General features: G+C 38.2%; 1 protein-coding gene and 1 non-coding gene across 5 annotated transcripts; one reads left to right on the forward strand and one right to left on the reverse strand.

Annotated features, from left to right (window-relative positions):
* Window positions 1-706: 706 nt before the first annotated feature.
* On the reverse strand, window positions 707-334,159 carry PDE7B (phosphodiesterase 7B). Of its 4 annotated transcripts, XM_066373165.1 has the most exons (14): window positions 334,066-334,159; window positions 333,741-333,855; window positions 214,013-214,073; window positions 77,132-77,215; window positions 41,603-41,754; window positions 39,242-39,305; window positions 37,032-37,127; window positions 34,375-34,475; window positions 32,470-32,601; window positions 15,802-15,893; window positions 11,930-12,074; window positions 9,648-9,744; window positions 4,740-4,820; window positions 707-2,409 (listed from the first exon to the last, which is right to left on the reverse strand). In XM_066373165.1, the coding sequence occupies exons 2-14, from the start codon at window positions 333,759-333,761 to the stop codon at window positions 2,168-2,170; spliced, it is 1,368 nt and encodes a 455-aa protein (XP_066229262.1). In that variant the 5' UTR covers window positions 333,762-333,855; window positions 334,066-334,159; the 3' UTR covers window positions 707-2,167. The 4 variants fall into 4 exon arrangements, with proteins under 4 accessions (XP_066229262.1, XP_066229261.1, XP_066229265.1 ...); XM_066373164.1 differs by having other exon boundaries at window positions 333,741-334,139; XM_066373168.1 differs by lacking the exons at window positions 214,013-214,073; window positions 333,741-333,855; window positions 334,066-334,159 and adding an exon at window positions 139,407-139,827.
* Window positions 24,150-24,256, forward strand: LOC136401864 (U6 spliceosomal RNA). Its single transcript, XR_010750790.1, has one exon. It is a non-coding gene; the product is annotated as a U6 spliceosomal RNA (small nuclear RNA).
* Window positions 334,160-576,716: the final 242,557 nt, after the last annotated feature.

Here is a 576,716-nt window from a genome sequence, read left to right on the forward strand (position 1 = left end):
ACAACTTCCCTTCTTACTCCTAGCAACAATTTCAACTTATCATCCATCCGTTTTGTAAGGTTTTCACACTTTCTTTAGTACCATCTGACAGTCTCTCCACATGTAACAAAAACTATAACCAACGTTCAAAAATTACCCTTAAACCTCAACTCTCCAAGCCTCAGTCTCTCTACAGGAACTCATTACCATCCAGTCAAGTTTCTAACTTTTCATTGCATGTTTGAATAAAAAAAAGGTTGCATTTAGGAAATGAGAGCTGTCCTTCTATCTTGCAAAACAGCTTGATAGTGGCCGAAATAATCAGATTATCACCTTCCACTACCTCCTGGTTTAAGGTGGTAAAGGTGGCATTGCCAATTCTCGCCTAACATTAGTTATGCTAGAACTCCTAAAGAAAACGTCCAATGTGCAAAGTTAGCCAACTAGAGAGGACTGCTGTACCAAACTGATTTTACGGCCAAGCGTCTGCAGAAAAAAAATGGCGACAAAATCCTGCTAGCTGCAACCAGGAATGAGCATAGTGACCTGCCGGGAAGGCAAATGCTGTCAGAAAACTGAAATATTTTCTTTACTTAAATATTGCTAACTTCAGCTAAACAGGTGGGTAGTTGTTCACAATGAAATTAAGGAAAAAGAAAAATCCAGTCACTCTTAACACCAAAGAAATGCACGCCAACCATAGACCAAAGGTGCTTTGGTACTGTAGTCATAACAGATGGAGGTGTGGAAGGGGAGCCAGGGACTTACTTCCCTGATGGTTAGATGACAGGGTCATAGAAGGTTTGTGAGACCTGCTATGTCTCCTGCAAGGCTGACACACTGCCATGTTCCATGACAAGAGTCACACACACACACACAAGCTTATCAGCCGGCTTGTTGAGACAGAATGTGCAACATCGCTGCGTTGGGAAGTGACTTCAGGCTCTCTGAAGGGACTCGTTACTCTGAGGAAACGCTGCCTGGTGCCATAGGTTAAACACTATGGGCTCAAGCGGAATGCACGTGAAGTTTCCGAAATATTTCCTCAAAGACTTTATTCAGTTTTGGTTTGTGACTTTAGCTGGGAAGCTTAAAGATGGACAGGGGAAGGCAGTTCAGAAGGACATCTGTGAGGATTTACGTTAGGCAGCTTTCAGAGGATGAAAGATGTTTTAAAGTTAAGGCCTTTATCTGCAAACAACAGTATATTAATAAACTCTATACCATATTTACAAATGCATTCTCTTGTATTAAAACTAACAGGATTCTGTTCACAGTGCCATTGTTTATACAGGTAGCAATCCCATAATACTCATGTATCTCGGCATGGGAATCAGTAGCGTTCGGTATTTACAGAAAATGTACATGTGTGAATATAAACATGTCACTGAAACTGAGTTATTGATAAAAGACAGATTGGCTAATGGTGCAAAGGAATGAACTCTACAGCACCTTCCCCTCGGATCGGATAGGAAACATGGTTTCTTAAATTGAGAAGATGCCCATTCTCTGACCCCAAGTGGCGTAAAGTCAGTAACAAAACAATGAACCCCCTGTTCAAGTTTGGGTACACCGAGTAATCTTAGTCCAAAGTTTTAGATCCATTGTCTAGTGCATAAAATATAAAAGTTAAAAAGATTTATTATTATTTTATAATAATAATAATTATTATTAAAATAGAAGGTCCTTTCTCTCACGCTCTCGTTTGTGCTCTTGCACTTAAGACCAATATCCTTGGAGTTCCAAATATGCTGGTGTTTTTGTCATGCAGATCAGCAGTCAGATGGCAAATGCTAGAATGCTCTGGGCTTCAGCACTGCTGCCCGTCACAGTGGGACCCAGGGCCCGTGGGGGGCACGGCAGGAGCACCTCTTTCTCTCTTTCTCTCTCCTCAGTCCTCTCCTGGAGGGGCAGCTCTGCCCTTGGAATCAGCTCCCATGTTACTGAATGGAGTTGCCCATTTCGGCAGCGAATGCTGAGGTGACGAATGGCTTCTGTACACTTGGAAAAAGGAGGGAGGCAGGGGAGTAGGAGAAAGGCGGCATTCCAAAGAGCCCCGGGCTGAAACCCAAGAGCAGCTGGGCGTATGGGCAAGAACCCCGCAGAGCTTGTGTCTTCGCCGGAGGCCTCTGCTCTGGGCGGGTCCCACTCTCCCAGGGCGCAGAGCAGGGGACGGGCCTGGCGGGCACTAGGGGGCGACGCCTTCAGTCACAGCCTGCTCCTCGGTCTCAGTCCCGCGGTCGGGGTGGTCCGGGCCGCCGCCGCCGCCGCCGCCGCCGCCGCCGCTGCTTCTGCGCTGCTTGGGCAGCAGGCTCTTCCACCGGGCTTTGTTGTGTGCAAGGTGGCTCAGCATGTTCTCAGACAGGGGGCTGTTTCCCGTGAACCGGGCCCATTCCCGGAAGAGCGGCTCCACGATGTAGGTCATGAAACCTAAAACAGGCAAGGCCGATCTCGTCACCGCAGGGCCACGAATCCTCCCCATTCCTTCCTCACAAAATGCAGAGTTTGATGGAAAGAGGGGAGCCCCAGGGGTGAGGTACAGAGGGGAGAGAGGAAGTCCCAGCTCCACTGGGGAGAAGAGAAATCCCTGAAACTGAAAGTCAGGTCTAAACCTGAGACAGCACTCAGGAAAGTCTCACTGTGGGCTGGCACAGAGGAAGAGAGGGGACACTTCCAGTCCCAGGGGACTCAAGACAGAAGAAATGGCTGCGTTACTTAGGACCCACTGGAAAACTCTGTCCGGGAGGCTGAAGCCCGTAGCCCTCACTAGACTCTGTTTATCTGTTTGGATTTTTCCAGTTTAGCCTGATCTGTCCCTGCACACCACACCCTCCAACCCTGAACTATACAGCTGGGAGATGTGGAACAGAGACCGAGGAAGATTTATGGTCTAAGGGTTGTTCTATAATCACCTTCTCTTTCTTATTGGTGTGCCTGTGTAGCATCCGTGGGATCTTCCTAGTCACTCAGTCCCCATCCCGTTTTAAAAACAGGTATCTATGGTAACCACATTTTCCTGAGCTGAAAATCAGGACATATGATCTGACAAAATAAGTGTGTTCTCATGACAACAGGATAGAATCTCTGAAATCAGGTTCATCTTGAAAATCCTGGTTGCATGCTAAACAACATGAAGGGAATGTTTCTCTTTGGTGGTTCAAAATGTCTTTAACAGGTGCCTGGCCAATTTCTCTCCAGCCAGAGCTGAACAAAGTAAGTCTGAGGATTAGGATTTGGGTAGTGGTCTATTTCTTTTGTGTCACATTTACAGACCCTGCACAAGAAAAGCAGCCTGGTGGGAGGGAGCTGGGTCAGCAAGCCCGAGGCTGAGGCCCCTCTGCCTCTCTTCCCAGCAATTCTATAACTTCATCTGCCCTGGATTCCTTCTGGGTTCAATTCTTTTGTTTTGTTTTGTTTTTTAATCACACCCCCTTTCTCTTTTTTGGGTAGATGAATCACTTTAATTGTAAAAACAACAAGAATGATATTAAGGGCAATTTGGAGAAAAAGGTAATTTCAACATACGTATTTTAATATTTGTAGATTCCATTCCAATCTTTGTAACTAGATTAATTTTGTCTCTATTTCCTTAGGATGACTTTATCACACTTAGCAGGGAGGTGGCTTAGATTTGACCCTCAGTGATCACAAGCATATCATTTTCACATTTTCTTAATTTTGAGCTTCTCTTTTTCGGGTGCTCCCTTCCCTCCCAATGTCAAGGCTCATTAAGCTTTGAGCCTGGGAGGGGTCTGCAGCACTGTGAGTCTGAGGCCTGTGGAAACTTGTCAAAAACGTGAATGGGTGCATGTCAGGGCCACGGCCACAGTTTATAAGTAAAAGAGTTAATTTAAAGTTCAGAGTGGTCTTAATTGGAGAGAATTGCAAGGAAAAGAAAGATTCACTTTATACATAGATGGAATTGGTAGAGTGCTTAAGGAGTGATAGAAATTCTTTTAAAAAAAAAATAATTTAGTTGAATTTTACTGAGTTGACACAGGCTAACGCAACTCTACAGGTTTCAGGCGCCCAACTCTACACCACATCTCTGTAGATTGTATTATGTCTTCATGCCTCTCCTCAGTTCTTCCTGGGTTAAAAATATTTCCCCCACTAAATTTCCAGTTTGATTTGCTTAATTATCTTATATATAACTAATTAAAGTAATAATTATTTTAGATTCATTAACATCACATTTTTATAGTTTAGTGCAATTGACACCTGAGACTAAAGGTATTTTTTTTATTGTGAAGGAGAGTAGAGAAGCATGGGACCCCAGGCCCACCAGGAATAGCATGGCGGGCGTGGGTCTGGGTCTGGGCTCTTGGAATTGAATGTTGGAGATGACGCTTAGTTGTTGTCCAAATAAGAAGGGTCCTAAAGGCTGAGTCTGCTGACTTCCTATCCCACCCTCTAAGTCCTGAAGAGAACATGAGCTAATCCACTCTTCAGCAATGAATCGTTGATTCTTATTACTTTCCTTCTACTCTATTTGGTTTTGATTTAATTCTGAAATACAAAGTTAATAAAGGTTAGTCAAGGGCCTATATCAACACCTTTACTCTACTTTTCATAACTTCTCAATTGGTAATTACCTAGTCGATTAGTCATAATTTGTGTGTTTATTTGGACCCAGCCATTCACAGGGTTGTTGATTAACTCTCCCATTTGGGTCTTTTAGAAGCTGTATGTAGATCCTCTTTTCTTTGTGACTCTTGTGCCTAAAAACATTGTTTAAAATTAAATTGAATTCAACTCACCAATTTGTATACTAGGGATTGAATCTTTCTGTTGATTACAAAGGGGACTGATTTCCAGTTCAAATTTCTGTTCAAGGTCACCTAAGAAGAAAGAAGAAACACATTGGTAATCTAGAACTTATAAAAAAAATGAGCGTTGATAGTTTTAACAACCTAGTTGGAAAAGGTAGTCTCAGAATTCTCTGCCTTGTTATCATTAGGAAGCCGTTAGCTTCAGTTAGCTCTGCCTTGCTCTGGTAGCTACTGTGAACTTTAAAGTATCAGAGTGTCAGTGACCATTTATAAGAGGGTCGTTGTCAATAGCTGAGCTCTCGATCTAAAATAAACTTTTGAACAAGCTCTATAAAAACATGGACACAACTAATGAGCAATTTCCTAACATGAAATGCAAGTTCTGGCTTTAAGTTACAGGTTAAGAAAACAGATTTTATGCTTCTCCCCCTCTTTTCACTCTTCCTGACCCTCATCTTGTTTCACCTGAACATCCAGAAATAATAAGTAGGTAAGGAATGGAGGCGAGGGACCAGGAGGTCTCATTTGAAGAGCATCTTCGTCTGCAGCTGCAAAATTAATCAGAAATAGGGGTCTGATATCTTTTGTTCTGACTCCTTAGAATTTTACCTAATGCAACTGAAGGTTAAAAAAATTAAAAATCCAGAATGATATATATTTTTAATATCTATGCCAACTAAAAAAACAAAGGAGGAATGCATTATGCAAAGCTTTATCAAAATACTTTTTTTTTTATTCTTCCTGAAGATGAAAAATTTGTGGTTAATTGTCGCATTGGGAAACACAATCTGGTTAATTAGTAGACAAGCTGGTCTTCAGAGACATTAGTGGGTTTCCAGTTGTGAATGTATGCCTTTAAACTAGAGGAGATAAAAATATAATATCTATATTGTGCTCACTGTCTGCTGGGCACTGTTCTAAACATTTTACCTATGTAATTAATTCAATCATTTTACCTATGTAATTAATTAATTATTTACAACTAATTAATTTAGTCCTTGTAGCAACCTCATGACAACCCCCGTCTTACAGAGAAGGAAATTGAGATGAATGAAAAGAAAGTATGTTGGCCCAACGTCATACTGTTAGGAGAGAGGGGAGCCTGGATTCTAACCTAGGCAGTCAGACTCCAGAGTGTCTGCACTTATCCACTGAGGTAGAAACTGAGAGATGCCACATTGCCATCATTTTCTCTAGGACTGTAGCCATGCTTCCTATGGTGTCTTGTGCCCCGGTCATTCTCAAGAGTGATATGAGGAAGTCACTCTGGCTTAACCTGAGGAGTTCAGGGAAGCCAGATGATAGTAGCCTAGAGCAGGGCATGGCACTGTTGAATATTCAGATGAATTCCTCTAAAGCCAACTCTATGCCTCACCTTCATGTTTGTGTTCCTAATGGTTTTTTCAATCAATCTTGACACTTTGGATGGATTGTCTTTGACTTTTCCCTTCCCTTCATACTCCATATTGAGGGAACAAATCTTGTTTACTCTCTGGGAATATGTTTCTTCCCCACTTCCTTTTACTCTGCCTAACTCTAATCTGGTTTCTTGATAACTTATTCTTAGTTTTTTGCTTCTTAACTAGTTTTCTTCCTTCAGCATTTCTTCCACTTCAATCACATATGGTGCCCTACATGCACATTGTATGAGAAAGTGCCATGTTCCATTGCCTGGTGTGTACTCCACCGACCTTCTCATTTCTCCCCTTCTGTGGGACAAGCTGGTCAGTGAGGCAGGGTATGGTCCTGCCTCTGTGCCTTTGCCATTTCCACTTCTGTCTATGTAGACCAGGGCTATCCAACTGGATTTTCTGCAATGATGGAAATGTTCTCTGCGCTGCCCAATCTAATAGCCCCTTAACATATGATTTAAAATACCGAGAAACTAAATTTGTAACTTTATGTAATTTTTATTAATTTAAATTTAACTAGTGACATATGTCTTGTGGCTATCTTATCGGAAGGAGCTGTACACTACTTATTCTTCAGTACTCAGCTCAGATTCTGCCTCCCTCAGCACTAGATCTTCTCCTACCTCTACAGTTAGAGGTCTTCCAATTAGGTCATTTGTTCATTTACTTATTCAACATGTATTTATAAAGCACTACATGTTTTAGATACTTGTTAATCAATGCAGAGAATCCAAAGAGGCAAACTGCGCAGTTTTGCTTTCCTCCGGGAACTTTATTGCTTAGTATTTTGAGGTTATGAAACATTAACTATACTTCTTTGTATCATTCATGACATCCCCAATGGGATTTAGTACATAGAGAAAAATCACAGTTTTACTGCAGATGAGACAAACTGGAAGCAGATGTCCAAAAAAACTAGGATCTTGGTTGACTGAGACCATACCAACCTATAGCAGCAACAGGACAGAGATTCTACTTCATTAAAGCATCAAGAGGAGGGGTAGAATCCTAATCCCCATTCGCAGAACTTAACACTGTTTTTCTAATTCTTATCTTGATTTGCTCAGCCTTGATTTGCTCAACATCACAAATCATTAAAGATCCTTGGGCTGGGACTTTTAGCAGTCTTTGGAAGCTCAAATATAAAACTGGAAGCCAGAATAAGATTAATCAAGATGACAAAAGCCATGTTATAGAATTTTAAAAATATTAACTCAATATGGATGACATGTACAGTGTGTCCGTAAAGTCATGGTGCACTTTTGACCGGTCACAGGAAAACAACAAAAGACGATAGAAATGTGAAATCTGCACCAAATAAAAGGAAAACTCTCCCAGTTTCATACCTATTCAGTGCAGTTCAATGAGGGCTCATGCACAGATTTTTTAGGGCTCCTTAGGTAGCTATCCCGTATAGCCTCTACAGACTCATCACTGACTGATGGCCTACCAGAACAGGGTTTCTCCACCAAACTGCCGGGTTCCTTCAACTGCTTATCCCACTGAATAATGTTATTCCTATGTGGTGGCACTTCGTTATAAATACGCCGATATTCACGTTGCACTTTGGTCACGGATTCGAATTTAGTGAGCCACAGAACACTAAATTTCCTCTGTACCGTCCACATCTCGACTGGCATGGCCGTGGGCTGCTCTGCTGTATACACGGTGTTACATCATCATCTGCACATGCACACATGCTGCCACATCATCCTACAGAAACTGGGAGGGTTTTCCTTTTATTTGGTGCAGATTTCACATTTCTATTGTCTTTTGTTGCTTTCCTGTGACTGGTCAAAAGTGTACCATGACTTTACGGACACACTGTAGTTTGGATAACAAGAGATCTTCTCCTCTTAAACAGGCTGAACTTTTTTGCTAGATCATAAAGCAATTAAATAGCAAGGACCCAACATGCCCTCTCTATTCTTCTTTCTCTGCCAGAAGCCATGCCAGAACAAAGGGTATGGAAGCTCACCTTCAGTGATGAGAGTAACAGATGTTCTAGGTTGTTCCAATTTATGATGCTATGCATGCACATATTCTGAGGACAACAACCAGGTTTTTTTGGTAAAGAGATCTTAGGGGTTATTTTTCTTGGCTGATCCCATTTACTTCACTTAGTTAAAAACTTTCATTCATCAAATGTGTGGACCTTACAATCTGCTTAAGTGACATGGTCCCCGAGTTGCTTATAATCCAAATAAGGGTGCAAGACAAGCAAATGAAGGGGTTTAACTGCAACTGATGCCAACAGGAGCACATGACTGAGTCAAAACCAAGAGGGATGGAGTAGAATCTTCTCTCTGTCCCACTGTTTGAGTTACAGAACCCAGCCCTTCTCTCACTGTGCTATTTCAATATTTTCTATATCATACAGTAAAGAAAGTATGTATCTTATCTGATCTGCAACCTCTCTGCTCCAATTTCATTCTCTTTGTCTTTATTTTTCCCTTCAGTGGAGATTTTCTATCATGGGCAACTAGAACTGATCTTTTGATTTGTAACCATTTACACCCAATTGAAGTGAACTTACACAGAGTTGTGGGAGCAACGTGAGCACTTTTCCCCTGAGTGAATGTGATGCTGAGCAGAGTCTTTTGTCTCCACGTGAACCCAATCCACTCTGCTTTGTCTTCTGTCTTTGGGACCATTACAATGCCACTGACACATCTTTCGATGGAGGCTTCTCCAAAAGGCTCACTGTTGCCACTTGACCTCCTCACAGAGCTGGTATGTGGGACACTTCAGGCTTTATTTGTTCTCAGCCTCACAAACCTGATCCCGTCCCTAACATCAGGGCACTGTTGTGCCTGAACCAACTTCCTGAGCACCGAAACCGGGCCTGAAGAAACGAGGCTCTGTTTAAGGCCGACATCCCACCCAGCGTCCAGATCCTGTTCAGAGTCATTGCCTTATTTCTGAACGAGGTTAATCTCTTAAAAACTACACCCTAACTTGGGGCCATTTGACTTTGAGAGAATGAATTCAATTCTTGGTCAGCTGTGCTCTATTTCATCATTAGCTTTATTTAAGAAAATGAAGGAAGAGAACACAAAAGGAGTTAAGTCCTTCTGTCAGAGTGGAAAACATTGACCCGAAATGGCATTTAGCCTTTAGGCTGCTCTCAGCTCATTAAAATGAAGGTCATAGTAAAAATCAAACTATCCCTCACATTTTTATATCTACAGAGGAAAGCCATTAAAATAAATTACACATCTATATCTATATCTATACCTCCCGTTTTCACTCACTTTTATTGCACCTTATTACTACCTTTTTTTGTAATAAGTCAATGTTGTTTATTTTTAAATTAGTTCCAAAAAAGGGATGGATGGTTTGCAAGAGAGGTGAAGAGAAAGGTTAGGACAACAACAGTTGACGAAAGAACAAATGTCATGATAGATTAGCCATTTCCTGTTCGTTAGGATACACGGAGGAAATGAAGGGGCCGTGACAGCACGGCTGTCGGATCACAACTAACCTTGCCGGTAGAACTCTTCACAGACCCTCTCACTCCACTGCTTGCTCATCTCCCAGATTCTGCAAGGATTGCAGATGTCGGCACACTTCAAGGCAATCTGAGAAGTGACAGGGCAGGGAGAGACTGTCAGAGGGTGATCTCATAGCAGCAAATGCTCCCAAGCCCCAGGGGGCTGTCCAACCCACCAGTGCGCCCCACGGTACCAGGCCCATATTCATGCAGGGCCTCCCTGACCTGTTTCTTCAGGAAACGGCACTTCTTCGCTGCCACACAAACCTCTCATTCAGAACTCTCACTTTATAGCAGTGAGAAGGAGAGAAGAGCCACCGTCCAAGGACACGGAGCTTTCTGGAAGAGACTTGGGGCAGGCCGGCCAAAGAAAGCCACGGTCCTGATTCCTTCTGCTGCCCCACCTCTCACGGGCGGGGAGGCCGCAGGGGCCCTGGCCAGGAAGGATTAAGTGAGATCATTTGGGCCTCATTTTCACAGTGGCCAAAATGCCCAACTACATACATCACTTAAATTAAGTGTTTGCATTTATGTGCCCATGCCTGTGGGTGTAAGCAAGCTCAGGTTGGCAGCCAGGGAGCTAGGTCATATCAAGTCTGGGAGTGTTTTGTTTGCAGAACGAAGTCAAGGCCTCTTGGCTTGCCTCACACTAGCTTAAATCTGGGATGCCCACTTTCTCAGTGATGTTGGCCCTGGGAAGGTTCGCTTGAATTCCCAGAGAACTAGATTCTGCCCCTTACCACCAGCTGCAAAGAGATGGCAACTCAGGCGGACTCCTGTGGTGTGCCCTGCCCAGCAGCAGAGTCTGTTTGTTTTGACCCAGTTCCCTATGATCACAGAACTGCCAACAGTCCTGGGGTCTGGGAGAACCTGGGTTGTATCAAGTTGCAAGTTTGGTTGCCTCTATATTTCCTGGTTAATGGGGGCGCCAGTACACATTGGAATAGGTAAGGGGCGTAAGTCTCCTCCAAATTCTGCCCTTTAGGGATTCATGTGCGTAAGCTAGCTTTCCTTTTAAATGCAACCGTTTAGGCCAAATGTTTCAGCCACTCACAACTTGGCCCGAGTCTCTAAAATCAGACACAGCATTGATCTTTGTGGCAGTCGAGGAGGAAACAGGGAGTTTGGGAAGAAAGAAGAAAGGGATACAGGGCTGCAGCAGGGAGGAGAGCATTTCCTGGAAAGGACGGGCCACTTTGGACTTTGGATGGCTAGAGGGCAGCATGGAGCAGAAAAGACTGCAAGCTCAGTCTGCCCTGTGCGGCTCCGTCTTCCTGGGAAAAGCTGGTCTAATTTTTAGATGAGTCCAGGACCCATCCATTCAGTCTTTTGTGCCAAAAGGAAGACAAGAGAAAATGGAAAATAAGAAAAAGGCTCTGGTTTGTAGACGAAGTCAGAGTTCTACTTCTGGGACCCATTCCTCCTCTTGTTCTCATGTCGTAAATGCTTTTTGCCATGAATGACGCAGAAAGAGGTGGGCTTCATATGATCAATTCGTGAGTTAAAACAATTTATTTATTGGTGGCCTAAAAATGTTAAAACTAGGTAAACATGTTTGAGTTTCAGAGGAAAATAATGAGTTTAGGTAGTAAAAGGAAGTAAAGCAAGGTTTGATTAAGTAGGTTTTAGATAAAGGAAGGCTACTTGCTTGCTTCTCAATTTTTAATTTGGACTATAGTTAACATAATATGCTTTTGTGTTATAGCAACAGCCTTTTGAAATTGCACAGGTATCATAGTGGTCAATTTTACATAAAGGCACAAAATGTGGTAGATTCTTTTTAAAATTTATTTTTTTATTATTTTTTATTAATTCATTTTTAGAGAGAGAGTAGAGTAGAGAGAGAGAGAGAGAGAGAGAAGAGGGGGAGGAGCAGGAAGCATCAACTCCCATATGTGCCTTGACCAGAGAAGCCCAGGGTTTTGAACCGGCGATCTCAGCATTCCAGGTTGATGCTTTATCCACTGCGCTACCACAGGTCAGGCACATGTGGTAGGTTCTTATTGAATGCAACTGCCCAGAGGAACAACTTTGTGGTGAAGCAGTTCCCAAACAAGGAAAAAAATGAGATAGTATCAACTACTGGAAACCCAGATTTTGCTTGCTTGGAAACCACTTAAAAATTCCTGTGTCTCACAAGGCTTTTAATAAAGTAGGTCACTGCTCTAACTTAAACCATGGGAGATACTCCCTCTTAAATGTGCTAAAATTATTGATCATGCCCCTAAGTGTATTTACCCAGCAAGGATAATAGCTTTGAGGTTGTTGTTTACCTGAAGCAGAAAGTGCCTGTGCTGTACATCCTCCAGTTTTAAGTCTTTATTTTGGAGGTGAGCTTTCAATCTGGTCAAAAATTCATTCTGCCTGTTGATGTCTGTTGCCAAGATCAAGGAGCCCAGCTGCTGTTCAATATCCTGTCTGCATCCACAAGAATGAAAGAGAACACACACACAAAGCAAATCCTTTTGAGGAGGGTGATTGATTCTGTCATCATCAGGTGGCTTGCAATCTCTTTTCTGCCTTCGATACTATTTATTACATAGAGTCCCAGTCCCTCCCAGCACAAGATTGATTCTCTTGCCCACCATCACTCTTGCTCCTTGGATGGAAGGTATACCCGGAACTGGAGAGAGTCATTGAAACCTTAGATGGACAAAGGTCTGGTAGTTTATACACTCTCATGGTTCCTGTGGGCATAAAAACTGAAATACATGTTTTAAGGAGGACACAAAAAGACTCACAGAATCACAGAAATTTGGGTTGTGCTTTTATAGCATTCAAACCAGCTCAAACAGTAAGATTTGCATGGGGTAAGAAAAGAGCAAACTAACAATCATAATTATGAAGAAAATAGTAGTGACTGATACTGTGGGATGGAAAGATCCATCAATGGAAACAACAAGAACAACAGATAGGCCGGAAAGAAATGCTGGAACTTAAAAAGGATAGTGGTTGATAAAGGCACCATTGCAAAGCATGGACAAGCAATGCCTTAGTCAAAAATGGTATAGAGAAAATGATATATTTGGGGAAAATAAAATAAATTAGAACTCTACCTCACATATAAAAAGTAATCAATGAAAGGAAATATTCATAGCTATTTTTATAATTCACCTTGAAAAATGAAAAATATTCAAGTAGAGTGCATAGAGCATACATATCCAGTTTAATAAATCAATATAAAGTAAACATCTTGTAATCATCTCCCAAGTCAAGAGACTGCCTACCTGTACCCCAGAAGGTCCCCACTGTGTCTCCCATCACATCCCAAGGGAAGTAACCACTCCCTTGGTCTTTGTTTTAATACTTTTCTGGCTACTTTTAATAAATTTACCATCTATACGTGCGTGTCTAAATAATATGGGTTAACTGCTTTTGAACTTTAAGGGACACAGTAAATATTAGTTTGTGACTTGCTTTTTTAGCTTAACATCATTTTTGAAGGTCATCCATGTTGATGTGTGAGCTGTATGTAGTTCATCCATTTTCAGGATTATAGTGTATTCCTTTGTAGTAATACACTACATTCTATTCATTCTTCTTTTGATGGTCACTTGAGTTGTTTCTAATTTTAAACTATTAAGAAAAAATGCCAAAGTAAACACCTTTATATATCTCCAGTTCTACATGTGCGAAAAAGTTTCTCTAAAACAATTGTAGTGGCCCTGGCCGGTTGGCTCAGCGGTAGAGCGTTGGCCTGGCGTGTGGGGGACCCGGGTTTGATTCCCGGCCAGGGCACACAGGAGAAGCGCCCATTTGCTTCTCCACCTCCCCTCCTTCCTCTCTGTCTCTCTCTTCCCCTCCCGCAGCCAAGGCTCCATTGGAGCAAAGATGGCCCGGGCGCTGGGGATGGCTCCTTGGCCCCTGCCCCAGGCGCTAGAGTGGCTCTGGTCGTGGCAGAGCGACGCCCCGGAGGGGCAGAGCATCACCCCCTGGTGGGCAGAGCATCGCCTCTGGTGGGCGTGCTGGGTGGATCCCAGTCAGGCACATGCGGGAGTCTGTCTGACTATCTCTCTCCGTTTCCAGCTTCAGAAAAATACAATAAATAAATAAATAAATAAATAAAACAGTTGTAGTAATAGAATAAGATTCCCAGTGTTTTATATTCTTACTCTTTACATTTTTTAAAATCAATCTGAGGGGGATGTTATGCAACTCATTATGGTTTTAATATAAATTTCCTTGATTGCTAATGAGGTTGGACATATTTTCATGTGTTTATTGGCCACTGGTGTTTCCTCTTTTGTAATATTTCTATTCTAGCTTTTACTTATTATTCTGTTGGGTTGTCTCTCTTTTGTTTACTGATTCTAAGAGTTTTAAATATTTTTTCAATAGTGGTCCTTTGTCACGTATGTGTTGCAAATATCTCCTTCTATAATGTGGCTTGTTCTGCTTTTTTATAATATTTTTTGATAAAAATAAATCTTAATTTTTAGGATAGCTTAATCTATAATTTAAAAAATTTATTGTTAAGCTAATTTTTTCTGACTTTTTCTTAGTTTGTACAGTTAACCCTTTTTAATCTTTACTTTTAAAATCAGAAAAATTATTTTAAAGCTTTGACATGAGGAAAAAAGGAAAAATCATGATGATTATGTTGATAACTTTCATTATAAAGTCCTTTCATATATATTATTACATACCAATTATTCTTTTAGCCAAAGCAGTTTATAAGACTGCATCTCACAAAGACATAAAAAATATAGTACTTTTATTTGGAATCAAATAAAACAAGCATTAAAACAAAGACCAAGGGAGTGGTTACTTCCCTTGGAATGTGATGGGAGACACAACGGGGACCTTCTGGGGTACAAGTAGGCAGTCTCTTGACTTGGGATCCATAGGGATGGAATTCATAGGGATGGAATCCATAGGGATGAGAATCCATAGGGATGGAATCCATAGGGATGCGTAGGACTATCTTAGGAAGTGAATACTACTTGAGCCACAAGCAGAGTTAATATGCTTTTAGGGCCAAGTCCTCCAAGTGTTCCTTTCGTTTCTTCCTGTTCTCATTCTCCTTCCCTCCCTTCTCCTTTCTTTCTTTAGCTGACCCTGCCACTATCCTCTTTTTCTTCTCCTTCTTACTTCTTATTCTGGTTTTTCATTCTTTTTGCATTTCTTTTGATCTTTGCAATTTATTGTTTTCGTAAAAGACACACATTTTTATTCCGTGTATGAAGATTGGTTTTTAGTTCCGGGAAGTAAGAAGTTATCAGAACTGAAGTTCTTCCTGCAAATTCAACATTCCTCTGGGGTGCTAGGAAACAGCACACGAAAATATCAGAGGGCTGGGAATAAACCAGTGAGCCCAGAGCTTAGTGCCTGCTCTATGGAGAGACATAACTGGGCCACTAACCTGAAGCTATGTGCCCTTCAGAAAGATGGGTACAGAGATCTACTTACATCTCTTCTAGCCACCTCGGGTTCTGTGCATTTTAAACAAACAGATCAGCATTTGTTTTGGCTTTGGTAGATGGCACAGCAGTTAATTTGGGGCCATGTAGACAATGAGGCGATGGCCTTGGATTTAGTAGGACTCAGCTTAAATATCTGGACTAACAAACAGCAGACCAGGAAACCAGTATTTCCTATTCTCTTCAAAACACAAGAGACACAGGTAAATTAATGGTGAAAATATTGCTGGGGCCAATTCAGTTACTTAACAAAAGATACTTTAGAAAAAAGTATTTCTGACCTGTATTTTTCCTGAGATTGGCAATTATGAAACAAATTTCATTGAACTGATCTTAAAAACTAGCTCGAGACCTCCTGTGTTCTTTTTTGATAAATATTTATTGTTTGGGCTTAAACAGGAGGACAATGTTGTTAACATAGAAGACAGGAATTTGGCAAAGCAGAGCGTTGATGCTGAGTGTGAAAGCGGAGAGCTGTTTATTCTCCTTTTCCTGATGTTAGGTCATAGACGATCCGAGGCCCTTTCAAAGCTCACAGAGAGATTCTGGTTTCTGGGTTGCGGTAACTGACACCGGGTCTCCTCTGATAGACAATACCGGGTGTAGGCAGGAAGCACGGCAAGCCGGCTCCCTACCATGAACCCAGGGGGTCTTAGGCGTGCCCTAGAGAAAGAGGCTTATCTCTAACGTGTGGCATCAGTAGGTTTCATCTCTACCCTACTTACGTCATTTCCTTTGGCAAGTGGGCAAGAAGCCTTGATTCTCGGAGCATGCCGATTGTAGATCGCCAGTGGTGATTCTCCAGCACAGACATATTCTGGAAAGAAAATTAAAGCTGTCAACGACAGAGAAGCTTGGATACTGAACTTCCATGCTGAACACAGCTTCACTGTGGCCAGAGTTTTCCCTCTGGAATGGCAAAGAGGCAGACCGAAAAAGAAACACAAAATACACCAGGGCATATTCTCAAGGCTATATTGGTGATGGGATATTGACCCTTGCTGACCCTACCTACAGTGGGAGATTGAATGAAGGTATATTCACTCCTGCTTCAGTCTCTGCTTTTGATAGCTAGGTCAGGCAATACTCAATGTAGAAAAAGAAATGGAAGCAGATCCAAATAGGCCGTAATGGATTCCAGGGGCTATGTGCATAATAGCAGCCAAGGTTATATACTCAATCAAACAGAAACAGGCTTCACAACCCCTAGTCTGATTTACTGTTCTGACCATTGTTTCTCAACATTCGTAAGAAATCTTTTCTGTAACCCACTCGGGCAGCTGATGACATCCTCAGACTCCCAAGTTCCGGTCCATACAATTTTGATTTGGTAGATTTATGCTGATGAAATTTTATGTACACTAAAGTTGGAGAACCACTGACTTGGAAGCAGCTCTGTCAATAACCTGCATGACCTAGAATACTGGCATTTAGCCCACTGGCTCTCAGCTGAAACTACAGTTGCTTCCTTGTTCAATTATCTTGATATTTCTTTCCTTGTAGGAACCTCTACCATGTTCAATCTCTCCTTTGATCTTACTGTTATCTTAAATATGATACTTCTCTGAACATTAGCTATTTAATTAATGAATATTTCTTACAATCCAGTGTTTCATTCTAATTTGCAAACATTATGGCCTTACCACTGACTTGATATATACAGAACGGAACGAGTCTAGTCCCCTGGAGATTGATTTGTTTTATTTCCTTATTGGTTTATTTATTCATTCTCCATTTTGTTTCAAGAAGGGTTATAAAATTAGAAAAACTCTAGGAAGATAGCATTCACTAAAAATGAGAAGTTACATGATTCTGCTTATATGCAGTGCCTAAAGTAGTCAAATTCATGGAGATAATGATTGCGAGGGGCTGGGCGGATAAGGAGCTCGCAGTGAATGGGCGCAGAGCTTCAGTTTTGCAAGATAAAAAGAATTTCAGAGAGGAATGGTGGTGGTGATTGCACAACGTGTAAATGTACTCGTACTCTTAAAATATTTAAGATGGTAAATTTCATATTGTGTTATTTTGTCACAGTGAACGGAAAAGGTGAAAGGAAGCAGCAAAGAAAACACGGTGGAGACTGAATGTAGCCTGGAGCGAGTCTGAAAGATATTCCATCATTATGTCCTGCTTCGATGCCTGAGCCACCCATATAACCCTCAACTCTTTCAGGAAATGAGAAAAGAGAACCTCTGTGAGTAACACAATCAAAGGATCTATTAGGAAAAGGCAAGTTCAAGAAAACGGCCACTATTTTTGGTTCTAAACTCAGACAGCAATTTCCAGGACTTTGTAGGATTGAGTTTCATGAGGCAGAGCCTTATACTGACCCTCTGTATAGGCTATGTTTTTGCTATTCATTTTTCTTCTTGCCAGGGAGTCATTTATTTGTTATTTATCACTTGACCATGTTGGAACCAGTGATGAGGTTTTGCTACTTTTATCAACTAGTCTATTATCTCTTTTTGGGCACGAGCCACACACAACAAAAGAGAATGTTTATTAGAAAGAACATGCTAGACTAATTTGTTTTGACCGTAAAGATTTATGTGAGCAGAGAGTGATAGGTTAGTGTGATGTAACAGATGTTCTATCTTGTGGTGACATTTAATTCAGTAACTCATGAGCATTCACTTGCAAGACTAATTCAAGTAGATATGTAAATAAGTGTCTTCATGTGAGTTTTCCGAAGGGCTGGGCAATTGTAACAAGACCTAATGATAAATGACACCATATCTCTGATGAGTGGAACAAAAGTGTCTGGAGGATTGCTTTAAGCATTGTTATTCATGCCAGCCTGATTTAACATCTTCATTAATAATCTTCTCAAAGACAGAATAAAAGGATACTTGGGAAATTTGCTGGTGAAACCATATTTGGAGTTGAATACCAGGGAAATGGAAAGAGATTGAGTGGGCCTGGAAGTGTCACAGAATAAAAGATAATAGAGTACATGATTACAGACACAACCATTCTGGGGACATTCACTAGAAATAAAAAGTGTGTCTGGCTAGAACTGGGTTAGAAGTCGGGGCGCTTCAGTGGATTCCAGAACACAAAAAAAGAAGGGCAGCATAGGGTCCAGAGCTAACATTTATAAATCGCTCAGTTTACATGGTCTCATTTAATCTTTACCTCACTCTCTATTTTTATCATCAACTCATAGGTAATGAAGTTTCAGGTTTCTCTGAGTGGCTGCATGGTTACTGAGGAGCTGAGGAAGACCTTAACGCTAGGTCTGCTAGTTACTAAGACCTACGCATTGCTCACGCCCCTTGCCGCCTCCCAAGCACTTATTTGCTCTGTGCGGCCACATCCAAGCTTTCAGAAGCCAGAAATGTACAACTGCTGATGCTTACTTTTCCGGCAGTTGTTGAAAGTTACTGTATTAAACGTTTATGGTTAATTGTTTTAATTAGATGTTAGTTTCTAAACCCACTCTGGAAGCTTTCCCTCCAAATTTGGTTTCATTGCAAAAAGAACCTTGTCAAATGTTACGAGCGTTGAGTAGATTTAGGTGGTGTTGGGAGAGAACTCATCTCTCAGCCACTCTCAGCCCTCATGTGCAATCCGTCTCTGAGACCCGCTGGTTCTTCCAACCCGGCATCGCTAATCCCTGTCCCTTTCTTTCATTGTGATGATCTGACGCCAGTGCTTTCTTATCCTTCATCATTCTCCTTTCTTCAGTCCATCCTCCTTAAAGCTGCCAGGATGTGACTTGTTTATTTGACAGAATTTTCTACCACCTCCCAATTCAAGGGTTGGAATAGAAACGAATATTTCTTGAGCACTGCTGTTGTGCCAGGTGCTGTGGCCAGCACAGGACACCCACAGGTAAACAAGACGGGATTGCTGCCCTTGCGTAGCTCATCTAACTTCAGTGTGTCATGCTGTTGCTTATTCGCATCCCAGGCTCCAAATAAATTAAGCCCAACTCCTGAGCTCAGCATTCAATGCTCTCTGGAAATGATCCCAACTACCATTTTGTTTCTATATTTTGATATAATTGAATACCTTTACCTTTCCTTTCTTACAAAGAGCTTATAGTCCAAATAAGTGATACCATATAAATAAGACTATAAATTTATTGTTGACAGAATTATTAAATTATCAATGTAAATGTCCTTTGCTAATTTTGTGCCTCCCAAAATTTAAAAAATAAAATCTTCAAGTACCTCTATCTCTATATTTAAACTACCACCTGTCTTTCAAAGTCCCCTTCAAATACTTCATCTGCAAAACCATCTGGAATCATTCCAGTCAGAGGTGAACTTGCTGTCCTCTGAGTTCTACGGCTCTTTCTTTTGTCCTAAGCCCTGTTGGACTCAGTCTTGTTGATGTGTATGAGTTATTTATGCACTTCCTTTCTTCTTACTAGATTATAAGCTACATCCGAGTAGGAAGCCTGCCTTCCTCTTTTGTATCCACTGAGCTCTGTGCAATGCACAGAGAAATTTTTTCCTTTAATTTGCAAATTAAGTTACTGAACAAATTATGTGATTTCATTCAACAAATATATTGAGTACTTACGATGTTCCAGGCACTATAACATGTGCTTGAAATACATCCGCAAACAGACAAGAAACTAGTGGTGGCAGGCATGGGAAAGACAGATAATAGACAATAAACATAATAAATTCTTTAATTCTGGAAAAAATTATATAATATCTCAAAAGATGGTAAGTGCATTTACAGAAGGAAAAGAAAAACAAAACAGGGGGACTTTGATAGCCTTTGGGGTTGGGATTGTTAAAGTAGTTGAGGTAAGAGGTAAGGTCTGAACAAAGACGTTAAGGCAGCAGGCAGATAGCTATGCAGCTATCTAGAGAAAGAGTGTTCCAGAAGAAATAACTGGAGCAAAGGCTCCCGAAGGTAGAGGTGGCGGGAGGGTGCAAACAGCCGTGATGTCAATGTGCAGAGAGGGGAAGTATTAGGACATGAAGTCAGAGTCAATGAGAGACCAGATCCTGTCGCCTTCTGACCATTCTAAAGATTTTGAATTCCACTCTGAGAAAAATGAGGAGCCATTGCAAGAGTTTAGGGAGAATGAAATGTTATGACTGTCAATTTAAACGTGATCAATTTTGACTGTTCTGTTGAAAATAGACTTTGGTAGGGGTAAGGGTAGAAGTAGGTGTAAAGACTATTTGGGGGTGATAGCAGTCATCCAGGCAAGAGATGATTGTGTCTTGGACAAGGGAGGTGGTGGTGGGGAGAGTGCTTGATTTCTGAATCAATTAGACTGCAGTGTTTCTAGACTGAGCAACTGGAGGGGTGGAGTGACTGTTACCTGAGATGGGAAGGCTGCAGGTAGAGTAGGTTTAGAGAAGTTCAGTGTTGGTCATGTTGAGTTTGAGATGTCCATTAGAGGCACAGACATTATAGTGGAGACATCAAATAACCAAAATCATAACAACAATAAAAAGAAGATGGAGTGGTTACATAAGTGTGGTAGTAATCATGAGTTAGAGGGAGATGTCATATAAAGGGAAAGATTGAACTAATTAATAATTTTGAATGTCTCAGGTTTAAGATCAAGCATCAGGCATGACAGAGACTCCTATGTGTTCATCCCCTAAATCCATTTTTCTTTCACACATATTTACAGAATCTCAGTTTTTTGATGGTCTCATGGCTGTCTAATATAAAGATAACATTTTCCAGTGTCTTTTAGAACTAGGTGGAATCATTTAGTTGAATTCTGACCCATTAAATGTAAGCAGAAATATTGTGTGGCATTTCTAGGAAGGTTGCTGGAAAGGAAGTGACTCATCTGGGAGAGGCCTCTTTTGTTTTTTCCTGTTGTTTCCCTCATCTGGAATATAGCAGGAATGGCTAGAGCTCCAGCAGCTATCTTGGGCAATAAGGACAAGTGTCACACCCTAATGATGACAGATTGTAGAACTAGAAGGATCCTTGGTCTCTTATCCTTAATTTTGTGAGGTCACAACACCTACTCTGGACTGCCAACCTCCAAACTTCTTTTATGAAGGATAGAGATAAACTTTTGTCCTTGTTTAAGTCACTAACACACCAAATTATTTAAAGTTATTTTGTCTTCCATATCATTCTGAAAGAGGTAATGAAAAGAACTTTTCAATGTCTTGATCTATAATAGCGCTTGTTTTTTTTATATAAGAATGATAATAAAGAATTTTATATTCCGAAAGAGAGTGAGGAGAAATTACCTTAAAGGGAAACATAGGCACACACGAGTGTGCGTGCGCGCACACACACACGCACTCTCTCTCTCTCTCCTTTTTTCTGAGATAAACCATTGCCATCTATTAAGAAAGATTTTCTTGGTTCTCCAAAAAGAGACAGCTCCCTTTTCTAGCTCTATACCCCAACTCAAGCTTCTATTCCAGTGCCTAAAATACCTTGTAACAACTTTGTTCACTGGCTTTGCCCTCGTGCATCAGTGACGTTCACAGGTTTGTTCATTTACTCTTGAAAATAATTTTGAAAAATTATGCTCTCCCTGTACTTTTTAGAATGGACAAATTTCAATGGTAACAAACCATGTAATGTCATGCATATTTGTGAATATCATATTTTAATATAAAGTCATTATAACACATTTTTTGTGAATTAACTATATCTAAAGAAATCTAAAAACCAATGACATTTGCCTGACTGGTGGTGGCGCAGTGAATCAAGCATTAACCTGGGATACTGAGGTCCCAGGTTCGAAACCTTGATTTCACAGACTTGAGCACGGGTTCATCTGGCTTGAGTGTGGAATTATCCACACATTCCCAAGGTTTCTGGCTTGAGCAAGGGGTCATTGGCTGGGTTTGAGCCCCCTAATCAAGGCACGAATGAGAAGCAATCAATAGACAACTAAAGTGAAGTAACAATGAGTTGATAGTTCTCATTGCTCTTCCTTCCTGTCTCTCTTCCTTCTCTCAATAACTAACTAACTAACTAAATACCAATGATATTTAATGTCCATTCATCACTCATTGAAAAAGACTCATGATAATTTATTTTTTAAGTCAGAAATTTTAAACTGATTCTTTTTCCTCTAGAAGTTATATTTCCATTGTATTTCCCCATAGAATTTTATTTTATGTAATATATTTTGTATAAAATTATTTTTTGTCACCCAATTATATTTCCCTGCAACATAAATAAGTATATACATTGAAATTTTAATTTAACAAATTTTCCTAACATCAGTCTCTATGTAGTGAATGTCCTTACAGCTTGAGTTTACAATGCAATTGTTATTCGTAACTAACTAATCAAAATACATGTGTATTACAAATTTGAAAACATAATTTGCTTAAGAATAAAAATTAATTAAAGATGCTTCTATTTACAAGACATCTAGGAGAGTTATAGTACCTCAGTTATAGAAGATTTCCTTTAATATTTTCGGTTGTTCTTTTGGTATTTTTTTACACTGAGGTAGCATGTGATATTGGCACAACTGGGACAATATGCAATACACATCATGGGTAAGAGCTATGTCTTTCTTTTGTAAAGTGGGAACAGACTGATAGTGATAGAGTAGTGGAAAAGTGGGAACAGCTTGACTGCTCTACAAGTACATTCCTGGCACGTCAGCTTCAGGACCTGAAAATGAAATCTGTTAGAACTATTCATGGCCGTGTCCCCCTTGGAAAGTCTTCATGTATCCCCACGGGCACACATACCCGGTCTGAAAACTGCTACCACACATGATTGCCATTCAGAGCAAAGAGCATATCTTATTCATCTCTGTGCCCCAGCCTGTGGCGCAGTGCCACTTAAAACGCAAATATTTGTTGAATGGACACTGAATAATTAATTTTCCAAACCTAAAAGTTTAGTAGCTGCAAAAGTTTAAGTAACTGCTAAAAGAAAAAGAGCCTTGTTAAATTTTTGGTCAATAACTGATAGAAGCCAAATTTGGGATCTTTTGTTGTGAAATCTTTAGACTTAGGCAAAAGCCAAAGAGACTAAAATTATTATAGTAATAAGCCCTCTCTTACTCCTCATTCACAGATGACTAAGATCAGGTAAATGACTTCAGAAATAACATATATCAGATGCAATTAGTCAATTTTAAAATAAAAAGTAAGAAAATCATTATAACAAATTTTTCAATCAATGCTTCTCATTCATCATGTTGTACCCTTGATGTAGGGTAAGAAGAATATAACAATCAGCAGTAGCAGCTACTAAATGAGCAACGGGGGTGCATGCCTTGGCTCGCTGGTCTCCCTGGTCTGCGTGCTACTACCTCTGTTTGTCAGATTTCTACCCTGTGTCTCTGTGGGTATTCAGTGTTGCCAATAGTCTTAATATCTCCAGTGTTACTCGGGTTTTGTCTTTCTTGCTGCATGTGTTCAGTGTGTTTAATGATTCACCCATCTTCCATCTACCCATCCACTCATCCGTCCATCTATCCATCCACCCATTTGCCCATTCAGCAAACTTCCCACCACCAAACACTATTCACTGAACACCAGATGGATTCACTGCACTGGATTCTGAGGATACAACAGTGAATGAAGTGGATGGCCAGGAGCTTGCAGACTATAGGGGATTTGACTTGCCAGGCAGCAGCAAGTTAGGGAGAAAACATTGTGATAGAAGAAATAATAAAGAGCTGTGAAGTCTTATAACAGGGGCATGGAAGATGGACATTTAAAGAAAAAGAAGGCTTTGAGAGGAAGATATATTGAGGTTGTGGTTAAAAGAATGAGTGAGAGAAGAGTCAGAGAGTTCAGGCAATGTTGAGGGAATATGTTTCACGAAAATAAGCAGAGGGAAGAGCATGTGTTGAAGACCTGTAAGCAAGAGGGGCACTGTGTTTTTCTTCCCTGTTTTATTTTATGTTTTATCATTAGAAATCATCACTTTCTAATATACTGCATATTTTACTTACTTATTTTCTGTTTTCTGTACTAGAACACAGGGGTTTTTATTTGTTTTGTTTATCTCCTATATTCCCAGTACCTGGCACATACTAATCCCCTCAATGAATATTTATTGAATGAATAAAGGAATGAGTGATATGTTTGCGACTTGGAAAGTAGTTCAGACTGGATGATGCAGAGAGGCTGCATTAAGAAATGATGGGGTGCTCGCTTCGGCAGCACATATACTAAAATTGGAACGATACAGAGAAGATTAGCATGGCCCCTGCGTAAGGATGACATGCAAATTCGTGAAGCATTCCAAATTTTTTGCACAGCTAAAGACAATAAGAACAAAATAAAAAGACAAACTACACAATGGAAGAACATATTTGACAATACGTCTGATAAGGGGTTAATAACCAAAATTTATAAAGAATTTGTAAATCTGAACACCAGGAAGACAAACAATCCAATCAAAAATAGGCAAAAGAAATGAATAGACACTTCTCCAAAGAGGACGTACAGATGGCCAATAGGCATATGAAAAAATGCTCAACATCACTAATCATTAGAGAAATGCAATTAAAACCACAATGAGATATCATCACCTCACACCAGTCAGAATGGCGCTCATCAACAAAACACAGAATAAGTGCTGGCGAGGATGTGGAGAAAAGGGAACCCTCCTGCACTGCTGGTGGGAATGCAGACTGGTGCAGCCACTGTGGAAAACAGTATGGAGATTCCTCAAAAAATTAAAAATCGAACTGCCTTTTGACCCAGCTATCTCACTTTTAGGAATATACTCTAAGAACACCATAGAACTGTTCCAAAAGGAGAAATGCACCCCCATGTTTGTGGCAGCATTGTTCACAATAGCGAAGATCTGGAAACAGCCCAAGTGTCTGTCAGTGGATTAAAAAGCTTTGATACATATATACTATGGAGTACTACTCAGCCATAAGAAATGATAACATCGGATCATTTACAATAACATGGATGGACCTTGATAACATTATACTGAGTGAAATAAGTAAATCAGAAAAGACTAAGAACTATATGAATCCATACATAGATGGGACATAAAAATGAGACTCAGAGACAAGGACAAAAATGTGATGGTAACAAGGGGTGGGGTAGGGGGATAGGGGGCGAGGAAGGAGAGAGAGGGGGTGGGGGAGGGGAGGGGCACAAAGAAAACCAGATAGAAGGTGACGGAAGACAATTTGACTTTGGGTGAGGGGTATGCAACATAATCAAATGTCAAAGTAATCTGGAGATGTTTTCTCTGAACATATGTACCCTGATTTATCAATGTCACCGCATTAAAATTAATTAAAAAAATAAAAAAAAGATGTATTTGTATAATAAAAATAATGACTCACTCATAAAAAAAAGAAATGACGGGAAGAGAAGGTAGAAAGTATAGCAGGGTCAGAGCATGGCAGGATTTGTAAATTGTGTTCAGACATTTGGACTCAATCCTGAGAGCAATGGAATTTTAAGCAGCTGTCTATGGGTCAGATTTGAGTTTCAGCAGAGGAAACTGAAGTGCCAGCCTGACTGGAAACAAGACATTAAAGATGTTGGTGTTTTGCAGCAGGAGAGGGCTGGGCTCAGCAAGCTGGAAGATACTACCGGGGTCTCGTAGCGAATGGCCATAGTTATTTCTGCCTCACTCAGAGGGAGGCAGCTCTGCTCCTCTAGGCTCTTCTGGTTTTCAGTAAAAGGTAGATTGAAAAAAAGAAGAAAGTCACCAGAAGCTCACGGATCACTGAGCATAGAATAGGATGATGCCACTTGACTCTCCATTGAAATCCCAGCACTGTTTTGGAATCCCACCTGGGGTACCACATCCGCCTACCTTCAAGAGCATCAGCTCAGCAATTTTATATGATTCCAATGACAGCTTGTTCTAGTGTTGCCAACTCTTCCTACTTGTAGTTTTAAGAATAATTTTCATCTTAAAGTTGAAAGAGAAAATACCCACCTTTGTGTCAACAAAACCTATTAGAATTTTAATTTGGAAAAACAAAACAAAACAAAAGCCTTAAAACCCCTACAGCAAAACTTTTAGTTTTCACCGTGTCTGAATTATCAAATACTAGCCTCCCGAAGAACAAAACAGTCCTTTTGTTCCCGAATGACAACACATCTGGCATTTAATAAACCACTAACACGGGTTTTCAAATTAAATCAAAAGCCTATTTGTCAAAGAAACTCTGGCAGAGCAGATTTGCCTTCATACAAGGCAGCATTAAGCTGGTGGCACCCCCGCCCCCACATTTAATAGACACTTTCTTTGATTAAAATACTCAAAATGATGTTAATAAACTGAGTCTGGTGTATACCGAATCAGAGTTAATTACTCTTTGAAACTAGAGGATACAGAAATAAAAACAACAGGAACATAATCTGTTTTCATTTTTAATTGCTCATGAAACAGAGAAGCAGGACTCTAGCAGATAATGAAGTGACTGAGTTCTCCCCTAACAGCCCAGGGGTCTCCTTGGCAACGCTGCAAGAGTCCCAGCCCAGGAGGCCTCAGAGGAACCGAAGCTCCTCCTTGAGTCCTAACCAAGACCTTGGCCTTGGAAGAAGCTACAGCACTGCCATGTTCACTGCCTGTTTGAAGGCATCTCTCTGCTGTTGGCTCTACACCTGCCCAGTCACTGCTCTGAGAGCAAGGACCCCGCACATCAGTTGTTGTCCAAGGGGCAGGACTGCGTTTGATCCGAGCCACAGACATGTCACAAACCAGCCACCTCGCTGTGAACAGCAGAAACTTTTTATAAATCAGAAAATCAAATTAGAGCCTCCTTTTTACAATTTTCCCATCTCTTGCCCAGAATCCCTTTCCTGTTACAGAAATTGTGTGGTTATGTATAATCTTTGCAGGAAGTAGCTTGTTTGAGTAGAGTTCATAGGACCATGTGGGAGGAACATTTCTCCTGACTTTGTCAACTTCATATATGGTTCAGAATCATTAGAATAAAATGTGGTTAAAAATGCTGACCTCCTCCAAGTGCTTGTAATAAGTGATTAAGAAAAATGATTGTAAAGTTCTGCAAGACAGTCTAAAATGTAGTAAATATAATGTTTTATGGAGCGATTAATCACTAATTATTTTATTCGTTAGGTTGCTCTGTTACTGGATAGAATTGGACTTTATCAAAAGGAATTAAATTTTAAATTGAACTGAAAGTGATTTCTTTTGCGATTGTCATAACCAATATTGTATCTGATTTAATGCTTACTTTGCCCAAGGGCTGAGCCCGTGTGTGTGTGTGTGTGTGTGTGTGTGTGTAGGGTTGCAGGGTGGAGGGACAGAAGGTAAAATTTTGGGTTTTCTCTTCCACATATTCTGTTCCATTTCAGTCCTGGGCACCTGGACTGTTCCCAGTCTGATGAGAGATCGGAAGCGCCTTGATTGCCTTTGTGTTAAACGTGGGTTGGCAGTTCAGCTAGTGAGCCGAGCCCAGAAAGCAGACAATGGGAGGGAGCCCCCTGACTCAGGCTTCACTCCAGCTGCCCGGGCTCTCTCTTTATCTCAGGGCAGAAGCACAGGCTGGGCGTTAGGCAATAACCTTATTTATCTGAACCAGAAGAACATAGCCAACAAAAGGAGGGAGAGGAAGCCCTCTGCCATTTTATCTCATTTAGAGTGAGTCTGGATTGTAGCAGTCACGCACAGGGAGGTCTCAAAGCCACATAATTCCTGGCACATCCTCTCTATTGTACTCTTGTTAACCAATTCTCATGTGTGCGTGTTTCTATATAATTTTTCTGTACATATACGTATTCACAATATATTGTGTACTATATAGTGCATATATATTTTTTCACTGCCTACCATGGTTTTTAATACTTTCTTAATCTGTCATTTTAAAATATGAGTCTGAGTGACAGATCCGCTCCCTAGAAAGCTGTGCACAGGTCCCTGCTCACAATCTGCGTGTTATTCATTTCCTGAAAGCTCATTCACGTCTTAACCAAGCAGGCCCTCGGTAGGCTAAAGGGATACATTTCCAACAATTTTTGAATATCGTATGTTGTTATTTTAAAACAGTTCAGCTTGTATGTTATAGACCATGATTTTTGCGTTTGAAATGAAAACCTGAAGAGTTATTCCAGTTCCTCATCTAAAGCTTGATGCAGAGTGGGGATTTCTGACCCAGGTCCTTTTCTGTACAGCTAATTAACTGTTTCCACAAAAGAGAGAATATATTTTATATATGATACTTAATCGTAATATGTCCAAGACCCTGGATCTGAAAGCAAGGTTGGTTTCTGGCAGGATGATGCTCAGCTTAAAGCGATAAGAACATTCCGTTTTCAATTATTACAGAGAACTGGGTTTTAATTCCCAAAGCACAGCACCTTGTGCTGCCTCTAGTGCCCTCTAAAATGTTCCTCAACATGCTACGCATGCCTCAAGGATCCGTTTACACCTTTCTTCCTCTATGAGTTTTTCTGCTTTCAGAAATCATCAGTAGAATCAATTACTGTCTTCCCACCTCATTTTGTCTGTAGCTAGCCACTGAAGAGTACCGTATTTCCCCATGTATAAGACGCATCTGAATTTGGGGGCCCGAAATTTGAAAAAAGAAATGTATTACATAAAGTTATTGAACTCTAGTTTTATTCATCATTAAACAATGAGTACAAAGACAATAAGTGCAAAAAAAGTGGGAAATGCAAGTAAAAAAATTTACAACCACTCTATAAGATGCACCCAGTTTTTAGACCGCAAATTTTTCAAAAAAAAAGGTGAGTCTTCTACATGGGGAGATACGGTACTATTTAGCAGAGTCTCCCTAGGTCTGAGCCACTTGCCTAATTCTCTCGCTTCCCTCCCTGCAATAGGATGGCCTGGGGGAGATCTCTTAGTAACCTGCCACACAGTAGGTGATCCATGTGCGTTTTAGAGGCAGCCTGAATAGTCCTTAGGTACTTGGGCTCCGGAGACAAAGCACTTGAGTTCCAATCCCAGCGTTGCCTTTAACCAGCTGTTTGTTTTCGGGAAAAACACTTGAATTTCCTAAGTATCAACTTTTACCTTTCTGTAAAATAGGTATGATATTAGTGCCCACCTAACTGGGCTTTGTGAAGATTAAATGATATAATACATAAAAAGCATTTGGCCCCACATCTGAATCATAGTTGAGTATTGAATAAAGATTAGTTATATGATTTGCTAAACTGAATTTTACAGGGAATTTATATTTTTGGAGTTCCTTCAGATAGCCAAGAGTGGTATATAGCCAAATATTGAAGGCAGCATAATTTTTGGAGGGGCAGAACTGAAACTTAATTTGGCTGATAAAAGATTTATCTTTTATCCTAGTCAGCAGTAGGCTATTGGAAGTAACTTTATGATATTGTGTGATATTGGTTTGCCTTCAACATCGTTTCTATAACATAAAGACAGAGAGCTCTAGCCTCCAAGAGAACCCAAGACCAGTTGAGCAGGGGACTGATGAAGAGAGTATCTGAAATGTGGTTTCTGAGTCCTAGATCCCAATTTCTCTCTTGTCATTAGCAAAAGGATCCTTTTCTTTCCTATCAGATCAGACGCTGAAGAGTTTACCGCTAGAAAAAATAATAGCTTACTTTATTGTGGTAACTAACATCTTGGGATACAAAGAACAACATAGGTATTTATTCTTCAAAGGCTGTTTTAAGTTGTATCTATATGCACACCTTTAGCGAACTCCTCAAACCTTTCTCAAACTGGGATTAAGTTTTCCTGGATTTTGCACTTTGGGTTTCAACAAATGTTTGAGGACCGAGGTTATATTTTGTTCATGTTTGTGGTTCTACATCCTAGTATATCATCCAATCTATGCAATAAATAGTTGCTGATTAAAAGTATACAAAACTGTATGTTGCATTGAAAAGGCTGCATTGGAATGTTTATTTTAAGCAAAGAAATAAAAATAAAAATTATTAAAAACTATTTGCACTTTAAAAGTTGAGTAAGGAATCCGTTTTGGAGAACATTTTCTGTATCTAAAGGAGATAGATTGGACTATCTTGCTTTTGAGAATCAATTTTTGTCAATTAGCAGCGAGTACTTAATTCTTCATTATTGTTGATATTTTATACTCTCTTGTTTTTATGACTTTAACATCTGGCATATTTCTTTCTGACATCTGTCTAAATGTGAACTTACTGTGTTTTCTATATGCTATATGTCAAAGTACAGTTTTACAATCCTCATTTTTACATATAATTCCCCCAGTAGCAGTATTTTACTCTCAAACTCCACTGATAAGATTTATTTGATGATGAGAAGTTAGAATTATGTAAGCATTGACATTATTTGGGAATGAGTCAAGTAGCCAATTGTGTGGATTGATTTCCTTTGTCTAATAACAGACATTTGAATAAGTAAGGATTGACAGGAACAGAAAATCTGCGTGGGGGCCTCCTGTGCGGTCACCCATTCTGTTTTACCTGTCAAATATCTCTGTTTCCCAAGCAATAAATTTAGCTGCTGAGATGGTTTAGAAAATTTACTTTTAGTGTTTTCTTTTTCTTTAGTTTTTAGCTCATAATCAAAAGACTTTCTTAGTTCTGTCATTCTGTCCCCTCTCTATGGCCGTATCTATCCCAGCTCTAGGTGCTGGCTGACAGCCTAAGAGAGCCAGGGCTGAAAGACATACTTGGTGGAGCCATAAACCTTGAAATACCAGTTTCTATCTAGGCCAAAAGCGAATCAACTAGATGGAGAAAGGCTTTTGAAAAAACCGTTTCAATTGCACTTAATTAGAAATAAATGAGGCCCTGGCCAGTTGGCTCAGTAGTGGAGTGTTGGCCCGGAGTGTGGATGCCTTGGGTTCGATTCCCGGTCAGGGCACACAGGAGAGACGCCCATCTGCTTCTCCACCACTCCTCAGGAGCTGGAAGCGCTAGGTTGCGAGCATGGCCCCAGATGGGTTGGGCATTGGCCCCAAACACAGGTGGCTGGGTGGGTCCCAGTTGAGGTGCATGAGGGAGTCTGTCTTTCTATCTCCCCTCCTCTCACTTGGGAAAAAAAGGATAAACTTCCTCAAGCTGCAGCATCTTGTATAAGGCATCTGTTTTATGGGGATTTGACAAGAATACTTTTATTTATTTATTTATTTATTTATTTATTTATTTATTTATTTATTTCTGAAGTGAGAAGTGGGGAGGCAGACAGACAGATGCCCTCATGCGTCTGACTGGGATCCACCTAGCATGCCCACTAGGGGTGATACTCTGTTGCAATTGGAGCTGTTCTAACGCCTGAGGCGGAGGCCATTGAGCCATCCTCAGCACCCGGGCCAACTTTTGCTCCAATGGAGCCTTGGCTGCAGGAGGGGAAGAGAGAGACAGAGAGGAAGGAGAGGGGGAGGGGTGGAGAAGTAGATGGGCACTTCTCCTGTGTGCCCTGGCTGGAAATTGAACCTGGAACATCCACAGGCCAGGCTGACGGTCTACCACTGAGCCAACCAGCCATGACTTAACAGAAATTCTTTCATCATTACATTTCTTCAAAAGCTCTACTAAAATTGATATCAATAATTTCCTTTCATGTAATGATTTTGTGAAGGACAACCAAATGTTTCCAAAGAATCCTGTTGAAAATTCTGGGAGTGATTAATGACATAGTTTTTTCTTTTTTCCCCTTGCATTTTTCCGAATCTGGAAACGGGGAGGCAGTCAGACAGACTCCCGCATGCACCCAACCAGGATCCACCCGGCATGCCCACCAGGGAGCGATGTTCTGCTCCTCTAGGGCTTCGCTCTGTTGCATCCAGAGCCATCCTAGCGCCTGAGGCAGAGGTCATGGAGCCATCCTCAGCACCCAGGCTATCTTTGCTCCAATGGAGCCTTGGCTGCGGGAGGGGAAGAGAGAGACAGAGAGGAAGGAGAGGGGGTGGGGTGGAGAAGCAGATGGGCACTTCTCCTGTGTGCCCTGACTGGGAATCAAACCTGGGACTCCTGCATGCCAGGCTGACGCTCTACCACTGAGCCAACAGGCCAGGGCCGACATAGGGTTTAATATCTGAAATAATACCATGGGTGAAAGTTCTCCTGACCAACCTACTCATGCTGCTTAACTATATCTATTGTCTTTGATAACATACCTCTGACTCAGGCCAATAAAGTTCAGAAATGGCCCTAGATACATGAATCTGAATTAAGACTGCTTCTGAATAGTATCATTTATAGAAGTCCTACAAGGACTGGCTTCAACTGGCCATTATATATGAGATTATTTCCAAGAAGACAGATATTCTCAGACCCAGGGAGTAGGCACAAGGATCCCACTTGACTTCAAACAATTTCAATCCTGCATTGGAGCAAATTGAATTCCTTGGCTGTTCTTGGAAACCAGTTTAATCTTTCTTGGGGGATATCCTGGGCCTGTTTCAAACCCATGCTCTTTGGCTATGGTCATCGTTGAGGCTGACCATGAATGAAGCCTTCTCCGAGGGTGGGAATCTGGTGTCAGGACAGGGCCTAAGGCAGCTGGCCGTGCGGGTCTGGCTCAACACTGAACTCCCTTACCTGATAGAGGTTGGCGAGGTGGTGGTTAGTTTTGATCAAAAATGGCTGGTTCACCCCTGGGTGGTCAACATCGTGTGCTGCTGCAGCCAGCAGTCCAAGCATGATGTCCAGAGGTGTGAGAAAGCTGGCGAGCTGTTAAAAAAGTCCAATTGGAAGGTCAGTGGGTATGTTTTCACAAATAGGTCAGCATTTGTTTTGGCTAAATCAGATCAAAAAAAGCACCACAATACTGTTCTGGCCTGATATCCTCCAGACTTTGACCTTCTAAAGCAATCAGGGAGGTGACAGTCATGTGGAATCACATGGAAAAAGAAAGGACTGTGTGTGAAGTAACTGAACAGGTCGAATTGTGTAGAGTCTCCAGGAGTCTCAAACTCAACTCAGCATGTGGGCCGCACTAGGTCTACAAAAGGCAACTGTTACGCAACACTTTTCTCACTGCAGTTGAAAACAAAAAAAAAATCAGTACAACAAGCACAATCGTACATGCAGTTTACTCAGTGTCACAAAACGACCAGAAACTGTAGTTCGCATCACAACTGCTGTTAACTAAGCTAATATCTAGCTAGGATGCTAGAGAAATGAAAAATACAAGTAGGCCCCTAGGCTTCCTTAATTTTATCCAAAATATTTTGAACTTCGTGGATTAGTCTGCGGGCCGCACAAAATTGTTCGGCGGGCCGCATGTGGCCCGCGAGTTTGATACCCCTGGTGTAGACCATCCCGTTCTCTCCCTTCCCGACTGCCACTCTGTTTCTTTCTGTTATCATGGTGCCATTGCCTGTCTGTTGGTAAGGAGAAGGCACTGACTGATACCAGCCTTGCTCCTACAGAGAGCTTTAAATGAGGTAAAAAGCGAAAACCAAAATTATGGCCTCATAGAAAAAAATCATTTGCGTATTTCAACCATCCACTGTCTCACTGCCACATTTTTGCATTTGAAATCAAGAGTGGGCTGAATTGCAAAATTTGTGGATTTCTTCAACGTGCAGGAGATTGTGGGGGATGTATGAGAATCTATTTATTTTTATTTTTAATTTTTTAAAATTTCGCTTAGCAAGGAAAACAAACCAGGGAAAGGGCATCCAGTACTAACTTTAATTATACAACTTTCAGGCTACCTAGAAATTAAGACACAAAATCTTTAATGTCTTTGGGCTGTTTTATACGGATGAGGCATCTACCCAGCTCTGTCTTGGGAATGCTTGTCTGGCATCTGTTTAGTCGGTGGTTGATGTTAGAACTGATTGAATTAAACGGAGTCAGGTACTTGGATATTATTTACAAAAACCTGAAGGAAATTCATCCTGTATGTTATACCAACTGTTAACCCGGCTAAGAAATGCCTTGGTTTTGAGTTAAGCAGCACTATTCGCACGTTTTAATTTGGGATTGATTTATCACATTAGAGTACGCTTGCTAAGAGGCCTTTGATGTTCAATAAGTTTTCTTGGGCCCAAATCAGGACGTCCAGTTGCCTTGGTAGGAAATGGAGCTTGAGCCATGAGGAGTCTCGTTTTCTACTGTCAATCAAAATCCATGAGGTGGGAGACTTCTCAGAGAATTTCAGTGCTGGAACCATGTGTAGCAAAGATTCAAGGCAAAACAGCTAGTTCCTGGGACTATTGAAGATATCTAGGATGTAGCTTGTCATAGGGAGGGTTGCTTTTGTCCTGATGCAGCCTTTCATACAAATTATGAAAGGAAATCTCAGGAAATTTACATCCTCTTTCATGAGTATTGCACAATTTTCAGAGCGGATACTAGAACTTTAATATAAACAAGTTGTATTCATATTGTGAATGACCCTTAAAGTTATTCTGATACGTTGGGTGATATGGGACCCAGCAGGTCTTTAACTGGACATTTCCAGCTGGCTGAAGGGGCAGCCAGGGCTGGCCTTACCTTTGGCTCCTTCAGGTAGCAGTGCATGGCCTGGGTGACATCGGCTGCGTGGACAGCATTGTGATATGGGTTTTGACTGTGATAATCTTCTTGAACCATGACTGGGAGGTAAACAGATAACTCAATCAGCTAAAAACCAAACAAGAAGGGCATACAATCTCAGACTGATTGAGGGTCCCTTTTGCTTAAAAATATTAGTGTCTCCAAAACGCGCACCCTGGGGATTCTTTAAAAATGAACGTGGCTTGGAAGCTTGGCAGCTCCACTGAGCTGTTTTCAGTGGAGAGGAGGGGGAGGGCAGGTGGGAAAAGGTTAAAAGGATTTGTGGGGCCCTTGGGAATCTTCACCACCTTCCAAAGTCACGGCTCTCTGGCACTCATAAAGGCTTTCATTCATAAGAAAAATAAATATGTAGGAAAAGGACAACTTTATTTCACACTGCGGTTTAATTATTTAAGTTTACTGCCTTTTATGAATAATAAGCCATAAAAGAAGTTTCCTTTTAAACAGCCCTAGCAGGTAGCATCAGACCCCTGATATTCAAAGATGAGTCTATGCCACTTGAGCAACAAAGACTGACCAAAGCAAAACTGAGCCTTCTTCAGGCAGATTTTCAATTTACTGTGTTGCTCCAGCTGAGGTCTCCTTGGCTTTATTGCTACCTTATTCAGATGAAATTATCATCTTTCACATCCTTCTAATTTAGGGACCAGAGTGCCCTTGGAACCAAGTAGAGACATAAGCAAGGAAATTTTGGTTTGCTGTTTACAGAAGCCACTGGCCTGTTGCAGCTAATTACCAAGGCAATGCTTAGGATGTTGCCATATAATCAGTGTATAGAATGTCTAGATTTGCAAGTGTGGCCATATCTTGTGAGCCCATGCTATGAATTTTGCTGTGGATTCCGGTGTTATTTTTGCCATAAATCTTGGAATTTTCACATGTACTCTGGGTGCCTACACATGTCCAAAGTATCCGTACTCTCCCTCTTTAGACAAATCAAAATGATTTGGTTTTATTCATGGCTATTACTTTGCTCAAGTGATCTAAATTCAATTAACTTGAGGCTATTTGTGTTTCTGAAACTGAGCCATATTGTGGCTGCTTTCAAATTTTTCTGTTGTGCCACATATATCTTTTATTCAGCAAGTTTATTTTACAATTATACTTGAATTCTGGGTTTACTATTTATTATTTGTAGTAGGCGAGTTATTTAACCACAGGGCTCCTCAGTTTTCTTCTCTGTAAAATTGGGATAACAACAGCTCCAGTGCAAGTCCTCAGAAGAGTTCCCAGCTTAGGTAAGCACCATGTAAGCCTGGCTGTTGCTACTGTTGTTGTTATCACTGTCACTGTTATATTATGCTTGATGGCATCAAGTCAGCGTTCAGATTCAAAGCACAGCCACAGGGTAAATCAAAGAAGCTGGAAACATGCTAAGTGGCAGCAGAAAGCTTTGTGGTTATTAAAAATGTGCCCTGGATAATTCACTGGCAGATAAACAAGAATATATATGAAGTCAATTAAGAAATGGGACTTCTTTTTGATAGAGTGACAGTGACATTAAATGGAAAGATGGTGGTCTGTCAAGTCAGAGACCTGGGTTTCAACTGAGGATCTGCCAATTATAAGTTGTTGACCTTGAGCAAGTTACAAAGCCTCTTTGTACCTGTCCTTAACTGTGGGCCAAAGGGTAGTGATAATGCCCAACTCTCAGGGTTGTTGAAATGATTAGAAATAACATACCAGCAGCATCCTGCATATAATGGGCACTATGCAAATGGTAGTTCTTATTAAAAAAAAAATCTATTGAAGATATTCAACAACTCATCTCCAGATGGTGATTATTTGAGGCATACCTTATGGGAGTTTTGTTGATATGTAAACAGATTAGTAACATCTTTGACAAGTATATGCTTTTGTTAGTTTATTTTATTTTATTTTTAATTTTTACTTATTGATTTGAGAGAGGAAAGGAGAAAGAGACAGGAATATCGATCTGTTCCTATATGTGCCCTGACTGGTACTGAACTGGAAACCTCTGCGCTTTGGGACAGTGCTCTAACCAACTGAGCCATCCAGCCAGGGATAGGTTTTGTTTTTTGACAGAGACAGAGAGAGACAGAGAGAGACACAGATAGGGACAGACAGACCAGAAGGGAGAGAGATGAGAAGCATCAATCCTTTGTTGCAGCACCTTAGTTGTTCATTGTCTACTTTCTCAGATATGACTTGACTGGGGGAGGGGCCACAGCAGAACAAGTGACCCCTTGCTCAAGCCAGTGACCTTGGGCTCAAGCTGGTGAGCCTTGCTCAAACTAGACAAGCCCTGCACACAAGCCAGCGACCTCAGAGTTTTGAAACTGGGTCCTCTGCGTCCCAGTCTGACGCTCTATCCACTGCACCACCGCCTGGTCAGGCCAGGGATAGTTTTATTTATATAGCCTTTATCTACTATAAACATAACTAATCAAATAAACAATTTTCAGGGATTTAAATGAGTAAACCGTAGTATAAAATTAAGGTCAGATAATTTAAGATTAATTTGAAGTCTTCACTTACCAAGCTATGGTTCCTGCCAGTTTATATTAAAGAATATTATGGAATGCCATTATTCATGGGAAAAGAGGTAAGAATATGGAGAAAAAAAAACTTACCTAAAAACCTGTGCAAGGTCACCATGTCTAACTTGAAATGGTGAATGAGTCCATGGGTGTTGAACAGGTGGCACAGCAGTGTTACCAGGCTGTTTCCTGGAGGAAAACCATCACCAGTTTTAACTCTTTTTTTTTTTTTTTTTTTACTGTTAAATTATCAAGATAGACAATAGGATCTAAAGCAGTGGTTCTCAACCTTTCTAATGCCATGACCCCGCAATACAGTTCCTCATGTTGCAGTGACTCCAAACCAAAAAATAATTTTGGTGGCTACTTCATAACTGTAATTTTGCTAGTTATGATTCGGAATGTAAATACCTGATATGCATTATGTATTCTCATTGCTACAAATCAAACATAATTTAAACATAGTGATTAATCACAAAACAATATTTAATTATATATTGAGAAATATTTATTACTAATGGACCTCCTTACCTAGTGTATTGGGGCTACCATTCCGTAAATAGCTGCTTAACTAATGGATCTGTTTTTTCCAGATTAGTGGCAAGTTTTCTATATAGAACAGTGTGAACTACGTCATAGGATACACTGCAGTTTCTGCACAGCATGGTATCTTTCAGGGCTCTTTCACACTATAAAACAGCGGTTTCTGTGGTGGAATCCACATCTCATTTACTTCAATGGGAGACCCGTGGATTCCGCAGAAGAGAGATCCCCTGTACGGCAGAAATGCAGTTCCGACACATTTCTTCCTCTCCTATTCAAGTCAATGGGAGGCCACAGCAGATTCCGCTCAAATATAGAGCATGTTGCTTAATTTTTTCCACGCTAGAACTTTTCCTAGAGCAGAAAAATTCCAAAGGTGGAATCTGCCACCCCCAATAGACTTCTATAGGAGGCAGATCTTTTACACTGCAGAATCTGCACAGCAGACTCCTCAGTGTGAGGCCTCTTTCAGTCTATGGAGGAGCAGCCGCACTGCTATGGAGTGTGGAGCGTCCCCCCCCCTCCCCGCTTCTCCAGCCCCTTAGGCCCCGGATGGATGATGCAATCACGTCTGCCCATGACCACAGGCATTTAGTTTGGAACGCACATCCATAATGGCGTGCATTCAAGCTGAATAGTGCTGGTGCAGACGGTAGCGCAGCTTCTCAGCGGCTAAAGCCATCGGAAATATGTATTTTCTGATGGCTTTAGGCAACCCCTGTGTTTTGGTCATTCCACCCCCGCCGGGGTCGCGACCCACAGGTTGAGAACCACTGATCTAAAGTTTCTGTAATAAAAGGTCTCTGATAGGATCATTTATTTTCCCCTTTAAATTTAAAATTATTTAAGCATAAAGGATCTGATTACTAAGATCTGATTTCAGGGTTTCTTTTATTGTACAAGTAAAATTAGTTCAGATCTTCTCCCTATACCAAAGGCAATGAATTCTTAGCAACATTAAGAGTTAATAAAGAGTCTGCCAATTTTGCTATCAACCAAGATGAGACTTGACCATGAAATATTTTATAACTCAAGCTGGCAGAGATGCCAAATTGAGGAAACAGTTTGTAATAACTTAAAACACAAACTTGGTAGATGGTGGGACATACGAAGGTTAGTATTAAATATAATGTCTTTCATTGGATTGCTAAGCTTATCAAGCATTTGTTGAATGAGCAAATAAAAATATAATAGGATTTTATTATTTCCTTATAGGAAGCTTTTATAGGCACAAAATCTTAAAAGGTGAAACCAGTGAGAATCTCTACTTTCCTTTCAGCTGCAGCCTAAGCTTTTACACTTTATCCTCAGCAACTGGTTTCTTCTGATGCCAAACTTATCTGAACAATACCTGCAACAGGGCAGAGGTGACTCATTGAACGAAAATGCACAAACACTTGCCCTGCGAGAGTCAGGGCTGATCAGAGGAAGTTTGTGTTTCTAATTTTCATTGACTAACAACAAACTTCCTTTTGGATGTGGCCAAAGTATTCTTCAAGGACAGAATCTAATCTGTGGTTTAAATTCCTTTGAATTCATCAGGGTCAGAAGGAAACTTCTTAAATTCTAATGCCCAATTCAGTCCTTATTCTTCATCTGAACTAATTTTCCCTTGCCCTGGTTCTTCTCGAGTAGACTTATGAAAGTGCGGAAAGAAGGAAAAAAGGAATAACAAATGTTTAAAAATAAGTATTTGTTTTCATAAAATTAATCTCATTTTATGGTGCATATTTTAGTGCGAATTCTTCTGGGTGACTTACCATTTGTCAAGCGATCAAACAAGAAAATGTCAAAATCCCACATTCCCACTTTGGAGAGCATATACTGAAAAAGCAAACAAAAAATCACTCACATGAATCACGTTGAAGGCTCAAATAGTCACTTTGAGATAGAGTGAATTAAACAATTAATATGTTGAAAATGCAGTAGCATTCTACTACCTAAGTACAACTGGTTTGTAGTAAAATAAATCTTACTCTACTGGCTAATGACAATAGTGTTAAAGGGACAGGCTTGAGGAGCAGACTGCCTAGTCTGATGTCAGTCACATCTCTTACTGGCTGTGGTACTTTGGGCAAGTTCCTTAACTTCTCTGTTCCTCAGTTCCCTAATTTGAAAAATGTGGCTGATATTATTACTTCAGGGGGTTGTTGTAAGGATTATAAAAGGTAATGTATAAAAATATAAATTTATGTAATATAAGAGCTTAGAACAGTTCTTGTAAACAGTAAGCACATGCATGTTAGATATCTGTCAAAACTATGGTTCAGTGAAGTCTCTACACCAGGGGTCCCCAAACTATGGCCCGCGGGCTGCATGCGGCCCCCTGAGGCCATTTATCCGGCCTTCGCCGCACTTCCGGAAGGGGCACCTCTTTCATTGGTGGTCAGTGAGAGGAGCATAGTTCCCATTGAAATACTGGTCAGTTTGTTGATTTAAATTTACTTGTTCTTTATTTTAAATATTGTATTTGTTCCCGTTTTGTTTTTTTACTTTAAAATATGTGCAGTGTGCATAGGGATTTGTTCATAGTTTTTTTATAGCCTGGCCCTCCAGTGGTCTGAGGAACAGTGAACTGGCCTCCTGTGTAAAAAGTTTGGGGACCCCTGCTCTACACCATAAACTACTATTCACTTAATTTTATTAAAATTAACAAAATTTTAATAAAGTAAAGTCAAAATGATTGCTTGAGTACATTACTCTGCTCAATGTGAGACTAAATGCGAAATTAACTGTTGTAACAGGAAACTGAAGAGTGAGCAATTGAAAATATTAGCTAATCTAAAAACCTCCTTTAAATAGGCTTATTATCCTGTTTTTTCTTTTTCTTTTTTTAAATACCCATGCTTAGAATTAGATGGCGTTCACTCTCACACACAAAGTCCCAGGTGCTGTCTCAGTCCTCCTCACTGTGGCTCCTGGGACGGGGCTTTCCTGTCCTCTCCCGGTCCCTGCTCCTGGGAAGAGCCAGCTCACTGTCCTCTGCCTGCCCCTGAATGGCTTCTCTGCATCTTACGAAAAATCCAAAGGTCTCATCATGACACACAGAGACTTTCACAAGAGAGTGAGATAAATGAGTGGTTAAGAGGTTATTTGTTAAGTCTAGATTGAGTGAGCATTTTATCCAAGTCATACAAACCTAAGGGCAGAGCCAAAACTTGATCTCTGACACCTTGAATTCTGGCCTGCTGTTCTTTCTGTGCCTCAGTGTTGCCTTTACTGAGAGGGGGCTACTTAGAGGGGGGCACCCTCACAGTGTTCAGTCACGTGCTCTAGTGCAGAGAGCTTAGTCTCGCTCTCCTCCAACCAAACAAATGAACAAACAAACGTTCACCTAATCTCAGGCCTTGGGCTGTTAGAAGTGATTCCCCCCCCCTCCCCTTTCATAGACCTAATATTAGAAATTAGTTCTTCTGCTATTACTTGCTACTCATTTCTATATAGAATGTAAACCGCATAATATTACTTGGCTTGCAAAATATACAGTTGTGTTTAAACAGAGGCAGTTTATTTCTGAAACTTAAATTTTTCAGGCAGTTTGTGTTAGAGATAGGCTGCAGGCTTTTTTTTTTAGATTGTCACACATTAATTTATACCCTCAGTTGGACCAATGGATTCCAAAAATAATTGTAAAATTAGTAAAGATTATTTGAATGAATTAAAAATTATAAAAAGAATAATGCACTATATTGCTAGCCTAGCATGGAATTAAAGGCTGGTAATCATTGGGTTAATTTCATTGTAGCTATTACAATGAGATAATTCAATGGGTTAAAAATTCAGTTATTCTCTTATTAGCAATCGATTAGTCAAAAATTTTACATTACGTAGTTTCCTGCAAATATGTTTTGCACATTTATAAAAATGAAAATAGGTAGATATGCATATATTAAGCATACAAACATGCTCTACCTCATGCTTTAATCTCTGCATCACCCTTAAGAGGTGTATATTTCTATTAGCTTCATTTAGTATTTGAGGAAATAGCCCAGGCATGTTGACTGACTAGCCTGAGTCACAGAGCAGCTCAGTGTCAGAAGCAGGACCGAGACCCGCCCCAGTGGAAGCACTTGCTCCCGGCCACTGGCCTGCGGCGAGGTGTTTGGGGGCGGCTAGCTCACCCTGGCTTGTCCAAGGTAGTCTTCATCCAGCAGGTGGAGGGGGGCTTGTGGGATAATTCCACGAAGCAGCCTCGATGCATGGAAGTATCTTTGAAAGCTTAACAGTCTTTTCACCTTTTTCTTGCTGCCAATTTCCCCTGAGTGTGTTGTATCTGTGGAAAGGAATCAAATGCAGGAATTATATAATTAAAAAGAGCCCTATTTTCTGTCCTAGGTAAAAAAACACAGTGTATTGTAAAGGAGAGAAATTTTAAAGATACTTTCAATACTTTTTTTTTTTTTTACAGAGACAGAGTCAGGGAGAGGGATAGATCGGGATAGACAGACAGGAACAGAAAGATGAGAAGCATCAATCATTAGTTTTTCATTGCGCGTTGCAACACCTTAGTTGTTCATTGATTGCTTTCTCACATGTGCCTTGACCGCGGGCCTTCAGCAGACACCTTACTCGAGCCAGTGACCTTGGGTCCAAGCTGGTGAGCTTTTTGCTCAAACCAGATGAGCCCATGCTCAAGCTGGTGACCTCGGGGTCTCGAACCTGGGTCCTCTGTATCCCAGTCCAACATGCTATCCACTGCACCACTGCCTGGTCAGGCAATATTGAGATATTTTAAATCTAATTTTTGAATACAAAGTATACAAATTAAAAACTCCATTTTTTTTATTAATGATGCTGATATACCTAGTAAGTGAAATCCACACACTTCCACATGGATTTAAAGGAACAGTTAAGCTTTTTTCTGCTGCATTGAAACCGATACTCTAAAATTTAGATCGGGTTCTTCTCCTACACTAACTGTAGTCTGATCAGATCCTTCACCTGAATTAGAAGAGTTGAAAATACACTAGCTTGGACAGGAGGATATGCTCCCTAATGTTCCAAGAGCATCAGTAACAAAGAATCAATAATATCAACCTAAAAGCGACCTACATTTCCCGGACAGGAAGCAGAGAGGATGTTTACTCCCCAATGGAGTATATTCTCTTTTGCTGGCCACAAAAGTCTGATCCTGTCAACAGAAATATTTTAATACCCATGTCACATGTACCTTTCCAAACTTGACTATTGACTTCGTGAGGATTGTCCAGATATACCCGAAGCACATTATTTGAATATCTGTCAAGCCATGTCTTCTCTTAGCTGAAATTCTGTGAATCGCTCTAGGGCCACACAAGTGACATCTGCTGCCAGTTCTGGACCTAGAGTTCATTGAGCAGTCTAGCAGGAAAATGTGCTGCTCGTGTAGAATGAAAGTTGGGTTTCACTCCTGTCTCCTCCTGTCTCCCCTTTTCCTCTATGGGACTCAGAATCAGAGTGGATGCCAGAAGCAGAGGAATAGTGGGCAGGGGCCTCCTTTCTGATGGGGCACTTCCCAATGCGATGTGAGTGAGCAACCACCATCAGTTTGTTACTTAGGTTGTATTATGCATGAAGAGGTGTAATTCAAGACTAACCAAGCTTACCGTTCTCTAAAAATGCTGCCTGCTTAAAATTTTTTTTAAATTTTAAATGGGGGGAGATTCATGTGTGAAAAGAGGCAAAACAAGTATGTATGAAACTGAGAAGTACACAAAACATTGGGTGTTTGGTCACATATCAGTATTAAAAATAGTATACGCGGCCTCAATTCTACTAGTACTCACTCATTTGTATCCATTTATCAAGTCAAAGTACAGGATAAAGTAATTAGTTCATTTATCTAGAAAATAGTTTGAGTGCTTCTAAGGACAGGCACTGTTCTAGATACTTGATGAGATCCTTCAATTCTTGATCCCCCAACGAACAAACCAAAGATCCCTGTCTTCCAGAAGCTTCCATTCTAGCTTAGAGAGACAGACAATAAACAAACAGAAGAAGTAATTTATAAAAATGTGTTGGAAGGTGGTAAGTGCAATGCGTAAAGAAAGCAATGCAGGGAACGAGGGGTCAGAAGTTCTGTGTGGGGTAGTGATGGCTGGCCTCATTAGGAGGTATGACTTCATCAAAACTTGAAGTAGATGAAGGAGCTGGCCAAGCAGATGGCTGGGGTTCCTCTGAGAAAATATTGAAAAATTGTAGCATCAAAACGGATAATGGAAGAATGGATCGTAAAGCATTGACTGAAAGAAGAACCCACAAGAGCATACTGGTAGTAAATAAATAAGGAAGAAGGAAAGTTCTTTTCTTGCAGAGAGTGCCAACCAGTAATGTAGGTGAAGTTGATTGAGTTAGAAAATTACTATTTTTCAGCCTTCATAGTAACAATGTAACTGATTCAAACCAGAATCATCAATGGATACTAAAATTATTAAGTGAAAGTTTATAAAGCAACAAGGTAAGTATCAGAGTATCTCCCCACAGATGACATAGTCATCAAAAGGAAAAGATGAGTAATATTTTATTGAACAAATGTAGAGGGGCACCATCTTCGCTAAAGTTAACATCACCAGGGATGAGAGAAACTGACATCATATGCTTCCTGTGTTCCTGCACCAAATGCACATTGACCCCAATAATAATAATAATAAAAAATCAGGAAACCCCAAGTTGATAAATACTTTATAAAACAATTGGCCTATTCTCTTAAAAAATGTCAATGGCATGAAAGATAAAGCCTAGGGTATTGTTTCATAATATTAGACCCCAGATAGAGTGCACTAAGTGCATAGCATGATCCTGAATTGGATCCTGGATCAGAAAATATTTCCATAAAGGACATTGTTAGGACAATTCGTGAAATGTGAATAAGGACTTAAATACGAGTTACTTATTACCTACCCATACATAAGTTATATAGTATATGTATATGACAGAAATAGTTTCTATTCACTAAAATTATCATTTTGACTAAAATATTATTAACCTAATGATGCTATAAGTTGGAGATATTAAGTTTAGATTCGTTTTGTCTTGAAACCAAAGAGGTCAACAGCAAGGTTTTCTCTTTTTCTACTTACTTTTTTTTCACCTTGTAACCAAATAGATAACAATCCACAAATATGACAAAACACAGATCTCCTGATCTTTATTTAAATTTCTGATATTTCTTGGTCTTAATTTTTATTTTAAAAATATTGTGTTAAAATATGATATACATTGATTACTGACTTATCTGGTACCCCCTTAAATTTTGAACTTGAGGTAAACGCCTCCCCCCTTACCTTAGTTCCAGTCCTGTCACATCTTTGGAGCATAAGCTCAGATAATGTAAAAATAATTCAATAATGAAATAAATCTAGACAATAAAGCCATCTCATAGTTACCTTTTTTATGGTAGCCTATAGGTTAAAAAGTATAGTATATACTATATATACCAACATTTTCTCAACTACCAAGGCAAACCATGACAATGCTATGTAGCATTTCTCTCTGAGTATTCTTTAATTGACAAGAAAATAATTCAGAAGTGATGCTAAATAGCCATTTTTGGAAACAATAGGGCTTAATTTTCTTATTTGTGAACACACATAAAGCTAAATGAAAAAAATTCTCCAGGTGGCTCTAAAGGGGATGAGCATTCACTATTGCAAAAATAAATCCATTTAAAACAGTATTAATAACCTCTTTAGTAACTGTCATTTAGGGACTACTTTGTGCTATGTGAAATAATGAAAAACTAGCATATAAGAAGCTGAAAAACAGTAGGGAGAAAAATACCCATAAGAAACAATCTGTGAATAGTAGTCATAAATACTGCTTTTGAAGTGCTAAAGTATGTTATATAATTACTGAATAAGACCTGACACGTTTGTTTCTAAAGGACTTTCAGTGAATAGCTAGTATATTTACTTTTATAATTAGATATATCATAATATGTATTTCTGAATAGAAATATAAATGATTTACCTAAGCTATTTTTTTTGTGTGTGTGACAGAGACAGAGAGAGACAGATAGGAAGGGAGATGAGAAGCATCAATTCTTCGTTGTGACTTCTTAGTTGTTCATTGATTGCTTTCTCATACGTGTTTTGATGGGGGGTGGGTGCTCCAGCAGAGCAAGTGGCTCCTTGCTCAAGCCAGCGACCTTGGGCTCAAGCCAGTGACCTTTGGGCTCAAGCTGGCAACCTCAGGATTTGGAACCTGTGTCCTCTGCATTTCAGTCCGACGTGTTATCCACTGCGCCACCACCTGGTTAGGCTAGCTAAGCTAAATTTTATAGATAGCTCAACTAAATTTAGCTTGTAAAAATTTAGTCTATAATATGTCTAATAATAAAATATTTGTTTTATTTAATGTCTTTATATAATTAAAAATATCATTATTTAAAGGCATTTAAAGTTATCCTAATGATGCTTTTTATTTGGATTTTATTGTTTTATAGGCTATGGGTCCCCAAATTCTCATTTGGAATGGTTATAAAATGGTGCTCCAGAATGTTTACTTGCCTAGTCTATGTGCACATAGACTCTAACTGGAAAATTCATTTTCTGCTTACTTGTTCTTTTATGAATTTCACAAATATGTGCATATTAACACATTCTGTACTATTTAGATACTAATTTTAGGGTTATAAAGTGTATATTGGCATGGCCAGTATGGTAATTAAAAAATTCACAAGTTGCGGTTGGCTTAAATTCTAAAAATTCTAATAAAAATTATTTTCATTTTGAGTACGTTCTCTATGACATATTCTCTTTGTAAGGGCTAATAAATTCTGACACTAAGAGAAGCTTTAAACCTAGAATAAAAGCCTAAGATAAAAAATATCTATAAGCACACCTCTATGATGAGGCTCTTCCTGTCAACTATATCCCTGTTCCTTCAGCAAGGTCCGTATCCATTGTTCCCAGAACTTGAATAGCTAGTAACTAGCGCAGGAGCAGCTCAGGTGATACCAAGAACAAAGCAAACCTTTATATTTGAGTGAGCAGAACTCGTCTCAAGCAAACATGGAGAAGCAACTCCATAAATCTATTATCAATACTTTCAAAGCATTAATTAAATAAATTAAAAAAAATGTGTTATTAATAAATGCCCTAGTCTGATAATTATTGCACTAATAATTATTATAATATGTATATATTATGTAATCCTTGTCATATGAATAATGATTATATAATAATTATGATAAAGTTACTTGCTGAGTTAGTGATTATTCATATAATTCATATTGTTTATTCTTCTCATTAAAATTTTAATATGTCTTGTACTCTAGAGTTATTGGTACCAATAGCTTATTACTCCCCAAGATCAGAAACCATTTTATCCAACTTTGTAACTCCTTATATCTAGTGCATAGTCTTACACATAATGAAAACTTCCTATAAAATTTCTCTCAATTAGTTTACAGAAATATCATAATCAAATGCCATTTTAAAATAATAAGCCAATTAATAAAGTACAAGATGCTGAAACTTATATGTTAGTTTTTTTTTTGTTTTTTTTTTTAGAGAGAGGGATAGACAGGGACAGACAGACAGGAACGGAGAGAGATGAGAAGCATCAATCATTAGTTTTTCATTGTGCGTTGCAACACCTTAGTTGTTCATTGATTGCTTTCTCATATGTGCCTTGACCACGGGCCTTCAGCAGACCGAGTAACCCCTTGCTGGAGCCAGCAACTTTGGGTTCAAGCTGGTGAGCTTTTTGCTCAAACCAGATGAGCCCGCGCTCAAGCTGGCGACCTCGGAGTCTCACACCCGGGTCCTCTGCATCCCAGTCCGATGCTCTATCCACTGCTCCACCACCTGGTCAGCAGGTGTTAGTTAGTTTTTGAAATTATTTTCTAAACTTCCAAACGGAGTTCCAGGGCCCAGCTCCTTCCACCACCATCACTGTCTGGGAGTGACCTCCGTTGTAATACTCAGCCTGGCCTGTATGAGTGCAAATTCACTTGTATTTACACATCTGAATTTCTTATTAGTCTGTAAGGACTTGGAGGCCAGATTTTTGCTAGTTTTCTTTGAATTTCCACAATGTTCTGCAAGTTATGTGTTAAATACATGACAGAATTGAATAACTTTCTTACGTGTATGTGCCAGTTCTAAGTTAAAGAATGATGAAGCCCTGAGAAATCAGGATGAAATTCTAGTTTTAAAGATGCAGTTTTAAAAAAGGTGAGAAAAATGAATTACTTGGATTTTAGGTATAGTTACTTTGGTACTCAAATTTCACCTTTCACAGTTTCACCTCTCTAGACATTAAAGTCTTTATTTATTAAAAAACTCAGCTTCCAAAAAGCATTTTAAAATATAGAAATAATATTATGACATTGATACGTGATATTACATATAGAAAACCCTATTGACTCTATCAGAAAACTGTTGGAACTAATAAACAAGTAAAATTGCAGGATGCAAAATCAATACACAAAAACCTATTGCATTTTTATATGCTAATAATGAGCTATCAGAAAGAAATTAAAAGAACAATCTTATTTACAATTCCATCAAAAAGAATAAAATTCATAGGCATAAATTTAACTAAGGAGGTAAAAAACCTGTATACTGAAAACTATAAGACAGTAATAAAAAAATTAAGGAATACACAAATAAATGGAAAAATAGTCTGTGTTCATGGATTGGAAAAAATAATGTTAAAATGTCCATACTACCTAAAACAATCTATAGATTCAATGCAATCACTATCAAAATTCAGATGGCATTTTTCATAGAAATAGAACAAACAATTCTAAAATTGGGATGGAACCACAAAAGGTCTCAAATAGCCAAAGTGACCTTGAGAAATAAGAATAAAGGTGGAGACATCATGATACCTAAATTTCAAACTTTATTTCAAAGCTATTATAATTAAAGTAATATAGTATTGGCATAGAAAACAGACACATAGAATAAAAAACCCAGAAATAAACCCTTACAGATATGTTCAGTTAATTTATGACAAAGGAGCCAAGCATATGCAATGGAGAAAGAAAAAGCAGACTCATCAATAAATGGTGTGGAGAAAACTGGACAGACGCATGAAAAAGAATAAAGCGGGACCACTATCTTCCACCGTATACAGAATTTAACTCAAAATGAATTAAAAACTTGAACGTAAGACCTGAAACCATAAAACTGTTAGAGAAAGCATTGGTGGTAAGCTCCATGACATAGGTCCTAGCAATGATTTTCCGAATCTGACACCAAAAGCAAAGACAACAAAGACAAATATAAACAAGTGAGACTACATCAAACTAAAAAGCTGCTCTGCAGCAGAAGAAACTATCAACAAAATGAAAAGGCAGAAATAACAACGGAATGAATGGGAGAAAATATTTGCAAATCATATGTCTGATGAGTTAAAAGGAGCTAAGTTCTCTAAATTCAGGTCTTGAATAGACATGTATTAAATCCCTATGTCATCAGCCCTTCTATGTGCGACAATCACGACTTGATGGCTGTCACTAGAAGAAGAGTTTTGCTTTCACACTGCCACAGAGTGGGAGGAGGAGGAGGAAAAGGAAAGTCTTCTTTAAGGCAGAATAAATTGTCTCTCTAGTTCTACTTTTTAACATGTTTACTTTTTTAGTTCCCAGTTCTCTTTTATGTTCCTGACAGTGAATAGAAAACCAAGATGGCTGAGATGAGTCAGAGAATAGAATGAACTCCGCCCCCAGTTCACGGTACCCACACCTGCTACCTCGGTGCTTAGGAAATAGGCTTAAAAAGTGTTCAAGAGAGGTAAAATCCTCGACTTCCTCAACCACCGAATGCACAGCTTTTTGGCAAAATGTGCTGTTTTTAGCCTATTGTTTTGCCTTACATAAAACCCATTCTAACCCATGGATTATGAATCTCTAAATTCTGGGGTTCAGGGGTGGTTAAAAAACTATTTCCTTTTCGTAAGGAGGGGAAGGTCTTTAAAAATAAGCTCATAAAACTTTTCTGGGCAATAGAGAGGTTTTTCAAAAATCCCAGTTTGAATGAAATTTAAATGAATTAGAGAGAAGCAGATCAAATTTCCTCAGTCCAATAGAAGAAATATATGCCAGGCACAATGTGGTTTTATTGAACCCTCCGCTCCTCAGAGTTTGAAATGTTTAGCAAATCCTGAGTTTTGAAGGCAATGGTTTGTGGTAAGCAAATTGAGATGACCAAACTTTCAGTTGATTTTAAGTCTACAGAGGTTAAAAACTGCTGCGTTAACTCCTTAGTTGTAGTATATGTGATTCCCTTTCAGGCTGTTGGTTCTAACTCCCCTACCCCAGGAATGGACTAACCCTTTGATTTCCTCCAGGTGTCTCCTCTAATCTCTCTCACCTACCACTGACAGACTGCTTCCTCAAACACAACTACCAGGTCAGGCCCTCTGCTCCAAATTCTTCAATGGCTCCCCAGTGTCTACTTAGTTACATTTAAATTATTAATCCTGGTATTCATGGCCCTCCACAATATAATGCCAATTTATTTTTCCATTTTTATCTCCCACCAGTTCCTTCTCAGATAAATAGGTCTCCGTTCTTGTTTTTTCCTCCCTCTGTCTTCCATGTTTTGTTTTGTTTTTTGCCTCTATACTGATTCCCACATTCCTTTTCAATTGGATACTGTCTTTACTTGTTGAAATACCATCCACCCTTCAGTAGCACATCTCAAGTATTTCCCCCTCACCTACCAGTCAGATCTTTTTGTGAGTTCTCCTAACACCTTGTGGTTGGTATTGTAGTAACTGGTGTTCTCAGCTTTCCCACTATGCAGCACACTATTGTATACAATGTTGGTGTGGGACCATTTTTATAAAGAATGGTGCCTGTTTTAAAAGGTGTTTATTAAATACAAGAATGAAGGTATGAGGTCCTTAATGAATGAGATATAAGCTTTTACTTTTCCTACCTACCATAGAATTGCTGAGCTGAATGAATTGTCCAGGACAAGGAAGAGTCATTCATCTAACACAATAGATAAAAGCATGATCCCCTAAGGAGAAATATTTGAACTTCTATTTCTTTTCTGAATTTGATGGATTTTCTGAAATGATTATAAATGCATCTTTAGCAAAAGGGTAGATTGGTAGATCTTTATCCATTGATAGGCATATGGATTGGAACATATATCTCCAAAAACTTTCAGAAAGCATCCTTTATGTTTTAGTCTTTGGAAAGGAAGTGCATTGTAAGTGAATTCCTTTCTTTCTCTTTGTAGATTATAAAGGCCACTTGAGTTATATTTCACCTGAGTGAATGCTCTGATTTGATAGATTAAAACAAGTGGGCATTATATGTGGTTGGGGTATAATACTATGTAAATATCCACTCAAATTCATCAGAGAACTTGAGATGTTTAATTGTATATTGAGGTTTGTCTCTTATGGTCTATGGTCCTCTATAGGTTATAGTAGCACTTTAGGCATAATCACATCTACAACTCTTGGTATATAGGATACTTTTGAGGAACAAATTCTCATTAAGACTCATACCATTAGTAGGTCGTGGAAAACTATATATTTTCACATTGAGCTAGATCATAGAGAGGAAATAATTGTTTTAATGACTACTGCAGTGTCCATCTGAATAAGTACCTGAACTATTTCCAAAGATATAACTGATTTACTTAAACTAGAACAAAAATAACTGCACTTATTTCATCCATAGCAAGAAGAGGGCTTGGAACTAAAGGGATAGAATTAAACAATTTTGAGAACTTATGATTTATGTTTACATTTCTCATTTCATTTAATTTTCATAAAAGTGGGTATTAGGAAATTGGTATTAATAGATACATTTAACAGATGATACAATGCATTTGAATGGTTTAGTAATTTATCCAAAATCATCCAACTGATAAGTAGCAGAATAGGGAATAGAACCTAGGTCTATCTGATCTTGAAGATGATGCTCTGTTCATTATATTCTGCTCTTTATAGGAAAGTGCAAAGAGTACGGGATATGTGAGAATTCAACACAGGACACTGTTTTCCTGGGATACAGTGATATATCAATACTCAAAGAATCTCAGAGTCCCTTCCTTTAAAAAAGCATGATAAAACTAAAACAATAAAAAGAATTTTTAATATAATCCATAAATACAAGTGTTTTAAGATAAATAAAGATTTAACAAGAAAAAAACCCAAACCCAGAGAAGTAACTTCATAGTAAAATTTGAAAGTGATTCTGTGCATGTAACTTTCCTGCTCCTCTCACTAAATGTATGAATGTAATATTAGGAGGTAAAGGATAAATTGCTTGTGGGTTTTAAAAATAAAAACACATGTATAACTGACACTGACTTAATGTGATTTGATTATTGTGTTATTATACAAAGACATTTGCCGACATTAGTTGGTACCCTGAGCATTGGAAAAGACAAACATTTTTGTTTTGTACATAGAGCAGAGCAGCAGTTTCTGGGAAAGAGAAAGAAAGGGATGTACTTGGGCACACAGGCTGCTCAAAATAAAACTGCGACAGGACGCACATAGGCCTCGTGTTAAACCATTATGAAGCCAAAACTTCAAGTCACATAAGATTTTTACCTTATGAAGGGTGACTGCTGATTGAAATGTGGTCTGAGAGCATAATCTCACCTAACACAGATATTCATTCTTCTCCTTTCTTAAAAATACTTTCTAATTATCTTTATAATGTTAAATAACAGTCTAATCAGGAAGGGTTACCTAATAAATATAAAATGTTATTTGGTAACTGTCAATGAGTGAAACTGAAGCTCTTTGACATGACTTGGTTACTTGTTCTTTCTGAGTCTCTGGCGGTGCTTAGAGCTAAGCCATGTGGTAAGCACTGGGAAGGCTCCACGTGCAAATACTCATTGAGTATCTATTCTGTGTGGGTACTGTGGGACTTGAATGTATAAAATTATCCAGACAGTGTTTGTGCCCTCAGCTGTCTAGAGGAAGGTGATAGAATGGGCTCTTTATTGTCTTTACTTCTGGTTCTACTCCAGTTGTGATGGGTAAGGAATATTTTTAGTATAAAAATGGGTGGAAAAAAGTGAAGGAATTAAGCGAAGAAAAAAAACTTATAGACACAGACAACTGTGGGGGTTGGGGAAGGAAAATGGAGGTAGAGGGAAGGGGATGAGAGTATAAGTGGATAGATGGTGATGGACGGAGACTTGACTGAGGTGGTGAACACACAATACAATACAGATAATGTGTTGTAGAACTGTACACCTGAAAACTGTATAACATTATTTACCAATGTCACCCCAATAATGCAGATAATATTGAATGTAAATTGTAATTGAAAAATATTTTTAATTAAAAAAAGTATATGATCTGTTTTAAAAAGTAGTATAAGTAGGCTTATATATATACACACATGTACATAGTATAAAAATCAACATACAGTAAAGAGATTTGAGGTGAAAAGTAAGCCTCCCTAAAAAAATGCTTAGAAATGATCATATAAGGAGGAAAATATGAGCAATAAGAAGATTATTTGTCTAGTGGGCTCTACTCTCAAGAATGTGATGACTCAGTTTGCCTCTTGCCCTTGATGGTGCCTGGTATGTCTATAGGAGATGTGGTAGGGTGGAGATGGTGAGGGGTCAGGGTGGGAGAAAGGGATGAAGAAGGAAAATCAGAAGAGAAGGGACATACAAGAATCCATCAGAGGCGATCTCTGTACCCATGAAAGTCAATCTGAAAAGAAATGTAAGAAATTTTTTGCACCACCCTCTTAATCCCACATGGGTTTGAGATTTGCTATTAGTGAGGTTGTGTTCTTTCTGGTAATGGCCTGGGGTCTACATGCCCTTCCAGATGAAGTGAAGCCTAACTACTTCAGTTGTAGCATGGTCAGCTGGAAATATGTTCTTATTCTTAGTACTATGGAGACTATAGGTCATGAATATCAAGCTTATAGAAGCCCATATTGGAAAAAAAAACCCCATGAATATACACATAACCTGCTAATGCTGTAGAAAGGCCTGCTTGAGTAGGAGTTGTGGAGAAGCACATGGAAAAGTGTGAAAGCAGGTAGAGTAGAAATGCACTAAGAGTATGTAATGTGTTTGGGTTGAGCTTTCTCTTACCTTCCGCATCCTAGTTCATTCTCACTGGATTTCTCAGAATGAACAGTTTAATTGCCACATCTGAAGCAGGTGGCAGAGAAGAAGGGAAGGCAGACTCGCTAGCTGTAGAACCAAGTCAACTAAGGACTTGTGGGACAACCAAAGAGAATTGTCCTCGATTATTTCAATGGCTCATCTTTTCTATTTTCTTCCCTATGCCTTTCCCTTCCTTTCTTATCCCATTTCTCCTTCTTTCATTCCTTTTCTTCTCAAAATATTAGCCAGGGGCTTACTTTGGTCCAGACAGTGGGTAGTGCTGGAAGTGCAAAGATGATGAAGACACAGCCTCTTCCCTCAGAGAGTTCCCTGTCAAGGAGGGAGCTCATTCCTGTTCCTCCATGGCAGTAATAGCTGAAAACAGTGGTCTTCAGTGAGGGGTGGGATATCTGAACTTCCTTGGGACCTCCACTGCCCTTCTAGCAGGAAGCTAGTGTGGCTGGATAACAAAGCAGTGCCCTAATGGGATTTGGATCTTTGGAGCTGCTATGGTGCCATGACAGTGCTACCATTCTCTCCAATGTTTTACGTGTCTCCACTTAGGTACAACATATTTATACCTATGTACTGCTCTACTTGCAGTCTTAGCCAATGGGGTTGTCTAGATAGGCAGAATCTACAGATGATGTAATGAAATGGAATGAAACATATAATTCCAAGGAATGATCCTCTAGTTTATATTGAGATGACCAAGTTCAAGTCTTGGTTCTTCTATTCATCCGTCTTTTGGGTAAAATAATTGAAATAACCTATACAACACATGCTCAATAAAGATTTAGTAGAATGTGTAAAGACAGACCTAGTCAGAATACAACTATCATCTGGAAAGAATTGCTTGACCAATCAATGAATAACTTAGCTTGAATTAGTGTGCAATTAGGTAGACAATATCCGATCGATTCTGATGGCAGGAGGCAGAAGGAACAGTCTAAAATTTGGGGTTCTATCTCAGAATGGGAACGTTCTGCTTTGAAGAGAGCTGGAAGTGGGGGTAGAGAGGCAGAGAGAGCAAAAAGAAGGTGGTTTGTGGAAAATCTTCCTTGCGTTTCCCAGCGGTTGCTGGCATTCTGTGCTGCTGGCTCCTATTGCAACCCTACCCCAACTTCTATTCAGCAAAGTAGTTCTTCATGTATACCAGAGCTGTCATATTTACTTGTCTTTCTTATCCCCCGAACTGCTAGTTCGCCTTATTTACCTTTTAACCTCTAGTACTGATATTCTTTGTTACACACAGTAGAATTACTAATTTGAAAAAAATTAGGTCCTGTTTTGAGCTGAGGCAAATGTTTAACTTTTCATTTTTGAAAATAAAGCTCAGTTAGTTATTGTCAGTAATCAGTTTTGTGATAAGAATGAAGGGGACAAGAGGTCTAATCACCACTCGTGTAGGGCATATTTGATTCAAGTATGCATTCTAAGCCAGCTTTCCAAAAAGAATGGAAATTAGATTGTCAAAATGCAACATCTGCTCCAGCTTCTTCAGTGTCCTAAGGAACATCCCTCTCAGCAATGACAGATCACAGTCTGCCCCCTTGATGACCTGGTTGGGTTGACAGATTTCACACCGTTTAAGAATGAACAGCGGGGAGTGTTCTATTTGGAGACTCTCCAGAAGGATTCGTCAAAGTGTCAGAAAGATTACAGCCGGGCGGAAAGTTCAGAAGTTCAGTTAAGTTTAAGGTCCTTTACCCTGGAAAGTTTCATTATTTTTTTTTCTTTTTCTTTCATACCCCAGATAAATGCTGCAGTTGCAAAAATCTCAGTATGACTTGGTCAAAACCCACTCAAATTTATGCCAAGAATCTGCTTTTAAAGCTATGCTGTCAAAATTTGCAGCCTTGGGAGGCTTAGGTATTCTAAAAGGGTCTGATTTTCAGTAACCAGCTTTCTAGTTATGTTGAATTTCACCTTCTTTCAGGAGTTCCAACTCTGAAATATTTTTTTCTTCAAAGTAACTAAATTTTTTGAAATTTACTTTAAGGAATTATTGTTATTATTATTATTACCAATTTTAAGCCAAATGAGAAACTTTACAGTTAATAAGCTGTAAAAAAGAAAACTTTTGTAATAGTAATAAAATAAAATATTACTATCATAGCTTTAGAAGCCATAGAACTAATAATCTTTTTTGTTTAAGATACTTTAAAGCCCAGAGCTGTCCTCCATAAGTAAAAAGCCCACAGTGGATTAATGACTACACATTAGTAGCAATGAGGGGTGTAAGAAACAAACAAGGCAAAGAGTGCTATTGGATTTATGAGATCAAATATCGGGGGCATTTTTGGTTGTCGCAGTGATGGAAAGGGCCCAAATAGAATTTAATGAAGAGAATCAAAGATGTTAGATGTCCCAAAGTGTTTGGGATAATTCTACACAAATAACTGTCTATGTTTTGTTTAACTTTTCAATGGCTGTTCAGGTATTCATGTAGGTGAAAAGCATGTTTATAATTATACAAACCTGGGACTTAAAACTGATTGTTTCCCCTTGTTTTACAAATAAGCGCAAAGTATTCTTTTGTACAGTTTCAATCCCCCTTTATCAAGAATGCAACTACTATGCAAGGTAAGCGAGGAATGTAATTTTGGCAGGGAGGTGGTAGACCAGACTTATCTGTTGTTCTCCAATGTAGGCAATCACCAGTGGCAAGACTGCTTATGACATCAGATTGTGTTGCAAACATTATAGACCTGTGTCAATCTGCATTAGTTGCTGTAACATTCCCAGTGATTCTGCACGTAGCTGCAATATATGACTACATCATTATGCTTTCTAGGGTGCTTATGCCCAAGCATTTATGTATTTAAGTCACAAATAGTTTTTTTTTGTATTTCTGCTTTATCATACAACTAGGAAATTATCGTAATTTTTTGAATTTACGTGAATAAATAGGCTATGGATTTCTTTTCAGGATAGTAAAGTAAGATATTAAAAATACGTATTGTAAGCCCTGGCTGGCTAGCTCAGTCAGTTTCAGTGTCATCCTGTATGACAAAGTTGCAGGTTCGATCCCTGGTCAGGGCACATTAAGGAAGCAACCAATGAGCACACAACTAAGTAGAACAACAAATGAATACTTCTCTCTCTCTCTCTCTCCTTTCCTCTTTCTGTCTTTCTAAAATCAATCAATAAAAAAATGTTCTTCAAAAAAAGGCACTTGGGTCTGAGAGGATTTAAAGCCATTCTACTAGGTAAAAGCTAAGCTGGTGAGACGGTGAAGTAACAGACTGCAGTCTGCAGCATAGAAAGACCCTTACAAGAACACACAGCATTTGCATTGCCCCAAGCAGGAACGAAGTTCAGAGATGCCCCAAGTTCATTCATTCACATGAGATTATTATGGTGTTTAGCATATCTGCCTATACCACAATTTACTCAGTGTCTTTCCTTAAACAAAACAAATCAAATTTTACTTAAATGTATCCTATATAAATTTGATTTGATTAAAAAACAGGTTTGATGTGTTAGTTATATTTTTTCTAGTACACATTGAAGTGAATATGCAACATTCAAAGTAAAAAAAGCAAAACGTTGGTTCAATAGTAAGATCATCTTGTGTGCCCTTTGGTGGGCATACCACACTTTGGGAAATGGTGCTATATATTATCAAAGATTTCAGGGTTAGAAAATATGATTTAAGGTGGTACAGCCACTATGGAAAAGCCATGTGGAATTACCTCAAAAAACTAAAAATGGAACTGCCTTATGACCTAGCAATTCCACTTTCACAAATATATCTGAAGAAACTTAAAAACATTCATTTAAGAGAATATATGCACCCCTATTTCACTGCAGTATTATTTACAATAGCCAAGATTTGGAAGCAGCCAAGTGCTCATCAGTAGATGAGTGAATAAAATGTTGTGGTACATTTACACAATGGAATACTACTCGGCCATAAAAAAGAAAAAGACATCTTATCTTTTGTGGGAGCATAGATGGACCTGGAGAGCATTATGCTAAGTGAAATAAGCCAGTCAGAGAAAGACAAGTACCATGTGATTTCACTCATATGTGGAATCTAATGAACTAATAAGCCAAATATAGACAGATTCATCCATGGAGAGCAGCTTGACAGTTGGCAGGTGGTTGGATGAGGGGGTATAGAAGGATTGAGCAAAACGGACAAAAAAAGAAAGAAAAAACTCATGAACACAAACAACAGTGTGGCAACTGATGAGGGAAGGGGGAGCTGGTGGAAGAGGAGAGGGAGGAAGGTATAGGGGAAGTAAATGGGGATGGACTTGCTTTGGGGGGATGCACACACAATATGGTGTACAGAGATGTGTTGTAGAATCAGGCACCAGGAGACTATATGATTATGTTAACCAATGTCACTCCAATAGATTAAATTAAAAAACTAAACTTAAAAATAGAAAATACAATCTAAGGGCATAGGGTGATCCAGTCTCATGCTTTAATTTTCTTTGTTCCTTATAAAATATCCTCCTTTTCCTAAAATAGGTCCTAAACATTGATTTCAATTATTAACTCTTTATCACAAATATAAATAATTTAAAAGTAGAATGGAATATATGTAATATAGTACCTAGGCAACGTAACAGTGACAATCTTCATGAAGATGCCCTTTACTGAACTCTGATGTGAAAAACTTCTCGAAACAGGGCAAACTCTCCAGCCACAGCTGTCAGCATGTCATGCACAGCTGAACTTCAGAAAAAATAAAATACACTTTCCGCAGCAACAAGTATTTTTGAGTAAACACCTTATATAATGTATTTAACAAGTATTTGTTAAGCCCTTACTATGTGAAAGGCATTGTTCTGGGCACTGGGATAAAACAATGGATGAAACAAAGTTCTTCTCCTTGTGAAGCTTATGTTCTATTAACATAAGATGAGAATAAAAGCAAAGATTGATTTCCATTTGTCCCAAGAAGGAACTAGATGGGGCTATAACATACTCCATGCCGATCAGAAGATCTAAGCTTGGCGTCAGGGGTGTGTACACACGATACTGCCATTTAGCATTTAATTTTATATAGCAAAGTATTTTCCACATTCTTTTGTTTGTATAGCTTTTCTAGCAGCATAATATTTTGTTGATGCTTTGCACATTCTTCTCAGCTTCATTTAAAATTCCACTCCACAATTTCAGGAGTGGAATTGAAGAATTTTTAAAATAACTTTAGCCCAAGTTTTATTTTTCATATATAATTTAAATTATCTTTAAATCACTGTGAGTCACCCTTTTCTATTACTTATGCCATTAATGTAGTCGGTAAATGGTTACCAGAACTTTTAATGATCATTTAAAGGAGTATAAGTGTTTCTTCTCTTAATCGTTTCTATTAAAGACAGTTAAAAATAATACCAAAAGGTGAGAGCTGTTAAATAGAGAGTTTGGAAATACTCCAAGAGAACACTCCTGTCACAAGACTATAGTGACATGACTTTTTTTTTTTTTTTTTTTTTTTTTCATTTTTCTGAAGCTGGAAACAGGGAGAGACAGTCAGACAGACTCCCGCATGCGCCCGACCGGGATCCACCCGGCACGCCCACCAGGGGCGACGCTCTGCCCACCAGGGGGCGATGCTCTGCCCATCCTGGGTGTCGCCATATTGCGACCAGAGCCACTCCAGCGCCTGGGGCAGAGGCCAAGGAGCCATCCCCAGCGCCCGGGCCATCTTTGCTCCAATGGAGCCTTGGCTGCGGGAGGGGAAGAGAGAGACAGAGAGGAAAGTGCGGCGGAGGGGTGGAGAAGCAAATGGGTGCTTCTCCTGTGTGCCCTGGCCGGGAATCGAACCTGGGTCCTCCGCACGCTAGGCCGACGCTCTACCGCTGAGCCAACCGGCCAGGGCTGACATGACTTATTATTAATTTCCATACAGTGGGTGTCTTACTTATCCAGCTATTAAAGTTAGATGAAATTCATCAATTGTATTACTCTGTCATTTTCAAACAACTAAAAGAAAAACCCATTCCTTTAGATTATTTTCAAAGCATCTGGAGTGTCATTGGCCTTTATAGGTTCAGCAAATAAAAAATTTAAAAATAAAAAAAATCTAAACTCTTCACCAAAATTGTTTAGAAGTTCTAGTTAATAATTGCTTTTTAAAATAAGTGACTCTGAAGCAGTCTAAAAGTCTGAGAAGTCATGAGTCACTGAAGAAAAACTAAGCTAAGCTCCAACTAGTTTTTGTGTTAGGAGTTCTTGAATATATAAAATTTTTTCAAAACAGATTATCCATATTTGGCAATTCCCATTTAAGAGAATGTTCAAATGACTAGAGCACGCTTGTCTTTCAATATATCTCATCTTTTGAGATGTTTAAGACAACTCTTACTTTTTTAGATGTTTCTCTCTGAGGTACCATCTATTTGCCTGTGGAAATGATTTCTTTTACATGAATATTAAGACACTCTTAAGACACTTTGACAGTGATATCAAGAATAATGTTGACATTTTGAAGACCCAGCAGGGGTCGTCCCTACTGTGCAACCAAACAGCGCCGCGATTGGCCCATCATGAAAGCTGGAACGCCCACTAGTGGGCGGTAGGGACCAGGTCTACCAGCACTGCAAAAGTGGGCGGTTTTTATAAAAAGTTTGACGACCCCTGCAAGGATAATTATTGTTATAATCAAAGGGATAAATGTGATGGAGAACAGAGTAAAAGAAAAGATCCTATGGAAGAAGGAAATTGACTTATTTGTTTCCTTTTCACCACTGGAGCTAAGGGGTTAGGACAGTGCCTGGCACATAGTAGGAGCCATACTGAGTGAATGAATGAACGAAAAAGAGTATCCCTGTAGGCTTAGTGTGTCTGGAGGCTTGCCTGAGTAGAACACAATCAGCAGCAGAGAAGGCGGTGGGAGGTCTTCCCGCTGGTCTATAAACCACTGCGTGGCTTTGCAATCTGACCATGTCTCATGTGGACCTCTCTCCATCCTGTCAGTGCCTCCACATCCCTTGTATCAACAGAGGATGATAATAGATAACAGAACCTGACACATTGTTGAAGAGGAATAAAACAGGTTATAGGTATGAAGTGTTACCAGGGAGAACATTTTCAATAAATTTTAGAATTACAGTTATAGATTATGTTTTGATATTAGATTGAGATCCTGACTTTTCTGTGTAACAAATTTGGATAAGAATTAAACAGTATATGCTGTTTTTTATAAAGTGTGTTGATAAAGAAGTCTTAGGTATAGAAGATTGGACTAAAGGGGTTGAAGTGATACAGAATTCATTTTCACTGTACACTCAGGAATAACCGGTCATTTCTTTGTAACTTAGTTTGAATATTTAGAAGAAACCACTTGCTATGCAAGTTACAAAGGAGAAGAAAATGTGGTGTTCTTTATTTACTAGCCTTCAGTGATTCTCCATTTTATTTTTTATAGACTAAATAACACTGGCAATCAAAATGACCCTTGGCCTGATTTTAACCAATTTGCATCATTTAGCAGAAGTTTCAGCCTAGTTTTATATAAATTCTGATTACCTTCTCTCCAACCATGCAAACTGCACCTCTCAACACTGCACATTCGCTCTGGAATCCCACACACTCACCCTTTGAATGAACCCAGCATTTTCTCATGCTTGGTCTTTATTTTGAATGAACTTAGAAAAGAATCTCCACTTACAAATATCCAATCACTGTTCAAGTTCAATGCTAACCTCTCCACAAGTTTCTTTGCTACAATGTCTCATACTCAGTACTCTCTCTATTGCTGCCTCCTGTGGTGCCTGTTAATTTATCTAGTGTTGTCAAATCCTCTGGTGTTTATTTCAGCTGTGTACTAGGTTTTCTTAAAGCGTTTTGTTCATTTTTTATGTAGTTGTTACCCTGGCACACAGTAGTTGCTCAATAAATATAAATCATTTAATCTCATTTACCTTTTCTTTCTTAAAAAAGGGGGATTTATTCTAGGTCTTCTAGGGAGTTTTTTAGGGGGGATAGATTTTTAGCTTTCTGGTCTTATCCAAGAACAGCCTCTGAAACAGAAGATACATGAAATGTGGTACAAAATAAAAAATTAGAAGAAGAAGAGAGGAGATAGGGGATTTTCCTTCCTCACATGGTGAGGATTGTCAACAAATGGTGGATGGGGGAGGGAAGGGGGATGCTGGGACTTGGAATTTATGCTAAGGTGAGTACATTGTACTTGACTAAATTTTTTGCAACTCTTGGGAGAAAAGGTGGTAGAAAATTTCACATTGCCATAGGATCCAGAGATATTGGGGGCAGGAGAGCAAGGAGGGAACATCTCCTAGCCCCACCCTGGAAATAAACAGCTGCAGCCACAGCTGTCTTCATTTGATGGATTGCCTCCTGTGGGTGGTAGTAGGGTGAGTGTGCAGGGCAGAGGCACCAGAGACAGAAGTAGAACTTGTGTTTATGGCTGGACATTCCTTATAGATTACATTACTCACAGAGCACAAATAAGCACGAGAGAGAGGAGTCTTTGACATGAGGTTATCACTTCCTTTGCTGTTCGGTTTTGTTTTGCTAGGGAGATGTAGGACTATGGAGAGAGGGCAGGCACAGTGACAGGCTTATCCATATGGCCTGCACAGTGAGAAAAAGAGAAAACGCTGGAATAGGCTTAGCTGACAGAGGTGGGTCAGGGCAGCGTATCATTGCTGGAATTTCCCTTTCAATGGTACCACAGCTGTGACACTCTTGATGGGGAGTGCTGGTGACCAAGTGGAACACAGAACTGTCTCTCTGGGTCACAAGTGCATAAGCCGTGGCCCTGGCTAGTTGGCTCAGTGGTAGAGCATCCACCTAGTGTGTGGATGTCCCGGGTTCGACTTCTAGTCAGGGCACACAGGAGAAGTGACCATCTGCTTCTCCACCCCTTCTCCTCTCTCTTCTCTCTCTTCTCCTCCTGTAACCAGGCTTAGTTGGTTAGAGCATATCGGCCCCAGGCTATGAGGTTGGCTCTGTGGGGCCTCCACCTCAGGTGCTAAAAATAGCTTGGGTTGCAACATGATCCCAGATGGGCAGAGCATTAGTCTCAGATGGGGGCTGCCAGGTGGATCCCTGTGGGGGCACATGTGGGAGTCTGTTTCTCTATCTTCCCTCCTCTCACTTGGAAAGAATAAAAAAAACAAAAACAAAAAATGCACGAGCAGCAAGCTCAGAGGGCTTTCCAGTGTCCCGTCTTCCTGCTCCCACCTAGCTTCCTACTTCATAGAGAAACTGGGGGTCATTAGATGGGAAATTCCTTTCTTTTCTGTTATAAAACCCACAGAGCGTCCTTCTCTGCAGCCATTGTTGCCTTCTCTCTTCCTGGTCTATCAGAAAAGCTGCCCCCATTGCTGAGCCAGTCTCCCTCCCACCTGTTCAGGACACTTTATTTGCAGTTATGACTTCTCCCTCCCATATAGTGCATTGTTCTTTCTCAATGAGGTCCATAATACCAGCATGCTTAGAGGTCTTGCAGAAACACTTTCCTGAATCCCATGGTTCCAACTATTGTTTCATTTCTCCCATTTTATTTATAGCCGTACATCAGAAAGAAATGCGCCTGGTATTGTAGGCGGAGCTCAACAGTCATTTGTGGAAAAAAATAAATGAGTGAAAGAACGGGAAACTGAAAAGGGATAATGAAATACTCTCTTCTTCAATGTAAGTCAAGGGTGTTGTACTGTGACACATATACCCTTCTCACAAGTACTTCTGTGTACAGGGCAACAGGAAAACAAATGACAGTAATAAAAGTAATAATAAAAGTCCACATTTATTGAGAGTTGACTCTGTGATAGGTCCTAAGCTATCACCTGACATGCATTTACTCACTCCCTTTCACAGCAACCTGGTGAGAGACAGCCTCTTCCCCTTCTGCCCTTTTCCAGCCCAGGACCGTGAAGGGCGGGTCCCGGATGCCGCTGCTGCCAGAATCAGTCCAGGCCGTGGGCTCTGGGGCCGGCTCTGCCCGGTCAGGGGGATCCTTGTCTTGTCTTAGCTCTCATGGCAAGTGGTAAATTTATTTTATATCGTTAAGGTACAGTTTCAATAAGAAAGGCCATGTAGTTTAGTGAAAAAACAGAATGTCAAAAAGACCTGATTTCTGGCTCTTAATATCTTAACCCTTTCATTATCTTGCAGTGAGTTACTTGGCCTCTTCTGCTTTTTTGTTGATTGTTTCTTGTGGAATTTTTTTTTAAAATATTTTTTTTTCTTGTAAAAGTAGAAACTTGGCTGAAATATCTTTTGGAGTACCTACCTTCATGCCAAAGCTTTGTCATGTAAAGTGCTGATTAAATGAAAATTACAATTTTGATTTCATGCTCTTTGGAGTCAATTTCATCTTTAAATGACAAGCCATCATTGTGAAATCCCATACATGACTTTGAGAAGTACTCAGCTTTGTGACTGCCAATCACTTTCCAAGTTGGCCTAGAAAATAACGTTATTTTGGCCCATGACTGAAACTTCATTTTCTGCATCTTGATATTACTTTTTTAGGGAAAAAAACGACTCTATTTCTAATCAACACTGAGTTCTTTTTCTTTTTAATAAAATCTTATTTTTTTGTGTGATTATAAAAGGACAATATGCTTAGAAAAAATAGAAAGAAGGAAGTAATAATAATCTAGAAATAATGCCTGTTAAAATTTTGGTAAGTTTGTAAAAATGTAACTGAGATCTTCTTTTAATGTATACAAGTTTGTATCCTGTTTCTTTTTATTTAATATACAGGGTGGGGCAAAGGTAGGTTGACAGTTGTTCATATGGAAAATAATACAATAATAAATAAAGAGTAATACAAGAATAAACTCTGCGTTTCATGTACTCACAACTGTAAACTTACTTTTGCCCCACCCTGTATTATAAACATTTTGAGAAACTGTCTCTCAACAAAGCACAGTTTGCATGACAGGAAATAACCAACTCCCCTTGAGAAAAATTAAGGCAATCGGTGGCAGCCCCAAATCTGTCTTTAATTTGTCACAATAGTGATTCTATTTCCTTCTTTGGAGACAGCTGACTAGTGTCCTGGGTTGTCATCACCACACCCTTCTCTTTCTTATCAAAGAACACAAGGTCGGGTGATGAAGTATGCAATTTGTCATTGAGCACCTTCTGCTAGGGTAATAGGAATATTATAAAATACATTTGAAAGGTTGCAAAATCTGATATTTACCTAGATGTATAATTACATATTTCTATTTTTAATTAATTAAGTTTTTTTCTATTTTTAGTGAGAGAAGGGGAGGGAGAGAGACTGACTTCCACATGTGCCCGACTGGGATCTACCCAGCAAGCCCACTAGGAAGAGATGCTCTGCCCATCTGGGGGCCATTGCTCCATTGCTAAGCAACAGAGCCATTGTTTTAGTGCCTGAAGTGGAGGCCAACTCGCTGGAACCAATGTAGCCATGGCTGCGGGAAAGGAAGAGAGAGAGAGGGAGAGAGAAAGGGAGGGGGAAGAAGTAAAGAAGCAGATGGTCACTTCTCTAGTGTGCCCTGACTGGGAATCAAAACTGGGACTTCTGCCTGACCAGGCAGTGGCGCAGTGGATAGAGTGTCAGACTGGGATGCGGAAGGACCCAGGTTCGAGACCCCGTGGTCGCCAGCTTGAGCGCGGGCTCATCTGGTTTGAGCAAAAGCTCACCAGCTTGGACCCAAGGTCGCTGGCTCCAGCAAGGGGTTACTCAGTCTGCTGAAGGCCCGCAGTCAAGGCATATATGAGAAAGCAATCAATGAACAACTAAGATGTCGCAACGCGCAATGAAAAACTGTTGATTGATGCTTCTCATCTCTCTTCATTCCTGTCTGTCTGTCCCTGTCTATCCCTCTCTCTGACTCTCTTGGTCTCTATAAAAAAATAAAAAAATGAAAAAACAAAAACGAAAAAAAACAACACACAAAAAAACCTGGGACTTCCACACGCCAGGCCAATGCTCTACCACTGAGCCAATCAGCCAGGGCCTAATTACATATTTCTTAATTAATTATGAAACTATTTGCTCAATGGTATTAATCAATTTCATACCAAAAAGGAAATAGCCTAAATGTGCTATAAAAAGAAAATGGCGATTATAATGCAAGAAAAATATTAAATATTAAATGTGTGTAACTGTCATTATATACTGTATGTCACATAAAAGGAATATACTGCATACATATATTGACTTTGACTATTAAAGTTCATGTATAAAGAAAAATTATATTCTATTACGGTAAAGAGCTTGTGCTCTAGCATAACTTTTGGAGGTGAGTTATTTCTCCTCTTTGAGCATCAATTTAAATAGTAGTGTCACTTCATAGGGATCTTGTGAAAACTAAATGAGTTGATCTGTACAAGGCACATAATGCAGTGTCTAGATCCCAAGGGCTCCATGCATAGAGCCATTATTTATTATTATTATTATTATTATAGTCTGATATGATATGATACGTGTATGGCCTAACTGACCTATATCAGTGATATCAAGTACTCCCAGAAGGTCCAGAGCCAGGCTTGCTGCATCAGATCACCTCAGGACACCGTGAAAAACTATATTATCCAGAGGTTTAGACTCAGTGAGTTTGCAGTTACAATGAGATGGATGCTTTCAGGAAGGTGCCGTAGGAGCACGGAGGCAGGAATGACTACCAGGATTAGTTCCCTGGGAGGGTTGCAGAAGGCTTTCCAAAGTTCATAAATGCTGGGCCAGGTTTCCTAAGAGAAGAGGTGGCTGGGCAGGTGTACTCAGCAGAGGAAGAAGGTACATCTGAAGTTCAACTACACTTATTGAAGACCTATGTGAGCAAGGCAGGCTGCTGGACACATGATGTCATTTACTTCTCTCTGTCACCCAGTGAGGCTGGTGTTATATTCTCCTTCCGTATGCGTGGACATGAAGTGGTTTGGAGGACTTTTCCAAGCTCACAAAAGTAGGATTCAAATCTCGGTCTGGTTCAAAGCTCATTATCTTTCTGTCAGCTTGCTCTGTTGACTATATTTTAGAATGTGCACTGGGCAGCAGGAGATCAGTGTGTGTGGAGCTCTGGGTGGGGCCACCCCTGAAGACGAGGCGGAGAAGCAGCATGTGGTTGGGTATCAGTGGCCTCTGTTAGTTCCAGAGTTCACAGCAGCCTTTCTGTGCTTTTAGACCTTCAGGAAATGACAGCCTGGGGGAGCCTTGCCTAAGAGGCGTCCACACCTGGGCTCCTGCACCCCGAGTGTGGGAGTCAGCACCTCCCATCTTGATGCTGTTGTGGTGGCTGTTGTCAGGCTCAGCGACATGGGCCATCTTCCCCGTGGGACTTTCTTCTTTAATTGCTGCCACTTAGGCAGCTGTTCTACTGCTCTTCCTCCTAAGTTTACTTATAAGTAATAAACCACCCAGGAGCCCCAAGGCAATTTGGTTTGCTAGTTAGAGAGAAAACAAAGATCATAATCTTATGTCTTAACCCTGAGACTTCAGTTTGGAAACACAAAAGATTCTAAGGATGAAACACACACTCTCTCTCTATTTTTTTCATATATATAGTCAAATGGGGACCTTGGTGAGTCTTAGATTTTCTGACACTGTCAATATAAGGTGGCAACAAGAGGACATAAGCCCTCATTTGGCTTAAAAATGAAGACATAACAGATAAGCTGTGCCTCCTTCTCGGTAGGAGACTCCTTTAATTTTATTTAACAAGCAGGTCGTTTTAGCTCAGTGACTTAGGGTAACATTAGTCAAAAGGAAATTTACTCCTGCTTCTCTTTACATTTTACGGTCTTCAAAAATCCAAAGAAGCCACTATGAAAAGAAGCCACTAGCAATGCTCCGATTGGGTCAGGGTTTCACTCAAGGAAGTGCTGCAATAGAAAACTGACATTTATCTGTGCTTCATTTAGACGAGTCAGCAAACCCACTGGGCCAAGACACAGGCAGCCACGTTTGTCCCAAGTAGAATCCACAGTGGTGGTGGTTGTAGTGGGGGCGGGAGGGGGAACACGGGTGGTGTCGAAATAATTTCTCACAGAGGAAAATAAATCGCTGGTGAAACTTACTTCTTTGTGAACTTTAGCATCAACAGTCTGTGCTTTGCTAAATCAAGCTTATTATAATCTAAAATTATAGGGCCCATTTGAACAAAGTAGCTGTTGACTTTGTGATATCTGTTGTGGCCATGGCTCACAGATGATTGAGATTCCCAAGTGAAACTTCCAAATCAGGCCTCTCTCACCTGCACTGCCTCCCGTTATTTCCAGCACTCCCTAGATATTTCCACTTCACTCTCCTGCAAAAAAATTGACCCAACCGAACTCACCATCTTTCCCCCAATTTCCCCTTCACCTTTCCTCGCCGTTGACCCCATTGCTGGGTTTTCAGATGGCCGGACCAACCCTTGGAGCTTTTCGTGTCACTGAGTTCACTGAGTTTTATTTCTTCTTCTCCACATCATCTCTGGATTAATACTTTCATTTTATTGTCACGATAGTCTTACACTTCGCTAGATTCATGAATCTGTCCCTCCTACATATGGGTGTCAGTCAGTGTTCTTAAACACTATTTTATCCTGACCATTGTTTTCTCCAAATTTTTTGGTGAGCCTTTTTGTTCAATGAATCAAGTTCAAATTCCTAATCTTGGCATTTCAAGGCTTTCATTTTCTCTCTCTTGTCAATATACTTTACTACTTTCTGGAACTTCTTCCTACTTAGTGATTTAATGTCTCCTACATATCAGCTCAGACTTACTTCTAGGCAATTTGTTAAGCAGTCAACGCTCTACCTTATCTTCCAGAGTTCAGCACGAGACCATAGAGCTCTCCTCTGCTCAGGGCACCTCAGTAATCTCTGCCTTTTCTGGTCTCTGATTTACTCTTGGCGTCAATTATTTTAGGACTAGATAATTTATGCTTTTTTTGTACGGCTCTTGGTTTAGTGTGTGTTTGCCTTGTCCATGTAATGAGATAGTTAGGTCATTGAAGCTAGAAGAATATCTGAAAATTTCCGTTTGAACACTCAGAATATTCAGCCCAGGGATAGCAATTAGCAGGTGCCACTCTACTACACCCTAATCCTTGTTGACTTAAAAAGAATTGTTCAGATGTTTGCATTTTGTGTCTCTGGAAGACTGCAGTCACATTGCTGGTTGAGACAGGAGCTACCTGCCCTATAAAAAGTTCTCGGTACATTGGCTATTTTTATTTATTTATTTATTTTTTATTTTTATTTTTTCATTTTTCTGAAGCTGGAAACAGTGAGAGACAGTCAGACAGACTCCCGCATGCGCCCGACCGGGATCCACCCGGCACGCCCACCATGGGGCGACGCTCTGCCCACCAGGGGGCGATGCTCTGCCCATCCTGGGCGTCGCCATATTGCGACCAGAGCCACTCTAGCGCCTGAGGCAGAGGCCACAGAGCCATCCCCAGCGCCCGGGCCATCTTTGCTCCAATGGAGCCTTGGCTGCAGGAGGGGAAGAGAGAGACAGAGAGGAAAGCGCGGCGGAGGGGTGGAGAAGCAAATGGGCGCTTCTCCTATGTGCCCTGGCCGGGAATCGAACCCGGGTCCTCCGCACGCTAGGCCGACGCTCTACCGCTGAGCCAACCGGCCAGGGCGGTACATTGGCTATTGATGAGGCTCAGGGCATCTTGGCCTCATGGCTTGCTTGGCATAGAATGGTTGTTCTATTTGTTGAATGAATGAATGAATGAATGATAACCCAGAGAAAGTATTGGACTCCCTGATTCAATTTTCTATTTTCATCACTCAGATAAAAACATAAATCTGTTAAATGATGTCAGCCAGGTTAACAGAGGCAACTGTTGTTTTCAGTTCTATCTTAAGAAGGTTAAAACTTTTGTGGTGTGAATATGGTCTTTTCCAGACAGTTGGGTATATTGAATGATTTCTCCTGACTTCTCTGATCCCTACTTGAAAACCTCATCTCCAGTTGAATCTATATCCAGTTGACAACTCTTCCCTGGTTCTTTAGGTCTTGAAGCGTATTTTAGAATGGCCCTGTAAGTTGGCTTTAGCATGGGGTGTGTTGTTGCTTCAGAAACTGATCATGTTTTATTGATTCCAGAAAGTCTTCTCTAATTTTCCAAGACAAAATTAATTATTCCCTTCCTCAATGTTCCCTAAGTTAATGGCTTTTCTTCTGAATCCTGTATACATATATGTGTTTCTCACATCATGTATACTTTTGTCATATATGCACATATTAGTAGATGTATCACATTACATTAAAATAGAGTTGCTTGTGTCTCTGTGAATTCCTCAAAGGCAGTGGCTATGTCTCATTCACCTTTGTAACTCCTGGAACAATGCTTACCCCAGGCAACGTGCCATCGATGGCCACTGGTGAGTAGTGGCAAGGAATGGATGAAATGGTGAGGACACCATTAAGTCTGTCTTCTGCAGTGCAGTGGTGTTTCGGTGGCTAACCACCCTCCTGGTCTGACACTTCTGCATCAGAAGTGCTGGGAGCTGGCAGCCCGAAATCCTGAGTGTACATCATGGAACATGGTCCAGGTGAGCCAGAAAGCACCACGACCACAACCAGTGCCTGGCCTTTCTTCTACAGGAAGGCAAATATTGAACTTGGGAATTGTGGGGTGTTACCTGGGCACTCACAAGAAGTCTGAGTCCCAGCTGGTTCCTTGTATGCCTGGGGAGCACAGGGCTGGGGCTCAAGGCTTTGAGGGAGGTGGGATATCACCCCCGCGGCACCACTTCTTTCAAGTCACCCAGTAATATTTTTAAAAGGATGTTCTCTTTTTCTTTTTACCTCTTTATTGAAATATAGTTGACATACAACATCGTGTAAGTTTAAAGTATAGGACATGTTGATTTGATTGATTTGTATACTGCAATAAGATTGCCGCTGTAGCATTGCTTAACACCTTTTTTAGGTCACAAAATTATCACTTCATTTTTGTGATGAAAACAATAAAGATCTCATAGCAACTTTGAAAGTTACAATTGGGTACTGTCGGCTAGAATCACTATGCTGGACATTAGATCTCTGGGACTTATTTATCGACTAGGTACAAGTTTGTACCCTTAAACAATATCTCATCCCATCACATTTCAGTTTAGGTTCTTTACATTTTGTGTGGTTCTCGTAGGTAATGTCAAAAGTTATCTTTAAGATTGCTGAAAGGCTGTCATCATCTGCGTAGAATTCTCTCTTAGGAAACGAGGTTTGTAAGCAAAATTGCCTCTCCATCTTTAAGATGTAACCGCACCAGACGGTTACATATGGCATGGGTTTTGGTTGATGGTTTTTCTTTTCTTTTTCTGTGAAAGTATTTTATCTTTCTTCAGGGTGTAATATGTATGTTATATGGCAGCTGTTAGAATAGTATTTGAGTCTCTAGGTCACTTATACCTTTTATGAGGTCTAAGAGACTCGAATATACATGTGTGTGTACGTGTGTGTGTGTGTGTTTGTAAATATTAGTTCTAGAAATAATAAGCGAAGGAAAATATTTTTGTAGCTACACTAAAATTACCTCATGCTTATGTCGCTAAAATGGCTGTATGTGGGCAGGCAGCTCTGGAAGAATAGAACCTTAAAGATCAAGATTAGCAAATTAAGCCACAGGAAAAGCCACAGAGCCAATTACCCCACTGCCGCAAAGCCCCGGGGCTGGGCTGGAGCTGCAGGCTCTCCGTCACGGCTGATACCGGAGCCCTGCAGCCTCTGCTGAAGCTGATTCTTTCCTTCGGGCTCCTCCGTCCCTGGGAACATTGGCTTCGTCTGTCACTCCCTTTGCTGAGCGAAGAGCGTGGCAATCGCATTGTGTTGGTCTGAAATGGTTGCCAGGGGAACATCGGCACCCAGTCATTATCTACCGAGGCCACTGATTGTATGAAACCAGGAGAGAAAGATGTAGAAGGAGCTGCTGTAGCACCTGTTCCGCAGAGAACTGTAATTGCTTTCGTGGCATTCACCTCTGTGGCCACGCATCTTTCTGAACACCCTTCCCTACATGTTTTCCTCTCATATCACTCCACCCCCGCAGCCAACAGAGTTAATGAATGAAATAAATCTGCAGGAGTTGGCATAGGTATAATGGAGTCATTATATTTCTGTTCTTCCTGCCCTCCTCCAGTTCTCTTATGTGCAATAAAATTAAGTGTCACCCTTTTTTCTCACTCTGTTCTGCCCCTGCATGCTTAGGTGTAGTGATAACTGTTCTCTGAGAGATCTGTGGTTCCTGTGTGCCACACAATGGTGCAGAAGCCATAGTTTTCCGCTAATTATGCAGAGAAGCTTCTAAAAGTTTATAGAGATGCCCCCTTTCTAAATTGTTTGAAATATAAACAGGAAATGCAGCTGGCTGTTAACAAGTAACTTCATGCTACATATTGATGAATAGACAAGTGGGTGGATACGGAGAGATCTCTTATTAGGAAGATTTTCTTCATCTTCATTTCTAGAATGCAGGTGATATTTGATAGTTGTCTCAAAGTACCCTTTTTTGGAAAAAACTATATTACCCACTGGCCAGGTAATTTATTGTTCAAACCAGGATATTTTGAAAGTGAAAGGTAGCATTATTTAGAAGTATGCCTGGACAACAGGTGCAAGCTAGTACTATGCCAGGCAAACCAGACATATATTGTCACTTATTATGTAGACAGTAAGTACATGGTCGTGGTAGTACTGTGCCCTCAGAAATACAGGAAGGGAAAATCTTCAGAAAAACATTTGTGAAACTGAAATTATAATTGTGTAATCTAAAGTCTGGATGAGCAAGAGAGGTGCCCTTTCCGTTTATACTTCTGTCTTATTTAAATTTAATCAGTGTGAGTTATTCTTAAAAGCAAAGTAATGGCACTTTCTTGAAAGGGTCATATGGTAAATATTTTTGGCTTTGTGGGCTGTATCTTTGGTCTTTGTTGTAAGCACTCTGCCATTGCAGAGTGAAAGCAGCTGTAGATAATATGTAAATGAGTGGGCATGGCTGTGTTCAGATGGAATCCTTTTTCCCCCAGTTTAAAATAATTTATTGAGTTTATTGGGGTGACATACTTTTATGAAGATTGCAGGTGTACAGTTCTATAATACACCACCTGTACACTACACTGTGTGTTCACCACTCAAAGTCAAGTGTCCTGCAGTCACTCATTTATCCTCTCTTTCCTCTCTCCTCCCTCTCCCCACTCCTCTTCTCATAATCACCATGTTGTCTGTTTTGTTTTTGCTTAATCTCTTTACCTTTTCCACCTAGCCCTTACCCTGTCTTCTCTGACAGCTGTCAGTCTGTTCTCCTGTATCTATGAATCTGTTTCTATTTTGTTTGTTAATTTATTTTGTTCATTAGATTCCACATATAAGTAGAATCATATGGTACTTGTCTTTCTCTGACTGGCTAATTTCACTTAGTATAATAATATCCAGGTCCATCCATGCTGTCACAAAAGGTAAGATTTCTTTCCTTTTTATGGCTGAGTAGTATTCCATTGTGTAAATATACCACACCTTTTTATCCACTCATCTACTGATGGGCATTTGGGCTGCTTCCAAATCTTGGCTATTGTAAGTAACATTGCAACAAGAAATCTTATTTAGAAAACAGGCAGGGGTGAGGTCCAGATTTGGTACATTAGCTGTCGTTTGCCCACCCCAATCTAGTTGTCTGTTTTAGTATTTAGAAACTTTGTTCTGATAGAAGGAATTTTTATTTTATTTTTTAGATAGCAATTCTGACATCTCCTGATCTGCTGTGACAAGCTGGAGTCATGGCTACCGGGACCAATGGAGATATGCAACGAGCCTTACTATTTAATGTACATTTTTGTTGTGTGTGTCCCAGCCATTCAAGGCATATGGTGAGTAGATGATAGGGGGGAAGCCCCCGGGAGCACTTTGGACAGAAAATGGCAGCCATGTGAGTTTCACTAACCATTTTGGAAGGCAGGCTGCAGGGATGCAGACACTGCAAGTAGAGGCCATGGGATTCAGTGTTTCTTATAAATGGTTAAAAAAATAAGTCCAACAGTCTTACCAGTGGTGGTACAGTGGATAGAGGGTCAACCCGGGATGCTGAGGACCCAGGTTTGAAACCCAGAGGTAACTGGCTTGAGTATGGGATCATTGACACGATCCCATGGTCGCTGGCTTGAGCCCAAAGGTCTCTGGATTGAAGCCCAAGATTGTCAGCTTGAGCAAGGGGTTGCTGTGTTAGCTGGCGCTCCCCCATCAATACACGTGTGAGAAGCAATCACTGAACTAAAGTGCCACAACTACGAGTTGATGTTTCTCATCTCTCTTCCTCTCTCTCTCTCTCAAAAAAATATATAAATAAATATATACATACATAAAAGTCCAACAAATGTTAGCAAAACTGCAAATGCCTAAGGAAAATAAGGTCTTGGGTGTCTACCTATACTTGGGGAAAAAATAATGGTGAATGATATTCAAAAACTCACTTTAAACTAGTTTGGTACTAACTGTGTAGAATTGCAATCATGTTTTGTGCAGAAAAAAATTATGAGAAAATGTTTCTTAAAGATTTATTTTTATAAAGTTATGTTTAAAATGTTTCCCGTTAGGTAGAAAGCACATGGCAATAACTCAGGCAAACCACAAGAACATGAATAAGTATTAAATAGAGTGTACATTAAATATCAGGAGATATGACATATACTATAAGTCACTATGTGACTGGATGTACTACATACCTCTGCGACCTGGTGACAAGCTGTTTGATTGCAGACTAAGTTAGGAAATTGTGGAGAGTAACCACAGGAAATTGTGGTTCTAGTCTCGCTAACAAGGTATTTGGGGTGTTAGACAATGAAATGGATAATGCCATAGAAAAGAAATAGCTCAGAGGGCTTCTGTCCTATTTAAGCTATTCAGTTTAATGTAAGAGCTGATTGACATTTATAATTACTTAATATAACTTTCTGAGAGCACCCTTTAATCTAATTGGTAAATTAACAATGGATATTGGATGCTCAGTAACTGTAAAAAAAGGTCCTTTAGGATCCTGAAGTCTATTTTGGGTTGTGTTTTATACACTGAGGGAGAAAAAAATCGATACTATTTATAAAGCAAAATGCAGTAAAGGCAAATTAATATTTCTTTGCATGTGTAACTGGTAAAGAGACAAGAGTGAAAGAGTTATTCTGAGTGGAATGCTGAGCAGAAGAGAAAGGGAATTTCAGGATGAATAGACAATATGGTCACTCAGAGGGGAGAGGCACATGAACAGCAGGTGGGGTAGAGTGGGGGTGGGAGGACAGAGAACATCCTGGGCCAGGGGAAGGAGGTGGGAGTGGAGTCCAGCCACTCACTGGGCAGTTCCTGAAGAATCGACAGCAGAGAGGTGACCGGATGGCACCTGCTTGTACGCTGTGTGTTACATGGTGACTAACAGTGAACTATTATCTGAGTCGAGTTTCTGTTCATTTTTCTATGTTTTCCCAGTGTTTCTTTCAGCTTACAAAATTAAAACAAGCTAATGAAAAAAATTCAAGGTTACACAAACCTATGACGCAGAGGTGAAATATTCTGTTATAGAAAAGAGACTTTTGAACCCTCATACACTGTTGGTGGGAATGTAAAGTAGTACAACCATTATGGAAGAAAGTATGGTGGTTCCTCAAAAAACTGAAAATAGAACTACCTTATGACCCAGCAATCCCTCTACTGGGTATATATCCCAAAAACTCAGAAACATTGATACGTAAAGACACATGCAGCCCCATGTTTATTGCAGCATTGTTCACAGTGGCCAGGACATGGAAACAACCAAAAAGCCCATCAATAGATGACTGGATAAAGAAGATGTGGCACATATACACTATGGAATACTACTCAGCCATAAGAAATGATGACATCGGATCATTTACAGCAAAATGGTGGGATCTTGATAACATGATACAAAGCGAAATAAGTAAATCAGAAAAAACCAGGAACTGTATTATTCCATATGTAGGTGGGACATAATAGTGAAACTAAGAGACATTGATAAGAGTGTGGTGGTTATGGGGGGGAGGGGGGAATGGGAGAGGGAAAGGGGGTGGGGAGGGGCACAAAGAAAACAAGATAGAAGGTGACAGAGGACAATCTGACTTTGGGTGGTGGGTATGCAACATAATTGAATGACAAGATAACCTGGACTTGTTATCTTTGAATATATGTATCCTGATTTATTGATGTCACCCCATTAAAAAAATAAAATAATTAAAAAAAAAAAAAGAGAGACTTTTTCGTTAATTTCTCTCCCTGAGACTCAGTATGTGATGCTATAGAGAGCTCTGGTCTGGACTCCTTGTTCATTCCCATCCTGCTTGTTGGAACTACATGCCTAGTACCTGCAAATTCATACAGTCTAGAGACTGCCAAAGGGAATATTCAAGGAATATCTGGAACAGCCCACTCGGAGTCATGAGAAGTGCAAGGAGGAACTGTCTGACCTCACCACAGGCTGTGTTTAACATTGCATTGATCAGTGACTCAGTTCTTCTAAAATGAGGGGTTTGGGTGGCAGAGGTTGTCTGGAGTATGGAAAGAGTTACTCGAGTCTCTGTGTCCCTGAAAGAGCTGAGGAAACAGATATTGCACAATTGATACAGGAGGTTAACAATCTAGACATACACACGTGTCCCTGGTTGGCCTTTCAAGGATCTAAGGATCAGACATAGCCAGTTCGAACTTCTCCTAGTACTTTCCAGAGGATTAGGTAAATCAGATTACCCCTTTAGCTGAACATGTTTATGCCAAAGAAAACTAATACTCTGTGGGTGCAACCCAGCACTTGGCAATCTATAGATCGGAAGTGATGTGAGAACCAAACCCGGAAAACCTGAGGGTTCATTGTGAGATTTATACACTTTCTGCCCCCCACGCCTGAGTCAAGTGAAGGAGGATTCTGATCATCAGGAGATATGAAATCTGGAGGGGTGACTGGTCACTGGTTTGGATTTCCAAAGGAATTTGAAATGAAAAGAATTATGAACCAGAGGTTGAGCAAAACATCAAATGAGAAATGATATATGAAGGGGAAAGGCAGAAATAAATAAACTTTTGAGGCAGTAAATAAATGGAGAGCCTCTTTTCAATATGGACTATTTTACTTCTACATTATATTTTCTGTAACCTTGGTTTCTTCTTTTATTTTTTCACATTTAGCAAGTGCAGATGAAGGGAGCTCACTGTGCTGAAGAGTATTTTTTTTTTATACCAGAAATGCAAGAATGAACCTCAGGGACTTAGCTTAGATAGAGGAGGGAGAATTCATAATGGATAGGTTACTAAGGGCAGCTCTCGAGCAGGTTTCCCTGTAGGGTTTTACAAATAAAATAGAATTTTATCCAGTCTAACGGCTGGAGGTGGAAAAGGATGTGCCAGCTAATGAAAACAATGTTTTGTTTTTGTTTTATTTTTGCAGAGGGCTTCAGTTTTAAGCTTTACATTTTTAAAACTGACACGATCTCATTTGCCACTCTTTTCCTCTCCAATCTTTGAGAGGGCAGGGTCAGAATGACTTCACTAGTGAGGAAATCTAAAGACAAAGGGTTAAGTTCCACTTAGGAGGGGAGAGAGGGAGGAAGGAAGGCAGCCCTTGGAAGGTTTTGAAGTTCAGAGGGAAGTGAGATTTTTTTTTTTAAAGGAAAATGTTTGTTCCTTCCCAGGTACACTTGATTACTCACTGTTAAGTAGGCGGAAGTCAATGAATGGGTAGGAGCCGCGGCGTTCAGCAGGAACCCCTGTCTGACCCCTTAGTCGTACATCTCCTAGAAAACAGAAGATCCGAACAAACGTTTGAAACTGTTGCCAAATGTATTCACTTTTCCACTGTAAATCCTCTTACCCACTCATGTCACTGGAACCAACAGCAAATATCACCTTGCCTAAGAAAGTGCCAGGTAGGGAGGGATATTTTATGAATGCTAAGCAGTAATGAACTTGGCAGAGCTCTAAGAAAGGAAGCCGCGTTCTCTTTTATATATGCCTGGAAGATGGGTCTGTGAAAATTTTACCATCTACAAAGTTTCTATAGCCTTTCTGTACTTCCAAGGGCCCATAAAGATGAAGCATCTTAACTTGAAAGGACAAATGGTGTACTGGGATTATAGCTTTTATTCTTATTAGAAGTTTAATCACTCACAGTGTCATTTCTCGTGGACCTGGCACAGCTGTGCTCTGACTGCCACCCACTTCCCTTGCTCCCCGGCTGGGATCATTCATCTGCTTCAGGATCTGCGCAGAGGAAGGCCAGCCGAGCGCCGGGCCCTTCACACACTTAGTCTCCCTTGGACACAGAATGGTCTGTAGAGTCTCTACTATTTATTTGCAGGTTTCTTTCAATGTCCGTATTCACTTTCCTGTTTGGTTTGTGTCTTGCCTTCCAAACCAAGGGAGGTAATGAAGTGGAGGGGAGAGAGAGAGAGCCTGGACTTGGGAATAGTGTAGACTTTGGATAAAGCAGGCTCTGAGCCTCAACTGCTTCACTTGACGGTGTCATTGGTTGGAGACTATAAAACAACACTTGCTTCCTGGCAATAGATGCTGAATTTACTTCCTTCTACACTCCTGCAAAGCAGCGATGATGCGTAGTACATATTCGGCATTTCTCCATCGTGCTTTGTGTGTGGTCTGGACCGAGCAGATTCTACGTGAATGTCTTCCGTGGACAAAAAAATTTAGTAAGACCAGTTTCCCACTTAGTACATATAGCATGAAATCAGAAGAGAGGTAAAAATACATAAGACCTGATATATTTCTGAAACATCTGAACCAGGAGCAGATTCCTCCACCAGGAATGGGTCCATTCCCAGAAACAACTCTTTTCCAGACGTGAGGTGACATGGGGCCTCAGTCTGCGAGTGGAGAGGGGGAACAAGCCTTCTTCCCAACCCAGGGCCTGGGTAAGATCCTCAGTGGTGATAACGCATGCAACTGAAGTGTTGCAGATGTCCCTCTCAGATGGGCCTTGGGCCTTGTGTATACTTGGGCTAATCAACTGCAAGCTCTGAGCCCTTAAGCTATTCTCTACTTTGAATTTTATATTTGTGCCTTGTTTAGTGTTTTGTATAATCTGATACTGTAGTGACATATTGATAGTTTTAGATTATTTACTTATTTATTCATTTTAGAAAGGAGAGAGAGAGAGAAGGGGGAAGGAGCAGAAAGCACCAACTCCCATATGTGCCTTGACCAGGCAAGCCCGGGGTTTTGATTAGCGATCTCAGTGTTCCAGGTCGACGCTTTATCCACTGCGCCACCACAGGTCAGGCATGACATATTGATATTAAAAAATGTTACAATTTGTGGAGTATAGTGAAGTGGGAGGAGAAAGGGGAGAAGATGGAAAAGTATATTTAAAATACAAATATAATGTGACATCCAAAGGGAATGCTGTTAGCGTTTGATAAATTCCTGGATGGTCAATAGTGAGAGGGAAGCCACAGGGAGGAGTTGAAGGGTTTACCTCTCCTCAGCAGCTGTCTTGGGTAACCTCTGTTACCAGAGTTTACAGAGCACATTCACAAACCTCACAGTCTATTTATTTTCTTGTTGATCTCATTAGATCCTCACAACAGCCCTATGAAGAGCGTCACTATTATTCCCCTTATTTGATAGCTGAGAAAAGAAAGGCTCAGAGAAGAAAGTGAAGGATTGCTACCCATCTTCCTAGCCCCAGCTCAGGGCTCAGGTCCTTTAAAGACACTCAGTAGATGTCTATTGACTTTAATTGACTGCCTGACTTTATGGTGCTTTAAATTTATAATTAGCAGAGCTAGTCCTTAAATCTAGGTTGTTAAACTTCATAGACAGAGCTCTCTCCATAATACCATTGGTTTCTAACCTTATAGACTGTGCACAGCTGGTTTAAAAAAAAATCACAGACTGCACATGATAAAAGTGCTTTTAATAGCCAATGAGATAATACAGTATGTTAAAATGATATAACAAATTCAATACTGCCTTCAGATGATGTTATATTTCATGAATGGCAGTAAACTAGACATATACTTAAAGAACTACGCATAGATGAGGCTATGCTACCTTGGTTTATGAAGCCTGCGGGGCTTGTGGATTTGTTGACCAGGTGTGTCATACTTTTGGGCTTCTCCCAGGGGTTTCAGACTCACCAATTGGAAGTCATTTCTCTACTAGTATTTTTTTTCTCTCAGTATTACCAAAGAGTTCATACTGGTTATGTAGTCCTGAGGACACTATGTTCCCAGAAAACTTCTGTATAATATCAAGGTAAGTTTTAAAACCTCTGCCAGAATTTATTCCATTTATCCATCTGAGAGTATAAAGCAGAGGAGGCCCACTATCAGGTAAGACTTTAGATTTGGAGAAACCGAGAGGAGACAGCATCACGTGGCAGGATGGATAAAAAGAGAGTGAGATGCTAGGAACAGGGAACTCCGGTTGCTGAGAGGATCAGTATTTCACCATCTTGGGTGGCCTCAGGCAAATTAATAATCATTTTGAGGTCCAGTTTTCTAATATTTAAATTAGCATAATTGTAGCAGTTTTGCCTTCTCCAAAGGGTCGTTGTGAGGAAATTATAAGGTGCATGAGAATAACACGATAACTAACATTTATTGAATACTTACACTGTGCTTAGCATTTTACACGCATTTTCTCATATCATCTATCCAACAACCCAATGAAGTAGGTATTATTATTATTAGACTATTTACAGATGAGGAAACTGAAGCCTCCATGGAAAATTGATATTTTGTCTGAGACAGGGCTAATAAATGTGGAGCTTGAGCTCAAACTGAAAATTGGCTCTAAATTCCATATTCTTACCCAGTCTCTTATATTATTAGGATAAAAAAATTATATAATCAGTTAACCATTAACTTTTTAGTACCCAAATATATCTTTGATTGCTATTTGCCAGCAAACCAAATATATATTTATCATGATTCCTGAAAACTGAATACTGGAGGAATATACCACCTTGATGAATGCAAGAGTCAATCAGATAGGAATTTATTTAAATAACAGTCTAGAGGAAACGGGCTGTAGAATAAGACCACCAGATCCTGTTCTGGATGAACAGAGCATCTATTATTTTCAAAAAATAAATGGAGAGCAATTATTAAAAATGTTATTCAGCAAAACTGAAATTCCCTAGCAACTAATTCACTCAAACTCTTAATGAAATAGACTTTTTATGATGCAACCTCACTTTTGGGAAAAAGAGACCAATAACCACGAAACAAGCTGCTAGCAAAACTACCTAAACAAACAAACAGAACAAAACAAATAAACAGCAGCAATAACGATAAAACCCATAACACCCAAATGTTTCCTTTCGTGCTGGTCCATAACTACAATTACAGTCTTGAAGCAAATTACTCATAAACCTAATAAGGGCCTTTGGAGGTAGTAAATAGTTGTTTTAGAAAAGGATTAAATCATGTTAAAAAGAAATAGTAAAGCAGGAGGCAGGACAGTTTTAAGCGGGCTAACAAAGCAGATTAGAAATTTCCCAAGGAACCAGACGTTTCATATCTCGAGCATGCTATTTAACTGAAAGCTCTACTCTGGTAAAATTAGGGTTTTAAGTACCTATTTATAATATAGAAAGATCTTGCTCCTTCTCCTCGCTTTCATGAAACCCTTCTGACACTAAATTGCTTCAATATGCTTGTGGGAAGAGAGAAATAATTCAGTAACAACAGTCCCCGGAGGAGCAGAGGCTACTGGCTGATGTCCTATGAACAGAACAAGTGGCGTCCTGCTGCACTGCTTTCACTGGCCGAGGTCTCAGGCAATCATCTATTTACCTAAGGCCTTATATCCAAGCTAAACAATTATTTTGACTATTCATTGGGCCCTTGTTTAACTTCAGCAACTTTCTTTCTGGCAAATGAAAGGTGCAGTGGAAGCGGGGTAGGAAGCGTTGACAGCTCGGTCCTGTCCTCAGTCTGTTCGTATTGTGTGCCAAAATGAAACAAACAGCAGGGGAATTCTTATTTTGAAAGGGCTGCTTCTCGTTTGCCCCTTTGGGCTGAAAACATAACATGTCGTCCTTGAGTATTTAAGGCTGCAAACACAGGCAGAGAGCTGAGCTGTTTGGCTCCAGGAGCCAAGACCTGGAGACAGCCACTCGCCCTCCCAGGGGACGCGGTTCTGGGATGTACCTCTTGCCCACTTGGCCTCGCGGGCTGTCTCTGTTTAATAAAAGCTTGTGCAGGGAGCAGACGTTATGTGGCCTCTTATGTAACTGGCAAAGAGAGCAGAAACTCTGATGGCGATGACAACTTACAGTGGCTGAAACACGGGCCCCATGACAAGAACCAGACTCTGGCCCCAATGGTGGTGTCAAGGTCACTCCAGGGTGGGGAAGGAGGGAAGAAGGGGACAGAGCAGTAGGAGCGTCTACGCTCCTGCTGCATCTGAGACGAATGAAGAGGATAATGGTAACGGCACAGAGACTCACAGATACTGGTGGTGGGACAAAGACGCAGTCCTGGAGCAGCCCAAACCTAGTGGGAGAGAGGGCACTCTCGCCAAAGGCATCCCTTGGGCCTCTCTTAGACGGTACTCATTCATGTCGCTGCCGCAAACTTGCAGAACGAAGGCAGAGCGAGCGCAGATCCCCAGATCGCAGATGAGAACTTTCACCATGCTGCACTGCCTCATCTGGCAGCTTTGAATATTTCAGATGACTACTCTCAATTAGCAAAGTGAATTATTTCTCCAAAGATGTTTATCTAGCCCAACAAAGAGGAGGAAGTTTGTGCAATTTAATCATGCCATAGATTTATGGGATAGTACAGGCAGCCAGTTGAGATAACTCAGGCAGAGATGACTGTTCCGAGTGCAGTGAGCTTGCAGGAGATCCACGATGGCTGATTGGAACCAAATTTCTCATCTGGAGGTTCAATTCTGCATTACTTTCTTGAGAGAGTCTGAGCCTGTCTGTGCGCTAAGGGCTACGTGCTGACCTGGCTCGGTAGGAGGCTTCCTGTCCATTGATCTCTTGCACTAATTGTGTACTCCTGGGCTGTCCCTGAGAGAGCCTTGCGTGTAGGAAAGAGAGAAGCCTGGAATTAGTTGTCCAAAAACCACACTTTTGGCAAAAGAGACAAAATAAAGTTTTCCGTGCATGTGAAAGAAAGTTATTTCTTTATTCTCTTCGTAAAAACCTTGTTCTTTATATCAAAGTCAGAGAAAAAGGAAATTTCATCAAGTCAGAGCCTCTAAACGCTATACTATGTTGCAGCTTTAGGTTAGAATTATTCAGTACTTGTGACAAATTGGCATTTTGGGACTTGGACGCTGTCAAAGTGAATATTAGATCACAGTGCCTTTATTTTTTAAAGCAGGTAAGGAAGGTATGACTCAGACTAGACATTCTTCAGCTTGATGGTTTTACAGAGGAAAAATGAGAGAAAAACGTTTTAATCACCAGAAAAACAGGAGTCTAATAAAAAATGATATTGAACAAGAAGCAGCAGGAATGCCTAAGGAGAATTCTATGAAGCTGTAAAAGAACTTAAAAGAACACAAAGAACATGTCTTCTTACAAAGACTGAGAAGAAGGGGAATAATTTAGGGAGTTATTTTAGGGAATATGTGATCTGGGTCTGTCTTAAGTAATGAAAATACCAGTGGAAGCGTGTACATTTTCCACTTATTTCTGCGATAATGCTTTTTATCACCAGAATCTCACCAAAGCAAGGTGTTTTTTTTTTTTAATAAAGGCATCTCACACACACACACACACACACACACACACACACACACACACACTGCCTGGCACATTGTTGGCACTCAAAAAACAGTAACTAATATTCATAGTTTGTTACTGTTGTGAGATTTGTGCCCTTCCTCCACCTCTCTCCCCCATAATAGTATTATTTAGGAGGATTTCTAAGTCAGGAACTGTTTTAGCGACTGTGTATGTAGAAGCTGGTGAGGTCCTCATAACCATGCCCCTGAGGCAGGTGTGCAGATCACTGCACTGAGGACCGCACAGAGCTTATAAATGACTGACCTGGAATCAGAAGCCACTTGGCCTCAGGGAGCTCTAGCTCTCCAAACTATTGTTCCACTGGGCCACAGTCTCCATTCTCCACAACAGTGGTAAGGACTGATCACCCATGACGTTATTCATCATTTTCTCAATCATCCCATGCAGTGTTTCTCCTCTCTCTGTCTGCGTTAATAAAAGTCAGAACCAAAGCTATGTCCTGAAGAATCCTGGATGGGTAGCCAAGGGCTTCTTCACAACAGCGTTATAAGCCCAGTGAACAGGGGGGCGGTGGACTGCAACTCAGGGATGAATGAGTTCCTGGTGGTGCAGGTTAGACCACAGGGAGTCTGGATGCCCCTAGAGATCTAGGTTGCAGGTCAGTAGAGCTTTTGGGTAAGTGAAGGGTCCAATTCTAGGACAGGCTCAGAGGAGATCCTAGATTAATTCATTTAAACAATGCTCATGTAAAACATTATACAAAGTCATGGAAAGTAGATGGGGAAAAGGGAAATATAAACTCCATGAGATGTCTCGATACTCAGTTAATGATCTAGAAGAGACTCATAGAAATAAGTAAATATGCTATAAGCTGGAAGGAGTCTAAGTTTTAATGAAACTGAGATATTTGGGTTTGAGTCCCTCTCTCAGAAGCATTGTGAGGCTTTATAATTTTATGTGGATAAGTAACTAAGAGATTTCTGGATCTCAAGTGGCTTCCTAACAATCTTTTAAAATGCTTCACTTGGTAATATACATCTGAAACCTACATAATTTTATTAACGAATGTCACCTTAATAAAATAAATTAAAAAAATAAAATATTTCACTTAGTGAAATTTCAAATTTCAATTTAAAAGTATAATATAATTTGACATTTAAAAGGTCTTCACATTTTAGAACTATGGCTGAGAGTGAGATTCAGACTCTCACATCAGGTCTCCAGTAATCAAATTTCTGTGTTACAGGCAAACAATTTAAATTAACAAGGCTTTTTTTCAGAAACCACTTTCTACTAAGAAAAGATGCCCTTTGAATCTGATGAGTGTGTTAGCCTTCTGGAAAAATAATATATATACAGCAGGAGAGGTAGGGGAGGAGAAAGAGAGTGGAAGAAGGCAAAGAGAGAGAAGGGAGGAAAGAAGAAGGGAGAGGAGAGAGAAGGCGACAAAGAAAATGAACATAGGAAAAAATTGAATACTGGGCTGAGCAAGAGGAAGGTGTCAAGGATAATTTTTATTTTATTTATTTATTTTTGTGTGTGTGACAGAGACAGAGACAGAGAGAAGGACAGATAGAGACAGACAGATAGGATGGAGAGAGATGAGAAGCATCAATTCTTCATTGCGGCACCTTAGTTGTTCATTGATTGCTTTCTCATATGTGCTTTGACAGGGGGGGCTACAGCAGAGTGAGTGACCCCTTGCTCAAGCCAGCGACCTTGGGCTCAAGCAACAACCTTGGGTTGCAGGCCAGCGACCTTTGGGCTCAAATCAGTGGCCATGGTGTCATATCTATGATCCCATGCTCAAGCCAGTGACCCTGCGCTCAAGCTAGTGAGCTCATGCTCAAGCCAGATAATTCCCTGCTTAAGCCAACAACCTCGGGTTTCAAACCTGGGTCCTCTGCATCCCAGTCTGATGCTCTATGAAGGATAATTTTTAGATTTCTGTCTTGTATAACTGGATGTTGGGTTGTGACAATCAAGACAAAGTTTAATCTCAAATAGAAATTATTTCATGTCTTCCATTTGATAAATTATATTTAATATAAATTATATTTATGACACATGATATTTTTAGTAGGTGATTCAATGGTGAGAAGCCTTTGGAAGAGTTTTGGCCTCATGGAGCTTAGAGTCTACTGGATAGAATAATTATACGTGTAAAAGTCAAATTGCAACTTTGGATAGTGGAATAAAAAATATGTATATTGTATTAATAAGTTTATAATAGACTTCACCTTGCCAGGGAGGTTGTTTTGAACTTCTTTGAGGAGATGACATTTGGTGAATGAACAGGAGTTATCTTAAAGTGAACATGTCTCAATTTTCCCTGAAAAGTCTTGACTTATGCCTGTTGTCATGTCTAGTGTAATTAGCAATAGTGTCCCTTTCACACTCAAAAGAATTTTAGTTGGATCATACATTATATGATCACCCTGAGTGCAGCAATCCAGGCAGCAGGAGTGCAAGGCCAAAGGTTCTGTGGTAGGACGATGGCACATGTAAGGCACCACAACAAGGCCAAGTACATCATAGCAAAGAGAACAAATTGGATGTGGCAGGTATAGATAAAATAAAGTTGGAGAGCTATCACGGTTTTGTAAGACAGGCTGAGGAGTCTGATTTTATTCCAGGAGAATTAGGAAGCCATTGGATGACTTTAAGAGCAAGATGATGTCATCATATTTGCTATTAAAAAACGGCTTTAGATGTAGTATGGAGAATGGATTGGAGTGGGGCAAGAACAGTAGTTAGGAGATCCCTCTAATAGTAGGTGAGAAAGGATGGAAGCTTGGAAAGGGTGATGTACTGGCAGAGAGGTGAATAGATTTTAGAGATATTTAGTAAGTGGAGTTGACATATGGTAAGGAATTGCACATGAGGGCTGAGGGAGAGGGAAGTGTCAAGGTTAATATCTAGATTTCTGGCTTGTATAACTGGATGACTGATTATACTAATCATAGAAAAAAAAATCTAGACAAACCATGTTTTGGAGAATAGTTTATGGTACTCAATTTTGACCACACTGAGTTTAAGTGTTACTGAGATTTCCAAGCAAGCAAAAAATGTCAAGTAGGCAATTAGACATAGGGGTCTAAGACCCAGAGGAAATGTCTGAGATGAAGATATAAATTTATATAAATCAAATAAAACTATAAGCATGTATGAAATAGCTTAGAAAATGAAGAAATGAATAGAGCCCAACATCAGCCCTGAGTGGCTGAAACATTTATTGTCTTGCTGGAGGAGAAGTCTATAAAAGGAGAAAGCGCAGCCATGGAGGTAGGAGTAAATTCAGAGCTCGTCGTGTCCTGGAAGAGTAATTCAAGAGGGAGAGAATGGTTTTCACACAGAGCTTGCTGAAAGGGTAAGTGAAATGATAATTGAAAAAAGTTCTTCCGATTTAGTTGAGCAACTGTAGAGAGAAATGAAGCGGATTCCTTTGGACATCACATAGAGCTGGGAAATTGGGAAGGGTTTATTAAGGAGCTGACATTTAGGTGGATCTTAAGTAATAGGTACATTTTTGAAAAGTAGCACTTGATAGTGTTGGCTTCCAATTGATCCAGCTATGGTCATTGAAATAAAGGGAAGAAATATTTAGGGAAAAATCATGCTGATCTGAAGTTCAGTAGTAGTCCCTAAGAATGATATTAATAATAAGACATAATTAGAAAATTGCAGAGGATGGAACAGTCCAGATCATGAAAATACTTAAACATTTTTGCAAAATATGGTGATACCTTGTCTAATCACTTCTAATACTTAAATATACTTCAAGGAAAAAAAATGTAGTAGAAATCACTGCCAAGAAAAGTATTTGTTTGTAAAATAAGAATGGACATGTCAGTGAGAATAAATATCATTAATAAGATAAAATACAGACCAAGTCCCAATATCGTTGAATAATTTTTTGTGTTTTTTGAACTTTGAATAATTTGAGAGAAGTGTTTTAATGTATTGTTTGTTTTTATGTGCTTCTGAACTTCCTGATTCTGGCTGGGAACAAGGACAAACCTGCCAAAATACTGCAAGAAAATATGTTGCTGATCACGGGCAGGAAATACTCAAAGTCCCACGAGATAGCCTGTACTTAGGAGGCTTCCACACCAAGTCTGCTGACCTCAGAAGGAGCATCAGGCCACTGCAGTTGCTGCTGGAGCCTGCTCAGGGCCAGGAGGTATTTGGGAGTTCTTCGTTCCAAAAGTTTGTGCCAACATGGCACTTGGGATTCTTTTAAGCTATAAGTGTTGTTCATTTTTTTGTTTGTTTTTCAGAAAGGAAACAGATGGCAAAAACTGGACTCAGTAGGGAAATGGTTTAATTGACTATATTATATCCGTGTTATAGGATGTTATTTGCTATTAAAACCAGTCACTCATATTTCTGTAATAATAGCTAAGATTTATTGAGCATTTAGTATGTGGTAGGTATTGCTGGAAGTACTTTTTATGATTTAACTCATTTAGTTTTCTCAATAACTCCTGCAGATATAAGTACTGTTGTCAACATCATACCTGAGAGACAGAAGTGTTAAATTACCTTTTCAAGATGACATGGCAGCTGAGCTTGAAAGCAGGTTTGAAACCAGGGTGCATGGCTCTACAGACTGTGCTCTTAACTAATATACTGTCCCTGTCACAATATCTTGATTTGAAATGAGAGCCCTTGTATATTGTTAAGGGAGAGTAGGTATTATATAGTATTTAATTGTTTCACCAGGTAAAGACATCAATAGCATGAGAAGCCATTTACTACCTCTATAAACTTGGTAAATCTTAAGCATTCTGGGCTTTATTTGATCTTCTGTTTTGCTAAGTAGGGATAATAATATTTGCCCTGCATCCCTCATAGAAAATAGAAATCAAAATCACATGGATAAAAGTGCTTTGCCAATCACTTTGAAGTAAAGTTTTATTGTTAAGAATATTCTTATTGATATTGCTGTATAAATATTAAGCCCATATAATATATTATATATTATGTAAATCCTACACTGTATGATCCTTTATACAGTGTATAAATACTATTGATATTGCTATAAATCTAGGTCAGAGTTAAAGTGTATTCAAAGTGAGGAACATTATTTTTTGATATGTAATTAAACATGTTTTTTAAATTGAATTTATTGTAATTAAACATGTGCATTAGAGGTGCTATAGTCAAATGTTCTTGGAAAACATAGAAGTTTAACAAAATTAAATGTTAAAAAGCTTTCAAGTTAGTGACTAAACTGTGTTTTCTCAACCCCCCTCCCCGCTCAAATTCATATTTGAAGACCTGACCCTGAGTACTTAGAATGTGACTCTATTTAGAGGTAGGTCCTCTAAAGAGGTAATTAAGCTAAAATGAGGCTACTAGGGTGGGTCCTAATCCAGTCCAACTGGTGTTTTGATAAGAAGAGAAAATTTGGACACATGAGGAGATGCCAGGGGTGCACAAGCAGAAAGAAAGGACCATGTGAAGACGCAGTAAGAATGTGGCCATCTGCAAGCCTAGGAGAGCAGCCTCAGAGAAACCAAATATGCTGATACCTTGATCTTGGACTTCTAACCTCTAAAACTGTGAGAAAACAAATTTCTGATGCTTAAGACACCCCTAGTCTATGGTATTTTCTTATGATAAGTGAAGAGGCTGCTTCTACTGGCAAAAAAGGCTCCTCGGAACTGAGGATTTCAATACCCAGCTTCATCAGGGCTTTCTATATGCCCTCATTCTATTTTCAGGATTCCATTTATTCCAACCGACGCTCTTACTTTAACAGTAGATACTGCGCCATGTTGAAAATTTGATTTGGGTTGGTACTCAGCCACTAGCAGGATGGGATTCTGGGCTTGGTTTTCACAAGTCAGCTCTGCAGCAATAGGAAGTGAATCTCTCCCAGGGCAGACATGGAAGCTCTCAGGTCATTCATGCAGCACTTGAGGTAGACATTGGAATCCCTTAACTCATCCTTTCCTTTCCCTACTTTCTTCAGCAATATTAGGAGCCATCAGCCAGTCTCATTATACTGATTAGTTTGATAAAAAATATTCAAAGGACTCATGTACATGGTTACCCAGAAACTTGCTTCATTCAAGTGTGGATCTTTTGCCTATCTCTATTGCCGTTTCGCACCATGAACTATCAACACTCTCTTTACTATGGGAAATAGTGTAGTTAGCATCTTTAAATTTAATCAGGCTAGGGAGTCAATTCTAGAAAACATGAAACCAATTCAGAAAACTCATTCTTAAGATTCTGTTCCTCTAGAACTACTCTTGGAACCCAAATCAGTATTAGTCAGCTGTTTATTTGGAGGACGCTGACTAATACGTGCAAGATTGTTCAGGTCCTTCAATATATTAACGCTCACTAAGAATATCCAAGCAGGTGAGGTCATCTAGCTTTTTCCAAACACGGTTGTCTACAAAACATGTTTTTAAAATATTTTCAAAAATGGGTGTTTTGGGGGAAATAGTTAAATACATACTGCTCTACATGGAGATTTGTGTTGAGTGTGTGTGTGTGTGTGTTGTGTGTGTGTCTATAGGTTAAACTCTTAGCACTGGAGGGAGCTTAGAGATCCTCTACCTTCTCTTCTCTGGTACCATCACTCCTTGCATTCTTGTCCCATATGACTAAGTCACAGCTCTGGTTTGGATTTCATTTTTGGGCTACAGACCAACTGGATATTTATTTATTCATTTATTCCTCAGATATGTGTTTGAATACCTACTATGTGCCAGGCCCTATTTTTGGTCCTGGGAATATAGCAGTGGACAAAACAGACAAGATGTAACTGCTCTCATGAGGCTAAGATTCTAGTAGGGAAAGACAGACGATAAAATCAACAAATAAATTGCCAATAGGGACGTGATATGGGTGCTATGGGGAGAAATCAATCAGGGAAGGGGTCAGGGAGGGGCTGGGTGGGGCTAGGGCTGCCGTGTGAATAATGAAGACTCTATTTATTGACAGAGTGCTCTGAGGTGCCATCAAACAGACCTGAATGAAATGTGGGCGCCATGCGACCACCCGGGAGGAGCATTTCAGGTTTAGAGAATAGCAGGCACAAGGCCACAGGGAACATGCAGGTATTTTCTAGAAACTGCAGGGAGGCCAGCATGCTGGAGCAGAGAGAGTGTGGGGCAAGTGGGAAGAGATAAGGGCAAAGAGGTGACAAATTGTGGACAAGGAGGGAAGTAGTAGATAGCTTATTAGGGACTCAGAGAGAGGGAATCATAAGAAGGTTTTAAGTGAGAGAGTGACATGATTTGAGTAATGTTTTCTTAAAAGGGTCTTGCTGGCCTCTGGGTGGAAAACAGAGTATAGGGGAACTTTATACATTGGAGAGATCCCGAAATGAATGTGGTATCTTTTCCTATAGCCCAGGTCTTGTTATGGTAAGTCATCAAGGCCTGTTACTATGTGGCCCCCTCCCCCAACTGCCCCACAGGTGGTTTGATCCCTCAGCAGGCTAGGCAGTGTCCTTGGGCCTGAGTGTGCAGGCCCCTCTCTAGCAAAGGGTGCTAAGCCATCATAAATATTCTCCTAGCTTCACAGAGAAGACAGAAAATGGATCATGGCACACGACCATATGGCTACTTCGCTCACTAAGTTAACATCAATTTTGTGAGCATATAAGATACAAATACATGTCTTTTGGGGAGAGGTACATTTTGGAGCAATTAATTTTATCTGTAAAATTAATTAAACTGGTTTTTGAAGAATATGTACTTAGAGGGAAGGCCTTGCAGGATATTGATGCGGAACAGGACTACTTAGGAAGCAGGTAGAACCTAAAGCAGATGCATTGATTACTGCAGGAACAGTCCCTGAAACCCACACTTCTGTGACTGGACCTTACTCATGATAGGATCGACCAGCCCATACATTAACTTGCCCAGTCAAAACTCTGCTGTGCTCGGAACACACTCCTCCCCTGTGTGTTCACACAGTCACCATGGCTAAACTTGAGGATTCAACTGAAGAGGAGCTACTTTATAAACAGAGGTCATTTGTTTGTTTGTTTGTTTTTTTAACCAAAGAAAATTCTGACAACTTTCCCTTTTTCTAGTTTTCTGACACTTTTCCTGTTCTCCATAATTCCACCAGGATTATTGACAGGAGTTTAGCAAATACATCTGCAAATAGTTGGTATTATAACTAACTAGATCCAGAAACCTGAATGTTTGCAAAACTAACCTTGCTTTTTTATTTTGTCTGTTTGTTTTCCACTTTCTCTGGCTTCCATTCTAATCCCCCACACTGACTCTTTTTAAAGATAAAGCGGCACCTCTTCTTTTGAATTTATTCCTTTTTGACAAGAAGAAAGAAAAACGATGGGTACTGAGCTTTCACGGCCTTCTCTTAGTCTGCTGCTACTCTTACTGTTTTGCTACTTTCCCAGACCATGAGCTGGTCCTATTTCCATTGTTTTTCTTTGAAGAGCATTTTAATACATCCTTTTAAAATGCTGTTTATTATTGGCTTGTGTCACACATTTGTGTTTGGTTAGATGAGCCCTCCTCTGTCTTTTGTTCATGCTAGTAAATATTTTTTAAATATTATTTGGATCTATCAGAGAGCTTTCTGTGTACTTTTATTGGCTTCTTTAGGTAAACCTTTCTATTCCTTATTACTGAGATATTTTGAGATTCTTAAATATAATGCGATTTCTATGTTTCTTATCTAACAACACCAAAGTTTGAGAATATGTCTTAGCCATTGGAAAAACAATGCCTGAATTAACTGAATGACTATACCTTAAAATAAATTTGTTTTTTTCTTTTTTGACTTTTCTGTCTTTATCAAGTCTTACAGCCTTTTAGAATCTATTTCGATGGTAACATAAATATCTCACTATTTGAAATTAAAGTCTAACTAGTCTAGAATTACTTTTTTGTGTGTGAATTGTACTATCCCACTTTTCTCTGTGATAATTAAACCCAGAAGTAGTTCTTCATGTCCAAACCCAATTATGTGATTTTACTCTGAGAATTGAGACTGAAAAACTGATCCAAATGTATTGAAATAATTTTTTTGCAGATGATAAGTAAACCGCAATCTTCCTTTTCAATCAGTGTTCACTGAGTACCTATTATAAGTCTATTATACTCATATATTATTATATCAAGTACTACTATGGCTGTGAGCATTATAACAAAATGACAACAATTTTTATGCTACTAGATGCCATCAGGGGGACTAATTCTTTAGTACAAGTTGCTTAATTTTTCACATCTAGTATGCTGCTTATGACTTTACTCCTCTAAGTATTTTGTAACTAAGGATTGGATTTATGTGTCTTATATAATTTCTTCTATACTGAGTGTTTTGTATTGTTTTTCATTTCAGACACTCAAGATTCTACCATCTGTGTATTTCCAGGACTTCCCTGACTTTTCACTTCGTAAAACACAGAGAAAATAACATTTGATTCTTGTGGTGATAAATGAATCTGGTTGCTCCAGGCAAGAATTTTGGACTGGGGTCTTGGTGTCCCAGGCTTGCTTGCCTGGCCACCCCTGGGGTTGAAGGCGACCCATGTTTCAGCACACTGAAAAGTCATTCATAGCACATTGGTTGGGAAACTCTTTATCAATACAAATGAATATGACACAACCTAAAAACAACCTTCCAATATGGCTTATCGTATGTTTGAGGTCATAGAATCAATAGAATCAACCTTCAAAGAATCTTACTACTCATCAGCAGGGGTTGGGTAGGGTGCAGTATAGGTCATGGAAACTTGGAGTATATCATTTAAAGCAAATGTTTTCATTTCTCTGGACCGACATAGCGATGTGCTGGGAAAAGATAAGCTCTTGCTCACCTTTAACCTTCTAGTCATGATTCAGCATAACATCTTTTTTTTTTTTTTTTTTTTTTTACTTTTTCCACTATATTTCTAGACTGGTCAAGATTTTCTCTCTTCACCAAAGGATGGAAGGAAAACAAAATTAGGTTAACATTCTACTCTGTTTTATAACTATGATTGGTTATTTTCAATCAGATATTCTGATTTAATGGATCTGGAGTGAGTCTGGGCTTAGTTATTTTTTACAAAGGTTCCCAGTGACTTTGGAGTGGAGACATTGTTGACGACCACTTATGGGTACTGGTGGGATAATGGGAATTTTATCACTGAGCACATGTGAAAGGACATACCCCAAAGCACAGTTGTTTAGCAAAGAGGAGACAGGAGGTAAAAGCAAATAGTACAGAGAGTAAATATTTATCATATGCATCATTTTGGAGCATTTCTGAGTGTATCTTTTTGAGATTTGGACACTTCAGTTGGGGAAATGGATTGTTACTGCTCTGGTAACCAAGAAGAAGCTTTGTGGAACCAATCAAATTGTACAACATTTTGAGAAGAAAAGGTAGTAAAATATGTAGAGTGTGAAATCATAGATTGGCAAAAAAAGAAAGGCCAGAGTATAAAGTGAAGAAATCAATGGAAGAGTGGTTTGTTTGGGGAAAGAGAATTGGGCAGGGGAAGCAGGGGAAAAGCAGATAAAGAATCTTGGCCTAGAGAGAAACTCGGTCATTGAGCAAAAATCAGAGCACTTTGCACAAGGCCTGGCTCACACTTAGCAGGGTAACTGGCACATTTTTTTTTATTGGTTTGGGCAATCAGAGCTGAGGAAAGACTTTGTCAACAACAATCTGTACTCACATTTCCAAGAAAAATTATACAATGGAGTATTATTGAAAACGTTCTACTGATAAGGCTAAGAGCACAATAAGATACAAGTACACTTCATATTATTCACTATATGGAACTCACAATTCAAATTCTGAAGAATAATAGAGGCAATTATGCAAAACCTATCTTATGATATGACATTTATGAGGGCATCTTCTATCCCTATAACCCCTTCAACTAGAAGCACAATTCTCCAAACTCCTAAACAAGGGCCATTACGTCTGTAACATACCTTTAGCAATAACTCCTCACCAGTATTACTGAGGACTTATTTCTAGGTCTTTCCTAGAATTTTCAGCATAACTTTGTTCTCCAAACCTTGATACTCCACACATATTTAGACCTCATCATAGCTATATGAAGAGACCCACGCTGCCTTGCCAATGGAAGGACACTATCTCTGATGGTACAGAATGAACAGCCACTGCTGGGTCCCTCAAGGTTAACGTCAATAATAGTATTCTTTGGGTTAGTTTTAAAATTTCATTTGATGTCTTACAGTATCTTAGAGAGCCTGCAAAATTGTTAACAATCACTGTGTACATCACTAAGAAAGACAGTTTGGAAATAAAAATGATCCCAGTGGAATTATATGCCCCGTGGTTATGCAGAATATCTGTAGTTCTTATCAAATAGCTAAAAGTGTCCTCTGAGCACTAGAGATAGAAAATAAGAGAGAAAAAGATACAAAGAAATAAATGTTTAGAATGTCAGCCCCTGAGTGTAAGACTTCTATTTAAATGTGACAAATATATGTCATAAGTCAAAAATGTTCAATAAATATTTTGTTATTTTATTTTGTTCAAGTGTATTTTTTTTCCCACTTGGGAATATGCCCTACATAAAGATGCATAAAATGTTCACTTTGGCAAACTCATTTCTATTCATTTCTTGTTATTCGGCATTCGGAAAATCTACAACGGTGTCAATATAACATTCTGATTATGTTTTCAACTTCTCCATTCATTTACTTGGCTTTATACAAAAATAATATTCAAAAGATGGCCCCAAAGAAAATATGCCGGGTACTAGGGTCATCAAGTGAACAATTGCATCTTTCTCTGAGACTGCAGACGGGCAAATGGACCAAATTGCAGGAGGTAGAAGCACATGTTTGTAGTCTTCTCTTTTCTCCATTTTTAATAGCATGGAACCATTTATTTATTGACTGCTTGAAATAAATTCAAACAGAAGAACTTTGTAAATGCTGTAGTCTCCGGTAAGACCTACCTGGTGCCAATTTGTTTTGTTATTTATGAGAGTGTCTCAGACAGCCTGAATGTCTGCTCTTTTTTATCCAAAAGTTTGTTTGTTGCGAGCTAAAGCCCCTTTGTCTGGAAAAAAAAAATGCTGAACAATAATTCACACACTCACAATTTTCCTCAGATCAAATTGGTATCTCGTCAAGCCTCACATTTAAGTGGGCTTCAAATGTGGTAGAAAATGAGGCACCCGTGTTCTCTGAAGAGCCTTACTTCAGTGCCACCGTTTCTAGGTTAGTAAGAATACTTGACAGCTTCCTCTGCTTGTCCTGTGGGTAGGTGGGAAGGGAGTAGAGGCTGAGGAGGGGGGGGAGCTAAGGACGAAGACCCCATTCTTGGCGTCTTTATATATTTATTTTAAAAATTATTTATTTATTATTTTTTAGAGAGAAAAGAAAGGAGAGAAGGAGAGACATAGAGACAGAGAGAAACAACTATTTCTTGTTCCATTTATTTATGCATTTATTGGTTGATTCTTACATGTGGTCTGACCAGGGATCAAACCTGCAACCTTGGCGTATCAGGACAATGCTCTAACTGACTGAGCTATCTGTTCAGGGTTCTTGGAGTATTCATAATTCCTTCCATTTACTCGGCTTTTCTTTTTTCCAAATAAATTTTTGATTATCTGAAAGTTTTGAGATAGAATTTATATACCACACAATGCACCTATTTATAATGTATAACTCAATAATATTTAGTATATACATAGGTATGTGTGACCATCACCACAGTCAATTCTAAGATCTTTTCATCACCTCAGAAAGAAAGCCACTACCCTTTAGTTATAACCCTCTAGGCTCCCATTCCTACTCTTCTGAATTCTACGCAGCCACTAATCTACATTCTGTCTTCAAAGATTTCTGTATTCTGGACATTTCATATAAATGGAATCATACAATACATGGACTTTTGTTCACTTGGATTTTAATCTCACATTGCCTTGAGTTATTTTTGGTAAGACTGTCTTGCATTGTGCTTCAATGACTTTTAACGTGTCCTTGTTTTTCCTCCTCACATGGCCTATCTCTCACTAATCACAGACACACGGCATACCCTTCATTAGTGTCTGTGAGATTTTGAACTAATTTTTGGTTTTCTTTCCTAATACCAACAGAAATTGTCTGTCATGTTTCTCCAAAAAGGGTCACACGGCTTCACAGCCACATTATGAAGCAGCCTTTTCTCTTTCTCTCCCCACCAGTGTAACAACATATTATAACATATATTGCACATGCATAGCACGTGTTATAACACGTTACAATCTCAGGTCTTCATTTCCTGCACTTAGTTTTGGCTACACTTATCTCCACTGGTCCAATTATCAGAAATGCTCCTTAGCAGCCTCCTTGCTTCCTGGTGAAAGAAATCAAAGCTACATCCCCTCAGGGGCGCTGGTGTCCTGACAACGGGATGGATTGCCCCCCCAAAATTGCTACTGGTTGTCTGCTCTTCCTTAAGCGATGGAGAATAGACTTTCTCCCACCAGGGTTGACTTGTTGAAAGTATGAGAAGTCTAATTATTTTGCTTATTTATTTATTGAAATTTCTAGGAGAGTTCTTAGAGGAAAAGATTTACTAATTTTACATGTAAAACATCATTCTGCTTGTGACACAGCCACACTGTATTATAATCTCTATACAGTCATATGAGAAAGAATTGCCCTCAAGCTAGAAAGAGGTACCCGAGAGGAGGATTCTTTTATACTCCCTTTTGGAGAAGATTATGCTGTTTAATTAGGAAGCATTGCACACCTTAGACATTGAAAAGTAGGGACATAAAATTACAGCTTTCAAACTGTCTAAGCTGAGGCTTGAGGATCTCAAAAAGTTGTTTATATTCAGCCAGAGTAAAAGTGAACCAGTTCTCATTTTTTTTTTCCAAAATTGACTTAAATTCCAAATCAGAATAAATTTTGGGAGGGGGATGTCTTTTGCTCTTCCTATTTTGTGGTAAACAAATTTACAGAAAAATGTATTTTCTTTCTCTGCTTGGAAGTAAACAAAAGGCTCTCAAGGAAATTTTGAAGTCCTGCTCTTTGTAAGCCATAATCATGGGTTCCGAGTTAGGGAGCTTGCAAAAATGCACTGAACTATATGGGTCGATACGTTATTCACCCTCTGAAATTCACTTGTATTTATGCTGTATCTTAACCAACGTAAGATGCCCAGCCATGATATAATCTACATTTAAATAATAAAATTACTTGTTATAGCAATGTAAAATGAAAGTGAAATATATTTCCTCCTCAGTATTCTTTCTTTCCCATTCCAACCCCTGAAGAGAGAAGAGAATGAATGGTTCAAGAGAGAAAAGTACATAAGGAACCGCGGATGTAATTTTGACACAGAAACAAGAGGTCCTTTTCTAGTTGGCATAGGAAGGTGCTCTTTCCCCCAGAATCTGGCCCAGGCTCCCTGCAGTTTGGGTGGTGATTGGCACATTGCTGTGCCAATGAGAATAACAACTGGCTTCTCAATATTCTTCCTAAGCAGCTGCTCCATCCACCTTGGCGCTGTTAGCTCGCAGCTTTAGTTGCTGACATTCTCAAGCTGTTGCTGAGTGTCTCTAATAACAGTGCTTTCCTTTTTACATTAAAAATTTTTTTTATTTTTATTTTTGAGCATCTTTAATCTTTTGTCAAAGGAGATGCAGTGAAAATTCAGCCCCGGATGAAATGCACAGTCCTAGTCAGATTGGTGTCAAGGTTTTGTAAATTACTGTAGATGTGTTGTTGGTCTGGAAAAAGAGAAACTGAATTCTAGCATATACCAAGTAAAGTTTCAAAACGGGGGCAACGTGGAATAAAAGAAGGAAAGTAAAGGGGAGAAAAGAAGATAGCATATGGGATTATTTAAAAGACATTAAGAAATGAACTGGAACGCGGAAAGCATTAGCAGTCTCATATGAAACCTGGAAAGGAACCGCAACATAAGAGTAGATGCCAAAGCAAGGTACAGAGTGGTATCCAGACTAGCGTGGTGTGCTAGAATATTCCCCAAGCGTGAGAGTTTATAACTCCAGTCACCCAGATTCATAAACCGGACTTAGAAAATAAAATAATGGCAACATGTTTCTGTGACAAAGATGTATTTTGGTGGGGACTCTTAGTAAGGGCAGCAGAACACCTGTCTGCGGGCAAACCTTAAAAATACCTACGCGAGAAGGAAGCAAGCGCAACCTGCTGGGGAGTGTAAGACTGGGCCGATAAAGCAGAACCGTCAAGGGTGCTACGGGCACACATTCTGAGCATGCGTAATCCTAAAAACTCACAGAGCTGAGAGCTTAATAATCACCTAAAGACGGCATGAATTATGAAATGGCTCTGAGTCTGCCGTGTGCCCCCCCACTCAATCACCCTGTGTTTTCTCAATATCGCCCGACGAAATGGAGTTCCATGAAGCCAAGGATTAAAGTGGGGGGAAGGCCACGCAGCAAATACCACACTTAACATTTACTTCCCAGTATTACAAGTGGAGCTGTTCTCGGAAAAGGGGGGGAGCTTCATAAATTCCTTTCTGCTATTTTGACTTAACTCTTTGCCTTTACCTCTGCATCCCCTGGATCACCTGCACCCTACTGATGCAAGTCAAGATTTCCATATTTGCCTAGAGATGTTAACTGATTCAATCAGCCCACAGCCAGCCAGGCAGAGAGCTGTTTTTCGGAACACCCAGCCTCCCAGCGCATTACAAAGGCAACACGAACTGAGCTACCAGCTCAGAAACTTTTGTCCTTGCTTTTTACAAATCCTTATAAATTTTAAAATAAACTAGTACCAGGCCAGCATCTTTTTCATAAGTATTTCAAGTCAGAACACACACACACACACACACACACACACACACACACACACACACACACACACACATATTTCCTGACTCATTCTGTATGTGCATTTTCTATGGAAAGAAAAACTCCTTTATCTTCTGCTTTGGGGAAGTGAGTGTGCACCAGAAAAGAGTGCTGTTTTCTTCTCCTGTTGCAGAACTGGGAAGCTATGGCAGACTGTGGAATGAAAGACAAACCACCAAAAAAGTCCTCTATCTTTGGTACGTCAGTTACTGCTGTAAGAGTCTCTAAAACATGTCTAATATAAGAGGATGTCTTAGGAAAAGATTTATTGTTGGACTCAACCGGGGTGGGAAAAACATAGGAACGTTCATCTCCAGTATATACCCTGCCCACTCCAGCCGGCCTCACTGCAAGCGCCAGAATCGAGCCATAGGGCCAGACATCGCCCGGAGCTGAACCCACCCAGGACTGGAGGGAGGGTGGAGAGAACGGGTGATGGTGATGGGTGTTTTGGAGGCAAAAAAAAAAAAAAAAAATGCGTGGAGAATGTGTGGAGTGTTTTTTTCATCTTCTTCAAATGAAAAAAAAAATAAATTGCCCCTCCCCTCCCAAATACACACTTATTTGGAACCGGTGCCCCTGCTAAGCTTTGATTTACTAAAGCTCAACAAAAATGTCTCCCTAAAGGGAGAACATAAATACTTGCACGTTTTAGATGACCTGGCCTGCAACAAGGTTCCCTTATCCGGTTGAAATACAAGAGTATTTCATAGTTGTGAGGGGGGGTGTCTGGCAATTACTTTTTACACCTAATACTTACAGAACACCTTATTCTTACAAAACGTTTATTAACTAAGCCATATTTATGCCTTCTGTTAGTTTCCTGGTGTTTATTTTAAATCACAGACACAGGAAGTTGCCCCCCAATATATGGCATATTAATCATTGAGAATCATTGAGGTAATAAATAGCATTGATCTGTCTTGGCTGTTTGCAGCCTGTGTAAAATTTCTTTTCCCTAATTTTTTCCCCTTTCCTTCTTTCCATCCCTTCTATAGAGATTAAAGCTGAAAATACATTTCTGATAGAGTTGTCTAGACACTTTAGATGAAAGTAGATTTTAATCCACATTAAATAATTTCTCACAGTATCAATTGGTTTGAGATAGCATCAATTTGGCCAGAAAAACTTCTGTGTCAGGGAAAACCTCGTAATTTCATTGAGGTTTCATCAAAGTTTTAGTGAATTTGGATATTTGGTTTTGGACCCTCTCTCAGAGGGTTGTGAGGCTTCAGGAGTTTAGATGAATAAATAACCTAGAAATTTATGGATCTATGTGATTTCCTAAGTCCCCTTAAAGTGTCCCAGTTAGTGGTATTAAAAAAGGAATATATTAATATTTAATTTTTAAGTCAAATAAAATTATTACATAAAAAAAAGTCCTTCACATTAAGAACTATGGTTGAAGGTGTGATTCAGATTCTCACACCAGGTTTCCAGAAAGCACATTTTTTGTGAGCACAGGCAAACAATTTACATGAACAACTCTATTTTCAGAAATCATTTGCTGTTTGGGAGCTACATCTCCTGTATCTTATGAGCGTACGGCTGTCTGGAACAAGAACCAGATAGAGGGGGGGTGCAGGGGAGGAGGAGAGAGGAAGACGGTAAGGAAGAAGAAAGGAGAAGGAGGTGAGGAGGTTCCAAAGAAAATGGTTAGTGAAGGAGCGCCAATCATAATCCAGCTGTTCCAAGCCAACCAAAGCATCTGGTTTCTTTAATTTAGTACACTTCATACTAAAAGGACAGTTTGTTTACACTGTATATTTTGAGTTATTTGAAATCTCTCTTCCAAACCATTGGGTTTGCGACTTCAGGGGACGCTTTTCTAATGTGGCTGGAAAGTCTCCCACCTCAGTATTGCATGGCATGAATGATATGGAAAAAAAGAAGAGTTACAGACATGTTCATAGTCGTTAGCTTGCCATTTCAGACTATTTTATTATGCTTTTCTGAGAGAACTGAAAATGCCCCCGGTTCAACTTCTATACCATGCAGATGAAGCCACAGTTTCTATATGGGCCAGCATATAAGCAAGTGAATGGAGGTACAGCCTCTGGCCAACGGGGTATCTCTTCATTGGAAACTCTATACTGTGTCCCGGACAGTTTACACTTCAACCAAAACGCGAACTGAAAATACACAGAAGTATCAAATCCAAGAGCTTATTTGGAGCCCCACTGAAAGGACTGTGAGGGTTCAGCCCTCGATCTTCTGACTGTTCCTTCCCGGAGCCTCTCTCCCTGAGCTCATTATTGACAGGGTTGCAGTTTTCACTTCTAAGTAGGAGGGTCCCAATGCCTCCCTCAAGACACTCTTGTCATCTGATTGGCAGCCATGGATTTCCAACTATTCCAAAACTCTTCCCCTTTGCCCCTCCCATTATCACCTGGATGTGCAAAACAAAACCCAGCATTTTACTTAAAACAACCCCTCTTCATTCTCTGTGTTTATGTAATTGATTCCATCCTTCTGCTCAAAAGAGTTGGAAACCTTGGAGTTGCTTTCAACTACCTCTTCTCCTCTCTGTTGGAGAAGCCAAGTCTGTTACCATTTACTTATAATATTCTTTAGATTTTTCCCTCCTTTTCACTCCTGTTGCTGTTGTCACTTGATACCTAGTTACTCGGTAGTCTCCTGCTTGATTTTCCTGTATGTGTTTGAGATTATATACCTAAAGGCAAAGACTGGACAACTCCTGAATACTACAAATAAACAGAAGAGACTTAACTCCACCTAGAAAGAAAGGATCCACAATTTGAAATCGTTTTGCAAGAAAATAAATTTATAGCCAAGGTAACTGGCAAGCCATTATATTCACCACGAGATACAGGTTCTTACCCATTTATCTTTCTTGCAGTCCAGGCTAACCTCATGACTAGTGCTGAGCTGACCATCACAGCCCTTCCAGTGGCTGGTAATATTTGGCAAATCTCTCCACCTTCTCAAGGTGATGAGGTGATAAGTCTATTAATCTTTGACTTTGAAGTTCAGATAGGAGAAACGAAATTCAGATGGAGGAAAGTTTGTTCCCATTTCTCAAGCCTCTCCATCTGGGACTGTTTGACCTCATCAAGAGCCGTAACCTCAGCAACATACAGGCCAATAGCAACAGCAATGCCCAATGGGAAATGCAGCTGGGAAACAGGAGGAGAGAGTTGGGTAGTGAGGGCTTGGTCATAAACACTTAAGGCCTCAGTGTGACACCTTTGTTGCCTGCGTCAATTCCCATTAACGTCAATTCCACGTTATGGCTACTTGACTGCCACAGGAAAGAAGCTGACATTGCTTCACAGGTCAGTTCCTCTCATGTAAAGCTATAAACTAACAGTTCCCAGAGGGTGGCCCTCAGACCAGCAATATTGGAACCAACTATACTGTTGCTAGAAATGCAAATTCCTGGGCCCTACAGGAAATGACTTCCTGAATCATTGGCTCTGCGATGAAGGCCCTGGAAATGAGTTTTACAAACTTTCCACATGATTCTTGTTCATGTAGCAGTTTGAGGACCACTGCTCTAATGTATGACGATAATAGCTAGATATAAGCAAGTAATGAAGAAAATACATAAACATGTGAATAAAAATGGGATAAAGAGCAATTTGAATAGAGGGTTTAGTTCTTATACTTGCAAATGCTTAGCACAGAATAAACATTATTGACTGAATGACCCAAAGGGTCTTACATAAGTTGATGTCCAAATTAAAAATATTTCACATAACAAATGATGTTTTTGCTGGTTTGTTTTCTAGAGAGTCATTGAAGTCTAGAAAATAGAACACTAATCTGAGAAGCCAGATTTCCCAGGATACTGAAAATGAGCTGTAAGGTGCACAGGAGAGCCCAAAGGTACTCTTCTTTCTTCTCCTTCTTAGGTTGGTTCATATATTTCATATTTCAGAGGCCAGGATAGATGCTCTGATAATAACCCCCCCTTTCTCAAAACAAATCTTAAAAGACTAGTTTATTTTTAATTGTTCAACTGTCTTTTAAACCATTCTGGCTTCCTTCCATTTCTCCAACTGGTTATTAGATCCTCAAAATAGTACTTCACAATCTGAATTAAATTAATCTCATTGAGTACTTTCCAGAGCTTCAATATTCCCTTAGATTAAGCATTAATTTCTCATCTGAGGCACTGCAGTCACCATTCTATTTGATGTCTCTTTTCTCTCGTGCATGTCCCACTTTAGTTCACCCCCTCCAAACATGCCACACTAACCTCTCTGAAACTATGACTCTTTCTTGTCATTGCCATGTTGACAACCCTTCAGCGGCTTTCTATCACCTTCAGAGTGAAATAGAGGGTCTCTCATCATCTGGCCCTGCATAGTTCTCCAGCCCTATTGCCTGCCTGACTTACTGTACTAACCTCACCAACTGACTGGTCCTGTACAGACATTGAGCAATGCACCCCTTCCCCTGTGCTGGAGTGGTCTCACCTACCTTCACTGTGTGGCTAGTCTGCAGCTATCCTGGAAGACTCAGATCAAGTATCATCTCCTGGAGGAAGCTTTCTCAGACCACATTTCTCTCACACATTTTGCAATGAGTGCCTCATAAAGCTTCTGAAGGAGAGAAGCCATTTGTGATGAATGTTTGTAAGATCAACACTTGGCTCTTTCCCTAGTACACGGAAGTGGCTCAATAAATGTTTACCAAGCAAAGGAATGAATGAATTAATAAGTAAAGACAATAGTACTTTCAAAGGCTGTTCCTTAGGCTAGAGATTCGAGAAAGCTCACATCACATGGGTCTCCATTGAACAAAAATGGCTTGTAAGCAGAGATAAGACAGTTCATATCAAATGAAAAATGGCTGCAAGTCTTCTTACAAGATATCAAATTGAACCATTTTGCAAACTTATAGAAATTGGAAATTTCTTTTTATGGTGTTGTTTTCTTCTCACATTTCCATACTCCTACTAGGGCTAGGGGAAGACATGTTTACATGAAACCCTAAAGGCCATTCTGAAGAAGTTAAAATTTTCTGTGAAAGGAAGAAAGACAAGAAATCTTCTGTGAGAATATTTATTTTGACTGTTTAACTTTCAGCCTCCAGAGACTTAAGGAGATGGGAAGGGGGGGTTCTGTGTGAGATTTGAGAGCATGTAATTTTAGGTGCTCATTCAGACTGAACATAAATTCTAAAAACTAGAAGGCTGATCTCAAATTATTGGAACAAGCCTGGAATTTAATTTTGTATTATGTTCTCTGGAGACATGGGGACCAAAAAGGGGGATGGGGTTATTTGTTCAGCTTGAGAACATGATACAGAACACAACTAAAAAAATTTTTTTCTCATCATTACAACATATGATCTAGAGGAACTGCAGGTGGGTGGTTGGTTTGAATCCAGTTCCCAGACCCTACTGCTCATTAATTGTTCTTGTTTTATTTATATTCTGATATTTAGAGTGATTTCCCACGCTAAAGTAGGATGGTACCCAATCTACCAGGGAGCACCTACCCTCAAACTCTCACATTCATTCTGAGTGAGCAAGAGCTATGATGTCTCAATGGAAAAGAGTGTTTTGAAGAATGTCACTAGAACATCTGGGAGTCATGATCTTTGAGACATCATTGGAAATAGTGGAAAAGTCTTTCTCTTTGCCTTCATCCAAAGAGCTGGTTTCTGAGTTGTGACTTCTTGCTTCTAAAGTTGGGATTTTACCCTAAATTATGATGTCAAGAGTCAGAAGTTAAAATGTTTGAGAAATTCAGGTGTGTAAATAGAACTCCAGCCCTGAAGCGACCTATGTCTGAAGAATATCTGCTTCTAATGGAACTTTCTGCAATGGTGAAATTATTCTGTCCTTTCCGTAGTATAGCTACCAGCCACAAGGGGCTACTGAGTCTTTGAAATATACACAGTGAAACTCAGAAACGGAATTTTTAATTTTGCTCAGGTTTTCTTCATTTAAATTTAAATAGTCACACATGGTTAGCAGCTACTTCATTGGACAGCATAGTTTCAAGATCGAGTCTTAGTGTCTAAAACAAACATTTGATAGTTTTTAAAATGGAGAACAAAGCTGAGATACTGTATGTCTAATGAAAGTTTATCTACTCATTAAAAGGACATAGTTCTCCAGGTTAGACAATAGTTTGAAGGGCATATTACCATTTATATAAAATTGCATGCGTGTCCAGACAGAGGTGTCTGGAAAAGTATTAGCAAAATAAGTATTCCCTAGGAAATTGGATTCGGGCTAGTTTTTACCTTGTGCCTTTTTGTTTATTTTAAATTTGTAATAAACATAGAAAGTTTTTTTTTAAAATTATGAGGCTGTTTATGAGAGTGTACATTGTACATCTTTCAGCATTATTTAGTCTAAATGTATATGTATATTTTAAACAAAAATTCGGCTACCTCTTATGAGATAATCTACACTGCCTAAAAGAAGAATATTTGGAAGCTGCACATAAAGTTGTGTGTATCTTTTGCTCACCAAGTATCCAAAAAAATTCTTTTTTTTTTGTCTTCTTCAGATGCCAGCACTGTTTCCCCCAGGATATTTAGTGTTTTATCACCAGTGGCATTCTGAGGTACCCTTGTGGTATCATCACTCATCTGGAACTAGGATGCTTAGATATTCAAGGTTACTTTATCATTGATGTTTTTCAGGGAATTCATTGAGGATGGACTAGAATGAATCCTGTAGGGGTAGGTGGAGAAGGGGCAATGTTGGTTCACCAAAGTGGTCAGGTGGGCACACACCATCTTTCTTAAGTCAGATATGTTATAAAGGATAAGTATTAGCTCAATGTTAGAAAGACACTTCAAGAATACAATTATTCATCATCAAACACCTATCCAAAAGTGAGTAGCTCACATTCAGCCCTCACTGACACAGGTATTTTTTTTTATCCTTCCAGATGAGTTAGTCCTTTGAAGGCTGCCTTTTACAGCTTCAAGCTACATCCTCTTTGTACCTGAACAACAACTCTGGTCAATATTCTTGCAGAAGACCATGCGCTTGCACAAAAACAACATTCTCATGTGATCGCTCTTTCCTCAATTTATCACCTGTACCAGGAGCACTCAGCTCATATGTACCTTGGCAGTAAGCTCCCATTCAACTGAACCGAACATTCTATCCAGTAGTTAACCTCAATTCACCCTGGAATGAGATTAGAATCAGGAAGTCTGGCCAAGATGACTCCATAGGATTTCAAACAATCACGGAAATCTGTGTGTACCTATGTGAACCAGACTAGACCTCCAAACACATTCACGTACATGATCAAGGAGCTCAACTTTACAACAAAAGAAAGTATGCCAGACATTCAAAAAAATAAAAAATCCAAGACTGACTTTTTTATCTCTCTCTCGTTTTATATTTATCCTCTTCAAGCTTCCCAACTGTCTGTAATCCTAGTACTGTACATTAGTAACAATTTATATGATATTACAGTTGTCTGAGAACACCAAGACACTTTTCTGATTCCGCTTCTCCTTTAATGCTTTGAACAATTCAGGTTCAAAAGAGTCTAAACTATGCTTCTCTTCTGGCTAAAGAGAAATACTCAGAAGAGAAAGAGTTAGAAACGCAGAGTGAGACTGTGGCTTGAAACTATTTTATTCACTAACAAAACTGGTGACCGGTCTTTGATTTTGTGAGGTTGTTTCAGAACATTTCCTTTATCAGAGTTAACAACCAAATGATCTCACCTAAAGGAAAAAAAAATTTAGTTACCCCAAATTCCTTTTTGTCCCAGGAATGAGGTGGAAGTGAACTCTCCAACAAAGAATTAGATCTCCTGGGTAGCTGCTGGAACTCAAGTTTTTCATTTGATTCAGATATGGGAATTCGGTGAAACTTCTTATTCTTTTTGTACTTGTATTTTATCCTCATAACAAGTTTTATAAAGTATGTTGAGATTCTCAGCTGGTAAGGTACAAATTATCATCATCCATGGCCACTTATTCTCTGATCCACTTTAATGATATGGTTCTAAATTTATACTATCTGGGGCTATCAAGACATTCCACAGGCTGAATTATGTCCCACCCCAACCCTTAAATCCACAAGTCAAAGTTCTAATCCCCAGAATCTCAACCTGTGACTGTATTTGGAGATACGGTCTTTATAAAGGTAATTAAGTTAAAGTGAGGACATTAGGGTGGGCCCTTATTTAATATTATTGGTGTCCTTATAAGATGAGAAAATTTGAACACACACACAGGCACAGAAGAAAGACCACATGAAGCTGCAAGGAGAAGACGACCATCTACAAGCCAAAGAGAGAGGCCTCAGGAGAAACCAACTCTAATGACACCTTAGTCTTGGAATTTTAGCCTGCAGAACTGTGAGAAAATAAACTCCTGTGGCTTAAGCCACCCAATCTGTGCTCCTTTGTTATGGCAGCCATAGCAAATTCATACAGTTGCCCTTAATTTTGCGACTTGGAAAAGAAAATTTTCGCCTTTATTTAACCCAATCCCATTTTCTGGGATTTAATACCTGTTCCGCAAAACCTATCTCAATGCCTGGCATATAGAGGGCTCAGTAATGAGTTGAGTTATGTGTACTTGTCTTAAATGTCATTCAGAGGGAGGGCCTTGGCTGTGGCCCTTGTTGTGTGATATTATGGTGCGGAAAGGAGGCAACAGTGACTTGGACTGTGAAGTAGAAGGAAGATTTGAGCGCAGCCAACCCTGTGCACGTTGCCACCTCAGATATTCCATCAACACACTTTAACAAGGAGAGTGGGCCAAATGCTGCAAGAACCAGCCACGTTCTCAGAGCAGATCAGCCACAAGCAACACTGCTGACTGGGGCATCTCCAAACATGAGAAGGGCGGGCAAAGTGGCTCTCAGCTGTTCCCACGAGAATGTACAGGTGAGCCAATAAAAACCACATGACCCGCTTTATCCAGAGCTGCTGACAAGCCTGAAAGATCCAAAATGGACACCTGACCCATGTCTGTTGTCAAGACATTATCCACCATGGCAACCAGGCCAGTTTACATCATACATGCTGGTCTACAGCTCGATTGAAAGGGTCAAGAGAGTCAGGATTCTAAATATCAACAGCATCACTGTCAAAACCTCTCTTGTAACCTTTCTCGGAAAAGAAAATAGAATGGCAGAATAGGACTTAGCCAGACTATTCGTGTTCAGAAAAGTCTTCAGTGGTATAATGTCTATGTGAAATACTGTGTCTGACACAGGGGTCACAGTCTTTTCAAAGGGTAATGTGGCACTGTGAAACTTACGATGAAACCAACTAAGGTAAAATCCAATCATCAGAAGACAAGTTTTCTTTCCTAGGATCAATAGAAAATGAGGAAACAAAATTCAAGCATCTATCTAATTAGGTGCCCTCTCCCCAACTCTTTCCTGTCAATGCATCTTGGTCAGTTTCTTCACAGCAACGATGACAATATCTGTCTGTCTGTCTCCTTGCTTTCCTTTCACCCCCCCTTCCCTCTCTCCTTATTTATTTTGTTTTTCTCATTAGATTGTAGCCTCCACGAGGGCAGGGACTGTATTTGTAGTATTCACCAGGGTATATTCAGCACCAATTATAATGCTTGCCACATAATAGATGTTCAGTAAGTATTTTTTTTTTTTTTTGTATTTTTCTGAAGCTGGAAACGGGGAGAGACAGTCAGACAGACTCCCACATGCACCCGACCAGGATCCACCCGGCACACCCACCAGGGGGCGATGCTCTGCCCCTCCGGGGCGTCGCTCTGCCGACCAGAGCCACTCTAGCGCCTGGGGCAGAGGCCAAGGAGCCATCCCCAGCGCCCGGGCCATCTTTGCTCCAATGGAGCCTTGGCTGCGGGAGGGGAAGACAGAGACAGAGAGGAAGAAGGGGGTGGGGGTGGAGAAGCAAATGGGCGCTTCTCCTATGTGCCCTGGCCGGGAATTGAACCCGGGTCCCCCGCACGCCGGGCCGACGCTCTACCGCTGAGCCAACTGGCCAGGGCCAAGTATTTATTTTTAATATTTTGTAACTACCGATTCTTTTTTTTTTTTTTTTTTTACAGAGACAGAGAGAGTCAGAGAGAGGGATAGATAGGGACAGACAGACAGGAACGGAGAGATGAGAAGCATCAATCATTAGTTTTTTGTTTGTTTGTTTGTTTTTGTATTTTTCTGAAGCTGGAAACGAGGAGGCAGTCAGACAGACTCCTGCATGCGCCTGACCGAGATCCACCCAGCATGCCTATCAGGGGGCGATGCTCCGCCCATTTGAGGTGCTGCTCGGTTGCAACAGGAGCCATTCTAGTGCCTGAGGCAGAGGTCATGGAGCCATTCTCAGCGCCCAGGCCAACTTTGCTCCAATGGAGCCTTGGCTGCGGGAGGGGAAGAGAGAGACAGAGAGGAAGGAGAGGGGGCGGGGGTGGAGAAGCAGATGGGCGCTTCTCCTGTGTGCCCTGGCCGGGAATCGAACCCGGGACTCCTGCATGCCAGGCCGATGCTCTACCACTGAGCCAACCAGCCAGGGCCATTAGTTTTTCATTGTGCATTGTGACACTTTAGTTGTTCATTGATTGCTTTCTCATATGTGCCTTGACCACGAGCCTTCAGCAGACTGAGTAACCCCTTACTTGAGCCAGCGAACTTGGGTCCAAGCTGGTGAGCTTTGCTCAAACCAGATGAGCCCGCGCTCAAGCTGGCGACCTCGGGGTCTTGAACCTGGGTCCTCGGCATCCCAGTTCGATGCTCTATCCACTGCGCCACCACCTGGTCAGGCAGTAAGTATTTATTGAATGACTAAAGTAATGAAAAATGTCAATGGAAACCAAAGAAAGAAGCTAACATCTATTGATATTTAGCTCTTATTGTGCTGTGTACCTTATAAGGCACTGTGATAATCTCATCTCATTTAATCCTTAAAATATTAATTGATGTATTATGAACATCATTTTTTAAATGAGGAAACTGAAGCCCAGAGAAGTATTACTTCTTGGTGTTTCTGTAATTATTGTGGGATGAATTATCTCTCTCTTCTCTTCTTTAGCAGTTTGAAAATAACATTCCCAGTATTTTGAAATTCAACTTTTATATATTTTTCTACTTTTCCTCGCGTCCAACCTTCCTGAAGCTTTAGCGATCCCAGACTTGGAGCAAGGCTGAGGTGAAGGCTGAGGTTGGCTGCAGAGACTACGGCAGCTCGGTTACAAGACAGTCTCTGTCATTTTGTTTTCATTGGTTATTTTCAATATATTTATTAGGTTGTTAAACTGAACCATGTTGTCTGTCTCCAGCCAAGTTTCTTCTAGTGCAAATGGCACATTAACTATGGAGCTATAGTGAAAGGAGTCAGTACTATGAGGTGAGTGCCTAAAACCGAAATACTGATGGGCAAGTTACGAGTGGGTCGAAGGTTCAACGTGATCTTTTCCAAACCTCTCTGGTTTGGAAATCTAAGTAGAAACCTCCCGGAGTCAAGGCTTCTGATGAGATTCCTGGAGCTTTTTGGTCCAGGCGTGGGTTTGAAATACTTGGGAAACAGTCGACCACAGGGATCTCAGCACTCCTCATTCTGGCTCAGCTGTGAAGTGCTGAGTTCACATAAAAAGCAGTACGTTTGAGAGGGTTGTGGAGACTTTTTCAAACCTCAACAGGAATTTCAATTGTTCGTTTTGGGCAAGAGTTTGGGTTTGGGTCCTCTGTAAGCCCAAATAACTTGTTTTCTATTGACTTTAGCTTTTTGATTCAACTTGTAGGTGTTCAATCAATATAAACATGTAGGAAAATCAATTTATTACAGCACTTTAGTTTGTCGATAATAAAATGTCAATGTGTTGCTAATTTAAAAAAATAGTGAAGGAGTGCCATTCTAACTAATCAGAGTGGATTTTTTTTTCAGTATTTTAAAGTATACAGAAAATATAGTGTTTTTTAAATTAAATGAATTATGGCATAAGTGGATGTTCAGTATGCTATCCCATCTGAATCAACTACTGGTTTTTAAAAATATAGTAAATCAGAGCATACAACTTTTTTTGAACCATATTGTTATGTATGAGGTCTGAATATGCCAATATTAATGATTTTTGAGCCACATATTAATACAGTCACATAAATTGTGAAAAATATAGGTCTGAAAGCAAATTGAGTGTGTATTCGTAGAGCTTAATAAATATTCTATCTGGGCCCTGGCTGGTTGGCTCAGTGGTAGAGCAATGGGGGATTTTTAATTTTTGAGATTTATCAGTTCAATATTTTTAAATCTTGAATTGTTTTGTGCTTATTATAGCTCAGATTTGCTGTTTGAATAACATCTTTTCTTTAATGGCAATCAGAGTGGATTTATAATATATATATTCTATCTGGTTACCATTGTGAAATTATAAACATTTGTCTTAATCCATTGCTTCTAATCCAAATTGAAATGTGATGGATTTTTCCTCCTGTTCAATTGAAATTGAGACTCAGTTCATTTCTAATTAAACTCTTCTGGATGTCACATCAAAATGATATGCTATGCTATCAACTATTTTTTAGTTTAAATCCCTGTTTCTTAAGATTGGTTTTAAATCTTACTTCTCTCTTTTTTAAGGTTTTTATGCTTTAAAATACAGTGCAACATATTTAACTGATAGCTCAATTGCCTGCAACTTAATATGAATGCTGAAAAAGAGTTGACCAATGGGGGATTTTTAATTTTTGAGATTTATCAGTTCAATATTCTTTAAATCTTGAATTGTTTTGTGCTTATTATAGCTCAGATTTGCTGTTTGAATAACATCTTTTCTTTAATGGCAACAGAGTAGTGAGCAATAGATAGATAAAGTGATAATCTTAAAGCATTTATATTTACTGTTCTAAATATTTATTTTAAAAATTTAGTTTTGTTATATTTTTATAAGGCAGGTCACCTCTGAGTTGTTACTAATGAAGATATTGTAATTTTAACACAGTAATAAAAACAAAAAAAGCAAAAATTTAAGATCTTTTCATATTTTATAATTGTACACCATAGAGTTAAGTTTTCAAAAATGCTGAAAATGATTCATTGAAAAGACCCAGTTGGTTTTAATTGGCTAGCTACTAATTTAAAACATTTCAGATAGTCTATTACTAATTGCATTCTTTAATGCCTTCAAAACTCTGCACATTTATATGATCAAATGACTTCCAAAATCTCTGTCATGCCTTTCTGTGACAGTTTTAAACTGTGTCATTTCAAAGACTAAAGTTGAAGGACAAACATCATGACTTTCAAAGGACATGGTCAGTGCTGATTATTTTCTAATTCCTCCATGCGTGCAATCAAATATGATCTCACACATCCATATTCACACATGCGAATGCAGTCACACGCAGTCTTTCAAGTGGTTTAAGGACTGAGTCACTGCGTGCACAGAACATTTTTCCTCTCATGATTTGTTCCTGCCTGCTCACTGCTTCCAGCTCTTCCGCCTTTGAAGTTTCATAGAGAAGACATTTTCAAGTTATTTCAAAATTGTTTTTTCTTTACTATGCAGATGCGATGTGGGCAGCTAACTATTGAACTGTTTTTTTTTTTTTTTTCTATTGAACTGTTTTTAGGATTAATACACAAAGCACAAATTCTCCTTTTAGATTGCATTTCTATTTTGTTTTTTTTTCCTCCTGAAGAAAATCAAGAACCCGAAAGTCAGTTCCTTCTAAATTAATTGGAAGGCCATTGTTTGCTGCTTTTCCTCTTCCTGACCTTCTCCTTTCATTGACTCTGGAAGGAAGTGTGTGTCACACTCACTTCAGAGGAATGCGTGCAATTTGGCGGTAGAGTCTGAAAACTCCAATTAGTGATCCACAAGGTGTTGGAAAAACAGGGCCCAATGTGTGGGAAAGGCTGGACGGCTCATTTCCAACAACTTGCAAAACACCTTCCTTGCTTAGATGTGAAGCCACCTCTATATCAACACGAAAGGCTGGTCAAAAGTCACATCTATAATAGTTGAAATGGAAAACAAAACCCAACCAAACCAAAAAAAAAAAAAAAAAAAAGAATAACACTTTAATTCAAATTATGCTTTGACATAGTTCTTACATCTTGCTATTCAAGTCTTAATTAGAATGTCCTATATAGTTTTAGTTTTTATAATGTAAATACTGTTTACTTTTCATTCATTCACTTCGATAAAAATATTTCTGTTGAACCTTGGGTGCAGAGTTCTTCCCAGAGCATGTAGCCTAGTGTGGGTGGTGGTGAAGGTTGACAGCAGAAAACATGTGGAGATGGTTGAGCTGAGACATAAAAATAAACTTAATGCCGCCTCACTTAGGGTTGGGATTACTTAGTCTGGAGGAAAATGGGTAAACTGGTACCGTGAACACATTTGACGCTGACCATTTCTGTATGCATCCCCCGTGTTAGTTCACATGTTTGCATGAATGCGGGAGAAAGACAGATTGTGTGTGTCCACGTGGTGAAGGAATTCCTACAGGATAGGAAGTTGCCCAGAGGACTACTCAGGGAGTCACTGGCAAACATGTGACCAGAATTCGTATTCCTGTATCTTCAGATTTGTGCCCTATTGCCCCATCTCTCCTACTTCAGTGGCTTAGTGATGTTGTCCAACTTTTTAAAAAAGTATATTTATCATGGCACTTTATGAAACAAAATATACTGTTTATATGGCAGTTTAAAAAAACTCCTTCTTTAACTTTAGATATTTATTCCCGAAACTGGTTTGCATCTGCCTAGTGAGAGAGCTGTCCGGCTCTTTTCTGCTGCCCAGGCCGTGCCTATTCCATTGAGTTGCCCAAAGAATCACATTCCCTAAGGGCTTTGTGTGTCTCCTAGTTTATGGATGCTCTAATAATGAGTGATGGCTTTGTAAGTGAGCATCAACAAGGTTTCTTTTCTCTTCAGGATTGAGTTCAGAATCATCCCACCATGCTCTGACTGCAGAGCTGCCCTCTAGAAGGACCAAACCCAATCCAAACAGCAAACAAGGAATCCAGGTGCACCGTTGCTCTCAGGACTCCCCGCCTCATCCTGGGTGAGCCAATGTCCCTGCCTCGTGGGCGCTGCCCTCACTCTGCTGTGCAGCGGGGACAGAGAATGACTGCGCCACCTTGCGGGTACTGCCTTCTGGATGGCAACTAAGACTGACTAGAAATAAAGAAAGAGCCACATGTAGACACAACTGGATAAAACTTAAAAAAAAAAAACACTTTTATGGAAACCATTGGAATGTGAGAAGTTTTGAGGAAGTCCTGTGGTCGTGGTGAGTTGATGACCTGACTGTAAACCACTGGTTAGAACTCTGAAAACCATAAAGGGAACTTACTACTTTCATATTATTACTGAGAAGTGATAAAATAAAAAGCATAACTTAGCGCTTACAAGCTGAAGTAACTGTTCAATGACAGCTGCTATCCTAGAAAACTGATCTTTCTGAAATCTATACCTAATCAGATATTTTTAAAATCCAGAACACAATATTTAGATGAAAACATCACGTAACTACCATTCCTAATCAGATATACTGAACTCTATAATTTAATAATATGATTGACTATACAAACGTACACCCTGCACTCATTGTTTGCTGTTTGGGTTTGGTTTCCTTCTGGAAGGCAACACCTATGGCCGCAGGGTATGTGGAAAGGGTGGGAAGAATCTGAACAGAATGCCGCAATGCTTCCCCCACTGGAGTTAAAGGAGCAATGTTCCTGGCACCCTGGGAATGAGTTAGGAGCTTGTTGAAGACCACCAGAACACCACTGACGACAGCAGGAACAGTGGACTTACAGAACTGTCAAATCAAGCCCGAGATCTCTCTCTTTTTTTTTTTTTTTTTTTGTATTTTTTTTTCTGAAGCTGGAAACGGGGAGAGACAGTCAGACAGACTCCCGCATGCACCCGACCGGGATCCACCGGCATGCCCACCAGGGGGCGATGCTCTGCCCACCAGGGGGTGATGCTCTGCCCCTCTGGGGCTTCGCTCTGCTGCGACCAGAGCCACTCTAGCGCCTGGGGCAGAGGCCAAGGAGCCATCCCCAGCGCCCGGGCCATCTTTGCTCCAATGGAGCCTTGGCTGCGGGAGGGGAAGAGAGAGACAGAGAGGAAGGAGAGGAGAGGGTGGAGAAGCAAATGGGCACTTCTCCTATGTGCCCTGGCCGGGAATCGAACCCAGGTACCCCGCACGCCAGGCCGACGCTCTACCGCTGAGCCAACCGGCCAGGGCCCAAGATCTCTTTTTACATTAGCATGACACTCCAAGCATGAGCATGATTTCTCATATGAGAGGAAAAGATGACTTAACCTCAAAGGCAATTTTGTGAAACAAATGTTTACTTTGATAAGCTTATTTGTGAATAATTGTGCAGGAGAAATGGTTAGTAAAATGATTGCATGCCACCTTCAGCATAAACTGAGAAAACTCTGCCACCCCAGGTGTTAGCAGGATTCCCAGGTAGCTGCTATCAAAGTCCTCTGTCTCCAGATAAGTCCAAGTAGGTGTCTCCTCCACTGAGTTTTAGGCACATGTGTGTTCTCTGGTACTTGGGCTACAGGTTGTCTATAAGGTTTAGGTATAAATATCGCTGCCTATACGCAATAACATGTCACCCTTATAAGCCTGCAAGTTGTTAGCATCTGTTATTTGCATCTGTTTATCCATTTATTCATGACAAGTATATATTTATTGAACATCTACCATGTGCCAGGTATAAAGCAGTGACAAATACTGTTTCTGTTCTTAAGGGGCTTACAGTGTTTTCGGGAAAATTAGAAATTAAACAGATAATTACAAATGTCATAAAGGAGAGTGGAAGAGGCAATAGGAACATGTACTAGGGGCCTAACTATCAGAAGCATCGGGAAAGGCCTTCCTGAAGGAGTGACAAGCTAAAGACCCTGAAAACAAGCCCCGGCTGGGTGGCTCAGTGGATAAGGCATCATCTCAGTGCACCAAGGCCGCCAGTTACGGTTAGGATTAGGGTTCATATGAGAAGCAATTCATGAGCACACAACTAAATGGAACAACTAAGTGCAACAGCCAGTTGATGCTTCTCTCTCTCTCAAATTAATGGGAAAACCAAAAAGGCAATGAAAACAATGCTTTATGGGCCCTGAGACTGCCACCCTTTCAGAAGGAAAGGAAAAGAATGGAGATGTTTGTCTTATCTCCATTATAAAGCTTTTGGTTCCAGATGTGAAGGTGGGGATAACTGGAGGAGATCGCTGAGAAAGGGGTAAGTCCAGGCAAGGGAACGGAATGGAACTCAACTTGAGGTGCTCAGAGCGTGAGGAGGAGAATGGTCTCGATAAGGACCCATGGTAGAGGGAACAGGTGGTCTGTTGTTGATTCCTTCTGTTGAGTCTCTTGTCCCCAGTCTAGTAGTCAATGACCTTGGCACCAACGGAGAAGCAGGTGAGTAGCTTTTGCATTTATGAGCTAGAAAGCTGAAGTTTTTATTTGCCTGCTGTCTGGTGATTTTTGGTTTCTCATGCACAGACAGAAAATAATTTTAAGTAATTTGGTTTGTTTTTCTTCTTTTAAAGCATTTGTTTGACCTGTTTGTGCTTTCTCTTTACAGCTGCAATGTTAATACAGCTGTACGTGCAGCAAAATTTTAGCTACTAATCATCTTCTGTTTCACACTAAAATGAATCCCAGAGTGAAAAGATGTACAATTAAGAAGTTGTGAATATTTTGACAGTTTTATCACATGTTAATAGAATCCTAAACCAGATGCTATTCCGCACACAGTATTAAAAATTATGTTCTTCACTCAACATTATTAATTAATTAAATGAACTTTAATGAGTATCTACCCTGCTCTGGGCTAATGGGTATGTGTTGGTGGGAAATTTATTATGTATCCAGGGAGATATGAAATATATAATAATAACTAGAGCACATACATACCATAATGACTAGAAAGTAAAAAAGATGCCATGGGTGACAACAGTGGAAGTGTTTTTTCTGACATTAGGGAAGGCTCCCTAAAGGTGGTGACTAGGATGATTCTGGAAGGATAAGTGAATTTGGAAATGAGAGGGTTGGAGACAGGGCATGAATGTCCAGGCAAGACAGGGATAAATGTCCAGAGGCAGAAAATAACAGTAAGTGAAACATGAGCTGTCGTGTATTGTTGGCACCCAGAAAAAGTGAAGCAGAGGAGTGGAAAGGAATGAGTGGGGTTAGCTCATGGTTTGTCCTGGATGCCAGATCAGTGGGAAGCCCCTCAAAGATTTTGAGGAGAATGACATAAACAGAGCTAGGCTTTTGAAAGAGTAACCTGTGCTTAGGATGGATTTGTCGTCAGGACATGTTGAAAGCAGAGAAGTCAGGGAGCTACCGCAGTAGTCCAGGTATGCAGTGCGAGGCCCTGACTTCTGAAGGTGGAGGGAGAATTGGGCAGAGCGATATGGATGGGAAGGATATTAATGGGCATATATAGTTCCTTTGATTTTGTGAGATATTTCTGGTTTATTTTTAATCTCAAGGTATCCAATTATGTTTGTAAAGTGGTATCTGTGAGATTTATCAGTGGCTGAGCCAGATTCACTGCAGGCCCAGGTTAATCATATGCTGGTAACACAAACTGTTTACTCTTCCAGACCACTGGCTACAAATCTGCAAGTTCTTGCTTGCATTATTTCCCCAAATCTACTTGAAATTCACTTTCAGATTTGTTGCCCTTTATAGAACTTTGTTCTTGCAGGCAGGGTAATTCATGTTAATTCCATTTTACTGCAACCTGTCCAAGATCATAACAAATATTTGATGATAGGTTCTTTTCACTATTTTTTTTATTGTCTCTCAATTTACCTCAATTTTAAAGGTGCAAGCCCATGCTAAGGTCCTGATAATCCAGAACAGTAAGAGAAAATCTAACCCAAACTGAGGTCAGTGTGATCAGCTTCTGCTCCCCTTGTTTCTCCTCCCCACAAAAAATTCACAATGGCTTAGATTCAATGAGTAGATTCTAGTATGTTCCTAGGACAGTCTCAGGTTCCCTTCAGTTTGACCTGGGTCCTTGGGAAGGACTTCAGATTCACTCTAGAGAAGCACTTTGATGTTTAGGTTGGGCCAGAGACTACTTGGGCATTGGAGGCAGAGAGGATGTGGTGGCAGGAGGGAAGGGAAATGTAAGGACCCAGAGCTGCTATTCTCAGACCCAAAGTGTTCTCCCATTTTGTTTACTTGGAAACTCTGATCTTCTGAAAAAGCTCCATGGAAAGAGGCTGTTTGTCCTCTTTGTACCCCTCTGGGCCTCATGCAATGCCCAGTATGGATTACATGCTCATTTAATGCTTGATGAATGGGAGTGGTGGGTTTTACCCTATGCGTGGTTGAGTTAGACTGTATCTCATATAACCTGTGTGGTGTAGTGTTAGGTAACTGAAAGCACTGAGAGGTGTTGTTGTCCCAATTTTCATCACCTCTCTTTGGCTTTTAGATTTGGCAATTCATGCTACCCTTTGTCCTTATATGGAGGAGAGAAAGAGAATAATGAGCTGGTAAGGGTTGAGTTAATTGCCCACAAATTCCCGATTCCAGACTAGTTCTCACACCTCTTTACCTAAAACAACTACCTTTGAATTGGGACGGAACTTCTTAAAATCTTTTATTAGACTCCTCCGTAAACAATGCTGTTAACACTAATATTGACTCATTAAAAAAAATGAAGCTGTTTGTTATGCTACTACCTAATAACTGGATTTAAGTGTAAAGTAAAACAGGGTGGCAGTTAGTGTCATAGCACTTTTTTCTTTCATTTACATTCGTGCATTCAAGAAATCATCACTGAGCTACGATTACACAGCAACCACCACGAACAGCCCCGTGTTCTGGGAAATAGTGTGATGGTCCTCCTGCTGGGGTTTGCCTGGGAAAACCAACCAAAACAACTCAAAGGACTTTAAAATTTTTTTTAAAAGAAGTGCAATGTATCAAAGGATGTGTATAAAGTGAAATAAACCCTAGACTTCAAATCAGAAGTCAGGATTACAATCTCAGCTCTCACATAGTAAAAGCTCCTGGAGTTTATTGACTACATACTCAGTGGCAGGTATGCAAAACCTTCTCATTTATTATTATTAATTATTATTATTATTATATAAATTATAAAGTGTTTATTAAGATTCCATTGACACATAAAAATCGTATATATTTAATATGTACTATATGATGTTTTGATACTGGTATACATTGTAAAACAACTGCCATAGTCACATTAATTAACCTATCCTATCCATTACCTCTACATAGTTATTATTGTATCTTTAACTGTCATCACTGTGTTGTATAGTAGCTCTCCAGAACTGAAAATTTGTGTCCTGACCATTATCAATCATTTCCTCCTTGCCTCCTCAAGCCCCTGGCAAACACTATTCTACTCTCTGCTTTTATGAACTTGCCTATTTTAAATTCCACATATAAATGAAATCATGCAGTATTTCTCTTTTTGTGTCTTGCTTGTTTTGCTTAGCACAATATCCTCCAGCTTTATCCTGGTTGTTGCGAATGGCAAGCTTTCCTTTTTAAGGCTGAACCATCTCATGTATATGTACATGGATGTATATATCCATTCATTTGTCAAAAAACATTTGGGGTTGTTTCCCAATCCAAAGGCTTCTCATGTAGTCATTTATTAGCTATGTTACCTGGGAGAAGTCTTTTATGCAATCTGAACCTCAGTCTCCCGTTTGTGAAATAGAGTAATAATTCTGTATCTATCTCACTGGGTTGTTATGAAGATAAAAGGAGGTAATTGGAATGTGAAAGCTCCTTATAATAAACTTGTTTCTATTATCACAATTTAGATTTTCTTGTAATTTATATTTTTCTCTCTGATTTTTTGCATTTTTATAAATTCTGCTAATAAAATGATTTTAGGTTCTTGTTTGTATGCTCCTTCTGTAAAACCAATATCTATATTACTGGCTATTTATAAATATTAATTTTAATATGTTAAGTTTTCTTAAAGTGGGCAGCAAAAAAAAGAAGGCATAGGGACAGAGCCAAAGAAGAAAACACAGAGAGGAAATATGACATATATCAAGTAGAAGCAAAAAGAATCAGTCTCCTCCTTCTTCAAAATCAGGGACAGGGTAGGACCTGGGATTATGACTTAGATGTAGAAATAATCCTTATTCATAAAAAAAACTCTGCAAAATGTTTAGCAAAAGGAAGAAAAAGGGATAAATTATTCATTTCTATCAGCTAGGTTTAAAATAATGATCTGTTTTGATTCTGATGTATCGTAATTTTTCAGACTAATATTTTACATCGGAATACAAGGGTCTGTATTTTCACTTAATGTTTTATGCTTGATATCTTGATTCCAAACTGGACTGTAAATTCTCAAGAGGAAGGGGTGTGATTCGTATTTCCTCATATTCCTCTCCAAGCTTGGCAGAGGCCTGAGTTCTGGTGGAAGGGGAATGATGAATGAATGGCAAGTACTTTGTGTAGAGTGATGTTCAATGTTCCTACAATCATCATCACTATCTTAACTAAAATGTAGGATTTTTATTGATCGGAGCAATTTGTTTCAACTGTGAGGAAGTGAGAGCTAAAAGATTAAATGTGAAATAATTATGAAAACTGAATGGTGTGAGTTTGGGGAGATTAATCAAGTGAATTTTAGGATAGTATTCAAACAGCTACTATGTTCCTGGAGTTTGCATAATTAAAACTTAGAAACTCATGCCCGACATCTAGGCTTTTCCTGCTCAAATGCAGGAAAGCCATCACCCACCCTTGCCAAAGTTGTCATTCTGAGCTTAAATCAAATGTGGGCTCTGTTTCAAGTGACTGTGCCCTGCTGGCCTGGTTCCACAGCTCGCACTTTGGCTGGTGCAGAGAGAGGAAAGTTTACATCTGCATAGCAAGTAGGAATGTGTCTTTTGATTCGGTGTCCAGGGATTTGATTAATTTTGTGTAATTGCATTGAGGAGCTATTGAGAGATCAGAGCCAGGGATGGAGTCTGCATTCATTTTCCACCTGTCTCAGTCTAAGAAATGAATCACTTTTAATCCTTACCCTGTAAAGTTGTTATTAGATCATCCTTGGTCCAAAGCAGAGGTCAACTTTATATGTCAGCTCTGTTCATGCTGAACAACTAACTGCTCAGAGTGGCTCATTCATAATTCATTCATTTGAAAAGTGGATTATGTGTATTTAGGTTGCTGACTTCCCAAACTTATTTTTGATATTTTCATGGCAGAACCTAAAAACCTTATACTATATTTGGCTATTTCTTATACAAATTACTTTTCTTCTGTCATATTAGTTGCCTTAATAGATTTTTTTTTGGTCTAGTAGCACAGGTAAATGAACATGGTATAGTTGTTTTCCTCTGAATTCTGTAAAATACTACCTATAAAAATCTCCTCTCCCTCTGCCCTCCCTGTCAACTTTCCCAAATACAGTACATGTTTTCTGGTATAAGAGGATACCAATCACACTTGAGTTAATAAATTTTGAACTGTGTAAGCTTCCTGCATCTAACATTGCTTAAAACATTGAAATATCATTTACTAGGGTTACTAATGCTCAGCTCATCCCTAAGTGGGATAATTTTTACTAGTCCTATTCCTTTAAAATTAACTAACCAGCCATTCTTTTTCTTCATTATTTTTTATTGTTATTCTTACCTCTCTGTTGAATTCCCAGGAAACAGACCTTGGAGGTGGATGGAGCTAAGGGGTGGGTGGGATGAACAGTCTTTGTTCAACAAACATGCTGGTTGTCCTGAGTATTTTCAGGTTTCTTTGGAGATTTTGGTGTAAGAAGATGTTATATATTTTCAGAGTGTCTTTTGTCTCCAGTTGAAGATCATCTGAACTCAGAAATCTCATGAGGAAATCTAATGAGTTTTCTGAAACAAAACTAGGAGACATTAACCACTGCCAGTATCATTAAGAAATGAACTGTTATTTGATCTCCTTACAAAACCCCTGATTTTCTGACAAGTTTCTCTCTCTGTGGTGCTTTGGAAAGCTCTGCTGCTTGTCAAGAGTGATCAACCTGGATTCCTAAAAAGCTGTGGCTGGAATTCTAATGGCAACATGTTGTAAGCTGGCTTTTTGTATTAGTAAGTCTTAAGCAGATATTATCCCAACACAATGGTAATCCAGAGACTAGATTCAAGTAAAATACTTTGTAATTACATAGGTTTTTGACATTAATTGGCCACTCATACCATAAATAATTGACTACTCAAACACAAGCCTCTTAAACTTTAACTTATTTTAGCTAAAGATTTAGTTGACAACAAAATACTACTGGCAAACTCAACATGCTTTTAGAAATTCCTTTTACATGAACTTTGGCCCAACCCAAACTTGAACTCCCTATCCACCCAAATCAATCAGAACATTTTGGCAATTACATGATTAGAAGTATTAAGCTTTCATTATACACACTGATGTATAATGGGTGACAGTTTGAAGAAAGGCTACTTTCAAGATGGTACCACTGAAATTGCAAATATAATGAATTTAATTAAGCCAAAAGTCTATTTTATGCCTCCCCCCCACTTTATTTAAAACTCAAAGCAATGAACCTTGGAAGAGCAAGTGTGAGTTGAGTAAATATTTCCTGCTATTTATGGGTTAGATAAACAGACAACTTAATATTTCTGGGTAGTTATTAAACACAAGAAGAGGTGAGATAATTATCACTAGCACTTCTGAGTGCTCTAGAGAATGCTTACTATGTACTAGCAGTATGTTAAGTTCTTTATGAGGATTATCTGACAATCCTCACAGCAGCATCATAACACCATTTCTACTGTTATTTCCATTTTACAGGTGAGAAAACTGAGGTCCAAAGGGTTTAGTAATGATACGATGCAAAGCAGTCTGGAACCAGAGCCCATCTTGTAACCATGATAATAAATTAAAGAGAAGTAACCCAGTGGTAAGGCTAAAAAGGAGATCATTAATTTTTCATAAAAATTAAAAAAAAAAAAGTAAACCAAAACCATAAACCCTATAAAGATGGGGTCTATTTCCAATGGAGTTTAGAATTGAAGGTTTCCTGAAAAGTGCAGCTCTTTAAATCCTTTAAGTTTTCTGCTTTGCACAGCAATAGCAAATAACAGTGCCCACAGAAAGAACTCAACATCTTCTAAGGTGGCCCCAGAAGCCTTTAAAGTAAATTAATCCAATTCAGAGTAATCTCATAGCAGTGAGTATACAGCACACCCCTGTTTGCATGCATTGTGGTTGGCCCTTAATTCAAGCTTGGTTTCCAGTTAAAGCGCAGGGCTATTCAACTTGGTTAATGTCGCAAAGACTGATGATATGGTAACTGTTGAGAGTTAAGGACTCACCTTGACCTTGGTTAGCTGTGAAGAAGAGCAACTCAGCTTGAAAAAGTTAGAAGACATAGTGTGTCACAAGTCTTTCTGGTGCATGCAGACTGTGCCCTCCCTACTCTCTGTGCCACTTTGGGCATTATCTAACTCAAGCCCCCTTTTTCCTTTCTAAACTCCGTTGTTCTTTTTAGAAAGTAGGTGTTACTTTGTCCAATTATGCTTTTTTTCATCTTCTAGTCTTCCACTCTTTTCCTTCCTTATTTTGTAAGATCATTGTCCAGTATATTATACTTAGACTAAGCAGTAACATGTTCTCTTTTTGACATTAATCTGCTTTCTTTAGACCCATCCCTCTACTCTCCCCAACACACGCATATTGGTAACCCTCCTTGGTGAGTTTATTTGGAAGCGGTCTCAGAAAAGATGTCTTTCCTGCAGCTGTCAGTACACTTAAACCCATCTGATCTTCATTTTTTTAATGAACAGGAATCAATTCACTTGTTTTCATACTTACTATGCTTCCTTGAATATAATATTGATTTTTTAATCTAAACACATATGTTCTTTCCAATTTTCTGAATCCTTGGGAAATATTAAGAGGGTATTTCACTGAGCAGAATGCTAGATGGAATTGGGAAATGGGTTTAAATAAAATGGAGAATACATTCAGATATTATCTGTTCTGAACTTTTAATGCAACATGTATTTTTTGAGTGCCTAACTGTGTTTGTACACTGAGGGAACACCAATGAAGTCAAGGGCTTAGTCATGGTACTCAGAGTAAAGAGCATCACGTAAAAACCCAGGAAAAAAACTCAAGAGTCAGCTATGGGGTAATTAGGACACCTTACCAATATGCATTTAATTAGAGCTGGATGTCTGTCTGGCATAACCAAAGGCAAATATCCAAGCATAAGAGGAGGCATTTGCTTCTTATTTTTTTTCTTTCCATGTTAAAGATCATAATGGCAGGTATGCCCTTGACGAGATGAGTGGAACAGTGTGAGCTTGATGTGCTGGGGGCCCGTAATTCACTTCATTCATGCACAAGAGCTATACTCTTTGCTGAGGCTTGCACTTCTCTCATAAGGCCACACTCTTCCATTCTCACTTCCCACGGTTATGTCCATGTTCTTGACCCCTTATGATGTCAAACCACCCAACGTCACAAGCTGGGGCCATCTCACCTTTGGCTGCTCATTGAATGGTCTTTATGGAGCCATCTTTCACTGAGAGACTCTGTAAAACTCTCCCAGGCTGCACACCCCTGCATAGCTGCCTAACCTCCTTGGAAGAACACCTTCCAATAGCATACAGAGAGCCTTCAGCAAAGCTTCACATACCCAAAGCCAGGGGGAACATTTTTCTACCTAGCAAATCTTCCCGGAGAGAATGACTGCTATAATCATTCTATTTCCCGTTTGGCCTGTTAGCTAGGAAGGTCAGAGCTCAGTTACTTCTCGTAATTGTTCTCCATCCCTCCTCCTTTACTATGTACAGTGTATGGTTTTCGTCTTTCATTCTGACAGAATGGTATTATCTTGTGTCTGTATGTTTTACTGTAACCTTATAAGCCTACAAATGCTTTTGGAAATAGGTAGATGTTGTATAGTTTTAATTTCCACCTTTAAAAAACTTAAATTTACATGTATTGTAACATCAATATAAATTTTGATTTAAACTCTTACCTCATCCTCTGACCAAAGCACACATGTGCATCTGCTCATTATCTTACGGTTGAGCTCCAGAGTTCTCCTGAAGTTATGAAAACTTCTCAGAGGGAAATGTATTTCCCATGTCACTGAAATTTAACCAACCCATAACTATTTTGTTGTAATGGGTGGAAGCGGTGGTCAAGCAAAGGTGATAATAATGACTGGAGTTACTGAAAACTTTGGCATTCTTTGATATGTTAATGTATAATTTTGTATATTGTCAAAGACATTTCATCACGTTAGCTTAGTTGTCAAGACTGGAATAAACTTTAGGAAGCAAACTCCTCTTGAGACAAACCAGAGTTGATTTTCTTTGTCTTAGGAACTGTCAGCTTCATCCAGGGTTTATAATGCAGCAAGCAGGCTGTGTTGGCTATAAGATCAATTTAGAAGCTCTGTGTAATATCTTTGAATATCTTAATGTTGACATGAGATCCATAATTCACAATTTCAGGATATGCTTCTTGGGGGAAGAGAGGAGGGCAGGGGCAAAACAACAATGCGAGAGTTCAGAAGGGTTGAAGATGCACTTCGGGGTATTTGGATTGGCACTCTGGAGCTCACGGATGCTTGTGATTGCTTATCTGACTTTATCTAAACTGCTGACGTCAAAAGAATTAGGCTAGAAATCTTATGATTACAGCTTTTCTTGTGATCTTTTCTGGTATTTCCTGTTTCCTGTCAGGCCAAATATACTTCGAGGGAGGGTTGTTTCATGGCTTCTCACTGTTTTCAGCCTCAGCTAGAGCCAGAGGTACCGGGAACACGAAGTAAAAATAATTAAGAACAACATCAGAAAGCTCTGTCCAACCGTATCTCACCTCACAGTCGCTCACATTTCTTTTTAAACATCAAAAAATGTTTCTGTAGTGGTTCAGAGGTGGGTGTTATTTTTAATTGGTACAAGGTCTATTGTTCATTAAAAAGAAGAAGTCACTTCAATTGTATTCTAACTATTACCTTATTTGGGTGATAATAAGCAGTCAAGCTGTGAATAGCATCATAAGGCAGCCAAGTAGGCTTCTGGGAGGAGGGAGAGAGAGCTTTGGAGGAAAAAGGGGGGAAAATGACCACCAAGGTTACACTTTTTCTTTGGGGAGACAAAAACCTTATAGAAGCAGAATATTAAAAAGTGGGTGGGGATGAGCTTTATAAAATGTTGCCTAAATGTTGTTAAATCTACTACTTGTGCTTTCTAAGCTCAGTCCTGTTTGCAAAGAGAGCCTGAGGGAGTGAGAAATTAATCCTTAAAGGTTTATGGGCAATTGTATTACAGACCCAAGCTTCCAACAGCCACATGAACTCTGCCTGGCCCACCCTCCTGAAACTCCACCTCCAAGCTACAATGCAGGTAGAAACAGAACTATCAAACAGAGTCGCAGCAGCATTTCATATGTGATGGGTATAGCAATCAGAAGCTACCTTCTCTATTTGCCTTATATAGAACTTCCTTCAAGCTCACAATCTCGTTTCAATTCTCACCAGTGGTATTCTTTTCCGGTGAATGCTACCCTTTTAGTACATTGCAGGCACTCTAGATGGGGAAATTTACAAAAGGAGAATTTGGAACTAGCCCAGAGCAAATTCTAATCTAAATTTGAAAACAAAAGAAATAGTGTATGCATATATGTGCATGCATTTGTGGGTACATATATAATTCTTGCTTGTGTAGATGGATATCATATACATATATAACACAATCAGAGATGTTAGTGCTTGTGGGTGAAAAAGACAGAAAATTAGATTTGGAGAGATTATTGTGCAGAGAAGAATTTTTGGAGTTGAGAAGCTTAAGGGCTTGACTACAGCAGGCAGCATGGCTGAGTCAGCAATATGGTTGGGCATCAAGAGACTTCCGATTGGCTCAATGATGTCAAGTAATAACCTCTGTGGGAGGTTGCAGTTTTCTCACCTAAGATATGTAATAGTTCAACTAGATGATCTTAAAGGCACTATTTTAATATAAAATTCTAAGACCTCTACTTCTCCACTTAAAATTTTTCAATGGTTCTACATAAGTTAAGATTTCTTATCTATATGCAACTTAGTGCCATTAACATCTTTCTCTCTATTTTCTTTTTTTTTTTTCTTTTCATTTTTTCGAAGCTGGAAAGCGGGAGGCAGTCAGACAGACTCCCGCATGTGCCCAACTGGGATCCACCCGGCATGCCCACCAGGGGGTGATGCTCTGCCCATCTGGGGCGTCACTCTGTTGCATCCAGAGCCATTCTAGTGCCTGAGGCAGAGGCCACAGAGCCATCCTCAGCGCCCAGGCCATCTTTGCTCTAATAGAGCCTCGGCTCGGGAGGGGAAGAGAGAGACAGAGAGGAAGGAGAGGGGGAGGGGCGGAGAAGCAGATGGGCGCTTCTCCTGTGTGCCCCGGCAGGGAATCGATCCCGGGACTCCTGCACGTCAGGCCGACGCTCTACCGCTGAGCCAACCAGCCAGGGCCTCTATTTTCTATTTTTTACACCAAACATCACACCAAAGTAACTTGACTGATCTCTGTTTCTCAATAATTTCTTGTGCTTTTTTGCCTTTGTATCTACATTCATATCAATTTCTTCACCAACAAGGTCAACTTGTCACATCTTGTTGATATCTTAACCATTCTAAAGACATAGCTGTCATGACCAGTCCACACAAAGCCTTCTTTGGTTACTCTAAAGAAGGGTGAGTTAGCACCCAGCCCTGATGGAGTATCTATGACACTTGGTTTGTCTCTGAGTATGTGGTTTAATCTAAATCTTTCATAATAAAATATATAAAATTTCATTTTTCTTATACATTTTCTCATCCATCCTGTGGTTCTTAGCCTTGAAAGACTTGTTTGCGTAGAGACATAGCAACCTGAAGAAAGAAAGAAATATGACTTGGCAAAGAAAGACTGTTTTGAGGTTGTGAAGATAAACTGTGTCAGGTCTTGAATCTGAGGAAGAGATGAGCATGGCTGGAATGGGAGCTCTGGGTGGGACACCCAGAATATAAATTCTTTAGGACAGAGTGGTGTCAAGTGGTAAAGTGCTTTGGCTTGAAGATTTGTGTGTTATTTCTTATGTTTCTGTGTAAAATGTTTTAAGACTTGGGAAAGTTGGTATGTAAGTTAGAGGAAAAATATGCATTATCTCAAAATTCTCAATATATGCTAAATATGGTCAATAAACACCATACTGATGGTTAAAAATTAGTAGCCTGGCCAGGCAATAGCACAGTGGATAAAGTGTCAGACTGGGTAGCAGAGGACCCAGGTTCAAAACCTTGAGGTCAATAGCTTGAGAGTGGTCTCATCTCGCTTGAGAGCGGTCGATGGCTTGAGTGTGGGATCATAGACATGACCCCATGGTCGCTGGCTTGAGCCCAAGGTTGCAGGTTTGAGCAAGGGGTCACTCACTCTGCTGTAGTACCCTGGTCAAGGCACATATTAGAAAGCAGTCAATGAACAACTAAGATGCAACGAAGAATTGATGCTTCTCATCTTTCTCCCTTCCTGCCTGTCTCTATGTGTCCCTCTCTCTGTCTCTGTCACAGAAAAAAAACCCATTAGTATCCTTCCAAGTCCACTCTCCACCAGCCACTTTTGCTAGAGAATGATCTTTCTAAACTGTAATATGTGTCATGTCACTGCCCGTTAAAATTATTTGAAGCCTTCCCATTGCTTGAAGGATGCACTCTTAATAAAATAAAGAACTTGGTAATCTGGTCCCAGCCTACCTTTCTAGTCTCAACCATAGCCTTCCTCTTAGTATACTCCATATCCTATGACTTAGCATTCCCTAAAATTTTTTTGAATTTTTGCCCCATTGTCTCTTATTCTTGCAGTGTCCTCCATCTCTTTTTCTTTTGGGGAAATGTAACTGCATTGAAATGTACCTAAAAAACCAACCACCTCTTATATGAAAGCTTCTTTACCACTCATCATACAGAAAGAAGTAACCACTCTCTTGTCTGTTGGCACAGACTTTGTGTATAAAGCTCTAGTATAACATTTCACCAACTTAGCTCACTCACTCTATCTATCTATCTATCTATCTATCTATCTATCTATCTATCTATCTATCTATCATCATCATCATCATCTGTCTATCTAATTGTTTACCTCAATTTTCTTGGTTTATGAATTTTAATTTTCTTAGGAAGCCGACAGTGTCTGGCACATGTAATCACTAAATAAACATAGCTGAATAAGCAGTTATGGTCCTTCCTCAGTGTTTCCCCAGAGTATTATTTTTATTGTATCTTACACTTATGCCATTACACTTTGATATCAGTGAGTTGTTTATAAATTTGTCTTTCCAACAGGTCATAATCTCTTTTTTTTCTTTTTCTCTCCCAGGTACATAGCATAATGTCATATACTAAATAGGCACTCAAAAGATAATATTCAATTTAATTGTTTTGGAAGAGAAACCTAAAAATTTGAAGTATGTATTTTTCTTTTTTAATATCTTGAATAAATAACCAGTAAATACAGGTCTCAATTTCTTCTATTGCTAAGTTGGGAATACATCCTTATTCAATTAATACATATTATACAGTAGCAGATGCTAACTATTTGTATGTTACATTAAAATATTATTTTCCATTCTCTGATCTCCTAGAGTGTTTCTAATTAATTTTGCAGTGTTTGAGAGAATTAAACCTTTTTTTTCAAAACATAATTTGTGATATCCAATTTTGTCTATTTATATTCCACAATGCAGCTATTACCAAATCAAACAAGAAAGTAATTAGGATAGAATTTGCTTTAGAGTTCATATAAATCTGGTGAATTCACAATTCTTAATTTTTGTATACCAATTTAATTGACAAGGAAATCTTTCCTTTTATTCGTTAGAATTAGGGGCTGATCCAAGAAAAGCCATGTGGAACTCAACTAATATAAAGAAGATAATGAGGGCGAAAAGGTAGGTGTATTTAAACTTTGAAAGAGTTGAAGAGAGAGGACAGGGAGGGAGGAAGCAGTTTCTTGGAATCAGCTTCCATGGAAGAGGCAATGATGATTCCTGTTAGAACTCCAGAAGAAAATGAGCTCCTTGCCAACAATGATGGCTCCCTTCTCCCAATGTCTACCACCCGATCTTCTCCCTAGAAACCAAAGAAGATGGGGCAGAAGAATTCTCAAAAATTTCATTAGCACATTCTAACAATGAGAATGGATCAGACCTGATCACGGTACAGTGCACTGCACGATTCTGACCATTCCAATTTGTATTAGATATAAAACCTCAGCTTTCAATGTAGAAACTGACCAGAAAGGTGACTTGTTCACATCCTGTTTCATGCAGTCATTCAGTTGAAATTTTTAGTGTCAAAGTGCTGAGATGGGTGCTGAAATGCACGTGTATATTTGAAGAAAAAGAGAGAGAAATAGTAAAAAGGGTAGAACAATTGGGCTCAGCATATGGATAAGAATGTAGCTAAAATAAACATTATCGAGTATGCAATACTCAAGTACAGGGCCCTGCACTTGGTAGCTCAACCAGGATGTAAGGGAGATGATGCTTTTTGAAATATATCTATGTGCTTTTTGCTTTTGTACTCTTCTGTGTGTGTCCTCCCTTTCTACCCCACAAGAGGCGTTCATTACAGATGATTAGGAATGATACAGCAAGAATGAAAAGAGAAAGAGAGAGAGAGTTAATAGTCATTCTTTGGTCTTCATAGTAAAAGGCTTTTTGTTTGGTTTGTTTCTTGGATTTTTGTGTGTGAGTTTGCAACAGAACAATAAATTTGAGAACTGGTCTTTGTGGAAAGATAAAAATATTACATTTTTTTCTTAGATCTCATTAACCTTGAGAATTAGGCCTACTGATTAGGCCTACAGGCTTCTTGGTTTTTCCACACTGAGGTTTCCTTCTCCTGGGAAGAAGGATATGGCACAGGGTAAGGCCATCTACTCCTGACGCCCAGAAGAGAGTCCAAAGCGGAGCCCAATGGCAGATGAGCATGCTTTTGCTTCCCTGTTGCAGGCTGGCCCTTGTATTGTGTGCAGTAGAAACATGTGTGGAGCCCTAGACACACACTCACCCAGATACCTCCTTGGAGAGAAGCAGGGAGAGGGAAAGCGTTTATCCAAAAGAAGCAATTTAACTTACTAAAGATCTGTTAAAGAGGAGACTGACTGCCACCTTATTAATTAGCAATAGAAAGTTTTATGTCCCTCATTTGGGTGGTCTCAAGAAGGATTTGATTAGCTGAAGAAAAGAAACAGGCTCTATTAAAGAAATTATTTAAATTATTTATTGACTTTAGCCAGAGATGAAGGGGGGGGGAGAGAGAGAGAGAGAGAGGAAGGAAGGAACATGATCAGGGAACATGTATGTGCCCTGATCAGGGATCAAACCGGCAACCTCTGTGCTTCAGGCCGATGCTCTAACCAACTGAGCTATTGTTCTAACCAGCAGGGCAAGAAACAGGCTACGTTTTATTGCACATTTGAATGTGTAAATTTGTGGTCTGCTACAAATATTTTCAACAATGACTGCTTCCTTTTCATTTTCTGTATGAGTTGTTGATTACACTTTTTACACTTGATTCAGTTTCTTAGTGACCTCACCTCACTTCCTCCCCCTTGCTGCTCTATGCTTGACTCCCACCCTGTCCCTTTCTTTTCTCTTTCTCAATCACTTTCCTTAGCACATCTTATTTAATTTTTTGAATGAATTTTCATCACAGACCCTCTGAACAAATATGTCTTTGGGTTTAAGTCTATAGATTTATGTGAGCTATTCGGGTGCCATCCAAAAAGAGATGAAGAAGGTAGCAAAAAGGAGACTCTTGGGCTCTGGTTTTAATTCCCGCGGTTGGGGAAAACCTGAGGACTCAATGGGGCAGGTTGTAACTATTACATTACATAGGAAGTTATTTAATTTCCCTTTTCAATACCTTGATTAAAGTGTACATTCATTCCCATTATATCTCTCACCTGGATTTTATTTTACAATTTTCTGGCTTTTCACCTTTAAATTTCTATGGCCAAGTACATGCAACTGCTACTCAGTCTCTCTTGAAATTTGTCTTTTACACTCTTGGGATTATATTTTTCTGCCTTATGCTTGGTCTCTTGGACTCACTTTTAAGGTAATATACAGCTGGACCGTGCTTTCTTCATCACCAATGCCTTCTAATTGCACACAAGGTTAATTTTTAAGGTTTATAGTGTTCCTAAGGATAAAGACTATGGCCTCAGGCTCTTTAGAACCTGAAGCTTTGTGTGAGACAGCTGGCGAAGTAACAAAATACTCAGAACAGGGGCTTGATTTCTAGACTACAAAATAACATGTCACGTTTCTCATGCAAGAAGTAGTCTGAAGGAAGGATATCTGATAATTTTTTAATTTGAGGAAATTTAAGACAAGTGTAAAGGTGTAAAACTAATCTGCTAAGGTGATCGCTAACATTTTAGAAATTGAAATCAATTTAAAAGAGAAATTATGGAAAGACAGAGTTAAAAAAAGAAAAGAAAAAAAATGTCTAAAGTGTATGTTATCTAGGCTTGGGTACTGTTTTTTTTTTTTTTGTTTTTTTTTCTGAAGCTGGAAACGGGGAGAGACAGTCAGACAGACTCCGGCATGCACCCTATCGGGATCCACCCGGCACGCCCAGCAGGGTGCGACGCTCTGCCCACCAGGGGGCGATGCTCTGCCCCTGGGGGGGGCGCTCTGTTGCGACCAGAGCCACTCTAGCGCCTGGGGCAGAGGCCAAGGAGCCATCCCCAGCGCGCGGGCCATCTTTGCTCCAATGGAGCTTCGGCTGCGGAAGGGGAAGAGAGAGACAGAGAGGAAGGAGAGGGGGAGGGGTGGAGAAGCAGATGGGCGCGTCTCCTGTGTGCCCTGGCCGGGAATTGAACCCGGGACTTCTGCACACCAGGCCAACGCTCTACCACTGAGTCAACTGGCCAGGGCTACTTGGGTACTGTTTTAAATCACAAGTACGGTTTCTTATTTGCTTACTATTTTGATAGAGTGTACATACCCAATATGTACTATGGAGTATATTGATAATTAAAGAGTGAAAATAATCAGATAATAGAAAAGAGCACACACTTTCAGTTGCTTCTATGAATTAAAAAATAACTTGGAGTTTTTGGTCTTTTTACAATAAAGCTTCTAATGTTTTCCCTTTAGAAATTAATCAGATGCAAAAGTCAGTGCTTTGCTGTTCAGTTAAACAAGTCTTGCTTAAAAAAAAAAAGAAAGAAAAGAAAGAAACTGTTTCCAGGCAAAGAGCAAACAAAGGACCTGGAACAACATCCATTCAGCGCCATCCCCTCAAAAGCTCATTTATGGCACGGGGTAAACACACACCTTCCGCATTCTGTTTTTGAAATCACGTTGAGAAATATACACACTGTTATCTGTAAAAGAAGTGACTTTTGAAACTTCAGTTGATGTAAAATGTCTCAAGATACATGAACAGAGCAATTATTTTATAAGTATATAAAGTAGGCATAATTTCTATGCAATTTGCTCAAAAATTTTATAACTATCAGCATTGTAACTTACCTATATAAAGAGAGAACTGTCTCTTATTAGTTTTGCACATATTTTAGATATTTTTCACAGTTCTAAACTTCACTCATGTGGATTTTTTTTTCTTTTATTTGAATAGCTATAATGACTAATCCTGATCTTTTGGCAGAATATAAGTTTAAAAATGATTCCATTAAAAGGAACAACTAGGATTCATATTTCTTGAGTAACCTGTGCCTAGAAAAACATGTTCATTCATGCATTTCATGGTAACTTGCAAGCTATTTTATTATTTTTTGAACAATTATTTTTTCTTATCAAAGTGTATTGAGCAGCTGACATGTGAAAGAGTCTAGAGAGAACACAAAGAGAATAGAATGTTCTCCCCATTTTCAAAAAGCTGAAAATCTAGGAGGGGAGAAAGAAAATGTACATGAATTATACTAACAAAGCAACTGACCAGTGAAATAAATACAAAGACAGTTCTGTGAGCCCTCAGAAGAGTAAGTGTGCCTTAAGGAATAATAGAAGTTGGGGACATAGAGGAAAGTCCATTTAAGCATCAAGAACGATGAGCAGACAGCAATAGGAAGCTGTGGGATGTTCACCCTGTCTGGGTGGGCTGTAAATGCTTAGAGAGCAACAATGACAGATAAGATGGGAAAAGTAAGCTTGTTTCATACAAAGAGAGGAGAATTTTGAATGCAAGATAAAAGAATTTAGATTTTTCTCTGCAGACAATAAAGAACACGGAAGGATTCTGAAGAAGGGCAAGATGCATTCTGATTTTTCTTTTGATGTTATTGATCTGAATCACAGAGTAGAAAAAAAGGGGCCGAGAGAGTACTATAGTTGGAGGCTATCACAAGATTACAGAAAAACAACATGAAGTTTGAACAAGGGCTGTTTAACTGAATAGAAGGAAGGCACTAAGTGTGAAATAGGCTGTTGAAAAAACAGCACCAGTGTCAATAATTATGCCAGTGAACATTGCCCGAGAATAAAGTAGGACTGAGGCTCTTTTCTAGGCACTCATTTCTTGTATTATCTCACTTAAACCTTTCCGTTTATGAAAGGGCTATTGTTTATTTCCTTTTAACACAAGAGGAAACTGAGGTAGAAAGAGATGAAGTAATTTGCTCAGGTTCACACAGGTCAGTAATGGAGAGGCAGGATTTAAATCTAAACATTGCAACAACACTCGGATACTCTCAATCGGTCTTAGAACCAATTGGAATTGGAGAGCTAGAGAAAGCAACTGTGAACTGGGGTTTCTGCAGGGGTGATGTCACTAATGGACACAAAGAAGTCAGGTGAAGGGACAGTTTTGTTTTAGGTGAGATGATGTGTTATAATTTTGACTCAATTTTGCTCTTGCATTTTAAGGACAGATTAAATAGTCAACTATTATTATCCAGTTAAGCTACAGACAGAATGCAAGCTAAAATGTATAAGAAGTAGTTTTAGAACAATTTTATGAATTAATGTAAAATTATCTACTGGTAAGACTAATTGATTCTTTTTTGTTTGTTTATTTATTTTTTTATTAAATTTATTGGGGTGACACTGGTTAACAAAATTAATTCTTTGATCATAGCAACTTGTTCTGCTTTGAACAAAATCATTAATATTGATGAATATTTGAAAGTGCATTTGAACTTTTACAAGTGTTTTTGTATTTCACCATACTTCAAGCTAACATAGAGGTTTAAACTAACAAGCACTTGTTTTCATGCTGAAGTTGTAGACAGAATTCTGACTCATAAATTTATAATTGCTCCTCTTCCTTAAGCCTTTGATTCATCTCTGAATCGCTGGTATACACTAAGCATCCAATAAGTGCTCCTTGAATTATAATGATCAAAGTGTTCAGTCTTCAACATATTTAATTTACATCCTACATGATACTTGAGATATTTTATCACAGCACTTATTTTCAATGTCGATTTGAATTGTAGCTGGAATCAAAGACTTCTTTTGGAGATTTTCTCATCTGAAGTTGTTTGATTTTAAGGACTGAGTATAAAGCAAAGTTCTGATATTTGTATTCTCCTTGAAAGGTAGGACAAGTACAATGGCTATGGGGAATATAAATTTATTTTTTGAAAGAGTTGTGTGTTTTTATATTTTTCTGAAATCAAAGGCTATTGAAATGGGAACAAGCTTATAAATAAGTAAAATATAATGCAAAATTTAAACCAGGGACACCAAAGTGAAAGATCAGTTCCACAGCTGCGGAGTTTGCAGTTATTCGGTTAAATTCCAAAATCAAATTATTTATTCAACTAAGAACAAGACCTGCTAAGGGATGTCTAGTCTTACACAGATTGCCGACTAGAATCACAATTAGAATAATATTTGCACTCACAGAATATGAGAAAACACATATTTATTTACCAACCTCTTTCCCTCTCCCCACTCCCCAACTTCTGGGCACAAGCTCTCACCACCGGGCTCTGAAGCAAACTTTCTATTGATAATAAATGGGATCTTTCTCTGAAGCTTGGATCTATAACCACAGCCCATAAAATAAGGAAGAAAATGTAAGGGCGGTATATCTTTTGCATGGTAATGCTATTTTTCTGGTTTGGCTAATATATGAGTTTCCATGTTTGCCCATCTATATATAATCAATAAAGCCATATCTTGGTTTAAATTTAAACCACCCACAATGTGCCCTTATCATGTAGGTTTTGTGAACTGGATATGGGCAACTGAGATCTGAGTCTGGCTCTGGCACCATGTCGATGTGTGACCCTGGACAATTTGCTCCATCGCCCTAAACTTTTCGCTCGATCTAGTATTAACTAGATAATTAGATGATCCTTCATTGTCTTCATAAAGGAAAAATGAAGTGACATGAACAGAATTAAAGTAATTGGGTACAATTCAATGAGCTGGCCCAATGCTCCAATTTTGGGCATGCTGATTGACAACCTCCAGAGTCTCTCTCTGGGGAGAACGGGGCCCCAGCTAAAGCCCACCTCTGGGGGCATGCCCAGATGCACGCACCCTGGCTCCTAAAGATGACAGGCCTCTCTTCCTCCTGTCACTCCCATTTCCTCCTTCTGCCTTTTGCTTTGAAGAGTCACCAGCAGTCCCCAGTGAATGCCCATCTGAAGATGGTAGGACTGTCCCTGTGCCACCTGCTCTCGAGCACTTTCTCGTTCTCCGCAGGGTACACTGTTCCCTTCTGCCTTCCATCACTCACAATTCAGTGTATTTCGTCTTAAAAACCTCTCACGAATACATATTTATGCATCTCCGTCCCTTCAAATCCTCTTGCTCTCCCCTTTATTACCTAAGCAAAATCTCAGAATACTCTTCTATCTCCCTCATGAAAAACAATGTTGCAGGCGTCTTTAGGCAGTATAAGCATCCATAACCATGCCCTTCATGAAGGAAAAGGAAAGCTGAAAAAAAATTAAGGTTAAATCCAACTTATTATGAAAGAGTGACACATGTCTCTCAAATCCTTTAGACTGTGAGTCTATTCAGAATTTCTGCAGTATTGTGGTTTTTAAAAATGCAAACTTATTTATCCAGCAGTCCAACATGTACATAGAATGTCACAGGATTTAATTTTCCTGTGTTTGGTTACTAACATGGCAAAAAATATTGTGTGCTACAATGTAATATGTAATGTTCCCACAGATAAAGATGGCAGAGGAGGGAATAAACGACTGCAGGGAAGGCGAGGGCAGGAGTGGAGATCAGGAAAGTCGCCACCAAGAGAAGGACGCTTGAACTGGACTTTGTAGTTTGAACAGAACATTCTCAGCTGGCTGAGTCAAAGAGAGACATCCCGAGTACAAGGCAAGGCTCACAGGCAGGGCGCCGCTTGGTGCGTTTGGGGAAGAGCAAGTCGGTTAATATTGTTGAAGAAAAAATTGTTTGAGAGTTCAGAGGCAAGGGTCAGATATGAGAGAAAGAGAGAGAGAGAGAGAGAGAGAGAGAGAGATTACCATCTGGTTTGGTGTTTTGTTGAGGTGCTTCCTACCATAAACCCCTGTACAAGAACAAAAAACGGCTTAAACCATCACTTTCTAAAAATGGAAAAATACCAAATTTTTGGAACTATTTTACAAGTGTCCCCATGTTCCTCACTGGCTGGCTGTTCTGTCGAAAATGGCTCAGTTGCAGAGCATCTGATGGGAGGACAAAATGCAGCCTCAGGAGCGAGATGAAAGAGGACAGAGGAGACGATCTGGGAAGCGAAGCAGCTCGTCTTCTGCAGCTGCATCCCAGGGCCCCATGCTGCTAGTACCAGCGCTGTGGCTCTGTGCTCCTGACAGAAGGTCTGAGCCTCGAGATGGGGGGGCACGGGAGGATGAGGAGGAGGCCAGCACGCATCCTTTGGGGAGGTGTTGAAATGCAGCCTGTCTGGAAACCAAAGTGACCTCTGAGACCAGTTAAAGTGAGGCAGTGGTCCAGGGCATATTAAAACGCAACTCGCTCAATTTCATAACATCCAGAAAAAAATGTACCTTTTAAGTGATAAAAAGTTACAAGAGGTCTGTTTTCCCTCTGTAGTATTGCTTTTGCAGAAATTAGACACCCACTGACATATAACATAAATAATACTATGTACCCATCTTCACAGACATATTAATATCGGCTGCATTAGGTAGTTTTATCTAAGGTGTAATTTGAAATATGCATCTTTATCATTTAAGATACTAAAACAAACCAAAAGTGGTAATAGTTGAAGTGTCATAGTTAACTTTTCTGCCCAGGTGGGTTTTTCCATTTTTCTTGTACTGTTCACATGAAATTTGAGATTCCTTTAGCATGACCTCATTTCTTCTGACCAAAACCCATTTCTCTGGGCTCCCATCTCCTAATTGCCCCAGTCAGATTGGTTTCCTTCTCTTTCTTAAGCACTCATTGTTTACTAAAGACAAACACCGTTGTCTTCCTTTGAAATCTTTTCATTTCTCCAGAGCATTATATTTTTAGTAATATTCTTTTTAGATGATTAGGCAACTTACAAAAATTTCTGCGTAAATGATTAAAAAACAAAATTAGTTGAGTTTTCATTTCCTTGTCTCTTTCCACGAGACAGAGAGGGAATTTTTGGTATCTCTTTTCCATCTAGTCCCCCATCCCTTGCCCCCCAATGGTATGTCATGGCTACCCAGGGCTTCAAACGCATAAACACATGCTTGTACTCGTTCTTCCAAAGTCAACCACCACTTTCCAGATATTCACCAACACATTCACTAAGGAAGACAGCACCCCGCGCACATTGGCATTGTCAGAGCCCCTTGAGGTCCTTCACAGGGTCCCTCTGGGGATGCGGTGCTCACTGTTAGAAACATAGCAACGTTCTCACGACTGTCCCAAACACAGCACATTCTCATAACATGACAAATACCCAATGAATCATTTCCACATTTGTGAGTGACTTCATTTTTCCTGACACCAATAAGGAACTTTGTATTACTGCCATTTGTCAAAAGGGGGAAACTGAGGCAAAGAAGTTTACCAACTTTCCCATCACATGAAAAGCTTTCGGGCCCACCTCAGTCCTGAGATCATGCATACATGTTGCAGTTTCATAGTTAAATAGTGGGGGAAAAATGTTTTACTTTATGTAAAGCATTGTGAAAAGCAAGCCAAGAAGAAAAGTCTCCTGGGAGATAACTCTGACTTGTCAACAAGATTGCAGAGGCAGCAATGGACATCAGCGAGCACCCAACCCTACCCCCTCCTTTTGGGGACTGAAGCTCAGGAAATTTCCCTTGTTTAAGCCACGGGGCAAGCACGTGCAAGTGGCGAGCTGAGCCCAGGACCCAGGTTTCTTGAGTTTCAGGCTGTTAATGCTCCTCTTGCCACATCACTATTAATTTTAAGATGCATTTCTATATTAGAGCAAATACTCATTAGTTACAGCCCTCAGACCCTCTGCTGCACAGTCTGTCTTCCTACCTTTTCCCATTTTTATGACTTGGGCTCTCCAAGGGAGGGACTGAAAGTCATCAGACTACCCTTTCACACCTCACAGTCGGTTTACCTGGAAAGCTGTGGAGAGCATCTTCATTCTCCAGAATGCCCCTCTGTTTGGTCGCCTGCAGCTCACTTTTGGATTTCCAAACCAGCTTGACCATCTTGATCATCTCTGGCAAGTCCCAGGGCAGCGGCCCCTGCTGGCACCCGGGTCGGCTGCCCAGGGCGGAGGGCAGCACACCTTCTGGGGCTGTCCACCTTCTGCCTAGCTCTGCCGAGTGGAAATAGCGCTCTAGCACAGGCATTCTGCCCTGTTCCCCAGAAGAGGAGGTAGGGCTGTTGCCGCGGCGGCGGCTGCTACCAGAGGGGAAACTCTCCCCAGGCACGGGAAGGAGAAGCCCCGTGAAATCCTCTCCAGCTTTGGAAAGGCAAGCCTCCTCCAGCCTGGCACAGCCTCCCTGTCCCTCCACAAACACTGACGACGGCAGCGATTCACTTCCCAAGCTTTCTCACTGGTGAGAACTGCCCCTGGACTCCTTCCTTAGAGAGAGAAAGCATTTCTTTCCTTCTCTCCCAGGCACTGACTTCACAGCCCTTAATTAATCCCAGGCTACAGTTGGAACGACAGCAGGGGAAAAAGCCATCGAGGTTTTCGCATTTGCTTTTCTTCTTCTCCTGATGTATTTCTTCCCAATTCTCCTTTGGTGCTTGTCAAAGTGTGTTGAGTGGCTTGTTTAGCCATTAAGGACTTCAGGCAAAGAAGTGGGTTAGCCTTTGCCAGCTTCTCAGGGGGTCCCCCAGAGGCCAGTTTGGTGGAGGTGTCAGGTAAGGAGTCACCCCTGCAGTGCAGGAAGCATCAAAGCGTCCCTGGCTGCAGCCCCGCCAGCTTCAAGGAGCTCTGGGAAGACAGGGCAAGCTGAGCGCCCGCAGAGCCAATTCGCAGCTGCTTCCCCCTGGCAGGTCCGGCCAGCGGCCCCCTGGCCGGTCCACCGCCGTCTGCCCTGGGACAGGATTTTACAGAAGGCTCTTGGATTGATCCTCAGCACCACGGTTCACACACACATCCTCCCCCTCCGCCTCTCCCCTCCCCCTTTGCTGTCATTTGGTTCTCAGCAAACCTAACTGGGTTTTGGCCTATTAGACAAAATCCGTTTGTAACCTCAGCTGCCCTCAGTCGGAAGGGAAATAACATTGAAGCACATTCCAAAGCTAACTCCAAAAGAAGTGAGTTAGGGAAGCCTCGAGGTCCTCACGCAAACGTGCAGTGGGGTGGCACAGTCGGGACGCATAGTCTGGGATTGTTAAAAACCCATTCCATAGGAAAGTGCTAATCATCTGAAAGGAGGTTTGTAGAGGGCATAAAAGGCAGTGAAAAGGAGGGAAAGAAGGAAGGAAAGTGTCGAAGATTCACTTTCCAGGGACAGAGCGCGGTGGACTTAATATTTGGGCCACTCACTGCTGTGCCCCCACTGAGAGTGGTTCAGTTGAGGACAATCACTGGGTCACGTGTCTTGGGTCCCACCACTCAGAGACCGAGGCGCTAACCTCGGAATCCGAATCCATACAACAAACGGGACGCCCCCTGGAGCTCGCGTGAAAAGCCCTGGACATAAACGAAAGCGGGGTGGTATTGTGTTTGGCACTTTTGCAGCAAATTGGGTTTGTGGGAACAATTTGAAATTGAACATTCACGTAGATAGCTCCTGTTTTCTTGGAGGCCATTGCAACAATCCTGTCTTTCTCTGCATCACAAAGTGCTTTATTTTGCTTGGCATTTCATTTTGCTGATGTCCAATCTGTCGCCCCTGCTCTATATTTCTGTCGGGCTGGTTTATCACAGAATCATTTCATGTTTCTTGAGTGGGGGAAGACCACTGTAGGGTGTTTTTATTTTCATTGCCCTCATCTCATTTTTTAAAAGTTGAAACCAGCAAAGGCTACTGTAATCCTGTTGTTATTATTATTATTCCTCTAACTCCATGGTTAAAAAGTTTAGTTTTCCACACAGAATTAAGTGGCTTTCCTTTTCTTCTCTGAATGGAAAAGTACACCGGCAAATCTACTCTTTTTTAACAGATGAAGGGTCAAGATCCTTTGGGGGTAAAAAAAAACAATAATAAAGGACATTGATGACACTACTGCTTATGAATTTATTTATTAAAATATTAATCAGAAAACTCTTCCTATGACAACGAGATATTCATACTATGTAATTAGGAAATAATCAGTGATCCACTTTTGAGAAAGATTTGCCTTTTTAAATCTCCCTCTTTGTTAAGAGATGAAAGGATTTAAGCATCTGCTTGACACTTCTATCACTTGACAACCCTTCCAGTTCTTATCTTACTTTTCCATCAGAGTGAAGACATTAAACCTCTCTAGAATCGAGACAGTGTTAATAGGCACAAGTAGGCTGTTGTACTCTATTAGCATATTTCCTGAATAATGTCTTAAACTTATTCCTTAGTCACAAACTTCCTTGACATAACAACTGAAGAGTGCCCTAAGTGTTTGACTATTTTTATTTTTGCTGTTTTTTTTTTTTTGCAATACTACTTAGCATCAGGATATCCTGACCCTCGGAACAAAGGGGGTTAAGAACAAAGAAAACAAATATATGATATAATATGTCATATACACTAACATATTAAGCATATAGCTCTTCATTTATTAAAGAATGACATTAAGAAACACCGAAGAATATAAGTTTCCACTGGATTCTTTATATTGTTTTATGTATTTCCTCATAAAAATATCTTAGAAAAGTTACAAAATGTTAGGATCATTGAACATGAGTACTTCCTAGTGGAGATTAGTTAGGGCCAAGCAAACACCATCTCAAATTTTCATTCCCAAAGAGGAAGTTACTTCATATGCAGGTTTGAAAATTAAAAATGTTGACCAATTATAAAAGAATTTCTCCCCAATATGGGATTCTCTTCATCGCCGGTAGAAATGCAAAAATACAACAAGAAAGGTCATTCTCATGGTATTTTTGGCTCACATAGAAACAGGAAGTACAGGAAATCTTGCGAGAAAGCTTGGCTCAGGAGATTTTTGGCTCAACTGCAGGCTCAGGAGACTGGGACAAACTGACAAGATGTTAGCATTTGTTGGACTAAAATCACTACACTGCACAAATTCTCTTAAAGGTGATCTTGTTATATTTCATAGCTAGTATCTCACAGGCTGTGACTTTCAGAGAGTTACTGCAGAAGATCATGCCTGTAAACCTATGATTTTTAACTTTACACTGAGTGCATCATTCACCTTGAGACAGTGTCTCTCTGTAGTCAGATGTCTGAATCATCGGGGATGGGGAAAAAAGGCTGGAGGGGAGGTTCTGTACACAGAGGGGTCCTGGAGCAAACAGGACACAGCCGTGTGGCATGTAAAAGTTCTTACATATCCACAAATCTTAATATCCACAATTAACGTGCTACAGATAAGAAATGTTAAGGTAGACTTTCAAAATAACCTCATTTTTCTTTGGGCATTGTGAGTCAATATAACATCTCATTAAGAGGAAATACATTAGTTCTTGTGTAAAAGAAACCTAATGAGAACTAACAAAGTCAAGACAGCGTGTTACAATGGACACCTAATTCTATCAAATACTTTGCTGTGTTTGCAGCTTTAAAGGAAAGAATTGATAAGCACAGTACTAAAGTATACGGCCAAGGAAAAAATAATCAAAGATATACAGAAGTTATTCGAATGATGTCATTTAGTTCCTTGTAATATTGATGAGATTTTCTAAGAACCTAATTCACTCTTGTTTATACCAATTAGCCAATGGTAAAATTGATTTTGTTATATGAGATTTTTTTTCGTTTTTTTTTGTTTTTGTTATATGAGATTTTTGCTTAAAGTTGCAGAATCTACTGACATTGCATGAGAATTTATTGTAATTGATTTTAACCTGGATTATTTTGGAGAATTTTTGTATTCTAGGGGCTATGTCTAAGTCATGCAGGCTTATTGGTGTTGTGGTCTCTAAGCAAATAAGCCTTTGTCATATATAATTAAAAAAAACACAAAATAACAAAATATTTGCAATATTAAATGTTTTAATCATTCTAGAGAATGATTTAAAACTATAATCATTTAAAATTTAATCATTTAGGGCCCTGGCCGGTTAGCTCAGTGGCAGAGCATTGGCCTGGCGTGCAAGAGTCCTGGGTTCGATTCCCGGCCAGGACACACAGGAGAAGCGCCCATCTCCTTCTCCACCCCTCCCCCTCTCCTTCCTCTCTGTGTCTCTCTCATCCCCTCCCGCAGCCAAGGGTCCATTGGAGCAAAAGTTTGCCCAGGCGCTGAGGGTGGCTCTGTGGCCTCTGCTTCAGGCGCTAGAATGGCTCTGATTGTGGCAGAGCGATGCCCCGGATGGGCAGAGCATCGCCCCCTGGTGGGCGTGCCGGGTGGATCCCGGTTGGGCGCAGGCGGGAGTCTGTCTGACTGCCTCCCCGTTTCCAACTTCAAAAAAAATGCAAAAAAAAAAAAAAAAAAATTTAATCATTTAAAAATAGAAACATATGCTCATTTCAATTTCATATTATTTTAAGTCTATCAGTAGATTCTCACAAAACTTCATTTTAATGAAAGTCTTATCACAAACATTTATAAGGATTTTTAACTTCCACCCCTTATTTATCTTTAAATTTTTTTATTTATTGATTTTAGAAAGAGAGAGCAAGGGAGAAAGAGAAAGAGAGAAAGAAATATCTATTTGTTGTTCTATTTATCCATGCATTTATTGATTGTTAAGTTTTTGCATGTGCATTGTTCAGGAATCAAACCTGCAGTCTTGGCGTATCAAGATGACAGAATAACCAACTCAGCTGCCCAGCCAGAGCCCTCTCTCTATCTTTAAAGAAAAATTTCAAACTATTGAAAGAGTTAGTTCATTTTGTCCTGACCTTTCCTGTCCATCACTTCAAATATGGATATGTAAACACACACACACACACACACACACAAACTTATGACCACTCAGGTTTCACAAATGCAACACAAATAAAATTCAAAATGAGCAAGAAAGGAAAAACAGGTCTTTCAACATTGTTTGATGTAGTCTGTGTAGAAAAAGTTCAAACAGTTTACAGTGTCCTTCAGGAGAAATAGAATGTAATAACTTTGGCCTTAACTAATCTCAAGGAACCACGCCAGCAAGTAGGGAAAAGGCCTCGGTCCTCAGAGCGACCGTACAAGGCAGTGCGTACTTCCGCCGTCATGTGGAAAGGGAGGAGCTTGGCTGGGCACGATGGGGGAAGATGAGGTGGGGGAAGTAGAAGGGGTTGAGCTGACAGATTCATAGTTTGATTTTACAACAGGTGTCTAAACTATAACCAATCATTCTCATAGTCACTCTGCAAACATATATTAACAGCGAGAGCAGCAGGAGAAGGGAGAAGCCCTTGTGCCAGCCCTTGGGTGCTTCAGGCACTGGACTTTTCTGCCCCCCCCCCCCCCCCCCCCCCCTAGATTCTGGTTTTCATTGTGAGTCACCACCACTTTTTTTTTTTTTTTTCTGAAGCTGGAAACGGGGAGAGACAGTCAGACAGACTCCCGCATGTGCCCGACCGGGATCCACCCGGCACGCCCACCAGGGGCGATGCTCTGCCCACCAGGGGGTGATGCTCTGCCCCTCCGGGGCGTTGCTCTGCCGCCACCAGAGCCACTCTAGCGCCTGGGGCAGAGGCCAAGGAGCCATCCCCAGCGCCCGGGGCCATCTTTGCTCCAATGGAGCCTTGGCTGAGGGAGGGGAAGAGAGAGACAGAGAGGAAGGGGGGGGGGGGTGGAGAAGCAAATGGGCGCTTCTCCTATGTGCCCTGGCTGGGAATCGAACCCGGGTCCCCCGCACGCCAGGCCGACGCTCTACCGCTGAGCCAACCGGCCAGGGCACCACCTCTTGTTTTACATTTTCTTTTGTACATCTGAAGAGTAGGGTTTTAGTTGACACGAGACCTCTATCCTGGCTCTCACATATCTTAACTATGGTAATGCTACGTTCATTGTCTCTCTGACAGTTAACCCACAGCAAACAAGTCCGATAATACAGGAGTTGAGAACAAAATGGCTGGAAGACTGGATTTTCCCCCTTTGTTCTTTCTCCCTGATGATGAAAACCCATACATAAAAAAGACATTGTTGCATGGTAAAACAAAACAAAACGAAAAAAAACAAAATTAACCAACCAAACAACCTGCCCCTCCCCCAACCCTTGCTCGTGCCCTCCCTTACTGAAATCCTGATGGGTTTCTGTGTGATGATGGCACTCTCTGGCTAAAGCTTTGCTAAGATTTCAGAACTTATTTCTGATTGTGAAAGATTGTAAATGGTGGCAGAGTCCACTCTTCATAATTTCATATTTGGCTGTGTCAACCTCTGGAAAAAATAGATGCAACAATAAAAACTCTGAAGTAGCCCTCTAAAACGACCTATCTTAAGGTTATGAAAACTATAAATTCAACATTGAGCTTCGCCTCAAACTAAGTGACTGATCTATAAGTGGCTATGATGGCAATAACCATCCTATCCATCACCCTGGGATTTAGTAAGAATAAAATAAATTAAAATGTAAGTTATTTATAAAATGGTAATGTGCTTTAAAAAATTTTTAAGTGATTATTTATTAAGCTATAAAAAATCATAATTGGCCCTGGGTGGTGTCTCAGTGGATAGAATGTGGGCCTGGCATATGGACATCCCAGGTTTGATTCCTGGTCAGGGCACACAGGAGAAGTGACCATCTGCTTCTCCTCCACTCCCTCTCCCCCTTCTCTCCATCTTCCCATCCTGCAGCCAGTGGTTCAATTGGTCCAAGCATAGCTTCAGGTGCTGAAGATAGCTCCATTGGAGCATGACAGCCTCAGGTGCTTAAAATAGCTCAGTACTGGAGCATCAGCTCTAGATGGGATTGCCAGTGGATCCCAGTCAGGGCACATGAGGAAATCTAACTCACTATCTCCCCTCCTCTCACCTAAAAATAAAATAAAATGGAAATCATAATTGACAACCTATCTAAACTCAAATTTTGGCAATACTTTCCTAGGACCCATTAGAAAACTGAAAAGTCAAACACCTCTACTCTTGAAATAGATCCCACTTTGGAAATTTGTGGTCCCCAAGAGGATGCAGGAGTAGAAGAAATCAGTAATGGGGTATTGGAGAGTGAGAGTATTGGAGAGTGGCCCAGTGGGAAAGACAGTGAGTGATTTGATGGTGCAAAAGTGGGGTATGTAAGGTAGAAAAGAATAACTGAAGTGGAAATGAACATACAGTAGATAAAGGACAAAGTATGTGATAAAGAAGGGGCTCAAGAGGATGAATATTTAGTGCCACTGTGTCTTGGAAGTGTGGAAGCAGCCCATGAGTTGTGTCTAGGCTATAAGGCTGCCTAATCTTTACCATGGAGGATTTAGTGCTTTGGTTAATACTGAATAGGTTCTCTTGATTGGGAATTTCAGCTTCAGTCCACAGTGACTAATGGGTTATGTTTGATGTTCATGAGCTGTACAGCTTTGTGTCAGATGCTGTGGTAGAGAACACGTGTCGGTCTTTAGGCTTCCCACTGGGCTCATTTCCCTAGACAAACTTGTGTCCTCAAATTTTTTACTTGGAGAGGCATCTATAGTCCTCGGACAGTCTTATAATTTCGAGTGCTGCTAGGTGATTTCCATTTAACTGATGTGATTTTCAAAGAAGGGCAGTGTGTAAAACCAATTATAATGTTTACAAAGTGGCTTCAACCAAGTCTGAAATATGTTTCTCCTTCTCATTTTTGCAAGTGGCATGGATGAATTTTGGAAGCTTGCAAGAATTAGTCTGGCCCGAGAAATCCTCAAGGAGGCTGGAGAGATTATCCAGACATCTTCAAGAAGTGCTGGGAAATGTCTGAGTAAAGTTTTTTTCTCTCTTAATATAATCAAAATAAATTGACAATTAATACGATCTAGAAAGATTATCAATAGAAACAACATAAAAGAACATTGAGAAGATGGTAAGGAATGCAACCTGCTAACAGGACCTACTTTTCCCCTGGGCATTCACTCCGTTGATGTTTATGGAGTTCAAAGTCAATTTGGAAGAAGGAAATTTCAACTGCTACATGTGTAAGGACTATATCCTGCCGCCTCTTCAAAATATTTTTTATTTGCCCTTCTGTCTTTCACCTATTACCTCCTGATGATTAGAAGTCACACTGAAATATTTATGCCTGAAGGTGTCTTCTGGGTGCTATTCCAGAGCAATGTTTCTCAAATGTTAGTGTGAACATAAGTCACTTGCAGATTCTACTACAATGCAGAGTCTGACTGGGCAGGTCTGGGTAGGGCCCTGAGACTCTGTATTTCTATCAAGCTCCCTGGGGATGATAAGGCTGTTGGTGGTAGACCATGCTCCAAGTAGCAAAGCTAGGGGACTACCATGTGGCAGATGTTTTCTGCCTCTTCCTTGTCAGTTATTTATGAAGGAAAATGCAGCAAAAGTCCTAATCTTTATAGATGCCCATATTAGGATGCTAGAAAACAATCAATACTGGCTCAGGTCAAATACTCCCAACTGGGAAGGATCAACCAGGACCACAACATAAGAGCAAGAGCTGTGTCCAGGGGCATTTATGATGATATTTAACCACCATTGGCTTTTACATTTAATTTCATTCATTTTTTTTCTCCTTTATGAATTAACTTTAAGATAAGGTTGAATATCAAATATAAGCCACTGTGATGAATAATATATATGCTGAAGTCTTAACTTACAAACTAAATGGCTATTTTTGAAAGTCTTTTCTCACCACGTTAAACAAAATTTACCTAAGCCAATTCCCCCCCTCCCATTTCTCCTTCTTTCCAGCATTTAGTTGAATACAGGCAAAGCTCTGAGCCTTGATCTTCATCATCAGCGGCACTCTCGTTGGGTTTATTAAAGTTCTATGTAAAGCACTGTTTGGCTGATGCCTGGAAATCTTTCCCACTGCACTATTCCAGGCATTAATGAATGGTGAACAGATGATTCCACAAAGCGAAGATGGAAAAAGAGAACGTTGGCACCCACAACGCTAGAGCCAGCAGCCAATAGCACTATTGCTGACTCAGAGGAATGGATTACAATGCCACCGCCTCTGTGAAACCCAAAAGAAAACACCAAAGATAAATAAAATAAACGCTGCAACAGGCTGCATTCCTGATCAGGTACTGCCTGGGGTTCAGGCAGCTCCAGACACAGTTTGTGGGAAAGTGACGCCGGAAGCGAGAGGCATGGGAAATCGACTGGAAGACGAGGGTAATCAAGAGCAGGAGGCTAGAACACCACCACGTTTATATGATTAAAAATTTGTACAGGGAACTCAACAGGAACGCCTAGGAAAAAAATGGAAGCATCTGCTGGTAATTGGAAACAGTTTGCTGGGTTTAAAGATTTTGTTGTTGTTGTCTTTCCTGATTCTTTCCAAGGCTAAGTGCTTTGCTACGGTTACAGACACCTGTATTTCCTGTCATCCACCAGAATAACTGAAAAAACAGAGATGGGAAATCTAGAAGCTATCTGCTTTAAAACTGGTATTGATCATGGCTATTCAGAGCCTGTTAACTTTAGAGCCTGTTTTCTTCTGCCATGGCGGGAGAACCGAGGAAGAAAAGCAAAGGCGAGGCCATTTAATAGTGTATAAATAATATACAACCCTGTATAGCAGGGGTCCCCAAACTTTTTACACAGGGGGCCAGTTCACTGTCCCTCAGACCGTTGGAGGGCCAGACTATAAAAAAAACTATGAACAAATCCCTATGCACACTGCACATATCTTATTTTAAAGTAAAAAAACAAAACGGGAACAAATACAATATTTAAAATAAAGAACAAGTAAATTTAAATCAACAAACTGACCAGTATTTCAGTGGGAACTATGGGCCTGCTTTTGGCTAATGGGATGGTCAATGTGCTCCTCTCACTGACCACCAATGAAAGAAGTGCCCCTTCCGGAAGTGCAGCGGGGGCCAGATAAATGGCCTCAGGGGGCCGCATGTGGCCCGCGGGTCATAGTTTGGGGACCCCTGCTGTATAGTATGGCACAGGGATCCCCACTGGAGGCTTCCCCCCATCTTTTTGATATGCATTGTTGCTGGAGGAATACAGGCACCATCACGAAGGAAAGGAAGTCTAGCACACTAGAATATTTGACAGCATCGACACACGCATAAGATCTTCATCAGAAAAGATTTTGAAAGAGTTTCCTTTCGGTAATTTTTGTTTCCATCCCACATTCAAAATCGAACTACAGTTTGCTTTTTTACATGATCTAAAATGATTATGTCTCTTTCTGCCTACAGGAATTGGTTCCTCACTGTTTCTGCTCTACCTTTATTTGTCTAGACCCGATTCCTACTTTGTGTTCTCCATGGCCTTCCTAAAGCCATTCTGCAGGCTGCTGCGGAGACATCTTGCACTGTTTGTTTTCTGCCTTTGCTTTCGACATTAATGTGTTAATGTTCTGTTTCCTATTTAAGTGAAGATGAAATATATACTAACCTTTGACTTGCATCTGTTCACATATGTTGCTCTTATCTATATCCAGGCTTTTAATCAATGCCCTTTTAATGCTGTTGTTACTTCCTTTTCTGTGGTCAAACGTTGAGGAGTTGATTGAGCTGCTATTAAAATGTGTTTTTGAAGTCTTGGATTAACCATTTTTAAAAGTTCAGTGAAGTCGCTGTGGCCAGTTGGCTCAGCAGTAGAGCATCTGCCCAGCGTGTGGAAATCCTGGGTTCAATTCCCGGCCAGGGCACACAGGAGAAGCGCCCATCTGCTTATCCACCCTTCTCCCTCTCCTTTTTCTCTCTCTCTCTTCCCCTCCTGCAGCCAAGGCTCCATTGAAGCAGTTGGCCCAGGCACTGAGGATGGGTCCATGGCCTCTGCCTCAGGTGCTAGAATGGCTCCCATTGCAGAGGAGCAACGCCCCAGCTGGGCAGAGCATCGCCCCCTGGTGGGTATGTCAGGTGGATCCCCGTTAGGCACATGCGGGAGTCTGTCTGCTGCCCCCGCTTCTCGCTTTGGAAAAATACAAAAATAAAAAAAATAAAATAAAAGTTCAGTGAAGTCTTATTTATCTTTAAAGGTTGTGGTATTGTGGATCAGACGTACTTTATAATCATGTCATTTTCAAATATGTAACAAAAGAAAGCTAATGGCAAATACTAATGTAACACTAACAGAATTATTACTTATAAAAACAGTCCAATCCCTTTGTTGGGCATTCAGTGTTTTCAAAAATAGGCTGCCACTCCCCCAGTCCTGTGACCTCATTCAAACTTACATTTAACACACAAAATTTCTATGGAAATTACGATGTCCACAGTCTATAGATGCACTATGACATCTTGCGTGGGAGGCAGAATAATGGCCTCCCAAAGAAGTCTATGTCTGAATTCCTGGAAATTGTGATCTGTTCAGTTACATGGTGAAGAGGAATGAGGGTTACTGATAGAATTAAGGTTGCTAATGAGCTGACATTAAAGTAGGGAGACCCTCCTGGTATATCTTCCTGGTCCCAATAAAATCACAGGGGTCCTTAAATATGAAAGAGGGAAGCAGGAGAGTCAGGGTCAGGGTGATGAGATGGGAGACTCACTGGCCATGAAGGACAGAAAGGAGTCCTCGAGCCAAGGGATGAGGTCAGCCTCTAAAAGACAGAAAAGGCAAAAACCCAGATTTTCTCTTAGAGCCTCCAGAAAGAAACGCAGATCTTCGGACACCTTGTTTTTGGCCCCCTAGGACTCATTTCAGATTCCTGAGCTCCAAAAGTGTAAGATAATAAACATGGTTTAAAAGCCACTCAGTCTGATAATTTGTTACAGCAGCATTAGGAAACTAATCGATTATTGCTCACATTGTCCTCTTTGTTGGGAAAGATTTTTCCATTCATCTAATCTAGGAAAAGTACCATTTTCTTTAGGAAACCTTTGTGCCCCACGTCAAATGGCTTCTTCTGTCTAAATAAAGCTGCACCTCTTGTCCATCTTATTTCACCTATAAGGTAACCTTACTTGTATCATTATTTTCCCCTGATGCTCTGGCTTGTCTTCCAAGTTAAACTTTGTAGCATAAAATCTTAGTGATGTACCTTGTGTTCATTTATTCATCTACAGTGACCGAAGAGTTAATAATTTATTGAGTGCCTAATGCTATGTGCTTGGTATACAAAAATAAGGTCCCTGTCCTTAAAATTATTTACAAGTCTAGTGGGGAAACAGACACATATAAAACTATAAAGCACAGGGAGTTGTCAAGCTATATTACATATGTAGATACAACAGGTTTCGATCAGTGTTCCTTATTAATAAAAATGACAACCAGCTTTTTCATTACATTTTTTCCATATCTTAACCATTAAGATGATGTCTAGAAATCTATTTAGAACTAAAAAAATCATGAACTATTTTAAAGAGTTGATTTTTATTTGCTGACAGAATTGTTAAAGTTTAGCTGTAATGATTTTAAAGCTTCAAGGATGTTCTCACTACTTTTCTCAGGTGAGTTGATGGTGTGTTCCTCCTAGAAAAGTGGTAGGTTAGGAAAAGTTCTTATTTTAAGAGAGCAGAAAAAGACAAATCATGCAATGTTAGAGTTTTAAGGGACGTTTGAGATAAATTAACCATTTCAGTTACATCATGTCTTAGTTCAGGGTGTTAGAACAAAGGGCTGGGTGGCATAAACAACAACAGAAATTCATTTCTCACAGTTCTATAGTCTGGGAAACAGAAACCAGGATGTCATCATTTGTGAGGGTCCTCTTTCTGGGCTGCCATTTGCTGCATCTTCATATCGCCGAGAGATATCATTGCTCTCGAGTCTCTTTTTATAAGGGCATTAATCTTATTCATGAAGGTGCCGATTTCATGACCCAGTTATTTACCATAGGTTCCACCTCCAAATATATCATGCTGAAGGTAGAGTTTAAACATATAAATTTTAGGAGGACCTGAACTTTCTGTCCATAGCAGATTATTATTATTTTTTTATTAAGTGAGAGATGGGGAACCTGAGAGACAAACTCAATCATGCACCCCAACCAGGATCCACCCAGCAAGCCCACTAGGGGATGATGCTCTGCCCATCTGGGGCTGTTGCTCTGTTGTTCAACAACCAAGCTATTTAGGCACCAGAGGCAAGGCTATGGAGCCATCCTCAGCGCCTGGAGTTGCTCAAACCATTTGAGCCATGGTTGCAGGAGGGAGAGAGAGAGAGAGAGAGAAAGAGAGAGAGAGAGAGAGAGAGAAAGGGGAGGGGTAGAAAAGCAGATAGTCACTTCTCTTGTGTGCCCTGACAGGGAATTGAACCCTGGACTTCCACATGCCAGGTTGACACTCTACTTCTGAGCCAACCAGCCAGGGCAACAGATTATTTTTTAACTTTACCAGTAATAAAGCATTATCCAGATAGCATAAGGCTTGATTCCCACACACCTGAGCACATGCACATCCTCAGAGTGTTTATGCATCTGATACAGTACCAAGCATTTTAAATAAAATGTTTTATTATATTCTTAGAAGAACAGAAGTGAGGTAGGCACTATCTTGTCTCCCTATAAAATTAATTTGCTCAAGATTCAGATACTATCAAACTTGAAGAAAGTGACTTGAACCACAGTAGGCTGGTTCTAAAGCACACCCTCTTAAGCCTGTGCTATTCTACCAGTGTGGTTAGGGTGTTGATAAGAACTCTGCTTGATTCACAGATTGTAACTCTATCTGGCCACATTAAAATAAATATTGAAGTGGGGCAAGGCAAAAGAAAGAAAGAGTGATTATGACACACTAGCATCTATTTCTGTAGCTCTTCTTCAAGGCAAATTCACTGTACTATGGTCATGACTATGACTAACATGATTATACTTTAGATCTTTGCCACAACCTTCACCTAGGAAGTGCTGGAGAAAGTCTCGCTCTCTCAGCACAACCAGAGAAAAAGAACACGACCATTTAAAAAACAAACAGATGAACATGTGGTTTCCCTTCAGTAATGGGGTGGCTTCTTCAAATCAGACCCACTACTCTTAAAATAACTCTATTCCTATGAAAAGTGACTTGATTTACCTGTACCATCACTTGCGACTAGAACTATTCAGGATAGTGATGGAAGGTTATCAAAGTAGTTTCTATTAGTTATTTAATATACTTGTAGCAGCAGTCTGCTGTCTCTGACCTCAAATGTTGGGTCTGGAGAACCAGAGAATGATGATATGGAATTGGTGACCGGAGTCCACAAGTTTTATTCAAGACATTGGGCAGATATTTTCCTTTCAGAGCCATTTAGCAAGGCTGCTTGCAATATCACAATGTCAGCTGCATCTGTGCTTTTTAAACAGCCTGGCCAGAGATGGAAAAAAGGAAACGTCTCAAGTGTTTCTGTGTGTTAAGTAAATAACTTGGGTCACCATTTGCATGGATGACAGTATCTGTGAGAAATTCAAATCTGGCCCCCAGCTGGTTTCTGTCCTGGGGGAGCAGGCCAGAGATGAAGCTGAGCATAGCCACATTTCCAGGGGATAGGATGTCTTATTTCTGCTTCTGTTCCTTTCTTCGGTTTCATTTCCTCAAGGTAAATTTGGTTACTTAGTGATTTATATTCACAGTCCTTCTACTAGGGGAGAGAAAACTTGTACATTTCACATCACCTTTATTTAGCATCCTTTTTTTAAAAAAAAAAATGTGTTGCAAAGTGAGAGAAGGGCTCTACTGTTCAGAAATGTCCCTAAGGAAAGGACAGAACAAACCCTGGGGAAACCATTCTGACAGAAGTTCAGCAACTTCTGGTATTCCCCAATTCCCATCCCCATTGATAAAATTAATAAACTCATTCATGTATTTGAAATAACACTAACTACTCTAAATCTCTGCCTGACTAAATCCAATTAAATCTAATTATTCCATTAGTCCCTCTACACATATTAGACACATAATTGATGGTTTATTTAACATTTGCCTTTAAGTTCATCTTACATGTAAATTTTATATTCCATTTTCATGATATTTGATCATCAGAATATAGGTATTTGTTTCTTTGATAGCTTTCTTAGAGCACCTCCCAATGTGGTCTCGATTACAATGAATATTTCTGTGGTTAAAAATATGGAGAGTTCTGTGTGGGGTAGCCACAAAATTTTTGGGAAACTGCAGAAGGGAGAGTTGGCATTGCAAAATCAAGTATTCCTTTTGACCCAAACCATATACTGGTTTTCTTGAAATTGTTGAAGGGTTAGAACTTTCCCTCCATTAACATGGTTGGGAAAGTTATGTTTTTTCTTAAGAGCACAAATGTGAAAATAAAAGAGATTGGTTGTGGACATCTACCCAATATTTCACTTGGGATTTACCCAACTGTTGTGTCATTCTTTTTTTTTTTTTAATTTTTTTTAATTTTTTATTTATTTATTCACTTTTAGAGAGAAGAGAGAGACAGAGAGGGAGAGAGAGGAGAGAGAGACAGAGAGAGAGAAGGGGGGAGGAGCTGGAAGCATCAACTCCCATATGTGTCTTGACCAGGAAAGCCCAGGGTTTCGAACCGGCGACCTCAGCATTCCAGGTCGACGCTTTATCCACTGCGCCACCACAGGTCTGTTGTGTCATTCTTATCTCTCGCCTACTGGTCAGATGCTTCCTCCTTACACTATTTTCTTTAAGCTGGCATTCTTAGGAAGGCAGTTCCCTTCAGAAGTTTTGGAGATAGAATTTTCAGAAGCTACACAAACAAAAAAATGAAAGAGCCTTTATTCCCCTATATAACCAGGGTGTTAGAAAAATTTGGCTGAGTTCTTAAGATAATTGAGAGAATTACATGAGAACATCATGAAAAGTATGCAGAAAGAGGCCAGCATGAAGTAGGCATTCGATAAAAGCCAGTCATTATCATCTCCTCCAAATGATCTGTTCTCTTCTCCACGGAGCTGGCACCGATGCCCTCCTTAGCCCTGGGCGCCATCAGTAGAACCAGAAAGTGATATATTGAGGAGCAAAGATGAAAGATGTAAAAGTAAAAAAAATAAGATAAAGGATATGTGTTTGGTGTAGAGTGGTCCAGGAGATGGGGAAAATGATAGACAAAGGTGAAAATAGCCTGACCAGGCGGTAGCGCAGTGGATAGAGCCTTGGACTGGGATGCAGAGGACCCAGGTTCGAGACACCGAGGTCGCCAGCTTGAGCGCGGGCTCATCTGGTTTGAGCAAAGCTCACCAGCTTGGACCCAAGGTCGCTGGCTCCAGCAAGGGGTTACTCAGTCTGCTGAAGGCCCGTGGTCAAGGCACATATGAGAAAGCAATCAATGAACAACTAAGGTGTTGCAATGCGCAATGAGAAACTAAGATTGATGCTTCTCATCTCTCCATTCCTTTCTGTCTGTCCCTGTCTATCCCTGTCTCTGTAAAAAAAAAAAAAAAAAAAAAAAAGGTGAAAATAAAAGAACTAGAGAGGAAAGAAGAAAAGGTATGCATTTTCACTAAAGATCTTAAAGACCTTGCGGGTCATCCACTACCTCAGTGTTGGCCTCCTGTTCTAACTTCTAACATCTGTCAGACCATCTGGAAGATTGTTCAGATCCAATTCTATATATAAAAAAAGGCTTAAATTTTTTTCTAGTTTGTTCTAAAAGATAGCCATAAACATTGAATCCTGTACTAGTTTATCCTTAAATCTCTAGAATCAGAACATAACAATTATTCCTACAGGAGATTTTTTTAAAATGCCATTTTTCTTCACATGCCATCAAAGGATGTAGTCACTGAATTCTCTTGGGAAGGCTGTCCCTTAGGACATGGCAAGGAGCACTCTCCTGGCTGGGAAGAAACACTCTTTGGGAAACTCCTTCCCCTCTTCAGGTTTAGAACCATCATTTAGGGCATAAAAGGAACAATTTTGTAAATGATGGTCCCATGACCTGCAAAGAGTAAAGCAACGTTAAAAAGTCTTCTATTTTTTTTGGCCATGGGAGGGCTCCTCTAATGAGGGAACTCAGAGATTTCTTAGGAGCATGTGAGCTGATTGTGGTATTGAAAGAGATTGTAGAAGCTGAAATTGTGTTCACTGGAGAGAATGGCTTTCTTCTCCCCCACCGGGAGGTCGGGGTGGTGAGGGAAAGGTGACTTGTTCAAGGAGCAGCTGGGAGCCATTGCTGTGGCGCCAGTCTGAGCTGCCCCTTCCTTCACTCCTCTAAGGAGTGGAGAAGGAACGCTGTGAGGTCACTGTGGTATATGACTGGGGGACAGCTCGGGAGATTCGTTGGCCTCCATCCTACATCCCGGGTTTAGACATAGTGGCTCTAAGCATTGGCTTCCCTTTAGGATTCTGCTCAGTACGCACAGGATAGACTCCAGGATGGGGATTGTATTGAATAAAACATCTCTGGGCTCGTCAGACCTGGCCAGCTCCTGCCTACCCTGGTATCTTCTGCACTGAGAGCTGAGCCTGGACGCAGAGTGACATTACTACCACACAGTGGTTTAAAGCAGATTAGTCATCAGGTGCAGGTGATACTGGTTCAATGAATGAATGACCGTGCACCCTTGAATGGCCTCAGAGGCGTAGAAAAGCAGATCCATAATTAGGGGAAAAACAGCAGGATTCTCAATCGTGGCCCGATAGACACTCAGCCAGTGTGAAACTACCAGTAAACAGCTTGTGGGATAAAAAGGTTTCCGAGACCCTTGGCAGAGGAGTGAAATGGGTGAGTGAGCTGATATTTTTGATACCATCCATTTCTCTCTCTCTCTCTCTCCCTTCCCCCCTACAGTCCTAATAACCTTATTAAGTTTCCAATTCTGAAACTTAATGGAAATAGTGCCTTGTATTCTCTCCCACCCAATCCACCAGTGCTCGGAGCAAGTAAGTCTGATCTTGAAAGGAGCTCAGTCACTCCCGCCCTCCCAAGTCCATAAGCCACTCTGGGACAAAGGGTCCCCACTTGTCTGCAGCCCCCACCACACTGCTGGGACAAGGCAGGCAGGTCACCCCTTGCGATACCTGAAGAGCGGTGCCTTCCACTTCCTGCACTGTGGATATCACTGCACATGGTCAGGGCAATGGGGCAAAAGGGATCACTCTGTCTCTTCAGGTGCCAAGATGAGGAAATCAACATCAGGACCCAAAGGAAGGAACTGCTGGGTTTAAAAGGTTACTACACATTAACAATCTGTCTTCCCAGAAACAGTAAGTAGATGCTCAAGAATGAAAGAGAGATGAGCTCGCTTGACCCTAGATGACAAATCTTTTCAGGTTAGACTCAGAGACACAGGACTTCATTCTCCTTGCAGTTGTCAGTAGCCAAGGTAGGACAATGAATTCAGCAGCATCGAGCAACCTTTAGTAAGCACCTCTGTGAGCCGGGCACTGGTCTACGCTAGAAGCAAAGTTTTGAACAAGTCAGACTTTACATTCCAACAAGGAGAAACAGAAAGCAAATGCATAAGTAAGCACACAGATACATCCCCGGGAAAATACTCAGCAGTTCTAAGTGCAATCATAAACCGAAAAAAGCAATTAACTAATAAAATCATGGTCAAGGGGTTATTTTAATTGTATGGTCAGGAGAGGCTTTTTGAACTAAGTGATGTTTGAACTAAAAATTAATGACAAGGAGAAGGCAGAGATCCAGGAAAGAAGACTTCAGGCAGAAGGAAGAAGTGGGGAAAGACCTGCAGGCAAGAACTAGCTTGATGTGTCTGAGAAATGAAGAAGAGCAAAGCAGCGGATTCAGTGAGCAAGCAAGACGGCGGCAGGAGATGAGGTTCTGGCAGACAACGTGCGGGTCCTGTGTAGAGAGATGATTTTGGATGCCTTCCAAGGGTGATGATAAGCTGGTAGAAGGTTTTCAGAAGAGTGACATGACCTAATGTAGTTTTTATAAGGTCACGCTGGTAGCTCTGCAGGGAAGGGATTGTATAGGGCAAGAGTAGATGCAGAAATTAGCCAGCAGGCTAATGAAATTCGGGAAAGGAATGATGACTTGGCTAAGGTAGTAGTAGCGGTGAGACGGGAGGAAAAAGAAACAGTTTCAGAAAATATTTTGGAGGCAGCATCTTTAGAACATGCCCATGAACGGGCACCTTAGAAAAACAGAGAAGCTGGGTTCTAGCAACTCAGTTATATATTTAGACGTGGTGCTAATCATGTATTCATTTGGATAATGAATGTTTGGGATGCCTTTCTGATACAAGTAGATGTCAAGTAGGTAGTTTAAATACAGTGTATAGGGGAAAAGTCAGTCAGATATTAACTTGGGAATTATTGGCATATAGAGGTTTTCAAACAAAAGAAAACATTGTGTCCATTTCAGATCAATTGCCATTGTGTCCAGTTAAGTTCAGTTGTATGTATCCCAAATCAACACTTAGGAAACTAATATATGTTAATAAGCATAAAAAAATCAGAAAGACATAACCCCAGAGGGAGAAGCAGACTAAATGCAATGGTAAAGTAAAGGTAGATACAAGTATAAAAAAATTAAAACTATATTATGGAGTAAGCAATTATACCTTGAATGGTCAGGGACAGCAGAGACAGGAGGTGGTCTGAAAAATAGTCACTTGATAGAAACAATTTTCTTTTTAGTCCCTTGCATTTAATACGGGTGCTTACTTAGAGACAAAGAAAGTAGGTGGGATTGGTTGCAAAAGTTTCATATAGACAAAGGAAAATTCTATTTTTCATGGCTGTTTGATCTTGGAGAAAACAATAATCACTCTAGCACATAAAATTCTCCTCTGAGCCTGACCAGGCGGTGGCACAGTGGGTAGAGTGTCAGCCTGGATGCTGAAGGCCTAGGTTAAAAAATCTGAGGTTGCTGGTTTGAGCACGAGCTCACTGGCTTGAGCACGGGGTCATCAGCTTGAGCCTGGGATCATAGACATGACCCCATGGTCGCTGGCTTGAGTCCGAGGTCGCTGGTTTGAGCAAAGGGTCACTGGCTCAGCTGGAGCCCCCTAGTCAAGGCACATAGGAGAAAGCAATCAATGAACAACTAGGTACCCCAACAAAGAACTGATGCTTCTAATCTCTCTCCCTTCCTGTCTGTCTCTCTCTCTCTCTTGCTAAAAACAAAACAAAACAAAAACAAACAAACATTCTCTGCTGTGCAAAGAGCAGATTGAGTGATCAGTAGTTTCCTGCCTCACAGAAATAGTAAGATTGGGGATCAAAAACTATTAGTTACAGTATTTTTCAATATATTTAAAGGCTGCATATTATCCTAGATATTTTAATATATTAAGTGGCTTACTATATAAAGATATAAATATATAAATATATATAAGCATATATATATATATATATATATATATATATATATATATACACACACACACACACACATATAGTATATATATATGGCTACCAGAAGTAGAAGTAAAATATTCAGTCTCAATAAGATTATATGCAGATACTAAAAATGTCAAATTCTTGGTTTTAACTTTAGTCATATCAACTTAGTGAAGAAGAACTGTTAAAGCCTATTGAGCACAAGTTCTAACTGATTATGGTTCATAAAAAACAAAAACAAAATAATTATTGGCAAATTAATGCAGTTTCACAGACACATCATTTCAAACGATGGCGTGCGTTAGGGAAAATAACAAGCATCTTATGGGGCACATTTTGAACATCTCTGGCTGGGTGAACAGTGGGGTCGGTGTCAGCTCTAACAGGTATGCTTCTACAAGTTGATGGCTTTCTTCTTATTTATTTTTTTTTAGCTATACTAGCTGCACAACTTCTTGGTCACTTGTACTCACTCATAAAGTTTAAAAAATGTGTTTTCTGGGCCCTGGCCGGTTGGCTCAGCAGTAGAGCGTCCGCCTGGCGTGTGGGGAACCCGGGTTCGATTCCCGGCCAGGGCACATAGGAGAAGCGCCCATTTGCTTCTCCACCCCCCTCTCCTTCCTCTCTGTCTCTCTCTTCCCCTCCCGCAGCCAAGGCTCCATTGGAGCAAAGATGGCCCGGGCGCTGGGGATGGCTCCTTGGCCTCTGCCCCAGGCGCTAGAGTGGCTCTGGTTGTGGCAGAGCATCGCCCCCTGGTGGGCAGAGCATCGCCCCTGGTGGGCGTGCAGGGTGGATTCCGGTCGGGCGGGAGTCTGTCTGACTGTCTCTCCCCGTTTCCAGCTTCAGAAAAATACAAAAAAAAAAAATGTGTTTTCTGGAAATGAATTCCTTATGAAATTCATCATATGAAACAATACAATTCTTGCAAGTCACCCTGTAATTTACTAGAAGAACATTGGCAAAGTAATCCTGGAATGTCCTCCACTTTATTCATTTTACTTGGTTGAACCATTTATTCCTAGGAGAATCATTTATTAACCTCAGAAGCAGGTTAGTTTTAAGAACAATATTTTACCTTTCTGTAGTATTTATTTTCAGGATTGTATTTTAAAGAATCCACTTAGTAATACGTATACTAACTCCATGAAGTGAACACAAACAGGAACTACATTTTTGTAAAAATAAAGACTAAGCTAGGTGGGTGGTTATGAGACTTTTCTAGACCTATGGAGAGAAGGGGGCACAGACATATACTACTAAAAGTGAGTGATGCTTGTCTACAAAAATAAATTTATACGTTGGCTAAGTCTACATTTAGGAGTTGAACAAATCAGAATCACAAAGTTTTTTATAGAATGATTTGTTTTTGATATATACTTTTTAAAGTATGGAAATACATATCAAGAAATATCAGAACTGCCTGACCAGGTGATGGCACAGTGGATAGAGCATCGGACTGGGACACGGAAGACCTGGGTTCGAAACCCCGAGGTTGGCAGCTTGAGTGCGGGCTCATCTGGTTTGAGCAAGGCTCACCAGCTTGAGCCCAATGTCACTGGTTTGAGCAAGGGGTTACTCGGTCTGCTGTAGCCCCACAGTCAAGGCACATATGAGAAACAACTATGATGCTGCAATGAAGAATTGATGCTTCTCATCTCTCTCCTTTCCTGTCTGTCTGTCCCTTTTTGTCCCTCTCTCTGTCTCTTTCACACACTCACACAAGAAAAAGAAATATTACAACTGTGTTGGACTTCTTTGAGGTAATTTAAGATTTTGCATTGTTTAGTTCTGAATTACTTATAGTGAGGAGGTGCTTTTTTTTCATTGCTTAGTGTTCCAAAACTTTCATTAGACTTTGTACCGCATGATGTTTAAACATGCCAAGATTAGCCTTCTTTTTCTAGACTAGGTTGGGTTTATTATTGTTCATGATGCTGAAGAGTGATTGTTTTTAAACATTTTGGCCATAACAATCATGTGCTAAGGCCACTATATTATATTTCCATGCCAAGACTACATAGGAGGACCAAATCTTTAGGTGAAGAATATAGTCACAGAATCATCATGTATTGATATAATTTGCATGAAGTTACCATGAAGTAGGGATTGTATAATAGAAGTCTGAGACTAAATTGAAAATGTGTTGGATGGAGTAATGCTCTTAAAAAAAAAAAGGGTAAAAGATGTGATTTGTTTGGCCTTCCTTATGAGTTTCCCATGGACTTTGGTGGGGGGAGGTGTGTGCTCCTGATTTACATTAGATTCAATAATCTGCAGTTGGGGCTGGATATTTTCTGTCCTGCTAATCATGCTGAGATTGGGATTCTACTGGGGATCAAATGATTTGTCCTAAGACACATGAGAAGCTATAGATAAAATTTGGATGACAACTATGCCTTTAAAATTCCAAGTCAGCCTGACCAGGCAGTGGCACAGTGGGTAAAGCATTGGACTGGGATGCAGAGGACCCAGGTTCGAAATCCCGAGGTCACCAGTATGAGTGCGAGCTAATCTGGCTTGAGCATAGGCTTATCCGGCTTGAGCATGGGGTCACCAGCTTGAGCCCAAAGGTAGCTGGCTTGAAGCCTAAGGTCACTGGCTTGAGCCCAAGGTCACTGGCTCGAGCAAGGGGTCAACTCACTTTGCTGCAGCTCCTTGGTCAAGGCACATATGAGAAAGCAATCAATGAACAACTAAGGAGACTAAGGAACCACAATAAAGAATTAATGCTTCTCATCTCTTTCCTTCCTGTCTGTCTGTCCCTCTCTCTGTCTCTGTCACACACATACAAAAAACCATAAGTCACATTTAACACTGTTAAAATTTTCCCTGGCTACTTTTATTCACTGCCATCATAGTCCCTACTTTCCCAGGGCTACGAAACTAATATTGTAAAGATATGTTGAAATATAATATGTTTAATTAAAAATGCTTAAGGTAAGATCTAGGAGTTTATGTGTTTCTAGAAATGTGTTCATTTTCTACCTGATCAGACTTTATGTTAAAATTTCAGTGGCAAATTAAAAGTCACCAACTTCTTAAACCATGCAAGAACCCATTTCCCATGCTAGCCAGCAATGTATGAATACTGCCTGATGTGAGACTTGCCTTTGGTACAACTTTAATGACTCAATTCAAAAATTTATATATGGTAGAAGAAAGTCCAACAAAGCCAAAGATTAAAGTTTATATACTTAATTTTTTAGTGTTATTGGTGAAAAACAATTAATTTTGTTACATCCCATTAACTAATACTATCAAGAGAGAAGTATACTTAAGCTATTTTTCTTTTTTAATAATACTTCCTATATAAGTCCTCAAATTAAAAAAAAGTACTATTTGTATGACATTTGTTTTCTTTTATATAAAATGTGTAATATATTTCTGTTTTGTTTTAACAATTTAACAATTTAAGTGATTTTAAGATGAATATCAGTTATACTTCAAGGAATATTTGGAGTTTTTTAGGTTATTTGCTCTTAGGTTAAATGGTTCCAGGCTACTACGATTTTTGAAAGTTTTGGGTCAGCAGCATTTAGCTGGTTTTCAGAAGTCATTTTTATTGTCTTCAAGGTATTTGGCTGTAGCAACTTGCCCCAACCTTTAATTCCTTCAATTCTACTGCTTTGAATCTTCTAGAGACCATGACACCATATAACAGAGCTGGTTAAGTGTCCTTAAGTGCATTATTCTTGTAAATAAGTAGGCTTAGTGTTAGCTACTGAGACCTGGTCTTAGAATGCATAGAGGAGGATGCCAGCTACTCTATCTTTTTATTTTTATAGGTCCTTTTGGTTTATTTTTGGTTTCCTTGTTCTGTTCCAGATGACTGCATTCCCCTGAGGCTTGTCTGCCCAATACTTTGGTCAGTGTGGCATGGTGCAGTGGTGAGACCAGGGTTTTCAGTTGAAATTCTGGCTTTGTCACCACCCTGCTCTGTGACATTGGGTGAGTTACTTTACCTCCCAAACCTCAGTGCCATCAACTCCAAAATGAGAATGAAAGTAAACACTGTCCAGAGTTACTGTGAGGATAAAATGAGGAGTGTGGTATGATAAAAGCTAATATTTATAGAGCCTTTATTATGTGCCAAGTATGGAGTTAGCATTCATAAATGGTAACCCTTTACACGTACCTGGCTTTGTGCCCTTATTAGTTGGACTTTACATAACTAATCCACTGATGTCCCCTCACACATTTATTTCAAATGCCACAGAAATAAACAAGAAGGTAGGCAGGAATGAATCAGGAAGAATTTACTGATGTACAGCCACTTGGGTTCATTTTACTGAACTCGTGTCATCTAATCATTTCAGCAAGACTTTGAAATAGGACGTGTTTTCCTCATTGTACAGATGAGAAAAATAAAAGCCCAGAGAACTTGTTTTATACTTTTCTACATGATATCAAAGAAAACAGAAACATGAATAGAGCAAACATAGTACAATTGAGAACTTAATTCTATAAGAGTGAACTACAGCACTGATATTAATAATCAAATTAACTTGTTTATTAGGAAATCATCAATCATATATTTCTTTTATAGAGTTAAAATAACAGAGTGGAAACAATTATTTTCACATATTAAAAATAGATGTCAAATTCATTTTATTCTGCTTAACATAGTAGATGTTCTCATAGACCTTGCATGAATAAAAGGCTGAATTACTTTGGTTCAATCATAATACATACTGAGGCTTGTTTTTCCTGTCAAAACTGTTCTTTGGTTTAGAAAATTTCCCCTAGGTCATTTAGACATATTCCCAGAAAAGATGAAAGTGCCAAAAACCTGGACAAAATTTTTTTCATCCCCCCTCTTTTGCTCTCTCTCCTCTCTCTTTCTCTCTTCTCTCTCTCAAGATGAATAAATAAAAAAATTAAAAAAAATTTTTTTTTTCAAGTACTGCCCCAAGAATGGAAAGAATCCAGGAATGCAGAATGTATGGTCACTAGAATAAGGGCTATCGGAATGCCATGACTCAGCTTCGCTCACTCTTTCATAGTTGGCACCTCCCTCTCCATTCTCTTGCGAACTTCGTGTATTGTGTGGGCGGTCATCTTACCTGCCTCTCTCTCATTTTCAATTTTATTACTTATTCCCAGGAGCAAAAGCACTTGAGAAAAATTTCTTTGGGGGCTCTACCTTTTCAAAGGAAGGTGCGAATTAGATGTAGTAAATTTGTAATTCTATTTTCATCTTTAAAAAGAAGTATCATTCAGGCATTGGTCCCGTCTGTCACCCTGAATCAGAAAATGTCTCCATCTGACTTTGTTTTTAAGCTCACACTTCAAATAAAGGCAAGAGTTATATCCTCTGACAATTGTGCAAGTCTGAACAGGAAAAAAATCTTCCCTGAGCCCTGCAGTGAACAGTATGGGAAATTCGAAAGCACCAGATATCCGACTGATTCCCAACAGGCTGGATTCTGCAGGTCTGACTCAGGAAAAAGAATCCCACCAGCTTCCAGTGCAATTGTGCCCTAGTAAGAGTTATTAATAAAAACACTGTTGAATTGGCTCTGGTGTTACTTTTGGTCTTAAAATTCCATGTCTGGGTCTGTGTGTTTGCACACGCAGTCGTTTATGTGTATCTTAACTTCAACATCCATATTCAACTTAATCTTCTAGAATTCCTGTAGCTACAATACACTGTTTAAGCTTTCAGGCAAGATTCTGGTGGTGACTCTTCATACACAACTGGTTTAACTTGCCATTGACATCCATGTGGACTCCCCAGGGTCAGATTTGGTTCTTAAATCATGTCAAAATAACAGAAGGCCAGTATGTTTTATGCATTATCACTGCAGAGAGATGAGGCTTTTGAATAGAAAAAGAACTCACCAATTCTTCATTTCACTTATAATTTATACTCCACCTACTTTCAAAAAAACCCCTTGATTTATTTCTAGCCCTGCCTTGGTTGTGCAACTGTTGTCTGCATTGGATCCCCATCTGCAATATAGCAATAATAATACTTGCCGCCTTCATCAGTGCACAGTGGTGTTTTAAAACTAATGAATAGAGGTAGGAAAATTATTCTCAACATGGCTAAATGTTGTACCTACATCTAGTTCAACTAGATATAGTTTTATGAACACTTCCCAAATAAGAATGTATTCATAAATTATGTAATTAAAATTAATTTTTAAAATGAATGTATATGAGTACACAAAAGAAGGAATTCACCTTAACTGTTAAAAGCTTATTATGAAATGCTTTTATAGAAAAGAGCAGAAACAAATATAGTGACCATACAAGTTAATATTGACGGTGGTTATCAGAATTGGTGGTATTGTGGGTGGTTTTATTTTTTTCTACATAACTTTCCTATATATTCCAAGTTTCTTAAAATAAATATGTAGTTCTTCCAAAATCAGGCAAATAATCTTAATAAATATCTTCATAAAAACTAACAGAATGGGGGGAAATAACTCAGATACAATGCAAACATTAACGTTTTTAAGAAAAAATTTCTTTGAATTCTTTTAAAGAGTGAGTTTGGGACTGACCAGGTGGTGGCACAGTGGATAGATCGCCAGACTGGGATGTGGAAGACTCAGGTTCGAAATCCTGAGGTCAGCAGCTTGAGCGCGGGCTCATCTGGTTTGAGAAAGGCTCACCAGCTTGAACCCAAGGTCGCTGGCTTGAGTAAGGGGTCACTTGGTCTGCTGTAGCCCCAGTCAAGGCACATTTGAGAAAGCAATCAATGAAAAACTAAGGTGCTGCAATGAAGAATTGATGCTTCTCATCTCTTTCCCTTCCTGTCTGTCTGTCCCTATCTGTCCCTCTCTGTCTCTCTTGGTCTCTGTCACACACACACACACACACACACACACACACACAAAAGAAAGAGTGAGTTTGGGGTCAGATATAAATGAAATAAATGAGTTGGTCAAATTTCATGCCAGACCTATAGCATTTGAATTTAAACCCAGTGAACAATTAGAACAGCTCAAGAGAAAACCTATCACGTAAAGAAAACATTCAAAGTCTTTATTCATATCCAAAGTCCTTCTATTTATCCACACATTTGTATGGTATGTCTAACGTTAGACATAGTCTTATCCATTCAGCTTAGCACACTAACTACTAAGTGTCCATAACTTTAATATATCAAAGACAAACGGACATTCCCATAAGGTAAGTTATCCTTACTTCCCATCACTCCTGTCACACTAAATTTCTTTGTGTTCTTCTAACATGGTGCAAGCTCTCTCACCTTCCTGTCTTCTTACATGCTGTTCCGTCTTTCTGGAATATTACCCAATCTCCTTTATCAGGCTGATTCCTACACATATTTCAGATCATTGTTTGGCTTTCACCTCTTTCACAAATTGTATCTTGTTCCCCAGACCAAGTCTCATGGCTTTCTTTGTGCTCCTGTGACCGTTGACCATCCACATTCATTGTGAAGAGCACACTTGTCTTATCTACCACCTTTGGTCTGAAAGCCACTTGGAGGCAGAATCTTTCGTGCCTGGCACACTGTAAGTGTGACTCACTAGATAAGGACTGCTGTGACTTCCCCAGTTTAACAACGATTTCAGTATACTAGATTTGGGAAGAAAGAAAGACCTTATTCATGGCCATTCTCATCATGTTTGTGTTTTTGTCTCAGAAAAGAACTGGTAAAAAGAGGAAGAAGTTTTTAAAGATTTTATTACAAGAAAATTTTCACTTACCTTGTTGTATGATTTATTTAGCAAATTTGTTATTCATAAAAGAATACCTCAGCTTGGTATTAGAGCAGTGACTACATACAGGGTGGAATTTTAAAATAAAAAAAAATGAAAAAGATTTTACCCCTCCTCTGACTGTTGTGAGTCTCAAAGGCAAACATTTGTGTTAGTTCTACCTGTGTTACATCAAAGACAATATGATTTGTGCTTCTCCTTGGAAAAAACATATTCCACATCTGTAAGCCAATGGCTTTTGTCTGGCTCTTTCGTTATATTGGATGAGATCCTTGAACGATTTGTGTCTCCATTTTTCTAACTGTAGAAGGGGGCTAACTTTACTCTCCACAGTAAAAACTAATGTTGGGAAAAAGTCCATGCTAGAATATAGATGTTAGCTGGCTATTAAAATGCAAAAAATTAGTTTCATTTTATATTTTATTATTAGAGTGTTCTCTTTAATGAAAGAATTATATCTTTACTTTTATTATATTTTAACATCTTTCTCTATATAAACTTTTACACTTCTCTTCCTGTTTCCAGCTAAAATGATCAATCGCTGAAAGCTATAGTATTGTGTTATCTCCATAGCATAAGAAAATAGAACACATTATACACACATTTCTCACCCCCTAACTTTTCCATATCATAACTCTGGAATTATTTGTGGATAAATATATTAATACAGTGTGTAAGTTAGGATAAAGTAAGCCCCAGTCTGGGCCCATCACTCTTGACTCAGTCCGCAAGTCAATCTCTGAAGGCATCTTGATTTTTCCTATTATCTAGACATTGCTGATAACGGGCAGGGGCTACAGCTTATAGTGTGAGGGCCAGAGCCAGAGCAAGAGAAAGCAAAGAGAGTTCTAGGAAAAAGTGAGCCCCAAAGGTCTCAGTTTGCTGACAGTGGTGACTCCTGAGACACCAGGAGGTAGAAGATGACTTGTGGTGGTAGGGGACTTGAAAGAGATGTGGAAAGTAGAGCATTTCTTTTCTTTTCTAATTTTATTGAGATATAATTGACATATAGCATTGTGTAAATTGACTTAAGGTATACAGCATAACGATTTGCTATATGTATATATTGTGACAAGGTTACCTCGATAAGTATAGTTAGCATCCATCAGCTCACACAGACAACCTTTTAGTTATAAGGTGAGTTCTGGGGATGTAATGTACATCAGAAGGAAGTGGCACAATTTAAGGCAAGGTTGGTAAAACAGTGAAGTCAAAGGGGTTGCTCAAATGTTTTTCTTCTGGCTTATTTTTTTTTCATTAAATTGTCATAGAGGCCCTGGCCGGTTGGCTCAGCGGTAGAGCGTCGGCCTGGCGTGCAGGGGACGTGGGTTCGATTCCCGGCCAGGGCACATAGGGGAAGCGCCCATTTGCTTCTCCACCCCCACCCCCTCCTTCCTCTCTGTCTCTCTCTTCCCCTCCCGCAGCCAAGGCTCCATTGGAGCAAAGATGGCCCGGGCGCTGGGGACGGCTCCTTGGCCTCTGCCCCAGGTGCTAAAGTGGCTCTGGTCGCGACAGAGCGACGCCCCGGAAGGGAAGAGCATCGCCCCCTGGTGGGCAGAGCATCGCCCCTGGTGGGCGTGCCGGGTGGATCCCGGGTCGGGCGCATGCGGGAGTCTGTCTGACTGTCTCTCCCCGTTTCCAGCTTCAGAAAAATACCAAAAAAAAAAAAAAAAAAAAAGAAAATTGTCATAGATGTGTTATTGACTTGGAATGGATCTGTCACATCATGAGCAAGGCAAACACAAAACAAACACTCTATCATCTCACTTAAGGGAGACATTTAAACCATAGTCTTAATCATCATTTTCCAAGAAGTTTAATTTCCCTAATCCAATGAAAACTTATACTCTTAAAGTTATTATTTTTTAAAGCAAGAATCTGATAACAGATGTCTGCACATCCTCTGATTCTAAGCCCAACCATTCTGGATAATGAAGACCTCACTGAGGCAGTTTCATCAAGCTAGCCATCATCATAGTACTTGTCCCAATTTAGTTCAGGCAGTTAGAAGTATCCACACATGCTAATGCTTCCCTACTCTGATCGGTCCACAGGAAGCTTATGGTTAGCCAAGACAGACAAGTTTGGGTAAAGAAACAGAATATTTTACAAAAGGCCAAGATCCACATTTGGACACTGGGATATTGTAACCATGTAAAAGAGTGATTTCAAGGACAGGAAGCACAAGCAGCTATCAATAATAAAGGATCTATTATGAAATGATAATTATATGTTTCCGTTCTCCAGCTGTATAATTCAGATCCTGTAATTTTTCAAATAAATAGTGATAAATGGGCCCAACATGATTCAAAGTCAGTCTTTCTATAAGAATCGAGATGCTGCATGTTTAGTATTCACTTGAGAAGCGGGGTGACTAAATACTGGGGGTCTTTGAGTACTGCCATCTGGGTTACAGAGCAACTTGATTCTCTAGAGCATTTCTATACATATTTCTGCAGTAAAGAAAGGTAAGGTAAAATAAAAACCTTTTGGTCGGGCCCTGGCCGGTTGGCTCAGCAGTAGAGCGTCGGCCTAGCGTGCGGAGGACCCGGGTTCGATTCCCGGCCAGGGCACATAGGAGAAGCGCCCATTTGCTTCTCCACCCCTCCGCCGCACTTTCCTCTCTGTCTCTCTCTTCCCCTCCCGCAGCCAAGGCTCCATTGGAGCAAAGATGGCCCGGGCGCTGGGCATGGCTCTGTGGCCTCTGCCTCAGGCGCTAGAGTGGCTCTGGTCGCAATATGGCGACGCCCAGGATGGGCAGAGCATCGCCCCCTGGGGGGCAGAGCACCGCCCCTGGTGGGTGTGCCGGGTGGATCCCGGTCGGGCGCATGCGGGAGTCTGTCTGACTGTCTCTCCCTGTTTCCAGCTTCAGAAAAATGAAGAAAAAAAAAAAAAAACCTTTTGGTCGGGTCATTTTTTTTTTAAGCTATTAGAAATGAAAACTTGCCCTGGCTGGTTGGCTCAGCAGTAAAGTGTCAGCCTGGTGTGTGGAAGTCCCTGGTTCGTTTCCCAGTCAGGGCACACAGGAAAAGCACCCATCTGCTTCTCCATACCTCCCCCACAGCCATAGCACAAATGGTTTGAATGGTTCTAGTAAATTTGCCTTGGGTGCTGAGGATGGCTCCATGGCCTCGCTTCAGGCCCTGAAATAGCTCAGTTGCCAAGCAACAGAGCAGCGGCCCTAGATGGGCAGAGCATTGGCCCCAGTTGGGGCTTGCTGGGTGGATCCCAGTCAGGGTTTGTGCAGGAGTCTGTCTCTGCCTCCTTGCCTCCCTGCCTCTCACTTAAAAAATAAAAAGAAAGAAATGAAAACTAACTATTAGGATGAATCTCTTTCACCATCAACCTTCTAAGGTAATAAAACAAGTAAATAACCCCCAGCTCATGATTAGGTTTAAAATGTAAGTAAATCTCCAAGGCTGAGCAACTTGGTAATGTTAACATTTGACTGGAAGGTAGACTGTCCAGAACATGGCACAGACTAGAATTCTGGTGAACAACTGTCCCTTGCAGGAAACCTGGTAGCTCGCCAGGCCATGAGGGTCTCACCTCTCAGACATGCTGCTCTGGCCTGACCTTGTTCTAACCCTAGAACCAGGACTGTGGTGGTTTGCCCCTATGTCCTGACCCTGACCTCCTGTTTCAGTGATCTAGTTGTGGAATCTAATTCTCATCCCTGGGTTTATGACCTCATTTTTCTTTAATAGATTCTAGCTCTCTGATTTGGCTTACAAAATGGAAACTGACATAAAATCTTATTAACTTTGTCAAAGTTATCTGCTAAGCCCAAAATGTTTCTTCTAGGATATATAAAAACAAACAAACAAACTAGAATGTGAATTAAAAAACACTAGGGTCTAGGAATAAGATTAGGCCCAATGCCTAGTCATGCTCTGTGGGTTGAAAGTCCCTCAGCTCTGGCATAGACTGCTTATGTGTTGACTTCATAAGGCAAACTAGGTTTCTATAGTTTATGAACACAATGATTTTTTATATCACCTGATATAGTTTGTGAAATTTTCCAGAAATATTTCTCAGGATATACACTATCTATACCCTTCCCAAACTAGACTGAATCACAGGTGACTTAATGCCAAATTTCTCTGATCCCTTTAGGTCTGAGAAGTCATCACTTCACTCTTAAGATTCTGTGTAAGAATAGAAGGTGATATGGTCACCATTGTTTCCTCTCATGTAGCATATAGGAAAATTATATTTCCCAACCTCCCTTGCAGTAAATTTGGAAACTATATTTCTGAGTTCTTCCTATTTCTCCCTCTCTTTCTTCCTCCCTCCCTTCTTATTTTCCTTCCTCTTTTCCTCCTTCCTTCCCTCCCTCCCTCCCTCCCTCCCTCCCTCCCTCCCTCCCTTCCTTCCTTCCTTCCTTCCTTCCTTCCTTCCTCCCTCCCTCCCTCCCTCCCTCCCTCCCTCCTTCCCTTCCTTTCTCCCTCTCTTCTTCCCTTCCTCCCTCCCTCCCTCTCTTCCTTCCTTCCTTCCTTCCTTCCTTCCTTCCTTCCTTCCTTCCTTCCTTCCTTCCTTCCTTGTTTGGGTTAGTGACAGAAAAGGAATGAGAATTGTAATGTCCTAGTATCACTTTAATTTTTTAAAAATTATGGCTGTTAATTTTAAGGCAAGATTGAAACAATGCAAAAAACATCACACAGTTTAATTAAGATAAATAACTTGCATTATATACTTGTTTACTTAGTCTACAGGAACCAGGTTTTTCTACAGTCTACACTTTTCTTCATGGTGGTCAGAATTCCACCTGATGGCAGGAGAAATATGGCGAATCTGTTTTCACGATGACCAGGAAGTCTGTTTTCATGGCGACCAGGAAATCTGTTTTCATCATGACCAGGAAACGCTTTGAAACATCCTCTCCTCCACCACTTAGAAACACTGGTATGTAATTCTATGGGATTTTCTTATTAAAAAGTGATTTTAAATATATTGTACCACTTAATTCTAGCACAGTTTTATGAGGTAAAATTGCCATAGTATGTAAATAAAGCATAGATTAGAGACTTACCTAATGTCATACAATTTACAATGCTAGAACAGTCTAGAAAATAAGTGTTCTGAGTGGTTTATGTGTGTGTGTATTTGTTTTTATGTGTGTGTGAAATATGTTAAATGCTTGTCAGTGTAAGTGGGGAATAAACAGATAGTATTAAAAAAGAAATAATCATATATAATCCTCCATCCACACACTGTTGCCTACATTTCCTGCTACCCTTTTAGTCTTATCCTGATGAATATATTGCATATTTTATATATTACACATATATAATAGTTGATGTTATATCATTTATACCATTTGCGTTCTTTTTTCCCTTCACGTTGTAAGAAAAACAGTTTCGTCATTAAAACTTTTTGCACACAGCATTTAATGGCTGCATGGTGTTTCCGCACAGGCTTTTATGATAATTAAGTTCACCTCTTTATTCTTAGATATGCAGGTTGTTATTAAATTTTTAGTTCTCATAAATAACACTGCAGAAACAGCTCTGTATGAAGCACTTATTTCTGTATTTTCGATTATTTCCTTAGGATAGATTCTTTGTAGTGGAACTACAGAAAAAGAACCAATGTGTACACGTTATCTTTACCATACAAACTACATACTTTCTTAGCTTCTTGAAATTGCCACATAGTCAGCAAACAACAACAGACTAGCTCAGAAATAAACTCACAGGCTCAAAGGCAAGATGGCTTCCAGTTTCCTCCTGGACTGGGATGTCAGAGAGCCAGTTCAGAGGAGTGGGGGGTGGCCAGAGTGTTTATCAGCCTTAAGATCCGGCAACAGTATCGTATTTCTAAGGAACTGTAATTGGACTTTAATGTAAGTAATCCTCATAACACCCTTGTGCTCGGAGGGGAATTGTTATTTCACAGAGAAGGAAAACACCAAACAATATATTTACTGTACTTTGCCCTGGGTCCTTCAGAATCACACACCCAAGTTCAGCGCTGGAAAAGAATTAGGTAGGGTAACTGGATGGATATTTCTCCTCGGTATTGGATCAAAACAACCAGGCCAAGATAAAAGGCTACATTTTGGGTCAAATGGGTATATTTCTGCTGTTTAACATTCCTCAATGAGACAGAGAGTGAGTTAAAAAGAGGAGAGGACTCCTCTCTCTGCAACAAAGCCAGATTGTTTAAATGGGTTAAATCGACAGAAAACAGTTACAAAACACTCCTCCTTGTCCTATATTGATAGAAATCTGCACTTTTGTTTCTGTCATTTTCCTGTCCTTTGTAGTGGTACAAAACTAACATGATATGACTTTCTTTCTTAGTTTTGGGGAGTCTATACAATACACAATTTAAAGGAGATATAAATTACAAAATAGCTGTTTGCTGGATCATTTGATAATCAAAAAGTTTCTGAGTGAGGATAATTTTTTGCTCAGAAATATTTATGACCTCAATAAGAGTAAGTAGCATTGCTTGATTTATTTGAATAAATAAATCTAGAAACCTAGGAAAATTAGTTAGAAAGGCATGCTTGTTTATAAGTAAGTCAATAATCATGGTTTTGAAATTTAAAAATTCTATGCTATTATTCTCAATATATTCAGTTAGGTTTGCATAGAAGCTATATCTTCTTGGAAAGGTTCCTGTATCAAAGCATGTATCATCATCAAGCAAAGACATTTTTCTCAGTAAAGCTTGAACTTTAAGTCAGATTTAATTAACGTGGAAGAGCATTTTTTCAAAAATCTCTTTTTCTCTGTGTGTATGTGTGTGTCCTTTTAGTTAAGGAAAGCTGAGAAATTATGTGTTAATTACTAAGTAAGTTAAAAATAATTTCTATATAACAAGCTCTTTTTAAAGAATAAACTTCTAGATTTATTTTACCTCCCTTTTCACTAAATTTTCTTTTCTTGTATTCTCAATTATATTCCTGACAAATGTTAACTAGACTATTTCTTTATAACTCACTAAAATTGTTTTACAGGAAAAAGCCTTCACACGCAATCTATACACCCACAGCTTTGAAACCAGCGTCCCTAGGCTGGTGAGACTGTCTTAGGGCAATCAGCCAATCAGAACAGAAGGTTCTTGTTTTGTCCATCACAGAGATGATAGAGAGGTCAGTCACCTTGAAGAATTTCACCAGAGCTATCTTTTTCTAACACCAAGGAATAATTTTCTGTTCTTCTCAGAAAAGACTGTGAATTTCCACCTGTCCACAGTCACCCCAGACCTGGCTCATTAGCAGTATCTTTTCTGGCTGATTAAGCGAAAGATAGACATTAGTTTTAACAACAACAACAACAATAAAAATAAAAAAAAGAGGAAAGATTTGTATTTATTTCAGAAGTGAGTCTTTAAAAAAAATTTTCTTTTAGAATCTTTAAGGCCCTGGCCAGTTGGCTCAGTGGTAGAGCATCGGCCTGGCGTGCAGGAGTTCCGGGTTTGATTTCCGGCCAGGGCACACAGGAGAGGCACCCATCTGCTTCTCCACCCCTCCCCCTCTCCTTCCTCTCTGTCTCTCGCTTCCCCACCCGCAGCCAAGGCTCCACTGGAGCAAAGTTGGCCTGGGTGCTGAGGATGGCTCTGTGGCCTCTGCCTTGGGTGCTAGAATGGCTCTGGTTGCAGCAGAGCGGCACCCCAGATGGACAGAGCATCGCCCCCTGGTGGGCATGCTGGGTGGATCCTGGTCAGGTGCATGCGGGAGCCTGTCTGACTACCTCCCCATTCCCAGCTTCAGAAAAATACAAAAAAAAAAAAAAAAAAAAGAATCTTTAATTCACATTTCTATTGATATAAACTGCTTCCTCTTCCCAGATTTGTTAGAGGAAGTTTCGTGGTTTGGGCTGTATTCTGATGGACAAGTAAGAACTGAGTAAAAGTGAGTGTGTGTGGGAGGGAGAGGGTTAACATTTGGGAAGTGGCATTGGGTGTCAGGAGGACAGCCAGGCCTGAAGCACTGGTGTGATCAAGGACCAGGGCAGAAGGGGACATGAAAAATCAGGATGGATGGGTCTCATTCTGAATTATCTTTGATTCTGGGGTGAAGAGGCTCGACTTGATTTGATGGCAATATGTGGCCAATGTTTACTACTGATGAAAGTGCTGTTTTATGAAGATTTGTTAGAATAAGAAAAAAGGGCAACTGAACCCCATGGCTCTGACCAACTTTGTTTTATATCCTTTCAACTGCTGACAGTAGTTGCTGTTTCTATTCCATATATTTTTTTTGGGTAATAGCATATACTTAATGAAAAGTTTAATATATACTATATTATATCATATAATAATTCTATTATACTGAGTCACATTCTCTACTTATTTAGTGTGCGTTTTATAGTTATGAAAAAATACTCTTATTATTTTTCACTTGCAACAATGCCAAACCCATTAAAGATCCAAACAAGTACTGTTAAATCAAATTGGAAAAGTGAGATTCTTTACCCTTCTAATATAATAAAGGCAAGTTCTTGACCTTAAACAGTCTCCTCTGTTGGCCTGTTTTTGGCATATTGTGAGGCCATTTGTACCTATGAATTTTATAAATTGTGGAGACAATTCAACTGGCTGGGAGTGACTTAGTGTTGTTGTTTTTTTTAATTCTACATGTGCACAGCTACAAAAGATTAATTAACAATTAGATATTCTCTTACTTCAGGCAGAATGGGATAAATATATCTTTGGTGAAACAGAAACTTCAGATACAAATTGTATATTTAACTCTGTTATGGAGCACTGTGTAATTTTTTCCTGTAGTAATGTAACTTTATATTCCACAATCATCTCCTTTTTTACATAAAATATATTATTTATTACTAATTCATCCATTTTATCAAATTTATTTATTTTTACGTGTTTCCTTAATGGGAGTGACACAGACAGACACACGTGCAATAAGATCCAATACCAAGAGGGGACACTTTAGATACTGATGTAATTTCTAGGACTTTTCTTGTGCAGGAGATTATTAAGGGAAGGGGTAGTTTGAGGACAGACCCCAGGTCCCTCTTAGATTTCTAGAAGTTGTTTTTCAGCTTGCTGTTTGTTACTTTGCTTACTCAAGTTAATTATAGCACTCCCCCATGTCTATCTGAATCAAAGCAAGTTTTTACAAGGGCCGGTCCATGCCCACTAGACTGGGAAAGGAAAGAAAGCATCCTTTTTATTACCGCCAGTGGTTGTCTTGTGAGAGATAGGCAACTCAAAGTTAAACTTGAAATCAGTACCTTCACATTGGTCACTTTGTTAATCTGCCCAAATTTTGAGGTTCGATCTGCCTTAATGCTCACCATTAATTTAGCCCATCAGTTAACCATAAGCCCTTTAATAATAGCCCACAGGAATTCCCTAGTAGACACAACTTTCTGGCTTGTTTGGAAATTATACAAGGCCTCCACATAGAAATGGTTGGAACTGTCAACAGACATGTTCTTTTTACCTGGTCTGAGGGGGAAAAACAGCTGCTTTTATGTATGTCATTTCAGCTATATCAGTGGATCTCAATCCTGGCTGCATATTAGTCACTTGGAGAACTTCCAAAAATATTAATTCTTGAGCTTCATCTTAGATTTACGGGGTGGGGGGGGGGGAGTAGAGCTAAAGCATCTAACTTATAAAAAAAATCAGGATTCAAGGGTTAGCCAGGATTGGAAACCACCAAGCTTAGGACCAATAAGATGTGTCCCTCTGAAAGAGGACATAGGGGATACTGTCAGCTCCACTTGTTGGGCTGAGATTTTGACCAAGACTAGACTCTTTGTTTCTACTTTTAGGGTCAGGAAGAGCTTTGCTGCTATCTCCCTCCAACTAGGAGTTCTCCTGTCAAAGTCCACCTCTCCTCCCCTTTTATGGCGCCTACTGAAATGTGACCTGGCCTACTGTGGCATAGGTTGACCACACTAGGGGGAGAGGAGCTGGAAGGAGCTGTGCTCATGAGGACAATGGAGGAGAAATGAGCAGAGGCAACAGAAACATCTGAATCAATACATAGTTTCATAACTCATTGTGTGACATCGGGCAAATCACTGAATTCTTTTAGAGCCTTTTTTCCAGCCAAGTAAATAAGAGGTAATAACCCCATGCCTAGGGGCATCACAGGAGACTGCATATCTGAAAGCACTGTAGAAATTTTAAAGAAGTTACTATTCCCACTTTTGTAACAGTTATTTTGAAGTGTGTTCTTTCCATGAACTGGGAAATACTATTTTAATATCTGTAGATAAAAACAGACATGTAGTTCACATTTTGCATTGTATTTTCCTTTATGTGTGATGATTTGTCCTGTTAGTAAACTGTCCACAAAATTGAGTTATAGAGAACAATTAAGTAAAAAAAAAAAAAAAGTTGATTTGTTTGTTTTAATATTTCAAAGCTAGAAAAGAGAAAACTTGGGTCACCGCAAATGCTATTAAATGTTTATTGTCCATGACTGTGTGTTAGGTATTGTGCAATGCAGGCTGAATTTGAACTTTGAGAGATTATAAACTACAGGTAATCTGACGTATGAAAATAAATGATACCTATTTGAAACCTAAAATGAATGAGAATTGTCACCTAAAACAGAATCCTCTGAGGTGAAATGGTTCTAAGAGACAGCTAATAGGGAAAATTTCTAGACTAATGTATTTGGGAAGGAAATGGAGAGACAGCCACCCTCAACCTTTGCTTTGATTTATCACATTAGTGATGAAGATACATGAACTATGGACTATAGTGACACTTTGATTAACAAATTCTTTGGCAAAGAAGTGCTTTTGCAGATGAAACAACAACAAAAACAAAAACAAACTAAAAATCTTCAAGAATCACATGACACAGAACAGTTTGATTTCATAGCTAAAAGGAAAACATAATCTATCTTCATGAATATCTTCTCAATGAATATGACTGTTTTTTTTCTTTCATTCCTTCTTTTTTTTTTTTTTAAAGTGAGATGCTAGGAGGCAGAGAGACAGACTCCCGCATGTGCCCTGACTGGGATCCACCAAGCAAGCCACCTATCGGTGATGCTCTGCCTATTTGGGGTCCCTGCTCTGTTGCTGGGCAACTGAGCTACAGTGCTTGAGGTGAGGCTTTAGAGCCATCCTCAGCACTGGGGGCCAACTTGCTCAAACCATTCGAGCCATGGCTGCAAGGGGAGAAAAGAGAGAAAGGGGAAGGGAAGGGGCAGAGAAGCAGATGTGTGCCTTGACCTGGAATTGAACCAGGACTTCCACATGCCAGGCTGATGCTCTGCTGCTGAGCCAACTGGCCAGGGCCAAAATATGCTTGTTGAAGAAGACTTTAGGCATGGTTGTAAAGTCTTGAAAGTTCACAGCCTCTTTTTCCTTGTAGCTCCTTGATCATTTTCAGCGCTGGAATCCCTCCTTTCTGCCTTCAGTCAGTGTTCTCTTCTAATTCTGCCATCACACTTAGAAACTACTTGTTACACATGACCAAAAAGTATTCATAGAAAAATATTACCTCAACCAAGATTTGTTTGATCTGGCCCTGGCTGGTTGGCTTCTCAGTAGAGTGTTGGCCAGGCATGTGGATGCTCGGGGTTCGATTCCCGGCCAGGGCACACAGGAGAAGCTCCCATCTACTTCTCCACCCTTTCCACTCTCTATTCTCTCTATCACTCTCTTCTCCTCCCACAGCCAAGGCTCCATTTGTGCAAAGCTGGCCTGGGCACTGAGGATGGCTCCATGGCCTCCACCACAAGCGCTAGAATGGCTGTGGTTACAATGGAGCAAAGGCCCAGATGGGAAGAGCATCGCCCCCTGGTGGGCATGCCCTGTGGATCCTGGTCAGGCGCATGCAGGAGTCTGTCTCTCTGCCTCCCTGCTTCTCACTTCAGAAAAATACCAAAAAAAAAAAAAAAAAAAAAAAGAGTTATTCAATCTATTTTAATAATACATGCTGATAATAGCACATTGTTAATGTATTAACATAACAATATTAATCTAATTGTGGATCCAAAGGTTTTTCTCCTAGCTGAGGAATTTCAGGCATTGGTAAACAAGAAGCATAGTCACTTGGAGACAAATTCATTGCATTAGTGGATGTGAGTGTAGGGAGCTGGAAAGTAAGTCTTAGCACCTTCATATCTAACCTCAACTCCTGAACAGCTAGATGCCACCACCTGGGTTGTAGAAGGCTTTGTCTCAGAGTTGTTGGGAGGAATAGACTTCCATAGCCCTCACTGTGAGATTCCAAGAAAGTCTAAAGCTCATGATTCTCCCAACTGAGAGTGTATCAGAGCCACAAAGAGTAATATCAAAACAGATCACTAGACCATAATTTCAGAGTTTCTGATTTAATAGGACCTGCCTTGGGTCAAAGAATTTCTGTTTCCAACAAATTCTCAAGTGATACTGAAGGAGAACACTTTGAAACAACTGCTTCCGACTTCCCTTCTCTAAGTCTTGTCTTCTATTTATTTTTTTTTGAAAAGATTTTATTTATTCATTTTAGAGAGGGGAGAGAAAGAGAGAGAGTGAGAGAGAGACTGGGTGAAGGAGTAGGAAGCATCAACTCCCATATGTGTCTTGACCAGGCTAGCCCAGGGTGTCAAACCAGCGACCTCTGTGTTACAGATTGACACTTTATCCACTGTGCCACCACAGGTCAGGCCTTGTCTGTTATTTTATTGATGAGTTACCTGGGGTCCAAGATGCCAAATGATGGCAAATAGCCTGATGGAAACCTAGAGTTCTTAATGTCCAGGTCAGTGCTTTATTTTGATTGAATTTTCAACCTTTATATAATGAAACTGTACATGTCTCTCATTTCAAGGCATCCAAATATATATTATTTTGTTTCAATATTTTTTCATACTGTGACCATAGTCTGCAACAATGCACTCTCTATATAATCCACATTGTCCGTACTTTTGCTCTATACAACCTTTTTTATGATCCACAAGGATTCATTGAAGCAAACTTTCTATTACTGAGATCTATTAGTAAATCTGTCTCCAAATCTAAAACCTTACTCACTGACCTTTCTAGATGAGGCATAACCAATATTCGAGTCTAATTTAAATTTCACATCTTTTTAAACATCTGTTGCTCATGTAATAACAAAACAGCAAACAAGAGGAGGAGAATAAAAAAAATACCAGGGGCCCTGGATAATGCATCCAGTGAGTAGACAGCTCTTGAAAACCCAACATGGACTGTGGTAATTGAAGCAACTCTCATGAAGCTGATTGATATGTTTTCCTAGATCTTACCAGTTGAATCATTAGGTCTCCAAAAATAATTTTTTACTAATTTATTCATTTTTGATCGAGGGCCTCTTGATAGAAGGCACCATGGAGGGCAAAAAGAAATATAATGATGAATAAAATAGATGCTGTCCTGCTTTTATCATCTCAAATTCTAGCAAGTTTAGCTAATTGTTAGAACCACAAGCCTTTTACCAAGTTTTTCTAATTGAGATCCATTAGGTTGGCTGGATTTTCAATTTGTTTAATTAAATAGGACTGAATTTTCCAGAAGAGAGAGCAAATTAATTTGAAACATGTATCTTTGTTAGCAGAGAGTAAATTCTTTTATATTTCTAACATTAAAAAAGATAGACAGGGTACTCTATTCTAGAACTCTGATTATATAAAAGTAGGCAAGTTTATATAAGGAATACATTTTCTTACTAATGGCAAATAACTGACTGACAAGACAGACCAAACTTGTTTTAGATTAACTGAGATTAATTTTTCTTGCAATGAGCATAGTAGTATTTAATAGGCCGAAAACATCCATCAGTCTGTCCTTTCCATAGAAAATAGAGTTCATGAAATAGACAAAAGTGTATACACTTAAACAAAATTAACAAAACAATGATAACAGAACTCGTACTTCATGATTTGCTTGAGATGAGATTTTCTTAATTATCATAAAGTCTTAGGTTTATAATTCTTTTAACCCACTTGATCAGGACATTCTATTTCCTTTGAATGTTTTATGCTAAGAGTATTTATTGTCAAGGAAGAACAACATATTTCAGATCTCCTCTCCGCCTTTCATTAAACACTAGCCTATGCTTGTTCTTTAGTGTCCAGTTTATTAAAAGCTTGCTTACCTCGGTGGTTATTATATGTTTCTAAATGTTTTCCTTTAAATAAACAATTTTAATAAGTTGTTGTCCACCATTTTGCAAAATTCAGGAAGAACAACTTTGTCTGTTTAGACATTTTCATACAATACACTCAGAGGAGGGGGCTAAAAGGAAAATGTCATCGCCCCAGTTACAGAAATGACTCTCATTTCAAAGATGTTTTGATAAACAAGGCAGCTCACAGCGCTATCAACCATGCTTACCGTATGCATTCAAAAAAGGCTAGGTCTGTGTTCTTCACAGATTCAGTAATGTGAAAGTGCCAGTGAACATGAGCAGATAGTGAACAGAGTTTGATTCCAGGGTCTCTGGTGAGCAGTGTGGGCACATTCTGTAAAATGCAAGGCTGAGATCTCTGCCAGAGAAGTAACTGCCTTATAATTGGATCCCAGGAGTTCTATTAGTGGTGGATGGTAGGGAAGTTGTGAGCACCATCTGGATGCCTAAGCAACAAGTCATGCAAACACCCTGCTATTTGGATCCGGAGATGGAAAACTCCTCGAGGGCTCAGCAGCCCCCCATGCTCCACCCTGATCAGGGATTATCAAAACTAATGCTTTTCTAAGCCATAAACTTGCAAGTGCATTGAGGAATGTTCTAGTGTTTGTGAATATAAAATGCTCGAGAGTAAGCCACGCGAGAGGTAGCTGGAAGATAACTGGTCTTATTTTTTCTATACTCCAAATCCTTTCGGGGGATAGAAATACTTTTGGGAACTCCAAACAATGTTTATCTGTCTTGTCCTTTGTGTGTACACAAGAAATTTACTTAGATGAACTAAAGTTGTCCCCAGAAGCTTTAGTTTTGATTTTGATGCAACAAGCTTTACCAAAGTAGAGTTTATGTCCATAGAAACTGTTCTCTTTTAAGATGAGAAAGATAATCTTTGGACTAATCTTTGTGTGCTCCTTCCCAGCCCATTTTCACCCATTTTTGTTTCTTCTTCTTCTTCTTCTTATTTTTTTACAGAGACAGTGAGAGAGATAGATAGGGACAGACAGACAGGAACAGAGAGAGATGAGAAGCATCAATCATCAGTTTTTTGTTGCGACACCTTAGTTGTTTATTGATTGCTTTCTCATATGTGCCTTGACCGGGGGGCTACAGCAGACTGAGTGACCCCTTGCTCAAGCCAGTGACCTTGGGTCCAAGCTGGTGAGCTTTGCTCAAACCAGATGAGCCCACGCTCAAGCTGGCGACCTCGGGGTCTCGAACCTATGTCCTCTGCATCCCAGTCTGACGCTCTATCCACTGCGCCATCGCCTGGTCAGGCTCATTTTTGTTTCTTCATTTAGCTAGAAAAAAATGGTACAGAACTCTGGTTACCCAGACAAATGCTGTTTCTGGGATGGTTCACAGGCTACTAGACATCTCATCCTTCCCAACCACAAAACGATGCAGCCAGCGGACTTTGGGGCTTCCAGCAGCACAGCTAAGCTCACCTATGAGGGTGGATGACACTACCGGACAGATGTGGCTGAATAGAGGAAACTGAGGTATTTGGAAAGTTTCTTCTTTTCCCAGTGAGGTTTTCATCTGAATTCGTACAAAACCCAGTAACATGACACTTTCCTCCCTTTAAAAACTGTCACAGAGAGGTGAATGACAATAATCAAGGTGTAAAGTTTAATGCTTCAACAGCGTTAACCTGGTAGAAAAAGGAGAGGTGAGAGGGGAGGTGGTGCCCAGTTCACTTATTTTCATTTCAGCACTGTTAACGGGACGGCAATGGTTCTAGAAAGTTCTCCAAAGCTCCTCCCATCCTTCCTCCTTTGTAACCTTTGCATTTTGTTTATTTGTTTGTATCTGTTCTTTTTTTCCTTCTGACTGATGAAGATCGGGTGGGGCTGTGCAGATGGGATCAGCGATGGGTAGCGCCAGCCTTAGAGCCTCTGAACTTTCTCCAGATGATCTCAGAGGACCCTTTCAGCAACTTCTCACAATTGCAGGTGAGGAATCCAGAATGTTATAGGTAAAGAGCTTTTGTTATCAGTATTCAAACTCATGCCTGATTCCAGAACCAGGTTTATAATTACCACAATAAGGAATCATCTTCAGTTTTTTTATGAATCATCTTCAGTCTTTTTATTTTGTTCATAATAAATCACAGTCAAAACCTTGTTTTCTAATTAAAAGACAATTTTGGCCCAACCAGGTGGTTGTGCAGTGGATAGAGCATTGACCTGGGATGCTGAGGACCCAGGTTCGAAACCCCAAAGTCGCCAGCTTGAGCAAGGGCTTATCCAGTTGGAGCACGAGTTCCTGACTTGAGCGTGGGATCATAGATAGGACCCCATGGTCGCTGGCCTGAGCCCAAGGTCACTGGCTTGAGCAAGGGTTACTGGCTTGCCTGGAAGGTCCCTCCTTCCCCGGTTAAGGCACATATAAGAAAGCAATCAATGAACAACTAAAGTGCCTCAACTATGAGTTGATGCTTCTCATCTCTCTCCCTTCCTGTCTATCTGTCCCTCTCTCTTCTTTGCAAAAAACCCCCCCAAAATATCTATTTTGTTTTTGGCCTGGACTAGACCTGGATTAGATCTGTATAGAGCCACTGCATGCCACGGTCAGTATCTGACTGCCCCTTTAATTGACAAATTGATATAAGCATTTGTCAGCCAAGTTTTGTAATTATGGGAATTTACTGCTCAAACTGAAAATGTCTCTCTCTCTCAGATTAGACAAAAATACTTTGAAAGATTAAAAATCATCAAGTCTGAGAGGGTCTAAGTGAGCAGTAGCCAGGAGCCATCATTCCTGAATGTTTGCTTGTATCTGAATGACATTAGCCCCTTTAAAAAAAAATTGGGAGACTACAGTTTACTTTCTGATGAATAACCTTGATTTCTCAGGCAGGGACTCCAATATGCGTCACTCCTTACCTCAAGCTGACTGTTTTATCAACAACTCTGGCTGATAAAAAAAATCTTCCTGCAAGTGTATTTTTACTCAAAGCATGACTCTTTCACCCATTCCAGCTGGTCTAATAAGTGGAGGAGAGAATTGCCAAAAACACAACTGCAGGAGCCTCTTGGTCTGAAGAAAAATACACTACACTTACTCGCTTCATTCTTTGTTCCTCCAGATTTTGTAGTGTACTGAGAAGGTCTATTTTGCAAGAGGTTACTAATGATGGGAGTAAATGTTCCTGGCCTGGTGTGCAAGCACAAACTGAGAAATGAAGAAATCTGTGTAAACGTAGGGCCTCGCTGGCAGCACCTAACATCTTCTAAGATTTTCAGGCCCCCGAGTACAAGAGACAAAAATTCCTTCCTGTAGAATTTTGAAATGGATTAATACAAAAGATTGGTACATTTTTATCTTTAGGAATCAATAAAATGTTACACAGTCTTCCAAGAATCTCTTGTTTGGGAAGGCATAGAAAAATGCCTCTAGGATATTTGAGATGTCTTTTTATTAAAATACTCAGATATGAGACGGGGGCGGGGGGAAGCAGTCTAGAAAACTTTAGTAGTGCCATGCCCTGCTTACTTAAGTTTGGATTTTTAAAAAACAAAAACAAAAACAAACTTTAACAGGTTAAAGACAAATGCAAAGATTGGCTAACCAATCTTTGCATTTGTCTGCTTAAAGAGCTCAGGTGCACAGCATGGCCCCTCCTTACTTGTCTGCTGGTAGAATGTTTTATATAATGTAGGTACTGTTACTTATGAAAATGCTCACCTGGTGTCATGCACATCAAAATGTAATTCTGGATGGACAAGATAGATTCTGCATAAATTTCCTGGATAATTTTAGCCAGGTCTCTGGCCACTACCAACACTTCCAAAGCCAGTTCAGACCACTGTAGGCATTGCTGAGTCAGCAACAGCCCAGTGTGCAGTCGGAATCTGTGGCTTGTGTAGTCTCCAACTGATGTGCATTACTTTTATCTCTAAAATTTTAAGACAATGGATAGCACTGTGCTTATACTGTCTTAAAATTTTTCTTTATCAACTTGCCACAGTGATTAAAATTCTTCCATTAGATATTCATTCCTTTAGAGACATAGCATATTTTCTTAAAGAAAAGGGCAAATACCCAATGTTTCATAAATATGTTTTGATTTAATGAATATTTGCCAATTAAACCACCGCTGGTGATGTGGTTTTGCTCACCAGATCATTTCTCTTTCCGAAAAGTAGCTGAGAACAAATACTTAGGGAGGAGGAGTTTTAATAAGATTTGTTGTTAGAGGAGAGAAAAAAAATACTTCGAGGGCATAAGGGTCCTAGAATGAACAAGCACACCCGAATGAACCTCCCTTTATGACAAGGGGCGATGAGCATCAGGGGGCCAGAAGAAGGGCATGAAAATGTATGTGCTGTGTTTTTCACAGAGAAAAAGTGACCTAACTGTATTGGAAATCCCCAGCCCATCTTCTGTAACTTTACACGTGATGCACACAGTTCAGCAGCAGCAGTGTCATCTATGAGCTGGTTAAAAATGCAAAATTTCCAGACCCACCTCAGACTTAATCAGAATTGACATTTAAATAAAATGGCCATGTGATTCACATGCACCTTGAGAAGCACAGGTCTCTAAGACTGGATTCCTCTGATCATGGTATGATATAAGAAGCACCCCTCCCCCAGCAGCTCCTGATTGGACAAGAGATGTACACAGGATCCAAATTGGGCCAATCAGATTCTATTTATAAGTTAAGACAGAGAGAAGAGAATGAGAGACAGGGAGAGAGGGAGAAAAAAATGAAGTGTGTGTTCAGAGAAGCAGACATAAACTCTCTAATTCCTACTACCAGCTCCTTTCAAGTGTGGGCAAGAAGTTTACTAAACTCAAGTTCTACAAAGCAACCCTGGGTCCTTATAAAAACCCACCCCCATTTTGTGCTTAAGCCAGTTTGGCATTGTATTTGATACTTGGAGCCAAGAGTCCTTACAAAATAGGTGACATGAAGCTGAGTTGGATTTTCAAAGGGAAGGCAGGTAGGGGCCAAAATATAATGATAGGTTTGCTCGATTTCGCCCAGTGATACCAGATGCCAGATATAAGTGATAATATATTTATTATGTGAGAACATTCCACAGACCTTCTGAACTAATGAACCTTGGCATTGTTCTCAGTCACTTATAGTGCACTTTTATGCTGGTCTCCCGCAGTCACACTTCAAAATGGGAGCACTTGGGAGCTGGTCATCTGTGTTCATCAGTGTTTTTATACTACTCACTTTTTCTTTCTCTTCCTTTATTTCCTACTTCATTTTATTTCACTGCTCTTGTTCTTAGCCTAATCAGCTCTTGGTGATAATAAGCTGGTCTCTGTCCCCACCTTGGCCTAGTGAGAGCTAAGTCTGTCAGGTTAGAAGACCCATTTACACCTTTGACTAGGGCCTGGGAGCTACTCTGATGCCATCTTCTCTTTTGTGAGCCAAGAGAGATCAGAACCTTTAGGGTTCGGGTAAATGGGAGGTAGAGTCTTTAATGCCAAGAGAAGCCAGCCTGTTTGATGAGGTTGCTGCTGGTATTGGAATCTCTGAGTCTATTCAAGTGTTCTGAGTGGAGCTGGAGGCCAATTTGAATCCCAGCAGATGGCAAAGAGATCTTGGCCTCATGTCTAATTCCTTCAAACTAATTTCTCTGGAGCTGGGTGATGTGTCCATCCATCTTCATGTGATCAGGGTTGGATCCCCAGATCTATGATCTCATAGGTATCACTGAACCTCTGTGCTTCCCAGAAGTCCCTCTCCCATACTCCAGACTGTTCATTTGCTCCAATGGATTGGCTATTGCCACTAGATTAATCAGAAAGCAGATGGCTCTATCTTTTTGGACCAAAAGATGTACACTGTTGGCTTCTTGCTATAAGTACCTTGTCCTTCTGCTCCAGCTAGTCTCAGATCACTATGTTAACCATAATATTGGCCGCTATGACAAGTTGGCCTTAACCTCTCTTAGACTACATGGATTTCAGATGATGAATTTTTTCTTTCCCATATGTAGACATACTAGTAGAGAACAAATGCTTAGAAAAGTCACCAATGCTCTTTATTTCTTTAGTACCTATATGTGGGGACCTCTAGGTAATGCGTGATTAGAAAGTATGTGATTTCAAGGCCTGATATAGACTGCCTGGGTGAAATCAGCAAGAAGCACAAACCAATGAATGTCAAGGCTGAAATCTCCAAAGTCATTAACATATAATTTGGGTATCACAGACTACCTGGAACTCATAAGGAATTTGACTGCCAAAGCAAAACCAACCAACCAACCAACCAACCAACCAACCAACAACAAGCGAAGGAAGATCGTCCTAGGATGGAACACCAGGTAAAGAAGTCATACAGGACCTCTGAATATTCTTGGCATTCGCTGCTGTTTAAAAGACAAGATCTTCCCCATGTCACTATTTAAGCTCTCTAGATGCCTTTTTATAGAATGATGCAGAAAAAAGTTTAAAAAATGAATTCAAGAGACCTTAAAAAAAAAAAAAAGGAAAAGAAAAGGAAAGCTTTCGTGCATCTCTTTGAGTCCTGCTGTTCTTGCTCCCTCCTTGCCCTGCTTGCAGGCATCATATCTGCGGGGCAGCAAGAGGTGGGAACACAACTCCTCGGAGCGGTCACTGGGGAAGCAGTGAAACCGGCTCCTGAGGGCCATTATGAGAGATGAGAGTCTACTGTGAGGACCAGAGGACCCGGCAGCTTCCTCTGCTCCTTCTTCTCCCCCAACGGGCCCAGGAAAGCAAAAGTTGAACTGTGGAGAATACTAGTTGAGGAATAAAGATGTAAAAGTTCAGAAGGAATTAATTTTAAGTTTAATTGTTATTGATAAAAATCATTCTAAGGGATTACATAGTTCCTTGTTTCTACCAGTATGCCAAAACTCATTTTTAACTAGGTTGTTATCTAGAATCTAATAAACGAGATGTTTTCAGTGGCCCACTGTAAATAGATCTCTCTGGGACCTGCTGAGGTCTGGAGAGTGGAACACCACCATTTCCGGCTTCCCGTGGCCTTTTCTGGCAGGAATCTTCATACAAGGTTAACAAGCAGTGGTGGGATTCAAATAATTAACAGCTGGTTCTCTGCCCTAATGACCATTTTAAATATACTGCTCACAAAAATTAGGGGATATTTTATTGCTTCATATTCATTTTGAAATATCCCCTAATTTTTGTTAGCAGTATATAAAAAATGATATACCAAAAGATAGTTTATTATTTCGTGTACTTAATACTTAAGTAAGAACAATAAACAAAGTACACAAAACTAGATTATATTATAAAAAAGAGTTTTAAAATTTTAATGAACAAATATTAAATAATAGCTGACAAAAAATAATAAAAACTGTTATTTAAGATATTTCCATATTGCTTCTTGATTGGGGTCCTCACTTGCAATTATTTTCACCTGTGGAAGGAATGAACATTACTATAGGCACTTAGAATATGCTGTTGTGCAGATGAACATTAAGTAAGGAATGTAAACTTGTGATTTCCTCATTGGGCGGCTGCCCAGGCAACCACCTTAGAGAGAACCCTGATGACAAGTGCCATTTTAACAACCGGTTTGCCAAACTCAAAAAATTAAGTATTGGTTCTGCTGAACCAGTGTGAACCTGCTGAATCCCAACACTGTTACCAAGTCCTTCTTTCTGTTGCAGTCCATTCCTTGGCCTGGTGGGAGACATCCTTTGTAGTTCACTGTATTATGTCACCACTGTGAGTAGGTGTACATAAGTGTACTTCTTAACTCTCCCGGTCTTGGCCATGGCGTCTTATTTGGTGACCCCATCGGGCATTATATCAGTTCTCATGCTTTAATTGTTCTCTCTCTTCTCAGAGCTCCCAAATGATAATTTTTAGTTTTGCTACTCATTTAAAATCTACCCTAAATCTCTTAAGCTGTTTTAGTTTGGCAATCTTGCCATTCCCTGATAGACTGAGACCTCTTCTTCGCTCTGTTGAATTCCTCGCCTCAGTGAGAGGCCCCACGGTGATCTGTAAGGCACGTGAACAATTGTAAGGCTCTCCTTTCTTGTGGAAATTCAAACGTGCACGTATTCCTGTCTGTGATGGTGTTACAGTACACATGCTCTATCCAATGGCAGGTGGGAAGGGGCTGAATTTGAGAATGCAAGCTGTTCTTTGAAGAACACACTTTTTACTTTTCCCAAAGTTCACACCCTTCTCTGTAGAAGGGGCTGCTGCCTGAGTCGCCCCTCTGGGTGTGGGACGGCAGAGAGGAAGAGCGGCCGAGGGGGGTTGGGTCGGAACGATGTGGTGCATCTCTCTTTCCCACTGAGGTGGCAGAGTGATGGCCCAGTGACCTTGGCTGCATTGTATTTAAAAGGAAGGAAAATTACATGAGCTGCCAACATTTACAAAGCAGCCATTTACACACATAACTGAATTTCCAGATATTTTTGGAAAAATCATGGAGTTGGTTCCCTGGACCTGTACCCTTCATGGCTGGTATGCAGGAGCTGAACAGCCCATGTGCTCCAAGTGGGCCGCTTGCTCTCCAGGTGGCCTCAGCGCCACCACCCTGTCTTGTATTGAACCTAGACAGCTTTATCCTTTACACAGGAACCGCCTAGCTCCTGGGGACATCTGAGTGTGTGATCTCTGGGAGAGTCGCTGGAGAAGGACCGTTGAAGGTTTGCAAATGCATTCATAGAATCACCAGCACCATGTCTTGGACACAGTAAGACCTTGACATATGCTTATTGAATTGATGTAATTCCAAGTCTTTGGACTAGAAAAAGACCAGGAAGACTCTAGACTTGCATGGTAACAGTGATTGTCTATCTGTCATGATAGCTACCTTGATTTAGTTCAAGTACAAGAAGTGTTTGTCACATAATCCTGACATATAAAGAATACATTTTCTGGGATTTAAGTGCCTCGTTATTTTTATCAGGTATGCTGTTAAGAAATGACACATGCCTCACATTCACCCAGTCTGTAAAAGAGAGCCAGAGAATTATAGACACGGTGTTGACTAGTTCCTGGTACATTCAGTATGAACCATTTGGGGAGAAACAGTCTGCTTTCTTTGCTTTCATCTTAACTTGCTACATATAATAACATTTCATCTATGAATATAAATCACTAAGCTTCTCAGCTGTAATTGCCTGGTAATCTCAGAGTCTGTATCTCAGGGAACATAGCAAACATCCATAAAATGAAAATAAGAAATGCCTCGTTTTTTGAAGCTGAAAAAGGATGAAATAAAATATATGTACATTTGGTTAAGTTTGAATGACAGGAAACTGATAGCATTTAAAATGTTGTAGGGTTCTTTTGAGGAGTAATGGCAGCATGAATGGAAAGCACATAGCACACAGTCTGGCAACTAAGAGTGTCCAGTGAATGTTATGTTATCTCCTAGTCATAGATAATCGATCAACAGTTAGTAGATAGTAGGTGACTATCTTTGCTCCAAGTATCTGAAAAGAACATATTTTGAACACTATATTACTCAGATGTTAGGGTGGCTTAGTCTTGTCCCTTGATTAGTGTCGCTCTCCAGTTTGTAATTTTGAGCCATGCTGACATGGGGCTGAGGATGCCTGAGACATGGAGACCGAATAGTCTTTGTGCCAGTGGGACACAGACAGCCAGGACAGCATACCCTGTATTCCCCCCATGTATAAGACGCACTCTTTTTGGAAAAATTTAGGTTCTAAAAACTGGGTGCGTCTCATATAGTGGTTGTGGCATTTCAAATGCCATAGGTAGAACTGAGGACAAGGCAGTATATGAAGACAATGATTTGTCATCAGACACAGATGAGGACAAGCTAATGGATGGGAGTTTTGACAGTGATGAGGAGTTGTATGAATTTTATGATGAATAAAACTTGAATTCAATAACTTTATGTAATACATTTTTTTTTTCCAAATTTCGGGCCCCAAAATTAAGGTGTGTCTTATACATGGAGAAATACGGTAAATAGCCAGCGGTGCCTCAGTTTAGTAATTGTTTTCCATAAGGCAACTGGAGTGAGCATCTTCTAATAACACCTTAAATATTATAGAAAATAAAGGACAATATTAAAAGGATTAAAATAAGCCCCAAAGACTTTTGGGGGTGGGTGGTGGAGGATTGTTTTAAAGGTAATTTCTGCACTTCCTCTCCCCATAGGCACGCCCATCCCACCTTAACTGTAGCAAAAACATTATACTGTTATCTGTTCTTGGGTCTCCTTTCTCAGGAAGACCTCTTAGTTTATTTCAATGAGCTGCACAGTTTGATGCAACAGTGGGAGGGTTTCTCTTTCAACTGAGTACTGATTTATAGCATAGACACAGAACTTACTATTTTTTAAAATAAAAATTTCCACACACAAAAAAATACTTCCCATCCTAACATTTCTGAGAAACATAATGTGATCTTGTATGTTGTTTTGTTTCGGGGGGTGGGGGTGGCGTTTAACAAATAAACACACGGACTTCAAAGATTTCCATCTTGTTTTCATATAACCTAAATGAGATTAGGCGACTTGTGATTTATGCTACCGCAATCTTCCGTTGCTTCCCACTTTAAATAAAAATATGGTTATAATTAAAATCACATGAACTTAGATTTTTTTTTTTTTAGCTTTTAAAAAATAAGATGGATGAGTTGATGGCTGCCCAGAGGGACTCTCAGTCATCCTCGGAGCCTCAGGCCCACGGTCCCGGAGTTGCATGCCTGAGGTGTGGTTACGACTCTTCACTATGGCTTTCTAAGCACATTTTATTTTTACTTTTCTTTTCTTTCTTTCTTTTTTATTTTTGTGACAGAGACAGAGAGAGGGACAGAAAGGGGCAGACAGACAGGAAGGGAGAGAAATGAGAAGCCTCAAGTTTTTGTTGTGCCACCTTAGTTCACTGATTGCTTTTTCATATGTGCCTTGACCAGCGGACTATAGCAGAGCAAATGACCCCTTGCTCAAGCCAGGATTTTGGGCTTAAACCAGTGGCCTTTGGGCTCAAGCTGGGGAGCCTGCACTCAAGCAAAATGAGCCTGCACTCAAGCCAGATGAGCCCACACTCAAGCTGGCAGCCTTGGAGTTTTGAACCTGGGTCCTCTGCATCCCAGTTTGATGCTCTATCTGCTGCACCACCACCTGGTCAGGCTAGTTAGTAGATTTTCTATTAGGGTAGGAACATACACAGTCTAATGAATTCATTCATTCATTCGGACTGTATTTTATTTTATTTTGATTTTATTTTTCACTTACAGTTTACATTCAATATTATTTTGTATCAGTTTCAGGTGTAGACCACAGCTGTTAGACAATCATATACTTTACAGTATTGATTGTACTCCCTATTCTATTTTTAGTACCCCTATTTCTAGTACCCACCTCGTTCCATATAGAAACAGACTTATTTCCATTTATGTTGAGGAATCTAAGGCTCAACACTGTGCATAACTTGACAATTCCACTACTTTCTGGGTCCAAAACAAAATGTTTTTAACACCACCTGGTCTCACGTCAGGGTTGTACACAGGCTCTCACACTATTCTGTCTTCCTGAGATGCTCCTTCCCTTGATCATTCAAGGACTCCACAGAGAAAATCAATCTAAAAGAGTCCCTCCTTCACTGTATTAGTTCTCTAGAGCTGCTGTAACAAAATGCCAAAACCTGAGTAGCTTTTGCAACAGAGATTTACTGTCTCACAGTTCATGAGACTAAAAAACTCCAAGTCTATAGGTTGGTGCGGTTGGTTCCTTCAAGGGCTGCGGGGAGGGATCTGTTTCAGATTTCTCCCCTTATTTCACAGATGCCCATTTTTATGCTTACAGGACATTATCTCCATGTTTGTGTCAGTGGGTCCAAATTTCTTTTTTGCAATGAGCCCAGTCTTATTGGACTGTAATGATCTCACTTTGATTTGGCTAATTTTATAAAGACCTTATCTCCAAATAAGTTCACATTCTGTAATGCTGGGGATTCGGATTTTCACAGGACTTCTGGGGAAGCACAATTCAGTCTTTAATGCCTGTCTCCTCAAAATCATGTCGCTCTCAACCCCTCGTCCTCCTCCTCCCCATCTTCATTGATACATCACCATGGATCCAGTTGCTTGTCATGATTCTCTCTTTTCTGTTTACTACATCTAAGTCATCAGAAAGTTTTATCACTCCACCTTTAGAATATTGCCTGCTTTCAGACTTCTCACTAACCCACTACAGTCTTTCTAGTCCAAACCACTAATTTCCTGCTTGGACTAAAGTCATCATTCATGCCCACTGCTCACATAGCCCACTTTATACACAGAAGCCAGTGTGAGCTCTTTAAAATATAAGTTATGTCATCCTATTCTCTGTTTAAAACACTGCCTTTAGTGTGAAATCTGAACTTTTTATCATGGATTCAGAACTTGATATTTAACATATATTTAAGGAGCCAGCAGTGTCAGCATCACGCGGGAACTCATTAGATGATCAGAATCTTGGACCCACTGTAGAGTTACTGAATCAAAAATCAGTAATGTAACAATATCCCTCGGCGATTTGTGTGCATTTCAGTATTTGAGAAGCACGAGCCTAGAGGACCCTGCAGGATCTCCTCCCACCGTGTTTTTGAACTCATCTCCTTCCTACCACCCTTACCCTCATTCATCCCATGCCAGACTCTGGCTTTTTTGCTGCTCCCACCATTTTGTGCCTCTCCTTCCGCCTGGAATGTCTTCTTAGGGAATACTCAATCTACAAACGCCACACCCCTCCTTCCACCATGTCACTATTGTAAAATTAAATTTATTAGGGGGACATTGTTTCATAGGCTCACATGTCATTATACCCCCATCTTATTCTATTTTGTCTCCTGCAGTCTTTATCACTATCTGAAATTGTATTAGTATGTGTTGATCTAATTTTTATTTATCTCCACCAATAACATGTAATCATGAGACCAGAGATCTTATTTACTGCTATTTCCTCTTAGGCAGAAAAGAACAGCTGACACAGTAGATGCTCGATAAGTATTTGCTGAAACAATAAATGGACTTTTGGAACAAGATAGGTCATTTTTGGGCATGTGCTGATTCAAGTAATTATTTTCTCTACTAAAATGCTCTTAAGCTACTGTTTATGATACTGTGGTATTTTACTAATTCACTACTTTCTCATGCCATTTCCCTCCTTCTTCATTGTAACAGCCATGGTTTTTTCCCCCCATTATACCGACATTAAGAATGGCTGGGAGTGATGTAACAGGCATCCCCTACTAAACTCTCCAGAGCCATGTAAAAATAATATAGGCTTGATATGATTTTGTTGTATGATAGTGACTGGCTAGAGCTTTTGTACTGAAAGTTTTTGAAGTCAAAGAAAAATTTCAAGCTGTCCAACCTTACTATAAATGCTTGGTAGTGAGCTCAGCACCGATGGCAGCAACATTTCCAACTTTGCTTACAAGCTAGGAATCACAGCTTATCTGTGAGACCCGTTTGCTCTCTGATGAAACAAGGAGGATTCTGAAATATCCCATTCATTCTCCATTAAAGAGAAATTTCTGTTCAAAGTATTCCTAGAAAAATACATGCATGCATGCATACATACATACATACACACATATACATATATAATGTACATTAAGAAGCTATTTTAAATTTAGATAATGAGTCACTTGTTTTGACATGAATTTAAATCTGTTTCAGAGTGGTCAAAAAGCAGGACTTTCTTGACCCTGGCCGGTTGGCTCAGTGGTAGAGCGTCGGCCTGGTGTGCAGAAGTGCAGGGTTCGATTCCCGGCCAGGGCACACAGGAGAAGCACCCATCTGCTTCTCCACTCCCCCCCCCTCTCCTTCCTCTCTGTCTCTCTATTCCCTTCCCGCATCCGAGGGTCCATTGAAGCAAAGATGGCCCGGGCGCTGGGGATGGCTCCTTGGCCTCTGCCCCAGGCGCTAGAGTGGCTCTGGTCGCGACAGAGCGACGGCCCGGAGGGGCAAAGCATCACCCCCTGGTGGGCGTGCCGGGTGGATCCCGGTCGGGCGCATGCGGGAGTCTGTCTGACTGTCTCTCCCCGTTTCCAGCTTCAGAAAAAAAAGAAAAAAAAAGCAAAAAAAAAAAAAAAAAAAAAAAAGGCAGGACTTTCTTCAAAAACCACGGTATTCCTGCCAAGCCCTCTGAAGGGAATACTTCCTCTGGAGTCTGACTTGCTCTCTCTCAGCTGCCTTGGTTTAGGGATTTGCAGTCTCTGTGGGCCAAGTGGCATTGGTTCCCTTTTAGTTACTAGTTTTGTCCTTTCTCTCATGACCTCTTGTTGCCTCCTTGTTACCTTAGTCTTCATATTGCCACAAGTTTTCCTACAGTGTCACTATGTGATTGGGGGACTGCAGGTCAGCCAAACCATTCAGTCCGATATAAAATTAAGCATCACTGATTTTTAAAAAGAAAAAAATACATGGACAAAGACCCTGGAAAGTAATTCAGGAAACTTATTCCAGGGATCTTTTCTGTGCTAGACTTCTACTGGCATCTGACTAGAGATCAGCTGTTACATCTGATCTTTGGTCACAGGCTGCAAGACTCCGTCAGAGCATGATTGTAGCTTTTCAAATGCTGACATTGTAGCTATTTTGTTCATTTAGTTATCTTTCATGAAAGGCAAACTAAAGCAAAAGCTGGTTTATTTGACTACCACAGTTTCTAGACAAAAAGTGACCAAACTCTGCATTCGCCTTACATTGGCCCGGACCATAGTTTTTACCCCCCATGTAATTTACCTCTGCTGCCTTATTTTGTCTTCAGACTTATACTATAAAGGAGGAGTTAATTAAGGGGTTGTCGGGTGCATTTGAATGATAGATTATTTGAGATGAAAAGAGATGAGGATATAGGTATTAGGGGAAGAGACAGGACACAGAATTAGGCTTGTAGACTCAGGAATCTATCCATTACAGAGTTTTCTGGGCTTATCATTATTTTTAGCAGGGTTAGCGTGAAACAGCTCAGAGGGGATGAGCAGGTTTCAAGTTGGTGTGTGTCTGTAAATATCCACCAATTTTTAAGAGAAACGCTACTGTAAGGAAGGGGCCGGTCATGCCCCATTCCCTGCTACCACAGTCTTCGGCTCCTGTGGCTCAAGGGGCTGACTGTACGATGCTAGAAGTGAGAACACTGCAGGGTGGGTTGTCACGAATGTTCTTTTATCTCTACTCTCAAGGACTAGTTCTACAATTACAATAGATGTTCAGAATTGTTGGCTAAACTGAATGGACAATTATATATTGTGTCTTGGCACTCCTTTGTCACTAACTTACTTTGTCAATTCTATATAGATTGGTTTTTCTTAAGAAATTCTCATACCTTTTTTTTCCTTTGAGATAAAACTAAGGAGAACAGAAGAAAAATGATGGCACTTCTCATTTTCTGAGTACAACAAAGAAAAGGCATCTGGCTCAGTCCATGGCTCTCAGGCAAAGTGAGTTTCAAGGAGGCCAAACTGCAAGTCTCAGAACAGACTGCACCCCAGTCCTCAGGGCCTACATGTGGCATCTCCCTGGAGAGTGACTCAGTCTAGGTCAATGACACAGTGGGGGTTGTAGGTGCACAAACTTCCAAGAATCCTGGGTCCCTGCTCTTTGTGATAATGAGACTCTCTGGTCCTGCCTAATTTCGTGAACATTTGCAAATACTCACTTTTAAAGATAATAGAAAAAGAAGAGGTTTTCTTTCCTTTGGTTTTTAGTGAAACTAGTAGGTCATTTAATACGATTCTAAGCTATTGTTTAGGAAAGGGAAGAATCTAACAGGGAAACACAGAAATAAAGATCGTCCCCTCCATTAAAATAAACAAAAGGCCACTCTAAAGGCAAATCAATAAAGAAAATAAACCTCCTAAAGAGGAAATCTTTCCTAGAGATAAATTCGTCAAGCACCTTTCCTTTCTAAACCCCCCGCGCATTAAAACTGGACTTCTGCTAGTTGAACCAAGTTCCACGAGCATTAACCATGCCATTTATGTGAAACATACACAACATGTGACACTAAATCTGTTTCTTGTTACTTCCCTGACTACATCCCGTCAGCACTCACTTCAGAACAATGGCATGCACTTCTTCCCAACAACCATATTGCAAGCACTTTTCCCTTATTTTGGTTCACTTTTAAAATCTACCTAATAGAGCCAGTGCCTTACAATGAAAGCTCACACGACATCAGTACCCAAAAATTTCCAGTGACTCCTCATCGCCAGCAGAATACATCCAGAGTCCTCACAATGACAGATCCGGCTCCTAGGACCTCTCCGTAACTGGAATTGTCTCTGGACTCCTTCCTGTCACACTTGTGCCCCTCCTCTGCTCCTTGTGTTCTCCAGGCTCCCTCTGCTTTAGGTCTTTGGGAAATGCTGTTCTTTCCTACCTGAATGACACTACACTCACCTTCTCAGGGCAAGCTTTGACTGTTAGTTAAAATCTGCACCCACCTCCACTCCTCCCATCTTGCTATACCTGCCTTAGGCACCCTGCCTTATTCTTCCACAGTAGAATTTCTTTCATTGTCACCTTTAAAATAATGTAGTATATGATTTATATTGTTTATTGCCCATTTCTCCACCCTCATGAACGACTAGAATTCCACTAGGGCAGGAATTTTGTGTGTTTTATTTACTGCTGTTTTCCTGGTGCCTAGAAAGAGTGTTGTATACAGTTGATAGGTGCTCAATACTTATTTTTCTTAGACAAATCAGTGTCACTAAATCCTTTAGCTATAGAATATTATGTGATATAAGCTCTGGATTAACCAGGCTCGGATGATGAGCATAATGTTATAGAAAACGGTATTTTCCCCCTTCTTATTAATTTATATTTGTAGATGAGAACTCTTAGCAGACTTCTGCTGTTCAACACCGCTCTTTGTGATGACAACAGTAATGGGTGTAATTTAAAAGCTAGATATTTTAGGGAAGCCACTGAGTTTCCTTCCAGTGGATGGTTTACTTTAAAAAAGGACCCAGAAAAAACATTTTTATTTGAAAAACAGATGGGTTGCTAAAAGGGTCACAACACATTTTAATTTTCCTGTGAGAAAACAATAAACTAGATGATAGAGTCGGGACAAAGGCTCGCCTGTCTCTTGGTTCTCAGAAAAGGTCTACAACAGGGTCCTGTCCCTGAACAACCTCTCAGAGCTTCCCCAGAACAGACAGGACCACACTGCACACTGTTTCCAGCATTTTCCTCATTTCTTTTTATCTCCTTTTTATTTATTTATTTATTGTTGTTACCAGCAGGACTTTTCTTATTCTTAAACAAATTGACCGGGTTTTTTTTTTTTTCAGGGTAGTGTTAGGTTCACAGCAAAATTGAGCAGAATACACAGATTTCCCACGTGTTACAACACCCCTCACTACAGTGGCACATTTGTTACAACACCCCTCACAACAGTGGTACTTTTGTTACAGCCAAACCTACACTGCCATATTGTTATCTCCCAAACTCAAGTTTGTATTAGGATTCACTCCTGGTGTTGTACATTCTGTAAGTTCGGACAAATTCATAATGATATGTATCCATCAGTATAGGTAGTATCATACAGAGTAGTTTCACTGAATCTCCTTTCTTTTTTTCATGTTTATTCTTCTACTATAAAAGTAATACATGCTGATGGTAGGAAAGCTATAAAATGCAGAAAAAAATATGATGAATCAAATTAAGTTAATTTTTTTACTATCATTAAAAATTATATGCATACATACACATCTCTACAAGCTTACCTATTTGCAAAAACACAGTATACATGTAGTTCTTTATATAGTTTTACATAAGCAGTATCTTCCTATGTTTGAGATAGACTTTAGGACATACAGAGCCATTTCACTTGCCTCCTTGTTTGTTCTCTGAATACTGAAAGTAAAGTGTAGAATAGCTGTATACATATCTCAATCCCTTGACAAAAACTCTGTTTTTTTACGTTCTAACTAAGAAAAAAAGGAACAAAATAAAGATTTTGAATTTGGAAATGTGTAATTGCTCTGTGTGTGTGTGTACATGTGGATGCCTGTGGGTGCACATATGTATCTGTGGGTGCACATGTATGTGCAACATGTTACAATTTTGAGAACCTAAGGAGGTTCCACAGTGTTTTGTTTTATACTGTTTTGTAGCATTTGTGCAATAAGCCCTTCTTAGCATGCAATAGACTCTTAGTGTGTTTGTTCTGGAAGGCTTCCATTTGCCATGGAACCACAAACCTCACTCACTTGACTTTCATATTATTTGGCAACTTCTGTGCTATTTCATGGGCTGTTTGTCAATGGGTGGCACTTTCATCTATGACACGAGGTACAGGATTGTTGGGATTATGTGCACTCAGCAAAGGAAATGGCCAGTCTCAGAAAATCCATTTGTTTGGGGGAAGGTGAATTTGTGACAGAAAATTCAATAACAACCTCAACTCATTTCCAATATGTAGCGACCAGAGAGTGATTAGCCCAAAGTGCAGTTCATACTATAAACACTTTTCGATGATGTCTAGTTCACGACCAGAATAAGTTATACAAGTTCTGGCGTCTGTCAGATGCAGGTTTTCATAATGCAAACAAACAACGAGAAACAATCTTTGTATCCTCAGAAATCAGAAAACAATCTAAAGTCTCTCTTATTATAGAACTAATACTTTGCTTATAAAATTAAACACTTGGAAAATATAGAAAGGCAGAACGAAGGAAATAAAATCCCTGCATGAGTCTACCGTCCAAAGAGCCCCAAACACTTCTTGAGCCTCGGGAAATTGTAATCTTTTCATTAAACTCAATTCTGATATTGGCTAATGGTGACCTTCCCATCTCAACCTGGACATACTCAATACTAAGAGAAACTGATAAAAAGGCCAAATGAAAATATTTTACTGCTTAGTTCCTAGAGCAAGTGTGAATAAAATTCATGAAAACAACACATGAGACGTAAAGTTAGAATCACTCTGCCATGTGATTTACTAGAAGGGACTAGACTGTTCAGTTTTCAAAACTAGTTGCCTTAAATATAATTTTTATATTATAAATCTATATATAGAATATATAACCTTAGTTCTGTAAAAATTAGTTAATTGTATCTTTTGTAGTAAAAGAAAAAATGGAAATTATCTCAATAATAAAGAGTTTTTATTCTTGAACCAGTGTTCTGTTTATAGCTCCACTGTGGGTGGGGAAGCACTTATTGGATCATTTGTATGACATTTATTTCCAAATGTTCAGCAAAGAATAACTACTAATTTGGTTTATGCCACAAACTCCACCAACGCATTAATGCTCATTGATATTTAATAAATAAAATATACCTGTTTTATTACTATAATTAACAACCTAATGATTTATTTACATAAATAATAATCATCATCTTCATTAGAGCTTACCACATAAAATGTTGTTCGTATTACAATAAATGAAGAATTACACATTCTAACATTTACACAAAGATTGTTATTGTGTTAAATAATTGATGGGACTTTTATGCACAGCTGGTGAGAGGGTAGACTGATATAGCCACTTTGGAAAACTATTTGACAGAATAAGTTGAAGGTAAATATATACACACTTTATGACCCATGCGTTGCAAGTCCAACTAAATACTCCAGATAAAATGTGTAATTGTGTGCACAAAGACATGCACAAGAATATTCATAGCAGTATTATTTGTATGTCCAAAACTAGATAGCCAAATGTTGATTACCACTAGGATTAATAAAGAATTTGCCATGCACACCCACTAGAATATTCTATAGGAATGGTTGGCAATCATTTTGTGTAATATCTTAAGCTTTAGGGATCATATGGTCTTTATGACAACTATGACATATGTCTATGTCTACATAGACAGAATTGTCTGACTATGTAGTATGAAAACAGCCATGTACTATATATGTACCATATATTTAAATTGGCATATATATGTTCTATGTATATGAATTAACATAGCTCTGCTCTAATAAAATTTTATTTATAAAAACAGGTGACAGGACTGATTTAGCCTATAAGTTGTAATTTGCTGACTTCTGTTCTTCACCAAAAAGAACAAAAAAAAATGAATTATAGTATGTGGAACAGCCTGGATAAATATACACAATTAAAGAAGGAAAACAGAAAGAAGAATAATCTCTTTGATTCCATTTATATAAATATCAAAATTAGGGGCTAGTGTTAGAAGTCAATTAGTCAGTATAGAATTTTTGGAAGGTAATGCCTGAGAGCAGGTATAAAGGAAATTGTCTATATTGATCTCTGTGCTTTTACATGGATATGTTAACTTGGTAAGAATTCATTGAACTGTCCACATAAAAATTGAACATTAATCAGAATTTAAGCTATATTTCAATAAAAAAGTAAAACAAATTTCTATCTAAATAGATAATAGAGAGTCAGACCTGTCCATAAACATTCAAGGTATAATTTTAATTGTTGAGAAATTATCTGGCTATTGATAAATATAAGCTTAGACATATTTGCTTATTAGTTTATATTTACTAATGTGAAATACATTAATTGATAATTTGTTCTTTTAAAGATGTTAACATTTAAATTTGATCTTCCAAAAAGCTTTCCCTACATAAAATTAAGGAAAATAGACATGAACAGTCATGCTGCTATTTTTTTTAATTGAATACTTTTCCATTTTTATCAGGACAATTGCTATGGGAGAAAAATTTTTTATTTTTTTGTAATAGTCTAAAAATTTACACAGTTTTGTGTGGTTACAGTTCTGCAACCTGACCCTACACTTCAAGCAGGTAGACTAGGCTGGGAGAAGTTACTATCGTTTCTTTCTTTAATCTCAAAGCTCCTTTCAACTTTGAAATCCTATAAAAGCAACATCTGAAAGAACTAAGCCCCTTCAAATATTGAGAGATTTGCTTGAGACTCTGATGACTAAGTTGGAAATATCTGCTAAATTATCCCAAATACAACCATGGTCATTCACGTACTGTTACCCAGAGTCATTGTGGTATTTCATTAGTCAATGTGTACACCATCTTGTATGCATGATTCATGGAAGAAGACTTTCCCCTACACAAAAAGTGCAGACAGAATAAGAAACCTTTCACATGGACTGCCAAGTGGAATTAGTTATTAACAAGCCCCTTCTGTAAAGAATGTAGTAATTCAGGAATAAGGTGTTAAACTTCTCCAGAGAAATGTGGAAAATGTATTTTTAAATTCAATATGTACTTCCAAAATGCCTAATTATTTTCTCCAAATATTTGATTTTCTAAAAGAAGATAAAATATTGAAATGCATTTTTTTGGACATTGCAACATAAGTTTTAGAAAGAAGCTTGGTATGATAACTCTTTTTAAATTTACTTTACATATTGTAAAATTCTCATATTTGTAGTGGATGATTATCACTGAACAATGAAGGTACTGATGTTCTCCAAGCTTATAAAAGTCTATATTTTATTAGTGATTCTGGCAGTATTCTTTTACATTTAAGAAAAGAGGACATCTTAAAAAAATGAAACCTCTAATTTTCTGTGTGGCACATAGAACAAGAACCCTTAGAATCCAGGATTTAGGTAAAGATAAAATATACTAAGGTTGACTAGCTCAAGTTGCAAATCATAAAATTAAAAAATATTGACTGTGATCCAATGTATTAAATTCATATGTGGTTGACTACCTTAAAGTAGGCAAAAACAAATTCTTTGCATTTACATATTGTAATGTCTAACCTATATTAAAGCTTGACTTTAAGATCAGTAATTCTGACAGTGCCCAAGCCAGCTCCACAAAAGTTGAAAACTTGCATTAATCAGTCATGTGAAAAATTGGGGCTTCCGGGAACTGAGCTTTCTATATAACCATTGGCTGTCTCTATGGAACTGATCTGGCAAGTTAATAAAATATGTTTTTCCATTTATATATGACAAAAAATGTTATAGATCAAAGAGAGCAATTGACATGAGATCAAATATTTATTTTTTAAATACTTTAAAATTATTTTGGTGTATCTTTTATAATATTCATAACTTTGTCTCATCCTTTGAAAATTTCTGTTTTGTGAATATTTATAATCCGTACACATTAGAAAACATTATAAGCTTAGAGCTGGCAAGGCAAGGGGCTTGAGATTGACAGGTTGAGACCCTTTAGGCCACCCTGAATAGCCAGCCTATATGAAAAATTTGTTTGTTAAATGGTATACACTTACAATAAATACACTTATAATTTGTATTCCTTCTAATAAAAAGCCCTGCATTGCTCTTGGGTCAAAACAGAAATGACATAGTCTCTGGAATGTTTAAGAAATACAGTTTGATGTATATAAGGATTCCTGGGTGGACTCATCCTGAGAGCAAAAAGCCTTTGAATTAAATTTGTAAGAAGGGAAGATGAACCAGAGGAGGAAAGGGCAGTTCTGATATGCTTGGCCAGGGGTGGACCCAGCTCAGAAGACACTGGTTCTCTCAGAGCTGAAATGGCTTAGCTTTGGTCCTTTTGCCAACTGGGAAGCAGATGTGAAGGCACCCCTCTTTAGGTCAAGACAGGTCAGAAAAGAGCCTCCGTGAAACACCATGGGGTCAGAGGAGAAGTTTAGGGGCAAAACACATAACCTTACACTTTTCTTATACCTTCAATAGGAACTATTTTTTTGTTCCTTTGAAGTTTTAGACCAATACTGTGTGGTAGGGATACAAGGATCAAGAAATGAAGACCCACTCTGTTGGAATATGCAGGCTAGATAGAAAAATGGAGAAATACTTCAGTATTCACAGTCTACGAGAGAGGAGAATGTGAATTAGGGTCAATGAAGGCAGCCACGTGCAGGTACCCTGGCTGGCCGTTAGGGAAGGAGAAGCAGGTGAGGAGAAAAGGAAAGGGAGGGGGTTCATGGGAAGGAAGCTGCTACTTCTCTGAAACGTGCGTTTGGAACACAGTTTGTGTTTTATGTAATTTTTATTTTTAATAAGTGGGAATGTATATTTTAGTTCATAGAGTCTAACCACAGAACTGCTTCACAGTAATACCCCTTTACTTCTCTCTAGTCAGCGCTTTCTTATTTCCTACATTAATTTCAAACCTTTACCTACTTCCTTATGCTTGCCTCCACTATCCTTGCTCTCATCAGAATATCATGTTTTTTTTCTGAAAAAGAAGGGAAGCGATTAGGTGGGAATCCTCTCAGTTTCCGTCCACCTCCACCCTGACTTGAACATGTCTTCATCCTTACTCTTCCTTGTCCCTGTCACCACATTCTCTCAGTTGCAGTGGGAAGAAAATTGAAGGCTCACAAATACTCCCTTTTTCTCCAGAAAGATCAAGCACTTCTTCCACATTCTCTTCCTTTTCTGCATCAAACATTTTCAAATCTTGCCCATCTGAAGAACATCTTCCAGATACTACCATATTACGCATCTTCCTTCCCCAAATTTCTTGATAGCGAAAATACACCTGCTTGGTTCTTTGTTATGGGCCCCACACTGCCCTCCCCACTTCACCCTCCTACTAGGCACACTGGTGCTGACATCAACTTCCGGCTGCTGATCGTAGGCTGGCTATCATTTGGTCTTCGTGGTACTTCCCATCTGCATCATGATCTTCCTATCAAGACTAGCCTGTTGGCTAGAGTAAAACCACTCTCTCTCTCTTATTTTCCTTCTGTTTCTCTGTCCTCTCATTCTTAATTTCCTCCTTATTTAGACATTTCCAGACTCTTTTTGAACCTGCCCAACCCTTCCGTGTGACACTTCCAAGCATTCTAAGGTGCACCTCCATCTCACTCCTCACCTTCCCCCGGGGTGATTTCATTGCCAACAGGTTGTCACCGTTACCTGCTTGCAGGTCACCCTTCTAAGCTTCGGACTCCCTACTATATCTGATAGTTTCTAGGGCATTTCAAGTGTCCTGTGTCCAAAATTTAACTCATCATTTATCCCAGTTGCAAACCTGATTCTCTTGTACTCTTCATTGAGGGTGGGTGCGTGGGATGATACAGCGTCTCTACCTATTATCTATTTCACTACATTTTCTACACTCGATCCATTATAAAGTTTTATCACCATCTCTCAAAATCACCCGAATTTCATATCTTCAGTTTTCCTTGTGACATTGTTTCAGTCTGGGCAGGGCTCATCATTTCTCACCTGATAATTGCTGTAGTATCCTAAACAGGTTTGTCTTTCTCCAATCTTGTCCTCCTCTGAGGCATTCTACACTGACCAGGTGATCAGCCTCAAATGTGCATCTCACATAACAGCTCCTCTGCTTGAACATCCTTAAGTGGCACTTTGTCTTGTCATAAGGCCCTTTATAATCTGCCTCACCGTCCTCTTCACACTTACTATCTTATCATTTCCTTTTTCTCATTCTAATCTCCAGGCATACGATATACAGTTTCTCTAGTTGGCCACACAGGCTTCCTGCTTTAGCCGCTTCTCCTGCCTAAAAAAGGCCAATGTCTTTCCCAATGGGCCAACCCTTCCGGGGCTCACAGGGCTGTCTGCTGCTTTTCTTTGACACTCAGCTCCTTGTCACTGCTTGCACAGGCCTTTCCAACACCACACCACTCTTCCCTTTCCCGTAAGACCCTGGCCCCTCCTCATTATGGTTTTTCATGCTACATTGTTCTTATCTGTGTAGTTGTCTATCCCCCACTAGATTGGGAAGTTCTTGTGGGCAGGAACCAGAACTTGATGGCTTTGCATTCTTACCCTGGCACACCATAGGCACTTACAGCTATTTGTTTATTGAACACATTTTCGGACATCTAGCATTGTATATAACAGGTCTCATTCCCTCTGCCTTCAGGCAGAAAATGAAGCTAATACCCTACTGACACTTCTTTCACTTTGGATTTGATAACTTCAGTTCTAAAAGTTGTCTTTTGCTTGTATAGTTATTCTTCACCTAGTTTTTATCTGAGCCCTGTGTCTGAGCTGCATTCAAAAGTATGGTGTCTTGTTGCTGTGGAAATGCCACAACATTCCATGAAAACAACCACAAAGCTAGGAAACGTATATTCCTGATGCAGGGCAATATTGACTTCCACATAAGAAAAATTAAAAGCAGTGAGATAATGTAGAAAGCCTTTTAAACCATAAACCTCAGGGTGAAATAAATTTCTGTATATTTCTATAAACAGAGAAGACAAAACAATGGGCTTTTTCCTGTTTTTCAACACAGTGTTACATTTGCAGAAGAATAAACCCTGTGGCAATTAAGATTCTACCTTGCTCACTATTAGATCAACTTTCAGAGAGTTGAACATACAAGAGCACTAAAAAAATATTTGTTAATCACCTGATTCTGAGGATAGATTTTAATGGCTTATTTGTAGAGAACTATGTATTTCTCATCCTGTAACCTAGAGTGATATACTTGGGAAACTGGTAATTAGTTCCTGTAGGAGCAGACTCATCATTTGGCTGAGTTAGCAGATGGTTTTAAATGTTAGACCAACCAGTCTGATTTTGCTGTTCTCAAAAATGCATCCCCATGTATCTATTCAGCAAATACCAGCACTGTTCCAGATGCTGGCCAATCAGCAGTGAATAAAACTAAGTCCTTGTTTTTGTGATATTTATATTCTGTGTATATGAATATGTGGAAAGGGAGGCTGGGACATAGATATTAACCCTTTTAGTAGTACGAACGTTCATGTACCTCCTGACCATTCAGAGTACAATCGTACAAAAGTTTTTATTTTAAAAAGGTATAAGGCAACATTATAAAAAGGCAGATGTATGTTCTTCTTGTTTCCATAAGTTGGTTATCAAACAAACATGCTTTTAAGTTAATAAAACTGTAACTAGAACTAATTTATTTTTTGAAAAACAAAACAACTCACTCTTGGGGGTCAGCGAGCATGAAAAAACTCACTACTCAAAGGGTTAAAAAACAAGGAAACATAAAATGTGCCATTTGGTGATAAGTACAATGAAAACTTAAACAAGGCAGGGCTCTGGATGAATGATGGGGGGTTATGCCCCTACTGCCCTTTCTTGGGAATATCCAGGTTTTAATTTGCTCCCTTTTGAGGGGTAGAACATAGCATCCATGAACTTGTATTGAAGATTAAATTATGTAGACATCTGAAATGAATAAAGTGCTTTGTAAGTGCAAGTTAAAATTAATTCAAATTCCTGTGGCATTTTAATATTGATAAATCAAATTAAGAAAATAAAAAACTTTTTTGTTTTAAAACAAACCTTAACTTTTAAAGTTAAGTACACATAAAATAATCCTTACACTGATCTTTCCTTAATAACCTATGAGGATAATATGCTTATTTTTACATTGCAAACATACACTTGAAAATATCTATTCACTTGAATCAAACTGGAGGTAGTTTAATCATTAAAATATACCAAAATTGTCAGTTTACATATAAAAATATTACTAATAAAAATTAAAATGCAAAGATAGAGAACAAATTAGTTATTAGCATTAATAAAAAGAATACTTGTATTTCTAGTACTTCTAAAAGTTTAAGGAATGCCTTAATTTTCTTCATGTTATTTGATCTTCAACAAATCTAGTAAGATAGATAATAGTATTGGTTTTATTACTTGTTATTACATTTTAGGGAAGAGTAAACAAAGTCTACAACGCTTCAGTGATTTGCCTATGGCCACATAGTTCAACTGGTGGGAAGTCTTTAAATGCCCACCCAGTTCTTTCTACAAGATCACAGTCACCTACTTTAATACCAGGTATTACTTTGCCTTGTAACAATTTGTGCATTTGTTTTCAAGAAGGAATGTATAGACCTCAAAACTGTTCACACATGAAAGTTGCAAGTCAATGCTAGTGATAAGAGCAAAATATTAACATAAAAGCTCCCAATTTTATTAGATGACAAAGTTTCTCATAAGTGAAAAACTATCAATTATCTCCACCTCTCCCCCTCTCCTTCCTCTCTGTCTCTTTCTTCCCCTCCCGCAGCCGAGGCTCCATTGGAGCAAAGATGGCCCGGGCGCTGGGGATGGCTCTGTGGCCTCTGCCTCAGGCGCTAGAATGGCTCTGGACACAACAGAGCGACGCCCCAGAGGGGCAAAACATCGCCCCCTGGTGGGCATGCCGGGTGGATCCCGGTCGTGTGCATGCGGGAGTCTGTCTGACTGCCTCCTGTTTCCAGCTTCGGAAAAATGAAAAAAAAAAAAATGACAATACTGTTTTACTTCTTAAATAAAACATAATATTTGATATAAAAAATTGACATATTTTTTTTTTCAAAAACATGAAACCTAGAATTCAGGTTTAAATATATTGTATTATATATTGAGTTAAAATTATTTCATTTCCAGTTATTTGATGAACAGCTGTATCTAACATTGCCTTGTGAAAACTGCTTTATGAAATATTTTAAAATACTGTATAACTAAAAAAATGCTCTCTAACTAGATAAGAGACCAAAACTTCTTTTTATCTGATACTTCTGTTCTACTAGCCAGTGACGACAGTCAAATCATTTACAATAAAACCTCAAGTTATTTTCCAATTTATCATTTCATCATCATTGTGGCCTGAAAAACTTACTGTCCTTCTCACTCCTAGCTTTCCTGTGTCTGGGTTATATGATGTCCTTCCTACTCCTAGCTTTCCTGTGTCTGGGTTATATGATGTCCTTCCCACTCCAAGCTTTCCTGTGTCTGGGTTATATGATGTCCTTCCCACTCCTAGCTTTCCTGTGTCTGGGTTATATGATGTCCTTCCCACTCCAAGCTTTCCTGTGTCTGGGTTATATGATGTCCTTCCCACTCCTAGCTTTCCTGTGTCTGGGTTATATGATGTCCTTCCCACTCTTAGCTTTCCTGTGTCTGGGTTATATGATGGTCATGCATCCACCTGGAACGCTGCCTCTTTCTCAGCCTTTGTATGTCTAATTCACAAGTCTTCAAATCCCAGTGTATGAACTCTCTCCATCTTTTGAGGTCCCAACACACTTTATTTCTTTCTTATCATTTGTCACTCTCAAGATGGTGCTGCAGATGTAGGGGTTCAGGGCTTGAATCTCTCCCTGGACTGTAAACCTTCTGAGGCCAGGCTATGTGCCCATCGGCCTTTGCATGCCCAGTGCCTAGCACAGTACCTTGCATACAACAGGTATTCAATGTATAGCTGCTGAATGCATATTGAATGAAAGTCTTCATTGAGCTGCAACACAATTTTGAGAAATGCATGTGATCTTATAAAACATTGCCTTCACATCTTTTTTTAGTTCTGGCTTTTCTGTTGATTTTTAAAACACTATTAATATCATCAATAAATAATTTATTATTTATTAGCTTATTATTGTTTATCATCAATATGCTAATTTCAAATATTTATTATTTATCTATTTATTGATGCATAAACCGTATTGAGGGTATGTATTTTAACAAGGAAAAGCTCTCTTTCTATCACTACGACAACCTCTGGAGCAGGACAAATAAATGTTTTTATTCTCATTTGGCACAAAAATACTATAAATTGAAGTCTAAAAGACAAAGCACCTTCCATGAGTACACAGTGTATTTTTTAGAGGAAGATAACATGCTCATGTTGAACGTTAATAGAATATTGACTTTATGGTATCCCATTGCTTTGAAAACGGGCAGCCCCTTTAAATGATTTATATAAACTGCAACCAGAAGCCTGAGAGTATGAACACAGTAACAGCAGGTAAGAAAGTTTGTAGTTTACATTCAAATGATTTAATACAATCAGCATGAAAAGAATCACACATGAGACAAAAGGTGGGATGCTGAAAATTTCGTATTGGAAAAAAATCAAATCTTGATAAAAAAGATGAAGAAATTGAGCCAACACAATATCATAAATTAGGCAAATTAGGCTTATTGTTTAAAAAACTTCACTCTAAGAATAACGAGAAAACAAGAGTCTGATTAAAGGCACCAAGTCTGATTAAAACATTTTTTAAGTTTCTTTTCCCAGGATTAATCATATAGATGGGGGTTAGCAAATGAACTAAGAAGTGAATCAACATGGCTCATTTTCTGTAATTTCTTTATCTTCTTGACTCTTTGTACCCAAAACTTTGATTATATTTGAAAAGTAAAATCCTTTTAGCAAGTCTCCATACTGCGTACATTAATTGTGCAATGACTGGGAATTTCTTCTATACTTTATTTTTCTCTTGGCATCAGTTCATTACACTTAATTAAGGTACAAGTCTTGCAGTACATCTGTATACTCTTTGATACAATTATATAAACTTCAGAGGTCAGGAAGAGCTTGAGAGAAATCTTAGAGCTAACTTGAAAAAGAGGAGGGAATTGGGGAGGTGGAAGTTTTGAGCACATGCCCCAAGGGTGATGGAAACAAGAAAGCCGCCTTTATTACCATTTGGTGCTTAACTTGATCATCCACACTCTCCCTCTCTTTGGGGATTTTTTAGCTATAGATAGAATACTCACCGCAGCTGCTCTGCAGTACATCTTTATTTATCTTCAGATCCAACACAAACCTTTCCCCTGAACCCAGAAATGATTCCGTGTAAGACGTGACAACAATTTTCACCCACTTAGATCTGCATTGAATTCAGTGCTTTAGAGTAACACTGGTAGATTTTACACTTATGTTTCATTTAATGTAATGAGCCAGAAGTGTGACTTTACCAAAGACAGTTTATTTACAGAGATTGTGAGGTAGGCAACTCAAAGCATAAAAATTGAATTTTCAAGAAAGATCTAGGGACATAGATAGCAGTGGGAGAGAAGAAACCTGCAAATGGTGTCCCTGGCTAGTGACCTTCTTTCCTATTCCATCTCACTATGCCAAAACCAGAGCCCAGCTGGGACCCAGGCAGACACTGAAACTCGGAGTGTGAGCAGGCCGAGCCAGGCATCTTGGGGGGGATGGTGCGGCTGACCCAGGAGCTCGACATTTTAAAACTGTGGATGTCTCAGTCTGGACTCCACGGGATTCTCACTATGAAGGTGGCATGAAATCGCAGATGAAATTTGGAAAAGCAGGCTTTACATATTAGGTTTTCTTGCTTGGAAATTTTGATTTATTTAACATTATAACATCACCTGCAAAAGTGCAAACTATGTTTATGATTGGCAACACATAAAGAAACTTAGTGGTCACTTAAAATACCAGAGAATCCTTAACTCTTCCTGTTGGAGATAGGAAGCTTTTCTCAAGACATCGTTCAGGAAGTCCTAAGGGCACGGTCATAGTAGGTTCCCCTCAAAGGCAGCAAGAAAAGGACACCTCAAACAATGGTGAGGTGGCACTTCGTTGCTGTATTATAGATGCCCTTTCTTGATGAAATACATGTGGTCTCAGTTTTAATGAGTTACACGTTCATAACTTGAATTTTTCTTTTTGGTTTTAAGGAAATACGCTATTCAACTTTACTTTTATTCTTCTTTTACACAGTAGGTACTGTTGTGAAGTGCTAGCCCTTGGACTGTCTGTGGACACATGTTAATGGCAAAAATATACAATTGTTCTTATTTCATCATTTTCTCCCATGTCCTCAAACTAATAAAAAATTCCATTCTCATGTTTCCTTCGTATCATTTAGTTATATAACACAAAGAATACAAATCCAATATATTAATGAAATCTACAGGTTTAATAATATACTGTCATTGCCAAGAATATCTATCTCTATTTTAAAAAGGAGGCTATATCTTAAAATACATGGAATAAATGATCTAATTATGTAAGTTGGTTAGGATGGACTTACACTGTCACATATTTAAGTGCTCAATTCATTATAATCAATATAACAGTAAGAGTAATACAAAACTAATTTACATAAATATATCTCTAATTTTAGAATTTTATGCAATCTGGCAGATTCACAGGGTATGCATCTGGTGGCCAGGAATGTCTTCTGGCAGCTATATAAACCATACCATATAATCTAAAAGAGATTAAAAGATGATTGATCTTACTTTAAGTGAAGTCAAGGCTATAAGTAGTAATAGTCAGTTTATTGCTGTCCTTGTCTAAGCTATAAACTAATGAGGCAATTCATATTGGAGCCAGGACAAGATAAAATTTAGTCAAAATAAGTGATATGTTCATTTGTATAAAATCTTCATGAATTCAAAACTGACCCAAGTTATTAGATCAGGTAGATAGTAATAGTAAAGTACCAATGATATCCAAATATTTGCCTCAAGTTTGTTATCTATAAATGAAGATAATTATAGCACAAATCTTATCTTGTTATTGTGAAAATTAAATGGGTTAATTGATGAATAGATCTGATGTGGTTGTGAGATATATTCACAGATCCAAGGTTGAAACATATGGCTGGACAAAGAAATTTTTTCAGCTTTTATGTCTGTCTATCTATCTATCTATCTATCTATCTATCTATCTATCTATCTATCTATCTACCTATCATATATCTATTATCTATCTATCTATGTATCTATCTATTATCTATCATCTATTTGGTTTGTGCCTTGAACTATTAACATTTTTGTGGCATTTTCATGGTTAAGGGGAAAGAATACTGGAAGTTTTAAATGGGTATGTGGATGCTATGCTCATTGTTCATGTTTTTCCAGTAAAATGCTCATTTTCCAATGAATATGTTACCATGTAGCTACCATATTAATTAAAAGTTAAACATATAAGAACTGCAAGAGAGAGGTTTAAAATACTAGTGCAAGAAAATAAGAAAGATCAAAGACTAGGAAAATATGGTGTCTTGTGTTTTGTTTTTTAGTTGTTTTCTTTAAATCATGGGCAACTTTTGCTTATTTATTATCTGATTATTTTGAATTATTAATTATCAAAACCTTCCCCTGCCTCTCTTAATCTTGATGTCTACTTCTGAGTCATTTCACCAACATATGGGGCAGCCAGAGAAAATAGAAAAAGTTAAAGCGAATCATTTTGTCCTTTGCTCATGAGCATGGTTCAAGGTTGTAATGGATAAGGGTAAAATTTTAGTGACATTAAATTTAAAGATCATATCTATTTATCCATGCTACTATTTTTTATAATTAACTGAAAGTTCATTAGAGATAGTTTAGTGGCTTAAAGAAGATCTAAACACTAGAGCTAAAATTTTATAGTTTAAAAGCTTTCATATCTTGATCTGGACTACTTCTCACTTCGAGGTTAAGTGTATCACTTTTACTCTCTGCATTAGTTTTCTAACCTATATGGTGAGGAAAATAATATAAATTTTATTTCTTAGGAGAATATTATAACTTAAAGAGTTTGTGAAAGGCACTGATGATATATTGTCCTATAAGTACAAATAATTATTTATTACAATGCTGAAATTTTATTACAAATGCGGTGTAATTATGGTGACTTCAGATTAATTTGAGTATGTATTTCTCCCAGGCATTGTAAGGGCTTTGTGCTGTGATATAAATTCTTAATAATTTACTTACCTAGCTTATCATTTCTAGTTTAACAATGATTGTTCTTGCTTTTGCATTATAGTCTCCTAAATACAAAACACCTAGTTCTATGTTATGCTGGTGATCCAAGAAAAATTTGAATGACTCATACTCATGGCTCATGACTTACTAACAGTTACTCAAATCAAAATGTTTTTTCATCAAGTGTTCCACATATAAATGTGTCATAGATGTCTTTAAACCTATTAAAAGCCCATAGGCCTTTGCAATATGGAACAAGAGTCAATAATGTACCAGAACAACAATAAGTCACATGACATCAACATTCTTAATATATCTAAAAAGAAAAGCCTTCTTACCTAGCATGCAAACACATTTGACATTCTGATCAGGGTTTTCAAACAAGAGTTCACCACACCTCTGAAAGAAAAAAAAAAGCCATTATCATTATAAGATTTCATAACAGGATTCCCAAGGCAACATGCCTATGCAAACTGACATTACCATGATATTACACCAACATTCGTGCTTTCCTGGGTGACCTGAGTCTAAGAACTTGGATTATGAACAGAGGTTTCTGTAGTAGTAAAATATTTGAGAGGTAAGTTGGAACAGATTTTTCCTGCATTGCCTAGAAGCAATCTGTGGCTCTTGTGAGGAGTCATGGCCAGAGATGCACTTGGTATCTAAGTTTCTATTTCAGTGGAAGATCTGCAACCTATTAGACCTAATAATATGAGGTTAATCCTTCTCAAAATTGGTTCTTATATAGCACCAAAATTATTCCAACCTATCCACTCTGCAATCAAGCACAGATATTATCAAATACAAAGTTGGTAGTCATATACTGAATACTCTAAACTTGGGGGGAAAACAAATAAGAAATGATAAAAAAATGGTACTCATAAGTGCTTCTCCTGAATCCAAAGACTTATGGAAATATTAACTTTCTTTTCTTTGTTTTAGTTTTTAGTTTTAGCTTGTTAGTTAAAAGTTTTGTATAAAGCAAACTCCAAAGATACAACAGTTAAGAATAGACAACATTTATGTATCTGAGTGACAAATGGTTGGTACCTGAATACATAAAGAAAATCCTCCAAACAAATCAGAAAATAAATAGAAAAATGGATAAAAGACGTCAACAAGCAATTCATGAAAAAGAATAACTGAATGGTCAATTAACACAGACTATATTCAATCAATCATAGAAATAATTAGGAACCAGGAAATTGAAGATAAAATGAGGCCTTCTTAGAACTCATTGGTGTGTCAAAACTTAGAAATTTGGCAATAACAAGTGATACAGAAAATGTACAGAAATAAATACTCTCACATGTTGTGGGTTAGAATATAAAATGATAGAACCATTTTGGAGAAAATTGGCAAAATTTTATTAGATTTTTTTTTTTTAACAGAGACAGAGAGAGAGTCAGAGAGAGGGATAGATAGGGACAGACAGACAGGAATGGAGAGAGATGAGAAGCATCAATCATCAGTTTTTCGTTGTGACACCTTAGTTGTTCATTGATTGCTTTCTCATATATGCCTTGACCGTGGGCCTTCAGCAGACCGAGTAACAACTTGCTCGAGCCAGCAACCTTGGGTCCAAACTGGTGAGCTTTGCTCAAACCAGATGAGCCTGCGATCAAGCTGGCGACCTCGGGTCTCGAACCTGGGTCCTCTGCATCCCAGTCCAACGCTCTATCCGCTGCGCCACCACCTGCTCAGGCTTATTAGATTTATACTTAGTAAATACTAGATTTCAACCTAAGTTGAAATGTGTGTACCATATAACATAGTAAATCATCTTCTAAACTGATAACCAGAAAAATTTTCACATAGAACTTTAATGTCTAGCTATAAAATAGATAAATAATATGTAATTTATACCTTGGAAAACTACACGGTGGTTAAAAAGAATGAGTTAGGACTACATATACTGTAAAAACATACATATAATTGACATATATAAATATTCAAACTGTAAAATGTTCAAATTTTATTAAATATGTTAAAATCAAATCAAATATATAAAATTTTCAAATCACATACACGTATCTAGTGTTTAAGTTATATAAAAAATAAAATCTTAAACAAAAAGCTATCTTCACTTTTATCTTATTGAAAATATCTAAAAATAGTACATATTGTTCATGGATACATTAATTTAGAGGGAGAAAACATTAAAAAAGGCAATGAATAATGACCATCAAATTCAGGCAAAGAAAGATATATAGAGTAATCAATGTTGAAGGGCTTTTAGGGGTTATCAACTTTTTATATGCAGTAGTCTCCCCCCTTATCCATAAGGATGAGTTTTAATATCCTTGAAATCCTAGAGCAGGGGTTCCCAGACTTTTTACACAGGGGGCCAGTTCACTGTCCCTCAGACCATTGGAGGGCTGGACTAGAAAAAACTATAAACAAATCCCTATGCACACTGCACATATCTTATTTTAAAGTAAAAAACCAAAACAGGAACAAATACAATATTTAAAATAAAGAACAAGTAAATTTAAATCAACAAACTGACCAGTATTTCAATGGGAACTATGCTCCTCTCACTGACCACCAATGAAAGAGGTGCCCCTTCCGGAAGTGCAGTGGGGGCCGGATAAATGGCCTCAGGGGGCCGTAGTTTGGGGACTCCTGCCCTAAAGAATGCTGAACCCAATATATGCTATGTTTTTTTCCTATACATACTTATTTATGATGCAGTTTAATTTATATATTAGGTATTATAAAAGACTAACAATAACTAATAAAATAAAATTTATAACAATATGCTGCAATAAAAATTATGTAAATATGGTTTTGTTTTTTGTCTCAGCAAAGTAGCACAAATTTCTTTTCCTTCTTCACAATTTCACACATAGAAGATTCATTCTTATGATATATCTTAGCAACCTCAGCATACAATTTCTTTTTCCTAAGTAGAAACTTTTTACCTTTTTGACATAAAGGAAACATTTTATGGCTTCTCTGTGGCATATTCGAATTGCCAGCATCATTGCTCTTATGTTTCAGGGCCATGATTAAGTAAAAGAGGGGTGACTTGAACACAAGCCATGAGATAATGTGACAGCCATCTCATCATCATGATGGCTACTAAGTGACTAACTGGCGCGGAGTGTATAAAGCATGGACATGTTGGAGAATGGGGTGATTCACATCCCTAGTGAGAAGGTATGAGATTTCATCATTTTTCTCAGAACAGCAGCCAATTTAAATTGTATGAATTGCTTATTTCTAGAATTTTCCATTTAGTGTTTTCAGACCACAATTGACAGCAGGTAACTGAAACCACAGAAAGCAAAATCGCAGATGGATGTGGTGTGTGTGTGGGGGGAGCATGACTGGAATGGTTTATTTTTTAATTATTCTCTGAACTGTTTTCTATGCTTGAAATATTTCGCAAGAAAGATTTGCCCCATATGCAACACTCTGAATGTAAAAATGGCCCTTTGCATACTGCTTCTTGGTACCTATCTGCTTTGGGCATACAGAGTCCACTTAGTACCAGGCTGAACTTGATCTCACCATTTATTTCCTAGAAACACTGAAGACATGCTACTTTGCCCATTTTCCTCTTTCTTTCACTATTCACAACTTGTTTAATTTCACTCCTGTCCATCTTAATTGCAGTATGTCGAATCTTTGGTTAGAAATCCACTTTTGTTCAGGGCAGACTTAAGTTACATGCAGAGTTTCAACTGGGCAGGGCATCAGCACTCTAAGTCCCATTTGGTCAGAGGTCAACTGTACCTATACTTCATACATTATAAGTAAAAGTAATTTCTGGAGAAAACAATTTCTGGATGTGAGAATTCACATTCTTCACCCGTAACTAAGAATTCCTGGGATGACGTCAGAGTAATGGCACGGTAGGAAGCGATATGGATAAATCTCCCCCAAAACTCAACAAGATCTTCAACCAGAAACAGAAAAACCTATCCTTGGAGTCTCCAGATGTTTCGCAATACACCTGAAGGTATGGTTGAGCTAAAAATTGGCTAAATATATAATCAAACCTCGAAGGAAATAGGGATTAAGAAATGCTCCACCTTCTTCACTAACCTAAACAGGGCTGCTTTCACTGGGAACTGAGAGTATAGAAACTAAGGCGGGCAAAGGGGGTGAATAGATTCAGGCCACGGCACAAACGGCTGAACCAGGCTGTGGCACGGAGATCCAAGCCGAGGAAAAACTGGGCCTGTGGCAACCCAGTCAATACAAGCTAACACTCGCACCAAACCCAGACAAAGAAAGAAAAGAGGGGCGGCCATTTTCCCTGTTCTCCTGGTCGGCGCGCACAGATAGTGGGCGAGAGATTCCTCCAAGTGCCTCGGCAGTGTGCGCCCATGTTACCCCAAAGAGGGGCAGAGTCAGGGGCCTTTGTGTGGGCCAAAAGCGGAATCTCCGGGCCGCCCCAGTGCCCTGAAAAAGCCGCGCATGGGGAGGAAGCGAGAGCCAATTCCAACGCTGGAACGTTTCTGTGCTGGCGGAGGTTTCACTCAGAGGGTGATACTGCCGGCCTGATATCCTGGTCTGCGCAATATAGTGAGCGAGAGTTTCCTCCAAATGCCCCAAGAGTGGGCGCCCGCCCGTGTTACAGAACAGAGTGGCAGAGCCAGAGGTCTTTGAGTGGGCGGAAGCCTTGCCTGATTATGCTAGCAGCTCTGACTGACTGAGCCTTACTCAGAGCCCTATGCTGAGTGGAAATAGAGTGGGGAGTTGCCAGCTCTTTGAGCCTCTTACTATCCAGGCAGAGGCAGCAGCAACATCGTAGCTGGATTATCAGGCTACTAATTGAGGAAGGAAAGACTACGAGAGAGGCTCCAGGAACACAGACTCTCTCACTGTCAGAGTTTATGAATGCTAATGAGCCCCGACTGCCAACGAGACTGAAGCACAATACATGACATTGCCATAGAGACTTATCAACTGCAAACCTCTACTTGAGTGTGCCAAAGGGGCAGAACCCGGGGTACAGAGTCACCGACCAGGAAGAGGGAGAGAAAAGAAAAAGCAAGAAGATAACCTCTCAAAATCAAGAATAACCCGCAGACTTTATAACCTATCCCATTTTATTATATTTGTTCGTTTGTTTCTCTTATCTTCATTCTTGATTTTTGTTTTCCTCCTCCAATTTGGTCATTTAACTCTCTGCCGGTCTTACTCTCTCCTCTCCTTGAACTACACTACCCATAAGTGTTACATCTCCCATTATCTTTTCTTTCCTCTTCCTTTCTCTCTATGAGGGTTGCACTCCAAAACCCTTAAATCTCTCTCTTTCTCTCTCCTCTTTTTTCTTTTTTCTTCTTTTAGTGGTACCCTCTTTCTCTCTCTCTCTCTCTCTCTCTCTCTCTCATTCTTTTCTCCCTCTATATTAGTTTCTTCCTTTCTCCTTTATGTCTCCTCTAATTCAAAGCTCAATAACGAACAAATTATCTTATCTGGGACTCAAACTTATGTTTGTGGCATTTTGGGGGGTTTTTACTTCACCTTTTTTTTTTTTTTAATAAATTTTTTTTTGTATTTTTCCGAAGCTGGAAATGGGGAGAGACAATCAGACAGACTCCCGCATGCGCCCGACCGGGATCCACCCGGCATGCCCACCAGGGGCGACGCTCTGCCCACCAGGGGGCGATGCTCTGCCCCTCCGGGGCATCACTCCGCCGCGACCAGAGCCACTCCAGCGCCCGGGGCAGAGGCCGAGGAGCCATCCCCAGTGCCCGGGCCATCCCTGCTCCAATGAAGCCCTGGCTGTGGGAGGGGAAGAGAGAGACAGAGAGGAAGGAGGGGGTGGGGGTGGAGAAGCAAATGGGCACCTCTCCCATGTGCCCTGGCCAGGAATCAAACCCGGGTCCCCCCCCACACACACACCAAGCCAACGCTCTACCGCTGAGCCAACCGGCCAGGGCCTACTTCACCTTTTTAATTCACTAGCAGTGCTCCCATCCCTGGCTCTCCATTTTATCTAGTTCTTGTTCCACTAAATACAATAGTAATTTTATAATTTGTTTCCTCATTTTCCTGTTTCCTTCTTATTCCTCTCATCATAACTCTTAGTCAACCAACACCTAAAAGCAAATCATTTTATTCTTGACCCAAATTTTTTTTATTTTCTTTTTGTGGGTACATACCCCGTTTTTTTTTCCTTTTTTTATTTTTTGCCCCTTTATTACTTCTCCCCAATTCAGGTGCTCCATTACAAGCATTGTTTGTTCTATTTAGTACAATATAATTCACAGTTTACCACAAGATTTTCTCAAGAAAGAGGGAAGAGGAGAGGAGAGGAAAAAAGGACAGGGGGGGGGAATAATTTCCTTTTTTAAAATTTTTATTTTATATTATTTTTCTTTATTTAATTATTAATTTAAAAAAACAACTCTTTTTGATTTTTTATTTTTATTTTTTTAACTTTTTATTCTTTATTAAATCTCATTAATACTATCAACAAAAGCACCCTCAGAAGCCATTAAGGAAGAGAAAATCGAATATCATGGATACAAAAGAAAGAGAGGTAACACAGATAGATGAGGAAAAAAATCTATGGAGAAAAAATTTTATATATTGGAAACCTTGGAGTTAAACGACAGAGAATTTAAAATAGAAATCCTAAAAATACTCAGAGATATACAAGAAAACACAGAAAGACAATTTAGGGAGCTCAGAAAACAACTCAATGAACAGAAAGAATATATTTCCAAGGAAATTAAAACTATAAAAACAAATCAAACAGAGATGAAAAACTCAATTCACTAGCTGAAAAACGAGGTAACAAGCTTAGCTAATAGAACAGGCCAGATAGAAGGTAGGATTAGTGAAATATAAGACAAGCAACTTGAGGCACAACAGAGAGAAGAAGAAAGAGACTCAAAAATTAAAAAAAATGAGATAGCCCTACAGGAATTATCTGACTCCATCAAAAAAGAATGACATAAGAATAATAGGTATATCAGAGGGAGAAGAGAGAGAAAATGGACTGGAGAATATACTGAAACAAATAATAGATGAGAACTTCCCAAGCCTGTGGAAAGAACTAAAGCCTCAAATTCAAGAAGCAAACAGAACTCCGAGTTTTCTTAACCCCAACAAACCTACTCCAAGGCACATCATAATGAAATTGGCACAAACCAACGGCAAAGAAAAAATTCTCTAGGCATCCAGGGAAAAGAAGAATACAACATATAAAAGAAGGCCCATTAGATTATCATCAGATTTCTCAACAGAAACTCTACAAACTAGAAGAGAGTGGACCCCAATATTTAAAGTCCTGAAAGAGAGGAACTTTCAGCCACGAATACTATACCCATCAAAGCTATCCTTCAAATATGAAGGAGAAATACAAACATTCACAGATACAGAAAAGATGAGGGAATTTATCATCAGAAAACCCCCACTCCAGGAATTACTAAAGGGGGTTCTCCAATCAGATACAAAGAACAAAAAAAAAAACAAAAAACAAAGCCACAAGTAAAAGCTCCAAGAAGAACACAATAAAACCAAATTTAAACTGTGACAACAACAAAAAGAAAGGGGGGGGTAGGATGGAGATTAACAGTAGCAAAGGACAATGGAGTGCAAAAGTACTCACAATAAAGTGCACTACAATGAACAGGGTAGGAACACTTTTCATTACTTAAAGGTAACCACCATTGAAAAAACCACCACAGAAGCATATGATTTAAAAAAGATAGCAACAGAGGAAAGATGTATGGAATACAACCAAATAAAAACAAAAGATAGAAAAAGGAAAGAGTAGGATCAAACAAGACACAAAACTAACAGAAAGAAATCTATAAAATAGCAATAGGGAACTCACAAGTGTCAATAATTACACTAAATGTAAACGGATTAAACTCACCAATAAAAAGGCACAGAGTAGCAGAATGGATTAAGAAAGAAAATCCAACTGTATGCTGCCTACAAGAAACTCATCTAAGTAACAAGGATAAAAACAAATTCAAAGTGAAAGGCTGGAAAACAATACTCCAAGCAAATAACATCCAAAAAAAAGCAGGTGTAGCAATACTCATATCTGATAATGCTGACTATAAGACAACAAAAGTACTCAGAGACAAAAATGGCCATTTCATAATGGCTAAGGGGACACTGAATCAAAAAGACATAACAATTCTTAATATATATGCACCAAACCAAGGAGCACCAAAATATATAAGACAGCTACTTATTGACCTTAAAACAAAAACTGACAAAAATACAATCATACTTGGAGACCTCAATACACCGCTGATGGCTCTAGATCGGTCATCCAAACAGAGAATCAACAAAGATATAGTGGCCTTAAACAAATATGATAGACATCTACAGGACATTTCATCCCAAAGTGACTGAGTATACATTTTTCTCCAGTGCACATGGATCATTCTCAAGAATTGACCATATGTTGGGCCACAGAAACAACATCAGCAAATTTATAAAAATTGAAGTTCTACCAAGCATATTTTCTGATCATAAAGCCTTGAAACTTGAATTCAACTGCAAATAAGAGGAAAAAAATCCCACAAAAATGTGGAAACTAAACAACATACTTTTAAAAAATGAATGGGTCAAAGAAGAAATAAGTGCAGAGATCAAAAGATATATACAGACTAATGAAAATGACAATACAACATATCAGAATCTATGGGATGCAGCAAAAGCAGTGATAAGAGGGAAGTTCATATCACTTCAGGCATATATGAACAAACAAGAGAGAGCCCAAGTGAACCACTTAACTTCACACCTTAAGGAACTAGAAAAAGAAGAACAAAGACAACCCAAAACCAGCCGAAGAAAGGAGATTATAAAAATCAGAGCAGAAATAAATGAAATAGAGAACAGAAAAACTATAGAAAAAATTAATAGAACAAGGAGCTGGTTCTTTGAAAAGATCAACAAAATTGACAAACCCTTGGCAAGACTTACCAAGGAAAAAAGAGAAAGAACTCATATAAACAAAATCCAAAATGAAAGAGGAGAAATCACCACAGACACCGTAGATATACAAAGAATTATTGTAGAATACTATGAAAAACTTTATGTCACTAAATTCAACAACCTAGAAGAAATGGATAAATTCCTAGAACAATACAACCTTCCCAGACTGAGTCAAGAAGAAGCAGAAAGCCTAAACAGACCTATTAGTAGAGAAGAAATAGAAAAAACCATTAAAAACCTCCCCAAAAGTAAAAGTCCAGGCCCAGACTGCTATACCAGTGAATTTTATCAAACATTCAAAGAAGACTTGGTTCCTAGTCTACTGAAAGTCTTCCAAAAAATTGAAGAAGAAGCAATACTTCCAAACACATTTTATGAGGCCAACATAACCCTCATACCAAAACTAGGCAAGGATGGCACAAAAAAAGAAAACTACAGACCAATATCTCTAATGGATACAGATGCTAAAATACTAAACAAAATACTAGCAAATCGAATACAACAACATATTAAAAATATAATATATCATGATCAAGTGGGATTCATCCCAGAATCTCAAGGATGGTTCAAAATACATAAAACTGTTAACGTAATACACCATATCAACAAAACAAAGAACAAAAACCACATGATCTTATCAATAGACGCAGAAAAGGCTTTCGATAAAATACAACACAATTTTATGTTTAAGACTCTCAACAAAATGGGTATAGAAGGAAAATATCTCAACATGATAAAAGCCATATATGATAAATCATCAGCTAACATCATAGTAAATGGCACAACACTGAAGGCTTTCCCCTTTAAATCAGGAACAAGACAGGGTTGTCCACTCTCTCCACTCTTATTTAATGTGGTATTAGAGGTTCTAGCCAGAGCAATCAGACAAGACAAAGAAATAAAAGGCATCCATATCGGAAAAGAAGAAGTAAAGGTATCACTTTTTGCAGATGATATGATCCTATACATCTAAAACCCCAAAGAGTAAAAGACTACTAGAAACAATAAGCCAATACCATAAGGTCGCAGGATACAAAATTAACATACAGAAGTCAATAGCCTTTCTATATGCCAACAATGAAACATTTTAGAACGAACTCAAAAGAATAATCCCCTTCACGATTGCAACAACAACAACAAAAAATACCTAGGAATAAACATAACAAAGAATGTAAAGGACTTATATAATGAAAACTATAAACCATTGTTAAGGGAAATGAAAAAAGATATAATGAGATGGAAGAATATTCCTTGTTCTTGGTTAGGAAGAATAAATATAATCAAGATGGCCATATTACCCAAAGCAATATACAAATTTAATGCAATTCCCATCAAAATTCCAATGACATTTTTTAAAGAAATGGAGCAAAAAATCATCAGATTTATATGAAACTATAAAAAACCCCGAAGAGCCAAAGCAATCCTAAAGAAAAAGAATGAAGCTGGGGGCATTACAATACCTGATTTCAAACTATATTATAGGGCCATGACAATCAAAACAGCATGGTATTGGCAGAAAAATAGACACTCAGACCAATGGAACAGAATAGAAAACCCAGAAATAAAACCACATATATATAGTCAAATAATTTTTGATAAAGGGGCCAAGAACACACAATGGAGAAAAGAAAGCCTCTTCAATAAATGGTGCTGGGAAAACTGGAAAGCCACATGCAAAAGAATGAAACTGGACTACAGTTTGTCCCCCTATACTAAAATTAACTCAAAATGGATCAAAGATCTAAACATAAGACCTGAAACAATTAAGTACATAGAAGACATAGGTACTAAACTCATGGACCTGGATTTTAAAGAGCATTTTATGAATTGGACTCCAAAGTCAAGAGAAGGCAAAAATTAATGAATGGGACTACATCAGACTAAGAAGTTTTTGCTCAGCAAGAGAAACTGATAACAAAATAAACAGACAGCCAACTAAATGGGAAATGATATTTTCTTTTTTTTTTCTTTTTTTTTTTTCTTTTTTTTTTATTATTTTTTTTCTGAAGCTGGAAACGGGGAGAGACAGTCAGACAGACTCCTGCATGCGCCTGACCGGGATCCACCTGGCACGCCCACCAGGGGCTACGCTCTGCCCACCAGGGGGCGATGCTCTGCCCCTCTGGGGCATTGCTCTGCCGCGACCAGAGCCACTCTAGCGCCTGGGGCAGAGGCCAAGGAGCCATCCTCAGCGCCCGGGCCATCTTTCTCCAATGGAGCCTCGGCTGCGGGAAGGGAAGAGAGAGACAGAGAGGAAGGGGGGGGGTGGAGAAGCAAATGGGCGCTTCTCCTATGTGCCCTGGCCGGGAATCGAACCCGGGTCCTCCGCACGCCAGGCCGATGCTCTACCGCTGAGCCAACCGGCCAGGGCCGGAAATGATATTTTCAAACAGCTCAGATAAGGGCCTAATATCCAAAATATACAAAGAACTCATAAAACTCAACAACAAACAAACAAACAATCCAATAAAAAAATGGGAAGAGGACATGAACAGACACTTCTCTCAGGAAGAAATACAAATGGCCAACAGATATATGAAAAGACGCTCATCTTCTTTAGCTATTAGAGAAATGCAAATCAAAACTGCAATGAGATACCACCTCACACCTGTTAGATTAGCTATTATTAACAAGACAGGTAATAGCAAATGTTGGAGAGGCTGTGGAGAAAAAGGAACCCTCATCCACTGTTGGTGGGAATGTAAAGTAGTACAACCATTATGGAAGAAAGTATGGTGGTTCCTCAAAAAACTGAAAATAGAACTACCTTATGACCCAGCAATCCCTCTACTGGGTATATACCCCCAAAACTCAGAAACATTGATATGTAAAGACACATGCAGGCCATGTTCATTGCAGCATTGTTCACAGTGGCCAGGACATGGAAACAACCAAAAAGCCCATCAATAGAAGACTGGATAAAGATGTGGCACATATACACTATGGAATACTACTCAGCCATAAGGAATGATGACATCGGATCATTTACAGCAAAATGATGGGATCTTGATAACATTATACGAAGTGAAATAAGTAAATCAGAAAAAAACAGGAACTGTATTATTTCATATGTAGGTGGGACATAAAAGTGAGACTAAGAGACATTGATAAGAGTGTTGTGATTACGGGGTGAAGGGGGAAAGGGAGAGGGAAAGGGGGAGGGGGAGGGGTACAAAGAAAGCTAGCTAGAAGGTGACAAAGGTCAATCTGACTTTGGGTGATGGGTATGCAACATAATTAAACGACAAGATAACCTGGACATGTTATCTTTGAATATATGTATCCTGATTTATTGATGTCGCCCCATTAAAAAAATAAAATTATTAAAAATAAATAAATAAATAAACAAAGTAAATATTTCAAAAAAAATTTCCTGATACAAAAGGCCATGTTGAGAGGGTAAAATATGACTTAATTTAATTTAACCCATATTCTGGAAAAGCCTACATGTGCACAAAGAGATATGCAATTGGTGCTGGGCCATGAAAAGGGAGCAAATTGCTTGAGTGAGTCAAGAGAATGGACTGCAGAAGAGGATAATTGGATGAGCCTGAAGGTTGCAAAAGGGCATTGGATACTAAATGAAGGGTATTGTGAGCTCTTTCCCAATTACCCTGCTGAACTAAATATCAAGTGATATTTATCATGCCATTTAATCTCTCTCTCTCTCTCTCTCTCTCTCTCTTTAGGTGAGAGGGAGATGGTGAGGCAGACTTTCACACGCACCCCAACCAGGATCCAACTAAAGCCAATGTTTGAGTACTGAGCTATTTTTAGTGCCTGAGGCTGACATGCTCAGACAAACTGAACTATCCTCAGTCTGGGGCCATATTTAAACAAATCAAACCACTGGCTGCAGGAGGGGGAAAGGGAGAGAAAGGGGAGAGGGAAGGGGAGAGAAACAGAGGGTTGCTTTTCCTGTGTGCCTTGACTGGGAATCAAACCTGGGACATCCATACACTGAACTGATGCTCTATCCATTGAACCACTGGCCAGGGCCCATTTAATCTCTTCATGTGTCATTTCTTTGTAAGTAACATGGGATGCTAATATATGCCACAAAGTCAGATCAGAAAGCATATGTGAGGATTAATGACCATGGAGTCGGATCTGACTCTCAGTTCCTATTATGTCTGTTTTGGCAGAGATTTTTATGACCTGAAAGAGTTAATAATTATTTTTAAAGAAAAGATCAAAGGTTTAAAAATTTTTTCAAACTTCTTGGCAAAACAAAATGCTAGTTAGCAAGTTTTATTAATTCATATTCTGGATTCCATAAGGAAATAAATCTGGAGTGGTCCCTTATTCTTTATTAATGACAAATTCTACATATGTATTAGGACAGAAGAACTTTTCTTCTTTTAGTTGCAGGAACTTGCAGCAAAAGATGGGTGGAGGTTGCATAACTTCCCACAGCTACCCAAAGTCCAAGGGCAACCTTATACATATGTCCCTCAGAGGAAGATGGGTGTGGGCAGGGTGATACCGTGGGGGTCTTGCTCTCTTTCCTGGACACAAACCAAACCAGAAGTTTCTGAAACTCCCATGAAACATGCATTTCTTTACAATCATGACCTGCTAGGGTTCACTGATCACACTAACTAATGACCCAGTAGCAAAGGCAGGCCTTTCTGATGCCTGGGGAGGCAGTCTCTGGTTGTCTGGGAAATGCCCAAGGCACTTCTAACTAGTTCTTTAATTGCCCTGCTTTGTAAAGTTACCTGGTAATGGTAGCAGATTTTAAAGCAAGGTCCTCAGGAGAATCTGATTGTTTTCAAGACTTGGAAAAAACAACAGATCCGTTCCAGTGGTTTTTCTTATTGATACTAGTGTTTAAGGACCTTGTCTGCCAGGTGTCTGCTTGCTGTGCAACCAAGGGTGATGACCCAGTTTCGGAGATTAATTGGGTTAAGCTATGGGGTCTGACTCTCAGAAAGCTGCAAGGTCTGCCATAGGGGAAGGTCTCATGCCCTGTTGGGTTCTCAGGTGCTGCAACCTTTCTTCCTTGCTGCTTGCTCTACCTGGTCATGCAGACTCTCCATCCCAGCACGCTGATGCGATAACTGTGACTTTGATGTAGTTCTGATTACCAGGCTTCTACCTAATTCTCAGATTCTCATCTCTCCATAAAGTCACCTTTTTTGTTTTGTCTCCTGTGCCTGAAATATGGAGCCCAACTTTCCTTGTTTATGCTTGTTTCTTCAAGCCAACATTGCCCCCAAATAGTAGGGCATAGTTATCGAAATCCCCAGCCAAGGAGCAGGAGTCTTGCCAAGGACAGATCCTCCTGCATCATGCTCTCCTCCCATAGCACAACAGATACGCAGTACATGAACTCATGTGTATAATGCCTATCTTCCTTTGGGCCATAAAGAAGCAAACCACTTTCATTGTTAGTATTGCTCTCATGCCTCATTATTGCAATTCTGGTGCCTTATACAAACCAGGCCCTTAATAAGTATCTGTGGGCTAGTTAATATATATGTAGCATATTCTATGTGCTAAGCACTATTCTAAGTGCTGTACATCTACCATCTCCTACTCTCATTATACTCTTTAAGAGAGTAGAAATTGAGGCATAGTGAGTACCACTCACTATAGAATACTTCCCTCCAGTGCGTGAGGGAATGAAAGCTGACAGCTTACCTGTCATTTGACCACTATACATAGCTTATTGGCTACTCCTCATTGCCTTGGACAAGTAGATTATATCTATATTTATATCCCCTTCTCTCGTTCATTAGCCAGTAGCTGTTTGAATGAACTGCTACCTATTAGTGTGTAGGCTTTGGATTAGACTTATTCAAATTCAAATCTTGTTGTTGCTCTTATTTACCTATTATACTAGCATGGGAAATTTATTTAGTTTTGCAAAACTTGCTTTTTCACTTATAAAACAAGGTAATATTTGCATCACAGTATCATTACAAGATTAGTTTTTAATTCATTAAGAACAAGAATGAAGCCTTGGACAGTTGGCTCAGCGGTAGAGCATTGGCACAGTGTGTGGAAGTCCTGGGTTTGATTCCTAGTCCGGGCACATAGAAGAAGCACCCATCTGCTTCTCCACCCCTCCCCCTCTCCTTCCTATCTGTCTCTCTCTTCCTCTCCTGCAGCCAAGGCTTCACTGGAGCAAAGTTGGTCCAAGTGCTGAGGATGGCTCCATGGCCTCCACCTCAGGTGCTGAGAATGGCTCCAGTTGCAGTGGAGCAACACCTCAGATGGACAGAGCATCATTCCCTAGTGGGCATGCGGGGTGGATCCTGGTCGGGTGCATGTGGGAATCTGTCTGACTGCTTCCCCACTTCTGACTTCGGAAAAAAAAAAAAGAAAAGAACAAGGATGTACTGATTTAAATTACTGTAGATAAGATTGTAACACAAAAATACAAATTAATAAATCTAACTCATATGTTAAGATTCTATCTTAATTTTTATACTATCATGTAGGATTAGAAAAACCTCTAATTTTCTAAGTCAGAATATTTTACAGCTAGTTGCTTATTTTTATTTATTAAATATTTTGTATATTAAATCTAGAATTTGTCTTTTAGTAAAGAAAGAACAGGATGAATTTTATAAAATACCACATCTATCTTAGCATGTTTAACTAAAAATATTTAATTTCCACGAAATAAGTCACATGTTCCAATAAAGCAGGGGTCGGGAACCTAAAGCTCATGAGCCAGATGTGGCTCTTTTGATGGCTGCATCTGGCTCGCAGACAAATCTTTAATAAAGAAAATAATAACATTAAAAATATAAAATATTCTCATGTATTACAATCCATTCATTTCCTACCACTCATGTTCATGGTTGTGGGTGACTGGAGCCAATCACAGCTGTCTTCTGGGACAACACCAAATTTTTATTGGATACTGCGTAATGTACAAGGATTGTTGTGAGGTCAGGAAGTAAACTTCCCTCCTTTTAATCAAGTAGTCAGCTAGCTAATTGCAGAAACCCTTTTGATGAAGAAGATGGCTAAAAGAAAAAAAGATGAGGAGTATCATACTTTTCAACAGGAATGGACAGAGGAATTCACCTTTGTGGAGAGAGCAGGTTCTGCAGTGTGTCTAGGCAATGATAAAATTGCATCAATGAAATGGTCAAATATAAAGAGGCACTTTGACACACGCCATACTACATTTGCATCGAAATATCCAGTGGGGGACAGCAGGAAGAAAGCATGTCAAGAGCTACTGTGCAGAATGCAAGCTAGTCAGCAGCAACTCCGTGTTTGGACCCAACAAGGTGACTGGAATTCGGCTAGCTTTGCTGGTGCTTTAGCAATTGTGAGAAATGGAAAGCCATTCACAGATGGGGAGTATGCCAAACATTCATGCTTGATGTTGCCAATGAACTTTTTGACAACTTTTTGGATAAAGACAAGATAATCAAACAAATAAAAGACATGCCTCTGTCATCAAGAACTGTTCACGGTTGTACCATCATGACGGCAAATCAAATTGAGGCAACACAAGTGAAGGACATAAATGCAGCACCATTTTTTTCTTTCACTTTGAATAAGTCAACAGATGTAAGCCATTTATCCCAGTTCAGCGTGATTGCAAGGTATGCTGTTTGTGACACACTATGTGAGGAAAGTCTCACTGTTTTGCCTATGAAAGAGACAACAAAAGATTTTTTTCTTTTCGCTAAAGAAAAAAATCTACGGATGGATAAACTTATTTCGGTGTGTACTGATGGTGCTCCGTGCATGGTGGGGAAAAACAGAGGATTCGTAGCACTTTTTCATGAACATGAAAAGAGACCCAACCTAAGTTTTTACTGCATTCTACATCAGGAGGCGCTTTGTGTTCAGATGTGTGGCGAGCAGCTTGGTGAGGTGATGTCGCTGGTCATTTGGGTGGTCAACTTTATTGTTGCTCGAGCTTTAAATGATCGCCAGTTTAAAACACTGCTGGATGAAGTTGGAAATAATTATCCTAGTCTGCTTCTGGACAGCAATGTGCATTGGTTGTCAAGAGGGAAGGTGCTCAGCCATTTCGTGGCTTGTCTGAGTGAAATCCAGACTTTTATTGAAATGAAAAATGTCAAGGATCCTGAGTTAGCTAACACTGAGTGGCTCCTGAAGTTCTACTATCTCATAGACATGACTGAACATCTGAACCAGCTCAATGTGAAAATGCAAGGCATTGGAAATACAGTCTTATCCCTTCAACAAGCAGTGTTTGCATTTGAAAACAAGCTGGATCTCTTTATCACCGACATTGAAACAGGTCATTTACTACACTTTGAAAAACTGGGAGAATTTAAAGATGCATGCACAGCAAGTGACCCTGCTCAACATCTTGATCTCCAGCAGCTAGCGGACTTCACATCTAATCTCCTGCAGTCATTCAAAGCACACTTTGGAGAATTTCGTGAGCACACCCGTCTTTTTAAGTTCATCACCCATCCACAAGAGTGTGCAGTGGACAGCACCGACCTGAGTTACATCCCCAGTGTCTCCATCAGAGATTTTGAGCTACAAGCTACTGACCTGAAGGCCTCACACATGTGGGTGAATAAGTTCAAGTCACTGAATGAGGATTTGGAAAGACTTGCACAATAGCAAGCAGAGTTGGTGAGCAAACACAAGTGGGGAGAAATGAAAAAACTTCAACCTGTGGACCAGCTGATTGTCAAAACTTGGAATGCGCTTCCCGTCACATACCACACACTGCAGCATGTGAGTATTGCTGTACTGACAATGTTTGGCTCTACATATGCATGTGAGCAGTCTTTCTCACATCTAAAGAACGTTAAGACCAACCTGCGATCACATTTAACAGATGGAAGTCTGAACGCCTGCATGGAGCTTAACCTCACCACGTATCAACCAGACTACAAAGCCATCAGCAAAACCATGCAGCACGAGAAGTCGCATTAATGGTCAGAAGTACTTTATTCATCATTGGTTAGCAACAGCATAACAATGTTATTAAAAAGAATTCAGAGACTTATTGTACTTTAAAAGTGTTGGTCTTACATAAAATGCACACATTTACTTGTATTTAGTGTTAAACATATATTATATAGCTCTCATGGAATTACATTTTAAAATATGTGGTATTCATGGCTCTCTCAGCCAAAAAGGTTCCCGACCCCTGCAATAAAGTGTGCAATATATTATTATATATTTCTCTTAAATAAACTGTATTTTTCATTATTTTTATCATACAGTTAGTTGTACAAAATTAATATTAGGTGTAATTTTGAAATTCACACTATGATATTCAGCAAACCTCTTTTTTGAAAGAAAAGTTATATATTATATGACATATTATCTAAATATATATTAATGGTAGTACCTATTATACCTTAAAGAAGTAAAAAGTATTAAAGACCACAATATAGTCACACATTATTCAGTTGGTAGCTTTCTTAAACAGTTAACAAATGTTTTTTTCTGGTTCCAAATGCTGTCATAGTCTTTACTTTTATGAATATTTATATCACTTTCAAGTATTAGTCTCACAGCAGACCTCCAGTAGCTAATCTTTTTAGGTCAGGTGTCTTGATATCTTTGGATGGGAGGAAATATTAACAAACAAAACCCAAAACAGAAATCCTTGTTGCTTGAAGGCTTTCCCCTGTGTCAGCTGAGGCAATAACTGGTTTTGGCCAGTAGGTAGTGTCAAATGTTATTAGCAAATAATTAATAAACCTTATTGTTTAATTATTTCCTTCCCATTCTTACAGCTCTCTTTTAAGCAGAAAGAAATTTAATACATGGAATTAGATGCTTATAAAATCATGGGAGGATCAGGCTAAAGGATAGGCCTCCAGGAACGAGTCTCAAAAAATGCAAAATTGGCTTTGGAGGGAAGTTATAGTGGGTCACAACTGGGAAAGTGGAGAAGCCAAAGGCATCACTGAAGTTTACTTCAAGGACACACCCCCAGGGCAGTGTTCCAGGGATTAGAAAGATATTGACACAGTTGTCTCTTGACACCCATGTTGCTAGTGACTAAATGTTGGATGCTACTTCAAAAATGCAGAAAACCCCAACACCTCCAAGACTGTGCTTGATAGATCATTAAAACAAAACAAAACAAAACAAAAAGAGCTCCATACATATAGACTCATTTTGTAAAACAAAACAAAACAACACAACTGAGTTTGTTAAGCTGAAGAAGTGTTACCACGGCCACTATTTGGTGGAAAGTGAAGTACTTCTCATCTGTGCCAAGAGCAACAGAGACAACCTGGAATGGGCAGGTGCAGTCCAGGCTGTCTTCACCTTCACCCTCATGCCGTCTTGAAGTACTTCAGTTCTGCAAGTTTGCCATACAGAAATTTCCCTAGTGAGGTTTTCAATGACCAAGACAAATGTCTGTAACAGTGATGCATCTGTTTTATTTGATCACCCCTGAACCTCTAAGTATCTAGCATAATTAGTAATTTATAAAGGGCAGTCCCAGTGTTAAATAAATGAATGAATGAATAATTCTTTACTGAAATTCTGTGGGATATACTTGAGATTTGAGATTATCCAGGGTAGTGTAAGAAGAGATTTCTTTTTCTGGAGATTTATGTATGTACACCAGTAAATGCGGCCATTAGATGCAGCCATGTAATATGGAGCTACACAGGGGAGATAGAGGGGGAAACTTGACCTTGGGAAGACATTTTAAAACATCTGAATCACCTCAGTCTCACATTTTCACCCCCTCAAAAACTGAATGATAGTAATCAAAGCTGGATCCTCAGAAGACAGGCCCTAGAGAGAAAATTGTTTAGGTCTGTAGATCACAAAAAGATAGCTTCTATTAAGAGACCAGACCCCCTAAAGAACCCAGAAGCTTGCAACCCCATGAATGTCTATCAAATGAATGAATGAATAAATGATTATTTAAAATTACATCGTTATTGAGTATCTACCCTGTGTAGGCACTGTACCATGAGTATAGTTAAAAAATCAAATAAGATTTAGGTTAAATGTTCTCTCAGGAAACTTATGGCCTGATCTGAAGTCAGAACATTCAAGGCTATGGGCACCCCCAGCAGTGGGTGCCCAACACTACCCAGGGCTATCAGAGACGTGCCCAACACTACCTCGGGCTATCAGAGACGTGCCCAACACTGCCCAGGGCTATCAGAGATGTGCCCAACACTACCTAGGGCTATCAGAGACGTGCCCAACACTACCTCGGGCTATCAGAGACATGCCCAACACTACCCAGGGCTATCAGAGACGTGCCCAACACTACCCAGGGCTATCAGAGACGTGCCCAACACTACCCAGGGCTATCAGAGACGTGCCCAACACTGCCTAGGGCTATCAGAGATGTGCCCAACACTACCTCGGGCTATCAGAGACGTGCCCAACACTACCCAGGGCTATCAGAGACGTGCCCAACACTGCCTAGGGCTATCAGAGACGTGCCCAACACTACCTAGGGCTATCAGAGACGTGCCCAACACTGCCTAGGGCTATCAGAGACGTGCCCAACACTACCCAGGGCTATCAGAGATGTGCCCAACACTGCCTCGGGCTATCAGAGACGTGCCCAACACTACCCAGGGCTATCAGAGATGTGCCCAACACTGCCTAGGGCTATCAGAGACGTGCCCAACACTGCCTAGGGCTATCAGAGACGTGCCCAACACTACCCAGGGCTATCAGAGACGTGCCCAACACTGCCTAGGGCTATCAGAGACGTGCCCAACACTACCCAGGGCTATCAGAGACGTGCCCAACACTGCCTAGGGCTATCAGAGACGTGCCCAACACTACCTAGGGCTATCAGAGACGTGCCCAACACTGCCCAGGGCTATCAGAGACGTGCCCAACACTACCCAGGGCTATCAGAGATGTGCCCAACACTGCCCAGGGCTATCAGAGACGTGCCCAACACTGCCTAGGGCTATCAGAGACGTGCCCAACACTGCCTAGGGCTATCAGAGACGTGCCCAACACTACCTAGGGCTATCAGAGACGTGCCCAACACTACCCAGGGCTATCAGAGACGTGCCCAACACTGCCTAGGGCTATCAGAGACGTGCCCAACACTACCCAGGGCTATCAGAGACGTGCCCAACACTACCCAGGGCTATCAGAGACGTGCCCAACACTGCCTAGGGCTATCAGAGACGTGCCCAACACTACCCAGGGCTATCAGAGACGTGCCCAACACTACCCAGGGCTATCAGAGACGTGCCCAACACTACCCAGGGCTATCAGAGACGTGCCCAACACTACCCAGGGCTATCAGAGACGTGCCCAACACTGCCCAGGGCTATCAGAGACGTGCCCAACACTGCCTAGGGCTATCAGAGATGTGCCCAACACTACCTAGGGCTTCAGAGACGTGCCCAACACTACCCAGGGCTATCAGAGACGTGCCCAACACTACCCAGGGCTATCAGAGACGTGCCCAACACTGCCTAGGGCTATCAGAGATGTGCCCAACACTGCCTAGGGCTATCAGTGACAGTTTCCAAAACGAGATGACCATAAGCCTGTTTGAAGGATAGGGATGAGCTGGCTAGCAAAAGGGGGGGTGCCCATACAGACACAGGCAGCTGCCTATGCAAAGCCCAGGAACACTTTTAGGATCTTTCAAGTAGCCACCGAGTGTGAGAGTGAAGCTGTGGTAGAGGGTAGAGGGCTTAATAAAGGCCATAGCCACGGTTAGATTGGAGGAAACTAGAGGCTAGTAGTGACTTTAAAAATTCTGGATTCAGCTAGAAAGGCCAGGTTTGCTTTTAAAGAGCAGAGATGCCTAATGAATTTTTTAGCATACCATTGTAACGGATAAGTACAATACAATGGTACCCAATGGCTCTCATCAACAGTATTGGTCACAACCTTTTTGTCCATTTCTACCTTAGAATGGGTTCCAAACCTGAGGTGTTTCTTAGTCCTCCTTCCTGGATTGCTACAGAGAATGGCTATGAGCAAAAGAACAACCTTAACCACTCAGTTGAAGCCTCGTGGGGGCCGACTTCTGCTACTGCTGAAGCCATTAGCACCTGGTGTTGAGCTCATTACAATATCCCCAGCTCGCAGAGGGTGAATTTTCAGGGTCTTCTACTTTACAGGGGCCGGTGGCCACCTACCATGTGGGTGGCACAGCGAGGCCTTAATCTCTAAACACTGTGGAGCCTCTGGCGCTCTGGTGCCAGCGGACGGCAAATTTGGAACTGCAGCTGATTTCAGCTCGAGCTCATGTTTTCCTTTCTAAGTTTTTCCAGTGAAAGAGCAGATTTCCATCCCTTTGCAGGCTGTTAAAACGTCAGACTAATAAGTTTTCAACAACCTGTCACTGCGGATCTCCGGCAACAACCTGGCACTGTCTTTGAATTGGGGCCTCATTGTCCAACACAACCTCAGCCAGTCAAAATAAGAGACACACTAGCAAAAGAAAAAAAAAAAAGAGAGCTAATCACCTAGAGCTGAAATTCTTAACAAACTCATTGTTGCCAACAATCAACAGCACATCTGCGGGCTACATAACCTGAGGTGACCCTTCAGGAAGGGCCATCCCTCATAAACCTCTAATTAGCGATGGTTAGGAGTAACTTGAAAGATATTAATGCTATTGCTATTGGAAACAAGCCTACCAGCTTTTAACAGCTTTGTTTTTTTCTTTAGTCAAAGAACAAAATGTTAGCTCAATGGCGTATGCTTTCTATTAGAGAAGTGCCAGCAGCAGCAATCTCCGGAGAGTCCCTCAGCATTTTATTACACACCCCTATTTTAAAATGTTTAAAAACTACTTATTATGAACCAAAACTTGGAAAACCTGGTGTCAGCCCAAGAGTACATTTTTTTTGTTGTTGTTATTACCCGGCAACCATCCAGAATGCAGGACCTGGTTTTCTGTCATCTTGGGCCTGGACAGTAGAGGGCACTAGAAAGGCCAGAGTACTTATCTATGTCCTCTGGCTGGACCTTCTCAGGGAGACGCTGGGGTCAGATGGTGCACAGGTTCAGAGTCCCTGTGTTATGTTGCATTCTCCAGTTTATGAAGCATTTCTTCATGCGACACTTTGACTTTTATTACACACATTGAAACACACATGGAAAACCACATTTTTCATTGTGCAAAACAATGAAAACCACATTTTGCATTGAACAAAACAAGGACTCTAGCCTCTGGGCAAGCACAGTGTTAGCAGAATCTGTGCCTGCCTGTGAAGGCTGATGGCACGTGGACTATAACTGGAGGATCTCCCTAACGCGCCCAGTTGTCTGAACTGAGTAGGCACTTTGGGAATAATTCTGGTATGAGCTCTGAGCCTTCCCTTTTATTAGACATAAACACCTATGCCACAAATCTTGATAAACAGAGAAGAAAACACATGAAAATTTTGCAATACAATGTTGTCTTTAATTTACCTAATTAAAGACTTGATAACTAGGTACAGCTAGTTTTCAGAGAGAAAGAGACACTTCTGTAAAAGCTAACAACTAAAGCCATATGCATTTACCTTATACAGAGTGAGGTTTTTTTTTGTTTTGTTTATTTATTTTTTTATTTGTATTTTCCTGAAGTGAGAATCAGGGAGGCAGACAATTAGACTCCCACATGTGACTGACCAGGATCTACCAAGCATGCCCACCAGGGGTGATGCTCTGCCCATCTGGGGTGTTGCTCTGTTGCAACTGGAGCCATTCCAGTGCTTGAGGTAGGGGCCATGGAACCAGCCTCAGTGCCCAGGGCCAACTTTGCTCCAATGGAGCCTTGGCTGCAGGAGGGGAAGAGAGAGATAGAGAGGAAGGAGAAGGGGGAAGGGTGGAGAAGCAGATGGTGCTTCTCCTGTGTGCCCTGGCCAGGAATTGAACCTGGGACTTCCACACGCTGGGCCGATGTTCTACCACTGAGCCAAAGAGTGAGTTTCTAAAGAGGAAGTCCATAGCCACTTTGCGTTAGAGAAAGCAGGAAGCAGTACAGAAAGAGAACAGATTGGTGCATAGAATAGAAAGAGCTTAGACTATCTGTGTTCAAATTCCTCACTAGCTGTGTGATCTTGGGCATATCATTACTTCTGTTTTTTGAAATCATTTGTAGAGCAGAGGGAGCGTCAATGTTCAACCCCTCTAGTGAAATAATGTAATATATATGAGAGCATCTTGTGTACTCTGAAACGCACAATGGGACCTGCTATGTGTATTGTTGCTTGGTGGAAGTAGGAAAAGGCCATCTGGCAGTACTGCGTACAAGATAAAAAACACACAGGTCTACTGTGTAAGTCATGGCATTCTATGAGGGGGAAGTTTTTGTTCCTCTCATGTTGGAGAGCACCAGTCCCTCTGAGGGCAACCTGCAAAACCAAGTGTCAAAAGAACAGAAGTTGGCAAGGAAGAATCAGGCAATAAGCTCAGCGCTGGGGAAGGGAGTAGGCTTTAAAAGGGAGAGAGAAAGAGAGCAGTCTAATGCAAGGTGCAGATCTGAAAGAATGCAGGAAGAGGAAAATGGACTGTGTGAGGACCTGCAGCTTGGACAGGGCATCTCCAGCACTGGAAACACACAGTGGTAATCTGGGAGGGATCTAGGGGACCACTGCGGCCCATTCAGTCATTTACAGATGCAACAAACAAGCAAGTCCCCGTGGACTTGGGAGACTTTCCATTCCAAGGTTTTATGATGAATTTAATACAGGTTCTTGAGTTTAAATCAAGATTTTGGCCTTTACTTAGATGTGTCACTTTGGGCAAGTTACATAGTAATTCTTTGCCTCTACTTACTTATCTGTAAAATGAAGATAATACTACTGCCTACATCATGTGTTTACCATGAAGATTGCATGAGGGTTAATACTTATATGTAAAACACTTAGGATAATACCTGTTAAAACTAGGTCTTCAGTAAGTTAGTATTTTTAAAATACACAATTATTTGGAAGAAGAGGAGCCATGAAAACTGCAGCTCTTTCAGCTGCCACTCAGTGTTACTCTATGTTATCTCCTTAACCTGACCTTGAGCCGTTGCCCTGGACAGTCTCGAGCCACCTGAAACATGCATAAAAGTACAGAAGTCTTATACTACCTGTTAGATGGAAATGCCCAACAAATATTTGTTTAATGAATGAATGGAAAATGATAAGGCAAAGAGTAGATTAAAAACTAGACCAATTCTTAATAGATAATTATTTTTAGTACCTGCAAAGGACTTACAGGTCTAAAGTAAAGTTTCACTTTTATTAAATATCAAAATATTCATTCAGCAAACCTTCAGTGGGGGCTTTACAATGCAGCAATGGTGCTGACATACCTGTGATTAGTTGCTTATGCTGAGTTTATTAACTAAACTAAGCAGAATGTATCTATTTTGATCACATTATTTTCAAATAATTTTTGTGTGTCTTGAAGCCTAAATAAGGAGGATTAAGCTGACTTTCTGAGTAGTAAAATGTTGATTCTAGGAGGTTCCTTGGAACATTTGGTTACTAGACCGAGGCTCAGGGACTGTCCTAACCAGCCTGATGCACAATTATCCTTGGCATTGAGGAAGGAGAGAGAACACAAATGGGTTGGGGAAAGAGAAGGTTTCTCACAGCTGTTCACATACACAGCCACATCCTCGATGGGTGTGGAAGAATTTCAGAATAAGGTATTCTGATTGGACAGGGGATAGAGGAACTAATATTCAAGTCAGTGGGATTGAAGACAGGAGATCAGTTGTTTGTTCTGGGTATGATAAGCTGTTAATGCAAAAGCTTAAAGGTAATTGAGGAAAGAAGTTAAGAATGACTAGAAGGGGATGGGGTTTAGATAATCAGGAGAACTGGAGAGTGGAGAGACACTAAGCTGGGAAAGTTGGCAGAAACCAGAACACGCATGGCCCTGTGGCACTCCATTTAGTGATTGGACGTGAGCCTGGATCCCATATGCCATGAATCTGAATGAAGTCACAGCAGATCATAGGCCATTTGTTTGAGACAGTAGAAAAATCCCAGAAGTGTTTTAGAAAGTGTTTATAATGGGACTACTGGGCAGCTAGCCACACTTGCTGACCCACATTGCTTCTCACCACTCCTGGCAGTGTCCACATAGGAAAAGGGTCTGCTGTGTGAGGCACTACCTTATGGTTGGGGGTTCAATGACACTGTCCATATTTTCCCTAAGACTTAGAGTTTTGACAATTAGCGATATTAAGGACTACCATGGGAATGGACTACCATCCATATGATTCTCCAGTATTACCCTCTCATAAGGGGTTCACAATCAGATAGACTTCTTTGAGTGAGTTCAGTGTAATCCATATGGCACTTATGAAAAGTGGATCGTTGAAATGAGAACGTGACTTGTCAACTTTCTAAGCCTTGCAGGACTATATTATGAATACCATGGCCTTTCAAATCATGCCTGGAATGAAGGCTGAGAACATACTGAAAAGGGTGATTAGCAGTCCTCCCTGGATTCCAGAAAATGGAGGAACTCGGGTTCTAAACAAAAGTCGTTCCCCAACCCTTGGAAAGGAACCCCAGAAACTACTGGGAGAGCATGCTATACTTCAAGAAAACCATTGCTTTACTTGACTGTCACTGTCAGAGTGAAACCTGAAGCTGCCCTTTAGCCCGACATACCATGCGGCAATGCCTGAGTCTGTCCCCAGCCACCTCGGAAAGACTGACACTGTGAGCAGTTGGGACAGCTGCTTTTTTTTTTTTTTTTTTTGTCTGACCTGTTTGCTGCCAACAATATGTACTCACAATTACTAAACTCCAGCCATCTGGTCCAAGTGTCCAAGCTTTAGACATTGGTTTTCTCGATTTACACAGCAATTTCCAAACTTCTTTATACGATGCTATAGACAGCAAAAGCTTAGAAGATAATATCGGCAAATATCTCCAAATCATTGTACAGACGTCACAATTCAGAGATTCATGGGCCCACATCCAGCCTGTAACTGAATGGATACTTACTCAGGACAAAGGAGTACTTATAATGTGCTCCTTGCAGCAGACTGCAGTAATGCTCCTGTACATAAACCAATAATTAAATGTAATCCTATACACTTATAGTTTTACAAGAAATTCAAACCAGTCCTTGGAATTAAATAACCCCAGTGCTAGAGAAAATGACTTCCAGAACACCAAGCCTCACATGCACACACAGGGCCTCTGAGCCACAAAAGAACAAACGCTTTTCCACAGGGATAAGGGCTTGTTGTTGTATTACTACTTGTGAGGTCAAAGATCCAGATGTTCCCATAGACAATCAAAAAACCATTCCTGGTCAAATTGTATTGACCATCTCAGTATGGACAGCTCTGAGTCATGGACTTGACTTCAGAGAGGTGATTTCTGCAAATTCTGCTGGCAATCAATAGCAACCCCAGGTGAGAGCAGGAAAATTCAGTATTTTAGAGAAATGATTGACAGTTTTCATAAGCTGCGAATGAAAATGTAAATCCATGAAAACAAGTGTATATTTTGCTAGTAGTTACATTGTGTTTTTGTTGTGGCTCACTAAACCCCGTATTTTGACAAGAGCTATATTGGAAAGTCACCTTCTCCTGCGTCTCTTTCATTTGAGAAGATAGAAACTTTCTTGTCTAGCTTACTGCTGTTCCCACTACCTAGATCAATGTCTGTCACAACATAGGCTCTCAATAGATACTGCTTGAAACAAAGGATGAATGAATGATTGGAACAAAAATATACCGAATTCACTCATTACTATATGGCAGTCAAGTTAAAAATCTATGAGATGGTGAAAACTCAAATTAAAAGAGGGGAACAAGAGAATAAAGTTATACTTAAAATAAACTTAAATAACAACTTTTAATGCCATTAGTCCTTCAAGAAGTTGGCATCTAAAACTGTGCACTGAATCTACTGTGAATTTTATGCATTAAATAGAGACCAACACAAGTAAAAAGATTTCTCAAGGTATTATATTTTTGGAAAGCTAATTTTCTTTGGAAAGCAAGAATCAGCAGCTCTGTCCATAGACAAATATCACCAAAGTTAAAGAAGCAATCAAATAAAATTTGTTTTAAATTTTCTTGGTCATAGTCCATATCAGGAAAATAGAAGTAATATACCTATATTCTGTCTCATTATTATATGCTTAAAGGAATAAACCAGCGAAGTGTTTCAAATGAATAGAAAAAAAGTTGTATAAAGGGCCACGTGGAGATTCCTCGGGAGTAGTAGGTACCATGGGTTGTTGATGGTTTGAAATTCTCATTCTAATCACTCTATTTCCTCAAGACCCTCTGTAGCTTTCTTAGAAATAGATTTGAGATTTTATTCTTATTAGTGTCAGTGAAATTGAGGAATCTTTAAGATCATGCTTCTTTAGCTTCCCAATAAATCTGCCTGTGGAACTGACATTGCAATATTACATCAACTAATAATTCTCACAAAAATTACCAGGTACTCAGCCAACTAGCAGGTTTTTCCTTATAGTGAAAATTTCAATCTAATGACATAAAACTATTTTCTCTATGTATTCTTAGCAAAGCAAGAAAGAAATTGAACACAGTAAGAGTAGCCTTAAAAATAAAGTAATACTACAGACCCATTGTATTAATTTATCAGCCTTAAATTTCAAAAGCTAAGCTATTTAAGGATAGGGGCTTTGAATCATGGTACCTAGCAGAACGTTTGGTATAAAACAAGTGCCCAATAAATGCTCTTTATTGCATGGCCAAATGAAGAAAATGTAATATGCCAAGGGTCTAATCATCAGTTAAACAAATTTTACTAAACTCAGACTTGCCAACACAAGAATTTCTGGATATCACTGTTAGGTATGAAATAAGTATGTGTGTATGCATACACATACATACACACATTTCCATATATATCATGTCCATACACACACACAAACGCACACAATGCATATTACATAACTGTACGTACTAATGCATTTTAGTTTAGTGGTTAATAGTCCTGGATATTGTCTAGTGTTCAATAACAGTAAGTTTGATTCCTAACTTCATCATTTCCTAGTTCTTTGAACTTGGAAATTAACTTATTCCTTTTGTTTAAACCTGTTTCCTCAATTAACAAAAGTCAAGACAATATGGAGTTCTTAGGAGATTAATAACAGTATCTGATAATTCAGGAGTGAATAATATGTGCTATCTAAGACTTTTATACCTTTATACTCTGGCTTTCATGAGGTCAAATGAACAAAGGAACACCTTCTATTTTATTCTGGATGTTGCAGCACCTTGCCCTCCAATTAAAAAGTCAATCTTTGCCCTGGCTGGTTGGCTTAGTGGATAAAGTGCCGACCTGGCACACCAGAGGTCATGGGTTCCAACCCCGGTCAGGGCACATATGAGAACAATCTATGAGCACACAACTAAATGGAACAGCTAAGTGAAATGAGTTGATGCTTCTCTCTCTCTCTCTCTCTCTCAAATCAATGAAAAAAAAGTGATTCTTTGCTGGGCCTTTTGTTTGTCCCACAAATTTGGTCAGTAAACCTTTGAAGAAGTGGTGACAGAGAGCTTGGGCTTTGGAGGTCAACAGATCGTGGGGGAGAATGTACCAGCCATGTGACTTAAGAAAAACTTCTGAACTTGTTTCATCCTCTCTAAAACGTGACAAAACTTTTCTATTTCACAGGATTGTCTTGAGGATGACATGTTATCTTAAAGTTCCTGGCTCAACTGTATGGTGCATTTATATGCATCTCTGCAGTTATCTGTCTTTTTCTCTATGTTTCCTAACTCTAATGTCTGTCTTCCTTCTCCATATGTTCAAATTATCCCCATTATTCAAGGCCCAGATAAAATGGTGATTCTTTATGATGCTTTCCTGATTTATTTGAGCCTAAGTTAACCTTGTTCTTTCTGGCATTTACTATATGGTAGTATTATTATTTCCACTTCCCACTTTACATTTTCATTACTTTGTTTATTAGACCATGAAACCTTTAGGCCTGAATGAAGATCTATCTGCCTTACTTACATATCCCATGTATATCCCATTCAGCCTCTGGAATAGTATATACACGTGTGTGTGTGTGTGTGTGTGTGTGTGTGTGTGTGTGTGTGTGTATGTGTGTATGACTGTTAAGGAAAAAGATTTAAGAAGCATCTGTTTTTAAAATCTTGTTACTACTCTGTCTTATTCTCAAAGATTTTGAGGTAGCTGTGCATTTCTCTTTGTGTGAGTATGTGCATGTTTATACACAGATCACCCCCATAAACACAGCTACATCTATATATATTGCAAAGGATATTACACCTAATGTAAAGTTTGGAATTAAAAATGTCAAAATGTTCTAAAAAATAATTATAGTACACAGTGCTAAAGTCCTTCTGAAATTGTGTTCTTCATGTTGAAATCTATTTACTTTGAAGTCATTAAAAAACGAGACATTCTCTTGTAACACTTCCCATAATATATTTTGTTGATATTATTCCAGGAAAAATTTTAACCATGGTTACTCATTTATTACAAATAAAAATATTAAACTTTGGAATCAAGGAAGTAATATTCAGTTGCTTTCTTGGCCTGCCATCACTCATACCTTTCACTTTTACCATTGCCAACATTCTTTTAGAACCCTTTGTTATTGAAACATTTCTTCATCTAAATCCAATTCTTTTCTGTTTTAAAAGTGAATGATCTCCTTGTTGGTAACTTTCACAATGTCATCTCTACAAACAAGTCATCAGCACTTTGCATGCAATCACCCATATCAGATAATCAAAGGATATACTTTTAAGGAGACCACTATGATAAAATTTAAAAATAAAGGGGGGAAAATTACAGAATTCGGCTCAAAATAAAGTTCTAAAATCAAAACCTGATTCTGAGTATCTTTAAGTTAGTTACATATTGGGCATATGTGTCAGTTATGTGAAATAATTACTAGTCCTTATTTTATTTAAAAATTTTTAGATCTGCACCTGACCTGTGGTGGCGCAGTGGATTGGGCATTGACCTGGAACACTGAGGTCGCCGGTTCAAAACCCTGCACTTGTCTGGTCAAGGCACATTTGGGAGTTGATGCTTCCTGCTCTCTGTCTCTCTCTCTCTCTCCTCTCTAAAATGAATAAATAAAAATAAAAGTTAAAAAAATTTTAGATCTGCATGTGGCTTTTACTCCTTAAAAAACAGTAATGTGAACTTTAAATTTTAATGTCAGGCAAATTTTAAGGCAGATAAAATGTCAGCCAACATCTTGATAATCAATGTTTCAAATATGTGGTTAGGTGAGTTGGCAAAAATGTTTCTCAATAAAAAAGTTATTTTGATGATCAGAAAATAAAGCCAAAGAACTTTACTATAATTAAATGAAATATAACACAAACTTTCAGTTACACGTATAACTTCAAGTGTCCTCAGAAACCTTCTGTCAAATAAAGGGTAAATGTATATTAAAGTTTTGGTCAGGCATGTCCCCCTGAAATATCTGGAAGCTGAATACCTTGAAAATAATTTTTTATAAGAGTTTTTCTTTCTCCCTCGTTTTCTAGCTTGATTGAACAAGACAGAGTCCTAAGTATCTTACCTGATTTTTCCTGTCCATCTTGCTACCTCCCACACTTACTTCCTCAGCTTCAAAACAGAATGATGAATTTTTAAGTCCTTTTGCTTCTACTTCTCAAACCCATCTACCTTTCCCCACCCGACTGTCAGCACCTCAGTTCCCATAGCACTCTCATCCTGTGCTTAGATGATTTCTGTGCAGCTAAGCCAATGAATCAGCATTTCCTTGTACCGCCCCTCCACTCTGTTGTCATATAGCTCTGGAATGGTCTACTAACATGAGTCGGTTACTTTTCTTGCTCCAAAGCCTTCAATGGCTACCCTATCTCCTCAACATAACCCAGAATTCTTAACCTGGCACAGAAACCCTTCATGCCTTGGCTCTCACACCCTAACTGTATGCAGCTCTCGGCTCACTGAACTACCTTTCCAAACCCTCAGCATTCTGTCTCACCTGTAGGACCTGCACCCCACCAAGAAGCTTCTCCTCCTCTATCTTCAGGTTACAGCCTGGACATCACCTGCTCCTTCTGGGTCTTCTTCAGCTTTCCAAGTTCTGTCAAGTGCCCCTCCTGAATGCCTGTCTAGTGCCCAGGATAGATCTATGGAAGCATTAATCACAGAGATGTAATTTCCTAGAGTAAAAGTCAGATAAAGCCCTTAACCTATTTTCTTTTTCTTTTTCTTTTTTTTTTTGTATTTCTCTGAAGCTGGAAACAGGGATAGACAGACAGACTCCCGCATGCGCCCTACCGGGATCCACCCGGCACGCCCACCAGGGGCGAGGCTCTGCCCACCAGGGGGCGATGCTCTGCCCTTCTGGGGCGTGGCTCTGCCGCGACCAGAGCCACTCCAGCGCCTGGGGCAGAGGCCAAGGAGCCATCCCCAGCGCCCGGGCCATCTTTGCTCCAATGGAGCCTTGGCTGCGGGAGGGGAAGAGAGAGACAGAGAGGAAGGAGGGGAGGGGGGTAGAGAAGCAAATGGGCGCTTCTCCTATGTGCCCTGGCCGGGAATCGAACTCGGGTCCCCCGCACGCCAGGCCGACGCTCTAACACTGAGCCAACCGGCCAGGGCCGCCCTTAACCTATTTTCAATTACTTTCCTCGAGCTTTTACACAGTGTCTCATGCTTAACTGGCACCAAATAAATGTTTATTAAATGAAGGAAGAAAGGAAGTATGGGTAGACGGCATGTGATACTAACATAGAAAAAGGAACACTCCTAAAAGTCTGGCTAGTGATCCAAGAGCAGTCAAACAGTGTGCTGGGTGTCCAAAGTGTGAGAAAATCTGCATTCAAAATAACAGCCAAACACACAATAAAATACCCGGCATACTTCTGAGCCCGGAGTTTCTGTCTTGCTGGAGAACAACGATTTCTGAGGGTGACAGTAAAGTAAGGCAGATCATATATTTATAGTTTGTTATTAGCACCAAAAGGTGCCATTGGAACAGAGCAGAATCTAAGGTGGGGACTGGTTTTAGTTGGGCCTTCTCCTCACCATGTGAATACAAAGACATAACTTGCACGGTCGCTTGGCATTTTGAAGTTTAGATTTATTCAAAAAGTAATCACATGTCAGAAATTTTAAGACACAATACCTTCTTTCTCTGTACTGGTCCACACTAATATATTTTGGGACCAATATTATAGATGGCTAAATAAACAGCTACAACACTAGAATAGTACAAGTAATTTTAAATTTTTATAAAAGGCAAAGATCTAAGCCATTGAAAGTTTTTGTTTTTTTAGCATGAGAGAGAGAGAGAGAGAGAGGAAGGGAGAGAGATGAGATGCATCAGTTTATAGTTCTGGCACTTTAGCTGTTCATTGATTGCTTTCTCATGTGTGCCTTGACTGGGGGGCTGCAGCCGAGCCAATGAACCCTTGCTCAAGCCTGCAACCCTGAGCTCAAACCAGTGACCTTTGGGCTCAAGCCAGCAATGATGGGGTCATGTCTATGATCCCACGCTCAAGCCGGTGACCCTGCACTCAAGCTGGCAACTTCAGGGTTTTGTAACTGTGTCCTCAGCATCCCAGGTCAACACTTTATCCACCGTGTCACCACCTGGTCAAGCTAATGCTATAATTATAACACAATAATTATATGGTTTTTCCACTTTTAGTTTATAAACTTGATTTTTTCTTTTGCTTATTCCCAACCTAAAAAGATAAGAAAATTTTGTTTTGAAAATTGAATAAATTCAATTAAGCAAAATATACACTTTCTATTTGAGGCAACTTCATTTAAAATAGCTGAAATTTAAAACCCCCACTCAATTTTAAGTAGTGACAATGGCCTTTTTAGGTGACCCATGGGCAATATATCATTGCCCATGAATAAATTCAACCTGCACATCAGATCCAGTTTGAAGATGACCTTCCCTATCTTTTCCACCCTTTGTGTCTCACTGCTATGTTAGCTGTATATGATTTCTCCCTTCTCCAAATCTTAATGCCAATTTTCTTCTGTCTACGGCTTGCATTATCTGCTTCCTAAACAATATTTTTATGTTCAGATTCACTACCATTATTTAGATTTTAATTTCTTTAAAAAATAGAAATATTTTTTTCTCTTAGGATCCTCAGTATGACCTAGATAACACAACTTATTATTGGATTATATCTCTGACAAATAAAAATAACAAACACACGTATGTTTTCACTATTTTTTTTATCTTATCACCAATAACACTTATAAACATCCAAGATCAGTTGCTGAAAACTTGATGGTTACACAATAACATTTATCTCATGAGAATCCCTTTCTATGCAATTTTATTTTTTCCTCAATTCCCGGAATGACTCTCAGAATACTGATAGAATAATCTCCATATACATATGTGACTTACTCATATCCACTTTGTGTATTCATCCAAAATGAACTCTTCAACTAACCTCAATAACGTAGGAACATCACACATTTCACTGGCTCACCTACTTTCCCTTAAGAAGGCTCTTGTAATTAATCTTTCTTAATTTTGATCAGTTGTTCAAATTGCCTATTTCAAAATATTTTATTTTATGTACATTTTGTATATAAAGATAACACTTTTCATTTTTCTTTAAAAGTATGATGTGTGAGATGCATTGCATTGATTCTTATTTTCTGACTGGCGTAAAGGTTATATGTTTTCAAAAGTGGCTATACCTGGGCCACTGGGAGATCTGGGTTATAGAACTAGCTCTGATCTTGGGCAAATTTCTTAGCTTTTTGTAAGCCTCAGGTTTCTTACTGGAACAATGAAAGAATCAAACTAGATGTTTCAACTCCTTTTGATACTAATGTTCTTTTCTTCCATGGTTTTCTTTCAGACATAGTCTGGTATTATATTATATTACTGCTCAAACAGTATACCTTCAAACAGCCTGAAGTCCTAGGAACACAGGAAACCGGAGTTTCAGGTCCAGCTCCGTGACCTTAGACAGGTTTCTTACCACCCATGGTCTTTAAATCTCAAAAATTACTTGCATTTATTCCAATAATGTTTGTTTGTCCCATTTTATAGACTTGGCTACAAACTAGATAAGTCAAATATACCATAAAGTCTGTCAGACTAGAAGGATACTAATTTCTAAGACATAAGCTCATTAGTGACTCATAAGCTCATTTTGGTTTTCCCTAAAAGAATAATTCTTTATTCAAAAAATATTTGAAATTAGTCAAGAAAATGAATTTGGGTACTCCATTGAAGTGACCAGGGTTCATACATCTTTCACAAAAAAGGTAAATTTAGCAGTATTCTGTAAAATATCACTAATCATGTTGGCTTCCCCACTTCAGAAAAATAACGAAAATATATTGTCAACTAAAATTTCTCCTCCCAAGATCAGTATGAACAAATATAACTAGTCTTATGGACCACAGTGAATACTGTACTTTTATAAATGGACTGAAAGGAATTGTTTAAAAATATGATGTGACCCATAATAGCACACTATATTATAGGTTGTAGCCTAGAGAAATAGTCTAGAACTAAAACTTCATTCTACTTTTCAAGATAAAAAACTTTTCAAAAATATACTCCATTTAAAAATGGATGGACTCACACAAACCACTGAAGTCAGAAGAGTCTAAGTAATTCCAATCTTCCCATCTGGATGTAATATAATCCAATGGAATGATAACAAAACGCTGGTTTCAGTTTGTAGTTTTGTGTGTTTTATGTCATATTACACTGCCCTATGGGAACTCTTCTGTTAGTTTATTAAGAAATACCCAATGTTGACATTCAGTTCACTATTTCAGAAAACATCTTACTGACAGTTTGCTTCTTGCAAATAGAAATATGCTTCTTTTGGCAATTTGGTTTTTAGTCATTGACAGAAGTTAAATGGCACACAGCAACAGATTTGGAAACCCCAGAAAGACAAAAAAGTATTTTTATATTCATAAACAACCTTAAGTTTTGTGCCTGATTAAACAACTTTCCAGTTCTTGAAGAGTTGGTCTAAATATATGGTAGACCAGCACTATTGACAAAAATCTCTCTTCTGAACACACATGCACACAATACAGGGAAAAAGAGAAAAAGCAGTGTTTTCTTCCATGACAGATACCGTTCTTCACTTTTTATGCATTATCTCATGATCGCTGTATGTCTGTGCATGCAGTAGAATATATGATCTGTGTACTCCATTCCATTCACAAGTAAATTACTATTTTGGTAGGAATCAGAGGCCACCATTTTTCACACCCTACAGTTTATCTCAGGATCCAGCTTACTGAACTTGAAGACAGCATTTCAGGAGATATCTAAGATGAGTAAAAGTTTTATCTCTATGATGGCTGGTAACATTGGTCTTCAGTGGGCCTCTCAGTGAGTGGAGGCCCGTTCTGCCTGAGTGGGAGCTCAGTAACATTTCCGATCCCAGGTCCTTCCCCTCACCCAGTAGGCCTGCTGAATGAGTCTGTGTCAGTAATAAGTGCCCAGGTGATTATCACACCCACGAGAGTTTGAGAACCACTGATGATAAGACAAAGAGGGAATACAGCTAATGTCATATGGATACACATGTTTGACTAATAAATCAAAAACATGTGAAGATTGTTCTAAAAGCAGCACTTTCTTTTTTTTTTTTTTTTTTTTTCCATTTTTTTTTTTTTTCTGAAGCTGGAAACAGGGAGAGACAGTCAGACAGACTCCCGCATGCGCCCGACCGGGATCCACCCGGCACGCCCACCATGGGGCGACGCTCTGCCCACCAGGGGGCGATGCTCTGCCCATCCTGGGCGTCGCCATGTTGCGACCAGAGCCACTCTAGCGCCTGGGGCAGAGGCCACAGAGCCATCCCCAGCGCCCGGGCCATGTTTGCTCCAATGGAGCCTTGGCTGCGGGAGGGGGAGAGAGAGACAGAGAGGAAAGCGCGGCGGAGGGGTGGAGAAGCAAATGGGCGCTTCTCCTGTGTGCCCTGGCCGGGAATCGAACCCGGGTCCTCCGCACGCTAGGCCGACGCTCTACCGCTGAGCCAACCGGCCAGGGCTAAAAGCAGCACTTTCGAAATAGGTTCTGTGGAACCATGTGGATTTTCAGATGTATTTCATGGGAGGGTACCAAATATTTGATGAAAAATTTAATTAAAATATCTCAAGTACTTTAAAATGTCATAAAATATTATGCATATCTAACTGGATTTTTAACAATTTTGTTTAAATGTCAACTGTTGGAAAGCTACTCAAGAGGTTAGGAATAGTTAGAGTGATATGACACCTGCTTAGAGTGTCTCTGGCCCTGCATTTGAACTTCTCATGAGTGTCCCTGACAGGAAAAGTTCTAATTCTGTAGGCCTGTGTGTGTCTGCTTATATGATATTAACCCAGCAGGGGCACATTTCTACAGCTTCTGGGTCCCTCACTCAACTAAATGCCAGGTAAACACAAGTGCATTTGTACAACATATGCTCTGGACAAGGCAGAATAAATGACTGAATATCAATTATGTATCAGAGACTAGGGTTCTCCATGAGAGGTATAATGTGAGCCACATATGTAATTTTAAATTTTCTAGTAGCCACTTTATAAAAACTGAAAGAAAAAACAGGAAGAAAACAAAACACATGAAGTTCACTTATTAACATATTTCATTTAACCCATGATATCTCAAATATTACTATTTCAGCATTAAATTAATAGTGAAATATCTTAATATTTTGCACAAAATCTTCAAAATCTTCTGCATATTTTACACTCACAGCAAATCTCAATTTGGAGTAGCTGTATTTCAGCTGCTCAAGAGCCATATATGGATGGTGTAATTATTGATAAACCTCTTGCATTAACTACTAGGTGCTTTTTTAGTCTTAATGTATATTTTCCATAATCCTACTGTCAATTTCAAGTACTCTTGAATCAAATTTTATATTTATAATTCTAAAAAATATGATGGAATAAGAACAGTTAACTTAAAAATAGGTCACCTTTTAAAATCAGAAATCTGGGCAGGAAATGACCATGGATTAGAAAGAACATAGAGATAAAACAATAACTTGATATGCTGGTATCAGTGGGTTCTTTCATCACTGTCCACCACTCTTTGAGCAAAATGAAAGCAAAGTATGCAAGACTCTCCCAGAAAGCCACTTGAAAATGTCATTGAGTGTTATTAGTTACAGAATTCACTTTATACAGTAGTAAAAATTACCCAAGTCCTCGTGGTATTTTAAGCTGTGAAATTATGTCTGGTAGTTCTATACTTTCTGCCAGCATTCAATGTTATTTTAAAACAAAACATTGTGAGCATAAAAATAAGATTCAGCTTAAATTAGCATAAATATTACAGGAAAAAAAAAATTGGAGTAATGACAAAAACGATTATATAGTAGTATGTGGGGAAGAAACACTTATTTTCTCCAGAAAAAGCTCATTAAACCATGTGCAAACATATCTTAGATGAGTAGGATGCTACTGAAAAGAACCAATTAGAACTATGATGTTATAACCCAGAGAATAATCTAAGAACACGAATTCAACAGAAGAGATCAATTTATTTAAAGACTAAGATTGTTATTTTTCAATGTCACTCTTGATTTTTTTTTTTTTTTTTTTTTGTTCAGTAGGTTTATGCAGGAAAATATGGTGAAATTTTATTAAATGCTTTTCACACAGTTTAGGTTGAGTAGGTAGACTGGTTTTCACCATACCAATGAAATAGCAAAAATGCAAAATAATAATTTTTTTTTTTCTTTTTTCTTTCTGAAGCTGGAAACGGGGAGAGACAGTCAGACAGACTCCCGCATGTGCCCGACTGGGATCCACCCGGCACGCCCACCAGGGGCGATGCTCTGCCCACCAGGGGGCGATGCTCTGCCCCTCCGGGGTGTCGCTCTGCCGCGACCAGAGCCACTCTAGCGCCTGGGGCAGAGGCCAAGGAGCCATCCCTAGCGCCTGGGGCAGAGGCCAAGGAGCCATCCCCAGCGCACGGGCCATCCTTGCTCCAATGGAGCCCTGGCTGTGGGAGGGGAAGAGAGAGACAGAGAGGAAGGAGGGGGTGGAGAAGCAAATGGGCGCTTCTATGTACCCTGGCCGGGAATCGAACCCAGGTCCCCCGCACGCCAGGCCGACACTCTACCGCTGAGCCAACCGGCCAGGGCAATATTAAAATTTTTAAAAAATTGTTATACAGGTGATACAAAAATGAGTGTCAGAGTGAAAAACAGCCAGTGCAGTGCCCTGCATAAAAGCTATTTCTAAAGAGCTATTTATGTGTCGTATGAGAACATAAGCTACTAGATCTTTCAAGACAATGCTTTAAGATCATTCTAATTGTAAATGTTATTAAAACTTTGGGTTTAAATCGCAGGTGTTTTTTTTGGGGGGGGGTGAGGGTCAATCAATGTATTCAGGGTTAGTTTCACAAGTGATTTTTTTTTCAATTGTTTTTTTTTATTTATTTATTCATTTTTAGAGAGGAAAGAGAGAGGGAGAGAGACAGAGAGAGAGAAGAGGGGAGGAGTGGAAGCATCAACTCCCATATGTGCCTTGACCAGGCAAGCCCAGGGTTTCGAACCCGCAACCTCAGCATTTCCAGGTCGACGCTTTATCCCACTGCACCACCACAGGTCAGGCGTGATTTTTTTTTTTTTAATACTGAAGTTCCTTGGGTGTTTTGCAACAAGATGCTGGTAAGTGTTTTTTAAAAAAATCCTCTAGTGAAATTCTCTCAAAACATTAGTTTCGCCAGTTTGCGTATCTTGCTGATTTTTTTCTATTAAATAGAACAAGATCAATTTGGCAGTGCAACATCACATCATAGTTATGCTTAAAGCCACAAAGTGTCAGCAATGAAACAAATAGAATCGAAAACTCGTGTGAATATCCAGCTGAGGCAGAGAGTGAGGTATTATTCCCTTACTGGGTAATCTGAGATTTTTAAAAAATGACATATTGAACTTTTCAGACTATTATAGATAATATTTGCTGTAGACTGAATGTTTGTGTACCCCCAAAATTAATATGTTGAAACATAATCCCCAAAGTTGATGTTATTAAGAGGTGAAACCCTTGGGTGGTGTTTAGTTTATGTTTCTCTCTCTCTCCCCCTTCCTCTCTCTAAAGTCAGTAAATAAATTAAAAATACACATATTATATCAAATATGACATTATACAAGTATTTCCACATATCTTACATATTACTTTTAATTGTTTGATTCATTTTTCAATAAAGTATTATCGGTAACTCCTCCAGACCAGGTCATTCATCATCTTGGTGCCAGCCAGGCCTAGCACAGAATTTGGCATAAGAAGCATTCAACATAGAGTTGTGGAATTGCATAAACTCTTTTATGAGAGATGTTCTAATTTGTGCCATAAAAGAAGAAACACAATGCAGGCTACATAAACTGTTTCCTATTTCAGTTTCTTTTCTTTCTTTTTAAAGTAAACACTAATAAAACAAGATGGATATCTCTTAAAAGTTCTAGTAAAGCAAGGAGCTTTTCCAGAAGGTGGCTGCATCCCTTTATTAAAAGCATGTGTGTCATAGCCACTGGCAGAGACCCAAAAACCCTGAAGTGGTTGGCTCTGGAAACCACAGAGATAGAACACAGCCAAATCCTGAGATGGAACAACGTGTAAAATCATACCGCGTCTTAATTTGATGACCAACAGGGAAGATCTTTCTGCCTCATCAAATCTTATAAAGCCAGGTGATTTATGATGTCCTTGTGAGCTTAGTAGGTAACAAATACATAATATTATAAAGATGAGGCTATTTCATAAACTTGACATAAGACTCTGTTAAAATATTTTGTAATTAATTGTCCTTACTTTCATTTTCTCTTTGTGATTGGATTTATATTCAGTGTTTTATTGGGTGGCCTTCTGCTGTGCAACATTCTTAAAGCAGCAAATAAATCCCCTGGGAATATTGTCTTAGTGGATATTCCCAATAATGAAGTTACACACCTCAAAAGTGGCATATACTGCTTCTCTAACATGGTAAATAATCACCGTGAGTCAGATCTAGATTATCTACATGGTGGGGTGGGAGAGACATTTAAAATCGCAGATGCACTCTGGCTGATTCTTGTTTTGGAATGCTTCCTGTACTTCCATATGAATAAGGGAGTGACTTATCCCCTTGGGAATTCACAGTATATCAAACCAAATTAAGAAGCCAGGCAGCTGTGACCTGATTTTGTAAGGGCCAGAAAAGCTATAGAGTTTCACTATTGAACCTTGCAACTCACAATGATTCCCTGGTCCCCATGCCATTTGGGACACAGGCATACCTTATTGTCTCATACAAAACACCACTCTGGGTTTGTGTTTTCTCTTACAGCATTATCCAGAGTTGTATATAAGGATATAAAGACTTGATTTACGAGATCTTGAGAGTGGTAGCTTGCAGAAGAGAAAACAGAAATAGAATGGACTATGTAAGCCAGTAAAAAGATGGATTCAAGCTTTAGCTTATACAAACCACAGTAAAAATAACCCTCATGAAGTGAATTCTAATGCTAGTGCTCATTTCATGGGTGTTAAACGGTAGGAGGCAGAAAGCCGTACATTGGCTATGTTCTGTCTGACTCAGTAAATTTTGTTTTCATTGTTTCAGGATGCTTTTAGAAATGGTAGGGGTGGGAATAAGTATTGCAAACAGAAGTTGGAATAGGAATATAAAAAGGATTTAAAGCTTTCCATTATTATTATTATTATTATTATTATTATTACTACTATTATTTTTAGCAAGAAAGGCTATGGAGAACAGGTCAGAAAAAACTCTGGGTACCACTATTTGGAGTTCAATAATTATCCTTTAAATTCTGAAACCCTCACAATGCACAAATAAGTATGGCTTTGGACTCTAGTCTGACCTTCTCTGAGGGCATTAGAATAAAATTGTGAGCTACAGTTTATTTATTTATTTTTATTGGCATATATATCCTTGCTTCTTGAAGAAAACGACAATCCCTTTCTACGAACAAGAATTGCTTAAGTAGTTTTCCTTAAAAAAATAAAAATAGCCCTGGCCGGTTGGCTCAGCGGTAGAGCGTCGGCCTGGCGTGCAGGGGACCAGGGTTCGATTCCCGGCCAGGCACATAGAAGCGCCCATTTGCTTCTCTGCCCCCGTCCCCCTCCTTCCTCTCTGTCTCTCTCCTCCCCTCCCGCAGCCAAGGCTCCATTGGAGCAAGGATGGCCCGGGCGCTGGGAATGGCTCCTTGGCCTCTGCCCCAGGCGCTAGAGTGGCTCTGGTTGCGGCAGAGCGACGCCCCGGAGGGGCAGAGCATCGCCCCCTGGTGGGCAGAGCGTCGCCCCTGGTGGGCGTGCCGGGTGGATCCCGGTCGGGCGCATGCGGGAGTCTGTCTGACTGTCTCTCCCGGTTTCCAGCGTCAGAAAAATACAATAAGTAAGTAAGTAAGTAAATAAATAAATAAATAAATAAATAAATAAATAAATAAAAATAAAAACCCTCAGAGTGCCCAGAGGATGGGCTGCATTCTGCCATGAAAACGCTAATAAACGGGAACATGTCATAATGAACACATTAATAATCAGGGATTCTTCTGTGTGCTCATTTCTGTAAAAGCTCTGGTATTATTTTTATTCCTAGTTTGGTGACATGCGGTGTTCTCTTGGCTTTCATGGGGGGCAGGGAACTGCAAAACCGCCTGCTGTCTTCCTTCACTGTTATTGTTGCCACTGGAGGAGTGTCCCCCACCACTGTGCCCCTTCCAGCCTCCTGAACACATCCATCCATCTAAGAAAAGCAATGATTCCAAGATAACCTTTGCCATCTGGATTCTACCACAGAGGGTTAGGCTGGCGATTGAAATAGGAGACCAGCGGTGGTTAGTTGGTATTAGCTTATTTCCTAAGAAACTGCGTTTAGTTCCTTGCATTGTACTCAAAGAGGAGTGCAACTGAACCAAACCATGGTTCTCAGCACTCACTGATTTTAATAGCTGGACCTCCTTGGCATTTGGCCATCCCCAAGCTTTTTCTGTCTTACCTTCTGTTCTTTAAACAAAGCTTGAAAACGAATAAGGAGCTCTGCCGGCTCCTCCCAAAAGAGAAAGAATTCACCAGTGGCGACTACCAGCACCACATTGTTTATCAGAACATAAAGTTCGGTTGAAATCCCACAGTGACATCATCCCTCAGCACTTGCTGATGAAGCTGGAGACATTTCCAAAACGGCTTGAACTGGACTGGATACTCTTTGCAGGAAATGGTTAACCAACTCTCACTTCAAAGACCTTTTCTTTACTAGGATTAGCTCTTAAAAGAAGTGGAAAGTGACCTAGGTCACAGACTCAGTCTAAATCAGTACTTAAAAGGATTTCAAACAAACTTCAGGTGTTGTGATTATTTTTCTATGGGTTGATAAGTTAACTATACTTATTAATATTTAGGTGAATCTTCTTCTGAAACATGGTCAGACTAGTAAAGCCTTGCTATGAGAATAATAAAAAAAAAAAGCTTGAGGAGTCTATTATATGGATAACACACAAAAATAGTCCTAAACAGACTCATCAGTCCTTTGGGAAGTCAAGTTACAAAATGCTTTGAAAAGCAAATTGTCCACATCGGTAGAGAGGATTATGTGTATCTGAAAGTTAAAAACTGGTATCAAAGAAATAACTTTCTAAAAGATTAAGAAACGCACAATTTAGAATGCAGTTGTTTAGAAGGAAAAAGGGGGTGTGGAGGAGAATTGACATTCTGTGGGTCAGCCAAGGTATTACACCTCTAACCTGTTTCTCATCTATTACTGTAAACAGTTCTGTGTTCTGATTGGAAACAATATTATAAAAGACTAAACCGATATGACCACATTTTTTATTAGTAGAATTGCATCATAATCTTGAACTCTTTTTTGTCAATGAAATTTTTGATGATACTAAAAATATCTTTAGGAAATTATTATTTAGGTAGATGACTGAGCTAAAGTGAGCAAAGATTCATCATCAGCATTTGAAAAAAGAGAATGTTTTAGTGTTACTAGAAAAATTAAGAGAAAAAAATACAGCCTTTTAGAGGGTGAAGACATGTATTTCAGTTTGGTTTTCTCATTATAAAATGGGGATAGCAATATTTACTTTAAAATTTTGCTGTGAAAACTAAATGAACAAACTAATTTAAAGAGTTTTGTAAACTGTTATAATAATAATGATGATGATGATGATCATAACAGTTAAGATTTACTGAATGTTTACAGAGTGCCAGACACCATTCTGACCTGTATTAAATCCTCTACATTTCACAACTCTCTTGTGAAAGAGAGCAAGTAGTAGCCTAATAACCATTTAACATGTAACATCCCTCATGGAAGTTAAATAGTTCGTTCAGGGTCATTTAGCTAGTAAGTGGCAGAGTGTGAATTTAGATTGAGTCTTTTGTTTCTGGAGTTACTTCCCACTGTAAAGTGCAATCATACTGATATATTAAAAAAAACAAAATACAGTGTGCTTTGGCTAAAGAACGCCTATGTTTTGATAGTATGTGGTATTGTCAGGTAGAGGAAAAAATAAACCTATAAATTCTGGAGTAGAGTGATAAGAGCAATTCACAGAAAAGACATGATTACTTAAGTGTATCAATTACATTAAGTTTTTTGGGGTTTTTTTGTAATTTTCTGAAGCTGGAAACTGGGAGAGACAGTCAGACAGACTCCCACATGCGCCCGACCGGGATCCACCTGGCACGCCCACCAGGGGGCAACGCTCTGCCCACCAGGGGGCGATGCTCTGCCCCTCCGGGGCGTCCCTCTGTCGCGACCAGAGCCACTCTAACGCCTGGGGCAGAGGCCAAGGAGCCATCCCCAGTGCCAGGGCCATCTTTGCTCCAATGGAGCCTCGCTGCGGGAGGGGAAGAGAGAGAAAGGAGAGGGGGAGGGGTGGAGAAGCAAATGGGCGCTTCTCCTGTGTGCCTGGTCGGGAATCGAACCCGGGACCCCTTGCACACCAGGCCGACGCTCTACCACTGAGCCAACCGGCCAGGGCCAATTACATTAAGTTTTAATGACATTTTATTATGTGTCTGTATCTTAGATTTTTTTTTTTCTTAGTAAGATTAAAGAAGCCATAATAAGCCAGAGAGTTACAGATATAACATCTAGAAGACTGAATCCTTAGGTAAGTCTCCTAAAAGACTCCTTGTTAGGTCAAAATTAACAGTGTTCATTATCTATTGCTCCTAATTTTCAACTGAAACTGAAGTAAGAGACTTTCAAAAAGAGAGACGTTCAGTGGCACTAGTGGAAAGATTGGTTCAAATTGTTACCCTTCTATATTATAGCTACAGGAGTTGTTTTATTTTTGTTTGTTTGTTTTTTGTTTTTTTTGAGAAGTTGTTTTATTTTTATTTGTGATTCTTTCCACAAGCTGAACACATATTTATCCTGGAGAATGACTCCCATATGCAGTTGACTTGAAAAAATGATATGGTAGCTTGATATTTTCATACTTCACCCTATTAGGAATAATAATTTGGGGGAGTGTTTTAAATTACCACAGAAGGCAGTTAGCTTTAAAAAGTTCCCATAAGACCATAGAGGAAATAAACACAACACAAAACAATCCCTGCCTGACCGGGCAGTGGCACAGTGGACAGAGCATCAGACTGGGATGTGGAGGACCCAGGTTCGAGACCCCGAGGTTGTCAGCTTGAGCACGGGCTCATCTGGTTTGAGCAAAGCTCACCAGCTTGAGCGCAAGGTCGCTGGCTCGAGCAAGGGGTTACTCGGTCTGCTATAGCCCCCCAGTAAAGGCACATGTGAGAAATCAAACAATGAACAACTAAGGAATCGCAACAAAGAATTGATGTTTTTCATCTCTCTCCCTTCCTGTCTGTCTGTCCCCATCTGTCCCTCTTTCTGACTCTCTGTCTCTGCCACAAAAAACCTCCAATCCCATGTTAAAATATACAGACTTATAGAAATAATCTGATTCAGAACATTTCATTTATTATAAAATGTTAGTTACAATATTTCAAACCTGATAGGATTCTGTGCTCACTCCTTGTCCAAGCAGCAATGCAATACCTTGAATGTCATTGACATTGTATTTCTACCTTGAACAAATTCCTTTGTGACATCTTTGTAAATCATATACAGGAACTGGCTATAATAAAACAGTAAACTTGCTTTAAATAAAATTAAAATTTCAAATATTTTTCAAAGTTTTCTATAAAATACATTTGAACATAGAATTGGCTATTAGAGAAATATAGCACTTTAGTAAGACCTACGCTGCCCTTTGGCATAGCAGCACATACCGGGGTGGATAAAAGTAGGCTTACTGCTGTGAGTCGTGAAACACAGGGTGTATAAAGCCATTGAAATAATCATCACCTGCTTGTCTTTTTCCATAGGAATGACTGTGAGCCTACTTTTGCCCACCCTGTACATTAGTAGCAGTAGAATTCTGTTTCAAAGATGAAGAAATTGTTTGGGGCTTAATGTTTAAAATACTTCTTTTTTCCAGAGTCAAAAAACAAGAAACAAAAACCACGATGGGTAGCTCCCATTCTCAGCCATAGTAGTCCCTGGTAATGATGAGTTCATCTAGCCATTAAAATGGTGCCCTAGCTGGTTGGCTTAGTTGATTAGAGCATTGTGCCAATATGATAAGCCAAGGTCGTGGGTTTGATCCCTGGTCAGTGCACATACAAGTATCAACTAATGAATGCATAATGCATAAATAAGTGGAACAACTAATTGACGTTTCTCTTTTGCGCTCTCTCAAAATAAAGTAAAAATAATTGAAAATGGCAAAATACTAGATTCAACTGCTTTCAGATATTAGAAGACATTTAGCATAGAATCTTGGAATCTAAGAGAGAGAAATCACATGATAAGAGCTTCCTAATTATCCCAAATCACTGCCTAGGCACAGGGAGGTGGAGCCAAAGCAGTGTACAGTGGTCTTGCTAAGCCAAGGAGGCAGATGTTCAAGTTTGAGGCAGATGGCATGGCTAGAATTTTGGATCAGACTCCAAGAGAGAAGAGGACTATAAACTACATGGAGAAGAAACTACAGAAATCTCCATAAAGGTCTCTTTAAAACTTTGGCCAACTATTATCTTGTTCATGCCCATGGCAAGACTGTATGAGGTACAGTAGAGCAGAGCTACTAGGGAGTGGGGAATGAAATGGAGAAGCCAGAGCGAACAGATCTGAGTGTCCTTGGTGTGCTAACCAGCCAGAGTGGAGAGGCTTCACTGACATGCTGGGCACATGACTGAGATCTGAAAACCACCGCCACACTTCAGGAGGAAGGTCACTCTCATCCTAGAGTGAGGACAGCACAGGACCTGCCCTGATAAATCTTAGTAACAAGCCTTGACAGAGCCAGCTGGTTCATAAGTAAATTAATTTCTTGCCAGAACAAAATTTAACAGTTGTTCTAAGTCAACAAAATCCTGACTCTCAGCATATTAGGATGCACAATACCCAACGTACCAAAATCTTTTACTAGATGTACAAAGGAATAGAAAAATTTAATCTGCAACCAGAGAAAAAGTCATTAGAGGCAGACCTGAAATGACCAGGTGTTGGAATTAGCAGTCAAGCTAATCCCCGGACATTACCTGTCCTGTACACTGACTCCACCCTGAATGCTTTGACTTTGAAGAGGGGATTTGCACAGTAAAACTTCCTTCTTGGTACAGTAGTTTTACCCACTTAAATAAACCGTAAGCATTTTTTTTTATGCAGGGACCAAAGTCTTCTCCAGCAAAGAGAAGACGCTCTATTTCCACAACCCGTTCAACAGAAGCCATTGAGAGTCCAGGGGTAAGCCTCTGTAGAATAGCAGTTTACCACATAAAAAAGAGAAAAGAATAAAATAGTCATTGACAATACAAAACTGAAAAAATTTGACTGGGATGGCAAATAACTGAAACTCATATTTTGTGAGTGAAAATGAAAAATGGGAACATCATTTTAGAAAACAACTTGGCAACTTCTTATGAAGGTAATCATATACCTACTCTGTGACCCGGCAATTCTATTCCTAGCGAGTCACTCGGGAGAAATAAAAATATGTCTTCACGAAAATACACAAACAAAAATACTTATAGGAGCTTTATTCATAGTAGAAAATACTGTGAACAACTGAAAAGTCTATCAAGAGGAGAATGAATAAACAAACTGTGGTTTCTCCATGCAGGGGAACACGACTCGGCAATAAAAGGAACTGCCCAACAGATACACAGTCGCCTTGGATGACCTACAGAACATCAGGCTGGATGAAAGAAACCAGCCACAGAAAAAGTACATTTTGTGTAATTCCATATAGATGAAGTTCTACAGGCAAAAGTAATCTACAGAGAGAAGAAAACCACAAAAGTGGTTATTTGCGGTAGGAGGAGATTGGCCGGACAGCGGCCCCGGGGAACTTCTGGGGCATTGGCAATGGTCTATATACCTTGATGAGCTGTGGGTTCCGTATGTGGTGTGCATTTGTCAAACTCTAACAAGTAAGATCATTGTATTGTATACTAATTATACCAGAATAAGAGATCTTTTAGTGGTATTTCTCGGAGAAAGAAAACTAAAACCACAATGAGATGCATCTATTAGACACACCTACAAGAATGGCTAAAATTAAAAAGACTGATGATACCGAGTTTTGGCAAGTATGCAGAATACTGAGAACTCTCAGATATTGCTAACAGGAATGCAAAGTGTTACAGCGATTTGGAAAACAGTGTGCAGTTTATTTTAAAGGTAAACATACAGCCACCTTAGGACCACTCTTAGGTATCTATCCAAGAGAAATGAAAACATACATCCACACCAAAACCTATACACTGTTTATGGCAGCTTTCTTCATAACCCACAAAATTCCAAATATCCATGAATTGGGGAATGCACAGTTAAATTTAGGTATAGCCCTACAGTGGAATAATAAATAATCAGCAACAAAAAAGGAACAAATGCCAATGTATGCAGTAAGAGAGATGAATTTTAAAAGCTTATACAAAGTGAAAGAAGCAGCCCTGGCCGGTTGGCTCAGCGGTAGAGCGTCGGCCTAGCATGCGGAGGACCCGGGTTCGATTTCCGGCCAGGGCACATAGGAGAAGCGCCCATTTGCTTCTCCACCCCTCCGCCGTGCTTTCCTCTCTGTCTCTCTCTTCCCCTCCCGCAGCCAATGCTCCATTGGAGCAAAGATGGCCCGGGCGCTGGGCATGGCTCTGTGGCCTCTGCCTCAGGCGCTAGAGTGGCTCTGGTCGCAATATGGCGATGCCCAGGATGGGCAGAGCATCGCCCCCTGGGGGGCAGAGCACCGCCCCTGGTGGGCGTGCCAGGTGGATCCCGTTCGGGTGCATGCGGGAGTCTGTCTGACTGTCTCTCCCTGTTTCCAGCTTCAGAAAAATGAAAAAAAAAAAAAAAAAAAAAAAAAGAAAGAAGCCAGTCCAAAAAGCTACCCACTGCACGATTCTGTCTTCGAAAAGCAGGTCTAAAGGGCAAGGAAGCATATCGCTGGTGCCAAGGGCTTGGAGTGGGGAATGGGATTGACATCAAAGAAATGGAAGGAGTTTTGCAGAGTGCTGGAAATGTTCCATATTCTGTTCCATACGTAGCGGTAGATATTTTTCAGTAAAATGGTAAGTAATTTAAATAGGCCATATCAGTTTTTCCTTTTGAAGTGGTACCTATATACCAACAGTGCTTAGAAAGTGCAACTCTGGAAACCTGAGGCATGAAAAGAAGCGACATGGCTCAAACCCATAGGTCAGGGGTCAAAAAATTTTTTGGCTGAGAGAGCCATGAACGCCACATATTTTAAAATGTAATTCTGTGAGAGCCATACAATGACCCATGTAAGTTATACATTATCCAATAAAAATTTGGTGTTGTCTCGGAGGACAGCTGTGATTGGCTCCAGCCACCTACAACCATGAACATGAGCGGTAGGAAATGAATGGATTGTAATATATGAGAATGTTTTATATTTTCAACGTTATTATTTTTTTTATTAAAGATTTGTCTGTGCGCCAGATGTAGCCATCAAAGGAGCCACACCTGGCTCGCCAGCCATAGGTTCCCGACCCCTATGTGATAAAAGAGCATCAAATAAACCCTCTGACTTCAGCCCCGGGCTATTCCATTAAGATCCCTGGCTAATACTGTATTCCACTCAATTCTGCATTTCTAGAAAACCTTCATTATGTCAATCACTGGGCCAATGGCGGGTTACAGAGAAAAAAGAAAGTGACACTGTCATTGCCATCCAGGGATTTATAGTCATAGGAAGATGACAAGCTTCTCAGTCACATAATGAGAACAGGATCACAAAGCAAACTTGCTTATCTGTTTTCATGCCTTCAATGGCACAAGTTCTGTTATATGTAATTAATAAATATTCTCTTTTTAAAAAGCAAATCATATCAGAGATGATAACACAAAATAGGATTAAAGCACCTGTAATTGCTTATAATTTTAAGAGCAAGTTGCCTGGCAACCCTTGCTGGTACATGCCAAGAAACTTCTGTTTTGTTTTGTTTTTGACTGCTAAGAACTCCTCTTGAATTAAGACATCTCCTAGATGGTAGAACAGGATTTCAGCAGGAGAGGATATTTCAAATGGAGACTGCCAACACAAGCCAGGGCTTTATCAAGTAGAAGGGCTGCCACAGAAGTTGGGTGTTGGAGACAAAAACCTATGAATTTCAGTTAAGTTAATTTTTATACTACCATGACTGGAAAATAAATGAGTGGGGCAAAAAGACCCAGCAGGGCCAGTGGTCCTGAGCAAGTATATGAGACAGCAGTTCAGGGCTGGGCAGCTTGGTGGTAGGTACCTGGATTGGGATGAGTTAAATTTGAATCTAACCACTTACCAGCTGTGTGAGTTTGGCTAAATTACCAATGATCTGAGACACAATTTTTTTAAAAAAAATCTAGACTATATGGAGTGAAAAATCAACTTAACTCATGGGGTTGCTTTGTAGTTTTAAAAGGTAATTAATTATGTAAGGTCTTTATTACATAGTCTCTGGCACATAGAAGGTATTCATAAATGCCTGTCATTATTATTAATACAAAGAGAAAGGGATTTAGAGTAAAAAGATATGGATTCAAGTATGCAGTGACCAGCCTTGGTTTGCCTAGGACATTCCTGCTGGTAGCACTCAAAGTTCTGGGTGCTGGGAAACCCCGTCCTGGGCAAACTGGGCCATTGGTCTCCCAAGTTCTGGCCCCACCAATGACTAACTGTGATCTTGGGATCTTGGGGAAGTTTCATAAATTTGGGTCTCAATTCCTTATCTGTACAATGGGAATGATAAGACTAGATTTCTATGATGATAAAACAACGCCTAAGAACAGATCTTTGTAAACTAATAGCTCTTTAAAGATGTTAATTATTGGTATCGCTAGCACATTTGTCATTATTCCACTAGAGACCTATGTTTTTTTTCTCCTTTCAGCTTTTGTTCATTTTATTTTTCTTTTCCAGAGTGCCCTTCTACCTCCCTTTTTGTCCTCTGCCAATGATCTCTTCTTCCTGTTCTCTCGAGTTTTAAAAATTTATACTCTTTCTCTAACACCCAGTTACCAATAGAACATTTAGAAATACTAGAGATCCTTCCAGTGATATCAAACCCTTTTATAACAGCTCTTCATTTATACTCATCACATTTACATGCGTGGGCATTTGTTAGTGTGTGTGTGTGTGTGTGTGTGTGTGTGTGTGTGTGTGTGTGTGTGTGTTGGGAAGCAGGGTCATGCTGGGAACATATAAACACTTTTCTATCACTCACTTTTCAAGTCTCTTTCAGCAAGAAAATTCTATCACTTTAGGATCCCCAACTTCTTTTCAAAATATTCGCAGGTGAGCTTTTGGCCCACAAATCCAAGGGCCACTTGTATCAGTGCTATCCAATATAAATACTATATAAATTACAAATGTGAGCCTGCATATGAAATTTAAATTTTCTAGTAGCTAAATATTTGTAGTAGTAAACATATCATCATTTGAACATGTAATTGATATTAAATTATTTATTAAATATTTTAATTTTTTAAATATAGCAACTCTTGTTATCTGTGACCTATGATAAACAAGACCATCCAATCAACCAATGGAGAAAATTCACCACTCTGACAAATCAGGTTATAGGCTGGGTTTTCTTATATTTTTCCCTGAACAGCTGTGGGTATGGAGATTTGATGGGCCACCTAGAATTTTCCTGCCACAGTTAATTATTCATAGGGACAGCTTATAACTTAGAGTTTTCCAGCCTTTCTGCTAATAAAGAATGAGATGTTCACTGTAATTACTGAATCCTTCTTCATGGTCAAATATTTTCGCTTTTTCCTTTTATCTTAGTAATTCAAATATTTTCCTCCCATGAAAGATTTATATATACAAGGAAGAGCTTTGTGTTATCAACTATATAATTACTATTAGATAATTATATAATAACCTATTGGCTAATAACCTATTTGTAACTCTTTCTTGGTCATGTTTTTGACACCAGGTAGTAGGTTAATTATACAAAATAACACTCTAATATGTATTAAGAGTATAAGGTCACTCTTAGAGAAATTGTGTCCATATCATGAAATAATATCCTTGACTGTGTGGAAATCAGGTAATTAAATAAAGTTTAGAAATTCTGTTAAGAGTATTCAGGTACATCCATAGGTGGTATGTGTGTATCTAAAGAAGTGAGTGTAATCTTGGTTTATAGAGGAGTGGGACCCATGGATGCCACGATTGCTCTAACATCATCTCCGTCAAGAGAAGGGCAGATGAGAAGCTGGATCCCTGATGGATGTTTGTAGTAGGTGCTCTTTGGAGGTTTATACTTCATATCCCCCCACCCGATTAGCCCATTTGTAGTCACTATAGGTTAGTGATGTATAAGCATCAAGCTCAGGCATCATTCTTAGATCTCAAACTCATATTTTTAATGGCTATTTTGATTATCTTCATCTGTTCCCAAGATACCTCAAAAGCAATATGCCAATCAGGGATCTGGGTAATGCAGTGCTAGAACTGGACTATTCAGCCTACAACCACCCCCAAAGTCACATCCGCGTGTTTGGTGAGGATCCCAATGCGGCAGGTGCTGGCCTTTAATGCCACATCTTGTAGTTTTGTCTCCACCTGCCCCGGGCTCCGGGCCCACCCTATCCATGGGCCCCTGCTGCCCAGATACTTTATCATCCATAGCGACTCCAGAGCACAGTTTAAAAAAATGTATAGAGATAACATAAAAAACATAAATATGTAAAAATAATATATATTTTTTGTGAAATATCACACACAGAGAAGAGTGTCTAAATATTTGTGCACAATTTAAAAAATGAAAATAGAGCACTCATATACCATTCTCAGCATAGGAAAGAAAATCACAGCGCCGCACCTGTGAGATCCTTTTTGTTTCTTTCTACACTCACATCCCTTCCATCCTTCCAGAGGAAGCACTCATTCTGACACTTATGGTATAATTCTCTTCCTTTTTTTCCTCACCAGACCCACCGACATAAGTATCCACCGAACAATATATGTATTATTACATGTTACTCGGTTTTGAAGTTTATGGAAATGGAGACAAACAGGATACTTGTTCTTACTTCTTTTCAAACTTCTATGTTTAACCTTCCTCAATGTTGATAGATGGAGTTGTATTTTATTCATTTTTAATGTGGTGTGTGGTAGTATAATGATATAATGTAGTTATCCTTCTGCTGTTCTTAGACATCTGGGTTTTTGTTTGTTTTTACTATTAGTGATGATAGGCTTATAAATATACATATTTTTATTCACTCTTGTGTAAAACTTTCTCCAGTTAAATATCTAGGAGTAAAATTTCTGGCATGTGAAATAAATGTTGACTTCATATTTTCTAAGGAAGTTGGACCAACTTACATTCTTATAAGCAGTTGACTTTCTTGTTTCTCCATAATAGTTGGTATTTGATTTTTAAAACTTTTTGAATTTGCTAAGTATAAAGTAATATCTCTTAAGAACTTAATTTTGTATGTCTTGAATATCCAGTGAAATTGAACATTTTTCAAATATTTATGGGTCTTTTCCTATTTCCTTTGCTGTGTGTGACATGTCCTTTCAATCTTTTCCCATCCCACCCACTTGAAGGGGGCTGAGAATTAATATTTTTTAATATAGAGCCTCTCCTTCTGAGAACATGATACCCATGTCTCTATGAAGGTAATAGTGAGAATCTTTCAAGACTTTTTGTTCAATAATTTTTTATAATTTTTTGTATAAATGTCTTGCACATCTTTTGTGGGGTTGTGAGGTCCTTTATATCCTTCTGTGAAATTGTAAATGTAAATCATATTAAAATTACATTGACTAACTGCTTTTTCCAGGTGCATAAAAATAAAGTTAGTTTTATATGTTCAATTTTTTAAATTTAATTTATTGTGTTTACATAGATTCTAGTGTCTCCCTGAATGCATCCCCCCTCCCCCGTATTCCCCTCAACTGTATGTTCCATTTTAAACCAGCATTTGTTCATACTTTTTTTATTAAGGATAGTAACTCATGACTTTAAGCCTGAGCATGGCAGAGTAGCTTGTATTGGATGAACCCTCTTTCTGATGACAAGCTGGATAAAATCTAAACAAATATCTGACTAGAGACACTACAAAGCAACCAACCCAAACAGAAAATGGAAGGCTATGCTTCGTGAAAGAAAGGTGAGCTCCAATTTTCTTTGGGATTCCAGGCAAGAGGGCTGCAAAAAGAGCTGAAATAGAAAGGAACTTCAAAGAAGAAAATCCATATAAGAACCCTAAAATCTCTGCACAAATTCCTCTTTCAATTGGTGACTGGTTTCTAAATCATACATGTTCAGGGAAGGTCTCCAAAGTCCTACAGAAAGCAGCAGAAAGACGAGAGCTAATTTATAACTGAGCAGAGATTTCGGCTGAGATTTCCTGATATGGGGAGACAGATTTTTGCAGTTCACCAAGCATGAGGTGACTACTAAGTCATTCCAGAGCTTTGCATGAGCTGGGAAGAACAGGTGGGTGTGCAAGTAGGAGTCAATTGATGGGTTCGGTTGGATAACCTTACTAACTATAACGTGGAAATTAAAAATCATGTGGGCTCAAGTGAAATCTCATTAACTGTATTTCCAAAATGACATTCTGGAAAAAAACCTAGCAGATTAAAAAAAAAAAGCTCATTTAAATCTAAGTCAAAATAAGAAATGTAAGTATTCATGTTACTGAAAATATTTCTGAGTGAGGACAACATATGTTCATACCATTTATTCCAGTAGATACTTGCAGAGAAAATGATACATCATCTGGAACTTGACCTGTCTTTTATTTTAAGTTGAAGAATAAAATCCAACAAAAATTGCAAACCTCTTATAAGTTTTTATATACAATGTCTCTTCTCAGTAGATGAGAGGAGTAAGCAGGAGCTGTAAGACTTGGTGTTGGGTGGGTTTTTTCCCCCAAGTTTGTAAAATTATAGCCAATCGATCTAAAAGGAGTCCCATAGGTAAAAATTTTGATTACTATTTTGTAAAGAATATTGAAAAAAAATTTTAATAAACTTTAAGATATCTTGAAAAAAATTCTGGCTTTTTCTCTTCCATTCTAGACAAAATGTTCCCTATAATGCTCTCTATTACAATCCTGCCATTGTCCCACTTCAGGCCTTATCCATAGGCCTTTGCTAAAATGTCCTCCGTGTCTCTGCCACCGGCCTGCTCCACTGGGTCCCCTAACTCAGGCCGTAATGAGCAAACTTTCTAATCAGTCTCTTTCCAAGCTGCCTGAAAGGGAGTATTGCAGTTTCGAAACAACAGCATTTGATTGAGAAAATAAGGTTGAAGAATTCTGAATGTATGGGATTCCTCTTTAACATCTAAACAAAGCAAAGGGGGAAAATTATAAAGCAACAGAAGTGCATAGAGGGCACCGTGCTTCGGTCCTTGTTCCACCTCCCCTCCCAACGATCCAGCCAAACGATGCCTGCTGACACCCCTCCAAAAAGTGACTGGCATGCATTCCAGCTGCTGGCCACACAATCAGTCCTTTCTGTCCACAAAAAGGCCTGGGATTCATGCTGGCTTCTGCATAGTGCATTTCACGTCATGTTGGCCCACTCCCCACGCCCTTGCACCCACACAGAGAAAGACAGAGTAACACGGGGAGACTAGCTGTGCTCGCGGACTGTTGTAAAGACGTCCAGTCCTCCTAAGCTGTTTGTATGGCGAAGTTCAATCTCAACTCTAGTGCCTTTTCTGCACATCTGCAATATTTTTATAAACAACAATAATCCAAAAATAAATAAGAAAGGATTACGACTTCTGTGAAAGAGGAGGCAATGAAATGAATACAGTGAAAGGAGACAGTGTTGGATGTTTTAACTGATTAGTCACAACTACTTAAAGAGATTTTTCTTTTCTCAATTCCTTCCTGTTCTATTTACTTATCAACTACTGGGAAAAAACGTATTCATTTTTCAAATATTATATACACATAGACCTAGATGGGTGCATGTATCACATAATAGGTGAGAGATTTAGTTCCATTTTAAAATTAGTGTTATTTTTTAGAAAAATAATCCAGGTATATTTACTAAATGGAACATCTAAGTTGGAGAAAACCCTCAAAGGCATTACTGGCACTTTGGTCAATTTTTCATTTCAGTTCTTACACTTTAAATCAACTTTTTATATTTGTTGTATACATTAACATTACAGTGTAACCAGGACTGGCCACATAATTTGCAGATTCTAGTTTAAATGAAAATGCAGAGCTCCTTATTTATTAAGGAACTTCAAGAACCAAGGGCTTGAAGATAATGACAACAGAGTATTTAAACTGGGCATGGGGACTGGCCTGTGGTAGCGCAGTGGATAAAGCATCGACCTGGAATGCTGAGGTCACTAGTTCAAAACCTTGGGCTTGCCTGGTCAAGGCACATACAGGAGTTGATACTTCCTGCTGCTTCCCGCTTCTTTCTCTCTCCACTCTCTAAAAAGAATAGATTAAGTCTTTAAAAATAATTTATTAAACTGGGCATGGGTAATTCTGAAAACAAAGCCTTGAGCAACAGCAGAGGTCATATTCTCACGAGTTAGCACTGATAGTGACTTTTCAGAGGCTAAAAGTTCTGTAACCCAGACTGATGAAGAGCAAATAAATTTTGCACCACAAAAGATAAATGAACTCTGAGACTGAACAGAAATGAGTCATATCTAGTGTTACACAGGATGGATAGAAACGGTTAGTCTCTGGTCTTCGGTGTTTACACAGATCTCTTCCCAGGAAAGACAGAGAAGTTAAACAAAGCATTAAAGCTGTGATGAAAAGGAATACTGTGTGTGCCTCTACACATGTCAAAGAGTTACCATACATCACACTATCTGATGTGGTATTACTGGAATATCATGACATGGTGGGCAGGCAAGAAAGTTTATGGAGACCTTTTTGAATAACGGTGATTAGAAATGTTGTCTCAGGCCTGACCTGAGGTAGCACAGTGGACAAAGCATCGACCTGGAATGCTGAGGTTGCTGGTTCAAAACCCTGGGCCCCCAGGTAAACCACTGTAACCGGGGTATAATAGATGGTGCTCTGGGATCTTGCGAGCATTTGTTTCCATTTCCAGGTGGACATATTTACTTATTCTGACTCACCACAAGATCAGGTGCTTGCTCCACTTTGCAATAATTTGGTCTTTGGCAGAGCAAATATTCTGGCCTTAAAAGTCTTGAAAAAGTCCAGTTTAAACATACAATTTCTTGCCCATTCCCTGTGGTATTCAAATATAAATAAGACATTTGGTGTGATGTGAACAAACTCTAAAGGAGGACAATTTAAACCCCAAATTGCTTCATTTAATTGGTACTATTTTTGAGGAGAAGTGTTCTATTCAAATAAAGAACATAATAACTTTCAATTTATATTATATTTTTATTTTGAAAAACTTAAAGTACTTTCCATAAGTATTTCTCATATATTTCACCTTTTTAATATTTATAGAATGGTCCTTCTAGGATATCATACACAGGATGCCAATTTTCATTTTTGCACATACTCATAAAATGCCTTTTCATTTAAACGTTTCTATTAATTGCTCTAAAAAAAATACCAGCGTTTATGCATAAAATATTGCATTCATTTGAAACTGCTTTAAAATGGAATTTTATGTTTTGATGCTATTTTGGGTCAAATATACACTAATAACCAAATAATTTGGGGGGGGTGTCCATGGACCTCTTTGGACCTAGATTTGAATACCATCCTTCCAACACTGTTTGGGTCATACTGACTATAGTGGAGTTTATTAATAAAAGTTCTCAAATCTAGAAATTCCCTTTAGTCATCATTACCTTTAAAAATATTCTAAGCCCTTCCCAAATATTGGGGGTGCTTTTGTGTGGCCCTGTTGCAGCTACGACACTAAACTGTAAGCATTTTGTTTGTGCATGCTCATGAAGGCACCATGTTCCAGTGAAGAAAGTGCAGGTTGTGGAAACACACAGACTTAGATTAGAACTCAAGCCTTTATCAGCCACGTGATCTTTGGCAAATGACAACTTCCCTAAAACTCAATTTTGTTATCAATAAAATGTCACTGATCCAGCTTTGCTCAGACTACTTTTGCAAAGATTAAATAGATATAAGTTGTTGAGTACAGTGTCTGGTTCAGTGTGTAGGCGCAAAACAAAGATGAGCTTCCTCCTCTATCTACTCATTGTGTTTCTACCTCCTTGTTCCACATTACTTAGGGACAAACGATGCTCAGAATCTAGAATAACTAAGTACCATTGGATGCTTTTGAATGAAAAAATATACAAATTATTGTTTGGACAACATAGTAGTTCGATTTTGAAGCCAGACTGTCTGGTTTGGAATCCAGATGCCATTTGCTCAGCTGTGTGACGCTGGGCCTAATGCTTCTGCTCTAGTTTCTCAATCAATAAAACCAAGAGAATAACACCAACTTTACAGAATTTCTGTGAACACTGAAATATTAAGAGCTGAGTGACTATCACCTATTATTCCTCTTATGATCATGTTTATATTAAGTAGAATAAAATTTCCAGATATATTTGACTTTATCATGCAAAGCTGCTCTGAGAACAAAACACACATTATTTTTTGTCAAGGAAGTCCTTTAAAATATTTCCGAGGGTTAAGCCATTAACCCAGGATATACAACGTCAACAGCAGGATTGGAAATCAAATCTAAGATCAAAGTAAGAATAATTAGATATGTTTTTCCAATTTTCCATCTGATGATTATTTATCAACCTTCGATGTTAAAATGAGGAGGCAGCCATGGCAAGAGAAATATTGCTTGGAAAGTGTTCTAGAATCTTAAACATCCCATGTTTCACATAACCGTGTCCTGTTTCACTTGATGTGTAAAAAGGAGACCTTGCTTTATTTTCCACATTATGTCTAGTGCTGACTCAGGGCACAAAGAAGAACAAATTGTGTAATTTGAGTTGAGAGAAATCATTTTTGCAGTTGTTCTTTAAAAAAAGAAAAAAAAACCTCACATAATGAGCCAAAACTTGCCTAGAGATCTGTGTGCTCTGCTTCCATTGACGTCACTTGGAAGTTGTGTGGGCAGAAATTGGCTGACTTCCTCCAGCATGTCTTTTGAAAACTGAACATAGTGAGAAAAAAAAAAAACGCACCCTTTAAGTCTCAAACTACAGGAGGGAGAGGAGTATTATAAGCAATTTTCCTGTTTACTTCTAAACAATCACCTATAGGGCTCAGCATAAACCTTCCTAGTGTCTAATAAAGGGAACAGTGTCCTTTCTGAAAGGAAACTGCAGGTATTACAGCCAAAGTGTCTTCAGAGATGGTCTTGTTCAATTCCTTCATTTCTCAGATATGGAAACTGAAACTCAGAGAGAGTTAGAAATGTTCCCAAGGTCAGACTGGGTCCAAGACAGGATTAAAACCATGACAGCCTGCTTTCTAACTCCTTGCTCATTTTTGGACAATTGGATGTGTACGAATCAATGTTTCTCCATACATAATTCTTATTATATAAATCCCAAACACTGAAGTGATTGTCCTTGAAAATTTGGGATTTTGTGTTCTGCAAAAGTTACCAATGGTTAAGTACAATAAACTGGGCATGGTCTATTGGAAATGAATAGATTGTGGAGAAAACTGAAGGCTCATAAAATGCTGCTGGGTGCAGCTGCTCTCTCGGTGTGCTGTTGGGTAATAGTTTGGAACTTAAGCCTCCCACTTGTGGCCTTCTCAGTCTCATGTGGCCTTCTCAGTACCATGTGCCCTGTCACGTAGCTCAGAGAAGCTATACCTCTTAGGGGACAAGAAGAAGAGAATAACCTTAACTCCGCCTCAGTTCTCCACCCATTTTAGGTTTCAAAGATATGGTCTTTACTCATTCACTCACTCATTCATGAAAACTCTTTATTGAACACCTAACATGAGCCAGGCTATAAACTTCTAGCTACTGAAAACATTTTCAAATTCAAACTTTAAAGAATCACTTGATTAAAATGTATAATTATTATTCTTCCCACCAAATAAAAGATTGTACATAAACCACAATTTCAGCAATCATCCATCTTACATATATGGGAGAATATGCAGATTTAGTTTGCCTCAGAGGGTGGATTTTTACTCATTATTTAGCTAGCTCTGTAAATTTAAATCCATCGGAGAAGCTCTATATAAATGTGGATTTTTTTTTCCTATTCATTCTTTGCCTCATTTTGCTACTTCCTAAAGAGAAGCATTCTTCATTGGAAGTAGGTCACCTCTTCTGTGGCCGCCTGGTTTGAACACCTTAGCAATGATTATCACTTTAGTTTCTTTGACAAACATCTGTGATGGTCAAATTCCTAGCAGTCCTATAAATGAAGGTCCAAGGTCTTGTTTTTCCCACTTTAGTGATTGGTGCTCTGTAGACGGCAGCATCTGAAAATCTTCGAGAAAAAGACTTGGTAAAGCTTTTAGAAGGGTGCAGGGCATTCAGATTTATGGTGTCAAGAAACCAGATATTGAGAATTGAAGACAGTACATCAATCTAAGTACTCTAGTTGAATGCTACCTTGACTTTGGAAATGGAGCTAAGAAAAAAGTCTCTGCCACTATCATCAACACAAATAATTGTGATATGGTCTATGGTCAATCAAATATCTTATCAATTGGAAATATTGAGTATAGAAGACTAGTTTATATATAAGGACTTTGAAAAAAAATTACAGAGTAAGCTAGTTATCCTTAAGATATGTAAGAAAAAATAGTTATTGGGATAGCCCAAAGACAATATTCAAGAATTTGGCTACAAAAACAAGTAATAAGTAGAGATTCTTCTATGAAATAGGAACAGGAAGATATGAGGAGACAGAAAAGGTTAAAAAAGGGGGGGGATGAGAAATAGACAACAAGCTCAATTAAAGATTGAAATTGAGTGACTTGAAATTTCACTGGGTAAAATAAAGTTGAATGAAAAGGAAACAGAAAGTGCAATAGAAATATCTGAATTCTCATTGGGGAAAAAAATCAGAATTAATACTGTAGAAAATTGAGTTAGAGACAAAAATAACATAAGAAATTCTTTAATGACGTAGCTTAAAAAAGAGAATTGAGAACAAAGATGGCAAATATATAGATATGGAGGACAATATCGTAAAAATCCAACCTAAGTTTACTGATGCTCTTAACGGAAGAAGGGTGAAGACAGAGCTAAAGAAATAGTTTTGTCTTAGAAGGATCCATTCAGGTTGGACATGTCCTTTATGCCCTAAGAAATTAAATTAAAAAAAAAAAAAAGATGTTAACAAACTACCTGGCAGAAAATTTTCCCTTATTAAAAGATAAATAAAATATTTCTATAAAATCCAGGAGACATGAGAGAAAAGTTAGATACAAAGAAACAATTGTAGACTAACTTTAGACAGGTTGTGGACAACATTTAATTCTCAAAGTCAATAGGGAAACACCTAGAATTGGAGGTTTATAAGTGTATTATCAAAGAAGTGTATGAGACATTAAATTGCAGAAGTCATATAAGGAAATAACTAGTTTTGAAATGAAAAGAATGTTAACACAGCATCAGAGACCCAGTGAGTTGACATTCCCTAAGGTGTGAAAAAGACAGAAGGACTTTGTCCTACGTGCAAATGGTTTCAAAAATATACGACCCACCCATGAATATTTCTTTAAAAATTTGCAAAAGGCCTTTCTTTATATGAAAGATGTAGGAATCAAAGGCTACTACAAATAACATTAAAGTTCCAAAATGACTATAGGTTGTTATATTTTTGCTCATAAAAATTACTATATATAATATAGAAACAACTTTTAAATCAATACAAAATATCTATCTCAATGAAAAATGAGCAAGGGTTATAAACAGAAAATATGGACAAAAATATACTCATTCTTATAAATCTATTTAGATTCTTTACTCATACAAATGTACCAAAGTAAACCTAATAAAAGCAAATTATTACATATTAATTTTTAACTTATTCAATTGCAAAGTAGGTTTTATATTTTGGCAAGATTGCATGAAAATGACATTCTTATTTTCCTTACTACTGGTGAGTTATAAATTGTAGAATTTATAGAGGGTAATTTGGCAGTATGTATCAAAATTTTTGAAAACGTTTAAAACATTTGCCACCAGAATTTTACTTCTATTATTTTTCCCTAGAAAATAATAATAATATACTACCAAATAAATTTATAATAATATTAATTCTCTGGTTCTTTACCATGGAAGTAAACTAAATTCCAATAATAGGAGACTATAAATTTTGTACACAAATTTCTGCCCATGACAAATAATGTTTTGAAGGAATTATTATTTAAGATATATGGCTAAGTTTCAATTTTGTTAAAAAAGTTATTCTCTTTCATCAAAATGACCAAATTGATACATGTTTTATGGATTGTGATTTTTTTTCCCAAATAGTTCAGTTAGGAGACCAAATATGTGTTTATTGATTCATCAAATATTTACTGATGTGTGTGATATATTTCTTCCTGCATTTCTATGACATTTATTGGCAAACAATGACAACTGTGATCTTCAGTGTGAGTTGCTCATCCAATAATATTGCTTTTTTTTCTTCCTTATAAACAGAATGCCAGTCTCGCTCTGGGCAGCAATGCAACATTGGAACATATGCTTTTAAAACTCTCTTCCTCCTGAAAGTGACCACTTGACACAGTAAGAAGGAGCCCATCAAGTCTTTTGCTTTTTTTGATATAAGCACAGTTGTGCTTTGCTAAGCCCCTCTCTCTTCCTCCTTCCTTAAACCTTGAATGTGATGTCTGCAAGAGCAGCAGAAATCCTGTGACCATCATGGGTGAGAAGCCGGAGGAGAAGACCAAGAGTCTTGCAGAGATGCTGGTCCTAACACAATTCAGCTATTGAATGGAGGCTGGCAGCCACTTCAGACCTCCGTGAGAGGAATAAACTCTCCATGTGTGAGCCACTGGAAGCCAGGTTTTCTATTGTTTGTAAGCAAATGAATACTTCTAAGCCATGGTGCTGAATGGTTTCTGATTTTGTTTTAGTTGCCAGGAAGCATTGCTCAAGTAAGTGCCAGAATTGAAGTAAATAGTTCATTTGAAGTGTCACTTCTCTCTTCCCTTATGTTGTCTGGGTTCAATATTTATTCTTAATTACCTAGCTCCATATTGTTTAGTTTGGTTAGAATCCTGAGTGCTTTAGCACATAGGTGAGATGCACATACTTAGTAAATGCTCACTTTTTCAGTTGCCATCTGTCCTCCTTATTGTCTTTCTCTTCTGTGTAGTTCACCTTCATGGCTCTCCTAACACCGCCATGAAAATAGAGCCATTCACTTTATTGTCTTCAGCAGGCAAGGGGTTTTGAAAGAGAACTATAAAACTGTAGAAGACACTGTCCTTTCTCTTACAAAACATAAAAACAAATTGGAATGATTAAAACCCACACTCTTTGTCATTTTCTCTCTCTGTCTCTGTTTCTGACACATACACCCCCCAACAGGAAAACACTTCTGAAGTTTCAAATAAGTTTTGTTCTATAAGTACTCTCAGAGTTTCTGCCTGTGCCAAGCTCTATGCTAGGTTTTAAAGATGTGAAGGTGAGAACGACACTTGCTTTACTTCATGAGCCTTACTGCATAGGTGAGAACACATCTAGGAAAAAAAACACTGTAACAGCCCTTTATTGCAAGTGTTCTCAAAGGAACAGACATAGGCTGCTGTATCTAAGATAGAGTACCAGGGAGACCTTGAGGGAAGCCACATCTAAAAAGCTGAAAGGTGCTAAGCTAGATTGGAGAACTGTATCCCAAGCAGAGGAGTATGCTGTAAGAGGGTGGGGTAGTGGATCATACCAGCATTTACCTATTGCTGTCATACTAAGTGGAAGGCAGAAGGACCAGAGATGGGGCTGGGTTGTAGGCAACAACAGAACCAGGGGGGACTTTGGGGAACATGCTGAGGAACTGTTGAATGGTATTAGCTCTGGTGAATTGACCATTGCCTTTGGAGCCAGACTTATTTTGCTTTGATTCTCAGCTATATACCACCATTTTTACACTCAGGCAAGTTCTTTCATATCTCCATGGCTTCTTCATCTGTAAAAGGAGGATCACAATATATACTTTATAATTGCAACAATCACAGTAGATATGTTGCAAGGATTATAGTAGATATATGTAAAGTGTCTCACACATTCCTAGGGATATAGTGGATACTTAGTAAATGGTAGCAATGATTATCACAGAAGATTTTAAAGCAGAAGATTGACTTAGTGAGATAGGAACAGGTACACAATAAGAGGTAGGGCTGTGGATGTGAGTGCTAAAGTTACATGGGCTAAAAAAACCACTTAGAATGACATTGGTTGGACCAATTGTAAGGAGTTGTGACTCGGAGTAGCTATCTTGGGGTCCAAATGAGTATTTTATGGCAGTGATCCAGGTGAGTGGGTGCATCTATTCATGTAGAAACAGGTTCATGTGAACCAAGGCTCATTTGTTTAGCTTTGCCTATAGCTCTTATCTACCTTACTACTGTGTTCTTCACCAACTGTGAATTCCTCAACTCAAAAAGCGAGCTGTGCTTTCCCCACTTCCTCACATATCTATCACTTGGTAAATTCACAGCCCAACCTCTCTAGAAATTGTCCTGTATTTGTTCAACAGTTAAACTTGTAAGTGTCATGAAGTTTTGAAGCTAGTCACAAGGAAATATATCAGATGCAGAGAAAGACCTGTGGAGAAGGGTGAGACATTTTCAAGATGTCTGTTTCACAGGAAATGAAAAGATAAGTACAACTAATTCTAGAAGAAAAAGCACTTGGGGCAGTGTCAGGAGCCCTGGGGGATGAGATAAGGAAGGCAGTGGAGCGAGAGCCAGTTGAAGAGAGTAGTTGAAAGAGGAGTACGAAAAACACGGCTATGTCTTCTCTGCCCAAATCCCCCTGGTATTCTTTTTGCTTTCTGCCTTTTTCCCTTGGCCCTTCCAAGAACTAATGGCTTAGCAAGCTTTGTCAGTATTGCAACAGAAGATTTTTTTGCAAGTAGAAAGCTCTGCTTGGTCCCGATCCTTTAAGTGTTTCCATAATGCTTTATTTCCACCCCCAGCTACTATGAGTGTACTTTTTAGTCAATATTCCCAACCTGCTCTTGCCCAAAGCAACCCTGGAGGAGCCTATAACCACATTTAATTCTGATCTTACAGGCAGACTAGCACTGAACTTGAGGTCCATTAGATAAAGAGCTTCTTTCTGGGTCAAGTATGGCCATACTAGTGTAACTGAATTACCCATGGGTCCAGCAATGCTGGCAGCTATCAGAGAAAAGTCATAAGATGCCAGGTTTCTTTTTCGTCCACAAGCAGATCTTTCTCTCACTGTTCCAGGTTATCATGGCATCTCACACTTGGCAGTGACTTCACCTTGTGTGTTAGAAGTAAACATGAGTTTATATTCCAGGGCTTGATTAAACAGCATCAACTTTGGACATGAAATCCTCAGCTTTTTACTTGTCATAATTATTATTAAAAGATTTCTACTCATTTATTGCTTTTTTTCTGGATTATATAAAGTTTATTTTTATTGTATGTGTGCCTTCTAAAAGCTGAAGAGCAAACTTCATGTTATTAAAAGCCCAAATCTCCAAAAAAGGTTTATCTAATTACTTTATTATTGTTTCATCACATGATTGTCTTTATTGAACAAAGAGGATAAATTTTTATCGTAATTCTACCTCAGATGTAAAGACATTAAATCAAATTATTTCCATTAAATCCAATATTTAAAATTGAACTATAATTCTTCTTTCTGAGAACATTTTCTTTAAAATAAAAAACCTAAAATTAATTTTAGTTATGGCATCTAGGTTGAAATTTTATTTCACAAGGAAGAAATTATGATGTAACCCACCCAGGTAAACATATGCCTATATTCAGTGGGATCCATCTTCTAGGGCGTGGCCAAATGTTTCATTTTTTTGTGTGTGTGTGTATTTTTCTGAAGCTGGAAATGGGGAGAGACAGTCCGACAGACTCCCGCATGCGCCCGACCGGGATCCACCCGGCACGCCCACCAGGGGCGATGCTCTGCTCCTCCACTCTAGAGCCTGGGGCAGAGGCCAAGGAGCCATCCCCAGCGTCTGGGCCATCTTTGCTCCAATGGAGCCTCGGCTGCGGGAGGGGAAGAGAGAGACAGAGAGGAAGGAGAGGGGGAGGGGTGGAGAAGCAAATGGGCGCTTCTCCTATGTGCCCTGGCCGAGAATCGAACCCAGGTCCCCCGCACGCCAGGCCGACGCTCTACCGCTGAGCCAACCAGCCAAGGCCCAAATGTTTCATTTTTAATTTAAATAACATGTTTAAGATGTACTGGACATTTCAACATAGCTGGATGGAAAGTTCAATGTCTGCCACACAACCCCTTCGGACAAGGGAATTGTGCAGAACTCATAGGAATCATGCATTTTGGTTAAGTGCACTTGAGATGAAGAGAATATGGAATGGTTTGGTCCTTGAAGTCTCCTCTCTGCTTGTGTCTCCATTTGCCTCATGTTTCTTTCTTAGAATAGCACTCTCTTGTTCCCTTGGAGTCCTCACCTCAAATCACTTTTTAAGGAAAATGGGAACAAGTTATAATTCTCATCCCTATGGCTTTGCAGAGAACTTAAAGTGTGTGACTGATTGCCCAAGTCCTTGGAATTCTCTATATTTAAACTCACTTGAAGCCAGGAATTAAAATATTCTTCACCTGAATATACATATTTAATTCACTCTATAGTTTATAGCATTTTAAATAGTTTAAATTAATGATTTAGATTAAAAGAAAAATAATATAAAATGTTATTTTTGTAATAGAATCATATGATAAGCATGTAACTAGCTTAAAACACGTAAGAACATAAACCCCCTGAAACTTTATTTGCTGTGGATAATGTTTTTGACTTATAAACATTTAAAAATACCAAGGTGAGTTTGGGAATAAGACTGTTTGAAATTGATTTTGTGACTGATATTTCAGTAGTTCCTATAAATGGCATCATCTCAATGGTGTCTTCATGTAATTTTTGAAAGTAGGTGTAATGTAAATTATGCATGAATATATAAGTAGATCAGGTTTTTAACTAGAATAAGTGCCTTTGGTGACAGCTTAAAGATCCACTTTAAATTAGCGTATAACATCTATTTGTAAAAGACTTCAAAATTTGAAATGAAATGTTCTCTTTTTACTTCAGTGATGGTGGTGGAATTATTCTTGGGATTAAGAAGATACTGTCATTATTAATTGCTGGATAACAGATTATCAATTCAAAGAATCTATAATCATGTACCACTATGTGCTTGTCACAGCAGGAGTCACAAGATAAATAAGAATGATGGCCATCTCTACAGGGGTTTACAATTTGGTAAAAAGTCTAAAAGAAGACAGAACAAGGTACTGAATCAATTAGCACAGATTCAAAGAGAAGCATGATTACAGATAGAGGGGCCATAGGACAGACTTTATGGAACATACATTCAGTAGTGAAGTGAAAACAAAGCACACATTCCACTTACAGATCTATAGTACCTAAAGCATAGGAATCTTTAATAAAAGCTTTGAGAAATATACAGCTCTTTGTAAGTCATGTGAAGGTGCCCAGCTGAACTTTTCAAATTGTATCTTCTACATATAAGCTGGGGTGATGACTTATAATAACAATTTATGTTTGATACCAAACAGTCTTATTATTGCTGGGTTTTTTTTTTTCAGTTATCAGTGAATGGTAGTCAAATAACATGGAAGAGATGGAATATTATAATATATTCTCTGACTTGATACTATGCCAGCATTGACTGAAATAATTATTTAATGACTAGAAATGCTTTTATTTCCTTTCATGTATCTTACCAGAACATCTAAGAATCTCCTCATAGTAGAATTAGGATTACAGGACCTTAGAAGTCATATGGGTCAAATAGTTTTTTGATGCATCAATTATAAAAATAAAGTGTTATGCAAGATCTATCAACAGTGCTATTAGGAACGGTACTTGAAATCATGGTATCAACTATACCTGCTTGTCTTGTTACTTCAGATTTGTTATTTGATTTCAGTGTTTCTGAAAACTGGTATAACTGAGCTGTTTGCATCAAGTCTTATATAAACCAAAGATGTATTTTAGAGAATCCCAGAAAGAGAACATGAATATCAAGTAATAAAACTGATTTATACAAATATGACTCAAAAACCCCTTAAAATAACTTGTTTTAACTTCAAAACTCAGTGTGTTCATTCAACCAACATTTAAGAGCCTACCAGGTAGATAAATAAACAATAACAACAGAAAAGAGGAAAATCAATTGACATGGAGATGAGTATGACTAAATGCATAATCTTTTTTAAACTCAATTTCTTGGGCGCCAACCACAGACCCTGTCCTCCTCTAGCTAAAGCAGCAACGGGAGGGGGAAGGGCAGGAGGAATTACAATAATGAATTAAAGCAGCACTCTCTCTCCTCTGAAGTTATTGTTCAGCTGTGCTAAGAATAGCAAAGGAGTTAGCAATCTAGTGGGTAGGGTGTCAGATATAAAATTACAAAGTAGAAAATGCTTTCTTTTCTTTTTTCTAGTTTTTAAACATTTTAAAAATTTTCCATTGATTTGAGAGGGGAAGAGAGAGAGAGAGAGTGGGAGAGAGAGAGGGGGGGAGAGAGAGAGAGAAGCATCCACTAGTGTTCCACTTAGTTGTTCCATTTAGTTGTGTATTCATTTATTGCTTCTCGTAAATGCTCTAACCAGGGATTAAACTCACGACCTCAGTGCACCTGGATGATGCTCTATCCACTGAAACACCCGGCCAGGGCACATGCTTTCTTTTCTTAACCAAGATTATTATCAATACCACTTGGGAAAAATTTTCAGAATTCATATGCATGAGTTTCATTGAGACCTAAATGAATGAAAAGGGCTGGCAGTGGAAGCCTTGGAATGAACATTTTGAAAAGTTCTCTCCTGATAATACTGGCATGGACCTCTCTGGTTAAAAACTCCTCATATAAATCCTTTGAATAGCTTGCCTGAGTTTTACCCTGACTTCATTATAATGCATTCATAATGTTCCTAAATCTCTGATGGTTGCCTTGTTTTCCCCAACATTATTGATGAGACACAGACTGAATTCTTAATCCAGCTTAAGGAAAGGATACAGTAACTGGCCATGTAACTGTCTGGCATGCACACTGTACCTTTGGTATTAATGATCTATGACTTCATGTGCACTTGTCTCCATAAAGACTTCCATTTTTATGAGTCTCAATCTTTCAGATTCTCTGTGTTCATCATCTTAAAATTTATTCTTTGGGTTCTCATCTTAAAATTATAAGTAATACTTTAAAATCTAGTTTTCCTTAACATGTCACTTTATTATAGTTAAGGTCTTGTCAGGAAGATTAGCAAGGTCTCTGCTCTCTGGCCAGGACTGGGAAAAAAATGTACTGCACCTGTAAATGCAGCATTACCTGCAAAATGTGTCCAGCTCAAGCCAAGGCAAAAGGTTCTCCAGGAAGATGTGCAACCCCGGCCTGTGTGCAGCAGAAGCCCTCTGAACCCTGGGAGCAGGTGAAACAGGAGTTTTGTTGGCAAGTAGCTAATAGTCACAAGAAATGAAAATATACCTCTTTTATACTATTGACTTTAAAAAAATATGAGTAAACATTTCAACTTTAAGTAGTTGTTTGGATAATGGGAGTAAGAATATCGAGTAGAGCAGGAGCATCCAAAAAATCATGGTTCTAAGCATGATTTTCACATTCGCAACTTCTATAGTTTCCTGCATGGACCTTAAAAAGTGTATGTACATATATGCTTTCCTCAACTTTGTGCAACTAATCTCACACCAGCAAAAAAAGGTGAGGTTGTAGTTGGTGCCTCTTTTATCCTCCTTCATGTTCTCTTCCTTCTACTCATTTTCCTAGCTCTATAACAACATCAGGGAAGACAGTGCGAGTCCTTGGACAGTTTATGATGGGTACTTAATAATGCCAGTCTTATGATTGCCATGCTAGGTTACCAGTGGAGTCAGGCTGCACTTTTTAAGCTGTGCACATTTTTTTTACTTCTGTTTTTGACTCTAGCAGGACAAGACTCACTGAACAGGAATCCTTCACACTCACCAGAGTGAGGCAAATCAATAGCAGAGCTCTGAGCTGCTCCTTGGCCTGTTTTGAAAGCACAAAAGAACCACAGCTCCAAACACCACAGGGAACGTCTAGAACCCAACAAACTTACTGTGTTAACAAATCAGAGAGCAAAGACCAGCGTTGAAGAAACTCTTGATTCGTCTACCACATCCCAAAATTATGTTTCTTCAGAAATCTTCGATAGAATTTTATTTTTGAAAATGTAATTGTTATATCAGAGCAAATTTGTAAACGATTGTGAATGATGTACAATATAAAGTCCTACTCACACTCTGAGTTTGGTGTGGAGAAGAAGCAAGATCTGACAGCTGAAGCAGGCTGCATGGGATGGCCCAGAGCCAGGGTCCTCCCAGGTCAGGTTGGCAGAGGTTCAGCACAGCATGATTTGATTTAGACCTACACTCTGATATAGGAGTGGGACCTCTGTTAATGGATCATGTATTCAAACCCCAGGACATCGCTAGAATAAACCAGTTTTCTTAAGAGAACTTAAAGATGTCCGTGAGAGTCTACAAATTGTCATGACCTATGGAAGATCAAACTGCTTAGTGAAGAGATTCCACTTATATTTGCAGGTAAACTCCAGAAGGAAAATTCTGCTCCAAAGTGAAGTTAGGGTCAGAAACAAATAGAATATATTGCCACCATAGTAAAGGAAGATTAGAAACAAATAGAAAAATAAACTGGGGTGCAAGAAGGCATGGTACAGGATACAGGGACTACATTATTGTAGACTAGTCAGGAAGGAGTTCCTTCTCTTCTTTTTAAAAGAGCTCTATTGGCCCTGGCCAGTTAGCTCAGTGGTAGAGCATCAGAGCAGTGTGTAGAAGTCCCAAGTTTGATTCCCAGTCAGGGAAACACAGGAGAAGCAACTATCTGCTTCCTCACCCCTCTCCCTCCCTCTTCTTTATCTCTCTCTCTCTCTCTCTCTCTCTCTCCCCCTCCCACTCCCTCAGCCATGGCTCATTTGAGCAAGTTGGCCCTGGGTGCTGAGGACGGCACCATGGCCTCGCTTCAGGTGCTAAAATAGATTCATTGCCAAGCAACAGAGCAAGGACCCCAGTTAAGCAGAGCATCACCCCATAAGGGGCTAGCAGGGTGCATCCCTGTTGGGGCACATGAGGAAGTCTGCCTCTCTGTCTCCACCTCTCACTTAATAATAAATAAACAAACAGACAAACAAATAAATAAATAAAATAGAAGAGCTCTACTGAGGTATAATTTATATGCCACAAAATTCATCTACTGTAGCTATAAAGTATTGTAACAGTTAGTTTATCCAGTTGTGCAACCATCTCCACAATTCAGTTTTAGAAAAATGTAAATTATTCCTTAAATTTCTCATGGTCCTCACCCGAATCTCCAGCATCCACAACTACTCATCTGTTCTCTGTCTCTAATAAATGGAATCATTGACATGTGTTCTTTTGTTTGGTTTATTTCACTAAGAATACTGTTTTGGAGATGTGTTCAGTTTATGAATCACATTCTATCATATGGATACCACATTTTGTTTACCCATTTACCAATTAGACAACATTTGAATTGTTTCTAATTATTGGCTTTTGTGGATAAAGCTTATATAAACATTCATACACAAGTCCTTGTGTAGCCATATATTTATATTTCTTGAATAGATACCAAGGGGTGGAAATGCCTGGTCATATATTATAATAAGCAAACATGTTTTATCTTTTTAAGAAACTCTCAAACTGTACCATTTTACATCCTCATCAGAAATGATTGACACTCCCAATTCTCTAATGACTAATGAATGATGTTGAGCATCTTTTAGTGGGCTTATTAGCTATTTGTATACCTCGTGTGTTTTAGAGAACTCACCTACCTCCTTATATCACCTTGCCCAGAGTCCCAACCATCTCCTCTTCTTTGAACTGTTCCATCCTTTGTCTTCTGGGGCAGCACACAATTAGGTTTTTCATCCTTTGTCTCTCTGGCCACTCATTGTCAATATTCTTTGTTGGCACCTCTTACTCTACTTAACTTTTAAAATTGGTTTCTCAAAGTCTTGTTTTTAAATTCTCTTCATTTCTCACATTATTTTCTTTTCATTCATGTTCTTTTATATCAAAAGCCATAGTCATAAGGTTAAATTCTAAATTTGCTTGTAACCCTGTCTTCTTTTCAGAGTTGTAATCAACGTGCTAACTGTATCCATGAAAACTTCACTTGGATAACTCATAGATATCCTAAATTCCAAAGCATGCCCAGAATGAGACAACAGAACAACAATCTTCCCTGTAAAATCTTTTCTCCTCCCTCCCTCCCTCCCTCCCTCCCTCCCTCCCTCCCTCCCTCCCTCCCTCCCTCCTTCCCTCCCTCCCTCCCTCCCTCCATCCCTTTCTTCTTTCCTTCCTTCCTTCCTTTCTTCCTTCCTTCCTTGTCTCTCTTCCTTCCTCCTTCTGTCTCTCTCTCCCTTTCTCTATACCTCTTCCCTCCACTCCCTCATTCTTGTCCACTATTCTCTATCAAAGTAAATGATACCATATGCTTATTAGCTTGTCCAGCCAGAAACCTTGAAGTCATACTTGATATCTTTCTTTGTCATATTCCACCTTCAAACATTCGTTATCCCTTGCTAATTCTACCTTCAAAGTATGCATCAAATCTGTCAATTACTTTCCATCTCTCTTTCCTCGCAACCGAGTACAGGTAGACTGCAAGAATCTCCTAAACAATCTATTCTCCACATACTAGTCAGCGATCATTTTTAAAATAAAAGTATGATCATGTTGCCTTTTTTACACACACATTTAAAATCTTTTAATTGTCCTCCATTTCTTTAGACTAAAATTTGAAAAATGTAACATAATCTAGAAGGTCATCACTCAAGCCTTGTTTAGAACCTCTCTAGCACCCCTCCCCCTTTTCTCCTCTGAAGTAAGGTATGTCCTGCTTTTCTGTGAGCAATGCTTCTCCTTAACCTGCTCCTACTGATCAATGCCTGCACATCCTTGGCATCTTTGCTTAAATAAATGTCTCTTTATTAAGAAAGACTTTTTGATTTGCTTAATATTTGTCCTCCCACTTCAACATGCCAATCATAACATGTACTTTTCTTTAGAACATTTCCCCCAGTTTTAAGCATATGATTTCTTGCACGACTATTGATATAATGCTTATCCCTCAGATTCTCAACTCCAGGAAAATAAGAATTCTGTCTTTTCACCACTGTATTTCTTTAAACTCACAGGAAAACTAGATCAAAATAGGTGCTAAAGAATATTGTTTGCCTAAAGTAATCAAGACCATTCCCAAACGTATTTTCTCAAACCAAGAGGGATGAATAATTAGAAAACAAACTAGACTAGATATTTATTAAAATTAATTTCTCGTTTTTCAGAAACCACACAACTGTAAATATATGTATGGTATCTATGCTGGTTTTCCTTAAGTGTATGTTTTTTGGAGTAGATCATATTAATCATATTTATTGTCTGGGTATCCAGAATTACATAGCTGAAATACGATTTACAAACATTGAATAATAAAGCTACCATACTTCACTGTTGACATTAATTTTGCTTTTTAAAAAAATATGTTTCTAAATAATTTAGGACAATGGAATTTATAGTATACCTGTAATAACCATGAACAAAATAACAAGAACTCATTCTAAAATATCTATATTCTAAGATAGCTAACTAGCTAGATAGAATTTTTTCCCCAGGTTTCCTGGGGCTTAGAGATGTCAGATAGTTTACTGAGGTCACACAGATAATTACCCAGAGGTATAGTGATAAGCCCTTGGAAGCAGCAGAACATGAATGGTTAGACAGTTAGACATTGCAATTAGGTCTGGGTTCAAGTTTTGTTTTGTTGTTTATGAATTACATGACCTTCATCAGATTAGTTGGTCCCTCTAAGCCTTAGATTGAATTTGGTGCTAAAACCAATGAGCATCCATTGAGACAGAGAATGCGAGATTTTTTAGTTTACAGCTTTAGATTTGACTACATCAAGATAACTGCCATACGTTTTGCTTACTTAGAGCAAGTAACTTAACTTTTCCCAAATGTGGATAATTGAGAGGGTACAAATTAGCATAATTAAGCCCCTTTAAGACAAAAGAAGTCTTTAAAATATTCTCTCTAAATACTGGTTAATTACTAAGTAGAAGTTTTTGTTTAACAATTTTGAAGGATGGATATAATAAAACATTTAAATAAATACCAACACTTATATGTATATTTCTTATCTTTCTTTTGTCAGTGCTATATTAGCTATCATTATTTAATCTAATTGGTATATTCTCTTTTCTTGTCTAAACAGATTCTTTCATATGCTCTTACTTTTTCTGGTGGTATCACAGTTTAGAGGAGAATTCATTTTCATTTTTCTTAGGTCCACGCAATTAATCTTTAGTGAAATTATAAAGTAGTCAAAAGCAAGACAGTGTTGTATCTCTAGCCCCTAGGACAAGGCCTTCCTCAGCAAATCCTTGCAAATATTTATTAAGGGAAATAGGGTAGAAAGGAAGGAAGTGGAAAAAATAAGGAAAATAATTATCCTTTAAAATACTGTTATTGTCTATAATGTTCCATTGGCATGTAGAATAGCCTGATGATGGAGAAACTGTACATCTACACAATAAAGTTATTGTTGATTCAAAACTCTATGCTCAGGAACTGTTTTATTAGAGTGTCCTTAAAAGTAGTATTTTCTCACTATTTTCCACATATTCACTTTTTAGCAAGTCAGTTGCTATCTGATTGAAGTTGTTGACTTTCATGATTGAAGTAAAGCTTCTTTTCCACTACATATGGCAGGGGGTGATGTTAGGGTAGGCAGCAAACTAGCAGTAAACCAAATTGGGTCAAGTTGTATGGCTCATTCAAAGCTGACAGAACTCTTCACAGAAGTAAGGATTCTCTATTATAGGCTAAATTGTCACACATTATCAAAATGTGGCCTCATGCCTGTGAATTAATAGAGGTCCACTGTATTTACTAACAGAGAAAGTATAATGTAATAATAGTCATGAACGACAATTGATTCAACTCAGTTCTGTTTTTCTGTTTCACAAGTTTTCTCCCAGCCCATTACTTGGTATCATGATGTAGACAGAATGCAGATTTGTTTTTTTAGTTTTATTCATCACATATGCTAATTAAAATTCTATATTGTTTTCTTTCCAAACAATTTTTCTAATAGTTAACTAGTTCTCTAAATGACCTTCCCTTCCCACTTCATAATCTAATTCCTTGAAAAAAGGTCTTTTACACATAATAGCAAGATGTCAATATTTTCTATTTGTCACAGATGTTGCACCTGCAATGACTATCTTTTGTTTTTCTGAATACTTGTAAACATTTAAAGACAACTGTTTATAAATGGATATAAGCATTAGTTTTCTGACAGGCTGATGGGGGAAAAGTGATATTGTAAATATTGGAGCATCAAAGGAATTGATGATGAAGAACCAATGCCTGGAAGACCAACTGAAAGGCATTTACCATTACACAGGCTCAGCTCTGAGCCACAGTAGTGGCAACAAGAAAAAAATTAAAAGGTCAGATTCTCTATTACACCTTATAAATATTTGTCTCTAAGGATGGGAGGAGTGAGAAACTACGAGATGCCAAATGTGACTAACATCTAGGCTCTGAAATAGAGAAGAATAGAAATATGATGACAGAACTAGAAAAGCAAGAAGAGGGTTAGACCTGGGACTTCAGAAGATCTTGAGTCAGGTGCTATACAAGATAAAGAGGCAGCGTGGAAATCCCTCTGGATTTTATATGAGTTGATGTGGGTTCATCACTGACTGGATGCAAGATCTTAGGGAAGACACTTAATGTACTGGGTGTAATCTACTCATCTTTAGAGTGCTACTTGGATTAACTAGTCACTATAGTGCCTCCTAACCCAAAGTTTCTATCATTATATTAATTTGAGTCTTAGGCAAACATCTCAGAGAAAGACAGTGAAAGACCAAGAATGAATTTGAGTTCAGGCATCATGAAAAGAACCATAAAAGAAAATAGTGAAGAGAGATACATGAATAGAATCTCAGTGTTCAATAAATATCTGTCGACTAATCAATAAGATTACATATATAGTGTCCCCAAAAATCATGGAAGAAAGGATTCCACAAATACTGCTGGTTGTCAACAGTATTAAATACCACAGTTAGTAAAAGAGAATAAAACTCAACAAGGGCTTCTGAATTTGTTGTGTAAGATATTACTGATCTTAAGAAAGTACTAGAACCAGGTTACAGATTTTTACATAAAATCCAAAAACTATGGTTGGGGAAAGGTATAAGAAGAGTCTAATTTAAGTGTGGAGCGGCCAGGAAAACAGGGAGATATATGTGTGATAGAGAGTCATAAAAACTCTGAAAATTATGAAAAATCGATGCATATGTACTAAGTAGTTACTTGAAGGATCCAATTTCTATAGTGAATTTAAAATATGTTAATCATATCTATTGTATAAGTAAAATAAGAGGCTAGTGTGGGCCCATTAAACATATATATTCCTGTATTTATTCCACACAGACAGTGTCGGCACCCAAACTCTATAAATGTGTGGGATGTGAGCAGCTAAGGTTCAAAATGGGTGAGAATTTATTCATATAAACTACAAATCTGATATATTTTATATAACACATTTATAAAATAAAGCAATATTCTCTGTGTTAAATTAGTTCTTCCTACTAAATACAAAGCAAAGCTTAAACCCAAATTATATTGCTGAGAAATCAACCACGCAGATTTAGTCGTGTCCATTCAACCTAATGAGGTTGGGCAGAATCCAATGAGAATCCAGCTACCTTTATTGGTGATCTGAGCATATCAGAGTGCAAGACCCTTGCGGGAGCCCCCCCACACACACACACTGTCAAGGAGGCCCCGAAATCAATGTTCTAGGTCTTGCAAGAGAACATTTAGTGACTTTGGATTATGTGGACTTCCTTGTTTATTTTGACCCATATTTAAAGCTCTAAAGTAGTCTCGATCAAGGGCTGAGAATTCAACTTAGCTCAATGGCTAACCATGTGAACACTTTGATAAAACTTCTATTTTTAATTTTAATTTTTCTTTTATTAAGTGAGAGGCAATGAGGCAGAGACAGACTCCCACATGTGCCCTGACCAGCATCCACCCAGCAAGCCCCTACCAGGGGTACTCTGCCTGGCTGGGCTGCAGCTCCTTTGCTCAGTAACCTAGCTATTTTAGCACCTGAGGCAGAGACCATGGAGCCTTCCGCAGCTTCTGGGGCCAACTTTGCTATAACCATTAGAGCCATGGCTGCAGGCGGTAAAGAGCGAAGGGTGGAGGGAAGGATGGAGAAGCAGATGGTTGTTTCTCCTGTGTGCCCTGACTGGGAATTGAATTCAGGATTTCCACATACTGGAAATCCTGAATTCAGTGACCCAGGCTGATGCTCTACCACTGAGCCAACCGGCCTGGGTCACTGAAAGTTCTTATTGATCTCATTACAAAACTCTACTATAATAGCCCCATTGACTAAAGCGTTGTTTATTATAAGTTCATATTTCAAGTAGTAAACATCAGATTTTGCGGACACAATTAGAAATCACTTTTCAGAGAAATTTGTTCTATTTTCTTATGACACGATGGTCTAGGAATATTAATATAGCTTATTAATAAAAATTAGGCATTAAGAGACACTCTGTCTCACTAGCTTTTCTGAATTATTACTACTTGAACAGTAGAAAGCACATGTATATGTGGGCTGGGTAGCCTTCAAGGTCTCCTTTTGAAGGCTGAGTGTCCTCCTTCAGCAGAGTTGTTAGGATGCCTAGTGTACGTGCAATTGATGCAACAGTTCCCTTTTTTTTTTTTTTTTTTGTATTTTTCTGAAGCTGGAAACAGGGAGAGACAGTCAGACAGACTCCCGCATGCACCCGACCGGGATCCACCCGGCACGCCCACCAGGGGGCGATGCTCTGCCCCTCTGGGGCGTCGCTCTGTTGCGACCAGAGCCACTCTAGCGCCAGAGGCAGAGGCTAAGGAGCCATCCCCAGTGCCCAGGCCATCTTTGCTCCAATGGAGCCTCGGCTGCGGGAGGGGAAGAGAGAGACAGAGAGGAAGGAGAGGGGGAGGGGTGAAGAAGCAAATGAGCGCTTCTCCTGTGTGCCCTGGCCGGGAATCGAACCCAGGACTTCTGCAGGCCAGGCCGACGCTCTACCACTGAGCCAACCGGCCAGGGAAACAGCTCCTTTTGCTGACAGTGACCCACGTTCTTGGGCCAGGTGTTTAACAGGTTGTTGGGGAGAGTGCGCCATTTTTAGGATACACGTTAATATTTTAATGGTGGTCATAAATTGTGTATGACCAATCCATTCCCCAAAATCAATGACAAGATTTAAAGAAGACATTTGACAAATTAGAGTGTACCAATGAAAGGAAACCATGGACATGAGGGGCCTGGACTCCTGACATTTGATGAATGCCTGGAGTCATTGAGGATGTTTAGTTTGAATTGTGGAGATTTGTCTTCTAACGCTTGAATGTCTGTCTGTGTAAAGGAGAGTGCATTCGTGCTCTGCTGTACTAACAGTGAAGATAGACATGGATTTTAGTTCAGTGTAATGGAAAACTTTATACTAATTGGAAACATCAAACAACTGGGCATCTTGTGACATATTGGGGTCTCCATTGGTCAATGGAAGTTTCAAATAGGACTAGAGGATGATCTTCATTCTCACTATAGAACCTAGATCTCTAGGCTACAAAATAAAAATTACAAATCAAGAGTGGCAAGCCTACCTTCTGAAGTGGCATGCCACACACAGAGCAAAAACAACTTTAAAAACCTGCACAGACACATTGCAAGAATCGAGTGTTTTTACCATCATTATCATCATCACCATTATTTTGTTTGAGAATTGAAACTGGCTGCATAAGGGAAAAAGTCCTGTGATCCATTAGTTCACTCTGTGAAGTATATTTATTATTGAATAAGGTTTAAATTGAGGAAGTACTTAAGGGAAAGCGACAAAAGGATTGATGAATGAAAAGGGAGAAACCGAGAAATTCCCTGAAAAACACATTGTGGCACATGATTTGGAATTGAAGGGAAGCTAACAAAATGAAGGGGGGCAGGAAGAAGGAGAAACCCAGAGGGAAAGAAGGTTTCTAATAATCTATTCTCCGTTGAAGACTCTTTATTTTTTTTAAAGAACATTTTAGCACTGAGGCACTCAGGGAAGCACAAGATAATTTAACAAAAGTCTTTGTTCCCAGCTTGCAACACTGCATGCTAATAAACAAGAACTTGGTGTGCTGTGACTATCCAATAGAAGTAGCCACAAATCTTACGCTTAACAGGCTTCTGGATGCTTTCCTTAGACAAATCAGGTCAGTTGGGTTTGTTGGCTATACTTCTCCAAAATCTAATCACTTTTTGCAAATTTAAATCTGACTTGAGGAATGGTACCAAAGCATATCATTAAAAATATGGCGAAACAATTTTACCTCTAATAATAAGAAATAGCAGACTTATTCCAAACCTGATCTAAAAATGAAAGGAAGTGGGAGGATAGGAGGAGAGGTTAAGGTAGACAAGTCTTCCTTAAGTTTGTTTTCAACAAATTTTCAAACATTTAAAAATAATATGTAACAAAAAGAACACAGTGCAATTATTACAATTGTCTTCTTCTAGAATATTTTAGGTTCCTCTAAAGGAAGATTCCAAAAATCATAGAGAAAGAGAACGACAAAATTCCAAAGATGCTAGTGAGCTGAAAATGGGTTTGATTTTAATGTCTGCACAAGTTGTTTTATTTACAGTAAACTTTGGCTTTATTAGCTCATAGCCCCTTGGGGTCTTTAGGCCCATGGCTGCTTGAGACTTACAGATCATTGAAGTAGATATTTGTCATAAAAACATATTGCAGGATTTAGATATTAGGATGCAGACTCCAGCGCTGAATTCACCACTTCTTTTGTACAACACTGATTCCAACACAGACTGTCTCAAAGATATGCCCACTCCACCTTATGTAGCTGAAAAAACAGATCAGATCACTTTCGTGTTCTAAAACTTAAATGCAGTAAAAGCAAAGGATGCAGACTCTCCCTGTGGGGCCTCTGAAATAAATGGAAGGAAATGTGTGAGCACTAAACCTGGTCTGAGATTTACCCTGAGATGACTCTTGCCTGAAAAAAAAAAAAAAATTTCCTCTTCAGCATCTCTCAGACTGGAACTATTAACAAACTTATAGTTTTTTTTCCTTTTTTAAAGAATTTTATTTATTTATTTTAGAGAGGAGAGAGAAAGGGAGAGAGAGAGACAGAGAGGGAGAGAGAGAGAGAGGAGAGAGAGACAGAGAGAGAAGGTGAGGAGGAGCTGGGAGCATCAACTCCCATATGTGCCTTGACCAGGCAAGCCCAGGGTTTCAAACCAGCGACCTCAGCATTTCCAGGTCGATGCTTTATCCACTGCGCCACCACAGGTCAGGCCAAACTTATAGTTTTGTTTATTCATATGTTGAGCTCTTGTATTATCCATATTGCAGGGAAAACATCCAGACGACTGCTTTCTTCCTGCCTGCCTCATTGCCTGAACGCAACTCTTCCTCGCTTCACCAGCCCCAGAGGGAAAGTATTCAGCTCAAGGCTCTGAAATCCCCTTTGCTGAAGGATTTTTCTGTAGGAATGCAGGCTTTAACTCCCTCTGCCTTCCCCACCTTCAAGGCCCAGTGGAAGATCAGTCCCATATTCCTTTTCTTAAGTTCCCATACAGAAGAATAAAGACAAATTTACATATTCAGACTCAGGATGGTGCTCTCAAGCCTGTTCTCAAGCCTGTTCTACTTTCACTCTTTCCACTGCCAACCTGAAACTTCTTCCTAGCAGCCAGACTATGTATGTCGACAGTGTTTGTTCTTGGTTCTACATTCAACTCATTATCCCACTTGTCACACTCTTGCCTGAGATTTTCTTTCCTTCACTGGTTAATAAGTGACTCAGCTCCATCTATATACACATATGGTACTAGCCTTGTAGTGTCTTTGATGTTTGTTGGGTGAAGAAACTCATGAGACCTTAAATTATACAGTACACTGACATTTCTGCTTCCAAGCATGAGGCCCAGAGCAGAGACTTCCCCCAGTAGATTTTCTGTTTGGTAGAGTATCTGTAATCCACAGTTTTCTCCTTTTGATCTTTCCTCTGAATCTGATTTTAGTAACAGACATCTCCAGCCAAAGAGGGTCAAGCCTGGCAAGTACAGGAGGGATCAGTGCCAGCAATGTGAGTATGTGGACTGTGGGGTGAAGTTTTGCTATGTATATGACACCAAAGATAAGTGATTTTTAAAAGAATTTGCTTCATGACTCTCACTGTTTTACACAACTACATTTACATAGAAAGTCAAGACTTTGAGAGATATTTTTTTGTGTTTTCTTTTGTTGTTTTTTTTTTTGTTTGTTTTTTTGTAGGTGAAAGGAGGGGAGATGGTGAGGCAGACTCCCACATGTGCTCTGATCGGGATCCACCCGGCAACCCCGTCTGGGTCCAATACTCAAATCAACCAAGCTATTTGCAGCACCTGAGGCTGATATGCTCAGACTAACAACTATCCTCAGAGACCTGGACAACACTCAAATCAATTAAGCCACTGGCTGAGGGCAGGGAAAAGAGAGAGAAGGGGGAAAGGGAGGGAGAGAGAAGCAGATGGTCATTTCTCATGTGTGCTCTGGCCAGGGATTGAACCTGGAGCTTTTATAACACAGGCCAATGCTCTACCCACTAAGCCACCAGCCAGAGCCCAGTTTTATTTTTTTGATAGATATTTATGTTTTTATATATTTTGAACATATAAACTTTTATTTTATCTTTCCCACTTTCCAAAAGTCCTTTATGTCAGCAAATGTCAATATGATCAACAAGGTTACAAGCGAAGGCATTTCTACATTGAGTTAGTATGAATACTTGCTGATTGCCTCTCTCGACTATACTTACTGCCTTAAGGAAATATTTTGCCTCTCCAACCATATTTCCTTAAGGGAAGGGATTGCATCTTAAACAGTACTTTCTTGCATCAACATGTAGCAAAATCTGGTCATTACAGTAGTTGTCTAATACTGCTACTGAGATGAGTGTTGGTTAAACATTTAAAAAATGCATGGAAAAAAAAACCCCCTCATTTTGTAGATCCTGCAGAATTTACCTCACCTAATAAAGAAGTGGCACTGTTAGACAGGCTCACAGTATCAGTATGTAAACAGACCTTGACTTCTAGGCCTGGTTTTCTTGCTGATCAGTTCTAAATATTATTATTTACTATATGTGTTGATGTTTTGACTGGTTTAAGTTTTTCTTTAAAAGAGATACACAAGTTTGGAGAATTGTTATCTGTTCCTTGTTTGTTTGTAGAGGGGAAAGGTCTATTTACCTCATTCCTTCTACAGAACAAAATATTTTATATTTAATATGATATGTGTTGAAGTAATAAAAGGCTTCTTATTCATCTTTGTCCCTTTCCCTCATGCCTTGGTATACTCAGTTCATAGTAAGCATTCAATAACTGCTTAACTTTTTTAAAAATTAATAATTATAGAAGGCTTTTTTTAAACCATGATATGAAAATGAGAAACCACAAAGTCAAAAATGGATGAAATTGGTTACATAAAATTTTACATGGGTAATAAAACACAATAAACAAATTCAAAATATGAAATATAAACTTCAAAAAATAAATTCAAAATATATGACAAAAGGCTAGTGTTCAAAACCTAAAAAAGCTCTTATGAATCAAATTTTAAAAATAAGCAGGCCAGCTTGACCAGGCAGTGGCGCAGTCGGTAGAGTGTCGGACTGGGACGCAGAGGACGCAGGTTAGAGATCCCGAGATCGCCAGCTTAAGCGTGGACACATCTGGTTTGAGTAAAGCTCACCAGCTTGAGCCTAAGGCCACTGGCTCCAGCAAGGGGTCACTCAGTCTGCTGTAGCCCCCTGCTCAGGGCACATATGAGAAAACAATCAATGAACAACTGAAGTGCCGCAACAAAGAATCGATGCTTTTCATCTCTCCCTCCTGTGTGTCTGTCTCTATCTGTCCCTCTCTCTGACTTTCTCTGTCTCTGTCACAAAAAAAGAACAACAACAAAAATAAAACGGGTCAATAAAAATAGCAAAAGTCATACCAGTGAATACCAAAGACCAGGACATATAAAACTATTTGTCTTCACTAATAAATAAAATACAATAAATTAAGCAACCTATCACTTTTTACTCAACAGATCATCAAATAAACAAATGATTGCTATTATCCATTTTGGTAAAGATAACGGGGAAAAATACCCTCATTTGTTATGCATGAGAATAAAAATGTTTAAAACATGTAGGTGGATTAGGTCATCTATTGTAAAATTTAAGTGTGCTAAAAATTTTGACACATAAATTCTAGAACTATGAATTTATTTCAGAGATATACTAATATTAAATATTTAAGAATATAGGTGAAATAATGTTTATTACATTCTTTGTAATAGTGACATTCTATAAACCAATATCTATTTATAAGAATTTAGAGAAATACATTTAAAAGAATGAGATAGACCTACATGTCTAGTTATGGATGAAATTTCAAAGTTATTTTAAATGTAAGAGCAAGTTATAATGCCATATTTAGTATTGTTCTATAAAATTAAAGTGTACATTAAAATACATATTTTAGAATACTGGTTCCAGCAATTGGAAGACTGATCTAGGTGGACATTTTTCAACTATATATACACACACTTAAAATACAAGTTTGATGAAATGTGTAAAAAAAGTTGCAAATATCTTGCTAAACATAAAAGAAAGAAAAGAAAGTCCCTGAGAGCCAGAGTGAAAAGAGAATTAAAATCCAGGTGTTTTGCTCATGAGAGAGCTGTGACAACCAACAAGATTTGTACCAGATCCTCAGAGTTCCTTGTGCACATCCCACAAGCTTTTTAGGGTACTCCTGCTGTTTTTCAATGGCTATGATCTGCATCTCTGTAAATTAGGGCATGCTTTCCCCAGAACTCTGGAAGGCTGATCTGATTGCATGGTGGCATGTTGGAAATAGCAGAGAATAATATCTCTTCCTTGCTCAGCCCTACTAACCTTCAACCAATGGGTCCCTTGATATGGTGTAAAAATACATCTGCTCTCTCTTTTTAGTGGATTAATTATGAGGCACATATTTTTCAGCATTTCCTAGAGTTTTCCACTTTAATCGTCCACTGACATAGCTGGCTGAAAACATTCTATTGGCTTCCTTTGCCTCCCTTCCACTTACTTCCTCTCTGTCTTACTGGGGTTCAGTATTAGCAGCCAAAAAGTCTATAAACCCTTGAGATCTTGCCTCAGTATCTGCTTATGGAGAAACCAAAAACTAAGGAAGACATTAATGGCTTTGAAGACCGAGGATATAGGATTGGGGTTTTAATGTCCATTCAGAAGCCAAAATGAAGAAAACAAACCAAGAGCCTTACATTGACATGACCCTGGGAGGCTCTCAGGGAAAGGAGAAATAAAGATTTCTTCATCATTTCAGGGAAATGACAATAAGGCTGTTTCTCTTTCTGTTAGAGGAAAACAAAGACAGTCTCACATGAGAAACTGAAAATCAAAACTGGAATCTGGAAATTGAATGGTATAGGAATGTAAATTCTAAAATAATAAATGTGTGAACAGGCTCTAGAATGAAAAAATTCTGAAGACCTTATTTAGAAAAAAACATATAAAACATACCTTCTGACCTGAGGCGGTGCAGTGGATAAGGTGTCGACCTAGAATGCTGAGGATGCAGGTTCAAAACCCTGGACTTGCCTGGTCAAGACACATATGGGAGTTGATGCTTCCTGCTCCTCCCTCCCACCCTCTCTCTCTTTCTTTTTCTCTCTCTTCCTTCTCTAAAATAAATAAAAATAAAATCTTAAAAAAGAAAGTATTAAAAAACACATAAGAAATGAAAAAAAGTAAATCTCTGCTTAATATAAGCTAAACAATTAAGAAATACAGTGATAGGCCTGATCTGTGGTGACACAGTGGATAAAGCATCGACCTGGAAATGCTGAGGTTGCTGGTTCAAAACCCTGGACTTGCCTGGTCAAGGCACATATGAGAGTTGATGCTTCCAGCTCCTCCCCCCTTCTCTCTCTCTGTCTCTCTCTCTCCCTCTCTCTCTCCTCTCTAAAAATGAATAAAAAAGAGGCCCTGGCTGGTTGGCTCAGCGGTAGAGCGTCGGCCTGGCGTGCGGGGGACCCGGGTTCGATTCCCGGCCAGGGCACATAGGAGAAGCGCCCATTTGCTTCTCCACCCCACCCCCTCCTTCCTCTCTGTCTCTCTCTTCCCCTCCCGCAGCCAAGGCTCCATTGGAGCAAAGATGGTCTGGGCGCTGGAGATGGCTCCTTGGCCTCTGCCCCAGGCGCTAGAGTGGCTCTGGTCGCGGCAGAGCGACACCCCGGAGGGGCAGAGCATCGCCCCCTGGTGGACAGAGCGTCGCACCTGGTGGGCGTGCCGGGTGGATCCCGGTCGGGCGCATGCGGGAGTCTGTCTGACTGTCTCTCCCCGTTTCCAGCTTCAGAAAAATACAAAAAAAAAAAAAAAGAATAAAAAAGAAATACAGTGATAGAAGCAAATTTGTCAAGAAGAGTCAGTCGACAAGAGAATTAGAATATGTTAATAGAACAATTTTAAGGCACCAATAAAAAACAAGTAAGCTAAACCTTGGAGAAAAATGAAAGGATCAAAATTATAGGGAAGAAAACACTGATAAAAGAATGAGAAAAATTTTAAAATAACAAATACATCTTGTTGAAATGAAATAAGATAATCAAAGAGGAAAACTCAACTATGAATGAAAAGCCTTTTAGATATAGCTCAAAAAATTACAAAGCTAAGAAAGACATTTAAGGAAAATTTTCTCAATGAAGTATAGTAAAATAAGGATATGATAAATACAAAATAGTATTTATGAAAAAAGGGTGAGGGAATGAAAATGCTGAACATATATGTGTAATAGATGTTCAAGTAGAAAAGGGTTGTAGGAGCAATTTTCAAAAAATTGTGTGGCTGAAATTTTATCAGATTTGTTGAAATGTGTGATATATAAGATAGAAGTTCAACAGGAGTATAAAGCAGGATAAATAAAAGTGAAGCTAGATATTTCAGTGAGCCTGCAGAACATGAAAGATAGAGAGAGTGGCAGCCCTCACTGTGTTCCCAAGAAAGAACCTGTTGTCAGAAGTGCAGCTGCTGTGAAAAATGCAATGAGCATAAAGATGCATATATCCTTGTGAATCAATGTTTTCAAATTTGTCAGGTAGATACCCAGAAGAGGGGTCATTGGGTCATATGGTAACTCTATTCTTAATTTTGTGAACAACTTCCATACTCTCTTCCATAGTAGCTGTGCCTATTTGTATTCCCACCAAGAATGAATGAGAGTTGTTGGGTTTTTTTTTGTTTGTTTTTTTTGGGAAACAACCAAAGTATCCTTCAGTAGAGAACTAGATAAAGAATATCTGGTACATATAAACAATGTAATACCATTTAGCCATAGAAAAATGAAATACTGTCATTTATGACAACATGGATGGATATCAAGAATTATCATGCTAAGTGCAATAAGTCAGACAAAAGAAGTCGAGAACCATATGATTTCACTCATATGTAGAATATAAAACTGAAAGTAACAAATGAACAAGCAAGATAAACAATCAAAAACTCATAGACACAGACAACAGTATGGTAGTTACCAAAGGGAAGGGGGGTGGGAGGGATGTAGTAAAGGGTAAAGGGAGTCAAACATATGGTGACAGAGGAAGATTTGACTTTGGGTGGTGGGCAAAAATGCACTGCACAGATCATGTGTCATAGAAATGTACACTTGACACTTATAAAAATAATCTTATTTAACAATGTCATCCGAGGCCCTGGCTGGTTGGCTCAGTGGTAGAGCATTGGCCTGATAAGTGGAAGTCCAAGATTCGATTTCCAGTCAGAGCACACAGGAGAAGTACCCATCTGCTTCTCCACCCTTCTCCCTCTCCTTCCTCTCTATCTGTCTCTTCCCCTCCCACAGCCAAGGTTCTATTGGAGCAAGCTGGCCCAGGCACTGAAGATGGTTCCATGGCCCCCGCCTCAGGTGCTAGAATGGCTCTGGCTGCAACGCCCCAGATGGGCAGAGCATCATCCCCTGGTGGGCATGCTGGATGGATCCCGGTTGGGCAAATGCGGGAGTCTGTATGACTGCCTCCCCACTTCTAACTTCAGAAAAATACAAAAAACAAACAAACAAAAACGTCATCCCAATAAATTTCATAATAATGAAGAGAAGTTCCCAATAGCCTCCAGACGCTCCACCTTTGGGATCTACAACAGTATTAACCCAGAGGCCACTACTCCCAATGTGGGCATGGTGTGGGTATGGACTCCAGTCCTTTCGGCCCAACTTTACTAAAAAGCAATTTTTATTTGGAGATCACCATGGGTCTGGCTGAGGCTCCCAGTGCTGGACTGCAGGCTGAGCCTCTTCCTCCTCCAAACTCTTTTCTCTCCCTCTCCTTCGCAGTCAGAGACCTGCTCGGTGCTCTAAAGACTCTCCTCATTTATTCCTGCTTCCTTCAACCTGCATCCTTCACAGGCCACTTCCCCCAGAACTCTTTTTATTTCTAATTTTGTCTTAAAGTGTGCTTTGCAGAATACCTGTCCAGATACAGAAAAACCTTAAAATCAAATGAAAAAAACAGCATACTATAAAGTAACAACAGTTAGACTAAAAAAATATTTTTATCAGCAATAACAGAGAGTACAAGTGCCAAGTGAATATTATCCTCAAAGTATTAATAGAAAAGGACAAAACAGAGAATTCTATACCCTATTAATTCATTATTTAAGAGGGTTAAAAATAAATTTGTTAGTCAAAATATTGAAAGTACTTAATGCTTACAGACCCTCAAAGAAAAAAAATGTGAACCTAAAAAGAATGAGAAATAAGAAACAAAGCTGAATAATGTTGATAAGTAAATTTAAATAAGCATTTATTATGAAAATATTTAAAGAACAATTTATCATAAGCATTCACAATAAAAATTTAAAAATATAATACTACAAAAGATTTAAAAAGATAAAGCTTAAAAATATGGAAGAGCTAAAATATAGGCAATAATAACATAGTTAAAGGGATAGACATAATTTGATTTAATTGTTTCTTATATTTTTCTGGTGTTTGATAAAGACATTATATACACGTAACTTATTTATATTTTAACACTAGTATGGATGTCAAAATTTTAAGAATAATCAGTGAAACCATAAAAAATGAAATGTCTAATATCCAAGACAACAGAGAGAAATAGAATTTAAATATTCAACTCCATCCCATAGAAAAGAGAAAAATGGCAAATAAGAAGTAACAAAATACTATGATGAATAAAAAAACCAAAGGTAAAATTGAATAAATAAATTTTAATGTATACACAGATTTAGCTTGAAAGTTAAAATACAGAGTCTTTGTTTGAATTAAGAAATAAAATTTAGCTATATGTTATCCAAAAAGACACACTAAAAATATGCACTTGAAAGTAAGAGGAAAAAAAAAGATATGTCAGGAAAATAGTAAGCACAAGAGAACTGGAGAGCAGCAAGATGGTGATGGAGTAGGTGGATGTGCCAATTTCCACCTCCCAGAACCAAAGTGGATTACAACTTAATTTTAAGAACCATCATCTGGAAAAACCAACTTTGGACTAAACTAAGAGGATTCTTTAACCAAGGAACACTGAAGAAGCCACATAGAGACTGGTAGAAAAAGCTGAAATGTGGAGAGGGCTGCCCAGCTCCCCGGGAGTGATTGGCAGCCTGGAGGGACTTGCATGGTGGGACATGAGTTTAGCGGAGAGGGGAGGGTCCTGGGCTCAAGGAATGAAGCCCCAGCCTGCAGCTCCAGAGTCTAGAAGGGGTGTATGGACAGTATTTAGCTGCGAAACAAACCAAGATACTGTTTGTGAGAAAGAGACACATTTATCAGACCCAGGATTTTTCTTAAAGGGATTGTGCAGAAAATCTCTTTCAAAACCACTCACCCTGGACTCTGGAGGATGGGGAGAGATCAGAGGACCAGACCAGAATACCAGGAAGAGAGAGTAATCTAGGAGGTACAGGGAGAAACACTGTGAGGGATAGCCACCCTAACCTCTGGGCTGAGTCACCCCCCCAAATCTAAAGTGAACATTTCCCCTGGAAAAGCAATACCAGCAAAGGGAAGCAGGACAGCAGCCAAACAAGTTCTCCTGAAGCACTCAGAGCAGAGTTGCTTAGAAGCAGGGAGCCATCAAAAATACAGCATTGAGTGCTAAGGTTTAAGCTGCATCACCCCCACCCACACGGCTGAGGGCTTGCCGGAGGGTGGGCAATGGCAGGACGCAAAAGCATGGTCCCATCAGCGGGGCTGGAAGCTGGGCCAGCCACGACTTAGGCCTGGCATGAGCTTAGTTCTGACCGGTGAGGGTGGAAGGGGTGCACAAAAGTGGTCTGACCCGGCTGTGGGACAGGTGAGCAAGAGTAGTTCATCTTGCAATCCCACCTGCAGGGGAAAGGTAAAAGCTGGAACCACAGAGACCCACAGTGGAGTATGGGTGCATAGCCCCACATCCAGAGCCAGGGCTTGCAGCCCAGCACACGAGCTCAGCCTTGCCTGTGGGGGCGGGGTAAAAGCCAGGGAACAGATGGAGACCAGCTGCTGAGCATAGGTGCACAGTCTGGCCCGTGGTGCCGAGGCTTGCGGCCCTGGCATGGGGCACAGCCACACCTAGAACATAGCCCTGCCCATGGAGGAGAGGCAGAAACTGTAGTGACTGCCGCAGCGGGCCAGCATCCACAAGGCCCATACCCGAATGCCTTTGGCAGCAGCAGAAGGGATGGTGGCCCTGCAGACAGACCACGCCTAAGGAACACAGAGGCCACACGCATTGGACTCCAGTGGCCACACCCTTCTTATACACAGACAAAATGGGAAGGAAAAAAATGCAACCCAAATGAATCAAAAGAAATCCTCAGAAAAGAACTTGAATGAGTCAGATATAACCAAATTACCAGATGCAGAGTTCAAAATAATGATTGTTAGGATGCTCAAAAATCTTAGAACAACAGATGGACATAAAGAACACCTAAATAAAGAGATCAAAATTATAAAAAAGGACATTGAAGTAATAAAAAAGAATCAGTTAGAAATGACAAATACAATATCAGAAATGAAGACCACAATGGAAGTAATTAAAAGCAGGATGGATGAAGCTGAGGATCGAATCAGCGAGTTAGAGGACAAGATAAATGAAGGCACGGAAGCAGAGCAACAAAAAGAAAGAAAGGCCCTGGCCAGTTGGCTCAGTGGTAGAGCATCGGCCTGGTGTGTAGAAGTCCCGGGTTCGATTCCTGGCCAGGGCACACAGGAGAAGTGCCCATTTGCTTCTCCACCCCCCCTCCTTCCTCTCTGTCTCTCTCTTCCCCTCCCGCAGCCAAGGCTCCATTGGAGCAAAGATGGCCCGAGTGCTGGGGATGGCTCCTTGGCCTCTGCTCCAGGCACTAGAGTGGCTCTGGTCATGGCAGAGCGACACCCCGGAGGGGCAGAGCATCGCCCCCTGGTGGGCAGAGCATCGCCCCTGGTGGGCGTGCCAGGTGGATCCCGGTTGGGCGCATGCGGGAGTCTGTCTGACTGTCTCTCCCGGTTTCTAGCTTCAGAAAAATACAAAAAGAAAGGAGACTCAAAAAGTCTGAAGAAACTCGAAGAGAGCTCTGTGACAACATGAAGAGAAATAACATCCACATCATAGGGCTCCCTGAAGAAGAAGAGAAAGAACAAGGGATAGAGACCTTGTTTAATCAAATCATAGTTGAAAACTTTCCTAAATTGATGCAGGAAAAGTCAAACAAGTTCAAGAAACACAGAGAATTCCATTAAAGAGAAAACCATTAAAGAGGAACCCAAAGAAACCTACACCAAGACACATCATAATTAAAATACCAAAGCTAAGAGATAAAGAGAAAATATTAAAAGTTTCTAGAAAAGAAAAGGCTATTACCTACAAAGGAGGCCCCATAAGGATGACATCCAACTTCTCAACAAAAAAACTTGAGACCAGAAGGGAATGGCAAGAAATATTCAAAGTAATGCAGAACAAGAGCTTACAACCAAGACTACTTTATCCAGCAAGGCTATCATTTAAAACTAAAGGAGAAATAAAAAGCTTTCCAGACAAAAAAAAAAAAAAACCTCTAGGAATTCATTACAACCAAACCAATGCTGCAAGAAATGTTAAGGGGCCTGTTGTAAACAGATCAAAGGGAGAAAAGAATATAGTAAAAGAGGAATATAGCTTGAAAGAATTAAAATTACAATAAACAACTACATATGAATAATAACCTTAAATGTAAATGGATTAAATGATCCGATCAAAAGACATAGGGTAGCTGCATGGATAAGAAAACAGGACCCATACATAGGCTTTCTACAAGAGACACACCTCAAAACAAAAGATGTACAAAGACTGAAGGTAAAAGTGTGGAAAAAAATATTTCATGCAAATGGAAATGAAAAAAAGCTGGGGTAGCAATACTTATATCATATAAAAATGGACTTTAGAACAAAGGCTAAAGTAAGAGATAAAGAAAGTCACTACATAGTGATAAAGGCAGCAATCCAACAGGAAGATATAACCATTATAAATATCTATGCACCTAATATAGGAGCACCTAAATATATAAAGCAGACTTTGATGGATATAAAGGGTGAGATCAACAGCAATACTATAATAGTAGGGGATTTCAATACCCCACTAACATCACTAGATAGATCCTCAAGAAAGAAAATTAACAAAAAAACAGCAGACTTAAAGGACACACTAGATCAACTGGATTTAATAGATATCTTCAGAACCTTTCATCCTAAAGCAGCAGAATATACATTCTTTTCAAGTGGTACATTCTCTAGGATAGACCACATGTTAGGGCACAAAAGCAGGCTCAAAAAATTTAAGAATATTGAAATCATATCAAGCATTTTCTCTGATCACAGTGGCATGATCCTAGAAATCAACTACAACAGAAAAACTGATAAATATTGAAACACTTGGAAACTAAATAGCTTCTTATGAAATAATGAATGGGTTAAAAATGAGATCAAAGAAGAAATAAAAATATTTCTAGAAACGAATGAAAATGAGCATACAACAACTCAAAATTTAAGGGACACAGCAAAAGCAGTACTGAGAGGGAAGTTCATAGCATTACAGGCATACCGTAAGAAGCTAGAAAAAGTTCAAAAAAACAACTTAACCCTGCATCTAAAATAACTAGAAAAAGAACAGCAAGTAAAGCCCAGAAGTAGTAGAAGGAAGGAAATAATAAAGATCAGAAAAGAAATAAATGACATAGAAGCTAAAGAAACAATACAGAGGATCAATGAAACCAAGAGCTGGTTCTTAAAAAGGTAAAGAAGATCGATAAACCTTTAACCAGACTCATCAAAAGAGAGAGAGAGAGAGAGAGAGAGAGAGAGAGGATGCAAATAAATAAAATTAGAAATGAAAGTGGAGAAATAATAACAACTGACATAACAGAAATACAATGGATTGTAAGAAAATACTATGAAGAACTGTATGCCAAAAAATTAAACAACCTAGGTGAAATGGACAAATCCCTTGAAACATATAATCTTTTAAAAATCAATCTGGAAGAATCAGTAAACCTAAACAGACTGATTACAACAAATGAGATCGAAACAGTTATCAAAAAACTCTCAACAAACAAAAGCCCTGGGCCAGATGGCTTCACAAGTGAATTCTACCAAATATTTAAAGAAAAACTCCTATCCTTCTCAAGCTATTTTAAAAAATTTAAGAGGAAGGAAGACTTCCAAGCTCCTCTTATGAGGTGAGCATAATTTGGATTCCAAAACCAGGGAAAGAAAACACAAAGAAAGAAAATTATAGGCCAATATCCCTGAGGAATTTAGATGCTAAAATCCTCAACAAAATATTAGCAAACTGGATCAAGCAATATATGAAAACAATCATACACCATGATCAAGTGGGATTTATTCTGGGGAGGCAAGGCTGGTACAATATTTGCAAATCAATCAATGTGATTTATTACATAAAATAAAAGGAAGGAGAAAAACCACATGATAATTTCAATGGATGCAGAAAAAGCATTTGATAAAATGCAGCACCCATTCATGATCAAAACTCTCAGCAAAGTGGGAATACAGGGAACATACCTCAACATGATAAAAGCCATCTATGACAAACCCACAACCAACATCATACTCAACGGGCAAAAATTAAAAGCAATCCCCTTAAGATCAGGAACAAGGCAGGGGTGCCCCCTTTCACCACTCTTATTCAACATAGTTCTGGAAATCCTCGCCATAGCAATCAGACAAGAAGGAGAAATAAAAGGCATCCAAATTTGGAAAAGAAGAATTTAAACGATCATTATTGGCAGATGATATGATATTGTATATACAAAACCCTAAAGTCTCAGTCAAAAAACTACTGGACTTAATAAATGAATTCAGCATGGTGGCAGGATATAAAATTAATACTAAGAAATCAGAGGCATTTTTATACACCAACAAAGAACTGCCAAAAGAGAAATTAAGAAAACAATCCCCTTCACTATTGCAACCAAAACATAAATTACCTAGGAGTAAATTTAACCAAGAAGATTAAAAACTTGTACTCAGAAAATTATAAAACATTGATAAAAGAAATCAAAGAAGATACAAACAAGTGGATGCATATACTGTGTTCATGGATAGGAAGAATAAACATCATTAAAATGTCTATATTTTAGCAATTTATAAATTCAAGACAATACCAATTAAAATACCAATGACATACTTCAAAGATATAGAACTCATATTCCAAAAATTTATATGGAACCAAAAAAGATCACGAATAGCCTCAGCAATCTTGAAAAGGAAGAATAAAGTGGGAGGTATCGTACTTCTTGATCAAGTTATACTACAAGGCTATTGTACTCAAAACAGCTTGGCACTAGCATAAGAACAGGCATATAGATCAATGGAACAGAACAGAGAACCCAGAAATAAACTCACACCTTTATGGACAACTGATATTCGACAAAGGAGGTAAGAGCATACAATAGAGTAAAGACAGCCTGTTTAACAAATGGTGTTGGGAAAATTGGACAGCTACCTGCAAAAATAAATGAAACTAGACCACCAACTTACACCATTCACAAAATAACTCAAAATGGATAAAAGACTTAAATGTAAGCTGTGAAATCATAAGCATCTTTGAAGAAAACATAGGCAGTAAGCTCTCCGACATCTCTCGCAGCAATATATTTGCTGATTTATCTCCATGGGCAAGTGAAATAAAAGATAGGATAAACAAATGGGACTATATCAAACTAAAAAGTTTTTGCACAGCTAAAGACAATAAGAACAGAATAAAAAGACAGACTACACAATGGAAAAACATATTTGACAATATATCTGATAAGGAGTTAATAACCAAAATTTATAAATACTGTAAAACTCAACACCAGGAAGACAACTAATCCAATCAAAAATGGACAAATGAAATGAATAAACACTTTCTGGGTTCTCTGTTCTGTTCATTGATCTCCATACAGATGGCCAATAGGCATATGAAAAAATGCTCAACATCACTAATCATTAGAGAAATGCAAATTAAAACCACAATGAGATATTACCTCACACCAGTCAGAATGGTGCTCATCAACAAAACAACACAGAGTTAAGTGCTGGTGAGGATGTGGAGAAAAGGGAACCCTCCTGCACTGCTGGTGGGAATGCAGACTGGTGCAGCCACTGTGGAAAACAGTACTGAGGTTCCTCAAAAAATTAAAAATGGAACTGCCTTTTGACCCAGCCATCCCACTTTTAGGAATATATCCCAAGAACACCATATCACTGATTCAAAAGGAGAAATGCACCCCCATGTTTATGGCAGCATTGTTCACAATAGCGAAGATCTGGAAACAGCCCAAGTGTCCATCAGAGGACTAGTGGATTAAAAAGCAGTGATACATATATACAATGGAATACTATGGGGCCATGAAAAAGAAGGAAATCTTACATTTTGCAACATGATGGACTGGAAACTATTATGTTAAGTGAAGTAAGCCAGGCAGAAAAAGAAAGATACCATATGACCTCACTCATTTGAGGAATCCAATGAACAATGTGAACTGAGAAACGGAATTGAGTCAGAGGAGGGATCAAAGGGACCAGAGGAAAAGAGAGCAGAGGGAAAGGGGATGATAGGATGGGATAAACCTGAAGGGAAGGAGGGAGGGCACTATGGGGAGGGGGGCTAGGGAAATGTTGAGGACAATACAAGGGATGGGAAAATGCATTCAGGGCGACACTAGAATCTATGTAAACGCAATAAATTAAAATCAATTAAAAAAAAAAAAGAAAACATAATCCCAGCTAAGTAAGCTCTGTGTTTTCAACTTTGCTTATGGATGCCTTAGTGCTCTCAATAAAAGTGATATAATAATAGCACACACAAATAAAGAAGAACTGGAGTTGCATCTTTTAATATTACAATATTATTTTAATATTCAATGGAATAGACTTCACAGCAGAAATAACAACAACAATTACCAGGAAGATAATCATTCTGAACTTGCATTCACTTACCAGGCAAACCTAGAGGTGTACAAGCAAAAGCTGACAGAATTACAAAGAGAAATTCATATCCATAAATACATCAGGAGATTTTAATATACTTACTGTGGCCTTTGATCCATCAATTAAAAAACTAGTAAGGGGAAATAATAGAACAGGAGGTCCAAGATGGAGGAGGACTACGTGGATGTTACACTCACCTCCTCTCAGGACCAAACTGGAATTACAACTAAAATACCTAGCAATCAACATGAATAACCTACTGAGTACCAACTGAATAGAAGTTTTATATCAAAGGATTTACAGATGAAGCCACCTGGAGACTGGTAGTAAGGGCAGAGACATGAAAAGGACTGGCCCCGCTTCAATGGACAGTGGCTGAGATTCTGGAGGGATATCGTAGCTGCAAAGGTTTCCCAGAGGAGTGTAGAGTCTCAACCCCAGCCAGACTCCCTAAGCCCAGAGCATCAGAGCTAGGAACATCTGATGAAAATCAGCAGGGATTCTGTATGCCAGGGAGAGGTAGGAGACTGCTAGAAACACAGGCGCCCACCTAATGGGCCAACACAAAAATCTCATTTGCAGCCACTTACTCTGGGCTCCAGCAGAGGGAGAGCAGAGTAGCCTGGAGTCATGTGAGGACAGACTGGGGTTTGTGGCTCTGGAAAAAGCGGTGAGGGGACAGCCACCGGGATCCCTGTGCTGACTCACTCTCTCAAACTGCAGACACCATCTTTCTTGAGTGAAGTACTCCCCTCTCCTTCTTATGGCATCAGCCTAGAGGAATGCAATAACCTACCCTCTAGCATCTTTATCACTTCATCTTGTGGAGCTCACACTCGCCTGACCAGTATGTAGAGGTCTGGGAATACTCAGGAGGTGTCAGTAACTGAGTGATGTGGCTTTGGGGCAGGGGCCATTCCCCCCACTTTCCCATGAACCTGACTGGTGCCTCCCTCTAACAGGTAATCCTCTAGCCCTATCCTTTGGACTCCAGGTGGCCCTACCTTGCTGAGGTCTAGGCAAAATCTGAGACAGACTGAGTTGTATGGCTCTGGGACAGAGGCCACTGCTCTGTCCAAGCTTGATGGGCACCTTCCCATCAGTGGAGATCTATTAGCCCCACTCTCCTAACTTCTGGCAGTCCTGCTGTTCTGAACTTGGGCTCCTGGTTGAATCCTGGACAGACTGACTTGTGTGGTTCTAGAACAAGAGTCATTGTTCCCTCTCACGTTTGACCATCTGACTGCTGCAGAGTTTTCCCTTCACATGGGAACATCTTGGTCTGTTTATGCCTGATAAAGTGTGCTGGCCTCACCATGATGAATTCCTGAGAATTCACAAAGTCTGCAGGCACTTGGTGTGTGGCAGCTAGACTTGAAACACCCTAGGACATTGACTGAGTGACCTCATGCCCAGAACTGGTACTGAGTTTGAACCTGTATCAATCTGGAGAACACCACTTGCCCCTACCTGGTGACTCACTGAGAACCTACATCATGCAACTTGAGTACTGACAGAAACTTTTTCAATGACTAAGCTTATCAGGCAGCCAGCCGGCAGAGGCAGGTGGGTCAGATCTCAGGGAGCCTTGGAACCTTTGCTGACCTGCTTGTGGTCCCAGTGCTGGTAAAAACTAGCCTTGGTGTGCAGCTTGGTCTTTCCCACGTACACCAAAGCACAACAGAGCCAGTGACAAACTCTGGATTGCTTTGTGGCTCCACAGATTGCCCAAGGCCAATCACAGGCAGAGTCTGACATTGACCTGCATCAGAGTCTCTCCTAAAAGGCCGCAGAACCAACATACCCAGTTTTAGACATCATCAGATCCAACTGACTTCACAAAACTGAATCTAGAAGAATAAGACTACCTGAAAGACAAATTACACCTAATGAAATGGAAATAGTAATAATAATAATAGTAATAAATCCTAACAAAAGTCCTGGACCAGACGCTTCACAGGGGAGTTTTACTTAACATTCAAAGAGGAACTCACACCAATTCTTCTCAAACTATTTCAAAACATTCAAGAGAAGAAAATATTCCTATACTCATTTTACGAGGCCAGCATAGTCCTATTCCAAAACCGGATAAAAACCGTATAAAAAAAGAAGATTACTGGCCAATATTCCTGATGAACACGGATGCTGAAATTCTCAATAAAATATTAGCAAACCAAATCCAGGAATACATTACAAAGATCATACACCACGATCAAGTAGAATTTATTCCAGGGATGCAAGATTGGTACAGAATCCACAAATCAATAAGCATGATACACTATATAACAAAATGAAGTGATAAAAATCATATGATTCTGTCAATAGATGCAAAAAGGTTTTGATAAAATTCAGCATCCATTTATCATAAAAACTCTCAGCAAAGTGGGATAGAGGGAGCACACCTCGTTGTAATAAAGACCATATATGACAAACCACAGCCAACATCATACTCAATGGGCAAAACTACAAGTGTTTCCCTTAAGATTGAAAACAAAACAGGGATGTTTGCTTTCAACACTCTTATTCGACATAGTATTCTGACTCCTACCCAGAGCAATCAAAAAAGAAGAAAAAATAAAGAATCCAAATTAGGAAAGAAGAAGTAAACTGTCATTATGTGCAGATCGCATGATATTGTGTATAGGAAACGTTAAAGATTTTACCAAAAAGTACCCAGACCTGATAACTAAGTTAGAGCATTGTCCCAATATGCACAGTTTTGATTCCCAGTCAGGCACACACTGGGACAGATCAATGTTTCTCTCTCTCTCTCTCTCTCTTCTTTCCTCTCTCTCTAAAATCAATAAATAAATTCAAAAAATTTCTACCAAAAAGCTACTAGAATTGATAAATGAATTCGATAAAGTAGAAAGATACAAAATCAACATCATGAAATCACTTGCATTTTTAGACACCAATAATGAAAGAGAAACTGAGAAAACAATTGCATTTACAATTGCTTCAAAAAGAATAAACTACTTAGGAGTAAATTTAACCAAGGAAGTAAAAGACTATAATCAAAAAGTTATAAGAACTTAGAAAAAATTGAAGAAGATATAAATAAATGCAAACATATATCATGCTCATGGATAGGAAGAAATAACATTCTTTTTTTTTTTTGTGACAGAGACAAGAGAGAGACAGATAGGGACAGACAGGCAGGAAGAGAGAGTGATGAGAAGCATCAATTCTTTGTTGCGGCACCTTAGTTGTTCATTGATTGCTTTCTCATATGTGTTTGACCAAGGAGCTCCAGCAGACTGAGTGACTGACCCCTTGCTCGAGACAGTGACCTTGCGCTCAAGCTGGCGAGCCTTGCTCAAACCAGATGAGCCAGTGCTCAAGCTGGCGGCCTTAGGATTTTGAATCTGGGTCCTCCGTGTCCCAGTCTGATGCCCTATCCACTGAGCCACTGCCTGGTCAGGCGAACTAACACTCTTAAAATATCCATATTACTTAAAGTAGTGTATAGGTTCAACACATTACCTATCAAATACCAAAATGACATACTTCACAGAACTAGAACAAAAATTTCAAAAATTTATATGGAACCACAAAAGACCCCAAACAGCTACAGCAATCTTTAGAAAGAACAAAGTTGGAGGAATCATGCTACTTAATCAAACTATATACTACAAGGTCATAGTAATCAAACAATGTGGTACTGGCATAAAAACAGATATACAGATCAATGAAACAGAAAAGAGAGCCCAGAAATAAACCTATGCCTTTATGGCCAATTAATATTTTACACAGAAGGCAAGGGCATACAATGAGGTAAAGATAGTCTATTCAATAAATGGTGTTGAGAAAATTTTTGCAGACAGATGTCTGCAAAAGAAAGCACCTATATCACCGTCTTACACACCATACACAAGAATAAACTCCAAGTAAATTAGAGATTTAAACGTAAGACTCCAAACCATAAAAATTCTATAAGAAAACATAGACAGTAAAATCTCAGACATTTCTCATAGCAGTATTTTTTCAATATATCACTTCAGGCAAGGGAAACAAACAAACAAAATAAACAAATGGGACTACATAAAACTAAAAAGTTTTCGCCCAACAAAGAAAACCATCACCTAAAGGAAAAGACAACCCACTATGTGGGAGAACATATTCCTCAATGACACATCTGAAGTTAATACACAAAATTTATATAGACTATATTCAATACCAAAAAAACCTCCAAATCATCTAGTTTAAAGATTGGCAAGGGACCTGAATAGACACTTCTCCAAAGAGGACATACAGATGGCCAATAGACATGAAAAGACGCTCGACATCACTAATCATCATAGAAATGCTAATTAAAACCATCATGAGATAACACCTCACACCTGTTAGAATGACTATCATCAATAAATCAACAAACAACAAATGTTGGTGAGGTATGGAGAAAAAGGAATCCTTGTGCACTGTTGGTCAGAATGTAGATTTGTGCAGCCTCTGTCACAAACAGATGAAGGTCCTCAAAAAATAACAAGTGGATCAGCCCTTGGACAAAAAGATTCCATTTCTGGGAGTATATCCAAAGAAACCTGAAACATGAATTCAAAAGGATATATGCATCCTTATGTTCAGTGCAGCATTATTTATAATAGCCAAGATTTGGAAGCAGCCCAAGTGCCCATTGGTAGATGAGCGGATAAAAAAGCTGGGGTACATTTTCACAGTGGCATACTACTCAGCTACAAAAATAATGAAATCTTACTTTTTGCAACAGCATGGATGGACCTAGAGCGTATTATGTTAAGTGAAATAAGTCAGATTGAGATAGACATATATCATATGCTTTCACTTATGTGCGGAATCTAATGAAAAAAAAAAACACTAACAAAATAGAAACAGACTCTTAGATATAGTAAACAGACTGACAGCTATTAGAGGGCTGGGTGAAAAAGGTGAATGGATTAAGCAAAAAAAAGTTAGATAAATAAAGATACAGACACAGTATGGTGATTACCAGAGGGAAAGGGAATGGGGGAGTTTAAAGAGGGTAAAGGGGTCATAAATGGTGATGGAAGGAGACTTGACTTTAGGCAGTGAACACACAATACAATGTGCAGATGATGTATTATAGAATTTTGAATCAAATTTAGAAATCAATAATAAAAGAGAACAATCTCTTCTTCACCTCCCACACTTGGAAATTTAAAATAACCACTTCTAAATAATTACTGAATAGAAAAAAAATCAAAATAATTAGAAATGAAACCACAATGAATATACCATGTTTCAAAGATTATAATATTTAGCTAAAATGTACTGGGAAGAAAATTTATAGTTTGAAATATATAAATTAGAAAGGGAAAAAATTAAAACTGATCATTAAAGTAACCAAAATGTCAGTAGGAAAAAGAAAACAAATGGATTAAAAAGTGAAATTAATGAGGCAGCAAAGAGGTAATAGAGTCTCCAGTCCCTGGGCACACTTCCAAATCTAGGCATTTGAACTTGCTCTGCACTCTGCTTTGGACATTATTTGATCACTAGTTCAGTTTTGCCCTCAGCTCTACCTTTCATAATCATTTTAGAAAGTGATTGTGTACATGACTACCATCAGAGTGAATTTTTTCATGCTCATAAAATTAAGTCATTAATACAAGAGTAATTACAGAAAATTAATTTAACTCAGATGATCAAAACACTATTGCATTATACAAGACACAAAAATAGTTCTGTTACATGAACCCTTTCTACTTATAGAATAAAATATATAAACTGAGAAAATCACCACTAAATTCAAGAGAATTATAACCTGCTGGTGATCAGATTTTCAAAACAAAATTTAAGTGAAAGATTTGAACATGAAGAAATGAAAAATATAATGATGTGTAAATATAGTGTTATTACAGATTATGTTTTCCAAAGTTCATGTGTACACTGAATGCAATTTATCATACATTAACTAATCAAAAAGTCGGTTAAGTGAGCAGAAAAGTGTAATTCCAGGTGAATCTGTGGTAGACTTTAATTAATGTGTTTACACAGTTCTTGGTAGTCTATATAATAGACCCACTTCAAACAAAAAATGAATTTGCGTATGAGGCTTTGCTAGGTAGGAAAGATCCGTGAAGTTGGGTTTCTTCCCTTGTGTTATCTTGAATAAAGGCTTCAACCAGACAGAACAAAAAGGAACCTTCTAATTTTTCATTATTTTGTGGACACTTGCACATAACAGATTGCACTCATCAGAGAAGCTATACAAATTCCTAGGCATAAATACTTTTCTTCTATATGATTTTTGTTTGGCAGTTTCTTATGTGAAATCGAAAGTATTCTTTAAAAAAACAACAATGTTAGTGTGATGTGGACAATACTACACGGGAAAAATTTTAAAGATGTCATTGTTGGGAAGTCACTGATAAAATTATATCATCTTAAATAAGAATTCTTCCTGGCTTAGTCTACAGAGCAGCACTAAATTAGTAAATAACAATTTGTAATGAAATTCTAGACTGATTTTGATGGTTAATTATAAAAATACTACTCATCTTATTTACATATGATAAAACTTATTAAGGCAATTGAACTCTTCTCTATAAGCACTCAAGTCCTTAAAATACTAGAATTAAATCATTTTTGACAACTCATTGAGGCATCTGTTAGGAGAAATATGAAGAGCTAATGAAGTGACATAATCACAATGTTATTATGAATAAAACTTATTCTGAATTGTTTAAATTAGCTTTTTTTTCAAATTTCATTTCTGTTATTATTGCTCAACATTATTAAATTCCAGCCATTCATATTTTCCTAAGAATCATTAATTAAAACAAATACCAAAGAGATGGCAGAAGGCTATGAGACAAGGGCAATGATGAACAGTAGTTAATCATTACTTAGATCTTTCCACATCCACACTGCCACACATGAACACATATTTTACACACACATATGTATCAACATATGTGTATATATGTATCAACATATGTGTATATATATATATAATCTGCCTTACAATAACACTAAAAAGCAATATTATAGGCAATATAAAATAAATGGAAAATGAGTCACAGAACAGTTAGTGACTTCGTTGTGAATGTTACAGCCAAGAATAGCCTTCTAGTTTCCTGTCTTTCTCTTGGATTCGTTTCCTCAATTCATATACCTATGTTTTCTGCAATCACTGATATGTAAGTGATGGTGACAACAAGAGTCCTTTCTCTCTATCCTTGCTTTTAGGCAAGTCTCTATCCTTGCTAGACTTAAATCAGAGCAGAAAGTATGTTTCTATAATAGTATCTTAAGATGTTGACACAAATATTCCATAAACCCTGTTCCTTTATGTTGTTTAGGGTCTGTGTATTCTTGGCTTTTGGATTTCACACCCTGGCTTATGTAAGCTTTCAGACTGACTGGAACTCAAACTGTCACAAATAATATAGTATCTATGGAACAATTCTTGTCTAGTTTGAGACTTCTGTGTCTAAACAAAAGTCTTTCTAAATTGTGTCTTTGTAAATTGAAGATGGCCATATTTTTGAGCAAAGGAAGAAAAAATAATGGCACAATTTAGAGCAACTGAGCTCTCATTAGGGGCCACATATAACTATGATTGTGTTAAAAGCATCTAAGAGTAAACAAGGAGCAACATATTTATACCACACTTTGTGCTACTCTTCAAGTATGGAAAATTCCTCGCATCCGAACCCAAGCAGGAAGACTCAGCTTATCACCACCATGAATGTATAAAAAGGCTTTCATGTCTACGAAGTCTAAAGCATGAGCTCTAGCAAGACTCCAGTAATATAAGCAATACCATCTACAAACCAGATGCACATACATTTGAATCACTTCCTGGTTCTTCCTCTCCTGACCGCTGGAAGCTGGGTGAAGGCTTAGTCCTCCACCCTCTTCCTATTTACGTTGTCTTTCTAGGTGATCTCATCCAGTGCCAAGGCTTTAAATAGCATATGTATTGATAAATCTAAGTTCAGTTCTGATCTTTTCCCTGAATACTGCCTACCAGACTTAAAGTGTTCTAAACAGAACCCTAACTTCTTCCTGCATCTCCCTTTTGTAACTTCATCCTTCTTCAATCTTCCCCAGAACACCAGTGCTACTTGCAATGATGAAAGCCAAAAATCTAGAATTCATCAATTGTTTCAAATTTATTTTATTCAACTGATGTGTACACAATACACTAATGAATCAAGTCCTAAGCGTGCACACACACACATACATACACAGTGGAAAGGGACTAGATGTATCTAGCATTTATCTTTCTGCAGTTGACAGACTTTGATGATCATGTTATCATGATGACATCTTATAAATAACACATTATATCCACCTTCTATAACACTTCAGCTTTGTGATTTCTTTGCCAATATATTCTCACATGTGTATTTGTATACAGACACATACACATACATGTACATATAGATGTATATACACAGTTGAACCATATGGAATTACTGATATTTTATTGTTTAGAGCTAAAAAAATGTTCATTTCAGTAACTTGGCTTGACTTAATATTTATATCTACTTACTTATCTATGTCTATCTATATCTATACTTATATCTACTTATGAGGACACACACAAATGCATACAACTTTGTGAGACAGGAAAAACAGAATCATCTGATTATTTGAGATTTTAATAGTAAAATTATAAAAAATTGAGACAGCATACTTAAAGTATTGAGGCTAAATAAAAAAAGAGAAGATGCAAAATACTGGGCCTAAAATTCAAATTCAGTTAAGCATGTGTGAGAATTCACCTAGATTACATACTGAACACAGTTGTGATGCTGTCTAGGGAGGTATGATGCTGTCTGGGCACTGTGGAGAAAGTCAGAAAAGCCACGCCATATTACAGTTCTGGGTGTCCACACAGCACCTACCAGCAATATTCTTTTTAAATTACTTCTGCTTACTGACTTGTCAGATCATTCTCTTGATAAAATATAGACACCAAAAGGGGTGAAAATCAAAATATTTAACCACTAGCTTGACCAGAGGAAATGACTGGTGTGGCCCTGTTGGCATCAAGCAGTAAAGCATTGGCGCGGACAAGATCAAGGTCTCAGAGAACCTCACTCTGTGGAACTTGAAACTCATCTTGGCCACACTGAAAAACTCCTCCTAGCCTGAAACCCTAACCTAGGCTATGCTGTCAGATTGCTTTGCAGATAGATGACATAAAGTTAGGCCCCATTTCACACTTAGAAAATAATTAAAGTTATCGTGCTTACTTTAGATTTCATGAATAAATTAAAGGCAGGTCAAAATTACCAGGTTTGTAATTATTTTAAATTTCAATTCAACACATTAAATTAGCTTAAAAATTTATTTATGAAATTCTTTTATACTTTTCTTTATGGAGAAAACACCTAATATTCATTGTATTAAAAACAATATATACAACTCATATACCTTTTTGTAAGAATTTAAGAAAGTGGCAATTAAAAACTGTGCATAGGACCTGTCCAAGTGGTTCAGCACACAGAGCGTCATCCTGCCATGCAGGGGTTGTGGGTTCGATCAATGGGCCAGGGTCAGGGTCAGGGTCAGGGAACATATGAGAAGCAACCAATGAGTGCACAAGTACATTGAACAACTAAGTGGAACAACGAGGTGTTGCTTCTCTCTCTCTTTCTCCCTTTATTTCTCTCTCTCTTTCTCCTTCCTTCTTTCTCGCTCTTTCTCTCAGGTCAATGGAAAAACTAAAAACAAAAACAGAAACAAACAAACAAGAAAACAATGTGTACAACTGCTATTTAATTACTCAGTAGTTTGTAACAAGTCTCTGGTTTTACTCTCTAATGTGCTAAAGTTAAAACTGTCTTCTCAGTTTAAAAATGAATAAAACATATAAAACTTAGTGTTTTGGCTTAAATATTAAGCTAAACTTATTTTTTAATACCTATAAGGTATGATATTATCAACTGAAAATAATAACAGTTCATAAAATTTATCAATTAATGCTTTTAATTTAATATGTGTTAGTCTACATTTAGTAATATGTTTAAAAAATATTGAACATTATTATTTTTTAAACTCTGTTTTTTAAATTTATCATTTAGAGAAAAAATCACATATATGAAAACTAAAAAGATATATCTGTTTTTACAAAATCAGTAGAGGAGGATATATCAAACACATGTTCTTAACTATTGAATTTTTCTCTTCTAAAAGTATATTTTCAAGCTATTTGTAAATTGCTCATAACTAATTAGTGATTAAATTCTAGGTGAAAGACAGTATATTTTGCATTTATTAGCTGTAGTATCAGGTTCTTTGTGCTCCGAAGATACCCCAGCACTAAAATTCCCCAAATAAAGTATTAAGAAAACACAACCCCCCTCCCCTAAAAGCCAACAACTTCCAGAGGCAATAGATAAGTACAGAACCCCCAAAATCTGGTTTTACATAACTAGACCAGAAGTTCATTATAGCATAGCTCAGCTTATGATCAGATGTATTTTGTTTGCATCAAGGTAAATAATTATATAATTTATTTGCTCATTTCACAGAACACAGCTTCTATACTGAAAATAAGAAATTTGTGTTAACACATACAGAGACTCCCTTTTTTTTTTTTTTTTTTTTGTATTTTTCTGAAGCTGGAAATGGGAAGAGACAGTCAGACAGACTCCCGCATGCGCCCGACCGGGATCCACCCGGCACGCCCACCAGGGGCGAAGCTCTGCCCACCAGGGGGCGATGCTCTGCCCCTCCGGGGCGTCGCTCTGCCGTGACCAGAGCCACTCTAGCGCCTGGGGCAAAGGCCAAGGAGCCATGCCCAGCGCCCGGGCCATCTTTGCTCCAATGGAGCCTTGGCTGCGGGAGGGGAAGAGAGAGACAGAGAGGAAGGAGGAGGTGGGGGTGGAGAAGCAAATGGGCGCTTCTCCTATGTGCCCTGGCCGGGAATCAAACCCGGGTCCCCCGCACGCCAGGCCGACGCTCTACCGCGGAGCCAACCGGCCAGGGCCCAGAGACTCCCATTTTTATTCAGAGACCATTAGCTTTGCTTTTATGAGACTGTAAAATGTGAAGCCATGTGAAAGAATGAAAAAAGTTGCTAATAGCTCATTGTAGCTAATATATATTAGGTACTATATAAAGCAACATTAGCTTCCATACATAAAAACTATAAATCAAGAATTAAATTACATATTTTAGTAGGTACCCTTGTTTGGAAATAGGAGGTAAAAATAAAAATTTGTTTATTAAAACTAATTCTTTGACCCAAGATCTCTTTATGACATTAGCATTCTCCAACATTATTATTGTTTGTCAAAGTACTACTGGCAAATTATAATTATAAAATAAATAATTACACTGATGACATAGTAATTATTTTTTTAATTGTACATAATGGTTATAATAGCCATAGTGAGAGCTGAAGGAGAAAACAAACTTATTATCTACTTAGTACATGATTCTGATAAATACAACTTCCCATTTTTAGTTTATTACAGATATAAAAGACAATAAAATGAAAAGCAATTGAGAATTTACTTTTGGTGTATACTGGAGGCTTTTAATTCCATATATGTAATTCTTAATGCTTTCTTGCCTTTTCTCTTTCCACATCCCTTAAAGAAAAACAATGAAAGAAAACAAGAGTTGTATAGTGTTTCTTATGTGCTAGACACTGTTTTAAGCACATCATATATATTCACATTTTGTGTTGACAAAATCAGACTGAGACAATCAGGATTATTATTACCTCTGGTAACTTGGCAGAAGTAAAAGTAAAACTTATCCGCAGAAAGACAGTATCACACTAGATCTCAAGTTATCTGCATATTTCTTTATGTATTAATATTATATCCAGTGCTCCATCAAAAGTAATCAGATGTCACAAGAAATAAATTGAAAAACATACAAACACATGGAGCCCAAATAACATGCTACTAAACAATGAATGGTTAGCAATAAGATCACAGAAGAAATCATAAGATACCATGAGACAAATGAAAATGAGAACACAACTCCAAATCTATGAGACACAGCAAAAGAAGTCTTAAGAGAGAAACTTATAGCATTACAGACCTACCTCAAGAAACAAGAAAAATCTCAAATGAATGATCTAACTTTACACTTAAAGGAACTTGAAACAACAACAAACAAAGCCTAAAGTAAGTAGAAGAAAGGAAATAAGAAAAATTAGAGCAGAAATAAATGAAATAGAGTCTAAACAAATATATATATATAAAAAGAATGACACAAAGAGCTGGTTCTTTAAAAAGATAAATATGATTTACAAACCTTTAAAAGTCATCAAGAAAAAAAGAAAAAAGACCCAAATAAACAAAGTCAGAAATAAAAGAAGTAACAACTGTACCACAGAAATACAAAGAATTGTAAGAAATATTAAGAACATATGTATGCTCAAAAATTGGACAATCTGGACAAAAATGGATAAATTTTGAGAAACATACACTCTCCCACAACTGAATCAAGAAGAAGCAGAAAATCTAAACAGATAATTAAAACCAATGAAATTGAAGCATTAATAAATAAACTACCAAGAAAAAAGACTTGGAATAGATGGCTTCATGGGTAAATTTTACCAAATATTGAAAGAACTAACACCCGTCCTTCTCAAACAACTCCAAAATATTCAAGAGGAGGGAGACTCCCAAGCTCATTTTATAAAGATAGCATTATCCTGATTCCACAACCATATAAAGACACTACAAAGAAAGAAAATTATAGGACAATACCCTGATAAACAAAGACACCAAAATCCTCAACAAAATATTAACAAACCAAACCAGTAATATATTAAAAAAATCATACATCATAATCAAGCTGACCTTATTCCTGAGATGCAAGATTGGTACAACATCCACAAATCAGTTGACATTATACACCACTAAAACTAAATGAAAAATAAAAATCATATGATCATATCAATAGATACAGAAAAAGCTTTTTGGCATCATTTATGTTAAAAAAAAACTCTCAGCAAAGTGGGTATAGAAGAAATATGCTCAAGGTAATAAAGGCTGTACATGACAAACCCACAGCCAACATCATACTTAATGGACAAAACTAAATGCATTTTCCTTAAGATCAAGAACAAGACAGGGGTTTCCACTTTCACATTAAGAACTCATTAAAAATAATAGCTTAGTTACAGCTGAAGAAAGAATTAGAAAAATAAAATAAAAAAAAAACATGTCCAAAATGAAAAACAAAGAGGCCAGAGGTAAATAACAAGGGTAGAAATATTAAAATATGAGAAAATAAAACCTTTTCAATATAGAAAATAACTCAGCAAATAACCCTTAAGAAAGCAGAAAGAGGCAATAAAGAACTGAAATTACCTGGTAATAAAAATAGATAATAAGTGTGCATAAATAAAGAAGATTTAAGTCAAAAGTTATTTATTTAAAATATCTAATAAAATTGAAAGCCCTCTTGGGAAAACTATTTAAAAATAAAAACTGAAATGGCACAATAAACTAATAGCAAGAATTAAAAGTGAGACCAATAACAAAACAACGTATTAAGGACAAAATCATTACATCTAAATAAAATAGATAAGACCTAGAAATACACAACTTACCAAAATTAAAAATAAAACTAGAAAATGTGAATAGCCCATAAAAATTAGTAGAAATAAAACTGTAACTAAAAACTTGCCCACTAAATATTCCAGAACCAGATGAATTTGTTTACAATTTTTAACAAATATTTAAGAAAAAAAATGTGGATTTATATAAATTCCCCCGAAGTGAAACCCTGATAAAGTTGTTAACAGAAAAGATAATTTTATACTAATCTTTTTCATCAACATAACTTCAAAATTCTAAAATTACCTGCAATCCAGAAATAAGGTAATAAATAAATTCTTTTACAAAAAGCATACCATGACTAAGTTGGGATTAGTCAGGATTTCAAGTTTGATTAGACATTTTAAAGAAATCACCATCACAATAGAATAATAGAGAAAAGCCATGACAGACATCAGAATGAACATATGATAAATATTTACTCATTATAAAAATTCTTAGCAAATTAGGAATAAAAGGAAACTTCCAAATATTACAGAGAATATCATACTGTATGGTAGAATGTTGAAGCTTTCTTTCCAAGACTGAAAAAATACAGTGTTACCCATTGTTACCTTTTCAAATATGTACTAATAATCTTAACCAGTACAATAAGATAGTTATCAATGTTGAAAAAGAAGATAGATAAATTGCCAATATTCTTGGATAGCATGATTACCCATAAAGAAATCAAAAGATTCTACAAAGTATTAGAATTCATAAGTGATTTTAACAAGGTTGCCACAACAAATCAATATACAATTAATTGTTTTGCTATGTATCAGTAACAAAAACTTAAAATTGAAATCGAAAAGACACCACATAGAATAGCATCAAAATACTAAATGCTTAGTAAAATATCTAGCAAGAAATGGGTAAGATGACCACAAAGCAAGCTAGAAGATATTACTGATAGAAATTAACAAAGACCTAAATAAATAGTTATGCCATGTTCATGAATTGGAAGACCCAGGAAAGATGTCAATCTTCCCAAATTTGTATCAAAAGGGTGTTTGTTTTATAGAAGGAAATCTTAAGTTAATTCTAAAATTTATATGGTAATGTAGAGAATCAAGAATGATGAAAACAATTCTGAAGAAGAAAATAGATTTACCAGGAAAATATGTGTACTATATATAGCAATCAAATGTAGCATAACATATAAAACATTTCATAAATTAATATATAAATGACTTGATTAGATACTTGACAAAGAGGATATTTACATGGTCTATATACATGTGAAAAAGTGCTCAAACTCATTAGTAAAGAAGATAATGCAAATTAAAACTGCAATAAGTTATCACTACACACCTACCAGTAATGCTAATGTGTAAGGTTACTGAGGAAGTGAACTATCATACATTGTTAGTAGAGTGTAAATTATTATAACCACTTTAAGCAATTTTGAATTTTTTACTAAAGTGGAACATAAACATTCCCTGTGACCCAGCAACTTATTCCAAGTTATACCCCCAACAAAAATATACATACACGTGTACAAAATGACAGGTACAAGAATACTCAGGCCAGCGTTATTCATAAGATTAAAAACTAAATGCAATCCAAATGTTTTTCCACAGTAGAAAGGGTGAACTAATTGTTGCACATTTAAAGTAAACATGATATAATAATAAAAATAATCAAAATCCAGCCACGTGCAACAACTTAATGAGTCTCATGATATAATAGTTAAAAAATAGAGGAGGCATGATGGGATTTCAGAGGTGGCAGTAATGTAATCATGTTCTATTTCTTGGCTTGGGTAATGGCTACATAGAGGTTCACTTACTATAAGTGAACCATTCTATGTGGGGAATTTTCTGTATGTGCGCTATAGTTTAACATAGAAACTTAAGAATAAATTAAAAACTGGTTTTCTTAAATGTTTAAAGCACACAGCAGCATGATACACAAAATAGTTATAACTCTATGAAATAATTTAATTAACTTGATTAAATTATTACCAGTTGGTACACATCCTGTGCTTCCTATCTTCCATACACAGTTCTAAGCACTTCACAATAAAACTCATTTGATCTTCTCAACAGACTAATGAGACAGATACTACCAGCATCATCATCTTGTAACTGAGTGAGGCCCAGAAGGATCAAGTCACTTGCTCAGGATCACAGAGCTGATGAGTGAGCCACAACAAAAGTAGCCGGTTCTGCCCTGTTCACCATCACACTGCCTCTCAGAGCAACACGTAAGTTTCAAATTTCAGATTCATCCATTGTAAATGCATTTACAAGGAAAGAATTGTTGTTCCTCTATCTATTGGAACCTCCTGTGTATACATATCAAGTAAATTAACATTTGGAAACAGGTATTTTTATATTTTCGATAAATAATTGAAAATGTATTTTTCTAACTCATGTTTAGAGTAAAGATAAAGTCTAAACATAATGTTTATTAAACATATAAAAACAATAAAAATGTAAAAAAGCTGGGGTTGAATGCCAATTCTACTGACTGTAACATCTACAAATCTCAATTTCCTTGCCATTTCAATGGGCATAACTTATCCTTTCCTAATGTTCGAGAATGATGTGACTTGCCATTTGTGTTATGCACTAAGTAATTACATCTGAAAACAAATCCATCTGTGCAGTCAGTAAATCCCAGAAATTCAGAAAGGAAAGGTACTTCACTTGAAGTGTACATTTTAAAGACCTGAAAGTAAAAAGTACTACAGAACTGGGCGAAACGATTACTCTTCGTAAAACCAGCCTCTGGAACTTGAACGCAGGGCTTTAGCGTACAAGTGCAGTACTCCTTGAAAACTGTTTGAGCCTCTTTATTTTCTTCCTGTTTTTCCTTCTCTTTCTCTATGTAAAATATATAAACTGAACTTAAAAAAATTATATAGAATTGTGGTCATTTAATTCAATAATGCATTTGATTTGCATCATAAGAGACATTTTACATAGGCTATGTTCTAGAACTCGCTGATTTTTTTTACATGAATGCCACATAAAAAGCTTTTATATACATTTGTCTTCAGGTCTAAGAGGAACCTGGCTCTCAGTCTCTCTCTTATGCACCACACATGGGCACCAGAGGGCTACATATTAATGAAAAAGAGAACAATGTTTATAAATTATTTTATTTATAAGCCATCTTATCACTATCACTTGTAAATGACTAATCATTTTTTAATAATTAAAAGAAATTTATAAAGAAAAGTTTAGAATGTTAGGTCTGGTCATTCAAAACTTCTAACACCGAGGTTCTTATCTGTTTTTTGTTTTAATTGAAAGATTATTCTTTACTCCAAACACAATAATAAAGATCTAGAAAACTAGAAAATAAAAATTGCTAGATAACTAAAAGGACTAATACATTTTCCAAACTAAAAACCAAATTGGAAAGAGTTTTCACTTAACTGAGGAAGCAAGAAGACTAGTGGCAGCCTGACCTGTGGTGGCACAGTGGATAAAGTGTCGACCTGGAAATGCTGAGGTCGCCGGTTCGAAACCCTGGGCTTGCCTGGTCAAGGCACATATGGGAGTTGATGCTTCCAGCTCCTCCCCCCTTCTCTCTCTCTGTCTCTCTCTCTCCCCCTCTCTCTCTCCTTCTAAAAAATGAATAAATAAAAATAAAAATTAAAAGAAAAGAAGACTAGCAGCAAAGACATGGAAAAATGCTACATTTCAATCACATGGAAAACACTTTTTTTCTAAAATGTAATGACCTTTTCTAAATCGAGGCATTCTTCAGACCTCTGTATTACTGCAGCATCTCCTTTTATGAAAATGCGTCTACACTTTTGTGAATGACTGAGTTCTTTCATCTGACTGGATACAGCTGGCAAGGGGCATAATGAGAAGGGGAAATGAAAGTCTTTTATTTTTCCCTCCTGGAAAACCAAGAAATGTACAAATCATATTCAGACTGAAGCATCGGTTGCTGCTATTACCACACAACTACACATCTTGATCCAAGTAGTGTTTCTTACTGTTTTGTGAATAACTTAAAGTATAGAACATATTAATCTTGAAAGTCTAAAAAGTGTAGTTCTCCTGCACACTATTCAGATAATTTAAAATTTTGCATCTTTAATTAATTTTAAAAATCCAACCAAACTAACTAGTTCTTAAACAGTAAATTTAGTTAAAATGTTCAAACCAGTAAGGTGTGTACATTCAGTTTGTAGGAAAGATCCCAACTATTAGTTGGGCATGCAACAGACCTGAAGTTTTCTTGGACACATACCATAACTCTAAAGAACTTTGACCTTTACTGAGCCCCTCATTTTGTACATTAGGAAACCGGTGTACCGAGCGATGACTGGCCCAATGTTACGCAAGCCGGAGTGATGGGCTGTCCATCTCCTCCCTTCCAGGGCTCTTCTGTCCAGGTCAAGCTATGCTCCCTAACCATGTCCGAGGCACATGAAAGGTGAAAATTTCAGTTGGATTGAAGGGAGAAGCAAATGCACTCAATCCAAAATAGAACTCTTCCTTCTTTTACTTTCTAATTTTTCTCTCAACTTTAAATATTACACAATAATAAATAAATATCAGTCATTTTCTCCTTTGTATATGTAATGATTTCATGGGAGAAGAGTTAAAAAATTCTAAAGTATATATATACATATTGTTGAAAGAAAGTCTTTTCCCATCTCATACTCAAAGTTCTCTGCCCAAAGGTAAAGTTTTTATTTGAATTTCCAGACATTTTCTCAGTGTGTGTGAATGTGTATATGCTGCTATACAAATGTTACTGCTGGTTTTTTTTTTCACTTAATACATCTTGAAAATCATTTCAGATTTGCGCATGTATATCTATAATTTTTCTAAATAACTGTATGGTGGTATATTGTGTAGATAAAATAATATATTCAATAATTCACCTATTATTGGGTTCAGGTAGTTTCTGATTTTTGATATTATAAACAGTGCAAAAATAAACATAATTTGATATGTTCTTAAGACTAAAATTTACTAGGGTCAAACAGTATGCAAAACATTAAACATTTGGGATCTTTTAGATATCAAATTTTGACCCATTCAGGTATGTTAACCTCCTCATGTCTACACCTGGACCCATGGAGACACCCGCCACACCTAACCCTAGACTCCACCTCTACCACTCACCCTTCAGTATATTTAAGTCATGCATAAATTCCTTTTGTCAACAGAATCTTATTTTCTGGATCTGAAGTAGCAGGCAGGTCAAGATGATTTTCATCGTGTAGAAATGGTAGTTCATGTATTTCTTATTTATAAATCAATTACAACAATGTAAAACAAAAAGGATATTACTCACCCCATTAAAATTAATAAAAATTTATGTATATATAAAAAAGGATATGACTAAGAATACGATTTGAGCAGGACTTTCAATAAAAAAAATTTATGCAAATTCACCAACCTCTAGAGAGGGAAAACTTAAAACATTACTCCCAATTTCACAAAAGGAAACTCCATCAAAATCCCATTATCTTTCTTAAATCTTTTCATCTTCTCCTTATATATGAAAAAGAGAGAGAGAGAGAGAAAAAAAATGGAGAGAGGAAAGAAGGAAGAAAGGCAAGCAGGAAGGAAGGAAAGAAAGAAGAAAGGAAGGATAAATGGATTACAAACTTCTTTAGTGGTATATTGCCTGAGGCTATTATTTTCATACTTCTATTCTATGTGCAAATGAGTGCATAAAGCACCCAAGAAAGAATTTAACTTTTCAAATATTGGGGTATTTATACATTAGCATATTAAGAATTACACATTGCTTAATTGACTTCTGTGTGTGTTCTGTTATATTATTTTTAAGTTTAACCAAAAATACAAATCATGTACTCTATACGCCATGAATGAGCTGTTCCATGTAAAGCCTCATCCAGGGGAGATACCAGCAGAAACACTCTGGCCTAGGTAGGAACCCACCAATGTCTGGATTTAGGTCACTGAACTGCATACAACCCCACCACTAGGACAAGGCAGCAACTCTGTTCCACTGGGCTAGGCTCTCAGAGCAGATTCTCAATGGATGACAAATGGACTGAAATTTTTTTCTTTTGAGGATTCCTATCAACACGTTTTTAATTATTCTCTAAAGACACCAGAATTGAAGTTGAGGAAATCTAGGACAGTGACTGGCACTTAGGAAGAAGAAGACACTGTGTAACACTCAAGTCCTCAGGAAGAAGGAACACAGAGCATGTCCCTTTACTGCCTGAAGAAAGCGCCCCGCCCTGGAGAAGCACATCAGCCTCACAGGAGAGAAATGAGGCAAGAATAGGTAACCTTCGGTGAGGAACAACTGTTCTGGGGAGAAATTCCCCAAAACCCAGAGCCTTACTTTGTTTTTTGTTTTGTTTTGTTTTTTTGGAAATGAGAGTATTTTGGAGGTTAAATTATGTAAATGTGAACAGCTAAGTAAAGGTAAACTCTATAGGAAAGTGTGGACATAAAGGATGGGAGGGGCGGCAGGAATAAAAAGGACAAAGCTAATATGTCAACATTAGTCTTGCAAGGGTAAAGCACAGAAATTAGAAACGGAAAGGCATCTTAGAACAGTATTGATGCTAAAGATGAGGGACCTGAGGGTTCCAAAGTTTAAGAAATTTGCCTTAATTCACAAGGCCATCTCTGAAGGCTCTAAGCCACCACGTGAGGGTCCCTGACCTTGAATATTATATCCAAGGACACTGCACTGCATCAACGTTCAGACCCATCACAGCTTGTGAACCTTCCTAGCTCGTACCCAATGGTTGCTGGCATTCGGGGCTGCTGTCAAAAGTTCTTGAAGGGCGCCTGTTTTCTACAACTCCTAGTGGTTTCAAGTTCAAGTGATGGTGGCGGCAACACCAACACAGTGATTTAATGCACCATGCCAGGCTGTGCAATATCTTAATCACTGAGAAACCTTTTGCTCTCTTTAACATTGTATTTATCAAGGACATCATTACAAATAATATTATTTCAAGAATATTGAAATAATAACAAAGAAGAACAATGCCTTTAACTGATTATATTAAAGATCACAATAATAGAAATAAATATATAGATAAAAATTTTATTTTTCTTGAATTTTAATTTGTATAAAGTGGTCTTTTATGCTTCATTTTTTCCTTTGTCACCACCTCCCTCCCAAATTCTTCTTTCTTCCTCCATTTCTCTGCACTGACCCTACCATTTGTTTATACGTTTAGCCAGAATATAAGTCTCCTGAAATCACAAATCATTGTTTACCCCTCTATTTTATTCATTTCACCTCAATAGGCATAGCACTCAACATGCTGAGAACATGCAGTAATGTTTTTTGAATAAAGGTTTGACACTTTCACATTTATTTATACATGAAATTTTTCAAAAACTACAAATTAAAAGTAAGAATGCTATATAAGAAGATTGTTGGAAATAACCCAATGCAACCTGTTTCTTTTACAGGTGATGAAACTGAGGTCAAAAGTAAGCAAGTGGCTCAGTCCCCCAATTAGTTATAGCCTGAATGAGAATGCCCACCTTGTTCCCTGTCACCTACCCTTTTTAGTGTGCTCCATGCCATTCTACATGATTCTTGGGACAGTATAAATGACTTGAAGATACAGTAGAATTTTGACACTTTTCTCTCTCTGTATTTAAATCTCTAATAATACTGAGTTCATAGTAGATATTCAGTCAGTTAGTTTGGGTTTCTCATCCTTATTTTTTCCTTCTCTCCCCCAAATTTCTATATCAAGCACTTAAAGAATGCTAATTTACCAAGTACACAACATCTCAAGAATCAAAGTCAGCATGTTGCCAAAGCCTCCTTGAATGCTTGTAGAAGTTATTGGTGCTGACCCCCATGCTCCCTTTGAATGATGGAAGAACTCAAGTGCATTGACAGGTGAGATGGGGATACCACCATGGGGAGGCACTGAGAGAGAAAGTCTCATCACTATTCTCCTGGAAGAGGGATTCCTTCTTGACTATAGACTTCTTTGGGATAGACGAGCTAAGTCCTAGGGGAGTGGATTCTTTGGAAAAGAATTTCTGTACATTGAGGGTCTCCTAATAAGTTATTCCTCAAAATTCATTGTGAGTTGAATCACTTAGAATACCTATTAGCTTTTACATTTAGCTGTTCTGAAGTCCACCCTGATTCTTAATTCTGACAGTAGTCTCTGATGTAATAAAGTCCTTTCAGTCTTGCTTGGAATTAATTTACCATTTAATAAATTTCTTCTAACACCATATTCTATGAATCAACAAGCAGCTCCCCCTGTGATTTGAGCTGGGCTAAGAACAAATCAGATCATGGAAGATTAATTACTAGGCAGAGGCATTCTTCAGACGCTACATTTCCACTTTGAGAAAACTTGATCATTATACTTTTGCATCAGTTTGGAGTAAGATGTCTTTTGGCTGAAAATAACACAAGTCAACATTGGGAATGTCCTCCTCTGTGCCATTGATGTGTTGATTTCTAGATTATATTTTAGGTTGGACTAAAACAAAAAGCATTTTTCAAAGACAGTTGAAAATGCCATATTTGAAAATCATTTCAATAATTTACAATATATGAAGGGTAGTAAATTCCCAGCAAACATTTTAACTAGATGTTTATTGAGAATTGACAGTGGCTAGCTTTGTGCTGAACACCATTTAAGGCATTAAAAGATGTACTGGTATAATTATTTTCCCTAAATTGATGTCTGTTCCTGATACAGCTTGAATTTTTTACCCTTGCCCTAAGTAACTTAATTCAAAAAAGAGTTTTTCTCAGCTAATTTGTTGACCTATAATCACCACTAATTTTTTTCTCATGTTGCTCAACTGAGTCAGTACACTCTGAAATGGGACAGCTTACAGTGTCAGGTAAAAATCTTTGTAAAGAGGATACAGGCTTTGGAATTGCAACTCTGGGCTTCTTCTACTTGAGACAAAAAGCAACTTCATTTAATTAGAGAAAATGTCATTCAAGACTTAACTACTGACACCCATCTTTGTTTCACCAGCCAGTAATAAAAGATAAAGCAGAGGAAATGGAGGAGCTGCAGTTAGGCATTTGCAACACACAAAGTCCTTGTTTTCCCACTAGGCGCTGCAGAAGAGCAATTGTCCATTCACAGCACATCCTCTGCATTTCAGAGCTAATATTTTTGCAATTCTTAATTTGGTATTTTACAGTTTTATGCAGTTAATTTTGTTAACCCTTTGAAACGCCCTATGCATCTGATACCTTGCTGAATATTAGTGCTAACATGACCCAGTTTTTTTTAAATTACTACTCCTCAATATAGAGAATAGAAACCTTAAAAAAAAATCAAATGAGAAATTTTGGAAACAGAGTAATGGTTCTACATAATCCTGTCTTACTTGCTGTTGCATAACTTTGAGAAGCGTAATAAGGAAATCCATGTTAACCATATATTACTTGAATTACTTTTACAAAAATTGACTATGGAGAGGAATACTTTTGGCAGGGGTCCGCCTCAACACATAATAATAATGTGCCGTTGAAAACAAGATTAGCCCTGTGTCTCACTGCCCTGCTTCCTGCAGCATTTAGTGTGCTTACTGTATATGAATGCATATGCCTGCCTTCCGGTGCAGAGATTTACTCCAACATTTTAATACTCAGTCTGGACGCAGCCCATAAATCTATAGATGATTCATTAGTCCCCAGGCTCAATCACTTAAGTCCCTAATTAAATATCTCACTGTAACTATTTAACTATTGTTATTTTCTAAAAAAAAAAAAAAAAAAAAAAAGATAATCAGCAAATTTGCAGTGCTAATAAAGAAGTTTATATTTCCCTTTCTAAATAATAAGATCTAAATCATTGATCATGTAACTCTGTGCCTGCATCTATCCTATTGACTTAGACATCCAGAACATTTTTTTAAAATGCAACAAGGTGGTGAAGTGCATTTTCCTCAAGAATTCATCTTTCTGACACACCTTGTATAGATCTTTTCTACTTTCAGTCTCATTACCAGTTTTTTCCTCTCTTCCTACTAAATTTTTCATCTGTAAGTCTGCTATCAACCAACATGACAAACTCAAGGAAAACACTGATTTTTTTTTTCCTGGTTCAGCAGCCTCCACTAATCTCTTTACCGATATTTTCCAGTCCTGTCCCACCAAAAGGAAAAATGACCCAACTCAAAGATTTACATTGGAAAGAAATTTTGCATTCATTAAAAAAGAAAAGAAAAGAAAAGAAAGCAGCTCTCTTCAGTGGGGACTCAAAGTACAGAGAAAATGCCTGAGTCTCTCATGAGGCTGGTTGAAATGAAACAGTTAATTCAGGGTAAGTGATAATGTTTAGTCAGTTCGCCTAGAAAAAGGAAGGAAATTCAAAAGCTGATTGCTGTAGTAACAATCACAGAGCAAAAAAATTATATCTATGTACAGGTTCCTTTTAAATAAAACTCCTGCCATCTCTCTGTGATTCTGTTCTCTCAAGAAAAATGAGCGTGCCGCTTAAATTTGTTGTACCTACCTCAACCATTAAACAAGACATTTAACCATAGTGGCAGTTCTGTGACCTTTGAATGCCGTGAAATCTCTGAGCGGTGCTGCTTGTTCATGAAGACTTGTGCTGCAGGATCCAGCAACTTCATCCAGGATTAGGAATATAATTAAGTAAAAAAAAAAAAAAAAAAAGAAAGGAAAGAAAGAAAGAAAAAAAAGAAGAAGAAACACGTCAAGCACACAGAGAGATCGAGAGAAAAGGAAGGTGGAAGGAGAGATTCTCTCCGAGTGAGGACACTTCTCCCAGACCAGTGCTGGGACAGAGCCGAGCCTGCTGCAGTGCCCAGACCCACCGACTGGCTGGGGGAGCAGGCAGCCGGCCTGCTAGGCTGGGAGGTGCTGTCAGTTGCCACAGGCAAGGAAAGGCAGAGACCAATCGGCTTCAACTCTGGCAGCTTACTGGAGTGGAGCCTTTCTGTTTATGTTTCCTCATTTCAAGAGTGACGTCAAAGGGTTTAGTTTTTCCTCTGCATGTGCTATTAATTTTAAAGTACTGTACTATGGGAAGAATGTGTGTGTGCCTGTGGTTAGCCTGGGCACCCCACTCTCAAGAGAGAACCCGAGAAACATTTTCTATATTTAGGAACACATTTTAAAAATTTAAAACACCTTGTAATGAGGTGTATCAAAAACAACAACAAAAAAAGACAAAAACCCCTGAGCCAAACAATAGCAGCAAGATTTATATTTTTTTCCCCAAATGTGAGTGTATGTATAAATGCCCACTTCACAGCTGTTGCTTATTTCTGAACTAATTGATTTTTACCCTTACCTAAAAAGGAGTTGTTCCTTAATCTTTATAAGCCACGGAGGCAGAATTGCGCAAATGAGCCGATGAACAATATTATGTGCGGTGAAAATAGAAATCATATTTATGCTGCTGCTGATCCCTGCTTGTCTGTCCCTCCTCCGGTTTCTGTGGTGAAGCATCAGGATTATTCATGCTAGGGAGATCCCTCCTGCACCCTCCCCAGGGATCATTTGCAAGGCAGGGCACAATGATGCCGTACAGGCTGGCCCCGGGTATCAGCATGTTCTCCTAAACTGTGTGAAGGTACAGTTATTTAGGGATACTTTTTCTACCAGGGGCCCCACCTTACCCCTGTCTTTCTCTTCCCTCTCTGGAAAAGCTTGGTGGTGGCCATCTGTTGTTTCTGCCTCCCCCATAGCCTCTCCCTTCTACCCCCCCCCCCACCATTCTGCTAACAGAACCTCTTGTTTTTTTTCGTTTGGAAACTTCCCTTCCTCTATCTATGGATTGCATAGCCTTCTCCACAATCTCCTACCTCCCACAACAGAACTGTGACAGGCATGTGACCCAGACCAGCCAATCTGATTTCTCTGTTGTTGTAGCTACAAAATGTTTTAGGGGTAGGCACAACACTCAAGAAAGCCAGAGTTCTTCTTCTAATATTAATACTGATTCTTGGAGAAAGAAGTTATTTATATCTCTCTAAGATCTTATGTGCTAGGGTTAAGCAAGGCTGTAATTGTGGGAGTTCATCTTGGGATGGTGAAAATACAGCAATGAACAAAAACAGATAGTATCTTCATTTATGTAATTTATATTTTGGATAAGGGGAAGACAGGTAATAGAGGTCAGCAAATGTGTAATATCAGTTGGCAATAAGGGCTTCAAAATTTAAAAGGGCACAGAGTGGAGTGTGTTTGTGTGTGTGTGCGTGTGTGTGTGTGTGTTTGCTGTTTTAAGTACAATGATGGGAGAAGCACTCTGATACAGCAGCTTTGAGCAAAGGCCTAAATGGAGTGAAGAAGCTGGTCATGCGTGTCTCTGCTTCCAGAGAGAGTAGCTTAAGGGGCTAAGAAAGGTGGATGGTTAGTATATTCAAGGAACAATCAGAGATATAGAGTAGCTGGAAGAGAATGAACAAAGGGAAGAGATGAATTCAGGGCGATGTCTGGGGCAATATCAGGAAGTATTGTACAGGCCACACAAGGGCTTTAGATTTTATTCTGAGATGAAAAACACAGAGTGTTTTGAACTAAGCAGTGCCTATGATCTGACATAAATTCTAAAGGGATTTCCTCTCTCACCTGTGTGGGAAATAGACTCCTGGGCAGCAAGAGTAGAAGCAGGGAGACCAATAATGAGGCCACTGAAATCATGGCTTGAGTGTGGGTGAACACAGTGGAGAAGGAAAGAGGACCAGGTTGTGCAGGTGTGTGTATGTGTATATGTGTGTGTTTGCATATGGAATTGGTGGGATTTCCAGATGTGAGTTGTGAGAGAAAGAAAGAAATCAAAAATAATTTCCAGGTCCTGGGTTGAGCCAGCTAGAATAGAGTTACCATTTAGTGATATGGGAAGACTGGGAGAAGCACCTGGTTTTGAGGTGAAGTAAAGGGTGATTGTGAACTTTTGTTCAACAACAACAAACATTATTGATTGCCAATCTGTATCAGGCACTGTTCTAAGTGCTGGAGGCAAAGTAATAAAAGAAATCAGACAAATATCCTTGCCCTCATGAAACTGATTCTTCGGAAGGGAGACAGAACAAAACAATAAGTTAAAATTTATATAGAATATTTAATAATGATAATATTGTGAAAAATAAAATAACACAGGGAAGAGTTATTGGTCAGATTGGAGCTCGCAATTTGAAATTGAGTATCCACAGTAAGTCTCACTGCAAAGGCGATATGTGAACAAGACTCTTCCTCACAGGGGGAAGATGTAGGAAAGAGCATCACAGGCTGAACATCAGGGATGTCAAATGCAAATGCTCTGAGGTGTGGGTGGCAGATGGCAATGGGTCTGGAGGGGAAGCTCGTGCAGGGCTTTTCCTCTGAAAGAAGTAGGGTTTTAAGCAGAGGAGTGAGGTGGTCTGACTCACATTTTAACAGGAACACTGTGTGGAGACTGGGGTGAAAGAAGGGAGACTAATAAAGGGTATATATATCAATAAAACAAGCAAAAAATTGTGGTGGTGTTGACAAAGATAGTTTTGGTGGAGGTGGCTAGAAATGTTTGGCTTCTAATTATATCTTGGTGTTAGAAACAATAGAATTTGTTAAATGGATTCAATGCTAGATATAAGGGAGGGAGAATAGTGAGAGGAGCCAATAGCATTTCCAAAATTTTGGTCTCCATTAAACAGAAAATGGAGCTGACATTGACCAAGAGACAGTGGGAAGAATAGGTTTTATGAGGAAGATGGAGTTTGACAGTAAACATGTTACCTTTGCCTACATGATATCTACATGGAGATGTTGAGTAGGTTGTTGAAAATATAAGCCTGGAGTTCAAGAGATAGTTTTGGGCTATGGATATAAATGTTGAAGTCATTGTATTTGCAATGGTGTTTAACACCATAAGACTGGATGAGATTATCAAAGAAATGAGTAGAGATGGAAAAGCCCCAGGCAGTCCAAGATTAAATAGACAGAAGTGTGAGGAAAAACCAGTAAAGGAGACAGAGAAAGAGCTTCCAAGAGGTAAGAAAAAAACCTAAGCAGGTGATATCTTGGAAGCCAAATAAAAATTTCAACATTCACCTTTGTAAAATGAAAGTTAGATGAAGACTGATAATTGACTTGAATTTAAAATGTGCAATCATTTGTTCCCATGTCAAAATTGGGTTCAGTACAGTAGAAAGGGTGAAAAATTAACTGAGAATAAAAGGCAAATAATTGGGAACTGACAGTATAGACAATTCTTTCAGGGTGTTTTTCCCCAAAGATAGCAGACATGTGGGGACAGTACCTGGAAGAGAGAGTGGAGTTAAGTGAGCATTTTTAACATGGGAGAAATATCAGCATTTTGTATGCTGATAGAAATGACCCAGTTAGAGGAAAAATTAATGATGCAGAAGATAGAGGAGAAAATTGTTGGAGCACCAATGGAATGTGTGATAGGCAGAAGGGTCCTCCAAAGATGTCCACACTCTAAACTCTGGAATATGTGAATATGTTATATGACATGGCAAAGGGAATGAGTAGGTATAAGTGAGGTTATGTGTCTTAAATGAGGGAGATTGCCCTGGATTGTCTGAGTGTGCTCAATTTAATCAAATGAATCTTTCAAAGCAGAGAAAGACGCAGCAACAGCAAAAATTAGAGAAATTCCAATTATCGGAAGTATATGACTTACTGCTTCTGTATCTGAGATGTAGGACCCATGTACAGGGAAGATAGAGAGGCCTCTCGTAGCTAAGGACTGCCCCCTAATCAGAAAGGAAACAGGCACCTTGGTTCTACAGCTTCAAGGAATTGAATTCTGCCACCGACCTGAATGAACTTCGAAATGGATTCTTCCCCAGAGCCTTGAGAAAGGAACAGAACCCGACTGACACCTTGTTTTCAGTCTTGTGAGACTCTGAGCAGAGAGAGTACCTACAGGTGTAGCCAAGCCCATCTACAGATCCACCAACCAATAAAGTTAGTGTTAACTTGTTACAGCAGTGATAAAACAGTACTATAGAGTGATTGGCTTTAGAATACAGCATGGATGATTCATCCATTGAACCAGAAGAGAAGGCAAAGTAAGTGGTAGGGATACTACTAGGCGGGTTCTGATAATGGTTCAGGATTGGCAAAGTTCTCTTTGATTCCTTATTTCTCAGTGAAATAAAAATTAAGAGTATTGGCTGAGAGAGAGAGGATAGGAGAAGTAGTGGAGGTCTGAGAAGAGACCGTATGAAATAGTTATCCACAATAGTGAAGAGCAGGATTTATCAGACAAGTATATTGTGACAGCCAAGAGCACTAAGGGCCTATTTGAGTTTAGTTATCATGAATTAAAGCAAGATAAAGCAGCATGTTACCTCTACAATATTTATGAGACATCTAAATAGAAATGTTTTGATATAATTCTAGAGAACCAAGGGCAGATAAAACAGTACTGAAAGTCATAGGAGGGCATGAAATCACTTGGGAAATGAGAATACACTTGAGATCTAAACTTAGGGTCTAGAATCTTTCAATGTTTAGATATTAGAAAATTTAGGATGATCTAGCAAAGAAGACCAAATAGGAGTAGTCACAGAAATAGATGCAGAACCAAGAAGGTAGTCTCTCAGAAGTTAAATTCCAATAGTCAGGGCTATGAAATAAATGTGTTTCCCCAATTCATATGTTGAAGTCCTAATGCCCAATATTATTGTATTTGAAGATGGGTTCAATAATGAATTGAATTAAATAAAGTCTTAAAGGTGGTACCCTAACATGATAGACTTATGCTCTTCAAAGAGGAGTAAGAGATACCAGAGCTCTCTCTAACATGTGAAGATGTAGCCAAAAGGTGTCTTTTACAGACCAGGAAGAGAGCTCTTACCAGACGCCCACTCTGATGACACTTTGATCTTGGACTTGCAGTCTTCAGAAGTGTGAGAAAATAATTTCCATTGTTTAAGTACTGAGTTTATTATATTTTGTTATACAACCCAAGTGAACAAATACAATCAGTTATGTGAGTCAATGATTCCTCTTTATTGCACATTCAAGTTGGCTTTCTGTTACTTATAACAGATAAAGTCCTAGCAAAATCAGTATGCAGTGTCAGAGGTGCCTGTCAATTCTACTCTCCCTTATACAAAACCTTACCACTTGCAACTTGACCAAACTTTAAAGCTATATCTATCTCTATCTATATCTATATCATCTATATCATCTATATCTATATCATCATTCCCACAAAATTTAGTGATTTTAATCTATGATGACTTTAACATACTAACTGGTTTTCTGAGGCACTATTATTTATGCATTCTTTGGAGTGTTCATACATTTGAAGTGACCACATTTTCTGTAATTTATTAATTGTAAAAATAATCTAAAAGGAACTACCTTACTTCAGCCTCTTCTTTTTTTTCCCAAATCTTATTCTTAAATAGTCCATGACTCATGGTAATGACCACTCTTAGTCATTTTCTTTCCTTTACAATCCAACTCTATTTTCTTCATTAATGGAATAGAAAATATAATTCTTCTGCATCCCTAGAAAATAAACTTCTTAATGATTTTATAGATATCATATTTGTTGAAGAACAAATACTTACTGAATATCTATTATTGGCAGAATCCAGTGTTATATGTTCAATGTATCTTGGGGGTTGGCAGAAATCAAGAAGATGTGATCTCTTCCTTTTAAAATTATGAGTATCGGCCCTGGCCGGTTGGCTCAGCGGTAGAGCGTTGGCCTGGTGTGCAGGGGACCCGGGTTCGATTCCCAGCCAGGGCACATAGGAGAAGCGCCCACTTGCTTCTCCACCCCCCCTCCTTCCTCTCTGTCTCTCTCTTCCCCTCCCGCAGCCAAGGCTCCATTGGAGCAAAGATGGCCCGGGCGCTGGGGATGGCTCCTTGGCCTCTGCCCCAGGCGCTAGAGTGGCTCTGGTCGCGGCAGAGCGATGCCCCGGAGGGGCAGAGCATCGCCCCCTGGTGGGCAGAGCTTCGCCCCTGGTGGGCGTGCCGGGTGGATCCCGGTAGGGCGCATGCGGGAGTCTGTCTGACTGTCTCCCCCGTTTCCAGCTTTAGAAAAATACAAAAAAAATAAAAAATAAATAAAATAAATAAAATAAAATTATGAGTATAAGATACATGTCTGATAATAGTAATAAGAGGAAAGATGCAAAAAGGCTCCTAAAAGTGAAAAAAAATTACAGTGGAAATTCAAAGAAAGGTAGGTTACTTTCATAAGAAAAAATTTGAGAAGACTTTGCATAAAGTTGGAGATTTCATTTGTCTTAAACCAGGATGGCACATGTTATGTTGAGGGACTGACTTGCAGGTTAAGACTAATGGGAGTGTAGAATATGGGAAAGAAATATCATATTATGACCCCAACATGGAAGATTTGTACAAAATTAAATCTGGAATTCAAACTTACTCATTAGGGAATGAGGGGTTATTAAAGGTTTGTGAGTAAGGAATTAAAACGATTGTAGTGTATTCTTATTAGAAAAATGGTCTAGCACTAAATATATACAATTAAACATGTGGTTACAATGCAATGGAATGAGTAATGTGACAGAAGAAACCCAGAGTGATTTAGGAGTATAAAGGAGAGAAATCAACACCAGATTTTTAACTCAAGAAAAGCTCCTTCCGGAAGACAATGACAACTGAGATGAGGTCTCAAAAATAAGAGGTACTCTGATGAAAAGGAGGGTTACTTAAGATGAGCAGGAGATACTCCAATAAACAGAGGGATTATAGGGGATGAAAAAGCGTTGCATGCTGAGGTAACACAAAGATCGACAGGTGAAAGAGAACATAATTCATTCCAGGAACCAGAGCAAGTTCCGTTTGGTTGGAGTGATAAGGAGTGAAGCCGGTACATACCCTTTTAATCAGACTAAGAAATTGACACTATGTTCCAAGAGAAATGGAATATACCAAAGCGGTTTTTCTTTTTTAGGTGAAGGGCAGGGAGATAGAGACAGACTCCCGAATGCACCCCAACTGATCCACCTGGTAACCCTTTGTCTGGGTCAGTGTTCAAATCAATATTTTTAGTGTCTGAGGCTGATGCACTCAGACCAACGGAGCTATCCTCAGTGCTTGGGGCCAACGCTTGAACCAATGGAGCCACTGGCTTTAGGAGGGGAAGAGGGAAACAAGGGAAGAAAAGCAGATAGTCATTTCTTTTTTGCGCCATTACCAGAAATTATACCCAGGACATCCACAGCTGGACCGATGCTCTATCCACTGAGCCAACCAGCTAGGGCCTCAAAAAGTTTTAAATAATAAAAGAGCATGATCAAGTTTTTATTTTGAATATTATTTGTCAGCTGTGTGGAGACCATAAGAGGAAAGTCTAGAGATAAGAAGACCAGGAATGAAAACATGGTAGCTTGGAATAAGGCAGTGCTAATGTGTAAAGAGAGATATGAGCATATTGAACAGTGGTTTAAGGTATGTCAATAGGATTTTATGATATATTGAAGACAAAAATGAGAGATGTACTGTGAGGTAAGAATATGGAATGGATAGTTGAAGACCACCCACATTTTAGTCATGATACTTGTATGCCACTTATTGAGTTAGGTCTGACCATTTGGTTCTGAAGTTAACATCAAATGGAGATGGATATGTTGCTATGAAACTGAGAAGAAAAACCTAGGCTAGAAGAACAGTTTTGAGGACCATTATATTGCTGAAATAAACCATATAAACTGATGATATCATTCAGGACGTGTTCCCAGAATGAAAATAGCAGGTAGTCTGGAGAAAAACCAAAAAGAATCCCAATATTTAAGGGATAAACAGAGGAAGAGAAGCCTAATGAAATATGGATCTAGAGTGTCAACATAAGTTAAAAAAGAGAATGTGGTGTCACAGAATCTAAGGAAAATTGTGTTTCAAGATATAAAATGTAGCCAATAATGTCAAATTTGCTGAGAGAGAAACAGACATCTTTCATAGCTACTGAACAGCTATAAAAACTAAAACATTATGGTGTTGGTGTAGGTATAAATAAATAGAAAAATAAATCAATAGAACAGACTAAGATTTAAAAGTGAATCAATGTGTATACCAACACTTAGTATATGATAAAGGTGTTGCTTGAAGTGAATGAAGGAAGAATGGACAACCTAGTAACTGAGCTTGCCTCAAGACTAGTCACTGACAAAAGACAATATCCAAACAAATTTAACTTACTATAGATTCATTCCAAAGTCCATTTACAAATATAAACTGCAGTTAGATTAAACATGAAAAACCAAAGTTACAACATTGTTGAAAAGCATATGATTGGATACATGTCATCCCAAAGTAGAGAAATTCCTAAAAAGACACAAAAGCAAAGGCCACAAAGAGAGTTGATAGAGTATCTTAAACCAAAATTAAAGTCTTCTGCATGATCAAAGGCATAAATAAAATAAAAAGACAAGGGATAAATGGAAAAATACTTTCAACCTAAATAAAACATAAAATAAACATTGTTATAAATAAATATAATATACATTAGTATACATTAGTGCATCTCTATCAGATTTATAAACAAAAGAAGAGGATCTGATAAAAAAACAAAAAGAACACCAATATTTAAGAGGAAGGCAAAAGAAGAGAAGCCTATAAAAATATGAAGAAAAAGTGGCATTATGAATGAGCAGGAAAAAAAATATTATCTAATAAAATCCAAGAAAATTGTGGTTTAAAAAAAGGTAAAACAACCAGGGTTTCAAAATCCAGAAATTTTTAACACTATTGAAAGGTAAGACAGGTGTAATCTCTAACACTGTCAATGGGGTCTGGGACACCTAGCTTATCATCCTCTCTCTCAGCCCCTTTTCCTGGTATAAAACCCCAAGCATAATGTTCACCTCCTCCTCGTCCTGGACCTCCCCTTTTAGAGCATGCCCCGCTTCCAAATCTCTACTTGCAATTTCTGTCAATTGATGCCATATTTTATATCAACTTCTCCTTTCTGTTTCATTATAACCCTATCTACCAATTAGAATCCTCCTCCCTGTTGGCGATTAAGACAGTAAAGCTGCATAAGCACAGATTAATGCCTTTGAAAATAGAATTTTTACTTCTGTACAAGAAAGTTATTATTAAGCATAAAGTAAATAATATTTTAAAATTCTTACTGAGTGCCTACTATGAGCTAGAACTTATCGGCAAAAATAATACGTTAAGAATAAATTACTTAAAACTTGATGGGAGAGAAATATTGACCCTCCTACAAGATTTTCCTTCTATGCATTTATAATGCTTTGCATTTCAAATTATTTTCTCTTTCCTTCTGCCACTGCTGTTCTTTCACCCAAACTGTTTCCTAAATCGACAGACTATCTTTGGAGACTGTGTCTCCAAAGTGCTAATTTAGCTCAGAACCACGGCAAAAATATCAACTAGAAAGGACTGTGGGGAAGCAAAAAACTTCTAAACTCGACCATTTATTTAACATTTCTCATCAACCATTCTCCATCAGCACAAATTTGCAAGTCACAGTGTAGCTCGGCCTGCAGGCACCGGGAGCTGCTTCCTGCACGCCCCTCCCCAACTGCATCCTGCTACCTGTGAGCACACCTCTGTGCAGCCAGCCCCCCTGCAGCATTGCAGCATTTTCTTCCACTCGTTCGCACCTATTTTCTGGGCCGGTTTTTCATTCCTCTGCTCTCTGCTGTCCAAGGTAGGAGCTGTTATTATATCATCAACAGATTTTTAGAAAGTGCCTATCCTGAACATAGCAGATATCTGATAACCTAATCCACACTAAAGTTTCTATGGGAGAAAAAAAAAAAAAGAGATTATGTCATGACTCCTACAGCTATTTAGATTCAAAATGGATTTTGTTTTAAAACCTAGAGACTATGTTACGGGCTGAATTTTGTCCCCCTCTCCCAATTCTATATGTTGAAGCCCTAACCCCCTAGTCTTCAGAACGTGATTGTATTTAGAGGTCGTGCCTTTAGAGACATAATTAAGTTAAAATGAGATCATAGACATGGGACCCTAATCTAATATGACGTGTGTGTGTGTGTGTGTGTGTGTGTGTGTGTGTGTAAAAGATTAGGACACAGACACAGAAAGAAGATAATGTGAGCAAAAGGAGAAGACATCCATTTATGAGCCAAAAAGTGATGAGGCCTCAGAATAAAACTAACGCTGCTGACACCTTGATCTTGGATGTTGGTCTCCAGAACAGTGAAGACATATATTCATTTGTTTCAGCCACCCAGATTGCGTTATTTTGTATGGCAGCCCTAGCAAACTAATGCATGCCAGAACATAGGTTCTAAGGAAAGACTTTGGGGGTAGTTGCTTCTTCAGAACACAGGAGGTAAAGGGTCTTGAGTATTGACTAGACTGCTTGTGTTTCTCTTTATTATATCAACATCTAGTTTCCCATATTTTACATTTTGTTTTTCTTATCTACTAAAATTTTTATATTGCTCAATGTTTTACTTTCCACCAGATAGAAATCAATTGTCCTAATTTATTAAATATAAATTAATAGTTAATAATTTTCTTTATAATGTTACATTAGGAGTCCTTTAAATAGCAATTACCTTGAGTGCATTTAAAATAGGGATTCCATAGGTTTATTTTTCATGAATTTTTCAAAAATGCTAAAACTTTTGAGGTTTTTATAAAAGCAATCAACATTAAGAAAATTATCATTGCCAAAGTTCAAAGTCATAATCAAAATTAAAATTTGATTATTAACGTTACAGGACTCCCTCAAATATAAGCTGCTTGAGGGCATTTAAAACCTGAAATTCCATTTAACAAAAGTTCAACTCACATGGATTTTTAGGAGTCTTCTAGTGGGTAGAAAATCACATTAGCTATATTTTAGGAAAGCACACACATGCTTTTCTTAAAAGTTTAGTTCTATACTCCCATTAGGTAGTAAGTTTTATGAGGTCATTGAACCAATTCTAATTAGCTGTGTGATGTATTCCCAGCACCTAGCATAGTGCCTGACATTTAATAAGCCATCAATACATAGCTGTTTAATGATTGAATCAATGAACAAACGAGAGTAGATGGGGAAACTGAATATAGTCAAAGAGATTGAAAAGAGGTCCTCACACACACATATTTAGTAAGCCAGGAGCAGTTTAATAGTCCAGACTATGTGAATCCAGGGGAAAGAAATGGATTATTTTACTGAACGATCAAGACATGGGGCTCTTATTTTGTAGGAAGACAAAGATTTTGGTGGGCAGGGGCAGTAGAACCCATATTCCAACTAGCATTAAAGAAGAGCTTTAAGAAATTATGTCTCCAGGAGGGTTGCAAGCAGCATGAAACTCCATCTTTACATTTATTTTGGGGACCTCAGAAGAAGACAGAAATACAGAACTGGTATAATGTGGGTGTAGACAATAAAATGGAAAGTAGATCTTCTAATGATAGAAAACCAGATATTCTCTGAGAAACAGATCCTTGTCTTAAAGGAGGGGCCAATTTATTTATATCAGGTCTCTTGTCTCAATGTCATTAAATGGTTTTAACCTATCAGTTATGAAACAGAACAAGTATATGTATCTGGGAGCATCAGGACCAGGGAAATGACTAACTCTTAATATTTTCAGGCCCACCTAGATATGACTAAGTCTATTCCACATATACTACAGAATTCTCTGTAGAAGACCCCAGGGATGTTTGATGACTTTTCTCTTTAGATTTGCAGTCATATTATGTTGACATGGAACATTCATCTAAACAAAGGCGCAAGTGAAGTTGCTTGAGTACAGTGTGGATCTACCCTGCTGTCTCTAACTGATGTGTTACATAAAATAAAATAAAAATTTCACATCAAATTGTTATGTAAGTTACATGTAAAATTAATTTTGTTAACATAAAACTATTTTAAATGTTTAAGATGTAAACATACAGACATATATATGTATGTATATACAAGGTAGGGCAAAAGTAGATTTACAGTTTTCATAAAAAAATAATATAATAGTTAATAAATAATAATACAAGAATCAATTGTGTTTCACATACAACTGTAATCCTACTTTTGTCCTACCCTGTATGCAGCATTTTATGTACTTAAGATGGCACTTTCACTTTATTTATTGAGGTAGACCTGTGTCAACAAGACAAATTTCTGATTCTCTGATTGAACAATAGTTAGAGACATGTTTCAACGAGAGATTGAGGACATGGATGCATTTTTCTCTAGTGTGGTCAACATTTCCCGTTATTCCCCATGCTTGCTTGTTGCCGTGGTACAAGGCAATGCCACATTTTCTGTGCTGCATGATCTTAAATCAATACTGACTTGACCACCTTCTCCATCGTTGTTGGAGATGAAAGGAACACTCATATCACACACGTGGACTAACCCATGAAGAAACAGCAGGAGCCAGAAACTTTCTAGTTTTTGAAGAAACTATAAAACTGATCCAAATATATCATTCCCCGAGTCCAATTTGAACAGTGGTAATCTTTTAATTCTCCAGGCTTATTCCCCAGAGCTATAGCACAACTCCTACCCAATTCCATTAGTTGTGAAAAAAGGAAAGTTTTTTTCTAGCTGATCTCCCTCAGATTTACCTCGAGTGCAGGCGGAATAGCAGCTCAGTGAATTCCTATTATCCCAAGGGATGCTTCCCCCCTGACTCTCACAGAAATCTCCACGAACTTCCCGTTCCTGGTCATAACCTACGTCAACTTCCTTGAATGGGTTCTTGTTCCCAGCTGTTCCTCACTCACTCTTCCTCTGAACGCACTCTTTTCTTCTTTCAGTGACAGCTTTTTTACCCCTGATTAAATCATTGTGCTGTCGAACGCTTTTTTTTTTTTTTCCTGTTCTTTCCCTTTCCCCAGATTTGCCTCATTTCTGGTCACCAGCCTGTCAGGCTGTTATGATCTTATTCAATTTTAGAGAATCCTTGATTTCTTTTCAATCATTCAATTATAAAATAAGTCTCACAAATACTTCATTTCATATTTGAGAACATCTTGCTTTCTCCCAAAGCAGGGAATAAAATGCAAGTTCTTCACAGGGACATTTTCTCATCTTTCCATGGGTAATAGCATGGATTTAGGAAAAGCCAGGATGCTAAATCTTGCCAGGATTCCTACATGGAAATAAATGGCTCCCTATTGTATCATTTGTATCTTCATTGGGCAATCACGGTTCCTTGCACCTGACAGGTATTCTATTAATTATTTAACACTTTTTCTCAAATGCTTTCCCTCTGTTACTCTTAAATGTAGCATCAGATTGGATAGCTAGCCTGTTATAGCTGCAGAGAATATGTAACCTTAGCATGCATTGCACTCGTCTCCATGGATACCGAATTTCTGTGAATGGCACTTAGAGTGAAAAAAAATCTATAAGGGAGAAGCTAAATTTTGCACATTCTTTCAGTTCAAGCCTTTTCTCCCTGACCTTTTTATCAGCTACAATTTCCATCCCAGGCTGTGTATGGTAAAGATCCCAGGACATTTCAGACAATAGATTACCTTGTATTAAGATCACAGGGCATCGTGCTTGTAGCTGTTTGGTTGCTTCATGAGCATCAACCCATGGAAACGGAAACTGCTGCAGGAAATGGGATGGTAAAAGCCTAAATGTATTTTTGACAACTGTAACTAGGGAACCCCAACTTGAAGATCCCAGAAAGATGAGGTTCAGTAAGAACAGTAATTGCAGAGGAATAGGAACACTGGAGCAGTTTTTACATCTTTAAAAGACTAAATCACATCCCAACAAAATTGTCAAAGTTCATTTTTGGTTGGAACATTGTTAATTTAGTTAGAAAATCCTCACCACCACCTTGTGCTGCTCAATGCTCTGGTAGATTGTTACTTTTGTCCTTAAATAAATAAAAATGGAAGACATATTTATTACTATAGTAAAAGGAGATATATTTATGTGATATAAAGAGAAACCCGAGTAGGAAGTCAAACTTAATGTAGTATGCAGTCTGCTTTGGAGATGAAATCTGTCAAAATTGTAGTATCCATAAACAAACAAACAAACCAAATGCATCCTTGATTTAAAAAAATTAAAATAACTGTCTCACCTAATGTATTGCTTATCTCTGGTTCGGTATGTTTTGTTTAAAAGATTTTTTTAATTTTTCAATTGTAGTTTACAATGTATGTTCCATTTTAATGCTTAAACTTCCTTAAGAGCTGAAGACACACCAAAGTTAATTTCTGAAATATTTTCATCTTGGTTATTTGCTTGTTCTGAAATTAAGAAGGGGAAATAAATCTCAGACCATTAAGTAAGAAATCAGCTATGATCGCCCTTGCTCAAGGACCCCACGGCAAAACACTGAGGTGTTGCAACATGGGTACAGCGGGCTAAAGCTGAACATAGCAAGGATATCAGTGCTCCACAGAGGTCATTGGGACTGTTCACAGTTGTAACCCTGTGACCTTGAACATGGTACAAAGGCTATTCTTCAATCCCAAAGGCTCCCAGAGTGCATCCAGTTGAGACTCCCTGGAAGGACTCTAATGGTTTTCTAGGAAGGGATGGTAACCTGTTGGGGACTAGGTACTTTTTAGGGATCAGCTGGGACTGTACTAACGTAAAGAACAAGATGGGTTCAACACCAACAATGGCCTTAATTATCAGACTTTCTTCTTTTCTCGCACCTAAAATATTTATATATGCTAAATTGAGGCTATAGAAAGTTTTTCTCCATTAAAAAAAAACAAAACCATCCTCACATTAAAAGAACATGCTACCAACAGTGACAGATAACTACAGGTGAGAATAGCTAAAAATTCCTCCTTACAGACAGCTGTCAGCATCAAGCTCCCTCCCACATTGTAGAAATGGTAAAGAAGGCAGAAAGGAGATCAGGGAAGTAGTGTGTGTGACTTTCTCTTCAACATTCTGAGGCAAGTCTAATGAGTACTTCTTCTCCTTTTCTTCCAAGTCAGGCAGAAGCAGAGTCCAAATATTTCTTATTGAGTAGTTGGTCAGTATCAAATACACCTGAGAGAGAGACAGGCTTTGTTTCTGACCTGAAATTTAAACCTGGGAAAAGAGATATTCTTAAAGGATAGCAAATGTGTGTAAGGGAACTTCAGAAACCATCACTCTGGGCACATCCTGGTTTCAATATTAACTCCCAATAAGCATAAAGGAACACAAGGGTACTCACCACAATGATGGGAAATATTTCCTGAAAAGCAAACATATATGAATTGGATGATATTAATTTATTATATCCTAGAAAATGTCTGTCAACTCAAACAAGAACAATTCAAAGATATACTTAGAAAAAATAACCTGGGACAAACGGGAAGATATTATTCACTTCTGTGACAACTTCAGAGCACATTCCACAAAGCGAAGGTTCACCTATCTTTGCTTTGACTCTTACAAACTGCCACAATTTTCTCCGGTACACTGTTATAACTTGATTCGTTCTATTATTATTACTTCCTAAACAAATTCTTCATTTCTATACCAATCAGTATGAATTTTATTAAAATATAACAAAAATAAAATTTTCTTTTTGTTTCTACCTTTCTCCCCACAACCTGTAGAGTCTACTTCTCCCTTCTCTCCACAGTCAGAAAACAGATGGGCTGCAGTCAGTTCCTCAGAGGACCATTCATACTTCCATTTCTTTGTAAACCGCATTGCTTCCTACCATGTTCGGCAGATTGAGGTGCTCAGAGAGTGTTTGTTAAAAGGTTGACTGCACAAGCTGAGGAGTGCATGAGTAGATAAATGTATTTATGGTATCCTCCTACTGTAACTTAAAAGAAAGAATATATTGCCTCAATGTTTATTGTAGTCCTTTTATTAACACGGGCAGAGACAGGACAGTAGGACCATATAAAAGTGGAAGGAAGGGAATGGCATTTGCTACCCACTCAAAACGTGTCCCGTGCTGGCGTTCCAAATGCGATCACCGCCCATCCCCATAAAGACTGTAAAAAAGCACCATTCTGTGCCTTCCAGAGATAAGCAGCAGCATCCCAGAAAGAATACTAATCTGTCCAAATCCCCGTGGCTGATAGCTAGGATTTAAATTCAAGTGTTACTTCTTTCAAACATCATATCTTTTTTCTTTCCAAACACAAAAGCAAAGTATGAAGATTAAATTACTAACAAATCAGGTTGTAAGGCTATTTAAAATTCTTGGCCCTTCTAAGTGGCCCCTACCAATGTATTAATTCTTTATTGAGCAAGTCGCTGTGTCCAAAGTACATGTAAAATACAAAGGGCACGAGAGGGCGTCTGAGCCCTGATGTCAACGGTCCCGTTAATACAACGTTCCAAGCGCACGAGGAATTATAAGGATGATTAAGGAACTTTAAACATCAATTAAAGTAGTCAAAAATAATCTATACTGAGACTAATGGTAATTCCCTCTCATTAGTAAAAATATGATTTTGTTCTAAATTGTTATCTTTGTAAGCATAATAGTCATTGAGCTAATTTTGTAACCAAATAATCTTTTCACGCTAAATTTGACATCCAAATTGATTAACATTTTAAAGATGATTTTGAGCTTAATGGACATATAAAAGTCTGCCCAGACACTAGAGACCCCTGGATGCTGATCTATACCAGCAGCCGTCTTACTTGGAATCTAAATAGAGACAACCGGGGTCAGAGAGTTTTGAGCAATGTTAGCTCTTTGTTCCAGTTTAGCCATGGAACCACGGAGAAGCCATAGAAGGACGGAAAATCAGAGAATCAGGGCGATTTCTTAGAATAAAATCCCCAATCATGTTTGGCATGTGTGGAGGGGATACATTTGTCAGGAATCCGCCCTTTCTAAACTCTGTTGGTCAGAGAGATAAAACGCTCTTCTAAGTAAAAAGCACTTCTGGAAAAGAACTTTGCCCGGACTCTTTGCCATATTGCTTCTTTATTGTCCCGAGTGTAACTTAAAGTTTCCCCTTCTCGACCTGGATGGGAACAGGCTTACATCTGTTTGGCAGCTAAGCTTACAAGCCGGGCTCAAGTTGATGACAGCGCTTTCATACTCACCTCAGTGGGGTGCGCAGGGGCCCCCGGGGCTCGGACACTCACAGTTCTGAGGGAAGCGTGCACACCCAGACAGACACAGGTCGGGGTAGAGAACAGTGGAAACAGTCAGGGCCAGGTCATCCCGGCACATTGTGCTGGGCATGTCCCGGAGGCGGGGATGGACTCCACAGATACTACACATGGAGGAACTAGAGTCCCTATCACCCTGGCCGGGCCTCTGGGTGGTGTGCTGCTCAGCCGTGGGGAATGGAGAATGGAAATGCCTTCCAAGGCAAAAGTCTCTTGCACCATTGACGTACACCTGGGCCATGGCCCAGGCCAGGCAGGGAAGGAGAGGTAGAAGGAAAATCCATTCCAGACTCTTATTGGGCCACCAACTCAGAAGGCTATGCGCCAAGCTCCTAATTGTCAGGGCCCAGCAACCCTTCCTGACAGGGCTCACACAAGGCAGACATTGTTCTCAGTCAGACCTCTCCTCAGAAGAAAAAATTCTACAGCATAACTGTGGCCAGACTTTCTCCCTTGTCTGAGATGCCATGTTGCTGTGTCTGTGTCCTCCTTGTATCTGGGCCATCTTACATTCCTCTCAACCCTGTCAAGAAAATGCTCCGGCACAATATTAAACGCATTGCTTCCCCACTGTGAGCGAGAAGATGTCTTCTTTTCTATCTCGCTGAACTGAAAGAAATTGTTCCAGGTAGTTTTCTAATAAAAACCTAAGGGAAACAGATGGAAACTTTAATTTTTCATGATTTATGCTTTAAGTCTTAATTTTGCACACGAAGCATGCATTATTTTGCAATAATAATAAAGAAAAGATGGCCGAGAAGAAATGAATTTACGTCACTATTCCACATAAAATCATTATTATAAATGAGCTTAAAGATATTAAATATAATGCGTTGTTTTATTGAGTGTTGAGGGAAGTGGTACGATTTAATTGAGGATTTCCTGTGCTGTCTGGAGCTGAGAATAAGAGATTGTATTGTGGCCTCCCTGCCCCTGTTTTCTCTTGCCTCCAGAGCCCAATATATCAATCAAATAAAATTAGTGTAATTAGGACGTTGACTAAAGACAGAGGGGCTCTTCCTTGGGATTTTTTCACATGAAACCCCAAGCACCATTATAAAGCAAACAAATTTATCTCTTCATTGACATTGAATGAATCTGATCATCGTGACTTTAAAGAACTCAGGCAATTTGAGATGCAGATCATTCACAATACACATGAATTCTCAGAAAATGAACACAGGCTTTGATTACAAATGATCAGTTTCTTCTAAGCTGTACCTATGTGACTTCTCCAGCATGTATCCTGTGTCCTGCTGATGCCTGTTCCCATCTTGTAGCTCAGCCCAACTCACCCTGCTTCCTACCTCTGAGGGCAGGGAGTGGTAATGGTGTGACCACCAGCTGGGCTTGCAGAGGGCTTGTTCCATTCCTATCAGCCCAGGGGAAGGTAGAACCTTACAGGGACGGTGGGAGACTGCCCTCTCTCAAGTCTACAGTGACCTCCGAGCAGAGAGCTGCAGGAATTACAGAAGGTTGTGCAGTAAATGGGAGTGGAAGAGAGGGCCAGTCAGAAGAACTAAATACTCTTGGCTTCCGCCAAGGAGAGAGAGCAACAGCCGCTTGGAGGGGATGCTAAGTCATAATTAAGTTACTTCAGGTTTGGAGGAATTTAGTACGTTTATAGCCTGAGGAAAACAGCCAGGGAAGATGAGGAACTCTAGTTTTATGTTCTTCCCGAATTTCCGCTGAGTTACTTCCTATTACGAAACATGTGATCTGTTATTTATGTGAGTTTATTTTTAAGAACCAGAAATCTCTTTTAAGTGGAGGGTGAATCTAGCCGACGGGAGCGCCACACACCTCGCCATCGAGACTGCAGGTGCTGGGATTTCTACGGGCCAAATAAGACAAATTCTGGCAGTCACTCAGTGGGAGAAACGCCACAAAACTTAGCTGTGGCTTATAATTTAAAGTGTTTAAAAATAATAATGCACTTTTACTGTTTTGTGAATGTAAGGCACTTGCAAAAATGTTTGTGTTTTTTATAGAACTCTACTCAGCATTCTTTCTTGAAATAAATAAGGCAACACAAAGCTTCTTCACAACATCTGAAGTTCTGTGTGTTTTTCAAACACTGCTCTACCAGGGGTCCCCAAACTACGGCCCGCAGGCCGCATGTGGCCCCCTGAAGCTATTTATCCGGCCCCCGCCACACTTCCGAAAGGGGCACCTCTTTCATTGGTGGTCAGTGAGAGGAGCACATTGACCATCATTAGCCAAAAGCAGGCCCATAGTTCCCATTGAAATACTGGTCAGTTAGTTGATTTAAATTTACTTGTTCTTTATTTTAAATATTGTATTTGTTCCCATTTTTTTTTTACTTTAAAATAAGATATGTGCAGTGTGCATAGGGATTTGTTCATAGTTTTTGTTATAGTCCGGCCCTCCAACGGTCTGAGGGACAGTAAACTGGCCCCCTGTGTAAAAAGTTTGGGGACTCCTGCTCTAAACAGACCACCATTATGAAATACTTAATTGTGGAAGACTTAGTAGTAGATAGTAGCTGCCTAACTATATGCCGATAGTACTAATTTTAAGAGAGCTTGTAAATAATACCAAGTAATTTCTGAGTGATTTCCAACCGATAACGTCAGTTTGTTCATATTGGTTAATGAGAAGTGGTTTGATGTCTCTGCAAGAGACATTAGCTAGTAAGAATTAAATCCTTGCTCTGCTTGTGAAGTATCACCAGGCCCATTTTATGAAGTAGAATCCAGAGGCATAGAGGCTATGAAGCTCACACAAATTACACGGTCGGCTGATAAATGTCAGAGCAGGACTCCAATCTAGGCATGGCTGGTCACAAAATGTGCCCTTCCCCACTTCTCCTCGGTTCCTGCCTTCTTAAGGAGGGAAAGTTAAAGCCGGGAAGTCACGGGGTACATCAGCACAGATGGGCTTGTTCTCACAGGTCCCCTTTGGAATAATAATTCTGTACCAGTAAGTCTGAGGACATTCTAGTCCAGTCTGGCTGGGACTACTTAAAGCTGCTGAAACCTGCTCTTCCTGTAACCTGATCACTGAAATTCTTCTCCTTTTCCTCTCAAGTTTCACCTCATATGCATCAAAAATGAAGCTCATCCAGAAAGATGAGATCTCTGTTCTTTCCCATATCTGTTTCTATTACTTCAAAATCTTTGTAATCTTCCTAAACCCTATTTTCTATTTTAAATGGCTGACATCCAGTTTACCTAACTGATACAATAAAATGTATCCTGTTTTCCAAATTCCAGTTAATGGTGGAATTAGAATTGGATAGGCTTCATTATGCTTCTACACAGTGGTTACTTGATAAAAAATTAAATCCGGGAATGCAATGTACAGCATGGTGACTCTCATTAACAACATAGTATATTTGAAACTTGTTAAGAGAGTAGATCTTAAATGTTGTCACCACAAAAAAAAAAATTGTAATCATTTGTGGTGATAAATGTCAACTAAACTTATTGTGGTAATCACTTTGCAATATATACCTATATTAAATCATTATGTTGTACTCCTAAAAGTAGCACAATGTTATATCAATTATATCTCAATAAAAAAAAATTTAAGTCTGCCTCTTTAAGTTGACCATGGCTATCCTCTTTGATGAAAGTTTAATGAAGATTTGCTGAACGAATGAACAAAAGTATGTTAAGCTTTGATACAACAGCATACTTCAACTGAAATGACGAACTAAAGGAATCATGTGCCGATATATGCTAGAAATCTGCAAAATCTATTTTTCCCCCCTTAGAGGAAACAGGAGCATCAATTGCCTTAAATCATTTTTAATTTCCTAAAATAGATAAGGACCAGAAATGTTTGCCTATTCTGACAGAGCTGTGAAAATGCAAGTTTTAGACTTTTGTTACCAGACCAGCTTTTGTTATTAACATTTTCAGTCTCCACTAGTCTTGTGTTTCTTTGTGCTGTCAGGCATGGGACGACTTTTCCATAAAAACAAAAACATTTCCCAAGGAGTGTTCTCAGAAATTCTGAAGAACTTTAAAGCAGCATCCTAAATCCTAATGCTCTGGTGGTTTCACAGCTCTTCCCCTGCTTCCAAGTTCCCCTGTCCCTAATTTGTTCTAGGGAGGTTTTGTTTGTTTTCGCTCCGGGGGTTTTTCTCGACTGGGCTCTATAGCTCATGTCAGCAAAGAGAGAGTCAAAAATATCCTTACTGGATGCCAAGAAAGCGGTAACCACACACACACACACACACACACACACACACACACACACACACACACACACACACACACACACAAAATAGAACTGTTTTACTGGCTTTTAAACTCCATAGACATCAAGGCTAATGACTTGGAGCTAGCGGCAGAATTTATGAAATAATTCTATTCTAAGTAGGGACAGCATTAGCTCAGTTGTCTTGTCTCCCCTAGATTAGCAAAGAGAGAAAGAAACAAAGCAGGACTGGGTGGGTTTTACTGCAGGCTGCTCCAGGTCATTCACGTGGAACATGTCTTTTACGAAAGGCGCATGGGCAAAAAATGTACCCACAAGTATGTTTTGAGAAATAAGCTATAGAGCATGTACACAGTATGGCACATAATTACTATGTAGGGAAGTCAAACTGCCGCTGAGAATGTTTTGCATTTGCAGTGCCAGTGACTGGCCTCGTGTCTCTCCTCTCCTGCTATGCTCCAACTATCTTACTTCTTTCCGGGCCTCCTCTGGCTTAACTCCTTCCTTCTGTCACTGTTTTTGTGGACTCCACCCACCAATCAGATTGACAAAAATTAGTCATATGATGTATCCTTTTACTAATTCAACAACTATTTATTAATTACCACTTGTGGACACAGCCTAATGCTATGTCCTCTAAGAATAAGACTTTGTGTGAAGGTGCTCAGATACCTTGCAAACCTAAAAGGAAAAAGAAACAAAACCGCGCAGAGCATCATGCACGCAGGAATGGCTACCTGGCAAAGTGCAGGGAGCTCTTCCTCAGTCACATATTAGGAAAACTGAACTGGGACCATGACTGTTACTATATCTCTATGTTGTGTTTTTGTTTGCTTCTCACTCCTCAATAATTGACATAAAAAGAAACATTTTTATACTTTTTAAAGTAAAAAAAAAAAGAGAGAGAGACATTGACTTGCCTTCAGCTCAGCAGTGCTGGGCATCTGACCGACTCCTATTCTGCAGCCAGATGTGAAGACAGTCAGTCAGCCTTCACATCTGGCTTCAGACATAGAAAGGTCTATTCATGTATCTGACTGTTGGGCTTTATTTATGAGTATTCAAAATGACCCTTATAAGGATTTTTTCCTCCTTTTTTGAGCTAGTTCTCTTAGAGAATACATCTTAGGACTTTTGAGTTAATTGTTGAAAATTTTTGAAAAAGAGGAAACTTCTTTTTTTTATGTTGAAGTCAATTAGCATATTGTTTTAACAGTGCCATGAACCAAATAAGATAGAAAGGAATTGAATAATGTGTAGTTCCTGCCCTCAAGTAGCTGACATTCAAGAAGAGGAGACATGCCTGACCTGTGGTGGCGCAGCGGAGGCCAAAGCGTCAACCTGGAACGCTGATGTCCCGGTTTGAAGCCCTGGGCTTGCCTGGTCAAGGCACATATGGGAGTTGATGCTTCCTGCTGCTCCCCTCTTCCCTCTCTCTCCTCTAAAATGAATAAATAAAATTTTAAAAATTAAAAAAAAGAAGAGGAGACATGTCAGTAGAGCGCGCGCGCGCGCACACACACACACACACACACACACACACACACATATGGCTGACTGTTATTTAACTCTGATTTACTCATTTTTTTTTCTGAACAGCCCTGAAGTTCAGGTCTTGAATATAAATTCTATGTGTCATGAGACAAAAAGAGAGAAAGTATTCTTTAAAAGATAGATATGTTGATGGCCTGACCTGTGGTGGCGCAGTGGATAAAGTGTCAACCTGGAAACGCTGAGGTTGCCGGTTCAAAACCCTGGGCTTGCCTGGTCAAGGCACATATGGGAGTTGATGCTTCTTGCTCCTCCCCCCCCCCCCTCTCTCTCTTTCCCCTCTCTATAATGAATAAATAAAATCTTTAAAAAAATAAAAGATAGATATGTTGATAATTGTTATATTTTGTATATTTTTTGAATTATCTTTTTTCTGAGAAATTCATGATCAATTTCTCAGATTTTCTTGGTGTGGAATGTGGTAAAGGATCATTCATTTTAGAAGTTTTTTTGCTAAAATATTGAGAAACTTCACACTGGCTTCTTAGCCCCTAGCTTCAGCTTTTGAAGAGAAATAAAAGCTCAGACACATTAATTTGCACTGGGGAAAACCAATTTGACACAGCATGGAAAAAAGAAAAACCCAAATGCTCTGGAACAAGTAGGACTTAGGAAAAGAAAAATACAGACAGGGTCCTGGCCGGTTGGCTCAGCGGTAGAGCATCGACCTGGCGTGCAGAAGTCCCAGGTTCGATTCCTGGCCAGGGCACACAGGAGAAGTGCCCATCTACTTCTCCACCCCTCCCCCTCTCCTTCCTCTCTGTCTCTCTCTTCCCCTCCCACAGCTGAGGCTTCATTGGAGCAAAGTTTGCCCGGGCGCTGGGGATGGCTCTGTGGCCTCTGCCTCAGGCACTAGAATGGCTCTGGATGCAACAGAGCGACGCCCCAGAGGGGCAGAACATCGCCCCCTGGTGGGTATGCTGGGTGGATCCCGGTCGGGCGCATGCAGGAATCTGTCTGTCTGCCTCCCCATTTCCAGCTTCGGAAAAATGAAAAAAAAAAAAAAAAAGAAAGAAAAAGAAAAAGAAAAAGAAAAATATAGACAGGTTAAGTTGATGTAATATGGTTTTTATGAAATGTAATGAATCTCAAATTGAGATTCCGGTAATACATGAAAAAATTATCCATAGATACGGTATTATGACTCATTTGTTTTTTTCGTATGTTATGTTCTTATACTATGTATTCTATTGGTAAAATGTAAACATTTGGGGAAGCTCTGTTAAGGATACACTAGATCTCTTTTAACAATTTTTACAAAACTTTAATAAGCCTAAAAGTACCCTGAAACCCCGCCCCAAGAAAAAAACATGGAAAAGTTCAAACAGAGACTAGTGGAGTCAAGATTTAAATATTAATATATTTGACCTGAGCGCTGCATTTTGGTCAATATATTATGTTATCTCCCTGTCATTATACTAGATGATTCTATTCCTACTTTTTGTCCACTATGTTTTCTACCTGTGAATCAAAATCAAGGAAACCAACCTTCTAAATCATGACCTCCAGTTATTTCCATGACTGGGCTGCATATTTTGGGATCTCCTGCCATCACTCACTACTAAAGCTTATTTATTAAACTCTTCAGAATAATTTCCTACAGACATGGACATAGCATTAATTGTCTATTACTGTGTAACAAAATTTCCATATATGTATTGGCTTAAAATAACAATAAACATTCTATTATCTCTGTGCATCAGGAATTCAAGAATGTCTTGGCTGGGTGGTTCTACCTTAGGGTCTCCCATGAGGTCACAGTCAAGATATTGACCTGAGCTGCAGTTATCTGGAGGGTTTCACTGGGACCAGAGGATCCACTTTCAAGGTGCTCAATTCCATGGTTGGGAAGTTGGTGCTGGTTGTTGGCAGGAGGCTTCGGTTCTTCTCCAGGTGGGCCTCTCCCAAGGCTGCTTGAGTGTCTGCATGACATGGAGTCCAGGTTCTCCCAGTACAGCATTTTCAACCTTTTTCATCTCACGGCACACATAAACTATTTACTAAAACTATGTGGCACACCAAAAAATATACTATATATATTTTTTCTTGACCGGACAAAGAATAGATATAATTTTGATTCACTCACACTGCATGGCTATTGTTGTGTTAGCTGTTGGCATATTTTTTTTTATTTGACAATGTAAGGGAAAAGAGGTCAGTGTCACTGACTACATAGTCAGGTATTGCATGTTTTAAAATTTCTTGTGGCACACTGGTTGAAAATCATTGTCCCAGTGACCCATGAGAAAGAAAACTAAGTGGAAACGATCTTTGTTGAGACCTACTTTCAGAAAATCACATCATATTACTGCTGTTATATTTTATTTGATAGAAGCAAGTCACTAAGTCCGGCCCATATTCAAGTAGAAAGAAAATTATATCCCGCCTTATAGAGAGAGGGTGTAGTGTCAAAGAACAGACAACGTATTTTAAAACCACCATATGTGGGTTATGGTCAATGGTTCATATCCCATCTATACAGCATGTCATGGATACATCTGGTTATAGATGAATATTTCTAATTCCTTGAAATAATTTGCTTCAAAATTTATTTCCATATCCATGCCAATGCCTTTGACAAATTCTCTGACTAAGATTCATTACTAAATAGCTAATAATCCAAGCTAATCCATTTAGAACAAGTGGGACTTTAATGGCTTGGGCAAACCAAGGACATATTGAACTAACCAAATCCCAGTGATTCATACAAATAAGTGAAACCGAGAGCTCGAATACTGGCAGGAGCTCGAATACTATCCCTCCATGCCCTGTTTCTACTCTTCTTGCAATGTCATTATCAGTATTTTACACTTTAGAGACATTTTCCATACACAGCTACCTACACCTTCCAAAATTACACTCCTCAGCTTCAGCCATGAGGGCAGGTTTTCTGCATTCTCTAAGTGTAACACACAAAGAAGAGCCTGGGTGGCCTACTGTGGGGCCCAAGGAGGGCAGGATCCTTTAACTTGGCAGCTTCTGTGGTCACCACAGGTGGACATGGCAAAACAAATGGTTAGCTTTCAGAGGTAAAGGTGCCCTGGATGAGTCAGGTGGGAGTAGTAGGGAGGATGATGGAGAGATATCCCTAGGAGTCCTTTAAAGAGTTTCTAGAAAAGTACCTATATTGATAAGGATTTATGCTGAAGGCAAAAAGAGCATTTTACTTTCATATGTATTTTTCATATCTCATTTAAAAGCAAAATAGTGACCAAAACAACCCATTTATGTGAGTCCATATACTCTGTCATTTGATGAGCCTCATTTGTGTGGAGACCCACAGTCACAGTTGACATGAATGTTAATATATTTTAATTAGAACAACATGTTCAATGAGTATGTTCTAAGTTTTAATTTGAACCCACAAGCAAAGCAAACATTTAAGAACTGCTTCTAATCTTTTGTCAGTTATAAAATACATTTTCCCCCTTGGGCCTCTAGCAATGTGAGAGACACTTTGACATTATTTTCATCAATGACAATTGGACCACATTTCCCAGAAGGGCAATGAGCAAACTGGTAACACCCAACTTCCAAGAAGCAAAAACAAACTTCTAGTGAACAATAATTCTGCTACTAGTCATGTGCGTGTAGTCGAGGGAAAGCCTACTTAGAATACACACCAATTTACTTATTTACTTTTGAAATATGACAAATAAGAGTTTGAGAAAAAAAGTTTTGAGTGCTAATTGCGTAAATAATCTCAAAAAACCAAACACATAAACCATATACTTTACACTTTCTTTATAAAATAAATACCTATATACTATGCACTTTCTTTATACATGATATTTAGTTTAGACATTTGACTTTTGGCCAGACTTTCTTCAGCTCTTATTATAGCCAGGTTCAAAAACATTGCCCTTCTAAGGTAGTTATTGGTCACTCTCGAAAAGAATGGTAGCTGCTTTTAGAAATCTCCTTTTTGTAGATTCATTACAGCAATCAACTTTTTCTCACTCCCAGCTCTCAGACAGGCTTCCCAAAGCTCCCCTTACACTCTGACCTCTTGTACATGATTTTATTCACGTACAAATGCTTCTCTGGCTTCATTTCTAATTGACATTCAGCTTCCATTTCTGTCAATGCTTCTGGTAAAGCAATAGTTCTCCCTCAAACATGTCTTCTCAGCAAACGTGGCTACTGTGACAGCCCACACCTCCAAGCTGCCTACTGGCTCCCTGCTCAGAATAACTGATGTGTACAAGACAGACAGAACTTCATTCAGCACTTCCCATTCCATTCTGTGGTCCAGCTCCCACCAACTCCCATGGGACTTGATGGTTGCTGATCGCTCTTCCTTCTCCCTCACACATTTACATTCCTGCCTTCTCCACCTCAACCAGAATCTTAAATAGTAAGTCTATTCATTGATCTGTAAGCCTGGAAATAATAGTAGGGAGGAATATTAACACATAGCAGAAATATCCTGAATGTGCCCAAACTCCTCGGAAAGGTGACTTTCAGCCACCGGACTATACCATGCCAGTGTTTTAGTCCTTGGCATATGAGGAGTAAGTCTCCTTTAAGAATGAACTCAGGGACTTTAGGTCTAGCTCTCCAATTTCCTTCATCTTACCTTCAGCAAAATTGCCTCTGAGAACCTTTGAAACTATTCAAGGCCTCCTTCATCACCTTCTGATGTGATGGTCTTGTTCCAAATAACCCAAGGCAAATCTGTAGCAATTGTGCAATAGAGAGAGTACACTGAGAACCCTGGTCTGCCAGCCGGTAGAAAAGACTCCTTCTTGTCTTCAAGACGTGGGTCCTTCACCTCACTAAGGAAAAGCTCTGATTCAGCCCAGGACCAGGCCTCCAAATGGCAGCACTCCTGCCCAAGTTATCTCTCGAGGATATTTCAATGGGCAAGACAGAAGATCCTGGCCCATATCTCAGCTTACATTCAGTTGTAGTTAGGGCTTCAACTGCCTCTTCTCCACTGATTACCTAAGGTTGTGGGTTGTCATTTACTGTTTCACAAAACTGGGTGTACTGGGTGGGAAAAACCTTTGCTGGTCACTTCCTATAACTGTTGGTGAAACTCATAGCGATAACTGAAGACCCTGCACAGTGTGAGGTTAACTGCCAAATTCCAAACCTTCTCTGTAGGTCTGACTCAGAAATAGAATCCTATCACCTGGTCAGAGACTTAAATGAAATTGCTCATTCAGTCATTGGCTTATTATTTTTTTCAATACATTTAATGAATACCAAGTACTCTGCATGGTGCTTACTGATGAGCTCCAGGAGGGCTTAGTCACTGAGCTCATACCTGCCCTCAAAGATGGTAGGAGTTTTCCTTGTCACTCTCTCAATTCTCCCACCAATTCTTTCAGATGAAAGGCTCCCTATGTTCTTCTTCTGCCTGCCATTCTGCTCAGGGTCTGTGGTCCTTACACCAGCAGCCTACCTTGATGCCAGCAAACTGCAGTGTTTAAAGACAATTTGAGAAAGAAGAATTTTAAATGGCAAAGAGAGGACCCCTTCAAAAATTAGTTTTGATCAGGCAAGATATCAAACAGGCTTACTACTCACTCAAATGATAAACCTAATCTTTCTGCTCCCCATACTCAACAAACCTAAAACACAAATCTATTCCTTTGGAAAATCTGGAAACTTTATTGACTTGGGATTGACAATAAAGAAATATAAGTCTGTGTCCTTCCAGAAGCTAGCCCCTGGGCAGTGAAAGCCTTTTTGTGGCCCTAACAAATATAAAACATTTTTTTAAAAATGTAAGACTTTTTTTCACACAATGTTGTTTCAGTCAGGTCATTCAAAGTCAGCCTCATCCATGTAACTTTCAGGTGTTAGTACCCCATGCTAATAACCTGAAAAACGTCTCTTTCTAAAGCCACCAAATAATACACATCAGAGAGATAGTTTGAAAGAAAACATGTTCATAGTTACTAGCAACAATTCCATTTATGGAACTGTCCAAGACACTCAGATAAAATGAATCAAAGAAAAAAAATGTGTTTTCATGATTTCAAGGAGGTCAGAATGCTAGACTGAAAAAAGTCACAAGGGCATACAATGTTTGGTCCTTTCTCTTATGGGACCTTTAGGGTTTGGGTTAAGAGGCTGGAATAAGGGTAGGGAAAGCCTCACAGAGCTGTAAAGACTGAGAATAGTTGGGATGTTAAGCCTGAGCCACAGTCCTCAGAGAGTTCCTGATGACGGGCCCAGCTTATTGATAAATCAGTTAAAGAGTCTAGGGGTTTCCACAGAAATTTATCTGGGATAAGCTTTTACCCAAGGTATTACTTTAATGTAATTTTGAAGAAACTACACTTTGTTAATTATGATTACTGGAATTCATAAGTTACAGATCATTCATGTGAGACCCCATTATAAGTGATTTCCACATATAAATAATACAAGCATGAAGATGGTGTCAGAGAGCTTCAATGAGGAGGAGGCATGTGGCAGAACGTAGAACACTTACAGGACCTGTAACTTTTGGAAATAGACATGAAAAGAAGCTCAGCAAGTATGAAAATGTTTTGTTGTTATTGTTGCTCTGTTTGTTTTGTTATTTAAGGTAAGTTCAACATAATGTCACAACAGGATTTTGACTTTCATGATACTGAAGAATGATCTCTATGGTGTAATACTAGCAATGGAATACCCAAAGCCCTCTCAGTCTTTGTGAAAAGACCAAGGATAGGTTTAAACCTTTCCATTAGGTGATTCCTCATATTGATAAAAATCTAAATCTGGAAATAGATTTGGTTGTCAGGACTAAACGATGCTGTTTATTCACTAGCTCATGAAACCTCTTGAAATGAAGAAATTGATACACACAACAAAAGAGAAAGTACAAAAAAAAAAAAGACATAAAGATAACTGTGTTGCCCTCAGTGGTTTTGTAACTTTCACATGAGGAAGAGTTGCCCGGGAGGGGTTCTGGAAGAAGAGGGATACTTAACTGAAATGCGTATTTGGAGGTCTCTCTTCCAGAGAAAGTGATTCTGTTGGCAGTAGGTCAGGAGTGGGAACCAGGAAGATTTTGAACAAGCACTCAAGTGGCTCTGAACCACAAGTTTTGATAATGACCACACTTTGAAAATAGTTTGGAAAACTCAGGAAAAAGAAAACAATAGAGAAAATAGTCATCGAAAACCTAGAAGGAAGAACAGGAGAAACACAAGATCCAAAGTAACAGGAACTCAAATAGGAACTATATTACAGAATCACACAATCAGTGATATAGTATAATGGAGCGATTATGCTTTATTTAGTCATTATTTATTCTCTGCCTATTTTCATTAAAATGAGGAAATAAAAAACAATATATTATATATACTTGGTAGAATAAAACGTCCTCTCTATTTTGAGAGAAGTATTTGGGGCAAGGGGAATGCGTAATGGAAAATACATCACCTGTTGCCTAGGATGAATGCCACATGCTTTGTCGGACTCCAAAGCCTGTTTTAATTGTTTACTTATAAGTCTACATTCCTGAACAATTTCATAGCTACCAGGGGCCTGGGGTTCAACTCAGGTGTGTGAATCTGACTGGCTCAAGCATGGTAGGGTCAGAAACACACAAGGAAATGCATTAGTACTGATAAAATTTGATGTTTGAGGACAAGAAAGGTAACAGAGAATTAACTTTAAAGAATGCAAGTGAGGGGATTTCTGTTTTAAAGTTTTTATCACTGAAAGTATTAGAGCCAACAATCAAATTTAGTTCTCTATAAGCTAAAATAAATTTTTAGCAGTTTGAAAAACTCAAGTAGTGATAAAAATAATGGCATAATTGTTTAATCACCATTAACTTTCTTTTCAAGGTACCTATAACCTTTCAAGCGCTGAATCAAATGCATAATGAGATTTATTCACTGCATGGAGGAGCACAGAAAATAAATATAAATGACTGACTAATATGAATAAAAGGTACAAGATAATATGCCTAATACATTTTAACTATGCAAGACCTATTATTCCTTACATTTTAATAAAGTCTTTCAAAGTAACTTCTTCATATCTATTCTATCACACATTCAATGAAGAAAGCTGTGGGTATATAATATTTTTACAGTCAAGTCTTCTTGGATTATTTCACCAAGACTCACCATATAATGAAGTCAGGTTCCTTAAAAAATGCAACACACCATACTTGATTGAAATGAAGGACAAACTGTATGAAAATATCTTAGAGTGGAAAAAAAATAGACAATGGTAAACTGTTGCCTTTTTAAGCATCAATTCTCCCTGTAATTCACAATTTCTTTTTTTTTCCTGACCCATGCACCACTGAGCTGCCAGCACGAGCCATAATCATGGGCAACACAAACCAGATAGAGGTCAGGCAAGCACGTGGCGAGCACTGGCCGATGAAGAAGGCTGACCATTTTCCTCCCTGGAGAAATCCACTCTTGAGATTAATACAGATTTTATCTGAAAGTCAATTACATGTGAAAGAGAAGCAGATGTGAATGGTAGAGCTCAAAAGGAACATGGAAATAGTAACTATGGCTGTCATTCCTTTAATTTAAATAGGATTTCCTCCAAAAAAAGGGAAAACATCACAGTAGCACCAGCAGAACAAACACGACGGGAAAATCCAGGATGGCCTGTGTCTTGGGTCAAACTATTCTCTTAGAAAATGTTTTAGGGCCTGACCTGTGGTGGTGCAGTAGTTCAAACGTCGACCTGGAATGCTGAGGTTGGCGATTCGAAACCCTGGGCTTGCCTGGTCAAAGCACATATGGGAGCTGATGCTTCCTGCTCCTCCCCCTTCTTTCTCTCTCCTCTCTAAAACGAATAACAAAAAAAAAAAAAGAAAAAGAAAAGAAAAGAAAAGAAAATGTTTTGGGGAAATAAAATAATAATGCAAGGGCCTAGACTGAGCGTACTAGAACACATTGTTTCTAATAGAACAAAGTAAAGTTGTGTGGGAGTTAAATACACCAACACTTGCCCACCACTGATTTGAAATTATCATGCGGAAGGGTTGGGCATGGTTTTGGGGTACAGAGAATAGTACTTCAGGGTCCACTTACCCTCAACCTATTTGGAAAACCTACTATTAGTGGCAAGTGACAGGGGCAGGGGGTGGATCGGAGCAATGTGAAGATTTTCCTTTAACAGCATATTGTCAACTAATGTTATATAATTTCCTTTAACTCACCACAGAATAGCTGGTCATGATAGCTTTTAAGCACTATGCATTGTTGTTGTTGTGTAATATCATACACAGTGGAGTTTGCCACATATATTGCAATGATACTTTAAACAGTAAAAGCCTAGAAAAATAACTATGATTTGTAGAGCAATAGTTCAAGAGAAAGAAAATATGTGACTTTCCATGGGCATTTCCGATAAGTGGGGAAACATAATGATGATTAAGAGTCCTTGAGCCTAACCTATGGTGGTGCAGCAGATAAAGCATCGACCTGGAATGCTGAGGTCGCCAGTTCAAAACCCTGGGCTTGCCTGGTCAAAGCACATATGGAGTTGATGCTTCCTGCTCCTCCCCCCTTCTTTCTCTCTCTCTCTCTCCCTGCACCCCACCTCTCTAGAAATGAATAAATAAAAATATTTTTAAGAAAGAGTCCTTGAAATATGCCTTCATGTAGAAAATCTCAAAATAAAGGGTAATAGATAAAAATACACTGCTCACAAAAATTAGGGGATATTTATCACTTCCTATACTATACATTAACATTTTAAATCATTTAATGCAAAAGTACTTATTTATACCAGTGAATTAAACTTGTTCTTATAATTCTGGATACAAGTGTGAATTATGTGGAGGATTTCATTCATATTCCCATCTTCCCTTTCTCCCTTAACTTCTTAAACGTCCAGACATACAAACAGTCGCACGCTGCCCTCAACACACACAGATTAAAATTTTTCTTTTTAAAAGGGATTTTAAAAACTACACCACACCAAGGTTGACTGAAAATATTGATATTCTACTTATCTAGAAATATTGGCAACTTAAGTTTTAGAAGGCTTAAATCAAAAGATTGAATCAAAAATTCTATAAGGCAAAGAATTCCTGGATAGTTTCCCCTTAAAGTCCAGTTATGATTCCTGTTGGTTTCTCATTGCCACCTCTCTATGATCATTATAGCTATAATTTCTCATTTTCCCTTATTAAAATGCCAATATACTTGAGAAGGAATTTACTATGCCTTATTAACCAATATTACACAAGCTGAGTTGACATAACCTTTTTCATTCTCTGAGAATTAATCAAAAATGGGTTTGTTAGCAAACAAGATGTAGAGATAAACTCAAAGGGGAAGGGGAGAGAAGTTTACTTACTGAGATTACTATATGCCAAGCATAATGCTCTATTTATAAGGTACAGTGCCATATATATATATATATATATATATATATATATCACACATATATATAATTTTTATAATTTTATTTAGTCTTTACTTAAGTGACACAATGTAGGTAGTTTTTCCATTTTATAAATGAGAAAATTGAGATTTAGTGAGGTAAATCAAATAGTTAGAGCTCATGAGTGATAGAGATTTGACCCAAAAGATGTGTGAATTTACAGACCTTGGTTTTTTAAGGAGTACTAAAATCTGAAAGCTGGAGGTGTACAAGCCCTGCTGGAGTCCAACAAAGCTGGCCCTGCCAGGCGCCCTCAAAACTGGACCGGGAGCAAATCTCCGATTTCCTGACTCTGGGCTGCGTATTCCCTCCGCGAGACCACACAGAAGTTTCTTATGCAACAATCAGAATCCGGGCTTGGCTCTTCTGCCCAGCTGCCTAAGCCAAACTGCATGAGGCAAGCCAGAGATTTTATACTGGTCTGGGGCAACCCAAGATAAGAGTCAACCTGTGCAATGCCTCTTCTGGAAATGGTAAGGGAAAGGGAGTGACATGTATTTGGTTCTCTCTCTCAACACCTTTTTTTTAGAAGTGCCAATTAATCCTTCAAGGCAATCGTTCTTATATGTGATGTGGAGACACAGGGTCACCTGCTGCACTGTGAGAAGCAGAGTCCTTGTCAGTCTTAGAGTCACGGTTCAAGGACCACAGTTGATAAGACCAAATCTCTCTCCAAAAGCAGCAGGAGAGAAATTTAGGGCTGAAATATTTTAGACAAGACATTGCATGTAAGTTAGAACAATAGAAAAGTGTAGACAGTATCCACTTTTTATTTATTGACGTTACAAATCTTCTTTAAAATGGACCCCACAAATCAACTTCTTCAACCATGTAGTATTACTAAGCCATTTAAGCAAGTTTGGTTTTTATGAAGTACAAATGTAAGGTTAACAGAGTCTTTCTTCTTTAACTGAACGATTTTCATAATTGCCCTAAGTTAACCCCCTATTCTAGTTCAGGTGGTTGGAGATCCAGCCAACAGTAATTTTTCCTTTAACCTCACAGTCCCAAGAATCCTACATAAATTTCCATTATATTATGTAACTTGAACTTCTTTCAGATTCTGAGGATGCTGAGAGGCAGGTGATATCTTTATCATTTTTTTTTTTTTACCCAGGTCTTAGATTGTTGTTATCGATTTGTACAAGCACATTTTATTTTAAATATACTAACCATTATATGTTATATTTGTGTGGATAGTCTTTCTCAGTTAGTTATCTTTAACATTGGTAATTTTAATGTAATCAGTATATTGATGTTTTATAAATTTTCCAATGCTGTCTAAGCTAAGACAGTTCTTTCTACACAAATATAAGCTAATAATTTGCCTATAGATTTTTGTGACTAAGTCTGTAAATTATCTTTTGTATTTTTTGCATTTTCTTACAATTTATTTCTAAATCTTATTGGAATTCAGTTTGCATTGGGAGTAAATTGATGACATAAAGTGATTTTTTTAAACAAACAACTTTTATTAATGATGTTTACTAAATAATTGACTCAAATTTCACAATGATTTGTGATGGCAGTTATATCATATTATATATACAGCTCACAAAAATTAGGGGATACTTCAAAATGAATAATAAGTGATAAAATATCCCCTAATTTTTGTGAGCAGTGAATATTAAGACCTATTTCTAGGTTATATATTTTATCCATCGATTTGTCTGAAACCTCTTGTGTACTGACACAAAAATATGACTTTCTTCCAAAACTTTTAAAGATACCTATACATATATATCTTTATATATATCTTTATATATGATATATATATATCTTTATATATATATATATTCAGTTCTCACTTAATGTCATTGATAGGTTCTGTGACTTTAAGCAAAATGTCATATAAGAAAATCAGTTTTACCATAGGCTAGTAGATATAAATAAGAGTTAAGTTCCTACAGCACTTCATGAACATTATAAGGAAGCAACATTGAACAAAATAACATTATTTGAGGATCTGTTGTATGTGTACATATATACTATGTATTTTCATTCATAAAGTCTCATGTATTCTCATACAGATTTTGATTTTTCTTTATAAAAATAAAACTTTTACATATCACTTGATTTTTCATACAATATTAAAAACAAACAATAAATTGCATGCAATACTAACAATACATAATAACTAACATATGTTGAGAGTTTGCAGATGTCAGATAGTTCTCAAAGTGCTTTATATAATGCAATGGTTAATTTTATGTGTCAACTTTGCTGGGCCACAGTACCCATCAATGTGATCAAACATTATTCTGGATCTTTCTGTGAGAATGTTTTTGGATGAGATTAACATTTAAATTTGTGGATTTTGACAAAGCAGATTTCACTCCATAATCTGTGTGGGTTTTATCCAATCAGTTGAAAGCCTCATTAAAACAAAAGACTGACCTCCATTGAGCAAGAGGGAATCCAGCCATCACATGGCCTCTGGACTTGGGCTGCAATATTGACTCTTCCTTTAGATTCCAGCCTGCTGGTTCACCCTATAGATTTGGAACTTTCCAGCCTCCATAATCATGTAAACCAATTCCTTAAAATAAAGTAAATTTTCACTTCTCTCTCCCTTTCCTTCTCTGTCTCTCTCTCTATATATATATCTATATATACATACATATTGTATATAAAAATATCTATATATGTATGCATAACCATGCACATACATATACATATAAAATATTTTATAATATCTATATATTAATATATATGTATATATGTATTGGTCTTATTTCTTTGAGGAATTGTGATTAATACATATGTATAAGATCATTTGTTCATCACAGTTATTCCAAGGGGAAGGTATTTTTACCACCTTTATTTCATAGATGAGAGCCCTCAGTCTGAGAAGCTTAAATAATTGTTGAACATCATTTAATCAATAAGTGGCAGAAAGGGGATTCAAACCCACTGCCCACTGCCCACAGTCTTAACAATACAAATATACTTTTACAGGTTAATGGAACTAACTTTCTTTAAGAAAACAATACCAGGCTTGACCTGTGGTGGCACAGTGGATAAGGTGTTGACCTGGAACACTGAGGTTGCCTGTTGGAAACCCCAGGCTTGCTTGGTCAAGGCACATATGGGAATTGATGCTTCTTGCTCCTCCCCACCTTCTCTCTCTCCCTTTCTCTCTCTCCTCTCTAAAATGAATAAATAAATAAAATCTTAAAAAAAAAAACCCATACATTGTAGTTCCTTTTTTGGATTTGGTACTTTTTTTTAAAGAGATCAAAATATTTTAAGTGCAAGCTCTCAAAGTGTTTATCAAAAAGCAAACACTAAGAAGTTAATATTTGCCTTTCTCATTCTCATTCCCTCAAGACTATAGAGCTGAGGTTTTCTGTAGCTATAGAAATGTGATGATATTGCCCTGATGTTGACAGGTAATGGGTTTATTTTTGTTAGTTTTGAATGAATTAATAAATATTTTAAAAACTCAGATTTAACTTCTAATACAGTAAATATTTATTGATATAATTCTCATAAACCACACTCCTTTGGGGTCTTAAATAATTTATTAACTTAAAGAGGTTCTAAGAGCAAGAAATTTGAGAATTGCTGTTTTAGAGACATTACAGAAATTAAAACATTTTTGTGAAGTGAATACTCTTATTTACCTGTTTAGTAGATGCATTTTTTTTTACAGCTTTTACAGAATTCTTTAATTATTCCCATTCTTTAATCTGTGTAAAAGAGACAGGGGGAAAACCTAAAATGAATCTTCACAAATTTCTTAAATACTATTTTAATGTTTTGACTTGGCCACAGTCAGAATAATTTTAGGCTTTAGGTCCGTCCATTCTTAGTTTCTACCAATTTCATCCAATTCCAGTTGGATAAATGTTATCTTACCTTCTCACAATGGCAAATATAAAACTAACAAAACATTTTCTTAAATTTCTCAAGTGTCAAACAGCAGACGGCTGCAAGGGAACCCACTGAAGATGTATGCGGTGGATACGAGACCTGTGTGCTGGCACTGGGGCGCACAGTGACTCTGCACTTTCTGGTCCAGCTTCCTGTGGGCTGCCTGGGGGCGGTCCACATCCCCTGGGCATTCTCCCAAGGGTGGGGCGACAGTCATAACAACTTAACATCACAGAGGAGTAGCAGCTGAAGCTGAGGCAGAATGGAGTGAGCCTGGCTCTCCTTAGGTCAGTAACCCCCTCTGGAGAGGCAGCTTAGCTCAACTCCAGGGCCAAAATGGGAGGAAGTTAGTTCAGAAGGCTCACCTTTCCCTCCATATTGGAATAAATCTATGTTCTTCCAGTCCACCACGGAAAACGCAACAGAGTTGTTTTCTCAATGTTATTAGACAAGTGAGTAAGATGGAACGCAGGAATCCCTGGCTTACTCCTTTCTCTCACCACTGTTAGTGGAAAGTTGTCTTCTGTCAAAATTAACATAACCTTCATTCTTTATGTTTGTATTGAATGTCACAATTTACAAAGCATATTCACATTCATTATCTCTTAAGGACACTGTGATAGAAACCAGGCAGGTACTGTTATCCTTGTTCTATCTAACAGAAAACTGAGAGTCCAGAGGGTCAGGCAACTTGCTCAACGTCCCAAGTTGTAAGAGCCTTTCCAGTCCTGGAAGCCAGCTCATCTGGTTTCAATCCCACATCAAGTCCAATAACTATGCACATGGCCATATGGAGGCTTCCTCATTATATCTGAAACTACCTAACCACAATTGTGTTTTCAACACAAATGTACTGGAAGGAAGGTAAAGAGACAGAAAGGAAAAAGGAGATTGAAAAGGTAGAGAAAAAAGGATCAGGGGGAAATACACACCCTTTTAAAATATTCGTGGCTACTCTTATTTCTTTGCTAACTATGCATAGAAAGTCAGAAGTCATCACTGTCAACTTCCAGAGTTATCATTTGGAGTAGAATAAGAACATCTGTTTCGTTCTGGGTGTCAGTGGCTAAAATAAATCAAGGTATTAAGGAGATCCCAAGATTGTAACAGGAGTCCTTGACCATTCACCAGGATGCTTCCTCTCTCTCTCTCTCTCTTTTAACAACAACAACAACAACAAAAATATATATATATAAAGATTTATTATAAGGAATTGGCTCACATAATTACAGAGGCGGGCCAGTCCCAAGATCTGCAGAGTGAGTCAGCAAACTGGAGACCCAGGAGAGCTCATGGTATGATTCCCATCTGAAGACTGGCAGGCTCAAAATGCAGATAAGCCAGTGTTTCAGTTCAAGTTCAAAGGCAGGAAGAAATCTGATATCCCAGTTTAAAAGTCATCAGACAGGAGGAATTGTTCTTTACTTGGGGGACAGTTAGTCTTTTTTTCTATTCAGGTCTTCAACTGATTAGATGAGGCCCGCCCACATTAGGGAGGACAAACTGCTTTACTCAGTTCACCACTTAAATGTTAATCTCATTAAAAAACACCCTCATAGGAAACCCCAGAAGAATGTTTGACCACATATCTGAGCACCCCATGGCACAGTCAAGATGACACATAGAGTTAACTGCCACAAAAGAGCATGCTTTCTTGAGGTTTGTTAACATGTAGAGGCAGCAGCGTTGGTTTGACAGCTCATGTTGAATGCAGAATGGCCTTCTGCAGGGTACGCTAGGGTTTCTTTAACCATTAATTACTTTTACAGCTGCTGCTCTAAAAACAGAAGGGATAAAAATTGCCCTGTTTGTTCCACTAAAAAGTGCAAAGAGGACCAGCAAAAAGGAATCGGTAGACTCTGCTTTGCAAATGAATCAAAAAAACTTTTCCTTCACTGTGTGATTGCTTATTTGAAAATAACTTGTAAGAGAGTGTTAACAAATAACAAAACATAAGCATAAAAGATGTTCAGTAAATGAGGTAGGGCCAGAAACGCTGATTGCCCAGTGAATGATAGGCCAACAATAAGCAAGCCTGCAGGTCCTGCAGGACTTCTAGGCATGCTCTTTGCACCCAGACATATGACCATTATCTCTGTCTTGGTAGAATGAGAGCTCATAATCTGATAGATATTAACAGGTACTTGACAGAAAAGCAAAAACAGTTTCATCTTCAATTGAGACTGGCGCTCACAACTCACACAGATACTTGAGTATCCAGCCGGAGCACCATTACAAGCAGGTAGTCATCTTCATTAGTTATTTCTACCTTAATTTCAATTCTTTGCCTTCCAGTCCATTTTTCTCTACTTAGCACCAGCTTTTCACAGCTGCAGTTTCAGAGCGACTCTCTCCTTCTTCCCTCCAAGGAACGTTTATTTACATAATCATTGCAGCTCCCAATTACTCTGCAGACTAAGTGCCACTTAGAATCCTCCTAGGCCTGTTGTTGACGCTGTTCCAAAGCAGCAGCAACTTGGAATGCCAGATTTGAAAAGATGTGTTTGAAATTAGGGAAGGCATTTTAGAAGGAATTAAATGTGAAGATCTACTCTTCCAACAATTTTCTTTTGTGGGTTTTTCAAATGTAGAGTTGATTAATGATAATATGAAAATCATTAACCAAAGCCATCACCACACACTTGAGATGGTGTCTTTAAATTAGTGACCTCGATGTACTCTGATTTCTGACTTACATGGTTTTTAAAATATAGAACATATAATAATTGTTTTATACCAAAGGTAGTCAACCTTTTTATACCTACTGCCCACTTTTGTATCTCTGTTAGTAATAAAATTTTCTAACCGCCCACCGGTTCCACAGTAATGGTGATTTATAAAGTAGGGAAGTAAAATTTATAAAATTTATAAAGCAGAGTTACAACAATTTAAAGCATATAATAATAATTACTTACCAAGTACTTTATATTGGATTTTTGTTAAGTTTGGCAGAAGAAATCTTTATAAAACAACTTACTATAGTTAAATCTATCTTTTAATTATAATTTGCTCCGCTAATGCCCACCATTGAAAGCTGGAATGCCCACTAGTGGGCAGTAGGGACCAGGTTGGCTACCACTGTTTTATACAATCAATCCTTTTTATAGGGTATGCCATAGCACACTGAACATTCTGTTCACAAGTTTTTTACACCTTGAACCTGCTTTATGTTTACATCTGGGTTAAAAAAAAATTATTAGATAGAGTTCAAGATTTCCTAAATCATTTCACATTCTCTTTCATAGAAACTATGTTACATCCCTGTTCTAGTATATTACCATGTGCTAATCATCTTCCTCACATATAAGTCTGAAATAAGACCACAGCAACATTCTCATTTGACAGGTAAGTTATAGCAAAAAATAAGTCATTATTTGAATAGAATGTCTGACTTTTCCTCACCTCATCTCTCATATTTTTTTCCAAATAAATTGGTAATCAATTATTGTATGTCATTATCAATAGTGGTTAAAAGTATGGGCTCTGTAAGAGACAGACAGGAGATACACTGATTTCATCATTTTGGGTCTTTGATTTTGGGAAGTCATATACTCCTCCAAGCCTCTGCCTTCTCCCTTGTAAAATGGAAAAACAATAGTGTCTATCTCATAAAGTTGCTGTGGGCATTGCATAGATAGATATACATAAGAAGCTTGGCACAGAGGTAAGTACAGAATAGAGTTCAATAAAGGCCTCAACAGATCCCAGCTTTCCTTGGCTCCACTGCAATTTGCTCATGAACAGCCTTTGGTGTTTAGACCATAATCTACCTTTATTTTTCTGGATGATATTAATTATTACCTTTTTACATCACCAAAGTTCTTTGGTATAATAATAGTACATTTTTGAGCCCCTACCATCTTCTGGAACCTAACCATATTGCCTCTAATCTTCACTCACTATCAGCCCCATTTTATAAATGAAGAAACCGAAGCTCATTTAAGCTCAGTGGTAGAGCCAAGGCCCTATTCCATGTCTCTTGGCCCAAAGTCTTGTGGCTTTCCTCATACATATCTGTTTATCTGTGACCTTTCTCATTGGTTTCCCATAGCTTTGACCTTTCTCTCATCCCCAGCAAAGTTTCTGAACACAGGCTCTGTCTCTTCTTACCATCTTTTAACATAGGATGGATTTAGAGGATGTAACTGTACATATTACAATTCCCATGCTGTTCCTCATAAAGATTTAAAAGAAAATAGAGAAAGAAAAGCTAAGCTAATAATTCAGTGTTGTGTCTGTTAGTTCTAATGCAATAAAAAGAGAAAGTCACATCCAGAATACAGCAAAAGTTACATTTAGAAGATAAATGCAAGATATTTAGAAAGCACCTCATAAAAAATTTATGGTGTACTATTATGGCCTTCAAGCAAAGCAGCCAATTCATCAACAAATCTTTTCAGGGAACCTATTACGTGACAATCATGGTGTAGGCGGCTACACTACTGCTGTCTTGCTTTATGAGTTTGATCTTTCCTATTGAGTTTCTCACAAACTCTGCAACTGTCTTATGGTCAGGCTAACCATTATAAAATTTTAAATAAATTGTGTTAAATGACATGCTAGCAGTACTAGTGCTAATGAATATTTTTTAAGACTATACTTTATTAGATTCATTTCTTTTTATGACTTACGTAGTCAGGAAAGATGAGACTTTTCACATATAATGACATCCTTATAAGTTGTAATTTGGATAATGACTGCAGTATAGAACTTTATTTTTTTACTTCCAGAACTGATATTTGAATGCTCAAATCACTAATGACTTTCCTGCAGCTCTTGTTTTCCCAGCTCTACCTAACTGAAGCTTTGTTTAAAAACAAAACAAAAAATAAGCCAGAAACCAACCCTGCTGCTCAAGTTTTATCAGACTAGCACTCCAAGTCATGGAAATGCCTTATCATGGGTTTGAGTGAGAAGAAACAATATTAATACCCTTTCTCTATTAGAAAAAAAATTCATTAGGGAGCAAATATCTCATTTCTACATACAGCTCCACTGTATCACTTTAGCCTCATGATTTATGGCCACTCAATGCCTATCTTATCCACCTAGCCAACCTGGTCCTGTGCCAATGTGCACTGCAAAATCCACTTCATGGTGCCTTAACTGGCGTCCTTTTTGTCAGGTAGTGTTCTTCTTCTCTTCCCTTATATCTCTTCTTGGAACCCTTCCCCCGGAGACTCACAGAGCTCTGTGTAAAATGCTCAGTTACAGAACAGAGCTACACATAGAATGTGCACACATACAAAGGGGTGAGCAATCCACCAGGGCTGAGAAGGTCTTTCTCTACAAAACCCAAGGATAATGGCTTCATGGTAAAACAAACAAACAAACAAACAAAAAAAGCTACATCAGGCCCTGGGCAGTTGGCTCAGTGGTAGAGCATCGGCCTGGCGTGCAGGAATCCCGGGTTCGATTCCCGGCCAGGGCACACAGGAGAAGCACCCATCTGCTTCTTCACCCCTCCCCCTCCTTCCTCTCTGTCTCTCTCTTCCCCTCCTGCAACCGAGGCTCCATTGGAGCAAAGATGGCCCGGGCGCTGAGGATGGCTCTGTGGCCTCTGCCTCAGGTGCTAGGGTGGCTCTGGATGCAACAGAACGACGCCCCAAAATGGGCAGAGCATCGCCCCCTGGAGGGCATGCCGGGTGGATCCCGGTTGGGTGCATACAGGAGTCTGTCTGACTGCCTCCCCGTTTCCAGCTTCGGAAAAATGCAAAAAAAAAAAATGCAAAAAAAACCCCAAAAAACAAAAACATCAGAACTCTTGCACTAAAACCCAAGCAGTGACTTACCTGTATCCAGTTGCTATGTTTTTGCCTTTGGTATCCATTCTAAGAAGTTATCATTTTCATGAGAATGAGGTGCTTACTGCACCACAGAAACTTTAACTCTGGAAAACATCTTTGTAGTTCTAATTTCTCTGAGGACAGGATTTTTCAAGTTTGTTTTTGTCTTCCATGTTCGGACGTCTGAATTCTCACTTCTTGAGGCATGTGGTTCCTCAGTGAAGTATGTCTAATAATGTGACTTACACCTATCACACCATTGTACCTCCTTTAATAATCTCTAGTATATGAGTATTGTACAGTGGGTACTAAAATATCTTTTTATAAGTTATATTAACAAGATAAGCTTCTGTTGATAGAATACTTTGATATTCATTTTGTATTGTTTTTAAATAACATCTCAAACATGAAACGATTTCTGTTTGATCCAATGGCCTGCATTACTGATGACAGCCCACACCCTGAGAATCAGAAGTTGGTTCTCTCTCATTGAGTAAAACAATGCCTTACTGATTTTGCAGTTAAACCAAAGTAAAATTTTCATGACTATTATGAACTGAATGTTTCTGTCTCCAAAATCATAATCCTCAGTGAGTAAAGTACTTGAACAGACATTTCTCCAAAAAAGATATATAGATGGCCAACAATGTTTGACATCATCAATTATTAGGGAAATGCAAATCAAACCCACAATGAGATATCACCTCATACCTGTCAGAACAACTATCAAAAAGACTACAAAGAGCCTGACCAGGTGGTGGCACAGTGGATAGAGCATCAGACTGGGATGTGGAAGGACCCAGGTTCGAGACCCCGAGGTCGCCAGCTTGAGCGTGGGCTCATCTGGCTTGAGCAAAGAGCTCACCAGCTTAGACCCAAGGTCGCTGGCTCCAGCAGGGGGTTACTTGGTCTGCTGAAGGCCCGCGGTCAAGGCACATGTGAGAAAGCAATCAATGAACAACTAAGAAGTCGCAACGCGTAACGAGAAACTGATGATTGATGCTTCTCATCTCTCTCCGTTCCTGTCTGTCTGTCCCTGTCTATCTCCAACTCTGTAAAAAAAAAAAAAAAAAAAAAAAAAAAAGACTACAAAGAATAAATGCTGGCAAAAGTGTGGAGAAAAGAATATCTTTGTGCTCTGTCAGTGGGGCTGTAAATTGGTGTAACCACTATGGAAAACAGTATGGAGGTTCCTCAAAAATTAAAAATAGAATTACAATAATAACAATCCAATTCCACTTCTGAGTGTATATCTGAAGAAAGCAAAAACACTAATTTAAAAGGATATATGCATCCCATGTTTATTTCAAAATTATTTACAATAGCTAAGATATAAATCACTGCCTGACCTGTGGTGGCGCAGTGGACAAAGCGTCGACTTGGAATGCTGAGGTCGCTGGTTCAAAATCCTGGGCTTGCCTGATCAAGGCACATACAGGAGTTGACACTTCCTGCTTCTCCCTTCCTTCTCTCTCTCTCTATCTCCTATCTCTCTAAAAATGAGTAAATAAAATCTAAAAAAAAAAGATATAAAAGCAATCAAAGTGTCCATCAATAAAACAAGTGTTGGAAAGGCTATGGAGAAAAAGAAACCCTCATTCACTGCTGGTAGGAATGTAAACCGGTGCAGCCATTATGGAAGACAGTATGGTGGTACCTCAAAATATTAAGAATAAAAGTACCGTTTGATCCAGCAATCCTTTTACTGGGTGTCTGCCTAAATAACTAAAAAACATTGGTATGCAAAGACACATGCACTCCCATGTTCATCACAGCATTATTCACAGTGGCTAATATATGGAAACAAGCAAGGTGTCCCTTGACAGAGGATTGGATAAAGAAGATGTGGTACATGCATACAATGGAATACTACACAGCCATTAGAAATAATGACATATTGCCATTTATGACAACATGGATGAACCTTAAGAACATTATTGAATATTAAGTGAAATAATTAAATCAGAAAAAGCTAAGAACTATATGATTTAATACATAGGTGGGATATAAACTGAGACTCATGAACACAGATAAAAGAAAAGTGGTTACCAGGGGGAGGGAGGCTGGAAGAAGAGAGTGAGAGGGGACAAATATATACTGACAGAAAATGATTTCACTTTGGGTGATGGGCACACAATGTGATTAACAATTCAAATGTTATGGAGAGGTCATCTGAAACCTATGTACTCTTATTGGTCAATATCACCCTTTCAAATTTAATTTCTAAATAAAAAAATTAATATTATAAAAGGATAATAGAATCTTGCTATTTGTGACAATATGAATGGACCTAGAGGCTACTATGCTAAGTTAAGTTAGAATAAGACAAAAACCATTTGATTTCACTCACATGTGGAATCTAAACAACAAGACAAACAAAACAGAATCAAACTCAAAGATATAGAGGACAAATTGATAGTTCCTGGGGGAAGGGCAAGAGGATAGACAGAAAAGGTAAAAGGAATTAAGGACTGCCAGTTATAAAATAAGTAATGGGATGCAATTGACAGCATAGGAAATATTATCAATAATAACATAATAACTATGCATAGTGATAGATGATTATAGACTTATGTTCAGATGAATTTTTTTTTTTGTATTTTTTTTTCTGAATCTGGAAATGGGGAGAGACAGTCAGACAGACTCCCGCATGCGCCCCACCGGGATCCACCCGGCACGCCCACCAGGGGCGACGCTCTGCCCACCAGGGGGCGATGCTCTGCCCCTCCGGGGCGTCGCTCTGCAGCGACCAGAGCCACTCTAGCGCCTGGGGCAGAGGCCAAGGAGCCATCCCCAGTGCCTGGGCCATCTTTGCTCCAATGGAGCCTTGGCTGCAGGAGGGGAAGAGAGAGACAGAGAGGAAGGAAGGGGGAGGGGTGGAGAAGCAAATGGGTGCTTCTCCTATGTGCCCTGGCCGGGAATTGAACCCGGGTCCCCCGCGCGCCAGGCCGACGCTCTACCGCTGAGCCAACCGGCCAGGGCCCAGATGAATTTTTAATGTATATAAATGTCTCATCACTATATTGTACATTTAACGCTTGTATAATACTGTATGTCAACTATAATTAAAAATTAAAGAGTTAACAAAAAATAATGAATAAATACAATTTTTATAAGTTCACAAAATACTATATTTCAATAATTAACTAACATTTTAATAATTATGTATTTTAGCTCTGGCTGGGTTACTCAGTTGGTTAGAGTGTCGTCGCAATCCACCAAGGTTGCATGTTTGATTCCTGGTCAATGTATAAACAAGAATCAACCAATGAATGCATAAATAAGTGGAACAACAAACTGATGTTTCTTTCTCCCCCTTCCTCTCTCTCTCTAAAGTCAATCAATAAATAATAATTTTTAAATAATTATATATTTTACCTATGGATATTTTTTGGATTCAGAAAATAAGCATCAATTTTGTTTTTAATTATTAGGGAAACAAACCTAAAAAATGCTAGATGAAATTTTGTGTCAAAATGTAAATATAATCCAAACAACATAAATAGGAAAAATTTTCATACAGGGCAAAATATCAAATTAATACAGTACTTGTTCAATACCAGCAGATGAACTGGCACCAAACTGACTAATAAAATGACAAAACTGTCACAAAGTAACTGTTCCTTGAAAAAATATACCTATAAAATTCAAATTTAATTCTGGTACTAACAGAGACCTTGATTAATTGACATTACTACTTCCAACTAGATTAATTTGTACTATAAGACACTCTCAGGCATACATCTGCTTTTTCTACATGACATTTGTCCTATTTGCAGTTAAGTAATCATTTGTATAATTCTGTGTGAGAAGAGCCTCTAAACTCCATGGAGCTGGGGCTACAAATCTTATTCACAGTTGTGCCTCAGTGACCTACAACAGTAAGTACTCGATCACTGTTTGTCAGAATGAACAAATGGAAGCTCTGAATATTGTAGCTTAGTGGACCTGTAAATGAATGCAATACTACAAAGTTGTAAGAGTAACAGATAAAACAAAACAGAAAGAATACCACACTTCAGGGACATTTGTATATCAGTAAGTGGAAAAAGCCTAAGGACCTTTGAAAAATGATTCATCTTTTTTGCTAAAAGAAATCTCCCACCTCAAAAATTCAATCTATTTTTTTTAAATAGTATATAGCTAATTCATAATAAGTTTGGTCAGGAGGTATTCTGTATAATACTTCCCATGTTTACTGTATGAAGAGGCTCCAGTATACACAAATATTCTAAACTAATTTCCATAGATGATACAAGAATTTTTGAAAACTCACAACTGTAGCCACCAAAAATCACAGCATACTTAGGGGACATAAAAGCATGATTTAAATATATTCTTAATCACAAGATTATTAAGAAACTTGATATTTTCCAGAAAGATCTACTACTAAAAAAAAAAAAAAAACAGAAGTATTGTTTTAAAGACTGAAATTATTTCAGTGTAGAAAATACAGTTGTGTGCTTTAAAGAAAATTCAGTGTGCCTGACCTGGCAGTGGCGCAGTGGATAGAGCATTGGACCAGGGTGCAGAAGACCCAGGTTTGAAACCCTGAGGTTGCTGGCTTAAGTGCAGGCTCACCAGCTAGAGCATGGGTTGCTGGCTTGAGCATGAGGTCGCTGGCTTGAGCGTTGGATCATAGACACAACTCTATGGTTGCTGGCTTAAGCCCAAAGTAACTCATTTGAGCAAGGGGTCACTCGCTCTGCTGTAGCCTCCCAGTCAAGACACATATGAGAAAGCAATCAATGAGCAACTAGGGTGCCACAACAAAGAATTTATGCCTCTCATCTCTCTTTCTTTCTGTCTGTCTGTCCCTATGTGTCCCTCTCTCTGCCTCTGTCACAAAAAAAAAAAAAAGAAAAAAATTCAGTGCAACTATTCAAAGGCATCCTGTAATAATCGAGATCGAGGGAATATTATGCACTTCACAATGAGTGTACGCATGTGTAGTATTTTTTCTTCTCATCTCGTTTCTTTTTGTTTTTACTTCCTTTTTTGTTTTTCTTTACTTGTCTTGTTTGGTTGTTTGTTCTTTTAAAATTTTGGAGTTTTGGTTTTGGTTTTATTATTTATTTCTCTCACTCTAGTTTGTCATACTTGCCTTGACCAGACAAGCCCAAGGTGTCCAACCTGCACCCTCAACACTGGATGTCAACACTTTATCCACTGCACCACGCCAGGCGTATTTTTCTCTCTTTTATTTAAGCATTCCAGTTTTTATTTATCATTCTAGGAATTGATTCCTTCATTGATTAAGAATGACAGAACCCTTCAGCAGACATTATGGGCCCCTGGGGCAGCATTAGTGATGAGGTCTGACAGCACAACTCCCTAGTGGACCAGAGATCTCTGACTTTAGGTGAGGTAAGCCGCACAGGATGCTGGGCTCTGAGGCTCTGAGTCTGCTTCTGGACGACCATTCACAACCAAGAGGAATCTCACCATATATAAAAGCTGTCCAACTAATAAGGATTAAATCTACACAGTTCCCCCAGCTTTGCTTAGCTTCCTTCAAGTAAATGTTTTTGTTAAGTTAGAAATTCAGCCTGGTAAGAGACAGTTTAGCTTGGCGAACAAGTGAACTTCTTGCATTTACTAGAAATTAAGCCGTAAATCACTGAAATTCCATTATTATTTTTCAGCTGCTTTTTTTTTCTCTACTTCCATTTGTATAATTTCCATTGCTCTATCTTCAAATTTACTGATAGCTTCCTCTGCACTATCTAGTCTATTTATAGATTATTTGGTGAGTTTTTACATTTGATATTATATTTTTATCTTTAGTATTTCCTTCTTTATACTTTTCATTCTCCTTTTGAAATTGCTTATTTTTCTCTTTATCTTTTTTTTTTTCTTTAAATACTTGAGTATTTTTATACAAAGTATTCTAATTTCATTATTTGTGTCCTTTGGGGGTCTGTTTTTATTGAACAATTTTTATTCTGGTTATGGGTCACATTTTCCTGCTTCACATGTGTAATAATTTTAAAATTTTAGTCTTGGCCCTGGCCGGTTGGCTCAGTGGTAGAGCGTCGGCCTGGCGTGCAGGAGTCCCGGGTTCGATTCCTGGCCAGGGCACACAGGAGAGGCGCCCATCTGCTTCTCCACCCCTCCCCCTCTCCTTCCTCTCTGTCTCTCTCTTCCCCTCCCGCAGCCGAGGCTCCATTGGAGCAAAAGATGGCCCCGGCGCTGGAGATGGCTCCTTGGCCTCTGCCCCAGGTGCTAGAGTGGCTCTGGTCGCGACAGAGCAATTCCCCAGATGGGCAGAGCATCGCCCCCTGGTGGGCGTGCCGGGTGGATCCCGGTCGGGCGCATGCGGGAGTCTGTCTGACTGCCTCCCCATTTCCAGCTTCAGAAAAAAAAAAAAATAGTAAAAAAAATTTTAAAAAAATTTTAGACTTGACATTATAAATGCTTTACTGTTGGCTGTCAGAACTTTATTGTCTTTCTTATTAGAATCCCTCCGCCATAGACAGTTAACTTACCTACAGTAGAGTTTGATTCATTCCAGCCTTTGGATAAGGAAAGTCAAGAGTAACCTTCCAGTAGGACTAGATTAGCCCTTCTCCTAAGGTATGGCCTTTCTGGAGTTCTTACTGAGTATGCATTATTTATAAATTTTTGTTGTTTTAGGGTTCTTTTGTTTGATTGTTTTTACCTTTACAGGTCAGAAAACAAATGTCTTCTTGTTCTGTCTAATTCTGGGAGTTCAAATCTCAGCTCTTCAGTTCTTTCTTAGTATTATCCTTTGTCCCACCTCAGGCTGTGTCAACCTGCATATACACTGTTTACTCTTCAGCCGAGCATTCAAGGAATCCATGTAGATTTCTGGAACTCCTCTGCACAGTCCACTTCCCTCCAAAACTCTGCCACGTCAAATCCAGCTGCCCTGCTGGCCTTGACCTCTGTTCCCTCAGTTCAGGGATATTGTCATGCCCTGTTTGGGTTCTCTCCAGGAGCCACTGTCTACGATGTGACGTCAAGCAGAAAACTGATACAATTGCAGGGTTCATCTCGCTCTTTTTTTTTTCCTCTTCTTCCAGGGCTCACAGTCTTGTGCTGCCTTTTGTTATATGTCTAAAAGCAGTGATTTCATACCCCCCCCATTTTATAGCTATTTATGGGTTGGAGGCCTCTGATACCTGTTCCTATATTGTGGCTGGAAGTAGAATTTATTTGCTTTATTCTTGTTTAGTCCCAATAGCAAACAAATCTATGTACATATATTATGTGTTTAGAGATTTAACACTGAACCAGATAGAATGAACTCCACAGCCATCAGAATCACCTGAAGTTCTTTAACCCCCTCCCTTCCCCGGGCTGCTCAGGATTTGATAATCTTAGGAAAAGAATCATTCCAATGCTCAGACATTTCCATGTAAATTTTTACTTTGTTCCTTTTGTTCAACTCAAGGGTTGTCAAAGCTTTCTATGCATGAGAAAGGGTATACAAATCAATGAATCCCTACTTGATGAGATATTTAAAGACTGTTCTAAAATAGTTTTGGCTGTAATGTATTCAAGTTCAATTTTTGCACCAACATAAAGTGTGAATCTATGGTACGTCTTCCATAGATACTGGGGTTGAGTATATTCTGATTTTTTAATCTTGCAACAACTTTCAAGAACAACCCAGTCCTGTGAAAAAGATGTGGAGTGAAGTCACTTTATGTAAAGACTACCTGGAGGGGGAAAAAAATCTATGGGCAGAAAACCAGAATTGAGATAGTAGGCTTTAGATAGGAAGGACATAGATATAAACTGTGTTATAATTTTTCTTTCAGTCTGGATAAATGTAGCTAAGGGTGTTCTAGAAAAGTGGTGTTAAAGACAGTCTCATAATCTAATGAACAAAACTGACGAACAAAATAGAAACACAGGCACAACCGTCAGAGAGAGGAGATTGGGAAGTTGGATGAATGAAGGTAAAGGTAAAAATAAAATAACCCACATAGACACATACAAAGTGTGGTGTTAGTGAGACAGAAAGAGGGCTGGGTGAGGGGGGAAGGAAAGGGGTTGGACAGAAACTTTGCTTGGGGCGAAAGGCGCGTGATGCAGTGTGCAGCTGATGTTGTTGAATTGTACACTTAAAATCTGTATGGTTTTCTGAACCAACATCACCCCAATAAATTCAATAAAAAAAGACAGCTGCCTAAATATAATGGAGAAATTAATGAAAAAGTTTTATCTTCAATATGTCATTTTAAATATTTCTGTATCCTTCGTAGTTGTTTCCTGTTGTCTTTTTGGTTATTTGAGCTACTAACCATCTCCCAATTACTTTCTTGTTAAAAAATTAGTTTAAAAGAAATAATTTTAGACTTACAGAAAATCATATAATACAACGAATTCTTCTATACTTTGACTCCTTAAGTTAATATTTCATCATATGTATTTGTATACTATTTCTCATTATTTTTAGAATAACTTAATAATACGTTGCCCTTAAATACTTGCAGCTATTTCAGAAAAACAAGTACATTCTTTTATATAATCACCATCCATGATCCAGGATCCAACCCAGAAACACAATTTGCATTTAGTTCTATGTCTTGAATCTCCTTAAACCTGGTACAGTTCGTTAGTCTTTTTTGACTCTCTTGATCTTGATGTTTCTGAAAGGTGTAGGCCACTTGTTTTGTCGGGTCTCCCCCAACTGGTTTTGTCTGGTTTTCCCACATTAGATTCAGGTCATACATTTCTAACAGAAACAGCACAAAAGTAATCCCAGTGCGTCACATCAGGAGGTCACCAAATGGTGATTTTATTCAATTGTTTTTTATAAAAGAAGATCCTTATTATGAAGTACATGTTTTTCCGTGATCTGGCCTCTCCTTACCTATAGCTTTGAACACTACTCTACCCCCTCATTCTGTGATCCTACTCTGAACATATCCGTTACTTAAAGAAAATATTGCTGGAAAAAATCCAATTTCTACTATTTTACAATCTCTAATGAGATCGGACATATGTTGAAATTATGTTTTGTTTGTTTGTTTTGTATTTTTCTGAAGCTGGAAACGGGGAGAGACAGTTAGACAGATTCCCGCATGCGCCCGACCGGGATCCACCCAGCACGCCCACCAGGGGCGATGCTTTGCCCACCAGGGGGGCGATGCTCTGCCCCTCCGGGGCATCGCTCTGCCCCGACCAGAGCCCCTCTAGCGCCTGGGGCAGAGGCCAAGGAGCCATCCCCAGCGCCCGGGCCATCTTTGCTCCAATGGAGCCTTGGCTGCGGGAGGGGAAGAGAGAGACAGAGAGGAAGGAGGGGAGGAGGTGGAGAAGCAAATGGGCGCTTCTCCTATGTGTCCTGGCCGGGAATCGAACCCGGGCCCCCCTGCACGCCAGGCCGACGCTCTACTGCTGAGCCAACCGGCCAGGACTGTTGAAATTATGTTTTGATTTGGCACACAGCTTGTTCAATGATGGTTACTCACCTAGTCCAGGAAATGGAGAAGAAATCTTTGAACACAGAGCAGCTGACTCTTCCTTTTGTTGTACAGCAGATTGTCACGTCATTTTCTGTGAATAAAAAAGCCATGGTACACATATACAATGGAATATTACTTAACCGTGAGAAAGATTGAAATCTTACCTTTTGAGACAGCATAGATCGACCTAGAGGGTATTATGCTAAGTGAAATCAGTCAATCAGAGAAAGAAAAGTACCATATGATTTCATTTGTATCTGGAATCTAAAGAAAAATATAAACAAACAGAAACAAATATTTGATATTTTATATTTTTAAAGAATTTTAAAATATAGAATTACACTTGATTTTTACCACAGCCTTTGGGATGAAAAATGATAGATAATGTTAGGCAGGTTTTAAAGATGAGTAACTATTCTGGATGTATATGTAATTTTCCTCCCTCACAGATGTGAGTGTGTTAGTGTGTGTGTGTGTTTATACAATACACATATAAATGGTAATGTTTGTTCTATAGAAATAACTGGAATTATATGAAAAGCAATCCTGGATTCTCCAAATTCCACCAACATTAAAAAAAAGTGTACAATATTCACTGTACAATATTTAGGATAAACATTTATTCCACGAACAGTCATATTGGGAGGTCAAAAGTAATTTTGTTTATATCTAGTGGGGATTTTAAAAAAGAGACACGAAACATTTATAAAATAAGAAAATCTTTTGGAATCCTAGGGAGAGATTCATGCATGAAAATGTGATTATAATCTATTCACATAGTCAACAAATATGTTTTGAACACTAACTCTGTGCCAAACAGTATTCTAGGCACCAGGCACACAGCAGTAAACAAAACCAACAAAATTCCTGGTAGTCAAGGACCTTGCATTGTTTTCTGATCAAAGTTGGCCAAAGTGATTTTCTGGGAAGTGTGTCCATATAAGAGATCAATGTAAAAAGGTTAGATTCATGATCTCGACTTCCTCCAACTGGCAGCTTCTTTAGTAGCCTTAGAAGCAAATAGGAGGAAAGAAATAATTTCACCCCATCTATGCAAACATGCAGATTGATTCCTAAACAGGTAACAGGAGTGGCAGTATTTCAGGAATGTCACGCTACCACATAGATGTAAACACTAATAACTGATAAATGGTATTAAAGAAATGTTTGTTCTTTCTACACACAGAAAACAGAATCTTTGAATTTTCCCTCATCCAGAAATATCAGAATATAAGAGTTCTGATCTAAATCTCATTTCTGGATATAAGATCAAGTTAAATCTTGTCTCAATAAAAATAGATAATAAACATGGACAGTCTATAAGAATCACAATTGGACATAGAAATAGAAAATGGAAAGTTCAAGATCTTTTTAACCGACTCTGTCATTTGGCTCAATATTTGGGAACATTTTAAAGGTCTTTTCCCAGGAGACTCCCTCTACAGAGAAAAAAAAATTTGATTTAAAATGTTGAATGAAGAGACACTAAAATATCTGGTTTGCTTCGAAATTATTTCCAATCACAAGGGACAAAAATGAAAGAAAAGAACACTGCTCTATGATATTTATTATTTGGCCTGCTTTGGGGACTTGAATCTTTGGTATTTGTACTCACAAATGTTTTTTCCTCCCTCTTCTCCTTCTTAGCTTAACTTATTATCATCTTATAGTAAGAACTGGAAAATCAGACGGAAGTAAGGAAGTGATGTAGTCCAAACCAGGGCCACCCAAGCTCCCTTGAGGATGATAAGAATCCAGCCTTTATATCAAGACTTTCAAAAAGAGCCACATGAACTTGTCTTGGCAACCTATGGTAATGTTTACGACTTCATTAAACTGGGAAAGTAAGCTTTATATTTAATCTCTGTTTCCAGTTCTACTTATGGGGGCAGAACACAGCTGATTATTAATGCTTCTCATAAAAACTAAATCACTTTTTTAGTTTTAAGCTGAAAATTATATTATGGAATATTTCAGAAATGACAAAAGATAAAAGAATACTGCAATAAATATCCCAAAACCTAATACTTGGTGTAAAAAAGTTAAACATTACAATATAATCAAATATACTGCTCACAAAAATTAGGGGATATTTTATCATTGCATATTCATTTTTGAAATATCCCCTAATTTTTGGGAGCAGTATATTGTGGAAGGCAGCTATGCTCACCACTATACCACCAATATATACTCAAAGATTTTGTGTCTTTCTCTTTCTGAATACTAGTCTACTTTCTTCTTCCCTCAGTATAAATATTATTCTTATTTCATGTTGTTGATTATTTACATGCATGTCTTTATGCTTATATTCATAGGTACCCAGTAAAATGAAAAGGTTTTATTATGAATGTTTTCCAACCATAAAAATATTATACCAAGTGTACTTTCTGTGATTTTTTTTCCCCTCAATACAATGTTTTGAAGATATTTGCTATTGAGCCAAATTGTTCTCCAAAGTGGTGGAACCACTTATACAACTGCATTATTCTTTATGTATTGAAATTTTTTCTTAGTATTTAATACTGCTCATATTAAATGGAAAATGATAGGGAGCCAGAACTGAAAAATAATGAATTCTCTGTCCCTTTTATCCTTTCTTACTTGATTTAACTTATTGGGAAAGAAGAATGAGAAGGTAACTAGGGAGGGATACCATTCCTACTGACTACTATGTTTCCTTGGTGCTGATATTCATTATTATCTGGGCTCAGTATTGATATAAAACAAAATCAAACAATGATAATGACTAAGAATCTTGTAATTGAAATTGATATTGAGAGGTTATTTGGTTCATTCTTCCATATTTAGAGTACATATCTTAGAATAAAAAAATAATTATATTTGAGTTCATTGTACTTGAGTTGCCAATATATTAGTGATGTATAAAGACAAAGGTCAATCAGGTTAAAAGACAACACATTAGTGTCCATTTGGGACAAATACTTGAGCCACTACAAAAAAGCAAATGATAAATGCTTACTCTTGATTTCATCCACATTGAACAATCAGCACTATCATAATTTCTGATGTATATCTTACTTCCTTTGTTCAATGGTTCTTCAACTTATTTTGATAGGTTTTTATTTGAATCAGCCTAAATTAAATATATGGTAAAGTATAGTTTCTTATTTTCTAACATATTGTTCATTATGTGTTCATTAAATAATTTATTGGATGTCTTTATATTTTTAACACCCTCACATGCAAGAACATCATTATCACTCTGTGTCTTTAAAGAGGATTTTTTTTGGTTTTGTTTTTTCTATAAATATTTTGTTATTTAAAAAAATTTTAATTTATTGTGTTAACATGTTTTCAAGTGTCCCGCTCAATATAACATCCTCCACCCACCACGTTGTGCCCCCATGCCCCATGCAGTCTCTTTCTATTCCTATTTCACTCTCTTTACTGCCCTTCCCTATCTCCATCCCCCCTTCCCTCTGGGACTTGCTGCCCTGTTGTCTGTATCTATGTGTTATGTATATAAATTTGGCTAATCCCTTCACCTTCTTTGATCCTGTCCCTCACCCCCTTTCCCTCTGGCAGCTGTCCTTCTGTTTCTTGTGACCCTGCCTTAAAGAGGATTTTTGATCTGATATTTTTATGATGATTTAGAATTTTCACTAAAAAAATGGTAATCTACCCTTGGCAACTTTTATTTCTAGTATCAGAACAGAATAAAATCAAAGTAGCTTTGGATAAACTTGCACATTTGGGAGCATTTAGCTATTTTAAAAAATCTTAAACTTGGAGGCTGACATACTTCTAATTTTTGGCTTTTTTGGCTCGCACCATCCATGAAAAATGTCCCTGCCCCATCACTAGCCTTGAGAAGCATTATGTTATAATATTTATATTGTATTTGGGTTGCTTCTGGGCTACTCAGCAAAACCTTGACTTTGTGGTTTTAATATAATTTTCATAGAAATATTAAAAACAGATGTATGAGCCAATCAAAAGGCAGAAAATATCTAAATGTGGCAATTAAATCAGCATAAATAAAAGAGTAATATGCATTTTTTTCTGATTACCACAAAGCAATATAAGATGGTTATTTACTCATTGGTATAGAACTATGTTCTGAAATAAAAATGAAAGTAACATGCCTATATTTTTTCACAAGCTAACATAATTTAATGACATTAATGTAAATTATTATAACTTAATGAAATGCTAGCTTTTTCCTTAAATGTAATTAGTATCAATTTATTTAACATCTACTTCACTATTTAAATAATTTCAATTTCATGGATCACATTACAAATGTTAAAATTATATATATTAATAAAATTATATATATTTAATATATATATTAAAGCACCTGAATATAATTTGTTCAGATAATAGATAAATTCTGTAAGTAACTTTGCATCAAATGTGCAGGTTAGAAAATATTTTTCAATGTTCAGTAAGGAGACATTACCTTTGATATTACTTTTCTTTTGCTCTACATCACAATTTCATGTAGTTAAATAATTTTAAAAGTGAAAGAGTCCGTCACGATTAAGATCAGCTATCTGTTTTAGAGATCTGACAGATAGTTGCACAGTTAGTTGAGAGAGGAATAATCAGATGTTAGTTAGGTGACCTCTGGTTCCTTGGTACCTCTTAGTACCTGTGAAAGGGAATGAAATTCTAAGAATTAAGCTTCACTCTTTGAACACAAATGTAATAGCTTGTTGTTTGGCAGTAGGGAGAGATGCTACAATGATCAGTTACACTTTGTTATTGTTATCAACTTTGAAGTCAATCACTGCTTTACTTTCTATGTTCTCTGTTGGTATAGACAACAGGAATGAAGTGAAATGACAAGACTCAGTTGCTCAGAATAAGTACAGAGGGCATAAATAAGAAATATTTGCAAATAGTTCTGTCACCATTACCAACAAACTCTGTTTAATTCCAGAAAGTTACATGCAACAAAATGATGTTTTGTTTTTTTATTTACTTTCAAATTAAATGTGAGCAGCTTTTTAATACCTGACTAATTCATGGCACCTATCTATTTCAAACTCAGCTGCCAAACAACTTTAATACTTATTATATACCATGAATCTGACTAGACTTAGTTCAAGAAGTAAAATTTTAGTAAATTTCATTGCCATCTATCCATACATTGTAAACAGTCTAAGGTTTCTTTTACAACAAGTTGTACAATTGTAACTACAACTTATACCACACATCTATATAACTCTCACTACTTGAGACATTTGGGGAAATTTCTAACTTCACTTACAACTAACATGAAAAGATATTCATTAATTGGATTTTGGTAAGGAAGTATTGGGAGAAGAGGACGTTAAAGGGACCACCGTGATAAATGTGGAATTCTTACAGGTTGGCAGTTTGTGATTCAAATAAGTGGGTAATATTAACTAATATAGAATATTAGTTTACATATGCCTTGATTATTGAACTTATGCTACTGCATTTATTATTTTTTCTTTTTTAAACTAAAAGTTATTGAGGTATAATTTACATCAATAAAATGTACCGACTTCATGTGTACAGCGTGATGAATTTGACAAATGTGACTATTTATATAACATGACTCAAATCCAGTTATAGAATCTTTCAATCACACCATCAGGTCCCCTCCTGCTCTTTTCCAATCAATTCCATACTGTCCCTTCTAGGGACAGTCATCTAGGCCTAGGTCATCACTGATATACTTTCTGTTATAGATTAGGTTCCGTTGCTGTAGAATTATATTTAAGTAGAAGACACACTCTGAGTATAGCTTCTCTGACTCATTATACTGTTTTTGAGATTCATCAATGTTGTTGCGTGTATCAATAAAGAAAGACAAGTACCATATGATTTTACTTATATGTGGCACTTAATGAACAATATAAACTAACAAAGTGAAGATAGAGTCACGGATACAGAGAACAGACTGAGAGTTCTCAGGGGGTAGGGTTGGGCTGGGTAAGATTGGTGAAGGGATTAAGCAAAAAAAAAAAATAATAATAATAATAAAGAAGGACTCATGGGCACAGGTAACATGATGGTGATTAACAGAGAGAAGTGGGGATGGAGAAGATTAGAAGAGTTAGGTAAAGGAGGGATAAATGGTGAAGAAAGGAGACTTGACTTCGGGTGGTAAACACACAATACAATACACACATGTTACATTGTGTACCATGTAAGTTCTCTGTATTTAATAAAATATAATATACTAAAATACATTAATTAAATATATTTAAAACCAAATATATTTAAAGGCAAAAAAATCCAAAAATTAGAAGTATGTCAGCCTCCAAGTTTAAGATTTTTTAAAATAGTTAAATCCTTCCAAATGTGCAAGTTTATCCAAAGCAACTTTGATTTTATTCTGTTATAATACTAGAAATAAAAGTTGTCAAGGGTAGATTAACATTTTTTGTGAAAATTCATTCTCTTCTAATACTAGAAATAAAAGTTGTCAAGGGTAGATTAACATTTTTTGTGAAAATTCTAAATCACCATAAAAATATCAGATCAAAAATCCTCTTTAAGGCAGGGTCACAATAATAAAATATAGTAATTTATACAGAGTACCAATTTAAATGTTCTGTAAAATGTACTTGTTGTACATTTTATTTTGTATTAATTTATTAGCTGTTCTGTTTTTCTGGTGGCTACTCAAGGGACTCCAATAATTAACTTTTCTCAGTCTATCACCATTGTAGAATAGTATACCTGAAACCTATATAATTTTATTAATAAATGTCACCCCAATAAATGCAACAAAATATAGTTTGTTGTTTTTATTTTATTGTACAAATATATCATAGAATTTATATGTATTTCCCTATTGAAGGACATTTTAGTTGTTTCCAATTTGGCTATTGTAATAAAGCTGTTATGAATATTCTCAAATAAGTCAGTTAGTGAACATACGTTTTGGGTAAATACTTTGAAATGGTTATATATTAGGTATTTTACTTCATAAGAAATTGCCATAGAGGTCTCCAAAGTTGTTGTAAGAACTTATACTTAGAACCATCAATAAACGAGAGTTCCAATTACTCCATATCTCTTAAACACTTATACGGGGCATTAAAAATTTTTTTTAAAACTATTCTAATGGGTATGTGGTGGTGTGTCATTGTGGTACTAATTGGCATTCTCCTGATGACTAAGAATGCAGAGCATCTTTTAGTGTGCTTATTAGTCATCAGTCTCATTTGTTCTTTGTTCTTTCCTTTTTTCTTAGTTTTTGTATTTCATTTTATTTTGTATTAACTTATTAGCTGATCTGTTTTTCTGGTGGCTACTCAAGGGACTTCAATATTTAACTTTTCTCAACCTATCACCAAAGATTGTACCAGTCCATGTACAGTATAAGAAACAATGAAATATTTCTATTTCCCTCCTCTTGTCATTTGTAATATTGTTTTCATACACTTAAACCTATACACTCTACTGTTTCTGATGTAATAGGTCCATTTTATGCTAGCTTCCACTGTTGATAAGGGGCACCAGGGACAGACCAGAGAAGGTGGGGTGGGAAAGGGTTTTTTTGAGTAATTATTGGTGATTGGATCAAACTACATGTAAAGCAGACCCAGGAGGGGTTGAGCTGATATGCAGGCCCCACGTGAGGCTCTAGTACTTTGATACAGAGCTGTAAGGCAGACATGGGAATGTTCCCAAAGACAGTCCAACCCCCACATCCTTGAAATGTAGCTCCTTTTCTAGCTCAAGAGGAGGCTGGGGCAAGCTCTTATTTAGTGTAAATTCCATAAAGAGCAATAGTTCTGCTCCTCATCTGTCACTGACTTACTCATTTACCAAAATATCTTGTCTCTGCAAAGGTACTTTTTGTTGGGTATAACGATACATATTTACATGCATGTTTGTTTGTACTTCTCTTCTTTCCAAAATAATTTAAGGCAACTAACAAGAAAAAGCAGATTTGTAGAGCAGAAATAGAAATATAAAATTATGTCCAAGGAGATGTGCTTAACATTAAAATACAATCAGTGTGCATAAGTGAAACCTTGCCTTTGAAGGAATGAAGTGCTCTTCCTAATCCTCCACATAATTTTCTCTAACTCTGTGATAGCAAGGGGACCACTGAAATGATAAGATTAAAAACTTAGAAATCAGCTAAAGGATTCTCAAACTTGAAACTAAAAATTTGCCATCTATAGTTCTGCAGCTACTTTTTTTTTTGAAAATTTCCTTAGGTTTCCTAACATGTTATGTATTAAGAGATGAGGTATAAACTTAAACTTACCTATCCAACCCATATTTGAATAATTATTGTTATTAAGATGACTAGGAGAGGAACTCAAACTAGGGGAAGAGACAGAGTGTGGTGACTTACTGAGACTATCTATTGGACAGATAAGTTCAATTGATGGACCGAGTTTCTAATTTTAAGAATACTGAGCACAGTGAGTGAAAGTTAAATATGTGGAAAAAATCCCATTAAGTTAATAAATTTAATGTCAACTGTTTATATATTAATCAATAATTTTTTTGAGAACTGAAGGTCCTTCTGTGTTTTCTTTTTAAGACACTTTGTTGGGCAAACCTGTGTGATCTGGCCCCTGTCCGTAGACACTTCATATCTACCTGAGAATGGATTGACTGAGTGTTGGAAAGTTGCTCAGTTTTTAGAAAATGAGGCCTGTTAACTCTGTTTTCTTGTTTTCAATATTCTTGATGCTCTGGCATCTGGGATCTTGCTGGATAGAGAGAGACTGTCCCTCCTAGGGTTAGCTAAATCTTAAGAGATAATAAATGTGAGCCTATCTTTTGTAGACAAACCAACCAATTCCTCGTCTGTACCCCAACCTGTTTTCTTTTATCAAACTCTTGCTCTAGGCGCCATCTCTTCTGTTCTAAATCGCCCAACACACAGGTACTAGACAACGAGGGACCACCTCTATAACTCAGATCTAGATAAATGTATCCCATCTAGCCAGTTCCCACACTGCTCTGCTTCTTTTTTTTTTTTTGTTTTTGTTTTTGTTTTTGTATTTTTCGAAGCTGGAAACGGGGAGAGACAGTCAGACAGACTCCCGCATGCACCCGACTGGGATCCACCCGGCACGCCCACCAGGGGCGACGCTCTGCCCACCAGGGGGCGATGCTCTGCCCCTCCGGGGCGTCGCTCTGCTACTACCAGAGCCACTCTAGCGCCTGGGGCAGAGGCCAAGGAGCCATCCCCAGCGCCCGGGCCATCTTTGCTCCAATGGAGCCTTGGCTGCGGGAGGGGAAGAGAGAGACATAGAGGAAGGGGGGGGGTGGAAAAGCAAATGGGCGCTTCTCCTATGTGCCCTGGCTGGGAATCGAACCCGGGTCCCCCGCACGCCAGGCCGACGCTCAACCACTGAGCCAACCGGCCAGGGCCCTGCTCTGCTTCTTTACCCTGTCTGGCCCATGCCTTCCAGCAAAAGCCACAGCAAAGGATCTCATTCATGTTTCCTCTCACTCCTGCCTCCTGACAGACCCTGATGCTTCCCCACGTGGCTCTGCGTGGTGTAGTGTGCCCTCTCCTCCTGGTAACTGTGGGTAACAAACCATCTTTTCAATGGCATCTTGTCTGACCCAGTTCCTACCCCATATTGGGTTTCCAGCAAATTCAATGGTAAATCAGAAAAACCTGCGGAAGCCAGGTTAGGATAGGAGATCTGTAGAATTGTTTGTGCTTAGGGCTGTTTTAGTATTAGATGGCTGTTTACTATATATTCTATTGACCTATAAATCAAGAATGTGTAGGCAGCCATGAAATTGAATTCTCTAAAAAAGGTTCATGTTATAAAACTGTTGCTTTTTTACAGTTGCCATCATAATTGACAAAGAATTTGTCCTTTCAAGAGGAACATTACACTGGGGAACAAAATTTTTGTTGCATCCAGAAAAGCACTTGTTCTTAACTAATTCGAGTGTGCTGATCTCAAATATGACATTAGTTTTTCTCTGTAAGCTAGAATTTTTTTGCAATTCAAAATTTTAGGTTTTCATCTGATTGTAAAATTTTCAACATTTAGTTTAACATAATGAAGTAGAATGTCTTCTTGGGCATTATCTTTGTGACAATATAATAATTTATATAATGCAGTAAATACACTAAAAGATATGATTGCATCAGAATTTGTCTACAATTTTGAAATAGAATATATTAAAACACTTATTTTAATCATAAAATTTGCACAAAACTTATTTAAATTCTATTCAGGCAAAACTTTGTGTTTGTAGCTCTTGCATTTGTGTATTTGTTGAGGACAATCTCATTTGATGCTCCAGCAGTAGTCTGCTCATCACTAACAGCTCCAAGATTTTCTGGAAACTTATCAAGGTGACTGTTTAGGAAGTGAATCTTAATGCTCATGTTACATCCAATGTCGCAGAAAGCCAACAGCATCCTTTGAACCAGAAGTTCATAGTTTTCTGCTTTTTTGTTGCCAAGGAAGTTCTCTGTAACTGCCACAAAAGACTGCAATGCTGCTTCCTCCTCCTTATTCGTCTTCCTGGCAAATTCTTCATCATGTATGAGGGTTCGAATTTGTGGTCCATTGAATACACCTGCTTTTATCTTCTTGAAAGACAAGGCAGGAAAAGCAGAAATAATATGTTGAAAGCATTCACTTTCTCTACTCAAAGCCTGAACAAACTGCTTCATTAAGCCAAGTTTGATGTGAAGTAAGGGAAAATGATCCTATCTCAATTAACTACAGGTTCATTCACAATATTTTGCATCCCTACTTCCAGAGCTTCACATTTTGGTCACTCTTTCTGTGTCCAGTGTTTCTCCCGAGCTCGGCTGTCCCACAAACACAGAAAGCAAAGATACTTCATGAAACCTCTCTGTGTCCTAGCAGGAAATTTACCATTTTAAGATCCACACAAATGATTAGTTATGCTCCTCATACTTCAGAAAGTCAAGGACAATTTTTATGTCATTCTTACTAAGTGATTCAATTCGGGTTGGCTAAACTGCTGAGGGGTTAATGACTGCTTGGCATCAGAAGAAGACTCTTCAGATTCTACAACCATTTCCTCATGCATCTTATCAAAATACGCTTGATCACCATGTTCACTTTCTTCATCTTTAGTAGAAATAAAACCATTGAAAACTGGAACTGGGAGTGTCCCAGAGTGTGGGATAGGTCATATTGCTGAAGGAATATTAGGATATGCGATCATATGCCATTTTTTCTTGCTGATGCCCTTTGTATGGATCAGGCAGAAATAACAGTCACTGCTGTGGTCCTTAAGTTCACGCCAAACCATGGGAATACCAAAAAGCATTCCTTTGCATTTTCCTTTTGTCTAGTCAAAAAGCATTTTCTCACAATTATGACACACAATATGAGGAGCCCAAAATATTGCACCTTTGATGTTGAAGTGTGTAACAGCCACATATATAAGAGAAGGTGTCAAGACTATTCTTACATTTACGCCTACTCGAAGAAGCCATGATTCAATCTTAAAACAAAATAAGAGGGTATTTTTATCAGATAATATTTTTTTACATTTAAAAACAACTACAATTATGTAAAAGTGATGTTTGTAAAACATTAATTTGCCTTGTGGTTATGTTCAATCCAAGAGTCATTGCTCTTTAACTCCAATTTAAAAACCAATGTATGCCATTAACTGTAACAAAAAGAAATTAAAATTGCATAAAAACTAGAGTATGCACCAAAAAAATGGATTTCAGATTTGGAATCAGTGATGCAGAAATATATAGAAACAATTCTAAAACCTTATGCAACAACAACAACAAAAAAAATTGTTCCCTGTTGTTTTCAGCCAGAATCCTTTCAGAAGCCCTGTGTTTACCATATTATTAGCGGCAAGATTTCCCTTGGTTCAGTTGAACTGAGTTTAGACCTTTCAGTTCACAGGAACCTTGGACACAAGAACTGAAAACAAAAAAGCTGGAAAAGATCCTGAAAGTCATAACAAATCTGCTCATAGTTAAGTTAAACATCTCACCTTAGAGGTTTAGTTCCTTTCAAAGCAAGAGCTGTAAAAAAAACAGAGAGTCGGGCCAAATTTTAGGCCTTCAAAAATATATGTGTAGAGTACAAAATTGCAATGCATTTTGCAAATGCAAGATGCTATGTGTTTTGCAAATGCAGACTGACCTTTGGCTATATACTTAATGGCATTGTAACATTTTTCTTTTTATTTGATCTTCTATAATGATTTTCTGTCTACAATATTGAATCCAAAGTACTTCTTACATTAACTGCATACAAAGATTATTCTTTAGGTGGAGGTTAGGATAATTATTCCTATTTGTAACTTTGCCTTTTCCTCCAAAATTTCTTTTTCTCACCATCTGCTGTCCAATCTCAAAAGCTAAAGATATCTTTGTGTTTTTCTTTAAAACGTTTTGTTAGGCAATCCTGTGTGATCTGGCCCCTGTCTGTAGACGCTCCCACGTCTACCTGTGAATGGACTGATTGAGGGATTGAGAGAACTCAGGGCAGAATGCAGGTCTATCATCCTCCATGCTCCGTGCTTGATCTCCCAGCCCTGTTACGTAACAGGAACCCTCGCTGCAGCACCAATGAACGCAGATGCCTCAGAAATTCTGTTGGGCATCCAGTCTGAGGTTTGGTGCTAAGATCTGCATGTAAGTGATGAAATCTTAAGTACAAAATTTCTTCAAATCTTCTTGAGGCTTCTTGAAGCCAAAGTTATTTGTATGACAATATCAGGTTTAACATTTCCTTGCTTACACCGAATAACATTTAAGAAAATATTTCTACTTTGAACCCCTTATGCAACATCTAATTTTTCCTTTGAACTTTATATCTTCCCACTGCCAGACTACATAATACATTTCTAAAACACTGATTAGCAGTGTATATTTTTCTTCTTGCTTTCCAATGGTCCATCAGAGTAGCTGAGGTATTGCTTAATTGCCTTTTTGGGTGGTCATTCATATTCCCTGTAATATTTTAATATGGATAAGCAATGATTTACAGATTGGCTATATCTGAGATGCACATAAACTTGTAATCATAGAAAGCTTATTAAGTGAATTTGAAATTGTCCCATTCAAATAATTGGCCTTGGATTGGATTCCATTTGACCAAGCAGCAATATTCTAACAATTCTCCTTGTCCTCTTCTACTTTAGTCCTCTCTTTCTGGTGCTTTTCTCACCTGGCGCCAACTTTAAGTCTTTGCAGTTGTAAGAGCATTCATGCATGCTTCCCTGGCATCCACCTTTGGCCCCTCACTGAAATGCAGTCTGATATTCCTTCATCCTCTTTCCTTGATACAAATATCCATAGCCACAGAAGAGAAGCCATTTTTCTCTGCCCCAGGGCCAAGAGACCTCCTGTTGCATGGGCCAGTTTAATTCAGGCTCTCCATCTAGGGCAAGAAAGCCAACATCTGCTTATTGATGTATAGAAAATCATTACTGGCTGGACAGATTTGGGGCACTAAATGTAAATTGTTCACTTACCTAATATTATCACACAGTCAAAGGAAGTATTATTATGCTTAGCTGATAGTATAAGGAATGGAGTAGGTCAGGAATAACTTCTGAGAACCCTATCAGGGCAATTTTTCTAATAACTCAGGGTATTTCAAATAACTGAGTTTATTTGTCTTTCCAAGCAGAATGTCTTTTAGATCAAGTACTGGTATAACAGATGGCATCTTTATCCTATGATTTATTTTAATGGAAATAGAGTTAATGTTTCGTGAGTAAGAAATATGTTGTCTGATAGTCTTTCTAATGTTTATGATGTTTCCTTCTTTACTCGTTTTCTAAGAGTTTTAATTAAGTCAAGAATGGTTATTGATTTATGAAATGTATCATGTCTTTTCTATGTATTACAATCAATATACAACTTGGTAGTGGTAGTACTAAATATAAGAAAAGATATTTTAAAAATAAAAAAATCAGGATTTAAAAGAAATTGGGGTAAGGCAGAACTGAGGATGAGGGAGGGCAGTGTTGATGATATTACTCCACATGTTCTTATAATAGTAATAAAAAAACTAAAAAAAATATTCAACAATACAGAATTGGTTTACTGTCTTATGGAAAAAACAAGTCTCTTCATAAGGTCATATATATATAAATTTAGTATTTCACTGATGGTCACATGGCTAGTTGAAAGAATAGTAATTTAAACTTAGGAAATTTTGTCCCAGAGACTGTACCCTTAATCACTATATTATACTACCTTCCTTCAGGAGAAGAATATTCAACTAAAGGTGCAAGTATATATTTAGCTATCCGGTTTAATGTTCACAATTTTGTCAAACAGAATAAAGTTTTTTTTAACCTATAATTATTAAATAGTATTATATCTCTTAATAAAAAATACAGTAATATTTATATAGGAAATATGTGGGACAAAAGTTTATAATTGTCTATACCAATGAACAATAGACAACAAGAATCAGGAATGCAGACAGTTACTTGGGTTAGTCAATTTAAAGTAAATAGGGTGCAGTTAACAAATAATTCCCAAAGCTCAGTAACACACAGAAACAGATTTATATGCCACTCAATATCAGACTACAGATGCCCAAGGTTTTGATGCAAGTGTATTTTATTTTGAGACCAAGGCTGAAGGTACAGCCCCTCCCTGAGTTATGCTACCCTAGAGGAAAGATGACAAAAATGTTGATAAAAATCAGGCAATGACTCTTAAGGATTCTGCTTGAAAATGTAACATGTTACTTACACACACACATTTCACCTGCCTAAGTAAGGTACGTTGCCAAGCCTGAAGTGAATGGGGCAGGATGTATGATTCTTCGGCTTCAAGAAGGGCCAGGTTAGAGAAAGGCCCAGTAGGAAAAAGCAGCACATTATTTTAGAAATAATGCAATGGCTGAAACAATTGCCAGGATCATCTGACTAATTTCCTGGACTGTGTCCCTTTGTTTGGACTCAGTTCTGATAGGTTGGACACACAAAGATAGATAACATCTTAAAGAACATTAAAATTATTAAACTTCTTTTACTGAATAACAAAGGTTAAATGGCAAAAAGACACATTTTACACATTAAAAATACATTGTAATTATTATAAACTACGTATATCAATATTATAAACACTTAAAAAACTTAAAATCACGATAAGAAGAAATAAACTCTTACAAAGTATCTAAAAAAATATACTGTAATTTTAAACAGTGAAATATCCACCCTGTAATGGGTGTGCCACCTCTTTAAAAGATGCAAAAAGACTGGGCCAGATCTTGAAAAGTTCCAAGATTAACAATGGTTTAAATATGATTAAGAGTACAAAAACATGCAGACATACATGTAGAAATATGATCCACTGAAATACTTGAGTAGTAAGCTGCTAGTATAATCAAAAGAGCTATTTGTCAGAAAGTACTAAATTCTGAAGCTGCAAAGTTTTGACACAATATAATGTGTGATACAAAAAACTGCTGCTAGATCTTCTGTAAAAATAGTGTGAAAGAAAAATATCATGACTTTTATACCTAAAAATACCTTCCTTTTATTACCATGCTCCCAACTTCAAAGTCACCCAACTATTGATTCTACTTTCCAATTATTTCAAATTCATATTAATATTGGACAGAAATATTAACTTATATTTTAGAAATAATAGCATGACCAATAAAAATAGTAAAAGATGGCCTGCATCACCACAGAGTCTTTCTATACTGACGAGAATATTTATATGTTAACCAGTCTGTCAAAGCTCCAATACACACAGACATTATATATATTAAATATATATATTAACCTTATGTATATAATAAGCAGAAAGCCAAGCTGTGTGGAGCTGATTATTACAATGAAAAAGTAGGAAAAGTATTACAAGATGCACTTTTTTACAAAAACCCTAAAACTGTGCATTGCAAACATCCTCTCCTCTTGTGTTTGCTGTTACCAAGGGGGGCACCTTCTCCACTGTTTGAACTACAAAATGTGAGGCTGTCTCTTATTTCTCCTTTGTTCCCATCATAAATCATTTGCCAAAGCTTTCTGCCCCTATTGCTGAGATAGTTTCTCCTTGGTAAAAGGTTCCTCGCTTGTATCCTAACTCCTTTTCTTTCCCCAGCTGTGTCTTTTCCTCCAATTAATCCTATACCTTGGCTGCTAGATAGCATTCTAAAACTTATCTGATTATGTAACCCACGTCCCTAAGAATCGTTGCTAGGTCCAAGCTGCATATAGAATGAATCCAAATCTTCTCAGTTTAGCATTCAAGGCTCTTTACAATCTGGTGACAGCCTATGCTTCTAAATTTATCTCTTTCCAAATTCTGTTTTCATCCTACAGCCTCAACTTCAGCCACGTGGGGAACCTCACCTCTCACCCACAGGCTCGTTCTGCCGGCCTCTGCTTAGACTATATGCTACCCGAATGCTTGTCTCATTCTTTCTCACACTGCAAAGAACAAATCTTACCTCCTTCAAATTCTTTCCAAGATTTACCATCAAATTATTGTCTCCCACTAAATACAATGGAAAAGATTTTTTTAATTAAAAAATTAAAATAAATTCATAGTGGCTTTATTTTCATGAGTAATGGTTACTTACATTTATCTCTTTGACTACTTTGTTGGCTGATACAGCTCTTCGGGCACATGATACGGCATGTTGCATATATAACACTCTCAGGAAATGTTTGCCAGGGTGAAAATGAGGTAAATAAGGCTGTGAACTCTACAGACAGAGCGCCGGGGTTCAAAACTCAATTCCTCCACTTAACAGCAGTGTGACTTCATGAACCATATTACTGTGATAATAACAGTACCTACACCATAGATTGCTATAAGGACTAAATGAGTTCATATATTTAAAGTATTTATAACAGTCCTTAAAACATAGTGTTATAGCTATTACTATAAAATAAGAAACATTTCAACAAGATAGAGGGCTAGATCTTTATTTATTTTATTGTACTAAAGCTTCAGTTTCCTCTCTTAAGTATGAAGCTTAGTAATAATAAGCCTGCTTATACATAGGGTTAGAGAAGGATCAAATGAATATGAAAGTCAATTTTAAATGGCAAACTGTGATACAAAATACAAATTTTTATGGTTATTTAACATATATTAGATAAAAAAGGAGTATGATTTAGAAGAAATATGGAAATTAGCATTGAGTCACTAGATATTTAATCAGGGCAACTCAAAGCTATAAGTGCCATGCAAAGATAGTTTCATAGTCTGACAAAATTTGAGCTGAAAACTAAGTCAAATATGGCTAAAAGCATTTTTAATATCAATGGTGCCAGATATTGTGACAGATGAATTCTTTATCTGTGAAGTGACTATACTTTGAGATGTAGTTAGTTCAAAGGGAAAGTGTTGCATATACAATCTCTCAGCATATAAAAAGGGCCACTACATAACAGTGGGAAAAATGTTTAAAGCAACAATAACAAGTCATACAATATACACACTAAGTGCCTAATGATCACTAACTTCAAGAGACAAGTTAGCCAAGGTCACTGAATTCTAAGATAACACCAGGGCCAGGATCAGAATTCAGATTACCTGAGCCTCATTCAGTATGTGCTGAATTATACTGCCCTGTGGGAAAAACACAGGCTCAACATTTGTAGTATTCATGCTGAGATAGTAATCTGATGTTATTAAAATGTAGTAGAAATCATGTTGAAGTTTACTGATCTTTAAAAAAAAAAAATTAAGCATTACTTATTGAGCCAATTGAAAGAATGATCATATCACTGAAGAAGATAAGAGAAGAGAGTCATTTTATTCTTAAGCTATTAAGTCTTAAGCTATTAAAATAATAATTCTAGCTTGCATTCCATAAATATTAGGAGACTCCATGACCTATTCAAGAGTTCTAGAAACATTTGAGTGTTATTTGATCCAGTGCCCTAAAAAAGTAACCCAAAGTGGAATATCAAAGCTTCACATGAATATTTTCCTTTTGGGACATCACTCAAGTCTAGAAAATTTTGTGGTCAAACTCTGTAATTTTTTTTTTTTTACCTACAATGTTGACTAGATAATGTTGGCAATTTTTAGGCATTCTTTTTTTTTGTATATTCTTTTAATGGAATTTATTGGGGTGACATTGGTTAATAAAATTATATAAGATTAAGGGGGGAGCCTGACCAGGCGGTGGTGCAATGGATAGAGCATTGGACTGGGATGCGGAGGACCCAGGTTAAAGACCCCGAGGTCTCCAGCTTGAGCGCAGGCTCATCTGGTTTGAGCAAAGCTCACCAGCTTGGACCCAAGGTCACTGGCTCAAGCAAGGGGTTACTCTGTCTGCTGGAGGCCCATGGTCAAGGCACATATAAGAAAGCAATCAATGAACAACTAAGGTGTCGCAATGAAAAACTGATGATTGATGCTTCTCATCTCTCTCCATTCCTGTCTGTCTGTCCCTATCTATCCCTCTTTCTGACTCAATCTCTGTCTCTTAAAAAAAAAAAAAGATTAAGGGGGAACAGAGTGCTCGAAACATCAAACTTTTAAAAATAGTTATGTACAAAAAAAAGAAAATAAAGAGATTTGTCTTCCTGCTTGAAGATGTTATTCAAGGACAAAGAGAAACTAAAGCCACTCAACTTTGATTTTGCTTCTTTCTACTCTCACAAAGGCAATTGATCTTCAAATTAAAAGGGGAAGAACAAATGTGGTCAGAAAGGTCTTGAAGCACATCAGACTCAGACTCAAAGCTACAGTAAAAGGAAGTCTGATTGCTTCAGGAAATGTAAAGTTTCAGGGAGGTAGATTCCAATTAAAGGAAGGTAAAATATCTGATGATTAGAATTGTTTAAAAGTGGAATGGACTATGTTTTTAAGATGCATGAACCCTATCTATATAAATATGTAAGTGTAGAATGGAGAACTTAGAAAATTGACATCCTATCAGATGTGAAGTATGAGTTCTTGCTTTGAGACATATGTTGAAATAAATGATCCCTAAAGTTTTTTACATTTTAAATTGTACAATTTTATGTAAGAAGATAAAATAATTAGCATAGTGCTACTTGACAATTTCCATCTAGCTTTTATTCATTAAGTTCTTTTCCTAAATTTCCTCATCTAAATCAAGCATAAATATAGTAATCAAATAAGATATTATGGTTTGTTCCACATTTCTTTGGTCTACTTTGACCAAGTCCCTTAGCATAGCTCTCAAAAGAACAAGCAGTTCCAACCAGGTTCAGTTACATTCTACCTGTAACCTTGGGAAAGGCAGACACTCAGGGCCACTATGTCCCCTGTTGTTTTTACCTATAAGATTTTTAAATGGACAAATATAACAATGCATAATAGACTGTTGTATAAACTGTGTCCAATAAAAAGTAGCCTTCTTATTGTTAAATTCTTCATTTAGTTATTGTTTTATGACAGCAATATAGTGGATATAATGCTACTTCAGTCACTTGTTTGTTATAGAAGAAAATGCTATAAATTATTGGCAAAGTCTGATAATGCCTGGTTCTAATAATAAGACAAAAATATATTTAAATAATGTCAAAGTTAACCTAATTGTATTTGTAAGAGATGTTTTCATGGAAACATACATTATTTGAAACTGGATATCTGTTGCATTTTGGTACTTATGTTGACATAGGTCTATTAATAAGTATAGGCTAGGATTATATAATAAATGGACTCTAAAACATATGATATTTCATACATTGTGAAAAAATACTTATTTCTTGGATTAATGCTCCAGTATCTTCAACATGTGGCTACCAAAGTTTTGGTATTTGTCTGTATTAAGATTTCTTTTCTATAAAAAGATGCTTGTCCAAAAAGTGTTATACCATAATGAATACTCTATTTACATGAAATTTTAAAATATAATCATAATTAAAAGGTAAATAGTGATCTAAGTAAAAGCAGTCATAGTAAAAGGAAAATCTGATAGCTAAAAGATGTTTTTTAAGCTAAAGTTTAAGGTCTGATTAAATGAAAACAGATACCTGCATTACATCTTATCAAAAAATTTTAACCAAAGATCATCAAAATAATCTTCCTTGTTTTATAGTTTACATTACCAAATTTCTTTCCGTGCAGTTTTTTTTCATCTATTTTACACATGTGTTTCTGAATTCCAATTATTTATAAAATTTAAAGATAATTTTCTTGACTTTAAAGAATTCTGTATTGTTACGGATGATAGTATTTTATCCTGTAATTCTATGAAAGTTCTATTTATTAACTGTTAATAGACAAATCTTTGTCAGCCTAACATACATTTATGAGCTACTATGTAAAATATGGTTTCAATGAAGAAATTTCAATGCATATACAAAATTATTAAAGAGAAAACAGAAAATCTTAGTTAAAGTCCTATTTTTGATATCCCCTAAAATATTAGCACACATTAACTCTCATTCTGCTCATGTTCCTACAGTTAGAATATAATTGCACCCTCTTGAAAATGTAATTTCATTCAGAAATAAATTATTACTGTTCAGGATGATGGGTTTTTTTTAAGTTTTTTTTTTCTTTTTTTTCTTTACAGGGACAGAGAGAGAGAGTCAGAGAGAGGGATAGATAGGAACAGACAGACAGGAACGAAGAGAGATGAGAAGCATCAATCATCAGTTTTTTGTTGCGACACCTTAGTTGTTCATTGATTGCTTTCTCATATGTGCCTTGACCGCAGGCCTTCAGCAGACCGAGTAATCCCTTGCTTGAGCCAGCGACCTTGGGTCTAAGCTGGTGAGCATTTTTTATTTTGCTCAAGCCAGATGAGCCCGCGCTCAAGCTGGCAACCTCAGGGTCTCGAACCTGGGTCTTAGGCATCCCAGTCCAACGCTCTATCCACTGCGCCACAGCCTGGTCAGGCAGGATGACGGATTTTTATGTTTGTCTTCTTGTTGCCAAATTTACTCAGCCAATATGTTACATTAGTTTTTGTGTTTTTAAGGTAGTTGTTACATAGACTTGGAAAAGCATCTCCCCCAAATAAAATAATGCAAAAATTAAAAATTGGAAATAAAAAAATATATTGCCTTCAGGAAATTAGTCAATTTCTTAAAAAATCAAAGAAGACTGAATTACCACAAGGCTATCAGAGATCTGGGGTTGGGGAAAGAACTCCTTAGAAAAATAAATAAAAGACCTTCAATGAGTGTTTTATTAAATACAAAGTCTTAAGGAACATAATGACAGTAAGAGAAAAAAAAAAAAAAGAAGTAGCTTAGAAGCCCACTAAAAGAAAGAGGTGAGTTCTAGGTACAAAACTGATGCCAGCATTTTGTCTCCTAGGTCTTTCTTTGTCCTACTTTCTTTAATTTCTTTTTTGCCAAATAACATGTGTCATGATCTAATTCGCTCTCTTCTCTGTCTTATTTTCCTTGCCAAAACCAAAGTGGAAAGTTTCCTTCAGAAGTGTCAGTTTCCATATGCTCCACAATGTCATGGTTAAGATTCTGAACGTCTTTGTACCAACCATAAACTTTGCCCGAAAACATAACCTTGACAGAGTTCATGCCAGGAAAGGAAGTCGCCCGCTGACTTTATCTGATGTCGTTCTAACAAAGTTAACAACTTGAGCAGAAAAAACCCATCATTCTTACACACCATCCTCCCTAGAAAGATGTAGGGATGAGAAAACAAAGTAAAGAATTATCTTAGGGAAAATAATCTTCTGCAAAAAGGGAAGAAAAGAAACCTTTTTTTCTTTGGGGGGGGGGGGAAGCAGTGAGGATGAAATTGAGAAGTTCATCCAAAGGTTCAATGAACATAACATATATTTATTTAAAAGATACCAGAATGCTTCCAAGTAGGTTTTCTGAGTTTGTTGAGCAATATTTTTATAGTTTCATTATATTTTCTATATGTACATTGTAAGCTTTTTATCTCAAAATGCATATACATTATTAAAATTTTAATAAAAAACACCATTTTAAACAGAGAAAATATCTCCATGGCGATTACTGAATATTTCCCAGCCCACATGTCCTTTGTTAGGTGGCCCTCCCTGCCACGTGGGGATGTTCTGACTATAAAATGAATGAGCTCATCATTCTCTTCTACTTGCTCAGCGGATAGCTATTTACATCATCTGATGGGCAGCTGCCTTCTTTAGTAGGTGCCTGCTCCAATTAAAATGGTGTCTGTAATTGTGTTCCTGATTTAGAAATCAATGTGTTGTACAATGTCCTATGTGTTTGTTGTGGAGATCTGTAAACACATCTTTTCTCAGAAGTGGTTACCATAAGAGCCAGCCAAAAATCAGTCTGCAAAAACCAATGCACCTATAAGGTAGCTTAAATTTCTTGTAAAAGTAGGCTTGCCTTTAGGAAGTTAGTCAATTTCTTAAAAAAATTAGTTCAAGTCTCTCGGTAGAAGGATTCTTGTTCTGGGTTAGGTAGAAAGAGGTAGAGATAAAGTAGAAAGCAAAGAGCAGGAAATGATAAAAGTTGCACTTTCATCTGAAACCCATCTCAGACAACATTGTCTGACAGCACCTCGTGTCTTTTTCTGCGTCCAGCCCCAGTTCTTAAACTGCCCTAAGAATCTCACTCCAACATCTTTTTAGCATCCCATCCTCCATGTTCTTTGTGCTCTCAAATTAAACATCTTATTCTTTCAGTGGATGATCAGAGGTAGGAATTTTAAATAAACCAATCGCTTAAAATAATTTATACTGGCTCTGGCCGGTTGGCTCAGTGGTAGAGCGTTGGCCTGGCGTGCAGAAGTCCCGGGTTCGATTCCTGGCCATGGCACACAGGAGAAGCGCCCATTTGCTTTTCCACTCCCCCCTCCTTCCTCTCTGTCTCTCTCTTCCCCTCCCGCAGCCAAGGCTCCATTGGAGCAAAGTTAGCCCAGGCGCTGGGGATGGCTCCTTGGCCTCTGCCCCAGGCGCTAGAGTGGCTCTGGTCGTGACAGAGCGACCCCCCGGAGGGGCAGAGCATCGCCTCCTGGTGGGCGTGCCGGGTGGATCCCGGTCGGGCGCATGCGGGAGTCTGTCTGACTCTCCCCGTTTCCAGCTTCAGAAAAATACAAAAAAAAATAATAATAATTTATACTAAGTTAAAATGATTTATCAAGATACTTGTCTGACCTGTGGTGGCTCAGTGGATAAAGTGTCAACCTGGAACACTGAGGTCGCCAGTTCAAAACCCTGGCTTCCCTGGTCAAGGCACATATGGGAGTTGATGCTTCCTGCTCCCCCCCATCCTCTTTCTCTTTTTTTCTCTCTCTCCTCTCTAAAATGAATTTTAAAAATTATAATTGACTGATGGTATTTGCAATGTTAAGAGATGTCTACTAATTAAAGTTTACCAATTTAAGAAGTTTTAATGGATATATAATAAAATAAAAATTTCTGAACTTTAAAACTTTTTCAAGAAGGCATCAATTCTCATTTCCAAACTGAAAAGAAAGCCTCTAGCAGGTGAGGCCAGGAGCAGAATAAGGACAACTCAGTAGTAGTCCTTTGAAAGTACAATTGGTCCTCAAACAACTTGGGTTTAACTGCATGGGTCTACTTATACAAGGATTTTTTTTTTCAATACATACCTGTACTGTTTTTAGTTTGTAGTTGGAAGTTCACAAATGCCGAGAGGCAACCGTATGCACCAATCTATGATGTATGAAGTAGGGGACTTTGATATCAATGGTGGTCCTAGAACCAATCCCTTGCAGATATCATGGGACAACTTAAGCTTCTGGGAAGTCAAAACATATATACAGATTTTTGACTGCATATGGGTCAATGTCCCTAACCCCAGCATTGTTAAAGGGTCAATTGTATATAGAGTTTGTAGGTAAATAACAGCTAACTATCACATTTACAAAAAGACCTATACTGAACATTGATCATTATCATATATAGATATAATTATGGTCTATTTTATTCAATTTTAAGCTATATTTCTTTTTCTGCACTTCAATAAAAGGCAATTTTATATTAAATGATGAATATTATTTTCTCAGGGAGATGTATATTTTAATAGAAAACAAAGTAGTCTGGTATTTTAGGACTCATGGGTATGGTGGTACCTGAAATCATCCCACCTACAAGGCAATCTATTTCACCTACTAGGAGAACACCCAATCTTTTGTATTGATGACATATAAATTTGGGTCATTTATTAATAATGCACTACACAGATTCACTATGCACATTGCCAGAGTTTACAATTTGAACAATATTTAACTTAATTGGCCCTTACTTGGTGTTAGAAATGTCCTTTCATGCTGATTCTCTGGCAGTAAAAGAACAATAAAACTTCTTCAATAGGAAACCTTTCTCCGCTGTATGACTTTTGTAGCTTGTTTTCAATTGTCCCTTTTCCTAAACCTAAAGCTAGATCTATTTATTCCTAACAACATAGCCCATCATTGATATATTTATTTTATTTGTATTTTCAAGAAAAATTCAACTTGTAATTGCACACGCTGATGGGTATTGGAATCCTCATTCAGGCATGTCTTTCTGTTGCAACAAATCTTCCAATTCTGTTCATATATACCTTCAAAGTTTGTATGGGAAATGAACCACTCTTCTTGTTACATTTTTCCATTCTCAGTAAATTCTTTTCTCAAATAACTTAGATTTCATAAGTGTCTGAATCAGGAATATAAGGTATAAAACACAATATTTTCCATCCAAGTTCAATAAAAAATTTTTACATCTCACTGATTTGCTTACTATAGTAATTAAGGGCAAAGTTCTGAAAATTGCATTTGTTATCTAATATTGAAGTAGGAGGAGAAAATAAGGATCACCACTTTTTCATAGAAAATTATTTTATGAGACATTAATTGAATTACAATTGCTACATCGTACCATTATGATTTTCTTTGCCTCCTAGGGAATCCATTTCTTACAGAACAAAAGTAGAAATACATTTTAAACCTTGACTAGTTCAAGTCAATGTCACAAACAAGGAACACTTATTATGTGCAGGACACCATGAAATACCCAACAGAGGATTCAAAGATAAAAAAGACAAAAATCCCTGCAGCCAAAGAATTTACCATTTACCAGAGAGAACAAAAAAAGCACAAAAATAGTAAAACACAAGGGTGGGAAGAGTTATTTGGCTTAATATAAAAAGTATGGTCATTATACCCAAACACGCCTGCTTTCAAACTTGGCTGATATTTACTCATAGTGTGACTCTGAACAAAATGTTATTTTTTCTCTTTTGCAAAATAAGGATGTCTATAATTGCCTGAAAATCTCATTGCTAGACTTTTTTGGGGAGTAGGAGATATAAAGTGCACAGCAAACAGTAGATGTTCCAGCTCATTTTTCCTGTAAAGAGACTCTGAAATGAGAAAACCCACCCAGGAAGTTTATGGTCTATCTCCCAGAATTGACAGCTGTGGGCGTGCGAAGGAAGCAGGATTGAACACAAGGGGAAGGAGGGCTACCAAGTAGTTTCCACAGAGATGTTAGCTAATTGCACAAGCTCTGGAGCTGGATGGTCATATAGCCTTCTCTCAATCTGGGGCAGAAAGCGAGGCCTTCTTCAGAGTCCTGTCACTACAGTTAGTGGATGTGGCCTTCGGGGGGGGGGGGGTGGTCAGCCTTCAGTAACTCCAGCAACAAGGGAATGAGAATTTAGGTCCTAGGCAGCATACCACACAGTCCATTTTAAATGTTAGCATCTGTTATCCTGTCACTTTAAAAAATTTATAAAAACAATGCATGCACAAAATATTTTGGAAATTTTCAAATATTTATATCTACCACAGTCTCACAACACCATTGTTAACATTCTTATACTTGTATATATAGTCTAATATTTTCTAACTATATTCATTTTCCTCTGAAATACTAGAAAAAATGGTTTGTGTCTTTCTTTTTTAAATTTTGAATATTTTCTCATGTAAATAAGCACCCTTTTACAAGAGAGTTTTGGTTTTATACAAATATTCCAAAATTTGCTGAACTAAAAACTAGATTATTGGACACCGAGGTTTATATCATTTTTATTACTTTACCAAAAAAAATGCTATAATGAATAATATTACACATATATTTTTATCTCCTTAGGAAAGATTTAGAGAAATGGAAATTGCTATGCCATAGAAATACATAGAAAAAATACATAGAAATACTATTTTATGTATTTTTCTCTTTTTAAATTTTATTAAGTATAATGGGGTAAAACTGGTTAATAAGATTATGTAATTTTTAAATGTACAATTCTACAACACATCATCTGTATATTGCATTGTCTGTTCACCACCCAAGTCAAGTGCCCTTCCATCACCATTTACCCCCCTTTAACCCTTGTCTACCTGCTCCCCGCCCCCTTTTCCCTCTGCTAACCACCATACTGTTTTCTATGAGTTTCTGTTGGTTTGTTTTGTTTACTTGTTGCTTTCTGTTTTATATCCCATATGTATTTGCATTTTTAAGGTTCTGATACATTTTGCCAAATTATCCTTTGAACATTTCTATCAACAATGTTTGAGACTTTCTCTTTCCATACCCTTTGCCATTAGGAATTACCATTTCTCTTAATTAGTACCTGTTTTAACAGCAGATTTTATTATTAGTACATCAGTATGGAAGAAGAGTTGTAGAAATCAAATAGTATCTATGAGATTTAAAAGTAGATTATATCAAATCGAGGGAAATGAGAACCAAGAAAAGGAGATCGATGATACGGGCCTTGAGTAGTAAAGAGAATTTCAACTAAAATAGAAAAGATCCCAGATTGAGAAAACATCAGAAACAAAGACAAGATTAGGGAACAGTGAATACCCTAGTTTAAGTAGAATGTGAGAGAGAAATAAGATTAAAAATAAATGAGACCATATGTGGCACAAAAATGGTATATAGAGTTCAAATCTGTCTGATATTAATTGTCGAACATGCATGTTAATAACAATTTGGAAGCTATGATGAAGGATGATGAAGGACATTTACTTGTTCAAGAAACTTTATTATCACCTACAAGATGCCACGTGCTTGCATCACTGATGAAAGCACAGAGAGATTCTTTCATTCTGGAGTGCACAGGAAGAAAGCACATAGAAAGAGAAGGTCACAAGAACAATATCAAATTTACCAAGGGGGAGAATAAGAAGCCAGGTAAGAGGCAAAGACAATATGATTAAAAGAAAAACAGGAGCCTAAAAGGCCACAGACACTGGTGGAGTAATGTTAAGATAGACGTAGGAATCAATGGAGAGAAATTGAGGATGATAAAAACTGAGAAAAAATGATTAGATTTGGCAATTCAGAAGTCATTAGTAACATTTTAAGGAGTAGATATTTACAGTGATGGCAGAAGGAAGCCAGGTGCATGGGAATAATCTAAATGGTATGAAAATAGGGGAACTAGAATCTCCAAATTGGTCATTTAAAATAACAGTCAGTTTTAAGAATTAGTACAGAAGGATGGAATCAGCAGAGAGGACCAATGTGAAAGGAATGGCTTTTTCAATTAAATCTTAAATATCAAGAAATAATTTTAAAATATCAACAAAAACATGTTAAGTTTTTGTAAAGTCTATTATATCACCTTCCTGATGAGCATAAAAGAAGACCTGAGTAAGTGAGGAGGTTACCATGTGCATGAATGAGAAGACTTATTTTAAAGATATGGTTTTTCCAAACTAAAACACTAATTCAATACAACACTTAGCAAAAAGCCCAACACGATTTTTCATGAAACTTTACAAGTTAATTCTAAAATTCACTCAATGAATAAATTAAAAGAAAACACACACATTTTTTGAAAAACAAGTAAATGAAGGGGCTTGTTCTACCAGATATTTAAACATATAATCAACAGTGCATTATTGGTGCAATATTAGATAAAATGGCCAAAAGGAATAAATTTGTATATATAAATGTGTGTATATATATATATAATGTACATATACTTTATATATATAATATTGGAATTAATATATGAAAGGGTTAGCATTTCAAGTAAACAGTGAAAAGTGGACTATTAATAAGGACAAAATTAAAATTAGATCTATAATTTTAGCATATAAAAATTAATGTCAGAAAGTATAAAAAAAGGAAAAATACTTTTTAAACTTTTAGCAGCATTAAGTGAATATCTAGTAGTTTTAGTTCATAATGTCAGGGTAGGAAAGAAAGGCCCTATTAAATAAAACACAGAAGCCAAAAATGATAGTGTAATATATGTATAACATTGATTATATTAAAATGTAAAAAGACATCTTATACATAATTGAAACACAAGTGATAGACTATAATAAAAAGTTGTTATAAAATAAAAAATAAAAAGTTAGCAACTATAATGTATAAAAATTTCTATCAATCACTGAGAAAGACTAATAGCAATGAGATTGATAGTTACTTCACACAAATAAATACAACCAATAAACATAAAAAATATGATCGTCCACAGTGGTAATGATAGGAAAAATAAATATCAATTGAAAAAATGATATACCATTTTTTATGCAACAGAGTACACAAAATTTAAAAGAATTTAAAATACCAAAAATTGATGAGATCGAATTTGAGCTTAGGCATCTTTCATTTCAAAGGTCCTATTCTTAACTGTTTATTTCTCCAAAAGAAAGAGTTCTGTTACTGAAAAAGAACAATAGGTAAGAGAGTGGCTCCTGGACCAATAGCAGCATCGTTAGGAACTTATTAGAAATGCAAATTCAGACCCATCTCAGACCTGCGGAATGAGACACATTCAGGGGGTGAGGCCCACAGCTTGTGTTTCAACAAGTGATTCTGATATATGGAAAAGTTTGAGAACCACTAAACTATAGACGAGTAGGGGGACCGTTAAGGATCTGAAGTAGAAAAAAGATAACCAATTGATTAGTAGAATTGAGGAAATGAATAGAGCAGAAAAAATAAGACTTCATGTGAGAAGGAAGGAAATGTGAGTGTGGGCTATTAGCAATAAACTGTTTTAAAATAATTATTAGATTTCAGTTATGATTATAATAAAGTGACTAAATTAAATGAAGATAAAAATTGTAGTGTCTGTAAAGATTATAGTGGTCTGCCCAGAGAGCTAGAAGGAAACCCAATCAAGGGGAGTGTTGAGGTGATTGTGTTGTCCAAAAGGAAGGACAGGAACATACATCCATATTGAAGCTATGGAGACAGGGCAGAGCTTTCCCCCGAGGTCAGCTGATTGCGACAATGCACAACAGCATTCCCTCTTTAGGTGGAAGTCACTTAGAAAATTTGGGAATGTTTAATGCATTAGTTATTAATATTGGTTATTCATGATTATAAGATGATATTGAATCCATCTTATTTTGAATGTAATAAGAATTCTGTATCTATTGAACATGAATAGTTGGAAACTATTTTTAATATTTCATGAAACAGTTTAACCAAATATATGCCTTCTTTCATACATTGCTTCTGATTCCGTGTATCAATCAGCTTTTTGAAAGTTCAAAACTTAAAAAAAAAGCTTTAAAAAAAGAGAACAATGTTGAAAAGTGGGACTATCTCTAATTTTAAATCTTATCCGATCACACATAGCAGAATGATCAGAGGTATCTCCAAGAACCTTCTTCTCTCACATGTTCTCAAACCCTTGGTTTCTGTCTTGCTGTTTCTGTATACAGTCAGTGGCTGCATCAGAATTCTCTGATTACAACCTTTATAGACTGAGGAATTTCTTAGAAAGATGTCATTTAGAACCAAATTTTCAATTCTAAAGAGTTAAAGAGTTATCATGAAAACTTCAGTAGTGTATATGATAGGTCCTGGTCAATCACCAAATAGAAGCAAGAAGTTATTGTGTCACACAGAAAAATAGCCCCATCCTCTCTCACCCGTGAGTTAATGATGGGGAAGCCGCAATGTACAAAAATCCACAAAATGTCAAGTTTCAGGCAAAATTTTTTAAGATTCAAACTGGCTGCTGTGGATTTGTGAAGAACTTTTTAAAAAAGCAGAACCACCACACACCTTCTTCCCCCAAAGACTATGGAGGCAAGCTTCCAATGTTCACTAAGAAACAGTGTGTGTAAAGACTGCAAGATCAACCCCAGAATTAAAAAGCAAATAAACAAAACACTCTCCAGGGTCCATCTCAAAAGGGCTGTACTGTTCTCTGGACAGAAATGAGGCTGCAGGCTGGTATTTCAAAAGAGTCACAAATTCTCTATCTGCCCCAAATGGGAAATAGTAATTTTACTGAATATAAATTAAAAATGAATCCACTTCTTTCTCCTTATAATTTAATAAGTACTTATGATGCGATCTTTGTACCCAGAGTATAATTCTTCTGTTAATGCACAAGAGAATTGTGTGTGAATCTGTGTGTACAATTATCCAAAATGAAAGTGTGAGAAAAAAAGTGAAAAGAATATTTCAATAAATTTAATTTTTGAATAAAAGACAAACTAATGTTCCTCAGGGTTTCAAATATGTCAGTGGTATTGGCATTGTCCCCATAAGATTTCAGCCTACATGAGCAAAGTAGCACAGGGCTGCTTTGAGTACCTCTCTGTCTCCATTCATAAGAAGAAAATAGCACTACATTTATAAAGATCAGATAAGTATTTATTACTTTCAGAAAAAGATCATTTGAAGACTTATAAAGAGCTAATGTAATATGATTATTTAAATAAGATTCAAAAGGGAGCCAAGTTGAATGCTTTCTTAGTAAGTAATATTCAAAATGTATTTTAAAAAAAGGGCTTATAACAGAAACAAGTCATTTTTACCTGTAAAATAAAATTTTCATTCTTATTTTTACAGGAGTTAGGCTGTGTTAGAGTTTCAATAGATATAGTTCCTATCACACAATAAGTAACTTGACTTTTCTGCCTTAGATTCAAGTGGGTGCTAGTTTTATTTACTCCCACAAATATTCTGCTTCATTCCAAATACACATAGAAGACTAAAATCCAACATGAAAGGCCCATTTGCTCAAAATTTTTTAAATGTGGAGTCTAGAGACACTTTCTTTGAATTGTCTTTTATGAAGAGGACTTAGACCAGATTAGTTTTCTTTAGCCTTGGGAGTCACAGACCACTGTGAGAATTTGGTGAATGCTATATATAATGTTGTATACATGTTTGTGTAAGTGTATGAGTATATATATATATAGAGAGAGATATAGATATTTAATATTGATATATACACATATATGGTAGGACAAAAGTATGTTTACAGTTGTGTGTATGCAAAAACATAGTTTATTCTTGTATTATTTATTAATTATTATATTATATTCCATACAAATAACTGTAAAACTAATATATAGCATTTATATATATACATAGATATGTAGCACTTATATATATAAATGTAGCATACATTTGTAAATATACATATATATGTAGCATTTCATGGCCTTCACAGATTTTTAACACTTTTCCATGGACCTTCAGGGAGCCCAAATACTCCAGGTTAAGAATGCTTAATGGCTTATATGAATTCAAAATGTCAAGATGTCTAGGACAGTCTACTGAAATGTGTATTTAGTGTAGAAAATTTGGGAACTACTAAAAAGCACAAATGAGTCCATGTGAATGATAAAAATACCATAATTTATTTAACCAAGTTTTGTTATAAAACATTTTTTGAGTTTTAATCAAAGTATTTTTTTTACTTGCTCATGAAATATCATATAAATGTAAGAAAGAAATATAAACTAAATTTTGCCTCCAGTGCTCTTAACTTAAGGACTTCCTAATTAAAATAAAGTATAAATTTAGCAGGTAATCTTATGGATCACTTTGGTGGGGGTAGGGAAAGTGGGCAGGATGTTTGGTCAGTGTGGTTTGGCTTTCTGTGATGTGCTTTTGATAAGGAATTCTGTAATCATTTACCAGTAGGTTCCAACTGATGGGATGCAAAATCTATACAAATTCAAGTTTGTGATGCTGAGAAATAAATGTTAAAGGGCTACTTTTTTCTTTATCACTTTTTGTTCTTTTCCCATTTCCAGCCTAGTTTATCTTTTCCAACTTATATATTTCTTCATTCTTTTCATAAGGCATGAAGTACCAGAAAAGGCAACAGGGAGATGGGAGAACTGACTTAGAGTGGGCCCTACATGAATTCTAAGAGCTCTCTCAGTACTAAAATCTTTTATTCTAGACTGAAGAAAATTAATATGTCATAGATAAACATTAGGTGATTCTGGATGGGAAGGTATTTGTTATATTTTCTTCCTCTTTACATGTTATATTCTTTCTACATTTTCAAATGAGCCTGTATTAAGTTGATCATCAAAAAACATAGGTAAAATATTTAAGTGATCATATTTTACCAATGCCAAGCTCATGTTCAGTTGGTCTTTCAGTCTTAATGTTATCTTGTCATTTATTATCCCAAATAATAGGGTAATTTTCCAGAAAAAACAGTGCTTTACCCTATGACAACTCTTGAACAGAATTCACAAGATCAAATATCTACCCCAAGCAAAAAAAATCCCAGAATACGTCTGCCCAAGACACCATGACAGAAACTGGGACATTAAGTAACTTTATTATGTCCATTCTATGCACATTTTGGGTCTAAGTGAAGTTATAAGAGATGTAAGAGATGAAACTGAAAGTTCATGACAAGAAGGTGAAAGATTTTGTCTTACATAAGTGGCCAGTCCTAGGATTTAAAGGAGCTTCATTCCAATCTTGACTCATTCATTTTTTCATTCATAAATATTTGTGTCTTCTAGGTGCCAAGCAGTGTACTAGGTGTAGGATATAAGGTAGGGAGCAAAGTAAACATGGCACCTGCCTTAATGAAGTTAAAATATTAAACATGCATATGAGCACAAATTTATAAGTTATTATTATAGAAATGATTTACATTGCTTAAGTGTTTACCATGTACTATATTAATTCTTTAAATAAATGATCTCATGAATCCTTCCCAATTTCCCTTTGAGGTTACTATAATAGATGAGAAAATCGAGGCTTAGAGAGTCATGTACTTTATCCAAATTCACACAGGAGGACAGGGTTTGAAAGCAGGCTGCCTGACTTCCAAACCATTTCTATGCATAAAAGAATAGGGTGTGAGTAGAAAATGTGAAAAGAGAAAATACTCTTGAGAGTCAAAGGAAGCTCTTTGGATGAAATAACATTCAAGTAAGGCTTGAGGTAATGAGTGGTTAAGGTGGCTAGCTAGCTGGTAAAGAATGGTTTCTGTGGTAGCAAAGTGTTTCTGCCCTCAATTTAATCCAAATAAATTATTTATAAATGACTGATTTGTTTTTTAATACAACTATGAGATTTATTAGCCATAATGAAGTTGAAAGAATGAATCAGGAGATCGTAGTGTGGAGTGTTCTTTTATTCCTCTTGTTGCTGTTCTTTAAAATAGCGTATTCTATAGCAGTGATGGGCAATCTTTTGAGCTTGGTGTGTCAAAATTCGCCAAAAAACCGAGCATAACTCGGGTGGTATGTCACTTTGAGAAAAAAACCCTAATTTCACGATATTTATAGTTTAAATAACAAAAATGTATAATTGTAATATATAACTGTATTTAATAAACCAAAAACTAATTATTTAACTTACCTGCTTAGTGACTTCTTTTTTCATCTGTCTGTCAGTTTCTTTTGTTGGTCTTGATATTATTTAACTTGTGTGGGGTGCCGTGAACTAAGATAAGGGGGGGGATTCTTTAACTAACCTGCCTATTAGTGACATTTTTGTTGCTGAATTTCATTGGCTAAATCTTCAATTGAAGGTTGGTATTTTGTACACTTCAAGACCAAGCTAGCGTTATACTAACTTCAACTGTCAGTCTGTTTCTTTTGTTGGTTTTGATATTATTTAACACTGAGAATAAAGTCTCACAAAAGTACGTAGAGGGAAAAATTGTGAGTAAAGCCATTGCTATATTTTTCAGGGTGGTAATCAATTCCAGGCACTCCAAATTTCCTGTTTGTAGTGGCACTCCTCCTGATTCTCCAAGCGGCACCTTTCCAGATTCTCAAGCTTTGACCTCAAGTCGACAAACACCTGAGCCCAGATGTTGTCTTGAAATTCTGCAAGTTGCAACTTATGTAAATTAAGATGGCTGCCGCTATTTTTAATGGTGGGAAATGGCACCCATAGCATAGGCCCTAGCCTCTCCCAGCCTCCCCCTCACTTATCTCAGTAATGATGGTCACAACACCACAGAAAAGTAGATTGGATGATGGTTGCTGTGGTTATGTGATTGCTGGTAAGGGCCATCACAGGGCCCCCAGAGATGCATCCTCTGTGGCATTCTGCTGCTCCCTGCTCCACTGGCCAGAAGTGAAGTCAAAGATCCCCTAATGGCCTAACTGGACGTGCCAGAACTAGACGCTCTGTGCTGGAGTTCTGTTGTTTTGGCCTACAGACCTCCGACACAGAGTGTCTACTATAGCAAATATTTTATCCTCGGCTCCTGCACCTGGCCATGCAGGAGTCGAGGATAAAACGTCCTTCTCAGCATGTGGCCCCATACTTCTCTCGTATGCGGCCACATGCGGCTGCGTGTCATCAAAAATGGCTACACGTGTCAGTGCTGACACATGTGTCATAGGTTCACCATCACAATTCTATAGAGAAAGTTGCCTACCCACATGCCAAGCAACTATATCATCACCAACTTGGTCCTGGGGAACTGTGCCATTAGAGGTCTCTTACATTCATAGTCAAAATCTGTCCAACTAATGATTTGTATCCAAACCAGTATACCAACTCTATCCTGAAAGACCTAACAAATATCTGTGAGGCATGATGGGAAAAAGGGACAGTGGCTATAAATGATGATGACCTGGAGAAACAAAACATGTTATTCATACCTGTTTAATAGTATTTTGATATCAAAGAATTTAGGACTGGATTTGCAAAGCTTTATAAAAACTAATTCATTGTGGTGTTGTTTTCAGTAGCAAAGATCTGGAAACAACCCAAGTGTCCATCAGTGAATGAGTGTCCATTAGTGTATGAATTACACAATGGAATACTACATGACCATAGAAAAGAGAGAGCATAGATGGACTTGAAGATTATTATGCTAAGTAAACTAAGCAAGGCAGAGAAAGACAAACGCCATAAGATCTCACTTATATGTGAAATCTAATGAACACAATAAACCAAGGAACAAAATAGAAAGAGACAGTGTCCCGAGAAACAATAGATGGACAGCTGTCAAAGGGAAGGGAAAAGAAGGGATGGAACTAAAGAGGGTAAAGGGATGAGTCAAAATCATATATACATAACACATATATACAGACAAGAGGGTGAAAATAGTCAGAGGGAAAGGGGGAGTTTGAGAAAGGGGGAGGGAGAAAAAGGGAAGAATGAGGGTGGAAAGAGACTTTGCATGGGGTATGGGGGGCACATTGTGTTATGTAGAGGGTGTTATATTGAGTGTGACACTTGAAACCATATCAACACAATAAATAAAAGAATAAAAATTTAAGAAAAGAATAAATGAGTTGATGGATAAGTAAAGAGATATATAAGCAAACATGAGCTAAAATAGAATCTACAATCTTTTTCACACAATCTTCCCAAGTGAAAACATACTATTCATTCATCATGGAACATAGAGAAGTTTATCACAAATAGTCAAACATTAAATAATCAAATGTTACTGTAAATGTCTATTGTATACCGTGTAAAGCAGGTGTGTCTTGTTATTTCTTCCATGAAATGCTCTTTTGTAAGCATTTTCCTATGTTACTAATTATAGTAGTAATCTGGAAATTCCATGATGTAATTTCAAAATTTACTTTTCAGTTATTCTATTTTTGTACATATTTTTACTTTTCATTTATGAATAAGAAGGGATCTAGAGACAAGTATTGCTATACTTTAGTTAAGGTCTTTTGGCCAGATCTATAGTGAGTCAAAATGTATGATTGCTTCCTAAAAGTGATATGGCAATTTCCATTTCTAATGGCAGTGTAAGAAATAGTCACATTACGATCATATTGCCTGAATTAAGTATTATTATAAATATTTCTAATATTGAATGAGGAAAATAGAATTTTGTGTGCCTATTTTGCTTACAAGTGAGCTAGAATATTTTCTACCTTTTATTGGTTTTGTGTTTCTTCTTTGAATTGTCTAATTTTTATGATGATGTTTACTCTCTATCAATTTATAAAACTTGTTATATTAATTACCACAACCATTTGCCAGTCACATTGGTTGCTTTTTTATATTGTTTTTTTTTGTTACATTTAAATCTTTAAATAATTTTAGAATTAATTTTTGTTTGTAATAGAAGTTGAAAGTCCATTTTGAGTCTTTTCTAAGAAGAAATTTCCCAACATCACTTCATAAATCATACTATTCTTTTCTCATATTATTTTCATCTGGGGTTGGTACTAAGATTGTTTTAGCTTCTTGTCCCCTCTTTCTAAGCTCTGGAATAATTTATGTAACATTGGAACTATGTGTTCCTTAAACATCTGGTCGAAGTTGTCTATGTAATTATCTGGAATGTGTGTGTTTTCCAGAGGGAGGGTTATAACAGCTATTACAAATATTCCCTAAGTTTTAATTGCTTTTACACAGAAGGTTTCTTTATCATTCATCACTCATGTAGCACTGGAATGTTGGTCTAGCAGCTCTTCTGGGTGACTCTCTTTCAACTTTTTCTATTGCACAGATTCACCGTCTAAATCTTCTTTACCTTCAGCTGTAAGTGAAAAAATTTAAGACTGTCTTTATAAAGCTTTATAAAAACAACTGAGTTCATAGTTAGGACCTTAAGAAGTTTTGAGGACAGTCATGTAAGTGATACACTCATTTCTGTCCTCATTCCAACAGTGAGCACCAGACTTGTGGCTTCAACCTAACTGAAAGGCAAGTGTATTTCTAGGAAAAGGAAATAGCCTTGGTCAGTATCCAGACAATGTTTGTTATATGACTGATTTTAGTTTCCATATTATAGGCAGTCCCCGAGTTAAAATGAGATAGTTTTATAGGTTTGTTCTTAAGTTGAATTTGTATGTAAGTTGAAACAGTACATTTCTCAACTGACTGCAACTTAAACAGATGTTTGCCCTAACATTGTCTTTATTTTTACCTTTCTGTGCATATAAATACTTAAACATTTTCAAGCCTACTGAACCTATCTCATTCATAACCTGGAGACTGCCTGTAATTAAACCTCTATTTATGTTTTCTGTTTCTTCTTGAGTCAGTTTTGTAAGCTGTGTCTTTCAAGGGATTTTTTCCCTCATAATTTAAAGAATGCATTGCCATAAAGTTGTTTATATTAATATATTATTAGAAGGCAAGTCTGTATCTATAGTTATGCTGTGCTTTTAATTTTTTTTGCCTTTTATTTCTTTTTCTTTTTTTTCTCAAGTTTATTATAGTTTTGTCCATTTTATCAGTATTTTCTATAAGAGCTTGGCTTTGTTTTTGCCTCCTTTGTTACAGATTGAATTAGTTTCCTGTTTATCTTAATGCTTTTAACTTCCCTGGGTCATTTTCATTATTATTTTTTAAAATTTCTTCATTTCAATGTTTATCTCATTAATATTCAGCTTTTCTATTTTTTAAATGCAAGAATTTAATGCTTTAGCTCTCTCTCAAACTTTAATGTTGTCTATAACAATGTATGGTTTTAAATGTTTATTAAATCTCATTATATATAAATTTGGCAAGAAAGAGAGTCAGGGACAGACAGACAGGAAGGGAGACAGACAGATGAGAAGCATCAATTCTTCATTGTGGCATGTTAGTTGTTCATTGATTGCTTTCTTATGTGTGCCTTGACTATGGGGCTCCAGCCAAGCCACTGACCCTTTGCTCAAGCCAACAACCTTGAGCTCAAGCCAGCAATCTTGGGTTTTAAGCCAGTGACCTTTGGGCTCAAGTCAGCGACCATGGGGTCATGTCTATGATCCAATGCTCAAGCAGGTGACCCTGCACTCAAGCTGCTGAGCCAGCACTCAAGCCAGATGAGCCCGCACTCAAGCTGGTGACTTTGGGTTTTTGAACCTGGGTCCTCAGCATCCCAGGTCAACACTCTATGCACTGTGCCACTGCCTGTTCAGGCATTATTTGTCCTTTAATTCATAAATTAACTATAAATTTTAATTTTCAAATGAATAGGTTTAGGTTGCCTTGTTATTGATTACTAATTTGAATTGATCAGGTAATTGTATAGTATAATAATTTATATTTATTATAATCAATTTATGAATATAAATAAAAAAACTTTATAATGCTTAAGGTATAGTTAAGAATACCATGTGTTTTCTTATTTGGGTTGTTGGGTTTTATATTTGTCTGTTATGTCATGCTTGTTAACTATGTCATTCGAGTTATTTAAATTTTCTACTTGAATTGTCAGTCATTAAGAAATATGTTAAAACTTCTCAGTATGATGGTGAACTTGTTCATTTTTCTTTGAAATTTGTCAAGACTTGCTTTGGGATTTTTGAAGGTATGGTGGTTAGGTGTGTAAAAGTTTGAAATAATCATAAATTTCTAAATTTTTTTATCATTATGGAGTGATCCAACTTTGAACCTAGAAATATTTTTATCTTCAGATGTTTCATTTAATTTTATACTATTACGACACAAGAAACATATTTTATTAGTCCTTTCTAAACATATTTTTCTATAATTTTACTCTAAATCATTCCATTTTCATATTTTAGGTACATCACTTGTAAGTAGGAATATCCAGACTTTGATTTTTCACTCAATTTGACAATCTTTGAACTGGTGAGTTTAATCTATTTATATTTTTATTATTGCTATTGATGTATTGAAAATTATTTCTACCAACTTATTTTGCAATTTCCATTTCATCTTACATTTCTTTCTTTTTTATTATTATTAAATTTAATGCAGTGACATTGATAAATCAGGGTACATATGTTGAGAGAAAACATCTCCAGATTATTTTGACCTTTGATTGTGCTGTATACTCCTCACCCAAAGTCAAATTGTCTTCTGTCACCTTCTATCTGGTTTTCTTTGTGCCCCTCCCCTCCCCCACCCCCTCTCTCCTTCCTTGCCCCATCCCCCTCCCCCCACCTCCCACCCCCGTTGCCATCACATTCTTGTTCATGTCTCTGAGTCTCATTTTTATGTCCCATCTATGTATGGATTCATATAGTTCTTAGTTTTTTCTGATTTACTTATTTCACTCCGTATAATGTTATCAAGGTCCATCCATGTTATTGTAAATAATCCAATGTCATCATTTCTTATGGCTGAGTAGTATTTCATAGTATATAGGTACCAAAGCTTTTTAATCCACTCATCCTCTGACAGACACTTGGGCTGTTTCCAGATCTTCGCTATTGTGAACAATGCTGCCACAAACATGGGGGTGCATTTCTCCTTTTGGAGCCGTTCTATGGTGTTCTTGGGGTATATTCCTAAAAGTGGGATAGCTGGGTCAAAAGGCAGTTCGATTTTCAGTTTTTAAAGGAATCTCCATACTGTTTTCCACAGTGGCTGCACCAGTCTGCATTCCCACCAGCAGTGCAGGAGGGTTCCCTTTTCTCCACATCCTCGTCAGCACTTATTCTGTGTTGTTTTGTTGATGAGCACCATTCTGGCTGGTGTGAGGTGACATCTCATTGTGGTTTTAATTTGCATTTCTCTAATGATTAGTGATGTTGAGCATTTTTTCATATGCCTATTGGCCATCTGTATGTCCTCTTTGGAGAAGTGTCTATTCATTTCTTTTTCCCATTTTTGATTGGATTTTTTGTCTTCCTGATGTTGAGATTTACAAGTTCTTTATAAATTTTGGTTATTAACCCCTTATCAGACGTATTGTCAAATATGTTCTCCCATTGTGTAGTTTGTCTTTTTATTCTGTTCTTATTGTCTTTAGCTGTGCAAAAGGTTTTTAGTTTGATATAGTCCCATTTGTTTATCCTGGCTTTTATTTCACTTCCCCGTGGAGATAAATCAGCAAATATATTGCTCCGAGAGATGTCGGAGAGCTTACTGCCTATGTTTTCTTCTAAGATGCTTATGGTTTCACGGCCTACATTTAAGTCTTTTATCCATTTTGAGTTTATTTTTGTGAGTGGTGTAAGCTGGTGATCTAGTTTCATTTTTTTGCAGGTAGCTGTCCAATTTTCCCAACATCATTTGTTGAAGAGGCTGTCTATACTCCATTGTATTTCCTTACCTCCTTTGTCAAATACCAGTTGTCCATAGAGCTGTGGGTTTACTTCTGGGTTCTCTGTTCTGTTCCATTGATCTATATGCCTGTTCTTATGCCAGTACCAGGCTGTTTTGAGTACAATGGCCTTGTAGTATAACTTGATATCAGGAAGTGTGATACCTCCCACTTTATTCTTCTTTTTTAAGATTGCTGAGGCTATTCATGTTCTTTTTTGGTTCCATATAAATTTTTGTAATATGTGATCTATATCTTTGAAGTAAGTCATTGGTATTTTAATCAGTATTGCATTGAATTTATAAATTGCTTTGGGTAATATAGACATTTTAATGATGTTTATTCTTCCTAACCATGAGCACGGTATATGCTTCCACTTGTTTGTATCTTCCTTGATTTCTTTTATCAATGCTTCGTAATTTTCCGAGTACAAGTCTTTAGTCTCCTTGGTTAAGTTTACTCCTAGGTAATTTATGTTTTTGGTTGTAATAGTGAAGGGGATTGTTTCCTTAATTTCTCTTTCTGACTGTTCATTGTTGGCGTATAAAAATGCCTCTGATTTCTGAGTATTGATTTTATGTCCTGCCACTTTGCTGAATTCATTTATCAGGTCCAGTAGTTTTTTGACTGAGACTTTAGGGTTTTCTATATACAATATCATATCATCTGCAAATAATGATAGTTTTACCTCTTCTTTTCCAACTTGAATGTTTTTTATTTCTTCTTCTTGTCTGATTGCTATGGCTAGGACTTCCAGGACTATGTTAAATAAGAGTGGTGAAAGGGGGCACCCCTGCCTTGTTCCTGATCTTAAGGGGATTGCTTTTAATTTTTACCCATTGAGTATGATGTTGGCTATGGGTCTGTCATAAGTGGCCTTTATCATGTTGAGGTATGTTCCCTGTATTCCCACTTTGCTGAGAGTTTTGATCATGAATGGGTGCTGGATTTTATCAAATGCTTTTCTTGCATCTATTGAAATTATCATATGGTTTTTCTCCTTCTTTTTGTTTATGTGATGAATCACATTGATTGATTTAAGAATATTGTACCAGCCTTGCCTCCCCAGAATAAATCCCACTTGATCATGCTGTATGATTTTTTCCATATATTGTTGAATCTGGTTTGCTAATATTTTGTTGAGGATTTTAGCATCTATATTCATCAGAGATATTGGCCTATAATTTTATTTCTTTGTGTTGTCTTTGCCTGGTTTTGGAATCAGAATTATGTTTGTCTCATAAAAGGAGCTTGGAAGTCTTCCTTCCTCTTGAATTTTTTGAAATAGTTTGAGAAGGATAGGAGTTAGTTCTTTGAATATTTGGTAGAATTCAGTTGTGAAGCCATCAGGCCCCGGACTTTTCTTTGTTGGGAGTTTTCTGATAACTGTTTCGATCTCATTTGGTGTATTCGGTTTGTTTAGGTTTTCTGATTTTTCCAGATTGATTTTTGGAAGATTGTATGTTTCAAGGAATTTGTCCATTTCATCTAGGTTGTCTAGTTTTTGGCATACAGTTCTTCATAGTATTTTCTTACAATATTTTGTATTTCTGTTGTGTCAGTTGTTATTTCTCCACTCTCATTTCTAATTTTATTTATTTGAGTCCTCTCTTTTTCTTGGTAAGTCTAGCTAAAGGTTCATCAATCTTGTTTACCTTTTCAAAGAACCAGCTCCTAGTTTCATTAATCCTCTGTATTGTTTCTTTAGCCTCTATGTCATTTATTTCTGCTCTGATCTTTATTATTTCCTTCCTTCTACTACATTTGGGCTTTACTTGCTGTTCTTTTTCTAGTTCTTTTAGATGCAGGGTTAGGTTGTTTATTTGAGCTTTTTCTAGCTTCTTAAAGTGTGCCTGTAGTGCTATAAACTTCCCTCTCAGTACTGCTTTTGCTGTGTCCCATAAATTTTGAGTTGTTGTATGCTCATTGTCATTCGTTTCTAGGAATTTTTTAATTTCTTCTTTGATCTCATTCTTAATCTATTCATTATTTAACAACCTGCTATTTAGTTTCCATGTGTTTGAGAATTTTTGAGCTTTTCTGTTGTGGTTCATTTCTACTTTCATGCCGTTGTGGCCGGAGATTAAATCTTCTTATGCTTGATATGATTTCAATCTTCTTAAATTTGTTGAGACCACTTCTGTGCCTTAACATGTGGTCTATCCTAGAGAATGTACTATGAGCACTTGAAAAGAATGTATATTCTGCTGCTTTAGGGTGAAAGGTTCTGAAGATATTTATTAAATCGAGTTGATCTAGTGTGTCCAATAAGTCTGCTGTTTCTTTGTTAATTTTCTTTCTTGAGGATCTATCTAGTGATGTTACTGGGGTATTGAAATCCCCTACTATTATAGTATTGTTGTTGATCTCGCCCTTTAAATCCATCAAAGTCTGCTTTATATATTTAGGTGCTCCTATATTAAGTGCATAGATATTTATAATAGTTATATCTTCCTCTTGGATTACTCCCTTTATCATTATGTAGTTGCCTTCTTTATCTCTTACTATATCCTTTGTTTTAAAGTCCAATTTGTCTGATATAAGTATTGCTACCCCAGCTTTTTTTTCATTTCCATTTGCATGAAATGTTTTTTTCCATCCTTTTACCTTCAATCTATGTGTATCTTTTGTTCTAAGGTGTGTCTCTTGTAGACAGCATATATACGGGTCCTGTTTTCTTATCCACGCAGCTACCCCATGTCTTTTGATTGGATCATTTAATCCATTTACATTTATGGTTATTATTGATATGTAGTTGTTTATTGCCATTTTATTCTTTAAAGCTGTATTCCTTTTTTGCTATATTCTTTTTCCACTTTGATCTGTTTACAACAGGCCCCTTAACATTTCCTGCAGCATTGGTTTGGTTGTAATGAATTCCTTGAGTTGTTTTTTGTCTGGGAAGCTTTTTATTTCTCCTTCAATTTTAAACGATAGCCTTGCTGGATAAAGTAGTCTTGGTTGTAGGTTCTTGTTCTGCATTACTTTGAATATTTCTTGCCATTCCCTTCTGGCCTCAAGTGTTTCTGTTGAGAAGTCGGATGTCATCCTTATGGGGGCTTCTTTGTAGGTGATAGCTTTTTTTTCTCTTGCAGCTTTTAATATTTTCTCTTTATTGCTTAGCTTTGGTATTTTAATTATGATGTGTCTTGGTGTAGGTTTCTTTGGGTTTCTCTTTAATGGAGTACTCTGTGCTTCTTGAACTTGTGAGAGTTTCTCCTGCATTAATTTAGGGAAGTTTTCAGCTATGATATGATAGAACAAAGTCTCTATCCCTCATTCTTTTTCTTCTTCAGGAACCCCTATGATGCAGGTGTTATTTCTCTTCATGTTGTCACAGAGCTCTCTAAGAGTTTCCTCAGACTTTTTGAGTCTCTTTTCTTTTTTCTTCTCTGCTTTCATGCCTTCATTCCAGTTGTCCTCCAACTCACTGATTCGATCCTCAGCTCTATCTATCCTGTTTTTAATTCCTTCCATTGTGGTCTTTATTTCTGATATTGTATTTTTCATCTCCGACTGATTTTTTTTTATACTTGCTTTTTCTTTATTTAGGTGTTTATAACGACCATCCATTGTTGTTCTAAGACCCCTAAGCATCCTTATAATCATTATTTTGAACTCTGCATCTGGAAGTTTGATTACTTCCATATCACTCAGTTCATCTCCTGTAGGTTTCTCTTGTGGTTTCATTTGGATTGCACTTTTTTGTCTTCTCATTGTCTGTGTTTTGTTTGTAGAGTTGGTTGAGTCTAGGCTTGGTGTTGTCTGCCTCCAGTTTTCAGTTGTGTTATTTCTAGGTCTTCTTGGATTGGTATCAGCTATTATTTGTAATCCACTTTCAGATTTGGGCAGCTTTGAAGTCTTGATTTGTTTGTTTTCTTAACAGGTGATAGTCTTGTTTACTGATCTCAGCAGGGGGCTTCCTTAAAACTGTATCCAGGAATGCGGTGGGTGTAACCTGAGACTCTGAAGGCCTCTTCTACCAACTAATCTCTCTGGGGGCAGGGTGTTTTCTCAGCTTCAGTAGGGGGAGGTGTATCTCAGATCTCCATGAAGACCTGAGTTACTGCTCCTCCTCCCCACTTCTTGTTTTCAGCTGTGTCTTGTTGCACTGATTGGAGCTGGAGAGATGTCTGGAGATCTCTGATCTGGAAGCAATTCAGTACTGTTTTGAGGGGAAGGATCAGTCCCTCCCCCAGCTATGGCCACCTTCAGCACGGATGAGTCAGGTTTTTTTAGGTTGTCTCCTGCATTCCTTAGCCCCTCACAGTCTGTCCCTCTCTCTTTCCTTTCCACTTGGGAGATAAGCTGGTCTTTTCAACACACCTCGCTATCTGGTCACCAGGCAAGTGGCTGTGAGCAGTATTTTCTGCTCTTTTCCCTGGTGTGAGATCCCCTCTGGGCTCTCAGCCTCACCCCCCCCCCGTTCCTGTAAGCAGGGGGGATTCAGGTGCTCCCTAACAGGTTTGTTGTGGCTTCTTCTTTGTTCCTTGGTTTTTGAGAGCTGTTCTTGTAGTCCAGAGTTGGTTTTTCATGCTGATTTTTCCTAAATTGATTTGTATTCCAGTTTGGTGGTGAGAGCTGGGTGTCTGTGCATCCACCTACTCCGCTGCCATCTTGTGAATCCACTCATCTTACATTTCTTTGCTTTCTGTTTTCTCCACTTATGTTTTTTTTTTTTAATTTTTAAACACATCTTTTTTCTGTGGTTAGAAGTTACATATATCATCTTAAATGGTTGTTCATAAAATTTTAATATAGATTCTTTATTTAACAAATTAATCAGTGTTTCTATTTTCTTTGCAAAGAAGGACATCTTAAAATGTTTTTTCTTCAAATGTTTTCTTCCTTTCCTTTATTATTTTATTTTTTTAAGTAAGAGGAGGGAATATAAGTGATACAGACTCCCGCATGTACCCAAATCTAGATCTACCCAGCAAGTCCAGAACCCCATTTGGGGCTGATGCTCGAATTAACCTAGCTATTTTTATAGCACCTGCACTGATACACTTGGACCAACCAAGCTATCAGCTCCCAGGGCCGACACTGGAACCAGTCAAGCCACTGTCTGTGGGAGGGGAAGAGGGAGAGAAGGGGAAGAAGAAGGGAGAAAGAAGCAGATGGTCGCTTCTCTTGTGTGCCTTGACTTGGAATTGAACACAGGACATCCATATATCAGGCTGACAATCTATCTACTAAGTCAACTGGCCAGCACCTCCTTTCCTTTGCATTTTTGATATCTATTAATTGCCTATTGCTGCTGTAACAAATTACTACAAAATTAACAACAATTTATTAGAGCACTAGTGGGATACAGATCCCACCAGGCTAAGATCAAGGTGTTGGCAGAGCAGCAGACCCTGATATAGCCTCTGAGTAGAATTCCTTTCTTTACATTTGTTCAGCTTCTAGGGGCCCCATGTCCCTTGGCCCATGGTCCTTTCCTCTGTGTTCAAAGCCAGCACTACGAACTCATTACCACCTAAAGTCAATTTCTCCAGGTAGGGTTACCAAAGTATTTTACAAGGATAAGCTTGCAGCTAATAATTTTTAGAAGGGAATTTTCACCCAATCAGACCCCATATAAAGATAAATAAGTTCCTTTATTAGCTATCCAAAAATTTCTTTTGTTTTGAGTATTTTAGTAATTCATCACTTTGATGACTGCACATGTAGCTCTCAAAGGATTCTCACTTTATGTGGGGATACACTTCTCTGCCCTGCACAGGCTGACAGCCTTGACCATGTACTGCATGTGCACCCATCAAAACCGAAGACTCTGGTTACTGAAAATGGTTAGCGTTATGTTTCCTGTCATTTTATCATTCTGTTTTCAAACTTTGCCTTTAATTCTCTGTTATTTGGAAATTTATCTCACTCTTTCACATGATTAACTGTGTACTTAAATATTTACCCAGCTTTCTAGTATATTGTGTGGAAAAATGTTAAAATAATCCACCCTATTTCTGAAATGGAGACACCTACTATGGTATATTTATCTTCTATAATGCCTAAATATATGTTCTTGACTATTTTTATAGTTTTTCTTTATCACATTGTATCTTATCTTTACATTCCTATGCAGTGGCTAAGTTTATAAAAAGAGAACAAAATAAAAATCAATGTTTTTCATTTATTTTGCTAATTTCAACTGTGAGCATGGAGTGTTTACATCTATTTGTGAAAAGTTGACATTTTCGCACTTTATTATTCTATTGTTGGGGATTTTAAGCAGAACTGTTCTGCTCTGTCATTCAAATCCCAGAGTAGAATTCCCTAAAGCAATACTACCAAACACTAGATCAGGACATGGGAGAAAGCCAGAAAGAGGAGAGTCCTTTATTTTTTTAAAATATAGAAATTTTATATGATACAAAAATTTAACCGTGGAAACCAACACTTGCACTGATGCCCTGGAGGTGGATGGAGAAATAGTCTCTCAGAGATACTGCACAGACAAGCTGCAGTCTACATGTTATTTTTGATCCTCTCTCTCACAGAAATGTGATTATCACACACACACACACTTGTATGAAAAACATATGTAAGTCAACCACAATCACTGTGCCCTGTGTTCAGAAGGGCTTTCTGCTTCAACGACAGAGATCTGCTTTCCAGTACAACTGTCAGCTTTTTTTTAAGCTGAACCAGAAAATGGGCAGGCATTTGTTAAGGAACAAGAGTACCTCAACTGACTGGGACTTAAGCCATTGACGTCAGCGCACGTTAGCCAAAATATTTTCCCTCCTCCATAGCCCCAAACTGTAAACACTGAGTGTGTATGCAACTGGCCTGACAACTTCAAGAGAGTGAAACAAGTGAACAAGAATCACACTCCTTCAGCATGGCTGCCGGATTGCCATAAAACTATCTTCATTCCCCAATTAATAGGCAGAATTGTCCATGCCTACCTGGTGTACAGGATGTAGTGGAGAGAAAAAGCATAAAGAATATAATTCTGAATATATGTGTAGGATGATCCTGGGAACCAGAAACCCAGTACAAAGTAAAAAGAGTGCATTTCATTTATGAACAAGCATAACTCATTCATTTTAATGTTCCTGCATTTTTCTATCACCCTTTATTCTTTAACATTTTAGAAAGCATATTTAAAAGATAAGTACACTTTATTGCTTCTATGAAGCCTGATCATGATAATTTATTTCTTGTAGACCTTTAATCCACAACACTGTCTTTCTATAGGGAATCCACAGTAGGAAATTTTTGGTTTGTCATTACTTGTAGTACGACACAGATTAAAATAACTCTTGCAGATAACCGTACAAAATTATGGATCCTGGGAACAAAAAAAATGGAATGAGCTGATGGAAAACTAGAGACGTTACCCAGGATTGAGGAAGTTCTCAACATTCCTGCCAATTTTTAAAGTTTTACCTACTTGTGGAGCAGTCTTACTGGTCACTATCAACAGAAGAATGAGGGAACATTATCAGGGAGCTTTCCCCCCAAAGCTGAGGGGTATCCTCTATAGCCACCTGCACTGTCGGAAATAAACCAAAACTTAGCCAGCATGAGAAGAGGAATTAGACGTAGGCAAAGAGAAAGCTTACTCTTGGGACATTTTATTTAATACCAGGCTTCTAAAAACATATATTGTTTCTTATCCTTTTCATATAGGGAGAGATGGCGTCTCACATATTTTCCCTATTTTTCTCCCTGTCATGATCAAAATGCAAATCTCAAAGAATTTACCTGGATCGTGAGAATCGGTCATAAATCCTCAACAGCACAGCAGAATAGTAATGATACTGAAGTGGCATGCTGAGTATTGTTGGGACTTGCTGGAAATAAATATGAAACTGTTGTTAATAAATATGACAGGTCCAAAGCTAATACACATGATTAAGACATTAGAAGGAAGATCAGATCATTATATCTTTGCTATTCAGAGAGGGTAACGATCTCTGCAATTAGAACTATGTCAGAATCCCACCTCTAACTCTTAACAACTGTAAGACCTCAGACAAGATACAGACCTGCTCTGTTATTTAACTTCTAATTTGAAAAAGGGAAATAGTGGCTCCTAGAAACATTAGTGTGTAGATAGAAAAAGTGCATGTTAATATCTGTTACATAGTACATATAAAATTAATTGTAGATAGTATTGTTATGTCATATACTAAATGGTAAGAAAACACTCTAAGTTTTGAATTGGATATCTGAACCACATCCCTATTATACAAGGCTTCTTGAACACCTCGAGAGTTTTTAAAAGCAAGCCACAGTCCCAATGTTTATCTTAGCGATTCTGAGTTAGTGGTCTGGGGTGGAAGCCATGAGTCTGGACCTTTTGTTAAGTTCCAAAGTTGTCTCTGCTGACCAGCTAGGTTTGGGAACACCAGGTTAATGAATCCACGTGAAAACTAAGTTGCAAAATTTGATTTTCAGAGAGACAGAGCTCTAGCTAGTGATTGGGGGGAGGTTATATGCTAAGTTCAACCTTCATTAATTCAGTGAGAAAGGTAATTATATTAACCAAAGTGACTTAATTCCTCTCAAAAGGCTCTTTTCTAGTTAAGTCACTGTCAAAAAAAAAAAAAAGTCCCTGTTCATTAATACAATCATCTTTCTGAAATGTGATGGCTTGAAGACATGCCTCATACTCACTTCATGAAAGCCGTACTCTTCCTCTGAAATTTCTAGAAGAATGGCATGTGTCCCCAAGCCCATCACTGGTACCATATTATTGTTTTGCATGATTTTCAAGTATAATTATGATTGATAAGAATATGAATTTAAAAACATTATAAGCTGATGTTAAAACTCCTGGGCATGTTATGCCTGGAATCATGTCAGATCCAGATTTCTGTTTATATTCTCTATGTTTCTATTTTTCATTACCTTCCTCATTCTCCCTTGGTTAAAATGGTTTTTCTGATTCTATGTCCTGTTTTTCCCAAATGCCATTCTCATTTAAAAGATCCCCATCTTTGGTCACAAATCTGGAATGAATAAACTTATTTTATTGTGAATAGCTGAAAGTGCTCTGCAGTCACTAATGGCCACAATACTGTAGCTGTGGTAAGTGATAGAGGGGTAAGGTAATCACTGTCTTAGGAGCAGGTTCAGGCTTTCATTCCATGTCACAAGTCCCAAAATCGAATGCAAGACCCAAGCAGATCATATTTATAAAAATTATAAAATATACATCCACATGAGATGTCAAGTAATTACAACTTTAAAAATTAGTTCCATGCATAAAAGAAAATATATTTATTTTGAATATTTACTTCTGTCAAGTTCTTAAAATTTAGAAGAGCATTTTTGGGTCCAAACATTTATATTTCTAATTCCTGGTCTTTTTCCAAAATGGAATTGTTTTGGAAAATATGAGTAAGATCTATTTTGCAGTTTTCAAATATACACTGAGCCAAAAAAAAAAAAAAAAAAGTGAACAGGGAATGCAATAGGATGATTCAAAGCATATTTTTAAAAATGACATTTTGAGTGAAGATTCTTTTTCACAAGGGAATAACTTTTTATGAAGAGCAGAGAATTTTTTTAAGGTGAAATTTTAAGAGAGAAAATTCACATCTGAAAACACAATATATAAAGCAGAATAACAAAGCTGCTCTTATTCCAAATTGGCATTCAGGAAGATGTGAAGTTTTTTTTTTTCATCCAGCAATATTAGCATAATAACCATTTGCTACCAGAAACATATTGCTTTCTATACAGAATAGTAATATTATCAGCAGCAGATTGATTATCCATAGAAAGTTTCAGGAAGATTTACAGCAAATAAATGTACCACATTTACACTTGAACAATTCTCACTTAATACAAAAGCTTGAATTACTTCTTGAACAAAGAATTCAAAGTTTTTAATTTAAAGAAGCAACCCACAAACATATACACATACACATAAAACCACACAACCGATCTAAGATCTACTTGACAATCATATGGAAACGTCCAAAGAGACTTAAGTGCTTCTTTTGGCTTCAATTCTCATTCACAATAAATGCCATATGATGTGAATTGCAGGGGAGTCCCGTGGGTTTGAGCTCCTTCCAAGATGGTGCTATCACAATTGATCAGGATTAGAGAAACAATTAGATGTAATACTTTTTTTTAACTTTTATCCCAAGAGAGTACTTTTTAACAGATTATAATGCATTATAAATTATAAGAAACAGAACAGATATATATATTTTCAACTTTCTTGATGCTACCAAATGAAGTATATAAGAGACAGACCTAAACCACAGAAAGACTAGAAGTTACTCTTATTTGTTTATAAATTTTTCTTTTTAAAAAAATAATTAGTATATAAAAAGAATGACTAAAAAGTTCATAAAATAATGGGGAAAAATCCATGTCCTCATCAATAATTGAAAATTGATAACATTTTCTCATATTTGTTTTTATCCTTCCAATAAATACTACACGTGAAGTTGAAGTTCTCTTTAACCACTACCCTTCCCCCTCCCTTTCTCTAGAGGCAACCACTAGCCTGAGTTTGATTGGCCACAGTCTGGCCTTCTGGGTTTCATGGCTCCAAATTTGTCCTTAAATTAGAGCCTTGGAGATCCTGCTCCACACAAATTGTGAAATTTTAGACCCTGTACAAGGGATGTGGGCCAGGCTCCATTCCTTCATGGTGATTCTTCCTTTTTGTTGAGTGGAACTAATTCAGTCCCCCACTCTCTATGAGGTCCCATTCCTTCTTTCCCCTGCTGGTCTCCATCTGGTCCTCCACCTTACTCAACACACATTCAACTCCTCTGAAGCAGGCACTAAAACACTAACCCCTTTTTGCCCTAATTGGTCCTGGTTTGCCATTACGTTGGCCTTCACTCTGATATACTTTCTCTTTTCTAGCTCCCAGTCATTCCCCCTTCCTTATTTTCTGAGCAGAATGGTTTATGTTCCGCATTTGTAAAATTAATTCTCTATGAACTTTTTGTTCTGAGGATGTGGGAGGTGGTTTTAATACATCTTACTGTTCTGTTCTTGACCTATAAACCTCATGTTATCTAAAAATTAAAAAGGGTTTAAAAAGAAATAAGCTTAGACAGAAACAAAACATTTTACTTTTTAAAAAGAATGAAAAATATATTATGTAGCTACTATAGATAACACCATTCACTGATCACATAAACATTTATGGAGCATCTATCATGTACCAAGGACTTAGCAATGAGTAAAACAAGCAAAAAGAAAAAAAAAAGAAACCTCATTGCTGTCCTTGTAGTGGAGAAATATTGATGATAGATAGATAGATGATAGATAGATAGATAGATAGATAGATAGATAGATAGATAGATAGATAGATAGAATGTGTAAAAAAATAAAGTCAAGAAAGAAATTGGAGAGTGCTGGAATTGGAAAGAGCTTTTTTCAGATAAATTGGTCAGGAAAGCTTCATTCTAAACAAGGAAAATGAGCAAGTCTAGAATCTATCTGATGGAAACTATTCCAAACATAAAAAAAACAAGTGCTAAAGCCTCAGACAAGAGCTTGACTAGTGTGTTAGAAAAATAATAAATGGCCAGCATGATTGAAGTAGAGAGGCTTAGTAGGAGAATAATGGGAGATAAAATCAAAGAGTCAATGTGGACAGACTCTACAAAACATTTTAGGCTATTATAAGGACTTTGACTTTTACTAGGAATGAATTGGGAAACCAGCACAGAATTTTGGTCTGCAAAGACATATATGATTTGACTTATATTTTACTGTGATCATTCTGGCTGCCCTTTTGAGACTAGGCAATAAGAAGGCAAGTATAGAAAAAGGAGACTAATTGTGTGGCTATTACATCATCTAGGCAAGAGATGATACTACACTGCCTGGAAGCAGTGGAGATGATTAAAAAGATAGAATACAATGTATTTTGAAAATAGAACCAAGAAGAGTTTTTGATAGATTAAATGCTAGATGTTAAAAAAAAGAGAAAGAGATCAAGGATAAATATTTTTACCTCAGCACTTGAAAAAATGGAGTTGGATTTTAGTTAGTTGGACAAGATGGCAACAGAATGAAGTGAAGTAGAGGACATTGGAAACTCAGTATAAAATGTATTATTTTTTAAATGACAATCAAGTGGAAAATTTAAGTAAGTAATTGGATATAAGAGTTGCGGGTTAGAGATAAAGTTTGGGTCTAAAGATTTTAAAGAGAGAGTTAGTTTGTAGATGGCATTTAAAACCAGGAGGATGGATTAAATTACCAAGGTTAATGGATCAAAAAAGAAGCACTATGAAGATAAATCTGGGACATTAGAGCGTTCAGAAGTTAGAGATGAGAAGAAACAAGCCAAGGAGACTGAATAGGAGTGGCCAGGGCTGTAGGAGAAATCCAAAAGAAAGTGTTGTTTGAGATGCCAAGTAAAAGAAAGCATTTATAAAAGCAGAAAGTAAACAGCCTTGTAAAATGTTACTGATGAATAAGATGAAAGCTGGGACTCTGTCATTAAGTTTAACAGCATGTTATTCATTAGTGACATTGACAAGAGAAATTTTATTACCGGGTAATGACGAAAGCCTGTCTGGAGAGAGTTCTAAGGAGAATGGGAGAAGTGGAGTGGCTAACACGAAGAAAGAGTATAGAAAGTCAGTTTTAGAATACTTACCTGCAAAGAGAAGTATATAAATTGGGAAGTAGCTGAAGATGAGAAATGAGGTCAAGGTGAGAGGGTTGTGCTTTCTTAACTGGGTGAATATGGAAGTTCTTTTCTAATTGATTCTCACAGTGGTAAGAGACGGAAGGCCACCTGCTGAGAGTGAGAAGTGAGGGTTAGGAAGGAGATCTTTCATGTTTAGGAAAAGATGAGAAATGTTGACTAGAAAAAGTGAATGAATTTAATGTGAGACTAGTGAATGACTGTAGTTATTCTATGGCTACATTGTAGACATTTCATTTTAGACATTGTAGGTTCAGAATAGCCAGAATTGAATTTCTCCAGGTAGGGTTTTACTGATGAATAATGTACTGTGAGAGTAGGGCAAACTTGACAGAGTGTGCAAGGAATAAACATAATGATGAACCATGGAATCTAAGCTGTATAAAGGAGTGAGAAATAATAGAATGAGTTGGAATAGTAGATGTGGTTGTTGCAGAATGGGATGTTGAAGGCTGATCTTATGGGCAGAAGATTGTAGATAATGATCAAGTCTAGGGTATAACCACTGAGTCTAGGGTATGATCATGGGAGTGGGAACTGAGGTAGAATAAAGAACAGATCCATGGAGGAGAAGAGGTCAAGGAATTGAAATGCCAACATATGGAGAAGATCATCTAGGTAGATGTTGAAAATGAGCCTGCGTCTCCCTCATGGAAGGGGAGTAAATGACCTATTTATGAGTGACAAAGTTTGAGCAGTGTGTGGTATAAGCTGATGACCTAGAATCAAAGCTGGGGGTTTGGGAGAGGAAGTTGAAAGAATAGTCTAGAACACTGCTTCTCATACAATTTTGTGCATTGATGGAAATGTTACTTATCTGCACTGTCCAATAAAGTAACCTCTAGACATAAGTACCATTGAGTGCTTAAAATGTGGCTAGTGGGACAGAGAAACTAAATTTTTAATATTATTAAAATTTAACTAATTTAAATTTAAATAGCCATATGTGGCTAGTGGCTATTAGACAGTACAGCAATGGGAAGCAAAAAGGACATCTACCTTAACATTAGGCTGATGGGCCAGGGATATAGAAAGGAAAGGGTTAGTTCTTAGGAAGCCTGTGCAGGAAGCAGGGTCAGAAGAGAACTAGGATTCAGTTAGAAAATATTAGGGAGAATATAGAAAATACTTTTCTATGAGTGACTTTGGATTTTAAAGGGCAGAGTGTAAGAATTTTAAAAGTTAAAGAGGTGGAATAAATAAGGAAAGAAAAAGACGCATTCATCATACTTTTTATGTGCATTATAATTATTATATTCTTTATGCCTTTTTAGAACATGTTTCATATTTCATTAATTTATTTTCCCCTTAGAGAAACCACCACAATGCCTTATATAATGTTGGCATTTACCATATTTTTTGCTCCATTAGACGCATTTTTTCCTTCCAAAAGTGGAGGGGAAAATGCCCATGCGTCTTATGGAGCGAAAAACACAGTATTTTATTAAATATTTTAACACACCATTTGGTTCAAAATATTTTTTTTAATTTTCCTCCTTAAAACTTTAGGTGTGTCTTCATGCAGCCCCATGTTTATTGCAGCATTGTTCACAGTGGCCAGGACATGGAAACAACCAAAAAGCCCGTCAATAGATGACTGGATAAAGAAGATGTGGCACATATACACTATGGAATACTATACTACTCAGCCATAAGAAATGATGACATCGGATCATTTACAGCAAAATGGTGGGATCTTGATAACATTATACAAAGTGAAATAAGTAAATCAGAAAAAACCAGGAACTGCATTATTCCATACGTAGGTGGGACATAAAAGTGAGACTAAGAGACATTGATAAGAGTGTGGTGGTTACAGGGGGAGGGGGAAGAGGGAGAGGGAAAGGGGGAGGGGGAGGGGCACAAAGAAAACTAGATAGAAGGTGTCAGAGGACAATTTGACTTTGGGTGATGGGTATGCAACATAATTGAACGACAAGATAACGTGGACATGTTATCTTTGAATATATGTATCCTGATTTATTGAAAAAAAAAAGTTTCACCAATCTTCCCATTAAAAAAGAAATTAATGCCTGACCTCAAAAAAAAAAACACACACAAAAAAAAACTTTAGGTGTGTCTTATAGTTGGGAGCGTCTTATGGAGTGAAAAATACGGTAATAGATCCTTGTTAAATAAACTTAAAAATACTAAATCTCTATCAGATAAGGGTATTCTTTTTGATAGCCTCTACAATGTAGAGTTTGGACAATATTTATATTATATTATACACTGATTGTCTAAGTCACAAATGATAAATAGGATCTCAAATGTTCATCTAAGTTCAACTATGTCAACACTTTCTATGTGCCTGTTACTATGCTTTACAGATATTATTTCATTTAATCTTTCTAGTAATCCTGTGGTAGTCATTAATATTTACATGTTACATGGGAATTTACTGAAGTTTAACAATGTGACAATCCTGTCTAAAATCATATAGCTATTAAGTATAAGAGCTAAGATTAGAAGGTAGATTTTCTATTTCATATGGCTGCCTATTGTTATAGAGTTAAATAACTTGATTTTCCTGTTTTTCATATATTATGTGGTCAGAGGAAAATGTAAGACAGAATAAACAAATAAATGACAAAAATTTTTTTGTTCTGACTGTAGTTGGTCTTTACAACCATAGAAATGATGAAATACAAATAAACATATATTGTAATGATTTGGTGTAGGAAAAGTTAAAAGAGTTTTAGTGATTCAGACAAATTAATCAAATATAATCAGTTTCCAACCATAGGAAGATAATTATCACTATATTAACTCACATAACTGAATTTGCAAAATTATAAACGTCAGATTTTTACGTCCAGTAAAAATCATTGCATGAATAGATAAAATCTAGTAGTTTCACTTTACAAACACTTCTATATGCATATTTTCTTGTAAGAAAATTTAAAATTACAAAGTAAAATTAAAGGTAAACATTGAGTGCCTACTATATGCTCCTAACATTGTGCTAGAGTCTTTTGTCACAGTTTGCCACTAGAAACAGAAGCTCAGCAGCTTTTCCTAGGTCAGAAATTAGTGTCAGAGTCTGAACTGAAAATCAGAATTTATAATTCAAAAGTCATCTCCAATAAAATACCATTCTTTAAAGCTTAATGCAGAATAAAAAACAAGCATGTTCAAGAACTTGTCAATTTAACATTTTCAATAATGCCTATTGCACTTAAGAGGTTACACATTCTATTTTCTTTATTTAGACATCTTTAAAATTTTTTATTTCTTGATTGATTTTATAGAGAAAGGAAGAGAGAGAGAGAAAAAATATCAATCTGTTCTTGTATGTGCACTAGCCAGGGATTAACGATGCAATCTCTGTGTATTAGGACAATGTTCTAACCAACCGAGCTATCCGTCCAGGGGTAATGGAGACATCTTTTGGCAATCTACAAAATTCTGGGGAATATGAAAGTGATTTTCTGCAAAGAACTTGTTACTCTTTGGGGTACCCTGAGGCTAAAACAGTGCCTGGCACATAAGAAGCACTAGTTGATTGAAGGGATGAGAAAACTGGAAAGATCTCAATTATTGGGTTTGGTAATATGAAAGCAAGGTTTCTGTTTTTGCTCTGCCAATTACCTTTTTTAAGCTTTCTGTTATTTCTTTCCATTTCACCTTCTGCAAAATAATGGTGACATAGACAGATTGTCCCTTCCAGTTTTAAACTCCTATGGCTTTAAGTACCACATTTGATTCACATGCTAGTTGGATAATTAAGACCCTCAGCCTGTACTTCAAAGACAAAGAAGTTAAAACCTATTTGGTTGGGAATTTATTGACACAAAAATCTTACTTATAACAAAATATTCAACATTCCTGAGTTTAACTAGCAATCATGATGTTTACCCAAAGTGACTATTTGAAAAAATCTTTTAAAAGTCTTTATTTTTTCACCTATTTTAAGTTTTACCCCTAGTTCAAGAATGAGGGTGCAGCAAGAAATATAAACATATAAAACCTAAAATTACTTATATCATATTTTATTCAAAAGTAATTTATTTCTAAAGCACTTATAGTTTTACTCCTCACTGCACTGTTTTTGTGATGTATAATTTCATTAGCCGCCAGCTATGAAATAGTTTTGTTTCATAACAATTATACTTACTCATTACTGTCATGCTTCTCTACTGACCTCACCGCCACAGAGACCAGCTGGCCATATATGCTGGTTTCTACCAGTCACTCACTATTATTTCTTTTTTCTTTCCTTCATTAAGCACAATCTGCATTTATCTTTTTTATTTACTTGTTAATTGTTTTCTTGCCTTTCCCTTCACTTAAATGAAGCCTGCCAAAACTCAAAAGTTGTTGCGTGCTTTTATTCCCTGCTGCATTTTCTGCCCATTAGCAGGTTCTAAAAAAATATTTTATTGAGTGAATGAATGAATAAATTTCTCAAGAGAAGAAAGTTTATTTATCTTTGTATTCTATTGCCAAGCATAGTAACATGACACATGACACATGGCAAATAGCCAATAAATGCTTGTTGCCTACAAGTGCCATAGTAGGAAATAATCTTCAGAGTAATTTTGGGTAAAGATAAGCACATATGTTCATCAAAGACATACTAAAATGTTATTTTAAAAGTTTTAAAGAATTCTTTTCTAGAAAAAACAGAATTGATTTTTACTGAAACAAAAATCCTTTTGAAGTGAGGAAGAGCTAAGAAAAAAATATTAAGTCTACATGATTATCTTTGCAATGTCAACAGTTTTGCATGTGGTTGGATGTAAATTGTATTTACAGCTTTTCTTCAGTGTCCCTCTTCCAGCTTTTTTATAATAACTTATTTACCGAGTGCAAAGTACCTTACATGTATTATATGGAACTGTCTGATTTAATCATAAAAAATTTTAAAATGGATATAATTAACCTTAATATGTAGCTAAAAGAAGTAACATGGTCAGGGCCACATAAATAGGGTGAGCTTCAATCCCATTTTGGGTCTCCTCATGACACAGGGTCATTCACCAACATGAAGCCCATGCTTCAGAGAGTCCGATCCTCAGAGTTCTCTATACTCTGCACAGTTGGTTTCTATAGTTCTTAAAAATTGCTGGCAGCATTGTTCACAATAGCGAAGATCTGGAAACAGCCCAAGTGTCCATCAGTGGATGAGTGGATTAAAAAGCTTTGGTACATATATACTATGAAATACTACTCAGCCATAAGAAATGATGACATCAGATCATCTTTATTATATGCGGCTTAAGTGTCTGTTTGTCGCTGATAGCTTATTGGTTGCTTGCGTAACTGTACTAGCCAATGGGGTGAAGTTGCCACAGCATTCAAATAGTCCCGCCTTCTGGCATGCCACCTCACAAATTGAGGTTAAAGATTGGAGCAATTATTATGCTGTTAAGAAATCTTAACACCAGAAGGGGTCTTTGCAATGGTACAAGACTAGAGGTTCTCCAATTGAAAAATAATGTCATAATAGCTAAGTCTTTGACTGGCTCCTCTAAAGGTGAAATACATGTCATTCCAAGAATTGATTTGGCTCCATCTCAAACAGGGTTGCCGTTTCAATTGAGACGTAGACAATTTCCTGTAAAACTTGCCTTTGCTCTGACCATCAATAAGTCTCAGGGCCAAACGCTTAAGCGTGTTGGCATTTTTTTACTTGAGTCTGCATTTGGACACGGTCAACTTTATGTTGCCTGTTCAAGAGTTCGTGAAAGAACAGACATAAAATTAAAAATAATTGATGGTCCTCTGCAAGGCGAGCTTAAAAATGATGGAAAGATCTACACAAGAAATGTTGTGTACAAAGAGATCTTTGACATGTGAATTAACATTTTATTATTTAAATCACCTTTATTTATTGAGCTAGCGGTGGCTCTTAAGAAATGTACCACCAGTGGTTTCCTTCATTGCATTCTACTTTAAGCAATTAATCAAGTAGAAGGGGGAAACCCCATGGGGCAGTAAGCAAAGGGGCATCCTCGCCGCCTGCCCTGGGTAATTCAGTTTGAATTAGCAGACACCTTTGCACAAATCATTTTAATTACAATTTATAATATCTAGAACAGCTTTCTAGTTTACAATAACATGGATGGACCTTGATACATTATATGGACTGAAATAAGTAAATCAGAAAAAACTAAGAACTATATAAATCTATACATAAATGGGACATAAAAATGAGACTCAGAGACATGGACAAGAATGTAATGGGGGGGGTGAGGAAGGAGAGAGGGGGTGGGGGAGGGGAGGGGCACAAAGAAAACCAGATAGAAGGTGACAGAAGACAATTTGACTTTGGGTGAGGGGTATGCAACATAATCAAATGTCAAAATAATCTGGAGATGTTTTCTCTGAACATATGTACCCTGGTTTATCAATGTCACTGCATTAAAATTAATAATAAAAAATGAATTAAAAATTGCTGTTTCAACTTTCTACCACTAAGAACGGGCAAACTAGGGCTAAAGCAGTCTAAAGGGAGAAATTTCAAAGGAACACGGGGACTGTTTTCAGTTGGCAAATACTGTTGCTTTTCCTCTTCCATCTATTATTTAGAGTTCAGTGTATTCAAGGACTTAGATCTCCTTCCTTAGCTTTCAAAGGTCATTCTGATCAATCATCATTTTTTATAATTCCAGTTAGTCTCTATATGTTAGCAGTGACCCCCAGGCCCAACCTCCACTGTCAAAACCCCATTCCAACTTTATAAGCCCCAAAGACATGCTCAAAGTTAAACTTGACATCCTTACTTGCCAGAGTCCCTATTTTTTATACTTTGGCCCATGGTATCACTGTACAATCAGTAATTAAAGCTAAAAGTTTTGATAATTGTTGACTCTTTTTTTATCCTTATAACATCCAATCAAGTCACCAAGCCCAGTCCATTCTACTTCATAGATAACCCATTTATTGACTCAGTATAACATATTTATGGTGAACTCATTCTGTGTCTAAGATGTTGCCCTGGTCATCTCTATCTGCCTTCTGCTCCATCCCCATAACCCTGCTCACCACTTCCTTCCATTTGGAAAATATTATCCTAGCTTGTGTGCAAGCTTCCAGTTTTATGGAAACACTCACATGCATATTTTCTACTATCACAAGAATTATCTTCTAAAAACACAAATCAAATATTATAATTATTGGCTTGAAAGCATTCCTTTCTCCCTTGGAGTCCATAAAGGCTATGTCTTAGAACATTATTTAAAGTCCATGACACTTTGGTTCCAACCCGTTTTCTTGGCTGATTTTCTGTCCCCTACTGTCTGATGCTCAAGTTTCTCTAAAAAGTCTCTGTTTCTCAAAAGATACCACATACTGTCTAGGTATTTCTTTGCAATGTTGTAATGTCTGGTAGCAATTTCTTTTTCTCTTTTTACTGTAAACTTCAAGATTCATTTCAAATATTCCTTTTGTTGTGAAGCCTTTTTCGATGCTCCCCAGGAAGACGGTATCACTTTTTTCATTATACTGTCAAAATGAAGGATGCATCCCTGTATTACTTATTACTGATGAAATGAATATATACAAACAGACAATGGCCAGACTATGCTTAAAAACAGAACTTTGACCTGCCACCTGGACAGAAAACCAACCCCATTATCTACAATAACTGGTCCAGCTTACTATACATCAGATTTATAGGACAGAAGACTGCTATCTCCAGTAACAAACCAGAAAAACAAAAACAATTAGTTCTCTAATAATCAGCCCCAAATGGCTCCAGAACTTGATTAATAACTGGCAGCTTCTTTAATTTCTGTTCCCACTTCTAACTTAGGTCCAACCAGAGAAAGCCAAAGTTGCGACCCTAACCACTCACATAGGATGCTCTGCTTCCAGTCGACATCTTCCCCATACCAATAGCCTCCAATCAGGACATATTGTTTCATGTATCTAGAATAACTTATATCCATTCTTAAACAAAATTTTTCAAAATTATCTCAACTCTCAATTCTTCTAGGAAGACAGATTTGACCCTTGACTGCTACATTCAAGGTCCCTTCTGCGTGCTTCCACTGAGCCCTATCACATGGAAGTAGAATACTTAACACACTGTCTCATAATTATCAATACTTCCTAGATAACCCACTTATTGACTCAATATAACATATTGAGTTCTTAAGATTTCAGTCTCTACAAGACTGAAAATTTCTTGATGTAATATCTTTATCTTATTTATTTTTCTAGAACAGGCATCTACAGAGATTCCTGACACATATCAGGTGCTCAATAAATGTTTGCTGGGTGAATGAAAAAGTGAGTAACTCTATCAGTTAAAACAGCCATCTGATGTTCAGAAGGTAGGCTAGTGTGATATTTTATAGAAGAAAAAATGGCTCTAGAGCAGCCAGCAAACACATTCGGCAAAGGTACACATGTAAATACTATAGAATTGAAGGTCACATATAGTCTCTTTTTCACTTAAAAGTATAAAAACTGTTCTTAATTTGCCAACCCCTATTCTAGAGTTACATAGACTGGATCTTGACCCTTAATCTTATTAGCAGTGCAAATTGTGGCCACTTACCAAACTTCTCTCTTCTGTCATATGGTAATAATAATAATAATACCCTGTAGTGATAGTGTAAAGATTAAATATGTACCTTAAGGGCAAAACAGTGCTTATAGTGTAAGAATAACTAGTATTTACTGAACACTTGTTATGTGTTAAGCACTTTCCCAAGACTTTTATATCATTTAATCATCACTACAACTCTGTGAGATTGGCATAATAATTGTCTCCATTTCATATATGAAAAACAAAGGTAAAAATTAAATAACTTGCATAATGACAATATAGTGTAAGAATGGCATACACAAACCTAACTAATTTTATCTTAAAACCGTTTGGTAATCAGTCTTTTATATAAGTAAACATTGTTTTTGAAAATCTCTTAGTCTTTATATCTCATAATTATATATGCCAGTACTTTCAGTTCCTGTCACCTTTCTTCAAAGATCCTTCTAGTTATTTAATGACAGGGAGGACAGTATTGTTTAGTCGAGTGGCCAGCGCCTATGTATGATTTTGTGTGTCTGGGTTCTAGCCAGCCACTCTGTAATTGTGAAAAGAAGCACTTTACTTGTATGACGTTCAATTTTCAGAAATCAGTATGTTTGTGATACATATGGATTTTTATTGATAAGCATGAGTACAATATCACCTAATGAAAAACAGTACAGAGGTGTTCATCAGAAGTATTATAAGGCAATTAAGAAAACCATTTAAACTACATCTATGGCTTTTCGGCTGGTCACTGACCACTTTAAGACATTTCAATGAAAATTTTATATTTAACAAATTAGACTATTTTGGTGAATTCTGAGGCATAGTTGGGACATATTCAATTCTGAATTCAGTACTCTATTTCTCACAGTGGATCTCAGCATAAAATTTAGCAGACTTATAGAAGAGTGAGATGTCCACAGAGAAGGGCTACCCAAGTTGGCCCAGGTCTGGCTGTGCAGCCAGAAAGTATAGCTTCATTTCAAATGACTGATCTTGCAAACATCAGGAATTGTGTTCTTGAGTCAATCCATACATTTTGAAATGACCTCCATGTTTAGGCAGATGACTCAGTACTTCTTTAGTTTTATACAAAAAAATGTAAAAAACAACAACAAAAACCCTCATTTATTCTTATAAAAAGATTTGTGAAATTCTTTTAAAGTTCATTTCATTTGCAGCAGATACCACTAAAATTTTTTGAAAGTTATAATTTTCTTGACACTCAAGGAAATTCACTAATAGATAATAATAAATGTAATCTTCAATTAACTTTTGCTTAACATATATTAATGTATACTTATATATGTAGAATATATAATATGTACATTTTGTTCATTAGTAAATATTCTACATTGAGACTAACTATAAGCAATTTCTAGAACAAAATATTAATATTTTGTGGTGAAAATGGTTTTCATATAGCTGCAAGTTAATTGTATGCAGTTATCCTGTGACACTAGTTAGAAAATATGGTATTTTGAGCTACTGAATTGCGTATAAGTTGGATCACTCTTTAAATTCTAAAAGTTCTTCCTATTTGGATGCAGTCTGATAAAACTAATCAGTATGTGTATACAACCATATTAAGGCTAACTTCCGTGTTCTGATCATTAAAATGCTTGTATAATGAGATTCCCAGTCTAGATTCAGGCCTCCATCCAACCCACTGTGGGATGGGTTTGACTAGCAGAGCTCACAGAACAAACTCCATTGACAGATGAAGAAAGGGAATTGAAGATGACTGGACAAAGAAGATGTGGCACATATACACTATGGAATACTACTCAGCCATAAGAAATGATGACATTGGATCATTTACAGCAAAATGGTGGGATCTTGATAACATTATACAAAGTGAAATAAGTAAATCAGAAAAAAACAGGAACTGCATTATTCCATACGTAGGTGGGACATAAAAGTGAGACCAAGAGACATTGATAAGAGTGTGGTCGTTACGGGGGGGAGGGGAGAGAGGGAGAGGGAAAGGGGGAGGGGGGAGAGGGAGAGGGAAAGGGGGAAGGGGAGGGGGAGGGGCACAAAGAAAACTAGATAGAAGGTGACAGAGGACAATCTGACTTTGGGTGAAGGGTATGCAACATAATTGAATGACAAGATAACATGGACATGTTATCTTTGAATATATGTATCCTGATTTATTGATGTTGCCCCATTTAAAAAAAAAAAGAAAGGGAATTGAAACATAAATTTTATCTTTAAAAACTATTTTCTGACTATAAAACTAATACATGTTTATTGTAGAAATTTTGAAACACAAAATATAAAAAGGAGAATAAAAAAATAGCCTAAATAGATAAAAGCTCTAATATTCATATTATGATGTATATTCATCTAGTGCCATGTTCTTCCACCCCCAACCTCTTTTTTGAAAAAGTTGTTAAAATAACTTCGTTTAAAAAAAGTCTTTCCATTGTAAATGCCTTCCCTTACTCCAGCAAGTGACCTCAGTTTTTCCATGTTTAGGCCAAGCTTTGTAATTTGCTTTTGGAAATGTGGTTAGGTCTTAAGAATTTATGTGTGTACTTGCTAAGTCATTTTTTTTACATGAATGTTTCTGCAGTTCCCATTTGTAGGGACAGATGCTCCTGTAGTTTATCTCTGTGGTTCTTTGCACTGATAACATTCTATTACCGTGCTCTTTGGTATGAAATACATTCCAATACTTCATAATTTTTTTTGCAGATTCAAAATACTGTATACTAACCAAGGTAGCAATTTATGTTTACAATTGAGATATTTATCATATTCTTGTATAGGCATTTAAGAAAAAATTAATTTTTTAGTTGCAGTTCAACTTGCATTTTTATTTCTTGTCATTACTTTTCCTACTTCCTAGTGAAAGTGCTAATAACTTTGTAGTAAAGCAGAATACAGAGAAAGAAAAGCAAAGAACATATATTGTGTGCACAATGTATCAAGTATACTGCTCACAAAAATTAGGGGATATTTCAAAATGAACATGAAGCTATAAAATATCCCCTAATTTTTGTGAGCAGTGTAGTAAAATACAATTTGGTTTTAAGTCCAAACTATCATCATTTGTATTTGCAACACTTGAACTTTATGGTTTGGCTCCCTGTAAATGCTATTTATAAATCTATTAGCCAACTTTTCTTCATCTTCATTACATTTTTTTAAAGAAGTTTTTTATTTTATTTTATTTTATTTATTTATTTTTTGTATTTTTCTGAAGCTAGAAACTGGGAGAGACAGTCAGACAGACTCCTGCATGCGCCCCACCAGGATCCACCCAGCACACCCACCAGGGGGCAACACTCTGCCCACCAGGGGGCGATGATCTGCCCCTCCGGGGCGTCGCTCTGCTGCGACCAGAGCCACTCTAAAGCCTGGGGCAGAGGCCAAGGAGCCATCCCCAGCGCCCAGGCCATCTTTGCTCCAATGGAGCCTCGGCTGTGGGAGGGGAAGAGAGAGACAGAGAGGAAGGAGAGGGGGAGGGGTGGAGAAGCAGATGGGCGCTTCTCCTATGTGCCCTGGCCGGGAATCGAACCCGGGACTTCTACACGCCAGGCCGACACTCTACCACTGAGCCAACTGGCCAGGGCTTCATTACATTTTTGACATTGATAAGTGTCATTGAGATATATAGATGACTGTTGCCTACCATGTAGCCTAGGTGTGTAGGTTTGTGTAAGTGCACTCTAGCACATTCATGCATTTCTCAGAATATATCCTTATCTTTAAGTGGCATGTGACTGTAGTTTCAGTCCTGACAATCAGATTTTTCCTGTTCCTGAGACTCCATTTTTACCTTGTGCTCCAGGTCATAAGGTAGCTAGATTGTTACCCTATTTCTGTATGTGACCGAGTCCTTATCTTATAAATCTGCTTCCTGCTTTATCTTCCCCAGAATCTTTTCTCCCTTGAAACCCACCTTGGTGGCTGAGACCATGTTTAATGCTTGCAAGCTTCCCTAAAGCTAATCGCTTGTTTTGTAAATTTCTTAGACCTTTTTCTGCTCAATCCAACATTTTTAAAGATGACCCTGCCTTTTCATATTTCACTCTGAACACACATTACTTTTTATATGCTGCTAAGTGACTTCTAGTTTCCCATATTCCAAAGCTAGGTCCATCCCCCCACCACCGCATCCCCTCTACCTCTAGGCCCTATGTGGCTGGCAGGCATCCCCAAACTATGGCCCGCGGGCCGCAATGTGGTCCCTTGAGGCCATTTATCCAGCCCCTACTGCACTTCTGGAAGGGGCACCTCTTTCATTGGTGGTCAGTGAGAGGACCACTGTATTCGGCAGCCCTCCAATGGTCTGAGGGACAGTGAACTGGCCCCCTGTGTAAAAAGTTTGGAGACCCCTGTTAGAGCCCAGCCTCTCAGGCTATACTCAAAAAGACTCTTTAGGGCTATGTGTTAAGAAAAAAAATGGTATACCTCTGAAATTCTATAGTAGCACATGTGGACCTGTCTTATTTTGTAATGACTACTTAGTACTGCATTATAATATTTATTGAAGCAGTTACCTGCCTATGTAGTTTCCTGTCTCTTGTTACTATAGGCAAAGTGGCAATGAAAACCTCTACATATTCATTGTTTCTCACCAGGTGCAGAATTCTTGTGCATGGTAAATAATCATAGAGATTCATAAATTCCCTTCCAAAGGGCATTACCAATTTGTACCCACTGCAAGAATCCAAGTTTCTGCTTCTCCAAATCTTTTGCAATATAATATATTATCCACTCTTGGCCAATTTTGTAGGTACAAAATGGTTTGCAATTGTTCTTTTAAGTTCTATCTCTCTTATTGTGAATGAGGTTGGGACTCTTTTTATATGCTTAAAATCATCGGCATTTGCTTTACTGTAAACTATTTATTCTTAATTTTTGCCCACTTTTATATTGGGCTTGTCTTTTTTTACTTTTTAATGATTTTTTTCTCTTTTATTGCCATGTAGTAATTTTTAAATATATTTTTATATGATCACATTCATTATATTTTTTCTCTTAAAACTTCTGTCGTTCTTAGATGGTCTCCCTACTCTAAGGTTATGAAGAATTCTCTTATGGTTTCCTTTAGTACTACTGTAGTTTGATTCTTTTTGTATTTTAATTTTGATTAAATTGGTTGTTTTAATGCTTTACACTAAATTAAAGTATATATACTGTATGAAGAACTGTTTGTATCTATTTTGTTTCCGGTTTAGATATTCCTATTTTATTCTCAGTTTCCTCATTCGTGAAATAGGGATAAGAACTATTGAGTACTATTCTTAGTTTTTGGTGAGAAGAGACCATTTTCTAGACTAAAAGTTAAGTCAGAATTTTCTTTCTCATTAGTTAGAAACCTTCACTCAATAATTATATTCTCCACATCATTAGTATAATTAAAACTAACATGGATTACAAGACAGTTTACCTATAATAAGAAAACCTAAATCTGACAAAGTGGTGACACAGTGGATACAGCGTTGGCCTGGGATGCTGAGGACCCAAATTTAAAACCCCAAGGTCACTGGATTGAGTGCGGGCTCATCTTGCTTGAGCACAGGCTCACCAGCTTGAGCACTGGGTCACCAGCTTGAGTGTAGGGTCACATAGACATGACCCCATGGTCACTGGCTTGAACAAGGGATCACTGACTCAGCAGTAGACACCCACTCATGGAATGTATGAGGAAGCAATCAATGATCAACTAAGGTGCTGCAACTATGCGTTGATGCTTTTCATCTCTCTGTCCATGCCTGTCCCTCTCTCTCTCTCATGCTAAAAGAAAAGAAAACATAAAATGAAAGCTAAACCATTTTATGTCTGCCAATATGAGTAATCTTTCACTTGTATTGTTTAACTACATATTTTAAAACAGTGTACATGCACAACTATTACTGTTGAAACACGAATAGTACATATCTCATCTAACAAAGCTTTTGAACAGTGAAATAAGAGCACAGAAGAATGTTAGCCTTCTAGTACCACTACCATCCCAAATATGGTAAGGAGAAGTCAAAGCATGTCTGCTTGTGATCTGATTATTTAGTGTTTCTCATTTTTGTGTTTTCAAATGTAATAAATAGGAATAAGATATAAGTTATGAATGTCTCATTAAAAATCTCTTCTGTGGTGGTTAAAGTCATATCAGCAGGATAGTGCTCTGCATGCATCTGCTCACAGAGTTTCCACAGCCCACCATTGCTCAAAGGATGAAAGGCATATGCCCCTACATGTCCCCTAAGGCCTTCGACAGCTTCTGACTCATCGTTCTTGCCATTTACACCCTCCCATTCCACCAGACCCCATGCCCTTATCCACAGATGATTTGTAATTCTCGAAAGTGCCATACTCTTCTTGTTTCTTGGGCTTTGCACACTTTGTACTTTCTGAAACTGTCATCCTCACCACCTCCCCCATCCCTCACCTCCTTCAGCTGGGGAACTCTCACTCATTTTTCAAGGCTCAGCTTATGAATCATGCCCTTGGCTAAGACTGTGCTGACACTTCACACTCTGAGACCGGAAAGATTTGACTATTTCCTTCATATTACTTCTGTCCCTGGTGTGTGCCTTTAAATACATACCCATTTCCATTATAGACAGTGAGACTGTTTTCCTAAGTGTTTGTAGCTTTACTTACAGAAATAGTGACTGGTACATAAAAAGTGTTCAATAGGCATTTAGTAAAAGGATGGGTGGATGGATAGATATAAGGACAGATGGATAAATGGATGGATGGATGGATGATGGATGGATGGATGGATGGATGATGGATGGATGGATGGATGGATGGATGGATGGATGGATGGATAATGAATAAATGGAAGGATGGATAGATGAATGAATAGATGGATGGTGAAGAGTAAGAATCTTTTCAAGGTTTCCCAAAGTAGCAGATAATGTATTAGGTTCTATAGAAATGTTTTTACATATATATTCTCAGAAAGAAGATAAGAAAACTGAGGCTTAGAGAGGTACAGTCACATGTTCAAGTTCACATATTAGTAAGTAGTGAACTAGGAATAATTTATATCTGGGTGTGTTTGGCTATAAATCCCATAGTCTTTTCAGGGCACTATGATTTTTATTCTATTATGTAGTGTAGCCAGGACAGAAATAATATATTTAAAAAGATATTTTTAAACAGAAATAACCTGAGAAAAACATTTTAGGGAGCTACCATAACTTAAAGAATATGGTTGATACTTCAAATAACTTTGCTTTGCATCTATTTACACCAATAACATACTAAATAGGAAGTCATACCTAAGAATAATTGGTGTCCAGTTTTATCTCTCATTTCAAATTAGTATGGGCCTGGTAGCCAAGCACACACATGTGAGTGGTTTTTAAATCAGGTTTGTTTGTTTTGACTCAAACCGATGGTCTATAAGGCTCTCAACTCTGTATGAACTGTGGACAAGACAATGTAGAAAAAAGAGGTGCCTCGTTTTCAAGCCTGATGAGGCAAGGATTATACTTTGCATGTACACTTCACCACCGGAAGCCAGGTCTGAGAAGTAAGCCAATAGATGCCATTCTCTTTCAGATGCAAAACCCTTTTAGTTATGACAAGCTGGAGGGCCATGAAGCAGTGGTCAGCTGCACTGCAATTTGTTTCTGAGATGACAAAGAACAGAAAGTACAAACAGGGCAAGGTTGGAGACCTCAGTCAGAGGCGCTGGGCGAGCCCGGTGTTGCTGGAGCCTAACCCGGGTCGTGTAACTTCTTTGCTTGAAAGTCTTCAATCAAGCAGGACCTCTGAGGCCTACAACTGTAATTTCAAACCACAAAAGAAAACAGAACCCTCTCAAACTTTTATTTTGCCGAGGAAGCGGATGATTTAAATAAGTCTGTTTGACACATGCCTATCTGACTTCCCAGTTCCCTTAGGTTTCCTGCAAGTCAGCCGTAAAGCTATTCCCCACTTGTTCTGACAGGATTTATGCATTCTACATCTGGTATTCAACAAGCATATTTTTCTTCCTTTTCCATTGAACTTCTGCCCATACACACATACAGGGTCTCATTTTAATAGCGGGATTATTCCCTGTGTATTTAAATACACAGGAAACAGGAAATCATCTAAAAGAACACAGTGATCTCATGGTTATATCACTTTTCCCCACAAGCCCATGAGAGACAAAGACAAGATTCTGGAGCTTATAGCTTAAGAGTTTCTCAACCTGAGAGACCGACTGACCTTAAATTCCCTCTTCTGGTTCTTAACATAGTACAAATTAAGAAAACAAAATAGCACATTTATTCTAAGACACAAGAAAGAAAAGATTTTTTTTTTCTTCAAAATAAATCTGTATTTGGGTCTCAGAAATGTTAAGAAGACATTCTCACATTTAGGTGTCTGACTAAAGAAGGAGTCCAAGAGTCTCTGAAAAGCCCCAGCCTCAGAAGACAGTGAAGGTCCATAGATATTCAAAAATAGCTTAGACTTAGCCATGGCGTCTCTCAGAGATGCATTTGGAATGTAGAATTCTGTATTTAATATGTACTGATATGTCATAACCATGTTCCATTTAATCCTCACAGAAATAAATCATAGAAGTTAGGTGTTACCAGCCCCATTTTATAGATGAGAAAACTGAGCTTGGACTCTTCAAGACTCAAAGCATTCAGGGGAGAGCATTTCTTCCAGTTAGACATCCTCTCCATGGACTGGGGTCTGCTAGTTGCTTTCACATGGCAGCATGGGAGAAAGGCGTAACATACTTATTTACCGACACCAGGAACAGAACTTCCCAGGCACCTCCCCATCGCGACTCTCCTAGAATAGAGACCGGAAATAGTAAAGCAATTACTCTGGGAAATGGCAGCTCTAGAAGTCCTTTCTCCATCAAATAATTAATAAATTAAGTTCTATACACCTCAATGTATTCTATTACTTCCAAAATTGCCATCTCTTTCTGGTAGGTAGGTCAGCTCTTGTTAACTTGAATGTTTGATTAATCTGATTATTTTATTCCTCAAACATGGAACATTTGTGAAACTAGGGTTTTTTTTTTGTTTTGCCCCTAGAACAACTCCCCTACTGCAGACACTTTAGTAATGCCAAAGTATTCCCTCACCTTATTTGTATCAGACAGTTTGCTGGTTCTTACTCTACTTCCTTTTCTATGTGCACCTATTCTCAACACTTTCTAACTAATCTCTAGTCCTTTTCCCTGTTACAGTCTATGTCTCCTTAACCTTATTAAAATTCTTTGCAGAGTGGAATAGCATCACTTACTACTCTGAATTTTGAAATGGAGTGTGTAGAGTCATGTAGAATCAGTACTGTGCCGGAGCCTGCTGGTGTCCACTGGGAAAAGCCAACTGTTACTGTGTTCCACATCTCTTCCCAACTCAATTTTCAATGACCTCATCTTGGTAACTTGAACTTGGCTATTGTGTGAGTATTTATATCATGAATATTAGCAAACAGTACACATCAAGGAGTTGTTTTCTGCCTTTAGAAAAAGGCACTTAACCAGCACAGTGTCCTTGCTACTCAAAATGTAGTTCACAGAATAACAGCAGCAACATCACTTGGGAGCTTATTAGAGCTAGAGTCCAGTATCTCACCTCATGCCTCCTGAATAAGGTTTTTGAAATTTTTAACAAGAGCTTATGGTTTGTTTCTATCACATTAAAGTGTGAGACAAAGACCTTCTAAAATCACCTCTTAAAATCTAGAATTGAATCAAAATATGAAGACTATGCTCAATAAGTGTTACATTGACCAAAATCCACAGTGTGAAACTGTTTCAGTTTTCAAGGATGTTTGCCAAAGGGCTGAGATATATGTGTCTTATTTAAATAGTTATTGCTGTAAAACTCTAAACAACTTGCTTTTAAAATTTTAATATAGGACAATGTCTAATATAGTTGGAAGAAATCTGGATTTTTAATACTAAATTAAGGACACATGAAACTAATAGAGAAAATTAAAAAAATTTTTCAAACATGCAAAGTGGCAAAGTTTTGGAAAGAAGCATGGAAAATCTTTCCTTTTATTTATATGCACCTTTGATGGACTCATGGTACCTAACATATGCACAAATAAAGAAATTTTAAAATCATGCACTAATATTTAAGAAGCATATCTTTATTAATGGCTTCTCCAGTGAAATAATAGTAGAGCAAAAAGCTCCTGGGTGAAATTCTGGATAAGATATTAAGAGTAAGCACAGAAGCACACATGAACTTGCAATGCCAAATTCCAATCTGCAGTAACAGAAGTTTCAAAAAAGCTGCGTATTTGTGAAAGAAGTCTAGATGACAGCATACACTTTAGAGTCAAACTGCTTGAGTTCAAATCCGAGCTCTGCACTTACTAGCTGTCTGATACTAGAAAAGTTACTTTGTACTTCAGTTTTGTACCCGTCAAATGGAAGTGTAAAAATATTACCTATGTCATTGCATCTGGTGGTTACAACAACCACACCCTCTGCTCACCTGTGGCTAAGCATACCGACTTTGGAGCCAGGTTATCCCATTTGAATCTTGGCCCTAATACTAAACATGTGACCTTGGGCAAGTTCCTTCACTGTGAAATGGGGAGAGGGTAAATAAGTTAATCTATGTACAATGCTTGGAAGAGTCCCTGGTCCAAAGTAAGGACTGTGACTATATTACCAGGAAGTTTGATTTTTTTTTTTAAATTTTAGGAGTTTCTGGTCAGGATGACAGCATATGTAAAAATGATATTTGAGACTTCCAACAACTACACCAGAATTACAAATCTACAGAAGAACCATCATTCAGATACACCTGAAATCTAGCTGAACAAAGGTCCTCAAACTAAGGATATAAAGAAGAAGCCACCTCCAGACTGGTAGGAGGGATGGAGACAGGGAAGGGCTGGTCCCACACCCACCTGTCTTGGATAAAACTCTTGGCTGCAGAAGTCCATCCTAAGAAGCAAGAAGTCTTAGCCCCACACCAGCCCCCAAGCCCAGGGCTCTAGTGCTAGGAAGAGCAGTCTCCATGACATCAGGCTATAAAAACCAGCAGAGATTGTGGCTGTGTGAGAGGAGGGCAGTTCGAGCCCCAGGCATTCCTCTTAAAGAGCCCTCACACAGACTGACTCAAACTCACTGTCTCTGAGCTCCAGCACTGGAACATCAGCTTGAAAGTTGCCAGGGACACATGGGGACGAACTGAATTATTTGGCTTCAGGACAAGGATTGAAGGGGCAGCTTTCTCCCAGACAGAAGTGCAGGTGAGGCCATTGTTCCTTTGCTGAACCCTTCCCCGAAGAAACCAGTAAGCAGGCACCATATCTGAGTCTCCAGCAATCTGTATAACACTGTAGGCCCCACCGTGGTGATTCTCTGAGACTCCATTCCACTTGACTTTTGGGCCAATTCAAGCCATTTTAGTTACTTTTCCATACAAACCACCTCCCTTAGCTCATTTTGGACTTTCCTAAAATCTCTCAAACAAGCAACATATCACCTCAGTATATCCCACACAACTTATTAAGAGGCCCAAGGCCTGTCACTAGCAGAAGCTAGCCTCAGTTTGCAGCTTGGCCTCACTGGGTACCTCCAAACCCAGCACAAGTAGCAGCCATCTGTAGATCCCTGCATAGTTCATGCTGGATAGTTCTGGGCAGGGTATAGGTGGTAGCTGACCTCAATCTGTCCCTCTCAGGAGGCCCCAGTGCCAGTGTACCTCGTGGACAGTTTCTGACCATTCTAGATCACAACCAACCACCTTCACAAACTACGCTCTCAATGGGCAAACTCAGCAGGCACCAAAGCCCCACTAAAGCAAATTTTGATCAGTAGGTCAGCTTCTGCACAACAGTTCTGCTAATATAGTTGCAGATGGTCCTCACAGTCAATAAGCCTGAAGGTCAGTCCCTCCCAGTGACATTCCAATAGCAATCAAGGCTCAGCTACAACAGGAGGGTGCACACAGCCCACACATACTGGAGCACCTGGCTCAGGTGACTGGGAAGCTATAGGACACTACTGGGCCCATAGGACACCTACTACATAAATCAGTCTACTCAGACTGTGAGCTATAGCAGTTCTACCTAACATATAGAAACAAACCCAGGGAAGCAGGCAACATGCAGAGACAAAGAAAGAGTCCAAAATGAAAAAACAAGAGAAATCTCCAGAATAAGAACTAAATGAAATGGAAGCAAGCAAACTACCAGATACAGAGTTCAAAACAATGGTTATGAGGATCCTCAAGGAATTTAGTGAGAACTTCAGAAGCATGACAAAAAAATGGGAACTGTAAGAAAATAACTAGTCAGAACTGAGGAATATACTAACTGAAATAAAGATTACACACAATCAACAGTAGAGTAGATGAAGCTGAGGATCAAATCAGCAATAGGAAAGATAAGGAAGCATGAAATGCCCAATCAGAACATCAAAAAGAAAGAAGAACCCAAAACTATGAGGATAGTTTATGGGGCATGTGGGACAACTTCAAATGTACCAATATTTGCATCAATGGGTTCCAGAAAAAGAAGAGAGAGCAAGAAATTAAAAACCTATTTGGAAAAATAATGACGGAAGACTTTCCTAACCCGGTGAAAGAAATAGACATACAAGCCCAAGAAGCACAGAGAGTTCCAAATGAGAAGAACTCAAAGAGGCCTACACCAAGACACATCATAATTAAAATGCCGAAGGTTAAAGACAAAGAGAGAATCTTAAGAGCAGGAAAAAAAAAAGCAGTTAGTTATCTATAATGGAGCTCCCTTAAGACTGTCAGCTAATTTCTCAACAGAAACTTCGCAGGCCAGAGGGATTGACACAAAATATCCGAAGTGACAAAAAGCAAAGACCTACAACCAAGATTACTCTATCCAACAAAGCTATCATTTAGGATCAAAGGATAGATAAAGAGTTTCCCAGACAAGATATAACTAAAAGAGGTCATCACCACCAAATCAGTATTACAAGAAATGTTAACAGGTCTACTTTAAAAATAAAGAAGAAAACAACAAAAAAAATATGAATATTAAAATGACAATAAATCCACATCTATCAAAAATTACTTTAGCTTGACCAGGCTGTAGCACAGTGGATAGAGCATCGAACTGGAATGCAGAGGACCCAAGTTCAAAACTCTGAGGTTGCCAGCTTGAGCACGGGCTCACCAGCTTGAGTGCGGGGTCGTTGGCTTGAGCATGGGATCACAGACATGAACCCTTGGTCACTGGCTTGAGCCTAAGGATCACTGGCTAGAAGCCCAAGGTCACTGGCTTGAGCCCAAAGGTCACTGGCTTGAGCAAGGGGTCACTCACTCTGCTGTAGCCCCCTGGTCGAGGTACATATGAACAACTAAGGAGCTGCAATGAAAAATTAATGAATCTCATCTCTCTCCCTTCCTGTCTGTCTGTCCTCATTTGTCCCTCTCTTTGTCCTTCTCTCTCTCTGTCAAAAAATAAATAAAAATAAAAAAATTGCTTTAAATGCAACTGGATTAAATGCTCCAAACAAAAAGATTTGTGGTGACTGAATGGATAACAAAATGGGACTCTAACATATGCTGTCTACAAGAGATCACTTCAGATCAAAAGACAGATTAAAAATAATGGGAAAGAAAAGATATTTTATAAAAATAGAAATAAAGCAAAACAAATAAAGCTGGGGTACAAATACTTATAGATATTAGACAAAGGCTATATAACAAGAGATAAAGAAGGACCCAGCAACTCCACTGCTGGGTATTTATCCAAAGAAACCCAAAACACTAAATAGAAAAGACATACATCCATATGTTTATTGCAGCAATGTTTACAATAGCTATGATATAGAAGCAACCTAAGTGCATAAATAGATGAATGATTAAAGAAGAAGTGATGCATATATACAATGGAATATTATTCAGCTATAAAAAGAGAACAAAATCTTGCCATCTGCAACAACATGCATAGACTCAGAAAATATTCTGCTAAGTAAAACAAGTCAGAGAAAAACAAAAGCCAGATTATTTTGCTTATATGCGGAATCTGAAAAACAAAATAAATGAACAAGCAGAACGGAAACAGACTCAGATACAGAGAACAGTTTGACGGATTTAGAAGTACAAATTGATAGTTTCCAAATAGTCATGGGGATGTAAAGTACAGCATAGAAAATATGATCAATAATATTGTTATACTGTATATGGTGTCAGATGGGTACTAGATTGATTGGGGTGATTACTTGAGAAGTTATGTAAACATCTAATTACAAGGTCGTATACCTAAAATTAATATTATACTGTACGTCAACTGTAATTTTAAAATAAAATTAATTTATTTTTCCAAACTCTGAGTTTGAGTAATTAAAAAGATACATATGTGCACAACTCTGCAGCTCCAGAATATCATCTTTCAAAAACCACAGATTCAGGATCACTTTCAGTAACTGTGTAGGAGTATTACAGTCAAATGCAGTAGTTCTCAGTGTCTTCTGGGGAACTTTAAAAAACATTGATGACTGGGTCACACCCCTCAGAGATTCTAATGTAATCCATCTGTGGTGTGACCCAGGCATCAGGACTCCTGAAATCTCCCAGGCGATTTTAATGTGTGGCTAGAATTGAGAGCCACTGGCCCAAAGGCATGATTAAGCAGATGTAAGAAACATGAATGTAGTAATTTTGGGTAAGCAGACAAACTTCAATAGGCTCTATGTGGCTGTTACCTTTTTGTTTCTAGGGTTGGTCTACTAGCTTTGTGGGTCCAGAATCTTGATGAGAGTATAACTATGCAAGACGCATCAGCTGGGGGGTCCAGAGAAAAGGAGGTCACTCACCAAAAATTGATTTGACTAGAAAGTCAATTATTTATAAGAAGTACCATCACTTTCCAGAAGAAATACCTACTGCAGAAAACCATGTTAACATCTCAACTATTTGAGGAACCTATGATATCAGAAAAAGGCCCAAGAAGTTTAGAGAAATGGAATGACCTGAAGCAGTAATAAATTAGATTCTAAATTCTAGACTGATGGTTCTGAAACTTTGCAACATATTAGCATCACTTAGCCAAGGGCACCATACTGCAGACCAGTTAAATCAGAATTCCTGGGAGTTGGACCCAGGTATCAATATGTTTTAAAAACTTTCCAGGTGATTCCAAAGGGCAGACAAGCTTGAGAACCCACAAGATTATTATACAATACCAACCAGGTTCCCAACTTCCTCTTTGCCATGCTTTAGTTCGTTTGAGGCTTAAATTTAATTAAAAGTACTTGATTGATATGAAACATGCTAATATGCTCTAACCACCCCTCACCCTCCCATTAAAATAAATCTACAAGCTTCCTATTTAATACAGGTTCTTTTAAATAAAGAGAATATAATTAATTATTGAATTCTTATAACCATTATGCATGATAAAAGTATCCCAAATATCAGAATTGTGAGAACTATTGTTTCATGCCTGACTTTTAGAGGACAGGAATTATTTATTTGAAGTTAATTTGCATTTAGAGTATATCTTGACCTTAGCCAAAAGTCCAAGAAGTGATATATAGTATATCTTATTTAACTACAGAGAAACAATGAACCAAGCCATAAGTTTTGTGACTCCCTTCATCACAGCATATTATAATTACAAATCATCAGTGAATTGACATAAACAATTATCAATGTACCTTGTCACCTAATTATAGCAGAAATAATCCTTTTTTTGAAGAATTGGTAGAGAAAAGAGAGCTTCTGCATCTCTCTCCTGTTCATTACCAAGCCCAGTGAATTGCAAACAATAGGTACTCAGTAATGCTTTTAGAATTAAATTGTCTTCAAACCTTTTCTAAGTAGAGTTAGACTGCAACAAGGTAGTAATAAGTTAAATAACACTGTCATTTTTCTCGGTAATATCAATAAAACATAAATTGTCCAAGGGAACCCTGGACAAATATGTCTTCTAAGGTAGGAACATAAATAAGAGGCCAACAGGAATTTCACAGTAGTTTAAGACTACATTGTGATTTGGGTAGATTAATTAACCCTTCTGCATCTCAGTTTTCTCCATCTGCAAATGGGAGATAATACTAAAAACATCATAAGCTTATTTAGGTAATAGAAATAAATATTGGTGAAGTATAAGAACATAGAATGAAATAAGGCAAATTATATAATAAATGTTAGATATTCTTTTTCCTAATGTGATATCATTCAATAGGTTATAAAAACTTAGCTGGAAATAAAATAGTGTACCATGTGTTGTACCCACGAAATAGAGGGGAAGAAGGTTTGGTAAATGCCCAAAGTATTTGAATTTAGAGTTGAAGGTCATTTGCATATACTTATGACTGCAAAGAACTTAACCTTACCTGAATTTTATTTTCTTTATAGACTCTGTTACTATAAAAAGACATCCCTTAAATTTCAACCAAATTACACATCCAGGACTCTTTAGAACAGTATGTTTATTTTTAATTTGAAGGTGCCCTTGGGTGTTCCCATGGTCACAGGCAAAGCCAAAGACCTCAAAAGTGTTCAAGGGCTTGATTGGCCAGTTTGTGTTGGAATGTAATTTGTAACCCATACCTTCCTGAGCTCCCATGAACTGGAACTCAAGCATTTCCTTGTGAAAGTAGCTCTGAGAATCAGCTGTTTGTTAGCTGATTTACTCAATATCAAATCCTAAACAGACTACAACAAAACTAGCTAATTTCCCCAATGGTTTAAGGAAACTTCTTTTGTTGGCACAAACACATCCTTTTAATTAACTTATCATATTAATTCTATACTGCTTGAAATAAAATCTTTCTGATCTCCTTCAGTCCCCTAGGACCTTGTATAAAATCTCCCTAACCTTATAAATTCATGAATCTTGAATAAAACAATTAAGCAGAATATGAAGAGAATACAAAGGAAAATAACATTTGAACACATTCTGTTTTCCTTGGTGCTTGGATGCTTTTTAATTAAATCTAAAATACTATAAAATTATTATTTATTCTAATGTGTCTTTTATTTCAGTCATTCTTCTATTAAGATATATTTACTGGTATATCCTATGAAGAAATACAAGAACCTTAAGAAATGACCATAAATCTCAAAAATTTTTTAATAAGTAGAAATTTGAGAGAAAAAATCTTAGTGAGCCAAAAATAAAATTGTGTCAAAAATTAGTGAGTAATGCAGTTGAGAAAGTCATCTGGGGTTATATTACAGAAGCTTTGGACAAAAGTCTTAAGACTATTTTGTAGAAGACAGGGGCCATTCACAGACCTGTGGTTGGACCACTCCAAAAAAGTTATGCCTTAGGACGTTTGAAGCAGGAAGACAGCAGTGATACTTTCCATTTAAAAATCTCTTTCCATCCCAAATTCTTGTTTTATATCTTTTCTATAGTGTATATTTTTATATATTTCTATTTTAAAGAGTCAAAGTCTTTCCTAATATTCTGAAATGTTACTTTCAAATATTATATTTACAAGAGCTATTAAATTTTAAAGATAAAAAAATCAAGACACTGCAAATAAAATCTTAAGAAGACATTTAGTCTATATTCGTTGGCCAAACCTTGTCAAATGAATTGAACAGATAAAAAGCTATTGTTTTTAATGATCTCTAGAAAGGGAGAAATTCATTCCTGTACTTGTTAACAAGGTTGTGGGCCAAGTACAGGCCAATGTCTGAAGGAACTGGGTTAATGAGCCAGTCTCTTTGCCCAAAGTACTTGTTCACAGTCTAATGGGAGACAACCAAAGCATTTATACTACAATAATGGAAGATATGTGTCATCAGTGGAGTGTGCATTTCATTGCTATGGGAGCCTCAGAGGAGAACTCACAACTAGTGGAGTTCAGTGAGACTTCTAAAAGGAGGTTATATGAAGCTGCATCTGAAAAGTTGAATTAGCTCTGCAGAAAGCTTTCTCCACCTCAGGACACAGTAAGTGCAAGTTGTTTGTCTCCACAGATGCACGTAGAACAAATGGAGACATCCTGAAAATGGAGCTGGAGAGAAGTCAATAGAGGTTGATTATGAAGTGTTATTTCAGTGCCACCCTATAAAGTTTAACTTTATCCTAAGGTGATAGGAAGCCAATAAATGCCACGTAGAAGCAAATGCCAGGATGGGATTTGTGCTTGAGAAGGATCACTTTGGAAACGATGTGGAGGCTGGAAAACAATGGGTGGAGACAAGGTAGGGAGATCAATGGGAAGAAGAAACAATAATCTAAGCAAGAAACGATGAAAGTCTCAACTGAGGTTTGTTAACATTGCAGATGAGGAGGCAAATGAACCTCTGTGAACCTGCAATAGAAAACAATGCAGAGATGATGGAGGTGAAAGATGTGAACCACTTCCCCTCCCTTCCCCTTGCATTCTGCAGTCCTTTCTGAGGTCTCTCTGAGAAACACGATTTGAAAACCACTGCACTAGAGAGATATTTAAGAAGTAGAAGCAGTGTTTCCATCCACTTTACCTAAATAGCTCTTCTAGTGTCTAATAATTTGTAGTGTCAAGTTGTTCTTCATTATATAAAGTAAAACTCTGCTGGGTCAAAAGGCAGTTCCAGTTTTAATTGTTGAAGTAACTCCATACTGCTTTCTACACTGGCTGCACCTTCTGCATTCCTAACAACAGTACACGAGGGTTCCCTTTTCTCTACATCTTTGCCAGCACCTGTAGTTTGTTGACTTATTGGTGATAGCCATTCTGGCAGGTGTAAGGTGATATATCATTGTGGCTTTAATTTCCACCTCTCTGGTAGTTAGTAACATTCAGTATTTTTTCATGTGTCTATTGACCATCTGAATGTACTCTTCGAATAAATGTCTATTCAGGTCCCTTGCCCATTTTTTAAATCAGGTTATTTGTCTTCCTGGTACTGAGCTGTATATGTTCTTTATATTTTTTTGAAAATGTATCATTGAAAAATATGTTCTCCCATTCAATGGGTTCTATTTTTATTCTGTTGATGGTTTCTTTTTCTGTGCAAAAGCTTTTTAGTTTGATGTAGTCCCATTTATTTATATTTCCTTTGTTTCCTTTGCCCAAGAAGCTATATTGCCAAAAATATTGCTATGAGAGATGTTTTAGATTTTACTGCCTATGTCTTCTTATAGGATTTTTATGGTTTTATGTCTTACACTTAAGTTTCTTATCCATTTTGAGTTTATTCTTGTGTATGGCGTAAGTTAGTAGTATAAATTTTTTCCCATATACCTAACTTTTCCCAACACCATTTATTGAAGAGACCATCTTTCCTATATTGTATGTTCTTCCTCCTTTGTTAAATATTAATTGACCAGTAGGTTGTGAGTTATTCTGGGCTTTCTGTTCTGTTCCATTGGCTATATGACTATTCTTACACGAATACCAGACTGTTTTTATTATAATAGGTTTGTAGTATACTTTGATATCAGGTAGTATGATTTCTCCAACTTTGTTCTTCTTTCTCAAGATTCTTGAGGCCATTCAGGGTCTTTTTTGATTCTACATAAAATTTTGAAATATTTGTTCTAGATCTGTTAAATATGCCATTGATTTTTTTTTTTTTTTTGTATTTTTCTGAAGCCGGAAACGGGGAGATACAGTCAGACAGACTCCCGCATGTGCCCGACTGGGATCCACCCAGCACGCCCACCAGGGGCGACGCTCTGCCCACCAGGGGGCGATGCTCTGCCCCTCCGGGGCCTCGCTCTGCCGCGACCAGAACCACTCTAGCGCCTGGGGCAGAGGCCAAGGAGCCATCCCCAGCGCCTGGGCCATCTTTGCTCCAATGGAGCCTTGGCTGCGGGAGGGGAAGAGAGAGACAGAGAGGAAGGAGGGGGTGGGGTGGAGAAGCAAATGGGCGCTTCTCCTATGTGCCCTGGCCGGGAATCGAACCTGGGTCCCCCGCACGCCAGGCCGACGCTCTACTGCTGAGCCAACCGGCCAGGGCACCATTGATTTTTTTAATAGGAATTGCATTGAATCTAAAGATTGCTTGGGTAATATGAACATTTTAATAATATCAATTCTTCCAATCAATGAACACAATATATGCTTCTACTTATTTTTAGCTTCCTTATTTTCTTCCTTCAGTATCCCATAATTTTTTAAGTACAAGTCTTTTAATTCCTTGGTTAAATTTATTCGTAGGTGTCTTATTTTTTGGTTATTGTTGCAATAGTAAATAGGATTTTTTTTTCTTAACTCTTCTTTCTAATAATGTATTATTGGTGTATAAAAAGGCTAGCAATTTTTGAATATTAATTTTGTATCCTGCTACTTTGTTGAATGCATTTATTAGATCTAATAACATTTGGTGAAGTATTAAGGGTTTTCTATGTACAACATCATGTCATCTGTGAATAATGACAGTTTAACTTCTTTCCAATTTTAATGACTTGTTCTTTTTGTTTGATGCTGTGACTAGTGCAGTACTTCCATTTCTATGTTACATGAGAGTGGTGAAAGCAGACATCACTTCTGGGAATATATTCCAAAAAATCTGAAACACTAATTTGAAAGACTATATGCACCCCTATGTTCATTGCAGCTTTATTTACAATAGCCAAAATCAGGAAATAGCCCAAATATCCATCAGCAGATGAGTGGATAAAAAAAAAGCTGTGGTTTATTTACATAATAGGATACCGCTTGGCCATACAAAAGAAGGAAATTGACAGCATGGATGGACCTGGGGATTATTATGCTAAGTGTAATAAGCCAGTCAGAGAAAGACAAATACCATATGTTCCCAATTACATGTGGATTCTAATGAACAAAATAAACTGATGAACAAAATAGAAACAAAGGCATAGACACATGGAAGAAACTGACAGCTGTCTGAAAGGAAGGGATTGGGAGACTGGATGAAAGAAGGTGCAGGAATTGACCAAAAAACATATATACATAGCACATTGACAAAGACAACAGTGTGGTGAAGCCAGGGGGGAAAGAGTGGGGGCCTGGTGGAAGTGGACAGAAGGGAAGAAAATGGGGACGGAAAGAGACTTTGCTTGGGGTGATGAGTAAATGATGCAGTGTGCAGATGATTTTTTTTTAATTAATTTTTATGGGGTGACATTGATAAATCAGGGTACACAGGTTCAGAGAAAACATCTCCAGGTTATTTGGATATTTGATTATGTTGCATACTGATCGCCCAAAAGGAGCAGATGATGTTTTATTGAGTTGTATTCTTGAAACCTGAATGGTTTTGCAAACCAATGTCACCCCAATAAATTCAATAAAAAAGTAAAGTAAATCTCTGCAGAAGTTCATAAGTGGGCTTGCCTTGTTTCTTTAGGCATCAAGTAAATATTGCACGCAATAAATCTTTCAGTGTGTTTCTAGCCTCTGCAACCATACATCAAAACCCAGTTAATTATAGTCTTGCGTAAGTAGACATTCTGATCCCCTATTTCCTGAATCAATCTGGGCGTGATGACTTTGGATCCAGAATGCATAAACAATTCAACATTTTTAGATCTCACCTATTCTACTTATATATCCTCTCATTTAGAAGAATTGTCCACCTGCATGTTTTCGATATCTAGCTATAATTGCATGGATGTGTACAAATATCAATAGCTAGTCCTGACTATGTTGAGCTCCAGGATTGCAGTTATAACTGGGCATATTTAACTAGGTTCTGTAGACACCAGCAGTGGACAAAATGAACTTTCTCATTCTCTATTCCATACCATTGTGTCTTTCAGTTTCACTCACTAAGCTAAGTTCATTGGCACCACTTATACCAAATAATTATCCTTTTTTTGCTGCTCTCTCACTCCCCACAACATTGCCTTGGTCTTTTTTTTGTTTCCACCACTTTAAGACCACTCAAGGCAGACTGCCTCTTCTCCAGCCCCACAGCAGCTTTCATCTACTTATCTGAACTTACTGTGACAGAGGCTGAGATGTTCAGCAATCATTTCATCTGCTTTTCCCCATTTCCCAGGTTCCTGTGGTTAAGCAGAGCCATGTCACTGGTTGTGATGCAGGAAGAAAAGGCATGTGTCACTTTCATTTTGACATATAAGAAAGCCAGTGTGTAATGTTATTCTGGTCTCTTTCCCTAATGCAGTGACTAAAAAACCATGTGTTTCAGATGGTACACTCAAAACATGGTGGAGCCTGAGTCCCTGAGTGATGTTATGGAACAGAGTGCCAGCTGACCTGTGTAAGGCATACAGAAAAAGAGTAAAATATCCTTTGGTTGCACTAAGCCACTGAGATTTAAGCATTGGCTGTTACCACATCAGAACCTAGTTTATGCTGACTAACACTTACTAGCTGGTCTCCTCATCTTCAGGAGAGCCCTGTTTTAATCCTCTACACAACCTTAAAAGTGACCTTTCTAAGATGAGTGTCTTATCATACCATAAACACTTCACCCCTATGTCCTACACAAAACTCTTTAGGAGGCCTTTCCTATCACCATCCTATACCATATATTCCAAAGTCCCCAGCACAGTCTATAAAGGCTTTGGCCGTCACTACTTGTCTTACAATTTCATCTCCCAATGGTCCTGAACACTCTCCCTGAGCCCAACCTCATACACACCCTCAGGTGCACTTGCTCACACACTTTGGGCCATAAAGAGTCCTGCTGACTACATTTAACATTCTCTCCATCTTCACCCTAGTCTGCCTAGCAAACACTCCTACCCCTTATTCAGATTCATCTCAGACAGATTTTCTCTGTGGATGATGTTACTGACTCCAAGAAGGAGAGGTAATCCCGCAACATTCTGTACCGAGTTCCAAAGCACATCACATGGAAGCAGGGTTCTCTTTTTCTTCTTGTTCCCTTTTTCCCTATTCTCCTGTCTTTGGACTGTTCCACCTTACCACTAATTCCCAGTTATACAAAATTCTCATAATGAATGTCATGAAAACAACCAACCAAAAAATAAAATACAAAAATCAACAGTAAAGCTTTCACTAAATTTTACAAAATAATATAAAAGGCCATTTTCTTTTCATTTTTTTAACTCAATTTATTGAAAATAGAAAATGTAGATACCACAAACAACTCTATATACATTTTGATATTTTGTTTATTTCTCTTTAATAATGGGCATAATTATATAGAGGAAGAGGACCTGAGGAAAAGGGGGATTCAGTTGACATCTAATTTTACCTATGTGACTATAATTTGTTACTGATGTGCTGACAGAGCTCAAGCAATTACCTATTAATACATCTAAAATGAATGGGTTTGTAGCTTTCCTAACAATGTTTTTGGCTTGGTACTGTGAAATATTTTTGCTTTCCTTAAATTTTTTTTCCATTAATTTTCTGTGAGAGGGTGTAGGAAGAAAAAGAGTGGGAGAGAGAAGCATCAACTCATTCCACTCAGTTGTTCTATTTAGTTGCACTCATTGGTTGCTTCTAACACATGCCCTGACCTGGGATCAGACTCACAACCTCAGAGCGCCAAGACAACATTCTATCGACTGAGATACCTGGCCAGAGCCAGAACACTTGCTTTTTTAAAATTTGAATGTTTTCCTCAATATCATTGGTACGTAAAGACACATGCAGCCCCATGTTCATCGCAGCATTGTTCACAGTGGCCAAGACATGGAAACAGCCAAAAAGCCCATCAATAGAAGATTGGATAAAGAAGATGTGGTACATATATACTATGGAATACTACTCAGTCATAAGAAATGATGACATCGGATCATTTACAACAACATGGATGGACCTTGATAACATTATACTGAGTGAAATAAGTAAATCAGAAAAAAACTAAGAACTGTATGATTCCATACATAGGTGGTACACAAAATTGAGACTCATGGACATAGATAATAGTATAGTGGTTACCAGGGGGAGGGGGAGGGGGGAGATGGGCTTAAAAAAACCCAAATGAAGTGTGACGGAGGACAATTTGATTTTGGATGATGGGTATACAACATAATTGAATGTCAAAATGATCTGGAGATGTTTTCTCTAAATCTATGTGCTCTAGTTGACCAATGTCACCCCATTAAAATTAACTGTCTAAATAAATTTTTGAATATTTTCTATTGTCTTAGTCATTATGCTTTCTTATTAAATAAATAACTTAGTTTATATAATGTATTAATTTAATCTATTTTGATTCATCACCAAAAAAAATGTTTAATGCTTTTTAATGAATATGTATAGAAAATACGTCTTGGGAAAATTAGCAGAAGTTGATTTTTGCCTTATTTCTGAGCACCAGTTATAAGAACTATATTCAAGAAATTAATTATTTTTTTCTAATTGTCTGATCAAGCACTTATAAGCATTTCTTAGCTAAGGACTCTTAAAGTCACTTTCAGCTGCAAAATGAGAAAATCTCTGATCCTAAAGGCTTTATGGCTTAAAAACAGTCTAAAGACTCAAAGAGCTATGATTTTAAAAATTCTTTGTTGTTTGACTCCAAAGCAATGGCATTAAAAACAAAACTTTGAAAAACTGCAGAAAAAGGGAAAGGACCAATTTAGAAATTAAAGTCAGTCAAGGACTCAACTGACACAGTGTTAGGACCAGTTAAAATGAAATAATATCAGAATGTGTGTAAAATCTTAAATGTAATAGATTTTCCTTCTGTGGCAAGGAGGCAAGGTAGGAACTCCACTTCACTGGTGAAGCTGTCCGGATTTCTCACGTCTGCAGTTTGTTATCTGTCCATCTATTTATTTTTGCAGATACACATTCCTTCATGAAGTGGCTATTTATAGACCAATTATATTATACAAAACATTGTGATGGTTCCCTTAGTTTAAATAATACTTGACCTAGTTCCTGATGAAAATTTATAGGAATTCTTAAAATATTAATGTATCAAGACTTAACTTCTCACATACTTCAATGAAGATCACACAGAAGACACGCCCGGGAAAGAGCCAGTAACCCCACTTGCTGACTCTCCCTGGTATTCCTTGTTCTCCACATCTCGTTCATTTAACTATAATTCAAAACCTTCTCATTAGTTGGGACCATTCTGGCAAGGATTTGATTTGGCAGCTTAGTGTGTAGCCCTTTTCTGCCCTTGAAATGTAATATAGTACTCTGTAGCCATAATACATAACCAACTTTCATGACCCATATGAAATACGTGAGTACAAATGCAAAAAAATATTGGAAGGAGACAGAAGGGAAGGGGAGTGGATATTGGAGGAAGAGAACATCTCCATCACTCTCCTCTCTTGTCCTGAAGTCCAGCACATGAAAGAGCCCTGGGCAGGTTGGGTGCCAGCTGGCCAGCGGCACTCGTGACTGCGGAGGCAGAGGCCACTCCACAGGGCTGCATCCTCTTTCATCCCGCAGCTCATTATGCTGTCCCCTCACTTGGCCTTCCTCGTGCTCTGTTTTCCTCATTTCAGGACAGAGGAAACCAACACTAAAAATGTTTTCTGCACATCACATGAACTTTATTTCATCCCGATTTACACTGCTGTCTCTCAGAGGGAAATGAAATGTGGTTTGGTTCTCTGATTCGTTGCCATCGAACTCTGTTCTGCGTCAGGTCACTTGATCCCAGAAAGGTTCATGGTAGGTGCATGTGCACTGCCGCATGTGATTCTGTACCTTGTCACCTTTGCTTCCTTTTTGAATCATGTTGTGTTGGTTCCACTTCAAATTATGAAACGGATTGCTCCCCAGATGATATGACATCATGTGTTTGTAATGGATAAGGCATGGAAATTAAATGCTTTTAAACTCTTCTGAAACAGTAGTAAGATGGATCTGTTACCACACTGAGTCTATTTCTAGTAGAATATTTCATTTAAAAATTTATAACAACATGTCAGTAAATGGCAGGCTTCCAGCTAGGACTTGTAGAAACCACTTTCTTGGGGGGAAAAAGTGTGGACAGTAATACAAAATGCTTTTGTCAACCTGATCACCTTTTTGTTGTACGTCACCTACAATGGCTCCTGAAGGACAAAAAAACTACCTTGTTCCTTTCCACAACTTCAACATCTGGCTCAGGATATAGAGACTAGTGGATGCCTACTAAATGTTGACTGAAGGCATGAATAAATAAATGATGGAATAAATAAACTTGAATACTTGCTTTGGATGGTAGAAATGATGAAGATCTCTTTTTTCATCTTTTCCAGATAAACACCTTATAATAAAAAGGTTTTTCTTTTTTCTTCAAAAACCAAGAATGCACAGTTGAATGGTTTCCATCTCTCTCAACTTTCTGGATAAAGTGTCCTTTGGCTACCACTCTGACCTAATTCCCTACTGCTCCCTCCCCTGCCCAAAATTAGTTCCAGACCCCCTTGCCTCTTTGCTGTTCCCTGCAAACATGCCAAGAACACTGACACTCCAGTGCCTTTGTTCTTCCTTTTCTCCTGTCTGGGACACCCTTCCTTCCAATAGCCCCCTGGCGTGCTCCCTGACTTCATTCAAGTCTCCGTCCAAGCGTAACCTCCAACATGTCATCTCTAATCACCTTACTTAAAAAGCACACGTTCCAATCACTTTCTCTCCAGTACTCATTGCAATGTGACATCATATATATTAATTTATTTTCTGTCTCCCCCACTAGGATATGAACTCTATTAAAGCAAGAGCTTGTCTATTTTGCTCACTGTACTTTTTCAATGCCCAGAACAGTGCCTGTCAACAAATATTTGGTGAAAGAATTAATAAATTTAGGACTTTTTCAGTTAACAATATGTTTAAATAAAGAGGTAACACCTATGGTAAAAAAAAAAATAACAAGCTAATTTGGAGTGAGAGGGATTCAGTTCTACTATTTACTAATCAGGATATTGGACAAATTATTTAACTTCTCAGGTTTCCTCTCAATAAAAAAGGTGCAACAGTTCTTGCACTGAGAGAATATAAAATAGCAGAAGTTTCAGGAAAACATAGAGACAGAAATGGACATGGTTTCTAGAACATGAAGTCATGCCTAGCTGGTGTTAAGGAATATGAGTTAAGAATAGAGGGAGATTTCTAAAATTCTGTATCTTATCTATTTTTTAAATCTAATTTCTCAGTGTTCTTCAAAGCAATGAATTGCTATAGTAAACTAATTCAGTTTAATGATTACAATTTAAAAACTGCCAACACACATAGAAAACCTTGAAAAGTCCTTGATTTCTTTTAGAAGCAAGAGGTGCAGGACAGCCCTGGCCTGTTGGCTCAGTGGTAGAGCGTTGGCTTGCCGTGCGGGGGACCCAGGTTCGATTCCCGGCCAGGGCACATAGGAGAAGCGCTCATTTGCTTCTCCACCCTCACCCCCTCCTTCCTCTCTGTCTCTCTCTTCCCCTCCCGCAGCCAAGGCTCCATTGGAGCAAAGATGGCCCGGGCGCTGGGGATGGCTCCTTGGCCTCTGCCCCAGGCGCTAGAGCGGCTCTGGTCGCAGCAGAGCGACGCCCCGGAGGGGCAGAGCGTCGCCCCCTGGTGGGCAGAGCGTTGCCCCCTGGTGGGTGTGCCGGGTGGATCCCGGTCGAGCTCATGCGGGAGTCTGACTGACTGTCTCTCCCCATTTCCAGCTTCAGAAAAATACAAAAAAAAAAAAAAAGAGGTGCAGGACAAGTTTTTCCTTGCTGCCTCCTTTGAATCCCTTTAACAACTCCATGTCCTTCTCTAGGAGATTCTGGAAGGGTTTCCAATCCAGAACTCCTCTTCTCCACTGCAGGATGACATGTGACCTGGGCTGGCCAGTAGACATCCTTTAATCTGGGACTGATATTAGCATTGGCATAAAAATAAGTCTCTGGTTGCCATGTTTTGCACCACATGGACAGAAAGGATCATTTTTAGTAGGAATTATGCCAGTACAGTGAGAGATGAAGTCCTGATGACAATAAACCTGTCTGAAATCAACTCTACCTTTTATACCCAGACCTTTCAAGTTATGTGTGCCAATAAACTTTTCTTTAAGCTAGTTTGAATCGTTCGAGGCTTAACACATACAGAAGGATATGGAGAGAATTGAATTTTTGTTCTATTCTGCAGAAAACAAGAAGGCAAGATTTGACTCAAAGCCCAACAACAATAGGGTAAAAAGAAAAATTTTAACTAATTCTTGTATTTTATTAAAGAAAAGTCATTGTACCCACAACTCATACCACGTCCCTATTTTCATCATGTTCTTGCTTCCAGCTCCAGGCCAGGGGATCCCCAGGAATTGGTTGGAGCTGAAGAAGTTCCTAATTTCACAGCTGGTAAGGAACGATGTAAAGATAGAAGTCCCAACACAACTGCTAGACAGCACAAAGGGAGCCATAGTCCTGTCATCCAGTCTTGGACTCTGAATACATTTTCACACATAACTCTTAAAATGCTAAACAGATTGATTTTGAAATACTATTTGTTCAAGTCAACTGAGTTTAATAAGAAATCAGGTTGCTTATAAGCATTTAAACCATACTGCATTCCTAAATTGGGAACCAGCAATAATTTTTACCCCTGTAAATATGTGTGTCAGAGATATGATTAACTGGTCAGTCTGAGTTACAAAAAGAAAACAAAAAAAACAGTTTTCAAAGTGTGCTACAGAAAACCTTGGAGGTCTTAGAGAACCTTTAGAGAGTTCATGAAGTCCAAAATACTTTCATAATAATTCAAAAGTTTATTTTTCTTTTTATTCTCATTTCTGTGTACTGTGAATTTTTCCAGAAGTCTAATGATGTGTGATATCATAGCAGAATGAATGGAGAAATAAATAAGAAGCTATCTGTTTACTTATAAACTAGACATTAAAGAGATTTGTCAAACAATGTCTCTCTTTGGAACTTTTAAATATTTCCCATAAAATATATGTTATTATATTAACATGAAATAAGTTGACAGTTATTTTTAAATAAACAATAAATATATATTTAAAAAAATTTTTTGTTTTAACTTCTAATATGGCAAATATTGACAAATATAACTTACATAAATAAAAGATCTTGGAGGTCCTCAACAATTTTTAAAAGTATAACAGGCCCCTGAGATCAAAAGTTTGAGAGCAGCTCTAATAGATGAACCAATTGAAAATATACTCAGGTAAAATTTGTAATTACTGGATATTGCACAAATTTGGTATCAAATCTAAATCATACATTTTTTAAATAAAATTCTTCGGTGGCAATCCTTAGAAAGAAATTCTTATGTATTTAAAGGGGGTATTTTAAATATCTACATTGATTGGCCCTGGCCGGTTGGCTCAGTGGTAGAGCGTTGGTTGGTGTGTGGAAGTCCAAGGTTCAATTCCCAGCCAGGGCACACAGGAGAACACCCATCTGCTTCTCTGTCCTTCCCCCTCTCCTTTCTCTCTATCTCTCTCTTCGCCTCCTGAAGCAAAGGCTCCACAAAGTTGGCCTGGGCACTGAGGATGGCTCCATGGCCTCCACCTCAGGTGCTAGAATGGCTCCGATTGCAGTCAAGCAACACCCCCTGGTGGGCATGCTGGGTGGCTCCTGGTTGGGCACATGCAGGAGTCTGACTTTCCCACCCCACTTCTCACTTTGGGGGTGGGGGGAGAAGGATAGTCCTTTTAAAGATGAAGAAGACAGGCCTGTTTAGCAGTATCATCTAAAGGAGATATTGGTAATTTTTTTCTGTGTAAAAGGCCAAATTTTATATATTTTCTTTTTTGCAAGATGTGTGATTTTTGTCTCACTTGCTCAACTCTGCCACTTTTAGCATGAAAGCAGCTGCAGGTGATACCAATCAGTATGTCTGTGTTCCAACAAACTCTTACTTAGGAACACAAAATTTGAATTTTATATAATTTTCTTGTATCATGAAACACTACCTTTCTTTGATTTTTAACAACTTAAATATCTAAAAATTATTCTTAGCTCATGGGCAATACAAAAACAGGTGGTAGGTTGAATTTAGTGTACAGGCTATAGCTTGCCAACCCCTGGTCTAAAGTACGTCTGCAGAACTTTAATCCTTTGAGATCCTCTGTGACAAAGGGTTTCATGATATAATCACAGAGAGTATATAGTAATTGTGCTTTTGATTTTACTATTACGGAACTAATTTTGTGTGAGTTTCAGGATGTTTTTCTAACTTTTATACACAAACAAATTACTTGGGATCTTGTTAAAACGTGGATTCTGATTCAGTAAATCTGGGTGGTACCAAAAATCTGCATTTCTGACAAACTCTAGGTAATAATCCCTGATTCAGGGTTCAGAAAGAGACTTCTTGCATTGTATACATTCAGTGATATTCAATGACCACTAAGTAGAAGAATTTGTATGTTCATAAAGTTCCCGGCAATTTTAACACACAATTCTGGGAAGCACTGCTCTAGAGACAATTTCCATGAACACATATTTTCACTGCACTGGAAAGTCGGTCCAGTTGTCCCAAATCATCTCTACCAATAGTAAAATACAGTCTGAGTGTCTTTGAATAAAGAAATAAGAGAAGGATATGCTTCCCTTCTAAGACTTGATAAGTCAGAAATGACTTATAAGGTAACCCTGGCCTAAAATCTACCAATGAATCCACATTTATATTGAGGTAAAAGCTTAAGAGGTCAGTTAGAAAAACTTCTGATATCAAGGATAGGCAAAAAGAATTACACAATACAACCACAGAATATCATTTCAAGAATGCTAAGTTTTGGTGAAAATATTGCCATTAATGAAAACTGGCAGAAGCACGAGTAGTGAGTAATCAGTAACGCCACACCCTCCACCTGCAGCACATCACTGAGGGAGCTGGCACGAGGTGGTAATCAAAGCTTAGTGTTCTCATTCCCAACCAAAGGTCACAGAATAAGAACACACACCCTGGAAGACTTATAGGTATTATAGAAAGCACATGTACCTAAAACAGAAACTAAGGTTATTTGATAAATATTTCTTGAATGATATCAAAACTATCAGTCTTATGTTCTGAATAAAAAAGTTGGCATTTGTGTAACTATTTTCCTAATCTTTTGAGTGAACAGCTGTAACAGCCTTTGGACTCAAGAATGCTATATCTTGGCATGTTGCTTGAATGGGTGGTGAAAACGGGACTTAGAAAGGGTCTTGTGTTTGTAAATCAAGTATTAGAAGTCAGCAAGGGACACTATGCTAAGATGCTGGGGGCGGTGCCAAGGAACTGTGGTCTTGTTGATAAGACGACTGTAAGTTCAAGAACAGAACCAAGAACATTGAGCTCTTGAAAAGTAGTCACTTATGGACAGTCAACAAAGGCACTTACTCAAATATAAGAGAGTAGCTCAATTTCATTAGTTCAGGGTGTGGCTTGGCGGAGTTGAGCGTTTGAAGGCCACTTGAACCCTGGAGAGTTTTCCCTGGGCACTGCATGAAGGAAGGAACTTGGTGTATACTCTTTGTTCACAGACCTAGCTGCCTAAATCACCCAAATCTTTTATTACCTTTCCCTTCATTTACTTTTTCCAACTTCTGATTTCAAGCCTGGCTTTTTCTCCCCTATCACAATTATCTTTTTATCCCTAGTCTTAGAGCACATTCTGTCTCTTTGGGCTATAACTCTAACCACTTATAATAATAGTTTTACTTCTTCATTTTTCCAGGGAATGCCTGAACTTCTTTGAGTAATGTTTTTCTTTGTTTCACCAGATCCAGAATCATTTGATATTTATCATCTGATCCACCTTTGCAAGCAGGGTCAACACCCTCTTAATCTGATCAGAACAGACTACATTTTATAGTCTGACCACTTCTTTAGTTGATCCTGAGCTCTCATTCTCTACCTTTCCATATATGTTTTCACTATGTTTCTCTAGACTCCAGCAATAGATAATTCCTTACGTGGGAAAAAATCTTTCACTTTTTAAACTTTCACAGAAATTAGCAGCCCTATTTTCAACAAACATTTCCCAAATTTTGATGACTCAGTGACTCTTAGGAAATAAGAAATGTATATTGAATGCCAACCATATGCCTAGACTGATAATATTTGCATAGAAGCTGATATGTTCTCTAAAATAGCAGAGATCACTCATTCATTATGAAACAACAAACATTTACAAATGACCAATGTCTTGTAGATTTCTTACCTGGGTCAATATCAGACAGACAGCTAGCTAATTTTAGGCCAGTAGAGATGTCTAATGACATGCTTTCTAGTACCTGTATTCATTGTTTAGAATAAAGCCACTATAAAACCATTTGTAACTTTGTTGAACTAAAATTATTGAACCTTGTTCATAAAATAAAATAATGCCTTCAATTTTAAATAAATACCTTTTCTAGATATAGCTAATTATTTTTATATACATACTAAAAACTTAAAATCTTTTAATACATAATGTCATGTAATGTCATATAACTGCAGCTTATTTTTAAGCTAAAGCCAATATTAAATTTATTTTGTGTAAGAGCAGAGATTTATATAGCTATATCTGCTGTAAATATGTGGATGAATAAAGACAGGTTGATAAGGCATATTGATCACCAAAACTGAAGAAGTTTTCTTACTGTGTAATTATGTTCATAATTACAAATTAATTGAAAGACATATTTAGGGATGAAGAAAATCCATTCTAAGGCTGTCTTTGAAGTCCCTTGTTTTTTTTTGTTGTTGTTGTTAATATTTAGTTTTATTTGGTTATTTATAGCTAGCATAGAATCTTTTGAACACTTGAAAATATTCTATGGCTTTTGAAGCATTTGCCCTGTTATGTCTGCCTACTATGGGTAAAAAGATTTTCATGAAAATTACCTCTCTAGTATATTGTTGTTCTTGTATAGGTCTTGTTCTTCTAGTATATTCCATTCTTTATCTTAGAGAAAATCATTGATATCAGAAAAATCAAAATAACCAACATTTTCATCTTTTAAGTATTTGCTATGTAAAGACATGTGCATTCTCTTAGTGACAATGAAACACAGCAGCTCTATGCAAGGTTTTCACCATTGTACATATGAAAAAACAGACTCAGAGAGCTTAGCTGATTTATCCAAAATTACATGATTGGTGAGTGATGAAGTAAGTCAAGTTTATATCTGACTCCAAATTGCAAGTACTAAATAAGAACAAGAACAACAAATATTTACTGAGTACTGTCTGCCAGCTACTTTGCTAAGCATGTCTCAAGATTGTATCAATCCTCACAACAACACCATGGGGTAGATTCATTGTAAATCCCAATTTGTGGATGAGGAGCTTAGGCACAGAGAAGTTAAATAGTGTGTGTATGCCTGCATTGTTGATGAAGGATGACATAGCGATTATAATCAGGCTAGTCTGATTCAATGCCTACTTGTTTACTCATGATATTCAGGAACACTTATTTTAAGAATGTACCTTAAATTATCCAGCCATCAATACTATTCTTATTTATACAATTCATATGTATGTAATATATTGCCAAAACTGAATGTATTTGTGTTAGTATTTATTCACATTTCTTTAGTTCCTACCATATGTCAGAAATGCTAGGTTTTTGGATACAGAAACAAAAAGACACTACCTCTGATCAAAAAGTTCCCAATGGAGTTGGGAAAAGTACATGTTAATAAATGCTATTGGAGGGAATAGAGAGAAAAGTTCTCTCTTTCTACAGCAGCACAGAAATGCTTCACAGAAGAGATGAAGATTAAGTAATAGGTAAAAAATGAGGTGAAATTGACAAGCTCTCCACATTTGATGTGTGGCATTCTAGGCATTGGAGACACATGTGAGAAGACAACCAGGTTTGTTAGAGGAGCAGCAGTTGTCTCATTATTACTCAAGTGGAAAGTATATATATGACACTGACCCAAGAAATGATCAACTAGAAACATCGGACCTCAAAACGGTCCTCATCATTTAATTGATTAATTTATTATTTAATATAGTTAACAAATATTTATTCAATGTCTCCTACATATTAGGAACCATATCAAATACTTAGAGGTCAAGAAAGACATAGTTCTAGCCTTCTCTCCAAGTACCACAATACTTGTCCCTCTGAGGAGTTTGAATTAGGAGGTATTGAATGAATTTAAACAGAATATTATTGTTTTCACACTTGGCAATAATTATTCCTGAGTATTTATTTACACTTGAGGAGTTCTGTCACCTGCCTTAGTTTAGTTTTCTCGTACTCAAGTCCCTATTCAGGCGCCACTTGCCACAGACCAGCATGGCTTGTAATTCTGGGTCTTGAAGGAGAATGGTGCAGAATTAAGAAAATAGACTCATTGAGAAAAGAGGATGGGATTGGGAGGCCTCTTCAATGCTGATGCCAATATCCGAGTGTCCCAGTCTCAGTTTGCTTTATTATATAGCCATATGCAAATAAGGAAGATTTTGATACAAAGTTACACATCTGAGGCAAAAACAGGAACTCTCTTAAGGCATAAACAGGAATCTCCCCACCATGCATAAGTGAAAACAACCAACATCTGAACAAAGAGTGAGAGGAAGGGCATGTAAATTGCTTCCAGCAACTTAAACAAGCAAGTGAAGTGGGTGCAAATACTCAGCTTCGTAGCCAATGTGGAGATGGTGGGAGGGAGAACTTAGCCTTTTGCTAAGCCTGGAATCTACAAAGGCTTTTTGCCACTTGCAGTCTACTATATATCCTCTTTTTCTTTTTTATTTTTAATTTGTGTGCTGAGATTTGCACTCATCTGATTTCCTGGTTTCCCAGATTTTAATTCTACAGCAGACTAAAAATATACAGAATAAATAGAAAATTAGTATAGCCAATGCTAACAGATACCCAAACAAGTATTCTAATACATTAAAGGGATTAAAGCCTTTTAGATTATCAAGCAAACTTTTGGCTAATACAGCAAGATCTATAATAGAGTCTTTACTGTTTTAAATGTCTTTGATATGTTCATGTAATTTCATCAAGTCCATGTTGGCACCATCACCATTCCAAATCCCTGCAGATGCAACCCAAGACCACTTCAGTCCCATTGAGAGCTGTCACAAGGAGCAGGAGTCCAGGAAATACATCCAGGAAAAGTCCGCATGGCACTGGAATTGTTGTCACATTTCTACGCTTCGCAGCTAGAGTCCAAGTCCAAATGACCGCTGCTTCTAGCTGGTAATGATTCAGGTAGAATGGATAAAGCCATCTGAAGGCATGTGTGGAGATGGAGCCCCTGTACTCCTCAACCTGGAGAAATGAGACCAGGGGGCCCTTTCCTGAAGTTTTGCAGCCATGAAGGTGGTGAGAAGAACCTTGGGATACACTTTGCTGGGTGGCAAAGGTTAATTCGTAACAGATGTTGGCAAAAAGGAGAAAGAGAGCTCTAAATTAGGAGTAGATCCCAGCATAAAATATGCATGGGGCATTGAGATAAGAGGAATAAAGGAGACACTATATATTAAACAAAGCAGCAGAAAGTAGGACTATCAACACCCACAACAGAGATCTTCCAGGAATGAATAAAAACCCAAATATTCAAGAAAGACATAGTAAGTGGCCCTTGGGTCTGTAAGAAATGAGATCAGTTTACCTGCTTTTGGAAGAAATACCCTAGTCTCGTCCACAGTGATGTGAGATGGGGTCAACGTCCCTGGGCAACTTTAGTCTTCAGTAGCAAGTCCCAGCAGGCTGGGCAAGGTTAGGTCACAGGTGGCTGGAGCAGGGCTGAAAGAGACTGAACCCTCCCTTAGAAGAGTAAGGGGGCAGCTTACCTTCCAGTGTCCCTTTTTCCCCACAGCAAAGGCATGGCCCTGGTGGGAATTGAGAAGCCTTGTAGGCTTAGCTCACTGACCTTCCTTTCCACTATTGAAGCAGGGCCCAGAAGGAGTCCTATGAGGCCCCTTTGGGGCATTGGAACCTTTAAAGGAGTATGCCAAGAGCTGGTATTTTACCTGATCTCTTTTGGGCTTTGTCTGCCTCTTGGTCATTATAGAACTTAAAAGCCATACTCAGAAGATCTCGCTGAGGGGTTTTAGTGTCCTCCCCTGCCTAAATAAACTTTTTCTGTATATCTGGAGCTATTTGGAAAAAGACAAAACAGTGTTATTAGCTGGATCAAATAAAAGAAGGTAGAAGTTTGCAGGAGAAAGAGGTTTGGCGTCTCCTGTACATCAGCATTCAAAAGAAAAAAATTTAAAGTAAAAAGCACGATAAGGTAGATTTTCAGGAGTCCCAGAATATGACTCCCCCTTTTATATTTTTTAAAATTGACCTTAAATATTTGCTGGGTACACTTTAATAATACCTTTACTTTAAGACTGTAAGAAATACCTGTAATTCGAAAGGTTTGACAAAATATAGTAAATGTTTTTCCTACATATGCAGAAGCATTGTCAGTTTTAATCAGTTTAGGAAGTCCAATAATAGAAAATGTGTACAGACAATGAGCTATAACATGCTTAGCAGCCTCTCCTCTTCTGGCAGAGGCTACTATAAATCCAGAATAAGTATCCACTGTAACATGGACAAAGGACTGTTTGCCAAATGAAGGTATATGAGTAACATCCATTTGCCAAAGTTGTCCTAGTAGGAGTCCTCAAGGGTTAACTCCAAATGAAGGGACAGATTGTAGTATAGGATATCTTGGACAAGATTTAACAATTTGCCATGGTGCTTCCCGAGAAAGTTGAAACTGTTTACACAGGGCTGCAGCGTTCTGGTGATGAATAGTATGAGACTGGATTGCTTGATCTGTCATGGTTGCTCCAATAATTTTCTGTTGGGTAGCTTGATCAACAAGGGCATTCCCTTGTGCTAAAGCTCCAGGGAGCATGGAGTAAGCTTGAATATGTCCTATAAAACATGGAACTTTATGTTGATGTACAGGTCTTTGAAGAAGGAGAAATTGCAGAAATAGTTCCTCATCAGTTGTTGTCCCTAAGACAGCAGTCTCTATAGTGGAAACAACCATAAGTAAATATTTGCTGTCTGTATACAGATTAAAGAAGGAACATAGCAAATGCTGAAAAGCCATGATAATGGCATGTAATTCTACTCTTTGAGCTGATTTCAAGGTGACTGTTTCAATATAAACTTATCCATTGATTGTTAAGCCTGCCATTCCTGAGTTGGAACCATCAGTAGACTGTACTTGCTTCAGGAATGGGCTCACTAACAATTGTCTTAGAAAAGACAAATGTAGTAATTAATGAAAATGGAACTATTTTATCAGCTAGGTAGTGAGAATAAATTTGGCCTGTAAAATTTGCAAAAGCAGCCTGACCAGGCGGTGGCGCAGTGGATAGAGCGTCATACTGGGATGCAGAGGACCCAGGTTCGAGACCCTGAGGTTGCCAGCTTGAGCGCGGGCTCATCTGGTTTGAGCAAGGCTCACCAGCGCTTGAACCCAAGGTCGCTGGCTCCAGCAAGGGGTTACCCAGTCTGCTGAAGGCCCGTGGTCAAGGCACGTATGAGAAAGCAATCAATGAACAACTAAGGTGTTGCAATGCACAATGAAAAACTAATGATTGATGCTTCTCATCTCTTTCCGTTCCTGTCTGTCCGTCCCTGTCTATCCCTCTCTCTGACTCTCTCTCTGTCTCTGTAAAAAATAAAAAAAAATAAAAAAAAATTTGCAAAAGCAATTTGCCATTTAGTAGAAGTTTCCCAGAGCCATTGTTGTTGATCCTTTGAAAAAGGAACAACAATAATTTGAGGCTCAAAACCTATAAGCTATAAAAGTTGCCTACGCCCCTTGATAATCAAGGAGGTGACAAGATCAAAATACGAAGATAAAACTTTAACAGCTAAATGAATTCATTCAATAGGACCTGAAGCTTGCCACAATAGTCCCATTGGAATGTAATTCGAGGGACAAATTAGTAAGGCAACTGATTTTTCAGGATTTATGCATTTTATTTGTGCTTGTTGCAAGGCTTTTTCTACAAGCTTTAAAGCTTGCTGTCCTGCAGCTGTAAGTAGCCAAGGAGAAGCTGGTTTAGCCGAGCCTCTAAGAATATCAAAAAATGGTTTCAGTTCCCCAGTAGTTAATTTCAAGGAAGGTCTAAGCCAATTAATAACACCTAATAATTTCTGGAAATTGTTTAAAGTTTGCAAATGATCTGTCCTGATTTCTAACTTTTGTGGATGAATTTGTTGTCCCTCAATAATTTGTCCTAAATAAGAGAAAGGTAAAGATTGCTGTACCTTTTAAGGAGCTATATAAAATCCTGATTCTATCAAAGAATATTCTAGTTGTTGCAAAATGGTCAACACAGTGTCTTTATTTGGATGAGCAATAAGAATATCATCTATATAATGAATTATGTATGCCTTAGGGTGCTGCCTTCATACTAGAGAGATAGCTTGAGCAACATATTTTGGCACAAGGTAGGACAGTTTTCCATACCTTGAGGCAAAACTGTCCACTGGTATTGCTCCATTGGAGCCTGGAAATTAAGTGAAGAAACACTGAATGCAAAACACTTGCAATCATGAGGGCTTAAAGGAATAGTAAAAAACCAATCCTTCAAGTAAAAAATTACAAGGTGAAAATTTCATGGAATGGCAGCAGGAGAAGGGAGTCCTAGCTGGAAAGGACCCATAATTTCCATAGTCTTATTTATTGCTCTCAAATTTTGTAATAACCCCTAGTTTCCTATTTCTTTTTAATAACAAATATAGGTGTATTCCATGGGCTATTAGAAGGTTCAATGTGCCCAAGTTGTAACTGCTTTTGTACCAATCAAGCAGCTGCCTTAAGTTTCTCCTGAGAAGGGGGCCATTGGTCTACCCATGCAGCATTATCTGATTTCCAAGTAATTGGGTCTGCACAATGCATTATTGAGGTAGCAGGAGCTACCAAGACCCCAAGCTAAATTTTGATATCCTAATCCATGCCTTCTGGTATTGAGTGCCACTTCTATGGAGGTGAGAGTTCCCCACTGTTCTTTCCCTAGTCCCTTAGTGGGCAAAAATCCTTGATCAAGCATTTAATTACTGACTAAACCATTAGGATTGACAAGGAACGCTCCCATATTTTTCAAAACATCTCTACCCCACAAATTAACTGGCAATCCAGGGAGCACATAAGGCTGAAAAAGTCCAGAATGACTTTCTTTATCTTCTCATTGTGAAAAACTAGGGCTTTATTGAGGGGATTTACTCTGCCCTATACCTTGTAATTCTGTGGCTGCTGCATGAGTGGGCCAAGAAGGAGGCCAATGTAGCTTAGCAATAACAGATACATCAGCTCTGGTATCTAAAAATCCTTTAAATTTATACCTTGTATTGTTAGTTCCATTTTAAGGTGTTCCTAACCTATCTTTTGAATCCAATAGGCAAAATCAGAGAAGCCAAATCCTCGGTCCTCTCTGGGTCCCTTTTGCGGTGTTTGGCCTGAGAAGCAGAATTAGTATTCTTATACCATTCTTCTAACTGCCTGAAGCAGCTTGAGACAAATTCTTGAAATGACTTATTAGGGCTCTGCTTAATTTTTCTCAATTCCTTTGTTTTGCCTATCTGAGCATAGCCTTACACATAAACAAGACAATTTACACACAAAAACACAAGTATATATATAACTTTGATTAATCCTAATACTTGAATTGCTATTTGGCTCCTAACTCTGAACACACCTCACAATTCACTAACCAAATTAGTAAGTTCTATTCTATTTAAATTTAAATGAGCACTCCTTACAAGTTCTAAAATTATTTTATTTTTTCAATATTAGAGCCAACATTTCCAATTTTTGCATGCAAGAACTTAATTCAGGCCTTAAAAACAGACACATTTTAGACAACATTAAACAAAGACCTAACAGAAAGAAAAATTAGACAAACCAGAGAGAAACCCAGAATTTCAGAGCACTATCAGATTAGAAAGATGCCTGCCTGATTTTAGTCAGGTCATATTCTGACAGAGGGACTGAAGGATGGGACTAAACAAAATCTCCCTGAGAAAATTTGCTCATAGCAGCTGCATGAGAAATTTTGTAGTCAAATTCACCAAGGGTCCCCTGCCTAAATTTCCAGGCAAAGAATAGGAAAGAAACAAAATAGTTCATAGGGTTGTTTTTAAAACATTAAAGAAAATCAGACCATAACAGGAAAAGCTGTAACTTTCCTAATACTGAGCCTCCTATCCATTCTCAAATTCTATAGTTGCTGTAACTGGTGGCTCAGGTTGACTATGCTGAGATTTCTTCCCTATTTTTTTTCTATTTTTCTGAAGCCGGAAACGGGGAGAGACAGTCAGACAGACTCCTGCATGCGCCCGACTGGGATCCAGCCGGCACGCCCACCAGGGGGCGACACTCTGCTCACCAGGGGGTGATGCTCTGCCCCTCCGGGGCATCGCTCTGTTGCGACCAGAGCCACTCTAGCACCTGGGGCAGAGGCCAAGGAGCCATCCCCAGCGCCCGGGCCATCTTTGCTCCAATGGAGCCTCGCTGCGGGAGGGGAAGAGAGAGACAGAGAGGAAGGAGAGGGGGAGGGGTGGAGAAGTAGATGGGCACTTCTCCTGTGTGCCCTGGCTGGGAATCAAACCCGGGACTTCTGCACACCAGGCCGATGCTCTACCACTGAGCCAACCGGCCAGGGCTCTTCCCTATTTCAATTTCAGCTGAGCAGCAGACTAAGCAGCCAGAGAGAACAAGAGGCAGCCACACTATCCTATGTTCCTCGACCCCCAAACTGCAAAGTACAGCACCAACTTCCAGAGAGACTGCCACTTTCATTCCTCCTCTCATAGTCTCCTCACATCACTGCCTTCTCAGAACTTTACCTACTTGCTCCCCCTCTAGCAGAAACAACCATTCCCTCCTCCGGGAACCAGAGGCACACATCTTGAACATAGCAAAAAACATTCTAGCTGCATAACTATTCTTACAAAAAGGTTCCCTACTTTTGACCCTAATTGTCCCATAACTTATTACTCCCGACTACTCTCTCTAAAAACTTTTTTTACTCACTGTGCACACTTGGGAAGTTCCGTCACCTGCCTTAGTTTAGTTTTCTCATACTCAAGTACCTATTTGGGCGCCACTTGCCACAGACCAGCGCGGCTTGTAATTCTGGGTCTTGAGGGAGAATGGTGCAGAATTAAGAAAATAGACTCATTGAGAAAAGAGGATGGGATCGGGAGGCCTCTTTAATGCTGATGGCAATATCCGAGTGCCCCAGAGCCCCAGTTTGCTTTATTATATAGCCATATGCAAATAAGAAAGTTTTTGATACAAAGTTACACATCTGAGGCAAAAACAGGAACTCTCTTAAGGCATAAACAGGAATCCCCCCACCATGCATAAGTGAAATCAACCAACATCTGAACAAACAAAGAGTGAGAGGAAGGGCATGTAAATTGCTTCCAGCAACTTAAGCAAGCAAGTGAAGTGGGTGCAAATACTCAGCATCATAGCCAATTTGGAGGTGGTGAAGGGGAGAACTTAGTCTTTTGCTATGCCTCGAATCTACAAAGGCTTTTTGCCACTTGCAGTCTACTACAGTCTATGCTGAAAAACCTGGCAAAATTTTAAACAATTAATTATACATTTCATGATTTCTATCATTTTTGTTTTTCTCTTCCTTAATTTCAGTGTAATTTTATCTTCTAAGCCTCATCTTTAATGTAGAAGCATTAAACATTTATTTTTAAACCTTTTTTTCCTAACAAGCATGAAAACCTATAAATTTCTAAACTCTACTGTGTCTCACAAATTTATAATGTATTTTATTATCATTCAATATAAAATTATTATCATAATTTCTTATTTGACCCATAGATTATTTGGAAATAAGTTAACATATTTCCAAATATTGGATATTTTCTAGTTACATTTCTGTTATTTGGTTTTTACTTTAACAGTTTGTTCAGAAAAAAATAGTTGGTATGATTTCAATATTTGATATTTATTGAGACTTGTATAATGACCCAGCATGTGTTGATTTTGATGAGTGTCTCATATATATTTCAAAAATTTTTTATCTGCATTTGTTGATTTGGTCAAGTTAGTTGGAAGCTTTCTAAATCTTCTGTATGTACTGATTATTTTGGCTACTTGTTACATCAGTAACTGAGAAGTGACATTAACATCAATAACTTTATCATTCAGGTTTCTCCAGAGCAACACAAACACTAAGAGATGAGTTTTAAGGATTTGGCTCATGTAACTATAGGGGCTGCCAAGTCAGAATTGTAAGGCAAGCCAGCAGGCTGGAAACTCAGGCATGAGTTAATGTTGTAGTCTTGAGGCAGAATTTATTCTTCTCTGGAAAACCTGTTTTTGTTTTTAAGGTCTTCAACCATTGCATGATGTCCCACCCACATTATCAGAAGTGATCCCCTTTATTTAAAGTCAACTTATTGTAGATGTTAACTACATCTACAAAATACATTCACAACAATACATCAATGAATGTTTGATTAAATAACTAGATATTGCAGCCTGACCAAGTTGACATATTTAAAACTAAATATCATATCAACTATAAACAAATTTTTTTTTATTTCTCTCTTTGTTCTGTCAAGTTTTGCTTCATGCCTTTCAAAAGTTCTGTCATTGGTAAATATACACTTCTGATTGATGGTATGTCTTCTTGATACAGTGATACATTTTTCATTATGAAATGCTTTTCTTTATCTCTAATAATACTACTTGTCTTCAAGTGTCCTTTGTCTGATATTTCCATAGCCACACCAGTTTTGAAAAGCTTAGCTTTTCTCATAGCATATTTTTTACACACTTTCCTTTCAGTCTGTTTGTGTCTTCCCTATTAAAAATGTTTTTTGCCTGACCAGGCGGTGGTGCAGTGGGTAGAGCATTGGACTGGGACATGGAGGACCCAGGTTCGAAACCCCGAGGTTGCCAGCTTGGGCACGGGCTCATCTGGTGTGAGCAAGGCTCACCAGCTTGAGCCCAAGGTCGCTAGCTGGAGCAAGGGGCCACTCAGTCTGCTGTAGCCCCCCGGTCAAGGCACATATGAAAAAGCAATCAATGAACAACTAAGGTGACGCAATGAAGAATTGATGCAAATCATCTCTCTCCTTTCCTGCCTGTTTGTCCCTATCTGTCTCTCTCTCTGACTCTGTATCTGTCACACATACACACACACAAAAATGTTTTTTCCAAGAATATACAAATGAGTTTTTCTTTTTATGCACTTATTATCTCTGCCTTTTAGTTAGAGAATTTATTCCATTTATATTTAATCTAATTATTAATATGGTTTTAATCTCCTATCTTGTTGTTTACTAATTATATCATTTAACCTATATTCCATTCCTCTTTTCCTGCCTTATTTTTGATGAATAAAGTATTTTTAGTATTCAATTTATTCTATCTATTGATACTTTTGATACGCTTCTTCCTTTTTAACAGATTTCTCAGTTTAGAAGTAATGTCTTTACATTTACACAATTTACCTTCAAATAATTTTTTACTTCACAAACAATGTAAGAAACTAAAAACTGCAAGGTTGTAATTGAAATATTTATCCCTTTTTCTGGCTATTGTGCTCCTATTTTACTCCTACATATGATAAGCCCATATAGATATGTGCACATTAAAAGCAAAAATAGAAAGTCTTTAATATTTAATTTAGTATTTCCCTTTTTTGGTACTCTTCATTGCTTTCTGCAGAGCTAAGTTTCCATCTGGTATCATTTTTCTTCAGCCTGACAACCTTCTCTCACCATTTTGTGTTTGTGTGATGCAGCTTTACTGGAGACTAACGTTCTTAGCTTTTGTCTATTGGAAATGTTTTTATTTTATTTTCCTCAATTTTTAGGAATTTTTGTTGGAAATACAATTCTAGATTAATTTTTTTTCCTTTAGTACTTTAAAATATTATTTTACAATCTTCTGACCTGTAAAGATGACCACCATTCACTGTTTCCCTATGTAATGTATCTTTATTCTCCAGTTACTTTTTAAATTTGTTCTTTGTTTTTGGTTTTGATCTGTCAGGTATGAGGTATCTAGTCGTAGTTTCTTTTATATTTGTCCTGATTGGATTTTGCATGAGTAATAAGTAGAATTCTTCTAGAAAATGTATTGCACAAATTTAAATATATTAAATAGAAGGTAGTAGAAGATTTTCTGGTTTAGACACTCTACATATTCAAGCTTATTTTACTGAAGGGTAAAAGACTCCTATACTCAATAAACCTTAGGCTGTAAGTATCCAAAATTGCCATTTTGGAAAAGATAAGACCAAACTTTAAAATTGTGTTGATCTCTTGTATTACCATCCAGAAATGTGAGGTCAGACAAGTAATTTACATAAATTATTTGCATATCTGACACTCTTTGTAGGATTTTGTTTGCTTTGGTTGTCACATGTTCATCCCTTGTAGCTGGTAACTACAAAGTATAACACTTCCCATAACCATAGTAGGTCTTTCAAGTCGAAATGTCCAACTGGTGCAGTCATGTCCATGCAACCAGCAGGGAGTTAAGTGTCAGCAATGAACAATCATAATAGTGCATCATCCTGGACCTGTAGTATTTGGAAAGAAAGAAGAGACTAAACAAGTATAGGAAAGACCTTAAAAGTCGTCCTTTTCCACTTCTGATTTTGGATTCCTCTCTGATAAACACCTGCCCTGGTTTTCAAAAATATAATGGGGAAAAAACTCATAGGTCACATCAGAAGTTTAATTTTTAATCTTCATATGTTGAATAACTATTGAGCCAATCTTGACAACTTCTCTTTTGAGACCACTGTCAATCTAAATGATTTCAAGCTGAAATAACAATATTTGTTAATTTTGCCAGAACTACTAACTAATTTTTTTAAAGTCTTGACATGAGTCCAGTCTGGAAGGACTACAGCCAAAGTGAACATCCTGTGAACTCCGGATGAACAGTTCATTTACATCTGGATGTTCTAATTGAATTTGAATAGTGTGTTCTTATATCCAAGGAGAAAAACACTAAGTCCATGTCTATGTTGGTTTGTATACAAACAAAAAAGAAAATAAAGATTAATTTTGGCGCATAACTTTATTAAGGTTATATACTTAGACATTTTTCTCTATAGGAAATCTTAATTTCAAAATGTCATTTCCTAAATAATAGGACAAATAAAACTATAAAATAATCCTTGTGTTTTCCAATTACATTTTAAAACTATGCCCTGTAATAATTAATGAGCACTGAAATACTTAACAGCTACAATGCTAATCTCAAATCAATATTGGTATTTGCTCTTAAAAATAAACGGGATGATTTTATCTCAAATTCAAGCCACTGATCATAATTCTTATAACAAAATTTTATGTTGTTTGTTACTTTGTTGTGTATTGAAACTATATTTTATCACATAAAACGACAGAACATGGTAGGGTAGGCATCATTTGTTAAAACGTGTTTCAAATGTTAAACATTTTACTTACTGTAAAAAGATTAATTAGTTTAAAAACTTAAAATAGAAATTCAGTTTTATGTAATGATTATGGTAATTCTATTCCTAATGTTAAGAGCTGTAACAAGAAAGAAGCAAAGTAGTGAATTTAAGCATACATTCACTGATTTATCCCATTAATTTTTTTAAATCATGTTTTAATGCTGGAAATGAGGTAGTAAACACAGCCAATACACTCTCTGCCTTTCAAGAGTAATCAGAGTTGCTTCAGGAATAGATAATAACCAACAAATTGTGCAATTAATTGTTTAATTAGAATTGTGGTAAGTGAAATCAGACAGAAGTGCATAGTACTGAGGAACTTCCAGCTTCTCTGGGGAAATGACATTTCAACTCAGATCTGAAGGATGAGTAAGAATGAGATGAAAGGAGTGGGAGGTAAGTTAGTTAGAGGGAAGAGACTTGAAAACAACAGTACAGAGATTAGAATATGGGGTTTACAGGTCTGTGTGCCAGGAATACAATGAGGGAAAGGCAAATGTCAGAGGGGAGGCTTTTGAGGTTATCAGGGACCAGATCACACATGTCACTGTCTTATTAGGGATTTTAGTCTTCATTTTAAGAGCAATGCATTGACATTTATTAAGGAACCTCAAGCAGGGAGAGGCATGATATGATTTTGCATTTTAAAAGTCATACAATTGGCAACATAGTGGAGAACAAACATATCGGGATGGCTAATTGTAGATCGGAGGGACCACTTAAGAGTCTTTTCTAAAATTTCAGCCCCAAAACAAGGGTGATGGGAATAAGAACAAGAAAAAAAGGTACAATTTAGTGATATTTAGGAAGTAGAATTAACAAGAATTGGTGACTGATTAAATATGGGGGTTGAGGAGACTGGATAAAAAATGATGTCCAGGTTGTTGGTGTTCACCGTTGGCAAACACTGGTGTATTAGCTGAGATAGGCAACACCAGGAATGGTTTACAATTTTCTTTTTTAAGTGGTGGGAGAAGAAGAGACATATATAGAAATTTACGTTTGGCATAAAGAGTTTGATATAGCTATGAAATAGTCAAATGGAGACCATGAGTAAACAATTTTATATGCCCAGAAATAAAAGAAACATAAATTGGAAAGAAGTAAAGGCACGAGATGAGGTGAGATTGTCCTGGCAGGACGTCGTAATAAAAGTTCTGCAGAGGCCTGAGGCCTGTCAGCAGCGGGACTTTCATTTGAAAGAGTGATTGATAAAATATTATACCATCAATTTTTGAACTTCATATGTTGCACAATGTGATGGGCTGGGATTGAGCATTCCCATTTACAATTTTGTTAGAGTCTTTTCGACCCCATACAACAGTAACTAGCAGGACATTGTATGTCGGGATGAGTCCATTCTCAGATTTTGATGCCAGGGAAGTGGTGGCCTTTGGGGTTAATGAGTGCTATTACACAATGCAGAGGGAAGTGTGTCACAGAAGTCAACCTCTCTCTCTCAAATTACCTTCCCCACCTCCCTTTATGTACAGCCAACTGACTTAAGGAAGCAAGTAAGCTTTACAGATATAATAGAAAATAAGAAGGCAATTTTCATGCTAAAGAAGACATTGACGCACACCAACAGTAATCTGCCCCCTGCCACTGTTATAGCAAATACTGAAAAATGTGGACACTGTAGGTTAAAAGAAAATTATATTGTCAAGTTTTCATATTTCTTGAGATTTTTCTCAGTTAGTTATTGTGTCTTTCTGTTTTTGAGCATTTGTATTTCACAGATGTCTGATAGTCAAGTATGGTGATTTCTGGAGATGAGGTATGAAATGGAAAGGAATAGAGTCAGGTTTATGACCAGTTTTGATAAGGTTAATGAAGAATGGTTATAATCTTCTGTGGCAATTCACTCTACCAATGCAGCAAGGGACCCAGATGAAGCTCACCTTAATGACAAAAACTACTTAATAAGTTTTATATCCCAGCTGTCGCATTGTCCCATTTATATCCCAGCATGTACAGTTTGTTGCAAACAACTAGAACGACTGCAATAAATCCAGCAAAATTGAAGACACTTACAAATTATAGTCATTTAACAAGGAAAGATGCCAATCATTTTAAAAAGAAATTTTAATCTCTAACAGGATAAACATTTTGGTTTAAAAAAAGTCACATTCAGGGGGAAAGGCTCACAAAGCAAGTTAAAAAGGGGTTATTAGGAGCATGACTGATAACCTAGAAAAGGGAAATTTAACATAGTTGGCGAGAACTTGATACTCACAGCAGGTAAAATTATAGTTAGTAAAATGTGAGGGTGAGATTCCGTACAAGAAATTTAAATATTTCCACTCTCAACCAGTAAGATATGTTGACATATTGATGATATGCCATATGACATTCAGAGGTTTTGCATAATAAACTAGAAAATAACAGCTTCTCTCAATAAAAGTCATGTTATAACATTTGTAAGATTTGTAAATGACAGTGAATTTTTAAAAACTGTTTTCTACCACAAAATGCTGCTCAAAACAAGGAAAGGACAAGATGCAGTTGGTGTTCATGTTCATACCTGAAAACATAAGTTCTATTTTTCAAAAATTACATTAGAATCCACGATGATGGTACCCCAAGAACAATTGCATCCACACTGACATCACAATATACTATTTTCTTTCCAGAGATATACTGGTGTCAAAAACTCTTGAATACAAAATTTTTTTTTAAATGTCTGAATGATGCTACAAAACTTTTTTATTAAACAAAAACCAGTTCATTGAAGATTGTTTTAAGACAGCATGAAAATCTGGAAAAGGAGCACCTACATACATACAGAAATCCAGTGGATTAACAAAGAGACAGTTCTCCACAGAGTGTATGAGCTGCAAGAGAATTATAACAGCAACTCCCAGATGTAAGCAGGCCAGATTTTGCTGAATGCTTTGACAATGAAGAGTGCACGCAGAAACCAACCTACCTAACCAACATTTCTCATCATATTATTATCCAATGGAAAAAGTTCTTGGGAGATCCAAGAAAACTTTTTTACTCCACTTAATAAGATTCCTAAATTTAAAATAAGTCAAATCTTTAGAAAAAGTATATTGCAAAATAAAAATTCATATTTCAACTGCTACTTGGGTTTGAGAGGAAACAAGTATAAGCTATATTGAAAACCCTGAAAGAAAACTTTAGAATAATGCCCAAAATTGTTTTCCCCTTCCATCCAAGCGTATGGCTGCATGAGGGACTCTTTCTCTTTATTTCTTTCTCAACATGAGAACTTGACCTTCAGAGAAAAGGAATAACTTTGAGCTGAAGTTCACTAACACACTCAAGATAACAATCCGTGCTCTGCTCCTTCATAAAATTCTGGATTTCTGCGGAAGCACAATATTTTGCCACTTTTAGGGAAGCAGTGAACATCTTGCTGTGGTTTCAACTTCTTTTGTTTATGAGTGTTTTTTTTTATTTAACCAGCATCAGAAACAAAAACAGAAATTAACTGATTACAACTGAAAATGAAATACATGTATGCTTCTGTCATGTGTTTGACCCAGAATTGTGTATTTTTGCAGCAAAAAATAAGCACAGGTTTTATATTACATATGTAAATTTCATTCTTTCTTTTTTGGTTTAAACAATTTTTTTAATCCAAATATAGGCCTACAAAGGAGATCTAGAAACCAACACATTTACATAATAATATTGTAACTGCTAGGCCTATATTTGAGCCTAATCATGTTACTCAGTAAGAAAACATTTTGTCAAAGTCATATAAAAGACTTTGGCTTTAATATATATATCCTAAGCTATATTTTTATTATATTGCTTTGATGATTTTAGAAAGTTTACTGTTCATCATTGACAAATCTTTGTGTTGTAAGTAATAATTAAAAGCAATTAGCCTGACCTGTGGTGGCGCAGTGGATAAAGCGTCGACCTGGAAACACTGAGGTTGCCGGTTCAAAACCCTGGCTTGCCTGGTCAAGGCACATATGGGAGTTGATGCTTCCTGCTCCTCCCCCTTCTCTCTCTCTCTCACTTTCTCTCCCCCCCCTCTAAAAAAATAAATAAATAAATAAATTACTGTTAAAAAAAAAAAAGCAATTAGAAGATCAAGTTTACTATTAAAAAAGTAAATCTTGTTTTGGCTTAAAACAGCTATACTATAGAAACTTATTCTGTTATCTTTTGAGTTTTAAAAATTTATAAAATAAAACAATTTTTAAAGGTAAGCTAAGCTTAATTATCTTTTTTGTCAATAAAGGTAAACTTAAATAGCCCTTTTTAGTCACAAGTAGGGGAAATTCTATACATTGTATATCATATCTCATTAGTATTTTCTATAGTAGAAATGTGTGATAAGTCTTTTAGGTCTTCTTGGATGAGGTTTCAAAAAATTAAGTAGGAAATTTAAAAAAAAAACTAAAGTTTCCTCTATCATATTCAGGTTTATATCAATAGTGATAAGGGGAACCACATGAAATAAGAAGGCTGATAATAAGTTGGCAAAAATAAAAATATACATAAAAAACTATCATTCTCTCCACAAAAGAATATTAACATTATTATTGGTTTATTATATCTACAATTTACTGGTCATGGTAATATATCAGGAGCTGTAGAAATAGTAATTTTTATGTAGGGATTCCACCAAACCAGAATACTATTGAATAAGGTTGATCTAAGGAAAAGAGAAGAGGCCTAGCCTTGAAGAAGGAAGAAGTTCAATGTTTACAAATTAGGCAGAGGATTCGCAAGTAAAGGAGAAGACGGAGCAATTGGACTCTCAAAAATTTAAAAGGATTCAGTATCATGGGAACCAAGGCGGTAGAAGTTTCAGCTAGGATGGAATGACCCACTTTACTACACTTTGATGAGAGGTCAAATGATATGAAATCTTAATGCGTGCTAGACTTAACATCAATTGGAGAGTGACTAATAACTTTGACTCACTCTTTCATAGGAAGGTCAGTTAGTTAATGTGAGCTGAGGAAAAGGGGCCCTTGGGTAAAAACAACTGTTTCTTTCTATGCTACTTCCTGTGTGCCTGTAAAGAAAGGTTTAGGGTGGTAATGAGAAGGAATAAACAGACTTTTTAAATTTAAAAGAAAAAACTTGTATATGCTTAAATGCTGATAAGACGAAACCACTAGAAAGAGAGGTGAAGACACAGAAGCGAAGAAGAAGAAAGAGAAGGTAAGAAGGGGATGGCATTCTGAGTATGGTGGAGGATTGGCCTGTGACAAGAAGGGTCACTTCCCCTACTGCAGTGGTAGAAGAAGGAAACAATAAAAACAAAGCATGTAGGTTTGTAATGGGAAAGGAGTATTGGGTTTAGTGGACTGAAACCCCATCTTTTTCATTTTTAAGTTGTGTTGTCTCCATTGCATTGCATGATCACACCTAAGTGTAAACTAAAACAAAACTTTCTGGTTTACAATAATAGGATTTTATAATATTCATGTTCCTTGCCTTGCCTTCCCTTATTATTTCCTCCCACTAAGCTCCCCTCTTTCCACTATTTGCAAAGGACCAAGAACAATAAACTCTTTTAGGGATGTTAAATAGGGTCAACAATTCAAAGACCTTTGTGGACTTTGATAATGGTGAACATATATGCTGTAAGTAAATCATACCCACAGCCAGCCCTTGAGTAACAGAATCCATATGGCACTAATCTTATCAGACATTAAATCAAAGGGGGAGGTCTAAATTCAGGTACATGCATGTCACTCCCTGTTCTACCACTATTCTAATTCTCTGTTCCATGGCAGTGTATACTGTGAATGCTTGGGATTTTTCTGGTAAGGGAGATTATTTGTGCTTTTGAAAGAAGGTTGGAAGAAGAATGGTAAGGTAAATATTAATTACTTCTTCCAAGAAGAAAACAAAACCTGAGCTACTATTCAACTCCTCATTTTAATTTTACTCTAAACTAGCTTTTCAAATCATAACAAAGTGAACAAATAATTCTTTTTTTTTTTAGAGAAAAGAAGAGAGAGAGAAGCATCAAAATATTGCTCCACTTATTTCTGTATTGATTGCGTCTCATACATGCCTTGACCAAGGATAGAATTGGCAACCTCAGGTTCAAGCTGGTGACCTGAGGTTTCAAACTGGTGACCTCAATGTTCCCAGTCGAAGCTTAATCCACTGCACCACTGGTCATGCAATAAATAATTAATTCTTTATAGCACAGTATAAAGAAAATAGAACTGTATCAACTTTTTTCAGGCTAAAAAGGATGAAATATCAACAATTGCATAGGATTCAACTTACTATCACAAATTCTTGACACATGATAGGCACTTGAAAGATTCTTACTAAATGAATGACTGAACCTGAGAATTCAGGCATGTGTCCTTTTCTATCTGGGAAATGTATGACAGGAAAGGATGCCAAGAACAAATCAACTTCATTCTGATTAGGCGGTGGCACAGTGGATAGAGCGTCATAATGGGATGCAGAGAACCCAGATTTGGAACTCTGAAGTCGCAGGCTTGAGCATGGGCTGATTTGGCTTGAACACGGGCTCACCAGCTTGAGTGTGGGGTCACTGGCTTGAGCGTGGGATCATAGACATGACCCCATGGTTACTGGCTGAGGCCAAAGGTTGATGGCTTGGAGCCCAAGGTCACTGGCTTGAGCCCAAGGTCGCTGGCTTGAGCAAGGGGTCACTCGCTCTGCTGCAGCCTCCCAGTCAAGGTACATATGAGAAAGCAATCAGTGAACAACTAAGGAGACTAAAGAGCTGCAATGAAGAATAGATGCTTCTCATCACTCCCTTCCTGTCTGTCTGTCCCTATCTGTCCCTCTCTCTTTGTCTCTGTCACAAAAAAAGAACAAATCAACTTCAGAAATTCAACAAAACCTTGTATAATAGCAAATTGACTACTGTACAAGCACAAAAATTTATAATCATCAAAACAGTTTTTTTTGTTTTGTTTTGTGTTTTGTATTTTTCTGAAGTTGGAAACAGGGAGGCAGTCAGACAGACTCCTGCATGCGCCCGACCGGGATCCACCCGGCATGCCTACCAGGGGGCGATGCTCTGACCATCTGGGGCATCACTCTGTTTCAACCAGAGCCATTCTAGGGCCTGAGGCAGAGGCTATAGAGCCATCCTCAGTGCCCGGACCAACTTTGCTCCAATGGAGCCTTGGCTGTGGGAGGGGAAGAGAGAGACAGAGAGGAAGGAGGGGGGAGGGGTGGAGAAGCAGATGGGTGCTTCTCCTGTATGCCCTGGCCGGGAATCGACAAAATAATTTTTTACAGTTTCTGATACTATCAATGGAGGTCAACTGGAGAGAGTTCAACATAATCATTTTGTTGGCATTCTAGAAATGCCAGGGCTGCAGAAGTCAATGAAACATTAGCCAAAGAGCGAAAAATCCACACTTAAGGGTTTACTTTTAATAACTGAGAGTAACTTTGGGTATTTTTTTTTTTTTTTGCAGTTTCATTTTCAACCAGAAAAGAAAAAAAAAAAAAAAAAACACCAGGGAAAGTCTGTGAACCCTAAATAAACAAAATTTAATTTTCCCCAAGGAAACATTGAATTTAAATTTGAATATTATTACATGCACCTTCTGGCAATTTGTAAGTTAGCCATACTTAATAAAAACTGCAATTTTCAAGCAACTTGGAATGCAGACCTTGAAATAGCTCCCAATCTAAATGACAGAGCACCACCTCTTGTACACACACAGACCACTCACTATCACGTAACCTTAACTTTTTTTACAGCATGTTTCACTATTTAAAATAAATGTGTGCTGAATAAGTGAGTGGATTTATTCATTTTAAATATATATATTAAGCCCTTACCATGTAAAAATAATTATCTCTGTTTCTTAATCTCAAAACTTTCTTAGCAGATGATAGCTCTCACTCAAGATCCAGAAAGTCTTTTTGTCTTTTTTATCTCATATATTGACAATATAAACTGCATTATGTAATAAAAGCTGATTATATTAGTCATGTATTTTGATAAAGCCATAATAAATAACTAACAAAAGTTTTTTCATTGATTTGAAGGAGGGGAAGGGAGAGAGAGAGAGAGAAGCATCCACTCGTTGCTCCATTTAGCTCAGGGGTCAGGAAACTTTTTGGCTGAGAGAGCCATGAACGCCACATATTTTAAAATGTAATTCCGTGAGAGCCATACAACCACCCGTGTACATTACTCATTATCCAATGGAAATTTGGTGTTGTCCCAGAGGACAGCTGTGATTGGCTCCAGCCACCCATAACCATGAACATGAGCGGTAGGAAATGAATGGATTGTAATACATGAGAATGTTTTATATTTTTAACATTATTTTTTTTTACTAAAGATTTGTCTGCAAGCCAGATGCAGCCATCAAAAGAGCCACATCTGGCTCGCGAGCCATAGGTTCCCCACTCCTGACTTAGCTATTCCATTTAGTTGTATACTCATTGTTTGTTTCTTGTTCGTGCCTTGACCAGGGATAGAACCCGCTACCTCAGCACACAGTACAACACTTTATACACTGAGCCACTGGCCAGGGCCATAAATTGCTAATTTTTAACCAAAAATTTGAAAAGCCACATGTGCCCAAGCACGCAAGACTGCCGAGATGCCTCAGTAACTCCTTTAGTTAGCTGCTTCTGAATCTGGGCTCCCATAGAACATTCCAGGCACAGTACTAAATGCTGTATGTACCAATCTCACAGTGATCCTCACAGAAGTCCTTGTGATGTGTTATTTACCCCATCTAACATATGAGAAAACTGAAGCTGAAGAAGATTAACTTTCCCAAGGTGACGTGACGAGCAGATCACAGAGCTGTGCCCACACTGCAACCGACTCCTTCCTTTTAGTCTTTATGTTCTGTGGCTTCTCATTCAAGAATAGAAATCCTAACTTTTTCAAAAACATATGTTGTCCTACCTCACAAGAGGCCATCATTACCAGCACACGCGCGGCAGGCCATCTCAGGGAGGCCGCGGAAGTCATGGCCTTCTTTCTTCCCTTCTCCTAAGAGGAACATCTTTAACTATAGTTTCCTTTTGGGATCACTCTACTTCTTGAAATAGGGAGTTTTATACTTTAAGAACTTTGAGAGTTTCTCCAAGGTCCTGGCCCCCATTCACAAATCATTCTCTGCCTTGGAGCAGAGACAAGGCCATAACTAGAATGATGTCACCGTTCTCTCCATCAAAAACATGACATTAGCCTGACCGGTGGTGGCACAGTGGATAAAGCGTCAACCTGGAATGCTGAGATTGCCTGTTTGAAACCCTGGGCTTGCCTGGTCAAGGCACATATGGAAGTTGGTGCTTCCTGCTCCTCCCCCCTCCTTTCTATACTCTCTTTCTCTCTCATTCTCTCTCTCTAATAAAATGAATAAATAAAATAAAGACTTTCCTCAACTTTAAAAAACAAACATAACATTATGCATGTACTTTTCTCCTTTCCTCAAGACTGTCCTTCTCAGGGAGGTGAGTCCTGAATGGCCTTGCCTCTCTGCAGGGGTAAAGTGTTTGCTTTTGACTGTTCAAAACATTGCCAAGCACGAGGCTGCTGAGACTGTTTCTCTCCCCCGGAGAAGTCGGTATCTGTCCTCCCTACGCTATTAAATTGGAGCCCTGAAAGTGAAGTTTCTGCAGTAAGAGTGTTTCCAGGAGTTACAGAGTCCAGGCTGAAACCTGACAAGTGATTACGTCATTCTGCTAAAAAGCAAAACTCAGTGGACAAGGTCACCAAATCCTTTTCCGCCTCGGGTGTTTGCTTTTACTGGCCGCCCCCCAGCCCCGTGCCACCTCCCAAACCAGGAAGCACATGGTGTTTCCTGTCCCTCCTGCTACCTTGCAGGAAATGCCTGCCTTTGGGTCATCCGGGATGTACTGGCTGGAAATGCCCGCAGAAGAAACAGGGAGGAGCTCACACCAGATCCAGACAGTGCAGGGACTTCTGCCTGGCCAGGTGACTGTCTTCACTTCCCCCTGCTGTTCCCTCTCAAAGTCGTGTCTACATGCTAACAGTGACCTTATGACACACTAATAATTTTACTATTCCTTTTAGATGTGAAGCCTAGTATTAAGTGATATTAAACACTTCCAATTAAAATAATCATTTTTTTAAATACTTCAATTTAAAATTTTTTAATTTATTCATTTTAAAGAGAAGAGAGAGAGAGAGAGAGAGAGAGAGAGAGAGAAGGGGAGAGAGGAGGAGCAGGGACCATCAGCTCCCATAGGTACCTTGACCAGGAAAGCCAGGGGTTTCAAACCAGCAACCTAGGCATTCCAGGTCAATGCTTTATCCGCTGTGCCATCACAAGTCAGGCTAATTCTTCAATTTTAAATTATTATTATCCTCCTAAAATAATGAATTATTTTACAACTACCAGGAAGATTATTTCCATTTTTCTATTAGAAACCAGAAAAAAAAATTAATTTGGAGTCATCAAGAAAAGAGTAAAATAGCTAAAATTTAAATAAAATAGCTAATTATTTATCGTATGTATATTACTGTGTCAGGCCAGACCCTCCAAGAAGCCAAAGCCAAGGCAGAATTAAATGGGACAGGGATGTGCTGAGGAAAACCCTTGTGAAGCATCAGGGGGCAGATGGGCTCGTGAGAACTAATTTTCTCACTTAAACTCGAATGAAATTGTCTGAGTTTTAACAACTACTTATTTTATTTTTGATTAATCAAAAAAAAAACTAGTTAATCATAAAAATCAGTCGTATCAGACATTAGCACAAGAATTTGTTCTGATTATAATTTTGAAACTAAAATTAGCACTCAGAAAATCAGAGGACGGAAGCAACTTTGAGTGTGTGGGACTCTCAAAGCCATCAAATTCAGCTTTCCACTCAGCGATGGTTGTTCAGCTTTTCCCTTAATGTTACGCCTGTGAGGAAAATAGCTGCATTGGAAAACAATCCAGTTAATTACTGGCAAATTTTAATTAGAAAGTTCTTATTTTTATTTACTTTTATGTAACCTTTAGGAAAATCTTCTACAAACTTGCCTCTAAAGCTTCAAGAACAGATAGTAGAAGAAAAGTTTTGGGGAGATTCCTACTCCTCTGGCCTGGGGTAACAAACCCTAGCTCATCTTACCATTTTTTCTATAATATTGTTTTCAGAATCAAACCACTGCAGGCACCCTCCTCCAGATGTGTTATTCAGTTTTCAATATCCTTCCAAATATATGACAGTCAAAATTTGATTGTCCAACTAAGTGAAGCATCTAGTGTTAAATACCAGGGGATGATCTAGTCTCTGTTTTTCTCTTAAAGAGTTAGATTTGAGTCATCACCAGTCACAGCATAGTTTCATGTTGAATTTGTACTTAATAAAAATGTCTAGGCCCTGGCCAGTTGGCTCAGTGGTAGAGCGTCGGCCGGGCGTGCGGGGGACCCGGGTTCGATTCCCAGCCAGGGCACATAGGAGAAGCGCCCATTTGCTTCTCCACCCCCACCCCTTCCTTCCTCTCTCTCTCTTCCCCTCCCGCAGCCAAGGCTCCATTGGAGCAAAGATGGCCCGGGCGCTGGGGATGGCTCCTTGGCCTCTGCCCCAGGCGCTAGAGTGGCTCTGGTCGCGGCAGAGCGACGCCCCGGAGGGGCAGAGCATCGCCCCCTGGTGGGCAGAGCGTTGCCCCTGGTGGGCGGGCCGGGTGGATCCCGGTCGGGCGCATGCGGGAGTCTGTCTGACTGTCTCTCCCCGAAAAAAAAATGTTTAAACTACAGAACTATAAAATTAAATCCAGATAGAACTTCAACAATGATATTATTCCAACATCCTCCTTTTCATATAAGAAAATTAAGAATCTAAAATATTTTGTGCCCAAAGTCACTCAGTTAATTTGTGAGGCAGAATCAAGATTAAATTTCAAAGCCCTAATACAATATTTCATTTTTTTTTATATACTCAAGCAAAGAGCTATTGAGCTGGTTCTCCCTCTCTAGTGCAAAAATTTACACTTATCCTTTTGCAGGTGATGCTTATGGCTTTGTGGACTCCATGAAATATCCAGTCACTGGAGCTTTTTAAAAATGAAGTAAAGAAAATAAGAGTGTGATCTAGTGGAAAGCCCTGAATTGTCGTGTTAAACTGTTCAATATGCTGTTTAGTTCCACTCACCTCTCAAGGCAAGCCCCTATATACTGCTCTATCTGAGACAGTCTTTTGCCTTGTATAATTTCTTAATCCAATAGCAAAACACCTGTTCTATTAGATCACACTTCTCACCTACTTCTTAAACACTTACCATCCCTGTCTTCATCCAAGGCAAACATGCCACCTTAGAAAGCACTTTGCTTCTGTTTGTCTCTAAGTCCTTAGTATTATCCCCACCTACTCACTCTAACTGGGATCTCAGCCTACCTTGTAACAGCCCCTCCGAGCAGTGATAGCTTTTGCCATTTTACTTGTTTACTCTACCTTCCCAGAGGGATGAAGCTCAACACCCCTCCCCTATTACACCCCAATAGAATCTGAAAGTTTGGCACCGTTAGTTCATCTATTTATCTCCACCTATTCATGTCCATCTACATTTTCTCAATTAAATGTAGAATGCCTGTAATATGTAAATCACATATTAGCTGTGACTTTATTCATTGTTTTTTCTTTGTTTTGGCTATTTAAACTTATTGTTAAAGCCTACCAATTTCTTCCAACGAATATACAAGTATACATTTATTCAAAGAAAATTGATGCTCTTAAGACAAATATAGCATGTATATATCTTGGATGTATAAATTATAGGCCTTTTGCATTCAATTGTAAGTAATGCTTTGAGAGTACTTGATGGTAATCTTGCTATACAGCTCCTTGATCTAAGATATTGACTAGAACCACCCTATAAGCAACATGGCCCACACAGTTGACATATTTAGCTGTCATTACTCAGTTGCTAACTCAGTAATTTCATTTTACCTTCTGTGCGTTTTTGTTGTTCTAGCTCCTATTCCTTTTTATATTCCTGCCTACCCCACCAAAAATAATGTGCAGATTAAACTGTTTCTTATTTTATGACTATGGCCAAGAAAAAGGAAAACCACCTGGATGGCACTTCCTCCCTTTACAGCTCTTCTTCCTTGCCTGGGAGGAGACAAAACTTCAAAAGGAGAGAGAAGCATTTAAAGCTTTCCATTACTTGCAGTAGACCCAGTAAGCCATAGCAAATTGAAATCTTATATACTTTAGTTCTCTTTCTTTCACTATCCACTCATCCATTTATCTTTCCAAAAGAAAATAGGTAAAAATATTTCGGGGCCCTGGCTGGTTGTCTCAACGGTAGAGCATTGACCCAGCATGTGGAAGTCCCAGGTTCGATTCCCATTTAGGGCACACAGGAGAAGCGACCATCTGATTCTCCACCCCTTCCCACACACCCCCACATTCCCTCCCACAGCCATGGCTCGAATGGTTTGATCAGTGTTGGCCCCAGGTGCAGAGGATGGCTCCATGGCTTCACTTCAGGTGCTAAAATAGCTCAGTTACTGAGCAATGGAGCAGTGGCTCCGACAGGCAGAGCATCGCCTGATAAGGGGCTTGCCAGGGGGATCCTTGTCGGGGTGCATGAGGAAGTCTGTCTTTGCCTCCCTGCCTCTTACTTAATAATAAAATTAAGTAAAAATAAATAAATAAAAATATTTTGAGAGCCTCTTCATTGGGCTTAGTACTTTGATCTAGTTATTTCAGGGAAATATCAAGCAATAAAATCTTTTAATGCTCTGAAATTTAGTATAAATCCACATAAGAATATATGAGAATTTTGCACTTGGTTTCAGAAAAGGTGTCTCCTATGTAAACATTGGATTACCAGAACCTGATACAGTAATTTCAGCTCAAGGCACTTCACATTTAGTTAACATTGCCTAGTGTACTCTGATATATCCTGATGTGCTTTGTGTGAATTCCTCATCTTGACTTAGCTGATCCTCTAGGTAGAAGCTTTGGTACCCTAAATTAGTGCCCCCCCCATGAATCATTAAAAAGTGTTCAACCAGTTTGGGGGAAGTCAATCAAACATACAAGAATTATTGAGATACTTTCCACTAAACTAATTCTGAAATCATGGTTCTACTTCATTATTTACTCTTTGCAACAACTCACGGCAGTCGAGTACGGGGTAAAGAGCTAGGCTGTCAGCGTTCAATTCCCGGTTCCAGCTCCTTCACTCACCAGTTTTGTAATTATGTACAAGTTTCTTAACATTTCTCTGTCTCAATTTCACCACCTATAAGAAAGGATGGTAATAATACTTAATTATCAAGAGGATTAATAAATTAATACATGTAGAAATTTATTTATTTATTATTTTCTTTCTGAAGCTGGAAACGGGGAGAGACAGTCAGACAGACTCCTGCATGCGCCCAACAGGGATCCACCCGGCACGCCCACCAGGGGCCACAATCTGCCCACCAGGGGGCGATGCTCTGCCCCTCCGGGGGGGGGGGGGGTCGCTCTGCCAAGACCAGAGCCACTCTAGCACCTGGGGCAGAGGCCAAGGAGCCATCCCCAGCGCCTGGGCCATCTTTGCTCCAATGGAGCCTTGGCTGCGGGAGGGGAAGAGAGAGACAGAGAGGAAGGAGGGGTGGGGGTGGAGAAGCAAATGGGCGCTTCTCCTATGTGCCCTGGCCAGGAATCGAACCCGGGTCCCCCGCACGCCAGGCCGATGCTCTACCGCTGAGCCAACCGGCCAGGGCACATGTAGAAATTTAAATAGCACATGGTAAATGTTATAAGTGGTAGTTATTATAATTTAACCTCAACCTTCAAATTATAAAAATGATAAAATAAGTGAATTCATTATGTTTAGATTTTGTAACTTGTGAGTCTGAATACTGAGAGACTGTTCATATTCTTTGGTCTACAATTCTTGATCTATCTGACCCAGACCATTTCCAACATGACAGACCAAAGGATTTTCTCCTGTTGGTGAAACTCTGTCCTTAAGCCAGTGAAGGTATAAAATGATTGAAGCTATTGAACAAACACAATATTTATATTACGTGTAAAAGAGTAGGCATATAAACATCTCTTCTTTCAGAGTTCAAGTTTCCATCTCCAGTACTAAATGGGGAATTGAAGCAATCATACACGCTTGGTAAAATAGTGAAGGATAGACGAGAATAGTGAGAACATGCTTTTACTTAGTCTATTAACTCTTTCAACATTTTTCTTCACTTGACAATGGAGGCCATCCTGCAGGTTTAAACAGACATTCACATACTCATGATAGCAATTAAGAGAAAACAATTTAAGTATATTGGGTTAAATTAATACATGATGTGGTATATAGAGGGTGTTATATTGAGTGGGACACTTGAAATCGTGTCAACACAATAAATTAAAAAATAATAAATTAAAAAATTTTTAAACAAAAATCTAAAAACAAACAAAATCCCAATCACTACCTTGAACTTACAAATATTATTTTAGCCCTTAGGATCTCCAAGTGATAGATAAACTTAAAGCAGAAATCCCACAGGAAGCACAATAAAAAGAAAACAACGGATTTTGAAATGCACAGTAATAACATAGGCCAGTTTTCATGAAAATGAAAAATGACACATTTGATTAGAGCCTATAAGCTCAACTTCTCATCCCTGGTAATTTCATGGCAAATAGAAATGTTCTCCCGTGTTTTATTCCCTTCACATTTGGGCCCGATCCTGCAGCCTTATATTAAAAGCAAAGAAAAGATATGAATCTTAGTCATGTTCTCTAACACTGAATTCAAAATTCATATTTATTCAAAGTCAATATGCACAGCATAGCCTATGAGGGAGTGTTTCATTCAAAGAACCCAAAGAAAGCATCTTAACTAAAACTTGTATTTACAGAGCACCTAACTTAGGAGGAGTTCAAAGCACTTGCACGTGTGAAAAACGTCAAACTCACCCCCAAACAGGAAAGCTGTGGAGCTTCTTTCCATTCCAAGTCATCCATTTAAGATGAGGTTTCCTTTTATGTTTAAGTTTAGACACCATCAGAAAAGTCAACCCACAGAGAGTGATGAAAGTTGTGCTGAAATGTGGCTGACGTTTATGTCTTTTGTACCCAGCACAACCCTTTGGTGGAAAGTCTGAATCAGCTCCTCCGAGAACTTGCTTTATTATGTCACATAATTAGAAGCCTTTATTGCTAACAAATAAAATAAAACAAAACAATATATAATAAAAATTTAGCACCCTCGATAAAGATCAGCTCGATACTTAAAAGGTCAAATAAATCATTAGTAGGATCCAAAAAGTTGTTATTGACAATTCTTTAAATCTTAAAACTGCCAAATAGAATAATGTGTTAAAATCATTCTTGTTTCTTTCTCATAAGGGACAGTCATAATAGTTTGTGCAAATTATGGTTTAACCACTGCATTTTGCAATTCTCTTTCTGTATCAAAAAGGTAAATCTCGAAATTTAAGAAATTCTCACGATATAGTACAGAGAGATAGTTTGTATAACCAGAATACAGGGTTATGGTACCATGTGAACTTACCAAAAAAGCAACTTTGAATCTGTAGTGGGAGAGGTCAATTACGTCCTTAGCCTTCAAGAACAATTATTATTTAAGAAACAGAGATGGAGAAGAGAATTGGAAAAGGAGGGCAGAATGAAGTAAAAAAAGTGTGACATAAAGAGAGAATAGGGAGTCACACGATGTTATATGTTAATTATGTCTTAATAAAACTGGGGGAAAAAAGAGAGCAGTGAGTGGCCCAGTATAGAGGAAGATGGGTTAGGATCAGAAAACAGACAGAGTATAACATTGAACTTGAAAATGAGAGTGTGAATACCAGTTCTATCACTTGGTGATTTTGTGACATTGAATAAGTTGTATAAACTCATTGAGCCTCTGTTTCCTCTTCAGTAAAATAGAGTTAATAATAGTACATATCTCATAAAATTTCTGTGAAAATTAAGTGAGAAAATCTCTGTGATGCTCACAAAGGCAGAAAGTATGTTGAATTCATCTTTATATGACCAGAAGCATACAATAAGAAATAGTATTCTTCCTTGCATGTATTATGCATGTCCACATGCAACAGAAGAGCTCAAGGAGCCAAGTAGTATGGCTTCACATGATTGAAAACAAACTTATTAAAACAAATATCTAACTTGAGTTCAAAAACCTTAAATATTTTCAATACTTCTATGATTTTAAAAAGCAATGTTTTCAAAGATGTTTCAGAAACAATCTAGATTGAATGTTTATACTGTATAGAAATTGAAAGAAAATGAACCAACCTTGTGTTATCTTTTTATATAATGAGTTTTAAAATAATACAAAGGGGGCCCTGGCTGGTTGGTTCAGTGGTAGAGCATCGGCCTGGCGTGCGGGAGTCCCAGGTTCGATTCTTGGCCAGGGCACACAAGAGAAGCGCCCATCTGCTTCTCCACCCCTCCCCCTCTCCTTCCTCTCTGTCTCTCTCTTCCCCTCCCACAGCCAAGGCTCCATTGGAGCAAAGATGGCTCGGGCACTGAGGATGGCTCTGTGGCCTCTGCCTCAGGCGCTAGAATGGCTCTGATTGTGGCAGAGCGGCACCCCAAGATGGGCAGAGCATCGCGCCCTGGTGGGCATGCTGGGTGGATCCCAGTCCGGCGCATGCGGGAGTCTATCTGACTGCCTCCTCGTTTCCAACCTCAGAAAAAAAAAAAATAATAATAATAATACAGAGGGTTCTATTATTCATCATCATGCAGTAGACAGTTACTATATAACCACTGTATAAAAATATGAATTATACGAGTTCATAAATAATAAAATATACTATTTATCACCATATAAATACTATATAAAACACAAAATTATATTTTAAGTATTTTAAATTATCATTCTAGTACACTTTCCATTGTTTGATATGAGCCTTTTCAAGCATTTGGTGATTACTTACTATTTAATGATGCACCGACCGTTCCAAACAATTCCCTGGAGGAAAAACACTTTGCGTGGGGAGGTGGGCGCACGGTGTGCCAAGGATGTTTTATTGAGTTGCGCATCTGAACCTGTACCCCAATGTATTCAATAATAAAAAAAAACTGGTTCCTGGATTAATTCAGCACTTCCTGAAATTTTAACTAGCCTTAATTATAAAGTTAGTGTCATCATAGACATACTAAAAATGATTCCTTCACCTATTATTGGGCATAAGCTAAGTGCATTGGAAATCCTTATTTCTTGATGGCTGAAAACAGCCTGGAAAAAAAAGAAAAAATGAGCTACAGATTTTAAAAATACAATTCATTGCAGGCAACTAAAACTCTAAACTCTAGGCAACTACCTTATTACACTAAACATTTTATTTAGAGCACAATAGAGTTAAGTATATTGCAACCTATACCACACAAATCTGGAAGTGAAAATCGTAAATGCCTAAAGAGATCCATTGGAAGTCAAACTGACCTTTCTAGAAAGTAAACTACAGTTTTGTGCATAATCATATTTCATCAACCAAAAGACTATTCATGATTATTTTATAAAACCACATCTGTCTAGATGAAGCAAGTTGTTTTTATGTCATCCTATAATAATAAGCAATATGACTAAGTGTTCATATCTATTATCCTCTTGTTTTTCTTCTTTATCAGCAAATAAAAAGAAAACAAAAAATAAGTGAATTGATCTTTAAACAAAGGAAAAAATGAAATATTCCACCTTTTGTTTATCAATACTGGCCAAAATACTGCCAAGCTCTAGACTCAAGAACTTACAATTACAGAAAGACTAAATACAATAACAACATTGAAATTCCTCCCAGAAAGATTTCTAAGATGCAATGTATCTCATTACCTCCTAGAAATAAAGTGCATATGCTAAGTTTACAGTGTCAGTGCAACCCTTCTTGTTCTTCAATGTAGGGAATAAACAGAAAACCGTGTCATGGGTGAGAGCTCTGAGAACTCAAGCTTGAAGTTAGAAGGCCCTTGAGTTCAGATCCCAGCAGGCCCACTTACTGAATGTAGGATACTGGTCAAGCTACTTTTCCAAACCTCAGCTCTTTCATGTGTAAAATGGATATACGTAAATGGTTTAGCACATGCCATGGTACAACTGTACACTCTCAATTAATAGTAAACAGTAAGATTGTTATTACAATTTATTACTCCCACGTAAAAGGAGAAGTACCAGTATATCCTTATCAGTTACATATGGTCAAGAGTGGCAAATGCCTTCAGCAGTAAAGACATGAATAGTGAGTAGTATATTTGAGCGAGTGGCTAGGGCCTTTGGGTTAGTTACTTTTAGTTTGTTAGAAGAGACAACAGTAGAGAGGTAAGCATAACCAGGATACACCTTTTAGGGGCATAGAGTAAAACCTATTGTTATTGAGCAGGCATTATCTTTTTTTAAGCAAGCAAGTGATCAAAATAATTCTAGCAGTGTGTATAGAGGATGACAGGAGAAAAAAGAGATTGAATCTTAGTGTTCAACTGGTATAAAACTAACATCCTTTCATGATAAAAATCTCTCGGGGAACTAGAAATAGAAAGGAATTTCCTCAACCTGGAAAAGGGTATTTATGAAATACCAGTTCTATCCAATGTTGCACTGGAGGTCAAAACCAGATCAATAAGGGAAGAAAGAAATGAAATACAAGGCAGGCATGTTGGAAAAAGAAATAAAATTAAAACGTCTACCTGACTAGGTGGTGGAGCAGTGGATAGAGCATCAGACTGGGATGCGGAGGACCCAGGTTAAAAACTCTGAGGTCACCGGCTTGAGCGCGGGCTCACCAGCTTGAGCGTGGGGTCACCAGCTTAAGCATGGGATCACTGGCTTAAGAATGGGATCATAAACATGACCAGATCGCTGGCTTGAGCAAGAGGTTACTCACTCTGTTGTAGCCCCCCAGTAAAGGCACAGATGAGAAAGCAATCAATGAACAACTAATGAAACTAAGGAGCCGCAACAAAGAATTGATGCTTCTCATCTCTCTCCCTTCCTGCCTGTGTGTCCCTATCTGTCCATCTCTCTGTCTCTGTGTCTCTGTTTCTGTTCCCTGCCCCCAAAAATGTCTTTGTTCACAGATAGCATGATTATGAGCACAGAAAATTGTAAGGAATCTACAAAAACTTACTAGGAATAAGAGTAAATTTATCAAGGCAGCAGAATATAAAGTCAATAAATAGGAATTATTTGTGTTCCTACTGACTAAAAAATAAGCAATTGCAAATTAATTTGATTTTTTTAATTAAATTTTATTAGGGTGACACTGGTTAACATAATCATACAGGTTTCAGGTGCCCAATTCTACAACACATCTCTGTACACCGTATTGTGTGTTCATTCCCCCAAGTCAAGTCTTCCTCCATCACCATTTTCCCCCCTACACCAGCCTCTGCCTTCACAGCCTCCTCGCCACAGCAGTCACCACACTGTTGTGCATACTCATGAGATTTTTCTCCTTTTTTGTTCTATCACTCCATCGCCACAAAATAATTTTAAACGTCATTTCCAATAGCATCAAAAAGTGAAGTTCTTAGGAATAAAGTCAACAAAATATGTGCCAGACCTGTACAAGCAAAACTAAAAAAAAATTTACTGCAATTAATTAATAAAGAATTAACTAGTGGAAGGCATATTCTATGTTCATAGATTGAAAGACTCTGTTAAGAGGTCATTTCTTTCCTAAAAGGTTTATAATTTAATGCAATATCAATAAAATTTCAAAGAGCCTTTTAATAGAAATAGACAGACTGGTTCTGATATTTAAATAGAAATGCTGAGGACTTAAAAAAAAGCTTAAATTAAGTCTTTTTTAAAAAGAACACATTTAAATCACTTACTCTCTCATTTCAAGACACACTATAAAGCTACAATGAGAAACACACATAGATTAGTGGAATAGAATATGGAATAATATGGTCCATAAAAAACACACACACACATATAGAGTTAGTTGATTTTTAACAAAAGATCTTAAGTAATTCAATGAAGAAAAAATAGTCACTTCAACAAATAAAGAACAGCTGGATTTTCATAGGGGAAAGAAACTGAGCCTCAATTTTTCCCACAGCATAAATAAAAATTTATTTAAGAGGGATCATAGACTTAACTGTAATTGCTAAAACTATAAAATTTAAAGATGAAGATAGAGAACAAACGCTTCACAATCTTTTGTTAGGCAAAGATTTATAAGACAAAACACAAAAAGGGAAAACAACGACAAATTATACTTCTTCAACTGTAAATAGTATACTCTTCCAAAAACACTGTTAAGGAAGTTAAAAGATAAGTCACACACCGGGAGAAAATACTCACATTATTTATATTTGACAAAGAACTTGCATCCAGAATAGCATATAAAGAACCCTGATAGTAACAAACGTTACTAGTAAGAGCACAAAACATCCTAACAGATACTTCACTAAAGAAGATATATGAATAGTTAAATAACAAATGCAATATGTTCAACATAAAAAATATGTTCAATATCATTAGTCATTAAGAAAATTTAAATTAAAATTACAATGATAACATTGCTACATGAATTTATGGCGATGACTAAAATTAAAAAGACTGACAACATTAAGTGTTGACAAGGATGTAGAACAATAGGAACTCTCACACATTTTGGTTGGAAGAAGAAATGGTGTGATCAGCTTGGTTATCAATTTGGCAGTTTCTTGGGAGTGAGCTTAGGAATTCATAAATAAGTCTATAGAGTTCTTTTTGCCACTTCCTCTCACTGTGCTAACTTCCCTTACTTTCTGGTTCCCTGAAACTTCCCTTTCCAATTCTCCAGTCAACAAACTGGCACTTTGTTTACCTCTCTCTGCCACTTTCTTCTTGTGACTGCATTGGCATGTGGATGAAGTGGTAGGAGACAGATAGAAAATAATAATAAGAGTTTGCCCTGTCCCTTTTGGAACCACACATCATCCAATAAGAGCAAAAAATTCCCTCCATTTAGTGTTTGAGGTACCTGTGAACTTTCACTACCAGCTTTATCACTATCATGAGACCACATTCCTGTTAGAGTCTGAACTAAGAAACTTCTGGAACTCTTGCTGTCAACCCCAATGTGCACTTATTGATTTCACTGCCTTGAATCAGACAATTCAAGGAAAAAGTAGTGAACTCGCCACTAATTTAATGGTACTTCAAATTCTAGTTTTCTTTCCCACCACATATGCTATTTATTTTTTAGAGCCCCCAAATAAATATCTTGCTTTATGCATGCTGTCTAGAATTTACATTTGGATTCAGTGGGAGAGACAGAGTAGAATGTACTGACTCACAATATTTATCTCATCTTTACTTACAAAATATGGCAAAGAAAAGCTGTGCTTCTGTGAAGAATTCAGTGATGTTAAATTTTCATCTTAGAGAATAGAAACAATCTGAGGAAAAGATGCTATAGATGACAAAGTATAAATAAATCAGGAAAATCAAATATTATACAGGACTTACTATGGTGACCATTACTTAAGGGATTTAAATTTACAAAGAAAGTAACATGGTTGCACATATATCCAGGGAATACCTACCATATCAAGAAAGGAAAAAAAAATTAACGTGATGATTTCTATATAGTACACCTCATTTAGCCTTTATAATATTCTTAGGATGTAGGCTCTGTACCCCAGTTTCACAAATGAGAACACTGAGGTACATAAATAAACTTCTCTTGCTCAAAGTCATACAAAAAGTAAGTAGCAAAGCTTGGAGTAATATTGAAGTAGTTTGATTCCAGGGCCTGTGTACTTAACTACTTCACTACATTGCCTCTTTCATATTTTAGAGTGCCTGGCATCTCACAAATGCTGGAGCTGTCTTCAAAATATTAGTATTGCTACATCCTCAGTGAAAAAGTTTCATAGTCCTACCTCATTTGAATTGGTATAGAGATAAAAACAATTCCTTTTAGTAAGTAAAGTAGTCACTGTTTCTATAGACTGACATCCTTCATGAGTTGAATAAGTCTTGTGAAAACACAATAAAATTCCATATACGTTAGATAATACATACTTGTTTTAATTTATGTATTTGGATTGCAAGGAAGAAAACATCAATCTTTTTTTTTTAATTTTTATTTTTTACAGGGACAGAGAGAGAGTCAGAGAGAGGGATAGATAGGGTCAGACAGACAGGAACGGAGAGAGATGAAAAGCATCAATCATCAGTTTCTCGTTGCGACACCTTAGTTGTTCATTGATTGCTTTCTCATATGTGCTTTGACTGTGGGCCTTCAGCAGACCGAGTGACCCCTTGCTCAGCAACCTTAGGTCCGAGCTGGTGAGCTTTTTTTGCTCAACCCAGATGAGCTCGTGCTCAAGCTGGCGACCTCGGTGTCTCGAACCTGGGTCTTCCGCATCCCAGTCCGACACTCTATCCACTGTGCCACCGCCTGGTCATGCTACATTAATCTTTTTATATTTCATATTTTTATTATAAAATATTATGTGATCAGAAACTCATCAAAGTTTAAAGAAATCAAACACCACAATCCTGTAACCCAGAGATAACCTATGTTAATATTACAGGTTCTCTGATTATATATATTGTTTTACATAAATCAGGGAAATTAAAAGGTATAGTCACTTATAGATGATAAAACATATAGTAAATATACAAAAAAAGTTTTACCTGAAAGAAAATGGAAATACACAAATTAATATACTAAGATATCATTTTTCATCAGTAATGTTAATAAAATAATGTATGATTTTGTATTAGTGAAATCTGGCAGTAGAAGGGTTATTTTAAATTTGTAAAAGTGTAAATTAGTGCAATCATGTCAGTAATAGGAGCTCCTCCTATGGAAATTATTAAAGATGGGTGCAAAGATATGTGTACTAAGATACTCATTTTTATACTATTTTAAACAATAGCAAAAATTCGGAAACATCTTGTGTCTTAAATGTTTAACAAAGAGTTAAATAAAATCTAGCACATATATGTATGAATATAACATGGTCTTCATTATTTAATTTTTTATTTCTCAGGACATGATAAGATCCTCACAGAACAAATTTTGAACAAGGACTCTTACCTTAAAATGTGTGCTTTTCCATAGACAACCTGGCCTTTGAAGATCCGATGAAAGTTTTTAGGATGTCTCAGTGGACAGGAAAACATACACCACAGAGAAGCCTCAAATACATATTTCCCCATTCGCTTCACCCACTCCTAAGAGTTGTAACTAAATTAAGAAAATGTGTCTAGGCCCTGGCCGGTTGGCTCAGTGGTAGAGCGTCGGCCTGGTGTGCGGAGGTCCGGGGTTCGATTCCCGGCCAGGGCACACAGGAGAAGCGCCCATCTGCTTCTCCACCCCTCCCCCTCTCCTTCCTCTCTGTCTCTCTCTTCCCCTCCCGCAGCCGAGGCTCCACTGGAGCAAAGATGGCCCGGGCGCTGGGGATGGCTCCTCGGCCTCTGCCCCAGGCGCTAGAGTGGCTCTGGTCGCGGCAGAGCGATGCCCCGGAGGGGCAGAGCATCGCCCCCTGATGGGCAGAGCGTCGCCCCCTGGTGGGCGTGCCGGGTGGATCCCGGTCGAGCGCATGCGGGAGTCTGTCTGACTGTCTCTCCCTGTTTCCGGCTTCAGAAAAATACAGAAAAAAAAAGAAAAGAAAAGAAAATGTGTCTAATGAATATATAGAATCTATGTAAATTTAGTTCACTTGAAAGAAATACAATATTCTATGCAAAGACCAATTAAAATCATGACTATCAAGATATATTATAAGAACAATCTTTATGCCTACAATGTTAGTGTTCAAATTATATCTATAATGTAACTTTTAAAGCTACAAATATACTATTTATTTAAACCTGCTACAGAAGAAAAACACATAAAGCAATTTGCTCACACCTACGCCTACACCAATCTTGTAAAGTTACTATGTAAAACTCCTATATTAGTCTGAGTACTTACTGGTTAGAGTTTGTCAATATTGGATGTATTCATACCCAGGAATGCTGTTTTGAGATCAATCTAATAATAGCAGTTTCAATGGAAGTCTTTTAAAATACTATAAATTTTACATGCTACAACTTCCCAGGACTGAAGCATGTACATACATGGAGGCTCATGGTGGAGAAAGAATGGGAAGAACAGAAATGAAAAGAAGCATCTTATCTCTTGGATAGGTTGTTAAAATCCTCTGAGTGTCAATTTCCTCATTAGGGAAATACTGCTACTGATATCTACTTAGCCAAGGTGACAAGATTGCTGTGATAGCCAAGTAGTATGACAATATGTAAAAACATTTTGTGCAATTACACCTACCAGATGTTAATAATCACTGAACTTAGAGTAAGAGCTTACTTGGAATCTCAGTTTCTTCATCAACACACTATGGGAATGGAACAAATTAAAGGTTTTTTTGAAATTATTTTTACAACAGAACTCATTTTTCAGGTCACACGTCAAACAGAACTTTGAAATGCAGAACCTATGGAACACTGGTCTCAAACCTGAAAAACCTGTGACTTAAATTATGAATCTTTCAATAGAAATAAAAGAATTCTTCATTAATTGCATGCCTGTCTCCACTCCAAAAGTCTCTTATTTCTTCAAATAATAAAATAGCCCTGGCCAATTGGCTCAGTGGTAGAGCGTCAGCCCAGCATGTGGAAGTTCCAGGTTCGATTCCCAGCCAAGGCACACAGAGAAGTGCCAATCTGCTTCTCCACCCTTCCCCCTCTCCTTTCTCTCTATCTCTCTTTTTCCCCTCCCACAGCCAAGGCTCCACTGGAGCAAAGTTGGCCCGGGCACTGAGGATGGCTCCATGGCCTCTGTCTCTGGCTCTGGAATGGCTCCATTTGCAACGGAGCTATGCCCCAGATGGGCCTAGCATCGCCCCCTGGCAGGCATGCTGGGCGGATCCTGGTTGGGCGCATGCAGGAGTCTTGTCTGTCTGACTCCTCCACTCCACCCCCCCCCCCAACTTCTCACTTTGGAAAGATACAAAAACAAAATAAAAAAAGAAAATAAAATAAAATTACCTGTTGCTGCTTTTCTTAAAAAAAATTATGGCTAGTTAAACTCTAAATTATTTTCTTACTTTGTACTCAAAAGCAGAAATTATTCATTGGATCCTCAAAGTATATAATAAACAAAATAATTCTTAGTTTTATTTTTAACTAGTATTCATTAGTTTATATTAATGTCTGCATTAAAGAGGAAATGTTCTACATACCTTTCGTTGATTAATGACTCTCCTACTAAGGGGAGGGTCCTTCATCAAAGTCATGTGACAAATGAAAAGTATAATGAGAAACATGAATGTTTTCTGACCTGTAACAATGTTCCATTCATCAGATCAGACTCATTTTTTTATTAAGCATGAAAGAAAGCATGACAAATGTGGAATCCTTTCCAAACCAGCCTTCTCTACCTCCAAAATTACTTTACCATAAACCCTGAAATATTTCTCCTTTTTACAGAACCAAGCAAGCACTATTTTTATGAAAACCACGGCTGAGTGTGTATGTGTATATAACAGTATAAAAGTATCCATGCCTTCCTTACTAACACTTTCCTTTATATGCATTTTAATTTCTCCTATTAATTTTTTTGAACCAGTTCTCTTTGCATGAAAAGGAACAAGCTATCATTTGTGATGTAATTAGACAAGTTATTCCTTTAAAAAAAACTGTAGCTTTTTTTCCATGATATGTTTGGATTTTACAACATAAAGAATTATAACCCATATATTTCGCCTCAAGCTAATTATAATGAAATCCTCAATATCCCTATTTAAAAATAGGAATAGATTTTTAGTATTTTATGGTCATAAAAATACCTGTTAATGCATGAAACTACAAATAAAATATATTTTAAAAGAGTAAGAAAATAAATCACCCATAATTCTCTACTTGGCAATACCTTTATAAATACCTTTTCATATATTTAATGAACATATTACTATATATATTATTAATACAGGCACCTACTTTTTACTTAGTATAACATGGATTCCTTTCATGACAATAAAAACACCATTATCTTAATGGTTCTCTAATAAATGATTGTATGGATATACCAACATATTTTTTATCAATTTTATACCAATGGAATTTAGAATATTCTCAAGTATTTGCTATTATAAACAATTTAGTCTTTAATATCCTTGTACTCAGATGTGATATTCAAACTATATAACAAGCCCCAGCATCACTCAATCAATCAAAAGTGATGTCCACTACAAAATAGTACAGCCTTACGTGTGTACCTAGCTCCACATTAGCCTAGTTTATACTAGTTATACAGCTTTCCATGTTTAACTAACTATTTTCCTCCAATAATTTTTTTTTAATATGGAACTGTTGGGTCAAAAACTACATCTTTAAAAAGGATTTTGAAATATACTCTCAAATGTCCCTCCAAATAGTTTATTATCCATTTACACATATCCAGCAGGTAACACTACTGACAGCACTGAATATTTTAAGCTCTGTAAAAAATATCTACTAATAGATGTGCAATAGATGCTATCTAGTAAATTGTATTAATGGCTCTCAAGGTTTACTCCTGACTGTATCTATGTTCTTTATCATGTGACTTTGCAAAATCTCCTTTTAAAAGATAAAATGTTTTTCTTTGCCTCTTGACTCTGAGTTCGATCATGTCATTTCCTTTGTTCAATGGTATGTTGGCAGGTAGGATACACGCAGAGGCTTGATAAACACTTGTCCAACTGGGCGTATTATTCTTGTACCTTTGCCATTGCCACAAGAAGGACATGCTGGGATAGCCTGTTACTACCAAGAAAATACGTCGAGTCCTAGCAGAGAATGAAAGACAGAGGGGGCAGAAATGTTTCAGGTAACCCCTGCTTAGAAAATGCACCCAGCTACACACAGAAACAAAGTATGCCTAGCAAAAATCATCCTAAGGCAGGCAACTCCCAGACAACCAAAACACATGAAAGTTATAATAAGTCATTGTTGTTTCAACTACTCAGTTTGGAGATTGTTCGTTACATAGAAATGGCTAACTAATACAATATCTCCTTTAATTTAAACTTATTTTAACTAAATTTTGCATTTGTTGTGCCTTTACACAAGGCACAACTTGGTTGTGGTTTCTCTGCTCATGTCACTCATCATTTTGGTTAAGGTAGTTACCTTTTTTTTTTTTTTTTTTTGTATTTTTCTGAAGCTGGAAACAGGGAGAGACAGTCAGACAGACTCCCGCATGCGCCCGACCGGGATCCACCCGGCACGCCCACCAGGGGGCAAAGCTCTGCCCACCAGGGGGCGATGCTCTGCCCCTCCGGGGCGTCGCTCTGCCGCGACCAGAGCCACTCTAGCGCCTGGGGCAGAGGCCAAGGAGCCATCCCCAGTGCCCGGGCCATCTTTGCTCCAATGGAGCCTTGGCTGCGGGAGGAAGAGAGATACAGAGAGAAAGGAAGGAGGGTGGAGAAGCAAATGGGCGCTTCTCCTATGTGCCCTGGCCGGGAATCGAACCAGGGTCCTCCGCATGCCAGGCCGATGCTCTACCGCTGAGCCAACCGGCCAGGCCGATGCTCTACCGCTGAGCCAACCGGCCAGGGCCAGGTAGTTACCTTTTAATTAGTTATTTGTAATAGCTCCTTAAGTATTAATGGTATATCTCACCTATTACATATGCTGTAATATTTTCTTAGCTTATTATTCAGCTTTTATTCTTCCATATACACTAATTTTAGCATACAAAGTTTACATATACATGTAGTTGAAACTATTAGTTTTTTCCTTTATTAATTTTACCTTTGGTGACCTACTTGGAGAGATCTTTATCACGTCACCCTGTCAGAATGGCTATCATCAATATATCAACAAATGAGTGCTGGTGAAGATGTAAAGAAAAGGGAACCTTCATGCACTGTTGGTGGGAATGCAGACTGGTGAAGTCACAGAGGCAAACAGTATGGAGTTTCCTCAAAAACTTAAAAGTGGAACTGCCTTAGTACCCAGTGATTCCACTTCTCAGAATATATCCTAAGAAACACAAAATACTGATTTGAAAGAATATATGCACCCCTATGTTCATTGCAGCTCTTTTTACAATAGCCAAGATTTGTAAGTGTCCCAAGCGCCCATCAGTAGATGAGTGGATAAAAAAGCTGTGGTGCATTTACCCAATGGAATTCTACTCCACAGTAAAAATGAAAGAAAAATTAACTTTGGGGATGGCATGGGTGGACCTGGAGATTGTTATGCTAAATGAAATGAGCCAGTCAGAGAAAGAGAAATATCACATAATTTCACTTATATGTGGATTCTAATAAGCAAAATGAACTAACAAACAAAATAAAAACAGACTCATAGATACAGAGAACAGACTGACAGCTGTCAGAGGGGAGGGGGTTTGGGGGCTAAGTGAAATAAGTGAAGGGATTAAGAAAAAAACACAAAAATAAAACCCCGCAAAACTCACAGACAACAGGATGGTGATTCCTAGAGGAAAAGGGAATGGAAACAGATAGAAGGTGTTGGTGGGATAAACATTGACAGAAGGAGACTTGACTTGGGCTGTTGAACACACAATGAAATATACAGATGATGTATTATACAATTGTACACTTGAAACTGATACAATTTTGTTAATCAATGGAACCACAATAAATTTAATAAAAATAGTTTTTAAATATTTTAAATAAATAGACATGACAAAAAATTTAAGAATATTTATCTATATATTCTTTTTATACTTATATTATTTCTGTTTTCAAAGTTAAATATTTATTATATCTATAATATATTTTAGTGTAAAAGCATAAGATAGAGAATCTAATACTTTTTAACAAGTAGTTATTTCAGTATCAGTCACTGGATAATTTATCTTTATTTCATCAATTTGAAATTATGTGCATCATGTACTAAATTTTCCCAAATTGCTTGGGTTTGCTTTTAGATGTTGTATTTCATTGATTTTACTAATATATTTTTATTAAAGTGCCTCAGTGATTTATTTATTTAAGCAGCTTTATACAATTAAAATCTTGGTGAGGAAGTTTATATCTATTACTCTTTTTACCACAAAAAAATTGTGTAGATTATTTAAGAAACTTATTTTTTCAAACTAATTTTAAAATTAGAGTTTTCAAAGGTAGTTTTGTTTAGATATAATTAATTTATAGAAAATCGCTACTTTATAATAATCTGTCTTCTAGATTAGAGGCATGGCATGCATTTTAAATTACTCAAGTATAGGCATACCTCATGTTCCTGGATTTGGCAGACGCTCTGTTTTTTACAAACTGACAGTTTGTGACAACCCTGTAACAATCAGTATATTGACACAATTTTTCCAAGAGCGTATGCTCACTTCATGTCACATTTTGGTAAATGCTCACAATATTTCAAACATTTTTGTTGTTATTATATTTATTATGGTGATCGGTGATCAGTGATCTTTAATGTTACTAGAATAAGACCCTCCACCAACAGAAAGATTATGACTCACTGAAAGCTCGGGTGATGATTAGCATTATTTGACAACAAAGTTGTTTTTTTTTTCTTTCATTTTTCTGAAGCTGGAAACAGGGAGAGACAGTCAGACAGACTCCCGCATGCGCCCGACCGGGATCCCCCCGGCACGCCCACCAGGGGCTACGCTCTTCCCACCAGAGGGCTATGCTCTGCCCATCCTGGGCGTCGCCATGTTGCGACCAGAGCCACTCTAGCGCCTGAGGCAGAGGCCACAGAGCCATCCCCAGCGCCCGGGCCATCTTTGCTCCAATGAAGCCTTGGCTGCGGGAGGGGAAGAGAGAGACAGAGAGGAAAGCGCGGCGGAGGGGTGGAGAAGCAAATGGGCGCTTCTCCTGTGTGCCCTGGCCGGGAATCGAACCCGGGTCCTCCGCACGACAACAAAGTATTTTTAAAGCAAGGTATGTACATTGTTTTATAGACATAATTCTATTGCACACTTAATAGACTACAGTATACCATGAACATAACTCTTGTATGTACTGGGAAGCCAAAAAATTTGTGACTCACATAATTGCTATAGTCACTTTATTGTGGTGATCTGAAACTGAACCCAAAATATCTCTAAGGTATGTTTGTATTATTAAATCTGATTATTAATATTTTGGAGTTTTTCATTATACAGGTCTTTTATATCTCTATCTAAGTTTGTTCTTAAGCATTTTATAATTTTAGTTGTACTACAAACAAAAAAAAACCCCAACACCTGTTTTTTATTAGAATTTGTAACTGTCCATTTTTTGGATAAAAAGATACTGATTTTGTAGCTAGCCATTTTATTTAACTGTTTCCTTCAGTAAATTTTCAATTGATTCTCTTGATTTCACAGCTATATGTCTGAGAAACTCTTCTAAGATAAATAACTTTATAAATAGATCATAAAGTAACTATTTTGTTTTAAATGTGAAATGCTTTTTTTTATGCTGTATATATTCTTCAGAACTTTTAATCTGGAACTAAAGGCAGATATTAAATCAAGGATTTTCAGGATCTTCTTAGTTCTGAATTTTCAAAATGTTTTTCATGATTTTTTTTATGTATTCAAAGTAACAGGATTTTCTATTTACAAAGTAAATAAAGTTTTTGGTGAAAACTTTTACAAATCATTATAATATTTTAGATAGTAAAATCTGCTGATGAATATGAAAAAGTTCCCCTTCTGAAAGCCTTGATAATTCTCAATCAAGAGTTTCTAGCCCTTGCCCTGGCCAGTTGGCTCAGCGGTAGAGCGTCAGCCTGGCGTGCGGGGGACCCGGGTTCGATTCCCGGCCAGGGCACATAGGAGAAGCGCCCATTTGCTTCTCCACCCCCCCCTCCTTCCTCTCTGTCTCTCTCTTCCCCTCCCGCAGCCAAGGCTCCATTGGAGCAAAGATGGCCCGGGCGCTGGGGATGACTCCTTGGCCTCTGCTCCAGGCACTAGAGTGGCTCTGGTTGCGGCAGAGCGACGCCCCGGAGGGGCAGAACATCGCCCCCTGGTGGGCAGAGCATCGCCCCCTGGTGGGCGTGCCGGGTGGATCCCGGTCAGGCGCATGCGGGAGTCTGACTGTCTCTCCCCGTTTCCAGCTTCAGAAAAATACAAAAAAAAAAAAAGAGTTTCTAGCCCATATTCTGTGCAGATTCTTTCTGTAGGTGCTAGTAGACAACTGTACAAATTCAGACCCACTTAACTGTCCCTAACTAATATTAAAAAGAGGGAGGGCCCAGATTGCAGGAAGAACATAAGTAATGTGTAAAACATCTTCTAAATAGTATTTTTTTTTACTTTTTTCTAGTTGGTATTATAGTTTATAAATTAAGAAGCACAACTGAATACATATTTTAAATGTTATTATTTAATAAGTACTAAGAATTTCTATCTGTAAAATTAAGCTATAAACCTGTAACAAACTAAATTTAAATAATCAAATAAGACAAAATGAAGGTTCACCTTGCTCCCTTAAAGAGAATTTACCATAAAGAGACAAAAGAAAGAAGAGGCAGTTCCCAAAAGGGGAACCTTTCTCACAAAAATCTTAATTTCTCTGAAAATATTAAAAGGAGACTTTGAGGTTGAAAACAAGTTATTTACAACATCTACTAGGCTACTCCTTTAATTAGGTGTATCAGGAGATGGTTCTAAAATTCTTGAATTGCCATTAGATATACAAACTGTATCACTTATCCTTGTTGAGTTATACTCAGTTGTCTTTCTTTTTTCCCATTATTTACAATGAATTAAAGACTTATCTTGTATTATATTGTCCTTTCTCCTATAAAAAATACCACAAAAGGTTTTTACACTTTAGGAAAAGCACAGCTAAGAAATACTACAGAAAGAGATAAAAACAACAGGCATAATTGAGGGACTGTGTGCATGGGTGTGTTTTCTATTTAGGCTCAAAAATATTACACTGTGCTACTGATCTCTGATTTTATTTTTAAGGTTTTTTGTTTGTTTGTTCTTTATTTGTACTCATGGGAAGGCAAACTAAACCTACAAGATTACTCTGCTAAGCCCCAGCATTTTAGAGGAGTTTTGCTTTGTTCTATCTCTGGAACGATAAACTGACCTGTGACCTTTTCGCTATCTGTAACCTGAGAGAAAACCACAAGAAGGAAAATGCATTTACGCACATCAGCAGCATAATAAAACCACACATGCTACAAGGTGGAAATAACAGGATTGGGTCAGTGCTGCTGGAATGTACTTGAAAGTTCTCTTCAAATAAAAGCCCATGAAGAGCAGACAGCATTTAACCTGTGCATTAGGCAGCATGTTTTCCCAGCAACAAGAGATAAAAAAAAAAAAGCTGGGATTCTAGTCGTCTTTACTGTACTTATTCTCCTTCAGGGTTTTAATAGAGGATTAACTATGAACTCTTATCGGAAATAGATAGAGTTAACCTCTCAACTATTAAACTAGTCATATCTATATTACTAAGCTTCTCCAGGTAACCCACAGATTTATTTCCTGTTCACTATGAAAGGATGCCAATTTTATTTCTGCCATCTTTGTGGGTAGCAATAAAAATCAGCATTACCAAGTAGTGTGTAGTTGACTCATATGGAAGGATGGAACTGGGGCTTAACTAGAAGGATTATTTCCTGGTTATTTTGTCCAGATGAAGCATTCTGCATTTTGTATAATCTCCTTAAACAGTCCTCTTCTTGGCGCTTGGCTGGTAGATTTGTCAGTTCCAGTGCCTGAAATCCTCTTTCACTGTTTTTGCACAAGGGGTTGGTTGCTGCCGGGCGTTTGGGGTCTTCTCTGACTTCCTATTCCAAGGAGCCCCAGGTCTCTCCCTATCACAAGCCCTGGCTGTATTCTCTTCAAAGCACTCATCACTATCAAAAATATTTATTTATTACTGGCTAGTTTTCCCCATGAGACTGTTTGTAACAAAATAGGAGTGTTCAACAAAATGGCAAGGACCTAGTCTGTCTTGCGATCAACTACATCCCTAGAACCGAAAAGGATCTTGACCCCATCAAAGAATTTGAATTATTATTCAAAGAATGAAACATTACAGACAAAGAAATAAATTGTAAGAGTATCTAATAATCTTAATTGTCAAATATCGATATTAATCTGCAATGAGAAAGTTGTGATGGGGTGGAATAACACGTTTAAAATGAAAACTTGGGCATTTATAAAATCTGCTGCATTAGTTCTATTTAAATTAGAACAGGTTTATTTATCTTTTATTGTTCTTTTTTACCTGCTTCTCACAGGAGGAAAGGAGTGTCTCAAACACAGCTATTAAAGCTTGGCTTTGTGGATCTTATGTCTCAGGCCAAACCAGGGTGAAAAGCACCAATTAAAAATGCTGGAGATGTCCCTAATCTTGCAAAGTACAGAAGTTGGCATAAGTAGGCTTACAGTTGTTTATATGGAAAAAGACATGGAGGTTATGATTATTACAATAGCTTTATTAACTCAAGAGAATGCCACTCACTACTGAATTTACTCACAGTGGGTTCTAATGAGTTTCTAGTTACTCCTCACAAAAGAGTATTTGATGATGATCTTCATTCAGTCAGTTTGGAAAGAGTCTCAGTCATGATCAGGACGCTGCTTCTGGAGTCAAACATCTGCGTCTGAATCCAGCCCTGACAACAGTTTATTGTGGGACCATAAATGAATTGCTTGGTCCTTTTGAATAGCAGTTTTCTGAATGAGCTAAATAATAGTATTTATCTCAAAGTGTTGTGAGAATTAAATGTACCAAGGCATATAAACTGCTTAGCATAATACCCAGGCACATATTCCAAAGAAAGGTTAGCTGTTTTTGTGACCAATATTTTTCCCAATTTGTAGCTTTACCTTTTTAATCATATTGATTATAGTAGTAATATACTGAAATCTTCATTTTGTGTCAGCTAATCTATACATGTACTTCACAATTTCTCAGTAGTAGGTGGTTCCATATAACTGTTAGCAGCACCAGGGGCTTAGTACTGATGTCATCTGAGTCCTTTCTGTGCATCCTACCCCTTATGACTCTTGTCCCACTCCAATGCATCATCTCAGAATCTCTGTGTTTTTTCTCTCAGTTGTGCTCTTTGATTGTTCACTTTCTGAATCAGCAGATAGTGAGTCTGTATTAGTAAATACCGAGGAAGGTCCTAAGTCCTGCTTCTATGCTTTCCACCCGAGAGTCACAGTCAGTGTCTCGCCATGACCATGCTGTCCCCTCATAGTGGACAGGTCCCTCTGCTTCAGCCACAGCATGAAACTGGCTTTCCATACACTGTGAAAATAAAAAGGGAGTTTGGTAGAATGAGGCTTCTTTTGGTAGAAAGTGATATTTCCTGGTTGAAGTTAGAGCAGAAAACAGATTCTCCCTGCCCCCACTGCCCACAAAAGTGAATGTCATAACATTTCCTGTGTGACCCATTTAAGTATCTACCTATCTGCTCCCGGTAACTTAGGATAGCTACAGCAAATTGCTACTTGCTGCATGTCATGTGATCTATTTGATTACACATAAGCAGGGGCTCACTTGTAGCTTCTACAACTACTGATGGTATATATGGCAAAAAGAAAGGCATTTTGTTTCCTATTTTTTTAAGACTCAAAACTCTCAGATTTTATAGTATAAGTTGGTATTACTAGCTGAGAAAATATCAACAAGATTAATGTGTTTTCATTAGACACAGTTTCTATTAGAATAAATTTACTAATAAGAACTGTGTAGTACAAGTTAAAGCCAGTCATGGGTGCTCAATATTGACCTTTCAGTACTGTATTTACCTTCATGATATTCCTCTAAAGTAATGCTTAGAGTTTCCTAATTATAAAAGTAATACGTATTGCTGCAGAGAAAGAAATTTAAATATACAAAGAATCACAGGTAAGAAAATTTAAATAACCTGGGGTTCTTCTGCACTCCTTCTTAAAATATACCCCAATTTAGCCGTTGTCAATGTAGTTCTCCTTATAAAACTGAATTATCAAGTCGCAAAGCTGAGAGTAGATATTTCCTTTATTTTTTTGATCACTGAGCCTTTTTAGTGGTAGAAACATAATATTAGCCAATACATAATACTTGGTTTATTCTAAATTTTTCCTCATAAAATCAGAATTTCTCTACTACCTTTTTTTCAAGATTATATAAGAAGGTGTCTGGTCGTCAGTCACCACACCCCAGGACAAGTCTGAGAGAGGCTGCCTGCTGTGTCCTAAGACATCATTCTCTTCACAAGGCCACCACATAAAACTGCTGCCAAGAATTAACCACAAACTGCTCCCATCCAAAGGGAGAATACTATAATTGATCTTGGAACAATGCGGGAGTTAGGGCCACTGTCTTTCTATTAGTCAAACATCTGCATATAACTTTTGACACTACATTAGGCACTGTGCATTGACTGATTCAACCCACCGTGGATTGGTTGAGAATCCATGGTTTCCAAAGTGTGGGTGGGAATGCAAAAACAGTTTACAATCTGCGGTTGGTTGATCCCACAGACGGAAAACCTGAGGCAGACTGCATTCACTGGGAAAAAGAAAAACCAAATCTTGTGTTTATTAGTGGACCCATGTAGTTCAAATCCGTGTTGTTTAAGGGTCAACTGTATTTAAAGTATTTTTTCCCTAAAAGAGTTGCTTGCTTGAGTTACCATGTTTTAAGAAGGATGAGGGTCCAGATTGGGATGAAATAGGTGAGCTGGGTTTTCATTGCAAGGAATATGAGTGAGGGACCAGGAAGAATGAACAGGGAAAAATAAAAAGCCAGTATAAACAGGTGTTATTGAGATCTATGAGGTGAACAGTGGCTCTTAAAGGGAAAAGGAAAAGAAAAAGAAAGTTAACAAATTTTGTCCAAGTCATGTACACTAAAAATTACAAGCATCCTTGATAAAAGTTAAACAATATATTAATACATAGATAGGGTATATACATTTATGAATCTCAAAATTAAAGTTATTTAAATATTGTAAAGTAGTACAACCATTATGGAAGAAAGTATGGTGGTTCCTCAAAAAACTGAAAATAGAACTACCTTATGACCCAGCAATCCCTCTACTGGGTATATATCCCAAAAACTCAGAAACATTGATACGTAAAGACACATGCAGCCCCATGTTTATTGCAGCATTGTTCACAGTGGCCAGGACATGGAAACAACCAAAAAGCCCATCAATAGATGACTGGATAAAGAAGATGTGGCACATATACACTATGGAATACTACTCAGCCATAAGAAATGATGACATCGGAACATTTACAGCAAAATGGTGGGATCTTGATAACATGATACGAAGCGAAATAAGTAAATCAGAAAAAAACAGGAACTGTATTATTCCATACGTAGGTGGGACATAATAGTGAAACTAAGAGACATTTATAAGAGTGTGGTGGTTACGGGGGGGAGGGGGGAATGGGAGCGGGATAGGGGGTGGGGAGGGGCACAAAGAAAACAAGATAGAAGGTGACAGAGGACAATCTGACTTTGGGTGGTGGGTATGCAACATAATTGAACGACAAGATAACCTGGACTTGTTATCTTTGAATATATGTATCCTGATTTATTGATGTCACCCCATTAAAAAAATAAAATTATATAAAAAAAAAAAAAAGTTATTTAAATATCAATTCTACCCAAATTGGTATATAGAGTTAATGCAATTCCAATCAATATTCTAACAGGCTTTTTTGATATAAGTGTTTAAGCTGATTCTAAAATGTATGTAGAATTGCAAAGGATCTAGGTAACCAGAAATAAAACTGGGGGACTTCCACTAGTTAATCTCAAGTCTTTACTGTAATCAAAAGAGTGGAGTATAAACATAGGCATAGAGACACAGATCAATAGAACCAAACTGAAAAAATCCAGAAATAATACCACATGATTTTCAACAAAAGTGTCAAGATAATTCAGTAAAGGCAAAGACAATTTCAACAAATGATACTAATGAACTGGTTAGCCACTTGGAAAAAAAGTGGAGCTTAATCCTTGCTCCTTTTACAAAATTAACTCAAAATGGATCATAGAAGACAACATAAATGCTAAAACTATAAAACTTCTAAAATGGCTACAATTTTTTTAAACTGGCAATAGCAAACTCATCTTTCCTGGATTGACAAAAGGACTATGAAATGACAATCGCTTTGGCAAACCGTTTGGTAGTCTCCTAGATGGCTAATATCATAATGAAATAGCAAACATGAGTATACTCTGTAGGATAACAGTAAAATATTACACTATGTAACTCACATTACATCAGTAGCAAATCATTTTTTTATTCTTGAAATCAAGGTATAGAGAAATAGAAAAAAAAAAAACAGATTTAAACATATTTTTGTATATGTAAGTGATCATTACCAGAATTAGACATATGATATATAGATGCCTTCCAGTTTGGTAAACAATATCAAAGCAAATGCAATCTGATCTAGCAAAACCAATACATGTGCATGTTTATGAACCAACTAATATTGCCTAAAAGTTAGAATACAAAAGTACTGGCATAGAAAATAAAGCCTCATAAAACAAAATGCCAAGAGGAAGACTCAATATATGTGTTATAACAATAAATTCAAATGCATGAAATTCAACTCAAAAAAGGCAAACACTCTAGAATAATTTAAAAAGCAGCCTTCAAACTATACTTTTTGGAAAAGGTATGCCTTAATAAATCTATTAGAAACATCCTAAATAAAAAAGATGAAAGCAGCTACTTTTGGCAAAAACAGCAATATTGGTTTCAGATAAAGTAAATTTTATGATAAAATTTTATGATTAACATTTATAAAAAAGCATAATCAATAAGAAAAAAAACAGTTATAAACCTGCTGCCTGAAGAGTTTTCTTTAATATTTTTTGATGTGCAAGTCTACTGGTAACAAATTTTCTTAGCTCTGTGTGTGTGTGAGTGTGTATGAGAAAAGTCTTCATTTACCTTTGTTTTGAAACATACTATCAATAGTATAAAATTCAAAGTGTTTTTTTTTCTTTCAGAACTTTAAAGCCATTTTTCAGTTCATACAGTTTCTGACAAGAAATCTGTGATTACTCTTCTCTTTGTTACTTTAGATAAGAGATCCCTTTACTTCTGGTTTCTTTTTAAAATTTCTGTTTATAATCAATTTTGGAACTATATATGACCCTTTTTGGTGGAATATTTTTCTACTTTCCCACACACCTTCGGCTATAACTCCAGTTACTTGTAAGTTAGCCTGCTTAGTATTGTCCCACAGGTCACCGGTGCTCTGTTCATTTGTCTCAGTTACATTTTCCTCTTTCTGTGCTTCATTTTGGATAGTTTCTATGTCAGAAAGTTCACTAATCTTTTCTTCTGCACTGTCTAATCTTCTATTGACCCTACTCAACTCTATTTTCCATTTCAGATCCTATATTTTTTTGTAGCTTCAGAAGTTCCAAATGAAAATGGTAAAAGGGGACCAAATATATAGCAATGGAAGGTGATTTGACTTTGGGTGGTGGGCACACGACGCAATATACAGATCTTGTATCATAGAAATGTACACCTGAAACCTATGTAATCTTATTAAGCAAAGTCATTCCAATAAATTTAATTTTTTTAAAAGTTTCATTTAAGCTATTTCTCTCCTCATCATGTTCAGGTTTTCCTCTACTTTCTTGAACATATAGAGCACACTAAGAATTACTGTTTTAACAACCTTGTCCATTAGTTTTATCTAATGTCTGGGTGATTTTCTGGATCTGTTTTTTATTTTCATCTGATTATAATCATATTCTCTGTTTCTTTGACTGCCTGATTAGTTTTGTGTTTGACGTCATCACTGAGAATTGTATGTTGTTCTTTTCTGGGTTCTTTTGTATTCCTTTAAGTAGCACTGAATTCTTTTTTTCTAGTATGCAGTTCAGTTACTTAGAATCAGGTAAGTAATTCTGTGCCTTATTTATAAGTTTTGCTGAGGTATGTCAAGGGAAGTCTTTATCCCTACAACTAAGGTGAAATTCTCTGAGCATTCTACCCAATGCCCTTTGTATGACAAGGGTTTCCACTTGTATGATGGAAACGTGAACGATTACCAGCTAGTCTGAGGTCTGCTAATTTATTCTGCTTACTCTCTTTGTGATATGTTCCCACTCTTCATCCCCAACTCAGGCAGTTTCCTCTCATGCATTACGGAGATCAACATTCAACTTAAGACTTGTGGGAAATCTCTGCAGAGCTCCAGAGCACTGTCCTTATGCTGCTCCCTCCTTCTTGATAAACTGTCCTGCAAATTCTAGCTGACTTGGCCTTTGTGGACTCAAACATCTTTTTCCTCAACTTAGCAAGCCCCCTGGTCTCTGATTGCACTCTCCCTAAGCTAAGTAGTAAACTATGCAATGGAGACCTTACTTTGCTTCTTTTTTTTAGGGGGTCCTGTGTTATCTTTTGTCCAATGTTTAAAAACCATTGTTTTACTAATATATTGCCTGGTTTTCTACTTGCTATCTTGTATGAAAGGGAGGGGTATAAAAAGCTTTATAATATGTTCATAAATTTTTATTTGCATTGATTCTATATCAATGGTGCAATGCAGGAATAGTGAAATGCACAATATTTGAAAGCCAGGGACCTGAAATACATTGAGAAACAAGGGAGCGTGTTATGCTTTTTAAATCATCCCTTCAAACATCCCAGCATCTGGCAAAAAACATGCCTGCATGTGTTAAATCTAATTTTAGTTGTCTAAGTGAATGACGATATTTCATAGTACTGTTTTTCTCTTTAGTCACATGACATTTTTCCAAATCCCTATTAATTAGAAAAATTTTTTGAATCAAGAATAACAATTAATTCAAAGAGATTTAAAATGAGAAATCCTCCCCTAATTACATTCTCTCCTAGAAGGAGAAAGAGATTTCTAGGAAGTCACTTTTGTTCCAGCTTCTCATGGAATCAGTCAATTGTTATGACAAAAGAAAAGTCATTAACATAATATTGTTATTTGCCATATAGTTTCCAGTTTTCTTCTCATGTTAGACTGCTTTCTAAAAGCATTGCAAAATTTCTGTCTCTTTTAACTAGACTGGTAATTTCACGCTTGTGAGTTACCCAAATTTAGACCCTAGAGACTCTTAAGTGCCTACATGTTCCCAAAGAGTCATTAAACTCACCAGCATTTGCTCATAGTAACTCACCTTCTTACCAAGCCTTCGATGAATAATTTACTCTGCTTATCCGTTTCTATGTTTGTTTAAAGATAAGAGTTACTTTGAGAGGTGCTCAGTCCTCTAAGTCTGTTGGTGCAAAATAGTATCTTAGTAGTAACAATTATGATGTGGTACTTACCCTCATGGCCTTATTGTTGCCTTTTAGTATGGTTTTAAATGTACCATAACATTTCATTTTTCCCACAAGAAAATCCCAGATGCACAAGGTGGCCAATAATATTTGTTCCTTTTCAATTACAACCAGCAGAAAAATAAAAACAAAAGCATTCTTGCTTCTCAAAAATAAAAATTCTACAAAACAAAACAAAACTCTATTTGTACATATGACCATAGAAAAATTATGCAGATTGCCAAAAACAAAGTCCAGCATAAGGAAATCTTAAATCACAATTTTTAAAAGAAATTGAGCAGTATAACCCTCACACTTTTGTACCAGTAAATATCAGTTGAGTGTGCTTTTAAAATAACTAAAATCATTAATAAAGGTATATGCCTCAATAGAACAGCTTGCTTTAAAAAATGAGTTAAATACAACCACCATCACTCCTCAAACTCAAAAAGCTTTCCTATAATTTTATGTAAATTATTACATTGATTTTTAAATTATTAATTCAAAATGAATTCAATATAAATTTTAATCAAAGTGAGATAAATTATAAATGAATAGTAATCTTACTGTAAGAGGTCTTAAATCTTTGAAGATGTTGCTTTTGTGAATATATAGAAAGAAATTACATAAAAAGACAAGCTATTTATCTATCTTTTTATTTTTAGGGAGAGAGAGACAGGAAAGTAGAGAGATGAGAAGCATCAACTCATAGTTGTGACACTTTAGTTGTTCATCGATTGCTTCTCATCTATGCTTTGACCAGAGGGCTCAAGCTGAAGCAGTGACCCTTAGCTCAAGCCAGTGACCTTGGGCTCAAAACCAGCAATGCGGAGCTTCAAGCTAGCAACCATGGGATCATGGTGATGATCCCATGCTCAAGCCAACAATCTCGCACTCAAGCTGAAAACCTCAGCATCCCAGGTCAAAGCTCTATCCACTGCATCACCACCGATCCGTTATAGTTATCTATCTTTCTAATTACAATAAAGAAATCATGTTGGAGTTAAACTTCCAGACTTATCATTGTTAATTTGAATGTACTCAAAATACTTTAAGTACCAGTGAAATAATTTATTTACTTATGTTGTAAAAAGCAGTTGCTCTCCGTCTCTTCAGAAATGGTGAACCAAATAGGGAGTTCATAGGGCAAACATGCTTGCATTGTTGGGTCATTTTTATTGACTTACTGTAAACTTACTAAATTTTAAAATCAGACAATCCTTGGTTTGCGTTACTGACATCGATTTTCTTACTATGCTGTGAATGATGCTTGGTATGTAATTACAACTCAATAAACATATTTAAAATGAGTAAAAGAATGAACTAGGCAATTAACATACCATCCCTTTTCCATGAAATGGAGGCAATATTAACTAATTCTCAGAGTATATATGATAGGTTATAGATATTGGAAATAATGCCTGAAACAAGTTTGATACAGTGCCTGATACGATTAGTACTCAAAAAATGGTTTATAAAAACCCACTTATTGTTGAACAAGTATCTAACTAACACTTATTATAATCCCATAATTACCTGTCTTTTTTCTCACCACTCTTGTTACCAAGTTCCCCTCACACTAAGCAGACTTGCCTTCAAACTTCAAATAGAAAATAGAAGCCATTAGATATGAATGCTCTCATCATTTGCATCCAAAACCATAAATGCAAGTACAAGCACACCCATCCTTTGACTCTTCCCTTCAATCTCAATAGAAATGTCTGTCCTTTCTTCTGACCATTCTTCCAGTGGGGTCCCATTTCCTCTTATCTTCTCAGGGACTATATTATGTCGACACCTCATCTTCCCCCTCTCTTATAGTTTCAACACATCTCTCCCATTCCATGTTCTTTTAAATAGGCTCTCTCACATATAATAAACAACTGCTCCTGAGCACAACATTGTTCTGCTTGCTCTCTTCTCTCTTATTGCCAGTATAGCTACACCTTTTGAAAAATCTACTTCTCCATGCATGTTCAGGTCCTTCAGTGGTTTTAATGGGCCTATCTTCTTGTAAAGAAGATAGAGATTCATAGAATAAACTAGTTTTCATCCCTATGGTTGTCCTCAGAGATGCAAAAGACACTCATCCTCTCACTTTTTCATTATCTTTTGATGATTCCATTCATCTTCACCTGTCAACTCAAAGTCTTGAGGCTGAGCTAGTGGTTTGACCCAAACCTTCATTCTTTTTTCTTTTTTTCTTTCTTATTTTAAGTGGTGAGGGGAAATAGTGAGACTCCTGCATGCACCCCGACTAGGATCCACCCTGCAACACCCATCTGGGGCCAATGCTCAAATCAACCAAGCTATCCTCAGCACCGGAGGCTAATGTTCAAATCAACTGAACTAACCTCACCACTTGGGGCTGACACTCAAACCAGTCCAGCCACTGGCTGCAGGAGGGGAAGAGGGAGAAAAGGAGGAGAGGGAGGGCGAGAGAAGCAGATGGTTGCTCCTTTTGTGTGCCCTGACCTGAATTTGAAACCAGAATGTCAATACACCAGGCCCGTGATGGCGAACCTTCTTATAAAAACCACCCACTTTTGCAGTGCTGATCAACCTGGCCCCTCCTGCCCACCAGTGGGCTTTCCAGCTTTCATGGTGGGTAGTAGGTAATGGAGCAACCAAACGGCACTGCAATTGGCCCACCATGAAAGCTGGAATGCCCATGAGTGGGCGAGAGGGACCAGGTTGACCAGCACTTTAAAAGTAGGTGGTTTTTATAAAAAGGTTCACCATCACAGCACTAGGCCAATGCTCTATCTGCTGAGCTAACCATCAGGGCCCAAACCTTCATTCTTGAAGGGCCTTAGGTATTTCTATTGTGTCTATTCACAGTTACAGTTAAGCAGTGGATTGCTTAGAGAATCTCTTGGCTCCATATGTGTTCCTCTTTAAGTACTTTGTAATGATTAATTTTATGTGTCAACTTGACTGGGCTGAGGAGTACCCAGATATTCAGTTAAACATTTATCTGAGTGACGTCAGAGAAATGGTGCCGTGAGGAGTGCTCCCGATACCTCTCCCTGAAACTTCAACAAATTCAACAACTAGAGACAGAAAAACAATCTCAGGAGCATCTGAAATACATAAACTTCAAACAAAGGTGTATGATTGGGCAAAAAGTAGCTGAATATATAATCCACTCTGAAGAAAATAAGACAGAGAACAGAGTATTCCACTTTCCTCACTGATCTGAGGAAGGGCTGCTTTCACTTGGAACTGAGAGTAAGGGAGGGCTGGGGACATAGAAAGAGCTGGGCTAGGGCAGAGATGTTCAAGCTGAGGAGAGAGTATGCCTGCAGCTCAGCCCACATGGACCTAATGCCAGCAGCAGACCCCAGCAGAGGTGGGTGAGCAGTTGCCTTGTTTACTCCTGGTATCCCAGTCAGCAAGCGTGGGTACTGTGCGAGTGGATCCACCTGGTGCTTCGGGCGTGGGTGCCAGCTTTCCTGGACAGAGAGGCTGGTTGGACACTGTCAGTAGTGGCCTTCTGCATAGGCTGTGACCAGAGTTTCTGAATAATCCGGGCTTTCCAAACAACAATGCTCGGGAAGTGCATGAAAGCCAGCTTTCCTACACCTGGACCTGTCTGGGCACGGCACCTCCACTATATGGCTATACAGGCTAACAAAGCAACTCCTGGGGAAGAGAACTGTGGAAGTGATGGGGGGGAAGGGCATGCAGGCAGCTTGCGACAACCTCTGGAGAGCAGACCTGCGGAGTGCTGAGGCATACTAGATATGCCCGGAGAATCATAGAAAGACACTTGAAAGGCAATCAGCTCCCAGCTCTGCCTGATTATGCTGGCGGCTCTGGCTGGCAAAGCCTTACCCAGAACTCTGTGTTGACTGGGGATAGAGGGGGAATTTGGCAGCTCTTAGAGACTCTTGCTCTTCAGGCAGTGGCTGGGGCCACTTCACAGCTAGGTCCCCAGGCTGCTGGTTCAGGAAGGAGAGATTTGGGGAGAGGCTCCGGGAAAATGGACTCTCCCATTGTCGTAACCTGCAAACGCTAACAAGCCCCACCTACCAACGGGACTGAGGCCTAGTTTATGTCATCACCATAGCAACACAACAGCAAATCTCTGCCTACAAGTGCCACAGGGGCAGAACCTACGGTACAGTGCCATGGGCCAAAAAGAGAGAGAAGAAAGAAAAAGGAAGAAGATAACTTCTCAAAACCAGGTAAAATCCACAGTCTTTATAACTTTTTCCATTTTTTTCTTGTATTTTTTATCTTTTTTTTCCTTCCACCTTGATCATTTTATCATCTTTCTGTTTTATTCTTTTCTTTTCATTTTGAACTTTATTACCCATAAGTGTTACATTTTCCATTCTTTTTTTCTATGAGTGTTACATTCCAAAAAACTTAAATCATTTTTTCTCTGTCTCTCTTTTTGTTTCTTCTTTTCTCTCATTCAAATCTCACCCAAAAACAAATTATTTTTTTTATGTTTAATATTTTTTATATAAATTTTTATTAATGTTAATGGGGTGACATCAATAAATCAGGGTACATATATTCAAAGAAAACATGTCCAGATTATCTTGTCTTTCACTTATGTTGCATACCCATCACCCAAAGTCAGATTGTCCTCCGTCACCTTTTATCTAGTTTTCTTTGTGCCCCACCTCCTCCCCCTCCCCCTCTCCTCCTTCCCTCCCGTGCCCCCCTCCCCCCTACCCCCGGTAACCACCACACTCTTGTCCATGTCTCTTAGTCTCGTTTTTGTGTCCCACCAATGTATGGAATCATGTAGTTCTTGTTTTTTTCTGATTTACTAATTTCACTCTGTATAATGTTATCAAGATCCCACCATTTTGTTGTAAATGATCCGATGTCATCATTCCTTATGGCTGAGTAGTATTCCATACTGTATATGTGCCACATCTTCTTTATCCAGTCTTCTACTGAAGGGCTTTTTGGTTGTTTCCATGTTTTGGCCACTGTTAACAATATTGCAATGAACATGGGGTTTCATGTGTCTTTACGTATCAATGTTTCTGAGTTTTGGGGGTATATACCCAGTAGAGGGACTACTGGGTCATAAGGTAGTTCTATTTTCAGTTTTTTGAGGAACCACCATACTTTCTTCCATAATGGTTGCACTACTTTACAGTCCCACCAACAGTGAATGAGGGTTCCTTTTTCTCCACAGCCTCTCCAGCATTTGCTATTACCTGTCTTGTTGATAATAGCTAATCTAACAGGTGTGAGGTGGTATTGCATTGTAGTTTTGATTTGCATTTCTCTAATAACTAATGAAGATGAACATCTCTTCATAGATCTATTGGCCATCTGTATTTCTTCCTGGGAGAAATGTCTCACAAACAAATTATTTTATTCTGGATTCAAATTTTTTCTTTGTGGCATTTTGTGTGCTTTTTACTTTGCTTTTCATCTCTTGAGCATTTTCCCCATCTCTGGCTCTCCATTCTATAGTTTTTGTGCCACTTAATACAATAGAATTTTCATTTTTAACAGTATTTTTTTCTTTTTTTCTCTTTTTCTTTCTTTTTCTTTTCTCTTACACTATTTCTCTCATTCGACTGTCATTTACAAATTATTTTATTCTTGATCCAAATATTTTCCTTGTGGCATTTTGTGGGTTCTTGCCTCATTTTTAAACTCTTTGTCATTCCCCCCAACCCAGGTTTTCCATTCTACTTATTTTTCTTCCACTTAGCACAATAGAATTTTCAGTTTTTCACTGCATTTTCTCAAAAAAAAATTTTTATCAATTCTTATTAGTGTTATTAACAATACCACTCTCAAATGCAATTAAAGAAAAAGAAATCAAATATAATGGATACAAAAGACAGAGATGTAGCTCAGATAGATAAGGAAAAATCTATAGAAAAATTTTTCAATAGCTTAGAAACCTTGAAGTTAAATGACAGAGAATTTAAAATTGAAGTCCTAAAAATACTCAGGGATATATAAAAAAGCACAGAAAGGCAATTTAGGGAGCTCAAAAAACAATTCAATGAACCGAAAGAATACTTCACCAAGGAAATTGAAACTATAAAAACAAATCAAACAGAAATGAAAAACTCAATTCATGAACTGAAAAATGAGGTAACAAGCTTAGCCAATAGAACATACCAGACAGAGGAGAGAATTAGTGACATAGAAGACAGGCAGCTAGAGGCACTACAGAGAGAAGAGGAGAGAGACTCACAAATTAAAAAAAAATGAGATAACCCTACAGGAATTATCTGACTCCATCAGAAAGAGCAACATAAGAATAATGGGTATATCAGAAGGAGAAGAGAGAGAAAATGGAATAGAGAACATATTCAAACAAGTAATAGATGAGAACTTCCCAAGCCTATGGAAAGAACTAACGCCTCAAATTCAAGGAGCAAACAGAACACTGAGTTATCTTAACCCTAACAAACCTACTCCAAAGCACATCATAATGAAATTGGCACAAACCAATGACAAAGAAAAAATTCTCAAGGCAGCCAGGGAAAAGAAGAATAAAACATATAAAGGAAGGCCCATTAGATTATCAACAGATTTCTCAGCAGAAACTCTACAAGCTAGAAGAGAGTGGACCCCAATATTTAAAGTTCTAAAAGAGAGGAGAAATAAAAATATTTACAGATACAGAAAAGATGAGGGAATTTATCACCAGAAAACCCCCACTTCAGGAAATACTAAAGGGGGTTTTCTGACCAGACACAAAGAACAAAACAAAACAAAACTAAAAGTAAAAGCTCCATCAAGATCATAATAAAAACAAGATTAATCTGTGACAAAGAAACAAAATAGGGAGAGGACAAAGATTAACAGTAGTAAAGGAGGATGGAGTGCAGAAGCACTCATGAGATAATGTACTACAATAAACATGATATGTATCTTTTTCATTACTTAATGGTAACCACCCCTGAAAAAACCACCACAGAAGCACATGGCTTGAAAAAAGAAGTTAACAGAGAAAAAAAGTATGGATTACAACCAAACAAAAACAAATGATAGAAAAATAAAAGAGAAGAACCAAACAAGATACAACACTATCAGAAAGCAATATATAAAATGGCAATAGGAAATCCTCAAATGTCAATAATTACACTAAATGTAAATAGATTGAACTCACCAATAAAAAGACACATAGTAGCAGAATGGATTAAAAAAGAAAATCCAACTGTATGCTGCCTACAAGAAACACATCTAAGCTACAAGGATAAAAACAAATTCAAAGTGAAAGGTTGGAAAACAATACTCCAAGTAAATAACATCCAAAAAAAGCAGGTGTAGCATTTCTCATATCTAATAATGCTGACTACAAGACAGCAAAAGTACTCAGAGACAAAAATGATCATTTCATAATGATAAAGGGGACATTAACTCAAGAAGACATAACACTTCTTAATAGATATGCACCAAACCAAGGAGCACCAAAATATATAAGACAGCTACTGACTGACCTAAAAACAAAAACCGACAAAAATACAATCATACTTGGAGACCTCAATACACTGCTGATGGCTCTAGATCATTCATCCAAACAAAAAATCAATAAAGAAATATTGGCCTTAAATGAAACACTAGAACAATTGGATATGATAGACATCTACAGGACATTTCATGCCAAAGTGCCAGAGTATACATTTTCCTCTAGTGTACATGGAATATTCTCAAGAATTGACCGTATGTTGGGTCACAAAAATAACATCAAGAAATTCAGAAAGATTGAAATTATACCAAGCATATTTTCTGATCATAAAGCCTTGAAACTAGAATTCAACTGCAAAAACGAGGTAAACAAACCCACAAAAATGTGGAAACTAAACAACATACTTTTAAAAAAATGAGTGGCTCAAAAAATAAATAAGCACAGAGACCAAAAGATACATACAGACAAACAAAAATAACAATACAACATATCAGAATCTCTGGGATTCAGCAGAAGCAGTAATAAGAGTGAAGTTCATATCACTACAGGCATATATGAACAAACAAGAGAGAGCCCAAGTAAACCACTTAACTTCATATCTTAAGGAACTAGAAAAATAAGAACAAAGAAACACAAAACCAGCAGAAGAAAGGAAATAATAAATATCAGAGCAGAAATAAATGAAATAGAGAACAGAAAAACTATGGAAAAAATTAATAAAACAAGAAGCTGGTACTTTGAAAAGATCAACAACATTGACAAACTTTTGGCAAGACTCACCAAGGAAAAAAAGAGAAAGGACTCATATAAACAAAATCCAAAATGAAAGAGGAGAAATCACCACAGATATCATAGATATACAAAGAATTATTGTAGAATACTATGAAAAACTATATGACACCAAATTCAACAATCTAGAAGAAATGGATAAATTCCTAGAACAATACAATCTTCCTAGACTGCGTCATGAAGAAGCAGAAAGCCTAAACAGACTAATAAGCAGGGAGGAAATAGAAACAACTATTAAAAACCTCCCCAAAAATAAGTCCAGGGCCAGACGGCTATACTAGTGAATTCTATCAAACATTCAGAGAAGACTTGGTTCCTATTTTATTCAAAGTCTTTCAAAAAATTGAAGAAGAAACAATACTGACAAACGTATGTTATGAGGCCAACATAACCCTCATACCAAAACCTGGCAAGGACAGCACAAAAAAAGAAAACTACAGACCAATATCTCTAATGGATACAGATGCTAAAATACTAAACAAATACTAGCAAATTAAATACAACAACATATTTAAAAAATAATTCATCATGATCAACTGGGATTCATCCCAGAATCACAAGGATGGTTCAACATATGTAAAACGGTTAATGTAATACACCATATCAACAAAACAAAGAACAAAAACTTTATCTTATCAATAGATGCAGAAAAGGCATTCAATAAAATACAACATCATTTTATGTTTAAAACACTTTACAAAATGGGTCTAAAAGGAAAATATCTCAACATAATAAAGGCCATCTATAATAAACCATCAGCTAACATTATATTAAATGGCATGAAACTGAGGACTTTTCCCCTAAAATCAGAAATAAGACAAGGATGTCCACTCTTTTTTTTTTTTTTTTTTTTTTTGTATTTTTTTTTTCTGAAGCTGGAAACGGGGAGAGACAGTCAGACAGACTCCCGCATGCACCCGACCGGGATCCACCCAGCACGCCCACCAGGGGCGACGCTCTGCCCACCAGGGAGCGATGCTCTGCCCCTCCGGGGCGTCGCTCCACCGCGACCAGAGCCACTCTAGCGCCTGGGGCAGAGGCCAAGGAGCCATCCCCAGCACCCGGGCCATCTTTGCTCCAATGGAGCCTTGGCTGCGGGAGGGGAAGAGAGAGACAGAGAGGAAGGAGGGGGTGGGGGGTGGAGAAGCAAATGGGTGCTTCTCCTATGTGCCCTGGCCGGGAATCGAACCCGGGTCCCCCGCACGCCAGGCCAACACTCTACCGCTGAGCCAACCGGCCAGGGCCAAACTTATTTAACATATTCCCATATTGCTTTTTTTTTTAATTTTTTTTAAGATTTTTATTTATTTTTATTCATTATAGAGAGGGGAGAGAGAGAGAAGGGGGGAGGAGCAGAAAGCATCAACTCCCATATGTGCCTTGACCAGGCAAGCCCAGGGTTTTGAACCGGCAACCTCAGCGTTTCCAGGTTGACGCTTTATCCACTGCGCCACCACAGGTCAGAGGATGTCCACTCTTATTAAATGTAGTGCTGAAAGTTCAAGCCAGACAAGAGAAAAAAAAGGCATTCGTATTAGGAAAGAAGAAGTAAAGGTTTCACTTTTTGCAGATGATATGATCCTATACATTGAAAACCCCAAAGACTCCACAAAAAGACTGCTAGAAACAATAAACCAGTACAGTCAGGTGCAGAATACAAAATTAATATACAACAGTCCATTGCCTTCCTATATGCCAACAATGAAACATCAGAAAACAAGCTCAAAAAACAATCCCCTTTATGGTTGCAACAACAACAAAAAAATACGTAGGAATAAACATAACAAAGAATGTAAAGGACCTATATAATGAAAACTACAAAGCATTGTTCAGGGAAATCAAAAAAGATACAATGTAATAGAAAAATATTCCTTGTTCTTGGATAGGAAGAATAAATATAGTCAAAATTACTATATTCCCCAAAGCGATATACAAATTTAATGCAATTCCCATCAAAATTCCAATGTCATTTTTTTAAAAAATGGAACAAAAAATCATCAGGTTTATATGGAACTATAAAAAAAAAACCAAATAGCTAGAGCAATCCTAAGGAAAAAGAACAAAGCTGGAGGCATTATAATACCTGACTTCAAATTATATTATAGAGTCACGATAATCAAAACAGCATGGTATTGGCAGAAAAATACACACTCAGACCAATGGAACAGAATAAAAAGTCCAGAAATAAAACCACATATATATGGTCAAATAATTTTTGATAAAGGGGCCAACAACACACAATGGAGAAAAGAAAACCTCTTCAACAAATGGTTCTGGGAAAACTGGAAAGCCACATGCAAAAGAATGAAACTCAACTACAGTTTGTCCCCTTGTACTAAAACTAATTCAAAATGGATCAAAAAGACCTAAATATAAAACCTGAAACAATAAAGGACATAGAAGAAAACATAGGCACTAAACTCATGGACCTTGGTTACAAAGAACACTTTATGAATTTGACTCCAAAGGCAAGGGAAGTGAAGGCAAAGATAAATGAATGGGACTACATCAGACTAAGAAGCTTTTGAAACAGATAGCCAACTAAATGGGAGATGATATTTTCAAACAACAGCTCAGATAAAGGCCTAATATCCAAAATATACAAAGAACTCATAAAACTCAACAACAAACAAGCAAACAATCTAATAAAAAAATGGGAAGAGGACACGAACAGACATTTCTCCCAGGAAGAAATACAAATGGCCAACAGATATATGAAAAGATGTTCATCTTCATTAGCTATTAGAAAAATGCAAACCAAAACTACGAGATACCACCTCACACCTGTTAGATTAGCTATTATCAACAAGACAGGTAATAACAAGTGTTGGAGAGGCTGTGGAGAAAAGGGAACCCTCATCCACTGTTGGTGGGAATGTAAAGTAGTATAACCAGTATGGAAGAAAGTATGGTGGTTCCCGAAAAAATTAAGAATAGAACTACCATATGACCCAGCAATCCCTCTACTGGGTGTATGCCCCCATAACCCAAAAACACTGGTACGTAAAGACACATGCAGCCCATGTTCATCGCAGCATTGTTCACAGTGGCCAAGACATGGAAACAACCAAAAAGCCCTTCAATAGATGACTGGATAAAGAAGATGTGGTACATATACACTATGGAATACTACTCAGCCATAAGAAATGATGAGATCGGATCATTTACAGCAACATGGATGGACCTTGATAACATTATACTGAGTGAAATAAGTAAATCAGAAAAAAAACTAAGAACTATATGATTCCATACATAGGTGGGACATAAAAATGAGACTCAGGGACATGGACAAGAGTGTGGTGGTTCCGGGGGGGGGGGGGGGGGGACAAGGAGAGGCACAAAGAAAACCAGATAGAAGGTGACGGAAGACTATATGTCTTTGGGTGATGGTTATACAACATAATCAAATGTCAAAATAACCTGGAGATGTTTTCTCTGAACCTATGTACCCTGATTGACCAATGTCACCCCATTAAAATAAAAAAAAAAGCAACAACACATTTATCTGATGTGTCTGTGACAATGTTTCTGGAGGAGCTGAACATTAGAATTAGTAAACTGGGTGAGGCAGATTGCCTTTCCCAATGTAAGTGGGTCTCATTTAATCCATCAAAGGCCTGAACAAATAAAAATAAAAAAAAAAAAAAAACAGAAGGCAGGAGATTTGCTTTAGATTCTGCGTGACTGTCTTCAAGCTGGAACTTCAGTCTTTTCCTGTTTTCAGACGTGGACTTTGACTGGGGCTTACATTATTGGCATTCCGGGTTCTCAGGCTTTCAGACTAAAACTGGAATTATACCATTGCTCTTTGGGGTCTCCAGCTTGCCAACTACAGGTCATAGACTAAGACAGACTTACAAAGTTGCAGGACGGGAAGCACAAAGGTCCTCAGTGGGTGACTGGGAGTAGGACCATTCCCAGTTTTAACTTTGGTACCCATAACTATGTATTTTTCTTATTAGGGTCACAGTGCCCTATGGAGGACTCTGAATTAATGCACATACTACATCCCGAGGATGGCCTATCCTGGAGGAGTATTACATCCAAACTGACACTACCACTATACCTTTAGAAGGTCATTCCAACACTCTAAGGAGCCACTGTTTCTTGAAGGTGCAAAAAGTAATATGATCAGCAGATTCCAAGGTCATAGCCATACCTCCATCACTGTGAGTTGGGTTCCCTCTCTGATTCTGTGCTGTGTAGGATTACATGCCTATGGATCAGGTATTCTGTAAGCACCTTGCAAGTACTGCTGGCTGAGTGTCTGTAAGCAGGGAAGCAAACCCAAATGCGTAACAGGCATCTACCCTAGAGTTAAAAAACCTCTGGCCATTCCGGAGGTAAGAGCCCCACTATGGTTGACTTGTTACCAAGTAACTATTTGGTGTCCTAGACTAAATGCAATATCAGAGGCTCAGCATTGCTCTTAGTTTTCTGAATTGGACATTCAGAGGCAACAGTAGATAGATAAGCCTTAGTAAACGGGAGTCCCTGTTCTGGGGCCACCTATGTCCTCCATCTCTGCAACCATGGCCTCTCTGTTTATGTTTCCAGGGTGTTCATATCTTTATCCTGTCTGTTCCCGGTGACTGAGCATAAAGACTGGACAAGCCCTGGCCGGTTGGCTCAGCGGTAGAGCGTCGGCCTAGCGTGCGGAGGACCCGGGTTCGATTCCCGGCCAGGGCACACAGGAGAAGCGCCCATTTGCTTCTCCACCCCTCCGCTGCGCTTTCCTCTCTGTCTCTCTCTTCCCCTTCCGCAGCCAAGGCTCCATTGGAGCAAAGATGGTCCGGGCGCTGGGGATGGCTCTGTGGCCTCTGCCCCAGGCGCTAGAGTGGCTCTGGTCGCAACATGGCGACGCCCAGGATGGGCAGAGCATCGCCCCCTGGTGGGCAGAGCGTCGCCCCATGGTGGGCGTGCCGGGTGGATCCCGGTCAGGCGCATGCGGGAGTCTGTCTGACTGTCTCTCCCTGTTTCCAGCTTCAGAAAAATGAAAAAAAAAAAAAAAAAGACTGGACAATGCCGAATGGCCAAGTCATTCTGTCTACGTTGCTGAGTAGTGCCTCTTCCATGGTGTGTGCTTCCTGGTAGGCGTTAGCATCAGATAAAAAAAAAACTTTATTCCCTTTGAAGGCCCATTTCCCTTAGCCTTCGTATTCCTTCCCCTACTGTCTGCCATTTCCATGTCACTCAGGATGGCACTAGCTAGGTTTCTAAGATCCACCCAAGCAGCAAGTTTGTTCCATTGCCTGGGATTCATGCCAGAATGTTAAATCCTATGCTCCAAACAGAGCACCCCATGTCAATAAGTTTTTTTTACAGTCTTAAGCATTGTCAAAATTCAGTAACAAGTGTTTCTCCCCTGGGCTCCTACCAGTACATGTTAAGAAATTCTTGTCACACCTAAGGTGCCTTATTTCTTTTCTCTCTTATCAGACCCAGCACAGCCCCAGTAGGGTTGTACTGGGATTTAACCTTAGTTACCTGCTTGACACCCTGGAGACGGGCTGGGTACATTCTTGAGGGGGACTCTTGTTGCCATGACGGAGAGGCTTTTGCAGCATCTTCCAACAACGAGAAGTATAGTCCTTGGTGGAGAAAGGAGCAACCTGTGCAAGTTCCGAGCATTCCAATGACCCGTAGAGCTCAAATCTCCAGGGATGTTCTCCCTAATGTCTCCATTCCACGGAGCAGGATCCCAGAGCCGGCTCTGGCTGAGTATTTAAACACCACCGAGCCTCTGTGACTTTCCAAATTCTTGTATGTACTCCTTGGCTGACTATGTTCCTCCACTGTAGAAGATAATGGCTGCCAAAAAGCCTCTTTGCCGCTCAGTCATTGGCTAGGAGTATCCAGGCGTAAGCGTGGCCTAAGCATTCACAGGAAAGGCAACAGAAGGTGATCCCCATGCTCCCTATAGCAGGCTTTCTCAAGAGGGATTAAAGCCATGCATGTCTGTGGCCCTCACACTTGGTATGTTTGGACATACTGAGAGATGACAGGAGATCTGCAGTCCTGTTGTGGAGTTTGGGAATAAATTAATGATGAATGGATAGAAAACTAAATGTGACAATTAGTAGGGAAAATGGAAAGCTGTACGAGAAAGAAATGTGTTATGATTCACTGTTGTTCAGCGGTGAATGGTATTTGAATAATCATAATAAGAACGGAATTCAAGCCTTGGTCAGGTTGGCCAGGTCGGCTCAGCTGGTTAGACTGTCATCCTGATACACTAATGTTGCGAGTTAGATCCCCAGCCAGGGCACATACAAGAATCAACCAATGGATGCATAAATAAGTGAAACAATAAATTGATATTTCTATCTCTGTCACTGTTCTCCCTTCCTCTCTCTTTAAAATCAATAAATAAAAATTAAAAAAAAATTTTAAAGAAAAAGAATGGAATTTAACCAAAAAAAGTGAACCACAATGATTCAATCAAAAACCACATCAGAAGGATGGGAGAGTATAAATAGAGAAATGTGGAATGGAAGAGATCAAAATTCATATCTTTTAAATAAGAAGTCACTAGACAATATTGGGGAATGAGGAATTAAGAAATAACAGTACAAGCAGTTACTTTAAAATATTAAAGTAAATAAGAAAAGCAAGGACTAAAATGATTGGAAGTGGAATCTCTAGACTAGAGTAGGAATCTGTATTGAAAAGAGGTTTTAGCAAAGGACTGCTATTTCTCTTTTTTGTTTCTCTTCTGTTTTTCTTTTAAAGCCAATGATATTATTTCACTTTCTTTTTTAACTCTCAATGTGTAACTTTGATTAACATATTAAAAAAATTTTAAAGAAAAATAGAGACTTCCAATACTTCATTGTAAATTCTAATATGCATTTCTCAGATATCCTGCTATTGAAAAGTAGAATAATCCTTATGTTGTACACATAGCTCATTCATTAAAGGGACAAGCTTTTATTCTCATTTGGTATTTTACTAGTTGTGTTTTAGAATGCTTAATTTGAAATATCATCTACCATGTCACTCAGAGATTTTTAAAAATGTTTTTGAAGTCAGGCCGTGGGGAGTTTTATGGGGTTTTTAGCTCGTTTTCTGATAATACTCACTTGGCTTAAGATCCACATGTGTCAGCTGTTATCAGCCGCCTGTGTGCGTCACTGGGTTTGCTCTGTGGTATCATCTGCAGCCAAAGGAAACACAGAGGAAATCATCACAGCAGCTCCTCACATTTTAATCAGTTAAAAAAAAAAAAAAAAAAAAAACCCTGCTCCCTCACTGGTATTTCCACACAGCAAGTCTATTACAGATAATTTTAAAAATACAAAACAAAAAAAAATGCATATGGATTTGGATTGCTGTTAATTCAGTCTCAAAAAGAGAATTTGTATGAAGTTCATAATTCTAAAAAAGCCTCTGGTTCCAAAATTTGCATTGACCTTTCCCATGATAGTGTCATTTACACTTTTGCTCAGAGCCCTTTCCAACATCTTTCCCTCTTTTTTCACACCTAATTTAGGGAAAACTTCTTCATCTACGGGCAAAATTGAAATCCTTCTACCCTCACCAAAAAAAAAGGGGGGGGTTGTAAAAATCCATTTTGAACTTAAAATGGTAAGCAATATTCATCATTATATGCACCATGTATAAATTGCTTTGTAACACGAGGAGCTGGAATGATTCCATTTATCTTCTGTATCAAATTATTTCTGGATCTGAGCCCTCTCACCCTCCTAGGGAGGGAAGCAGTTGGTCAGCATCAGTCATTGGTATTTTTCCCCATTCCTTTCAAGGGACAGACAAAGACCCCAGGGCTGACAGGTAAGAGGAAATGAGGAAGACCCAGGTTTTCATCCCATTGTGGCTAACATCTTACTGTTATTTTTTGGAACACAGTGTTCTCCCGTGGTACACCTGCCCTTCCCCATCATTGGGGACAGCTGATGGAGCAGCCTACAGAAATGACAAAGATGTTCCTTCCTGAGACCCTCAGTGGGCATCACCTCAGTCCCAGGAACTCTGATGGCTGCCTACAAGGCTGCAACGTCTAAGGTTTTGCCTTCACAAAAGCCTTCCTGACAATCCTCCTTGGGACCAGTCAGCTCCTATTTGGTTTTTTGTTTTGTTTTGTTTTGTTTTGTTTTTGGATAAGTCTGCTCTACTAGGGCAAGGAAGAGGTGGGGTATGGAGGAAATTGCTCCATTAAATTATTAATACCTTGTCCTGCCACAGTTATTAAAATGTTTTCAGTTTCTTGTCCAATTTTCCTTAAGGTAATAAAGACTGTGTGTAGAAATACTTATTTTCATGCTTGAAATAATTACAGCGATCCCTTGCCAACCGTGTTCGTGAAACGTTCTGGGACTGTCAAAATGGTTAGCAATACTTTTTCATAGAAAATAAAAGGTTGGACAGAAAAGAAAAAGGTTAAATGGCTAAATATATATATAATATTTAAAAGCAGAGTAAAATAAAAGCTTGTCCAAAACAAATCATATTTGTCATTAAAAACATGTTTTGGTAGAAAATCTTCCACGAGCGCCTTTTTCAGTTGTTCTAGAACCACTGCTGCCCATGATCTGTTGAGCACATGTACTCATAGCCAGTTAAAAAGATTGAGAACCATCACCTACTTGCTTGAATTTTAAGGTCTTTGCGTTTGTATTCTTTCTATGTATAAACCCAAAGGTCCTGCTCCACACAGGCATATATGGCAACTGAAAGAAGAAATTGTGTGTGTGTGTGTGTATCTTTACAACCTTTGAGGTTTTAGAACTGTCAAGTTTCTTTATTTTTTTCTAAATAAAATTATGCCTCACTAAACCCCTACTCACCAAGGATGGCAATAATTTCTGTATTAGTTATTATTGGTGCTCATGCATTCCCTTTCACAAAATGCTTGTGCTCTTTTATAAGTTATCAAAATGATGAAGAAGTACTATTTTCCCAGAGTAGTCTTTCCTACATTTGTTGAAAGGATAAAATTGAAAAGAACTTTGCTCTCTGCATATCCCCATAGACCCACATGTCTGAAAGAGAAAAGAGAATTCTGAGGATTTAGTATTAATTTTCTTCATAAGGTTCATTGAAGGCCCTGTTAAAATGCTCCTTTTTGGCTGCAAACCTTAGAGATTATAATTCAATGGGTCAGGGGCAGAGCCCAGATATTTGTATTTTGTGTATTTATAACCTTTAATAAGTGATTTTGATATTCAGACTTGGAACATGTGTAAAAGACTGAGCTAAACCTTATATATGTAAAAGATGTCCTTTGATAGAGGATTGGATAAAGAAGATGTGATATATATATATATATATATATATATATATATATATATATATATATATATATATATAATGGAATACTACTCAGCCATAAAAAATGATGACATATTGCCATTTATGACAATATGGATGGACCTTGAGAACATTATATACTGAGTGAAATAAGTAAATCAGAAAAAGCTAAGAATTATATGAGTTCACACACAGGTGGGATATAAAACTGAGACTCATGAACAGATAAAAGTGAAGTGGGGTTACAAGGGGAAAAGGTTGTGGGGGAGGGGAGTAAAGAGAGGGAAATATACAGTGACAAAAAATGATTTGAATTTGGGTGATGGGTACACAACATAATCAATAGTTTAAATGCTAGAGAAAGTTTACCTGAAATCTATGTACCCTTATTGATCAATGTCACCCATTTAATTTAATTTTCTAAATAAAATTTAAAAAAAAGAAGATCTCAGATACTAAAAATTTGTTATAAAAATTTAAGTCACTGTAAGCATACCCTAGAATTCCAAACTATGACTGGCAAGATTTTTAATATAATTTTAAGAGATATAATTCTATATATATGGCCTTCTGCTTTTGGTAATTATGATAAAATATACTAACAAAATTTATCATTCTAACAATTTTTAATAACACAATTCAGGGGCATTAAGTACATTCACATTGTTGTGTGACCACCCCCACCATCCATTTCCAGAACTTTTCATCTTCCCTAACTGAAACTCTTTACCCACTCAACACTCTCCATTCTCCCCCTCTCACTAGGCCCTGGCAACCACCCTTCTACCTTCTGTCTCTGTGAATTTGACTACTCTACGTCCCTCATATAAATGGATTCGTACGGTATTTGTCCTTTGTCATTGGTTTATTTCCCTCAACATTATGTTCTCAAGGGTCATTCACGTTGTAGCCTGTGTCAGAATTTCCTTGCTTTTTAAGGCAGGATAATATTCCACTGTATGTCTATACCACATTTTGTTTAACCATTAATCCATTGATGGACACTTGGGCAGCTTCCACCCTTTGACTATTGTGATAATACAGCTATGAATAGGAATACACACATACCTGCTCAGATTCCTGCTTCTAATTCATTTGGATATATAACCAAAAGTGAAAGCACTATAATTCTTGTAATATTCTTAATAAGATAAAGAAATGCCTGCATGTATTTTATATGTAGATTCCTGAGATATACATTTAATGCGGATTTTCTAAAATGACAAAGGTAAGACTGACCTCACAGTTGTGACTTTTCTGTACTGCCTCCTTCCTACCTGGTCTCTCTATCCAGGTTTGTTTTTATTTTTTTTCCATCTTCAGCCTGCTTTCCCATGCCAAATCTGCCATTCCTGTTACTTCAGTTATTTTCTCTTGCTCATAGTTTCTGAATTCACCATCAAGCCCTGGACTATTTCCTCCAATGCCTGCTGCCTGAGGAGCCGTTCCTTTGTGAATGAACAAGCTATGTCCCAGGAGCATGTTCCATTAGCCGCTCCCTCTCTCTCCTGGATCCTCCATCCCCCTGGTTCTCTCAGCTCTTTCCCCAGAGGCTGTAACTGCTAAACCCAGAAACTCCTGCTGTCTTTGAAAACAAAAACGCTGAAGTCCATGTTTCCTTTCATGGTCCACCAACCTATTTCAAATGCTGAACATAATTCCTGTGTGTACACACACACACACACACACACACACACACACACCCTTAATTAATGAGTGGGATGGTATGTTCACCTTCCATTATGTTTTAATTAGTAGACCCAAAACAGTCCTAGTTTGCAACTGAGACAGAAAATAAGAGGTCTTTCAGCTAAAGATTAAAAATAGGGTTGTATTTTCTCCCTCACCCCTATATTACTTAGATAACAAGTGTACTTCCAATGAAATACTTTCCTTGTCAGTAGACACACACACATGTATATAGCACACACACACACACCTATCAAAGTAGCAGACTTTCATTCACGCCTAAAACACAAGTACCTGGCCAGGCCCCTTTGTCCTGCATGCTGCCAATTTTAGAAGCAGTTGAATCATTTGCTCAAACTGACAAGTAGTCTGAGGGTGTTTGAAGTCTCAGGCCTCCCAAGTAACAAAATGTATAAAACATGCTTCAAAAAAATCTACTGGTGTCTCCAAAGTCAGACTTTCAATTCAAAAGTTACCTCCTCACCAGACAGGGCTCATAACTCGTTTGCTAGACTTCCCATGGCTGCAGAGCTTTGACAGAGGGCCCAGGTTAAGCTTCAAATGAGAACCTATCTTTAGCAACTGCATCCACAACAGTGTTTGGGGATGCAAGAATAAATCCCTCACTAAAGTGGCAGGTGGTAGCGATTGTCCTTTACTTCCAACAAAATCATAATCAGAGAATAGATGAATAAGCCAAATTTTAAAACCCAAGTGTACAAAGTAGGAGAAAACCCCTGGTTTTTCTACCCAGAAACCCTTTCATACTTCACTCCACGCCCCACTGAAATAACTCTCACTCTCTCTTACTGCTAAACGTCACGCACAAAGCCTTCAATCTCTTGTTCCATTCCAACCACAACTGGATTTCCACAACAGCACTGAAGCTATTCTGCCAAGACCATTTACCTAAAACAAAACAAGAAAACTATTATCAAATCTATTGAATTCATTTCTTTAATAATTTATATTCTGGCGATGGTTAGGTAAAACTGGCAATTTCATCCATTGTTAATTGCACTCTAAAAGTGTGTAATTATTTTCTAAAGCTATTCCGTTATATGTGTCAAGAACCTTCAAAAAGTTACATACTTTAACTTAGTAATTATGCTTCTTAATAATGTGACCCAAAATGAATAAAAAAGTGAATATGTATATATACCTAAATAAGTATATATTTACAACAGTGATATTTTTTAATAAAAAATAAAAGCCTATCTAACCTGACCAAGCAGTAGTGCAGTGTATAGAGTGCTGGCCTGGAATGCTGAAGACCTGGGTTTGAAACCCTGTTGTCGGAGCTTGAACACGGGATCATAGACATGACCTTATGGTCACTGGCTTGAGCCCAAAGGTCACTGGCTTGAAGCCCAAAGTTGCTAGCTTGATCCCAAGGTCGCTGGATTGAGCAAGGTCACTGGCTCAGCTGGAGCCCCCGATCAAGGCATGTATTAGAAAGCAATCAATGAACAACTAAGGTGCTGCAACTATGAGTTGATGCTTCTCATCTCTCTCCCTTCCTGTATGTCTGTTTCTGCCTGTCTGTCTCTCTCTCACTAAAAATATAAAAATATAAATAAAAATAAAAACTGACTACTCAACGAATGAGCAACGTTTAAGCAAATTACAATACAAATACTTGAACTATTATTATGTCTATTACTATAAATAAGGTTGAAAAACATAATAAATGCAAAAATACACTTGGTAGAGAATTAAATACAGATAAATACAACTATAACTACATAAAAACCTGCATAAGACAAAAATGTGAGGGTCGATAGCAAAATTTGCACAATAGTGTGTTAAGATAGTGGTGCTGTGCTTTTGCCTATATTTGAGTGGTTTGCAACATTTTTTGCATTATTTTTATAATAAAAACCATCTGATAATTTTTAAATGGTTAGCATTATATGGGCATATAAAATCATTATTAAAACAGCTTTACAATGATTATATATACATAGTCTCTAATATGTAGTAATTGTAGTTGCTTTTTAATGCATATGGATTATATTTCTAATTTAGAATTCATCTAAAATGATTCCAAAACAATCTAAAAACCTAATGCCTTTACTCTATTTAGTCTGCTATTTTATAGTCTACTGGCCAAATAGATGTCTTGAATGAGTGCAAATAAAATGGGTTTGCCAGCTCATTCGATTTCTAACCATATATCTTGAATGAGACTTGAAGTTCATATTATTTTATCTCAGATACTAATGAAATGGTTCTGACTGTGTGATTTCCAACAAGATCAAATGAAACCTTCACAAATTATATTGCTGTGATGTATTTATCACTGTGTGATTCTGAGACTGTACCAAATAGCAGTGAGAAATAGGAAAAAATAAAAGGAGTCCAGACCAGAGGCGAGAGATTTTGTTCCACAGATTATATTCTGGACAAAGAAATGTGAAAGATGCAAATTGGCTGAGAAGTAGTTTCATTTTATTTAATATTAATAAAAAGTTAGTACCATATCAGAACAAATGTGTGTAATGTCTCATTCCTGTTTGCAGATAAGGTTGAAAGTTACATCCTCATCATAGTACTACAATGAACAGAAGTTGGGTGGGGTGGCAAATTAGGGCGAAGGAGAAAGAGTTGCAAAAGCAGGGAACTCCTTTTTGTCACCCACTCCTGCCCTATCTCCTGCCTGAGCTGAAGAATGAGAAAGTTCTTTACAGACTCTTCTGTGAGTGTCAGAGTTCCCCTGTCACTTTCTCTATTTTGTAAATTAGTTGTCTCTCCCAGAACATAAAAACACAAGAAAATGTTTGTATTCAAAGCACATTACAGGTGGAGTTTCTGCAGATTCCCAAGTGTTTCCTCTTTGCCAGTGAAAAACTTAGTGGAAACTAACTTGACATTTCCAGGCCTCTTGATGTCCCATCTGCCATTTGAACAACCGTTGTATGACAAGACCATAGTCAAACTTTGAACACGTCCTTTCTTTCCTTCATGTCCTGAAACAGCAGTCAGTGTGAATTATTGTAGAATTTCACTCTGTGTTTTTTAGTGTTTTAAGATACTTAGTTAGTCTCATGGTTTTCCCTAAATTTTTTGCTGTTGGTAGTTTTCCAGCATTTTCCCAAGAACCAGTTTAAATTTGTTGTCAAATGACTTCCATTATATCAGTAAAAATTGATCAATACATAGAGCTGGGAGGGGCTTAGCAGATATCTAGTAAAAAGACTTATCATTTTGTAGATACCAAATCTGAAATCCAAAGAAATCAAGCAACTGGCTTAATTGCTGTAACTATAACAGTCCTATAGCCTTAATCCATGTCTGCCTTGCAATCCAGTATTCCTTCATCTGTGCCACCCTGTACCCTGGTTTCGGTCCTCATTGGTCTCTGTTTTAACTAAAGAGAGTCTGACAGTCAAAATTATCTTCAGCTTAATCAGTCTGATCACATGAAATTATTAAATTTCTGTGTAGCAAACAAAGAATTCCATAGACAAATCAAAAGGCCAAAATAATTAGAGAAATAATTGGTAACAAGACAAAGGGTTTATATCCCTAATAAAGTGAAGAAAAAGACCAACAGCTCAGCAGAAAAACGGGTAAAAGTTTTAAACTGAGCAACCTGTCATTATATTGGGAATTCCCTTTTCTGCTCATCTGTGATAAATCTCCTACTTCCTGGACCCTCTTCATCGGTTTGTTTTCTATTTTCAAGAGCACACCTGCCAAGAGGTTCCTGAGAAAGGATCAAAAGAGGTAAATATTTTGAAACTGTGGAGGTCTGAATATAACAGTATTATATCATAAATTTGATTAATGTATAGGTCTCTATGCTTGAAAAATATATACATAAATTGAAATAAATATGGTTCACTTTATTCTGAATTAGCCGTGATTACTTATTAATAGAATGTATTTGATATTCAGTGCCACACACTTCTCAAGCCTTGGAATCAGAGTGGACACCATCACCCTCGTTTCCTGTTCTGAATTGTTTTTCAGAGTACTTGCTTTTAACTGCATCAGGCCAGCTCTGTGAACTACCTCAACCTAGTAGGTCACAAGTTATTCAAGAGCTACCATTATTATCACTGCATATCTCTCAAGAGTAAAAAAATTCCCATGATACTCTGTGAGTTTACCCCAGGGCACTTCAGTGTACAGTTTGGAAACTTCAGGAATAACCAATAGAGAAAAAATAAAGTGAGATCCCTTTATTATATTTATATATATTATATATCTATATAATAAAATATAAGTGCATTTTTATGTTATACACTAAGTATACATGTATACATACAATGTATACATGTATACATACACAAAAGTGTACCTTTTTTGTCTTTGTGTATATATAATATACATACCAATATATATATGCCATATAAATGCCATAAAAATTAAATGCTTTAAAATTATAAACTGATATAAAAATGATGATAATTATCTCTAAGTGGTAAAATTATTAGTGATTCTTACCTCCTCTGTTATGCTTCCTTGGTTGTTTATACTTCCTTTGAGGTTCTATTTTATAACCAGTGAAAACAGTTAAGCTCCATTCTGAACAAAATAAATTAAAAACTAAATACAGAAACCCACCACCCAGTATCTTCTTTTAATGATCAAAGCAAACTTAAAACTCACTCAACAAAAGAATTTTCCTGCTGAGAATGAATTTGAACCATTGTAACTAATCACATTAGGCACAGATTGGGGTAAAAGTAGTGCCACTCTACAGTTCAACTAATTTCTGCGAAGAACTTCCCTCATTCCTAGCTCAGTCATAAGTTTTTATTAAAAAACATTTATGGAATTGAAATGGTAACCCTCTAATAAAAAGATAAGAAAGACATATGATAAATTACACCCCCCCCCACACACACACACACAAATCCATAACACACACTTCAAATATACTGCCATAAAGCTGATAAAAACTTTGAACAGTCCTCCTGGAAATCAGAGAATTTAATGAAACTATAGTATTCGTAAATACTGAAAGAAGGGATGAGAAGCATGGAAGGGAAAAATAAGAACATCACACAAACAAAAAAGCACATTTGGAAGAAACAGAAAACAGAATAGATAAAACAAAATCAAGGTCACAAAAGGGCAAGTTTGAGAACATGAAATCAAATCAAAATAATTTTAAAGGACTAGAGAGAAAAATAAAAGTTATAGCAGAGAAAATCAAATGTACGTTTATTTGGTGTCTTTGAAAAAGAAAACAATAGGAGATTTTTATAGTCATTGCATTATCCAGACACAAATAAATCAACCTCAGGCATTTAAAACATGAATGAATTTAGGAAATGTAGTCCAATGAACAGTTCTTAAAGAAATAAACTTTATCCAGTCAAGAAAAGAAAGGAAAAGTTGTGGAAAAGTGATGACAGTGAGCGGTGAATCTATCTGAACGTAGAACTTAGATTGAACTACTATGGCAGTGGTGGTCACAGGTCAGCCTGTGAACTTGACTGATCACGCTGATGTACAAGGTGACTCATCCATGTAGGAAAGTTGTTGTGAGAGAGGGTGAGTGGTCAGGGGTAAGAAGTGATAAATGTCGTTTAAAAAAATGATTCACATAGAGTCTAAATAATACTCTGCATGTACTATTTTCCAGTATAAAAAGACCGACTAGAAATCTCAGAATATGCATCCTCTAAAGAAAATAAATGAAAAAGTAATAAAAGAAAAAGAATTAGATGGGGTTGCATAGTTAGACAAGATACATTGAAAAATTAAGTTTGAAACACAGTGACACCGTACAGTTAGAAGTAAAAGAATCAACAAGGACTTATCTGGCAAATATAAATCAAAAGAAGCCAGGGTCATGATATATTTATAAACCTTACACTCATGAATATTTATATACCTAATAATAGCCAAATGTTTTTTTAAAAAAACAAGAAATACAAATAAATATGGGAGACTAATTCAGCTTCTTCAATGATAAAATAAGTGGAAAAAAATAATGATGAACCAACTGGTTTAACCAATAAGATAGACATGTTAATTTAAATCAAATTCGATGTACTTTTTTAAGTGCACATAAAAAATTTTTGAAATTGACTATATACTAGGCCCCTGGTTGGCAAACTGTGGCTCGCGAGCCACATGCGGCTCTTTGGCCCCTTGAGTGTGGCTCTTCCACAAAATATCACATGTGGGCGCTACCTTGATAAGGAATGTACCTACCTATATAGTTTAAGTTTAAAAAATTTGGCTCTCAAAAGAAATTTCAATCGTTATACTGTTGATATTTGGCTCTGTTGACTAATGAGTTTGCCAACCACTGTTAACTAGGCCATTATCTAAAAGTAATATAGATGATGTTTTCTATTACAACAAACAAAGAAATTAATCACAAAACCAGAAAGATTAAATACCCTGGTACATGTAAACATTAAATGTTTTTTTAATACAATGTTTTATCAAAGAAAAAGCTCTAATTTGATATCACCAAGCATCTAAGAAATAGCAATGGTTCAAATACCACATATGAGTGACAATAAGATATAGGTAGAGCAGAGATAAATAAGTGTACTTAAATGCTTATATAGCTAAATTATTAGGAATTAAATTCACAAAGTATTAAAATATAAAAGGTGGGAATAAACAAATAAATAAAAGAACAATGAATAAGAATGAAAACAAAAAAAATGATATCGGCCCTGGCCGGTTGGTTCAGTGGTAGAGCGTCGGCCTGGCGTGCAAGGGGTCTCGGGTTCGATTCCCGGCCAGGGCACACAGAAGAAGTGCCCATCTGCTTCTCCACCCCTCCCCCTCTCCTTCCTCTCTGTCTCTCTCTTCCCCTCCCGCAGCGAGGCTCCATTGGAGCAAAAATGGCCCAGGCGCTGGGGATGGCTCCTTGGCCTCTGCCCCAGGCGCTAGAGTGGCTCTGGTCACTGCAGAGCGACGCCCCAGAGGGGCAGAGCATCGCCCCCTGGTGGGCAGAGCGTGGCCCCCTGGTGGGCGTGCCGGGTGGATCCTGGTCGGGTGCATGCGGGAGTCTGTCTGACTGTCTCTCCCCGTTTCCAGCTTCAGAAAAATACAAAAAAAAAAATGATATCGAAGATAAAATTAATAAACAAATAGAAGAGGCCAGTCTTCTGACCTCTTCTAAGGTCAGAAAAAATAAAACTTTGGAATAAAAAAATAAAATTTATTAACTATTTGTTAAGTTAATACAAACTGACAAAAGACACAAATACATAAACAACAAATAAAATGGGTGCTAAGGGTTAGCATAGAATCTTCACATAAAACTGCTCAGTTAACATTTGCTGAATGACTAAAGGAATTAACTAATTAAACTACCTCAGATTTAAACAATTGCTTAATTAGCATATTTCATTTAATTCTAAGATGCACATTTTGACATCTTTGAATTTGAAACTTATCTTGCTATTACTGATATCTCACAACAGCTGCGATGAATGCGGTTGTTATTTCTGGTGGCATGGCTAGATGACTCTAACCCCTCCGTATTTCCCGCAACAACTACAATTTCAGAACCAGTTCAGTAGAAATGTAAGTTCTACTCATTGACTGAGCAGCTTCTAGTAAGACAAACATATGCCATCATCAAAACGTACAGAATAGGTACAAGGTACAACCTAGGAAAACTGCCAGAGACAGTAGTAGAGTTCTGTTTTAGGAAATGTTCTGTCATCTCTCAGTATTGTATGGAAAAACTCCACATCAATGACTTTGCTTCAAAAAGTAAATCAGAAAAAGTCAGACATTGGATGTGCAGTTTCACAAAATGCCTCCAGAGCCTGAATCCTTTCCCTTGTCTCCAGTTTGTTTGGTTCCCTTTGTAAGTACGGGGCCAGTGGCGCAATGGTAATGCTTCTGACTATATGCATCAGAAGATTCTGGTTCCCTTTGTAAAGTGTCTGATGTAGTAATGGCAACATGCTTCCCAGGACAAGAACCAGAACTGGCTTTTTATTTCTTCACCTTCAATTCTACAGCCCTGCTCTGACAGTCAGCCCTGGCCCAGGCACACAGTGTCCTCTGACTGGACCCAGAAACTGACTGCCAGATCTCAGGATCTACAAGGCTCACCAGTCCCTTTGTCTCCTCGGCTGAGCTCCACTTAGTTGGTGAAATAGCCTAATACAACATTGACGTCTATATCTCAAACTGTTTTCCAGAATTATGACTGGGAATGACAGTATCCTTGAGTACCAGTCCTAGGCAGACCTCCTCCATGATCTGGACTCTTCAACATTACACAAGACTATAGTCACTAGAAGTTCTTTGGCAAGACACAATTCTTTTTTTTTTTTAATAATTTTATTTTTTAATGGGGCGACATCAATAAATCAGGATACATATATTCAAAGATAACATGTCCAGGTTATCTTGTCGTTCAATTATGTTGCATACCCATTACCCAAAGTCAGATTGTCCTCTGTCACCTTCTATCTAGTTTTCTTTGTGCCCCTCCTCCTCCCCCTTTCCCTCTCCCTTTCCCCCCTCCCCCTGTAACCACCACACTCTTATCAATGTCTCTTAGTTTCACTTTTATGTCCCACTTACGTATGGAATAATGCAGTTCCTGGTTTTTTCTGATTTACTTATTTCACTTCGTATAATGTTATCAAGATCCCACCATTTTGCTGTAAATGATCCGATGTCATCATTTCTTATGGCTGAGTAGTATTCCATAGTGTATATGTGCCACATCTTCTTTATCCAGTCATCTATTGACGGGCTTTTTGGTTGTTTCCATGTCCTGGCCACTGTGAACAATGCTGCAATGAACATAGGGCTGCATGAAGACACAATTCTTGGCTCCAGCAAAACAAAACACTAGGAAGGTGTTCACACTTGGCATGAGACTCATCAGGGGGTTGAGAAAAAGGCCTAGAAAAAAATTATTAAAACTGTTTGGGTTTTTAAGGCTTGTACATATGTTGATACTTAGTGATCATACTTTTGAGCATTTCAAAGAGTTATCAAATATTATTAGTTTAATATACATTTTTATTCACTTCAAGAAGTTAAAACTCAAGTAGTGGGCTCAAGAACTATAATTTTGCTGATAAACATTCAAACAAATGAATGAAACTGACACTAAGAGCAATGTAATCAGCATTTAGTGACAAACTTCATTCTTAACAATAAGCTAAGATTTATTGACAGAACTTCAATGAAGGACAAACAAGTATATATTAATAAATTAATGGTAACTATTATTTTATTAATATAAGAGCCATTTAAACCAGTATCAATATATCTATTTACTTTTTTCTATGTGGTGATTACTAATATTATTCCTATATTTTTAGTGGGAAAAAAATTCGATACAACATTTTTGCATGGCAGTTAGAAATTACTACTATTTAAAATGGTCATACCCTTTGCTGTTGGCTCAATAATTCTACTTCTAGAAATATATTCAGCAAGAAACACATATAGCAGTGCACAAAGATGAATATTTAATGACATCACTGTAGCATTTCTTATAAAACTATAAATATGGATATAACCTAAATGGTCCTCAATAGAAACTGGTTAAACAAATACGGCACACTCATTCAGTGAAATACTAGGCAATCAATGCAAAGAATTAGTAGCTCTTTATGTACTGATATAAAAAGATGTCCAAAAGGTGTTCAAAGTAAAAAGAAAGAGAGGCCTAATTGGAAAACAGTATATAGAGTAAGATTTCTATTTTTATTAAAAATACATATTTCTGTATAGATATTTAAATAAAGTGTCTATTACTGCTAAAATAGATTCTTTCTGTGGAGCAATATAAAAATTCTGCTTTCTGTGTTTTGCAATGTTGTGGATTATTTTTACATTTTTATTATCATTACAATAAGAAAAAAATAAAGACTCATAAATATTTTAAGACTCTGTCCCATTTGCCTTTACTATGTTTTCTTATAACAGCTTCCCGAGGAAGAAGAAACCTGTGTAATTCTGCTAGTACGAACACATTCCAGAAAATGTCACTCCTCTATTCAAACCTCCTGTTAAGCGTTATCTTCCAAAATTTTCTATGTTGAAGGCCCAACCCCCAGTACCACAGAATGTGACCTTATTTGGAAATAGGATCATTGCAGTTGTAATCAGTTAAGTTAAATGAAGTTATTAGGGTGAGCTATAACCCAATATGAATGGTATCCTTATAGAAAAGGGGAAGTTTGGACACACACACACACACACGCACACACACACGGAATGATTCAAACTCCATAACCCACTGTTGAAGACCTCTCACACCTGGCCCAGGGACGCTCTTTCCCCTGGCATTCATTGGCTTATACAATTTAGCCAGATGGAAATATCCCATGTTTTCTCACTTTGTTTGCACATTATTTCCACTCAGTACAAAAAAACATTCTGGTACGTAAAATTAGCAAGACTAATTATAAAACATAATCCTGGTCTTGTTTTTGTTATTTAAATAACCATAATACTGATTTCATGGAATTGTATCCTTAAAAAATAGTTGGTAACAACACACTTTGTTAAGACAGTTTCTTTTTAAAATCTCAAATATAAAAGAATTATTCCACTCTTCAGGTACTTCCCTCTTGTTTCCTCCATTTTCAAGAAATGTCCACATGTCTCTTCTCAACCTGTAGAACCCGTTCATGCCCATTCCCCTAAGTCGCTCAAATCTTACTACCTCTCCTGATTAACTTAATATCAGGGTTTCTCAACCTTGGTCTTATTATTGACATTTTGGGACAGATAATTATTTGCTGGTGTGTTTGTACATGTGTGTGTGTGTTTGCATGTGTGTGTAGATGCTCCTCTACATTCTAAGACATTTAGCAACACATCTGGGCTCTTCCCACTAGGTTCCAGTAGCAGACTTTCCCCTGGCCCCACCCCACCAGTTATGGCAGCCAAAATGTTTCTCGAAATTTCCAAATACCCCTAGTGTGCAAAATAGCCCCTGGTTGAGAACCACTGACCTGTATAGCACTCACACCTTCCCTTAGGCCATAGCAACATCAAGGACCTTGTGCTATGTTGCCAGTGAAAAGTTTTTATAATAGTTCACTGTCTCCATTTTCCCACTTCTCACTTTTTTCCATGTGAAGGATGAGAAAAACAGTATCAGAGCAACAGAGATTTTAGAAATAGAATAATCATATGGTGCTTTGTTTGGTTGAAGGAGAATTATTCAGCACAGTTGTTATGTTAATATTTCCACAAAGCTTGCTATGCATTAGAGGAGGGAAACAACTGGAAAAAATAAGTGTGTTCTTGTTCTCTTATTTCATTGGTTATATGTTAAAGAAAATGAAAATCTCTCTCAAGAGCTCCCTAATGAAACCCAGCAGTTCACCATCTCTCAAGAATAGACTTCATAAGCCAATGAAGAAAAAGCAGTTCTTCCAAATGAACAACAATACATTGCAGTGCAGCAAAATCCAGCAACACGAAACACAGACAACCTGTTCTAATACTTGCCTGCCGTTGGCTGTTGGTGTGCAGCCAAAATGTAGCTGTCGCACTTGAAATGACTGAGGAGTGAAGTCAACTCCTGTTTTTCCACACTAATGGAGACAAATATATCTGACCTAGAGGTCATCAATCTCCATCCATAAACTCAAGTGTGTGGGAAATTTGTTTTTATGACTCAACCTAATTTCTATGTCAAACCCAGATGCTGCAGCAGGGATAAGAGGTTGTGAAAAATCTATTCAGTAAAGTTAAGACTCTTCCCTTGCTCAGCACTATCTGGGAATTTTGCCACTCTCCTGGGTTTCTGCTAAGGAAGGGCTCTGGGCTCATCTGTGACGTGAAGGGAGGGAGGGCACAAATGGGGACCCTGGGAGTGCAGTGGGCCTCCCTTCCCAGCACCCTCACACCGGTGACCTTGTCAACCCGCCGGCCCCTCCCATTCAAGCCCAGCCTCCACTTGGTGGAGGCCCCAGAAGGCACCAGAAGCTTCTGGCCCAACCAGCAGGGATTTTGGGTGGCGTTGGGTGAGTCCCAGAGAATCCAAAGGAGAGGCTCTAGCGAGGCCTCCAGGGCTTCAGAGGTCCGATATGGGACTGGAACCCACCTGATGGTACTGTCATCACATCCTCTCTATTTCGTTTTACTCTTCTTTAGTGCATACTCCAGAGAATCTTTTCCTCTCCAGAAGAGGAAACTAGAGGTTTCTCTTTTTTCTTTTCTTTTTTTTTTTTTTTTTTTTTAATTTTTCCAAAGCTAGAAGCAGGTAGGCAATCAGACTCCCACATGTGCTCCACCGGGATCCACCCGACATGCCCACCAGGGGGCAATGTTCTGCCCATCTGGGGCATTACTCCGTTGCCTCCTGAGCCATTCTAGCACCTGAGACAGAGGCCATGGAGCTGTCCCTGCGCCTTGGCCAACCCTGATTCAATGGAGCCTTGGTTGCCCGAGGGGAAGAGAGAGATGAGAGAAAGGAGAGGGGGAAAGATGGAGAAGCAGATGGACACTTCTCCTGTGTGCCCTGGCTGGGAATCGAAACCAGGACTTTACACACCTGGCCGACACTCTACCGCTGAGCCAACCAGCCAGGGCCGAGGTTTCTCTTAAATAAACCCATGTTTTTAAGAATAAGCTGTATGGTAATACCATGGGGGGAGGATAGAGTAAAAATGCCAATGCTCCTGCTTCTCCCCAGAGAATTAACGTGGAATTTCTGTGAATGGGGTTCCGGCATCACTTGGGGTGACCATAATGTGCAGACAGGGTTGAGAACCTCACCTTTAGTTACCAAAACTAATGTTCCGGTTTCTTAAGTGGGAGCTGCACTAACTCAAGAAAATTCAAGGGCAGAGCAGCCTTTATCCCTGAACTTAATTCAACAGAAAACTGGTCCCAGGCAAGGTCCATTCTCCCTCTGGGAATGAGGGCTGTCACCAAATCCCCTTGGAGGTACGGAGGTTCTTCCCTCTGCCTTTGCTCTGCAACACTGCAGCTAAAGCAAAGCTCTAACCAGCATCCCCTGCCTGCTCCTGCCACCTCCCACCCCCAGAAAACAAAATGGTTTCATTTCTCTGTCTGCTTCTTGACGAACGGCCTTGTTGCCTTTGACCTTGTCATTCCCCCTCCTCAGAAGGCTCCCCTCTCTGCACAGCACTTTACCCAACTAACTTTAGCTCCAGGCAATAAACCTTCCCCTGATTACAAGAAATGGCCACCTATTTGTTCTACAGCTTTTTACTATTTCTTGCTTTTTGCTACTATAGCAGTTAGCACATTATGTGATACTGCTTTACATCAAGTCTAAGACACCATCAGTGATGAGACACACTATTATTTCATGGAATGCTAAGGAACAGAAAAAGAAAAAAGCTGTCAATAAAATTATAGCAATGCTTTCGTATAACAGAACTTTTCCTGTCATACACATTGAAAGAATGTTTTTAGTGAAAATTTGAAATATATCAAAGAGCCCAGGGTTTTGTTAGCATTTCTTATTTAACCAATAGTCTCAATTTTTCTTCAACTGAATCACCTGCCACAGAAAGTTAAATAACTGATGTTCCAGCTCAGCAGGAAGTTTCTGATATTGGTAAATGATAGTTCTGTGTAATTAATTGAATTATTCACATCAACTCATTTTTGTTTTGAAATGTCTTTTATATCTTCAAAAGATTAGGCAATTTCTCCTGCCTTTAGTTGAATTGCTTCACATGTGATTCCAGTACTTCTCAGGTTTTAATTCACATTGGAGTCACCCAGGCATCTTTTTAAAATACAGATTCTGATTTTGCAAGTCTGGGCTGAGGGCTGAAATTCTGCATTTCTATTTCCCAGATGACATTGATGCTCTTGGTCCAGAGACCACACACGGTTTAAAAGATGATAGCCAAGCATTTGCATATATAACCACATCTTACACAACTTATTCAACTTGTATTTTCCTTTCTTAAGACTCATCATGCATTTTATTAATTTGCAAGAAAATAAGAAATGGGGATCAACCTTCCAATTATAAATATGAACCACATGGATAGTAAATAGATGGCCCAATGCAATCCCTCTAGCCTTTCTGCATGCACAATAACTTTTCACTCTAAGGCCAAATTATAATTTTTAAAGGGATTTTAAGTGGCAATTAGCTCAATGCACACAATATCAACAGTGTATTTTGCAGTGAAGGAAAGACAATATGAAAAGCTGTGACCAAGTTTGCACCCACACAAACCAAGACCGCTTATGACTGTTGTTTTGCCAACAGCATTTTAAAGATACCATTAACTGGAGCATGCAACCTAATTTTGGAGATGTAAAACTGCAAAGGAAAATCGCATGTCTAAGTCTCAATGCAATACTGTAAAGGCATGTGCTCTTGCCTCTTTTCCACAATTGTACTGTGAGTTACTCAAGTACAAGGACTAGGAAAGCCTTTGTCCTAAGCACAGACGTCAGTGGCAGGCACAAGGTAAGTGCGTAAGGCGCTAGTGCGGTCCTCACTCTCACCTGACAATATCTTTTGGCAGAGCCGGAGCTAGTGACTCATGCTGATTTGGAACAGACATTTGAAATGTTCCCTGGCTGTGCCTACCCACGGCTTACTGTGGATAAACTTGGGACAGACCAGTGCCTTGTCAGTTGATCCTAGCCCAAGGTGATGAAATTAGAGTGCAGTTGTACAAAAAAGGCTTTTTGCATGATTCTTTGAGATTCTAGTAGTATAATTTGCCTTTTCATACATTATGACTAATTTACCCCATTCATTACCACTCTCCTGAATAATCTGGTGTTTTCATTTCTTCTCTTTTCCTAGATGATGGCTCAAGTCAAACAGAAGTTCAGTGTCTCTGCATTCTTATTATTCACTTGGGCCTTTTCGTTCAGGAGCATCTCTGATACAAGTATGTCAGGCTCCCTCCTCTAAAAGGAAATGAGGGAAGAATGATATTTAGCACATCGCAAAAGCATTTCATAAAACAGTGTGTTCATTAACACAGAAGTTGGAAATACGCATGAAATAATGCTGAGGAAATCATGTAAAATCTCAAATAACTATAGAAAATTAGATTTTCATGATCTGAATTTTAATTCCCAAACTATGGTATATAACAAAATATATTCAAATAAGAAAAGCATTCCAGCTTAAAGCAATCTCATTGAAATAGAAATATCTGTTTTATTGTTCAAAAGCATGAGAATTTAAATAGAGTCCTTACATTTGGGGGCTGGAAAAGACCTTAGAAATCATCTTGTTGTAATACCTTCACGTGCATAGGGTTGGAATCTTTATAGGTTTTTCTATTCTTAAAATTCTAATTTTCTCTCTAATTTTAACACTCTTTATTCATATGAAAACATGCGAGTGTTCAAATTTTATTTACAACAATACAACTTCCCTTTTTATATATATTTAAAATCACAATATTTTAAGTTAAATATTCCCCATTTAGATAAATAAAGTGAAAAGATCATTAGAGAAGGTTCTGCCTGCACCCTCTGCCCCTATATAATAGAGCCCATTAAAAAAATGCAATCAGCCTGACCAGGTGGTGGCACAGTGGATAGAGCGCAGGACTGGGATGTGGAGGACCCAGGTTCGAGACCCTGAGGTCACCAGCTTGAGCACAGGCTCATCTGGTTTGAGCAAAGCTCACCAGCTTGGACCCAAGGTCACTGGCTCAAGCAAGGGGTTACTCAGTCTGCTGTAGCCCCACGGTTAAGGCACATATGAGAAAGCAATCAATGAACAACTAAAGTGTCGCAACAAAAAACTGATGATTGATGCTTCTCATCTCTCTCCATTCCTGTCTGTCTGTCCCTATCTATCCCTCTCTGACTCTCTTTCTGTCTTTGTAAAAAAAAAAAAAAAAAAAAATTGCAATCAATGACCCTGGTTAGGAAGATATACAACCAATAATGTTATTACTCAAGGTACTAAAAGTAACATTACTTCTTCCAACATCTAGGGAATGAGAGATCAAAAATATTTTTTATTTTTAAATTAGAGTAATATATTTGTAAGGGTGAAGGAAATGCTTCTAAATATGTGGGGGAAATCCTCAAATTTTAAGCTACCTTTTTTCTAAAACATAATTAATTATTTTTCTTTTAATATTCATGTTTGCTGTGAAAAAAATAAAGGTTGTTCCTTAAAAAACACTTTGTTTCAAGGCCCTGGCTGGTTGGCTCAGTGGTAGAACATCGGCCTGGCGTGCAGAAGTCCTGGGTTCGATTCCTGGCCAGGGCACACAGGAGAGGCGCCCATCTGCTTCTCCACCCCTCCCCCTCTTCTTCCTCTCTGTCTCCCGCAGCCAAGGCTCCATTGGAGCAAAAGATGGCCCGGGCGCTGGGGATAGCTCCTTGGCCTCCGCCCCAGGCACTAGAGTGGCTCTGATCGCAACAGAGCGACGCCCCGGATGGGCAGAGCATCGCCCCCTGGTGGGTGTGCCGGGTGGATCCCGGTTGGGCACATGCGGGAGTCTGTCTGACTGCCTCCCCGTTTCCAGCTTCAGAAAAATACCAAAAAAAAAACCAAAACAAAAAAAAAACCACTTTGTTTCAAACCCAGTTGTTTATGGGCATTTGATTGCCTGAGTCCAAAAATCCTCCCAAGAAGTAGATGTAGCAGCATTTTTCATCACTGAGATTATTCTTGGTATTTCTTTAGCCCCCCGAAACAGATATTTATTGAGTGCAGGCCTCTTTTGGATGTCTATCGCTATAGTATATGCAAGAACCTGGAATATAAACCCAGGACCTGAAAAGTGTTAATGTGCCTTTAAAGGGTCTAATTTCTGGCTAAAGGAGCTTAATTGTTGAAGTCAGAGGTGCCTGCTTGTGTTTTCTGTTCTTTTCATTAAATTCATACAATGCATACCTATCTATACTATGGATGGCTCATACAATAGATGGCTATAAACTCCCATAAATTTCCTTAGTCCTAACTAACCCCTGCTTTTCTTTTATTTATCTTCACGTCTAGCTGAGCAGACTGACAGATCGCCTATGGAGTAGGCAAAATAAATAAATAAATAAATAAAATAAAATAAATCAGGAAACAAAAATTTTTTCAATTCTTTTGAAAGAAGGCTGAAGCATCTGAAAATCACACTCCAAAAATATTGGAGCTTTGGTGACCTCTTGTGGGATAATTTATTAATAGTTCTTAATAAAACAGTTCCAGAATGGAATCTGAGACAAGTTTCCTTTGTAGGTCCAGTAAGTATATTAATGGGCCTGCTACAACACAGAAATACCTATACTCCAGAAAGGTATCGATAAAGTGTCAGTAATTGCATCAGGTTATATATTCAGGACCTTCCATCCACCAGCAAACGTCTGATACTCCTCTGCCAGGCACCCAATCACAAGGGAGTTTGAGAAGACATTATGGTATATCAAAGTTAAACTATTACCATAGTTTGTTTTCAATAAATGAATTCACAGAAAAATAAATAAAAAGTATAATTTTCATACATCATAATTAACTTTAATATCTTTCAAAAAATTTGAAGAATAAATCAAATGTGGTTATTCTGCCAGTTATTCTTTACCTTGTTACTTTTATGAGGTAGCTAAATATTTTTTTAAATGACTGTTCAAGAAATTAGTTTTCAGAATTTCAGAATTCTGTTGTTCTTCTGAGTTTTTAGATTTCTGTTAAATTTTTTGTGTGTGTGTTTCATGTTAGAGATTTTAATGTAATGTAACCACATGGCAGGCAAGGAAGCATTATTGTGATTTTTTTTGTCCTGTTCTAAATATTCTGTATCATTTGTATGGATTTGTATGTTGTAATATGGTGCCTATTAAAAAATACACAGAGATATATGTGATATATATAATTTAGTAAATATAGATCAGTATGAATATATATAATTTGGTAAATATAGATCAGTATGAATAATTTTATATAAAAATTTTAACTAAATTTTGCATTCATAGAATTTTATTTAATTTGATCAAATTGGTTTAATTTGAAGGGAAATATCAGTTAAAAATGCATTTTGAGGCCCTGGCCGGTTGGCTCAGAGGTAGAGCGTCAGCCTGGCGTGCGGGGGACCCGGGTTCGATTCCCGACCAGGGCACACAGGAGAAGCGCCCATCTGCTTCTCCACCCCCCACCCCCCTTCCTTCCTCTCTGTCTCTCTCTTCCCCTCCCGCAGCCAAGGCTCCATTGGAGCAAAGATGGCCCGGGCGCTGGGGATGGCTCCTTGGCCTCTGCCCCAGGCGCTAGAGTGGCTCTGGTCGCGGCAGAGCGACGCCCCACAGGGGCAGAGCATCGCCCCCTGGTGGGCAGAGCGTCGCCCCTGGTGGGCGTGCCGGGTGGATCCCGGTCGGGCGCATGCGGGAGTCTGTCTGACTGTCTCTCCCCGTTTCCAGCTTCAGAAAAATACAAAAAAATAAAAATAAAAAAAATGCATTTTGATTGTTGGTAAGACATTTTTAATTAAGAGAATTTGTACCCACTTAGAGAGTGGACAGGAGAATAAGTAACCTTGCTATAAATAGCAGAAAATAAGTAGAAGATATAGCCCCATTTAGTTTTGTAGCATTAAAATGAAACATGAATATTTTATCCCTTTCAGTGCCTTTTGGTCCTTTTACTACTTCTTGTCACTTGTATGACTAATTATCTAATTCCTAGAAACCATTCTCAGAAGCAAAAACAGTTCTGTATTTCTTTGAAATTAGAGTTGGATAATACTGATTAGGTCACCTGCCACTATTGAAGTAAACCAGCCTTCCTTCTATATCAAAAGTGGAACAGTTTGGTGTTTGATAATTTTGGACACTTTAAGAATGACAACTGATGGGGGAAATAAAGTCATTGTCCCATACTTAGAAAAATATTAGAATGTCACCAAAAATATATAGTGCTGTGCCTTGCTCTTGAATGAGAAGTGAAACAATGAAAAGTAAATTGCATTAAAAAATCAAGCAACCAGATCTAGGAGTGTGATGGTTTAAAAATAATTACTTGAACTTTTATCACTGGCATTTCATCAGAATATTTTTTTTCCATATATTCTGGAAAATTGCTTTTCAGAATTTCTCTCAGGAGTGTTTCCTTTTCTTTTCAAAGTTTTTTTTTTATCTTATTTATTCATTTTTGGAGAGAGGAGAGAGAGAAAGGAGAAGGAGCAGGAAGCATCAACTCCCATATGTGCCTTGACCAGGCAAGCCCGGGGTCTTGAACCAGCAACCTCAGTGTTTCTAGGTTGACGCTTTATCCACTGCGCCACCACAGGTCAGGCTTTCTTTCTTTCTTTTTCTTTTTTTTAAGGCATCTGTATCTCTGTTTGCAGATGACATGATCTTTTTTTTTGTTTTGTTCTGTTTTATGTTCTTAAGGATTTTATTTATCAAATATGTAGAAAAAGGAGAGAGAGAGGGAGAAAGGGGGGAAAAAGAGTGGAAGCATCAACTCATAGTAGTTGCTTCTTGTATGTGCCTTGACTGGGCAAGTCCAGGGTTTTGAACCTGAGATATCAGCATTGCAGACTCACACTTTATCCACTGTGCCACCACAGGTCAGGCTAGTGTTTCCTTAAGAATCAAATCTGTCTGTAAATTTTTGATTGAGAATCTAAAATTTTTCCTAAATTTCTAATAATTAACTCATTTCTCTGAGTTTTTTTCCCTTAAAATCTAGTTGTAGGCTCAGTCTCATCGCTCTGAGTATATTAAGTTGAAATCTAAAATCTGAATATTGTAAGAGGTAGATGACTAAAAAATAAAGGCTGTTGAATACACATTGTGAAGCTAAAAACCAAGTTATCAAATATAGCTTTCCAAACGGTAACAAGTTTTCGCTTGCTTATACTTGATCCTAATATGGATCATTTGTTTAAGAGATTGTGCTTTGATTATAAGCCATTAAAAACTACCCCTAATATAATATTTTCTATTTTTAAAATACTATTATTTCAACAGACCAATGAAAGTCAAGTTCTGTTAATAATTTATGACTAGGTTTTAGAATTAAGATATATTAAGTATAATTTGAGAATTTAGTAATTCCTTTTCCTTTACTTGGAGTATTTATCTTGGTTTACATAGTATAATTCTTTTAATATCTTCTACTGATACTCATAAAGCACATACAGTAATTTTAATTTGAAATGATATAAACTTTCAAAATTAGAGCTTCTACCATACAAACAATATTTGCATGTGAGTTTTTAGTTCTCGTCCAAAAGTGTCTTACTTTTACATAGTTGCAATTTTATAGTAGATAACATTCCACCTTGAATATTTTATTTATATTTCCATGTTTTCTAGTCTTCTTAAGTCTCACTGTAGAGATGAATAACATTTTATCATGTCCGTATTACTATCCCAGCATGAAGCAGATGTGTAATACACATCCGGTCCCAACTCCATGCAAAGTACTACACTAGAACATCCTATACATAAGTAAGGCAGAGTGATGCTCACTGATGTGCTTCCCACTTCACCCCCCACCACTATGCCCTTCCCCAGTCACTAGAATTTAAGCTTCATAAGAATGGAAACCTTGTTTTGCTTGTTCACCACTTATTTTCAGCTGCAGCAATAGTGTTTGGCACACAGTAGATGCTTAATAAATATTTGTAGAACAAATGTTTGTAACTCCTTGGCAGCAAAACTATATCAAAGAATTTATGGGCCTTTTTACTTATGTCAAATAACTTTGACAGTCAATGAATAACAGATGACTTTATGTGTTTGAATCAGTGATAATAGACTCAATCTAACATATTGGACCTTTAAAATATATTAGGTGACAATCAAGTGAATCAATCACATTGCTGACCCTATTTAACCCTTAAAAAGTAAAACTAACTATTATTATATATTACTACAGTTTTTTATTGATGTTCCTTTCACCAAATACTTGTAGATCTCTACTGTGTGTAAGTCAATTGATGAACATAAAGATTTACCAAGAGATGGTCTTTCCCTTCAATGAGCTTAGGAGTTCACAAGGTAGATAAGACACACTTGTGTAAGAGGGACATAAACAAAATGCTATTAGAACAGGAGAAGGTGAATCAGATTACCTGGGTTAGATCCCCAATTTCACACTTAATAGCTGGTATCCTTAGGCACACTCCTTTGCCTTGCAGCACCAACTTTAGCAACAATAAGGATAATAATAGTACATATTTTATAGGGCTCTTGTGAGAATTAAATGGAATAAAGTATATAATGTGCTTAGCAAAATACCAAACATATAGCAAAGACTCACTAAATGCCAATTGTTAGGCTCACAGTTCCTACTAAAAGATTCTTTGATTTAATTGACTGCTATGACATTTGTTTTACATAAAGTTAAAAAAAATATTTGCTGGTATGACCTCTGATATTATAACCCATTCTTATTTAACTAGTTTTATTGGACAAAGAGCAACTGACACCTGAACTTCATGCTATATGATTCAACCAGGAAAGTAAATTATTTATAAATTAACATTGCTGAACAAAAAGTGATTATATGGGAATGAGCAACTCTATCAAATAATTTTTCATTCACTGAATTATGGGGAAAGTAGAGCTTTTAATAAAAATGGAAAATCACTAATGAAACTAGGAACCTCTGCTAGTCTGTGGAATTTATCTTTAACCGAGAGAGTTGAGCTCCACAATCTGCAGAAATGTCTGTTGTGTAATATTATTTACATTTACTTGCTTCTGGCACTAGTCAAAGACCAAATGACTTTCTCCACAACATAATTATGCTTTCATCTCTCAAATATTGTCTTTAACCATAAATGGTTGGGTCAGAAAGTCTCAGAGCAATATATTGAAAAAAATACATTGAAATGTTGTTTACCTAAAACTTGGGTAATTTCTTAGTACTTGAACAAGATTTTTCCCTCTACATTTATAGTCTTGTAGATTTTTTACGTTGACAGATGTAACATTTGAAGTAGAAAAATAAAAAAAAAATTTATATTTCTACTTCAAATATTATTACACAGAAACATAAAATCACTAAAAAGACTTATCTTGTGCCTCCCATATTTCAATGTTTCCACTAATAAATACTTGAAAAATAAAAAGCAAAATGTACAATCAAGCACTTAATTACAACTCAACATTAAAAGCCTCTGCAAGAAGTTTGATAGTGACACAACTGGCCTGGTTTTTATCCTACATGCACAAAAATGTTGTCTCTGCATTTATCTTCATTATGGTAAGGACATAGAAAGTGTAAATGTGTGTTACAACTGCTAAAACTCTGAAACAAGGCTTTTAATCAGAAAAGTCAAAGCCAATTTATTCCAGACATCATTTGATGGAAACAGTATATCAAGAAAAGGTCAAATATTATGAACTTTTTACATGAGGTTCACATATAGGAAAAGAGTAGGAAAAGTGATCATTTTTAAATGTAGTCAAGATTAATAGGAAGAGACTCTGAATTGACCATGTCACAAAGGAGCTGAAGAATGTGTAACTTAATTATGGTCTTCACAATGCTATGGTTTTTAGAGACAGTTTTCACTCTGGCTATTTATTTAGATGGTATTATATTCCCAGTAATAATAATGTTTTATTTAATCATCCTGTTTGAATCAGGTTTAAGCACACAGCTGTAGCATGTTGAATTTTTAAGAAGCAAAGTCAGTCCAGTTTTATGAGTTTGGGCTTCTTATTCCATATTTGAATTTATTTTTCCTGGAAAGGAAAATAGTTATAGCAGCACCTGGTAGGGTGCCACGAACATAGTGGAGGCTTAATAAATATTTATCACTGTTGAAGTTAGAAGAAAAAGTGATCTGTACTCTGCACAATATGTTGGATTAGGACCATATTGCTTGCAAAAAAGCATAAATATTTGGGGCAGTATCTGAATCTTAGACAATTTTCGAAAATGATTTGCAGGAGACCTAATGTGTTACAGGAAGGATAAAATGTTACTTCCAACTATAATTAAGATGCATTAAAATTTTAAAAACTGTTTAGAAAAGCAGACTCGACAGAATGCTGAGACTTCTCTTTCGTGGTGTGATCTGATTAGCCTTGGCAGCCGATCCAGAAGCAACCCCCAGCCTTAGACCCGTAGGAGAAAGGGAAGAAGCAAAGACTGGCAGGGTCAGGGCAAGTCTGATGGCTAGAGCTGCACCCAAATCAGCTTCTAAGGGGACACTCCAAACGAGCCCAAGTAAGCTTAATGTTGATAGTCATCATCTCAGATCTGCCCGGGGGTGGAGGGATGCCACCAGAAATTGGTTATGTGGAAATGTTGTTATCCCATGGATGACAGTTTTATGTTTGGAGTGGGAGAGGTTGTCTGGGTTGTGAGAGGGTCTTGGCCAGTGGGCTACAGTGAGGGGAACACTAGGGTAGGGTCTAGAAAATTCAGGGGTCCCCAAACTTTTTACAAAGGGGGCCAGTTCACTGTCCCTCAGACCTTTGGAGGGCCGCCACATACAGTACTCCAGTACACTGACCACCAATGAAAGAGGTGCCCCTTCCGGAAGTGCGGTGGGAGCCAGATAAATGGCCTCAGGGGGCTGCATGCGGCCCCTGGGCTGTAGTTTGGGGATGCCTGGATCTTCCAGAGAGAGGGGCTGGCAAGACTAGTGCGCTCCCGAGGCCGAGACTATTTGGCTGGGTTCAGGACTAGAACTTATTAACAGTAGAGAATAAAGTACAAAAACAGAACAGAGGCAGCAAGCAGTCTAGGTACATTGCAGGGCTAGGGTTGGGACCAAGAAGCTTAATACTTGTGGCCATAGAGATGTTTACACAGGCTCACTCAACAGTAGGCTTAAGGCAATAGATGAATTCCAGACACTGTCTATTGATTGGAATGGAACTCCTGATATCCTGCCAAGCTTGAGTCCCATTGGAGTAACCATTTGATAGTGTTGTGTCTATAGATTGATGTCAGGTAGTATTCGCTTGTTG

The sequence above is a fragment of the Saccopteryx leptura genome, chromosome 3 (genome assembly GCF_036850995.1).
Source record: "Saccopteryx leptura isolate mSacLep1 chromosome 3, mSacLep1_pri_phased_curated, whole genome shotgun sequence".
NCBI lineage: Eukaryota > Metazoa > Chordata > Mammalia > Chiroptera > Emballonuridae > Saccopteryx > Saccopteryx leptura.

Coding starts and splice junctions, on each gene's coding strand:
- PDE7B (XM_066373168.1), bottom strand. CDS start 139,644: ATGCCTGTGCTAGAGCGCTATTTCCACTCGGCAGAGCTAGGCAGAAGG. Junction 32,602..34,374: donor GCTACCTGAAGGAGCCAAAG/GTAAGGCCAGCC, acceptor CTTTTTTAACAG/CTCGCCAGCTTTCTCACACC. Junction 12,075..15,801: donor CACTTGCCAAAGGAAATGAC/GTAAGTAGGGTA, acceptor TTGTGGATGCAG/ACAGGATATTGAACAGCAGC.